At 40.1% G+C, this 563,655-nt stretch overlaps 2 protein-coding genes and 4 pseudogenes across 3 annotated transcripts; 2 read left to right on the forward strand and 4 right to left on the reverse strand.

The window, feature by feature from the left end:
• Positions 1-93,606: 93,606 nt before the first annotated feature.
• On the reverse strand, positions 93,607-95,148 carry LOC100607330 (annotated as a pseudogene).
• Positions 95,149-167,383: 72,235 nt separating this feature from the next.
• LOC100605972 (contactin-associated protein-like 3) lies at positions 167,384-435,788 on the reverse strand. Its single transcript, XM_004087052.3, is given in 26 exon segments — positions 167,384-171,734; positions 171,736-171,792; positions 171,794-171,890; positions 175,642-175,713; positions 175,949-176,179; positions 182,950-183,037; positions 183,942-184,075; positions 185,820-186,044; positions 197,335-197,574; positions 199,933-200,151; positions 201,195-201,365; positions 206,561-206,688; positions 215,996-216,152; positions 231,013-231,216; positions 238,537-238,656; positions 242,282-242,388; positions 247,862-248,033; positions 263,980-264,123; positions 269,412-269,673; positions 273,988-274,131; positions 275,348-275,532; positions 276,197-276,400; positions 293,535-293,682; positions 362,351-362,544; positions 399,104-399,214; positions 435,300-435,788. Coding segments are annotated over 26 exon segments (3,933 nt in total). The 5' UTR covers positions 435,385-435,788; the 3' UTR covers positions 167,384-171,700.
• On the forward strand, positions 252,083-253,510 carry LOC100606300 (annotated as a pseudogene).
• LOC105739045 lies at positions 372,575-375,204 on the reverse strand (annotated as a pseudogene). The gene has a single exon (XR_001114913.2). The product of XR_001114913.2 is annotated as an ankyrin repeat and SAM domain-containing protein 6 pseudogene (transcript).
• A 26,607-nt stretch (positions 435,789-462,395) lies between the features above and the next one.
• On the reverse strand, positions 462,396-463,464 carry LOC100607675 (annotated as a pseudogene).
• Positions 463,465-473,180: 9,716 nt separating this feature from the next.
• LOC100584521 (spermatogenesis-associated protein 31A6-like) lies at positions 473,181-479,256 on the forward strand. The gene is made up of 4 exons (XM_012503092.2): positions 473,181-473,411; positions 474,565-474,622; positions 475,190-475,250; positions 475,506-479,256. The coding sequence occupies exons 1-4, from the start codon at positions 473,181-473,183 to the stop codon at positions 479,254-479,256; spliced, it is 4,101 nt and encodes a 1,366-aa protein (XP_012358546.2).
• Positions 479,257-563,655: the final 84,399 nt, after the last annotated feature.

Genomic DNA, 563,655 nt, shown 5'->3' on the forward strand with positions numbered 1-563,655 from the left:
CTTTCTCATGCATCTTTTTCTGTGGGAGTAGATGATATGGTTTGGCTGTGTCCCACCCAAATCTTATTTTGAGTTCTCACATGTTGTGGGAGGGACATGGTGGAAGGTAATTGAATCATGGGGGCAGGTCTTTCCCATGCTGTTCTTGTGATTGTGAATAAGTTTCATGAGATCTGATGGCTTTATAAGGAGGATTTTCCCTCCATAAACTCTCTCTCTCTCTGCCTGCTGCTATCCATGTACGACATGACTTACTCCTCCTTGCCTTCCACCATGATTGTAAGGCTTACTCAGCCACTTGGAACTATAAGTCCATTAAACCTCTTTCTTTTGTAAATTGCCCAGTCTCGGGTATGTCTTTACTAGCAGTGTGAAAATGGACTAATACAGTAGAGAATTAGTGAGAAACTCAACTGAGAAAAAAAAACCTACAGAGAAGCAGAATCCAGAGTTATTCACTCAAGGCCCAGGACATGGGGCATGTGTGGCATTCTTCTGGCTGCTCTTGCTCATAAGTAGAGGTGGATGGAAACTCCATGCACATCACCCATCCCCACCTCCTGCCACCTGTCCCTAAAGCCTCCCTTGCCCTCTCCCTCCCCGCCCCTCCCCATAGGCAGTGCTTTCCCAGGCTCTCAGGCAGCCCTCCTCACTTCCTCAGTGGCTGGTCTGCCAGTCATCAGCTGAGAGCAGACCCTCCATTCACCTAGTTTCCTGTACTATGCTGTACCATGGAACATGCAATATATGTGTGTGTGTGTGTGTGTGTGTGTGTCTGTATGCACAAATATCAGATACCCCACACAGTTCAATTTAAAGAAGACTATTTCCTTTGATAAATACCAGACATTAAAAGAAAACTCATATAAAGGGTATTCAAATTTAGGTTTACTACATTAATTGTTATTTACCAGGTTAATTAGCTATTACAGCCTGGAACCACACAAAGCGGTCAGGTGTGAAGGGATCCGTGGGGAGATTCCTGCCAGGTTTCCTAACTGGTGAGGTTGGGGTGGGGTGAGGAGCAGAGAACAGCTTCCCAACACCCAGGCACCTGGGGGACCGCCAGGTGGGAGTCTGTGCTCACAAAGAAGACATTCCAGGTTGGCCTCAGCAACACTCACAGCTCCCTCCCCGCAGCCTGCACACCCTCGCTCAGGACACCCGGATGTTTTAGGATTCTAGGATTCTCTCACTGGCCACCAGCCAGGGCCTTTGTGGCTGCTTCAGGTGGTGTCTGGAATCACGCTCCCACCCTGCTACAGACGCCTGCGATTAGAAAGCCCAGATGTTCAGCAGAGGGTCCTGCCAGGCTCCCCTCATTCAGAGGGGACAGAATTCTCCCTCCGACAGACTTTCTTTTTTTTTTTTTTCTTTTTGAGAGGGAGTCTCACTCTGTTGCCCAGGCTGGAGTGCAGTGGTGCAATTTTGGCTCACTGCAAGCTCCGCCTCCCGGGTTCACGCCATTCTCCTGCCTCAGGCTCCCAAGTAGCTGGGACTACAGGCGCCCACCATCACGCCCAGCTATTTTTTTGTATTTTTTAGTAGAGACAGGGTTTCACCGTGTTAGCCAGGATGGCCTCGATCTCCTGACCTTGTGATCCTCTCTCCTCGGCCTCCCAAAGTGCTGGGATTACAGGCGTGAGCCACCGTGCCCAGCCGACAGACTTTGTTTCTATCATTATGTGGGGAGTGAACATGGATCTCTTCCTGCCTGAAGGGGGCATGAGGATATTGACCCTTTGTGGGATTCCAGGCCTTTCACCGACTCCTGGACCCAGGTGAAGGAAGCCAGGGAAAGGAATGCTATGGGGAGAGGGTGGAGAAGGCAGAGAGCAAAGGAAGGCTGTAGGGACAGGTGGTCAGGTGGAAGCCCAAACCATACAGCGGTGAGTGGACGTCAGGGGCTGGAAATAGTGGTCTCAGGGTTCACTGTGCCATGGGGAGGTGTGTATTTCACCACACCCTGTGCCCTAGAGGCTACAGAGCAGGTCCGTTCAGCTGTCCTTGTACCCACATGGGATCCCCACCACTGCAACACCAGAGGCCCAGGGCCTGCCCTCCTTGTTTGGAGGTTCTGATTTCCCCAGGATCTTGGTGAGTTTTCTTGGGCCACAGTAAATACCCTCAGAACTCTTGTCCTCACCTTCTCTCCAGCAGTTTCGCCGGACTGACAGCGGTGAGTGCCTTAGGATGCATCTCAGAACCCCTTCCCCACAGGAGGATCTGAGCGCCTCCAGCCCTCGCTCACTGCCTCTGTAGCCCTGAACTCCACTTTTATCTCCCCAGACCTAGGAAACTGTCACAGTTTCTAAGCATTCTGCTCGGTCTCTCTGACCTTCAATACTGAAAAAGCAGCAAATACTTGCAGGGAGAGCGCTGACCCAATTCAACGCATTTCCCTTCTCCCTGGATTCTTGGCCCTTTCATTCCTGGCCTTTGTGATCACTCTATGACACCGGCAAGTAGCTGCTTTTTGTTTTTTGTCTGGCATTTATATTTATTTTTCGTGGTGGTGGTGATGAGGGGGCTTCTTGGCGCAATAAAGATGTTTCTGACCTCTGAAAACTGCACAAGAACGTGAAGACCTGCAGGTCTAACTTCTCATCAAGCAGCTGCTGGACTCCTGTTATCTCTAATAGGGGACGTTTGACACTCACAGGAAGCATTACTTATACTTACAGACTGACCTTGATTTTTTAAAAATCAGTTTTTAGGCCAGGCATGGTGGCTCATGCCTGTAATCCCAGCACTTTAGGAGGCCGAGGCGAGCGCATCACGAAGTCAGGAGATCGAGACCATCCTGGCTAACATGATGAAATCCCGTCTCTACTAAAAATACAAAAAAAATTAGCCAGGCGTGGTGGCGGGTGCCTGTAGTCCCAGCTACTTGGGAGGCTGAAGCAGGAGAATGGCGTGAACCCAGGAGGCGGAGCTTGCAGTGAGCCGAGATCGCGCCACTGCACTCCAGCCTAGGCCACAGATTGAGACTCCATCTCAAAAAATAATAATAATAATAATATTAAAAAAATAAAAATCAGTTTTAAAAAAATCAAAGTAAAATTTACCCAACATAAAATTAACCATTTTAACATGTACAGTTCAGTGGCATTGACTACATTCATGGTGCTGGGCAACCACTACTTCTATCTATTTAGTTCCAAAACATAGTTATCAGCTTACAAGGAAACTCCATACACATAAAGCCATCCCTCCCTTTGCCCCTTCCTCAGCCTTGGGAAACCACTAGCCTGCCCCTTTCTCTATGCATTTACCTATTCTGCATATTTCATGTAAACGGGCCAAACAGTACCTGGCTTTTTCAGAAAGCATCATGTTTCTGAGGTTCATCTACATTGTATCAGTACTTCATTCTTTTATTTATGTTTTTATTTATTATTATTATTTTTTTTTTTTTTGAGACAGAGTCTTACTCTGTTGCCCAGGCTGGAGTGCAGTGGCGTGATCTCAGCTCACTGCAACCTCCACCTTCCAGGTTCAAGTGATCCTCCTGCCTCAGCCTCCCAAGTAGGTGGGCATACAGGTACACACCACTGTGCCTGGCTAATTTTTTTGTTTTTTTGGTAGAGACGAGGTATGGCCATGTTGACCTGGCTGGTCTTGAACACCTGACCTTAGGTGGTCCAGCCGCCTTGGCTTCCCAATGTGCTGGGAATACAGGCGTGAGCCACTGCACCTGGCCCAACACTTCATTCTTTTTAAGTGACTGAAGAATATTTCATTTTGCCAATATACCACATTTTGTTCACTTATCCATCAGTGGATAAGTTTGGGTTGTTTCCACCTTTTGGCTATTGTGAATAGTATAATCAGTATAACTTTTACATCCACATGTGTAACGATTATATGTTAGGTGAATGTCAGTCTCTGATACAAAGAACTGGAGCTTATTTTCATGCACAGCCCATTCTTATTACAAAAGTTCTTGAGAGGGCTGGGTGCAGTGGCTCATGCCTATAATCCCAGCACTTTGGGAGGCTGAGGCAGGCAGATCACTTGAGGTCAGGAGATCGAGACCAGTCTGGCCAACATGATAAAACCCCATCTCTACTAAAAATAGAAAAAATTCACTAGGCATGGTGGCGGGTGCCTGTAATCCAAACTACTCTGGAGATGGAGGCAGGATAATTGCTTGAACCTAGGAAGCAGCAGTTGCAGTGAGCCAAGATCATGCCATTGCTCTCCAGCCTGGGTGACAGAGTGAAACTCTGTCTCAAAAAAATAAACAAAACAAACAAAGACAACAAGAAAACCACAAAGTTCTGGATGGTGTATCCCCATCGCTCAGGGAGGGACAGGCCTTTGTCTTCTCTGTGATGCACTCTGGGCCCCAACAGCAGCAGGCAGGGTGATGCTAGGTCTGAGGCCCAGGTCCAGATCCCACGCTCCCTGCAGCTCATGAAAACCGGGGAGTCAGCCGTCACACCCTCCAGCCCTGTGTGTGCCTCGTTCCTATGGACATCCTAGAAGCTCAGCCCTGTGACATTGAAGAAAGCCCTCAGACTGCACAGTGGGTTGGGGCTCAGCACCCTTTATTTATCACTGGAGATAGGCAGTTATATTTCTGCTTGTGGGAAAAATGGATGGCAGCAGGACTGGGGTCCTACAAATGCATGAGGAAGTAAAGCCCCTCTGTCCACAAAGACTTCACTGTACTTCTCTAGCCTTTCTATTCTTCACCTTAGGAATTTGAAAATGTAATAGTCTATCTCATGGTAATTTCTGAAACAGTTGTCTTCATTTTTTAGAGATGAATATGCAGGATCATGATCAAAACATCTCCCAAGGCGTCCTTGGTGCCATGCATTATACTGATGACATAGAATAATCCATTTAATCCTCACCACAGCCCTGTGTGGGAGGTCCTGTTTTGATTCTGCTTTACAGGTGAGAACACTGAGGCACTGAAAGATGGACACAGAGGGAGCCGGACTAGTACGCAGCAGAGCTGGACTTAAACGCAGACTGCCTGGCTCCTGGCTCCCTGCTTGCAACTGTTAGCAGCCATCTACACGTGTGGCTATCAAAAATGAGCTCTCAAACAACATTTGGCATCCAATTTCCAATCCCCATTTTATAATTTTGCATGAAAAAAATTTATGTTACTATGATGAATTACTGAGATGAAGTTCTGATGCACTTTGTTCATGTTTAATTGCTTTGGAACCTGACTTTTTAAGCACCTGGAAGGAATCAGTGTCAAGTTAGTTTTGAAATGAACAGATACTGCCTCTTCTGATGAATCAGGAATAATCGCCAGGTAGGAGTGTAATCTCACTGCAACTTGTTTGAGTGGTTCATGGACTTTGCATCCTAATTTGGATCCTAATTTACATCCTACCTTTAAAGTTCTGGAATGTCAGTAGACAGCTGCATGAATAATTTTGTTTACAAATCAAGATGCAAATATTGGAAGAGAGAATAAAGCTATTCTGGAGTATATGTTAGGAGTGGGCACTATTTTCTCAACTGTAAATTTTCACCACTTTCTTTTTAATTTGCTGCCTCTCGATTTGTTTTAAAGTTTTCTTGTCTTTCTTCATAGACTTGATGGGTTAAAATAATAATTAAAAAATATTAGCATCTGAGAAACTAGAATTTTAATTGTGTGATTCTTTAGGATGGTGTCTCAAACAGCTTTTCTTATATTCTTAAGTTTGATCTACATAATAGAAACATTTTAAAACATCAAGCAAGTCATAAGTGTTTCGGTTTACTGCTTATTCAATTAAAAAGAAATGGAAAGACTAACGACAGTGCTTATTGGATTCCAAACCACCAACCCACATTTAAAAAAATATCAATCTTCACATTTCCCCGAGTCAATTTTTTCTTTTAACCATTAGTATGAGCTAATCCTTATTCAGCATAAAGCTAGGCATTACATTAAGAACTTGCATTTCATAGTCACCACAAAATGGCCTAAAATTAGTATTTATTCCATTTTGTAAATGAGCAACCTGAGGTGTAAAAAGATGCAATAACCTGCCCAATGTCCTTCAGCTAGTGCATTTTAGAGCTGGGATTTTACACCCGGTTGCCAGAACTAGAGGCCTAGCCACCTTCCAAGCCCATCTCCTTACCTCCCGGGCCTCAGTTCAGCTATTCCCTGTCTTTAGAACAAATAACAGCATTCTGTAACAAAATAATTAGCAAAACAAGTCTTTTTCTTGGAAAATGCCTTTTAACCTACTATTAATCCACTTGTTTTTACTGCATTCAAGGCAAAGAAGTGTAAAATATAATCCCTGCCCTCAAGGAGCTTACAGGGATTGCAACGGGAATTTGTAACATAATGAGAAAACCATGTCGAATGATAGTTCAAACACTGCAGCACAGTTCTGAAGCTTACCACCTGGAGTTAGTTACAGGTGCCACAGGTTAAGGGACTACCCTTCCTTCAGATACCAGCCATACTTCTGGTGTCCCCAGTCCTCTTGCACTGCTGAACAACTGGCTAGAAATGTGGGCATCACCATGACCCTTTCGAGTTTGATAATTTGCTAGAACAACTCAAAGGGCTCAGGAAATACTTATGCTTAGTTTTATTATAAGTAATAAAAATTGGGACCTGCCAAGGAAGAAACACATTTGGCAAAGTCTGGGAGGGTCCCAAACACAGAGCCTCCATGCCCCCTCCCTGCGGAATCTGAACCTGTCATCCTCTCAGGATAGCCACCTGTTTACCAGCCAGGAAGCTTCCCTGAGCTTTGGTGCCCTCAGTTGTTACTGAGACTGTATCACAAAGGCAGGATTGACCTAATCATTGGCCACATTTTAACTCAATCTCTAGCCCCACCCCTCAGAGATTGGGAGGTCAAACTTAACACCTTGTTCTCAAAGCCCAACTCTCCAATCACTTGGCTGCCCTTTTTGGCCAGCCTACCTTTTTCTTAAGCACAAATTCAGGTGTGATCCAAGGAGCTCATGAATAACAATGACACTCGTATTACTCAGGAACTCCCAAGAGTTTGAGAGTTTTCCAGGGACCAGGGACAAAGGCCAGTCTAATTCTTCATTACACAACAGGCGACCCTGTGGCTTTTGACTATGGTTCTTTTATATGTCTAAAACATGGAGGAGCTACTGCAGAGTATGAATAAAAAGCTCTTAACTCAATGACTGTCCTTACCAGTATTATAATTTTACCGACTATGCCAGTGTTTGACCATATTTCAATATGGTAAAATAATCTGAAAAATAAGAGTAAGAAATGTTGACATATTACTAGAATCTCATTCAGTCATTAATAATTAGTCCAGCCCATCATCATATGGTGTAACCAAAATGTCTCCCAGGGTGACATCACTCATGTTCACGGCTTCTGTTCAATTCTGTCAAGTTCCACAAGCAGGAGTGCTTTCAGCAATACATGGCTTCACTCTTGCCTGCATCTGGAATCACTGAGCTAAGAGACAATATTATCTCTTGCCCTCAGCCCCTCTTAAAGTATTAATATAATATTGGATTTTCCTCATTGTGTAACCCAGACATTCATTGTTATAATCAACTAGTGTTTCTTCTTCTCACCAGTTATGAGTTTCTAAGCTTTTCCACATTTGAAAGCACATTAGGTTCAGCCATTGTGCTGGTCTAGATTCCTGGCAGCAATACAAGTTTAGCAAGTGCCTTCCACTCAGTGGACTCCCATTCATATAGGATGAGGTACAGAACTAGGGGGCGGGTCAACCACTAAGCAATACATCTGCATTTCCTGTCAACCTCAGTTTTGCCAGATGGGGTAAAGATACAATCTACCCCATCTGGTCCTTAGGAATTTAAACATGAAGGTTTAAAAGCACAGTTACAGCTTTTACTTAGGAATTATCCCTCCTTCTGGTATTTTGCAGCCCTGGGCCCCAGACCACCATAGCAGGTAGGTAAAAGAAATTTGAGGTGACGTGGGGAAGAAAGAAAGCTGTAATCACAACTCCTTTGTAAGAAGAATTGTACACTCATCACAACATTTGCCCTACCTCTTCCTTTGGACCCTCAGAAAACTGGGGGAATCTATCTAGTGGGACCACCCGCTTGGTTCCCTCATTTTGAATGTGAGCACACACTCAAGAAAACATATAAGCCAGCCCTTCATGCCTATTTTTACCCCCATTTTAGATGACCACATTTTTTATTTTATTTTATTTTGTTTTATTTTATTTTATTTTATTTTATTTATTTTACTTGAGATAGAGTTTTGTTCTTGTTACCCAGGCTGGAGTGCAATGGCACGATCTCAGCTCACTGCAACATCTGCCTCCCAGGTTCAAGCGATTCTCTTGCCTCAGCCTCTGGAGTAGCTGGGATTACAAGCATGCGCCACCACACCTAGCTAATTTATTTTTTTTGAGACAGCGTCTCACTCTGTTGCCCAGGCTGGAGTGCAGTGGCTCGATCTCAGCTCACTGCAAGCTCCGCCTCCCGGGTTCATGCCATTCTCCTGCCTCAACCTCCCGAGTAGGTGGGACTCCAGGTGCCCACCACCATGCCTGGCTAATTTTTTTGTATTTTTAGTAGAGACGGGGTTTCACTGTGCTAGCCAGGATGGTCTCGATCTCCTGACCTCGTGATCTGCCCGCCTCTGCCTCCCAAAATGCTGGGATTACAGGCATGAGCCACTGCGCCCAGCCCTAATTTTGTATTTTTAGTAGAGATGGGGTTTCTCCATGTTGGTCAGGCTGGTCTCAAACTCCCAACCTCAGGTGATCTGCCTGCTTTGGCCTCCCAAAGTGCCGGGATTATAGGCATGAGCCACCGCACCCAGCCAATGACCAATGTTTTAATTGTCCATTTCAATTCTCTATCAAACCATTACTGTTAGGACAAAAGTATTTCTTGAACTAAAAAAATATGACTTGTTCATTCAAATTGGTGCAGAATAATCTGTTCTGTTGTCTCTGATCATTTGCATCTGTTTCTGGGTAAGCAAAGCCAAGTCTTAAGCAAGTGTCTAGTCCTGTCTATACCCCTTCATTCACCCCACAGGACTAATGTCATCCATTCGGCTTACAGGGCCTTCCTCCCAGCTTCTCCACTATCCATAGCCGTCTATAGTCTGTATCTCTCTTGTTAACAAAAAGAAGAATCTTTATGAGCATTTTGTGTCTCAGAAGGTACAAAGGAATAAATGTAATTCAGCCCATCTCTGGGCTGCTGCAGCCTCACAATATTCACTCATTACATGAACCCAGTGGCCGTCTCAAGTGAGCACACCAGGATATCCTCTTGCTGGCTCCAAGTACCTCCTAATCCTAGAAGGGGGGTTTCTGATAGGCGTTGGCATGTCCCACTTCAATACACCCCTCAAATTCCTGTAATCATTTCCCAGGGCAAGCCCTCCATAGGCCAGTTTTCCATTGCCCTCTGCATAACCCCCAGGTGGTCCCAAAGTCCGTCCTAGGGGAAAAAGAGTCGATCTGCCTGTGAACACACTGGGTAAATTTACATTGACCTGTGCTATGATCTAGATGTCCCTGGAAGTTCATATGTTGACATTTAATTCCCATTGTGGTGGTATTAAGAGGTGGGGCCTTTTAGAAAGTGGCTAAGTCATGAGAGCTTTGTCCTCAAGAGTGGACTAGCATCTTATAAAAGGGCTGGGGGTCTAGGCATGGTGGCTCACACCTGTAATCCCAGCACTTTAGGAGGCCGAGGTGGGCGGATCACAAGGTCAGGGGATCGAGACCAACCTGGCTAACACAGTGAAACCCTGTCTCTACAAAAATACAAAAAAATTAGCCAGGCATGGTGGCGGGTGCCTGTAGTCCCAGCTACTCGGGAGGCTGAGGCAGGAGAATGGCATGAACCCAGGAGGCAGAGCTTGCAGTGAGCCGAAATCATGCCACTGCACTCCGGCCCAGGCAACAGAGTGAGACTCCATCTCAAAAACAAAACAAAACAAAAAAAAGGGCTGGGGGGATCTAGCTGAGGCCTTTGGTCTTTCACCTTCTGCCATGTGCGGACACCTAGATGCCACCAACTATGAGGAATGGATCCTCACCAGGCACAAACTCCACTAGCCTTGATCTTAGACTTCCTGGTACACAGAACTGTGAAAAAATCATTTCCATGAGGCAAAGCCGCAAAGGCCAGTTCTGTTCTTTATAAATTACCCAGTCTCAGGTAGTTTGTTATAGCAACAGAAAGGGACTAAAACACGCGATAGCATGTCCCCATAAACCAATTCCATTTGACTACGAAAATTTTCTGTTTACTGTCCTTCCTATTAGAGGCTTTCTTCACTATCACCCAAGCCATGGTCATATTTTAGGTTTCAAGATTAATTTGTGTCCTTCAGTTATAGAGTCCATTTCAATTAAAGTCTGATCACAAGCTAGTAATTGCCACTCAAACGGCAAGGGGTTCAGCTAAGGGACTCTGGCCCCTCCGTAAACTTTATCTTGATTAATCTGCCTGACCATTGTCCAGTTGATTCCAGGCTGGGTTCCTCATTGGAATCTTTGTTTTCTGGCCTTTAAAATTCCTCCAAACTGACACAAATAGACTTGTGTAGGGCCCTGTAATGGGGAAACTGGCCAAAGGGGGATCAGCAATGGTTCCCGTTGGTCCCTGCAACCTGCCATAGCACTGCATTCAGACCTTTGCTTCAACACCATTAACGTTCACTTTATTCAATTTGTTAATAGCCATCTAAAGTTTTCCACCCTGCTAAAATGAATCTCTTGATTCTCCTCTCTCTCTATTTTCTTGTTAATTATTTTTTGTTGTCGTTGTTGTTGTTGTTTTTGTTGTGTGTATCTCTAAGACACATAAGGGGAAGCAGAGATAGCAAATCCATAGGGCTTTTTGGACTGTTGCTTGATTTTGCAGCAATAAAGCTACATTGAGTGGTGATACAAAGGGGGCCCCTTAATCATAGCATTAACCATGCCCTCATAAGGGAAATAAACAATGATGAATATCCTGAGCATCATAAAGCCAATCCAGCATGACTTGCACACAAAACATACCAGCTCCTTCACCTGGGATGTTCCAATGGGAATTTATAGGGGAAATAGGATAGTCCTCCTCAGGGTAAACAACTTTATACTGTCTTTTATTTAGCCCAGTAGGCTAATTGTTCCCTAGGGAACAACTGCTATGTGTCTGGATCATGTGTGGTGATCTATGATTGTTCCACAGTGAGCTGTGGATCTTGTATCAACCCAAACATGCTTTTCTATTCTGCAGTATGCAAAAACCAAAGAAACTGACTCTGAATTAATTAGTCCTACATTGATTTCAGTTAAGGTTCTTCCATAAACTGTTGATATAACTTCTTCATGCTGCACCCCTGGTTTCAGTAGTTTCTTGATCTTTCCTGTCTTATCTGGACTCTCTTTTCGATGACCAGATATTTCAGAGCATATTCCCGCATAATTTTTCCCTTCGAGGATGGCTTTGAGACTAGTGGCCATATCTCAGACTGACCAAAATCTGAGGTTGGTGTCAGTACCCTTTTTTCCTCTTATTTTAGCTATTATAACAAGAACCAAGGGATTATATATTTCACTTTTTCCTTTTTTTTTTTTATTTTTTTTTTGCACTTCCCTATAAATCCAATAGATCAACTCTTTAGAAGCTGGTCTATCACTGTTTCTGAATTCCGTTGGCTGGGTCTATCACTATTTCTGAATTCTATTGGTAGCTTTTACCTTTAGAAACTGATCGCAAGGCAGCTGCAATTTCATATTGGGGGTGACCCTGTGGCCCCCCAGAAATGAAAGTTTCCTCATCGTTCACCTTTTAATTCTTCCTCTTTCCAAACCCAATGTTTCAGGGTTGTTCTGGTGAGTCTCACATTTTCTAGCACAAATGGTAAGGAGAAGTAAATATTTCTCTATGGAGAAATCACTATGGTGGCATTAAAGCTAGCTTCCTGGAGAAGCAGCATTTAACCTGGGATTTGCAGTATTCCAACTACAGAAATGTGAGGAAAGGTCCCTTTAGGTATGAGCTAAAGGGTCAGGACTAGCAGATAAGAAGCATATGTGAAGGCCCATGCAGAGGGATATTTGGCTGTGGGTAGCAGCAGGCAGTAGACGAGACTGGGAGGATGTCGGGGGAGGGGGACCATATGGAAGATGACATTGAATGACATTGAAAAGAAACACATTTTAAAACTTACTCAAGGGAACATGGTATTAAATCAAGTTTCACCTGAAGCTGCCTCCTTACATATTTAAGTTTGGCCTAAAGGTTTTTCTGTACATCGTGAACTGTAACAAGTGGAGGTATAAGCAGACTGTAGCCTACTCTAGTGCCAATCACCGAGTTTTGGCCAATCAAATGTAGCCAACTGTTCAAACCATGTTCAAATAAGGCAAATGCCAAGCTGTAACCAATCTGGCTGTTTCTGTGCCTCACTCCCATTTTCTGTACATCACTTTCCTTTTTCTGTCCATAAATCTTCTTCCAACATGTGGCTGAGCTGGAGTCTGGGAGCCTACTCTGGCTGGGAAGGTTGCCTAATTTGAGAACCATTCATTGCTCAATTAAACTCCTTTAAATTTAATTTGGCTGATGGCCGAATAGGAGCAGCTCCGGTCTACAGCTCCCAGCCTGAGCGACACAGAAGACGGGTGATTTCTGCATTTCTGTTTGAGGTACCGGTTTCATCTCACTACGGAGTGCCAAACAGTGGGTGCAGGACCGTCGGTAAATTTAATTTGGCTGAAGTTTTTCTTTTACCAGTGGGGAGCCATCGAATAATTTTATCTGGGGAAAGGCATGATAGGAAAATCTCTTTCAAAATAAAACGAGTGCTAGCTCGCTGCTAACCACATGTTTACTGAGGTTCGTCACTCTGCACACCTGCTCCTCTGGGTTTCCTCACTACCCTCAGAATTCCAGCCCTTACCAGACATGCTGGGACCACCAACTTACTCGTTTGCCTGTTCTCTTTGACACTGAGGTCATCAAATACTATGTAAGATTCAAGCTTTGTAATCTCAATGCTTCTACCCATTTTGATACTAGATATATATTTATCACATGATTACATTAAATATAGACCAAGACCCTAAAACATTCCTAACCCTAAGATACTCCATGTTTGGGTAAATAGCGTCCAAAAATACCACTAGCTGTCCTAAGGTATAGCAGGAGAAAAATACAATGCATCAAAGGGAAAAGCTGTACTGAAGGAGAGAAATAGGAAAGAGGGAAATTAGAAAAATAAAAGATGAAGACAGACTTTTGCTTAATATGGATGGGTTAGGTCATTGTGGGGGCTAAGGGGTAACGGATATTGTATGGTGGTGTACATGCCATAGGTTGTGCACACATGACCACCCATCATATTTAGACATAGCATCCACCTGGGAGTCTCACCGTATGATAGTCTGATCCATATTACAGGAGAGTTGGAACGGCACACAGCAAGACATGGGGAGGAAGACCCATGACCATTTAGACACCCATCATTCTTCAAATGGATACAGTACTTCTAAAACACTAATACTCTTTTTATGGTATATCCATGATTGTAAATTAAATATTAAGGCCAATAATGGCTGGGCGCGGTGGCTCACACCTGTAATCCCAGCACTTTGGGAGGCCAAGGCGGGTGGATCACGAGGTCAGGAGATCAAGACCATCCTGGCTAACACAGTGAAACCCTGTCTCTACTAAAAATACAGAAACAAAATTAGCCGGGCGCGGTGGCGGGTGCCTGTAGTCCCAGCTAAACACGAGGCTGAGGCGGGAGAATGGCATGAACCCAGGAGACAGAGCTTGCAGGGAGCTGAGATCGTGCCACTGCACTCCAGCCTGGGCGACAGAGCGAGACTATGTCTCAATAATAATAATAATAATAATAATAATTCTTAGCTTATCCCAAATAAATCCTGATTTAACTTAATTGTATCTTTCTTGAAATTCTATTAAGGGTAATAAGACATTCAATTATGTATTAAATGATAATAACAGTTGACATTTATAAAGTGTCAACCACAAATATTGATTCATTTATACACAAAATGCTTATTGAGTACTTAAAGTCACTGGGCTGTGCCCTGAGTAAATAAGAATGAGACAGTACTGCCTCATGTTCTAGTCTTTCCTCTGCCAATTTTATACTCCTTTGTTCTAATGTGCACAGGCAACCTGAAAGTCAGTTAATTCTACAAAAATTTAAAAGAAACAAACTAACTTGAGGTTCTAAATAACTTATTCAAGTCCTGGCAGTCGGGATTTGACCATATAACTCTTGTCTCCATTTCTCAGACTGCAAAAACTAATAAGTCTTGGCAAATAATATATATAAGTTTTGTTAATGAATGGAAAACATTAGGAAGTTAAATATCTGGATACATACATTTTCTAGGCCAACGTTTCTCCTGCTAAATAATCCTACCTTCAGTTGCGGTTGATTTTAAACTACAGCCAAAAGAACCAAGGGCGATCGTGGCTGTCATTACAGAGTAAATGGCATGGGGGTAGCGGGGAGAGAGAGAGAGAAAAAGAGAGAGACAGAGACAGAGAGAGGGAGATTACAGAATGAGGCACTAATAGTTTGTAACAGTTTTTAAACAATCCTGTTGTAGATTAATAATAGGGTATCAGTAGAGGTAAATTTTATAGCATATTGCATTTCTGATCAATGCCTACGCATTGATTTTTTTACAAAACTCCTCTGTCACACATGTAAGCGTCACAAGGAGCCTGAGTTTTTTTTGTTACAGATTTAAACAATATTCTAGCATAACCCTGAGAAAGTAAATAACATGTGTGATCATGAATGGATTTTCTAGAAATCTAAATGGTGGTGGTGAACTGCCAGGATCCCAAGGAAAAGGAATAGCTCTATCAAAGAGGACACATGGAAAAGAGGAAAGCCTGGTAGGCCTTCTGTCCCCATCTTATCCGTAGGCTGACCGAGATAACACCTTGAATGTCACACTTACAGGCAAGTATTTTCTGGCCCAACAGCATTAAGCATAAACTCAATCCATCATTTGTCCTAAAGGAACAGCAACGTTTATTATTTTTTACACTGGAAGAGTCACAAGTCTGAGGAGATTTTTAGGTCAGAAATAACCTATCCTTGGACTGAGGTTGGCTGAGGAAGCCATAAGTCTACACTGTGTTTTTCTGATTGAACGTTGCACACAGAAGAATCTTTTGAAATAAGCGCTTCCATGTCAAGAGCAGTTAAGTCAGTGGGCATGTGCTATGGATTGGGGGGAACTGAGATAGGTGATTCTAACTGCTGCAACAGATGTTCTGGGAATATCAGAACCATCAGACTTCAGTGTCAAAGTGAAGCCAGGGACCATGAGAGAATCCTGGTGCCCCCAGAATCACAGAAAGTCTTTTCAAGTGTTTTGATTCAGGGTGTTTCTCTACCCTATCATGCTTTGATTAAGCCACATATTGGCTGAGTAGCCTTCCCTCCACTCCCCAAATGTAGCTGCCCAGATGAGATACCATCACAGGTCATGGATGGTAAGTATTTTAACGCATGCATCAGTGTGTGTCCTGTTTCTGTTACACTCAAGTACTTAAACGAAAGTCATTGTATTCTCTGCTGATGTGGACAGACTCTTACCTGGTCACAAATGTGTCCTTTGTAATTGCTGTTACCTGAGGGCTTTCCATGAAGGCGACTTCAGCAATTAAAGTTACTTAGGTATCAGTCTCGGTTAAGGTGTGATGACCATTTCATTTAGAACAGTGTAGGTTCTTGGTAAGTTTGTATTGATCTCCAACCTGGTATGTCAACTTGTTTCTCAGTGAGATGGAGAGGTTGAGGGTGCCGCCAAGAGGATGTTAACTATTTTCTATGGCATCGTTCTACAAGGTTTGCAGCTACGTACTGAGGTAAAACAGCGTGAACGCAGACAGTTAAATAAAAACATAAGAAAATGAAAAGATATTTCCAAGGTAGGAAGGCAAATTGAGCGGGAACAATATGCAGCCACTGCCTGAAGGCGTTTGAAGAATGGGAATGGCGAGTCCTGGAAGAGTTCCTGGGCCAGCAACCTGAAGATTGCACCGCTGCGCAGAGAGCTCACGGCCTCTGAAGCAGATGTTCTGCAGGCTGCTGTAGTAGAGGACAGACAGGGAAGGATGGTCTAAGTCAGCTTCCTGGAAAGTTCCAGGTCCGGCTTCAAAATTTTGGAAGAATTATCTTCCCAAATTGGTAATTCAAAGACAGTCTGTAGGAAACATTTGAGATTTAAGGAAACTACCATCTACGTTTATTTTTCTTCCCACAAACTTTTAAAAAGCAGCAACTATATTGGCCTGTGCCTGGTGTGGAAACAGGAAGGAAGGGGGAAAATCACGTCATAAGACACTGGGTGTGTGTCTCAGTTCCCTTGTGATTATTTTTGAGATGGACACGACTGACTCAAGGGCAGAGGACAGGAGGCCTCAAGCACTACAGTTTGCTGATTGGAAGTGATTAGCATTACAAGCTCCGTGCAAGGGCAACGGTGGGTCAGAGATGTGGGCTGAAGAGTCCTGGAAACAGACGTCCTGGCAGGGAATTCTCATGTGGGGTTTTGAGTAACCTCATGGGCATCTATGAAGAGACAGACAAAAATTAGTCTGTCCGGAGGAAGCAATGACTGATGGCATTTCTACCTGCACATAGTCTGGAAAAGAGTCAGCCTAACCCTGGGTCTTCCCACTCATCTCCCCTCACATGTCACCCTGTGTCCTAACCAGACAGCTGCTAAATCTTTAACTTAACGGGGAAAAGATTTGTTTTTAACTTAAGGGAGGAAAGTATTGTTTAAAATCTGAGATGAAAGGAGGAATGACTGTTCACTCTTCCTCTCCTAAACACTTAGCCATTTTACTATTTGATTGCTGCCAAGACTGATTATAACCAATGGCAAGTAAAAAGTGAAGTTGGAAATTAACCATATGTATGTATTGTATTTTTTAGAGGTGCCAAAAAAAGAAAAGAAAAAAAGCAGAATGGATTTAGGTACACACACTGATTTTACTTCTATTTTGATTATGAAATTTTGTTGATTATTTTAGCTGTGGGTAAAAGAGAAAAGAAAATATTCTCTGTAAAGAAAGAGAGAAAAAGAGAAAATATTTTTGGTAAATGATATCGTGCTTTATACAGAACATCTGTTTATTTGTTAAATTTGTTAAATTAAATATGCCTTTCTCTTTTTTCCTTCAAAAGGAGAAGACATTCTTTCCTATCTACTCAGGGATATATATTATATATATTATATATATTATATATATTATATATATTATATATATATATTTATTTATATATATATATATATATATATAAATATATATAATATAAATATATTTATTTTATATATATATTTTATATATAAAAATATATATATTTATATATATATATATTTATATATTATATATATTTATTTATATATTATATATATATTTATTTATATATAGTATATATTATATATAGTATATATTATATATATTATATATAATATATAATATATACTATATATACTATATATATTATATAAAATATATATTATATATTATATATATTATATATATATTTATTTATTTATTTTTGAGATGGAGTCTCGCTCTGTCACTCAGGCTGGAGTGCAGTGGCGCAATCTTGGCTCACTGAAACCTCTGCCTTCTGGGTTCAAGAGATTCTCCTGCCTCAGCCTCCCTAGTAGCTGAGACTACAGGCTCGTGCCACCGTGCCCAGCTATTTTTTGTATTTTTAGTGGAGATGGGGTTTCACCATGTTGGCCAGGATGGTCTCGATCTCCTGACCTCATTATCCATGCGCCTCGGCCTCCCAAAGTGCTGGGATTACAGTTATGAAAGGAGATACCTTAGAATAAGGTTATAGTTATATCACTTTATAAAAAGGGAAAGTAACAGACATGAGATTGTTACAGATGTAAAGGAAGTGGACAAACCTCTGTACTGTAGAGCTACTTCTTTCTTCTATTTTAGAGTTTCTAAATTTCATTTTACTAAACAAGATATAACAGTTTAACCCATAAGATTTGAGCTCCTGCTGTAATTGACATTATGTAACAGCTAGTGGGCTGATAAGAGTGGAGGGATGGATCGAGGCTGAGTGTTGCACAGACTCTCATTTCCAGCAGTCAGTGGAGCATGGGGAAGAAGGGAGAGGAGGGAGGCCTGTGGTCAGTGTTAGGAACCCTGCTGGCTCAGACCGTGCTGAATTACAACCCAAGAGGGGGACCCCTACCACCACTCTGTCACCAGCCACACCCAACCCTAGGGAGCACCATAGACTGTGAGGGAGGAGGAGCAGCAATGTGGGAAGGAGGGTGGCCCAGCTTCTTCCTTCTCTGACTACTGAACTCCTAATAAGAGCTTGTTTTAAGAGATGGCATCATCAGTGTTTAATGGGAATGCTTCTGAAGTAAGCTGCTTCAATCCTATATGAAGTTATGCCTTTTGGGAAATCAGCACCTTCTCCGAAATTATGCTGAGACAAACATACCCAGGAGATCAAGGTCAGTGTTCTCATTTTGAGGTCAAATAGGTGAGCGCTGGAAACTTGTGACTGCTGGGATACCGCTTAATGGATAAATATAATACATCAATTGCAATGAGAATTTAGAATAACAGGCAAGAAAAAATATTATTGAGCATTTCATGTGATGTGGCAGTATATTCCCCCTCATGATCTAGGAGGGTGTCATGCAGAAATCAGTTCCAGATATCTAAGATATTGACATGGTTCAAATGTGAAAACTGTGAAAAAGGTAAACTTGGATGAATCCTTTCCTTGTCTTTCCTTCCTGTTTCCCCCCAAACCATTGTTCTATATGTGTGGAGCTGTGTCTGTGGGACAGGCTGCCAGTTGTAACATACCAAATGAGTATGCAATTTTGTTAGATAATGCTGAGTTCCCTTCCATGGAGTTTGTTCTAGCGCACATCTCCACCACAAAAATAGGAAAGTGCCTGTTTCCGTCAGCCTTTTCAATACAATGTGTTATCAATCTTTCAGAGAAAATATTGTTAATGTCTTTCACTCTTAAAAACATAAATAAATATTGCCGTCATTTGAACACTGAAACCATAGCTTATTTATCATCCCATCCCATCATGTTTTAAAAAGCCTAATATCATTTTTAATTAAATGATGATTTATAATAAGAAAAAAATGCCATTACTGATATTTCCCCCAGCTGTCTCACCTTTCACATTAGAGCAACATTTGGAGATTTCTTCCCATAAAATTGTAAAGGGTGATCTGAAGGCAAAGTCCTGTTGCATGAAAAAGTACATGCTTTTGGAATGTATGGACTTATGGACTGTAGGAATCCAGTGGAGACTTGACAGCAAGAAAGTGAGAAGAGTGAAAGAAGTTAAAGAACAATCGTCTGTCAGGTTTGTTTTGTTTTGTTTTTTTGAGGTGGAGCCTTGCTCTGTCACCCAGGCTGGAGTGCAGTGGCATAATCTCAGCTCACTGCAACCTCTGCCTCCCAGTTTAAAGGGATTATCCTGCCTCAGTCTCCCCAGTAGCTGGGATTATGGGTGCCCGCCACCACATCTGGCTATTTTTTTTTTTTTTCAGTAGACACAGGGTTTCACCATGTTGGCCAGGCTGGTCTCAAACTCCTGACCTCAAATGATCTTCCCAGCTCAGCCTCCCAAAGTGCTGGGATTACAGGCTTGAGCAACTGTGCCTTTATATTTATATCTGTCGGTTTTATGTAGAAAAAGTTAGTCTACAAACCTGCCAGGTTAAACTCCCTAAACATTATTTATGTGAGGCTACTCTAGTGCTTTCTCACTCTCTCTCTCTCTGTGCCTCTCTCTCTTTCTTTTCCTCTTTCCCATCTACACACACTTAGCCATATGTATATCCATGTGTAGACATGCACAGATATGTCCATGTGTAGACTTTTATGTGGTTTAATCTACATTTAATAATTTTAAATGTTCTATTTGCAAGTAAACAAAACTCTTTATATACACAGATTTGTCAGAGGCCAGAATATTTTCTATTGATAAATCACACAGTCTTAGACAAAAAAATGCCATCATCAGAACTTATCATGAAACCTGGTTTTCTAGATCTTAGCTTTTTACTTAGGAGCTGTGCTATGAGTCCTCATCAGAAATAATGCAGCATCCACTGGGCGCGGTGGCTCACGCCTGTAATCCCAGCACTTTGGGAGGCCTAGGCGGGTGGATCATGAGGTCAGGAGATGAGACCATCCTGGCTAACACGGTGAAACCCCATCTCTACTAAAAATACAAAAACAAAATTAGTCAGGCATGGTGGTGGGTGCCTGTAGTCCCAGCTACTCGGGAGGCTGAGGTGGGAGAATGGTGTGAACCCGGGAGGCGGAGGTTGAAGTAAGCTGAGATCACACCACTGCACTCCAGCCTGGGCGAAAGAGCGAGACTCCGTCTCAAAAATAAAAAAACAAAAAAAAAGATACACAACTTAGGTTAGAGAGGAGGAAAACGTTCAAGAGATGTCTTGTACAACATGGTGACTATACTATAGTTAATATAAAAAATTATACCGATGAAAATTGCCAAGACAGTAGATTTTAAGTCTTCTCACCACAGAAAAGTATGTGATGTAATGCATATGTCAATTAGCTCAATTAGCCATTTCAAAATGTATACATATTCCAATACCACATGTCTTACATGATAAATATATGCAATTTTTATTTGGCAATGAATAAATCAACAAAAATATTCAAAAACGAATGAACTATTTTGTTCAATTTAGCTGACATACAGTCAGCTAAATTGCCAATGACTTAAAACATTTGAAGTTAGGTTTGCTTTTGGTTGTTGTTGTTCATGCTGCAGGGCATAAATTCCTGTGTAGTGTGCGCTCACGTATTCAGCTTTGCTTTCAGATTAAATGGAGCACTTCCTAATGGGTCAGTAGCCTGTGAATCCACTGCTTATGACAGTCATCACACTATAGCTCTGCGTGAGGGCAGCCAAATGTAAAACTAAGATTCTCCACTAATACCTGTCTAGGTGAGATGTAAGACAATGGCTTTTAAACTTCAGCGTACATCGGAATTACCAGGAGGACTTACCAAAATACAGATTGCTGGGCCCCAGTTCTAGAGTTTCTAATTCAGTAGGTCTCAGGGGAGCCTGAGAATTTGCATTTATAACAAATTCCTGGGTGGTGCTGTCACTGCTCGTTCAGGAACCCCACGTTAAAAACCAGTAGAGGAAAGTGTGGTGCTGCATTTGTTGCTGCCATATGTAAAACCTGTGAGGTAGCAAGTGAGGTGGTCATCACCACACATAATGGAACAGTTTCATAAAACTCACTAATGAATGGGTCCAGTTGTGTTACCCCTTAGGTCTAACTTGTATGGAAGAAACACAGACCTTGCCTTCTGATGAATTGGCTGACTGCTGAACTAACTCACTGAGTCTTTCATTTACTTGAAAAATCATGATTGAACTTCATTGATCAGATGGGCACTCTACTTAACATAGTGTGGACAAAGGTTCGGAAAAATAAACCAGTGTTTAACATATTTCACATATTAAGTTGCAATAACTCTGGTTGTTGATGAGCTAAGGGACACCACCTGGAGTGCTTCCCGCAGAAGATACACCACCCGTTCCTTCAAGGAAGGGAGGAACCAGATGGTTGGTAATTTCCAAAACTGAGATGGACAATGTAGCCCTGAGGAGTGGGCTGCATGCTCCTCAGCTCAGAACCCTCGTGATTACTTTCTCTGGAATATGCATAAAGTGCGGGTTTATTCAATGAAAATCAGAGGCACCAATCATCTGAGGCAATGTCTCAATGGGGAACATCTGAGGGGTTGATGAAGGTGTGTCTTAAGGCACCATGATGACTGCAGTTTTGCACAGTATCTTGGACTTTTTTTTTTTTTTTTTTTTTGAGACGGAGTCTTTCTCTGTCCCCCAGGCTGGAGTGCAGTGGCGCGATCTCGGCTCACTGCAAGCTCCGCCTCCCGGGTTCACGCCATTCTCCTGCCTCAGCATCCCGAGTAGCTGGGACTACAGGCGCCCGCCAACACGCCCGGCTAATTTTTTGTATTTTTTTTTAGTAGAGACGGGGTTTCACCGTGTTAGCCAGGATGGTCTGGATCTCCTGACCTCGTGATCCGCCCGCCTCGGCCTCCCAAAGTGCTGGGATTACAAGCTTGAGCCACCGCGCCCGGCCGGAATTTTTGTTGCTATTGCAGATCAACACCATTACATATCTCATGTCATGTAATACCACGAACTGGAATGGTGTATCAATAAATAGCCTATGATGGATATTCAGTGGTATTTTCAGGTTTTGGGCCACCTGCAGAAGAGGATTCAGTGAGGTCATGCTATCTTCCCTCTCAGAGGAGGTGAGCAGTAGCACAGAGCATTTCAATTTAATGCTGAACCTCTCGTGAGAGAGGATACATGGGAAAAGAAGCTCTGTGAAAACTGGAGGTTACTGGGGCCAGATGAGGCTGTATTGCCATGATGGGGTTGGATGATTAGCAACAGTGCAGAGAAAGGGCCCTGACTGACTGTTGTTTCTGATTCCAAAAACATAAAACAAACATGGCAGGTTTTCATGTCTTTGCTATTGTAAATAGTGCTGTGATGAACAAACCAGTGCAGGTGTCTTTTTTATAAAACAATTTCTTTCTCTTTGGGTACATATCCAGTAGTGAGACTACTGAGTTCAATGGTGGTTCTACATTTAGTTCTTTTTTTTTTTTTTTTTAAGACGGAGTCTCCCTCTGTCACCCAAGCTGGAGTGCAGTGGCGCAATCTTGGCTCACTGCAAGCTCCGCCTCCTGGGTTCACGCCATTCTCCCACCTCAGCCTCCCGAGTAGCTGGGACTACAGGCATCTGCCACCATGCCTGGCTAATTTTGTTTTTATGTTTTTAGTAGAGATGGGGTTTCACCGTGTTAGTCAGTATGGTCTCGGTCTCCTGACCTTGTGATCCGCCCGCCTTGGCCTCCCAAAGTGCTGGGATTACAGGCATGAGCCACCGTGCCTGGCCCAGGATGATATTTTCTAAAGTTTCTTCTCGGATTTTTATAGTTTGAAGTCTTACATTTAAATCTTTAATCCATCTTCAGTTAATTTTTGTATATGGTAAAAGGTAGGGGTCCAGTTTCATTCTTCTGCCTATGGCTAACCAGTTATCCCAGCACCATTTATTGACTAGAGAGTCTTTTCCTCATTGCTTATTTTCATCAACTTTGTCAAAGATCAGATGGTGGTAGGTATGTGGATCTATTTCTAGGTTCTCGCTTCGGTTCCATTGGTCTATGTTTCTTTGTACCAGTACCATGCTGTTTTGGTTTAAACTAGGTGCTCATAAACAGTGGATTGAATTAAGAAAATGTGGTACATATACACCATGGAATATTATGCAACCATAAAAAAGAACAAAATCCACCTGGTGTGTGGCTCACACATGTAATCTCAGCACTTTGGGAGCCCAAGGTGGGTGGATCACGAGGTCAGGAGATCGAGACCATCCTGGCTAACAGGGTGAAACCCCGTCTCTACTAAAAAATACAAAAAATTAGCCCGGGCATGGTGGTGGGTGCCTGTAGTCCCAGCTACTCAGGAGGCTGAGGCAGGAGAATGGTGTGAACCCGGGAGGCGGAGCTTGCAGTGAGCTGATATCACGCCACTGTACTCCATCCTGGGCGACAGAGTGAGACTCCGTCAAAAAAAAAAAAAAAAAAAATGTCCTTTGCAGCTGCATGGATGCAGCTGGAGGCCATTACCCTAAGTGAATTAACATAGCAACAGAAAACCAAATACCACGTTCTCACATATAAGTGGGAGCAAACCATTGGGTGCACATGAGCATAAATATGCGAACAAAAGACACTGGGACTCCTAGAAGGGGGAGAGAAGGAGGGAGGGTAAGGGTTGAAAAGCTGCTCATTGGGTACTATGCTCACTACCTGAGTAATAAGATCATTTGTACACAAACCTCAGAGTCACACAATATACCTGTGTAACAAATCTGCACATGTATCCCCTGATTCTAAAAGTTGAATTTTTTTTCTTACAGTAAGCTTTTATCCATTTATGTTGCATAACCAGCAATATTGGGAGATATTCAATTTTTTTATTAAGGTGCTAGGCTGTGCCTTAAAGGATTCAAATATTTTAATAAAATGTGGTTTCAAACTGTTTTAAATCAAAATACTGTAATGTTATTTCTAATATGAATGCCATTTTTTTCTGAGTGTGAAAAATTCCAGAAACAGTTATTTATTTTAATACAAAGCCAGTACAAAATAAAGTTTAAGTGAAATTAATTGGAGAAAAAGCCAGCTTAACTAAGTATAGACTCTACACTTTGCCTCTCTTTATAGAAATAAAATCATGTTGCCTTCAAGTGTGTAAAGACAGCAGGAACTAATTTCCAAAGGACTGACACTTGGCAAAGCAGTGACAGCAGATGGAGGAATAACTGTTGAGAGCTGCACTCTTGGGACAGCTGGACTATGCTGCTGGGCAGAGTTCAGGCAGAACAGGGCTGCTCCCTCTCCTGTCTGGAGAGTGCTCTGAGTGCAACCCTAGGCCTGTACCTGGCGAGTTCATGGTTCAGACAAACTCTGGCCTCCCCAGCACAGACAGGCGGCGTGGTTCTTCTCACAGTCCAGGGAAATGCTCCTGGACACGTCTCAAAATGAAAGATCTTCTCATCTTGTCTCCCAGTGGTTCCAACTTCTGCTGAGTATGGGCTGAATATCTTTGTGATAAATTTGTAAACAAATAGATGCTTCCTAAAGTTTTACTTTGCAACTGTTTCCTCCCTCTTCTTCAAAATAAAGTGAATAAAATATTTCATGGAGTTTAGTGAGAAAAATAAATTAGATTATTCATATAAAACATTGATTACAGTGCTTCTTGGTACACTGTCCACTGTCTTGGCACACGGGCAATAAATTACAGCTGCTATTTTTGAATATATTATTTGAATATTGTCAGGCATAAATGAGTATTCAAAACCTCTACTATAATATCTGTAAGATATTAAATGCCTACTAGGAAGTATTAATTATTTTTCAATATACAATGTACCAGGAATTCTCAACATGGTTCCCATTCAAATTGGATTGAGGACATTTTCCCACATTTTCCCAGTAGAGACTATCTCAAGTGTTGAACATGAGTGCTAGCTTTGCCCTATCCCATGAGTGCATCACCACAGACACTCTTGAAGTCCTCTAACTTGGTATTTTCCACGTGAAATCTTAATCCAATTTCATGAGCAGGGTTGGTTCTATTGAAAATTAATGAAGAAGCAGATGAAATTTATTTTTACTTCCCACCCCAATCCCCAAAGCTTATTAATCTCCTTACATCCTGGCCCCTTGCTCTTCCATTTGTTCTGAGCTCTCGATGTCTGTTTCTCTATGTGTTTTATCCTATCCATTCAATAACTGTTGTTATAGTGTCTCCTCTGTATTACCCAGGGACATCCCGTTAAACACTGCTATTATAAACTAGGTAAGATGCTGTCCATTCCCCCAGTTAATGCTTATCTTAAATAATTATCATAACTATCATGGGCAATGGCATAAGCAGATTTTTCTGGTCTACGCCACAGCAGCAGTAATAGAAAGTTATGTCAGTGTGTTCAGTATTGTTAACAATGTCCTCTTTTGTATCTTACTATAAGTTTTTCTTCAGATAAACTTGTTTTGTGAAATATGTTCAAAATGTATTAAGAGCCTGCCTTTTAAGCAAATTATCTGAAAAGCTTCTCCTAGGTATGTACTAAATAAATACATTTCCCACTGTGATGCATTCTGCCGTTTGGTACATTTTAAGAACTCTTTTCTACTTATTTAACATAATTAAGGTCAAGCTTATTGTACTTTCTTTTTACATGTCGTGCATAAATGTATGTACAATTAGTTCGTTATATACATTGACTACAATTTTCTGTCTTGTTTTGTTTTTCTTTTCTCAGAGCTAAACTCCTGGAATAGGAGTTGGGAGGCTGGATGTCTGGCAGTGGCTCTGCTGAGTTGACTGACCTGGAGTGAGCACGTGCCAGCACTTTGGTCTCCATATATACCACGCAAGAGTTCAAATAAAATAATGCACACACTTTCCTCCAGCTCTAACGTTTAGGACTTGATCATATTTCAAATTCAAAACTCTTCTTAATTTTAATAGGAATCCCTCTCTAAGACAGCATTTAAAAGGCAGTAAGCCAAATGTGAGATTGAATTATCAGGTGTATGTATGCTGTGGGTTAATTAGCTGAAATATGGCTGCCCTCTGTTTAGCAGGTGAAAAGAGTTTACACCTTAAAGTAGAATGCTTTTAAAAGTTGATCATTAAAATGTTATTCTGTGTTAGTGTGGGTAATAAGATTAAAGAACACACATTAGTTATCGACATAAAAGAATGGGCAGAAAAGTAAATAATGAATGGAGCAGACAAGAAGGCAGAATGCAGTGGAGGTGAACGTAACTGATCTCATTCAAAACTCAAGGGATGGCCGGGCACGGTGGCTCAAGCCTGTAATCCCAGCACTTTGGGAGGCCGAGGTGGGCAAATCACGAGGACAGGAGATCGAGACCACGGTGAAACCCCTCTCTACTAAAAATACAAAAAATTAGCCGGGCGTGGTGGTGGGCTCCTGTAGTCCCAGCTACTTGGAGAGGCTGAGGCAGGAGAATGGCGTGAACCCGGGAGGCGGAGTTTGCAGTGAGCCGAGATTGTGCCACTGCACTCCAGCCTGGGCGACAGAGCGAGACTCTGTCTCAAAAAAAAAAAAAAAAAAAAAAAAAAAAACAAAAACTCAAGGGATGTGTCAACAGTGAGAGGTGTGAGCCTGAGGGGTTTTAATCAATCATCTGGAACTGTGGGTCACTCCTGCATGGTACATCATGAAATTCAAAACAAACAAAAAAAATGGTCAGGACCAGAAGGAACATCACACACGACCACTGAATAAAGATGAAAAACATAAAGGAAGACACCCTAATGTTTATAATGATGACTTCTTTGATAGAATTTCATCAAACATGTCTGCCAACTTTTGAAAAACCGCCACTGAAGAACAGGAATGGGAAAGACACCCACTAACTTTCTTTTTTTTTTTTTTTAATTATACTTTCAGTTCTAGGGTACATGTGCACACGTGCAGGTTTGTTACATATGTATCCATGCGCCATGTTGGTGTGCTGCACCCAGTAATTCATCATTTACATTAGGTATATCTCCTAATGCTGTCCCTCTCCCCCACCCCGCCCACCACAGGCCCCAGTGTGTGATGTTCCCCTTCCTGTGTCCATGTGTTCTCTTTGTTCAATTCCCACCTATGAGTGAGAACATGCCGACACCCACTTTCTTCAGCCTTGAAACTCAACAAACACAGACGCACCACACAAGGTCACAGCGTCAGAGTCTATTGATGTTGGATGATGAAAACAGAGAAAAGGGAACATGACTTTAATCAGGTTCGATCTTCTCATCTTCAGTGTTTCTAAGGCATAGAAGAGGACTAAAATGGGGTGAATCCAAAGGTTAAAAAAGTGAAATTGCTGAGTGTTTCTGGCTAGCAAGAGTTAGGAAAAGCAAGGAAAAGCCTCTGAACCATCTCTTCTGAGCTTGGGATTCCAAACCTGGATGCAGAGAAAACTCCAGTCCCTATCCGGAGGAAGTCTTGTTACCTCAAATGCTGTGTATTTTTTTTTTTTTTTTTTTGAGACGGAGTCTCACTCTGTCGCCCCAGGCTGGAGTGCAGTGGCACAACCTCGGCTCACTGCAAGCTCCGCCTCCTGGGTTCATGTCATTCTCCTGCCTCAGCCTCCCGAGTAGCTGGGACTACAGGCACCCGCCACCACGTCCGGCTAATTTTTTGTATTTTTAGTAGAGACGGGGTTTCACCGTTTTAGCCAAGATGGTCTCGATCTCCTGACCTTGTGATCCACCCGCCTTGGCCTCCCAAAGTGCTGGGATTACAGGCGTGAGCCACTGCGCCCGGCCTATGCTGTGTATTCTTACCACACTTCATTTCAACACAAAGTTGTTCTTTGTCTTGGCTCTCTCGTTTCTGCTATTTATATGACTGACATCTGTTTTCTCTTGCTGAAAAGTTAGATGTGTTTTGGAACTAGGGTAAGACAAGACACATAGGGGATAAGATTTAAGGAGATGCTGTACTTGCACAACCATGACAGTGAGTGTCTCCCTAAGGTCTGTGCCCTTGGCACTTCGTTACATCACCCCCACCCTGGCCCTGAATCAGGCCACTTCTGACTTCAACATACCACTTGTGTCTGCCTGGCTTCTGTGCTCCAATGGCCCTGTTTGACTGAGAAAGTGATGCCCATGAATGTGTTTGTTTGGCATGGCAGGTTAACTGTAATGAAGAAGCCCATCTCTTCTTTCAAGGGGCCTGCTGCAAAGTGCTAATCTCCTCCAAATGGCTGTGTTGCATCCCTAGTAGACAAACATGCAGAAACATAAAGTCCACTTCTTTAAGCGGGATTTCCATGTCCCATACAGATTCCTTGGGCATGGGTGTGACTGGAGCATTCGTGGGGTAAAGCTAGTGGCAGAACCATGCTCAGGCCTGGTTTGGATCACCCTGCAAACATTCCCATTCTCACCCCAGCTGTGTTCCCAATGGAGGCAGAGAATAAGTGAGAGAAAAATTGCAACTGGGGAGAAAACAATTCCAGACATAGTAGGGTGGTTGAACCAACTGTATATAACATTCTAAATGACTTGAATCAAGACTGAGTACACTAGAAATACACAATTGTTCTATTGGTCTTAAATCCTACTGAATTATAGGAGAATAAAGAGGAAGTATTTAGAAAACGGATATACTTCAAGGAGAGCAATTGCACATTTTTGGGAAGAACTACAGAGCTATTACTTTATTCCATGTCTTTATCATCTCATATCTAGATATTCTAATTGATATATATCTTTCTGTTTGACCTCCTGCACCAATATTGTAAATTTTTTCTATTCATTCTGCATATGGCATTACAAAGTGCCACTGGTTTATTTACATTACAAGCACAAGGATAAACAGATAACTTTTTTTTTTTTTTTGAGACGGAGTCTCACTCTTTCACCCAGGCTGGAGTGCAGTGGTGCAATCTCGGCTCACTGCAGGCTCCACCCCACGGAGTTCACGCCATTCTCCTGCCTCAGCCTCCTGCGTGGCTGGGACTACAGGCGCCCACCACCTCACCCGGCTAATTTTTTGTATTTTTAGTAGAGACGGGGTTTCACCGTGTTAGCCAGGATGGTCTCGATCTCCTGACCTCGTGATCCGCCTGCCTCGGCCTCCCAAAGTGCTGGGATTACAGGCGTGAGCCACTGCGCCCGGCCACTTTTTTTTTTTTTTTTAACCTTATGAAGTACAAATGCTGGCTGGGTGCGGTGTCTCACACCTGTAATCCCAGCACTTTGGGAAGCTGCGGTGGGTGGATTACCTGAGGCTGGGAGTTCGAGACAAGGCTGACCAACACGGAGAAACTCCATCTTTACTAAAAATACAAAATTAGCCAGGAGTGGTGGCGCATGCCTGTAATCCCAGCTACTCGGGAGGCTGAGGCTGGAGAATCGCTTGACCCCAGGAGGCAGAAGTTGCAATTAGCCAAGATCACGCCATTGCACTCCAGCCTGGGTGACAGAGTGAGACTCTATCTCAAAGGAAAAAGAAAAAAAAGGAAAGGAAAAAATGCTTTTCCATATATTTATATTCCATATCATTTTAAATACTAGACAATTTATGTCACTTTGGATGCACTCTAAGTTTAAACAAAGGAAATTAGGACAAAGATAAAATGAAGATTGATTAGTAACAAAAAGCTAGAGTGAGTTGGTACCCACAATGATAGGCCATAAAAACTTTTACAGCTGTTGATTTTAGTAGAGCAATTTAGTACTGCGTTCTAGGCAGGCAGAGTGAATAGGAGCAAGAGTCAGTCATAAGATCCCAGTTGGCTACAATTTAAAAACACACCTGTTAATCAAGGAAAGAACCGCAATTTTTGGAGACAAGTTCTAGGAGAAATTCTAATCCATGGCATAATGGAAGACGAAGCCTTAGCAGTATCTCTATGAGGAACTCATCTGTGAGTCTCACTGGTTGTCTGTAACACTGACTCTCACTTCAAGCCAATGACATGACTGGGTTCTCTGCATGGCTTTGAAGACCCTTCAAGACTAGGCCATCCTCAGCTCCAGTAGAGCCATCTCCTTAGTGAACACTGGGGATCCCATGCTCCTTTCTCCTTTCCAGATGGCTTGTTCATAGCATATGGAATCTCTGCCATTAGAAGCCACAAATACAGCCACATTTTATGTTTCTACTTGGTTCTTTGTGAGAAACAACCCCATGTGAGACATAAAACGAGCCATTGATGGTGAAGAAAATCCAAGACTGCAGAGAGAAAAGCCAATACTTGGGCAGAGTCAGATTCTAATTGGTTACTGGTGTCAATATCTCTAATTTATCGATGATATTCTTTCTACATTTTGGGTAGCAAAGAAAATGGAAAGATGAAAACTTGGGCTTGTAGTTATCTTTATCAAAATATTTGAGCAGATTTTCAGGCACCTGATTTGCGTAAGTTATAAACACATTCACTTGGCTAAAGTTTTGACAGACCCAAGGGACGAGTGGGCAGCCTTTAATGCCACGGAAAATCTAGCATAAATATTTTGTTTCTGTTTTACTGCTTTTTAAAAGTTGTACGTATTTAATGTATTTGTCTTGATGAGTTTAGAATAAGAATATGCCTATGAAACCAACATCACCATCATGGCCATAAATGTATCTCTCACCTCCCAAGGTTTCCTAATGACTCTTTATTATTATTACAGTTTCATTTTGTTTGGTAAAAACACATAACATAAGATCTACCTCCTTAGCAATTTTAATTACACAGTAAGGTGTTGTTAGCCGTAGGCACTATGCTGTATGGCAGATCTCCAGAACTTATTTACCTTGCATAACTGAAACTTCGTACCCCTTAATCATCACCTTCCCATTTACCCCAACCCCTAGCCCTGGATCACCATTATTCTATTCTCTATTTCTACGAGTGTGATTATTTTAGCTTCTACATGTAAGTGAGATCATGCAGTATTTTCCTTCTGTGTCTGGCTTATTTCACTTAGCATTATGCCCCGCAGGTCCACTCGTTTTGTTGCAACTGGAAGAATTTCCTTCTTTTTTCAGGCTGAGTAATATTCTATTGTGTGTACTATGAACCCAAAATATCTGAGACAGATCTCAGTCAATTTAGGAAGTTTATTTCATGAAGGTTTAAGGATGCACAGGTGACACAGCCTCAGGAGATTCTGATGACATGTGCCCAAGGTGGTCGGGGCACAGCTTGGATTTATACATTCTAGGGAGACACAAGACATCAATCAACATATGTAATATGTACATTGATTTGGTCCAGTAAGGTGGGACAACTCCACCTTACTTCGACTCCCCCCACCCCCACCAGGTTCCAGGTTCAGAAGAGGATTCCAGGTTAGAAGAGACAAGGGACAAAAAGGTTGCATTCTTTTGAGTCCTTGATACGCCTTCCACTAACTACACAATTTAGTCTGGCTCAGTGAACCTGCTTTGTACATCAACAATAGGGCAGAGGAAGCAATCAGATATGCATTTGTCTCAGGTGAGCCTCAGAGGAATGCTTTTGAGTTCTGTCTGTCCTTTGTCCACAAGGAATTTCCTTGTGGGCAAAATGTGAGGGAGGTATGTATCTTTTTATCTTTGTAGGCTGTTTTATTTAGGAATCAAATGGGAGGCAGGTTTGTCTGACGTAGTTCCCAGACTGACTTTTCCCTTGGCTGACTAATTTTGGGGTCCTGAGATTAGTTTTTCTTTAACAGTACAAACTGTGATTTCTTTCTCCATTCATCTATTGATGGACATTTAGGGTGTTTATATATCTTAACTGTTGTGGATAATGGTGCAGTGAACATGGCAGTGTGGATATCTCCTTGAGATCCTGATTCCAGTTCCTTTGAATATATACCTAGAAGTGGCATTGCTGGATGATATGCTAGTTCTATTTCTAATTTTTTTTTTTTTTTTTTTTTTTGAGACGGAGTCTCGCCCTGTCGCCCAGGCTGGAGTGCAGTGGCCCCATCTTGGCTTATTGCAAGCTCCGCCTCCCGGATTCACGCCATTCTCCTGCCTCAGACTCCCGAGTAGCTGGGACTACAGGCGCCCACCACCACGCCCGGCTAATTTTGTTTTTGTATTTTTAGTAGAGACAGGGTTTCGCCGTGTTAGCCAGGATGATCTTGATCTCCTGACCTCGTGATCTGCCCACCTCAGCCTCCCAAAGTGCTGGGATTACAGGCGTGAGCCACCGAGCCTGGCCACTATTCTTAATTTTTTAAGTAACCACCACATTGTTTTCCATAAGAGCTACGTCAGTTTACAGTCCCAAAAACAGTGCGCAAGGGTTTCCTTTTCTCCACAGCCTTGCCAAGGCTTGTTTTCTTTTCTTAACAATAGCAATCCTATGAAATGCTGAGGTGATACCTAACTGTGGTTTTGATTTGCATTTTCCTCATGATTAGTGACACTGAGCATTTTTTATATGCTTGTTGGCCATTTGTTTTGTTGTTGTTGTTGGTTTACTTATTTATTTATTTTTGAGACAGAGTCTCGCTCTGTCGCCCAGGCTGGAGTGCAGTGGCACAATCTCGGCTCCCTGCAAGCTCCGCCTCCTGGGTTCACGCCATTCTCCTGCCTCAGCCTCCCGAGTAGCTGGGACTGCAGGCGCCCACCACCACGCCCGGCCGCTTGTCTGCCATTTGTATGTCTTTTTGGGAAATGTCTATTCATGTGCTTTATGCATTTTTAAAAATTGGCTATTTGTTTTCTTGCATTTCAGTTGCATGAGTCTCTAATATATTTTGGATATTAAACACTTATGAGGTTTGTAAAAGAATGACACTGGACCTTTATAATACACACAAATTAACTCAAAATGGATTAAAGAATTAAATGTAAGACCTGAAACCGTAAAATGCCTGGAAAACTGAAGGAGAAATCTCCTTGACATTTATCTTGACAACGATTTTTTTGGACATGACATCAAAATCACAGACAAGAAAATCAAAAATGAACAAGTGAAATAAAGCTTGTGCATAACAAAGGAAATCAACAAAATCAAGAGGCAACCTATGGAATGGGAGATTAGCATAAATATTTTGTACGGACAAAATCTGTTCAAGAAAATCAATAATGAATGCTTTGAACTGTAACAAGTTTAGTACTTTAAGTACCCATGGAAGAAGTTCATTGCATTCTTTTATCATTTTTTATTAGAATTTTCTTTCTTTTGGCCTGGCACAGTGGCTCACACCTGTAATCCCAGCACTTTGGGAGGCCGAGGTGGGTGGATCACGAGGTCAAGAGATGGAGACCATCCTGGCTAACACAGTGAAACCCCATCTCTACTAAAAATACAAAAATGAGCTGGACATAGTGGCGCACGCCTGTAGTCCCAGCTACTCGGGAGGCTGAGGCAGGAGAATCGCTCGAATCCAGGAGGCGGAGGTTGCAGTGAGCCGATCTGGCGTCACTGCACTCCAGCCTGGGCAACAGAGACTCCATCTTAAAAAAAAAAAAAAAAAAGAATTTTCATTTTTTGCAGCAGGTGCAGTGGCTCATGCCTGTCATCCAAGCACTTTGGGAGGCTGAGTGGGGTGGATCACGAGATCAAGAGATCGACACCTTCCTAGCCAACAGGGTGAAACCTCGTCTCTACTAACAATACAAAAATTAGCCAGGTGTGGTGGCGTGCGCCTGTAGTCCCAGCTACTCAGGAGGCTGAGGTAGGAAAATCACTTGAACCTGGGAGGCAGAGGTTTCAGTGAGCTGAGATCATGCCACTGCACTCCAGTCTGGTGACAAAGCAAAACTCTGTCTCAAAAATATATATATATATATTTTTTAATCTTTTATTTTTTTATTTTTTATTTTACTTTAAGTTCTGGGATACCTGTGCAGAATATTCAGTTTTGTTACATAGGTATACACGTACCACGTACCATGGTGGTTTGCTGCACCTATCAACCAGTCATCTAGGTTTTAAGCCCCAAATACATTAGGTATTTGTCCTAATGCTCTCCCTCCCTTTTTCCCTCACCTCCGGACAGGCCCTGGTGTGTGATATTCCCCTCCCTGTGTCCGTGTGTTCTCATTGTTCAACTCCCACTTATGAGTGAGAACATGCAGTGTCTGGTTTTATGTTCCTGTGTGAGTTTGCTGAGAATGATGGCTTCCAGCTTCATCCATTTCCCTGCAAAGGACATGAACTCATTCTTTTTATGGCTGCATAGTATTCCATGGTGTATATGTGCCACATTTTCTTCATCCAGTCTATCATTGATGGGCATTTGGGTTGGTTCCAAGTCTTTGCTATTGTAAACAGTGTTGCAATAAACATACATGTGTATGTGTCTTTATAGCAGAATGGTTTATAATACTTTGGGTGTATTCCCAGTAATGGGATTCCTGGGTCAAATGGTATTTCTGGATCTAGATCCTCGAGGAATTGCCACACTGTCTTCCACAATGGTTGAACTCATTTACACTCCCACCAACAGTGTAAAAGTGTTCCTATTTCTCCACAGCCTTGACAGCATCTGTTGTTTCCTGACTTTTTTTTTTTTGAGATGGAGTCTCGCTCTGTTGCCCGGGCTGGAGTGCAGTGGTGCGATCTCGGCTCACTGCAAGCTCCGCCTCCTGGGTTCACGCCATTCTCCTGCCTCAGCCTCCCGAGTAGCTGGGACTACAGGTGCCCGCCACCACGTCCGGCTAATTTTTTTGTATATTTAGTAGAGACGGGGTTTTCCGTGTTAGCCAGGATGGTCTGGATCTCCTGACCTCGTGATCTGCCCGCCTCGGCCTCCCAAAGTGCTGGGATTACAGGCGTGAGCCACCGTGCCCAGCCTCCTGACTTTTTAATAATCACCATTCTTTCAAAACTTTAACCTAACAGCATTTAAATGCAATTCAAAAGAAAATAAATTGGCCAGACACAGTGACTCATGCCTCTAATCCCAGCACTTTGGGAGGCTGAGGCAAGCAAATCATTTGAGGTCAGATGTTCAAGGCCAGCCTGGCCAACATGGGGAAGCCCTGCCTCTACTAAAAATACAAAAATTAGCCAGGCTTGATGGTGTACGCCTGTAATCCCAGCTACTTGGGAGGCTGAGGCAGGAGACTCGCTTGAACCCAGGAGGCAGAGGTTGCAGTGAGCCAAGATTGCGCCACCACAGAGTACACTCCAGCCTAGGAGACAGACCAAGACTCCATCTCAAAAAAAAGAAAAACAGAAAATCAGTTGACTAAATAGGTAAGAAACAAGAACAAAAATATAAATCTATTCAATATATTTATATTCTGAACATAATGAGAAAGTTTATAATACTTGTAAAAATTCCTTCACTCATTAATTATACTTTGCATTGTCTACTTTTATTTTATTTTATTTATTTATTTGTTTATTTTTTTGAGACGGAGGCTTTCTCAGTCACTGAGGCTGGAGTGCAGTGGCATGATCTTGGCTCATTGCAAGCTCCGCTTCCTGGACTCATGCCATTCTCTTGCCTCAGCCTCCTGACTAGCTGGGACTACAGGTGTCCGCCACCACGCCTGGCTAATATTTTTTGTATTTTTAGTAGAGATGGGATTTCACCATATTAGCCAGTATGATCTTGATTTCCTGACCTCATGATCCACCTGCCTCAGCCTCCCAAAGTGCTGGGATTACAGGCATGAGCCACCATGCCCGGCCAGATTGTCTACTTTTAGAAAAATAAGCTGTAAAACACCTAAACTAGGTTATTGCTATGTGACTATATTAACTTCTCTATCCTTCCACCCTTCACTCAAGCACATACATTTTAGAATGGAAAAAAAGGATGAGAGGAAGCTTCATGCATCAGGCATCAGACATCTAACAAAGAGGTTCCTTAAGCTGAACTGTTGTCTTGAACTACATTTGGCCAACTGGAACTGCTGGAGATTGTGAGGGAGATGATGAAGAGGGTTCTGGCCCCTCTCATGTTGCACAGATTGCAGACAGCCATGGCTGAATGGAGGGAGACAGGAGTGGAAAGCCTTTGTTCTAAGAGTTCTAGGTTTTGCATATGAATACATAGCTGAATCGAAGTGAAACGTAGAGAAGGAATATGTAAATCATTGGACATTTTTGGAAAACAATGTTTTCTTCAATTGGTGCTTTTGTGAATAATAGGATGCATTAGGTGTCAGGAGAGACTTTAAAAAAATTGTGCCAATCTGTGGGTAAGGCTCAGAGCCGAGAACAAGGCATTCCGGTTATTGCTGCCTCTCAGGACACCCAGGTTCCCACAGGCTTGCTGGGAGGTCTGAATTCAGGAGAACAAACCCTCCCCCAGACTCTTGTCCCACAGTGGACATCAGAGCAGGACCTAGGGTGGAGGAATGGTCACCTAGCTGGGGAGTGCTATGTTCCTGAAAAGATCCTAGTCTTGTTCACCTCCCTAAAGCCAAAGGATATAGCCCTAAGAGAAAGGCTTACTCCTGGAGACTGGGAACCTAAACCCTAAAGTTCGGAATGGGTGAGTACCTCATTGGGAAGTTGCTAAGCTACACACCTGGCAGAGAAGATGAGCTGCTGAGGCTGGAGCAAAGGGAAGAAGAGAACATGGAGAGTTGAGAAAGGAGTCTTCAAAAAGCAGCCATTTCTAGCCTGGGGCATGGCAAGGGTCCACGCACCTCTGTGGAGTTAACAGCGCCACAGCAGGAGGCTGAGGTTAAGCCATTTTCCTGGCTCCACCATCTTCACAAAAGTGCCTACTGAGTAAGGGAATTTCTGCAGAGGGAAGTTTGGTCAGAAGCTGGGGAGAGATGTGATGTCAGTTTGAGAAGGATCTTCCATGCCAATGAACTTTGCAGAAACGAGGCCCTGGGCTCATAAGATCTTGCAAAGATCCCAAAAATTCACTCCTTGAAGGAATGATTTTTTGTACACCTGCCACACAAAGGGAACCCAGGGTCAGACAAGAAAGGGGACTGCACCCACACCACAGGTAGCCAAGGCAAGGGATAGCTCTGTCCCACTCCTGCTAGAGAAGGGAAGGATACGTGAATAGAAAACCTCTCCTTATCTTCAGTGTGGGTGCGTGTGTGTGGGGAGACGCACGTGCACACACATACACATGAGGAGAAAGAGGTCTTTCATTTAAAAATGATTGAACAGGCCGGGCGCGGTGGCTCACGCTTGTAATCCCAGCACTTTGGGAGGCCGAGGCGGGCGGATCACGAGGTCAGGAGATCGAGACCACGGTGAAACCCCGTCTCTACTAAAAATACAAAAAAAATTAGCTGGGCGTTGTGGCGGGCGCCTGTAGTCCCAGCTACTCGGAGAGCCTGAGGCAGGAGAATGGCGTGAACCCGGGAGGCGGAGCTTGCAGTGAACCGAGACTGCGCCACTGCACACCAGCCTGGGCCACAGAGCGAGACTCCGCCTCAAAAAAAAAAAAAAATGATTGAACATAAGAGTGCAATTTAAACTGTAATTTCTCCCACCCAAGTCATGACAATCAAAAATGTCTCCAGACATTGCTAAATGTCCCCTGAGGGGCAAAATCCCTCCAGACTGAGAACCCCTGGTCTAGAGAAAGACCTTATCATTGAGTGGCAGCAACTGTTTTTTTTCTTTCATCTGTTACTTAGACATTCTATGCCACAAAGTGAAAATGAAAGGGAATAAACCTACTGACAAGTCATGGAACAAACAGATGTTTTCTGGCAGAATCAGGAAAAAAGCCACGGGTGCATTGAAAATTACTAGAATTTCTCCTCTGTGGGAGAATCTTGGCAGGCAACCTCAGCAGGCATGGGGCTAGATGTGCTTGATTTTTATGCCAAATATTGACTGATTTTCTTAGATATTGTTTCATGGTATTTTTTCAACTGATGTCCAGGCTGAGCAGAAAGGCAGCCTGTCTTTACACGTCATAAAATGAACTGTAGACATATTTGCAGTTGACATAGAAATAGTGTTAAAATACACAGACATAAAGTTTTCAGCCTAGGGTCATGCTTGTATGTTCTAAATGCTTTTTTCTCCACTTTTTGACATGGAAATAACCATTTTTTAGGCCTAGATCACACAAAGCCCCTCTGTGGCATGATCCTGTTCCCACAGGAAGGTGCCATCTATCACTTTTCTGGGCTTACCCAGAGCTCTGCCATGGCACTCTATACTTACCTGAACATATATCCATGTCTTCCTATAGATCTATGATCTATAAATTTGTAATCTTTGTGCCCAGCAGTTAGCACATTCCCAGACACAGTTAGGTGCCCAATTAGTACTTAATTACTGAATGAATGAATCATCAGCTGAAATGCATGCACATCCATGTTTCAATTATGCCCCACATAGTGGGGCTTCCTTTTCTCACTCTTATATAACAGATACGTGATATTCAGTGACACTCATTAAAGCACTGTACAAGACACTTTCCTGGAGGAGGGATCTATGGAGACGGGTATAGGGCCCATGGCAATGGGATTTCATAGTGGAGGAGAGAACCTGGGTTGCAAATACAGCATGGGTAAGTGGGAATTTATAACCAAGGGCATGGTGGGGGCCAGCGGGTGGAAAATTATGAAGAGGAAACAGCAGGGCTGGGGGATTCTGGCTAAAGCTACCCCCAGTAGGATTCTTGCTGAAGACAGGCCAGGCTGATGAGATATCACCTGGGGGATAGCGGAGGATGACGAATCTGACTGGGTACTGAGGTGATCAGATATTGAGGGCGATCAGATATTGAGGGTATTGAGGGTGATCAGATACCATTTAGTCTTACTAAACTGACTTAGCAGAGTTCTTGCTAAACTGCACTTTATAAGGAAGTGCACAGATGGGCCTTGGAGAAGGTTCAGGGGAATGAGGAAATTTTGGTCAAGACAAGAATCTGTCACCTAAAAGGAGTGTCTTTTTCAATTGGGATCAGGGGTATCCGGGGTCTCAGCCTCCTGTCTCCCCAGCTTGGTAGCTGTGGGCTGGTCCACATTCCTCATTGCTTTGTATTCCACAGGGTGCATGGATTTGGTCTCCACTCTTCCTGCCCCACAATGACCTCATGTTCCTTTCCCCAGAAAGAACACACATTGGCCGGGCCCACCTGGAAACTGAAGCCATACACAGCCCACACTGCTGTTTCTTCCACAGCAGCTGAGCCCCTGCCTCCACCCCCACTCACTTGCCATCAGAGCCTTGCTTTGGCTCATGTGTGCTAAGAGAAGGTGACCCAATTTCCAGCCTAGGAGCAAAGTCACCATGAAGTCATGCTGACCTTATTACCTTTGGTTTAGGGGGAGCCTCTGACCGAATTCTGGCAATGGAGCCATGAGGAATCTGGGAGCCCCTGAGAAAGAGTTCCACACCGACATAAAAAAGTGAGAGAAGCTGGGCGCAGTGGCTCACGCCTGTAATCCCAGCACTTTGGGAAGCTGAGGTGGGTGGATCACGAGGTCAGGGGTTCGAGACTAGCCTGACTAACATGGTGAAACCCCGTCTCTACTAAAAATACAAAAATTAGCTGGGCGTGGTGGCAGGTGCCTGTAATCCCAGCTACTTAAGAGGCTGAGGCAGGAGAATTGCCTGAACCCAGGAGGCGGAGGTTGCAGTAAGCCAAGATTGCGCCACTGCACTCCAGCCTGGGCGACAGAGCGAGACTCCATCTCAAAAAAAAAAAAAAAAAACTGAGAGAAGAGGTTCACCGCTCTCCCTCCACTGGTGCTGTCCTGACTGACATGAGGTCACCTTAGGACCACCGAGGAGCGGGCCCGAGGAGAGGGTGTGTGCTGGGGATGGCAGTGCCAACAGATGGAGATAGTAGGTTCTGGTAACACCACAGGCCCTGGAGCAGACTGAGCCTAATCTGCTCTGTCTTCCAGATCCTTGCTTGTGAGATTTAACTGTTTAAACCAGGTGAACAGGGTTTTCTGTTAACTTATAGGTAACTGTACCTTGCACACAAAGATTGTTTACTGAAACACTCTTGGAACTGTACAAAATCCTCAGTATCAGTAGGTAGGGGTTCAGGGAAGGGCCATGAAGCTGGCATCATGCCCAGATTTAGCTTAACCAAGGAGCAAAACATCCCTGCTTCTGCCTTTGAAAGGAGTGGTCCGTTGTTTCTTTGCTGTTTTTACACTTAAAAAAAAATCTGATTGGCAGTTCTTCCTGTTGCTAGTATGTACGCATGAGGGCAGGTAGTTGGGGGCAGAGGCAGGGCGAATGGAACTATAGCCAAAATAGAGAGCAACGCTGAAAATCTGTTGCTGAAGTCACAACTTCCTCTCAAGCTTGGAGACCTCAGGGCTCAGCTCTTGGCTGCTTCGCTCTCCTCTCTTACAGCCTTAAATCCCAGCCAGAGGCTGATGTCTCTGCAGGATTTCCCTCCCACCACCTCTCCTGTGAGCTCCTGGTGACACAGTCCTCAGCCTTCTCCATGCATCCACTCGGATGTCTCAATGTCATGTCCAGCTTAACGTGTTCAAACATGAACTCCTGGTTTTTACTTCCCAAATCTCCTTCCCTTTAAGCATGTCCAGTCTAAGAGGCAGCAAGTCATTCACCCACCCATTCAGGCCAAAATGTCACAGTTGTCCTAGGTTCTTCCTGTTCTCTCGAATTTACATGCAGTTGATCATAAAATCTATAGAGTCTGACTTCACTCTCCTTCTGAAGTCTTACCCCATGTCACCTCTACCCCCACCCTGAATCAAGCCACCATTTCCTTTTGCCTGGGCTGCCAATATGGCCCCCACCTGGTATCCTGCCCTGGCCTTTGCCCACCTTCCACCTATTTTTCTGCAGCTGCCCAATTTATCTTCCTAACTCATAATTCACATTAAAGTCCTCTAGCATATTTGTGTCATACTTAGAACAAAATGTAAAGGCCTTTCCTTACTATGCTACCCTGTGATGTATTCTAAATGTTATATTGCATTGAACTAATGAACCTGAAAAAAGTGTCATGAGCAGATACATAAGCATTCCAGGATTGGCCATGGGCATATCAATTCATATGGATACATGGTGCAAATCCTTAGAGTAATTGATGTGTCTAAAGAAATAATAATGTAATGATGCACATTCTAGTCACTGCTATTTGAACCCTCCAAACCTCATGTTGAAATTTGATCCCAGTGTTGGAAGTTGGGCCTAATGGGAGGTGTTTGGGTCCTGGGGTCGGATCCCTCATGAATGTCTTGGTGCTGGGGAGTGGGGGTAATGAGTGAGCTCTCGCTCTGTTAGCTCCCGTGAGAGCTGGTTGTTAAGAAGAAACTGGCACCTCCCCTCTCTCTTGCCTCCTCTCTCACCATGTGATCTGTGCACACTCCACCCCACCTTCCCACGAGTGGAAGCAGCTTGAGGCCCTCCCCAGGTGTACATGTCAGTGCCACGCTTCTGGTACAGCCTGCAGAACCCTGAGTCAAATACACGTCTTTTCTTCATAAGTTTCCCAGCTTCAGGTATTCCTTTATAGCAATGCAAAAATGAGCTGAGGCACCGAGTGACTCAGAGCACCCTTTTGTCAGCTACTGTAGTGATTCCATCAGGAACTAAGACCTGTTATGGTCTTACATCACTTCAGTGAGCCTTGCCCCGTCACTTGTGTGTATTACGTAAACACTAAAAGCCGCTAAGTGACAACTTTGTGGGCAAATGTAATATCAATTCCATCAGAGTTACTGGAAATACATTTTGTATTCAAGCTTTTCCAATCACTAAACATTTTCTGTGATAGTAGTCCATGTGGCAATAAACTGTTGCTCATCCAATCTGGGAATGTGATGCATCACTAAAGTCTAATAAAGTTTTGGAAAAGATTCACACGTTTCTGAATTTCATAAAGGTCTAATTATTTTGCCATTTCTCTCATTCTAAATATAATTGAAATGCAATGAGGGAGAGCCCACAGGGATTCTCTTAGTGTCCAGATGGGCATTTCTGCTTTTCCTCATGACAGGCTGGAATATTGAAAATTAATTGGTATTTTCAGCTGTGCCAGGTTGTCAGCCAGCTCACAAGTATAACTGATGACTTAGTGCTCACAAACCATTTATCCTTAAACAGTAATTCCATATTAATAATTTGTTCCAACTCATCTATATCTCAATTCTTAAGCTAGAAAAAAATCTCACATTAAATGTAAAAAGTTGACTGACTGGTAACTTCTTAGTCATCTTTGAATAAACAAATGAGGAATGTTGCTGGCCTCTATGAAGTACTTCCTTTATTTAGAAAAGTTTCTGGAGTGGCTGGGCGCGGTGGCTTAAGCCTGTAATCCCAGCAATTTGGGAGGCCGAGGCGGGTGGATCACGAGGTCAAGAGATCAAGACCATCCTGGCCAACACGGTGAAATGTCGTCTCTACTAAAAAAAAAATACAAAAGTTAGCTGGGCATGGTGGCACATGCCTGTAGTTCCAACTACTTGGGAGGCTGAGGCAGGAGAATTGCTTGAACCTGGGAGGTGGAGGTTGCAGTGAGCCAAGATTGCGTCACTGCACTCCAGGCTGGGCGACAGAGCAAGACTCCATCTCAAAAAAATAAAATAATAAAAAAGAAAAAGAAAAGTTTCTGGAGCATAGGAAATGGCATTTACATACTAAGATGTAATTTCTACAAAGCCAAAATATTTTAAGTCGTATTTTTATTTGTTTACATAGCTTTGGAGGGTTAATAGAGAAAAACTATAAACCTAGACATTTTTGAAAAATAAAATTTTATTGTTGAGTATAATTTTTGTTTGAACTAAATGCGTTGAAATGCTCAAAAGCTTTTGTGTGTTATGGTGGTTATGGTATGTGTGTATGTGTATATCTAAATTGTATGAAGGAGTGCGAGGAGTGTGAGTCAGTCAACTAACACAAAGTATTTTTTCTTGTTTTTGATATCAAAGCTATACTAGTTCAGTAATAAATATCATGACTGTGTGTCTATCCTCTAAAATTTGTTTATTTGGGAAACAGTGAAAACGTGCAGGATATACGATGTTCGTATCATATGTTCTCACTCATGTGGATGCTAAAGAGGTTCTCACTCATGTGGATGCTAAAGATACTCACGGAGGTAGAGAGTAGAATGATAGATACGAGAGGCTGGGAAGGGCGTGTGGGTCAGGGGGATGGGATAATGAGGGGAGGTTGGTCAATGGGTATCACCATACAGTTAGAAGGAATAAATTCTAGGGTTCAATCACAGAAATATTAGTAGAGTGACTATAGTTAACTGATGTATTGTATATTTCACAACAGCTAGAAGAAAGGACTTGAAATGTTTCCAACACATGGAAATGATAAAAGGTGGTGGACACCCCAAATACCCTGACTTCATTACTACACATTCCGTGCATGTAATGAAATATCACACGCACCCCATAAATATGTACAAATACTATGCAACAATTTAAAAAGAAAATACAGTTTTGGGTAATTGAGTAAAACAATTTTTTTTCAAACTTTATTTTGGCTTAGTGAGAATTGATTAAAAGCATTCATCAAGATTTAGTACTTACCTATTTTAATTTAGCCACACATCTACTATTATTTGGATAATTATGCTTGTGACAATTTAAATGGTCATACCGGAACAGTCGAGAAGTGGAGAGATCTTACACCTAGTTCAATGATTTGTTTAGGTTTTTGCTTCAGAACATGTCTTTCAGATGAAATGTCACCTGCAAGTTGGATGAATAAAGCAGCTTGAAGCAGACATTCTTGGGGCAGGAAGGGCGCTGGGGCCCGGACTCTTCTTCCAACCCCTCTTCTCCCTGTGGCAGGTGCTGTGCTGGGTCTGGGGAGCAGCTTCCTGTGGCGGTAGCCCTGGTGCACACTGTCACAGAGACAATCTCTCCGTCTCAGTGACATGGTCGCTGTGGGGCCCAGCTGTCAGGACTCAGCCCATGGCTTGTTAAGTTTTCTTGTTTAAAATGTGCTTTTTAAAATCGAGTTTAAATATAGGCTCCTTGTAATTACCTAGTTAAATAACCTGACATTAGTAATCTTGTATCCGCCAAGATACCTGACATGTTAACATGACTTATGTCTAAAGTGCAGTGATGAAAAATGTAGTTTGTTCTGCTCTTGCTCTAACATATGTACCACTCCTTGAATATAGATACGAATTGGGAAATGGAACATTATTCATGTAATAGACATTACATTCAAGTTAAAACTGCGTGCACATAAGTAGCATATGCACAGGCTCTAAAGGCTGGAAGCAAATAAAGAAAAGTAATGTTGTCAAAGAGATCTCCAATCTTAAAAAGCAAGAAAATGGGCGAGGTGCGGTGGCTCACGCTTGTAATCCCAGCACTTTGGGAGGCCGAGGCGGGCGGATCACGAGGTCAGGAGATGGAGACCATGGTGAAACCCCGTCTCTATTAAAAAAATACAAAAAATTAGCTGGGCGTGGTGGCAGGCGCCTGTAGTCCCAGCTACTCAGAGAGGCTGAGTCAGGAGAATGGCATGAACCCGGGAGGCGGAGCTTGCAGTGAGCCGAGATTGCGCCACTGCACTCCAGCCTGGGAGACAGAGCGAGACTCCGTCTCAAAAAAAAAAAAAAAAAAAAAAGCAAGAAAATGATGTGGACGCTCCAATGAGTAAAAATACAAAACAAAATAAAATAGAAGATGGGGTTTCTTTTTACTTGGAGGAAAGGGGTGAAAGCAAACAGAAGACTACAGAAAGTGAGAATGTTTATTTTTATTTTGTTTTATTTTATTTTATATTATATTATTTTATTTTATTTTATTTTTGAGGAGTCTTGCTCTGTCACTCAGGCTGGAGTGCAATGGCGCAATCTTGGCCCATTGAAACCTCCGTCTCCTGGGTTCAAGTGATTCTCCTGCTTCAGCCTCCCAAGTAGCTGGGATTACTGGCACCCTCCATGACACCCAGCTAATTTTGTGTTGTTAGTAGAGATGGGGTTTCACCATCTGAGCCAGCCTGGTCTCGAACTCCTGACCTCATGATCCACCTGCCTTGGCCTCCCAAAGTGCTGGGATAACAGGCGTGAGCCGCTGCGCCCAGCGGAGAATGTTTATTTTTAAAACTGAATCGGTACATTCATGCTCATTATGTTGTCATTGTATGTAGGTTGTATAGATTTTATGAATATTATTTTGTATCTATGCCTACTTGCTTCCCTTTCAGAGTTACATATGCTATGTAAACTAATAAAAATACTACTTAAAATATTTCAGATTTGTAGAAACTACATCTGAGTATGTAAATGCAACTTTCCATTCTCCAGAAATGCTTCTAAATTGGTTAGGTTTGCGCCTTTTTGCATTCTATATAAATGGAAGCATATTGCATGTATTCTCATGCAGCATTACTTCTTTCATGCAGTATTATGGTTCCGATTTTCATGTACGTTGTTTCTCACAGCTGCAATGTATTCTTTTTCTCCACTTTATGTATGGTATTCCGTTGGGTGCATATCCATGATTTATTGATCCATTCTGTGGATAATGTACTCTGAACTATTTTTGTTCATTTGAGTAAAATAAACAATGTTTCAGTAAATATCTATGTATGGTGCCTCTATTCTCATCTGGGTTTGCAGAAGGTTGTTTGGCTAGACTTGAGAATCTAACAGATGCTCTTGAGAGGGGCTTTGGTATAAGGACACAGAGCCTGAATTCAAAGAAAACAGCTCTGGTTCTGTCACTTGCTAGCTTTGTGACTTTGTGAAATTATTTTCTCTGTATATCTCAGGTTCTATCTTATTAAAGTAGAGATACCTTTGCTTACCATGAAGGGTTCCTGAGACAATTGCAGAAGATATAAATGTGAATGCTTAACATAGTGATAGATTTAATAAATCATCTTATTGTTATTATGTGAGGGCTTAAAGTGAAAGTTGCAGGCACAAGAAAACATCCCCAAAGCACTGAATCATGAATGTGAAATAGGAAACTAGTCCAGAGATTACTAGAAATGACTCTGATTTCAGGCCAGTGACTTTCTACCATATTAGGCCTCACGCACAACCTTTGGTTATTCAGGTTTGCAGGCTTCCATTTGACCTTGTAAGTTTCCAAAGGCAGAAGTAGTCTTGGCTTCTCTTTCTGGCAACTGGCATAACTTTGCTAAGAGACAATTTTATTTGAGAAAAGAAAAGAACTTTATCTGAGAAATGCAAGTCCTTTTAATTATCAGGCCCAAAGAGAGATTCAAATGAGGCAGCAGTCACGTCCTCCTCCCTGCTTTGAGCTCTGTATTCCTCTCTTGGAACTGCTTGCTTTTGCCACCAGCAGCTATAAATTAACTTAATAATGCCACACCTTACAGCTTAAGGATGTATAGCCAATTATTAATCAATGTTATTTCTGTAAAGCGGTAAGGATTCCTGACAAACCAGTTTGTATCAGCCCACTCTCTGTCCCCCATTTTTTGTCTTTATAAACCTACTTGTAACTGCTGCTAAATGGAGTGTATATGGTGGCAACTTCAATCTTATGCTCCTGGGTTGCAGTCTTAAGCTTGGCCCAAATAAACTCCATTGATACTAATTTTGCCTCAGCTTCCTCCTTTTAGGTCAGCACATTTCTTGCTCTGAGCCACTCTCAAGGTGTTTTATTTTTTATTTCATTTTACTTTTTTTTTGAGACAGAGTCTCGCTGTATCCCCCAGGCTGGAGTTCAGTGGCACGATCTTGGCTCACTGCAACCTCTATCTCCAGGGTTCAAGCGATTCTCCTGCCTCAGCCTCCCAAGTAGCTGGGTTTACTGGCTCCTACCAATATGCCCAGCTAACTTTTGTATTTTTAGTAGAGGCGGGGTTTCGCCATGTTGGCCAGACTGGTCTCCAACTCCTGACCTCAGGTGATCCACCCACCTTGGCCTCCCAAAGTGCTAGGATTACAGTTGTGAGCCACGGCGCCTGGCCATCTCAAGGTGTTTTAAAACTTAGGTTTCATTGCTATGCAGGTATAGTGAGGCCAGAAAATCAGGAGATGAAGGCACTTGAAAAGACAGCTTGTTACTCACAGTTGGGGGGGTGGTTACTCACAGGGTTGGGGGAGTGGGGTAGGGGCACTCCATGCCACACAGGGCCACCTGGGGAAGCACCAGGTTGGTCGGGAGGCAGAGGGAGCAGGAAGAAAATGTGGGCTTTAGCCTGTATTGTGATTTCTGTGGGAAAGAATGAGTTAAGCAAGGTAAGCAGATTTAGCATTGGCTATTTGAATAATTTCCGTGGGCCCTGGGGGATAGAGGCTGTCCAGAGTTGTCTGGTTCCTGTCTGTCAGATGACTTGGGGCAGAGGAATATTGATTGGATGTCTGCGCATGATAAAAGAAAGAGTTGAGGGCTCTGGGCTGTGGTCGTCCGGTTTGCATATGAAAGGCATGCTTCTGGGCCGTGTTTGCTATCTCTAGGAGTGAGCTTTACCTTCCACAGTCAGTGAGGGCCAAATGCCAGAGCACCAAGAATATAGAAAATAAGAAACTACAATTAACACACAAGGTACCAATGTAATATTGGGTTTTCATTGCATAACACATTTATTCATTTATTTACTCTCACCGATTATTCTTTCTTTTCTCCATTTATCAGTTAGTTTTAATTTTTTTTTTTTTTTGAGATGGAGTCTCACTATGTCACCCAGACTGGAGTGCAGTGGCTCTATCTCAGATCACTGCAACCTCCACCTCCCGGGTTCAAGCAATTCTCCTGCCTCAGCCTCCCGAGTAGCTGAGACTACAGGCGCCCAACACCACGCCTGGCTAATTTTTGTACTTTTAGTAGAGACAGGGTTTCACCGTGTTAGCCAGGATGATCTCGATCCCCTGACCTTGTGATCTGCCTGCCTTGGCCTCCCAAACTGCTGGAATTACAGGCATGAGCCACCATGCCCAGCCAGTTAGTTTTAATTTTCTACCTTCGGAAGGGATGTTAGGTGAGGCCCCCGTGCTGGTTCGGATTGCCAGAAGCAACACTAGTGTAGCAAGTGCCTCTCCGTTCATTCCCACGCCTACGGGGCAGGGTTACATAGGTACAGAACCAGCGGGTTATCTTGACCACTAGGGAGTACAGAGGCATTCCCTGTCAACTCCAGCCTTGTCAGACAGGGTGAAGGTAAAATCTGCTCTACCAGTTTCTTAGGAATTGTGACATCAAAGTTTAAAAGTATAGTTACAGATTCTTGTTTCAGGGGCATTCCTGTTTCTGGCACCTGCAGTTGCAGCCATTGTCCCAGAACATGGCATCAGGTAGGAAAAAGGAAAGGTGAAGTGATGTGGGGAACAATTTAAAAAGCACTGTTGAACTGGTATCTTCTTACTGTGGGAAACATTGTATAGCCATACCAGCATCCTCCCCTACCTCCCCTTCTCCAGGTCCCCCAGAAAGGAGAGGAATCGCATCAGGGGAGATGTGCCCTTGGTGTCCCTCATGTTCAGTGTGACGACACACTCAGAGGCATACGAGTTAGCTCTTCATGCTTTTCTGTCTCCTGGTGTTAAGTAACCCATGTTTCAACTGCCCATCCCAATTCTCCACGAACTTATTACTCTGAGAATGATAGCTCTGTAAAATGTGTTCCATAGGCTGAAGAAATGTGACTCAATGGCTCAAATTGGTGAATTTATTATGTTATAATAAATAAAAGTATATGACCAACATGTTGAAAGAAATGTTAATCACTTTTCACTGAAAAAGACCCACATAAATGACGCCAACAGACTTAGATCTTGCCACATATTTTATTTAATGTTTTATCTGCCAGCACACACAGCTACAGATAAAACTTGGATGCAGTAAGATATAACGTCATGAAATCGTATGAAAAGGAAGACAGAAATTAGTCACATAAATGATACTCAACAATGGGTTGTATGATTAACCAGTTTAGAGTGGGTCTTAGGACTTTCAAAAAGAGTTGAAAAATAGGTAGAAAACTGAAGGAAAAAATGTAAATATATTTTGTGGGCAAAGCTATCGAGGTAGTAGGATTAAAAAAGATGGGGCTGGCTGGGGGCGGTGGCTCACGCCTGTAATCCCAGCACTTTGGGAGGCCGAGGTGGGCAGATCACGAGGTCAGGAGATCGAGACCATCCTGGCTAACACGGTGAAACCCTGTCTCTACTAAAAATACAAAAGTAAAATTAGCTGGGTGTAGTGGCAGGCGCCTGTAGTCCCAGCTACTCAGGAGGCTGAGGCGGGAGAATGGCGTGAACCCAGGAGGCGGAGCTTGCAGTGAGCCAAGATCGTGCCACCGCACTCCAGCCAGCCTGGGTGACAGAGTGAGACTCCATCTCAAAAAAAAAAAAAAAAAAGAAGATGGGGCTGAACTGCCAAATACAATTATGCAATTATGTTGTGTTCCTTTTTCTAGGAAGTCTTCGGACAGTGATTTTTAAGTTAAACCAACACTGTGGTTAATAATAATTTTCAGCAAGATCTTTTCTGCAGCATCATTGTATCTGATCTCTTCTCAGTAAAAAAATTTTTTCCTACATCAATTTCTCTTTATTTCTCCCTATCCTTCAGAGCGAACATTTCTTCTTCCTCTCTTTCCAAGACAAGTCCTGCCACTGGAGCAATGTCACACTTTCTCCTCTCAGAATAATTTGTAATTTTTCCAATATTTATAGAATACCTACTGTGGAGGTCTGTCACATGCTGGGCACTGTGATAGGCACCTATGGATGGGATTCTGTGCTGGAAAGTAACATACAGGATGTAGAGGGGAGAAAATCATTTACGTAAATAACTGTAACCCAGAACAGAAAGGGGCAGCTGACATAAAGACACACAGAATGTGCGGGATACAAGTGCCTGTTTATGGGGGCAGTTGCAGGAGCTGAGGTTTGATTATGGGCAAGATATGGACAAAGGCATGTTCTATGGCCATGCTATGAAAACAAAGGGGCAGAGGCGTGCATACAAATCTGGAGGCAGCTTCTCCAACTCCTAAATAGTGTAACCGAACAGCCCTGCCTGAAAAAGCACTTTAAAACTTCTTTCTCCTTTTTCCTTTCTTCCCAGTCTCAAGTTGAAACCTTGAAACAATCTCTAGAAATGTTTTTCCTTAGTCTTAAAATATAGCCTTGAAAGATACTTTGAAACCCTGCTTCCTTCCGTTTCTCACCATATTTTCCTTTACCCCAGGTGCATTTATCTAGCACACATTTATCTAGTTTATTTAAGCACGTAACGTATCTAATTATGTGCTTATTTAGAAGTTCCAGGGCCTAACGTTAAGACAGACCAAGCGGCCGGGCGCGGTGGCTCATGCCTGTAATCCCGGCACTTTGGGAGGCCAAGGCAGGTGGATCACGAGGTCAGAAGATCGAGATCATCCTGGCTAACACGGTGAAACCCTGTCTTTACTGAAAATACAAAAAATTAGCCGGGCGTGGTGGCGGGCGCCTGTAGTCCCAGCTACTCCAGAGGCTGAGGCAGGAGAATGGCGTGAACCCGGGAGGCAGAGCTTGCAGTGAGCCAAGATCGCGCCACTGCACTGCAGCCTGGGCGACAGAGCGAGACTCCGTCTCAGAAAAAAAAAAAAAAAAAAAAAAAGACAGACCAAGCATGGAAACTCAGCTGCAGAATCCCAAGGTGGCTGTCAACAACTCATCAATTGTTGAGATGACAGCAACCTGCGCTTCAAGTGGACCACAGCTTGAAATAGGCAGCAGAACAAGACAGCAGACCTCATGCGATGCACGCTCCCACGGGCCTCCCATTCCAATTTCCCCTTTTTAAGCCTGTCTCCCCAGCCTAAAGTTTGAAGTGGTTTCTGGAGGCCTAAGGTAAGCAGCCTGCTTCCCTGCTGCTAGCTTTGGAAACAAAGTAACTTTCCTTTCACTGCAGACTTCCTCCTTGTTACTGACTTTGCAAGCGGCGGGCAGCTGAGTCTGCACTGGGTTACATCAGGTCTTTGTGTGTGTGTGTGAGTGTGACTGAAACCAGTGTTTCTCAGCTTGATCATCAGAGTTGGTAAAAAATATTTGGCTCCTCCTAGGAATCAAGTACAGTTTTAAAAGATGAAAGCATATATTAACTTAGATGCATCTTGTTTGCCTTGATATCTTAACACCTGTCATGGTGCCTAGCATACAATAGGTTCTCAGTAAATGTATACAGAGAGTACATGGATGGATGGATGGGTGGATGGACGGATAGATGAATACAGAATTGAATAACTTTATATTCTTTTCACTAGATACATTTTTTAACACAATACTTTCTCCTTTTATGTAAGATTCTATTTATGTTTAATGAACAAAAAAAATTAGTTTCAATGAAAACTTCATTTGAAATGATGAATTCAGGTTGTTACCAGCCTCCCAAGTAAGATGCCAGAGACTTCAAACACTGCTGTTGTTTCTCAAGGAAAAGATCCAGTTAACAAGGAATCATTCTCTCTTCTTCAATAGCTGCTTACAGTAAATAAAATCTCTTCCTCCTTTTACATAAAGAACATTTTAAAATTTTATTAAAAAAAAACATGAGAAAGAATGATAGCCTTAAGTGAGTTTTCTCACTGTGCTTGTAGCCCTTCCCAATTTTGTGTTCTGTATACTTAGGATGGCTGATGGGTGGGAAGGCCAGGGAGCCAGAGCTGTACCACAGCTGCTGTGCCTGCCAAAGGACAAGCAGGTGTTCTGGTTTTTTGTTCGTATTCTTTAAGGTCAGTGAACTGGCTGGTTTCCATTTCTCATCTTAGCCTACATCGTTCTTAAAGGTTCTGTCTCACAAGGAAATTGTTCATGAGCTTAACCAGCAAGTGTGGCTATCCCAAGTGAAATGGAGAAATAGACCAGCATCCCTCATGAGCCAGGCTCAGTCCTCACTTTTACCATAAAATATTGACATTGTGAATGTAACTGTTTCTCTATAAAGCATCTGCACAAATTCTGTGTTTTAATATATTAGTTCGGTGTTTCTCATTATTTGGAAATCAGGCCTTTTTTGATAAACATGTAAGAAAATAGCATAATCAGAAACAATGTCAGATATATCAAGAGCAGGAGAGTGACAATGGGCAGAGCCTTTTTCCAGGCTTTGGGGGTAGTTGACAATAGGCTAGCTGAAGATTAAAAAAGAAAGTTAATGATGGGTCACCCTAAGGGAGCTGGTAAACTAGTTGGGAGGTAAAATAAAGAGCTCTGGGACCAGAGAAATAGCAGAAAGAATGGGACTGATCTAGGATAGAAGTAAAATCTAAATTAAAAGAACGAACAAATTAAGGCTCTGATTCCTTCTCTAGGGAGACTTCAATGTGTGCTTGTCAAAGTGAGTTTTTTTTTTTTTCTGTTATGGATAGTTAAAAGTGCAGGGGAAAAGAGGTATCTTTTCCTCAGCCATTGCTAGGTTCATGGCTGAGGCCCCTATAACAAAAGACAAATTGACAAGAGAAAAGCATAAAACCTACTAATAAGTTTTACATGACATGACTTCATGAAAAATAAAGAACCAAAGAAGTAGAAAACCCGTGTATTGACCTGGCACGGTGGCTCATGCCTGTAATCCCAGCACTTTGGGAGGCCGAGGTGGGTGGATCAGGAGGTCAGGAGATCGAGACCATCCTGGCTAACATGGTGAAACCCCGTCTCTACTAAAAATACAAAAAATTAGCCGGGCGTGGTGGCGGGCGCCTGTAATCCCAGCTACTAGGGAGGCTGAGGCAGGAGAATGGCATGAACCTGGGAGGTGGAGCTTGCAGTGAGCCAAGATCATGCCACTGCCCTCCAGCCTGAGTAACTGAGCAAGACTCCATCCCCCCCCCAAAAAAGTGTATTTCTTATGCTACATTTGATGTACAATCATGAAGCAATATAATTGGACAAGGTGGGTAGACCTCATGGTAACACACTGAAGGAAACTTAGCAAGGCTTTTGTGCAGATTCTTCTCTGTGTCCCTGTGTCTTTGGAGATAAGGATGCTCCTTTCCTCTGGGTATAGGGAGAACCTCTCAAATAAGAGTCCTACGACCTGCTTCAGGAGAAGGTCAGAAAATCCATCCTAGGTTTTAGGACATGCTTTTAGGAAGGAGGATCAGGGACAGTCATAGAGTGATATTTCTTCTTCAGTTTCCTCAAATGTCAAGGTACCATATTTTATGGTAACATACCTGAACCCAATTAAAAGAAATTAGCGTGTTACTTTTTGAGGGGCAAGGCTCTGACTGAGCTACAATGTTATGGGTTTTGTAGGGGTGAAAAAGCAATACCTTTTCCTCACCCATCACAAGGGTCATGGCTGACAACTCGATAACAAAAGACAGATTAACAAGAGAAAAGCATAAAAAATTTATTTAAAGTTTTGCATGGCATAGGAGGTTTCAGAAATGAAGATCTAGAGAGAAGCGTGTATTTGTATGCTTAGGTTTGACATAGAATATCCAGTCATGTAGAACTATGATTGGATGAAAGGGTGTGATGTAATGGTAATAAACTGGGGGGGACTTAGAAAGGTCTCTTGTTCAGATTCTCCTTGGCCTTTCTGAGCAGCATTCCTTCCCCCTGGGAATGGGGCAGGGCTCCTCTGGAGTGAGGGTCTTACGACTTAATTTCAGGTGAGGAAGGTCAGAGAAATCATTTATAACTATGTTTTACACTGAAAGGTGGGAGGAGGTCAGAGTGACTTTCTTGTTCTGCAGTTTCCTCGATTGCCAAGGCACCGTATTTGGGGGTATCGTGTTCTGGTCCCCAGCAAGTTATATGGGGTACTGTGCCTTTGTTGCCCCTACATAGTTTTCAGTACATGCTAATTCATGGGTGCGGCAGAGCGCAGACTGTAAGTGCTCTGTTTCTGGGAACCTGTTGCTCAATCTCTAAACTTGGCTCATTCATCTTGCATGTAAAATGAGAATATAAATCTCATTTAAAAAAAAAGTCTTGAGCTAAGAGATGATTCATGCGTAAGATTCAGCACACTGTCTGGCACAGAGTAAGTGCTTTCCAAAATGAACATTCTGTTAGATATAATTTCCAAAACACACACTCTTGTGTATTAAGTCATTGGCAGACATACCCAAGCTTCTTGGCTCACTGATATGATGAACTCTGCGATCCACATCCTGAGAAGGGTGTGGGCATCACATGCACAGTGCGGCTCATCACAGAGGATTTTTCCAGAACATAAATGCTACACATCCCTCCCTATGAGAAGATTCACATTTCTTTCTTTTGAATGAGAGGAGAAATTCTACACAGTAGAAATAGTAATTTGAATGAGAGAATATACCTTTGAATTCACAATTCAGGCAGACTGTATTCTTTGTCTTCTTGAAGATAAGAATAGTTCTTAATTTTTTTTTTCTCAATTTTGAAGAGCATGAAGTTTAGGGAAAAAATATGTGTAAGTGGTAGTTGACAAGTGTTCTAACCCTCTTAAGATATTATTCATTGCCAAAATGGAAAGCGTTTAAGTGAATATCCTTCTCAAGGATTCTGAAATGCCCCCTGAGAAGAGGGCAACAATTGTTTTGGGGCTCTTTCTGTAAAGGGGAGTATGTGACAACAAGGAGGCTGGTACTGTGTGCTTCCTATGGTGGCATGAGCATATGCATTCTCTAAAATATAATCATAGGGGTATATATACGTATATATGCATGTGTGTATTGTGTGTGTATTTCTCTATTCTTTTAAATATTGTTCTCAACTATATATAATATTCTATAATCCATTGCGAGGCTCTACAAATAATCAGTTAAACTGTTGCTTAATAGCTACATGATCACAAAGGTCAGAAACCCAGTTAGGACCAAATCATGTAGAGTCTTAGAGGCCACCACTAGGAATCTGTGTGTCATTCGAAGTGGCCAGGAGAGCATTTCAAGAGCTTGAAGCATGGGAGTGATATGATCTGATTTACATTTTCAAAAGATCACTCTTGATGCTTGTAGTTGGAGTTGGGGGATATAAACTCCTCAGGGGGCCACTACATCCCACTACAGATGGTGCTGGCTCAGAGCCCAGAATCTGGTTTAGAGCTGGTGAGACATGGATTGTATTCAGGAGGTAGAGCGGCTGTGAGGACCAGGAGAGAGGAAAGAGAAACAATGATAGGTTTCTGGCTTGAGGATTTGAGTGGACGGCCATTTCATTACCTGCAATAGAAAAGACAGGAGGATGAGCAGTCGGGGTTGGATCTGACTGGCTTTGCATGTCTGTGGGGCTGTTGGGGAGAGAATGACAGTGTCACCAGTGCTCTCTACCCACCTGTCACTCAAGGTGGGTGAGACGTCTTCTTGAACTTAATTTAGGCTCCTGCCTTTGTGCTTCTTGAGGTTAAATGTGTAGAAGCTCTTCAAACGTATTAAAACGACGGTGCAAAGATTAGACGTTCTTTGGAGGCCCTGCCCGACTTGCATTAGCTTTGATTAAACTGTGTTCATTGCCAAAGCTTGTGGCCACATGCTCATTATCCTGCATTTACTGAGGAAATAAGAACATGACAAGACATTCTGAAGTCTCCAATGACTCCAGTTAAGGTTCTTTGAAATGCACGTGCTCTACTTTCTCTCCCGCTACCTGATGACTTTTTTCACAGTAGGCTGGAGAATAAGTTGGAAGAAGGCTTGGGCCCCTTGGCTTGGTGTGATCATGGTAAGCAGCAACTCCGATTGTTTGATGCTACACTGTGAAGAGCAGAACCTGAATTTTCAAAATGGAAAAGTTGCAGCAATTAAAAATTGTGCTGACAAGTTTTGTTTTTGCAACAGTTGTCAGGGCTGGTGTTGACAAGGAAAACAATGATGGGATGAGTTGTGAATCTGCGCAGTGCTTTTCTAGTGTTCAGGTGAGAGAGCTCCATGGTCAAGGGAACTTAAGTTACAATATTTTCTTTATGGTTTCTAGCTTTCAGTATTATACCTAGAAAGTCCACATGTAAGCCACAAGGATTTTTTTTTCGACTTTTACCTAGCTGTTTTATGTTTTAATATTCACATTAATTCTTATACGCTTCCAGGATTGGTTTTGAGGTGAGTTGTGACACAGGAGTCCAAACATAACATTTTTTCTAAGTGGCCAGCAAATTATTTCAACACACAGTGTCTCCCTACATTGTAAGTAGGTCCTGTGGGGCAGGAGCAATCCGTCATGTTCTTAGGGCCTAGCACAGCATGAGGTATCAGATATTTGTTCGGTGAATGCCTGAATGAATCCATGGAGCTTCCTCCTAGCATCTCATGGCTGCGTATGAACACTTATGACTTACAAATGCCAGGTGCACAGTAGCCTGGCAATTGACTCCCAGTTTAAAAAATAAGGCCAGAGGCGGTGGCTCATGCCTGTAATCCCAGCACTTTGGGAGGCCAAGGCAGGTAGATTGCCTGAGCTCAGGAGTTCAAGACCAGCCTAGGCAACACGGTGAAACCCTGTCTGTACTAAAAATGCAAAATAAAAAAAATTAGCTGGGCATAGTGGCAGGTGCTTGTAATCCCAGCTGCTCAGTTTCAATCGTGTCCACGTGAAGAGACCACCAAACAGGCTTTGTGTGAGCAACAAGGCTGTTTATTTCACCTGGGTGCAGGCGGGCTGAGTCCGAAAAGAGAGTCAGCGAAGGGAGATAGGAATGGGGCCATTTTATAGGATTTAGGTAGGTAAAGGAAAATTACAGTCAAGAGGGGGTTGTTCTCTGGTGGGCAGGGGCAGGGGTCACAAGGTGCTCAGTGGGAGAGCTTTTGAGCCAGGGTGAGCCAGGAGAAGGAATTTTACAAGGTAATGTCATCAGCTTAGGCAGGAACAGGTCATTTTCACTTCTTTTGTGATTCTTCAGTTACTTCAGGCCATCTGGATGTATATGTGCAGGTCACAGGGGATGTGATGGCTTAGCTTGCGCTCAGAGGCCTGACACTCAGGAGGTTGAGACAGGAGAATCACTTGAACTCAGGAAGCAGAGGTTGCAGTGTGCTGAGATCGTGCCCTTGCACTCCAGCCTGGGCGACAGAGCAAGACTGCATCTCAAAAAAGAACAATAAAATAAAAAATAAATCCCAGAATTATGTAAAGGGCTGATTTAAAAGGGTATTGTTTTACCATAGTCTCTAGGGCTCCTAGGATTTTTAAAGTGAAAATGTAATCTAGAGTGACACAAAATTATTCTAAACTAAATGAGAGACCGCATGATGTTGTGAAAATATTTAGAATCATCAAACTGCATGTCTGTCATTTACTTGCTATGTGATCTTGATTTGTTCATTATAATCAGCTTTCTTGTCTCTGCAGTGAGAGTAACGGCACCCACTTTTCAGAGTAGCTCTGAGTTTCAATGAGTTAACATCTGTAATTTACCTGAATGGTGCCTAGCAGGGAACAGACACTAAATTAATGTTTTTTCTTCTTCAACTTCTCCCTAAAGCCACATTCTAAAAATAAATCCTTTCTTTCATGACTTGACAGCTTGAAACTCAAAAAAAAAAAAAAAAGATGTATATCTTTTGTGAGTACTGATATGTGGGCAATTTTCCATCATCAGAGTGTGGAGTACTCTTTAAGACTGTCTTTTAATGAATCAGATACACTGATTACAAAAGGACTGGTTGATTGCAATCCAGTTATTTTCCATGAATAACTTCAATAATACAACAAACACGTTCACTTTTTTTTTTTTTTTTGGAGACAGAGTCTTGCTCTGTTGCCCAGGCTGGAGTGCAGTGGCACGATCTTGGCTCACTGTAAGCTCCACTTCCCAGGTTCACACCATTCTCCTGCCTCAGCTTCCCAAGCAGCTGGGAATACAGGTGCCCGCCACCACGCCCGGCTAATTTTTTGTATTTTTAGTACAGATGGGGTTTCACCATGTTAGCCAGGATGGTCTCAATCTCCTAACCTCATGATCCACCCGCCTTGGCCTCCCAGAGTGCTGGGATTACAGGCATGAGCCACTGTGCCCAGCCACAAGTACACTATTAATGAGCTAATGATGAGCTCTGCATCAGGGCCAGGACTGAGGTGAGCAACTGCCTCATTTGCCTCGTGTGCAAAACTGAGAAGTCACCAAAAAATTCAGTCATTAAGACAAATAGTTAACATAATATTAAAATATCAAAATGAATGCAAAAAATTCATTATGAGCAAATACCAACATTTCAAATGAAGACAAGCTCTGACGAGGCCAGGCTAGTGAGGAACTGATGCTTTCCGGTACTGTGCTAAGCACTGCAATATATGCTAGATTAAAGCAGATGACATTGCTTTTTAAATTTAAATATTTTTATTTAAAAATGGTCACATATCTGCAATTTTATATTTTTCAACCTAAATATTTCCTTATTTAAACATATTTAATCTCTGCAGAAACCCTTCATCTCAGGGATCATTTCATCATAAGATAGTAACTCCTGTACCCTAAAACTTAAAGTATAATAATAATGAAATAAAAAAAAAGAAATAAACTAACTTCTAGTAAAAAATGAAGTAAACTTATTATTTTTTTTTTTTTTTTGAGACGGAGTCTCACTCTGTCACCCAGGCTGGAGTGCAGTGGCGCAGTCTCGGTTCACTGCAAGCTCCACCTCCCGGGTTCACGCCATTCTCCTGCCTCAGCCTCTCCGAGTAGCTGGGACTACAGGCGCCCGCCACCACGTCCGGCTAATTTTTTGTATTTTCAGTAGAGACGGGGTTTCACCGTGGTCTCGATCTCCTGACCTCGTGATCCGCCCACCTCGGCCTCCCAGAGTGCTGGGATTACAAGCGTGAGCCACCGCACCCGGCCAAAATGAAGTAAACTTATAAAAATATAGGAGACAGCTGACTATCAGCCTCTTAAGTGTTGGTAACAGAGGACTGAGGCCCAGGAGCTGAGGTTTCTCATCTCAGCATCTCTCCAAGTGGCCACCCCTTTCTCTTAGTGCCTCTGCAAAGAGGCTTTTCTGATTATTCCTTTGTATGAGTCTCCATCATGATGGCTCCTAAAGGGCAGCCTTGGTTCCGGGAGTCTTTTTTCAGGGCCTACTTCAGCATCTTCCATTGAATAACCCATTTGTGGTGTCTCAGGTCAATTCCTGGAAAGGCAATGTGAGAAGCTGAGGCTATAGGGCGCTTCAGTTCCTCCTGGTCAGGATCCGCTTTGGTTCTTGGGCACAGGAACGTGGGTTTCCTGTTTAAAAAAAGAAAACCAGGACACAGGCCTGAATTGTCTAACGTCAATCAATAGGAAATTGGGAAGAAATGAGTCTGGTCAGACAGCCGGGTAGGGACTGGAACTCATTCTCATCTTATATTTAAGGAAACAGAAAAGCAGAGTTCAGTAGCTTGCTGAAGTCACGGAGAAAAAATGGATTTGGGATCTGATGGGAGTCTAGTTTCTGTGTGACCTTCAGTGAGTTAATTAATAGTCTTATGTCTTTGTAAACCAAAGATAAAATTCTAAGCCTCCAACTGACTAAAATGGACCCCTCTGTCAGCCAAGGGGGCCCAAAGAAACCTGAAAAACTAGGTCAGGCCAGGACAGGAAGAGTTCAGGCACAAGCCACCAACATTAACACTAAAACAGAGATCATAACACTGACAAAACACAACCTTTGTAACAACAAGATACCACATTTCAACCCAACTCTAGTATAATATTACATGACAGATAAAGAAGGAAATCAAAATATTTTATCCCAAAATATGTGTCTTTGCCATATTTTGAAATGGCCCTGCAGAGCCATCTTTTGTGGGGCAAAATTTGCATCTATAAAGAATCTCCAGCTGGGCACGGTGGCTCAGGCATGTAATCCCAACACTTTGGGAGGCTGAGGTGGGTGGATCACTTGAGGCCGGGAGTCCGAGGCCAGCCTGGCCAACATGGTCAAACCCTGTCTCTACTAAAAATACAGAAATTAGCCTGGCATGGTGGTGCCCCAGCTACTTGGGAGGTTGATGTGGGAGAATTGCTTGAACCCAGGAGGCAGAGGTTGCAGTGAGTCGAGATCACGCCACTGCACTCCAGCCTGGACAACAGAGTGAGACCCTGTCTCAGACAAAAAAAAAAAAAAAACAAAAAAACCCCACATCTATTAACATAGCTAGATCTTTCCCCTCCCAGGCCTTCCCAATCCTGAAGAGATTAACTGAGGGTCTAGCACCTTTTAAAGATCTGAATAGGAAACATTTACCATCTATTTTTCTCTAAGGGTGGCCACCTATGAGACCTCATCTACATAAGAAGAACCTTGGTCTCCACAACCCCTTATCTTAACCCAGACACTCCTTTCTATTGATTCTCAACCTTTGGATGGTAACTTAACCCTTTCAACCAATTGTCAATCAGAAAAACCTTAGAATCCACCTATGACCTGTGAGCCCCAACCACCTCCCACCCCCACCGCCACTTTGAGTTGTCCCGCCTTTCTGGACCGAACCAATGTATCACTTACATGTATTGACTGACGTCTTCTGTCTTCCTAAATATATAAAACCAAGCTGTAGCCCGACTCCCTTGGGCACATGTTCTCAGGAGCTCTTGAGACTGTGCCTTGAGCCATGGTCACTCATATTTGGCCCAAAATTGCTGAGACCAGCTCAGTCAGGGAGACCCTAACCCAGCTGTGCTACAGGAATTAAAGACACACACACAGAAATATAGAGGTGGGAAATCAGGGGTCTCACAGCCTTCAGAGCTGAGAGCCCCAAACAGAGATTTACCCACGTATTTATTAACAGCAAGCCAGTCATTAGCATTGTTTCTATAGATATTAAATTAACTAAAAGAATCCCTTATGGGAAAGCAAGGGATGGGCCAAATTAAAGGAATAGGTTGGGCTAGTTAACTGCAGCAGGAGCATGACCTTAAGGACACGCTCATGCTATTGTTTGTGGCTTATGAATGCCTTTAAGTGGTTTTCCGCCCTGGGTGGGCCAAGTGTTCCTTGCCCCCATTCCCGTAAACCCACAACCTTCCAGGGTGGGCGTTATGGCCACCATGAACATGTCACGGTGCTGCAGAGATTCTGTTTATGGCCAGCTTTGGGGCCAGTTTATGGCCACATTTTGGGGGGCTTGTTCCCAACACAAAATAAACTTCTTTAAATATTCTACAGAGTTTGGCTTTTTTCACCAACACCTCCATTTTCCCATAAAATGTGATAAAAATACTTCTTGAACCCCATGTATATGGACAATAGATTTTTGAACAAAAGCACCAAGGCAGTGCAGTGGAGAAAGAAGAGCCGTGTGACAAATGGTACTGGGACTTTTAGATACACACACAAAAAATGAGCTTTGGTCCTTACCTTGCATTATATATAAACACGAACTCAGAATGGTTCATAGACCTAAATGTAAAAGTTAAAACTATAAAATTTCGAGAATGAAACGGAAGCAAGTGTCTGTGGCCTTGGGTTAGTCAAATATTTCTTGGCTAAGGCAACAAAAGCACAATCTGTAAAATAACAAATTAATAAATTGGATTTCAAAAGACACTGAAACAAAAATGAAAAGCCTTGCTACTGACTTGGAGAAAACATTTGCAAATTCCATACCCAGATGTATTTTCTGTGCCCAGTTAGTGATTTTATAAAGGGATACTGAGGCAGCATGGCCCAGTGGCTGAGACAATTCTGAAACCAGACACCTGGGATTTGATCCCCGCCCTGCCACTTACCACTTATTAAGCACGTGACTTGAAGAAAGCCTCCTAATCTCTATGGCTTTCCTCTTCCCATCTAAAAATGGATAAAATAATAATATCTAAACCTCCTCATTGGTTTCTATAAAGGTGAATTAATATTCTAAAGTGCATAGATCAATGTCTGGCGCATAGTAGCCAACACAGGTTTGTTGAATACATAAAACCGAGCAGGAGGAAGCCTGTCCCTACCATCCTCCTAGTGCTGGTACATTTCTCTCACCTTTCTTAATCTTGGGGGAGAATTGATTTTCTCATTCTGTCTTATTTAACATTTGAGCTCGATGTCTAACCTATAATTTTATATATGATTTATTTCCATATACTTCTCATTTTATTTTTAAAAAACCCTATGATTTGATTTCAAAAGAAGTAAAAACAAATTAAAGCTTGTTGACCTAAAACTTGCTTCTGCAACATCCCCGCTGGGAATGATAATATAAATGCTCGTGCCTTGAGATGAGAATGCCATTGTTTGTTCTATATTGTTTTTTCCTTACTGTTGTATAGCCTGAAGATTAAATAAGTAAAATAAAAGTGGAATTGAGAAATATATCTTGTCTACTAGTCAAAGCAGTTCAGAAACTGTATTTCACTGTTACATCTAGATAGTTGAATTATGTGCCTTTAAGCTATGAAATTTGGTTAAATTAACTTTAATGAAAAAAATTGGAATGCAATTCCATTTTTATCTTCTTCTTTAAATATGGTAAAACAAACCTATTAATACAGCATTGAGATAACTTTGACCTATTAGAATGCAAATGACTCTAGATTGATCTAATGCCTCACATTTAGGGCTGGTTTTAAAGGTCTTCTCTATGATTCCCATTTACAAATGAAACTTACTAATATGAGTTATAGATTCTTTTCCATTGTGTGCCAAGCAAGGAGAGAATCAAGCTTATTTGAATCATGCAAGCACATGGACTTTGGAATGATTAGGAGACCATGGCTAAAATTGTAAGTAATACATGTAGAGAAGTTTAAACTTTTCCTCTGGAGGTGTGATAACTGAGTCATCCTGCCAAAATACACTGACAATAGGTAGATTAACAGGAGAAAAACACACACAGATTTGCTAATATGTACATGAAAATGAGAGCCCTATAAATATGAGACTCAAAGAAGGGCCAGACAGCTGAGGCTTAAATAGCATTCTTTTTGTAGGGGACAGGGGAGATTAGTGTGCAGGTAATTTTGAGGAATAGTAAAATGCTTTTCAGGAGAACTGAATGGGCCTGGGAGACAGAAATTAGTTTATAAATTATTCTCTTTGGAATTTGAACAGGACAAGTTATGGGAAGGTGAGGGGTGGAATTGCACTGAACAAAGGCTGTCACTATGCAGATAAAGTCTCTTAGGCAACCTCTTGCAGCTGCCCTCAGAAGAACAGATGAAAAACCTGTGTGGGCATGGTGATGATTTTAGTCTCTTCTAGAAGGTATCAAAATCTTCTTATTTTGCGCCTTGCCAAGTACTTGTGAAGGGGTAGGCACTGGTTACGGCATGTGGAGTGTTATGGCATGGTGAGGAGCTGGACAGCAAGGGGGCTAAACATGTACTGATATGATTAGCTTCATGTCTAAAGAGTCAAGTCTCAGATAAAGCAGCTTGCACTCACAGTACTATGAAAATGAAGAGGTTATAAAAGTATTCTAAGGGTCTCTAAGCCTTGTCAGTCTCTGTTTTCTTTATGACAACCTATGGGTTGTTAAGTAGTTGGGATGGGGTCAGTATATGGGCAGAGGGAGGCGCCCTGGTGGACGTACTAGAGGATTTGGTATTGCATCTAGGATGCTAGAGTTCTTAGAGGTTAAAGGATTTTAATTTACCTAATAAAACCTCAAAGTTTACTTTACTCAATATTTAACCAACAGGCATCTTCTATGCTGAACTAAGAAGCCTAAACTTTTCTCTGAAAGCAGTAAGAAGCCTTGTAGGGATTTTAAAGTAAAGGTGACAGGGTTAGATTTAAATTTTAAAAGATTGCTATGAAGGAAATGTGAGAGGGAAGCAAAAAAACAGAAGCAGGGAGATCATTAAATTTTGTTACAATAGCGAAGGTGAGAAGTGATGACAACATGAATTAAAGAATTAAAGAGTTGTTAAGAAAAGGGGTTCAGGCTGGGCACGGTGGCTCACGCTTGTAATCCCAGCACTTTGGGAGGCTGAGGTGGGTGGATCACGAGGTCAGGAGGTCAAGACCACGGTGAAACCCCGTCTCTACTAAAAATACAAAAAATTAGCCAGGCGTGGTGGCAGGCGCCTGTAGTCCCAGCTACTCGGGAGGCTGAGGCAGGAGAATGGCGTGAACCCGGGAGGCGGAGCTTGCAGTGAGCCGAGATTGAGCCACTTCGCTCCAGCCTGGGTGACAGAGCGAGACTCCGTCTCAAAAAAAAAAAAAAAAAAAAAAGAAAAGGGGTTCACAGAACGTAATTGTGGCAGGAGGGCATAGGTGGGGGTGGTAAGAAGGAAGTGTCAGGAGGGAATGACGCTGCTAGGCATTGGGAGGGGAGCTTAGGCCCAGGGAGAGGGTTTGGAAGAATGATGGGTAGAATTGATGACAGGCTGAATTTTAGGTGTCTGAGAAAAATCCAAGTGGAAACAATTCAGAAGATACATGAATATTCAAGTTTGGGCTTGGAAGAAAAGTCTGGACTAGAAATATATATTTAAAAGTAAACAGGGCGGCCAGGCATGGTGGCTCATTCCTGTAATCTCAGCACTTTGGGAGGCTGAGGTGGGTGGATGACAAGGTCAGGAGATGGAGACCATCCTGGCCAACACACTGAAACCCCGTGTCTACTAAAAATACAAAAATTAGCCAGGTGTGGTGGCAGGCGCCTGTAATCCCAGCTACTTGGGAGGCCGAGGCAGGAGAATCGCTGGAACCTGGGAGTTGGAGGTTGCAGTGAGCCGAGATCGCCACTGCACCCCAGCCTGGCAACAGAGCGAGACTCCGTCTAAAAAAAAAAAAAAAAGTACAGGGTATGAGTGATAGTTAAAGTCACACCTGTGAATTGGTTGAAAGATATGAAACAGCTAGCTCAGCGTCACAAACACAATAAGGCAGACTCATGTTCCCTGACTTTACTATAACATTGCCTATTGCATTTTCAAGCATAAGAGAGAATATATATACATATATATGTATATATATATTTTTTATGACGATACTTTGATCTTTCAAATTCTGGACCTGGGATGTGAAATGGCCATGGCCTTAGTTATTTTAACTGGCTAACTCATAGAATCCCTTTTCTGTGTTCCACAGATGTGCCACATTTTGTGCTATTCATATTCCTGTATCTAGTATATCCTCTTTCATTAATCTATTTTAGTGCAGTAATAGTTGTATTTTCGGATCTAAGAACTAATTGCTTGACTTTGTTAATGGAGAAAACAAATTGTAATATATTTTAAAGAGGTTTATTCTGAACCAATATGAGTGACTGAGGCCTGGAGAAAACATGCCCCCGAGAAGGCTTGAATAAGTGGTCCCAAGGTGGCCGGGTTGGTTTGGTTTTATACATTTCACAGAGGCAGGAGTTACAGGCAAAGACATCAACACAGGGAAGGTATACACTGGTTCGGTTCAAAAGGGGGATTATCTTCAGGAAAGGTCTTATAGGTTGTAGGTGGACTTGAGGATTCTATGATTTGTGATTGGTTAAAGGAGTAAGGCCCTGTCTACAGCTTAGAGTTCACAGAAAGGAAGGTAAGAATGCTCTGTCAGAGTCAGCCACAATAAAATGCCCTGGTTAGCAAGCCTGATGGCCTGCAGGCCTGACTTAACGCCTGCCTTGCATGGCCTTAGGGCTTGTTCATAATTTGTTATCTTATGGCCACACAGGGTCTGTTCTGTCAGTCTTAGTATCTCTATCTTAACACTGCTGCTGGTTACTTGTTGAGTCCAAACTCCAAAACAGAGGAGGTATGATGAGGTGTGTCTGACTTCCCTTGCTTTCAGGGCCAGAAACAGCTTTTCAGTTTTCTCTGGGGTCCTCTTGGCCAAGAGGGTTCTGTTTGGTTGGTTGGGGGGGCTTAGAATTTTATACTTAGTTTACAACCTAGCGTTGGTCTATAAATATGCTCAGGAAAGTTTCTGAAATAGCCCTGGACTGGTTGGGTGATCTGGGATATGGAAAATTGGCCTGTGTCCTGAATGATGCATTTGAAAATGGAATATAAGACTCTGTAAAACTCAAAGCATCTGTGAACACAAAATTCAATTGAGCTGATTTGTGGCAGGCTTTCTCCACTGCTAACAGTTACAATTCAATCCCAGTTATGCATGGTGTCCAAAAGAAGCACGCTGTGGTGACCAGCAGAAACGAAGTTTTGCTTGAAGGATAAAGGTTGCAATTTTGCAAAGGTCATGTGCTATATAAATTTTCAGTGAGATGAGATAGTTTTAAATATTTATGGCATGGACCTAAAATACACTTGCACTCTTCAGGATGAAGGAATCTATTATTTTGTTGATAAGCGAGGAATTTAAATGGCCACTAATTTCTTGCACGAATAGCTCTGCATGTTTTTCTCCACGTGTTTGTAGCATGTACCCTTATTGTTCAAACAACACTAACAGGTATTTTGTGGGCACATCTTTAGAATGATACATTAAATTTCTAGTAAATCTTAAGGCCTAGATGATATAAAATCTGAAAGTCATCTTGCTCAACAGAAATTATCAATAAACCTTTTTATAGTTCACTACAAATAAAGAACAGAGTTAATAATCTTAACATTTTTATTCCTGCAAGTGGAAAAAGTTCTTGTGGTTTTTTCTCAGTCTACTAAAGATCTAAATTATTTTGATACACTTTCAGACTTACTTTGTAACTGAAAGTGATTTTTCTCATTTTTGTTGATAGAAATAAAAACATCAGTAGGAGGGGAAGGAGGAAGGAAGAAGAAGAAAGAGGAAGAATAGGAGGAGAAGAGGAAGAGAGGAAGAAGTTGTGAACAGCCCTCCTGCATTTTGCATCACGTAGAAAAGTCCGTTGAATGTTGGGAAGAACACAAATAGTAAGTACATAGATTTTCATGTAATAAAAATACCCATTGTTATCAATTCAGGAATGTGCATTTTTTTAGTCACCATAAGATGACAGAGAGTCCCTGGGGCCACCCTTTGGTGTCTCCCAGCTTCCGATGGCAGCCAAGCTTGTAGCAGAGGGACCTGCGTCCCATCTGCCCCTCATCTCCACACTGCCCTAGGCCTGGCTAAGGGAACTGTTGTTCTTTATGTTCCCAAGGGCAACTGTGCAAATGTTCGCTTGCCCTTCAGCATGGGGTGATTCTCCTATGCACAGAAGCAAACACAATGGTTTAAAACAGGGATAACTCAGTGGATTACCCTGATCCATCCAACTGTGCTTTATTGTCATCTTGTTATAGTTTCTGGGTGGAGCCTATTTTTCCAGCTTTTGGCTGCTCTGAGCCAAAGGATGATAGTAGGGCAGGAGAAGGGGAATTGAATTAATATTTATCGAGGGCCTGACATGAGCCCAGCACGGTGAAGACACCCTCTACACCTGTTACCTTACTAAATCCTCAGTTTAATCCTTTGGGACAAGTATCACGCTGTTTGCAGATGAGGAAACTAAAACTCATTAAAAATAAGCGACACGCGCAGATCATGTAGATAATATAGAGTAAGGGTTTAAACTCTGGACTCTTTGGGACCAATACCCACCCTCTTCACTGTTCCACACTTTCTTCCATGTACTGTAGAAATATTTGATTTCTTAATAATGTATTCCTTTACAACTTCTGAATGGGATCTGAGATAGATATATTCATATGCCATATATATGATAGTTAAGTATAAGGTGAAAATGAAAATAGGAAACCATTTAGACAAAGGAGAAGATGATTATGTATGAGGCTAACATAGTAAGATCATGAAAATTAAGTTTAGTTTCTCATCTCCGGTTAGACAAGAGGAAGGGAGGTGTGGCAGGTCCCTGGCTCTCCCCATTTCTCAGGGCAGACCTTGGGTTGTGATCTGATCTAATGTGGTTCTCCAAGACCTTCAGGGAAGACTTTCTTCTGTTTTGTTAAGTTTGAGGATATTTCTTAATTTGTTTGTCGCTTTGCTGATTAAGAAGCATAACAGAAATTTATTCTACAGAAAAGGAAACTGATTAAGAAAATGCAGTGCTTTTATCAGAGACTTTCCAGGATAGATGAGTAGATACTCTATTATTTCAACTTGTGAAAAAAATTCAAGGACATGTTATTAAATCGTAGTTTCTTGAAAACTTTTAAAAGTACATAAATCTAATGCAGACCAAGTACTTTGCTATTCAGTGGTCTAACAATGAAAAGAGACAACTTAAAGAATATCCAGCTTGTGTGTTCCTTGGGTCAACATGTAAATAACTAGCAGGTTGCAGGCATTATGTTTCACTTCCACACAATCTCTTGCATTTTGCAGGGGTCAATGATTTATGCCCTTTTGTTTTTTAAAGAGACAAAATATAACCACAATTTCCCTGAACTATGGATTTTAGACTGTAGTTACATATGGGCTAATTTAAATATTCCAAGTAAAGCATATAAGAAAATATAGTCAAAATAGTGTGATAATAATTTGACAAGTAAACATCATTGCACTTTCTAAAGCATCTATCTGTATGATAAATTATATGGTCCACCCTATTTACCAGGCCCACCCTAATAACAACCCTCCCTTGAAGGACTATATTACCCTGGTCTTTCAAATGAGGAAATTAACAGTGTTGAGTTCCCAACCAAGAGGTCTGGCTTCAGAGCTGGCGTGCTTAGTCAGTGTACTCTGTGGCCACTCTGCATTTTAGTTTTATTACTATGATCTGGTTGTAAGTGAGCTTACAAGAGACAAGGGGAGAAGAGTAGGCATAAAAATAGGAGCCAAGATCTAGAATCACTCATTCAAAATATATGGTTACTATTGCCCTCTTTCCACAGTCACTTAGAAGGCACTCCTGATACATTTTAAACCTAAGCCTTAGAATAGTATTAGATTCCTGAGAAGATGACAGTTTTTCCTCTTTGATAAAAAGTCTTGTATTAATTATGTGTCCCCTTTGCTTTGACTGTTATAATAAAGTCTTACATCTTAAAGACGTCCACAACGCCAGCCCCTCCACAAGTCTCACCTTCAGCATTTTCTTACTATTCCAGTTTACATTATTTCCTGCTCCTAATTTTTAAGTTTAAATTACTTAACCATTTTTCTGTGCTTATCTATCTGGTCAAGTGACTTGGAAATGGGGCAACAAAATAGAATGATAGATTGGTTGGCATAGGAAAACAGACAGAAAAGGAACGACAGCAATACAGGACCAGATGGATGCTTCCCAGAAGCAAAGAACAGGGGCCCGCGCTTACAGGACTATGTGGGGACTGATGGATGAGGTTCTTTATGCCTTCTGGAAGAGGAGCCAAGCCACTGATGAGTGAGGTAGCTAAGAGCTCCGACGCTCTTAGTGAGCGAAGGTCCGCCTGCTGCTAAGATTACCTGAAAATACTAAGCTTAAGGTAAAACTCCAGTTTTAGAATCATATTAAAAATAATTTGGTTAAGGATGAGCTGTGAAATAATTAATTCAAATGCTGCTAAGTGAGCACTTCAGTTAGTGCTCCTCAAGGCTGTGAGAAATAGGCGTATGCTCAGTTCCTCCTGGGTGCCGTAAAAGGAACATAAAGTCTCTGGACCCCAAACTCACTAAGCCAAAGGGAACAGTCAAGCTGAGAACTGGGTCATGCAAACCAGCCTCCCATTTTGTTCCTAAATAAGACAGCTACAGATCTAAAAGGATACATGCCTCCCTCACAATTTGCTCAAAATGAAATTCTTTGTGGGTCCCAAGATCTTTACCCTAAAACAGTTGTGTTGAATTTCACCCAGACAATGCAAGTGAACAGCTTATCCTCACAGATCCCGGGACAAAGGACAAAGGAGAGAACTAAAAGCGCCCCCCACCCACCGCCCTGCACCAAAGGAGGCATATCTGATTACCTCCTTTGGAAAGGCTAATTAGAAACTGAAAAGAATGTAACTGTTTGTGTCTCACCTATCTGTGACCTGGAAGCTCCCTCCCAGCTTTGAGTCTTTCTGCCTTTGCTTCCAGTTGCTCTGCCTTTCCAGATCCAACCTGTGTACTTCTTATATCTATTGATTGATGTCTCATGTCTCCCTAAATGTAAAAATCAAGCTGTGCCCCAACCGCCTTGGGCACATGCTATCAGGACCTCCTGAGGCTGTGTCATGGGTGCGTCCTCAACCTTGGCAAAATAAACTTTCTAAATTAACTGAGACCTGTCTCAGATTTTCTGGGTTCACAAATGCATATCTGATTACTTCCTCTACTTTATGTTTATTTTATCTTATGTAAAAATGCAGATTCACTGAGTGTGAGAGGAATGCATAATTGACTGTTTCTCTACCCCTTCCTTTGACATGTGAAATGTGGATTCAGTGCACACTGATCAGACTCAACAGAATGCAACTGCCTCCCCCTTTTATCTACCCTTCCACTTTTTTCTTTTCTTCCTCTTTCTCCTACTGCCTGCTCTCTCCCCTTAAATACTAAAATTCCCAGGCCGTCCTTGGAAAAAGCATGGATCACAGATTGTTCTTGTGGTTTTGTGTTCCTTTTTCCTGGGTGCATTCTTAACGTCAAAATAAACCTCTAACATGATTGAGATGCTCCTCAGTCATTTTCTTTGACTGTCAGTGGTGAAGGTTTGTTGCATGAGTCAACTTCTGTCTCACTCTGGGTCTTCTTCTGGCTGCTTTCAGTGCCAACACAAAGTGCTCCCTCTAACCCCTTGGCAAACACACATTTCTTCTATCATCACTATCTCTAGGATTTCTGTTTATTGCTTTTGTTATGGCCACTGTCAGCTTTCATGCAAACAAATCCCCAGTTTCTTCTCTATGTGGTTTATATTTAAGGTGAACAAGGGAGTCTCATGGGTTGGAAAGTCACTGTCTGATCCAGACCTTTGGCTGCCCTTGGCTAATGAGCAACCTGGTGAGAAATAGTGGCAATGAGAGTGCCATATGAGCTTAATAAAAAGTCTGGGGTGATACACCCAAGGATTTGCTTCTAATTGCATTTACCAGACAGGGCAGTGTTGAGTGCAGACAACTTTAAAAGGGGCAATTACCCAGCCTGCTAAACCTGCTATAGGTAAAGGAGTATGCTGGGCAAGGTGCCAGCACTTTGTATAAAATGATCATTACAGATTAAAGAAACACAGGCATACCTAGGGCCATGGGCATTTGATACATCAGATCTAAAATAATAATACATATGCTTCAGACCAGTTGTAAGAAAATTTACTTTTCTGTATAGCAGGGTCTAAAGTGCATTTCTAGGAGGCACAGATGCCTCACTAGAAAACTAAAGAAGTTCTGAAAAGAAGCTAATATGATACTTGAGAGCCTGTCTGTTTCCATCTCATCTAAGTCACAGGAAGAGGAAACAGCTGCATTTACGAAAGCGTGAATTGGAAGCCCCTGAAAAATGTGACTGGATGAGATGAAACACTTGTTTGACACTTTAATAACGGGTATTGGCTAGCTCCTCATTATGTTCCACTGCAGTAAAGTGCAGCATGCAGCAAGATGTCAGTGTAGCATTTACCTATGCAGTGCCACTCTGCTGCAGAGTTTTAAGGAATGAAGATAAGGAAGTGCTACCCGAAAGCTGGCAAATACACCACACATTGAAAATAAAGAAAGTTGACTTTTGCTGAGTACCTGCTTTGTGCTAGGCACTGGTTTCCAAATTTTGCTGCACAATGGAATCATCTTGGATCTTTAAAAACTGTTGATGCCTGGTTCCCATGCCTAATATTTTGACTTCATGGATGTTGCATACAATGTGGACGCTGGGTTTCTAAAAGCTTCCCACATCATTCTAATGTGCAGCAGTTTGGGAATCACCCTACCAGACTATTCCATTTCTTTTTTTTTTTTTCCTTCCTTCCTTCCTTCCTTCCTTCCTTCCTTCCTTCCTTCCTTCCTTCCTTCCTTCTTCCTTCCTTCCTCCCTCCCTCCCACTCTCCCTCCCTCCCTCCCTCTCTCCCTCCCTCCCTCCTTTCTTCCTTTCTTTCTTTCTTGATGGAGTTTCACTCCTGTTGCACAGGCTGGAGTGGAATGGCACGATCTCAGCTCACCACAACCTCTACCTCCTGGGTTCAAACAATTCTCCTGCCTCAGCCTCCCGAGTAGCAGGGATTACAGGCATGCACCACCATGCCTGGCTAATTTTCTATTTTTAGTAGAGATGGGGTTTCTCCATGTTGGTCAGGCTGGTCTCAAACTCCCAACCTCAGGTGATCTGCCCACCTCGGCCTCCCAAAGTGCTGGGATTACAGGCGTGAGCCACTGTGCCTGGTCCAAACCATTCCATTTCTACTCATTATCTCACTTAACCCACAGTGAAGCCTGTTGTTACCGATGAGGTCATAGAGGCTAGATGATCCCAGAAAACTTGCCTAGTTTTGGGTAGTGGAATAGACTCAAATCTGATCCTGTGGCTGTAAAACTCCAAAGCTTGGGTCCTTTTCACTCTTCCACACTGGTAGAATTCATGCACTGTAAGGGAAGAAAGGTTTTCTTTTTAATTTTCCCTGTGCTGATAGCTAGCAGAGAATTGTAATTCATTTAGTAGAGGAAAAAACCATATATATACTGGGCTATTTTATTAAGGATTGGGTTTTGGTTAAGATGAGACAATGAAACCTATTATAAATTTCCAAAGATATGCAGGTCAGACCATGCTACACCATGTTTCTGGGAGCCCAGAATGCAGAAACAAACAAGTTCTCTTGTAATTTCATGGAAATATTTCATGTTAAAATTGTATTAATTTCAAAAGAGTAGAAAATTAGAAGTATACACTTCATTAATTCTCAAGTTCTATATTTGCCAGAAACTTATCTCACCTTCATTTAAAAAAATCTCTTATTACTTGATTTGAGAACACTTATAAAACATACTATGGGCTGGGCGAGGGGGCTCACACCTGTAATCCCAGCACCTTGGGAGGCCGAGGCTGGCGGATCATGAGATGAGGCGATCGAGACCATCCTGGCTAACACGGTGAAACTCCGTCTCTACTAAAAATAGAAAAAAATTAGCCGGGCGTGGTGGTGAGTGCCTGTAGTCCCAGCTGCTCAGGAGGCTGAGGCAGGAGAATGGCGTGAACCTGGGAGGCGGAGCTTGCAGTGAGCGGAGATCTCGCCACTGCACTCCAGCCTGGGTGACAGAATGAGACTCCATCTCAAAAAAAAAAAAAAAAAAAAAATACTATGACATCCTCAGTAGTGACTCAAAATCAGAGTTACAAAAAATAAGTAAAATGAATTTAAAAAAACAAACAAACATGTTGAGCTAGGAACACAGAGATTGAAAATACATCCTAAAATAAAATCCTATGTAAAATTCAACATAAATAAGAAGATACTTCTGACGCTATACAGAAGAAAAATAAAATAGGTAGGAAAAGAGCTTTTCAGACCAAAATAAAGAAGAGAAGAAAATGGAGGGACGGTCCTGGTAGAATGCCAGAGTAATCTCTTCAGATGCCGTGATCCTCCGGGGGTGTTCTCTTCTCAGGCATCTGAAATTAAGAAAGGAAGCTTGCATTTCCCACTCCTGTTGTAGTACTTGGTTCTCTATGTTTAGACGTATGCTACCCATGTCCAATAATATTGAGCATATAGGTTTATATCTTGCTTTTTCTATGTATTTGTCATGTCCATGTTTGACAAATGTTCATATTTATTACATTTAATAACAACAGAAGCTTATCGCCTCATGTTGGGTGTTAAAATGTTCTTAACTATTTTCTTACTCTTGGATATTTAGACTATTTTCACTTTTTCGATGTAACGTTGAACGTCTGGTAAACATAATTAAAAAAAAAATGGCCAGTGGGCACGGTGGCTCACGCCTGTAATCCCAGCACTTTGGGAGGCTGAGTCGGGCGGATCACGAGGTCAGGGGATCGAGACCATCCTGGCTATCATAGTGAAACTCCGTTACTACTAAAATACAAAAATTAGCCGGGCATGGTGGCACGTGCTACTCAGGAGGCTGAGGCAGGAGAATCGCTTGAACCAGCGAAAATGCCTGGGTGCTGTGGCTCACACCTGTAATCCCAGCACTTTGGGAGGCTGAGGTCACAAGGTCAGGAGATCGATCGAGAACATTCTGGCTAACACAGTGAAACCCCATCTCTGCTAAAAATACAAAAAATTAGCCAGGTGTGGCCAGGCGCGGTGGCTCACGCCTGTTATCCCAGCACTTTGGGAGGCCGAGGCAGGCGGATCATGAGGTCAGGAGATCAAGACCATCCTGGCTAACACGGTTAAACCCCGTCTCTACTAAAAATACAAAAAATTAGCCAGGCGTGGTGGCGGGCGCCTGTAGTCCCAGCTACTCGGGAGGCTGAGGCAGGAGAATGGCGTGAACCCGGGAGGTGGAGCTTGCAGTGAGCCGAGATCACGCCACTGCACTCCAGCCTGGGGGACAGAGAAAGACTCCGTCTCAAAAAAAAAAAAAAAAAAATTAGCTGGGTGTGGTGGCAGGCGCCTGTAATCACAGCTGCTCAGGTGGCTGAGGCTGGAGAATCATGTGAACCCAGGAGGCAGAGGTTGTAGTGAGCAGAGATTGAGCCACTGCACTCCAGCCTGGGTGACAGAGCGAGACTCTGTCTCAAAAAAAAAAAAAAAAAGAAAAGAAAAAAAAACTTGTCTTAGGATAAATTCCTGGTAGTAAGATATTGGTTAAAGGAAGATGAAATTTTGATAAATTATATAGCATCTGTATGTTACTTTCTGAATGCATCCATTAGATTACAAAGTCACAAGTAGCACATGGTGCATCCCGTTCTCCACAGGACTGCCAGGAAATGCTTATCTTTTCACAGAGATTTTATTAGTAATTAGACATAAAATGGTGCTTTGAACTACTGTAACTTGCATGTCTATGGTTATTAGATAGATAAAATTTTTCTCACTTTTTAAACTACATTATCTCATATGTGATCTTGACAATACAGTTTTTTTCTTTTGTTTTTTACTTCTCTTGAATTTCCTCCTATTTTTTGAAATAACTTAATATAGAGAGTCGTCCTCATAATGGTAGTATTCTTTGCAATATTTCCCAACTTTATTGTGTTCCTTATATAGCTCTAGTCTTCTTATGCAGATATTTTCATTTTTATGCATTTAATTTTTTAAAGAATATCTTCTATTGCTTATAATCTGTGAAAGTTTGTATTTCTTCATTTCTGCTTAGACCTAGTGACTCCCTCATTTTATTATCTGTGAGCTTTTCTCTCCATTAGGTTAGCACAGCCTTCTATAATCTGACCTTGTTACACCTTACAGAAGCATCATTTGACACACTTCAACTCAGCACCTTAGATCTATTTGGCCCATCCATTTTCTTCCACACAAACATACCATGTTCATTTATGCCTTGGGGCATTTGGCCTGTCTTAGATGCCTGCCCATTCTTATTTCCTCTACCCATTCAAAGTCTACCTATCAGTGGGACAGATGCCTTGATTACACTCCTCCCCTTGATTTACTTAGTCACATGAACTCCTATAACCTCCTATAACTTGCATAGTCAATATTTATTTATTTATTTATTTGAGATGGAATCTCACTCTGTCACCAGGCTGGAGTGCAGTGGTGTGATCTCGGCTCACTGCAAGCTCTGCCTCCTGGGTTCATGCCATTCTCCTGCCTCAGCCTCCCTAGTAGCTGAGACTACAGGTGCACGCCACCACGCCTGGCTAATTTTTTTTGGTATTTTCAGTAGAGATGGGGTTTCACCATGTTAGCCAGCATGGTGTTGATCTCCTGACCTCGTGATCTGCACGTCTCAGCCTCCCAATGTGCTGAGATTACAGGTGTGAGCCACTGCGCCTGTCCCATAGTCAATATTTATAATTTGGCAATTACCAATAATTATGTAGTCTCTTGTATGTATTTCAAATGTGTTAGCCTTGTCTTCTTAGACAGACTGTAAGAATTAAGACCTATATTGCAGTGGTCTTTAGAGCAGCTCTGATGACTGTTGAAATACATTTTTGAGTACCCTACATACTCACTGCATATTTAATTGATTAAGAATTAAATAAAGAAGTGAATTTTTATCTGCAACTCAGTGGGTCAGGCCCATTGAACTCCAAGTGTCTCCAAGTCCTCATCACCTGCCTTTGAGTGACATGACTCACTCAAAGGCGGTGATAAGAAACAAGAAAACTGGAACTCATACTTTCAGAGATTTTCCTGCCTCAGATGTAAAGTCTCTTGGCTACTGGAGTCTAGAAGATGACTTCTAAACTGATTCTGACAGGATTCTAACTTGAAGCCCTATTATATTCAGTTTCCCTCACTGGTCTCTTTACCCACTCCACACTAGGTGGTACCAGTACTGAGAACTAATTCCCTTCTAAATTCTAAACTCTAAACCGTGTCCACTTTCCTCTCACTTATCCTGCCAGTCCCTCCACTCCCTTTCAAGTTTCCCCCTCAAAGCTTCAGTTTGTTCTCTTTGGTTCTGATCGTGTTCATCAGCACTCTCCATATGCTTCAACCCATAACACTCCAACTTTCAAACTGGATCAAAACAACCATGACTTTTCCTGTTCCTATCCTTGGGCTATAGAGTGTTGCCACAAGAATTCACCCACCGAGTGAGGTTGGTGCTCATGATTTACAGCCACGGGAGCAGCTTTGCAGACCTTTCAGCATCCTCTTCCATTTCTCCCATTTCTCTGCCAAATCTTCACCACCCCTCAGAAGATCTTGCCTTTCATTCACAAAGAAAATTTGATTATCAGCCAGAAAGTCTCTCCATTGTCATGCTCTAAAACAACCAACCACATCAAGACATTACCCATATTTGCATGCAGTCACGCTCATGTTCTTGTCTTCTAATCTGAGAAGGCTTGGAGGGAAAATCCCTTCTGCTCAAAGGCAGTCCATCCTCACATTGTTTACTCAGTCATAATCAAGATGCTGTCCAATTATTAACACCAGTCTTCCCTTTCATATATTTTTAATCTTTTCAATATATAAACATGATCAAAGTTTTTTCCTGTGAAGAGAAAAACCAATTCTAAATTTCAGACCTTGCTTTCTACCCACCCACTCTCTCCCTCAGCCATGGCCATTACCTCTTCAAGGCCAAACTTCTCCAAAACAAAAGTCTTCCATCACTTCCTTGTCAGGCCTCCACCCACTTCCTTGGGTCTACGTGCTCTTATAAACATTGAAGCCGTCAATTCCTCAGTAGTCAGATCCGAGCTCATCTGACTCTGGAATTTTCAGGTGTTAAGACTTTCATCTTGTAACCCTGTCTTTCCCTGGCTTGCATGATACCATTTTTCCACACCCACTTCTAAGGTCTCTGAATGTGCCTCCTTGGTCTCCATTGCTAACCATTCTTCCTGCCTGCTTCTTGAATGTGATGTCTCTCATCTTCCATCCTTGAGCTTATTTTTCACAATGTATTCCTCTGAGTAATGTAAACCAGTGGTTTCCAATTTTTTTTTTTTTTTTGAGACGGAGTTCACTCTTGTTGCCCAGGCTGGAGTGCAATGGCATGATCTCGGCTCACCGCAACCTCTGCCTCCCGGGTTCAAGCGCTTCTCCTGCCTCAGCCTCCTGAGTAGCTGGGATTACAGGCATGCGCCACCATGCCCGGCTAATTTTGTATTTTTAGTAGAGACAGGGTTTCTCCATATTGGTCAGGCTGGTCTCAAACTCCCGACCTCAGGTGATCCGCCCACCTCGGCCTCCCAAAGTGCTGGGATTACAGGCGTGAGCCACGTGCTCGGCCTCCAATTTTAATGTACATATAAATTATCTGGGAATCTGAAAATGCATATTCTTATTCAATAGGTCTGGGATGAAGGCTGAAATCGTGCATTTCAAACAAGCTTTCAAATGATGTCCATGCTCCTGGGCCATACACCACACTTTGAATATTGAGAATCTAAACTACTTATTGGTCTTAGTTGGTGATAACCCCAAATCTCTGGCCAGCTCTATCTCCTGGGCAAATGCTATACAAATAGTTAAGCGCCAAAGACAAACATCTCAAAAACAGACATGCAAAACTAAACTCAGTTTCTCTGTTTCCTCAATCAAATAATTTGCAGACATCCCTGTTTTAATAAATGGCATTATGTCCCTTCAGTTACGTAAATCAGACCTAGAGTTGCCCTGAGCTTTTTTCCACTATCTCTCCTGCTACTCATCCTCTACCTCAATATTCAGTTAATAAGAAAGTACTGATTGGGCATGGTGGCTCACGCCTGTAATCCCATCACTTTGGGAGACCGAGGCGGGTGGATCACGAGGTCAGGAGTTCGAGACCAGCATGGCCAATATGGTGAAACCCCGTCTCTACTAAAAATACAAAAATTAGCTGGACGTGGTGGTGTGCAGCTGTAGTCCCAGCTGCTCGGGAGGCTGAGGCAGAAGAATTGCTTGAACCCAGGAGGCAGAGGTTGCAGTGAGCTGAGATCGTGCCACTGCACTCTAGCCTGGGTGACAGAGTGAGACTAGGTCTCAAAAAAAAAAAAAAAAAAAAGAAAGCACTGCTTACTCTACCTTCTTAACATCTCTTAAACCCGTGGACAACTCTTTATCCCAGGCTACTGCCTTAATTAACAACATCAATATCTATTTTATGAATCATTTACAACAATTTGCAAACTCCATTTTCTTGCCTTTACCATTGCTCCTCTCCAGACTCTCTACATTAGGAATATGCTTTTTAAAATGAAAGCATGACAAAGTCACTGTTTCAGGACAGTGCATCCAGCAAGTGATCAAGGAAGGCATCAGGCAAGAGGCACTGGAGTTTGAGTTGGTCATTTTTGGACACATGAACTAAGAGAGGCAGAGGGAGTGTAATGGTTTCCATTTCATCCCTGTGGCTCCACAGGATAAACCCCAAAACCCTTAACAGAGACCACAAAGCCCTTGAAATCTTCTGTTTGCTAAACCTTCCTTCTTACAACCTAAACTTTTGGCATGCTTGGAGCTCCCAAGGTCCCTGTGCTCATCAGTCAACTCCTCTGTGAAGTGTCTCCTTATTGGCTCTTCTGTTGGAATTCATGCTATCTGCCATACTTCTCCAGCCAATTAGCCTTTTTAACACTGTTGTTATAAAAACTGTGGAAGAGGAAATTAGTACAGAGAAAAGCAACAGGCTAGCAAAAATCAGGGGCTCGGGGAGGAAGTCAAGGGCTCATCTTTCTATCCCCAATTAGAATCAGCACATTTAAGAACACTTGTGAATTGAAACTCTAGATTGCAGCCATTCATTAAAAACCCTTCATTTTACATATGGTAATCTGAGATTTCATAAATGACTCGTAACTTCCAAGATTCCAAATCTAATCAGTCCCACATAGGAATTTTCACCTCCAGTCCGGTGCTCAGGTGTTTCTGTTCTCCCCATAACCCATTACAGAGGAAGTACGTTCATTTGGGGATGCTCTTCTCCAGGAGAGACTTCCCTAAGCCTTTTGGCTATGCAGATGCTTTCATGCATCTAGAAATAGTTTACTGCCAGTATAATGCAAATTTTACTTCAGTGTAGAAAATAATTTCTAGACTATCGTGTCACATTACTTTTGGCAGGGGCTATTGTTGGAGAGTTAATCATTCTCTGAAAGTCATTGGTTCTTGGTTCTGTTTCTTTTAAAAGAAGAGAGCTCATTTAATTTAAACATGTAATAACATCCAGAACAGGTTGCTTTTCTGGAAACTGTTAATAGAATCTGCATAGCTAGACAATGATTAACATTATGCAAATCTTTTTTTTTTTTTTTTTTTTTTTTACAACGGAGTCTCGCTGTGTCGCCCAGGCTGGAGTGCAGTGGTGCGATCTTGGCTCACTGCAAGCTCTGCCTCCCGGGTTCATGCCATTCTCCTGCCTCAGCCTCCAGAGTAGCTGGGACCACAGGTGCCCACCACCACGCCCGGCTAATTTTTTTGTTTTTGTATTTTCAGTAGAGACAGGGTTTCACCGTGTTAGCCAGGATGGTCTCAATCTCCCGACCTTGGGATCTGCCCGCCTCGGCCTCCCAAAGTGCTGGGATTACAGGCATGAGCCACTGCACCCAGATGATTATGCAAATCTTAAGCATTATTTCAAAGGTCTTTCTCTTGTCTTCTCTTGGATAGACATTAAGATGTAGACAGGGTTCAAAAAACCTAGTTTACAGGCTGGGCGCGGTGGCTCACGCTTGTAATCCCAGCACTTTGGGAGGCCGAGGCGGGCAGATCACGAGGTCAGGAGATCGAGACCACGGTGAGACCACGGTGAAACCCCGTCTCTACTAAAAATACAAAAAAAATTAGCCGGGCATGGTGCTGGGCGCCTGTAGTCCCAGCTACTTGGAGAGGCTGAGGCAGGAGAATGGCATGAACCCGGGAGGTGGAGCTTGCAGTGAGCCGAGATTGCGCCACTGCACTCCAGCCTCGGCGACAGAGCGAGACTCCGTCTCAAAACAAAAAACAAAAACAAAAACAAAACCTAGTTTACAAAAAGGGAAGTCATCAGAATTCCATGAAGAAATTTTGGGAATATGCATCTTCAAGCCCTATTCTTGTATTCATATGATCTTGGAATCTGTTTTCAGAAATTGTTCCCATGTGACTCTGATGAGCATCATTAGTTAAGAATCACTACCAGAGAATTTAAAGCTATATTGATCAAAGTGGAGGATCTATGACATGATCTAACCATTGATTTTTGATTCTGTATCAAATCCTTCTGTATCACACTCTATTGGCCAATAGAATTAGGGGCCAAGGGAAAGCTTATCTTTTTGCCTTCAGTAGATTGACTGAAAAATCAACTCACAAAAGGCAGATTAGTGAGATAAATGGCATATACATTTACTAGGGTATATGAGAGAGAATCACAGAATGACTGCTCCACCACAAATTGGGGTACAGGTGATTATTCACTCTTATTAAGGGAAATAGAAGTAGGGAAGTGTGAATGATTTTAGAGGGGTAGTAAATAATTTTGGGGGAGATTCAATGGGTTCGAAGAACATACAGTGACCTGGGACCAAGTGTGTTGGGCCCACAGAGCAGACAGTGGTTTGTGACAAAAGTCTGTCCAGATGTGTAGGCAGACTTCAGTCTTTCTTCCTTCAATATGATTACAGTTAAGGAAAACTCAGGGGGAAGACCAGAGGTAATTGTTTTCTTCTATGTTAGTTACATACTTTAGGCCTATAAAGAAACTTCAGAGAACAACTTTATCTTGTGCTTTGGGAGAGAAAAGAGAGGAGGGAAGGTCAAAGAGACCTTGAAGCGGCCAGGTGCAGTGGCTCACACCTGTAATCCCAGCAGTTTGGGAGGCCGAGGCGGGCGGATCACAAGGTCAGGAGATCGAGACCATCCTGGCTAACACCGTGAAACCCCGTCTCTACTAAAAATACAAAAAGTTAACTGGGCGCGGTGGCGGGCTCCTGTAGTCCCAGCTACTCGGGAGGCTGAGGCAGGAGAATGGCGTGAACCTGGGAGGCGGAGCTTGTAGTAAGCGGAGATCGTGCCACTGCACTCCAGCCTGGGTGACAGAGCGAGACTCCGTCTCAAAAAAAAGAAAAAAAAGGGACCTTGAAGCTTCTTCTGGAGTTCATCATGTCAAAGCACTGAAGCACTGTATTTTGGTGTATGGGTTTCTGAGCCCTAGCAGGGTGAAAGGCAGATGTGAGGGACAGAATCACACAATCCTGATTATACTATTTAATTCCTGAATCCAGAAATATTCTGGATTAGAAAATATATCTTACTTTTCATTTATATGAGCCAGTCAATTCCTCTTCATGTTTAAGTTAGGTCTTTAAGTTTTGTCCTTTGCAAAAGAAAGTAATGGCTTCTATGGTTTCTTCAGAAGGCCTTTCCTTTAATTCCTTAAAAACGTATAGAAATCTGGAGAAGAAGCCTTTTGTTTTTAATAGCTTGACAATTATATACCCAAGTTGTTATGTTTTATTTTCCCTGTTTGATGTTCTCCAATTTTCTTGGATTTGTGGTTTCCAGTCTGTTGTTAACTTCTGGAATATTCTTGGACATTACTTCTTCACATATGTCTCTCAGATTCCAATTATATCTGTACTAGATTGTTTAATAATATGGAATAGATATCCCTAGTTCTTGAATGCTCTGTTCTATTTTTTCCCCATTCTTGTTTTCCTCCATATTTCAATTTGGGTAAGTTCTATTGATTCCCTTCTTAAGCGCAAGAGTCTTTCCTTGGCTACATGAAGTCTATTGATGAGTCTATCAAAGGAATTCTTTATCTCTGTTACCAAAGTTTTACTTCTAGCATTTCCATTTTATTCATATTATAGTTTCCATATCTCTGCTGAAATTACTCATCTGATTTTGCATGGTGCCAGTTTCTTCATTAGAGCTTTTACTATATTAATTACAGTTGTTTTTAAATTTTCTATCAGAAAATTGTAACAAACACTTTTGTCAGAGCTGAGTGGCTGAGTGTGGTTTTGATGATGGCTCGGCCACTTGGGAATGGGTTGTTTCTTGCCTTTTTGTGTGGCTTGTAATTGGTTTTAAATCTAGACATCTTGTATTAAATAGTAAAGACTAGGGTAGGGAGGCTGAGGCAGGAGAACGGCGTGAGCCCAGGAGGTGGAGCTTGCAGTGAGCTGAGATCCCGCCACTGCACTCCAGCCTGGGCGGCAGAGCGAGACTCCTTATCAAAAAAAAAAAAAAAAAAAGACTGCGGTAAATACTTTTTATGCCTAAAAATGGGCACTTCTTTTTTTTTTTTTTTTTTTTGCTAGACCCCACTCGGTGTGGGGTTTCATCCATCTCTTGAGAAATGTGTTAGCATGCCTAGTTAACTTGTACTTTTTAAAGTAAAACTGTTTGGTTTTATTGGTTTGTGTTTTTAAAAATATGTTTCACCAAAACATTAAATATAATTGAATTGGAATATCTTTTGGTAAACCATAGACCTTTGTTTATTTATTTATTTATTTTAAGACGGAGTCTCGCTCTATGGCCCAGGCTGGAGTGCAGTGGCGGGATCTCTGCTCACTGCAAGCTCCGCCTCCCGGGTTCACGCCATTCTCCTGCCTCAGCCTCCTGAGTAGCTGGGACTACAGGCACCTGCCACCACGCCCATCTAATTTTTTTATATTTTTAGTAGAGATGGGGTTTCACCGTGTTAGCCAGGATGGTCTTGATCTCCTGACCTCGTGATCCGCCCACCTCGGCCTCCCAAAGTGCTGGGATTGCAGGCGTGAGCCACTGCCCCTGGCCCAACCATAGACCTTTGAACATACCGAAATGCCTGTGATATCATCTAATGAGACAGTTGCAATTTTCATTAAGTTTTCACTACCTATAAAGTTCTTTTACTTTTCAAAATACACTAGCTGTAAAGAAAGTCATTGCATGATATCCAGCCTGTGGCAGACCTTAACTTTCTTCATCACTGGCCTTTAATTTTACTAAACACCAGTAAATTCTAGGAATTCTCAACTGGAAGCATTTTCCCTTTTTTTGATAATGATTAAGTCTCATATTAGGTTTAAACTAAGTTTACTTTTTTAAGAAAAACAATACACTTTATTCTGCAGAACAGTTTTAGGTTCACAGCAAAATGGACTGGAGAGTACAGAGAATTCTCATATACCCTATGCCTCCACACACGCACCGCCTCCCCCATGATCAGTCAGCACCCCTCACCAGAGTGGTACACTTGTCACAACCAATTTACATGGATACATCATTATCATCCAAAGTCTATAGTTTGCAACAGACTTTAATCTTGGCCTTGTACATAATACGGGTTTTGACAAAAGTGTAGTGACATGTATCCACCGTTATAGTATTACAACGAATAGTTCCAGTGCCCCAAAAAGCCTCTGTGCTTTGTCTGTTCATCTCTCCCTCCTCCCTAACAAGTGTCAAATGCTGATCTTTTTACTGTCTCCAAAGTTTTGCCTTTTCCAGAATGCCATACACTTAGAATCAAAAGTACTTAGCCTTTTCAAATTGGTTTCTTTTACTTAGTAATGTCCACTTAGGGGTTCTTGATGTCTTTTCCTGGCTTGGATAAGTCTCATCTTTTTAGATTGAATAATATTCCATTGTCTGGATGTACCACAGATTATTTATCCATTCAGCTACTGAAGGTCGTCTTGATTGCTTCCACATTTTGGCAATTATGAATAAAACTGCCGTAAACATCCGTGTGCAGGTTTTTGTGTGGACCCAAGTATTCAACTCCTTTGGGAAAATATCAAGGAATGCAATTGCTAAATCATCTGGTAAGAATATGTTTAGTTTTTTGTTTGTTTTTTTGATACGGAGTCTCGCTCCATTGCCCAGGCTGGAGTGCAGTGGCATGATCTCGGCTCACTGCAAGCTCCACCTTCCCGGGTTCATGCCATTCTCCTGCCTCAGCCTCCCCAGCAGCTGGGACTACAGGCGCCCACCACCACGCCTGGCTAATTTTTTTGTATTTTTAGCAGAGGTGGCATTTCACCGTGTTAGCCAGGATGGTCTCGATCTCCTGACCTCGTGATCCGCCTGCCTCAGCCTCCCAAAGTGCTGGCATTACAGGTGTGAGCCACCGCGCCTGGCCTAGTTTTTTTTAAAACTGTCAAACTCTTTTCCAAAGTGCTGTACTATTTTGCGTTGCCTAGAAATGAATGAAAATTCCTGTTGCTTCACATCCTTTCCAATTTTTAGTGTTGTCAGTGTTTTGGATTTAAGCCATTCTAATAGGTGTGTAGTGGTATCTCACTGTTGTTTTGATTTGCAATTTCCAATGACATATGATGTTGTACATCTTTTCATAAGCTCATTTGCCATCTGTATATCTTCTTGGATGAGGCATCTTTTCTGGTCTTCTGCCCTTTTAAAAATCGGGTTGTTAGTTTTCTTATTGTTGAGCTTTAAGTGTCCTTTATATAACTCAGATAACAGTCCTCTATCAGACATGACTTTTGAATATACTTTGTTCCAGTTTGTGACATGTCTTCTCATTCTCATAGTATCTATGGATTTTTTTTTTTTTTTTTTGATGGAGTCTTGCTGTGTCGCCAAGGCCAGAGGGCAGTGGTGGTGTCTCAGCTCATGCAACCTCCACCTCCTGGGTTCAAGCAATTCTCCTGCCTCAGCTTCTTGAGTAGCTGGGACTACAGGTGCCGGCCACCACACCCAGCTAATTTTTATATATTTAGTGGAGACAGGGTTTCACCATCTTGGCCAGGCTTGTCTTGAACTCCTGACCTCAGGTGATCCACCCGCCTCGGCCTCCCAGAATTCTGGGATTACAGGCGTGAGCCACCGTGCACAGCCAGTTTTTAACTTTAATAAATTCCAGCTTACAAAATATTTCTTTCATTGGTGTTGTCTGAATATACCACAGTTTTTTTATTCAGCCTGTTAATGAAGGACATCTTGGTTTCTTCCATATTTTGGCAAATATGAATAAAGCTGCTATAAACATCTGTGTGAATGTATTTGTGTGCACGTAAGTTTTCAACTCCTTTGGGTAAATAGCAAGGAGTGCAATTCCTGGATCATCTGTAAAGTCATCACCATTTCCATGGTCATCCAGATTTTCTCTGATGTTATCCTCTAGGATTTTATGGTTTTGCATGTTACATTTAGGTCTATGATCTACTCTGAGTTAATTTTTGCAAAGCTTATAAGGTCTTTGTCTAGGCTCATTTTCTCATGTGGATGCCCAGTTGTTTCAGTACCATTTGTTGAGAAGGCTATTTTTTTCTCCATTGCGTTATGTTTTCTCCTTTGCTGAGTTTAATTTTTATGCCCATGAACAAAATCCTCTTGTTCCTTCACAAAACTATTAACAGACCTTTTTTCATCCTTTTCGTCAAGGCCCAAGTAATTACAATTTCTCTTCAAAACCTCTCATAACTCCTGGAGGTTCTTCAGAGAGTTGAGCTTAGAAGAGACTTATTTAGCAAATGCAACTAACAGGGATGCTAATGTACTCAGTCCAGGTCAGAATTTCTTTTCTTCAGTAGCTGACATGTGTGCTTGACCCTTAACGTGGGTCTATAAATGCAGCACTGAGTTCATCAGTGGATCTGTAAGCTTTGGTGTTTTATTTCCCAAGAGGTCTATAGATGCTCCCCATTCCCTGAATTTTGTGCTGTAATGAAGGTGGACATGGCATTGTCGGTGCGACTCTGTCTCAGAGTTAGGTGGACTGCATGTGGGTTCGGGTTCTGCTATTCCCTGTAGGACCTTTCTACAAGTCACCTGTCTCCTCCAGGTCTCAGTTTCTTTTCAGTTTCTTTTTTTTTTTTTTTGAGACAGAGTCTCGCTGTCGCCCAGGCTGGAGTGCAGTGGTGCGATCTCGGCTCACTGCAGGCTCCGCCCCCCGGGTTCACACCATTCTCCTGCCTCAGCCTCCCGAGTAGCTGGGACTACAGGCACCCGCCACCTCGCCTGGCTAATTTTTTGTATTTTTAGTAGAGACGGGGTTTCACTGTGTTAGCCAGGATGGTCTCGATCTCCTGACATCCTGATCTGCCCACCTCGGCCTCCCAAAGTGCTGGGATTACAGGCGTGAGCCACCGCGCCCGGTCCTCAGTTTCTTTATCTGTAATGTTGGACTAGATTCTCCCTATCGTCCTCTAGATCTCCAAAGTGAAGATAAAACTCCTGTTCTACTCAGGGAGTTTATATCTTCAAAGTGAAAGCTTCCTGGGGGAAATGAAGCTTTCTTTCACCAACATTAGAAATTAGTGGTTGAAGGCCGGGTGCGGTGGCTCACGCCTGTAATCCCAGCACTTTGGGAGGCCGAGGCGGGCAGATAACGAGGTCAGGAGATCGAGACCATCCTTGCTAACACCGTGAAACCCCTTCTCTACTAAAAATACAAAAAATTAGCTGGGCGTGGTGGTGGGCGCCTGTAGTCCCAGCTACTTGGGAGGCTGAGGCAGGAGAATGGCATGAACCCCAGGGGGCGGAGCCTGCAGTGAGCTGAGATTATGCCACTGCACTCCAGCCTGGGCGACAGTGAGACTCTGTCTCAAAAAAAAAAAAAAAAAAAGAAAAAAGAAATTAGTGGTTGAAAAATAGTATTTTTCAGTGTCTGTAAGTCTTGAAGTTATGTTTTGACAGAGTGACAAGAAAACAAATTAATGAAAGGCAGACAGATCTTCATGAATGAGAGTCAGAGAAAATATGAACATAACATATGACCCAGCATATAGTCTGTTCTCCCTGAATGAATAAAATGTAGGAGTTACTCCCTGGTTTACAAACCAAAATGTAAATCAGAAGTCCCATTTGAGAAGTGAAGTGGGACTTTTTTATTTTATTTATTCATTTATTTATTTAAGACAGAGTCTTGCTCTGTCCCCAGGCTGAGTGCAGTGGCGTAATCTTGGCTCGCTGCAACCTCCACCTCCCGGGTTCAAACGATTCTCCTACCTCAGCCTCCCAAGTAGCTGGGATTACAGGCATGCCACCATGCCCAGCTCATTTTTGTATTTTTAGTAGAGACGGGGTTTCACCATCTTGGCCAGGCTGGTCTTGAACTCCTGACCTCAGGTGATCCACCTGCCTCGGCCTCCCAAAGTGCTGGGATTACAAGTGTGAGCCACTGCACCTGGCTGGGACTTTAAAGTATGAAGGATATATAGAGATATGATGAAGAGGGAGGTACGGAGCGAGAGAGAGAGTGTGTGGCTAGAACTTGAAGTTTTTTATTTTTATTTGAAGTTATATACTTTGGGAATAAACTTAGGTTTTCCTGCTATGCCAAGCTTGAGCAAGATGGCAAATGCATACATTGAGCTCTCTAATCATAACCTCAATATATGGATTCTTGTTCATTAAAATACTTTGCACCAGCAAATATGATTTCCAAAATTTGTGTTTTGGAGGTAATTAAGTAACTGTACAAAAATAAATGCTTTGCCCTCCTTTCCCCAGTGACTAAAAAATTTCCATACTTATAAAAATAATGTATATATATTTTTTAATTTTGAAAGCAACTTAACTCTTTGTTTTTAGGAAACTGTAAATTAAGGTAACCCTTTGATCCCATGTGTACTAGGGATCCACAGGAATGTTCCTCAGCCCTGTGGCATGAGGTCTTTCTCAAAGTCCAGGCAGCTACACAGCATAGCCACATCTCCTCTAATGCTGTCCTATCCTTCCTTTGCAGAGAGGACACACCTTCATCTCTATGTCTGTCTCACACCTTCCACCTTCTGGCTTAGAGCAAGACTCTCACCTTTGTGCCAACCTGAGTTGGCTTTTAATATGCAAGCCATATCGGGAATTTGGTGTACCCTTTTCTCCCTCAACAGAGCTCATCTTCCAACTCTATTATATTGTTGCGAGCTCAAAAATCTTATTGTGGGGCCTGGCCTGGTGGCTCATGCCTGTAATCCCAGCACTTTGGGAGGCTGAGGTGGGCAGATGATGAGGTCAAGAGATTGAGACCATCCTGGCCAACATGGTGAAACCCTATCTCCACTAAATACAAAAATTAGCTCAGTGTGGTGGTATGCACCTATAGTCCCAGCTACTCAAGAGGCTGAGGCAGGAGGATCGCTTGAACCCAGGAGGTGGAGGTTGTCCTGAGTCAAGATCACACCACTGCACTCCAGCTTGGCAACAGAGCAAGACTCTGTTTAAAAAAAAAAAAAAAAAAAAAATATATATATATATATATATATATATATAGTGAAAGTTAAAAGCTAAGCATTAACTCTTTTTTTTTTTTTTTTTGTGACAGAGTTTTGCTTTGTTGCCCAGGCTGGAGTGCAGTGGCGCGATCTTAGCTTACTGCAAGCTCTGCCTCCTGAGTTCATGCCATTCTCCTGCCTCAATCTCCTGAGTAGCTGGGCCTACAGGTGCCCACCACCACACCCGGCTGATTTTTTGTATTTTTAGTAGAGACAGGGTTTCATCACGTGTTAGCCAGGATGGTCTCTATCTCCTGACCTCGTGATCCAGCTGCCTCAGCCTCCCAAAGTGCTGGGATTACAGGCATGAGCCACCGTGCTCGGCCAACATTAACTCTTTTTCTTTTTTTTTTTTTAATTATTATTATTATACTTTTAGTTTTAGGGTACATGTGCACAATGTGCAGGTTTGTTACATATGTATACATGTGCCATGTTGGTGTGCTGCACCCATTAACTCATCATTTAGCATTAGGTATATCTCCTAATGCTGTCCCTCCCCCCTCCCCCAACCCCACAACAGTCCCCGGAGTGTGATGTTCCCCTTCCTGTGTCCATGAGTTCCCAGTGTTCAATTCCCACCTATGAGTGAGAACATGCGGTGTTTGGTTTTTTGTCCTTGCGATAGTTTACTTAGAATGATGTTTTCCAGTTTCATCCATGTCCCTACAAAGGACATGAACTCATCATTTTTTATGGCTGCATAGTATTCCATGGTGTATATGTGCCACATTTTCTTAATCCAGTCTATCGTTGTTGGACATTTGGGTTGGTTCCAACTCTTCCCTATTGTGAATAGTGCCGCAATAAACATACGTGTGCATGTGTCTTTATAGCAGCATGATTTATAGTCCTTTGGGTATATACCCAGTAATGGGATGGCTGGGTCAAATGGTATTTCTAGTTCTAGATCCCTGAGGAATCGCCACACTGACTTCCACAATGGTTGAACTAGTTTACAGTCCCACCAACAGTGTAAAAGTGTTCCTATTTCTCCACATCCTCTCCAGCACCTGTTGTTTCCTGACTTTTTAATGATGGCCATTCTGACTGGTGTGAGATGGTATCTCATTGTGGTTTTGATTTGCATTTCTCTGATAGCCAGTGATGATGAGCATTTTTTCATGTGTTTTTTGGCTGCATAAATGTCTTCTTTTGAGAAATATCTGTTCATGTCCTTCACCCACTTTTTGATGGGGTTGTTTGTTTTTTTCTTGTAAATTTGTTTGAGTTCATTGTAGATTCTGGATATTAGCCCTTTGTCAGATGAGTAGGTTGCGAAAATTTTCTCCCATTTTGTAGGTTGCCTGTTCACTCTGATGGTAGTTTCTTTTGCTGTGCAGAAGCTCTTTAGTTTAATTAGATCCCATTTGTCAATTTTGGCTTTAGTTGCCATTGCTTTTGGTGTTTTAGACATGAAGTCCTTGCCCATGCCTATGTCCTGAATGGTACTGCCTAGGTTTTCTTCTAGGATTTTTATGGTTTTAGGTCTAACATGTAAGTCTTTAATCCATCTTGAATTAATTTTTCTATAAGGTGTAAGGAAGGGATCCAGTTTCAGCTTTCTACATATGGCTAGCCAGTTTTCCCAACACCATTTATTAAATAGGGAATCCTTTTCCCATTGCTTGTTTTTGTCAGGTTTGTCAAAGATCAGATAGTTGTAGATATGCAGCATTATTTCTGAGGGCTCTGTTCTGTTCCTTTGATCTATGTCTCTGTTTTGGTACCAGTACCATGCTGTTTTGGTTACTGTAGCCTTGTAGTATAGTTTGAAGTCAGGTAGCGTGATGCCTCCAGCTTTGTTCTTTTGGCTTAGGATTGACTTGGTGATGCGGGCTCTTTTTTGGTTCCATATGAACTTTAAAGTAGTTTTTTCCAATTCTGTGAAGAAAGTCATTGGTAGCTTGATGGGGATGGCATTGAATCTATAAATTACCTTGGGCAGTATGGCCATTTTCACGATATTGATTCTTCCAACCCATGAGCATGGAATGTTCTTCCATTTGTTTGTATCCTCTTTTATTTCATTGAGCAGTGGTTTGTAGTTCTCCTTGAAGAGGTCCTTCACGTCCCTTGTAAGTTGGATTCCTAGGTATTTTATTCTCTTTGAAGCAATTGTGAATGGGGGTTCACTCATGATTTGGCTCTCTGTTTGTCTGTGATTGGTGTACAAGAATGCTTGTGATTTTTGCACATTGATTTTGTATCCTGAGACTTTGCTGAAGTTGCTTATCAGCTTAAGGAGATTTTGGGCTGAGACAATGGGGTTTTCTAGATATACAATCATGTCATCTGCAAACAGGGACACTTTGACTTCCTCTTTTCCTAATTGAATACCCTTTATTTCCTTCTCCTGCCTGATTGCCCTGGCCAGAACTTCCAACACTATGTTGAATAGGAGTGGTGAGAGAGGGCATTCCTCTCTTGTGCCAGTTTTCAAAGGGAATGCTTCCAGTTTTTGCCCATTCAGTATGATATTGGCTGTGGGTTTGTCATAGATAGCTCTTATTATTTTGAGATATGTCCCATCAATATCTAATTTATTGAGAATCTTTAGCATGAAGGGTTGTTGAATTTTGTCAAAGGCCTTTTCTGCATCTATTGAGATAATCATGTGGTTTTTGTCTTTGGTTCTGTTTATATGCTGGATTACATTTATTGATTTTAGTATGTTGAACCAGCCTTGCATCCCAGGGATGAAGCCCACTTGATCATGGTGGATAAGCTTTTTGATGTGCTGCTGGATTTGGTTTGCCAGTATTTTATTGAGGATTTTTGCATCAATGTTCATCAAGGATATTGGTCTGAAATTCTCTTTTTTGGTTGTGTCTCTGCCAGGCTTTGGTATCAGGATGATGCTGGCCTCATAAAATGTGTTAGGGAGGATTCTGTCTTTTTCTATTGATTGGAATAGTTTCAGAAGGAATGGTACCAGCTCCTCCTTGTACCTCTGATAGAATTTGGCTGTGAATCCGTCAGGTCCTGGACTCTTTTTGGTTGGTAAACTATTGATTGTTGCCACAATTTCAGAGCCTGTTATCGGTTTATTCAGAGATTCAACCTCCTACTGGTTTAGTCTTGGGAGGGTGTATTGTCGAGGAATTTATCCATTTCTTCTAGATTTTCTAGTTTATTTGCATAGAGGTGTTTGTAGTATTCTCTGATGGTAGATTGTATTTCTGTGGGATCGGTGGTGATATCCCCTTTATCATTTTTTATTACCAGAGCTGTTCCTGTTTGGCCATCTTGGCTCCACCCCCCTATTATCTCTTTTTTAAAAAACTTTCCAGCCACTTTATTAACTGTGGCGTTAAATGGCAAGATAGATATAATACTCATTTCACATGTGTGTTGCAACACCAGAGATGCTGATTCTCATTTAAAAAATCATCTGAATTCCTTCTAAAACACACACACACACAATCAGTACACTTGGTACCTTGGAAAATGATGTAATGTTATCATGAGTGCTGGTATATTTGTTATGAACCGACTGAAAATTATCTTTAATGTAAACTATAATTGACCCATGTGCTCGCTCTTCCTGTCTTATCTATATCTACTCAAAGTGAGTGATTTCCCATGTTTAACAAATTATTCTTTAGGCCGTAAAAAAGTATTTTCATTAAAAAAGAAAAATACAAAACAGTTATCACAGCAAACTTTCTAGTGTTTTTAATTTGAAATTACATACTTTGGGAATATTATATACTTCGCGTTCTCATGCTGTGCCAAGCTTGAGCAACATAGCAAATGCGTAAATTCAGCTCTCGAATCATAACCTCAATATATGGATTCCCATTCATTAAAGTACTTCACACCAGCAAATATGATTTTCAACATTTGTGTTTTGGAGATAATTAAGCAACTGTATAAAAATAAGTGCACTTTCCCCTCCTTTCCCCAGTGGCTAAAAATTTCCATACTTTAAATATAATAAAAATACTATTTTTCGTTATTATACTTTAAGTTTTAGGGTACATGTGCACAGGGTGCAGGTTAGTTACATATGTATACACGTGCCATGTTGGTGTGCTGCACCCATTAACTTGTCATTTAACATTAGGTATATCTAAAACAGCAGCCCTTAACTCCTTGCTGGTGCCTGCCATCCTGCCCTTCTTTACTTCGTTATTAGCTCTGCTAGTTTTTTCTTGTATGTGATGATAAAAAGGCAATGTGGATGGGTCATGATTTTCATGCGTGTTCTGTTTCCAAATTTTCTTCTTCAAAAAGCCAAACAAACAAAATAACAGTGCAACAAAACACAAATAGCTTTCAGTTTGACAAGTGATGCATTCACTTGTGATTTTAGTCAGTAACAAATGCTACCTTGTTGTAATAGTAGAAATGTTGCCTTTGTAATAGTAGAAAGGCAACAAATTCTTACAAGGAAACAGGAAGGTATACAGTCTGAACAAAGTCTCTTATTAGCTTCCTCCTCTTATCTCTTTTTTCCCCCTATTATCTGTTTTGTGTTTACTGCAGTAAGCTGCAAAACATACAGCAAAAAGGATTGGCTTAAAGGCAATTGATGTTTGTAAATAAATCCGCAACAGGGTCCAAGCTGCAGAAGTGATACACAGTCAGCCTAGTCGGACAATTCTGAGCACATGCATATGCAGGTGAAGTCAGGCTCCATTAAATTTTGTAAAAAGTCAGTGAATTTTTACTCTTTTCATGTTAAAGTTTTTTTTGAAAGCTTTCTTTTTTTTTCCTTGTACTGACCACAAACAAGTTTTAAACAAGAATCAAGAGTCTGGCAAAAATGCAAAAAAAAAAAAAAAAAAAAAAAAAAGAAAGAAAGAAAGAAAAAAGAAAAAGCTGTAGTAACATTGAACTGCACAATATAAGCATTTAGTATGTACAAATTTCAAAATCAAAAGAAGAAAATCATCCCTCATTACAACGTGGTACCTTGACACGTATGACCACCGACTAAGAAGATGGCTCTGAGAATGTGCCAGTTTAAAGGGAGAAAAGCTCAGATCTTCAAGCACGTTGGGGCAACCCCAGAATGTTGGCTGCAGGCTTCTAAAGGATGATCACTGGTTGTCTCATGTATTCACCATTTTTCTGGGCAAAAGCAATTCCACTTTCCCTGAAAACTTGTCTCCAGGATACTTCTCTGTCCTCAGCCAGAAAAGATACAGATTGGAACCCACATCGACCTGATTCAACCAAGTGCCTCTTCAACGAGAGGGGCAGGATGGTCTATCATCTGCTGACTGATCAGGATTTGGATCCATCTCTGAATAAAGAGGTAGAGACAAGAACCGAAACTCCTGGATATATGCAAACAGTGGTCCTTGGAGCGCTCTCCTGAAGTCATCACAGGCACTCACGGTGCGAGATTGTTCTGCGTTTGTTCCTCTGTTACCACTTCTGCATAACTGGGTGGTGCTTCAGGTCTTTCAGGAAGGGATAAACGGAGCCAGTTTTTGTTCATGCTACGCTGCCTGCTTACATTTGAGGTTCTGGTACCCAATAGATGGAGAGGAATGGTGCTGATGGCAAGTGGCAAATTAATAAATGAGTCCATAGCTCCAGGAATATCCACATATTCCATTAACAAATATTCCACACAGATTATACCATAGTGGAGAATAGAGGGAGAAACTGGTGGAATTTTCAGCAACTTGCCATTTCACGTCTCTCCTTCCAGATGACAAGGATTCCTCATGCAAGTTAGCCACACGCTGTTTTACTTCCTTCATCTTCCCTTTGGCATGGAAGGCCTGTGTTTGGTAATGGCTGACTTTGGCACCAGCATTTGGAAAGAGCAGTTCTCAGTCTCAGCAAATTTCTGAGTTGATTCTCCCATGGTATAGCCCTTCTTTTCAATTTTTGCACTTAAGGATATTGAGCCTGAGGTAGAAAACCAGCAACCTAGTGTCCTTTCTTCTGTGCCTGCTTGGGGTGAGAGTGATGAAGGAGTATTCATATTTATATACTCGGAGACTGTAAATTCCTTCTTTGATGTTACTGTTAGTAGGCAGGGCCTGTGAGATTCAGCTTTCACACAAGAGTGCACATACCACGACTGCCTTTGAGTGAGGTAGCAAGTGGTGTCTGTGGAAGCTCAGAGCTGAATGCATATTCATGCCTTCCTGAATGAATAGTGATGAAGCCTTCTTTGGAATTATCATTGACTCTTTCGTGTCCAATTAGGATATCTTTATGGTTGAAATATTCTACTTCTTCCGTGTAATTCCGGGTACAGGCAGTATTGGTGTCAGTGTTTCTAGAGTCAGCCGAGCGTATTTCCAAGTGTCCTCTTGCATGAATGTTAAGAGATTTTACTCTGATTTTGCCAGTAACTTCTTCTTCTTCTTCTTTTTTTTTTTTTTTTTTTTTTTTTTTTTTTTTTTTTTTTTTTTTTATGGAGTCTCGCTTGGTCACCAGGCTGGAGTGCAGTGGCGTGATCTCGGCTTACCGCAACCTCTACTTCCGGGGTTCAAGTGAGTCTCCTGGCTCAGCCTTTCAAGTAGCTGGGACTACAAGCGTGCACCACCATGCCCAGCTAATTTTTATATTTTTAGGAGAGACGGGGTTTCACCATGTTGACCAGGATGGTCTCAATCTCTTGACCTGGTGACCCACCCGCTGCGTCCAGCTAGCAACTTCTAAATTCACCCTTCTTGAGATGATATCCCCACTAGAATACACAGGACATTGCTGTCATGAAGATAGTCAAAGCTCATTGTCAAACTTTTCACCTTTCCCAACACCATGTTTCTAATAAAGTCTACAAAAATATAATGTAAGCCAGAAAAAAAGAGGGCATATAAAATGTGATCTTCGTTTAACACTGATGTCTCTGTCATGCAAAATACCTTCAGGTTGAATCGGTGATTCTTTATAAATAGTTCATTGATCTCAGTTTGTCATCGAGGTTGGAGTGTGGTGGTACCATCATAGCTCACTGTAACCTTGAACTCCTGGGCTCAAGGGATCTTTCTGGCCTCAGCCTCTTCAGTAGCGGAGACTATGGGTGTAAATCACTATGCCTGGCTAATTTTTAAATTTTTTTTGATAGAGATGGGGTTCTCATCATGTTGCCCAGGTTGGTCTCGAACTCCTAGGCTCAAGTAATCCTCCCACTTCAGCCTCCCAGAGTAATGGGATTACAGACATGGGCCACCTTACCTGGCTGAGATTTCTTAAAAAGTCAGGGCAGCAGAGGCTGTTGCTCTGTGCTGCTGCTCATCTTGGTGGTCTCCTTACAAACACCCATTCATTATTTTTTTTAATCTTTGTACATTTTATAGGTAAAAATATGTATTTCAGCATGGCAGTGTGATTGTAATTTGCATTTTTCTTATTATGAATGGGTTTGATCTCTAGGGGATATTTCTGGATAGGGAAAGTAAAGTAAAGAATAAGTTTAGAAATTTCAATTTGAGTTAGATTCAATGTCCCTTTAAAAAGTTATCTTTAAAATATTGGCCTTTACTTTCCTACTTTGCCAATGGATGCATTTGAACAAATAGGGGAAAGAGTTTTTAAAAGGAAAAAATGAGAGAAAAGCACATTAATTTGTTTCCACATTTAACCCTCCTGACACAAGCAATTTCTTGGGCTTAATCCCCTGCTCCAAAGGCTCCCTGTCTGGAAATCCTTTTCCTTCTGACTCGGGCTGCGTTTCTGAGACACTGTATCCCTTTTTAATCCTAGCATGGAATACTATTGATCATTAGGATGGAAACCCAATCACTGATCTATAACAGAACAGCAAGACCCTGGGAAACTGCAGAATTGATCATTTTATCTGCTTAATTTGTAGTTTTCCCACACTTGTCCAAAACAACATTCTACATTAATACATTTGGGACGCCTACAAATATTTTAATGTTTTACATTACAAAGAACAAATGTAGACAACAGGGTGCACTGTGGCTCAGTCTCAGATGTGAGACTACACCATAATTGAAGCACACTTATTTCTTGCGAAAAATTTCCAATGTTACTTTTTTTTTTTTTTTTGAGACAGAGTCTCGCTCTTTTGCCCAGGCCAGACTGCAGTGGTGCTATCTCGGCTTGCTGCAAGCTCTGCCTCCCGGGTTCACGCCATTCTCCTGCCTCAGCCTCCCGAGTAGCTGGGACTACAGGCGCCCGCCACCACGCCCGGCTAATTTTTTGTATTTTTAGTAGAGACGGGGGTTTCACCGTGTTAGCCAGGATGGTCTCAATCTCCTGACCTCGTGATCTGCCTGCCTCAGCCTCCCAAAGTGCTGGGATTACAGGCATGAGCCATGGCGCCTGGCCCAATGTTACTTTTAATTAGTGTAATTACCGTGGAAACAATAGGCATCATCTGTCACTGTTTATCTTTCATGCTAATCAAAAGAGACATTTTAAACAAGGTTTTTAAGATCTCTGAAATATTGTCTACTCATAATCATGTATTTTAAAGTTCAGCTGTTTTAAAAGTTAACTATACCAGGAGTACACACATTAGGTATGATAACAAGTTAACCGGTTAATCTCATATAGATTGAAAGTTCTTATAAGTTAGACATTTTTAAGTTGTGCACCTATATTTGGAAAGAACAACTTTTAGTCATATCCCTCATATATCTGTTTTGACATTTTATGTCAGCCTTATGTTTAAATATGATACCTCATTATAATGTCCTAAAGGCAAGAAACAATATACCCAAATAAAAATATGTCTATTTTTCTGTGTTATAATTTATAAGACTGGCTTTGGTAATTGAATAAACATTTTTAAGGTATTTTATTTCAATTATTTATACTCCATTGAGTTGCTCAAATGAGTATGAATCCTTCTAGCAAAAACCCAACCCTCCTTTGGATCTATTCACAAGGTGCACTTCAAATGTTTATCATATAGTCGATGTTTGTAATTCTGTCTGTATTATTTCTTCAATAATACTCATGCACCTTGAGGGAAAGTTCTGCCTTATTCTTGCATAAACTCGATAGGCACACATTTGTAATTCAATGCTTGTAATATTTTCTCCCATTTCTGAGATATTTAAAAAATTTATCATCATTATCACCATCATTACCTCACTATCACCATGAAAATCTCAGTGACAAATAGAGCAACAGTGATCAGCTTGTGAGTAAAAGCCAAATACCAAGCACTAACAAGAGTTCTCTTTTCAGAAGAAACCTTCAAGGTCATTGCATGAGGACGAGGCCAGGCCAGTATTGAACATCGCATTTATAGATCCTAAAGTTGGCCACTTTCCTCTTTGCCATGCTGAATCTTTAAAATAAATCCTAATTCAATCTTTTAACCTAATGGCATGTCCAAGTCAAATTTTTTACTACATACTTGTCCCAGATTCACCTCTTTTATTATATATTGGAAAATACAATTTCACAAAGATTATTTCAAATAAAGAGGCAATTTTTCCAATCGTGTAAATGAAATCCACAGGAAAGGACAGCTCTTTTGTATAAATAGCACAAATTCAGAGGAATGCCTTTGCAAACTCTATGCTTCACCAACACAGATCTTCCCTAGGAATAGAATTCAAGATTGACCCCAAAACTCATCTCCTGAGCTCAGTTGATATATCTTTTCAGTAACTGCCATAGCCTCATTTGCAATTTCAAATACCTTTGACCAAAAGCCAAAATGTTCTGAAATGTCAAATTCATTTGTACTTTACTTCTTCCACTCTAGTGTTTTCAATAAATATATTGTCAGCTACAGCAACAGTTTCCAATTTTCCTTGTAAATAAGTAAAATAGCTTGAGAGGATCTTCTGAGATTCCACTGCAGTGTGCTCACAGGGCTCTTTCATTTATTAGGTGTCAAGTCAGGTAGGTGGGCTGATCTGTTTCTTCAAGTAGCATCTGTGTAATAGGATGTTGTGCAGTTAAGAGCCTGAGTCCTGAATCTCAGTGTCTTACCGTGGAATGCTGAACAAGCTAAACTTTTTAACTTTATTTTATTTTTAAGTTCTGGGATACATGTGCAGAATGTGCAGGTTTGTTACATAGGTATACATCTGCCATGGTGGTTTGCCAAACCTATCAACCTGTCATCTAGGTTATAAGCCCCGCATGCATTAGGTATTTGTCCTAATGCTCTCCCTCCTCTTATCCCTCATCCCCCGACAGGCCCTGATGTGTGATGTTCCCCTCACTGTGTCCGTGTGTTCTCATTTGAACAAGCTAAACTTCCTAAACTTCAGCCCTACCATATGTACATTGGAAATTATAACAGTGCCTTGCATGGCATTTAGTCATAATGTCTGGTGTAGAATAGATGCTCTAAAATCATTATTATTATATGCTGAAGGGCAGACATCTCATCTTATTTTTTTTTTCATTTAAAGGAATATATTTTTTTGGAGACAAGATCTTGCTGTGTTGCTCAGGCAGGTCTCAAACTCCTGAGCTCGAGTGACTCTCCCATCTTGCACTCCCAAACTGCTGGGATTACAGGCATGCTTGGCCCACATCTTATTTTCATTGTGTTCAGAATACAATATAGGGTTGCATATAAGAGCACTAAATGAACTGCTGTCATGCTTCCCTTGCTGAAGTGTGTGCATATCTGTTATCTACTTTATGGCGGGATAAAGTTTTGTTTGGGCACACATCGGAACTGACGGAGTTGTCTCTTCATTAGAAACTGGATGGTCTAGTTTAAAACTACACTGTAAAGATGTGATGTGGCCTTTAGTTATGGCACTTAAGTAGTGGGTTTAACTCATCAAACTTCTCTAATAATATAACACTAACATATTTACCTAGTCCACAGAAATACATACTTTTGTAGATTTTCTTTTTTTTTTTTTCGGAGATGGGGTCTCATTCTGTCTCCCAGTCTGTAATCTGTAGTGCAAAGATGCAATCACACCCACTGCAGCCTCAGCCTCCCAGGCTCAAGTGATCCTCCCACCTCAGACTCCTGAGTAGCTGGAACCGCAGGTGCATGCCACCATGCCTGGCTAATTTTTTTTTTTTCTTTGTAGAGGTGGAGTCTCACTATGTTGCCCAGGCTGGTCTTGAACTCTTGGGCTCAAGTGATCCTCCCACCTTGACCTCTCAAACTGCTGGGATTACAGGTGTGAGCCACCACACCTGGACATGTAGATGTTCAATAACAAGAAATGTAAACAGTAAAGATATAGTATTAGAGAAAATTATCTATTTTTTAAGACCTCCAGACAGCGATTATTCCTTCAGCTGCGAGAAAACCTAAATGCGAAATACTTGCAAAATGTGATGGCTCCCTGTAAGGCGGCATCACAGGCAAGCTGTGGCTTTTCAGAAGATGCATTCACCCTGCTACCTTACAGCTCTACCAAGTGGGGCACCCCAGAGATCCTCATATTTTATGTCTTTTTAATAGTTATTCCCAGACATTGTTTCTCTGCATTTATTTTCAAAGTATTAATCCAATTTAACACTCATCTTCCTGGCAAGAACAGTAAAGGGTCTGAAATTTTATACTACTTACAATCTAACAAGCTGGCCTGCCACTCTCATGGATGCTGCCAGAAGAAATAAGACTCCCAGCTCAGAGACAAAGAATGCTATTATTATTGTTATTATTATTATTTTATTTTATTTATTTACTTTTTTGAGACGGAGTCTCGCTCTGTTGCCCAGGCTGGAGTGCAGTGGTGCGATCTCGGCTCGCTGCAAGCTCCGCCTCCCGGGTTCACGCCATTCTCCTGCCTCAGCCTCCCGAGTAGCTGGGACTACAGGCGCCCGCCACCACGCCCGGCTAATTTTTTGTATTTTTAGTAGAGACGGAGTTTCACCGTGGTCTCGATCTCCTGACCTTATGATCCGCCTGACTGAACCTCCCAAAGTGCTGGGATTACAGGCGTGAGCCACCGTGCCCGGCCAATAATATTATTTATGGGTCAACAAACAGCATAAGTAACAGGGTATCAGTTGTCCTTGCCCTGGAGTCCCACGGGAAGCACATGGATGGACTTAGATGGATGCATGCACGTGCATTACAGGATAGGAGCCCTGAGCTCAGGGAATGCAAATCTCTTGTGAGATCCCTAACTATGCCTAGTCTTTGTTCCAGAAGGAGATACCAACATCCTTGAAAAGATGGTCAAAACAAAGGGCAGTCTGTGTCTGCTCGTAAAGTGTGCAGAAATGTGAGGGACTCATAACGTCACACGATTCTTTCCTCTTATAGTAGACCAGTGAGTCTGTATGCACATGGGATACTGGATGAAATACTTTATCAAAACTGGTCAGAAACTCAACAAAAATTTAATTCAATCAAACAACTGCATGTAATAAATAATATTTTTGTGTGGCTACCAATGACTCACAAGTCCAGCTGCTTCAAAAAACATCCTAATTCTCTAGCCCCATCACAGTTCAATTCAACATAATCTGCGGGGAGGGGCTGGCCTCAGTCTTTTTAAAGCTTTCCAGGTTACTTTAATGAGTAATCAAGTCAGGGCTGACAATCACTAAGCCAAAATAAGCCTAGTACTATGCAAGGTCTTTTCAGAGACAGGGAAGGAAAAAAAAAAACCTGAAGTAAATTCCAGATACAGTGTCTATCAACGAGGGAACCTACAATCTTTGGCAGGAAAAACTTCAATTAAACTCATTTTCTTGCTATGCTGACCAATTATTTTACCAAAATAAGTCATAACATAAGATCTATTGCTCAGTTCCTGTGTAGATAGAACCTAAAATCTGGGGAGAGGCAAGACCAACTAATTTGTTTTTTTTTCTCACTTGACAAGTATTTTGACTAAAGCATTTAAGGATTGTGGTGTTGATTTTTTAAAAAAATGTTTACCAATTTTGTAAAAGACTTTTTTTTGCAGTTTTCCAACAAAATCTTGTAAGCGAAGCATGTTGTCTTTCCCCTTATCTCAACCCAAATGGTATGCTGTTCCTCATATTTTCTTTTTTTAAAAAAACTTATATTTTAGATTAAGGGGTACATGTGAAGGTTTGTTATGTAGGAAAATAGATTGTTTCATCACCCAGATACTAAGCCTAGTACCCAATAGTTATTTTTCCTGATCCTGTCTCTCCTCCCCCCTTCACCCTCAAGTAGACCCCAATGTGTGCTGTTCCCCTCTTTTTGTCCACATGTTCTCATCATTTAGCTCCGAATCATGTGGTATTTGGTTTTGAACATGTGGTATTTGGTTTTGAACATGTGGTATTTGGTTTTCTGTTCCTGCATTAGTTTAAGCATCATGGCCTCCAGCTCCATCCATGTTCCTGCAAAAGACATGATCTCATTCTTTTTTATGACTACATAGTATTCCATGGTGTATATGTACCAAATTTTCTTTATCCAGTCTAACATTGATGGGCACTTAGGTTGATTCCAAATCTTTGCTGTTGTGAATTGTGTTGCTGTGAACATATGCATGCATGTGTCTTTATGATAGAACGACATACATTCCTTTGGGCAGATACCCAATAATGAGATTGTTGGGTGAAATGGTAGTTCTATTTTTAGTTCTGTGGGGAATCATCACACTGCTTTCCACAATGGCTGAACTAATTTGAACTCCCACCAACAGTGCATAAGCGTTTTTTTTTTTTTCCCCTGCAACCTCACTAGCATCTATAATTTTTTGACATTAAATTATAGCCATTCTGACTGGTGTGAGATGGTATCTCATTGTGGTTTTTATTTGCATTTCTCTAATGATCAGTAATAATGGGAGGTTTTCATATGTTTGTTGGCCACATGTATGTCTTCTTTTTTTTTTTTTTTTTTTGAGATGGAGTCTCGCTCTGTCACCCAGGCTGGAGTGCAGTGGCACGATCTCGGCTCACTGCAAGCTCCGCCTCCTGGGTTCACGCCATTCTCCTGCCTCAGCCTCTCCGAGTAGCTGGGACTACAGGTGCCCGCCACCACACCCAGCTAATTTTTTTTGTATTTTTAGTAGAGACGGGGTATCACCGTGGTCTCGATCTCCTGACCTCGTGATCTGCCCGCCTTGGCCTCCCAAAGTGCTGGGATTACAAGTGTGAGCCACCGCGCCCGGCCACATGTATGTCTTCTTTAGAAAAGCATCTGCTTATGTCCTTTGCCCACTTTTTAATGGGATTGTTTGTTTTTCTCTTATAAATTTACTTAAGTTTCTTATTGATGCTGGATATTTGACCTTCATCAGATACATAATTTGCAAATATTTTCTCCCATTCTGTGGGTTGTCTGTTTACCCTGTTGATAGTTTCTTTTGTTGTGCAGAAGCTCTTTAGTTTAATTAGATGTCATTTGTCAAATTTGCTTTCATTGCAATTGCTTTTGGCATCTTTGTCATGAAATCTTTGCCCATTCCTATGTCCAAGATGGTATTCTCTAGGTTGTCTTCCGGGATTTTTATAGTTTTAGGTTTTACATTTAAGTCTTTAATCTAGTTCACTGAGAGTTTTTAAAATAAAGGGATGTTAAATTTTATCAAAAGTCTTTCTTCATCTATTGAGATAATTGTGGTTTTTATCTTTAGTTTTGTCTATGTGATGAATCACATTTATTGATTTGCAAATATTGAACCAACCTTGCATCCCAGGAATAAAGCCTATTTGATGGTGGTGGATTAGATTTTTGATGTGCTGCTGGATTCAGTTTGCCAGAATTTTCTTGAGAATTTTTGCTTCCATGTTCATCAAGGATATTGGCCTGAAGTTTTCTTTTTTGTGTGTGTCTCTGACAGGTTTTGATATTGGGATGATGATGGCCTTATAGAATGAGCTGAGGAGAAGTCTCTCCTCTTCCATTTGTTGAAATAGTTTCACTAGGAATGGTACCAGCTCTTCTTCGTACAGCTGGCAGAATTCAGTTGTGAATCCATCTGGTCCTGGGCTTTTTTTTTTTTTTTTTATTGGTAGGCTATTTATCACCAATTCAAGTTTGGAGTTTGTTATTGGTTTGTTGAGGGATTCAATGTCTTCCTGGCTCAGTCTTGGGAGGGTGTATGTATCCAGGAATTTATCCATTTCTTCTAGGTTTTGTAGTTTGTGTGTGTAGAGGGGTTCATAATATTCTCTGATGGTTATTTTTATTTCTGTGGGGTAAGTGGTAATATCCTCTTTGTCATTTCTGATTGTGTTAATTGGATCTTCTCTCTTTCTTCTTTATTATTCTAGCTAGTGGTCTATCTATCTTATTAACTTTTTCAAAAAATTAGCTCTGGCTTTGTTGATCTTTTGAATAGTTTTTCATGTCTCAATTCCTTCAGTTCAGTTCTGATTTTGGTTACTTCTTGTCTTCTCCTAGCTTTGGGGTTAGTTTGCTCTTGCTTCTCTAATTCTTTTAGTCATGATGTTAAGTTGTTTAAGATCTTTCTAACTTTTTGATGTGGATTTTTAGTGCTATAAATTTTCCTCTTAACACTGCCTTAGCTGTGTCCTAGAGATTCTGGTATGTTGTAACTTTGTTTTCAGTAGTTTCAAAAAACTTCTTGATTTCTGCCTTAATTTCATTATTTACCTGAAACTCATTCAGGAGCAGGTTGTTTAATTTCCATGTAATTGTATGGTGTTGAGCAATTTTCTTAGACTTGAATTCTGTTTTTACTGCACTGTGGTATGAGAGTGTGGTTGGTATAATTTCGGTTCTTTTTGCATTTGCTGAGTATTGTTTTATGTCCAATGTGTGCTTGATTTCAGAGTATGTGCCATGTGGCAATGAGAAGAATGTATATTCTATTGTTTTGGGGTGGAGTGTTCTGTAGATGTCTATCAGGTCCATTGGTCCAGTGTTGAGTTCGGGTCCTGAATATCTTTGTTAATTTTCTGCCTCAATGATCTGTCTAATATGATCAGTGGGGTGTTGAAGTCTCCCACTAATATTGTATGACAGTCTAAGTCTCTTTGAAGGTCTCCAAGAACTTGCTTTATGGATCTGGGTGCTCTTGTGTTGGGAGCATATATATTTAGGATAGTAATGTCTTGTTGAATTGAGCCTTTTACCATTACGTAATGCCCTTCTTTGTCTTTCTTAATCTTTGTTGGTTTAAAGTTGCTTTTTTTTTTTCTGTTTTCCATTTGCTTGGTAGATTTTCCTCCATCTCTTTGTTTTGAATTTATGGCTGTCATTGCATGTGAGATAAGTTTTTTAAAGACAGTGTACCACTGGGTATTGCTTTTTCAGTCAACTTGCCACTCTGTGCCTTTAAATGGGGGAATTAAGTCCATTTCCATTCAAGATTAATACTGATATGTGTGAATGTAATCCTGTCATCATAATGTTAGCTGGTTATTTTAAAGACTTGCTTATGTGGTTGCCTTATAGTGTCACTGGGCTGTGTATTTCAGTGTATTTTTTTTTTTAGTGGCTGGTAACAGGCTTTCCTTTCCATATTTAGTACTTCCTTTAGGAGCCTTATAAGGCATGTCTGGTGGTAAAAAAAACATGCTCTCGGCACTTCTTTGTCTGGAAAGGATCTTATTTCTCCTTCACTTATGAAGCTTAGGTTGGTTAGATTTGAAATCTTCGTGGGAATTCCATGTATTTAAGAATGTTCACTTTGGGAGGCCAAGGCGGGCGGATCACGAGGTCAGGAGATCGAGACCATCCTGGCTAACATGGTGAAACCCCATCTCTACTGAGAATACAAAAAATTAGCCGGGCGCAGTGGCAGGCACCTGTAGTCCCAGCTACTCGGGAGGCTGAGGCAGGAGAATGGCATGAACCCAGGAGGCCGAGCTTGTAGTGAGCTGAGATGGTGCCACTGCAGTCCGGCCTGGATGAAAGAGCGAGACTCTGTCAAAAAAAAAAAAAAAAAAAAAAAAAAAAAAAAGAGTGTAGAATATTGGCCCCCAACCTCTTCTGGCTTGCTGGCTTGTAAGGTTTCTGCTAATAAGTCTGCTGTTAGTCTAATAGACTTCCCTTTGTGCTTTTGTAGGATATATCTCCTTTCTGTTTCTCTGCCTTTAAGATTTTTTTGCTTCATTTCAAGCTTGGAAAATCTGATAATCATGTCTCTTGGGGATGATTTTCTTGTGAAGGATTTTGCATGGTTCTCTGCATTTTCAGAATTTGAATGTTGGTCTCTCTAGCTAGGTTGGGAAAGATCTCATGGATGAAATCCTAAAATATCTTTTGAAGCAGTTTCCGTTCTCCCGTCTCTTTCAGAGACACCAATGAGTCATAGATTCGGTCTCTTTACATGATTCCATGCTTCTCAGAGGTTTGTTACTCCTTTTCACTCTTTCTTCTTGTCTGGCTGTCTTATTTCAGAAAGCCAGTCTTCGAGCTCTGAGATTCTTTCCTCAGCTTGGTCTATCCTGCTGTTAATACTTGCCATTGCATTATGAAATTCTTGTAGTGTGTTTTTCAGCTCTATCAGGTGGGTTAGATTCTTTTCTCTATGGCTGTTTTATCTGTGAGCTCCTGTATCATTTTATTATGCCTCTTAGCTTCCATAGATTGGGTTTCAACATTCTCCTGAATCTTAATGATCTTCATTCATATCCATATTCTGAATTACATTTCTGTCACTTCAACCATCTCATCTTTGCTGGAGAGGGGATGTGGTCATTTGGAGGAAAGAAGGCTCTCTGACTTTTGAGCTGTCAGGATTCTTGTGCTGATTCTTTCTCATCTCTGTGGGCTGATGTTTCTTTAATCTTTGAAGTTGGTGTCCTGTGGCTGAGCTTTATTTTATTTTATTCTATTTGATGACCTTGAGGGTTTGGTTTCGGTAAACGGTGGGTTCAACTGACTGGTTTCATTTCTGGAATATTTTAGGAGGCTAAGGCTCAGCTCAGGACTCCCGAACTGCATGCTCTAACGCTGGGGGACTGGTTTCTGGCCCAGGCTTTGTCTCTGGCCCCTAAAGGTTAGGAACCTGCTGTGCTGGAAGGACCAAGATGATCCCAGACCACTGGTCACAACACTCTGATGGGTGGTGCCCGTCAAAATGCTTCATAGGGCAGTGTCAGTGAGATCCATCCTGGTTCACACCTTCAGCAGCAGCAGCAGCAGTGGCAGGGAGGTGTGGTGCACATTCACTGGCTGCGGCAGGGAGCTAGTGGCTGCCAGCATGCTGACCTCATTGTGGGCATTCATAGCAGCAACTGTGGCATCACGGTGCAGGGGTTGGGGGTGGGGGATGCGTGTCCCCTCCCCAACCCCTGTGTCTTTGTGCGCATTTGTGCCGGTGGCAGTGTTAGCATGGGAGTGAAGCACTGGTGAGCACAGGACTGTGTCAGTTCTCCTTGCACATTCACATGGGTGGTCATGGCCACTCAGAACAGGGGTGGGTCCTCTGTTCTCGGTGCCTATTGTCACACTGGTGGTAGTGTCGGTGCAGGGGCAGGGCGCTGGCAGGGGCGGGGCTGGCAGGCTTCATGCCCGCTCATCAATGCTCTGACAGCAATGGCATTATGATAGGGGGTCGAGAGGGTGAAGTGCACTCAGGATGGCAGCAGTAGCATGGCACACACGCTGTGGCAGGAAAGGGTTGCCTCCCTCCACCCACACACACATGCACTGGCAAAGTGATGTGGGGGATGGCTGTGGGCTAGTGCATGCAGGCGAAGTGGCACGGGGAGACTGCAGTGGGGGCAGGGCACTGTTAGGCTGATGCGTGTACATGGGGGCCACTCTGCAGCAGATCTCTGCTGGTCAGGCACAGTCAGCCAGCACAGGAACTATGATGCAGGTCCTCAGGAGGTAGCCTCCACTGCACCCTGCTGTGAAGCTGCACTGCAAGCAGGTGTGGCCAGGCTGGGGCCCCAGGAGGGGCGAGCAGACTGAAAGATACTCAGGTCAGACTGGCCCTGTCTCAGGGGCAAGACTGCCCTGCAGAGTTCAGGGCTGACAGTTCCCCTAGGGCTGAAGTCTCCTATGAGAGCAAGTCTAGCCTAGGGCAATGGGTGTCCCTGACCATTCTCCACTACAGATGCTCCCACACAAAACATTCTGGGCTTTGCATAGTCTGGAGTTCTACCATTAACACTTTATAAGCAGGTCTTCCTGACAACTCAAGTGTCCCTGGTGGTTGTAGGGTCTCCTCCTGTCAGGAATTCAGGGGCCTGTGACAAGAGGAGGTTGCCCCTTGCCTGTTCAACTCACCTCTCCTCTAGGAGACTTTGGGGACCTGGAATGAGTCCTGGTGTACGGTTGCCCTTTGCAGGGTTCTCAGCTGCCCCTTGCAGGGTTCCTGGCTGCCCCTTGCAGGGTTCCTGGCTGCCCCTTGCAGGGTTCCTGGCTTCCTCCCCCTTTAGCCCAACATCTGTGTCTTCCCTCTGTCTGCTCTCAAAGCCTTCCCTCTGAAGATCTGCCAGGAGCACACTAGTCTTCCCAATTTCCTGGTCCCTTGGTGGGAGCTGTTCCTTCTGGCTGTGTCTAGTCAGCCATCTTCCCTCATATTTTCTTCACACAAGTTAACAATGGTTATTTTCACATTGTAATTTCATCCATTAATGGACATTTAAGAGAAAACAAATCAGAGTGTGTGATAATTTGCTAATATTTCTCCCAATGAGCACATACGTTTTGTTGTTTCCTTCAACAAAGAGTGATAGCTCCACCTCATTGTTCTGATTTTATCAGATCTATAGGAGGAAAACTGTCAAACTGTGATGAAGGCATTCAGTGGAGATCTAAATAAATGGAGAGTTATTCTAAGTATATGGATAGAAAGACTCAATATTGTGAAGATGTCAGTTCTTTCAAATTTCATCTATAGATTAAAAGCAATCCCAATAGAAATCCCAGCAAGTTATCTAGTGGGTATTGATAAACTGATTCCAAAGTTTATATAAAAAGGCAAAAGACCCAGATTAGCCAACAAATGTTAAAGAAGAACAAGTTTGAAAGTCTTACACTGCATAGCTTCAAAATCTATAATAAAGTTATAGTGATCAAGACAGTGTGGTATTGGTGAAAGAATAAAAAAATAGATCAATGGGCCAAAAAATAGACCCACATGTACATAGTGAACTGATCTCTCTGACACAGAAGCAAGAGCAATTCAAAAGAAAAGATAGTCTTCTCAACAAATGATGCTAGAATAACTGGTCATCCAACATGCAAAAATATAAACCTATACACAGACCTTACACCTGTCACAAAAATTAAGTCAAAATGGATCATAGACCTAAATGTAAAGTGCAAAACTATGAAACTTCTAGAAGACAACATAGGAAAATATTTAGTTGACCTTGATTTTGGTTATGACCTTAGGTACAACATCAAAATGCATGATTCATCAAGAAAAATTGATAAGCAGGACTTCATTAAAATTAAAACTTCCATTCTGTGTAAGACACTGTTAAGACAATAAAAAGACAAACCAAAGATTGGGAGAAAATCTTTGTATAACACATATCCAATAGAAGACTAGTTTCTAGAAAACATAAAGAATCCTTAAAATTCAACAAGAAGAAAACAACACATTTAAAAATGAGTAAAACATCTGAACAAACATCTCACCCCAGAAGATATGCAGAATGACAAGCATATGAGAAGATGCTCCACATCATATGTCATTGGAGAAATGCAAACTGAGATAACAATGAGATACTACTACACACCAATTAGAATGGCGACATTCAAAATACTGACAACACCAAACGCTGGGGAGGATATGAGTCAACAGAAACTCCCATCCATTGTCGACAGGAATGCAATATAGTATAGCCACTTTAGATGACAGTTTGAAAGTATTTTCCTTTTTTTTTTTTTTTTTTTTTTGAGATGGAGTCTCGCTCTATTGCCAGGTTAGAGTGCAGTGGCGCGATCTCAGCTCACTGCAACTTCTGCCTCCCGGATTCAAGCAATTCTCCTGCTTCAGCCTCCCGAGTAGCTGGGACTACAGGTGCGTGCCACCACGCCCAGCTAATTTTTGTATTTCGAGTAGAGATGGGATTTCACCATGTTGGCCAGGATGGTCTCGATCTCTTGACCTTGTGATCCACCTGCCTGGGCCTCCCAGACTGCTGGGATTACAGGTGTGAGCCACCACGCCTGGCCGACAGTATCTTACAAAACTAAGCATACTCTTACCACATGTTTCAGCAATTGCAGTTCTAGGCACTTACCCAAAGAGATTGAAAACAAAGATATGTTCAAGCAAAAACTTGCACACAGATGGTTATAGCAGCTTTGTCCATAATTGCCAAAACTTGGAAGATGACTTTTAATAGCTAAATGGATAAATAACCTGTGGTACATCCAGACAACCAAATATTATGCAGCGATAAATAGAAATGAGCTAGCAGAGACATGTAAAGACATTGAGGAAACTTAGATATATGTTGTTAAGTGAAAGAAGTCAATCCAAAAAGGCTACATACTTTAGGACCTCTGGGGGAAGGGAGGGATGAATAGGTGGAGCAGAGAGGATTTTTTGGGCAGTGAAAGTATTCTGTATGATACTGTAATAATGGATACGTGTCATTGTGTGTTTCTCATAACCTATAGAATGTAAAACACAAAGAGTGATCCCTAATGTAAACTACAGTCTTAATAATAGTGTATTAGTATTGGCTCATCAATTGTAACAAATGTACCAGGAGATGTTAATAGTAGGGGAAATTCCTGCAAGAATTGCCCACTCCCACCCTCTCATTTCACAGATGAAGTCCCGTGACCCAGCAGTGCAAAGCCATCTGTTGTTGTTCCCATCCTATTGGAGACACAGCCCTGACTCTTCCTCTGAGTTGGGGTCCAGGGCTCTTTCTGCTCCTCTAAACAGCCACCTCAGCAGAGCCTCCTGGCAAGTAGGATTTAGTCTACACCAGGCTTCCTGCATGCCACTGTTTATTTTCCTAATGAAGACAGAAAACGAGGTGTGAGGGCAGCAGCATGTTAGATTTTTCAATTCTAATGGGAAGAATCAAAAACTCACTATGATGCACTAAAGAGCCATTAGTGAAAACACTTTTAAGTCCCTACCTCAATTCCCAAGAAAGCTGACGGAGAGAAAACGGCAGCTTCAACATTTGCACTTTGACTTGCCTTTCTCCATGGGAACTTCAGATTTCCTTCCTACAGCTAACACAATCCTAAATTTCTAGTGTGACTTTGAAGGATTACCAAAGACAGAATGTTGAATGCATTGTATGGTTTCTGTCTTCAATCATAGGAACCATTCTGTGCTCTAGGAGTAGCAATGAGATCCAAATCCAGGAAATATGGCAATATCTTCGATTAACATCATTAGCCCTCGGTATTTTTTTTTTTTGCGACCAGAAGCAGAAGGCTGCTTCATGCCTGGCTGCCTATCAAAAGAAGCAATTTTCATAAATCTATTGCTCTGCACAATGAAAACGGTTCCTTTCACCTCTGTTGAATCAGTGTCTGGAGCATCAGGGACAGGGGAAAAGTTCTAACATTAGCTTTTTTCTTTTACCTGCTGCTAATCAGAGTGCAAGCGAGAAGTCTCATTCTTCTCAGGGCCAGTAAAGCAGGGAAAGAAATCACTAGTGCTCCTCCCCAATCTGAGGATCAAATAAACAGCCCATTTTACCATCCAGCTGCTAGGGGTATGGCTTGAGCTACAGAGAGCTCATTAGAAAGAACAACAAAGTTAGAAATGTGGCCTCTGGGGGGAAAATGTCATTCTTCAAATTCCCTGTCTTTTATTCTTTAATTAAGTACATATCCTTTTTAGGGGCCAGATGGGATGGGGAGACCTGTTTGGAATCTTAAGACAATAATACGAGCTTAGATATTTACTAAAGAAATGAAATGGTTTGTCTGAAAGTTGCCCAGTTTCACAACTGTTGTTCCATAAAACCAAAGAGATCGATGCTTGCCACGTGGTAAAAGCTGACTTTAGTTGACATCTCTTCCTTCATTCTTTTTCAGCTCACACATCCTCCCCATTCTCTGAATTCCCACAAAGACCGTTATTGCTGGGGCTCATAAAATGACCCCAAAGTATGATGCTTTGGCATCCAGAGTGCTTTGAACTAAAGGAGATTGAAGGCCCCAGAAGCCAAGTTTCCCTCTGACCTTCTCCTGCCCTCCTGTCTCCCACCCCCTACCTTTCCCCTGAAGTGAGTCCTGGAAACCAGAATTCTCTTGCCCAAAGCAAGCCATGAAACCCTGGAAATATCACTCTAACCTTCCTTGCCTTTCCGTGTGGCAGCTGGCCATGAAGAAATTCTCTAACCCACCTTGTTTGATAGCAGATCACAAGACCCTGGTTCCAGAGAGGTCCTGCCTTATACCAAGGGAAAGGAATGTCATACAGAAAGGCCAAGAAGAATCTGAAGAGATGTCCAATCACCTTTGCACGTGGCTGCCCATTCTTCATTGAGCCTAAGCATTAAAATGGACAGTTTCCCCTGGGTCTTTGGGTGTTCACTTCTGAAGACTCCATGTCATGTAAAACTTTGATTAAATAAATGTATCATGCATTACTTTTCTAACCTGTCTTTTGTTAGAGGAGTGTCGCCTGTGACCTTTATGATGGGTAAGGAAAGACATCACATCTTTTCTACCCCTGCATTATCATACTGGGAAATTTTATTATGTGCTGTCTTGCCCTCACAGAAAGAGAATTTTGGAGTTTGAAAGAATCCTGCTAATCATGAAATCTGGTCCTTTATTTAACAGAAAGATTCCCAGAGACATGAAGTGATTAGTACTGTTTCACAGAGAAGCAGAGTGAGAGCCAGACCCTGGGTCAGTCCAGGCTGTGTTGTCTTTGGAGGTGGGGGTTCAGGTCTCCCCAGCGGGGTTGTGAGGTCCCAAAGAAGAATGGGAGCCAGGCCTAGGGCCATAGTCTCCTGCATTGCTCCAGAGCCTGCAGCAGGAGCTGGGCTCAAGAATGCTGCTGAGTGAGTCCATGGGACTGACATACACTGCACTGCGGAAGCGCCATTGTGGCAGACTAGCCCTCTTCTTCCCATATAATCCAGGAAGGTTATTTTAGACAGTCCAGATTTTTCTAGATAATCTTGTAACATATTCACATCCAACATACATATATAAATTCACACTTGGTATGGCTAGGAGAACCGTGCAGACTTCAGTAGAATATATTTCTTAAAGCTTTCTGTAGATGGTCATTTAAGGCCAGTAAAATGTTTTCGATCTCAGGGGTTAAATGGATTCAAAACAGAAATCAGTAAAGCTGTCTTTGCAGATTTCTGTAATAGAAAGGCAAGTACAACAACTAAGAATTCTATCCCTTTATATCTATGGAAGATATAAGGCCACTGGCTACCCCTGGACCTCAACACTCCACATTCCCCATTTCAGAAATCCAGGAGGATGCGTGGCACTGTGAGGGGACCACAGAGACCCTGTCTCTCCTGTCTAGTCTATGCATCTTCACTTGCCCAGCCCCCACTTCACAGAACAGGCATTCTTGCTCCAAAATCCCTTGCTCGTAAGCTGCCCCTATCCCGCAGCTTACCCAGGCTTTAACCTGTGAGTCAACCCACCCCCTCCTGACATCTGCTTTTTTCAGGACATGCAAAATACAGGATTGAGATTTGAGCATTTTCTAGGGACAGGAAAATTGAAATTGAGATTCAGGAAAGCCACTTACTGAATTTGATAATTTAGGTGTGGATTAAGACTGTAGGTGTTATTTTGAGAGGGCCTCAAGCAAGTTTCAGACATACATTTTTTTTGAGAAAATGTGTGAAAGGCTGTTTTGCTCTCAGTTCTCTGCTATTGTTAGAACCCCTAGTGTTTACCTGCCCACTTGCACTGCAATTCCAGATGAAGCTTTCACCTAAGGCCTGGGAGCAATGATTTGCTAATAATCCATCACTATGGTTTTTAGCACGTTTCCAAGCATTTTCTCTTTTATGAGCAGTTCTTCTAATATGAAAATTTTCTTCTTCAAGCCTCACTACCATAACAATATTATCACCACCATAACAATATTATCAGACACTTTGGGGAACATTTGTGGTGCATCTTTTTGTTGTTGTTTGTTTCTTTTTTCTTGTTTTTTTTTTTTTTTTTTTTTTTTTTTGGGACGGAGTCTGGCATCTTGCTCTGTTGCCCAGGCTTGAGTGCAGTGGCGCGATCTCGACTCACTGCAAGCTCTGCCTCCTGGGTTCACGCCATTCTCCTGCCTCAGCCTCCCAAGTAGCTGGGACTACAGGCGCCCACCACCACACCCGACTAATTTTTTGTATTTTTAGTAGAGACGGGGTTTCACCATGTTAGCCAGGACGGTCTCCATCTCCTGACCTCGTGATGTGCCCACCTCAGCCTCCCAAAGTGCTGGGATTACAGGCATGAGCCACCGCAACTGGCCTTGTGGTGTGTTTTTATTCAACCCAGAAAGAATTTGGTTGCCAGCATTATTTTTATGTATTAATATTTTCCTGAGAAACTGTGTCAGATATAGATATATGCAAAGTTCCTAATGACAGTAGAAAACTAGAAATATGGGAAAAGTTTGAGCTTGAAATATGAAAATTAGAATGATGTACTTAAATAAAAGAAATATTTGCAGATATGCTTGGACCAAGACTGATAATTAAAACACAGTACAATTTTTTTTTTTTAATTATACTTTAGGTTTTAGGGTACATGTACACAATGTGCAGGTTTGTTACATATGTATCCACGTGCCATGTTGATTTCCTGCACCCATTAACTCGTCATTTAGCATTAGGTATATCTCCTAATGCTGTCCCTCCCCCCCTCCCCCAACCCCACAACAGTCCCCGGAGTGTGATGTTCCCCTTCCTGTGTCCATGAGTTCCCAGTGTTCAATTCCCACCTATGAGTGAGAACATGCGGTGTTTGGTTTTTTGTCCTTGCGATAGTTTACTTAGAATGATGTTTTCCAGTTTCATCCATGTCCCTACAAAGGACATGAACTCATCATTTTTTATGGCTGCATAGTATTCCATGGTGTATATGTGCCACATTTTCTTAATCCAGTCTATCATTGTTGGACATTTGGGTTGGTTCCATCTCTTCCCTATTGTGAATAGTGCCGCAATAAACATACGTGTGCATGTGTCTTTATAGCAGCATGATTTATAGTCCTTTGGGTATATACCCAGTAATGGGATGGCTGGGTCAAATGGTATTTCTAGTTCTAGATCCCTGAGGAATCGCCACACTGACTTCCACAATGGTTGAACTAGTTTACAGTCCCACCAACAGTGTCAAAGTGTTCCTATTTCTCCACATCCTCTCCAGCACCTGTTGTTTCCTGACTTTTTAATGATGGCCATTCTAACTGGTGTGAGATGGTATCTCATTGTGGTTTTGATTTGCATTTCTCTGATGGCCAGTGATGATGAGCATTTTTTCATGTGTTTTTTGGCTGCATAAATGTCTTCTTTTGAGAAGTGTCTGTTCATGTCCTTCGCCCACTTTTTGATGGGGTCATTTGTTTTTTTCTTGTAAATTTGTTTGAGTTCATTGTAGATTCTGGATATTAGCCCTTTGTCAGATGAGTAGGTTGCGAAAATTTTCTCCCATTTTGTAGGTTGCCTGTTCACTCTGATGGTAGTTTCTTTTGCTGTGCAGAAGCTCTTTAGTTTAATTAGATCCCATTTGTCAATTTTGGCTTTAGTTGCCATTGCTTTTGGTGTTTTAGACATGAAGTCCTTGCCCATGCCTATGTCCTGAATGGTATTGCCTAGGTTTTCTTCTAGGGTTTTTATGGTTTTAGGTCTAACATGTAAGTCTTTAATCCATCTTGAATTAATTTTTGTATAAGGTGTAAGGAAGGGATCCAGTTTCAGCTTTCTACATATGGCTAGCCAGTTTTCCCAACACCATTTATTAAATAGGGAATCCTTTTCCCATTGCTTGTTTTTGTCAGGTTTGTCAAAGATCAGATAGTTGTAGATATGTGGCATTATTTCTGAGGGCTCTGTTCTGTTCCATTGATCTATGTCTCTGTTTTGGTACCAGTACCATGCTGTTTTGGTTACTGTAGCCTTGTAGTGTAGTTTGAAGTCAGGTAGTGTGATGCCTCCAGCTTTGTTCTTTTGGCTTAGGATTGACTTGGCGATGCGGGCTCTTTTTTGGTTCCATATGAACTTTAAAGTAGTTTTTTCCAATTCTGTGAAGAAAGTCATTGGTAGCTTAATGGGGATGGCATTGAATCTATAAATTCCCTTGGGCAGTATGGCCATTTTCATGATATTGATTCTTCCAACCCATGAGCATGGAATGTTCTTCCATTTGTTTGTATCGTCTTTTATTTCATTGAGCAGTGGTTTGTAGTTCTCCTTGAAGAGTTCCTTCACATCCCTTGTAAGTTGGATTCCTGGGTATTTTATTCTCTTTGAAGCAATTGTGAATGGGGGTTCACTCATGATTTGGCTCTCTGTTTGTCTGTGATTGGTGTACAAGAATGCTTGTGATTTTTGCACATTGATTTTGTATCCTGAGACTTTGCTGAAGTTGCTTATCAGCTTAAGGAGATTTTGGGCTGAGACAATGGGGTTTTCTAGATATACAATCATGTCATCTGCAAACAGGGACAATTTGACTTCCTCTTTTCCTAATTAAATACCCTTTATTTCCTTCTCCTGCCTGATTGCCCTGGCCAGAACTTCCAACACTATGTTGAATAGGAGTGGTGAGAGAGGGCATCCCTGTCCTGTGCCAGTTTTCAAAGTTTTTGCCCATTCAGTATGATATTGGCTGTGGGTTTGTCATAGATAGCTCTTATTATTTTGAGATACGTCCCATCAATATCTAATTTATTGAGAATCTTTAGCATGAAGCGTTGTTGAATTTTGTCAAAGGCCTTTTCTGCATCTATTGAGATAATCATGTGGTTTTTGTCTTTGGTTCTGTTTATATGCTGGATTACATTTATTGATTTTAGTATGTTGAACTAGCCTTGCATCCCAGGGATGAAGCCCACTTGATCATGGTGGATAAGCTTTTTGATGTGCTGCTGGATTTGGTTTGCCAGTATTTTATTGAGGATTTTTGCATCAATGTTCATCAAGGATATTGGTCTGAAATTCTCTTTTTTGGTTGTGTCTCTGCCAGGCTTTGGTATCAGGATGATGCTGGCCTCATAAAATGTGTTAGGGAGGATTCTGTCTTTTTCTGTTGATTGGAATAGTTTCAGAAGGAATGGTACCAGTTCCTCCTTGTACCTCTGATAGAATTCGGCTGTGAATCCGTCAGGTCCTGGACTCTTTTTGGTTGGTAAACTATTGATTGTTGCCACAATTTCAGAGCCTGTTATTGGTCTATTCAGAGATTCAACTTCTTCCTGGTTTAGTCTTGGGAGAGTGTATTTGTCGAGGAATTTATCCATTTCTTCTAGATTTTCTAGTTTATTTGTGTGGAGGTGTTTGTAGTATTCTCTGACGGTAGATTGTATTTCTGTGGGATCGGTGGTGATATCCCCTTTATCATTTTTTATTACCGGAGCTGTTCCTATTTGGCCATCTTGGCTCCACCCCCCCATTAACTCTTTTTTAAAAAACTTTCCAGCCACTTTATTAACTGTGGTGTTAAATGGCAAGATAGATATAATACTCATTTCACATGTGTGTTGCAACACCAGAGATGCTGATTCTCATTTAAAAAATCAACTGAATTCCTTCTAAAATACACACACACACAATCAGTACACTTGGTACCTTGGAAAATGATGAAATGTTATGAGTGCTGGTATATTTGTTATGAACCGACTGAAAATTATCTTTAATGTAAACTATAATTGACCCATGTGCTCGCTCTTCCTGTCTTATCTATATCTACTCAAAGTGAGTGATTTCCCATGTTTAACAAATTATTCTTTAGGCCGTAAAAAAGTATTTTCATTAAAAAAGAAAAATACAAAACAGTTATCACAGCAAACTTTCTAGTGTTTTTAATTTGAAATTACATACTTTGGGAATATTATATACTTCACGTTTTCATGCTGTGCCAAGCTTGAGCAACATAACAAATGTGTAAATTCAGCTCTCGAATCATAACCTCAATATATGGATTCCCATTCATTAAAGTACTTCACACCAGCAAATATGATTTTCAACATTTGTGTTTTGGAGATAATTAAGCAACTGTATAAAAATAAGTGCACTTTCCCCTCCTTTCCCCAGTGGCTAAAAATTTCCATACTTTAAATATAATAAAAATACTATTTTTCATTATTATACTTTAAGTTTTAGGGTACATGTGCACAGGGTGCAGGTTAGTTACATATGTATACATGTGCCATGTTGGTGTGCTGCACCCATTAACTTGTCATTTAACATTAGGTATATCTAAAGCAGCAGCCCTTAACTCCTTGCTGGTGCCTGCCATCCTGCCCTTCTTTACTTCGTTATTAGCTCTGCTAGTTTTTTCTTGTATGTGATGATAAAAAGGCAATGTGGATGGGTCATGATTTTCATTCGTGTTCTGTTTCCCAACGGAGTCTCGCTCTGTCGCCCAGGCAGGAGTGCAGTGGCGCGATCTCGGCTCACTGCAAGCTCCGCCTCCCGGGAGTAGAGTATTAATGAATACTCTTAGTTTTTGAATGAAACATGATCTTAGCATAGAAGTTTAAGAAAACAGAAAGATTTTTTAAAGTCATTATACTATGACATGTCCACAAAAATGTTTAGTAGATAGTTCCTCAGAAGTAATTTTCATAGATGAATAAAATGATGACTATGCAAATTTTTTTCGGTGGTCTTTGTAGATGTGTTAATTCACAGGTGGTAAAAGGCAAAAGTTAAACGCAAAGCATGAGAATCCCACATTTTAGTTTGTACTGATTCTCATTAATTTATCCAATGGTAATTCATTTTTCTTTTTTTTTGAGACGGAGTCTCGCTCTGTCACCCAGGCGGGAGTGCAGTGGCGCAATCTCGGCTCACTGCAAGCTCCGCCTCCCGGGTTCACGCCATTCTCCTGCCTCAGCCTCTCCGAGTAGCTGAGACTACAGGTGCCCGCCACCACGCCCGGCTAATTTTTTGTATTTTTAATAGAGATGGAGTTTCACCATGTTAGCCAGGATGGTCTCGATCTCCTGTCCTCGTGATTTGCCCACCTCGGCCCCCCAAAGTTCTGAGATTACAGGCATGAGCCACTGCGCCCAGCTGGTGAGATTCTAACCCCAGGTCCCATTACCCACCCTGTCTCACACACAATAAAATGTCATGTCTGAGTCACTAAATGTCTGCGTTGGAGTGAGTTTGAATTGTCTTTAATGTCAGACTCACTTCAGGGCAGGTGTGGTTTTCTTGTTTTTTTGTTTTTTCACCTCTGTAGGACTTCTTTTCCAAGTGGCTCCGGGTCAGTGAAAAGTTATTAAGAGCAGCTTCTACTTCTGTCCTAATTACAAATCGTGCAAAACAAAAAAATACATCTTTTTGACACATTTTTTTCTGAAGTAACCTCATATTTTTTTTCCTTCAAAAATTGAAATCAAAAGGTAAAATAGAGTTTTAATTTCTGATACTGGCATAGTGTTTGTATCCAACTATCTTCATGGAGCAAAAGTCTTGGAGATAAAAGATAAAAACTCTTCACAATTATTCAGTTATTTTGTTTATTGTTAAGTTTAAATCCTATTTGTTTTAGCATTTTATTTTCTATAAATGTTTAAATAAACATTTTATAGAGAAGCCCAATCACTACCACCTCCTCAAATCACTCAGGTTGCCTCTAACCTGAGTGTAAATGGAAAGCAATTATATTATTTATCTGCTTTTACTTACTCATATTTAAGTGCTGGTATTTGTGCTTTCAGTCAAATAATGTAAGATTTTCCCATAGAAATGATGGCAACTTAATAATTAAAATTTTAAAGCATCTTACAGAGAGCTATTTTTAGACAATATATCACTTGTTCATACCATGACTTAATCTTTTGATGATAATTTTATTTTTGAGACGAAGTCTCTCTCTGTCGCCCAGGCTGGAGTGCAGTGGCACAATCTTGGCTCACTGCAAACTCCATCTCCCGGATTCAAGTGATTCTCCTGTCTCAGCCTCCCGAGTAGCTGGGACTACAGACACGTGCCACCGTGCCTAGCTAATTTTTGTATTTTTTTAGTAGAGACAGAGTTTCACCATATTGGCCAGGCCAGGCTGGTCTCGAACTCCTGACCTGATGATCTGCCCACCTTGGTCTCCCAAAGTGCTGGGATTACAGGCATGAGCCACCGAGCCCAGCCTGATAATTTTATTTAACTTTTAACTTCAGTGTTACATGTACAGGTTTATTACATAGGGAAACTTGTGTCATGGGCGTTTGTTGTACAGACTATTTCATCACCCAGGTATTAAGCCTAATACCCATTAGTTATTTTTCCTGAATCTCTCCCTCCTCCCACTCTCCACCCTCTGAGAGGCCCCAGTGTGTGTTGCTCCCCTCTATGTGTTCGTGTGCTATCATCATTTAGCTCCCACTTATAAGTGACAACATGTGGTATTTGGTTTTCTGTTTCTGGGTTAGTTTGCTAAGGATAATGGCCTCCAGCTCCATCCATGTTGCTGGAGAGGACATGATCCTCCTCTTTGTTCTGGCTGCATGGTGTATATGGTGTGTATGTACCACATTTTCTTTATTCAGTCTATATGATAAATATTATTTTTTTAAAAATCTTGAGTTCTAAATTCTCCCACTCAGTCATAAAGACAAGTATGAATAAATTACTATTTGGTAGTATAATGAAGGTTATAAGGAACATTTTAAAGTAATTTTTCAGAACTGTTTTGGATTATGCTGTAAGGAAATTGTAGTCTCTCTCAAATTTAACACACATTTTACCAAGCACATTTTTATAATTTGGAGATCAAGATTTTTTCCAGGAGCAGTAACATAGACTCTAATAACATGAGGGCAAGCATGAGAACACTATGTAAAGCCAAAGTCACCATCTCTCCTCCCACCCCCTCTTAGTGATTATTCTTAATTTCCGAGTCAAAAATGACTGACATCTTTGCAGCTGAGAAGCCTGAAAGACATTCCTGACTCTTCTGTCTTCTCACATTCATGTCTTCTTAATCAAGTCAATTTTATCTCTAGAATTTATCTGTATTAACCACCATCAACTCCCTGGGCACAGTGACACCATCATATGACTAGCTGATCTCCCCCAGCTACTCTTGATGCTGGTATTAGTCTGTTCTCACACTGCTATAAAGAACTGCCTGAGACTGGGTAATTTAGAAAAGAGGTTTAATTGACTCACAGTTCCACAGGCTGTACAGAAAGCATAGTTGGAGAGGCCTCAGAAAATTTACAATCATGGCTGAAGGCCAAAGGAAAGCAACCACATCTTCACATGGCTGGCAAGAGGGAGGAAGAGAGAGAGCCAAGGGGGAGGTGCTGCCCACTTTCACACAACGAGATCTCGTGAGAACTCACTCACTATCATGAAAACAGCAAGGAGACATCTACCTCCATAGCCCAATAACCTCCCACCAGGTTCCTCCTCCAACATTGGAGACTACAATTCAACATGAGATTTGGGTGGGAACACAAAGCCAAACCATATCAGACCCCTTCCTGTCTATTATCCCCAATGTATCCACAGTTATCTTTGAGATGGAAACCTGATCATGTCATCCACAGGTCAAAATGGTGTTAATGGGTTCCCATTATCTCAGTGGTGTCAAGGACTTCTGGTTATTCCAATGCCCAGAAGATAAAGTCCAAAGACTTAGCTAGGCCTCTAAAATCCTGTATGGTCTTTCTGTGTCCCCCCAGGTCACCATGCACAGGGCTCCCCACTCTCTGCTCACTGTGCCACACCAGCCTTCACTCAGGCCCCCAACACTCCTTGCTCTCCTGCCACAGCAATTTCACATAAGCCAGTTCTACTTTCTGAATTGCTCTTCTCACTACAAAAACTCTCACATTAATTTTTTTCATCTTGCAGATCTCAGCTCAAATGTCATTCCTCAGAGAAGCAATCCTGACTCCCTAGAGTAAGTCAGGTTGTCCTATTTTATGCTTCCAATGAATCATATGTCTTTTTAAAAATCACTAATCACAGCTTTAATTTTGCCAATATTTGTGTATTTGATTAAAGTAGCTCTCCCTGAATAGATTATATGTTCCTTGAGGTCAAATCTATGTCTAATTTGCTTATGTCTTTACCCCCAGCACCACACCCAGTCCAACACATTTGTTGGGAGAATAAATAAATAATTGTTGAACACTTCTGTGAGTTGAGACCTTCTTGGTAAAGGGAACATGGGTGTGAGCTGAAGTCAGTGCTCCCAAGGGGCTCTATTCCAATGTAGGGAGACTATTTCAAACAGAAACATAAATGTGTTATAGGTCAATTGAGAAGAAAAGGCAGGTCCACAGGTAAGAGAGTAACCCATGGGTAGAGGAAATTCAGCTTAACCTTGACTGGTCATAGAAGGTGTTCCTGAGAAGCTATCTGAGTGGGAACCGTCATGCTATAAAGTAGCAGGCCATGGATTCCTCAGACCAGATCACAAAGAGTCCTCAAAGCATGAAAATCATTTTAACTTTTATCCCAAGTGAAGTAAATACTTTTTTAAAGGACATTATTTGCTTTTTAAAAAGACCACTCAGGTTGCTCTTTGCGGGAATTTCCAACAAAGGTTAAAGCAGTAAGATTATTTGGGAGGTTCTTTTTAACAGTCCAGGTGGGGGAATTTGGATTCTGGATGTGTTTTAAAAGATAGATCCTACAGGATATGCTGATGGAGTGGATGCAAGTGTGAGAGAAATAGGAGTTAACATTTTTTAGTCTGGGCAAATGAAAAAGTGGAATTCACAGTCATTGATATGGGGAAGTCTGGGAGAGGTGCAAGTGTGAGAAGAGGGAGGCAGTGGTTAACAAAAATTCTGTTTGAATGAATGAATGAGTGAACTGTGTAAGTAAAAAAAAAAATCTGGAATTTCTCCATATATGAGGATACCATACCTCATAAATAACCTATGGCATTTTGGCTCAGTTCAGTGGTTTGAGGGCAGGTCTAGTGGGAGGAGGTTCTGCACTGAAATCTTGACACCATACAATGAAGGCATTGAACATTCAGTGTGAATGTCTTTGAGCCAAATGTTACATTTTTAAGAATTTTACCAGCCAGGTATTAGACATATCCTTTGTAATAAAAGCCATGAGAGAATTTATGCAACAGAAAGCAGCAAATATTACAAATCAGGGGTTTTATTCCTTTTGTTTTAGAGAGCCCATTTAGCTTCACACTACAAGCCTCATTCTTTAAAAATCAGTCCTTTATTTTCAGTTAAGATTTACCTATGTTGGGAGTAAGATGCCAGTATATATCCAAATAGATATGTCCGCTATAACTATTTCAGTAATGGTGACAAGAAAATTTATCTTGGTCAACCATGGTTACAGGTAGAAAAATTTCTCCCCTTAATATTTATCTAAAAAAACCTTTTATTAACAGGCTTGATGAGGTTAAAATTTATGTAAAATTAACTGCACACAAATAAAGTACACAATTTAACAAGCATAGGCACATACATACATCCATGAAACCAACACCACTCTCAAGGAGGGAAACTCATCCACCACACTCTCAAATTTCCTTTGTCCTTTAGCAATGCTTGTTTTTGTAATCACTTTATACCCACTCATTCTCAGGCAACTATTTATTTCTTTTCTGTCACTGTAGATTGGTTCAAATATTCTAGAATTTCATAGAAATACAATTTTTACAGTATGTACTCTTTTTGTCTGCCTTTTTTCACTCACTGTATTTATTTATTTTATTTTTTTATTATTATTTTTTGAGACAGAGTCTCACTCTGTCGCCCAGGCTGGAGTGCAGTGGCATGATCTCGGCTCACTGCAAGCTCTGCCTCCCAGGTTCATGCCATTCTCCTGCCTCAGCCTCCCAAGTAGCTGGGACTACAGGTGCCCGCCACCACACCTGGCTAATTTTTTGTATTTTTAGTAAAGACGGGGTTTCACCATGTGTAAGCCAGGATGGTCTCAATCTCCTGACCTCATGGTCTGCCCGCCTTGGCCTCCCAAAGTGATGGGATTACAGGCGTGAGCCACCACACCTATTTATTTTGAAATTAACTCATGTTGCATTAATAGTTCATTCCTTTTAAATATTGGATTACTATTCCATTGGATGGTTACACTACAATCATTTATCTATTTAACAGTTGATGAACATCTAGGCTCATTTCTTACTATTAAAAATAAAGCTGCCATAAACATTTGTGTACAAATAGTTCTGTGGACATTTGTATTTATTAGGCTTTTTTATTCTGTAGTATTAATGCTTTGACATCTTGGTGCCTTACTGACTCACTGATATACTTTTTCTTCAATAGGAATGTAACCAAGTGAGTAATTAAGACAAAATGTGAAAACAGTTTAATATTTGTCTAGTCTTTAAGAATTTTTCTGTCTCATTTTTCAACTATAAGAAAAAGTACTAAAGATTAATTTATTCAAAAGTTGGAACTTTCTCCCTTATTTTTGCTAAAATATCACACCTGAAGGGTTTTGTTGTTGTTATAAATGTTGAGAGGTATGCATTTTTGTATTCCTATGAAATGTCATAGATATGAAATACTACATTCTAGGGAATATTTTAAAACAAAATATGACAGCTTTTTTAGCATTAACTATTCATGGCTATAAAAAATTAGCATTATCTTTGTGCTTGGCTGCTAAGCTTTGTGTTGAGATAAACTACATGTTAGGTAGGAATGACAGCCAACTTACAATTAACATTTTTCATATCATATATTTGCTCAAGGGTATATTTTACCAAAAATTATAATGCTTTTAATGTAGGTTTCAATTTTCTTCCAAAATGAACTAAAAGGATTTTTTTTTTTTTCTGGTAATCAGAAAAAGAGAATGTGATAAGTTTCATTTATATTGAGTAATAAATTAGAGTAGGCAGGTGTTTGCTTGCTATCTGTCCTTCATTGACACATTAGTCAATTGATTCATGCATAGTAAATTATCAGTTAATGTATTCTGGCCCACAACATACTCAAAATGCTTTAGACTGTGAAGATTCTTTCTATATAACCCTAAAAAAGCCCTAGTCTAGGAGAAAAGGTACGTGCCTTGGGCATGGCATTATATTCATAAAGAGATGTGATTTTTTAAAAATCTCCCTTCTTATGAAATTATTTTCTCTACTAAACTGTTAGGAAAATGCTACCATTTTAACTAGAGAAAGAAAATCCAAATTTGAGAGAATGGACAATATTTTTTATTCAGTTTACTTAAAATCTACCTAAGATTTCTGAAACTTAGCTCAAATGACAAATTAAACCTAATACAAAAGGACAGATTCAAGGGCATGAAGGATGAAGTACATGGGCCTTGAAGTCAGGAAAACCAAGAGTCTAACAGGCTTTTTCCAACAAACTGGGTAACATTAGAACGAGACATGTAGTGTAGTGGTGTGACCATGGTTCTCTGCAGCCTTGACCGCCTGGACTCAAGCGATCCTTCTGCCTCAGCCTCTCGAGTAGTTGGAACTATAGGCATGCACCACCATGCCTGGCTAACTTTTTAAAAATTTTTTTGTAGAGACAGGGTCTCGCTTTATTGCCCAGGTTAGTCTTGAACTCCTGGGCTCACACAATCCTTCCACCTCGTCCTCCCAAAGTTTTGGGATTACAGGCGTGAGCCACTGCACCTGGCCTGAGGTAGGTTTTTGTTTGTTTGTTTGTTTGTTTTGAGACAGAGTCGCGCTCTGTCGCCCAGGCTGGAGTGCAGTGGCATGATCTCCGCTCACTGCAAGCTCCGCCTCCTGGGTTCACACCATTTTCCTGCCTCAGCCTCCCGAGTAGCTGGGACTACAGGCACCCGCCACGACGCCCAGCTAATTTTTTTGTATCTTTAGTAGAGGCGGGTTTTCACCGTGTTAGCCAGGATGGTCTCGATCTCCTGACCTCGTGATCCGCCTGCCTTGGCCTCCCAAAGTGCTGGGATTACAGGCGTGAGCCACTGCGCCCAGCCTGGCCTGAGGTATATTTTTAAAAATAATTGGTCACCATAATGTAGAGCCTAATTAATGTGCTGTCTGCTATAATCCATATGGATTGCAGGCATTTGTCTGCTAAAATGTACTAAAGTGAGCCAGAGCAAGCAGTGGCTCCTGCCTGCTGGAGGATCAGTCCCTGCGCTCTGTCCCTATGCCAGGCCTGAGCTAGCTCCTGCTGCTCTCAAAGCCAGGTGACAACCCCATTTGCTGGAACCAACATGCAAATAAGTTGTTTTATTCAATCTACCAACTCTGCCACAGAAAATAAAAAGTTTATACTGTGTTCTTTCAGAATATGATTTTCTAAATTAGTTTAACAGGAAATAAATAACAGAAATAGTTTACCACAACAAGTAATACCCTATAGTGACATTTGTTGTTGTACAGTCTCTACTATCTCTTAGAACCAAAAATACCCAGATATTGTGACCTAAAATCTAATCTTTCAAGATGCTTCAATAAAAGAATTAGCAATGGTCAAGTAAATGTAGTAACTGCTGCATTTCTACATTACTTTTGGAGATTTTAAATGTTTACCAGGTTAAGGGTTCAAAGAAGACTTTTGTTTCAAATTAGCGTTTACCAGGTGTAATTGACTGTGGACACCTTTTTACATAAAATTTATCAGCACACACATGGTAGAATTAGTTCAGAAGAAAAGCACAAGGTGTAAGTAAATGTTCAGTACAAGCAGGCCAAATATGAAATATCTCATTTTATAGCCAAACCCCTAGAATCAGTTAAAATCTGGAACTTGCTCATTTAGTCACTTTAATAACCTCTTTAAAGATCTACATTTTTTTTTAGAATTGCATCTATCACCTGGTAACTTTTGAAATCATTTTATACATTTTATATTTTAAAAATATGAGACCATTTATTTGTTTTTACCTACAGACCATGACATTTAAGGCTGCCTATGGCTGATCACCCACCCACTCCATCCCCAACATTAACTGTCCTGGCCTCTTTGTCACTCTGTATTCTATATATTGGAGATCTATATGCATTATTTCAGTTTCCTGAACTCACTGAGTTCTTCCATCAATTGCCATTTCCTCTGCTTGGAATGTGTTCATTCCCTCTCTCTTTACAGGACGGGCTTCTATAAAACCATCCATAAACCAGCATCATAAGACAGAATTTGAATTTTCAATGTGACATCAGCAAGATGGTGAAATAGGCATTTTCAGCACTCATCTTCTCACAGAAAAATCAATTTGAACAACCATCCATGAATGAAAATACTTTTGCAAGAGCTAAGGAATCCAGGTCAGAGATTATAGCACCTGGATAGAGTACAGAAAGAAGAAAAGACACACTGAATAAGGTAAGAAGGACAGTATTGCATTACCCGTGTGACATCTACCCCAAGCTTGCACAGCACAGTACAGAGAGAGATACCTTCTGCATGGGAAAAGGAAAGTGAAGTGAGTGCCTTTCACATGGATTTTGGCACCAGACTCCTACCAGTGAATCCTGGCACAAAGCCTGTCCCATTGTTCCAGGCTACAGACCCACCTTCATGGTCTCAGGCACCAGACCTGTTCCCATGGAATCAGGTACCAGTGTGCCCTAATACCAGTGTGCCTAATGCCAGACTGATCCCTGTGGACTCAATATGTGGCTCATTTTCATAGACTTAGCTTCCAGGCTCACCCCAGCACCAGTTCAGCTTCCAGGCTCGCCCCAGCACCAGGTCAGCCTTTGCATCCCCAAGCTGCAGGCCAATACCTGCACCAGGTTAGCCTCTGTGGCCCCAAGATCTAGACCAACCCCTGTGGCCTCCAGGCCCCAGACCGGCTCACATGACCTCAGGCAACAGGCCCATCCAGAGCCATGCTGGCACCCACACGTTCAAGCTCCAGGATGTCCCCTGCAGCTCCAGGCTCCAGCATAAGGCCAACCCCTATGGACCCAATTCCAGGCCTGTTTTCATGGTCTTAGGTACTAGGCTTTTCCCAATGGAATCAGATATGAAGCCTGTCTCAGTTGACCCTAGGGCCAGTCTCCTGCCCTATATTCTATACTGAACCCAGCCTCATAAACTCAGGTTCTGGACCCACCCAGTACCAGAATAGCCCCTATGAACTCAGGCTCAAGGCCCATCCCAGTGCCAGATTGGCCTTATGGACTCAGGCTCCAGGCCTATCCCTGAAGACCAAGTCTACTCTAGTGGGCTCTGGTACCAGGCCAGTCCCCTCAGACCCAGGAGCCACTCCACGCCCACAGACCCAGGATCCAGACCCACCCATGTAGACCCATGCTCATAGTCCACTGAGTGGACTGGGGCTATAGGCCTGCCCCCATAGGCCAAGGCACCAAGCCAACCCTTGTGGACTCAAGAGCCAGGCCCACATGACCACTGACCCAGGCACCAGGCCAGCCCACTAAAATAATCCCACCCATTGACCATGCCAGTTGGCCTTCCCAGAATCTCTGGACAAGCTGACTGGTAAAAGGATTTCCCACTGAAGTGTCTGTAAAGACTGTAAGAGGTGCCTACTTCTTCAAATATGAATACACCAAGGCAAGGCCACAAGGAACAAATAATCAGGGAAACATGACATCACAAAAAGAATGTAATACCCATAACCAATCTAAAGAAATGGAGATCTATGAACTTCCTGAAGAAGAGTTCAAACTAATTGACTTGAAGAAGCTCAATGAACCACACAAGAAGACACAGCCAACCAAACAAAATCAGGAAAACAACGTGTGAATAAAATGAAAAGTTCGACAGAGAGAAAACATAAAAAATAACCAAACAGAAATTCTAAAGCTGAAGAACATAATGACTGAACTGAAAAATTTCAGAGATCTTCAACAGCAAACTTGATAAAGCAGCAGTGACCTCAAACACTGCTTATTTGAAATTAACCAGTCAGAGGAACAAAAGAAAAAATGAATGAAAAGAGTGAAGAAAACCGACAGGATTTATGGGCCACCATCAAGCAAACCTAATATGCATTAAGAAAGTCCCAGAAGGAACAGAGAAAGAGAAAGAGGGAAAAGGCTTCTTTAAGAAAATAACAGAACATTTCCCAAATCTGGAGAAGTAAATGAAAATCCAGACCAATGAGTTCAAAGAATTTCAAATAGATTAAACATAAAGAGATCATCACCAAGACACTCAGGAACAAGACAAGTATGCCCACTCTTACCACTTTTATTCAACATACAAATGGGTGTCCTAGTCAACAAGAAAAAGAAATAAAAGGTATCCAGTTTGGAAAGAAAGAAGTTAAATTGTCTGTCTTTGCAGATGACATGATCTAATATATAAAAATCCCTAACACATACTTAGAAATAAATTTAATAAATAGTTAAAAATTAAAAAAATAAATTTAATCAATAAGGTAAAAGGTATGTACACTGAAAACTATAAAATATTGATGAAAGAAATGACACAAATAAATGAAACAATATCCTGTGATAATGGATTGAAAGAATTAATATTGTCAAAATGTTCATACTACTCACCATGATCTACAGATTCAATGAAATATTTATCTAACTTCCAATGGCATTTTTCACAGAAATACAAATCACAATGTTAAAACTTATATGGAGGCCCGGCGCAGTGGCTCACGCCTGTAATCCCAGCACTTTGGGAGGCCGAGGCAGATGGGTTACCTGAGGTCGGGAGTTCGAGACCAGCCTGCCCAACGTGAAGAAACCCTGTCTCTACTAAAAAAAAAAATACAAAATCAGCCTGGCATAGTGGCGCATGCCTGTAATCCCAGCTACTCAGGAGGCTGAGGCAGGGGAATTGCTTGAACCCAGGAGGCGGAGGTTGCGGTGAGCAGAGGTTGCACCATTGCACTCCAGCCTGGGCAACAAGAGCGAAACTCCATCTCAAAAAAAAAAAAAAACTTATACAGAACCACAAAAGATCCCAAATAACCAAAGTAATTTTAAGCAAGAAGAACAAAACTGAATGAATTATATTACCTAATTTTATAATATATTACAGAGTTATAGCAATCAAACACGATGGTATTGGCATGCATCAGAGGTACAGACCATTTAACAGAATAGAGAGCTCAGAAATAAATCCATACAATTACAGTAAATTGATCTTTAACAAAGGTGCTAAGAACCCAGAATGGAAAACATAGTCTGTTTAACAAAAGGTGTAGGAAAAACTAGATATCTACATGCAGAAGAATGAAATTGGACCCTTGTCTCACACCACATGCAAAAATCAACTCAAAATGGATTAAAAACTTAAACACCTAACAATGTAAAAATACTGGGGGAAAACCTTCTTAACATTATTCTGTGGAATAAATTTTTGGATATGACTCCAAAAGCACAGGCAACAAAAGCAAAAATAGACAGATGGGATTACATCAAACCAAAAAAATTCTTCATAGCAAAGGTGATAATCAATAAAGTGAAGAAACAACTTATAGAATGGGAGAAAATATTTGCGGGCCACACATTTGGTAAGGGGTCAGTATCCAACATATATACTAAAACCAAGCAACTCAATTTCAAGAAAACAAATAACCCAGTTTTAAAAATGGGCAAGGGACTTAAGTAGACATTTCTCCAAAGAATATATCTATTTGGCCAACAAATGTATGAAAAAATTTTATAATATATTTGTATTATATAAATATCAATATATTGATATGTTTGTATTATATAAATATCAATATATTGATATATTTGTATTATATCAATATCAATATCTTGATATAATATATTTGTATTATATCAATGTCAATATATTGATATAATTTATTTGTATTATATCAATATCAATATATTGATATAATATATCAAAATCACTAGTCATCAGAAAAAAATGTAAATCAAACCACAGCGAGGTGTAATTTGATACATCCAGAAGGCTATTATAAAAAAGATTAAAGGCCGGGCGTGGTGGCTCACGCTTGTAATCCCAGCACTTTGGGAGGCCAAGGCGGGCGGATCACGAGGTCAGGAGATTGAGACAAGGTGAAACCCCGTCTCTACTAAAAATACAAAAAATTAGCCGGGCGTGGTGGCGGATGCCTGTAGTCCCAGCTACTCGGAGAGGCTGAGGCAGGAGAATGGCGTGAACCCGGGAGGCGGAGCTTGCAGTGAGCCGAGATTGAGCCACTGCACTCCAGCCTGGGAGACAGAGCAAGACTCCGTCTCAAAAAAAAAAAAAAAAAAAAAAAAAGATTAAAGATAAGTGTTGATGAAGGTGTGGAGCAATGGGAACCCTTGTACACTGCTGGTGAGAATGTAACTTAGTACCCCCATTAGAGAAAACAGTGTAGGTTTCTGGGATGACTGGTTCTTCCAAAACAGTTTTCTCAAAAAATTAAAAATAAACTACCATATCATTAAGCAATACCACTAGGGGTTATATATCCAATGGAAATGAAATCACTATCTTGAAGAGATATCTACACTCCCGTATTCAATACAACATTATTCATAATAGTTAAAATATGGAAACAACCTGAGTGTCTGTCAACAAGTCACTGGATAAATAAAATGTAGCATATATGTACCATGGAATATGATTCAGTCTTGGAAAAGAAGAAAATCCTCTCATTTGTGGCAATGGATGAATCTGGAGGACATTATAGTGAGTGAACTAAACCAGGCACAGAAACACAAATACTGAATGATCTTACTTATAGATGCAATCTAAAAAGGAAAAAAAAAAATTTGAAACCTACAGAAGTAGACAGTAGGATGATAGTTACCAGGGTACAGAAGATGGGAAAAATGGGGAGATGTTGGCTAAAGGGTACAAAGTTTCTGTTATACAGGATAAATAATTTCTGGAGATTTTATTTACAGCATGGTGACTGTAGTTAATACTGTATTATATACTTGGAATCTGCTGAAAGCAGTTCTCAAATGTTCTCACCACACACACACACACACACACACGCACACCACACACACAAATGGTGACTATTTGAGGTGATGCATATGTTCATTAGCTTGGTAGTGGTATCATTTCACAATGTATACGTATATCAAAACATCAGATTGTATACCTTTTTTTGTTGTTTGTTTTGTTTTGAAACAGAGTCTCACTTTTGTTGCCCAGGCTGGAGTGCAGTGGTGAGATCTCGGCTCACTGCAACCTTCCCGTCCTGGGTTCAAGCAATTCTTCCTCAGCCTCCTGAGTTGCTGGGATTACAGACACCCACCACCACGACCAGCTAATTTTTGTATTTTTAGTAGAGACGGGGTTTCACCACGCTGGCCAGGCTGGTCTGGAACTCCTGACCTGGGGTGATTCGCCAGCCTTGGCCCCCCAAAGTGCTGGGATTACAGGCGTGAGCCACTGCGCCCGGCCATTATACCTTAAATATACACGATTCTGTTTACATGCCCCCGGCTCTGCTTTCTTGGACACAAGCTGCCTGACTCTAGGAAGATGCCAACACCCTGTCCATAGTCTCACTACACCGTTTCCTTACAGCACTGAAAATCATTTACACTTGCTTGTTTACCAAGTTGGTTCCTTGTTATTGTCTCTCCTTCACTGGATAAATAACTTTTTTTTTTTTTTTTTTTTTTTTTTTTTGGGATGCATCTCACTCTTGTCACACAGGCTGGAGTGCAATGGCACAATCTTGGCTCACTGCAACCTCTGCCTACCGGGTTCAAGAGGTTCTCATGTCTCAGCCTCCCAAGTAGCTGGGATTACAGGTGCCTGCTACCACATCTGGCCAATTTTTTGTATTTTTAGTACAGACAGGGTTTCATCATGTTGGCCAGGCTGGTCTTGAACTCCTGACCTGAAGTGATCTGCCCACCTTGGCCTCCCAAAGTGCTAGGGACTGCAGGTGTGAGCCACCGTGCCTGGCCAGATAGCCGATATAAGAGCCGCATGTCTGTTTCTTCACTGCTCCATCAAAGCACCCAGCATAGTGTCTGGCACACAGTTGGACACTGGGTGAAGATTTGTCGAATGGGGAGTGAATTCCGTAGGGGAATTAGGAGTTGAACCTAGGAGTGCCTTTTGGAGATACTTAGCATCCAGTGTCTGGAGATACTTAGCCTCCAGTGTCTGAGGCTAAGAATGATCTGAGAACACTGAAGCATGGACTAAAAAGCAGTGCTGAATGAAGCTAAGACAAAACATAATGTGGTCAATCTCCTGAATCTTCTGTTTATCAGGCCAAGCATTCTGTGGGTGGAAGTTCAGCCTTTCAGAACCCAAAGTCACTCACTGGACTCAGGCATGACTAAAGATTCCATCATATGAAAAGCAAGGGAAGAAAACCCAACTCTTCTGCAGACTCAGTCCCTTCACCCGAAGCACGAAGCGACTGAATGACGAGACCGAAGATGTCATCTCGCCTCGATGGGCTATGATGAAATAACTTTAAATTGGGAAATTCTCTGATTTGAAAAGGGGATTTTCTACTCTGACATAAGCCTGTCAGACATCTTTTGTTTAAGTTGGGACACTTTCCTCATGCCAAATGCCTGCCATGTAGGTATTACACCATTGTAATAGACAGAGCTACATGCAGATATCCCAGAGAAACAGGTCAGCTGAAGCTGGCCTACCTCAAGAGGTTCTACTGTGACTGTCACAGTAGATGTGGGCATGGGACCTGGACAGGGAAAAAGACCAGCTGAATAATGTTAAAAGTGGTGGTAACTAGGGTAGGATGCAATAGTCCACACTACATATTTGTGTAAATTTTATATTACAATTTTAAATCAATACCTTTCCTCCTCTGCACCTAAAACTTGGCAATGACTGATTTTTTAATGTTTCTAGACTTTTGCCTTTTCCAGAATCCCTTATCATTAAAATCGTACAGTTTATCATCTTTTCAGACTGGCTTCTTTCACTGAGCAATGTGCATTTAAGGTTTTGCCATGTCTTTTCATGGCTTGATAATTAACTTTTTTATTGCTGACTAATATTTCAGTGTGTACATACCAAGTTTGTTTGCCCTTACACAATTTGAATGACGATTGGTTCCTTCCAATTTTTGGCAATTATGAATCAAGCTGCAATAAGCATTTATATGCAGCTTTTGTGTGGACATGTATTTTCAACCCATTTAGGTAAATACCTGGGAGTGAAATCGTTGAATTATTTGGCAAGACTCAAACTGTGTTCCAAAGTGGTTGCATCATTTTGCATTCCCACCAGGAATGAATGGCAGCTTCTGGTGCTCCACATCCTTGTCAGAAATTGGTATTTTCAGGTTTTTTTTTATTATAGCTATTCTAATAGGTGTATAGCATCTCAAAACTGTTTTAATTTGTAATTAACTAATGACATATGATGTTGAGCAACTTATAAATGTTTATTTGCCATGTGTATAACATCTTTGGTGAGGTATCTATTCGGATCTTCTGTTTCCTTTTTTTAATTTTAAGAGTTTTTTGTATATTTTGGACATCCATTATTTATCATTTATGTGTTTTGCAAAAATGCTTCCTAATTTTTTGCCTCTCCATTCTCTGAATAGTCTCAGAAATTTTTAATTTTAATGAAATTCACCTTTTTGAAAAACTTATGGATCGAGGATTCAGTGTTGGATGTAAAAAGTCGCTGCCAAATAAAAAGTCACCTGTGCTATAATCTCAGCTACTCCACAGGGTAAGGCAAGAGGATTACATAAGCCCAGGAGCTCAAAGCTGCAGTGAGCCATGATGGCACCAACCACACTCCAGCCTGGGCGACAGAGCGAGATCTCAACTCAAAAAAAAAAAAAAAAAAGTCATGTAGCTCTTCCCCTGTGTTATCTTAGTTATCTCATAGGAATTTTATAGTTTTGTATTTTAATTTTGGTCTGTGATACATTTAAATTAATTTTTGTAAAATGTATAAATTCTGCATTTAGATTCTATTTTTTTTGGTATGTGAATGTCCAGCTGTTCCAGCATAAATTCTTGAAAAGATTTTTTGTCCATTGACTTTCCCCTGCTACTTTGTTAAAGATCTGTTGACTATGGTTGTGTGCATCTACTTGTGAACTCATTATTCTGTTCTCTTGATCTATTTGTCTATACTTTCAGCAACACCACTCTGTCTAGATTACTAGCTTTATAGTAAGTCTTGAAGTTGGATGGTATATGTTCTCTGATGGTACTATTTTCCTTCAACAATGTGTTGACTATTGTAGGTCTTTTGCCTTCTCATATACGCTTTAGTCTCAGTCTCACAATATTCACAAAATAACTTGTGAGGATTTCAATCAGGGAATTTATGGATCAAATTGGGAATTAACAATATTGAGTTTTTCTATACATGAACATGGAATGTTTCTCAATTTGTTGAATCTTCTTTGACTTTTTTGATGAGTTTCATGGTTTTCCTCATATAGATCTTGCTCACATTCTGTTAGTATTTCTTTTTCTTTGGTGCTAATATAATCGGTATTGTTTTTAATGTCAAATTCCAATTGATCATTACTAGCATAAAGAAAAGCAGTTGACTTTCATATATTATACGTGTATCTTGAATTCTTGCTATAATCATTTAGTTCCAGAATTTTTTCTATTGTTGATTCTGAGATTTTCTGCATAGACAATCATATTATCTGTGAACTAAGAGAATTTTATGTAGTCCTTCTTAATCGGTATACCTTTTCTTTTCTTGTCTTGTCTGTTTGCATTAGCTTGGTCTTCTGGTATGACTTGAATAGAAGTACTTTCAGAAGACAACCTTGCCTTGTTCCTGATCTTAGCATCTTAGCAGGAAAGCATTTATTCTCACCATTAATTATGATATTAGTTGTAGGGTTTTTCTACCGATGTTCTTTTTGAGGTTGAGGATATTCCTCTCCATCTTAGTTTGCTGAGAATTTTAAAATAATGAATGGATGTTGGATTTTGTCAAATTCTTTCTCTGCCTCCATTGATATAATCAGTATGAACATATGGTTCATTTCCTTCAGCCTGTTGATACGATGGGTTGCACTAAATGATTTTCAAATGTTGAGTCAAACTTGTAAAGCAGTATATTTCCCTGACCCCTTCATGGGTAGGAACTGGAGTGCATGAGTGCCTGCAGGGACGAACTCCATCACTTGCTGCTCCACCCCTTGCCGGAGGGGGAGCGCAGGTGAGTAGGTGTAGGAGCTGGGGCAAGTGCTTTTGGGCACCAGCAAGAGTAAACTCTGTACTGACCCTGTGGCAGCATCTAGGGGAGGGTGCCTGTGACCCCTGAATCCCCAGAGAAAGTGTTACAGTTCCCTTTTAGCTTTGCCATTCATGGAGGGCTGAAGTGTTAACAGCTCAGTGGAGGGTCAGTGTGACACCCTTTTGCACCCACACTCAGGGCACTTGAGTTCTTGTCTGACATCCAGGAGGAATGAGGTTGCACAAAGAAATTGAAGATGGTAAATGTGGGGGATTTTATTGCCATTGAAAGTGGCTCTCAACAGGAAGGGGAGCTGAAAAGGGGTCAGAGCAGGAAGGTCATCTTCCCCTGGAGTCTGGCTGTCCCCAGCTGACTCTTCTCCAAAGCTCTGCCATCAAGCTGCTTCTCTCTAATGTCCCTCTGAAGTCAAGCTGCTTCTCTCCAATGTCTAGCCATAGTCTCCGATGCCCAGCTGCATCTCCTCTTTCTGCCGGCTGAGCTCTGGGGTTTTTATAGGCACAGGATGGGAGGCGGAGCCATGGGTGGTTTAGGAAAAGGCAACATTCGAAGGGGAAAACAGGGATGTAAGTTCTCACTTTGGGCTGTGGTCCAGAGGCTTTTTGGCTTGAGGGCCAAAAATTTCTTCTGCCCAAAATTTCCCTGCATGCTGTCCCTATCACTTGTATACTCAGAATAAATCTCCCTTAGTCATGGTGTATAATTCTTTTCACACAGTGTTGGATTCAGTTTGCTAATTTTTTTCCAGCTTTATTGAAGTGTAACAGACAAATACGAATTTACATATACTCAAGGTACATAGTGATTTGGTATATGTGCACATTGTAAAATAATTACCATAGTCAAGATAATTAACATAACCATCATCTCATATAGTTACCATTGTGTGTATGTATGCTGTTTCCTAAATTTTTGTGTGTGCTTTTTAGTTTTTAGATTTCTTAAAATCTTATTTTTAATGTATAAATAACAGTTGTATATATGTGTGGGATACAATGTGATGTTCTGATATATGTTTACATTGTGAAATGAATAAGTCATGTTTAATTAACAAATTCATCAAGGCAATAGAATATTGCAGGAGAGGAGACAGACTGAGCTTAACCCTGAATACACCATGGGCAGGTGGGAATTTATAGCTACGGAGCAGTGTGGGTGTCAGTGGATAAAAAGTTACTAAGAGAAAGGAAACATTAGGGGTGAGAGGGATTCTGGTTAAATCTGCTGAAGCCAGATGGGGGTGATCAGACCTCACCTGGGGGACAGTGGAAGATGCAGACCCTGATCTCATATGGAGGATGATCAGATATCCAGCATGGGGGGTACTTGCTAAATTGACTTAGCGGGGATTTTTGCTAAAACTGGATTTTACAAGGACAACCATAGATGGGCCTAGGAGAAGGTTCGGGATGCTGACTGACTAAGGTTTCACCAAGCAATCTTTGTCAATACCAACAAACAAACCCCAAACCCAAGAGGCTTAAAACTTAAAGTTTATTTACCGTTTTGATTATTACACATTCTGCAATCGTCAGCATAGAATATTAAGTTAGGGATAGCTAAGGGCTTAATGACTTGTTTCTAAATTGTGACCATCAAGTCCCTCCAAATCTCTAATAAATATGATAAATTCATGAATCAAACCTATTCTTTGCTGAGAAAAAAATGGTACAGTAAAATGTACAAGTTTGACAGAAAAAGCAGATTTTGATTTAAATTAGAAAAGAAACTTTTAAAAAATTAAATATGCTTTCAGTTTTACCCAAGGAAACAACACAGGTTACTGCTGCATGCAGAGTGCCAGGCACATGATCCAAAGCTACTGAGACAGCAACCAGGTTGTTTCATTTACTTTAAAATATGTATAATCTGGAAGAGGGGTGGATGCTTCCAGAAAGAAAGGGCTTGGCTTGTTCCAGTGAAAATAATAGAGATTTTATTAAAATAAATATTTTACCTGAATGACTTGGACAATTTGCAAAATTTTTGTTTGAGGGTGATTAAGTGGGTTGCTTTTCTGACCAACTCTCTTTATTTAATGCCGACCGTAAGATCAATTATTTGCTATTCATGAACGACTAAAAATAAAACACCTTTATTGCAAATATTGGAATGTAAAATGCTTCCTTTTGGTTGGATAATGGAGGATGGGGAGGCTTTCATTTTGCTATTTGAATGAAGCTTGATTCATTTATCTTTATTTTCAGCCTTCATGACTCAATTATAATTACAATCATGTATAATTTTGAATATTCATACAATGGATTTTTTTTTTTTTTTTTGAGGCAGAGTATCACTCTGCCACCAGGCTGGAGTGCAGTGGTGCAATCTTGGCTCACTGCAACCTCCACCTCCTGGGTTCAAGATATTCTCCTGCCTCAGCCTCCCGAGTATGACTACAGGCTCATGCCACTATGCCCAGCTAATTTTTGTATTTTTAGTAGAGACGGGTTTCACCATGTTTGCCAGGATGATGGTCTCCATCTCTTGACCTCATGAACTGCCCACCTTGGCCTCCCAAAGTGCTGGGATTAGAGGCGTGAGCCACCGCGCCCGGCCCTACAATGCAATTTTTAATTGCTGACTTTATTGGCTGTTGCCAGAACATCACTGAATAGATGTGTCAGAGTTTCTCAACCTCAGCACTGGTGATATTTTAGGCTGGATAATTCTGTGTTGTGGGGGCCTGTCCTGTGCATTATACGATGTTTAACAGCATCTCTGGTCTCTCTCCATGAGATGCCAGCAGCACCCACCCAGCCCACTTATAACAACTGAAAATGCCTCCAGATATTGCAAAATGTCCTCTGAGGGGCAAAACCATACCCTGGTTGAGAACCATGGGCCGATGTTATCATTGAGAAACTAACAAAGCCTCAATCAGCTTATTAAAAATACGTATGTATTAGCTAATATTGAGAAAGAGTGTTCCCCCACTATATGTTGTCTGTTTAGTAACAATAGATATTCTAATCCTCTTTATAAAATATTTACCAAGGGTGCTGTATGAAAGAACATTAGAAATTTAAAAACGAAAATGGAATGCTCATTTGACCTAGTCTGTGCCCTGTGAGCCTAAGGTAAAATGGGGCTTCTTTTTTTTTTTTGAGACGGAGTCTCGCTCTGTTGCCCAGACTGGAGTGCAGTGACACGATCTTGGCTCACTGCAAGCTCCGCCTCCCGGGTTCACACCATTCTCCCGCCTCAGCCTCCTATGTAGCTGGGACTACAGGCACCCGCCACCACGCCTGGCCAATTTTTTTTGTATTTTTAGTAGAGACGGGGTTTCACCATGTTAGCCAGGATGGTCTTGATCTCCTGACCTTGTGATCTGCCGGCCTCAGCCTCCCAAAGTGGTGGGACTACAGGCGTGAGCCACCGTGCCCAGCCCATCTTCCCAGAATCTTTTACCTGTGTCTTACTTTAAAAAAATGTTTCCCCTAAATGCGTTGCAAATAAAACTAGAGCAGGAATTTTTAATCTACCTTACTCACTTTTTTTTTTTTTTTTTTTGAGGCGGATTCTTGCTCTTTCTCCCAGGCCAGAGTGCAGTGGCACAATCTCGGCTCACTGCAAGCTCCGCCTCCCGGGTTCACGCCATTCTCCTGCCTCAGCCTCCTGAGTAGCTGGGACTACAGGTGCCTGCCACCGCACCTGGCTAATTTTTTGTATTTTTAGTAGAGATGGGATTTCACCGTGTTAGCCAGGATGTCTCGATCTCCTGACCTCGTGATCCTCCCACCTCGGCCTCCCAAAGTGCTGGGATTACAGGCATGAGCCACTGTGCCCAGCCCCTTACTCACTTTTATAAAACTTCTTGCTAGAATATTGTGTGCCTGGGCACATACAAGACACTGGATGAATATGTGTTAAACGAATGAATGAATGAATGACCCAAATATCATCTCAAACTTCACTGGGTACTTTGAGTTTTTACAAAAAAGTTCTCATTCACTCTTCCCAGTCACGGTAGGCAGTTCCTCTCCTCAGTGGATGGCTGCCGTTATTTAGAAAATGGGCAGGTGCTATCAATCTGGGTACAACTTAATTTAGGTTAACCGGGATTAACTGCTACATGATTCTTGAAGGTTCATTGCAAATAATGCAGTTATCCAAGGCAAAACACTAAATATTTCTAGGCCCATTTGATTCATTAAATATTTTTGGCCTCTCGGTAACTAATGTTCATTTCTGGGATTGGATTTAAATAGTGGTCTGAATTCAAGTTTCTTATTTTAATTAAAATCACTTATTTTTTAAATATGCTTTATGGGCCTGGCACGATGGCTCACGCGTGTAATCCCAGCACTTTGGGAGGCCGAGGTGGGCGGATCACGAGGTCAGGAGATCGAGACCATCCTGGCTAACACGGTGAAACCCCGTCTCTACTAAAAATACAAAAAATTAGCCGGGCGTGGTGGTAGGCACCTGTAATCGCAGTTACTCGGGAGGCTGAGGCAGGAGAATGGCATGAACCCGGGAAGCAGAGTGCACAGTGAGCCACTGCACTCCAGCCTGGATAACAGAGCAACACTCTGTCTCAAAAAAAAAAAAAATATATATATATATATATGCTTTATGAAATTTGACATATAGGAGATAAAAATCTATGCAAATTTTATTAAATATCAATTTGTAAGAAAAATTTACTATACATTTCTGGTATAAATATATATCCCAAATCTCATGCTTTTGGCTTGAAAATATTTTATTTTCCTTACCAGCACAAAGATTAGTACTCTTATTGAAGAAATAGCGAGTGAGTATATTAGTTCATTCTTGCATTGCTGTCAAGAAATACCTGAGACTGGGTAATTTATTTTATTTATTTATTTATTTATTTATTTATTTATTTATTTATTTGAGACTTGCTCTGTTGCTCAGGCTGGAGTGCAGTGGCATGATCTTGGCTCACTGCAACCTCTGCCTCCCAGGTTCAAGCAATTCTTCTGCCTCAGCCTCCTGAGTAGCTGGGATTACAGGTGTGCACCTTCATGCCAGGCTAATTCTTGTAGTTTTAGTAGAGATGGGGTTTCACCATGTTGGCCAGGCTGGTCTTGGACTCCTGACCTCAAGTGAGGAATGCCACTGCCTCCCAAAATGTTGGCATTACAGGTGTGAGCCACTGCACCCCGCTGAGACTGGGTAATTTGTAAAGAAAAGAGGTTTGGGCCGGGCGTGGTGGCTCAAGCCTGTAATTCCAGCACTTTGGGAGGCCGAGGCAGGCAGATCACGAGGTCAGGAGATCGAGACCATCCTGGCTAACACAGTGAAACCCCGTCTCTACTAAAAATACAAAAAATTAGCCGGGCGTGGTGGCGGGCACCTGTAGTCCCAGCTACTCGGGAGGCTGAGGCAGGAGGATGGCGTGAACCCGGGAGGCGGAGCTTGCAGTGAGCCGAGATCACGCCACTGCACTCCAGCCTGGGTGACAGAGAAAGACTCTGTCTCAAAAAAAAAAAAAGAAAAGAGGTTTGATTGGCTCACAGTTCCACAGACTGTACAGGAAGCACGATGCTGGCATCTGCTCAGTTTCTGCAGAGGCCTCAGGAACTTTACAATCACTGCAGAAGGCAAAGTAGTAGCCAGATGCCTCCCATGGCAGGAGCAGGACCAATGTGGAGGGAGGTGCCACACAATTTTCAACAATCAGATCTCCTTAGAACTCACTATCACTAGACAATTACCAAGGGGATGGTTCTAAACCATTCATGAAAAACCGCCCCTATGATGCAATCACCTCCCACCAGGCCCCACCTCCAGTACTGGGGATTACAATTTGACATGAGATTTGGGCAGAGCACAGATTCAAACCATATCAGTGAGCATTGGTATAAACTAAAATGCCTTCTTCAAATTCAGATCTAATTCCTTAAAACTCTAAGCATCCCAAAACATTTTGCCTTTCAGCCCAAGGATTCAGGGCAGTTTATCACCATAATTGCTAAAATGCAAAAATAAAAACAAAATGAAAGGCCTACCATGTCTCAAACCCCTCTACCTTGTTTACAGTCATGTGGAAGATGACAGTGGAGAAAACTTAGGAATCCATAAGAATTTCAAAATAAAATTACTAAAAACAATGATTATGGTTAAGCAATTATTTTTCAAAATATTTTACTTTGCTATGTTAATCTGTCCAAATTATAGTTATCAATTTAAGTATCATTCTCTTTTTAGAAAATCTAAATCAACACAGAGGAAGAATTTAGTGGATAGGATTATAATCCCCCAGGATTTTGGAAAGGCTGTGGAGATAACCCACCAGGTCTGTGTAATACGTGTATTTACTGATAGATGCCTCCATCTATACTTGTGTGCATTTGCATGTGCACATGAGGTGGTGTTTTTTTTTTTTTTTTTTTTTTTTATGGAGTCTCACTCTGTCGCCAGGCTGGAGTGCAGTGGCGCAATCTCAGCTCACTGTAACCTCCACCTCCCGGGTTCAAACGATTCTCCTGCCTCAGCCTTCTGAGTAGCTGGGACTATAGGCATGTGCCACCACGGCCAGCTAATTTTTGTATTTTTAGTAGAGACACGGTTTCACCATGTTGGCGAGGATGGTCTCGATCTCTTGACCTCATGATCTGCCCACCTTGGCTTCCCAAAGTGCTGGAATTACAGGCGTGAGTCCCTGCACCCGGCCGCACATGTGAGTTTTGTACGTGCATGCGTGTGTATGCGTGTTAGGAGTTAAATTTTATTTTTGTTTTGAGCTTTAATATATTGTCATCTAAACTCCAGTAATTTCTACTTTTCTAAGTATTTTTTGAGAACTAAAATGAAAATAGTTTTTGTTTTTAAACGTAAATCTTTTACTGGCTAGAGTTTAGTTTGTTTAGTTTCTTTTAGGTTTAGGCTAATGTCTGTCATGTCCTATGGCCTATGAACACTTGCCACTATCCTGACGATCTATTCCATGGGTAAACAAACATTTCTGACCTTAACAATTGTCAATCCAAAAATATGGAAATAATTTATTGTTCTTGTGTTCAATAATACTACAAACCTGCATGTTTTCCTGTCATAATGTTCAACAGTTTTTGAGCCGAACATACTCTATCCCTCTCCGTGCTAAACAGTCTTGAGATTAAGCACACTTTCCTATTTTTGATGAACAATGCTGAGAACAAGTCAAAAAAAAACTGCTTGTTGCAGGGAATAACTGCTCCTGGAAAAAAAAAAAGGCTGAACCAATTCAACAACTTACTTATTGGACTAAGGGAGCTGATTTATTAAGGTTTGCTTTAAGACTTAGCTAGTTCCTGCAGTCCACAGCTGTTATATCAGAAACTCTGATTTGTCCCAACTTGTTCTGCTCCTTGTAACACCCTGGGTGATTTTTTTTTTGGAGACAGTGTCGCTGTGTCGCCCAGGCCAGAGTGCAGTGGTGTGATCTCAGCTCACTGCAAGCTCCGCCTCCTGGGTTCATGCCATTCTCCTGCCTCAGCCTCCCGAGTAGCTGAGACTACAGGCGCCCGCCACCACGCCCGGCTAATTTTTTGTATTTTTGGTAGAGACGGGGTTTCACTGTGTTAGCCAGGATGGTCTGGATCTCTTGACCTTGTGATCCACCCGCCTTGGCCTCCCAAAGGCTGGGATTACAGGCATGAGCCATCGCGCCTGGCCTAGACCCTGGGTCTCTGAAACCCTATGAACACTCTGCCCAATCTTCTATTTTGAGACATGCTATTATGTCTCAGGCTATATTCTTTTTTATTCTCATTTACAGTAAGAGAGCTGGGCATGGAATTAGCCAGGCGTGGTGATGCACACCTGTAATCCCAGCTACTTGGGAGGCTGAGGCAGGAGAATCGCTTGAACCTGGGAGGCGGAACTTGCAGTGAGCTGAGATCGCGCCACTGCACTCCAGCTTGGGCGACAGAGCAAGACGCTGCCTCAAATAAATAAATAAAATAAATAAATAAATAAATAAACAATAAATTACCCAGACTTGGGTGTGTCTGGATAGCAATGTGGGAATGCACTAATACACTCACTATTTCTTCAATGAGAGTACTAGTAAGTCTAGTAAACGTAGTTTGCCTAACTAACAAGCTCTAGTATTTTTTTAGGGGGTTAAATGTCATTTCTAAGGAGGTCAAATGATATATAAGAAAAAACAAGTTTTAACGTCAGAAGTGCATTTAAATTTGGGCTTAGAATGTATCTTGCATTTATCCTTTTTCAGGAAATATTACCACATATGAAGTGTGGATATTTATGCGTACTTAGCAGTGAGCTTGAGAATATCACACACAATATTATACGTAGGCTACCATAGAATCTGCAATTATTATAATACCCAAATCCCTCCTACAGCCCTTCTACCTCTTGAAGACCTTTAAGAATTTGCTTTTTTCCACTGAAAATTAGAAAGAACAACATAGCTGAAGGCAGTCCTTGTTCTATTGGGTCATTTGTTGGAATTGTGCTTATCCTGCAACTTTGGGGAAGGGAGGCTTTTCAACATGAAATGAGGCCGCTTGTAAGTCAGAAAAAGTGTGAAGAAAAATTGAATTTAGCTCTTGCCAGCATTACCTTGAGGTATTTGGATGATATAATTCTTTTTTAAAGGCCACAATACTTTTAGAATTTTCTTTGCTTGTGATTAGTCTTGTTGGCCTCTTTATGCTTCTCCCAGAATCATTACAATGCCATGCTCCCCCGACCCTTTCCTAAGGACTCTAAAGTCTGGATTTATTTTTTCTGACCCAAGAGGCACAACCAAATGATGTTTAAGGACCCCCAGCCCAGCCAATGTGTGAGGCCACTTCTTCCAAAATACATTCTCCTTTCTTACCTGCCCTCTCTGATTCCTTGTCCAGCCTGGCCTCTTATATGGACCCTGATCTTTTATCCTCAATATCCTTTCTTTTTCCATGCCCACTGTCTACTTCAGTTTTTGTTTCAGCCACTCGTTAGTTTCTTGGTAAACAAAGTGAATAAATGCCCTTGAAGTCCTGCCACTTGATGATGCCTTTGGAAACCCAACTCACCATTAATTTACAGCGTCTTAAATTGCACTGTCTTTGCATACTGATTTATCCTCTCGTACTCAGCTAATTCAGGGCTGTCTGAGTCTTGTGTACCTCATTTTCACATGCTCAGGTCAGGGCAGAGATGGCTTTTGTGAGGCCTTGAGTGGGAGGTGTGAGAGTTTGTCCTCTAAACATGCATTTTGACTCTTTTGGTGTTCGTTTTTGCCATCGAGGAGATCAACAGGGGCCCGCTGCTCTTACTCAACATGTCCTTTGGGTATCACGTCTACAATGCCTACCACATTGATCACAGGACTTTGGAGGGTCCTCTGTTTTGGCTGTCAGGAGGGGCTAAGAACCTTCCCAATTATACATGTGAGAGGCAGAGCAAATCCATTGAAGGAACTATGTCGGCATTTGTTTTTCAGTTGGAGATGTGGATGGAAATCTACAAACTACCACAGGTGAGACAGGATGGGGTGAGTCAGAGAAACATTGAATGTCCTTTGCTGTTATTACAAGGCATGTCAACAAAAGGTGGCTCAGAACAGTCTTTGATGTCCCCAAAGGTGACAGAAAGTCCTTGCACTACCAGTGTTTATTTAGGGTAAGAAGGAGGCAGAATGAGATGGGCAGCAGTGAGGCATCCCTGGCTGGCACAGCCAGGCCAGCTCTGGGAACTCTATATCTGAACACTTACTTTCCAGATTAATTTTTCCCAGAGGGAAGATGATACATTAAAAAAAAATCAACAAGTAAATCTTTCCCTTTCCAAAAGAGAATGTAGTATCTTCAACTTCAAAATGGTGAAATAATAATTGCTTTATTCTTTACTGTCATGCTATTATTATCTAACTGCTATATCTCTGAAGATTTTTTTTTTTTTTTTTCGAGACAGAGTTTCACTCTTGTTGCCCAGGCTGGAGTGCGATGGCGGGATCTCCACTCACAGCAACCTCTGACTCCCAGGTTCAAGTGATTCTCCTTCCCTAGCCTCCTGAGTATCTGGGATTACAGGCATGCGCCACCACGCCTGGCTAATTTTTGTATTTTTAGTAGAGATGGGGTTTCTTCATGTTTGTCGGGCTGGTCTCGAACTCCCGACCTCGGGTGGTCCGCCCACCTCAGCCTCCCGAAGTGCTGGGATCATAGGCGTGAGCCATTGCGCCCGGCTTTGCGAAGAATTTTTGACCATCCTCTGACTCTCTCCAGAATCGTATCCTTGACTAATAGTCAAAATTGGACTTTTTATAGCCCTGTAAACCCGCAGATTAGCTTATAGGGAGATTTGGTAAACTGAGATTTTGGGGAGGGAAGGGAGGCTGGCAGAGAAGAAACTTTGTTTACAATTTTATTACCCTAGATAATATTAACCAGTTTTGTATGTCTCTTAGAAATTTTATTGTAGCTTACCTGTTTGCCAATGGCTATATGAAACCTTGCTCTTCAAATGTTCTACAAATCAGGACTTTTGTCTTCAAGATGGTTTTCTCATGAATGAGTTGAGTACATTTTTAACTCTTGTTAAGAAAAACTCTGAGCATTTTGCCTTTACACACGTTTATCAATTTCTCTAGTAATTTACTTGCTAGCTTTGAATTTCTTCTAGGAGTAGAAAGTGAAGTGCCTGATGTATTGTGTTTGATTGTGCCCTTCTCCCTCAAATCACTTCTGAATACAAATGGATATTGTTTTTCCTTTTCCTCTAAGATTAGTTATGTCCATTTAATCCTTTGCCTAGTGATGAAGGACAGTTTCCATCTCTGTATCAGGTCATCCCAAGGAATCATCTTCACCTCATGGCGTGGTGAAGCTGTTGCAGCATTTTAGCTGGACCTGGTAGGGCTGCTTGTCTCAGATGACATGAAAGGTGGGCATTTTCAGCCGGGCACGGTGGCTCACGCCTGTAATCCCAGCACTTTGGAGGGCCAAGGCGGGCGGATCACCTGAAGTTGGGAGTTCGAGACCAGCCGGACCAACATAGAGAAACCCCGCTTCTACTAAAAATAGAAAAATTAGCTGGGTGTGGTGGCACATGCCTGTAATCCCAGCTACTCAGGAGGCTGAGGTGGGAGAATCGCTTTAACCCAGGAGGCAGAGGTTGCTGTGAGCTGAGATTGCACCACTGCACTCCAGCCTGGGCGACAGAGCTAGACTCCGTCTCAAAAAAAAAGAAAAACAAAACAAAAAAAAAGGAGGGCATTTTCTCTAGGAACTGAGAGAAGTGGCCAGGGAAGGTATCTGTTCAGGCTTTGCAAAGAAACGGTGTTGGAGGGTGTTCTGCCATCAGCAGGCAGGATAACATTGGCCAAGACTGAAGATCCATCAACAAATGTGACTGCTGTCTGTGGTGACACAGACTCCCTAATCCTCCTGACGTTCTGGGATGGAATACTTTGAAAACGTGGAAAGTGTGTGTTACCACCTCCCAGTGGGACTTTATCACACATGCGAGAAGTTTCATACTTAATGCATTCCACGGAACTCTCACTTTTTCAAAGCAGAACAGTGAGATACCTGGCTTCCGGCATTTTGTTCAAACAGTTAGCCCTTCCATACACCCAGAACACATTTTCCATAATAAACCGTGGCTTTTTTCCTTGGATTGCTTCCTTTCTGATTCTGGCTGTGAAACCCTAGGAGGGTGACCAAGGAATGCTTTCTCGGGTCCTGTGCCTTTGCATTGCTTTGACTGGATTGCATCGATTTCATTAAGACCGTCTATGATGCTGCATGTGCAGCCAATGCCCTGTGCTAAGTGCTGCTTTTAGAAATGCAGTGGGATGTGAGGAAAATGTAGATGCACTGGTGTTTCATCCCTGGCAGGTAACGATTTCTGCTAGGGCATTGTCGGCCCTGGAGCCCATCGATTCTTGAAACATATAGTCATAAATGAGATTTTCTCAAAACCTGCATAATAACTCAGGCAAAACACATTGAAATTTTATATGCTGAATATAAATTCTGAAAATGAATATGTCTACTTGCTTTTACAATGAGAAACCATATATAGTCCGGAGAGTTTTCAGTTTTGATGTGTGTGTGTGTGTGTGTGTGTGTGTGTGTTTATGTGTATAAATGGTTGTCACATAGGTATCTCTGGCTAGAAGAAACTTTGTCATATTTGTTCTAAGATTAAATGTTTGTCCCACATTTCCAATACTCATTTTCAATCTGATTTAATTTTTTTGACCTTTGATATTAACAGTCTAGAAATGACTGGGGAAAAGAAATTAGTTTTGAGCCCTTACTTTGTGTCCAACATAAATGGTGATTATGTTTTTCTCTTTTAATTCAAAATAACAGTAAGAGATATGAATTGCTATTTCTATTTTATGTATGAGAAAAACTCATATTCAGAGACACTCAGTAAAATTCTTACACACTGCCTGTAAATGAGTCATCAAAAATTTGAAAGCAGCCGGGTGCAGTGGCTCAGGCCTGTAATCCCAGCATTTTGGGAGGCTGAGGGGGGCTGATCACCTGAGGTCAGGAGTTTGAGATCAGCCTGACCAATATGGTGAAACCCTGTCTCTACTAAAAATACAAAAATTAGCTGGGTGTGGTGGTGGGTGCCTGTAGTCCCACCTACTTGGGAGGTTGAAACAGTAGAATTGCTTGAACCCAGGAGGCGGAGGTCGCAGTGAGCCAAGATCGCACCGCTATACTCCAGCCTGGGCAACAGAGTGAGACTCCATCTCAAAAAAAAAAAAAAAAAAAAAAATCAAAACCACAGTTGTCTTTATTTTCATCAAAGTATAAAGTTGAACTTGAACTTCTGGTCTTCAAGGATCAGGGAGGAACAATGCTTCAGTTAACGTTTCATAGCATAATGCATATTTTTTATTACTCCCTGATGCATCCCTTTTAGCTTTACTCTCTTAAGGACCACTGAATTTATGACCAGTGCTGCTGATCAGGTACCCGGATTAGAACAGGAACTCTGTTGCACAGTATGATATTCTGAATTATCGTAATTTGCCTGACGGTCTCCAACATCAAGGGAAGCTAGGAAAATGTGTTTTCCACGTGGTCAACATTTTACCATACACGAAGACAGGATCAAATGGGCCACTGTTGTTTCTAGAGGTTAGTCACAATTTCAAACATAGCTTTTTACTGAATATGGATACCAGAATAGAGTTGATTCATGCAGGTAATTTCACCTGATTTGAACCCTCTACGTAGTTGATATGTATATCCCACCTATATATGCTTCTACCTTTTAATATTTCTTATTCATTGCTTACCAAAGAACAAACATTAAATTGCATAATAAAATGACAACGATGGTAATAATGGTAGTGAATAATCATTAATTATGTGCCAAGCATTGTTTTAGTGGTTTTATGTATGTCTGTTATATTACTCAGAACGCTGCTTTGAGTCAGATCCCATTCATATTTGTTTCAGATAAGAAAAGGGGTGCAAAGAAACATGAAGTAACTTATTCACCATTATACTGTTAGTGATGAGTCACAATTTTTTTTTTTTTTTTTTTTTTTGAGACGGAGTCTCGCTCTGTCGCCCAGGCTGGAGTGCAGTGGCGCAATCTCGGCTCACTGCAAGCTCCAACTCCCAGGTTCACGCCATTCTTCTGCCTCAGCCTCTCCCAGTAGCTGGGACTACAGGTGCCCACCACCACGCCCGGCTAATTTTTTTGTATTTTTGGTAGAGACGGGGTTTCACCGTGGTCTTGATCTCCTGACCTTGTGATTCGCCCGCCTCGGCCTCCCAAAGTGCTGGGATTACAAGCGTGAGCCACCGTGACCGGCCCACAATTTTAACCAAAGGAGTTCCTGTCAAAATCCATGGTTTTAACCACAATACTGTATTGGTCCTCAGATTTTTATATCTTACTAAATATTTCTTTCTAAATTTATTTTATTATTTTATCACTACACATGTAACAAAATTGCATTAAATAACATTTCTAAAATTAAATGTTTTATTTCTACATAGAAATATTTTTGATATTCTGAATTTCTGTTACCTTGCTAATTCTTATAATTAAGATTGTCTTGGTTTTTATAGTCAATGATACTAACTCTAAATAGTAAGTTTTGCATCTCCATTTCAAATCCTTATGTTATTTTATAGGAGCTCAATTTTCATCTTTGTGCATATCATACGCCTTTCAAATGGAATAATTCTTGTGTTTTACCTTGATGCTTTCTGTATATTTCTGGTAATAACTTTACTTGTACTGTTAGGTTACTCAGACATTCTTTTTTTTTTTGAGACGGAACGGAGTCTCGCTCTGTCGCCCAGGCTGGAGTCCAGTGGCACCATCTCAGCTCACTGCAAGCTCCACCTCCCAGGTTCATGCCATTCTCCTGCCTCAGCCTCCTGAGTAGCTGGGGTTACAGGCACCCACCACCATGCCCGGCTAATTTTTTTGTATTTTTAGTAGAGACGGGGTTTCACCGTGTTAGCCAGGATGGTCTCGATCTCCTGACCTCGTAATCTGCCTGCCTCGGCCTCCCAAAGTGCTGGGATTACAGGCATGAGCCACTACTCCCGGCCACAGGTTACTCAGACATTCTTTTATGAATTACAAGTTAGTTTGGTGTCTACTAAAATGCATATGATTTTCTGTAATGATTTGTTAGTATAGATTATTAAATTTATATATACGTATATGTATACTTATTAACTTATCCTTGCTTTCCTAGGATAAACTGAAATTGATCATAATTTTTAATAGACATTATTTTTTAGAGTAGTTTCAGGTTTTAAAAAATTTGACGAGAAAGTACGAAGAGTATATATACCTCCCTTCCTCCCCATTTCTCTATAATTTCTGTTTTCTGTAACACTTTGCATTAGGGTGGTGCATGTGTTACAACTAATGAACCAACATTGATACACTATTATTAACTGACATCCATACTTTACACTAGGGTTCAGTGTGTGTTATAGAATTTTATGGGTGTTGACAAATTTATAATGTCATGTATCCACTGTTGCAGTATCAGACAAAATATTATGGCTGCCTTCAAAGTCCCCTATGCTCCACCTATCCACCCCTCCTTCCTTCTCCACCAGGATGCTTTCTTTAATATTTTGTGGTACACAGTTAGGGTATTTGTATCCATATTCCTAACTGGAAATGTTCTCTAATTTTACTTTACCATTCTATGATTTGTTTTATCAATGGTATGCCAGCTTCTCAAATCGAGGAGTCTTTTTCTAATTTATTGAAAGATGAAAATTTACTATTTCTTGAACACTATTATTTGGGTATAAGATCACATGGATTTGGTGTGTATCTTGTGGCTCTATTTTTAACAACTAACTCTATTTTAAATTATTATTGTGATACGGTTTGGATTTGTGTCCCTGCCCAAATCTCATGTGGAATTGGAGGAGGGGCCTGGTGGGAGGTGATTGGAACATGGGGGTGGATTTCCCCCTTGCTGTTCTATGAGAGTGGGTGAGTTCTCATGAGATCTCATGGTTTAAATGCTTTCTCTCTCCTGCCACCATGTGAAGAAGATCCTTGCTTCCCCTTCACCTTCTGCCATGATTTTAAGTTTCCTAAGGCCTCCTTGTCATGCTTCCTGTTAAGCCTGTGGAAGTGTGAGTTAATTAAATCTCTTTTTTTTTTTGTAAGTTATCCACTCTCAAGTAGTAATTTTTTTTTTTTTTTTGAGACGGAGTCTCGCTCTGTCACCCAGGCTGGAGTGCAGTAGCGCTATCTTGGCTCACTGCAAACTCCACCTCCCAGGTTCACACCATTCTCCTGCCTCAGCCTCCCGAGTAGCTGGGACTACAAGCGCCTGCCACCACACCCGACTAATTTTTTGTATTTTTAGTACAGACAGGGTTTCACCATGTTAGCCAGGATGGTCTCGATCTCCTGACCTTGTGATCCTCCCACCTCGGCCTCCCAAAGTGCTGGGATTACAGGCATGAGCCACCACGCGAGGCCTCAAGTAGTTCTTTATAGCAGTGTGAAAATGGACTAATACATATTGTTTAACTTTGTATTTCTTCTTCAGTGTATATATAAGTTCTAAGTTACAGGTTTTGTGTTCAAAATTTTAATTTTTCTTGATCCATTAGTTTTTTATAAATATATTTAAAATGTAAAAATTTAGGATTTTGATTTTTTTGATTGATTACTAATTTAATTGTATTGTAGACAAGAGTCTTGCTCTTTAGCCAGTGAATGGTCAATTTTAATGAACTGTCCATGTGTACTTGTGAAAAATGAGTAGTCACTAACTTGGAGGTTCAGAGTTCTGTGCATGTTTATTATATCAGGCTTATTCATTATGTTCCTTAAATTACTTGTATTCTTCTTTACATTATGTCTAATTAAACTCTTTATTCATGAGGGAGATGGATAGCTTGCAGTGAGCTGAGATTGCGTCACTGCATTCCAGCCTGGGTGACAGAGCGAGACTCCGTCTCAAAAAAAAAAAAAAAAAAAAAGACATAAAGCTGCAGCTTTCATTGCAGTAGAAAACCCTACTTTCCTGCCTGTTGGCAGAACACTTTTTAGGAGTATGCAGAAGCAAAGTGCAATTATTCTCTATAATGCAAGGACCTACATTATTCATCAGTGTAGAACAAAACCCAGATATATTATTAAGTGTCCCAGATTATTCATTTGTGAGCAGACTACCAATTGTCTTTCCAAATGAATTTTCTTTGTTCTCAGTACTTTTGATCATATTCAAAATCTCAAAGCTTTTAAAATTTTCAAAATGGGCTCTCAGAATAGAAAATGTGATCTAGTGAAGCTGACTGTACTTACAGTTTGTTACGAGCCGAATGCTGTGTCCCTCTAAAACTCCTAAGTTGAAACCCTAGCCACTAATATGGTGGTATTTGGCGGTGGGGCCTCTGACAGGTCATGAGGTTTAGGTTAGATCCTGGAAGGAGGCCTTCATGAGGAGATTAGTGTCCTCATAGGACGAGGAGCCAGAGATCTTCTTATCGCTCGCCATCCCCCACACACTCAGGGAAGGCCACGTGACGCCCAGTGAGAAGGAGGCTGACCACAAGCGAGGGGCCAGGCCTGACCATGAACTAGCACCTTGATTGTAGGCTTCTCTGCCTCCAGAACTGTGAGACATAAATGTGGTTTAAGCCATCCAATCTATGCTATTTTTTTTCTTTTTTTTTTTTTTTTTTTGAGACATAGTTTCACTCTGTCGCCCAGGCTGGACTGCAGTGGCACGATCTCGGCTCACTGCAAGCTCCGCCTCCCGGGTTCACGCCATTCTCCTGCCTCAGCCTCCCGAGCAGCTGGGACTACAGGCGCCCGCCACCAGGCCCAGCTAATTTTTTTCGTATTTTTTTTTAGTGGAGACGGGGTTTCACTGTGTTAGCCAGGATGGTCTTGATCTCCTGACCTCGTGATCTGCCCACCTGGGCCTTCCAAAGTGCTGGGATTACAGGTGTGAGCCACCATGCCCGGCCCAATCTATGTTATTTTATTATAGCAGCCTGAGCTGACTGGCTATTATTAGTAGTAGTTACTGATAGTTATCTACTTGCATGTCCAAAGGAAACAACGCAGCTACCAATTTTTTGGTGATACTCTTCAAATGTTAGGAAACTTGATTGATTCTGGAATGTGTAATGAGCTTGACAGAGGTACCACTAAGTGTCCTTTTATCTGTTTACAATTCACAATCCTGAGAGGACACTTGCAGAGAAAAATGCTGATCAAGGTTTCCTGGATGAGGTGTTGCCATATCATCACACTATTAGCGACTACAGACCCCTAGAACTTGGCCTTTTGTTGTATAGGACCAGGAGAAGGGGTTGAAGTAGATGAAGATTTCCTAACGGCATAGGATCAATTGGTCAATTTTCATTTGAAAGGGGCTTGTAGAAAACGAAGACCAAGAGGGAGAAGCAGCAAAGAGCTACATATTAGTAGGAGGTCAGCTTAAGAGCTAAGAGGGAGCAACCTCAGAGCCTTACGGCAATTAAAGATATTGCATATCAAGGAATTAGAAGGATTTAAAGAATTATGACTGAAAATCTTCAGTTGTATTCACTTTGACAGAGTTCATAAGTCTCATGGACTTTTTACTTGCCTTTGTTGGCTGCGTTTCATGTTTTAAAAATGCAGTTCCACAGAGATACTCAGCCATGAGGCAAGACAATTATATTTGTGCTACTCAATTAAATTGTGTTACATCCTAATGTCAGAGTCTATTCTCTATAAATTCTACCAGTAATTTTAGATTTTATGGTCTGCTTCCTAGCATTAGGATGAACCCCTGTGGCAACCCTATTCTTATCCACTGGAGCAAAATGAAAACTTAATTGTATAATATATCAAAAAAGTGTTTTGTAGTATTTTACTAGTTCTTTGCCTTTGTCTCATAATTGGCTAATTGAAATTGGGATTAAATAACTTTAATTTTCACATGGCTACAGTTGTAAACTGAGTCATTTTTTCCCATAATACATCAACCTTTGGCAAATAATTTCATCTCCTGGGTCTTATGCCAGAATTTTCAGAACATCCTTAAAAACCGTGAAGAAATGACTTGGCAATTGAATGCTGAATGAAAAAGAAATATTTAAAACAATTTAGTCTACTTTTAATCATTTTCATTCAAAAAAAACTTTGTTAATTGTAAAGTGAGTTTCCCAGTTTATGCTTTTAATTCTCCATTGTTTTCAGATAAAACACTTGTAAACTGTTGAAAATTTTTATGAAGTGTTATATCACAAAATTGGGGCTATTGCATAAATGTTATGTCATTCTAGCCCGCCTAAAATATAACTTCTTTCTGCACTCTACTCTTCTTCAAGTTGTCTTATAATATCCAAAATTTGCACCATCATTTTTTCACTCTGGAAAATATTTTTGGACAATTAAATTATATGTATTTAATACAGAGTTAAATGATTTATGGTATTTCTTAATATCTTAATATTTTTGCTTAACCACTGAGCTTATTTGGCATAAATTATGTCAAGCATTAAGAAAATAATGAAAAGTTATCCTATAGAGAAATTTTATATATTTATAATAATTATTATTATTATGTTTTGAGACGGAGTCTCTCTCTGTCGCCTAGGCTGGAGTGCAGTGGCGCGATCTCTGCTCACTGCAAGCTCTGCCTCCTGGGTTCATGCCATTCTCCTGCCTCAGCCTCCCGAGTAGCTGGGATTACAGGTGCCCCCCATGACACCTGGCTAATTTTTTGTATTTCTTGTAGAGACAGGGTTTCACAGTGTTAGCCAGGATGGTCTTGATCTCCTGACCTCATGATCTGCCCGCCTCGGCCTCCTAAAGTGCTGGGATTACAGGCGTGAGCCACCGTGCCTGGCTGTATTTAGAATTATTTTTGTGGAATAATACTGTATAGGTTCCCTTGGCTGTCATTACCCCAATAACCAAAAATAATATCTCTATTACAGGCAATAGTGCATATTGGTTAAGAGATTGGGCGCTGGAGTCAGACAAGAGCCAGACTGCCTGAGTTCAAATTCCAGCTCAGTCATTTATTAAATGAATGTGTAACCACACAAAACCAGTCTGGTTCTTCAACTTTTATGTAAAAAAGTTATGAATAGTTTTTCAGTTGCCATGGACTCCCAGGGTGAAGGTCCCGTAACCTGAACATGCCCAAATGAACCAAACTTGCAATGATGGGTGGAACTTAAGTGCTCAGACCAAGAAGTGGGACTGAATTAAAAAGGGGACACTGCATGGCCAGATCCAGCATCTAATCAAATGGAGCCCTCGTGTTACCCCATGGCAGGATTCAGTCAGATCATGCCTCCCAGCATCATCTCATCACAAGATCCAATCAGATAACACGTCATTACCCTATTCCTATAAAACCCAACTCAGCCCCCAGCTCAGGGAGACAGATTTGAGCATTTTCTCCTGTCTCCTTGCCAGTCAACCAGCAATACAGCTTGTCTTTTCTCAAGCCTGTGCCATAGTATTGGCCTCTCTGCACATTGGGTAGCAAGCCCATTGATTGCTTGACTACAAATGACCCTAGGAAAGTTATTTAAACTAATTCTGCTTCAGTCTCTTCATTTATAAAATGGGAATATTAGGAAGTCACTTCACAAAGTTGCTGTAAGGATTTAGTCACGTAATCTATGCAAATCATTTAAGACAATTCCCAGGATTTTATGATTACTGTATAAATATATCCAAAGACTATTATTTCCAATTATATTTGTTCCAAAGGGTAGATTTCTTCCTCTTACTTTCCACATTTCTATTAGATATTTGCCAAAAAGGGGACATATAAATGTTTTATTAATGCATGCATTTATCTATTTACTGAATGCTATTTAAATGTGGTACACCACTGTCTAGATGTTAGCAATTTAGAGAAAATAAAATCCAGTCCCTTTCCACAAGGGGACTATCATAATGGGTATAATTTGAAGACAAGGAGGAGCCTAGTCAGAGATGGCAAATCAGAAAACTTTACTTTGGTGGTAGCAAAATTTAAAACATCCTTCATTCTTAGTTGAGATGATAAATTATTAGTCTCAGCTCTTCTTTAAAATAACTATATATAATTAATAATAAGCTGAAATTAGCAGTTACATTTCAAATATTCCATGTACCTTCATTTATACTAACTTCACCTCAAAACTGGGGTTTGGTGTTATTTTACAACATGCAAATGGCATTGAGAATCCAATGCTGTGTTAAGTACAGCGTCTGCCAGATAAAAATATTAGGACAAGGCCGGGGGTGGCTCACGCCTGTAATCCCAGCACTTTGGGAGGCTGAGGCTGGTGGATCACGAGGTCAGGAGATCGAGACCATCCTGGCAAACATGGTGAAATCCCGTCTCTACTAGAAATACAAAAAATTAGCTGGGCGTGGTGGTGGGCTCCTGTAGTCCCAGCTACTTGGGAGGCTGAGGCAGAAGAATGGCGTGAATCCGGGAGGCAGAGCTTGCAGTGAGCCAAGATAGCGCTACTGCACTCCAGCCTGGGTGACAGAACGAGACTCCGTCTCAAAAAAAAAAAAGAAAAAAAAATTTGGACAAAAGAAGTTCATTAGTCTTAAATGCTAATTCAGGATATTTGTTATATATTCTGCAGACTATGGACCTATTTATTAATGTATTTTTATAATATAATGTAAAATGTCCTACATAAAGCACTCATTTTGACAAAGATATTTCTTTTCTCCACGTGTTTAATTTGCCAGACAAGCAATATACTGTGTAAGATGTAAGAAAAAGTCCCACATTTTCAAAATTATGGTAATTAAAAAAGTTATTGGATGAAAGAGTCTATCCTTTACCAAATAAAGGCAAAGACATGAAGTGGTTCTGTTAATTTCCCCATTGTCTAAATTTATAGTCTTTAATGCCTTATTTTAATATTATTATTTTATTTCTAAGTCATTTTGATTGAATAACATTCAAGTTTTAATGATTTCAATTATTTTAGAACTGACTACTCAAATATTTTAAATTAATTATTATGAATGTTTAATACTAAGACTTTCAATCATCTGAATAATCACACATACAGGGACATTAGTTATAACACAAAGAAATGTACTTCTGAGCAATATCTAAAATATTGCCTAGGACTTTAAGTTTATTTTTATTATCTTATATAACTGATGACAACTAGAATGATTTTTCTTTTTGGATTACTGGCAGGACATAGCTATGTAGTGATCTCAGTAATGATTACATATAATAACCCTTAAAATTACCAAGCACATCTGTAGAACTTCTTACATTTTTTAAATTACACCTACTTATTGGGAATGACATACTTTCACCAACTCTCATAATCACATGCTAAACAAATCTCAAAGGCACCTTGAAGCACTCCTGACTCAGTTGTCTCTTTCTGGGTTAGATGCCGCCTAAATCATGTTATCTCCTTTATTCCCCTAAAATGAGTTAATGTAATAGTGAACAACAACTTCCTGGCCAGGTAATTCTTTCTTATGTTTAGTCCAAATTCCTCCCCATAAAACATATGTACGTCTAATTATTCCTCTGTCCATGAAAACTGACAACAGTTGCCTAGAATCGACATGACTCTCACAAATAAGACACATTTTTACTGCATGTTATAAGACATTTTTGAAAGTTTGAAATTATGAAGTCCCTACTTAGGGCTTAAGTCATTAAGGGGCCACAAGCACTAATAAAATTATTTTCCTTAAACTCTTCTCATTTTCTATCATATGTTATTTAAAATGTTATCCACCCCCCCCGCCAAAAAAAAAAAGAAAGAGAGAGAGAGAAGAAGCAGCCTACTAACAAACGCGCCAAAGTTAAATCAGTGTCTTTGCCAATTTTCTAACTGTAGAGGTTTGGAGCCCTAGCTAGGCCAGTGCTGGACCTGGCTGCTGGGTCATCCACAGGCACCTGAAAGGGAACAGGAATACACTCACAGGAATACACTCTTCAGTGAACACGAGCTCTGCTTTCCGGCAGTTCACTGCAGACATGCACTGGTCACATCATCACATCAGTCATCAAATTGAGACAAACATGCTGATGAAAAAGAACAATGATCTGTAGGATGGTTTTACGAAAGAGCCAGATTTGGAAGGCTAAGGAAAGGTGCCTCAAGACAGTATTTCTTAAGCTGAGATCAGAAGGAAGAGGAGGCTTTAATTAGCATAAAAGAGGTGAATGGAGCAGGGTAGGATGGAGAGTTTTAAAGAGAAAAGTCAGCAGAGCCACGTCCTTATGGTGAGAGGATGGGGAACAAGGAAGACTTAAAACAAGGTACATAAAAGAACAAGAACAGGGGCACAGTCTTCTGTGTTCTTTGGTTTCATTGGCTAAGAATAGCTAGCGTGGTTACTCTTGAGTTGGGGGATGTATACATGCTTCTAATAGCGGAGAGTTTAATTGTACATTGGAAATCAGAAACTATAAAAAGATGTTGGCCGGGCACAGTGGCTCACGCTTGTGGTCCCAGCACTTTGGGAGGCTGAGGCGGGTGGATCACGAGGTCAGGAGCTCGAGACCAGCCTGGCCAATATAGAAAGACCCTCGTCTCTCTTAAGAATAAAAAAAAAAAAAAAGGTTAGCTGGGCGTGGTGGCGCATGCCTGTTATCCCAGCTACTTGGGAGGCTGAGGCAGGAGAGTTGCTTGAACCCAGGAGGCAGAGGTTGCAATGAGCCAAGATCACACCACTGCACTCCAGCCTAGGTGACAGAGCGAGACTCCATCTCAAAAAAGAAGATGTTTATCTTCCTTGCTCAGATACCATATTAAAAAGCTGGGATTTTGCTAAATGCAAAAAGAAATTACATATACCCTATATTACAAATACTAAAAACTAGTCATCAGCTAGCCATCTATCATTGCAACATATCTTTGAATAATATATCTGTTTTCATTATATTTCTAAATTAGGCAATTTGTTTTGTTATTTCAAATCACTGGGTTTGGTGTTTCAATTGCTTAACTAATCAACCCAGAAAATCCATTGTGGGGTCCATTTTTCACAGCAAATCTCAATTCTTTTTCCACACAACCATTCTTGTCCATCCTGATGCAATTCCTCTAGACACAACCACAGAGGAGAAGTGCAGAGCACACCCTGCCAAGGGGCATCTACTGAAGAGATACTGATAATGACAATTTAAAGATACTTGTATTTACAAAGTTGAGAGAAAGAACCTTGTAAAAATGTGTATCTCTTGGCTGTAAGGATGCTTATCTAGAATTAACTACAGTAGCTGTCTATTTATCCAGTTTGTTGATTTCAAAGCCCAGTTCTTTTATTGAACTACTTGGGAATTAAAAATTTTTATAATATTTACATATAGGATTAGGTTTCTAAGCCAACTCCATCTAACTGCTAGTAAATTTATTTTGTATATAGCACAAAGAATTGAGTTCAATCCCAAATTCTCTCCAGCATATTAACCAAATTTAAATAAACATATGTGATGAGCTAGCAATGGTATTTTTGAATTTTCATATTTTTATTTTCCTTGGCTTACATTTTCCATATATCAAAGTCTCTTTTGAAAGTTAAACTATATAATATAACCTAAATTTTAAAACATCAATGATAAGCTGGATTTAATCAATTCAGAACCCAGTGAGGGAAAACATGTTTTACTTGCTTTTCTTTTTAATCAAACAGAAGTTGTATTTTGTTGTCACTGCAACATATCAGCGAATAAGCAATCTTGGAGAGAGAGGAGCAAGTTTAAATGTGTACATCTATGGGCAAAAGGAACAGCTTAAATGATCATGAGGCGGTCATATTTCCTCCAGTGTTTCTTACGCCAGTGTGGAGGCAGCTGGAGACCTGGGAAAGATAGCAAAGACATTTATCTTTCTCTTTTTTTTTTTTTTTTTTTTTGAGACGGAGAGTCTCGCTGTCACCCAGGCTGGAGTGCAGTGGCACTATCTCGGGTCACTGCAAGCTCTGCCTCCTGGGTTCACGCCATTCTCCTGCCTCAGCCTCCCTAGTAGCTGGGACTACAGGTGCCCGCCACCACGCCCAGCTAATTTTTTTTTTTTTTTTGTATTTTTAGTAGAGACGGGTTTCACCGTGTTAGCCAGGATGGTCTCGATCTCCTGACCTCGTGATCCGCTCGCCTCGGCCTCCCAAAGTGCTGGGATTACAGGTGTGACCCACCGCGTCTGGCCGCAAAGACATTTTTCTTGTGACAATTTTAAACTTGGTATATTTCAAAATAGCACAAATGTTTTTGAAACACTTGCAGTAGAAATAGTGATGTTGTATCAGTTAAAGAAAAAGGCCTATTTTTTTTTTTTTTTTTTTTTTTTTGAGACGGAGTCTCGCTCTGTCACCCAGGCTGGAGTGCAGTGGCGTGATCTCTGCTCACTGCAAGCTTCACCTCCCGGGTTCACGCCATTCTCCTGCCTCAGCCTCCCTAGTAGCTGGGACTACAGGTGCCCGCCACCAAGCCCGGCTTTTTTTTTTTTTTTTTTTTTTGTATTTTTAGTAGAGACGGGTTTCACCGTGTTAGCCAGGATGGTCTGGATATGCTGATCCACCCTCCTCGGCCTCCCAAAGTGCTGGGATTACAAGCTTGAGCCACCGTGCCTGGCTGAAAAAGGTCTATTTTATATCTGTTATTTCCATCTTTATGCCCATGTGTATTCTTTGTTTAGGTCCCACTTGTAAGTGGGAACATGCAGTATTTAATTTTCTGAGTTACTTCACTTAGAATAATGGCCTTCAGCTCCATCCATGTTGCCTAAAAGGACATGATTTTATTCTTTTTATGGCTGCATAGTATTCCATAGTGTATATTTACCACAAGTTTGCTTTATCCAAGCAACACTTAGGTTGATTCCATGACTTTGCTATTGTGAATAGTGCCGCAATAAACATACAAGTGTGGGTGTCTTTTTAATATAATGATTTTTTTTCCTCTGGGTAGATGCCCAGTAGTGGGACTGCTGGGTTGAATGGTAGTTCCATTTTTAGTTCTTGGAGAAATCTCTATACTGTTTTCCATAGTTTATACTAATTTATAGTTCCACCAACAGTGTGTAAGAAAGAGTTCCTTTGTCTCTACATCCTTGCCAACATCTGCTGTTTATCACTTTTTAGTAACAGCCATCTTGACTGGTGTAATACGATATCTCATTTTGGTTTTGATTTGCATTTCTCTGATGATTCGTGAGACTGAGCACTTATTTATTTATTTATTTTTTTGAGGTGGAGTCTCGCTCTGTCGCCCAGGCTGGAGTGCAGTGGCGCAATCTCGGCTCACTGCAAGCTCCGCCTCCCGGGTTCACGCTATTCTCCTGCCTCAGCCTCTCCGAGTAGCTGGGACTACAGGCGCCCGCCACCACGCCCGGCTAATTTTTTTGTATTTTTAGTAGAGACGGGGTTTCACCGTGGTCTCGATCTCCTGACCTCATGATCCGCCCGCCTCGGCCTCCCAAAGTGCTGGGATTACAAGCGTGAGCCACCGCGCCTGGCCGAGACTGAGCACTTTTTAAATAAAGAACTCAAACAACTCAGTAAGAAAAAATCCCATTAAAAACTGGGCAAAGGACATGAACAGATGTTTCTCAAAAGAAGACATATAAGCATAAAATAAAAAGAAGACATATAAGACAAAAATGCTTAACATCACTAATCAATTTGGGTTTTGGTTAATTGGATTTAGTGAGGGTCTGAAGGTACAGGTAGACATGGAGAAATGTTGAATAATATGATTTAGTGCAAAAACTATTTGAAAAGAACATAAGAATTGATGAATTTTTTTTGCAATAGATCTGTCTAAATTCCTTGGAAAATTACAAGTGGTGAAGATTAATAGGTGTGCTATTATTGTTGCTTTTCATTAGCTGTTTGCTATGGAATCATTGAAGAAAGTGATAGACGTGAGAAAGACAGATTTCTTTAGAATGGTATATACTCATATTTCTTTAGGGTGGGCAAATTAAAATCACTGATCTGATTGTGGCATATATAACTAAGGTCTTGCATCCTCTTGACCTGAAATATTCTCATTCTAACTGAGAAGTATGTGAAGAGAGAAAGCATTCATTGCATATTCATCTGAGCAGCTTTCTAGAACTGACCCAGTCAGACTGGAAAAATTCTACCAAGCTCAAAGATCATCACACAAAAAACAACCACTTAGAGTCTCTGGAAACTGTCCTAACAGAAAATGTTTCTGAAATGGCATTATATTCTGTTGGACCTAATTAAATCCTTTTCTCTCTTTGCATAGTAAGGACCCATAGTCCCTCCCTGGTGACACTTCCCACTTCAGCTTTCCCTTGTTCTCAGTTTTAGGTGCACCCTACCTCAAGTTCTTACTGCTTCTGATCATGGGACTATAACAAACACTACTTCTTTTACCTCAGTAGGACATCACAGCCCATTGCTTCCATGCATCCCAGGAGCTGGGAGAGACTTGGGCCTCTTCTGTCTGCTATTTTTTTTTAAATATTGCTAATCTCAGGCTATGGTCTGAGAATCAAGCAGCAAACATTTTTGCACTTCTATTTTCTAATGAACTATCTGGATTCCTCCTAAAAGTTGGAAGTGAGGTAGAGTTGACATCTAATTTCACACAGCCATGTTGATAAAAATGAAGCAAACCTTTACAATATTTCAATATGTGTAATTCCAAGGCACAATGAGCATGGCATAGGAATATGTCCCCTGTGTCTAGCTGTTTCTCCAGGATTCTCCAGAATGATGGATGAAAATGTAATTGGCAAGTCAAATGTCTACTGGGGAAGACTACAGGAAAAGGGATGTGAAATGCTTGACATGACGAGGGATGAGGAGTGTTCAGCAGTTATTTACCGAAGAGCTCATCACTTGATTGTATAGTATACAATATGTGAGAATTTATAGAACAGTGAACATATAAATACATAGAACAAAGAAACATATACAACATATAAACACTGTTTTTAACATTTATTACATACATAGAACATATAAGAATTTATAGAGCCGTGAAAATACCACATTTTGACATTTGTATTGTGCTGTGAAAGATTTATACATGTTTGTATAAAAAATAAATAAAGGTGATAATCTCTTGTGATTTCCCCAAAATACAGCATCCTTTTCATCTTTTTCCATTATGTAAATATGGTGTGTTAGAAATATAATATGCTGTGAAGTGACAGACATCATGACATATCAAAATGTATTATATATACACATATATATACATGTACATATTTATTGAAGTGTAATTTATATACAAAATACACAAATTCCAAATATGATATTCAAAGAGTTTTGACAAATGTCCACACCAATGTAACCATAGTCAATCAAGACATAGAACATTTCCATCACTCCAGACACTTCCCTTGTGTTCCTCTGCAGTCAACTCCCATCCTACCTCAACCCAGGTAACTACTGATACGACTTCTACTGCTATATCTTAGTTTTGCTTGTTCTAGGACTTCAGAATGTACTCTGTAGTGTCTAGATTTATTCATTCAATGCAAGGATTTTTGGATTCAGCCATGTTTGTTGCAGTTACCAGTAGTTTTGTCCATTTTATAGCTGAAAAGTATTTCATTATTAATACAACACATTGTTTTTCCATTTTATTGTTGAAGGTCTTTTAGGCAGTTTAAGTTTGGGGATATTATAAGTAAAGATGCTGTAAACATTCTTGTATAAGTCTTATAATGGGCAAAAGTTTTCATTTCTTTTCAACCTAGGATTGGAATTTTTGGGTCATAGGTTTCACGTATGCTTAATTATATAAAACAATGTTAAACTATTTTTCCTAAGTGGTTGTAGCATTTTACATTCCAACAATAATGTATGAGAATTATAATTGCTCCATATGCTCAACAACACATGGTACTGACAATATTTTTAATCATAAACATTTTAGTGGGCAGAATAACTCACTGTAGTTTTAATTTGCATTTCCTTAATGACAAAACGATACTGAGCATTTTTGTGTGCTTTTTGTGCATTGGCATAGCTCTTTTTGTCATTTTTTCTTATATTCATTTTATTTTTGCTAATTATTAAGTTGTTAAGAGTTCTTTATGAACTATATTCTGAAAAAAATTTGCAGCATTCAAATAAAGTGTTGCAAATATTTTCTCCCAGTCTCTAGCTTGACTTTTATTCTCTTAACAATGTATTTTAAAAGGAGAGTTGTTAATTTTAAGGTCAAATTTATCAAATTTTTATATTATATCTTGCTATTTGTTATCTATTTGTCCCACTTGTTCTTTGTCCTCTTTCTCATCTTTTTTGTCTACTTTCAAGCATTTAAAAATTTATTATATTTCATCGCTGCACTGTAATATTAGTTATCACTGTTTTCGTTACTCTAACATTTGCTTTAGGGATTATACCATACAGATGTTTTAACTTAAAGATAACTTGTAATAGCCAACTTTTAATAGACATTATACAACTTTACATACAGTCTAAGAACCTTACAAACTGTATTTCCATTTAGTCTCTCCAGCTTATTGTTGTCATATATTTTACTTTTACTCATGCTGCAGAACTCACACGACACTGCTATTATTTCTAAACAGCCAATTACCTTTAGAAGATATTTAAGTAATAAGGGCAGGTATTGTATATTTACTTATGGTGTTACTATTGCCAGTGCTCTTCCTTTCTTGGTGCAGATCCATGTTTCTATCTGCACAAAGATATTATTCTTGATTTTCCTTCTTCCTGAAAGGCTTTTACACTGTTCTCATAGTCCGGGTTTGCTGATAATATATTACTTTTAACTTTTCTATGTCTGAAAAATATCTTTATTTCATCCTTTCTTGAAAGATGGTTTTGCTGGGTATAGACACCTAGGAGAGACAGTTTTCTGCTTTTGGTTGAAAGATGTTTCACTGGAAGCATGAAAGATGCTGCTCCACTGCCCTTCCCCTTGCATTGCTTCCAAAAAGAAGTCTGTTATCATCCTTGTTTTTCTTCTCTGTGTAAGGCTTGTCTTTTTCTCTTTACCACACTGAGTTTTGATCCATTTGCTTATGATGTGTTGTGATGTGGTTTTCTTAATAGTACCCCCACTTGGGGATGTTGAGCTTCCTGGGTCTATGGGTTTATAGTTTGCATCAAATGTGGAAAATGCTTACCTATTAAGTAAAAAAATTTTTTTCTATCCATCCACTCTCTTTTCTCCTTTGAGAACTCCAAATACACACAGATTAGGCAACTGAAGTTGTCCCACAGATCACTGACACTCTGTTTATTCTTTGATTTTTTTCCTCTCTCTGTTTCATTTTGGATGCTTTCTATTGCTATATATATTCAAGTTTATTAATATTTTCTTCTGAAAACTCTCATCTGCCATTAATTACATCCATTGTATTTTTTAAATCTCATACATTAACATTTCATCTCTAGAAGTTTAAGCCTTTTTTTGTCACATCCTAATCTTTGAAAATACGGAATATACTCATAATTTTATATTTGTTTTAATATTTTTCATTAGTAATTCTAACATCTGTGTATGTGCTGGGTCATTTTGGACGGATTTTTATCCACATTATAGGTCCTGTTAGAAAAACACATTTGGTAATTTTTTATTGTATACCAGATATCGTGATTTTACCTCATTGGGTGTTGGATTTTTTGTTTGTTTGTTTTTGATGGAGTCTCGCTCTGTTGCCCAGGCTGGAGTGCAGTGGTGCAATCTCGGCCCACTGCAAACTCTGCCTCCTGGGTTCACGCCATTCTCCTGCCCCAGCCTCCCGAGTAGTAGCTGGGACTTCAGGCGCCCACCACCATGCCCGGCTAATTTTTGTATTTTTAGTAGAGATGGGGTTTCACCGTGTTAGCAGGATGATCTCGATCTCCCGACCTCGTGATCTGCCTGCCTCGACCTCCCAAAGTGCTGGGATTACAGGCGTGAGCCACCGTGCCTGGCCTGGTGTTGGATAGTTTTATATTACTGGAAGTACATGTGAACTTTGCTCAGAGATGCCAATTAGTTATTGGAAACTGTTTGATCTTTTTTTCCAAATCTTTGAAGATTTGTTTAGTGGGGCAGCCATAGTAATACATGGTCTAGGACTTGCCAGGACTGAGGCAAGACCCCTATGAATATTCTACCTAATGCCCTATTAACTATGGGGATTTCCAATATGGCCCGTGGCAACCACCTCTATTCCTGGTTATGTGTGAACATGCGTTCTCAGTGAGAGTGATATTGTCCCCAAAATGACAGAAATTAGTTTTTTTGGGGGGAGGATGGGAGAAGTGAAGAGAAGAAAAATATTCTTTTTGTATAAAGCCCAGATATACACATAGTACTAAAGAGACATGCAGTGCATGTGCAATATTAAAATTTCAGGCCGGGCGCAGTGGCTCACGCCTGTAATCCCAGCACTTTAGGGGGCCGAGCTGGGCAGATCATGAGATCCGCAGATCGAGACCATCCTGGCTAACACCGTGAAACCCCATCTCTACTAAAAATATAAAAAATTAGCTGGGCGTGGTGGCGGGCGCCTGTAGTCCCAGCTACTCAGGAGGCTGAGGCGGGAGAATGGTGTGAACCCGGGAGGCCGAGCTTACAGTGAGCCAGGATCGCGCCACTGCACTCCAGCCTGAGCGACAGAGTGAGACTCCGTCTCAAAAAAATAAAAAATAAAAAAAAAAAATTCATAGAGAGGTGACTAGAAAAGATGTTTAAAAAGATTCCTTAAGGAAGTCAATAATAATTTTTTAAAGGTTGATAAATGGCTGCTGTAATTCCTTTGAGTGTTTCTTTCCCTTGCCTCAGGTAGTTTCATGCACTTTGCTACACACTGAAGGGCGACCCTCTCCAGATTTGCAGTTTCCTCCAATGCAGCTCTTTCCCCGCTGCTACTCTATGCTGCAATCTCTAGCCACCTTCGTGTACCTGAACCCTCAGCAACAGCTACTCCATTCAGAGACAGGCTTCCTTGAGCTATCTCCATTGTCACACTGCTGTCTCCAATTCTCTCAAGTTGTAAGCTGGGATACTCACAGCACACATCTTATGTGTTTCCTGTCTTTCAGGGATTACATTCCGTGCCTGATGTCCAGTGTACTGAAAGCCATTGTTTCATCTCTTTTGTCTGGTTTGAGGTTGTTTCACGCAGGAGGATTAGAAGGTAAATATGCTCCCTATTACTCTATCTTAGCCAGAAGTAAAATAAGAAAAAAAAAATATATGTAAGTATAAACACACATACACATATATATGTATGTATGTATATAACATATATGAATCATATCCTAAAGATTTGGAACAAGAAGAAAATTTAGCTATCAATTATGTTTACTTACTGCAGGTTAAGATGAACATTCTAGATTGGAGCATATTATGGGAGCAGGTCAGGAACTAGAAATGTCAGGGCCTGCATTCTAACCCATTTTTGTCAATAATTATCTGTGTACATTTTATCAAAGCAGTGAAGGCCTTTGTGAATTTTGCAAAAATGGGGATAATTATATGTTTTACCTTATTGGCTTGCTTAAGGAGTTAAAATGTGATATGAGTCATACAAAGCGCTCATGTAGTCACAGAGGATTCTATTTTAAGGGCTTTCTTCAATTTTTAGGTACCATCACAAGCTAGCTAAGTTAGAAATTTTCATACCGCAGAATCTAAAAGTTCATCTTATGATTTTAGATATTTTTATTCACAGAGCAAATGCAACAATGTGAACCTCACATTTTAAAATATGTAATGGCACAATAAAATGCAAAAATATAATTTTAGGTCATAATCAACCTATAGGCAATAAACCATGTTATCATTTTGTAAAAAAAATACCACAGGAAGTAGTGTGTCAGTACATTTTCCTGATGATATGATTAACCCATAATAAATTCTGCTACTACTCCTAGTAATGGCAACTTTATATAACCCTCTTAAAACATTATTCACATTCGCACTCAAGTATAACAACTTAAACCATTAGTGGCTGTTCTGACAACGCATCAGCAATGAGCTTAGCCTGAGCTACATCCACTAGGAGTGATGTGAAGGAAGAGGAAAGCATTGGACTCTATGATATTTAATGTCTTTACCAATAGAAAAGCTCTATAATTCTTAGAATTCAATTTTTTAATTAAAAAATTGGTTCCAAAAACAGTGTTTACAAATACTTTCATCTTGCCCCACATTGGCCAATGAGGTAGTAGGTTAAACAGCCAATTCATCATGTTTTGATTTAAAATGTGTCCATATCATTCTTCCCCAACTTCAAGTGTATTTTAATAATCCATTTCTGTCACTTATATTATGGATTCAAGAATAAACTAAGCAAATGGATCATTTGTTTGCCTTCCAGTTATACATGAAGAAATTAATGTTTTATTAAAGAAAAAAGCCATCAAAATCAATTTTCCATCTGCACTCTTTTATTTGTTGCAATACTGTTTATAACAGCTAAGATTTGGAAACACCCTAAGTGTTCATCAACAGATGAATGAAGAAAATGTGGTTCACATACAAAATGGAGTACTCTTCAGCCATAAAAGAGAATGAGATCCTGTCACTTGCAACAGCATGGATGGAACTGGAGGTCATTATGTTAAGTGAAATAGGCCAGGCATAGAAAGACAAACATTGCATGTTCTCATTTATTTGTGGGATCTAAAAATCAAAACAATGGAACTCATGGATATACAGAGTAGAAGGATGGTTAGTAAAGGCTGAAAAAAGTAGTAGACAGCTGAGATTATGGTGGGGCAGAGGCGGGGATAGGTTAATGGGTACAAAAAAAATAGAAAGAATGAGTAAGACTTACTATATGATAGCACAATAGGGTGACTATAGTCAATAAAAACTGAACTGCATATTTTAAAATAAAGAGTGTAATTAGGTTGTTTGTAACACAAAGGATAAATGTTGAGGGGATGGATACCCCATTCTCCATGATGTGCTTATTTCACAGTGCATGCCTGTATCAAAACATTTCATGTACTCCATAAATATATACACCTAGTATGTACACAAAAATTAAAAAATAAAAAATAATTTCCCATCAAATATTCTTTCAGAGAAGATGTGAACAAAGATCCAGAATTATTGGTCAGTCTAGGCAAACAGAATATCAAACAGCCTAATATGATTTTCTCCTCTGCTAAATAATACTGGGAAGGCAGGAAGGTGGCTTCTCTATGGATTGAAGCTAAGAGAGAGAAGTGTCAGGAGTTCAGTCCAAGCATGACAACTTATTAGTACTGCCTACTTGAAGATATTAACTCTTACAACCTTATCTTTGTCTCATCTATAAAACTGAGGGAGCAGATTAAAAAAAATCTTATATGTTAATATATGACTTATTCTACTCCATGTCTCTATTACAATGAAAGATCACACACAGTCTGGATGAAAATATGTTAAATTTACTGTGACTTTTCACAGTAATAGAGACAGAGTAATAGAGACACGGGGTAGAATATATCATGTATCAGTACTAACTACTATCAAAGATGTTAAGTTTATGCCATAATAATGACTTTTAGGAAACAATGAAGATTTACAGTGATTTCCTAAGGTGAATTTGGACAAAAATATTGAGATAATACCAATTACCAGCGTCACTATTTTACAGAGATAAGCCTTCAAAGTCACATTAACAACTCTATTTTTAATATCAGAATTTTGAAGTTTTTAAGCATCAGAATCAACTTTCTCAAATGAAGAATGGTAATTATATGCTATTTTATTTTTTAATTTGAAGACAAAATTTGGGAAATTATTATGCTTTTACTTTTATATTACAAAAGGGTGTTACTTGCAACTAGCATCTACATATCTAAATAACGTTTAGTGACTTAGTTCTCTGCAACAATAAAAAGTACTCAATTTAGATTTTAGTAAGTTGACTGTTAGATGGTTGCTCTCTGGCAGAAGTTTAAATATATACATTCATAGATATTTTTACATCTAGCAATCAGTAAATATTTATCTCTTTTTCTTGCACTTTGCATTTAACAGATGATAAATATCAAACCAAAAAAGGTCAGCAAATCTTAATAATCTCAAAATATACAAGAAGGGTAAAGTAATGCATAAACCAATACAGAATACATTTGTCTGCATATTTTTGCATAAATTTTAAAAAGCATGTAATTTTAATTTTATAGAGCTTTCCCTAAAATATTTTTTATTTTATTTAAAAATGAGTTTACTTTCAAATAAGAAGATTAAGTCTAAAAATCAGTACAAAAGATTGATGGTGATGATGTATCAACGCAATTTGATGCATCCGTTTTGCTATCTTGCAAAAAGTGCAGTGACCAATGGGCTGTATGTACTCTCAATACAGATGTAGTATTCTGAGAAGAGATCATTTGTTAAGAGCGGATTTAAGACAGAGAGTGTATTCATTCTTTCAAAAATAACACATATGAGAAGATGGAAATTCATTTATGTAACAGTAACGCTGAATCAATATATTTTCAACTTGCCCTGATGTGGAAGAAATATACCATCTCATTAGTCCTTGGTAGGCAGTTGGTATCTGGAATATGAAGAGTGTAGCATCATTGCTTTTCTATAATTGGTTTATTGAATCCAAATGGTGGTTCCATGCATTATCAAATAACCACTGCTTCAATATTAGTCCCTGGAACTGTCTCCATAAAGTTAATTCCAGTCCTTTGCTGTCTTAGTGTGTATGTAAACCTTAATGAGACATGTTCCAGTTAATTAGCACATATTCAATTTTGGGTAATCTATGGGAATTTGGCCCCAGGGTCATAAACCTGTGATCAGAATGGCAGATTTAATAAACATCATATAAATGCTAACTTTTCTTGGAGTGAACAGCCTTCAGTTTACATTCCAAAAGTGATTAGATGAGAGGATAATATACAATGATATTTATGCCTAGAGCAGTTCAAAATTTAGAAAAGGAATTAGTGATCTTCAGTTAAGCTATTTTTTTAATAAATTGAAAAGATGTTCTGTACAACATAATAGAGTCATAGGAAATCAAAAGCATATCAGTAACAACTTTAGAAGAAGAGAAATGAGTGATAAAGAAAAACAGATATGACCTCTCAATATTTTGAGGAAATAAGTTTAGAATGATGTTTCATTCAGGTATTAATGATATAAATAAAGGATAACTCTGTGTAAGAAGTAGTGTTTGTATCTGGTTGTAAATTTAGTTAAAAACATAATCACAATTTATAAAAACTGTAATTACAAATTACAAAGAAAAACAGGCAGACAGTCTTGTATTGACATCCTCTTGCATCTTGTTACCTACCAATGTTCTGTTCCATTACAAAATTCAATACTAAAATTTCATAGCTAACATTCAATATTAATTTCAACATTAAAATGTATCAAAATCATTAAAAACAGTCAATTAGAAAAAGCAATACACCAAAAATAATGGTAGTATTTCCGGGCTTCTACTGCATTGTATTAACCATCACACAGGGGAACAAAAGGGCTGTGAATTTTGGGTAGGCCACTTGGCTCTGGATCCCAGGACTATGGAGATGCCAGTGAAGGTAGTCTAAGAAGCATTTCCTGTTTTATAAATATCAGCAGCGGACCAAAAAAAAGGATCCCAGATATGTTTTCAAGTAACAAAAAACATTAAAGTGCAATTTTGTCTTTTACATCTGAACAAAAGTTCTGTCATTTTTAAAAAGTAAAGTAGGGCCACAGCTTTATAGTCATTTTCTCATCTAAAACCCCACAATTATTAACACAGATCAAACTGCAGTTTTGGAAGAGAGCCTTTGGACGGGGAAACTACTGAACAGTGATGAACTGCCATACCTAATTCATCGTTTGGAAATTGATGTGGAGGACCGTGTTTCACCGAGGGAGAAAGGGACCTCCCAGAGGTTCCGAGGCTGCAGGTCTTCAGCCAGGTGACAGCACTGCACCTGCTGTGTGCACCCTGATGGCAACAGCAGGGAAGTCCACAGTCATGGTGATAGAGACAGCCACAGCTGCCAATCAGAAGTCTCGCTCTTTCTGGTTTTCATGGACTGTTTTGCACATCGAGCTCACTGTTTAGAGCTGTCTTAGCACTCTTCTTTTTTTGAGACTTTTGACTCATTTTCTTTGCGTAACTTTCTCTGTTGATAGATGCGTATGGCTATGGCAGTAATGCAAAGCAAAATAAATATTACCACTGCTATCACACCTAGGGAGAGAAAAGAATAAAACATCATAATTTTTTTTTTCTTTTTAGAGAGAGGGTCTCACTCTGTCGCCCACGCTGGAGTGCAGTGGCATGATCATAGCTAACTGTAGCCTTGATCCTCCCAAGTAGCTGAGACTATAGGCCCACTCCACCGTTCAGCTAATTTTTTTTTCTTTTTACAATTATTCTTTGCAGAGATGGGGTGTTGCTATGTTGCCCAGGCTGGTCTCGAACTCCTGGGCTAAAGTGATCCTCTCACCTTGGCCTCCCAAATTGTTGGGATTACAGGTGTGAGTTACCGTGCCTGGCCTCAATGTCAGAGTATAAATGGTGATTTTTGCTCCAATCAGAGGCTTTGCAGACATCATTGCTTTTTAAGTTTGGTTAAAATAAACCAACCACCTACTATATTATAAATTGAAAACACCAAAACTCAGAAATGCTAAGGTCAAGTAATTTTATAACATTGAACCTACTTCTGAGGGACTATGACTTTTGGATATGGCTGTGTTAGGCTTTTTCACTACAGGTATATGATGACTGGGTTTCAGATAATGCTTTCAGATTTAAAAGAAGAAAGACATACATGTCTCTAAGACCACGTACATCCTTCAGTTAACAAGTGGGAAATTTTAAATCATTTTACAAGTGTAGAGTGTTTGCATCATCATAGATCATTACATGTTATTGTTAGTACAATGAAATGGGTACATTTTAATGGAATTGTTTTCAAATACTTTTCTGATAATATACTTTTCAAATGCAGTAGTGTCACATATATGTAATCAATCCCTATTACCAAAAATATTGCAGGCATATTTATTAATTTTTTTATCTGGAATGTGGATTATTTGAAACAGCTTGGCAAACTGTTTTAAAATATCGAAACCATTAGCAGTGCCCATGATTCTCAACTCTAGCTGCACACTAAGTCAGTAAATCAGAATAAATCAATGGAAGGCCTGAATACCAGTATCCTTATAAATCGTTTCAGGCTTTAATTCAGAGCCAGTGTGCTAAAGCATGAAGCCATGCCACAGAATGCTGTTTACTGAAGCAATCATATTAGTGACAAATGAAAGTAAAATCTATGCTAAAAGAAATAAATATGTATCAAGACAAGCTTCTGAAGGTAATCAGAGTATGTCACCCCTAAATATGCCTTCTTGACAAATATTTTGAGGTAAAGGCAATTAAGAAGCAGCCAATGGAGGAAGAGCTCTCTAGATCCTCCCCTCTTTTCATCTAAAGACAGGATGTAAATTCTCTTTTACCAGAGACCATTCTTACCAGCTCAGGGATGTCAGCAGAAGAATGTACAAACACACGTACTCCACTAGTCTCTTCCCATATATTTATCTTCCCACGGTTTCTCACCTTCAGAAGCCTAAAATTCCTTTCCATTGTCCTGTCATTTCTCCACAAATGTATTGCTGAAGATAAGCCAGAGTTCTAAGCCACTGCGCTTTGAGTTTCACTGAGGTTTCTCCCACATGCTGTGGGCTGCATGTCTTAGTAAACTTGCTTGTTTTTATCTTGTTAATCAGAGGTCTGTCCCAACTACAAACTTAGGAATGATGAGGAGAAATTATATTTCCTCCCCCACGCTTTTACTGCCTACATCGTACATTTAAAGTACTTCACACAAATATTAATTTATATCTTCAGCCAGTCCCCATTAGAAAATGCAAACTGCCTTTGGGAAAGCCCAGGGGAAGCCTTCCACAGACTCCTTTTCATCCCCTCCTTCAGCCTAAGAATTTCTCAGGGGAAGGGAACACTGCTAAGATGTTTCCCTACATTTACTCAGTCAATCTTGCCAGTGGTATTTGACCACAAGCAATACAATACAATTCCAAAGATAAGAGCTGGTTCTATGATCAACTTGCCCATTTCCTTCTCACCAAAAGCTGGGCACTAACCCTGACATTGTGTAAATGTCTGTAGGACTTGGAAACCCAGTGTGAAAATGTTCGGCATGTTGAAATTGCTTTTGCCTTGCAATGAAAAAAATCTCCTAAAAAAGGCACGATTGATTTAGGATTGGGTTTGATTTAAAATTGAACAGGAAAGTATACCTTTTAGATATGCATTATTGACCACATTCCCACTGGAAACTGTTTAAAAACAGTTTTTGTTCATCAGGTCATGTATTTTTAATTTACACCTTACCGATCCCTTTTTTTTTTTTTTTTTTTTTTTGAGACGGAATCTCGCTCTGTCACCCAGGCTGGAGTGCAGTGGCACAATCTCGGCTCGCTGCAAGCTCCGCCTCCCGGGTTCACGCCATTCTCCTGCCTCAGCCTCTGGAGTAGCTGGGACTACAGGCGCCCGCCACCAGGCCCGGCTAATTTTTTGTATTTTTAGTAGAGACAGGGTTTCACCGTGGTCTCGATCTCCTGACCTCGTGATCCACCCGCCTTGGCCTCCCAAAGTGCTGGGATTACAGGCGTGAGCCACCGTGCCCGGCCTTACACCTTACTGATTTCTAAGAGAAATCAGTAAGAATTGAGAAAGTGATGGAAATGTGAATATCCTCAACTGAAATTGTCAGAACTTTATTATGTCGAAATTGTTTTCTATCATTTTGGAGGAAACAAACACAACTAGTTTACTCTTGTATGTGCTATGGAGAGTCTGCAGAATAAGAATACAATTAAGATTTCAAGAACTTGCCTGGGCATGGTGGCTCATGCCTGTAATCCTAGCACTTTGGGAGGCCAAGGCAGGCAGATCATGAGGTCAGGAGATTGAGACCATTCTGGCTAACACGGTGAAACCCGTCTCTACTAAAAATATAAAAAATTAGCTGCGCGTGGTGGCGGGCGCCTGTAGTTTCAGCTACTCAGGAGGCTGAGGCAGGAGAATGGCGTGAACCCGGGAGGCAGAGCTTGCAGTAGGTCAAGATCGCGCCACTGCACTCCAGCCTGGGCGACATAGCGAGACTCCGTCTCAAAAAACAAACAAACAAACAAAAAACTTCTTAAATAAATGAAACAGTGTCATGGGAGTATCTAAATCATGCTATTTGTCATTGAAGTACCATAAAGTGTGTACTCTCATAATTAGCTGTGGTTTCTATTGCTTTAAACATAATTACTTCAGGTCCGTCCAACAGTTGTCATTACCTTGACAAATATCCCACATGTCCTAGGGAATACAGCTATTTTCAAATTAATAACTTTTCATTATTAGTTTTGTAACTGTTCTTCAAAAAAAATTGTTTCAGCAGAATTCTTACAGGCTGAGCACCCCCAGGGAAGCTGAAATCAGCAAATACTGCCTCAGAAAATCAACGAAGGCCGGGCATGGTGGCTCACGCCTGTGATCTCAGCACTTTGGGAGGCTGCGGCGGGCAGATCACTTGAGGCCAGGAGTTCGAAACCAGCACAGCCAATATGGAGAAACCCTGTTTCTACCAAAACCACAACAAATTAGCCAGGCATAGTGGCACACTCCTGTAATCTTAACTATTCAGGAGGCTGAGGCAGGAGAATCGCTTGAACCTGGGAGGCAGAGGTTGCAGTGAGGGGAGATCTCACCACTGCACTCCAGTCTGGGTGACAGCATGAGACTCTTGTCTCAAATAGAAAAAAGACAAAGAACAAAAAACAACAACCAACTGCAATGCATAGCACCCCTCTGACCTCACCATTGAGTGTTGATTCTTACGTATATTTCCCATTGTGCTAAGTAATGGCATCATTATCTAAAGCGATGACAAGCACCAGGTCATTCAGGGCTTTGTTACCTCCGATGACAGCAGAGTCTCTTCTGTCTGCATTAACCAAGGGCTCTCCCTCATCCGCTGGTCCAGAACGACCTACAACAGGGAAAGGGAGAATGATGTTTATTAGCTTGATTTAATCACGCCACAATTTACACATAGCAAACTTTTGTCAATTAAAAGTGAATTAAAATAAGAACATCACAAAAATGTATTTTAAAAAAGGAAAAAAAGAAGGATGACAGGGACGGAGAAAAGAAGACTTTTGAGAAATTCACAAACATTTGAGAGAGGCGCAGTTTCAGGTGCGCTGGGGTGGAGGGCCACATACCTGCGCCCCCCGCGAGTCGGGGAGCCAGTTCCCGCGCCGGGGAGCCGGACGCCGCCCCCGCCGCGCAGCGGGCCATAGGGGCCACGTGGCCGCGGACGGTGACCCGGGAGGGGCCGCTGGGGCGCAGCGCCGCCTTCAGGGGAGCAGCGCGGCCGAAGCGCACCGCCGAGAGGCAGCCAGTGAAGCCACTCGCCGCCGCCCGCCTTGTGTCCGGGTCCGCGCCGGCAGCCTCTGAGGACAGAAGGGGGACACACAGTTAGGGCGCAGCGGCGGAAATGGCGCAGGGACACCCCGCATCTGCAAGACAGCGACCCTCGAAAGTCCCTCCGAACCCCTCGTTCCTTCACTCCAGGAGAGGTCACCCTGAATCTTTACCTGTCTGGCAACTATTTCCATTGTTAACAGATTTGTTCAAGTGCAGATGGCTGGCTCTCTACAAGTAACAGAGCTTCATAGGAAAGCAGTTACATGACATAAATTTCAGAAATCCTCTGCCATTTAATTTTTAAAATAGAGCATTAAAATAAAATTTTAATGGGACTCAGCCAATAATCTGGAGGATTACAGAAAAACGACTTGGAGGAGGGCAGAGCTCTGGAAATCCTTTCTGGTTTTGTTTATTATATCATACTATAGTTGCTATTTTGTATGATGACTTTCATATTATCTTAATAAACTATCTTTTGTCATCGGATAATATCCCTCTTTAAGATTCGATTATATTCCAATCTTAAATTCAACCTTAACTGAAAGTAGTGCTGCATTTCTCAAATTTATCAGCTGTTGCCTGCTAGTTCTTGGCATGCCCCTTCATTTTCAATATTGTAAGAGCATTTAACTGTTATTTTTAAACCTAGTTTGACAGAATTTAGTCCATTCGTCTTTAGAGTAATAACCACTATATCTGATTTTATTCTTTTTTATCTTACACTATTTCACATTATTTCATCTTTTTTTCCTTTTATTTTGCTGGTTTAATCACTTTCCTTATTTCCTGCTTTCCCTTCTGTGAGTTTGAGAGCTCAACTTCCCTAGCCCTCACAATCAAAATCATTCCTTCACACCGTTATATGAAAACAAGATCCTCTTTTTCCAACTTTCCCCCACTCCCAACAGTGAGAGGAGCGATTGCATGGTTCTTTCTCCCCCGCCTCCCTCGCATGCCACCGCGGGGTTCCCCCACAACAGTTCTTCCCTAATGAGAGGCTTGGGAAATTTTTCTTTTTCTTCTCTCACTTTTCCCTTTTTACTCTTCTTTGGTTTTACTCTAGATGGTTTTACATTTAGATCCTGACCAGAATGACAATTTCTCTTACGTTATATTTTTCTATGATGTTTCCAGCTCAAGGATCTTTACATAAGGTATTTTTTCCAAGAAAGAACTTTGACAGGATGGACAAAGATTCTCCCCACGACCAGATAGATGTTGGTCAGGCTACTCTAAGCTCTCTGCTCAACCAGCCTGACCTTCGGTCTTTCATCGTCCAGCTTAGCAAGAATCCTGCCAATTTGGTTTTAACCCAAATCTCCCACCCTCAATATCTGATCACCCTCAATATCTAATCACCTTTCTCATCAGTCTCACCACCCCGCAGGTGATGTCTGACAACCCTGGCCTGGCATCACCAGGAATCCTGGTAAGTCAGTTTAGCAAGAATTACTCTCCCATTTTGCAGTTTTCCACTCAGACACCCCACCCCAGCCTCTCTGCTCCTGGTATGAATCCACACTTTTCCTTGTTGTATTTGAAGTTGAGCTCAATCTCTTTCCCCGACTGCAAAGTCCCATTCCAGTAATTCCTGTACCTATTGCCATAGTCCTGAATAAAGTCTGCCACACCATCTTAACACGAGTATTTTTATCTTTTGACATGATACAAGACAGTTTTACATTAAATAATCGTAGTTTAGAGAAGAATCATATAACTTTAGGGCAGACTTTTTTTTTTTTTTTTTGAGATGGAGTCTCGCTCTGTCCCCAGGCTGGAGTGCTGCAGTGGCGTGATCTCGGCTCACTGCAACCTCTCCCTCCGGTACAGGTGATTCTTCTGCCTCAGCCCACAAGTAGCTGGGACTGCAGGCATGCACCACCACACCCAGCTAATTTTTTTGTGTATATTTAGTAGAGACGGGGTTTCACCATGTTGGCCAGGATGGTCTCGATATCTTGACCTTGTGATCTGCCCACCTCGGCCTCCCAAAGTGTCAGGATTACAGGCGTGAGCCACCGCACCTGGCCAGACTTCTCTTTAAAACCCTGAATAAAAACCTTGAACAACTGTTTAATTTGGAGCTGATGAAACAGAGTAGAACTTTCTTACATCTTTAATAAATGACTTAATTAGAAAATGATCACCATATATACTTTTTTTAAGCTGGAAAATCTGAAAGAAAGGAGTTTCTTTGCCCACTCTGAAGTGTACCTGGCAATCACACCACAATCCAGGAAGAAACTCGTGATTCTGTACTCCCAGGTTTTAGCCAGCACTGCTATTTATTGTTTATCAGTTAACCAATATTTAGTAGAACTCAACACTTACTGTGGTGACATGTAGATACAGTTTCCTCTCTATTACCTTGACATGGCAACATGGTCAAAACCCTTCACTTTTGCTTCCCTTAGCTGAATAGCTCTAATCAAAAATGTATGGTGACCTGTCTGCCTCCCTCTCTGGGCTTTCTCAGCTATGGGGTCCTGCGCCCAGCCCCCTTCCAATTCTCTATTCTCTTCCATCAAAGTCTGCTCCTGAGTAAATTCATGTTTGCACAAATTCCTGATCATGGCTTTTGATAACACTTTCAGGGGCATGTGTATTTTGGCAGAAGAGTCAAAAGAATGGATCTCTAATACAGAATTTGAAATATTGGCACTTTAAGTTGTGGGAAAAAAAATTTGATACAGGGTTGTCTTCCCAGCCCATTGAAGTCATGCCAAATAGACAGATGTCTATCCTTAAAAAAGGGTGCCACCTGATTGAACTAAAGGAGAAAACGACTAGATAAGTGGACAGTCTTCTACACTGCAATATGGTAGACACTAGCCATATGTAACCTTTGAGATTCAAATCAGGCCAGGCGCGGTGGCTCACGCCTGTAATCCCAGCACTTTGGGAGGCCGAGGCGGGCAGATCACGAGGTCAGGAGATCAAGACCATCCTGACTAACACGGTGAAACCCCGTGTCTACCAAAAAAAAAAAAAAAAATTAGCCGGGCATGGTCGTGGGTGCCTGTAGTCCTAGCTAATTGCGAGGCTGAGGCAGGAGAATGGCGTGAACCCAGGAGGCAAAGCTTGCAGTGAGCCGAGATCATGCCACTGCACTCCAGCCTGGATGACAGAGCGAGACTCCATCTCAAAAAAAGAAAAAAAGAAATTCAAATCAATTAAAATTAAATAAAATGTAAAATTTTGCCCCTCAGTTACACTAGCCACATTTCTAGGGTTTAAAAACACATTTATCTCAAGTGTGTCTGGGGACTACCACATAAGACAGCACAGACTTTACACGTTTTCATCATCACAAAGTTCTATTGGACAGCATTAGTTTTGTTGACTTATACTTTCAAAGACCTCAAGACATCTGTGATGGCCACTGAATCCTGGTTAATGGACCAAGTTAGAACAATCTTAGAATATTCTATTGAAGAGAATATTGAAGATAACTTAGTGCAGCCTCCTCATTTTACCAGTAAAGAGGGACTAATTGATATAATCATTGCTCTTTCTTGGAAAAAAAACCCCACAAAATCTCTTATCTTGACTTTTTAGAGTTTTTGGGTGTTTTTATTCTGTAATGTTGAAAGAGGCAATCCACCATCGGCTCTGAGTGTCTCCTCATGCTTTGCTGGGTTTGCCAAGAAGTGCAAGATGCTGACAGCACTTTACTCAGGCCACTTCTCAAGGCTCTAATTGAAGCAAGCAACATTGAGGGATGAGGTCATGACCCCCTCCAGGACAAAGAACAGACTTGCTTACGGCTTGTTACAAAATCAGTGGATTCCCCAAACTCAGTGTTCCTCTGCTGCAGTGCAAACCTGGCCACAGGTGCAGCCTTCATCTGCACCCATCACTGCCCCATAAGGCTTGAGGGCCAAGGGAAAACAACGCAAATGAGCTGCTGCTCACAAGACTTGCCGTGCCATGAGTAATAGGGTCCTTTGTCTGTGTACCAGGACAGCATCCACAAAACAGTTAAAAGCTGTTAACTTCCTAGCTCGTAAGTCAGGTAAAATCAAATCCCAGACCCAACATAAAACATTTCTTCTAAATGAGACAAACACCATAGCATAGCATAAAATACATAGGTTGATGAATTTTAAATGTTAAAACTGTATGTCTTATATGACATATCCTTACAAAATTTAAAAGGCAATTTCCAGAAATATTTAATTACCAAAACTATTTGGCATTCTTACATATCTAGAGCTCTATTTGAAATATAGTCGTTCAGCGGGTTTTCTTTTCTTCAGCCCAGAATGTATACCTCCTAAGGTATATAAGCTCAGCTGTATTCATATGTAACTGTTTACAGGCTAATATTTTTACTTTTTGGGAGCAGACAAAAAGGCATCTTACATCTTTGCACTGTTTTTTAAATATATATAATATATATATATGTAATTTTTATGATAGTGTTTAAGGGGCCGGGCACAGTGGCTCACACCTGTAATCCCAGCACTTTGGGAGGCCGAGGCAGGTGGATCATGAGGTCAGGAATTCTAGACCAGCCTGACCAACATGGTGAAACCCCATCTCTACTAAAAATACAAAAATTAGCCAGGCATGGTGGCGCACACCTGTAATTCCAGCTACTCAGGAGGGTGAGGCAGGAGAATTGTGTGAACCTGGGAGGTGGAGGTTGCAGTGAGCCGAGATTGCGCCACTGCACTCCAGCCTGGGTGACAGAGTGATACTCATCTCAAAAATGTTTAAATACACATGCACATATACACACACAAAGCAAAACAGAAAGAATACCAATAATACCAAGGTATCTAAAAACAAATCTTAATTTATGATGGATCACCTTTACTGAATTATAAAGTATTTTAGGTGTTCGCATTCTTTAAGACTACCTCTTGGATAAAATTCAAAGCTATATAGAAAATTCAAAATCTAAAAAGTTTCCATTTAAATAGGTTTACTCTGAATTGATCTTGTGATAATCAATCTGAATGGTCTTCATTCACTAAGACTACTCAGAAATAGCAAAATCATATTGAGGTGCTCAGAAACAGCATCTTAATTATGATGGATTTTGGGCCTTTTTTTCTAAGGCATTGTTAGGGTGCATAACAATAAATTAGGCTGGATATGAGCATTATTTTATTAGAATTGCTCATATATTAGCCTATGTATCTATTAACATGTGAGTGTAGTGAGGGTGGGTAGGTATAGTGTTTCTCCCATTCAGTGGCTCAGTGCTTAATAAACTGTTCATAGTAGATGCTCACCAAATTTTTTTTTTTTTTTTTTTTTTTGAGACAGAGTCTTGCTCTGTTGCCCAGGATGGAGTGCAGTGGCGCGATCTCTGCTCACTGCAAGCTCCGCCTCCTGGGTTCATGTCATTCTCCTGCCTTAGCCTCCCGAGTAGCTGGGACTACAGGTGCCTGCCATCACACCCGGCTAATTTTTTTGTATTTTTAGTACAGATGGGGTTTCACTGTGTTAGCCAGTATGGTTTCGATCTCCTGACCTTATGATCCACCCGCCCTGGCCTCCCAAAGTGCTGGGATTACAGGCATGAGCCACCGCGCCTGGCCGCTCACCAAATATTTTTAAATGAAGGGATGAATCAAAGATTTACAGAGACTCAAGAGAAATATATTGATAACTTAGAGTGTTTTGGGTAACTTTCTTTGTAAAATTAGTGGCTTCTCTATTAGCCAACTTGTTGGTCTATTTTACTGTAAGTTAAGGAAAGTACTTCCTATATAATTCCAAATTTAAAGATAAAATTGTAGTTTTGGTATAATTACTAAATGATGTGAGTGGCAAAAAATATATAGCAGAACCAATCCTAAAATACAGTTGTTCAAAGTATAAAGTGTTTTATTACTCTTTGATGATTATCTCTACCTCCAAGGACAGGCAAAATGAATATTTATAATTTTCTGGGATCAACTGCTTCTGAGTATATACTTCATTGCTGAATTTGAATGTAGATTTTTACACCATAAGTTACATGCCTTTGAATATACCATCCTTGAATGAAAACATTAACACCTTCAATTCCATGTTCTCCTTTATTTGGAAGGAAACAAAGATGTCTATAATAAATATTATTCTACTTTTTGATCCTCTTAATATTAAAGTGTAGTTCATTTTCTTAATTGATTTACATAAGATGGGTTTTTTTTAAAAAAGATTATTTTCCTCAGTTCCTTTATTAAATGTAAAGCTAACTGTGCTTTTACAACAGGTTATGATAGACAATATGATAGACAATTACTGTAACTTTCTACCTTGCATAATAGATATTTATGAATATGCCTCCCCATTCCTGTTAGATACTAAAGTCAAAAAGGATGGAAACAACAGGCAAAGCAGGGCTTGAGAGAGAATTAAAACTGTATTCATCTGCTGTAATAAGATTCACAGTTTTTTCTCTTGTGTTCAACTCAAACGTAGTTTTATCATTAAGTGATGGTCTCCGGAGTTGATGTTGATTAATACATACATAATCTGTGAACTTTGTGTCAGCTTTGATAACATTTCACTTTTCAAGAAGGGTTAGAATACCGTGATTCATAATGCATGATTGCCAAGTGAGAGGTTAAGTGTGGAGGTATTTTTCCAGGAACGCCCTTGCACATCTCACAGGCAGCACTTACTCATGATTATATGTACACTCAGGCAAGAGTACAGTTTGCACCCTGATTGTCACTCACTGTGAAATTATTATTCAAGTAAGACAAGGAGCTTCTTTCAGCATGATGAATGCTTCCAGAGCTTGTGACATGACACTTAGGTTTTTTGGGAAAAAGCTCTTTCTTCTACTTACCTAAAACCTTTCCCAATATGAGAGATTTGACGGCATTGAATTCTGTCCCTGAGGACAAGATGACTTGTTTCTTTGCACTCTGGTTAACCTATTAGATGTCCCATGAGAAGCAAACATCAACAGAAAGTACAATTTTAATGACAAGGAAGCAAAGGAAGATGAGGAAAGGAAAGATGAAAATAAATCGCTTGTAAGTACCACTACAAAAGTTTAAGAAGCCACCTTCAAATAATTAATCATTCAGAAGGGGAAGCTATTTTATAAGCAATTCCTGTGATGCCATCAGCTACCACTCTATCCATGATCTACCCACTTGCTGACTTTACTCTTCTTCATAATGGAAGGATCTCTAATTGGCAGAATCCATGAAAAAGATGGAATTGGCTGTTTTAAACTTAAATACGTACTCATTCTGTAGAGAAAATCTGAAACATAAAACCAAGCATTGTTGTTCTCTATACAGATTAAAAGTATATTTTCCTTCCAATGCTGACGACAATGTGTAATTTACCACCTCTGTTGTGACTCAGGTCTATTTTCTTACTTATTCCCATTTTAATGACTATATTGTGTGCTTTTAAACCATGTTTTTAAGTTGCTAAAGTATTTGTTCTTTTATAAACAGAATAAGGCAAGTTCCCAATGCAATATCAATGAATAGATTCCACCAGTAGTCACTATGGTAAACTAGAGAATATTCCCCTACTGAGTAAAGTAAAACAAATAAAGATATTTTGATATTTTAAATAGTAAAATGTTAATAATACCTTTGACAGAATTACACTGCTAAACAAACAAAACAAAGCAATGCAGAATAAACAACCACCTCCTTTCCCCCAGATCCTGGCCATATTTGGCTTCTTCTTCTTGACTTACAGAAGAGCAGCATTGAATGTGTTGCTCTTCTATTAATATTTATTATCAAATTTTTGCATTAGATTATTTGTTCTCAAAATAATGAGTTAGTTTGACTTTTGCATTTGTGGGATTACCTCTACCATGACCACAGCTGCTTCTCTGTTAATCTTCACTTGGTGAAGTTGCCCATCAGCCATGTTTTTAAAATCAAAGGTAAATGCATCAGGATTTTGATGTCTATCTAGCTTGTACCTAATCTGCAAACTTCCTAAAAAGAAAAATAAATTGCATTTAAAATTAAAGTGGTATTTTTTAAAACTCTTGATACAGATTCTACAGCACTTTTATTATTATTTACTTATAGCACTTTTGAATCTATTTAGCATCAATTTAGATGCACCCAATAGTCATCCTTCCTGGAACAGTGATTACTTAAGTGCTATTCCAGTGCCAGACTCTGAGTCCAATGATGCTATTTTAAAAGTCAAGACTAAATGTGTTGTTAATAAGCAGTCTCCCCAAACCTTTCATTTAAAAATGAAAAGGTTTAAATTATGCATATGAGCTCAGAACTCAGATCTAAATTCATTATGACTTTGATATTTATTTTATGAAATGAAACTCCATGCAATATTGTATCAACATTCAGTTCCTGTACATCACACTCCGGGGACTGTTGTGGGGTGGGGGGAGGGGGGAGGGACAGCATTAGGAGATATACCTAATGCTAAATGACGAGTTAATGGGTGCAGCACACCAACATGGCACATGGATACATATGTAACAAACCTGCACATTGTGCACATGTACCCTAAAACCTAAAGTATAATAATAAAAAAATAAAAAATAAAAAAGACTCATTTCAATGTATTACTGATATGTGCATAAAGTTTTTTTTATAGCCAGAATTATTTTAAGTCTTCTGCCATAATCCAAAAATGAGGACAAGAAAAGGTTTTGTCAGGAGACAAGGTTCCATAGTATCTACATCTTCTAATATACATACCCCTCTCCTACACAGATGTACCCTCATTGTATATAATTCTCTTGCAGCTTATACTAAGATCCTGTTAATCAGAGTTTTTTTTTTTTTTTTTTTTTTTTGAGGTGGAGTCTCACTCTGTTGCTCAGGCTGGAGTGCAGTGGATCTCGGCTCACTGCAAGCTCTGCCTCCCGGGTTCACGACATTCTCCTGCCTCAGCTTCCTGAGTAGCTGGGACTATAGGTGCCCACCACCACGCCTGACTAATTTTTTGTACTTTTAGTAGAGACGGGGTTTCATCGTGTCAGCCAGGATGGTCTCGATCTCCTGACCTCACGATCTGCCCGCCTTGGCCTCCCAAAGTGCTGGGATTACAGGCGTGAGCCACTGCATCTGGCCTAATCAGAGATTTTGTAGATTTTTTTCTAGACATTAAATTTTTGTGCTGTGTACCTAACTTAAAGCTTGGTCTTCTTGTTCAACTGTGAAAACCTTGGAATGCCCCAATTACCACTGTTTGAGAGGCTGTCATTACACTTTTCTTCTATAAAAGTGATATAACTAGTTTTTCAGCTACTGATGAGATAAAGAACAGCTGTACTTATCTGTTGCTTATAGGAATTGGTTTTATATAGTTGTACTATAACATCCACATAAATGCTCCTCCATTTTGCTTAGAACGAGGAGAGAATGTATGTCTTGTATCTAGATATGTTATTTCAAAATGAACTGCAAAACCAATTTGAGTCATCATGTACTATTAAAGTCATCCTATCAATAATAAGAAATATAACTGCATATCAACTCTGTAACATTATCAAACATGTAATGGGAGAAAAGCATCTTAATTTAATGTTGAAATGCTAGCTTTTATAATAACCATTAAGGAAGGCACTGAAAAACTAAACACATTGGAGGGCATGCAGTTTTCTTTCATTGTTTGTAGTTTGACTGCTGAAAAGACCCATGCCATTACAGTCCTATTTTTCTAATTCAGGGTTCTCTGTTTCTGTACACAAAAGATATTCACCATTGTTGGCGAGGATAACTGAAAGGTATTCCTCATAGAAAGAGCTCACATACAGCAACAAGCTCGGAGTTCGTGTGGTTCGGAAGCTCAGTGTGATCACCTCTCTGGTCAGTGCTACATCTCTGTGTAATGAAGAAACGAGGGAGGTGGAGTTTTCACTTAAAGTGTAATGTTCTTGAAAATGGTATGTCACTGAGGAGCCAGTTGCAAAATACGCGGAAATCTCTGAAATGATAAATACATTTTTGTTATGTTAACAAAATGTAAGTCCAACAGTCTTGTTTTAAGTACATTTAGAGAATGAGACCAAACCTTAAATATCCTGGGAGATAAAGTAATAGTGAAATCCTTTCCTGTTTTTTTATTTTTTGCTTTTTAAAGTTTTTTAAAAACTCCAACTTGAAGAAAAAGTAGCAAACTCCAATATAGTCATAACGCAGAATTGACTAACACTTAATAGAGATTTTATTTAATTCTCCAAATCATCCTCATCTTATATTTACATATAATTAATTCTCCAGTATAAATGTATAATTTATAGGTAACTTATCTTTGGTTTCCAAATTTTTCCCAAATCATTAATTTTTAAACATCTTTATTCCGATATAATCTATATGCCATGTAATAGACCCAATTACAGTGTAAAATTCTATGTATTTTAGTGTATTTGCAGGCATGTGCAAACATTGCCATGATCAATTTTAGAGTATTTTCACTCCCCTCCCCACTGCACCTTCTTATTCCCTCCTACAAAACCCTCCATATCCACTAGCAGTCATTCTCTGTTTCTCCCCAACACCCTAGCCTAGGCAACTACTAATTTACTTTCTGTCTCTGCAGAGGTTCCTATTCGGGAGATTTCATATCAGTGGAATCTTATAACGTGTGGCCTTTTCAATCTGGCCTCTTTCACTTAGCGTGATATTTTCAAGGTTCATCCATCTTGTAGCATGTATCAGTATTTTATTCATTTTATTGAACAATATTTCATTGGATGTAAATAGTAATGGATGTGCCATATTTTGCGGATCTATTTAAGAGTTGATAGACATTTGGGTTGTTTCTACTTCTTGACTATTATAAATAATGCTTCCATGAAAATTCACGTGTAAGTTTTTCTATGGACACGTTTTTATTTTTCTTAGAAATATATACCTAGGAGTAAAATTGTTCAATCGTATGATAACACCAACTTTAAAATTTTGAGGAGCTGCCATATTTTTTCCAAAATACCTATACCATTTTACATTCCAAACAGCAATTATGAGGGTTTTAATATCTCCACATCCTCACCAACATTTATTATCTTTCTTTTAAATTACAGCTATACTTGTCTGTGTGAAGAGGTATTTCATTGTGACTTTGATTGCATTTCTCTACTGGTTAATGTTGCCAACTGCTTTTTCATGATTTTATTGGACATTCACACATATTTGCTGAAGAAATATCTATTTATAAGCTTTACCTATTATTTAATTGGGTTAAATTTCTTTTTCTTATTCAGTTGTTGGTTTTGTTTTTGTTTTTTTGAGACAGAGTCTCGCTCTGTTGCCCAGGCTGGAGTGCAGTGGCGCAATCTCGGCTCACTGCAAGCTCCGCCTCCCGGGTTCACGTCATTCTCCTGCCTTAGCCTCCTGAGTAGCTGGGACAACAGGCGCCCACCACCACGCCCGGCTAATTTTTTGTATTTTTAGTAGAGACAGGGTTTCACTGTGTTAGCCAGGATGGTCTCGAACTCCTGACCTCATGATCTGCCTGCCTTGGCCTCCCAAAGTGCTGGGATTACAGGTATGAGCCACCAGGCACGGCTTCTTATTCAGTTGTAAAAGCTCTTTAAATAATTTGAATACTAGACCCTTCTAAGAGATATGATTTGCAATAATTTCTTCCATTCTGTGGGTTATCTACTCTTTCGTTCTCCCATGTTTTAAGAGTTTTATAGTTTTAGTTCTTACATCAAGGTCTATTTGGTACATTTTTATGTATGTGTGAGATAGAGGTCTAATTTCATTCATTTGCATGTGCGTGTATACTCAGTTGTCTCAGAGACTACTTCTTCCCATTGGGTTGTCCTGGCACTCTTGTAAAATCCATTGACCGTAAATGGTGAGGTATCTATCTGGACTTTCAATTTTATCCCAATGAGCTATCTGTTTAGTCTTAGGCCAGTTATACACTGCTTTGCAGTAAGTTTAGAAATTGGGAAGTGTGAATCTATCAAATTTCTTCTTCTTAAAGATTGTTTTGGCTATTCCACATCACTTAAATTTTCATATGAAATCAGCTTGTCAATTTCAGGAAAGAAGCCAGCTGGGATATTGATTGAAACTGTACTGAATCTGTATATTACTTTAGAGAACACTGGTATTTTATTTATATTAATTATTCAATCCATGACATGAAATATCTCTCCATTTATTTACCTTTAATTTCTTTCAATGCTTTATAGTTTTCAGTGTGTTTTCCATTTCTTTTGTTAAATGTATTGCTGTGTATGTTATTCTTTTTGATGCTACTGTAAATAAAATTGTTTTATTCATTTTATTTTCAGATGGTTCATAGCTAATGTGTAGAAATACAATTGATTTTGTATATTGTTTTTGTATTCTGCAATTTTGCTGAACTTGGTTTTAGTTTTAAGAGTTTTAAGTAGATTCTTTGGGATTTTTTTATATAAAAAATCATGTCATCCTCAAATAGAGATAGTTTTATTTCCTTTCTAATTTGGATGTTTTTCTTCTTCTTTTTTTTTTTTTTTTTTCATTTTCTTGCCTAATCAGTCTGGCCTGAACCTCTAGTACAATGCTGAATAGAAGTAGTGACAGTATACATTCTTGTCTCATTCTTGATCTTAGGAAAAAAACATTCAGTCTTTATAATTAAATATAATTTTAGCTATGAGTTTTTCAAAAATGCCATTTGTTAGATTGAGGAAGTTATCTTCTATAGTTAGTTTATTGAATTTAAACAAAAATTCATGAAAGGATGTTGGATTTTATCAAATGACTTTTCTGTGTCAGTACAGACTATCATGTGTTTCTGTCCTTTATTCTAAGATATAGTATATTATATTAATTGATTTTCAGCTGTTAAAACAACTTTCCATTTCTGGAATCATTTCCACTTTGTCTTGATGTACAGTCATTTTTATATGTGACTGGATTTGCTTTGGTAATATTCTGTTCAGGGTTTTCACATCTATCTACTTAAATGATATTGGTCTGTAGATTTAAAATATATATACTGATACATCTATGTCTGGCTTTGGTATTAGGGAAATACTGACCTTACAGAATAAGTTGAAAAATGCTCCTTTCTCTTTTATTTTTTGGAAGAGTTTTGAAGAATTAATACTTCTTATTTAAATAGTTGATAGATTTTTAAATAGTTGATATATTCTGATAGTTGATAGCATCAATTATTTGAAACCATCTGGACCTGGGCTTTACTTTGTGTGGTATTTTAATATTATTAAGACATTCCTTTTATTGTTATAGGCCTATTTATATTTTCTCCTCCTTCTTGAAAGAGAAGTAGTAGTTTGTGTTAATTTTGTAGTTAGTGTCATCCTAGGAATTTGTCCATTTTAGCTAAGTTATGTAATTTTTTTCAACATACAGTTGTTTATATTCCCTTGCAATCCATGTTATGTCTGTAAGGTTGGTAGTAATATCACTCTTTCATATGTCATTCTAGCAATTTGAATCATCTCTTTTATTCTTGGTCAGTTGTACTAAAGGTTTGCCAATTTTGTTAACAATTTTAAAGGGCTGACTTTTGGTTTGGTTAATTTTTTCTGTCACTTTTATATTATCCATTTGAGAAATTTCTCCTGTTTTATTTATTATTTCCTGCTTTCTCCTTACATTACATTTAGTTTGCTCTTCTTTTTTCAGTGTCTTAAGGTGGCAGGTCAGGTTTTTTATTTGGGAACCATTTTTCTTTTTAAATATTGATGTTTACAGCTTTAAAATTCCCTCTAAACCTTGCTTTAGCTGTGTTACTATATGTTTTAGTAATGTTGTATTTTTACTTTCATTTATCTGAAAGCCTTTTCTAATTTCCCTTTTGATTTCAGAGTGTATAGTTTAATTTCCACATATTTGTGATATTCCACAATTTCTTTATATTATTAATTTCATCCCATTTTGTTTAAAAAAGACCCTTCATATGATTTCAATCCTTTTAAATGTGTTGAGGCTTGATTTACAGGTAGCATGTTGTCTAACCTAGAATATGTTCCATGAACACTTGAGAAGAATATACATTCTGTTATTGTTAAGAGGCGTGTTCTACAGATGTGTGTTAGTATGATTGCATTTCTATTTTTTTCAACTCCATTTTCTTGGTAATCTTCTGAGTAATTATTCTATCCTTTATTGAAAGTGAAGTATTGACTCCTCCAGGTTTTATTCCTGGTTTTTCTATTTCTCTTTTCAGTTCTGTCAGGTATTCTTTATGTAATTTGGGGCTATATTATTAACTGCATATAAGTTTGCAATTGTTATATCTTTTTGAGGGAATTAACTTTTTATCATTATAAAAGTTTCTCTATTTCTAGTAGCACCTTTTGTTTTAGAGTTTATTTTTTCTGGTATTAGTATAGTCCCTTTGGCTCTCTAGGGTTACTCTTTGCATGGTACGTTTTCCCTTCTTTTATTTTCAACTAAATTACCCCTTTCAATCTAAATTGTATGCCCTTAGACAGCATATAGTTAAGATTTCTTTTGTTATCCATTCTGAGAATACGTCTTTTGATTGGATTGCTCAATCGATGAACATTTAATATTATTATTGATACAGTTAGATTTACATCTGCCATTTTCGTTTTCTTTTTCTATGTTTCATTTGTTTTCTTTTCACTTTCCTTCTGACTTATTATTTTGTATTGGTGGATATTTTGGAGTGTAACATTTTAATTTCTTTCTTGATTTTACTATACTTTGGGGTAAAATATATATAATATATAATTTGCCACTTAACCATTTAAAATGTGAAATTCAGTAGCATTAATTAAATTCACAATGTTGTGCAATTATCACCTCTTCTGATAACCAAAATTTTTCATCATCCCAAAGTTAAACTCTGTATTCATTAAGCAATAACTCTCCATTGCCCCCTCATCTCAGCTGCTGGTATTCTTGAATCTACTTTGTCTCTACAAATTTGTCTATTGATATCTAGTAAACATGGAGTTATATAATATCTACCCTCTTGGGTCTGGCTTATTTCACTTAGCATAATGTCTTCTATGTTAATCAATGTTGTATCATGTATCAGAACCTCATTCCTTTTAACGGCTGAACAATATACCATTACATGTATATGCTACATTTTTTAATCAATTCATGTGTTGATGGACACTTGTATTATTTCCACTACTGTGATTAGTGCTACTATGAACATTTGTATACAAGTATCAGCTTGAGTTCTTGTTTTCAATTGTTTTGGTTATATATATAGAAGTGGAATTGCTGGGTTCAAAGGTAATTCTATGTTTAACTATTTTGAGTTAACTCTAAATCAATTTCTACAGTGGCTGTGGCATTTACTTTCCCACCAGTAACAAAAGACAGTTCCAATTTCTCTAGGTTCTTGCCAAAACTTATTTTCTGTTTTTATTTATTTATTTATTTATTTATTTTTATAGTCAATCTAGTAGGTTTGAAGAGGCAGCTCGTTATACTTTTCATTTGCATTTCTTTAATAACCAGTGATGTTGAGTATCATCTTTCCATGTGATTATTGACTCTTTGTATATCTTTTTGGAGAAATGTCTCATCAAGTCCTTTGTCCAATTAGACTGTTTTTGTTGTTAAGTTCTGGAAGTTATTAACATATTCTAGATAGTGAACCTCCATCAGATATATAATTTGCAAATATTTTATCACATTCTGTGGATTGTCTTTTTACTCTCTTGATGGTGTTCTTTGATACACAGAAGTTGTTAATTTTGATAAAGTCCAAATAATCTATTTTTGTTGTTGTTGTTGCCTGTGCCTTTGGGGTGATCTTTAAAAAACCACTGCCAAATCCAAGATCATGAATATCTGCCTATGTATCTTCTCCTAAAAATTTTATAGTTTTAGCTTTTAGATTTAAAACTTTGATTCATTTTGAGTTAATTTTGGTAAGGGTCTAACTTCAATCTTTGCATGTGAACATCCACTTTTCCTACCTTTATGTTGAATAGACTGTTACTTCCCTATTGAATAATCTTGACAAAGACTATGTTAAACATCAATTGACCGTATGTATGAAGGTTTATTTCTGGCCTCTCAGTTCCATTCCATTGATTTATAGGTTTATTCTCATTCAGTGCCACTTTTTTTGAATAATGTAGTTTATAGTAAGTTTTGAAGTCAAGAAGGATGAATCCTCCAACTTTGTTCTTTTGTAAAATTGTTTTGCCCATTCTGGGCTTTTTCAAATTTTATTTAAATATTGATATGGGCTTTTCCATTTGTACAAAAAGTGCTTTGGGGATTCTGATAAGAATTAAATTGAATCTGCTGGGGTTGTATTGTCATTTTAATAACATTAAGTTTTCCAATTCACGAATATGGAATGTCTTTCCATCTATTTAGGTCTTTCTTTAATCTCTTTCAACAGCGTTTTATAGTTTTCAGTGTCTAAGTCTTTCCCTTTCTCAGTTAAGTTTATTTCTGTTTTTTTTATTCTTTTTGATGATATTGCAAATGGAATTGTTTCCTTAATCTCACTTTCACATTTTTCATTGCTAGTGTAGAGAAATAATAACCAAATTTTTCGTGTTAATTTTGGATCCTGCAACTTTGCTGAATTTATTTATTTTCTCTTAACAGCTTTTATTTTCTGAAGAGTTTTCTACATAGAAGATAATGTAATCTGAGAGAGAGATAGCCCTTCTATTCAAATTTGGATGCCTTTTATTTCTTCTTCTTGCTTAATGACTTTAGCTGGAACTTCCAGTACTATGATAAATAGAGGTGGTAAAACTGGGCATACTTGTCGTGTTTCTTATTTTACAGAAGAAGCTTTCACCATGGAGTATGATGTTAGTTGTAGGTTTCTCATATATGGCCTTTATCATATTGAGAAACAGAAATTCTATTCCTAGTTTATTGAGTGTTTTTGTTTTTCAATCATGAAAGGTTACTGGAGTTTGTTAAATGTTTTTATTTCAGCAACAATTAAGATAATCATGTTTTTCTCCCCCTCATTCTATTAATCTTGTGTAATATGTTGACTGATTTTCATTTGTGAAACCACTCCTGAAATCCTGGGACAAATCCTACTAGGTTTTGGTATATAGGCCTTTTAATATACTTCACAACAATATTTTGTTTTATTTTCTTTAGTGATTGCTCTAAGCTTGCATTATATATATATTATCAATAATCTGCTTCAGGTTTACACTAACTTAATACAAGTGAGATTTAGAAAAGTTATTTCTACATAGCTCTATTTCTTCTCTTTTGGAACTATTTTTATGCATACGAAACCCATTATTATTTTATATAATTTGTTCTCTTTTTAAAAAATCTGAGAAAAGAAAAAAAGAGCAAGTAAATATTTATAGACTTTGTCTATAAACTCTCTTATTTACCATTTCTAGTTCTCTTTCTTTGTTCCTCTGACTCATGTTACCATTTGGTGTCATTCCTTATTTCAGTACAGCCTTGCTCCCATCTGTCTCCTCTGTGCTGTTTTTTTGTAATATATTTCTATAGGCCCGACAATGAAAATATATACATTATATATTTATATATTCTCTATTATAGTCTTATACATTGCTTTTTAAAATAGTTAAGCACTGAAAAGGGTGAGAAATATGACATTATACCTTCTTTTATAATTACCTGCGCTGTTACCTTTATTGGTGCTATTTGTTTTTTGTGTGTAGATTCAGATTATTGTCTGGGTTATATCCCTTCAGCCTGAAGGAACGTTCTTTGTTATTTCCTCTAATGCAGGCTAATAGCAGTGAATTCTCTGCTTTTTGTAAGTAGGAATATATTTTACTTTTTTAATTTTTAGTTTTTATGAATACCTAATAGTTGTACATATTTATGGGGTAGAGGTAATATTTTGATACAACCAAACAATGCGTAATGATCAAATCAGGGTAACTGAGATATCCATCACCTTAAACATTTATCATTTCTTTTTGTTAGGAACATTCTAGTTCCACTCTTCTAGTTATTTTGAAATATACAATAAATTATTGTTAACTATAGTCATCCTGTGCTACTGAACGTGAAAGATGGTTTTGCTGGGTGTAAGTTTCTTGATGACAATGGTTTTCTTTTATCTCTTTGAATATGTTATCTCACTGTCCTGTGGCCTCCATTCTTTCAGATTAGAAGTTAGCTGCTGATCCTGGCGTTTCCTTGTATATATGATTTTTCTCTTACTGCTTTTAAAATTTCCTTCTTGACTTTGGCTTTCAAAGTTTTTAATAAGATGTGTCTGGATATAAACTTGTTTGTGTCATCTGTATTTCACTGAGCTTCAGTATCTTAGATTAATGATTTTTATTAATTTGGGGATGTTTTCAACCATTATTTTTCAAATATTTTTTTCTGATCCTTTCTCTCTCTCCTGGTATTTTCAATTACGTATATGTTGGTGTGCTTAGTTATGTCTGATATTACTCTGATACTCGTTTATTTTTTTCATTATTATTTCTCTGTATTCTTCAGGATACATAATCTCTATTGATCTTGCTTCAAGTTTGCTGATTCTTTTTTCTTTTCTCTGTTAAACTTCCCTGGCTTAACTCATTACTCTCTTGGAGTTATCAACACTCTCTTAATTGCTTACTGCCAATATCTTCATACCACTATGCTTAAACTTATCCATGCTCTGTTCCAAATAGAAATCAGTTCACTTGGGGAGGGCTACCAAGCTGTGTATTTTCATGGCCCCCCTCTACCTCTTGGTTAAATTTGCCTCACTGCTCTGAAGCTGTGGGGAATGAGAGTGGCCTGCTCCTTTGAAGTAAAACCTCTGCTTACAAGTAGGGCACAGGGTGGGAAAGGTAACTTCTTGCCTTGCCTCTCCTGGTGGAGAAACTGTTTCTTACAAGCAAGCTGGAGTGAGGGCAATTGGGACACAGGATTTTCCAGCTGCCACACCTGAAGACCTTATGTCCTGGAATGAGGAGTTGGTGTAGGAAGGAAACCCCAGACTTCTTAGCTGTTTGTGCGTGGACAGAGCTTCTGTCCCACAAAACTGGGGATAAGAAATGCTGGCACCCAATCTTGGGGTAGTGCAGTATCTCTGGAACAGGACCTGGGTAGAGAGGAAGCCTTTGGCTTCTTGGCTATATCCATATAGAGTGGAGCTTCCGTCATACTGAGCTAGGGATGGGGAGGTGCAGGGAGAGGGTCTTGGCTTAAATGCCTCAAACTCTCACTGTTATTACTGATTAATAAATGTTTCTTCATTTGATGTATTTCCTTAAGACATTTTCTAAAGACTTTCAATAGTTGTTTTTTAAAATAATAATTTTTACTAGTTACGCCTGTTTCGTATGAGAGCGGGTTTAGAGAGCTCCTTATGTGGCCAGCCTGGAAATGCCAGAGTACCAGGTTTTTTTATTTCAATTTTACCTCCTGTTTAAAAATCGATTTGCTTTGCAGGAAGCATGAAACAGAGCTCCTGAAGTAACTAGAGAAAAGGTGATTGGAAGACCAACCCTCCTTCAAGGTCAGAATTTAGAAATGTTCTTTTATGCCAAAGATGTTTCTCAAATTTACTGTTTGGATATTAAGGCTAATCCAAAGTGGTGTCTACAGTATTCTGAGAGAGAAAAGTTGAAGGGCTTTCAGCTTCTCTTAAAACATTTCATGAAAGGTTGATATTTTAATTTTATATCAAGTTAATTCCAAAAAATGTGTTTAGTACACACATACACACACACCCCAAATATACCTGTAAATAAAAATAAAATGTTCTTGATCATTGTCTTGGAATACTACTCCACTCTTTCCATTTCCATAAACTATAAAGAATTTACTGAAAATCCAGATCATTCTTATTAGATTAAGTAATCAAGTAATCTAACTATAACATATGCCCCAGCCACTGGAGGACCATTTTCCATTTACTTACCATATAATGTCTATCCTTAAGAAAATTTTGGGTTATAAAATAACATTCAAATTGCACTTAGCAAATGTGGATTGGGAATGCTTTAGAAATCAGCACTTGTGCTCTTGAAGGAGTGGTTACTCCTGATGTTGGCTTTCAGATATAAAAAGGGCTCTGTATTTCCACCAGAGCTATGAGATTTGTTAGCACAGAGATCTTCAGGACTAACAAAAGACATATGCAAGACCTTTTGAAAATTTAAATGACTTCTAGATAATGAATCCTCAAAATTCTTTTGAAAGTCACACAATTTTATAGTGATTAAAGCCTGTTTTGCTGCTAAAAATATGTGTAACAGCCCAGAGACACTTAAAAACACAATTACATTTAGCTCTGATGACTCAATATTGTAAGAGGTTTCATAAAAGTATTATAAATATATTGAATAAGTCAGTACAGAGTACTTAATACTAAAATCAGTCCCTTTTTCCTTTTCTTTCTTTTTTTTTTTTTTCCCCAAGACGGAGTCTCACTCTGTCGCCCAGGAGGGAGTGCAGTGGTGCGATCTCGACTCACTGCAACCTCTGCCTCTCGGGTTCAAGCAATTCTCCTGCCTCAGCCTCCTGAGTAGCTGGGATGCCCGGCTAGTTTTTGTATTTTTAGTAAAGATGAGGTTTCACCATGTTGGCCAGGCTGGTCTTGAATTCCTGACCTCGTGATCCGCCTGCCTTGGCCTCCCAAAGTGCTGGGATTACAGGCATGAGCCAGCATGCCCAGCCCTTTTCTTTTGAAGACATGATTGTACCTGAGCAGAAGCTGTGTGATACCCCACTACACTCCTCTAAGAAGAGTCAAACATTATAGAGCAAAGTGTTTGAGTGATCCTGTTAATGACTGTCAATGTTTAGTTAAATATTATTTTCCCCTTCTAGTTAGTATGCTTATTTTATAAGAAAAGACATTTCTATAAAGGCCTTTTGAATCATTTAAAGTCATTGTCACAAGGGACAATGGGTAAGAGGGTTGCTCAAGTCTAGGAGTTCAAGTCCAGCCTGGGCAACAGAGAGGCTTGAATAGCAATAAGTTGTCTCTAAAAATTAAAAAAAAAATAACAATGATGCTTTAACTGATGTTAAAATTAGAACAGCACAAGGACAGTTTTGAAAACCAAATTATTTCGAGAGGATTAGCACTGAACAGATGCTAGGGGTAACCCAGAGATCTTCTAAGTAAGAAACCCAGAGAGGACTGATAGCCTTAAGTTTTCAAAAACAGTCATATCCCTTCTAAATTCAATAGAGGAATTTGGTACAGAAATTATTCCATTTCAAATAATTCAATCTTATCCTTTCTTTATAATATCAAATGCCAGAAGCATTCTTCGTATTATTTAAGTTTCATGTACTTTCCCTGTAACCTGCTCCTTGGTCACACTTACCATTGGAGCAGAACGGCCCATCATATGCTGAGAAGGCACAGTCACAGGTGACCCCTCTGCGTTTCTCTCTGCATCTCCCTCCATTGTGACACAAGTGTCCATAGGTGCTGCAGTGTCCTGCACACCCTGGCTCCACTCCTGGCGTCACTGTGGCTCTTTCTTCCAGATCCAGGGCCACCCCGTTCAACTGCAGAGACCGAATGCATCCTAGAAAGCCTCTCTGTCTGGTGGCCGTTCCACCTACAACGGAAACACTGCAAATAGAAATGTGTTCCTTGGTATTTTATTCAGGATTTTATGTCCATGTCAAACTCAGGCCTTATGGAAAGTGGGCAATAATCACAATGTGTCAAAAAATTGTGTGAACATACACAATTTTGAAAATATAACTGTTATGAGATATGAAGTTTTAAATGACATTGAATAAAACATTTATTTACGTAACTTTCAAACATGGTGAGTCTGGCAAATAGTCCTTCTAAAAACATTTCCTTAACTTCAGGTAAGAAAGAATTTCACTTTAGTTCCTTTACAAAGAACAAAATACATAATATAAACCACATCAAACACTATTTTACTTTATGAATAAGAATGTGCATTCATCAAACATTATTTTAATTTCTTTATGAATAAGAATGTGCATTATAATGGTTAGGTATGAAGTTTCAAATTTTTCACAATAATAAAAATATATATGGATAAATTTCTTACTTGGATGGACTCTAAAAATAAAGTGTGAAAGGAAATGGAGAAGCAAAGGAGGGGAAGTTGGAAGGGGTGACACCATACCCCAGGATCTCCTCCTCTCAGAGGATACAGTGCTAAACAGTTATTGAATACTGCATGCATGCATATTTTGTCATGTCAAACTTGAATGCTGAAGAAAGCATTTAGAGAGGTTTACGACACTTGTGTAGTGACAAACACTATTATGAAGGCAGCAATTCTCAATGTTAGGAGCATGGAAATTACCTAGAGTTTCTGGAAAATGCAGAGATTTTAGCCTCTTCCCAGAGATTCCAATTCGTAGGCCTAAGGTGGGGGCCTCAAATCTGAACTGTCAATCAGCTTTGTGGGTGATTCTGAAGCCAGTGATTCATCCACCACAATGAATGCTGATTCTAGGTGAATTTTATGCTAATTGTGTTTCTAGGGATTCCCTTAAACCATATCCAAGATTACAAGTGAGAAAATCAAGTTCTTGGTCTGACCCCTCCGTGTATTCCTCCTTTCCAGTAGTTTGATGGTTTCATGTCCTTTGAAAAAGCCTCACTGCACCTTAATAGAAGAGCTAACCATGCTTGAAGCTAGGTTTTAGGAAGTCATGGTATAACACCCCATCCACATCCACATACGTACATGGGTTCACGTGCAGCCTTTAGTACCTGGAGGTTGTATCTACCCTCCCCTGTAAATTAGGTTGGATGATAATTTGTGATTTAGTCCAGTTCTAATTAGATTGCATCCTTATTCACTTTAAAACGCATAAGAAATGAACAAGTGAGAGCTTTAATCTGTGTAGCTCCTAAGTTAGAATAGTTTCAAAAGCAATATAGCAAAATATATTTTTCCCAAGGGGAAAAATAAGCAACAGTGATAAAACAGTAAGTAAGCAAACTAAAGGAAAGACTTCCAGAGCTATCACCTTTAAATAAATTGAGTGCAAGAACAGATGAGCCAGACCGGGTAATAAACAAGGAGCCTATGATGAGAGAGCCCCAGAAGTGGGAACAGCAGCGAGGAAAATGGGGAGTGGGCTCCTGGAAGCCTGGCCCCGGGGAGGTGCGCAGAGCTGCTTCCACTCAGCGGGTATCCTGTGATCTGGTTTTGAATGGACCCTGGAGGACTTCTGTCCCAATTACAAGCTCTCTTAACTCCACTGAGAAGTGAAACTGAAGAAATGGATAAAAATGTCTAATGATCACACTAATAGTGTTGATAAAATAAAGCTGTCACATATGCCAATCCTCTGCAATATGAATCGTTCAAGTTTGGGGGTCGGCTATCCTGGGATCCCTCTCATTAGCTGGTTACTCCACCTCTCTGAGGCTTGGCTATCTCATCTGTAAATAGATGACAATACCTAAACATTGATACCTAAACACTGAGATACTGCAGGGCCCGGTGGCTCGCGCCTGTAATCCCAGCACTTTGGGAGGCTGAGATGGGTGGATCATGAGGTCAAGAGATCGTGACCATCCCTGGCCAACATGGTGAAACCCCGTCTCTACTAAAAATACAAAAATTAGCCAGGCGTGGTGGCACCTGCGCCTGTAATCCCAGCTACTCAGGAGGCTGAGGCAGGAGAATCACTTGAACCTGGCAGGTGGAGGTTTCAGTGGGCTGAGATTGCGCCACTGCACTCTAGCCTGGGCAACACAGTGCGACTCTGTCTGAAAACAAAAACAGAAACAAAAAAAAAAATGTCAAGTAAGAAGCACAAAGCAAGCTCCTGGAACCTACCAGGTTATCAGCAAACAGTACCAACAGCAGTAGTTGTTGTTGGCAACTGTTGCTCTCAGTACGTTACAGTTCTTATTTTATTTTGGTCCCTCTCTGGACTCACACTAAATTCAGTTATAAACCACCAGCACTCACCAATGAAGAGCTGGCTGTTGAGCTGTAAACGAACGTGCCCATCGGCAGGGGCAGGCTGCATCTTCCGAGGAAGCTGATCAACTTGAAGAGATGCTCCTTTAACATTTCTCTCTGCCCTCACGTGGTGCCACTGACTGTCATTAAAGGGAGTGGGTGACTGCACCGTGACCTCACGAGGTCCATTCCCCACATCAAAGGAAAAGGTCACTTCTGTGGGAGCTAGAAATATCAGATATGAATGTTGCTCAAGCAAATTCACAGAAAACTGAGTCTTGTGCAGACACAGGAAAACATGAAGGCATGCTCAGGATGGAAGGAGACAATGACGGTGATACAGAAAAACGTGACTGAGTTGAGGAAGGGGCAGGGGGGCAGAACAAATCTGTATGCTGGAGGAAAACATAAAACAAAATGGATTTTAACATATTTATCTTCAGAGTTCACAATTCAACCTTGGCAAGTCCTAAATAGTAGAGATAGGTACCCATAGCTGGAATACCCACAGCTATGTACCCATAGCTAGAATACCAAATAGTATTTGTTTTTGAGGTTTCAGTAATTTTATTTACAAATGGCTCAAAGTCTCATCTAATTCTATAAACACTGAATGTAAATTTTGACAGTCAGAAATTAAGCTTTGGGTACATGAAAAACAGTATGTCTGGTCAAATATTTTTGGAATTCAGTAAACAACGTGATGAGTTTGAGTTTGGTTTAAAGCTCTGGTTCTGCTGTCCTGTACTCTAGGGAAGGCATGACATTTTAATGTATTATTACATGCTTCATTGTTTTATTTTCTCTTAAAAATGATTACTGGCTGGGCGTGGCAGTTCACACCTGTAATCCCAGCACTTTGGGAACCCGAGGCAGGCGGATCACGTGAGGCCAGGTGTTGAAGATCAGCCTGGTCAACATGGCAAAACCCCATCTCTACCAAAAATACAAAAATTAGCTGGGCATGGTGGTGCGCGCCTATAGTCCCAGCCACTCAGGAGACTGAGGCAGAATTGCTTGAACCCAGGAGGCTGACGTTGCAGTGAGCCAAGATAGTGCCACTGCACTCCAGCGTGGGTGACACAGCAAAATCCTGTCTCTCTCTCTCAAAAAAAAAAAAAAAAAAATTACCTAAAATCATAGAAGTTTAGTGTTTTATAATGAAATAGAATCACAAAGTAAGAATGAAGTACTAACATTTTGTTGAGTTAAAGCTTTTATTGCTAAATAATGGGTACCCTGTGACTTATCCAGAGTGGCCAGCTTACCCCGCAGCTCAATCCTGATGAAGTCTGTGATCCCCAGGTTCTCCATAAACACCCCGGAGGAAACTGTGGTCTTAAAAAAGAAACACACGTCAGCAGTGAGTTCTCCGTGGAAAGCAGGGAAATGAAGGTATGAAGTCTCAGTGTTGAAGGAAGCTGAATTCCAAAATGACTCTGTTTACAATAGAGAAAACGACAAAAGGAAAAAAGTCATGAAACAAAAATAACAGTTACATTTGATACTTACAGGATTATGACTGCTAAATACATTAATAGAATCTATATAAGCCTTTGCTGGGGGTTCTGAGCATCCATGTCATATACTGATGAAATCAAGAGCTAAGTGGTGATTATGTTGAGGATTAGAATTCTGTGTTCAGAGAAGGCCAAACAAAAGCAAAGCAAAAGCAATGAGACCAGTTAGGAGATCGCGCAGCAACACAATAGGGACAGGGTCAAGTTCAGAATCACCTCAAAGGTATGACCAACAGAACTTACTGAAGAACTCGGTAAGATGTGAGAAGAAGGGTGGAGTCTCAGGTGACTTTGGGGTTTTTGGTCCAACTGGGAGGGAAAATAATTCTGAAGAAGCAGGTTTGAGCAGCAGCTCAGTTTGGGACATGTTTCATTTGAGGTATCTATTAGGCATCCAAGTGGGGATTTGAAGGAGGTAGTTGGATAAATGACTCCAGAAGCCAGAACACAGACTCTTGCTTTCTTTCACACACACACACACACACCACACACACACACACACACACACACACACACACTGTCTTAATTCCTTTCATGGCAAGAACAACCAAGAAGAAGAAGAAGCTTATTTGTTCCCTTCTGTCCAAAACCCCTCCCAGAACTGCACATCACATGTATTCCTCAGGCCTCTTTAGTGTCCTTCATTCTGGTACAATGTGTCAGTCTTTTTTTGTGTGTTCTTTTGACTATCTGGTATTTTTCAGTTGACTTGCAGAATGTTCCTGAACTTGGATTTGTCTGACATACTCATGATTGGATTCATGTGGTGCATTTTTGTCAGAAATGCTGCAGGAGGGCCACTGTGTTCTCCTCAGTGTGTCGCAGCAGTAGGCAGCAATGCTGATCAGCCCATCACTGGTCCTGTTAGTTTCAACTGCCTTGTAAAGTGGCATTTGTCGAGTTTCTCCAACATGAAGTTATTATTTTTCTCTTTGTAATTCATGTATTTTTGACACTTTAAGGTTACAGAAACACAACTTTACCCAGTTTAAAATTTTTTCATCCAATGGTTTTACAATATATTGATGGCTCCTGCTTGAATTTTTATTCTGATGGCTGCCAATGGTGATTTTCTAAGCTCTATCATTCCTTCCACATTAATTGGTTGACATGCCTCCATTAGAAATAGCTTTTCTCGGCTAGGCGCGGTGGCTCACGCTGGTAACCCCAGCACTTTGGGAGGCCAAGGCGGGTAGATCACGAGGCCAGGAGATCCAGACCATCCTGGCTAACACCGTGAAACCCCGTATCTACTAAAAATACAAAAAATTTGCGGTGGGTGTCTGTAGTCCCAGCTACTCGGGAGGCTGAGGCAGGAGAATGGCGTGAACCCGGAAGAGCTTGCAGTGAGCTGAGATCGCGCCACTGCACTCCAGCCTGCGCAACAGAGCAACACTCCATCTCAAAAACAAACAAACAAACAAAAAAACAAAACAATAGCTTTTCTCTTGATCTTTTACTAATTTATTTGTGTATCCATTTGTTTATTCACATCACTCTTGTATTTGTATTCTATTCAATGGTTTATACTCTGTAACTTATTTTGATGTTTAAGTTGTCTCAAATGTGGCAGCTCCTTTAAGCTGACACCCATGCCTTTTTCAGCTTTTTTTCCACCTTTTGTCATAACAAAATGATCCAGGCTCATCTTAAATTTTCTCTGCCACATTTCTGGAATCAGCTATTTCTTCAAGGAGTCGTGGTTTCTTTTTTAGCAGAGAATGATAGAAAATGGTGTTTAGAAGCCCAGATCTGCAGGCTATTTACTAGGCTGTCATTGCTTCTAGCCCTCTCAGTAGTCAGCTAGGAAATATGTGTATTTGTATCACACACATACACACACACACACACACACACACACACATACACACAGTCTCCCTCTTCTATGTGTATTCTTTAGTTATTATGTATATTAAAATCCATCAGTTCATGTGGATACCTCCGTTTTTAACCCAGCACCGCAGGGTTCATTAAGTCTTCCTCCTTCCCACATGTATAACTCTTTCCTCAGTGAGAAGGTCACTCCTACTCTCCTCACTGTATTTACGTATTTGCTCATTCCCCAGTGTGGAACCAAGCTTCTAACCCAGTGGTCATTCCTTGACCCTATCCCTGCAGATCCCCTAGTCCCAGCTGCCCCAAAAGAAGGGAAAAGAATCAATACATGTTATGTTAAAGAAAATAGAGATGAAGATAAGGAAAGGAAAAGAGAAAGGAAGAGGAAGCTGCAAGTTTTACAGAAGGGAATATTTTATTTTTCTTTCTTCATTAATTAATTAATTTATTTATTTTAGAGATGAGGTCTCACTTTGTCACCCAGGTTGGAGTGCGGTGGCATGATCATAGTTCACTGCCACCTCACATTCCTGGGCTCAAGAGATCATCTCACCTAAGCCTTCCTAGTTGCTGGGACTACAGGCCACCATGGCCAGCTAATTTTTAGTTTTTTTGTAAGAGACGGGGTCTCACCATCTTGTCCGGGCTTGTCTTGAACTCCTAGGCTCAAGCAATCCTCCCATCTCAGTCTCCCAAAAAGAGAAGGGAATATTTCAAATATCACACTTGCTCTTTTCCATACTTTCAGAAGTCTTGCTGAAGGTAGGATATAAACTGAAGGTGAATGACATATCCTGAAGAGTCTCACAAATACAGCCGCATTTGGAGAGAAATGAAGGGCTGAGGTAAATTTTCAGAGAGCAAATAATCTAGAAAATGTTTTTTAGAAGTACAGAGTGCCTACAAACCAGTGTTTAATGTCAGAGTATCAATAGGCAGGGGAAAAAGCTACAAATTTTCAGGGGTTATTACTGAACTGTGGGAGGCATCTGAAGCCTGCAGATATGCCCTCCATGTTTCAGTGTGATGCCTGGCACAGGACATTTAATAATTCTTGAAGATAAAACAGCACAGAGAATGGCCAGTAAATCAGATACAATTCAACAGATCCCTCCCTTGAGATCTTAGATTATGGGAAAAAATATTGATAGGATGACCAACTCTAGTCCTGCTATTATAGCTCAGAAAGGACAAGAAGTATGTATCTGATTGTGAAGAGATGAATGTCGAGAAGAATTCAACTCCATTCCATATAAATGAATTAAATGTCTGGACAGACCTGCCAGACAGACCTGTAGTGTAGACTTACACTACAAGTATAGACAATGTTGTAAAAAGCACGGAAACAGTGCAAATATACTAACAAAGAAAGAAGACAGGAAAGAAAGAAAAAAAGAAAGAAAGAAAGAGAGGGAGGGAGTGGGGAAGGAAGGAAGGAAGGAAAGGAAGGAAGAAGTATAAAAGCCAGACTGAATGGGAGGAAGGGAGGGAGGGAAAGAAGAAGGGAGGGAGGGAGGAAGGAAGGAGCCATCTGAATGGGAGGGAGGAAGGAAATTAAGAAAGAACACAAGGAAAGAAAAATTTCATAAGAGTTTCACACTATGGGAATAATATAAAAACCAATTCAGTAAAATAAGAGCTAAAATATGAGATAATTTAAACAAAAAAGATGATTTTTAAGGAAAAAAAATCAAAGACCCAAACAAAATCACAGAGGTAACAGATAAATCGGAAATATCTAGAAATGGAGAACACAGCTGATAACAAATTACTGACATTGGGAAAAGCTTAGAATAATCATATTGAATGCATAGGAGAAGGACAAAGAGATTAAAGCCATTGGAAGAACCAGAAAAAATGTATGGGGGTCAAAAGAAACAACTCAACAGTCCCAGATGCAGAGAATCCAACAAATGAAACAAAGTATTCAAAGCATAATAAAAACCATTTTTTCTTAAAAGAGAACAGAATATTTCGGTCAAAATAAGCATATTTCATTTTAGAAAAAATTAACAGAATAATTAACGCTAAGGCATATTCTGGATAAGTTTTTGAAATTGAAGGATAACATGTGTCAAGAGCTGTGAAGAGTCTGAGATTTCACCCTACTTGCAAGCTAACAATTTAGCTTGCCACAGATTAATGGATGCTGACAGAAAACACAAAATTTCCGGGTCAGAGTTAAAGAACTTTACTGCTCACAGCACAGCATGCAGCATGAGTATCAGGATAATTGCATTGGTTCCCCTTATCTCCAAATTTCACAGGGCGACACGATCCATAGGCCCAGGTGGATGCTACACACACAGTGGGTAGGTCTGCATCTCAGATGAGGAGCCCCCAGACAAGGTCCGGGACTCCTTCATCAAGCAGGAGACAAGCCAGTCTCCCTCCCCTCTGGGGAGTGACTATGCATTGATAGTGATGTTGTGTTCTCTTTGAACTACTTAGCTGCCTACACGACTGGGTACAGAAACTGCTTGGTATTAGGGGATGGAGACACCACGCCATCTGGCACACTCGGCAGGAATGTACAGAGATGCTCAGGTTCCCTGTTGAACCACCTCTCTCAGAAGTAGCCTCCACACATTGAGGTAGAACAGGAAATAAAAATACATTTAGTCTCAGACTTCTCCATGGCAATGTATGATGCTAGTGGATAAGAAACACTATTACAATTTTTCTCAGGGAAAGATTTTTACTAGCTTAGTTGTGGTTCCCGTGCTAGGCAGTAGGTAGATCCTCACAGGCGTGAAAGAACCCTGGGCCTATAGCGCCACTGAGGTGGGGGAGGGAGGACTTGACCATGGAAGCCACCCATGAATGAAAATGCTGCAGGAAAGAGATTAATACACACTCAGTGCCATGTAATGTAAAACAGTATGTACAGAGGTCAGAAAATAGAGAGTGTGATCCAATAATTTCCTACCACTATAGTTGTCTGAAGAGTATAAGGGCAATGAATAAACATCCCTTAGCATTCAGAAAATACTTCATCTCATGATTGTTCTGGAAGAAATACAATAAATTGATAATAAATCCAGCCAAGCAAGTAATAAGTTAAAACAAAGATGATTCATTTTCTATAAGCTAATGCTTCAGTAAGGAAACACAGATCTTCAGCACTGACTGTGCCTTTACGGTATGTGTGTTTTCCCGATATTCGCCCGGTCCTAGTACTGCCACTATTTTCTTTCAGGCAAGAATTAGGGCATTGTCTACTCCTTTATAACCAAAAAGTTATTATGAAAAGAAAGCTTTTTCCTGCCACTACTTACTGTCTCCGCGGCAGAGCAGTGGCCCCAGTGTATAAGCTGCTTCAGAATGTGGTCGGCCTGTGTCTGTCATCACAATCTGAGTGACTGGCAGGTGCTCCTTTTGGGAAAGGACTATTGTGTCACTAGGCCTAAAGAACAACAACCAAAACCATTAAAATTATTCTGATTAACATACAGGCAAAATTAACTCTGATCTCTTATCTCAATTTGAAACCAACAACATAGAGCTTAACAGAATACTTAACATTTTCAGTATTTTGAGAGCACAGAGACTACTATGAATCTAAATCAGGGATGGGTAAACATTTTGTGTAAAGGACCATACAGTAAGCTATCTTAGCTCAGCAGGCCATGCAGCTTCTCACAGCAACTACTCAACTCTGCCACCAAAGTGTGAAAGCAGCCACAGACACAGATAGGCATGGCTGGGTTGCAATAAAAATTTATGGACATGAAATCTGAATTTCATACAAGTTTTATATGCCATGAAATATTCTTCTTTTTATTTTTCAACCTTTTAAAAATGTAAAGAAAACATTCTTAGCTCACTGTCATGCAAAAATAGACTAGTGGTCTGGATTTCGCCCAAAGCAAGAGGTTATCAATTCCTGACCCGTTTGCCAATTACTGATCTAAATGATTACAAAGAAAGGGGAAAGATCAAGAAGGTAACTTCCCTTCTAAAATTGTCTTAGAATAATATCTAAATGATTATTCATTACAAATAAAAATAGTAACACTGGATTTAGATATTCATTTTGCAGAATATTAATTTATCATTATTTTTTAAAGTTGTTTTATGATTACTGGGTATTTCTTTCCTTGTTAACTTTGTAAATGGAAAATGAATCCCACAGATTCAAAACCAAATACATACTACACCCTTATAAGTAATACATAGACTAATGAGTGTGAAAGTGGTCTGTCAAACGCTGCTCCTAGTAGTTCAGGCAACAAACACAGGCCGGGCACAGTGGCTCATGCCTGTAATTCCAACACTTTAGGAGACTGGGGTGGGCAGATTGCTTGAGCTCTGGAGTTCGAAACCAGCCTGGGCAACATAGTGAGGCCCCGTCTCTACAAAAAATACAAAAATTAGCTGGGTGTGATGGTGCACACCTGTAGTCCCAGCTACATGGGAGGCTGAGGTGGCAGGATCCCTTGAGCCTGGGAGGTAGAGGCTGCAGTGAGCCATGTTTGCACCACTGCACTCCAGCCTGGGTGACAAAGTGGGACCCTGTCTCAAAAAATACAAAAAAAAAAATGACAAAAAAACACTTAGCGCTCACCTTTTATCGAATAGACATTGTCCTGGGAATTGAGGACACAGAGTAAAAAAGACAGTCTCTGCCTTCTGAAAGCACACAGCCTATTGAATACCATGAGTATTAATTATGTGACTGGGAAAATAAATGCACACATCTGGGTCCAATACAGAGACCTGGAGGATCCCCTAGGGGAGCCCGGGGTCCTGGTCTTAGCTATGCCACTAATTTTGTCTCTGGCCAAAATAAAGGCATTTGTCTACTCTGCTGCAAAAGTATTTTATTATATATGTGTATATAACTGTATATGTAACAAATATTTAGCCAATAATAAATATTGCATATACGCATATATAATAAAATGCTTGTATTTATATACTTTTGGTTATATTTCATTACATATATGTCTCAACTGCATGTATATTCTGATTTACAGACAAAATACTCTTAGTCCAGTTATGGTTAGAAACTCTACAGTATCTAGTAAATACCGTATTTTTTAAATTGCCCTGTTCTCAAACCTTCTTTTGTATGCATTTGTGGCAAAAGATTACAGTAATTGATATTTCATCACTGCAATACTTTTGTATTTTCAAAATAAGGCTTTCTGAATTAAAAAATTAAATTCGCATGTCAGAGTTGTACATATACTGGGGGCACATGTGCTATTTTGATACTAGAATACAATGCAGAATGATCAAATCAGGGTAACTGGGATATCCATCACTTTGAGCATTTATCCTCTGTGGTGGGAACATTACAATTCTCTTCTAGCTATTTTGAAACATCCAATAAATTACTGTTAACTATAATTTCTCTAGTTCTATCAAATACTAGAATTTCTTTTACTTAACTCAACTTTTGTCGAGTTAATCAACTTCTTTTATAAAAGACTTTAGGTATCAAAGTTTCAAATTGGAAAAGATAAAACTAAAACAAAATGGCTATATTATTTAAGATTATTCCCTGGGCCGGGCGTGGTGGCTCACGCTTGTAATCCCAGCACTTTGGGAGGCCGAGGCGGGTGGATCACAAGGTCAGGAGATCGAGACCACGGTGAAACCCCGTCTCTACTAAAAATACAAAAAATTAGCCGGGCGTGGTGGTGGGTGCCTGTAGTCCCAGCTACTTGGAGAGGCTGAGGCAGGAGAATGGCGTGAACCCGGGAGGTGGAGCTTGCAGTGAGCCGAGATTGTGCCACTGCACTCCAGCCCGGGCGACAGAGCCAGACTCCATCTCAAAAAAAAAAAAAGATTATTCCCTGAAAAAATACACTTAATGATAAAGAAAGCTTATTTCTAAAATTCAGGCTAAAACCCCATTGCTTTACCTAGTTAAGATTCTGTTATTCATTTTTATGCAAAGAACAGAATATGGATTATCTAAAGGCATCACCATTCAGCTTTAGAGTGGACTGATGGTAGACAAGCTAGAAATAGGTCTCCTGCTGAATGAGGTAGGTCTAGGAAATTTTTTATTAATGTGGTAAGCATTAAAAATTACCATTTGAACTTCTGTGATCATCATTTTAGCAAGATAGTCTAGTAGAGAAAATGCAATTTAATTATTTATGGAGGATGCCTGAATTTTAAAAGATCTACTTCACGTGAGCTGCAAGTTTCATTCCATTTTTAGTACCGACTGTGCAAAATACTGAGAATGTGTAAATGAAATCCACAGTGCATTTCAGTTTAATTAGGGCAGATACTATAATAAAGTCTTGTTTTTTCAGTTGTTTTGGAAAGTTTGGTGTTTTCATTCTGAGCATAAAGATAGCCAGTGTTTTTCACCAGTTCCTTATTGTTACAGGCAGATTCCCAACCTTTGGAGATCAAAACAGAATACTCAGGATTTGTCATAGTTACCAGACTTCCTCAAAACTTCCTAATTAATAGGGACATCTCATTTTTCTTTTCTCCCTATTATTTTCTAAAGCTTATACTATAGTCTACACTTGGAAATAGTGCATTCATAGGTACCATAATCTCTTGCAGTAGTATTAAAAATTCAGTAAGAGAACTTTCGAAGACTTTTTGCTTTTTATATTTTATTTAAAATTTTATTTATTAGAAATTCCTACGGTTCTGGACATTGTACTTTCCTAGGAAGTGTGAAAACTTCTAAACGCTACTACTTATTATTTGCCAGGGAACTTTATTTAAGGCAAAGTGGAGCCATAAGTTTGGGAGGTTGCAAAGAAAGCTAAAAGGGAGAAATGCTGAGTCAACTTTTAACTTTTTTTTTCTTTCTTTGAGACAGAGTCTCACTCTTGTCACCCAGGCTTGAGTGCAACGGTGCGATCTCTGCTCACTGCAACCTCCACCCCCAGGATTCCAGCGATTCTCCTGCCTCAGCCTCCTGAGTAGCTGGGATTACAGGCGTGTGCCACTACACTCAGCTAATTTTTGTATTGTTAGTATAGACGGGGTTTCACCATGTTGGTCAGGCTGGTCTCGAACTCCTGACCTCATGATCTGCCCACCTTGGCCTCCCAAAGTGCTGGGATAACAGGTGTGAGCCACTGCACCAAGCCCAACAGTTAATGATTATTTTGGGGGAGTAGGTCAGCAATAATAAAATCATTATGATCCACATCTAACCCACTTAAAAAATTTCTAGATTCTCAGTTTCTGTTTAATTGCCTATCTTCTGGCCAATTCAACCTGCATTAATTACTATAGCAATACAGTATGTCTTGACAGCTAACAGAACTAGTTTCTTCACTATTTTTCATCTTAAAAATTATCTTGCTTATCCTTTCATCCTTCATTTCCATATGAATTTTAAAACCAGATTGCTGCAATCCACACGAGTAAAAACACTTGGCATTTTTTGGAATTTTGTTAAAATTACAGACTAATTTGAGGAGAATGTCAACTTTAAAAGAGGGTATCTCAACAGCAGCATTACTGATATTTTGGGCTAATTCTTTTTGTTATGGGGGGGCTGTCCTGTGCACTGTAGGATGCTTAGCAGCACCCTGATTTCTAATTAATAGACACTAATAAACAACCTTCCTCTCTGTGTGATGACAAAAATGTCTTCAGACAATGCCAAATGTCCCAAGAGTCGAAATCACCCCTGATTGAGAACTACTGCTTTAAGATACTGAGTCATACTATCCACGACAGTAGTGAGTCAATCCATTTATTTGATTGTCCTTAATTCTCTTGAATAAGTTTTGTAATTTTTTCCATAAAAGTACTGCAGTTATTCCAGAGAACTTTACATTTTTGTTAATATTGCAAATAAAATTTGTCTAGGTGTGTAATGGTAATTATTTTATGATTTTATAGAAATTCAAGTAATTCCTCAAAACTGACTGACCATAAATTCAGCAAACTTACTGAACTCTCACTTTTCCTGATATTTCTTTATATTATTTTGGATTTTCTATGTAGGCAATCATATTATCTACAATATCTGCCAGGTTTGTTTCTTTTCCAAACTTTTTATCACTGATATCTATTTTATTTCCTCTTGTGTCTTTAACTGACACATGCATGAGCTTTTAAAAATTATATATTCATTATTGATTACAGTTAAGAATATAGTTTCCATCATGACAATTCCATAAAATTTAAGATTCCATTCATTTACAAAATTTTTTATACTTATTCAACAATAATGTATACTACATTCTATAAAGAAATAATTTTTCCTTACTAAACGATATATGGCTGCTATATCAAGTTTGTTAATTATAATATTAAAATATTCTTACCTGCTTCACTTACTCATTCCCAAAAATGTTATGTTAATTATTCCACTGTTTTGGGTGTCAATTTGCCTTTGCACATTTGTTACTTCTATATATATATACACACACATACTTTTTTTTTTTTTTTTTTTTTTGAGACATAGTCTTGGTCTGTCACCCAGGCTGGAGTGCAGTGGTGTGATCTTGGCTCACTGTAAGCTCTGCCTTCTGGGTTCATGCCATTCTCCTGCCTCAGCCTCCCGAGTAGCTGGGACTACAGGTGCCCACCACCATGCCTGGCTAATATTTTTTGTATTTTTAGTGGAGATGGGGTTTCACCTGTTAGCCAGGATGGTCTCGATCTTCTGACCTCGTGATCTGCCCACCTCGGCCTCCCAAAGTGCTGGGATTACAGGTGTGAGCCACGATGCCCTGCCACTTCTTTATATATTTTAAACAATCTGATGATACACACAAGTGTAGTGAGATGTTTCTTTTATCTCAGCATTAGAGTTCAAGTTTATACCTAACAATGCTTTTCATCTTTGTCTGATATAATACAGTTATATCTGCTTTCTTTTGATTTGTATTTACTTGGTAAATATTTTCTATTCTTTTAGTTTCAACTTCACCGAGTGCTTATATTTTATCTTTTGTAAACAAGCTATAGCTTCTTTAAAAATCCAATATGATAAAATCTAATGTCTGGTTTTTAAATGAATAGAGTTTACTCGTATTTATTATGATATTTGTACACTTGTACGCATTTAAACCATCTTATTTTATGCTTTTTATTTGTGGTTACTTTTAAAGACTCTAAGATAATCACACAAAAGTCCTATTTAAATTCTTAAGTAAAATAATATTACAGTTACATGTGTCATCATTATATTAGCAAAACAACTTGTGGATTTTTGCAGACAGTTGAATTATATGTTATATGTATATTTTAGAGAATATATTGGTCTATTTGAACATAGTCCACTATACATTTATACACATATATTGACTTGCAGCATAGTTCAATATTTTAAATCATTAGAGTGCCTTTTAAATAATTTGTTTTTATAATAAATCTTTGGCATGTTATAGTTATTTGATAGAATATTCTTACTGTGCCTGAGGAACTGTCTGATCATAAACTTTTTTTTAAGTAATATGCTTTAGACGAGTTGCTGATTACAGGGACAACTTATGGAAAAATGGAGATGGTTTACATTAACAATACTACTGGCCCCACTAACAGACATATGCCTGAAGAGACCTAAATAGCTTCCACTTTACTTTCATTCCCAAATACTATTTTTATTATAAACTTTCCACCAGGAAAACCTTACTAGGCACCTCAGTAATAGAAAATAAGTAATAAAGACTAAGCTTTATGTTCTTATGTCTACACCCTAATCTAAATTATTACAGTTATAAATCTTTTCATTTCATGAGACTGGTAAATTCCATTTTTATAAACTGAAAAATTAATTTTATTTGAAAAATTAAAATAGAAATTATAATTTCCCGCCCCCCCCACCCCCATACACACCCCCACATTTACAAAACGTAGTCTACAAGAGTTGGGATAGGATTTCAGAATGTTTATGGTCTTACTGTTGGATAGACCAGTCTACTGGAAGCTGCAAAGTAAATAAAATAAGGTTAAAAAGCAAATGACTCCACAATGCTCCCTTCTGAATGAAGGAGGGGAGTTAATTTTTAAAACCTGCTTCTCTCCTAAATTTTTTCCCAAATGAAAGCCCAGGGCTTCTGTCACACCAGTGCAGCCTTTGACGGTGCTGAAGTGACATCGCTAAGGGTGTCAGAGGACCTGCACCCACCTCAGTTCCTCCCATCCCCCTCCTCAAACTCAGTTCATGGGAGGGTCACTCGATACAGGTGGCTCCAAGTGATACGTTCCTCTGGTTACTGCCCCAAGCATATGTGAAGTCTACAATAAAGTATGCACTTAATACTAACAGAAGGTTCTGTAACAAAAAAACAGTTGACCAGCCTGGCCAATAGTGAAACCCCGTCTCTACCAAAAATGCAAAAATTAGCCGGGCGTGGCACTCGGCTGTAATCCCAGCTACTCGGGAGGCTGAGGCAGGAGAATCTCTTGAATCCGGGAGGTGCAGGTTGCAGTGAGCCGAGATCGCACCACTGCACTCCAAGTTGGGCGACAGAGAGAGACTCTGTCTCAAAACAAAAACAAAACAAAATGGTTAACATTCTTCAAACTAAGTTATAAAGCCACTAGCATATATGCCATTCTGGCTTTCTTGCAATAACCTACCAATGCTCTCCTCTCTGACCTGTAGAGGACAGGGGTGGGGACAGACCAATGAGCTGGAGGTCTTCTGAACAGCCAGGAGCTGGAGGGCTGGAGCCCTCACAGGCAAGAGCCCCTTGTGGAACGGAGGAAATGAAAACCTCTAGGATTGTTTAAAGATGTCTGTCAAAAGATTTGAAGGTCGCTGTTTGTCTCATTAGAGCCCAAAGCTAACACACATCATCACATTATCATACCAGACACTTTAAAATGTACATCATACAAAATATTGGACAAAACCATTTTAACTGATGGAAAATTACTTCAGACCTGAAACTTACTGGTGGCCAGATTTGAAACTATGGATCAGATCTGTTCCTATTACTCACTGCACTAAAACTGCATTCATTTTTAAGTAAGAGAACGTTGTATTAAGATTGCACATCAAGGCCGGGCGCGGTGACTCACGCTTATAATCCCAGCACTTTGGGAGGCCGAGGCGGGCGGATCACGAGGTCAGGAGATCGAGACCACGGTGAAACCCCGTCTCTACTGAAAAATACAAAAACTTAGCCGGGCATGGTGGTGGGCGCCTGTAGTCCCAGCTACTCGGAGAGGCTGAGGCAGGAGAATGGCATGAACCCGGGAGGCGGAGCTTGCAGTGAGCCGAGACTGCGCCACTGCACTCCAGCCTGGGCGACAGAGCGAGACTCCATCTCAAAAAACAAAAACAAAAACAAAAACAAAACAAAACAAAACAAAACAAAAAGATTGTGTATCAAAATATTCAAAAAGAGTGTCTCATAAATCTGTATGATCATTTTGTAATTTTGAACTTGAGGAAGATTAAAAATAAATGTATAGTATGTATTCTATAGAAAGCTCCAGTAGATTCAAGTGAGTTTTCCCAATATCACAATATTTTTTAAAGTGACGCAAAGTAGACTTTTTATGCCAAATAAATAAGTGGACTACCATGCAGGCCAAACAATCAACTCAATTTTTAGGAATCAAATTACTGCTTAGATTAGCTATTTTACGTCCAAATCAATTATACTGACACCTGGATTGACCATTAAGTTTTTTTTAATTTATTATTATTATTATTTTTTGAGGTGGAGTCTTGCTCTGTCGCCCAGGCTAGAGTGCAGTGGCGTGATCTCGGCTCACTGCAGCCTCTACCTCCTGGGTTAAGCAATTCTCCTGTCTCACCCTCCCGAGTAGCTGGGACTACAGGCACACACCCCCACACCTGGCTAATTTTTGTATTTTCAGTGGAGACGGGGTTTTGCCACATTGGCCAGGCTGGTCTCAACCTTCTGACCTCAGGTGATCCACCTGCCTTGGCCTGCCAAAGTGCTGTGATTACAGGCGTGAGCCACAGTGCCTGGCCTAAGTTTTTTTTTAAAGCACACAGTCTACATCATCTAGTTGTTTCATGACAATGCTTTTTAAGTTGCTGACATGAACCCAAAGATTGAAAACATTTACATATTACAAATTAAAAAAAAAAGAAAACCAAGATGCATTTCAACAATAACCTCAAAAAGAACTTCTGAAAAAGAGGCACTGCAATCTACATGAGAAAATTGTTTCCGCTCAAAGGAAAGCTTACAATATAATTTGCAAATTCCTGTAATTCTGTTAGTTGTTTGGAAGTGTGGTCTACAGAACAGTTGGTGCTTGAAGCTTTGCTATTGCACTAAAGAAGATTTCAATGAGTGTGGGAAATTGTTGCTTCTACAAAATAAACACAGTCCTTTTATGCAGGACCTCTCAGAGTTTATTGTGTTAATATTAATGTTAATTTCTAAAAGAATGATAGAATATGCAGCATTATATCCCAAATCAATTTAAGACAAAGATTTGGAGGAATTTGCTTTTTGAATTGCCACACGAATAATTAACTAAACTTCCCAGAGAATGATATTTGATTTCCAGTGAGTGGAAAACTTACCAGCTGTTTCTATTTTAGGAAAAATAAAAAACACATTATATAATATTCACAATGAACTAGTAAATCTTTGGTCATAAAATTTAGTCCTTAGATTAACTGATCATATTTCATCAAAACTTGTATTTCAGCTTGCTTCAACATACTTTAATCTAGTTACCTTATTGTACCAGCTTGTCTGACATTTAATTAACTATGCATAATTAAAGAATAAAAACCACATTTTTGTGCAGGGAAATCATGTGGAAATCACCATTCATTCCGGCCAGCATCACAGTTGCAGTAATACTGAGAATCAATGCAGTTCCCCTCTAATCCACAAGTACACTTTTGAGCATCAGGCAGAGAACCTCCCCAGTAAGTGTGTGTTTCATTGGTTCTTCCAACCCACCAGCTCAGTGGGGTTCCATCTGAAAGACAAGTATAAGAAAGATGACATCTACTTTGTCCCTCACTACCACCCTCCCCATATAGCTCCCTTTACTCCCAGGTGTAAAGTATATGTGTGAGAGGCAGAGAGAGAGAAAATGAGACTATACTTAAACCCTTGTATTTGTCCTCTGAAACGTTTCTTTAAGCCTTCTAACCAATGTTTTTCCCCAATATTTCAATATCTAGGCTTAAATGATTCCCATCTATTTCTCTTCTATTAGAAATCAGTCAGTTGCATGTGATATATACTTTCTATAGAAATAACATTCAAAAAACATTCACCATTAAAATAAATACCAGAGTAATTTGCACACTAAAGATAAAATCTATTTGAAATTATGAAATGTTCATTGAGAAAGCTTAATATTATACAAAGACATGGATTTATCTCATCCCATCTTTTTGCTAACTACCTGTATATTACACATTTGGAAAGATATGGTACTCTCTGTCAGTACTTATGAATTTTTGGAGGTATTTGTTTTTATCCCATTGGATGTCCTGACTCTTTATTTGGAGGTTAAGGAATGACATTGATAGGCTTTTCTCATCTCTGAGGTCAGAGATTTCTTATGCGAAGAAAAAAAGTGCCCTGGGTCGACTACAGCTCTGACGAGTGCACCTCCTTCTCAGCACTGACAATGATTAAATGATACAGTCAGACACTAACTTAGATCTATAGAACTGTATATTAGGACAAGGGATGCTGCCAGGGGTTGGGAGTGAAGATTGGGCTGATGGACTGCACATCACAGTAAAGTTAGGATAATTTAAAAAGCAGGTGTCAGGCCACCTATCTTAAAAAAGGAAGGGGGTCAGGGGCCACAAGTTGCAGTCATCACAGATTAGGGCATGAGGAAAATGAAATTGGATTAACCCAACCAGTTTTTTAAACATGCTTGATCATTTGGTGTTGTTTTTCAAATTTCAATAGGTTGTTACCATTGTAATATGAATTGAGATCTGGAACTTAGCTTCTACCTTACTGCTTATTACAACTCAATTATAACTCATTCATAGATAAGATCTCTGCATTCATTACCACCACCGCTATCCATCACCTGCCCCTCTGCCAAAAAAAAAAAAAAAAAAAAAAAAAAAAAAAAGGCAATCTGGGAAAATGTAAAGAGGAATTACTACCAGGAATCTTTTAAACATGTGCGACAAGCTTGTCCCTACAAAGTAAAAGATATTTTTCAAAATTAATATACTCTCCTCGGAATGCCACTTTAAAAGTTACTGACTTCACCATTAAACTGTAGCAGATTAAAGAGCAAAACACTCATTATATCCTAATGTACAAGTGTAAATTTACATCTAAATCTCCCATATTCCCTATACAGTAGTAAAATATATTTTTTTTAGAAACAGTAACAAAAAGATGTAAGTGGGGGAACTTCTAGACTGATAAAAGATCTTGTAGACTTGTCTATCCCTGCTATTTCCACCAAGTATAATGATAGATTCTGGAAATAATACAGAAGACAACCGAAGAGAATTCTGAAAGGTAGAAAGAGGAAGGTTAGGACCCTAGGACTGGAAAAATACAATAACATACCTTTTTAAAAAACTCTGAATGGGCTTAAGAATAGAGTGAAAAGACAGAGGATAGAATCACTGAACTTGAGGACCCATCAATAGGCTTTATCTAACCTGACCAAAAAAGAGAAAACAGACTGAATATAAAAAGAACTGAGCCATAGGGTCCTATCAGACAATATCATCAGAATCTCAAACAGAGAGAAGAAAGTGTGCTGAAAGAGTACCGAAAAAATACTGGCTATAAAGTTCCCACATGTGGTGAAAGATATAAACCCACAGATTTAAGAAGTTAAGTAAGTCCAAAAAAAGGATAAACCCAAAAATATCGACATCAAGATCCATCATAATTGAACTTTTTGCAAACAAAACAAAACAGAAATCTTGAAAGCAGCCTGAGAGAATAACACATTACCTGTAAAAGAACGCTAATTTGAATGATAGTAGATTACTCATCTGAAATTATAGAACCAGAGAGAATGGCATATTTTTTTCAGGGCTGATAGAATTGTCAACTATAAATTATATATCCAGAGAAACTGTCCTGCAAGAATAAAATGGAAATAAAACCTTTTTAGGCTGGGCACAGTGGCTCATATCTGTAATCCCAGCACTTTGGGAGGCCGAGGTGGGCGGATCACGAGGTCAGGAGATCGAGACCATCCTGGCTCACACGGTGAAACCCCATCTCTACTAAAAATACTAAAAATAGCCGGGACTAGCGGCGGGTACCCGTAGTCCCAGCTACTCAGGAGGCTGAGGCAGAAGAATGGCGTGAACCCGGGAGGCAGAGCTTGCAGTGAGCTGAGATGCACCACTGCAGTCCAGCCTGGGCGACAGAGCCAGACTCCATCTCAGAAAAACAAAACAAAACACCTTTTTAACACAAAAGAAAACTAAAATAATTTGTCGCCAGCAGACATTCCCTAAAGAATGGCTAAAGGAGGTTTTTCAAAAAGAAAGGAAATTATAACGAAGGATTCTTGGAACATCAGGAAGAAAAATGAAAAGAGAAGAAATATGGACTATCCTTATCATTAATTTTTGAAATGACATATGATAATTGACACAAAAATTGTAATACAATATGATATTCAAGACAATGATATTTAGAAGTGGGGAAGATAAAGGACCCAAATAAACATAAGGATTCCACATTTCATTATAAGAGTGAAGATATTTAAGTTGACTGTGGTCACATATGTACACTATAATATCAAGCAATGAGTAAGAAAATTATAAAAATTACCTTAAATGTAAATGGTTAAAATATAACAAAAGTTAGACTTTGGCAGAGTCAACTGACAAAAAAAATAACACAACTAGAAATTTATAAGAAACTCACTTCAAAATAAACATAGGCAGGTTAAAAGTAAAAGGATGGAAAAGTACACTCTGCAAAATTAAATTTGAAAGAAAGCAAAATGGCTATCTCATAAAATAGACTTCAGAACAAAAATACTAGAAGAAAACAGGGACATTACATAATGATTTAAAAAAAAATCACCAGGAAGACATAAACGCATATGCAAGAAACAATACACCCTTAAAAAAATGAGGCAAAAATGGAGACTTCTGGTTTCCAATCTGATATGACGTTAAGAGTCTGGAAGTCATCACTCCCATTCTCACAACAACAAAAAAGCTGAACTAACTAAAAATAAACAGTTTTTCTTATAGAGTTAAAGTCACAGGGCAAACATTACTCCTAAAGCTGCAGAGACAAGTGAAAACAGCATCACAGCTAATGGAGCCAAAGCAGATGGTGGAGTCTGCTAAAAGCACTTACAATGGAATTGACTAATTGGTGGATACTGAGCAAGGACAAGCTACAGAGATGAAAAACTCCTAGAGTGGGGGATAATATGCCTTAGAGGATCAACACACCTTTATGAGTTTTATCTCCAGGAAGCGCCCCATCAAGTTCTCAGAATAAAGATAGGAGAAAATGCTCTTATGTCTCCAGCACGGGGAGGGAAGGAGAAAACATTTTTGAAATAAGCGCAGGACATTATGTTCTCCTTAACAACATTCTAACCCCCCAAAAAGCTAGTTCGCTCGAGCCTAAACCACCTAGGGGAATGGAAATACCCAGCACCAGCCCTCTACCCTTCTTTTCTTACCCCAGGGAACGGGAAGGAAGCTGAGAAGCACTCTGAAGGTCACAGTCAAGGAAGATAGGTTCTCTAAAAGACTGACCGAATCCTAAGAGTACAGGATGCTTCTGGCCGGCCGCGGTGGCTCACGCCTGTAATCCCAGCACTTTGGGAGGCTGAGGCGGGCAGATCATGAGGTCAGGAGATCGAGACCATCCTGGCTAACACGGTGAAACCCCATCTCTACTAAAAATACAAAAAATTGGGCTGGGCGAGGTGGCTCACGCCTGTAATCCCAGCATTTTGGGAGGCCGAGGTGGGCAGATCACGAGGTCAGGAGATCCAGACCAACCTGGCTAACATGGTGAAACCCCATCTCTACTGAAAATACAAAAAAATTAGCCGGGCGTGGTGGCAGGCGCCTGTAGTCCCAGGTACTCGGGAGGCTGAGGTGGGAGAATGGCGTGAACCTGGGAGGCGGAGCTTGCAGTTAGCCGAGATGGCGCCGCCGCACTCCAGCCTGGGCTGCAGAGTGAGACTCTCTCAAAAAAAATAAAATAAAATAAAATAAAAACATAAAAAAAAGAGTATAGGATGCTTCTCCTCTCCTCACACCTTACCATCACATCAGTAAGTTACCTGTATAGTAACAGGAGATTAAAAATGAAAGAGCTGTCAATTTTAGACCCTATTTAAGACAGAGTCCTGGGGAAACTCAAAACGGAAGAAAGAAAAATAAAAGAACCTTAGAGAAAATTTTAGCCTTTGACACCACGGTTATGCAAAGAGCAAACTCAGCCTAACTACTAACCAGATAAACATAAAACCTTACATTAAAGGCTTCCTTACCTCAGTTCCTTTGCCAATACAACATGGCTGGCTTTCAACAGAAAATTGCCAGGTATGCTAAAGCCAAACAATACAGTCTTATGAGACAAATCAAGCAAACATGCAGCTATGACAGATTTGGAAATATCAGATAAGGAATTTGAAATAACAATCAATATGCTAAGGGCTCTATGTTGAAAAAGTGGGTAACATGCAAGAAGAGATATGTACTATAAACAAAGATATGAAATCTCAAAGAATCAGAAGGAAATACAGAGATTAAAAGTAAAAATTGTAGTGTCTTTGATGGGCTCATCAAAGTCTGGGAAGACTGGGAAGTGGTGAGGAAAGAATCAGTGAGTTTGAGGATATGTCAATAAAAATTTTCAATTAAACACAAAGAGAAAAAGAATGAAAAATGAAACATAATATCCAAACTGTTGGACAATAATTTTTTTTTTTTTTTTTTTTTTTTTTTTTTGAGATGGAGTCTCTCTCTGTCGCCCAGGCTGGAGTGCAGTGGCGCAATCTCGGCTCACTGCAAGCTCCACCTCCTGGGTTCATGCCATTCTCCTGCCTCAGCCTCCCGAGCAGCTGGGACTACGGGCGCCTGCTAGCACGCCCGGCTAATTTTTTGTATTTTTAGTAGAGATGGGGTTTCCCCGTGTTAGCCAGGATGGTCTCGATCTCCTGACCTCGTGATCCGCCCGCCTTGGCCTCCCAAAGTGCTGGGATTACAGGCATGAGCCACCGAGCCCAGCACTGTTGGACAATTTCAAATGGTGTAACCTATATAACCGATAATCGGAATACCAGAAGTAGAAGGAAGAGAGTGAGAACCCGAAGAAATATTTAAAATTATGACAGTTGAGAATGTTTCAAAATTAATGACAGACAGGAAACTATAGGTTCGGGAATCTCAGCAAACACCAAGCAGGTTAGCTACAAAAAAATCCACACCTAGGCATCTCATATTCAAAATGCAAAAAATCAAAGACTTTCTAAAAATTAAAATAAAATCTTTTAAAAATAAAATCTTGAAATAAACCAGAGTAAAATAAAAACCTTACCTACATAGCAGCAAGAATGAGAATTATGCCAGATTTCTCTTAAGAAACCACGCAGGCAAGAAGAAAGTGAAGTGAAATATTTAAACTGTTGAGAGAAAATACACACTAATATAGAATTCTATATCCAGTAAAATTATCCTAAATAGTAAAGTAGAAATAAAGACTATGATAAACAGAAATTGAAGAAATCTTTCTTGAGTAGACCTACTTTGCAAGCCATATTAACAGAAGTTCCTCAGAGAAAAGAAAAATACAGGTCAAAAACACAGAAATACATAAAGAAAGGTAGGAGCATTAGGAAGAAAAAATTTAAAATAAAATCTAGTGTCTTCTTCTTAATTGATGTAACAGGTAACAGTTCTAAATAATACTAACAATGTATTGGGTGATTATGGCTTATGAATAAGTAAAATGAATGATAATAATGTAATACAAAGTAAGACAGAAGGATTGGAAATACTGTGTTATAAAGTACCAGTACCATTAATGAAGTGGAATAGTGTTATTTGAAAGTAGATTGTTATAATGTATATTTCATACTCAAAGGCTACCACTAAAACAATTACAAAGAAATATAATTAATATTCTAGGAGAAGTGAGGATATGGAATCATATAAAATGCTCAATTAAAACAAAAAATGTCACAGAGGAATTCAGGAAAAAAAGAAGAAATAAGGGCAACAAATAAAAAAGAGTTACAATATGGCAAATATTAATCCAAGTATCAATAATCACTTTAAATGTAAACAATCTAAATATACCAATTAAGAAAGCAATGGCAATGAAAGCCAAAATTGACAAATGGGATCTAATTAAACTAAAGAGCTTCTGCACAGCAAAAGAAACCACCATCAGAGTGAACAGGCAATCTATAGAATGGGAGAAAAGTTTTGCAATCTACCCATCTGACAAAGGGCTAATATCCAGAATCTACATAGAACTTAAACAAATTTACAAGAAAAAATCAAACAACCTCATCAAAAAGTTATCAAAAGGATATGAACAGACACTTCTCAAAAGAAGACACTTATGCAGCCAACAGACACATGAAAAAATGCTCATCATCACTGGCCATCAGAGAATTGCAAATCAAAACCACAATGAGATACCATCTCACACCAGTTAGAATGGCCATCATTAAAAAGTCAGGAAACAACAGGTGCAGGAGAGGATGTGGAGAAATAGGAACACTTTTACACTGTTGGTGGGACTGTAAACTAGTTCAACCATTGTGGAAGACAGTGTGGCTATTCCTCAAGGATCTAGAACTAGAAATACCATTTGACCCAGCCATCCCATTACTGGGTATATATCCGAAGGATTATAAATCATGCTGCTATAAAGACACATGCGCACGTCTGTTTACTGTGGCACTATTCACAATAGTAAAGACTTGGAACCAACCCAAATGTCCATCAATGACAGACTGGATTAAGAAAATGTGGCACATATACACCATGGAATACTATGCACCCATAAAAAGGATGAGTTCATGTCCTCTGTAAGGACATGGATGAAGCTGGAAACCATCATTCTCAGCAAACTATCACAAGGACAAAAAAGCAAACACCGCATGTTGTCACTCATAGGTGGGAACTGAACAATGAGAACACTTGGACACAGGAAGGATAACATCAAACACCAGGGCCTGTTGTGGGGTGGGGGTAGCGGGGAGGGATATCATTAGGAGATATAGCTAATGTAAATGATGAGTTAATGGGTGCAGCACACCAACATGGCACATGGATACATATGTAACAAACCTGCACATGTACCCTAGAAGTTAAAGTATAATAATATTAAAAAAAAAGACAGAGAGACTATCAGAGTGAACAACAACAACAGCAAAACCGATGATCCACCTACATGTTGGCTGCTGAAATCCTACTTAAATATAAAATAGCAGGTAGATTTAAAGAGCTAGAGAAAGATATACCATGCTAACACTAACCAAAAGAAAGCCAGAGTATCTAAATTAATTTCAGACAAAGCCAACTGCAGAGCAAGGAAAATTATCAGAGATGAAAAAGGGCATTACACAATAATAAAGGGGTCAGTATAATAAGAAAATTTAATAATACTTAATGTGTATATACCTAGCAACAGAAGAGTCAAAATATATTAAGGGGAAACTGATAGAACTGCAAGGACAGAGAGACACATCCATTATTACCACTGGAGACTTCAACACCCCTCTATGAGTAAGTGACAGACTCAGCAGGAAGAAAATCATTAAGGATAGATTTGAACTGAACAGCACCATCAATCAACTGGATCTAACTGAATACTTTAGAATTCAATTAGCATTATAGAATACTTTATCTAGACACTGCAGAACACACATTCTTCTCAAATACAAATGCACAATTCATTAAGTTAAACCACATTCTAGGCCACAGAACACTTTACCAAATTTAAAAGAATAGAAATCACAAAAAGGTATGTTCTTGAATCAGAATGGAATTAAACTAATAATAGCAGAAAGAGAACTGAAATATCCTCAAATACCAAAAAATTTAAAAACACATTTCTAAATAATGAAACATGGTGAAAGAGAAAGTCTCAAGAGAAAAAAAAATTTTTTAACTAAGCCAGTAATTAATAACCTTCCCAAACAGAAGGTACCAAGCCCAGATGATTCACTGGTGAATTCTATCAACATTGGAGAAATAAATGATACCAATTTTCCACAATCTGTTGCAGAAAATAGAAGCAGAGTGACTATTTCTTAACTCATTCCATGGGCCAGCATTACCCTAATACCCAAACCAGCAAAACCTTACAAAAAAGTCAACTGCAAACAAATATCTCTCTTGAATATGGATGAAGCAATCCTTAAAAAAATTAGCAAATTGAACCCAACAATGTTTAAAAATAAACACCACAACCAAGTGGGATTTACTCTCGATATGCCTTTAACATTTGAAAATTAATTAATATAGTCCATCAGATCAACAAGCTAAAGAATAAAAATCATATGCTTTCAGTACTTTCTGCTCAATTTTTATGTAAACTTAAAATTGCTCAAAAATATAAAGCCTATTAATGTAAGAAAACTGACGGAGCGGGATGGAAAAATAAACAGATCCACAATTATAGTACAGATTTCAAAATGTCTCTCTTAGCAACTGATAGAACTATTGGACAAAAAGTCAGCAAGGATATAGAAGATCTGAACAACATAATCAACCAACAGGATCTCATTGAAATACATACAGAATACTCCACTTAAGAATAGCAGAATATACATTTTTTATTCAAATGCTCATGAAACATTTACAAGACAGACCATATCCCGGGAAGCAAAACAAACCTCAACATATTTAAAAGAACTAAAATCACACAAAGTATATTCTCTAAGCATAACGGAATCAAACTGGAAATCAATACCAGAAAGACAAAAAGAAAATCTCTAAACACTTAGAAATTTTTAAAAATACACTTCTAAATAAGCTATAGGTCAAAGAATATGCTTCAAAGAAATTTATTAAAATACTTAAATGAAAATGAAACTACATGAAAAACTAAATGAAAATGAGAATACAACATATCAGAATATGTGAAATGTAGGTAAAACCGCGCTGATAGGGAAGACATAGCACTAAATGCCTACGTTAGCAAAGAAGAAAGCCCTAAAGCCAAAAATGTACGTTCTTACCTCTAGAAACTAGAAAAAAAAATTAACTTACACAAGCTGAAGGAAGGAGATAATAAAGAGAAGAGCAAATTTCAATAAAATCAGAAAAAACAGAAAAATAATAGAGAAAATCACGAAACGAAAATCTAGTTCTAAAAAACAGTAAGATTGAAAAACTTCTATCAAGACTGACAGAGACAAAAAAAGATGAGACAAACTACGAATATGAGAAATTTAAGTGGATATCACTACAGATGCTGGAGACGTCAAATGAACAGTAAGAAAATACTATCAATAATTCTACACAAATCAACTTGACAATTCAGATTAATGGACAAATTTCTCAAAAAGTACAAACTACCACAATTCACCTAACATGAAATAGGTAATTTAAGTAATTGTAACTATTAAGAAAATTGAATTCATAATTTAAAATTACTGAAAAAAAATATCTCTTGGCCCAGATGGTTTTACTGGAGAATTCTTTTTTTATTTTTATTTTTTTGAGATGAAATCTTGTTCTGTTGCCCAGGCTGGAGTGCAGTGGTGTGATCTTGGCTCACTGCAACCTCTGCCTCCCAAGTTCAAGTGATTCTCCTGCCTCAGCCTCCTGAGTAGCTGGGATTATAGGCATGCGCCACCATGCCCAACTAATTTTTGTATTTTTAGTGGAGACGGGGTTTCACCACGTTGGCCAGGAGGTCTTGAACTCCTGACCTCAAGTGATCCATCTGCCTCAGCCTCCCAAAGTGCTGGGATCACAGGCGTGAGCCACCCTGCTGGGCCTTACTGGAGAATTCTACCAAATGTTTAAAGAAAAATTAAAATCAATTTTACATAATCTCTTCCAGAAAACAGGAGACTACAGAATGCTACCAAATTCATTTTATGTAGGCAGCATTGTCCTGATACTGAAACCACATAAAGATAATATGAAAGAAGGAAACTACATATCAGTATCTCTTATGAATTTGAATGCAAAAACATTCAATAAAATATTAATAAACCAAACACATTAGAAATGTATTTTTTAAATTATACATCATGGCCAAATGGGAGTTGCTCTAGTTATGCAAAGCTGATTCAACGTATCAACAGACAAAAGAAGAAATATAATATTTTAATATCAATTGACACAGAAAAGACATTTGACAAAAATCCAATGTCCTTTCAAAATAAAAACTGTCAGCCAACCAGGAATAAAAGGGAACTACCTCAATATAACACAGGAAACAAGAATGAATGCTTTTCCCCTAAAACAGGAAACAAGGCAAGGATGTCTGCCCTCACCACTCTAGTTCAACTTAGTACTGAAAGTCTAGCTACTGCAATAAAGCAAGAAAAATAAATTAACTCCCTACAGATTGACGAGGAAGAAATAAAGCTGACTCTACTTGCAGATGACATGATTTTCCATATAGAAAATCCCAAGGAATCTAAAAAAAAATTAAGTTCAAAAAAGAGGATATAAGATTAGTATGAAACAATCATATTTTTATATTCTAACAAACATGTAAACAAAAATTTAAAGCACAACAGCACTTACAATCAATCAAGAAACTAACTAAATGCCTAAGCATACTTATAAAACATATAATCTCTAGATGCTAAAAATTACAAAATGCTGAGGCAAGAAATCAAAGATCCAAATAAATGCAAAGATATCTCATGTTCATGGATTGGAAGACTCAAGATAGTAAAACACCAATTTTCCCTTCATTGAGCTATTATGTTTAATGTCATTCCCATAAAAATTCTAGCAAGATGTTTGCAGACATAAACAAATTTATTACAAAATTTATACAGAATGAGGCAAGCTACAGACTTACTTAAAGGATCTTGAAAAAGAAGAATAAAGCAGGAGGAATAACTCAACCCTGCTATACAGCTACCATGTTCAAGACAGTGTGATATCGGTGGAGGCATATAAATTAATGAAACAGATAAAGAATGCAAAAACAGACCCACCACACAAGTAAGTTCAACAATTTTTAACACTATTTAAAATGCAATTCAATGCAGGAAGGATAGCCTTTTCAATAAATGGTTCTAGAGCAACTGAACATTCATAGTTAGAGTGAGAGAGAATAAACTCTCACGTCTTATATAAAATGTGTCCCAAAATAGGGCATGGTATTAAAAGTAAAAGGTAAAACTATAAAACTTTTAGGAAAAAAATTCAAAAATCTTTGGAATTGGAATTTAGGGTTAGGTAAAGAATTTTTAGAATTGACACGATGTGTACAATCCATAAAAGGAAAATATGATAAACTGAATCTCATCAAAATGAAAACTTTTGCTCTAAAAAATTCCAGTTAAGAGGATGAATAGGCAAGCAACAGAGTGGGAAAAAATATTCACAAATCACATTATCCAGCAAAGGGCTAGTATCTAGAATATATAAAGAACTGAAAATTCAACAGTAATACAACAAACAAATCCAAACAATCCAATTAGAAAATGAACAACAACAAAAACACATTCACAGACATCTATCTCACTGAAAACGATATACAGATGGCAAATAAGCATATAAAACATGCTCAATATTATTAGACATCAGGGAGACACAAATTAAAACCACAATAAAGATATTACTACACACTTATCAGAATAGCTAAAATAAAAAATGATTGCAACACCAAATGCTGATGAGCATGTGGAGGAAATGAAATCCTCATACACTGTTGGTGGGAATGGTACCACCATTCTAGAAAACAATTTGGCAGCTTTTTACAAAACTAAGTATGTAATTACCATATGGCCCACCAATTGCACTTTGGGGCATTAATTCCAGAGAAATGAAAACTGATGTTCACACAAAACCTGTACACAATATTCATAAAAGCTTTATTCATAATTGCCCCAAACTGTAAACAAACAACCCAGATGCCCTTCAGTGAGTGAATAAACTCTGGTATATCCATGCCACCGATTGCTAATCATCAGTGAAAAGGAACAAATTACTGATATACACAATTATGCAAATGAATCTAAAGGGGATTACACAGAGTGAAAAAAATCACAGAGTACATACTATATAATTTCATTTACATAACATTCTTGAAATTTACAAAAACCCATAGTAATGGAGAACATATTAGTGCTTATTAACGAGCAATAAGAGGAATTCTTTTTTTTTTTTTGAGACGGAGCGGAGTCTGGCTCTGTTGCCCAGGCTGGAGTGCAGTGGCGCGATCTCGGCTCACTGCAAGCTCCACCTCCCGGGTTCACGCCATTCTCCTGCCTCAGCCTCTCCGAGTAGCTGGGACTACAGGCGCCTGCCACCACGCCCGGCTAATTTTTTGTATTTTTAGTAGAGACGGGGTTTCATCGTGTTAGCCAGCATGGTCTGATTTCCGGACCTCGTGATCCGCCCGCCTCGGCCTCCCAAAGTGCTGGGATTATAGGCGTGAGCCACTGCGCCCGGTCAATAGGAAAAATTCTTGTGCTGATGGAAATACTGTGTATCTTGACTGTATGGATGTCAAGATTCCGGCTGTGATATTGCACTATACTTCTACAAGATGTCACCTTGGGATGGAGGAACTGCTTAACGGCTACTTGAGTTCTCTCTGTTACGTCTCACAAGTGTATGTAAATCTACAATTATCTCAAATTTTTTTAAATTATCTTTTCAAAAGAGGAGAAATAGGGAAATTATCACTGATGGGAGTAGAATATTCAATTTCTTGTGTTATTTTAGCCCCTAGCCCAGTAGTTTCCAAAAGATCACCTGGCGATTTATTTTATTTTATTTTATTTTTTTGAGACGGAGTCTCGCTCTGTCACCCAGGCTGGAGTGCAGTGGCGCGATCTCGGCTCATTGCAAGCTCCGCCTCCCGGGTTCACGCCAACAATTCCAAAGCCAAGGCTACACTTCATTCAACAGCAATGAACTAACAAATAACTAAGTTTTGTAATGCCAACTTTAAAAAGCTGGAGAAGTGGGAAGGAGAGTTTCTTACTTACTGAACTTATGTAAGCTATCTCATTTATAAAAGAAACGCCATGAGATCAGTACTACAGGGTCCATTTCCTCAAAGAGGAAACAGAGTCTGAGAAAGATTAAGGAATGACCTGAATTTCCACAGCTGCTAAGTGACAGACTTAGCATTTGAACTTCAAACTTTGAATGCAACGAGACCTTTGCTCTTTCTACTAGACCAAATTGGTTGGCAGGCATCCAAAGGAGAGAGGCATCACCCTGGGAAGGGACCCAGTTGCGGATTGCATAGGTCTAGCACAGTGGGTAAGATTTAAGAGTGTGAGGGCCGGGCGCGGTGGCTCACACCTGTAATCCCTACACTTTGGGAGTCTGAGGTAGGCAGATCACCTGAGGTCAGGAGTTCAAGAACAGCCTGACCAACACGGCGAAACCCCGTCTCTACTAAAAATACAAACATTAGCCGGGCGTGGCGGCACGTGCCTGTATTCCCAGCTATTCGGGAGGCTGAGGCAGGAGAATCGCTTGAATCTGGGAGGGGAGGGGGTTGCAGTGAGCAAAGATCGTGCCACTGCACTCCAGCCTGGGTGTCAGAGAGGCCAATCCAGGCAGAGGAAATGGTCTGGCATATTCCGTGGGCTGACTGGCCAGATGGATTAGGGAAGGCAATGCAGGTATGTGTTAGTGGATCAGCGCAAACCACCTTCAGATGACAGTCATACACCACTTTCCAACTTAACAAAAGATTTTGTATTGAAAATTTAAGAGTGAAATTTAATTTAAGTGGCTTTATTATGCTACCGACATATACTGTTTTTGTTTTTTTTAAGACAAGGTGTTGCTCTGCTGCCCAAGCTGGACGGCAGTGAAGCAATCACAGCTCACTGCAGCCTGGACATCCTGGGCTCCAGTGATCCTCCCGCCTATATACTATTTGGGATTGCTAAATTTAAAAAAATGAAAGGCAAATTTCAGTATTTAACTATAATTAGTAATAAAGAGCTTTCAAGAAACTGTATGGAAACTGTTGGGGAGCAGTGGTGAGTTGTGCAGGGGACTGTGGGGATTCCGGAAAGGAGGGAGAAGTTGGTCTTTGACTTAGAAGAAGACGGTTTTGATGCAGGCAGAGTTTCCAAAACATTACTTCCATGTATGAAGATTAAGGTATACATTTCTCAAGATATAATTTCAAAAAAATGAGACACCCACTGACAAAAGGTTTTAATAAGCCTAGTCATTATTTCATCCTAGACCACAGTGAAAGTGGCGGGGCTGAGGAAGGGCATATTCAGTTAATCTAAAGGGAGGAAGCAAATGTTCCAGGTAGATTTAGAGGAAGACTTTGAGAAGAGTAAGGAGGTTATTGGTTCCCACTAGTCTTCATGAAGAACTCTGTTAGACCCAGCCTGCCCTACAGCCATTATCTCCTCAGTGTGAACGGAAAGCTAAGGCGTAAGTTATTGGCAAAATTTCCCTTGATTAAAAAAGGACAAGTCACTAGTCCTGCATATGAACGCGCTGAACGTCTCTCAAAGGCCAGGAAGGCGCTCTTGAATGCTCTCTGGTCCAATCAAGAGCGGGAAGAGAAGGAGAGAGCGGTCAGGGCTTTGAACTAAGAGCCACGGGAGGGACTCTGGCCTTTTCTCCCTGAAAGGCATCTCGCAGCCCAAGGGCCGGGCCCTGGCCCCGCGCGCCCCTGTAGCCTCCAGCGGCGGCACTTACCTCGTGGGTCCGGGCGCGGTGCCGTTCCGCAGCGCAGAGCCAGCCGCTGCTCGCAGCGCTCCGCCAAGCTCACCACGGCCCGCAGCTGCCCCGCGCCCGCTGCGTACGCGAAGGACGCAGCCGAGCTCGGGTGCCCGCTGGGGGCACCTCGGACGGTCACCGCGTCGGGGCCACCGTGCCGCACCACGGTCCACGCGGCGTCTGCTAAGCAGAAACGGGCAAAGGAGGCATCACTGGGCGGCAGAGGCCAGCAGCAAGAGGCAAAGCAGACGCGTCTTTTATGTGAATTAACGTTTAATTGAAATTTGCATTACTGCATGTTTGCCCCGATTTGAGGAGTTGGACCTGTATAACAATGTACTGAGCCAGAACTCAGCCTCTAAGAGAAAGCATATTGGAAGAACTGATGACCAAACTTTTGTGACGTCATGCCTAAAAGTGTATCATGTAAGCAATGACTTTTTAGTTGTTAAAACCATTTTTTTATATCAACACAAGCATGGGGCCAAACTGTTACTGCCTGGACCTTTATCTTTTTAAACTCATCTGCATTTTCCTCATCTGTATGTGCCTCTATTTCTTTCATTATCGAATAAATTTATAAAAGAGACATATTGGGACCATGTGACGCACATACTCACGGGTATAATAGGCAGCAGCTCTATTAAAATAAAGTGGTTTAATTGTGTCAGCTTCTCCATCAGTGACCAAGCCCACAGGAATCAGAGGCCTTGAGCTTCTAACAGCACTTTCCAGGCGGTGACCCTGGGCATCTGACTGCCCACTGACATCATTTCTGCTGTATCTCTGTCACTTGATTACTTATATTGTTTTGATGAAATAAAACGACTCCACAATCTCATAAGGGAAGTGCATCTTGAGTTCTTTAGTGTTCCCAACAATGGACCTCCCACCAGACTTGAAGTCACTTTAATTCTGCTATGCTGGTGCTGTCTGGTCCTTTAACCTCTAATAAGATGTATTTAGAATAATGAACATTTTACATAAAAATTTTCCAAACTGGAGAGACTAAGAAACATTCATATGGGGATTTTTTAAGAACTACAAAACAAAACAATGTGATACATTTTACCTAGAGAAATCACCCTCCCAGCCCTTCACATCTCAGGATTTTTAACGGCTTGGCTGCTAACCGTACATAAGACAAATTTCACAGCCTTACTGTTACTTATACACGCCTAACAACAACTGAGATCAGAGGAAAGAAGGACAAGAAAACCAGCCATGCTACTGAAATATCTCTTTAGTCACAGAACCCATGGAGAGCAAAGGTGTGATATCCACAAATGAGCCACAAGTACAGAAAAAAATCTGCAAATTTAAATAACGAATGCAATTTTAAATTACATTATCAGTCCGCTCACTGTACTCACCAAAGGAGGCTCTAAGTGTGCCTATGGTGATTTCAGTTCCATGGGTTCTTCTTTTAATATTGCTCTATTTTTTTATTTTAGATTTTTTATTTTATTTATTTTTGAGATAGAGTCTCGCTCTGTCACCCAGGCTGGAGTGCAGTGGTGCTCTCTCGGCTCACTGCAGCCTCCACCTCTTGGGTTCAAGCAGTTCTCCTGCCTCAGCCTCCCAAGCAGCTGGGACTACAGGCACACACCACTACGCCTGGCTAATGTTTGTATTTTTTTAGTAGAGACGGGGTTTCACCATGTTGGCCAGGCTGGTCTCGAACTCCCAACCTCAGGTGATCCACCCGCCTTGGCCTCCCAAAGTGCCGGGATTACAGGTGTGAGCCACCACACCTGGCCTCATTTTAGAATTTTTACAACCTGGCGTTACTCTGCACATCACCCACTCTCACCTTCAGAGTTTTCCTATCAACTGAATCAAATATAGAAAAACCTATGGAACACTAAGTTGGGCACTGAAGATGATGAACCACATGCCATTTTTGGCCATGTGTTCGTGATTTGTTGTACAGTGGGAGAGAAATGATGGTCCGGAGTAGTTCACATAGGCTGGTGGGCAGTATGATAGATTTGCAGTCAGCCATGGTTAAGATGTAATAATAGAAATGCCCTCAGTACTGAGAGGGGAACTGTTGAGAATACATCTGTAAAACTTTTTCTGAAGAGTAGAATAGTAACCAGGGACATTATAGGATATGCATTTGTGTTTATAAAATTCCACTTGACTCACTTCTCCTTATAATATCAGTAGTAAAAGACCCAAAGAAGGACATAGACCATTGTCGTTTCCCTACTTGCTCACAATTTATTTCAACAGATTATAGGCATCTTGGAACTGGAAAGGATCGTAAAGAGCATCTAATATAACCCTTATATTTTTCTTTTTCCTTTTTATTAGAGATAGGGTCTCCCTCTGTTGCCCAGCTTGGAGTGTAGTGGCACCTTCATAGTTTACTGCAGCCTCGACCTCCTGGGCTCAAGTGAATTGGACCTGAGTAGATTAATTATAACAGTGGCTAAATGTGGAAAGGGGTTCAGAGGTGTGGTTGAGTCAGAACACACTGGAGGCTGTCTCATTGGCCCAGAAGGAGGGTAACTGTAACACGTTGAACCCTGTTCCACTCCTGTTGCTCAAATAAATATCCAACTTTGAAAATTAAGCTAATTTAACTTCATGATTTTGATTGGAATTAGCAGTACAGATGTTCCTCAATTTATGATGAAGTTGCATCTGGATAAACTTATTATAAATTAAAAATGCATTTTAATACATGTGACCTACTGAACCTAGCTCAACCTGGCCTAACTTAAATGTGCTCAGAACACTTAAATCAGCCTACAGTTGGGCAAAATCATCTAACACAATGCTTATTTTATAATAAAGTGTTGAATATCTCATGTCATTTATTAACTACTGTACTGAGAGTAAAAAAAAAAAAATCATAATGGTTGTGGCCAGGCGCAGCGGCTCACGCCTGTAATCCCAGCACTTGGGGAGGCTGAGGCAGGCGGATTACGAGGTCAGGAGATCGAGACCATCCTGGCTAACATGGTAAAACCCTATCTCTACTAAAAATACAAAAAATTAGCCAGGTGTGGTGGCGCGTGGCTGTAGTCCCAGCTACCAGGGAGGCTGAGGCAGGAGAATCGCTTGAACTCGGGAGGCAGAGGTCGCAGTGAGCCGAGATCATGCCACTGTACTCCAGCCTGGGTGACAGAGCAAGACTGTCTCAAAATAATAATAATAATAATAATAATAATAATAATAATAATAATAATAATAAAATAATAGTTGTATGGGTACTTGAAATAGGGATGCGTATGGTTTCACATAGTGAAGTCGCAATATTGTAAGTAGAACCATTGTAAACAGGGATTATCTGCACTTAAAATTTACTCAATATATCATATGAAATCCCCAGCATCTGGTATACCCATTCCTGTACGTCCCAGAAGAAAAAAGAAAATAAGATCCACTGTGTTCTGTTGTCAGGAGCATACATATTAAGGTTATCTCTTTTGGAGAACTGACCCTTTCATTTGTCTGAGAAAGTCTTTATTTCTTCACTTTTCAAGGAGAAGGTTTTGTTTTGTTTTGTTTTCTCTTTCACACTTTAAATATCTCACTCCATTCTTCTTGCTGGCATGATTTCTGAAGAGAAGTCGCTGTAATACTTACCTCTTATGTAGGTAAGGTACTTTCTTCCTCTGACTATTTTTAAAAGTTTACTTTTACCTGGCCCGGGCGCGGTGGCTCATGCCTGTAATCCCAGCACTTTGGGAGGCTGAGGTGGGTGGATCACCTGAGTTCGGGAGTTCAAGACCAGCCTGACCAACATGGAGAAACTCTCTCTCTACTAAAAATACAAAAATTAGCCAGGCGTGTTGTCACATGCCCATAATCTCAGCTACTCAGGAGGCTGAGGCAGGAGAATCACTTGAACCCGGTAGGCGGAGTTGTGGTGAGCCAAGATAGTGCCACTACACTCCAGCCTGGGAAACAAGAGTAAAACTCCATCTCAAAAAAAAGTTTACTTTTACCTTTATGTTTGAATTCTATAGTTTGAAAATATATGCCTGGTAGAGTTTTGGGGGCATTTCTCCTTCTTTAGTGTTCTCTGAACTTCCTGGATTTGTGGTTTGGTGTCTGATACTAATTTGTGGGAATTTTCAGTCATTATTTCTTCAAATATGCTTCTGTTCCTTTCTTTCTTCTCCTAGAATTCTCTTTACACATATGTTACACCTTTTGTAGTTGTGTCACTGTACTCAGATATTATGTTCTGGGTTTTCTTTTTGCGGGGCGGGGGGGTTCAGTCTTTTTTTCTCTCTGCTTTTCAGTTTTGGAAGTTTCTATTGAGGTATCTCCAAGCTGAGAGATTCTTTCCACAGCTGTGCCTGGTCTACTAATAAGCCCATCAAAGGCATTCTTCATTTCTGTTATGCTGTTTTTGATCTCTAGCACTCCTTTTTGCTTCTTAGAATTTCCATCTTGCTGCTTACATTGTTCATCTGGTCTTGCATGCTATCTACTTTATCCATTACAGCTTTTTCCATATTAATTACAGTTGTTTAAAGTCCTGGTCTAATAATTCCAATGTCCCTGCCATATCTGAGTCTAGCTTTTTTTGTTTGTTTTTTGGTTTTTTTTGAGACGAAGTCTCACTCGGTTGCCCAGGCTAGAGTTCAGTGGCGCGATCTCAGCTCACTGCAAGCTCTGCCTCCCGGGTTCATGCCATTCTTCTGCCTCAGCCTCCCAAGTAGCTGGGACTACAGGTGCCCGCCACCACGCCTGGCTAATTTTTTTTGTATTTTTAGTAGAGACAGGGTTTCACCGTGTTAGCCAGGATGGTCTCAATCTCCTGACCTCGTGATCCGCCCGCCTCAGCCACCCACAGTGCTGGGATTACAAGCGAGAGCCACCGTGCCCGGCCCTGAGTCTGTTTTTAATGCTTGCTCTGTCTCCTCAAAGTGTGTTTTTTGCCTTGCAATTTTTTCTTTTTCTTTTTTTAGAGACAAGGTCTTTCTCTGTTGCCCAGGCTAGAGTGCAGTGGTGTGACCATGGCTCACTGCAGTCTCCAACTCCCAGGCTCAAGTGATCCTCCCATCCCAGCCTCCCAAGTAGCTGGGACTACAGATAAATGCCACCATGCCTGTTTTTTTTGTTGTTTTTTTTTTTTTTGTAGAGGTGGGGGTCTCACTGTGTTGCCCAGACTGGTCTCAAACTGGTCTCAGGCTATCTTCCCTCCTCAGCTTCTCAAAGTGATGGGATTGTAGGTCCCGCTGAAATTTTTTCTTGATAACCAGATGTGATGTACCAGGTAAAAGTAACTGCTGTAAAGAGGCCTGCAGTACTGTAAGTAACATGTGTGGGAAGGGTAAAGTTTCTGTAGTCCAGTGATTAGGGCTGAGTCCTTTAGGGAGCATGTGCCTCTGGGCTGTGACCTTCACAAAAGCTTCTCAGCCCTCCCTCCCATCACCACCCTTACATGGGACAGGATGGCTAGAGGTGGGTAATTTCCTTCCTCCAGGCAGGTTAGGCTCTAAAAACAAAACAAAACACCAGTAGCTTAGGTAAAATATTTGCCCTTGAGGAAAGACTTCGTTAAGAAGAACAGAAAGCTCTGGTGTATTTCAAGACGGTTCTTTTTCACCTCCCCTTTCTGGAAGCATGAGGAGATTTTTCTCCAACATTCACTGTGAGAACCTGGTCAAGCTCCTAGGTGTAAAACTCACAGAAGTGTGGGGACCCTTCTCTGTCTGGGTCCTCCTGGAGTTTTTAACTCTCAGATGTGTCCACAGCGAACATCCAACTATTCGTCAATTAAGTTTAGGTTTTCCTACCTTGACAACGGTTTCCCCAAAGGTTAGTGCTTGTGGAAGAAAGTTGTCATTCTATATATAAGCCTGCCTGTCTCTCCAATTTTGGGGGACAGTGGTTTGTTCTGTGACCTCACTTCTCTGCTGGATCTAAAAAATTGGTTGATTTTTCAGTTTGCCTGGCTTTTTACTTGTTCTTAAGACAGAGTGCCTACTTCCAAGCTCTGAGGCAACTGCTTTTTGAAGGTTATTACCATATATACATTTCAAGCTATTAGTGTTTGAAATTGCACGTTTTATAATCATTATTGCTTGATTTGTACAACTAGAGAATATATTACGGGCTATAGAGCAATGCGGCATCTAAAGAGAAGGTGACCTTTTCTAGGGGAGAAAAGAGACCAGAGTTTAGTGATTCCTCTATCATTAGCTAGATTTTGTCAGTAGATACTTCTCTAACCAACTTTTCTGGTCATCTTAAAATGATGACGACCAAGGTCCTTCCTGGTTGTGACTTTGGTTGAGTCTTTTGATATCCCCCAAGACCATTTTTATGGGATTTCTCACTTTGCTTTGATGGTTTGAGTCAGGGGATTTTGGAGGTAATTGGTATCTTATGGCAGAACGCCTGTGTTTATCTTCAGCACATTGCTGTGCAGGTGGCTCTGAATCTTCTGAACATCCCCTGTAAAGTTTTACTATTTTTTGGCAATCTTTGCTAAGACACTTTAAATGCCCAGGTAATTTCAGTTATCTGTTTCTTTTTCCTTGATGCTTGGTGACCCATTTGGTTATTGTCCAAATTTATGAAACTTTTGAAACCTTTTCTCAGCACAATAAATAAGAACAGTTTATTCCAGATTTCCACTTTCCGTAGAGTTGGAAGAGCTAGGTGACAACAAATTTCTGTAAAAATGTAACTATTTAAAAGGCATTCTAGTGCAATCTTTTATAATCAAGCTGTGTTCATTTCTTTTTTTCCTTTTTTTTTTTTTTTTTTTTGAGATGCAGTCTTGCTCTGTCACCAGGCTGGAATGCAATAGCACAATCTTGGCTCACTGCAACCTCCACCTCCCCAGTTTGAGGGATTCTCCTGCCTCAGCCTCCCAAGTAGCTGGGACTACAGGCGCAGGTGCCACCACGCCCAGCTAATTTTTGTATTTTTAGTAGAGATGGGGTTTCACCATGTTGGCCAGGATGGTCTCGATCTCTCGACCTTGTGATCCGCCCGCCTCGGCCTCCCAAAGTGCTGAGATTACAGGCGTGAGCCACCGCGCCCAGCCCAAGCAGTGTTCATTTCTAATATCTAAAGCACGAGAAATAATCAAGTTTCTTTGGTTATGAAAAAATTATATGCCATAAAAATCACTAAATTATTTAAGATGCACATAGAACTTTAACATATCTATATATGTTATTTCTTAGCACTTTTAAAGACCTCTGTTTTTTCGAAATATAGAAAGCATGTAAATCACTGAATCAGAGGTTTGTATTTTATCATGATGCACATGAACAGATGTATTATGAGGAGTGTAGGAGCTAGAGAGATGCCTTGGCAGAGCATTAAGTCTTGCCTATAATCCAACCCAGGCAAACAAGAAATACAAGAAAATTTTGTTGACAACAAAATTAATAAATACATATTTAATGCTTCTACTTAGCAAGTACATACTATCAAACTGCATGTTTTAATAATGCTGCCAACTAGGTAAATTTCTCCTTGGTCTATTCTGATACACGCATCTAACGATTATCAACATACCTGTCATATTGCAGTACACAAGAAATGGTCCCAGGGGGCCACTTCCATCTGCATCAATATAGTAAAGCCCAGACGGGTTCCCTCGGTGCTTGTGGGCTTCACAAGACTGCTCGTAGACAGCTGTAGGAGAACACCAGCCATAAGAAACAGAAACAATATCTCCAGATGTTGAGTCAGTGTCCAAAGGTTTGTATTTCTGAATTACAGACATGTGATACATATGACCCAACATCATTTTTATAGTGTATGACAGTATATTTGATGAGATGCAAGAAAAATGACATTTAAAAAATTAAATCTATTTTTATTAACAAAGGAGAAAAAAATTACCTAGTCAAAATACATTTAAATGTTGGACATTGTTAGATGCTGAATAAATATTTGGTCACAGTGTGTTTCTATTTTGAGGAAGAAGGAAAGATTGTGTTGGTGTTCAAACATGAAGATGTGCTTACAGTGGGTATGCCATACTATCTTCAATAGACAATCTTTTGGCAATGTCTAGAGACTGTACTTTCTCTACATAAATGTTTTCTTTTGCTTTTAGGCAAGAAAGCATGCAAACTGTGAAGCACAGTGTAAAAGACTTGAAGAGATATGAGAGGAAAACTTTGTGAATCTGAATTCTGCATGCTATTGAAGCATGGTTCTCTTCAAACTCATGGCAACTATACCTCAGAATTAAACTCTATAATTAAGGAAGAAACCCTCATTCTCCCTGTAATAACTGAATACCTGAGCACATTAAACTGCCTAAATAATCTGGTATTTTCCAATAAGCATTCTGTGAAGTTTTTCTTAAGCTATGCAGCAGTTACACCCTTTGCTTCCTTCAAAACAATATGAATGAGCATTTTAAAGAGATAAATAAAATGTATCAGCTATCAACTTCTCTTCATTAAAAAATAATTAAAGCTGATTTAAAAAAGAAACTTCCCTAAGTATTTTGCAAGTGACAATTCAAGCAGCTGAAATTCAAAACAGGAGAGAAACTTTTTTGAACGACATCCCTATAAAATGTAAATTTACTCTGACATAATTGAATATTTTCATTTGTGCAAGTAAATGTTTTACCAAGTACAAGGTATGGAATTAATATCTGCAGGAGATGGACATTGTTAATCTTTATTTTTTTGCCACTTACGGCATATTGATTTAAATAGATACATATATTTGTATATGTCTGGTAGGATTCACTCAAATTAATAATAATGCTTAGATATAGGGTACAGACCAGGTTTGGAATGGGAAAAATATTGAGGAGAGTGACTAGAACTTGTGCTTTATGTGAATTGTTTGGCTTTTTAAATGATAATGTATACATGGATTAATGTATACAATTATTTATAATTATTATTAATTATTGTATACAATTGATTTTATTTTAATTGTATAATTATATACAATTAATTAGTTATATACAATTAATAATTATATACAATTAATTAGTTGTACATAATTGATAAATGTTATACAATTAGAAATACAAAATAACCTATTCAACTAGGTGTGGCAGTCTAGTCTCACAGTCAATGACTGTGGGCTTGGCAAATTTCTACCTTTAGCTGTCAATTATTAGATGAGACTGACACTTGAAATACTTTTTCAATCTCCTGATATTTTCCCTCAGAAGTTTTTGGAGTTATATTTTGATTGCAGTGAATAACCATGGACTAATATAACTCATTGATTAATTGCAACATTAAATGCAATCAGATGATGCTGAGTGTGGTGGTGGATATAAAGTTGTCAGGTAACACACAAGATTAGGCTTCTGCTTTTAGGTAAGATACTATGCCTGGAGGATGAAAGATACACAGAAGTAAAAGATGTGGTCCCTGCACCAACTCTATGACCGTATCAGACATTCAGCCTCTGGTGTGAGAGGCCACTCAACTCCTAGAAAATGTGTCATGGCGGCCGGGCATGGTGCCTCATGCCTGTAATCCCAGCACTTTGGGAGTCCAAGGCGGGCGGATCACAAGGTCAGGAGATCGAGACCATCCTGGCTAACACGGCAAAACCCCATCTCTACTAAAAATACAAAAAATTAGCTGGGTGTGGTGGCGGGCTCCTGTAGTCCCAGCTACTCGGGAGGCTGAGGCAGGAGAATGGTGTGAACCCGGGAGGCGGAGGTTGCAGTGAGCTGAGATCATGCCACTGGGCTCCAGCCTGGGCGACAGAGCAAGACTCTGTCTCAAAAAGAAAAAAGATGTGTCACGGCTTTATAAACAGGGACCCTTCTAGTACAAAAATCGTATTTCATGCTTCAATCTGTGAGAGTCAGTCTTGGACTGTCTCCTCTTTCACCCAGATCCTTTGCAGAACCTCAGGGTTGGGAGCACAGAATTCTCATTGCATGTGTGAAGTGCAGTTTTAACACTCCACGCCCTGCCTTTCTCCTGTGGTTTTTGTGAAAATCAAATGCCTCACGGAACAGTTCTTAAAAGTTTCAAGGAGGACCTCAAGATGAGCAGGTGGAACTGAGGACTTTGCATCTTGCTCTGTTTCCTTGAAGACCCAGGGATGGGTGAAATATTCCTGAGGATAAGTTGCTCAGAAACCTCGTAGAGATATACAGAAAGAAAACTTTAAAAGTTAAAAACAAATAGGGAAAAAAAAGGCTTTTCAGGATTCTGTGGTGTTCTAATCATAACAAGTCAGAATGGCTTGGCCTTTGAAATTCACAGAGGGTGATTCTTCAGTAAAGAGAGATGATTTTTAATATGGCAGAGGCAGTTGAGAAGTGTTAGAATATGCCATCCCTTAGACATTGTTCTTACAGTTAAATGTCTACCAGAAGCATGTGGAAGGTTGGTTACAACAGACTCGGGGCCCCATCTCCAGCAATTCTGATTTAGGCCTGAGAGTTTTTACTGGTAACAGGTTCCCAGGGGCTGTGGGTGCTGCTGGTGCATGGACCACCAATCAGGCATCCTGCAGCCAAGGCTGTGGAGCCAACCTCCTTAGCTCAACTCCTCATCTGGCCAGAAACTAGCTGGGGGCCAAGTTACTTAACCTCTTTCTGTTCTCAACTCTGCAATGAAGATAATAAGAGTACTTTCTTCCCGGAGCTGCTTCAGGGTTAAACGGGTTAATATATGCAAAGCAATAGCAGAGGGCTGGCATAAGTACTCAATACATTAATACTTTTACAATTATTCACTTTACAATCATCATCACCACCACCAAAGAAAATCACAGTCATTGTAAGAGACCTTAAAGGTTCTCTAGTTTCTAGCTGATATCCCATTACCTCTTCAAAAATTTTACCATGTTACAATCCCATGATTGCATCATCCCAGTGATTGTTAAAAAATCTTTAAATACCTTAAATGTAACATTGACAGCCTGGCAAGGGGTTGTTTTTCCACCTTTCTTTGACTGAGAAGATTCTCAGAATTAAAAGTATGGTCCAACTGAAGTAATGGAACAAGCTGTTACATCACACATTTTTAATTTAATTTAGTTTCTACCTTTTACTATATCTGATTCTCCTAGACTTATTTCCCCATTGCTTGCCAGCTTCTTTTTCTCAATCCTATGCATACCATGTATTTCTGTGCACTGTCTCAACACCCTTGTATTAAATAAGATGGATTAAAAATAAACTAGAAATTGAGTGCTGAAATACCTCTTCTGATGTGTTTGCATGATTGCAAATATGCAGATACATATAAACAACTAATCAAAATGAAATGGCAAAGAGATGCTGACAGAAATGAGAGGGAGGCGTGAGGCTTACAGGAATGGCAGGTCTCGCCCGTATAGCCTGTGCCCAGACAGTCACAGGAGAAGGTGTCCCACGACTGGGAACACTCGCCCCCATGCTCACAGTAGCTGGGCAAGCACCTAAAAGAAAACAGATACAACTGCTGTTTCCCTTTTTCAATCATCAAAAAATAAGTGTCTTACCAAAAACAGGTTAATGTGAAAGAGCAGCATACGCAAGATAACCCCACAGGACGTGATTACTGGGTCTGCCATCAAGGCGCTCTAATCATATTGACAAACTTTAGATAAATATATCCATTAGCATACAGCTGATTATTAGGTTTCTGTGACAGCTGAATTTTCAACACATTTCTTTTTTTCTTTGTCCCAAGTGACACAATATCTTGACATGTGGCCAGCAAAACCAATTACATACATAAAACTATGAACTATGGCATGCTCCATTACTGTATTGTGGTCATTTTTAAAAGAAAGAAGGGGAAACAGGGAGGAAGATACAGAGGAGAGGAGAAAGAAACAGGAACAGGAACAGCTTCAGTCACATAGTGACAGAGGTTCAGAAATTTTGAAGAACATTTAATTTAGGTCATCTTGTCACCTTTTAGATTTGCAATAAGCAGTCGGTTATTGCTTTTTAAGCAATCTTAACACTGATAATATGTCAATATGACCCGAAGCAATCTACAAATTCAATACAATTCTTATTAAAATGCCAATGCCTTTTTTTGCAGAAAACAAAATCCATCCTAAAATTCATAGGGAATCTCAAGGGACCCTGAACTAGCCAAAATAATCTTGAAAAAGAACAGTTGGAGGTCTCACACTTTCAGAGTTCTTTGGAATCTGCTGCCGCCCACTATAATATTGGGGGCCAGGCATGCCTGCCTCTCAGGATTGTTAGGGGAACAGGGAGCAGAGTACACTATGGAAACTGACCAGCACCTGACACAGAGTGGAGGCTTCACCAAGAGGTAGTGTGACCTTCTGGAAGCCTGGCCTGAATACCATGACCCACCTCTGCATCGAGCAGGGTTGGATCTCAGCCTCTGCCTGCTGTCTCCCACTGCTGAGCACACAGCTAAGGACTTGGTAAAGAGTGAAGACTCTAAAGGACACTGACCTTCTGGGCCGTGAAGGACACCATAGTCCATGCTGGAGCGGCCGAGGGGGTGAGTGCCCAAGTGCCCCTCCCCATGGGACCCAGAGAAGTAGCAGAAGAGGGGCTGGGAGGTTGTGACAGGCCTCCCGGCTGTGGTGGGAGGACGACCAGCAGAGAACTGGGGTATGAAGTTGACAGAAAGCCCCGGGGGCCTGTTTTTGGCCTCTGGAGAGATCCTTTGAGGGGAACCTGAGGGGCTGGGAAGAATCCGAAGCATTCCCTGCCCTCCCCATGCCCCCAGTCCCCCATCCTGGCTCTCCAGCAGTGCACCACCAGCTCAGGGCGAAGACTTCCATTAATTACATGGTGTCAATGAGCATTTAGTCTGCATTCAGAGAAGAGTTAGGGGCCATGAGAATCACAACTTTTCAAGTATTTCAAAGGCCAAGGCATGGAAAAGCCTGCGTGAACTGATCAGAAGAGCGGGAGTTGGAGTGACAGGCAAGGTTGGCTGTGGTGAGGGCCCACCCCCATACCATTTTTAAAAGAGCAGCTGTTCCTCTTCCCCTACATCCTTCTCCCCTCCTGCCCTTCCTTCTTAATATAATGGAGCATCTTAAGATCATACCTGACTTGAAGATTCCACAAATTTTAAAAAACATTAAAAACCACTGCTGTTTGATATCAACAGGGAGAGAATAATTTTAGTTCAAAATATTTGGAAATAAGAACTATTTAAGTGATCTAGAGACTATCAACAAGTATACACTATTTTTCTTCAACTAAAGACAACATCAATTGTGAAAAATTTACATATAGTACAAATAATAGAGGAAGTAGCTAGCATGCAGAAGACCAACACAGGGGAAGATGGCAGAGGGCGGGCAGGAGTAGGGTCAGCAGCCTGGTCAGCACAGCCAGGTGAGGAGGTGACGGAGGCCTCCCTGCTCAGGGAGCCCCAGTTGGAACGCAGCACAGGACCCCATTGGAAGCTCTGCCATGTGGTATACAGGGCAAACCTTAAGAGTATAGGAGTCTGATGTAAGAGGTGATTAAGAAGTTAAAAACCTATCCTGGCCGGGCGCGGTGGCTCACGCCTGTAATCCCAGCACTTTGGGAGGCCGAGGCGGGTGGATCACGAGGTCAAGAGATCAAGACCATCCTGGCTAAAACGGTGAAACCCCGTCTCTACTAAAAATACAAAAAATTAGCCAGGTGTGCTGGCGGGCGCCTATAGTCCCAGCTACTTGGGAGGCCGAGGCACGAGAATGGCGTGAACCCGGGAGGCGGAGCTTGCAGTGAGCTGAGATTGTGCCACTGCACTCCAGCCTGAGTGACAGAGTGAGGCTCCATCTCACAAAAACAAACAAGCAAACAAACACCTAACCAAACATAAACATCCATTATTTGTGACTCTGTCATCCAAAGTGCCCATTGCTATTTTTTGCGTAGCTTAAAATTTTGACTAAAAAAGATAACTTCATACCTCATATCTGTCCCTAAGTAGGATTTTTAGGTCTGGTATTTGAGTAACATATGTTTCTACTTTGTGAATTAGTGATATGGTTTGGCTGTGTCCCCACCCAAATTTCATCTTGAATTGTAGTTCTCATAATTCCCACCGTGTCATGGGAGGGAACCTGTGGGAGGTAACTGAATCACGCAGGCACGTCTTTCTCATGCTGTTCTCATGATAGTGAATAAGTCTCATGAGATCTGATGGTTTTATAAAGGGGAGTTTCCCTGCAGTTTCTCTTGTGTGCTGCCATGTAAGATGTGTTTTGTTTCTTCTTTACCTTCTGCTATCATTGTGAGGCCTCCCCAGCCATGTGGAACTGTGAATCCATTAAGCCTTTTTTCTTTATAAATTACCCAGTCTTGGGTATATCTTTATTAGCAGCATGAGAACAGACTAATACAATCAGATTTTTGTTTGTTTGTTTGTTAACAACAACAAAGAAAGGCTGATAGATGCTTACAGGCCTGTTTTCAGGATATTTAAAATTGAATTTTCAGTATTTTCAGGTTTTCAAAACTGAATGTAAAGGGAACAGCAAAGGTCTTTAATTTTAACTCTGTAGAATGTCATTTTGTGTCCCCAAAGTTTTCTAATTTTATTGCTTTACAAAATTCAGGTTTTCAAAATAACCTCAGAGGAGCTAGTCTTCTATGTTACTGACTTTGGGAATGAAATAGTGAATAGCCTTTATTTGTAGCCCTATTTCAAAATAATTTAAAAGTGCTTTCTTAAAACCCTTATCTGCAATGATTACTGTACACATCATGGCTGAAGTTTAAGTGTGGCTCACACATACATGCTTACTTGAGCATGTTTACAAGTAACTTTGGGGTACAATTTGGAGGCCTTTTTAAAATGTGGGATCTTAGAGACCAAGTTAGGCACCATTGTAACTCTTGGGACTTTAAGGTTAAAACAAAACAGCCTGTAACAGTAAAAACAATAGTTTTCTACTTTGGGAGCTACGTGCACAAAGCAGGCAAGGTGGATCATCTCTGAAAAGAGGCAGCCTCACGATACAGATCTCATAACAGATACACTGCAAATGGATCATATTTTGTGAGTAATTAAGAAGATATCAAAATAATGTCATACAAGTGGAGAAAATCACACTTGCATCACAGCTGAGCTGACAGCTCTTTTCACTCACAATGTGGGCCCATGGGACATTTCCCCTTAACCCAGAGAGAGCTGAGGTCCCTGGCTAGTTAGCTGAGCAACTTGGGATTATATTAAGTGAGCAAATGGCCAGAAACCTTCCCAACTACCCTCCCCAGGACTACAGAGTGGGGTTCTGGAGCTGGTGTTGAGATGTAAATGCAGTCCCAGCTGTGTGCCAAGAATTTGAATCTCAAGGTCGAGTGAGAGGTACTTGACAAATTCTTACACTTCATATGCTCCTCATTTTTTAATTAATTCATTTTTCCTACAAATCAACAGAATGTTCACAGGGGGAAATTATTCTGTGCTGAATAAATAAAGTCCATATGAATGAACTTTTCATTTAGTAGTAATTATGTTTTTTTAATATGTCACTAACTATGAGTTATAAATTAAAACCTGTTTAGCCAGAGAGGATAATTTTACAGTTAATGTTTAAAACAGAATTGACTAACTGAATTTACTCCATGAAGAAGGCAGGTTTTGAAAGTTCTACCAGATGTAGATACAACTTTTTTTTTTTTTGAGAGGAGTCTGGCTCTGTTGCCCAGGCTGTTGTGCAGTGGCACGATCTCAGTTCACTGCAAGCTCCGCCTCCCAGGTTCACGCCATTCTCCTGCCTCAGCCTCCTGAGTAGCTGGAACTACAGGCGCCCGCCACCACGCCTGGCTAATTTTTTTGCATTTTTAGTAGAAACGGGGTTTCACCATGTTAGCCAGGATGGTCTCGATCTCCTGACCTTGTGATCCGCCCGCCTCGGCCTCCCAAAGTGCTGGGATTACAGGCATAAGCCATCGCTCCTGGCCAGATACCATTTTTTAATTTTTAAATCTGTAGCACTTATTTATTCACTGAAAGTAAATACCAAATGTACTAGGGCAAATTGTATGTAGAAATATTATTTTTTCAGGTGTGACCCTATGATTCTTCTCAGCCAAAATCTTTGTAAAATTATGGCACAACTAGCATAACTGTGGTTGTAATACTTATTTTAATTAAATGTTTTTCTTGTCTAACCTCCATATTTCATCGAGTATGTCCTTCTGCACACATCTTCATCCATCTTTATGTTTCAAACTTTTCTAGGAGAAATTACTTTTTATTTTCTCTGCAGAATATGTGGGGTTGGGTGGCTGATGAATAGTAGTAACCTGGCAAATTCCTCTGCCTGGAGAAATATCACCCAACTGATGGGTGTGTGGTTGCAAAAGCGAGCTTGGTAACTATTAGCTGAGCAACTTGGGATCATATTAAGGTAAAATTCATAAGGTGTATGTCTTCTAATAAAACACTATCATTTAAAAAATGCTATTTATTCCATTAGAGATGCAGTTTTTGTTTTTGTTTTTTTGAGACAAGAGTCATGCTCTGTCGCCCAGGCTGGAGTGCAGTGGCGCGATCTCTGCTCGCTGCATGCTCTGCCTCCCAGGTTCACACCATTCTCCTGCCTCAGCCTCCCCAGTAGCTGGGATTACAGGTGCCCGTCACCACGCCTGGCTTTTTTTTTTTTTTTTTTTTTGTATTTTTAGTAGATACGGGGTTTCACCATGTTAGCCAGGATGAAGTCAATCTCCTGATCTCGTGATCCGCCTGCCTCGGCCTCCCAAAGTGCTGGGGTTACAGGCGTGAGCCACCGTGCCCAGCCGAGATGCGGTTTTCTAATCCTCATAGTAATTATGACTATTTCATTCCCTCTGGAAAGATAACAACAACAACAACAAACAGAACGGAATGCCTTTTTCCAGCTGTCTACATTTGCTTTCTTCAACTTTGAAAACAGGCAAGCTAAAGTGACCTAGGATGACCCTTACCTGTCTGTGATGCCACAGGAGTCTATCTGGAGGTCCCTGAAACTCCCCAGCGCCCCCTGCTGTACTAAGATGGGATCCATCGCTTTGTCACCAATGGTGATGAGCCTCAGGCAGCCCTGAAACCCTCCCAAGGGGCTTTTACATCCAGAGCCAGAGCTGTTGTCCAGGCAGCCTGAATATGGAGACAAAAATAGGACAAAAGCAATAACTGTGACAAAACTATTCCACAGTATTTACTATATGAAGACTGCTGCTCCCCCTTGTTTATGGACATCGGTATGATGCGATGAGCTTCACCATTCATTAGAGAGGTGAGAAGGGGCAAGGTTAGAACTGATCAAATTTAAATACCTGGAATTCAGAGTAAGAAATTATGGGGGAAAATTCAGATCTAAAATTCCTATAACAGGAATTATTTCCCAACCAAGTGAAAAGAGGTTTGGCTTCTTTTGTGAAATCTCATCTAAGAAACAATCATGCATTTTAGCATCATGTAGTATAAGTGAAGTTAAATATTAAAAGTTTCACCACAACCATCAGCTAATTTCACCTAAATTACAAATGGCAATGCTTATGACATCATTTCCCTTTACTATTTGTTTTGTGAAACAAAAAGTATATTTTTGTATTAGGTGCTTTAGTCAAATATATAACTAAAGATTAAATTCTAATGTTAACAACAACACGAAAAGTAACAGGACCTAACACACTGTTAGGGTACATAAGGATAAAAATTTGCAGTCCAGAATGTTCTATGAATAGAAAGAATTAAAATAGACATTTGATTATTTCCAGTATTAGAAGTTAAATATTAAAAGTTTCACCACAACCATCAGCTAATTTCACCTAAATTACAAATGGCAATGCTTATGACATCATTTCCCTTTACCATGTGAAACAAGAACAATACTTATAAGAAGTAGTGGTGAGTGCCTGACTTTGATGTAAGCAGTATTACTCCACACCAGTCCAAGTACATAGGAAAGTAGCGTCTTGAACTTACTCCCATACTCTGAGTTACAATATATAACCTAATAATGGAACTCTAATTCAAAGTTTGAAAAGTAAGGAAAAGGATGAAAGTACACACTCTAGTTAAAGAAAGAGAACACAATAATTGTAAAATGTCTTTTTATTTAAAGACAACTGTTTGTAGAAAGAGTCATATTAATTCAGAATAAAATTATAAGGCATTTGTCTAAGTCAGGAATCTGCAAAGGTTTTCTGTAAAACGCAGATAGTAAACATTTTTGGTTTTGCGGGTCACACCTGGTCTCTGTTGCATGTCCTTCTTGTTATAACCCTTTAAAAATACAAAGCAGGGCTGGGCGCGGTGGCTCACGCCTGTAATCCCAGCACTTTGGGAGGCCGAGGTGGGCGGATCACGAGGTCAGGAGATCCAGACCATCTTGGCTAATATGGTGAAACCCCGTCCCTACTAAAAATACAAAAAAAAATTTTTTTTTTTTTGGGCGTGGTGGCAGGTGCCTGTAGTCCCAGCTACTCGGGAAGCTGAGGCAGGAGAATGGTGTGAACCCAGGAGGCAGAGCTTGCAGTGAGCCGGTGCCACTGCACTCCAGCCTGGGCAACAGAGCGAGACTTCATCTCAAATAAAAAAAAAAACAAAAATAAAAATACAAAGCAATTATTCATTTGGGCTTATATAATATGCCATGGACTGTGATTCGTCTACCTCTGATCTAAATGAATACTTAATTTTAACATACAAATATGAAACAGGCACCTCATTTCATAATGGTGTAATGCCAATGACAAGAGACATTGAATTAATAATTAATTTAATTGTATATTATGAAATTATAGCTTTTGAAAATTATCCTTTGCCTTATTTTAAACAAGAAGCTTGCTTATATTGATTCTGTAAGCATTGTTTCTTTCAAACTTGTGAGATATAATTTCTTATTTTCTTTTCCCAATCATTCAAATATTAGGTATTAAACCTAATTTTGGCATGACACTTTGAGTCTATGCAAATATCCTTTTCTCCAAAGATTATAGTAAATGAACATCAATATTTATCACTAGAGGATTGAGTTTTCTTTACAGTGTTCTTTCTTTATTAAAATGAAAAAAATGAAGTATAGAATTTGTACTTATGTGTTTTTCATTGACTGATCTCTCTTTGACCTTATATTGTTAATCACTAGCACAATTTCAAAAAATAGTCAATCAAGATTCCTCTTACTGGAATCAGTGAAGCACATCTCAATGCCTGTACTCTTATTTCCTCCCTAAAAGTTCCATAAAAATTAAATGTTATGTTTAGATTTCTATTTTAATAACTGAAGTTTTATCTCTTTAACAGTTTAATATTTTCTGCTTTAGATTCCTAAAGTAAAAGCTTCCCTCATATTTAAGGCTTCTTTTTAGCTTATTGAAACTTTATACATAACCTCACAGAGACTTGGAAGTTTAACATTTAACACCATATTTTTTTTAAAGTTTGAGGACTAAAATCTTTTATATTTTTATATTTACAAAAGAAATATAAGTTTAAATGGTACACCAGAACCTTCTGAAGAATAGGAGAGTGAACTTTGTATAATTCTACTGCATCTCACTAATCATTAAGAAATAAACACACTAAGTTAAGAATTAAGAGGATTATTAATTCAATAAATATTTTCGAGTAATGAATTATAGGAATATCAACAGTTCTGCCAATCTTTCTTTCACCAAGTGGTGTTTCCTGACATATAACTTAGGTTATTCCTTTTTTTTTTTTTTTTTTTGAGACCTGAGTCTCTCGCTGTCGCCCAGGCTGGAGTGCAGTGGGCATGATCTCTGCTCACTGCAAGCTCCGCCACCCAGGTTCACACCATTCTCCTGCCTCAGCCTCCCGAGTGGCTGGACTACAGGCACGCGCCACCACGCCCGGCTTTTTTTTGTATTTTCTTTTTCAGTAGAGACGGAGTTTCACCGTGTTAGCCAGGATGGTCTTTAATCTCCTGACCTCGTGATCCACCTGCCTTGGCCTCCCAAAGTGCTGGGATTACAGGCGTGAGCCACAGCGCCCAGCCAGGTTATTCTTAAAGAAAATGAATTCAATAACTCTGTTAGAAAAAAAAAAACTAAAATAAATCCAGGTGTCCCCCCAAAAGTTATGATACTTTCAGGACAAATTCTAATCATAAAGCACCGCATGTTTTTAGATATGAAATCAAACAAATAAAGATATTAAGACCCATGAAAATTTTAGCCCAGTTACTTTCCTTTGTGTAAGCATATGAGGTTGGCAAGAAAATTGTCACTGTGTGTTACTGCAGTGACAGACTTCAATGCAGTGTTGCCACAAGTTCTCGGTCTAGCAACTTCCTACAAGAAGGATGTGAGGGCTGGCGATACAACAGTCAATTTTGTATTCTCAATATCATGGAAGGAGATATGGCATTGAATAGCAGAAAGATTCCATAAAGGTAAGTTTAAAAGAATTTGACCTTCAGTCAATCTCTATCTCAGGCATGAATGCAAAAAATGCAGGCCATATGCACAACCTGCAACCATACAGAGTGCTGCTTGAAAAACACTTCAAAAAGATGAAATCTCAGACTAGAAAAAAAAGAATGGACAAATGACAGTACAGAAGATAAGTCTGCATCTGCGAATTAGACTTTCTTTCTTTCTTTTTCTTTCTTTCTTTTTTTCTTTTTTCCCTCCTTCATTCCCTCCTTTTCTTTCTTTTCTTTCTCTCTCTTTCTTTCTTTCTTGACAGAGTCTCACTCTGTTGCCAGGCTGGAGTGCAGTGGCACAATCTCTGTTCACTGCAACCTCTGCCTCCCAGGTTCAAGCAATTCTCCTGCCTCACCCTACCCAGTAGCTGGGACTACAGGCTCCCACCACCATGCCCAGCTAATCTTTGTATTTTTAGTAGAGACGGGGTTTCACCATGTTGGCCAGGCTGGTCTTGAACTACTAACCTCAGATGATCCACCTGCCTCAGCCTCCCAAGTGATGGGATTACAGGCATGAGCCACCACGTCTGGCCTAAACTTTCTATTAAAATAAATCTAGTGAGATCCAGAAATCCACATCCACCAGTGATTTGTTCCAGGTCTCTCTCAAGGTTTCTTTTGTGCAAATAACATTTTCCATTTATCTGGCATCAGGAAATTGATGGGTTTTTCTTATTATTATTTTTTCGTATTAACCTGGCTACCCATGGGTAGAGTCAGCAGGGCAACATTAAATTGAAAAAAAAAGATGTCCCCATACGATGGCCTGGGAGTGGAGACCAGTGACTCAAAAGCAGAAGGCTGGTCCCAAAACGTCAAACTTCTGCAGTCTCAGCTTCAGGTGAGGAAGGCAGCTGTCACTCAGGGAAAGAGCCAAAGTTAGAAACAGTGCAGCTCTTGCCCCAGTCATTGACCTAAGGCCAGGCGGCTCCTCAGATGACCTGCAAATTGGTGACACACCACGGCATGCAGCAGCTGGGCTGAAGGATCCTGTTCCCAGTGGGTTTCTGCAGGGGACGTTCTGATTCCCTTAGCTGACGAATATGATCCTATGTTTCCTTACGATTATGAGAAAGTAGTGAAGCCCCAAAGAGAGGAACGACAGACACAGCAGGAGCTAGAAATACGAAAGGAAATAGAAGAAAGGGAAAAGAGACCTAAAGACAGGCAAAAAGCTAGGGGAGTTCTGATCAAGGCGACCAGATCCAGATTCTGATGAAGGGGAAGATTAGGAACGAGAGAGGAGGAAAAGTAGTTGGGTGGAGCTGCCATTGTCCCTCCCACTTCTCTGGCAGAGAAAGAGTCACCCCGAGATTTTCCTTATGAAGAGGATTCAAGACCTCAGTCACGGTCTTCCAAAGCTGCCATTCCTCCCCCAGTGAAGGAGGAACAGGACAGACGGAGATCTCCAAACCGGCCTAGCAGCTCCTTCCTCACTAACGTGGTGGGAACGGTGGCGCACAAGATCATGCAGAAGCGCTGCTTCCGGGAAGGCCAGGGCCTCGGGGAGCACCAGCAGGGGCTGCGCGCCGCCTTTCCGGTGGGGAAGACCAGCAAACCAGGCGGCAAGATCATCGTGGGCGACGCCACAGAGAGAGATGCATTGAAGAATCAGGTACAAATCCAGACTGAAATACTTGAGCCCTACTAACGTGGTCCTACTAAGAACATGGTGGAAGAAGACTTGGAAGTTGGAACCGGGGAAGAATGTGTGATGACATATTTTTCAGTTCATATGGTTTCCTATGAGACATAGCATCATTAAGGATCAAATAAGTGAAACTGAAAAGAGTATAGTTAATCTAGTTTTAATAACGAGTTCGTTCTGTTATGCTTCTTTTTCTTTTCCATTGTCAATTTATATTGGCTCAGAGAAAACAGGCTTGATGGATAAAGTCCACGGTATTTTCCAACTTTGACATGAAAAATACGGCAAAGTTGGAAAATGTGTGATATGTGAAATTCCTGGTGCCCCTGATGATGAAGCAGTACAGACATTTTTAGAATTTGAGAGTTGAGTCAGCAATTAAAGCTGTTGTTCACTTGAATAGAATATATTTTGGTGGACACGTGCGAGAGGATGTTTTTACAATTTGAACAAATTCAGGGTCTTGGATTTGGTGGAACAAATTTGATTTTAAGAACTAGAGCATGAGTCATCTCTGGTGACCCTTAAATGACCAGCAGGCTAAGAAAAGAAGGAAAAAGGTCACAGCCTCCATGACTGTTGGATACTGAGACTCTTGGAAGGACCTCCAAGGTATATGCTGATTGATCCCTTTTCATTTTGTGGCTTTTAAATATTGTATAAAAATCCAAATCCTTTTAAATAAATAAAATGTGCAGCTGACTAGTTTCAAACATTGGTGGATATTATACTGTAGGAATGAAGTTAGTGTCTGCAGCTGTACATATGCAGGCCATTCTAAATATATAAGCTAGTCAGGAAGAAAATACTGTGGATTTTATCCATCAAGCCTTTTTTCTCCAGGCCAGTATAAAACAAATGGAAAGGAAAAAGGAACATAATGAAATGAACTCATTATTAAAACTGGATTACACGATTAATTTTAATCTTTTTAGTTTCACTTATTTGACTCAGTGACGCTATGTGTCATAGGAAACTATATGAACAGAAATATCACAAGAAGTAAATTTGCTGAGAAAACAGAAAAGGGCTTATTAGTCTCTTTCAGTGCACTGCACAGCATTCAAGAAGAATTTGTGTCATGTGGTCTTTAAATTACTAAAATGAGTAATGAATACTAGTGGAACCAAAGTCTGTTTCTATGTGAAGAAATGATCTATTTTGGGTTTACATGCATCAGTAAAATTTAACAACCAGCTTATGCTGTTAAACATGGTGGTTAGAGCTGGTGTTTCCCAAAGTTTACTATACAGATGGGTAAATAAAGTTACAAAAGCACACACAAGGAATGCAGAATTCACTGGAAAAACTAGGTGTGTTAAAAATATTTTAAAAACTAAATTTTAGGCTGGGCATGGTGGCTCATGCCTGTAATCCTGGCACTTTGGGAGGCTTAGGTGGGTGGATCACCTCAGACCAGCCTGAACAACACGGCAAAACTCTGTCTCTACAAAATACGAAGAAAAACAATAACAACAAAAATTAGCCGGGTGTGGTGGTGCAGGCCTGTAGTCCCAGCTACTCCAGAGGCTGAGGTGGAAGAAGTGCTTGAGCTTGGAGAGGCAGAGGCTGCAGTGAGCTGTGATTGCTCCACTGCACTCCAGCCTGGACAACAGAGTGACTCCCTGTCTAAAAAAAAAAGCAAAACTATAAAACAAACACCACCCCCCTAAATGTTATAAAGCAAATCTAAAAACGAAAATGAAAATTGCCTAACAACAGCAAAATGGGACAGTAGAACTGATAAAATATGGTATATTCATGTAACAATATAAACATTCCTTTGAAAAATTAGCAATTTTTTTAACTGTACATATATGATCTATTTCACAGTAAACATGAATAAAATTATGATATGAGTAAAAATAAAAGCATTTCTAACATTAGCATATATATATTTATGGAAATGGGCTCTTGAATAATGGGACATTATAAAATCTCACCTGTAGAATTTAAACCCTAAAGGTGATACTATATTTATACTTTGACAAAGCATATTCTGTAATCAACGTTATTTAGTATCATTTAAAAAACTAAATGGTACTTTCATTCTTATCCCTTTTAGTGCTTCCTAAATATTTTACTTTTGAAATGATGGGTCTTGGATATATTGGCTTATTTGTTTTTTGTTATAAAATCTGTCATCTATAGCAAATGTTTTAATCAATTTGGGGCACATATGCACACCTCGGAATACGAGGAAAGAAAAAAATCAGAAACTGCAGATTGACATTGTCTGTTTTCACAATTGCTCTGTGGAAAGTTTGCTCTGAAGGACTGTCAGAGTTTAGAAAATGAGATTTATAATTTCCATGCTGACAGCCAATTTTAGGGATGAATTTTACTTTTTTTTTGAGACGGAGTCTCACTCTGTCACCCAGGCTGGAGTGCAGTGGCGCAATCTCGGCTCACTGTAAGCTCCACCTCCCAGGTTCATGCCATTCTCCTGCCTCAGCCTCCTGAGAAGCTGGGACTACAGGCGCCCACCACCATGCCCGGCTAAATTTTTTTTTTTTTTTGTATTTTTAGTAGAGACAGTAGAGACAGGGTTTCACTGTGTTAGCCAGGATGGTCTCGATTTCCTGACCTTGTGATCCACCCACCTTGGCCTCCCAAAGTGCTGGGATTACAGGCTTAAGCCACAGTGCTGGGCCGAATTTTACTTTCATATTGTGCTGTCTCCAACATAATTTTAAAAGGATTCTGGAAAAAAAAATAGTAAAATGCAAAACTATACTAATACTCTCAGGAAGCACCTCAAGCATTGATTAGCAAACGTATCTTATTATTTACACAGTTAAATGGCATTTCTAATGACCAAGAACTTTCTGCGTAAACATCCCTGGGCAGAAGATTTATTGCACCCTTCTGTGACCTGCCCACTCTGGCCGCCCTCTCTTACGCTGCAGTGTCTCTTGGCTGTACTCAGTCATGGACTAAGCTGGCAAGTACTCTGTTTATTATTGTCTAGGAAAGGCTGATGTGCTCCCTGACTTAGTAAAATGTTTCACTGCAACATTACTGCGCAATAAAAATAAGTTGAAATAACCGACTGAGTAAAACTATTAGTCACTTTGGGCAAAACATGGCCTTTCTTCACGCGGCAGTGGGAAATCAGTAAGATGCTCCAGAGGAGCCAAGGCTCTGGGACACCTGGATGGTGCAATAAAACCAGCACATAAAGCAGGGAAAAAGGTAACGGCACTCATTTAGCATTGTTACAATTCCGCTGGGCACAGTGATGAAGGGAAGCTCCATAAAGGGTGGTCTATTTAAAATCGGTTCCCGGGTGTGATCTTTTATTTAGGCCTATCTGGAAGACATGCATTTCAGTCCTTAATTTGCAGTCTTTTCTCAACAACCCCATGAAACAAAAGGGATCCAGCATGCTGATACTGTTTCACGGTGATACAACCCCATGAAACAAAAGGGATCCAGCATGATGATCCAGCATGGTGATACATAATGATACCGTTTTATTTACCTGGAATTTAAGCAGATTTTAAATGACTTCACTCCCCTCTGCCATCAACATGGTAACTATGTGTGGTGTGATGGATGTGTTAATTAACTTGACTGTGGTAGTCAGAACACAGTATATACCTATATCAAATCGTCACATAGTATACCTTGAATATACAGAATTTTTATTTGTCAAATAAATATTTTAATTTTTTTTTAAAAAAAGGGATTTATGGCAGTGTAGCAGAAATGGGTGCTAAGGCCTGGGTCAGGCTCAGCCCCAGGTGGGAGGTGGGGTCAGGGAGGAGCTCAGTAAGCAGCTCTGGCATTGCAGGTGTAACACTCTAGGCCTCTGTCTTCCCAGGCGTTGTTCCTGCATGCTGTCCTAGCGTCTTCCCTCTGTGTGTGTCTGCATCTACATTTCCCTTTTTCATAAGGACACTGGTCATATTGGATTGGCGCTCACCTTAATGACCTCATTTTAACTTGATTACCTCTGCAAAGATCCTATCTCCAAACAAGGTCACATTCTGGGGTTCATATGAATTTGAGGGAAAACAATTCAATTCATAATATCATCTCTGAAATAACGACAACTTTACTTATGCATATACAATTTGGGTTGTGGTTGCTGCATATCTATTTCAAACAGGTTATGGGCTCTTCTCATACTTTTAGGTCAAAGGGGACTCTAGAATCCATACTGTATGTATGTATGCATATATGATCATGGATCATCCTTCCCATTTCTATCACTGTGTCCCTATATGGTTCATCATGTATGTTACTTCACTCGAAGGCCATACACAATCCAAACAAAACAAAACACAGAAACTGTTGGCTATTTTGACTTTCTGTTGAAACTATTCTCTTTGCTTATATATATATTTTTTTAAAAAATATTTTTTATATATATTTAAAAATATATATATAAAATATATATATACATATATATAAAAATATATATAATATATAAATATATATAAATATATAAAAATATAAAAATATATAAATATATATTAAAAATATATATATATATATTTCTTCAAGTGATTCTCCTGCCTCAGCCTCCCAAGTAGCTGGGATTACAGGCCTCCGCCATCATGCCCAGCTAAATTTTTTTTTTTTTTTGTATTTTCATAGATACAGGGTTTCACCATGTTAGCCAGGCTGGTCTTCAACTCCTGATCTCAAGTGATCCACCCGCCTCAGCCTCCCAGAGTGCTGGGATTACAGGTGTGGGCCACCACGCCTGGCCATATATATATATATGTATCTTTTTCAGTATATTCTCAGGGCGTGTTTGAGAAAACCTTTTTTTTTTTTTTTTTTTTTTTTTTTTTTTTGGGCATTGTCCAAGGATTTAGAACTGAATGGTAATGTCTATAAATGGATCTGATGGAGGCTGGAATGTGTATCAGCTTTTCATCATCACTGTAACAAATCACTAAAACATTCTCTTATCTCTCACTTTAGAAGTGTGGGAGGGCTGGACTGATGACTCTGCTTATAGTCTTACAAGGACAAAATCAAGGTGCTCTTGGGCTCCTTATGAAGGATCTAGGGGAGAATGTGTGTCCAAGCACATACAGGTTAGAGCAGAATTCAGCTTCTTGTAGTTGTAGGAGTGAGGTCCCAATTCATCACTGGCTGTCAGCTGGGGCCTCTCAGCAACGTCAGGCTGCCTGCATTGCTCTTCATAGTGCCCAGTTCATTTTCTAAACCAGCAATGGTGCAGAGAGACATTCTCCTGCTTCTAGTTTCTCTGGCTTCCCCTCACCCACAACTCTCTTCTGTGTCTCTTCTGCCTCCAACCAGAGTTAAATCTCTTAGGTGCTCATGTGATTACATTGAGCCCACTGCATGAATCACGATCATCTCCTGAGGTCTGCAACCTTAATTACATCTGCAAAATCCCTTATGTAATTTAATAGATTCACAGTTTCCAGGGATTAGGGCATCTTGAAGAGTCATTCTCATTCTTGCTGCCACAAAATATTCCTCATTCCTTCATGAAATGTTGTTTGCTTTCATATATTTGTCTCTAGAGAAGCATCAGGTATTTTCTCAACATCCCTTCATGTTAAAAACCCTCAACAAATGAGGCATTGGAGGAACATACTTTAACATAGTAAGAACCACCTATGGCAAACCCACAGCCAGCATCATACTGAATGGGCAAAAGATGTGAAGCATTCCCCTTGAAAACTGGGACAAGACAGGGATACCCTCTCTCATTATTCCTACCCAACATAGTACTGGATGTCCTCGCCAGAGCAATCAGGCAAGAGAGAGAAATAAAAGGCATCTAAATAGGAGGAGAGGAGGTCAAACTGTCTCTGTTTGCAGATGATATGATTCTATACCTACAAAACCCCATCGTCTCTGCCCAAAAGCTTCTTGATCTGATAATCTCAGCAAAGTTTCAGGATACAAAATTAATGTACAAAAATTAGTAGCATTCCTATATACCAACAACATGCAAGCTGAAAGCCAAATCAAGACTGCAAGCCTATTTGCAATTACCACAAAAAGAGTAAAATACCTAGGAATACAACTAACCAGGGAGGTGAATGATCTCTACAACAAGAATTACAAAACACTGCTCAAAGAAATCATAGATGACATACAAATGGAAAAACATTCCATGGATAGGAATAATAAATATGGTTTTTAACCATATTGGGCCATACTGCCCAAAGCAATTTATAGATTCAATGCTATTCCTATCAAGTGACCAATGGCATTCTTCAAAGGACCAGTAAAAACTATTTTAAAATTGATACAGAACCAAAAAAGAGTCTGAACAGCCAAGGGAATCCAAAGCAAAAAGAACAAATCTGGAGGCATTTCGTTAGCCAACTTCAACCTCTACTACAAGGCTATAGTAACCAAAATAGCATAGTACTGCTACAAAAACAGACACACAGACCAATGGAACAGAATAGAGAGTGCAGAAATAATGCCACACACTTAAAACCATTTGATCTTCAACAAAGTCGACAAAAACATGCAGTAGGGAAAGGACTCCCTATTCAATAAATGGTGCTGGAATAACTGGCTAACCATAAGCAGTTCCTAGACCCCTTCCTTACACCATATACAAAAATCAACTCAAGATGCATTAAAGAATAAAACGTAAAACCTGTCAGGTGCAGTGGCTCATCCCTATAATCCCAACACTTTGGGAGGGCGAGGTGGAAGGATAGCTTGAGCCTCGGAGTTTGAGACAAGGCTGGGCAACATAGCGAGACCTTGTCTCTACAAACAACAACAATAATAATAATAATAATAATAAATTAGCTGAATGTGGTGGCACATGCCTGTAGTCCAGGCTAATCAGAAGGCTGAGGCAGGGGAACCTCTTAAGCCTTGGAGGTTGAGGCTGTATTGAGTCATTGCACTCCAGCCTGGGCAACATGTGACACACTGTCTCAAAAAAAAAAAAAAAAAAAGTAAAGCCTATAACTACAAAAACCCTGGAAGATAACCTAGGAAATATAGGAAATGCCATTTTGGACACAGGACATGGCAAAAATTTCATGACAAAGACACTGAAAGCAATTGCAACAAAAACAAACGTTGACAAATGGGACTTAATTAAACTAAAGGGCTTCTGCACAGCAAAAGAAACTATCAACAGAGTAAACAGACAACCTACTGGAAGAAAATATTCACAAATTATGCATGTGACAAAGGTCTAGTATCTGGAATCTGTAAGGAACTTAACAAGCAAGAAAAAAAAACTACCCCATTAAAAAATGGGCAAAAGACATGAACAGACACTTTTCAAAAGAAGACATACATGTGGCCAACAAGCAAAACTCCTCGGCATCACTAGTCATGATATGAATGCAAATCAAAATCACAATGATATACCATCTCACACCAGTCAGAATGGCTATTATTTAAAAGGCAAAAAATAACAGGTGCTGGTAAAGCTGTGGAGAAAAGGGAGTGCTTATACACTGCTGGGGGGATTATACATTAGTTCAGCCATTGCAGCAAGCAGTTTGGTGATTTCTCAAAGAACTTAAAGCAGAGCTGCCACTCGACCCAGCAACCCCATTGAGTACACACCCAAAGGAATAATAATCCTTCTACCATAAAGATACACAGATGTGCATGTTCATTCACAATAGCAATGACATAGAATCAACCTAAATACCCATCAACAGTAGCGTAAAGAAAATGTGGTACATATATACCATGGAATACCATGTAGCCATAAAAAAGATGAGATAATGTCCTTTGTAGCAACATGGATGGAGCTGGAGGCCATTATCCAAAGTGAACTAACACAAGAACAGAAAACCAAATACCATGTGTTCTGACTTATGAGTGGGAGCTTAATATTGAGTACACATGGACACAAATAAGGGAACAATAGACACTACAGCCTACTTGAGGGTGGAGGGTGGGAGGAGGGTGAAGATGGAAAAACTACCTACTGGGTACTATGCTCATTACCTGGGTGATGGAATAATCTGTACACCAAGCCCCCATTACATGCAATTTACCTATGTAACAAACCTCCACATGTATACCTCTGAACCTAAAATAAGTTTTTAAAAAAAGAGAAGCATCACGTATTTTCTGAAGGAAATGGGAATTATATATGAATATACATTGTCAAAGACTATAATGTTTGAGATTTTCTATTGCTTATTTCAGTAGTTTCTTTCTGGACCTATTCCATCTGGGCTAGCAGTTATGAAAGCAAAGTAGTGTGGATCAAACTCTGTCATCTGTTTCTGTCATACAGATTACAGCCCTCATCCTAATGGAGGGACAGATTTCAGTCCTATCCTCATAAAAAAAAAAAAAAAAAATCTCTGTTCCGTTTACTGTTTTTTTTCTACTTGGTTTGGAAAAGTTTTGTTAGAGACAATTGTCGATACCACATATGTCTGAGAGCAGGTATAGGAGGTATCTTGGTACTCATACTTGGAAACCCTTAATTTGGCATTATCCTCAGCACATGAAATTTCTCAGATCACTAACAACCTTGGACCAATGATTATTCATTAAGCCAACTTCGCTCTTCTGAAAAGGTTGGTGGGCATGGCTGCGTTTTTCTGAGGACTCCTTATGTTATCATCCACTCAAGATACATCAAGGCATTAACTAATTTTAAAAATCTTGGCCCGGTGTAGTGGCTCACGCCTGTAATCCCAGAACTCTGGGAGGCCGAGGAGGGCGGATCACAAGGTCAGGAGATCGAGACCATCCTGGCTAACATGGTGAAAACCCCATCCCTACTAAAAATACAAAAAATTAGCCAGATGTGTTGGTGGGTGACTGTAGTCCCAGCTACTCGGGAGGCTGAGGCAGGAGAATGGCATGAACCTGGGGGGCAGAGCTTGCAGTGAGCCGAGATTGCACCACTGCACTCTAGCCTGGGGGACACAGCAAGACTCTGCCTCAAAAAATAAAAATAAAAAAATAAATCTTAAGCTCTTCAGGTTTACGTTGTGTCTGCTTAGAGGAAAAAAGCATCCAACTACAGATATAAATGTATCCATTAATAAAAGGTGAATGGAGGCACAAAAGTTTATTGAGCTAACAGTGATTCATGAATCACTGCTGAAGCAGCTTCAAATGGGAACTGGTTCAGGGACCCTTTCAAGGGAACAAAAAGGGACAGCTTCTGTAAGGTAAATATAGTAGCAAATTTTTCACTGGTTGTAGTTATACAATTGCCTTATTTGGTTGATCCTGCTGGAAAGTCTCTAGTTATATAAGTTAATTGGCTTCTGATTGGTTAGCCTTAAGTTTGACTTTTTTTTATTTTTAAAGCCATTTACAAGAAATAGCTCAAGTTAAGTTTTGCTTATATTGGTAAATCAAGCAAAGTTAAGGCCACTTACAAGGCTTTGTCTGGTCAGAGATTCCTCAGGCCATTTTAATTTTCTTTAACAATTTAAATACACACTGTGCCAGAGGACAGCTCAGTGAAGTCTCTGAATGTCTGTGGCTGTATATTTGGAAAAATACATATTCTTTGTGAAACACCACAAATACTGATGAGGTAAACTGCAATGTATAGGACTGCATGTATATAACAAGTCTTCTATTACTAGATCTGTATTTCTGTTTACATACAATTTTTATTACTAAGAAAGTTTGAATATATTTACCTTTCCAGTAAGAATTACAAGCAATTAAATTACCTCGGTAACACCTCAGTGTTTAGGTACTGTGAAAAGTGGCTCTCTGTATCTGTGTCCAGCATGGAATTTCGTACCTAGTTGAAAACTTTCTTACTTGATAATGAGTTTTCTTATCATATATGTGGTGATATGGGATAATAACAGAATGCTGTAATTTACAGGCATCCATGCCCCCATGTGACAAGTTTTCTCACAGGATTGTTTCTCTTCACTGTGGTTTCCAGATATAAAAGCTTAATCTTTGGGCTCACAGGAGCATTCTAGAATACATAGCAGGGTTTTGCTGGTATTCCTAGTGGTTCTTTTAATTAAAAAAATCCAAACCTCCTTTATAATCAAAAGATCCACTTGTTTCCATTTCTTTATGTATGAGTTCTCATAGTCAGTTTGGGCTGCTATTAACAGAATCCCATGAACAGAGTGGCTTACACAACAAACAGAAAAGTTATTTCTGTCAGTTCTGGATGCTGGGAAGTCTAAGTGTGAGGCAAAGCAGATGCAGTGTCTGCTTCATAGACTACAGTCTTCTCCTTATAACTTCACATGGCAGGAAAGGCAAGGGAGTTCTCTTGGGCCTCTTTTATATGGGCACTAATTCCATTCATGAGGGCTCCACCCTCCTGACTTAATTACCCTCCAAAGCCTCCTGACACCATGACTTTGGGGGTCAGGATTTCAACATATGAATCTGGGGGGTAAGCAAACATTCAGTATTTTGCACCAGTGTAACACCAATTATAATAGATTCATTTAATATGCTTATCTCCTATTAATTAATATTTATTATTGTCAATGTTTTGAAAGTACTTAATAATCAGTATATTTCCTATTACTCCTTCTCTATGTAAAAAATATTTATCCACCTATCTATCTATAAACTGAGCTGTGTACTAATAATGATACAACAGTATAGATTTAGATGTAGACTTAAATATATCAGGAATATTTCATGTAAGCCAATGACTTCAGACAGTATGATTTGTTTTCTTTTTACAAGATAACTATTAGAAGTATAAATGGATTTATCTGTTGTAGAGATGTGATTATGATATTGATGTTTGAAAGTTTCCACTTATTTGCTACATGTAGCTCAAATATATTTTTCTTTTAATGTTAAATGAAAATATGAAGTTATTTAAACAGCAAGTAAACTTTCTGCAGATACTCATTTTTGTGTTGGGAAGAAAAATTGATTAAATGTTTCATGTTTTTTTACAAACTCAAAAGGTATTAATTTCATGGCTAGAGATAAATGATTTCTTAGTATCAACTTGGTTTAAATTTGACTAGAGACTCAAAATGCAAAGCAATAAAGATAAAAAGTGGTTCCACTGCCAATGTCATTCAGTTGCCTTCTCTTACCTCCAAAATAATAGGTGTCACCTGAATCAATGAGCACAGCCACCAGGGGCTGAACAGCTGTGTCATCGTCCACCACCACATTCATATGGTTCCACTTAGCAGATAAGGACACAGAGTGCCACTGCCCATCGTTTAATCCAGCACCTGGAGGAAATACAATCAGTCAGAGACAACTCTAAATTATGAGCTCTGTAAACACTTGAAAACAATTTGATTCAGATCACTGAATAAGTCAGAGAAGAGTGGTGTTTACATGTTCATGTATCACTGAAAAAAAAATTAACCACCTATCTTTAATTTAAAAATTTCACTTATTACGAAAATAAAACATGAATAAAAATATTACTCTTTCTGAAGAATCACTATAACAAATTCTCGTAATTTGCTTAAAGTAACTAGAATTTAATTATTAAGTATATACATTAGGAACCTTTACAATGGGATAAAAACAACACAGTTTGGTTCAATCTTCAAATGCAAAACTTACTTGCTTCACTGAATCTAACAAAAATATTTTGCAAGAATCAAGAAAGTGAGTTGATAAAAAATATGTCAAGAATGATTGTGAAAAGTTTTTTTTAGAAAAAGTTGACAGATAATAATTGCACATACTTATGGGGTGTAACAGGATTTGAAATGGGGGGAAGATCACTGGATGTCTGTCTTACTGCACCCATTAATTAAGGTAAACCCTGCTTTCACTGTCTGAGCTATTTTACAGCCCTGTAAATTGTAGAAAACTGATAGTAATGCAAAATGACTTGTACTCATAGAAATACAAATGACTTGTGCCTGGCGAGGTGCAGTTGGTTACTGAACCATTTCATATCTGTCTGTAATTCATTTTGGCATTTCTTATCTGCCTGTATTTGTAGTACTTTGAATTATCCTCCAAACTGATTGTAACATCTTACTCGTTTCTTCACTGATTAGTTAAAATCTTTAACATATATTCGTGTGTTTCTGAATTAACACATTATAGATATAATTATACTGTCTTTTAAAAGTTATTATTCGCTGGGCATGGTGGCTCGTGCCTGTAATCCCAGCAGTTTGGGAGGCTGAGGCGGGCAGATCACCTGAGGTGGGGAGTTCGAGACCAGCCTGGCTAACATAGTGAAACCCCATTTCTACTAAAAAACAAAAAATTAGCTGGGCATGGTGGCACTAGCCTATAGTCCCAGTCACTTCGGAGGCTGAGGCACGAGAATCACTTGAACCTGGGAGGTGGAGGTTGCAGTGTGCTGAGATCACACCACTGTACTCCAGCCTGGGTGACAGAGTGAGACGCTGTCTCAAAAAGATAAAATAAAATAAAAGCTATTATTTAATATTTGATAAAAAATGTTTAGGAAAGAACTGGAGTTGTACCTTATATATGTACAATATTTTTATATATTTACACTCACATCCACATTATTTTATAATTCTTAGTAGTAATTATGAAACTAATCTTGTCAAATAATTTGGTAATATAATTAATTGTCTTTGATGGTAAATTTAAACGTTAAGGTATTTAAAATCACTAGAGGTATTCTGTGTATTACCTGGTAATATGTCAAAGATACATGCCAATAAATGGGCTAAAAATAAGATTAGCTTCATGAGGCCTATTAAATTAACATTGCACTGAAGTTTAAAATTAGGCCAAGATCGAAACTATTTCAGAAGTTACATATATCATAATAAACTTTAGACTAATAGAAATTTTCCTATAAAGTTAACATTTTATTTGATAGTCTTAGGAAACCCGTAAATTATTAACATGACTCTATGCTTGATTTATTTTTCTTCCTAACATGCATTTATGTGAAGTTAGTATATTATTAGCATTTCAAATGTAGTACTTCTTAAAAATTAAACATTAACATTAATATTTTAGCTTTCCCTTTTAACCTTCAGTGATGTATGAAATAGAAACTGAAGTAATAATAAAGTGTAAGGAAATAAATTATTCTTTAAAATCAACCAAGATTCTGGATGTCTTCAATGGAAAACTAGGCATTGTCTAAACACAATCTCGAGGATTATATGATTCTGCATGTCTCTGTGCCTTTTACCTTCTTTGAATTTTTTTTGTTTTTGAGATGGAGTCTTGCTCTGTCACCCAGGCTGGAGTGCAGTGGCACCATCTCGGTTCACTGCAAGCTCCGCCTCCTGGGTTCAAGCCATTCTCCTGCCTCAGCCTCCTGAGTAGCTGGGACTACAGGCACCCGCCACCACACCTGGCTAATTTTTTGTATTTTTAGTAGAGATGGGGTTTCACCGTGTTAGCCAGGATGGTCTCAATCTCCTGACCTCGTGATCTGCATGCCTTGGCCTCCCAAACTGCTGGGATTACAGGCATGAGCCACCACACCTGGCCCCTTCTTTGAATTCTTTTACCACTCTGTGAATTGTAGAAAATTGAAAGCAGGCAAATGATTATTGTCCATAGACATGCAAATAAATTTTGTCTGGTAGAAATACAATTGAACTTCTTCCTGGTTCCTCTACCCCATCCCATGGAATAAGCCAGTTTTACATTATACACAAAATCATTGCAGCTGTAACATCTTACTGATTCCCTCATAAACTAATGAGTTAAACAAAATCTTTGACATGTTCTTTTTATAACTGCCTAAAGTGCCCGCTTTAAGAATATCTTTTGACAAATAAAAGCAGATCTTTGTATAATTGTTTTCATGTCTATCATCCACATTTGTTTTCTTTTTGTTTTCTATTAGGTTGTATTTGGCCTTTGGCCATAGTTTATGCACAAGAAAATCAGATAGAGTAGAATCTATAAATATTTCAATGAGAAGTTATTAAATTAATTGCCCACAACATAGATGTTATTTTAAACACATTTGAGTATGAAGATGATCTCTTAACAACTACAACATTTTAACTGCAGAGGCAAAATATCACACAAAGCCATGAGCTAAAGCAAAATCCTGATGAGACTTAAGAACTTTAATTATATTTAATTCTAGTTATTGTGCAACCCAGAACTGGACGAAGTGCTTGTTCAGCACTTCATTGAATCCAGAATATATGCAACTCATCAGCAGTAAAACTGAACCAACTAATGCAGGAAAAAAATTGAGGGCAGTCTTTGAAATGGGCAAAGGAGATTACTGGATATCTTTTCAATGGAAAGATTAGCTGATATTACAGGATTGTAAACCATCATCTCGGACTAGGTTACTTTACAGCTGTGTAGTGACAGAAGTTAACTTGCAGAACATTGATAATAATGCAAATAATGCTTGTCCATAGAGATGCAAAGTGTGTACAGGGAAGGGATTTGCCTTTCCCTTTGGATATTGACAAGTTTACCTAGTCGGCATCTCTTTTCTGTCTATAAATGTGTGGTACTTCTTTAAACAGGCCTTACTGGTGTAAGGGTAAACACAAACCAAAACAACAAAAGCTTTCTTAGTGCTAAAAGGGATACACATTTTCATTCACTTTTTTCCTTAGAGCATTTCTTTCAGAAAACTTATAATTGTACATCTTTAAAATCTTAAAACAAACAAACAAACAAAATCTTATTTAGCCTCTTTCTTGTTTCCAGGAGTGTTTTTCTTGAGGACCTTGGAGACATTTCTTTGAAATGTAAACATCAAGAAAGGTAGCGCTCCTATCTCCTTGTCTCCGTGGGAGTTTAACGTAGGTGACTGGCTCCAAGTTGTAACTACCCACTTGTCAAAGAGACATGAAGGAGTTTAGTTTTCCTTTGCATAAAGGAGTGTGCCTCCCCAATTACCAGGTGAATGTAAGATGGGCTGTGTAGCAAACGGCGCTGTCAAGTCCTCTTACTTGAAGACAAGTTGTCCTTTATCTTTAGAACATGTATGTAATGGGTTGTATCTGCCTGGCTATATAAATGGATGAAATTTCTTTATCTTTGCAATCACATTAGCGATTGCCTGAAATGTGCATCACAGTCTGGCTTAATACTTATTCCATAAGACTATTTCATTTCTACCTTGTGAAACTGATTCATTATGTTGGTAGGCAATTTTATCTTTACTTATTTCCCTAACACTGGTTCTCTCATTAATGAGTTAAAGAAAATCTCTGACATATGTTCATTTTGTATCTGTGTGTGGGTCATGATTTTAAACTTTCTTGGAAAAAATCTTATTCGTGAGGAAATGGAAACTAGGTTTGCATTTATAAAAGATAAAAAATATACATCCCCTCTGAGTATCTGTTTTATCTCCCCTAAAACACCTGTGTGAGGTAGCCACAGATTCTAACACCCAGGACTTGCCTGATTGTTCCAGAAATACTGAGATAAGGCCCCGCCCTCCGAATTTCTTCACAGGTCTTGAAATCGTGCTTTCATACCACAACATTTAATAGCAGTGTAGTCACATGTGCCTCTTACAGCCAAAAGGAATCTTTTTTGAGTATGATAATCCCCTGGTCTCAAGCGGAAGTCAGCCTCTTCGTCTGTGCCTTTTTCTTTTTCAGATTACACCTTTTTTTTTTTTTTTTTTTTTAAGCCCCCATTTAGTTCTGATGCCTAATGTCGATTTAGGACACAGTACTCCTCCCATCTGCAAATCCAATCATCAAAATCCAGCAGCTCTGTAGTTAACAAACTTGCCCACATCTGAATGCATGTGAGATTAGTTTCCATCTATTGTAACTCAGTCTGGCTTCATGGGATTTGAGCCCCTAACCTAGCAGGGATGTCAAAGCATTTGCCTAACAAAAACAGGCCCTGATGGGGAGTGGGGATGAGAGGGCCTGTGTGTGGGGTGGGCATTGTGCTAATAAAATCAGACTTCCTTCCTATTGTTCTTCCTGCAAAGGACATCTGAGGTTTACCATTTCACAAGTGAAAACAGCTGAGGCTTAGGAGTCTTCACGATTTGCATTTCAGAAGGGCAGTAAGTGGAGGAGCTGAGATTCTTCCAGGGTGCCCGGCTATCCCAGAAAATGAATCAGCCATCAACAAAAGAATAAGAACTCTTGGTATTTGTGGGGCATCTTTCCCTGAAAAGTGATAGTTATCAATTGCCTACTGTGTATAGAACATTTGTGCACAGACCCTGAGAGGCGGGGCGGAGAAGGGAAAGGAGGAGGAGGACAGGAGAGGAACATGCCTCTGGGTATTGTCTGTTCCATGAGGTCCTGACCCTAGTTCTTTGGGATGGAGGCTGGTATATGTTTGTCAGGAAATGGAGCTCAAGGGTATTCCTTGTATATGGGAAGGTATGTCTGCAGAAATATGCATTTCATATTTCTCATATATAGTCATTTTGGTCAAAAGAACACTTTAGTGATGGCTCTGTGTGCCACACAGAACAGTCTAAAAGGAAACAGCAATCTGTTCCTCTAGTGGGGGCATGGAGCATCTCACTGCCTCACTCACCCACTAATTACCAAATGATTTCCATGTGGATATGTCAGGTTTATGGGAATACAACTGTTACCTGCTGTGACATTCCTTGGTGACTGTCCCAGCTGGAAGAGACTCAGTTTGAGCTTGCCATCCTTAAGAAAGAGGACGAAACTCCCTGAACCACGTCGAAGTTCACCAAAAAGCAAATGTCCTGCTCTGTTCCACGTTCGAAATTGAAAGGTGACAGACACTTCGTTCTCCCCAGAGTTGCCTGGCAGAGCCAGGTAACTCCTGGAGCTCAGAAAAGTCACAGGGACAGTCTGTGGCTGTGGACATGAGAAGGACACATTTCCCTATAAATAAAACAAAAGAGCACATTGAGCAGCCTTACAGGTGGTGCTTCTATCTAATTAAAGCCAGATTTTACAAAGACGTACAAGGCTTTTTATCAATCCAGGGTTAGTCTGCCTGGTAAAGCTGAAATCTATGACATTTATCTTCTCTTCCAACCTAAGTATTATTACAATTGGGCAGACATCCATGTGGCTTTCTGTGTGTGTGTGTGAGAAATTCTCCATTTCTTTACTTCTCAGCATTAGTAAAAGATCTCAGTATAATTTTAGTTCAACAGGAGTTTAATCTATGCCAGCTATTTTCCAGGCCCTGTGCTAGCCCTGAGGATACGGCAAATAACAGGACATTTTCATACTCAGTCCTTCTGAGCAACATTTGGTCTTCTCTACACAATCCTCAAAATCTCCTTTGAACCGGCTTACTATTTTACTGGTTCCCTCATTAATTAATGAATTGACTAAATCTTTGACACATGCTTATTTGATATTTGTATGGGTCATATTTTTAGCTTTGAAAAGTTATATCTGACAGCCTTTCAAATGGTTTTCAGATCTAATAGTTATATACAATGTTTGCATATAGTATTTTTTGCATGAAAACATTGATGTTTTTATATAGTCAATTATGTCTATTTGTATTTTACAGCTTCTGAGATTCCAATCTTTGTTAAGAAAGTTTCTACTGCCCTAGGTCCTACATAGAATCTCATAGATTTTCTTTAAGATTATTGTTTCTCATCCTCCTTAATTTACATATTCTTTGTGTGTATAAGATAGTGATCATGCTTATTTTCTGCCTTATGGACACTTGTTTGTTCCAGCAGAATTTCAGAAATAATTCATCCCTATTCCACTGAATTGAGCCACATTCCTTGTTACTAACTTTGCACATAAACTGGGATCTTTCTGAGATCTTGACTTTGTTGTACTGACTTCTCTGTTCCTATCCACTACCATACTGATTCTAGTATAGAAGCTTTTAGTATGCTTTAATATCTGGTAAGTCAACATCTTACTAGGTTTTTAAATGTTTTTTTTTTTGTTTGTTTTGCTTTGTTTGGCTGGTGAAAGGAATAAGCAATTCTTGGGCATTATTCACACATAGGAATTTCAGTTCCAGAGAAAAACCCCAGATATTCTGATTTTACTTGGAATTTCCATGGATTTATTTCTATTAATATACTATATATGATTTTAGAAAAAGAATGTTACTGGAGCAAGACAGATAATCTAGGACAGTGGCTCTCAAACCTAGCTAACAGCTGAGTCACCAGAAGGGCTCTTAAAATCCAGATGCAGACCAATTAAAATCCCAATCTCTGGAGGTAGATCCAGGTAATGGTATCTTTTGAATCCCCTCTGATGACTCCCAGATAAAGCCAAGTTTAAGAACCACACTGATCCAGTGGTAAAACAACTTTCAAAACTGAATCATATTTTTAAAAAATTCTGTCCCAACATACTTTAGAAATGGATATAATTCAGTTATCATTTTATAATAATCTTTAATACACATTCTAACTATATACATCAATCAGAACGTTTCTTCTTGACTATTTTTGTAATTCTGCTGAATGGGAAATAGTTTTCATTACAAGAAAACATTTGCAGAAGAAAATTTAAAAAAGAAAACATTTGCTATAACGAACTAAATACCAAAAGCTTTCAAGTAATTGGAGCTGATCCATAGTACACATGTAATCCCTGGACTATTACATAATTTTTATCTTTTTATCAGCTGTATATTTCTTGATCTCATCATTTAGATGGTAGCTGCCTGCTGCAACACAGAAGCAGGGCTTCTTGCCACAGAGGAGTGCTTGTTAGTTGACTGAATGCATTCTGGCAACTGATTTTGCCAACAAAATATATTTTTAAATGTTTTCCTTTTATATATTGGAACAGCTACTTTCCTGTTTTTATACAGAACACATAAAATTGTAGTAATTCTCAAAATGGAATTCCCATAATTAACATTATATATCCATATGCACAATTTGGAATGAACTGTCTTTTTGTTTTCGTGTGAAACTTACACATTTTAATAACCTCATTCAATGTAATTAGTAAATAGTTTTCTTGAGGATGATATCCAGAACCCAGAGATACCAGCTTAATTGTGGTTCTCCTTACTGGCTATGCTCAATTAATATTTCCATTAGTGAACCCATCAGTAATTCAGAATAACATGAAATGTGTATGAAAACCTGTGTCTATTGTCCTCAAATAGTCTTGTCTCCTTGTGTCATAAGGCCCAACTCACTCTTACTCACTTTAATGACTCACTTTGGAAATAGCCCCATAGAAGTTAGGGTGAGGAGGAGGGATTCTTCTGATTACCAAGGGCTGGCAGATAAAAGGTAGCTTAATGTTCAGAATTTGTTAGGTTAGGCTTCTTGACACGATGCCCATTGGCCAAACCCATCTTTGTATTTGTATCTGTGTAACGCATCTCCAACAAAGCCAACTTCAATAACCAGGTCTTTTTTCTTTTTCCTGTTGAGCAGTACTTAAATGTCAGTTTCTCCATGGACAGAAACTTTAGGCAGAGGGCTGTTCCATTTATCTCCTTCCTCTTTTCATTTCTTTTTCATCTTGTCAAAGGAAGCTGCGCTCTGTGGAGCCTTGTTATCACTCTTCCCTTTGGTGTTTCCTTTTTCATGTATCTTGATGGTATTTTTCACTTTTATGATCTCAGCAGGGTGCTGTTCATAGTAAAACTTAGACTTCAAACCCATCTTTTTTTTTTTTCTTTTTTTCTCCTTTACCTTCTTGGAAAGTTCATGGGCTTCACAGCTGTTTTCCCCTATTTCTCATGCTAACCTAAGTGATGTATTCATTGTGTGGCCTGGTGACACACAGTCAGAGATGTTTTCAGGTTTTGGTCCTGCAACCCATAAGCCAACTCCTCCAGCACATAACAGGAAAGAAAACATGTTTACAACAATACGAATAAATATTCTCATGATGTGCTGCTGAGATACATGACAACTAAACATGAGCTTTCCCTTTAACCCCAACTTAGATATTTCAAACTTTAAACATTGAAAGAAATTTATTAACTGGTTTGGAAGTATTTCCAGTTGATTAGGGAATAGATCATTAGGGATTGCCATTGCAAAATAATTGGTCACCTGTGGATAACAACACCAAAAACACGAGACATATGAATTCTGATTTCCATGTAAAAATAGAAAGTTATTTTATTTCATATAAAAATGAAACAACTATGTCCCACGAGGCATATTTACTTTATAGCTTTTTATGCATAATAAAAATTACTATATTAGGCTGGGTAAGGTGGCTCATGCCTGTAATCCCAGCATTTTGGGAGGCCAAGGTGAGTGTATCGTCTGAGGTCAGGAGTTTGAGACCAGCCTGGCCAATGTGGCAAAACCCTGTCTCTACTAAAAAAAATTAGCTGGGTGTGGTGGCACACACCTGTAGTCCCAGCTACTCAGGAGGCTGAGGCAGGAGAATGGCTTGAACCCGGAGGCAGAGGTTGCAGTGAGCCAAGATTGTACCACTGCATTCCAGCCTAGGTGACAGAGCAAGACTACATCTCAAAAAAAAAAAAAAGTACGCCTGTGGTCCTAGCACTTTGGGAGGCCAAGGTGGGAGGATCACGAGGTTGGGAGATTGAGACCATCCTGGCTAACATGGTGAAACCCCATCTCTACTAAAAATACAAAAAATTAGCTGGGCATGGTGGTGGGCACCTGTAGTCCCAGGTACTCGGGAGGCTGAGGCGGGAGAATGGCGTGAACCCAGGAGGCAGAGCTTGCAGTAAGCCAAGATCGTGCCACTGCACTCCAGTCTGGGCAACAGAGCAAGATTCCACCTCAAAAAAAAAAAAAAAAAATTGGCCAGGCCCGGTGGCTCACACCTGTAATCCCAGCACTTTGGGAGGCCAAGGCAGGCAGATCACCTGAGGTCGGGAATTCGAGACTAGCCTGGCCAACACGGCGAAACCCCGTCTGTACTAAAAGTATAAAAATTAGCTGGGCATGGTGGCAGGTGCCTGTAATCCCAGCTACTCAGGAGGCTGAGGCAGGAGGATTGCTTGAACCTGGGAGGCGGAGGCTGCAGTGAGCTGAGATTGCACCGCTGCACTCCAACCTCGGAGACAAGAGGAAGACTCTGTCTCAAAAAAAAAATAAATAAATAAAACTAAATTACTATATTACATGGGCAGCTGTTAAAGTAAGAGCTGATTCTTAAAATATTATATGAAATGGAGACTTCACATAAATAATTTTTAAATGCAAAAAATAAAATGTCCTTTTTTCTTTCCTTCCCATTAGGCTTCCTTACCATCATGAGGATCTGTGGTTTGTGTTTCTTGGCTGATTCAGTAACATCCACTCCATTATAATAAAGATTTTCTAAACACCCATGAAAGCTTTTATGTGTGAATGCCAGTGCTCTTCCAGGTGTCAGAATTCCCCCAAAGCTGATCTTAGAAAGAAAAATGACATAAATAACATTGTTTAGTGATTTCCTGATTACATGTTCAAAGCATTTATAATTAATAGGTCTAGTACTAATTGTCACAAATCCATTCCCATTATCTTATATTTGCATGCTTGCTTATTCCAAATGAAGTGTTCTATCATAATGGCAGCTGTTAATACCTTTATTTCTGGCACCAGACAGTTTTGAACAAACTTAAAAGGAAGAAATCAACACACATTTTCTACCATGTTGAAAATTTTTCAGCCATGTAGTAAATTTTAGCTTTGTGGGTCATATGATCTCTTTTGCAACACTCCACTCTGACACGAAGTACCAATGTGGCCATGGATAATACATAAAGAAAGAGAATATGTTCCAATAAAACCTTCTCTTTTCAACAAAAACAGCCTTTTTATTTTTTAATTAAAAAATGTCCAAACTTGGCCTGATGCCCATAGTTTGCCAACCTCTGCATTAGATATTATCTTTTGCTATTACATGGTTAAATTAAAGTAATAAACCTGAATAATCTGGTATAGGACTAGGATCTTCAGTTTAATATTATATGCCAAAGCCACTTATGCCAGTAAATATCAGTTTTTCTGGTTTATTCTGATCCTTCATACACTTTAAGGTGTCCTGTGAAGGACTGGAAGAATAGATGCTATTTAACAGTGTAGCTTAGATACATATGGGCAATGGGTTGCAAAAAGCATTAATGAGTTAAAAAATATCAGGAAATTATTTATATGTGAGCATCTGACTTTCTTGTTATTTAATAAATCTATTGGTGTATATCTTGTTAACTTTTCAAAGTGATCATAAATAATGCTATGTTGGTTAGGATTGCACCAAGACAAGAAAAAAAATCCCCCAGGAATCTGCATAGTCAAACAACAAGTGTAATATACCAGATGAAATTTCAAATGAAATATGTTCAAATGAGTACATTTAATAACAATGCTTGCTACCTTGATATTTCTGCATTTGTGGATTTCCTAAACCTAACACTGACTGTTTACTTCTTTTCAAGGTGGAAAAGATGATCTATTATAATAAACTAATCTATTAGAAGGCATAAACAGTTTCACAGTACCAGGACACACATACCTATTACTATTAGTCAACTTAGTTATGAATTACTATAAAATGGCATTTCTCTATGCAGTCAGCTTATTTTTCAGGTTATATTTAATTTAAACTGTATATCTATAATAACCTCAAAATTAAGATCCAAGTAACTGGATTCTCCCTTTGCTTGGAAATGATGAGTGTGTTTGTCCACGGTGAAGTTGACCTGCGTGTCGAGGAGCTCGATGAGGACTGAATGCCAGTGCTGGTCGTCCAGCAGGCTGCCCAGGGTGAGGGTCACAGGAGCGACAGTGGTAGGCAGCTTAGCATTGTCTTAAAGGAGAAGGAAAAAAACAGTTATTTCTGTTCAAAATCATGACTTCCCTTTTTTAGTTGAGCATCACAGTTTGCATCCAACTTTCCATCTTAGAGTTGTTTTCTCACTTTCTCCCTATCTTGAACACAAAATCCTTACACTGTTTTTATGTTTTTTTAAGTTCAATTCTACACTTTGTTGAAATTTTTCTTAGTAGTTTATTTTTTCTATTACTCATGACATTTGTATTTACATTGCAAATATTTTCTTTCTTAGAACCTCATTATCAGCATTATCTCATAATCTTATAATGATCTATTCTTGTCTTTATGATATGGATAATCAGATATTACATATATACTATACACACATATGGTGATCTTCTTGCACAGTTTGTCAAAATATATGCTGTTTACAGAAATCGTACTTAGGATATGTATGTATTGTATGCATCCATTAGTAATGCTCTTAAATTTTCATTTACATTTATTCATTGCAGTTCTACTTTGCACTTACTGTCCCAGAGTAACTATCACTTGTGTATTTTTTATTTCTTAAAGGTGTTCTGGTTTAGATGATGAATTATATGGTCATTTTATCTAACTGTGAAAAGACTAAGTACCAACAAATGTAAACAGATTTTTTTTAACTACTGGTATAAAAGTTCAAGTATTTTTTTACCTGAATTAAGAAAAAAGACAAGCTTTCCTTTAATTAATTCCAGAGTAATGTGATTTCCATGTTGTCCTTCTCTGTGAAGTAGAATTCCATTGCTCTGCATGGCTTTAAATTTCAAAGAAATAACGTCTCTTATTGGTTTTAAAGGTTTTTTATCAAGTCTGTACAGCAGAGCACTTTGTCCATCAAAATAAACCACCTCAGATTCTAGGAAAGACGATATTAAAAAGCAATTCTAAATATAAATATGCCATACAGTAGCACATTGAAAATGTGTGCATCAATATGCCACACCACACACACACAGACACACATTGCATTTCTAATCCATTCATTGAAGGAAATAACTGACAATAATGTATTTTCTGTTGGCATCATGAGTTGATATACGTAATACCCACTGTTAGATTTTTCTAACATTTTCTCAAACTTCATCATCTAGAAATGCTTTTATTAATCTACTTCCAATGGCTCTTATCTTTAGAGCAGCCCATTTCTTCTCATTCTGTTTGATTAAAAACAATCAGGAAAGAAGTTGTATTTCACTACATAAATTCTTTATTTTAAGGTCATTCTTATATTAAATATCAGTGTCACTCAATTTAAATACCTTTATTCATTCCCAGTAGCTTTGGCTTCTCTTGATTCTTACACATGTACCTACTTTACTAAAGATTTTGTCAGTAAAGATACAGAAACACATATCATAGTTATTAAATACTGCTTTAGACATGTAATAAATGTATTTTAAATGAGCTGACATGTAATATTTTTCTCAACCCTTGGCTAATGGTACTGCTAATGGACACTGCAATGTGTCAACTTGGCTAGGCCATGGTAAATAGCTTTTGGTCAAACACTAGTCTTGATGTTGCAGTGCAGGTATTTTTTAGAGGTAATCAATATTAAATCAGTAAACACTGAGTAAAGCAGGTTAAACTCTATAATGTGGGTGGGCCTCATCCAATCAGTTGAAGGCTGTAAGAGAAAGAAAGAAAACTGAAGTTCTCTAGGAAAGAAGGAATTTTGCCTCCAGACAACCTCTGGACTCCAGCTGCAATATCACCTCTTACCTAGGACTTGCCAGTCCTTACAATCAGGTAAGCCAATTCCTTAAAACTCTCTCTCTCCACACACACACACACACACACACACACACACACACACACACACAAGCACACACACATCCTATTGGTTCTGTTTCTCTGGAGAGCCCTGACTGACAAAGGCACAGAGGTTTTATTTTCTTGGATGCTTTGTTGAGAGAGCATGGCCTTAACACCTCTGTTCTGGTTCTTCCTGCTGTAGCTTGTCAGAACTCCAATGCTGCCACACTCTCTCAGCACTCTGTCAGGGTCTTATGAATTCACTATAAATGTCACATATGTTCAGCTCATCAAAAAACAAGTTGTTTTATTTTATCAGTAATATAAAATAATATTTGATAATATTCATCAAAATCACATGAAGAAATATTACCCAGAAAATCTCTCTCTTCTTTTTAAAAGTAAAAAGAAAAATAAGCAATTGTCCTTTGAAAAATATATTTATTTAATAAATGAAGATGCATGAAAACCTAGTGAAATATGTAACTATTTGAAGCTGACTAGCTGATGTCATTCAAGCCAATAAGATGGCATTAATTGTTTAATTATATTTAATTTCACAAAAATATTACTAGTACTTTTTGCATAGCTATCCATTTCATTCACATTATCTGAAATATATATAATAAACTGTACTTCAAAATTGTCCATTTTATGTATCATTTTAAAATTTGCAAGTTTGATTTTCTCACATTGGGTTAATGTACTTACAAGGAATTAATGTATGAAGTGCATGATGAATACACACATTCTGAGTAAAATATGCATAAACTAAACAATTATTCCTTATTACATAACTTATTATATGTTCATGATAAAAACAAAACTCTCTGTCAAATGTAAATGAAGACATCTAAGATTATTATTCCATGGCCATGAACTAAGGGAAACTTGAAAAAGATTGACTACAGACTTTCCCATTTTTAGCACTGCCCTAATAATTATAATCAAGTCTTTATTTGTTGCTTAAAGAAAATGCTAATATTTGAGCTATTTTTTTTTTAGTTGACTAACAAAAAAAGTTTTCTTCCTGAAAAGGTCTTTTCTGGATTATTGCAACCTATACATTTCTTCTAAGGCATGTGAAGTACATTTCCTGGACTGTTTCCCTCAGGCAAATAGTAAACAACTTATCAAGTAAAAGAGACATAAAGCAATGACTTTGAAACTCTTCTGTCCTTTAGCTAATACCTTGATTTTTTCTTCATTGTAATTGCTAGTGCTTGTATCTAGAAATTTAACAATACTTATAGCTCATTATGCATATTTTAAAATAAAAACAGAGTAATGAATTGCAAATTCAAACTTTCTACAAAGCATAAAACACTATGATTTATGAAGTCAATACATAAAAATATGAAACAAAAAATGATGTTTGGGATGGCTCGCCAAGATCAGCGCTGGAGAGGGACAACTCCCACATAGTACCTCTTGAATAAGATCCTCCCACTGGAGAAGCAAAATTTCCAGTCTTGGTGCTTAGAAGTAATGCTAAAAGGCAAACTCTCTTCCCACTTGTCCACAAAAGTCATACTTTTAGCATTTTAAAACACTTGCAAGAGCAAAGAAAAGTTCTCCCAGCTGGTCAGGTGCAGTGGATCATGCCTGTAATCCCAGCCCTTTGGGAGGCTGAGGTGGACAGATCAGTTGAGCCCAAGAGTTGGAGACCAACCTGGGCAGCATGGCAAGACTGGTCACATTTGCCTATAGTCCCAGCTACTTGGAAGGGTGAGGTGGGAGAATCGCTTGAGCTCAGGGGGTGGAGGATGCAGTGAGCAGTGATTGTGCCACTGCACCCCAGCCTGGGCAACATAGCAAGACCCCATCTCAAGAAAAAAACAGTTCTCCTACCTAGCCATAATCAATACAAATATTCCCCTACAATATATATTTGAATAATACATTAACATAAAATAATTCCAGTAACACATTTAATACAATCTTCTATCAGAAATCTGTTGGAAAAAATCCCTTGTATGAAATTCAATTATATAAATAGGAAATGTAGTGGGATACTGGAAAATTAATGTCACTTATTTTTGTTTACAATAAAATCCAACGTTTCTCAAAGTTTTCAGAATAAAAGCCTTGCTATCCAAAATAAAGAAAACTTAGCTCGTGGTTTAAAGTAGGAAGTGCTTTTCTAATTTTATATGAATTTAGTGTATAATTATTAGCTTTATTAATTAAGATTATAGTTTTGATTGCTGTATCTCAATCAGCATTAGCAATGTGGACCCCTGACACATTAGTCCGTCACCATTAGATCAGGAGCTACATTTTCTAGTACACTAGAGTATATACTGCATGGGCTTGAATCCTGGTTCCATCCTGGATAAGTTACATAGCCTCTCTGTGCCTCAGTTTCCTCATATGTGAAGTGAGAACACATACACTCCTCTCTCACAAGGTTGTTGTGAGGGTTAAATGAGTTAGTATTTGTACTTTTACAACAGTGCTTGGCACATGGGGTGCTCTCAGTGGACGTCTGCTTCATTATTATTGTCAGGGCACTGCACAGAAAAAGAGGTGGAAATGAGTTTAAAATAGCACATAGGGGATATATAGGAAAGTAGACAGCTTAAAATGATAGCTGATTTAATTTTTGAAGGACCTAGGACATCAGTTTCCACCAGGAAAAAGAGATTTACAACCATTCATCCACACTTACACAGCTCCTTCTCTGCCAGCCAGCTTGTTCCTGGGCTGACTCACTTCAATCACTGGTGACCTAAATCTTACTCAGAAGTATTAATCTATCTATCTCATTTTCTTGTGTTAGAGGACGAGAGTTTTAAAATGATACTTGAAGATTATTGGTGAAATTATAAAGTCTTCGTCACACTTCCTCAAAGAATACTGGAAGAGCTAAGGACAGATGTGTTCACAAACTTCCCAAATATGAATTCTTGTAAATAAAGAACTTTGTCATACAAGGAAGAACTGTGGCAGATGTAATTTTGCTAAAATGTGTTATGTCCTCATTCATACAGCTGATATTCACTGAAAGCCTTCCATATGCTAGGTGAAAGATAAAAATGCAGAAGGCAATGAATTACTTTTAAGGAGCCCACAGTACAGAAAAGAGGTCACATAATCCTGAAATATGATTGTTTCTGCACATTCACAGTGATGCTTCTGTAAACAAGCATCTGGTCCAGAATGACTTCTAAGAAAGGATAAGGAAGGAGTCTACCTGCTTTAGACTCCTGCAAAGTATGACATCTCTGAAAAGCTAAGATGTAAGTAATTTTGAGTTGCTATTTCCCTTATTTCCTTACACCATATTTTACCTTCACATTTTACTTTTATCAGAAACAGAGACTCACTCTGTTGCCCATGCTGTAGTGCAGTGGTACCTTCATAGCTCAATGCAGCCTTGAACTCCTGGGCTCGAGTGATCCTCCAGCCTTAGCCTCCCAAGTAGCTGGGATTACAGGCATGCACTACAATGCCTGGCTAATTTTTTAATTTTTTTCTAGAGATGGGGGTCTCACTATGATGCCAAGGCTGGTCTTGAATTCCTGGGCTAAAGCAATCTGCCTGCCTCAGCTTCACAAAGCGCTGGGATTACAGACATGTGCCACCCCGCCTGGCCTACTTTCACATTTTTTGCACCCAGAACTCTGGCTTCTCATTAATACTTTTCTGCTTCTCACTGTCATTGTAAGCACAGGCATGTCTCATCCCCATCCTACCTTGCACCACCTTTTCAGGGGAAACATCAACATTGAGGAGAGGAAAACATTGCTTGAAAACAGCAAGATTCTATAGGGTGCAAACACTGATGTCTTACAAAAGAAAACAAAAAACGCGATTCCACAGAAATTTTCTTAAGGTGTTCTATCAACCACCCTCACTCAGATCGACTAGGAGTGATCACTTGGAGACTTTAGAACGTGAGCCTCAACCAGACCAGGAATCAGGATTTCTGTGGTTGAGACCCAGGGGTTTGCATACTTAATAAGCTAACTAGGCAGTTGTGATGTACCTGAAGGCTTCAGGATGATTTATCAGGGATAATGGGCAAATTACAGAGGTTTACTCTCTAAATAAATTGAATATTAATTCCAATATGGGGTCAGGCACAGTGGCTTACACTGTAATCCCAGCACTTTAGGAGGCAAAGGCAGGCAGATCATTTGAGGTCAGGAGTTCAAGATCAGCCTGGGCAACATGGTAAAATTTCTACTAAAAATACAAAAAAATCAGCTGGGTATAGTGGTGCATGCCTGTGATCTCAGCTACTTAGGAGGCTGAGGTGGGAGAATAGTTTGAACCCAGGAGGCAGAGGTTGCAGTGAGCCCAGATTGCTCCACTGCGCTCCAGCCTGGGCAACAGAGGGAGACTCCCTCTCAAAAAAACAACAAAAACCCCACGATTCCAACATGGAAACATGAATATCATCTTCATAGAGTTATAATTTATATTCAATAAATTTGAGGTTACAGTTCAATGAGTTTTTTTTTCTTTTTTTTTTTTTTTGAGACGGAGTCTTGCTCTGTTGCCCGGGCTGGAGTGCAGTGGCGCAATCTCGGCTCACTGCAAGCTCTGCCTCCTAGGTTCATGCCATTCTCCTGCCTCAGCCTCTCCGAGTAGCTGGGATTACAGGCGCCCGCCACCACGCCCGGCTAATTTTTTGTATTTTTAGTAGAGACGGGGTTTCACCGTGGTCTCGATCTCCTGACCTCGTGATTCGCCTGCCTCGGCCTCCCAAAGTGCTGGGATTACAAGCGTGAGCCACTGTGCCCGGCCTAGTTCAATGAGTTTTAACAAATATATATACCTACGTTATTGCCAAAAAATCAAGGTATAGGCAATTTCGTATCAACTCACTAATTGCCATTTGTGTCAAACCCCCAACACTGTCACCCAGACCCAGACCCAGGAAACCAATGATCTACATTCTGTAACTACAGATTAGTTTTGTCAGTTCCAAAATTTCATAAAATTGTATCATGTGTACGTATTCTTTTGTGTCTGTGTTCCTTTGCTAAGTGTAATGTTTTTGAGATACACGCATGCTGTCATATATATCACCAGTCTGTTCTTTCTTATTGCTTGGGGTATTCAACTGTTTGACAACTTGTTTATCCATTTACCTGCTGATAGACATTTGAAATGTTTCCAGGTTTAAACTTTTATAAATAAAGCTGCTAGGAACATTCACACATACATCTTTATGTTGACATATGCATTCATTTCTGCCAGGTAAATACATGGGAGTGGAATTGCTGAGTTACATATTAAGTGTATATTCAGCTTAGAAGAATGCCAAATTGTTCCAAAGTGATAGTATCATTTTCACATTTCCCATCAGCAATGTATGAGAATTCCATATCTTTGCCAAACACTTGGTGTTTTCACCCTTTGTAATTTTAGCCATTCTGCTAGGTGTATAGTGGTTTCTCATTGTGATTTTATTTCTCTAACGACTAGTGGCAATTCATTTTAATATAATAATAAGTTAGAACAGATGTATTGGGATTCTGTAGATCAATTTGGGGAGGATGATAAGAATACTGAATCCTGCAATCGATGAATACACAAAGCTTTCCTAGGAAATATTTGCCTTTATTCACTCACATACATTCTTTCCTTCTGGGCATAATAAGAGGAACTTAGCGAAAACAGGCCTTGGTTCTACATTCTCAGTAAAGGCCTTGATCTCTCTCTTTAATTTTCATGCATGATCTTTCCTCTCTATTCCCTTTCTTTCCTCTCTCTTTTCTCCTTCTCCCATTTCCTGGTAAAGATAAATAGTTGATTGCACAGAGTCTGGAATCCTCTCTGAGTAGGTTCACATTCCAATTCTTCAACTTACTTATTTCTGATGGACATGGATTTACTTTTTCATCTTATTTTGAGTTTCTATTTATTTTACTTTTCTATTAAAAATTTTTCTTTCTCTTCATGTGTTTTTTGGCTGCATAAATGTCTTCTTTTGAGAAGTGCCTGTTCATGTCCTTTGCCCACTTTTTGATGGGGTTGTTTGTTTTTTTCTTGTAAATTTGTTTGAGTTCATTGTAGATTCTGGATATTAGCCCTTTGTCAGATGAGTAGATTGCAAAAATTTTCTCCCATTCTGTAGGTTGCCTGTTCACTCTGATAGTAGTTTCTTTTGCTGTGCAGAAGCTCTTTACTTTAATTAGATCCCATTTGTCAATTTTGGCTTTCGTTGCCATTGCTTTTGGTGTTTTAGACATGAAGTCCTTGCCCACGCCTATGTCCTGAATGGTATTGCCTAGGTTTTCTTGGAGGATTTTAATGGTTTTAGGTCTAACATGTAAGTCTTTAATCCATCTTGAATTAATTTTTGTATAAGGTGTAAGGAAGGGATCCAGTTTCAGCTTTCTACATATGGCTAGCCAGTTTTCCCAGCACCATTTGTTAAATAGGGAATCCTTTCCCCATTTCTTGTTTTTGTCAGGTTTGTCAAAGATCAGATAGTTGTAGATATGCGGCATCATTTCTGAGGGCTCTGTTCTGTTCCATTGATCTATGTCTCTGTTGTGGTACCAGTACCATGCTGTTTTGGTTACTGTAGCCTTGTAGTATAGTTTAAAGTCAGGTAGCGTGATGCCTCCAGCTTTGTTCTTTTGGCTTAGGATTGACTTGGCGATGCGGGCTCTTTTTTGGTTCCATATGAACTTTAAAGTAGTTTTTTCCAATTCTGTGAAGAAAGTCATTGGTAGCTTGATGGGGATGGCATTGAATCTATAAATTACCTTGGGCAGTATGGCCATTTTCACGATATTGATTCTTCCAACCCATGAGCATGGAATGTTCTTCCATTTGTTTGTATCCTCTTTTATTTCATTGAGCAGTGGTTTGTAGTTCTCCTTGAAGAGGTCCTTCACATCCCTTGTAAGTTGGATTCCTAGGTATTTTATTCTCTTTGAAGCAATTGTGAATGGGAGTTCACTCATGATTTGGCTCTCTGTTTGTCTGTGATTGGTGTACAAGAATGCTTGTGATTTTTGTACATTGATTTTGTATCCTGAGACTTTGCTGAAGTTGCTAATCAGCTTAAGGAGATTTTGGGCTGAGACAATGGGGTTTTCTAGATATACAATCATGTCATCTGCAAACAGGGATAATTTGACTTCCTCTTTTCCTAATTGAATACCCTTTATTTCCTTCTCCTGCCTGATTGCTCTGGCCAGAACTTCCAGCACTATGTTGAATAGGAGCGGTGAGAGAGGGCATCCCATGAAGAAATGCTCATCATCACTGGCCATCAGAGAAATGCAAATCAAAACCACAGTGAGATACCATCTCACACCAGTTAGAATGGCCATCATTAAAAAATCAGGAAACAACAGGTGCTGGAGAGGTTGTGGAGAAATAGGAACACTTTTACACTGTTGGTGGGACTGTAAACTAGTTCAACCATTGTGGAAGTCAGTGTGGCGATTCCTCAGGGATCTAGAACTAGAAATACCATTTGACCCAGCCATCCCATTACTGGGTATATACCCAAAGGACTATAAATCATGCTGCTATAAAGACACATGCACACATATGTTTATTGCGGCACTATTCACAATAGCAAAGAGTTGGAACCAACCCAAATGTCCAACAATGACAGACTGGATTAAGAAAATGTGGCACATATACACCATGGAATACTATGCAGCCATAAAAAATGATGACTTAATGTCCTTTGTAGGGACATGGATGAAACTGGAAAACATCATTCTCAGTAAACTATCGCAAGGACAAAAAAACAAACACTGCATGTTCTCACTCATAGGTGGGAATTGAACAATGAGAACACATGGACACAGGAAGGGGAACATCACACTCCGGGGACTGTTGTGGGGTTGGGGGAGGGGGGAGGGACAGCATTAGGAGATATACCTAATGCTAAATGACGAGTTAATGGGTGCAGGAAATCAACATGGCACATGGATACATATGTAACAAACCTGCACATTGTGCACATGTACCCTAAAACCTAAAGTATAATAATAATTAAAAAAAAAAAAGAAAAAAAAATTTTCTTTTTTTTGAGATAGGGTCTCACTCTGCCACTCAGGCTGGAGTGCAGTGGCATGCTCTTGGCTCACTGCAGCCTTGACCTCACTGGGATCAAGCTATCCTCACACCTCAGCCTACTGAGTAGCTGGGACTACAGGCACACACCACCATGTCCAGATAATTTTTATATTTTTTGTAGAGATGGAGTTTTGCTGTGTTGCCCAGGCTGGGCAATCAAGCAATCTGCCTGCCTTGGCCTCCTAAAGTCCTGGGATTACAGGCATGGGCTGCTGTGACCAGCTTTATTTATTTTAAAAAAATATTTGTTGAAATTTAATTAGCACTTCATTGTTTTACAGAAAAATAATTTTCCAAAATATTAAGTAGATTGTATTATAAACACCTTAGTATATGAAAAAATTATATACACTTTGTTTTCTTCAATACATTTCCCATGGCATTAAAAGAAATGCAGTTATATTTTCAGTTATGACAAGCAAACATTCAGAAGACTATACATCCTACCAAGGACAAGTAGAAAATGTGTATCAAGTAAAGTTTAAATAATCTTCTTGAAAGTTGTAAAGATCTACTAGGACTGCCAGGACTCAAAAATGTAAAGATCTTATAAGACAAGCTCAGAACACTCTTTCTGCTTTTACCCTTGAAGCACTGGTCAACTCCCAAGGAGCAATGGGCAAGAGACAAGGTGGCCAAGCAGAAAGTGACAGGACAGCTATGAGGCTGGGTCACGAAGCAGGGGTCGCTGTAGACTCATCATAATTCGGAGTCAGATGGCAGAATTCAGAGATTTTCAAAGAAACATTTTGGTAAAAGCCCTCAAATCTCAGTTGGGACTAGTGAAGTGTTGTACTCCAGATATAAGACACCAACTAGGCCTCATGGGGACTGAGGCGCTGCACTGAGTCAGCTAAATGCTTATTTGAATTAAGATCTGTGCCTAATCTAGAAGCTATCAGAGGCTGTGGTGGGAATTCACTGGGGGATCACTTTGTCTTCTCTAGCCTCCACAAATTTCTGTCCAACATGTCCAGAATTCAGCCAAAATTATCAGACATCAAAACAGAAACGCAAACCAGACAATGGAAAAGATCAAGAGACAACCCAGATATTGAAGTTAATGAAAAATCTTTAAAATAATAATAAAAATCTTTAAAATAATCTTTAATATTTCCAAGAAGATAGCAAGATAAGGAATTTCACTAGGATACATGAATAGAAATTCCAAAACTGAAAACTGCAATAACTAAAATTAATAGCTCATTTGCATATTCAACAACAGATTGGTCAGAGCAGAAGATCTGATTAGTCGTAAAGAAGATAAAGCAGTATAAAATGTCTAGACTGCAGCATAAATAGAAAGGACAAAGGAGAGGGAGAGAGAGAGGATGGGGGAGGGAGAAAGAGAGAAAGACAGAAAACAAGATACAAACATCTCAGACAGATGTAATTGGAGTCTCAGAAACGAGGAAAGGAAATGCGAGACAGAGGCAATATTTTGAAGAAATAACAGTGAAGAATTACCCAATCTAATCAATTCACAGAAAAAGGAAATTTAGTGAAATCCAAAGAGGACAAATTCAATGAAAACTAAAATAGCCACATCAAGGCAAAACTGCTGAAAATCAAAGACAAAGAATAAATTCTCAAAAGTGACCAGAAGAAAAACACACATTTCCCTTATAGGATAAAAATCAATTACCTATTGATTTCTTAATAAACATCATGAAAACAATAGAATGCCATCTTTAAAAGGCCAAAAGAAAATAACTACAGACTGTATTCTCCAGCAAGCTGAAACAGCCTTCAGAAGTTCATATAAAATAAAGACAATTTTCAAGCAAACAAAAGCTATATGACAATTTATTACCAGTAGAACTGGGCTAAGACAAATATTAAAAGGAGTCTTTCTAGCTGAAAGAATTTGATTCAAAAAGAGCATGAAAATTCAGAGAAGGTAAATATGTGAGTAAATTCAAGTGAATACTGATTGCAAAAAAAATTATATTAAATTTTGTGATTAAAAATATATGTACACATATACACATGTATGTATGAAACTAAAATGTGTCAACATAGCACACATGGTGGGAGGAGTTTAACTAACATAAGTTGTACTTAATCCTAGTATTGTTTGGAAAGTGATAAAAGTAGTAGTTCAAGTACCTAGGAGAACAAAATTAGAACAGCAAACAATAGTGGAAAAACTGGAAAAATTAAACTTGATTAACCCGAAAGAAGAGGAGAGAAAAAGGAGTATAAAACAAGTGAACCAAATATAAAACAGACAGTGGCATGTCAGCTACAATTTCACATATGTCAGTAATTATATTTAATATAAGTGGACTAAGTATACCAACTAAAACTCAATGATTTCCAGATTCGGTCTAAATAATAAAGAAAGAGTCCTTACATATGAAGACAAAAAGTTTGAAAGTAAAGAATGGAAAAAGATATTCCATGAAAACACTAAACAAAAGAAATCTGGTATAGCTATACAGTACTATCATCAGAGAATGCAGACTTACAGGCAGGAGGCATTATTAGAAATAAACAAGGATATTTCATAATTACAAAAAGTCAATTTTAAGGAAGATAAAAAATTCCCAATCTATATGCATTTAATGAAACAGCTTCAAAATATGTAAAGCATGTATCTCTTTTCATTTTACTGGAATTCATAGTTCAGGCATGCTTATTAATGGTAGACACAAAGGAGGACAGCAGATACACTGTAGTTGACTCTGCCTACCGTTAGCCAAAGGAAGTCACTGGCCGGCAGGGAAGCATACGCCACTCACAGGCGCTGGCAAGGGACAGGTGCAGAACTGGTGCCAGTGATGCAAACTAGCACAGCGTGTATATGTAAAAGTGATAGAATGATTAAAGGAACTTTACAGAGGTAGGTAGTTCTAACTTCATTAGAACACCAATGAAGAAATACAAACTTGGACCATCTCAGGAGTTATGAAAATTTCCCATGTCTCAAATTCTAATCAAGGACAGGTAAGATTTTGGAAGGGAGAAAATAAAATTTGCTTCTTTGTCCAGTCACTATTTGTTTTGTTTTACTGGAAACCTCCACTTGCCATCTGTTGTTCCTGTAGAAAACAGTACGGCACTCAGTTAATCCAGATGAAGCTGCTAATATTCAACTGTTATTTGATCTACAAAACTGGCAAATACATGGTTCACCAATTATAAGTGAAGTGAGAATGATGAATAAGAAAAGGACTGATTGGCAATAGCATAGCTATGTAAGACAGAGTCTGAATGACATATAAAACTATCTGAAGACTAAGTTATAAGAAAATGTAACAGAAAATGCATGAATAAAGAATTACCTGTGAGTAATAAAAAATGATTTTCACTTGGGACATTATAAATCTTCATGAAAAGAACATTTTAAAATTCTGTTAATTATCTGGGCTGTGCTCCAAGTATTAAAATTTTAAAAAAGAATCCACCACTCCCAGACACCCTCCCCCACCAAATTTTCCACCATTAAGGGACAAAAAAAGTGGCGAACCAAGCTCTTCTTGGTTATTTATGAAGTCAACCTTGAATACTAACCTTTTTCTTTTTTCTTCATGAATTATTGCCCGTGACTTACAAAGGAATAGAAGCCCAATCTCAGTTTAACAGAAACATGAATCAGACAAAAGCCATGTTTGAGTGTTATCTAATGAAAATACTAAAACACTAGCATGGAGTGGAATGTAAGCCCTTAAAATCTGCACTAGTGGATTGGGAATTAAAGAGATGGAAAGGATACTAACCACTTGAGAAAACAACAGGAAGATGACCGTTCTATTTTTTGCATTAACATCAAAGAAAGTGGAGGAATTTAAAGAACTCTGAAATCGACGATAATTAAAGCTGGCAAGATAAAAAGGAGGAAGGCACAGAATCAAAAACTAAATGTTTATATACAATACAATGCAGCTTGATGCCGTCTCTCTGAAAGTAGAAAAGAAGCTGCTGCCATCAATCAATATAGCAATATATCAAAACAAGTATCAATATAATGATCCTTTATAAAACCTCGGCAGTTATTACCCATCAAGAACATGGAATTGGTAGTCAGAGGACTGGAGTCCTCTCCCTGTCTCTGGTGATTATTTGTAGCTCCTGCACTGCCGGCCCTTGGTGTGGCTTCTCAGATTGCTCACTTGGAATATCTAGGTGTTAATAACTGCCTTTCTACTACATAAAGATGCATCAAATATCAGATGGAAGAATGGAAACATAACTGTAAAATCTTATATTTGCTATTTTTACTAGTTATTACAATTTTTAATACTACAATTAATAACAATATAATCTCCAAGATACCTGCCTTACCTGGATGGCTAGTATAAGAGAGAAATAAATATCTGGAATTTGGATTCATTATTCAGATTTTATTATCATGTCAGCCTTTTTTTCTGAATTGCTTCATTCATTCATTCATTCACTCAATGCAAAGCTGTGGTGCACTTAGTATGTTCCTGGCTCTGTATTAGGTGCTGATGTTACAGCAGTGAATGTACCTTACCCTAGTGTAGCCTGAAGTCTAATGAGAAAAAAGGAAATTAGGCCTCTAATAAGACAGATACAGATACATTATAAAAAGTGACTATAGGCCGGGTGCGGTGGCTCACGCTTGTAATCCCAGCACTTTGGGAGGCCGAGGCGGGCGAATCACGAGGTCAGGAGATTGAGACCACGGTGAAACCCTGTCTCTACTAAAAATACAAAAAAAAAAAAAAAAAATTAGCCGGGCGTGGTGGCGGGCGCCTGTAGTCCCAGCTACTCGGAGAGGCTGAGGCAGGAGAATGGCGTGAACCCGGGAGGCGGAGCTTGCAGTGAGCCGAGATTGCACCACTGCACTCCAGCCTGGGCGACAGAGCGAGACTCCGTCTCAAAAAAAAAAAAAAAAAAAAAAGTGACTATAGCACATGAAGTCGTACTATAGGCTTCCTGGGAACTTATAATGAGGAACCAAATGTAGAGTGAGAGCCTAGGAAGCGTCATTTAAACTAAGATCCAAAGGAGGAAGAGTAAATAGCCAGTTGAGAACATGAGGAAGGAGCATTTCAAGCAGGGAAGACTACAGGCATAAAGGCTTTGAGTCAGTAAAAAGCTGGATACAATTGACAGTGGACGGGTAGCAGGTGACGGCAGCAAGAGGTGGCACTGGAGAGTTATTTAGGGACAAGCTCCTTCCGGCCTTGCTGGGAGTCTGATGTTATTTTAGGAACAATGGAAAGCCACTGATGGTATTAAACAGGGACGTAATTGTATCAGTTCTGCATTTTTAAAAGGTAACTTGAGTTGCAGTGTGGAGCATATAATGTAGTCAGCTATGAACAGAGACAGAATGACCTAAACTTGGAAGGCAATTTCCATAATCTGTGGGACACCAAGTTTACATTAAGTCACTAGTAGAGCTGGAGAGAGCTGAAATCATGCAAGGTGTAATTTGGAGGGAAGAATACAGAATTTCGTGACTCACTGGACATGGATGGCAAGGGAGATGGATGCGTCAAGGACTCATAGGGTTCTGGCCTAAGATTCGGGGAGTTCCCCTTTGTTCTTGGACAGGCAGTGGAGCATAGGGAATTTATTTTTCTGTCTAAGGCCTCTGGGACAGAATCCTAGTGTCTTGGGTGTGGCTTAAAGCATGTTTGAACAATCGAGTTTGAAGAATTGAATGTGCGTGTTTTTCCAGGAATCATCCTGATTATTGCATGGACTAAAAACTGGAAAGGTCAAGACCAGAGACAAATAGCTGATTTAGGAGGCTGGTGCTCATTTAGGCTAAGCTGGAGGGAGAGAAAGAAATTCAAAACATTTAGGAGATGGAATCAGGTTTCAGTCAATAGGTGGCTGTTGGTATCATTTTATAAGATGGAAGACAAAGGAAAATGATAAGATAGACAACTGAGTTTTAAGTGTTCACAGGGCCAGTGAAGAGAGGTTGGTATCAGAGGCTGGAAATCCTCAGAGTAGGTTGCGGATACGTATTTGGAAGTTATCAGCCAGTGTGTAAATGCTACTGAAAACTCGTGGAAGTGGATAAAAGGCTCAGAGAGAGCTTAGGAGCAGGATAAAAGACCTAGAACCAATCTGTGGATAATGTCAGCCTTTAAGGAGTGGCAAGAAGAGTAGCATGCAAAGGTGCATGGAAAACCAGGAGAACACAGCTGTCAAGAAGGGCCCGAGGCCATCTGTGCTCATGGCTTTATTCTGCAGTTGAGCAGCAAGTCTGGGAGAACCTACAACCTATCCCCAGGCTAGAAGTGGAAATAGAGATAAATGCATAGAGTAAGCCAGGAGTCTGTGAACACACACACAAGTTTAAAGGAATAATGAATCTATTATTGTAAATGAAGTGTAGAAAAGCTAGTAACACTAGGGCTGGGCAGTCCCAGCTACTCAGGAGGCTGAGGTGGAGGATCGATGGAGCCCAGGGGTGCGCTATGATGATGAGGTGTCTGAACAAATTTTAGCATCAAATGGTGATCTCTCTGAGCGGAGGACCACCAGGTTGCTTAAGGAAGAGTGAACGTTCTAGAAAACAAGCAGGGCAGTGGAAACACAAAGGAAAATACTGAAACTACCATTATTAACAAAAGTCATAAAGGATTATATTACTGTCAACAACAAAACTAAAATCACCATACTTGAACAATTATTCTTCTAAGGAAAAAAAAGACAATGTAGATGTCCACTTGTTCTAAAGAATTACTTTTAGCTAGTTAGCAGTGGTCACATATTATCTGTCTGCATGTTTGGGTTTTTTTAATAGGAGTCCCTTACGGCCAACAGCATGTGTTTACAGAAGTTAACGGTGACAGCAGATTGTATGGTAGCTGCACCACCCACCAGCCCTTCCTGGAATCAGGCACGGGGCTTTGATCTTCCTGGTAGCAACCTCCAGCCCAAGGAACTGGAGTAATATCTCTTCATGAAGGAACATCAAGCTAATGGCAAATCGCCATCAAAGAGCATGTTCCACTTTGAAGTCAGTAAACCTGAAGTTGTTTCAGAGTAATGAGAGGAGAAGGTAATTTCACAGCATCAAAGAGAGATTCTAAATATCAGACATCTTAGCCATTGAAACAGAGAGCACAGTTATAGGTCCCAGAAAACACAGGGATGGAAGGAGATAAACAATAAGAGGAAGAAAAAAAACTGTTGGTAAAGCAACATCATTATATTTAGCCCCATAGAAATGTAAACACTAAAAAACAGAGGCAGAGGTGGGAAATGAACTGGGTTGTACAGGGGTTAAGTAATAAAATGGAAATAATAGTATCTGAGACATTAAATGCTGCATGAATGACAGACGTTGTTATCATGCTTTAGAAAATCAATATTCTGCAGGGCTAAAGCTGTGAGTAGGTAGAGAATGGGAGTGACTGTGTGTAAATAGTGTGATATGAACATCCGGCCAGACCCAAATGGAAGCCACTTGAGACATTTCCATCCAGGCTGCTCTTTGACTTGTTCTCCAGTTTTATACAGGAGTATTTTTAAATTTTATTCCATTTTGACAATAATTTAAAACATTTTTATGATAATGTAAAGAAAGAATACAAGTATGTTCTAGATCATCAAGTGGCAACTGTGTCACTGAGGACCACCAAATAATTTCACGGCCGGCTTTTTGTTTATGTTATATTCATGTCGGCCCCATCCTTTCCACTTTTATAACAAGGAATAGGTGAGAAAAGAAGCTGACTAAACACAGGTTCCCACCAAGTGAAGATCAAGTGAAGCGACAGCACGGTGTGCAAAAGAGGACGTTTGCAGAGAAAAACACAGAGAACCAAGAGATTGTGAGAAAGCATGCCCTGCCCCCAGTACCACTCCTGTTTTCCCAGACAACATGTCATCTCAGCTTCAGAAAAAATAGCATCATCTGTTGTTAGTTTGAATTGTATTCGTTTCATTAGATGCCTACCATATTGCAAGTACTTTGCTAAACTCTGGGAATCTAAAGACAGATAAGTTTCAGTTCAGGTCCACCTCGAAATTCAACTATAAAAGACAGTAACTGAAGTCCACATTGTCATGGGGAGACACTAGAGTGTTTCCATAAAAACCAGTTCTGCTTGCCCAGCTATTTAAAAAGACAGAAAAAGTCAAGTTCAACATTTCATGCCGACATTGGCTTTTACAGTTTGGCTGTGACAGGATCTCCTGCTGACCTTGATTTCACACAGGGAATAAAGGCCACTTACTATATGCACATCCATACACTTCGATCCGCATCCCAATCCTGCCCCTGGGGTTCCAGGCTAAAGGGAGAAAGCGCAGGAACCTGGCTTCAAAGGGAGGCTGGAGTCTGTAGTGCACCACACTGTCTGCATTTGTGTTTCCTGGAAAACCCTGGGAGAAAACAGAGAAAGGGATCAATGTATCTGCGGGACGCACCATCTTCATGTCATCACCTCTCATGGCAATGAGCAATGTATGCTCGCTTTGCTAATATGCAAAAAGCTGCTGTTTTAAAGGAAACACTGCTAATGGTTAACAAGGATGTGACAACCTCTCCAGTCCCTGAATTTGACACCATTGTCTACGTTTTCTTTATTTACAAGGTAGTTTAAGTTTCATCCACATCATTAAAATGACTATAAACATGGCGACCTCTATGAAGTTCACTTTTCTAAAATGCTATCCCACAGATTCTTCCCTCATCAAGTGGTAAAGATGCTCACAAAAAGCCACATCACATGGCAGGGCAATCAAGCACCATGGTAACATGCAAAGGATCTGCAGTGAGCATCCTGGAATCTGCAATTAGAGAGTTGAAGGGACCTGGACATGATTCCAGCCCCATACCCTTAATTTATAATGAGAAACTACAGTCTAGGAAGAAGAAAGGACTCTCTGGAGGTAGGACAGCTATCACAGAGTGTGGGCAGGATTACATCTGGCTTTATTTCAATGGCAGCATTGATTCCACGTTATCAGGCTGAATCCACTTCACAGTGAACACAGCTCCATGCACCTGTGGCCTGCTTGCTGGCGGTGTCAAGAGCAGCACACTGCCACTGTCTGTTCCAGGGCAAAGGGGCTTTCACTCCTCAGTCCATCTTGCTATCTGAACATTGGGAGGGATCAGGGTGCAAGCAAACAAAGTTGTTTTAGATATTTTTTCATTGTTTTCAGATTTTTAAGAATATGGCATGTGTGAGAACAAGGAAAGGGTTAATGCTCTTTTGCACTAGAAGTGCTATCACCTAACATGACTGGGGGACATAGTTAATATCTATGTATGGCACAGGCCAGCAGTTAGTTCAACCGAGAATGAAGAATGTTTCCTGCCTAATTATTTTGGTTTACTAAAGAATGTACCAGGCTTAGGGCCAGCGCGTTGGCTCACACCTGTAATCCCAGCACTTTGGGAGGCCAAGTCGGACAGATCACAAGGTCAGGAGATCGAGATCATCCTGGCTAACACGGTGAAACCCCGTCTCTACTGAAAATACAAAAAAATTAGCTGGGCATGGTGGTGGGCCCCTGTAGTCCCAGCTACTCAGGAGGCTGAGGCAGGAGAATGGTGTGAACCCGGGAGGTGGAGCTTGCAGCGAGCCAAGATCATGCCACTGCACTCCAGCCTGGGTGATGGAGCTAGACTCCGTCACACACACACACACACACACACACACACACACACACACACACACACAAAGAATGTACCAGGCTTAACAACAAAACAAAGAGAATAAAGATCAGCCTGCCTTGTATCGGACCACCAATGGGTCTCCCTGGGTATAAACACATGGAAATAAAAATACAGGAAATGCCTTAGTGAATGTGGTCAATTTTAAATACTAGTGTTGATGTCAGACTTGGTAACAGTTCATCTATTGCTAATTCATGCCAATTCCAAGATAATCATTTCATTTTTTTTTTTTTTTTCTGAGACAGGGTCTCACTTTGTCTTCCAGGCTGGAATGTAGTGGTGCGATCTAGACTCACTGCAACCTCTGCCTTCCAGATTCAAGCAGTTCTCATGCCTCAGCCTCCCCAGTAGCTGGCATTACAGAAGCATGCCACCACGCCTGGCTAATTTTTGTATTTTTAGTAGAGACGGGGTTTCGCCATGTTGGCCAGGCTGGTTTCGAACTCCCAGCCTCAAGTAATTTGCCCACCTGGGCCTCCCAAAATGCTAGGATTACAGTCATTAAGCCACCATGCCCAGCCAGAGATAATCATTTCACTCTTGTTCCAACTAAAGGGTCATGTACATCGACATTATTTTTTGAGTTAACAATCGCTATACCAACTTCAGGTAAATATTTGCACAACCTCTGCACTCACAACCTTCTGTCTGGACAGCCCAGGCTGACCTATATAAAAGAAGCCATATCCCAGCTCTACCACCTCAAACCCTGCTACTTGCTGCTGCAAGCTGCAGTTTCTTCATCTGTAAAACCGATCTTGAAGGGCCAGAGTACTAATTGAGATAACACCTGGAAATCAGTCAGCCCACCACCTGTGTGGAGGTGGCTGCTGTGATTGTGACCCAGGTTGGTCATTGTTGGCATGGTTGGTAGAGATGGTTCATCCATCCTTTTATTTTGGTTCTAATTTGGGTTTAATATCTAAGACATACAGCCAAGCTAATACAGGAACATCAGATCCTATAAGCATTTTGACTCCAATGTTAAAATTCAGTTGCAGAATTAAAATCATATTTTTCTGTAGCTGAATAAACTTTGTAAACCTCAGTAAAAACAATACAATAAAAACCTTTCAAAGGAACCCTACCAAAACAGAATTTTTTTCACCTTTATCTGCCAAATGTTATTTCTTTCTCAATTTGTTTCAAAGTATAAACTCTGGAAAATATACTTCTGAGTGATGTGATAATAGGATCATGTAGCAAAATAAAATTTAATGTCAATTTTTGCTTAATTAGATTAACATTTAAGAAACTTTAAATAGACATTATCTAATAGTTTGTGAATAAGGCAGATGAGAAACATACTCTTTGCAACTTCAGAGATATCAATAAAAAATCAAACATTTATTACATATGACTAAAATATATTTAAAAGTTTATATATATAATCACATTAAATCATTTGAAATTTGAGAAATCACATTATTAATGTCTTATATAGAATTATAACAACCTTCATGGGATACCAACCAAATGAACCATTGTTCTTTAAAGATATAGAAATTAAAGAGAATACATTTTCGGCAGGAAAGATTTATACTAGCATTTCACTGTCGTAACACTCAGGGCTTATTATTGAAATAACATTATCTATAACAGTAAAATAATGTGTGTCTTAAAAATATGCAGTGTAGTCTCTTATTCATTATATTCAAAGTTTGCTTTGAGAGTTTGCAGAGCAGACATGAATTCATATGTGAGCACATGACCACTACGGACAGAAAGAATGGCAAACACAAAGACCTATTCCTGCTTTGTTTTATTAAGGTGGAAAAACGAAACTTCCAGAAGGATAAGGCAGCTTTTATAGAAATATGCAGCCTTCAACAATTCTGCAGAGGCTTACTTCTTCATTTTAGACATAAATAGCAAAAGTTACAGCTCTGTGGAGAGTGAGGGTGTAGAGAATAGTTTTCGGAAGCCATAGTCCTTCAAATTCTTTTCCGTCTTAGCAGGCATGTGACCTTGGGAGAAATCATCATCCTTCTTTGTAAAGTAGAAAAATTATATCTATCTGGCAATCGTGGTAAGAATTAAACTAGTTAATATATATAATGTATTTGTAAGATTATAAATCATTTATTTTTTACAGCATTCCCCTGCAATTTGTGTGTGTGTGGTGTGTTCAGGTATAAAAGCTCCATCTTATTGAAAGACAGTCACTTAAGTTTGATGTGGATTCTCTGTCTTTGAGGGCATTCTAGCTAAGTATTATATTAAGTAATCAAAAACGAGTATTTTCAGATAAAAAGATCAGTTTCCATAACATGTTCCTTAGGTATACATGAAAGTGAGTGAAATCTGTGGCTTGGAGTCCACTCACATGCTGGAAATATGTTTCATAAATAATTTAGGAATTAATGACATTACTGAAAAATTTCCAACACTCTACTTTGATTTTTAGCGGTCACATTAGTTAAATCTAACAGTCACAGTCAGTGATGGTGCTCATGTGATATCCTGGTCTGCAAAATGTTAAGTGCATGGATAGTTGTGGTTGAGTATGAAATACCCAGATTGGCAGCCGTAAGCAGAAAAAAAATCTGTCAATGTAAGACTCATCAACAATTATTTTTAAGAAGACTGTTAGAAATTTGTTATTTTTCCAAATTTGTCATTTTGTCATTTCTGTTTTAGTGGATTTTTATCATCAAATCTTTATTTTAAATTACGAGATACTGAAATGAGTTTCTGAATTTTAAAATAAGCATTAAATCTCTACTATGCATAGGGCCACCACTGTCCTATGCAATTTCACACACCAATTCAGTTAGTCCTCACAAAGATGTTAGAAAAGCTTGTCTAAAAGAAATAGATTCTTCAGCAGCTTCAGTTTATTATTAGTTTCCCAAACACTCAAATGTACTATGAGAGATTTTTATTTTAATATGCTGTTATTATTTTAAGCTGTCTGTGTGTGGGGTAAGAAAGTGCCCGTGAGTCCTTGAGTTCTGTTTCCTTAATTGCCAGACTATGCTGATATTGGATACAAATTTTAGTGCTTGTAACCTCAGCTTCTTTATGAGTAACATGGGAATAATACTAACTGCTCTGCCCAATTATAGCTTGTTGGAAGATGTTTCTGTAGGTGACTTGAAAATTCTAAGGAACTATACAAATGAAAGATATTGTTAAGCTGCTCCCTGTAATGCCTGTTAACGAGATTATTTGATTAAGACACTTTGTTAATTATATGTGTTATATGAAGAAATTGTATTAATTCTAAGTATAGAGCATTAATAATATAATTACCATGACATATGCCTTGATATTTTATGAGGCAATTAAAATGTTTCTATAGATTATTAAAAATAAGCATATTATCTTTATCAACTTAGTATGACTAGTACAATTATAGTTATGCAGAGTTAATCAGTAAAAAGTAAAATGAAAGATATAAAACAATATTATATGTAAGTGTAAATATGCATGAACAAAAGAATTATAATTTTTAAAAGAATACATACAAATAAAATGTATTGGACTGGGGAAATATGAATCATGTATTAAAAAATATGGTTAATGAATGAATGAACACCAAGGCAAGAGCAGGGCCTTATGCAGACCAGACCCATCATTCCTTAATGATTCCTCACTGAGGAAGGTGACTCATCGAAACCTTGGCATCTGATGTCTAAATACAATAAATAAACAAAAAAGGGCTCCAGCATGTGAACCCAGTGCCTGCTGAAGAGCTGTTAACCCTCCGCTGCGGCCCCCTCAACCTCCTCTGTTCTCAGGATGCCCGTGGGTGAAGAAGGGACTCCTGGCAAGTGGGACCTGGGGCTGCCACAGAGCCCTCCCACGGACACAGACAGGACTGTGAGGCCACAGCTCCAGCAGGATGCTGGCTCCTGCGACCGTCAAAGACTTCAGCTCAGTTTTGGAGTTTCCTGTAAGTGGTACATCATATGATGAACACAGGCTGCAAAGCTGGAGAGACCTGGGTCTGAGGCCAAGTCCCAACATGTACTGGTTCTGTGACTGTGGGCAAGATACTCAACCACGCAGAGCCTTCTCCTCTGAACACTGGGGAGAATGATGATCCAGACTCACAAGACTCTCACGTATCTCTAAAGCTCTTAGCATAGGACTAGTATATGGTAAATAATCAATTAGTAGGAAACACTGCTGATTATTATCTGTTAATACTAAGTAATATTTCCTCTTACTCGTTCTCACAATGCTACTCTTTGAAAGCAAGGATGAATCTATGGACCTTTTCCTTTGATTCTCAGCCAGAATCAACTTAATCTCTTAGCTCTGCATCCCCTCACTAGCAGATGACATTAGGCAAGGATGATACTGCTTTTGTCCCTGTTATTTTCAGAAGATTACAGATAATGGTGTAACATGCAAAACTGCTTATTTAAATTAGTATCGATAACTGCCTATGTGAACAGTTGTACTTAATTATTTTAAAGTGCTCATGAATGCATTATTAATATTTTGCTAATCATTAGAATACAATGTTTGTCAACACAAAATGAGAAAAGTGTGACTTTGCCTTATTCTAGCATTAATAAATGAACTCAAGTAGGAATTAAGAAATGTGGGTGATGGTTCCAGCTTTTTCATTAATTAGCTGTGAGAGCCATGGTATGTCACCTGAGGCTTCCGTTTAGCTAGAAAGCATGCTACAAAGTACTATGGGGCCAGGCATGGTGGCTCACGCCTGTAATCCCAGCACTTTGGGAGGCTGAGGCAGGTGGATCACCTGAGGTCAAGAGTTTGAGACCAGCCTGACCAATATGGTGAAACCCCATCTCTACTTCAAAAAAAAAAATACAAAAATTAGCCTAGCATGGTGGCGTGCTCCCGTAGTCCCAGCTACTCAGGAGGCTGAGGCAGGAGAATCACTTGAACCTGGGAGGTGGAGGTTGCAGTGAGCCAAGATTGCACCACTGCACTCCAGCCTGGGTGACAGAGTGAGACTCTATCTCAAAAAAAAAAAAAAAAAAAGTACTATGGAATCTAAAAGCACTAAAAAAGCATGGCCTGAAATAGTTTATATTCGGGTCAAGACAAAAATAAATGTTAGAAAATAAATGAATAATCAATGACAGCAAGAGTACCTTATTGAAAAAAATGTATGTGTATATGCACTTAGGCATATCTTTAATTAATTAAATATACATAATCATTGAAAAATGAAACACTGCAAATACATTTGTATATTGTTTCATACTTGAGCATCCTATCATTTTTTAAATAAAAATGAATTAACTTACCATATTTGAATAAGTCAAAAAGAGAAAAACAAAGTGTAGTGCATGTTTTAAAAAGACAAATGTTTCCTTGTGTTTGCTCACTACTGATAACTTTGAGGAAATGATCATTCAGAAACATAAAGCAATCCAAAATACAAATCAAGATTAACTTAAATGTAATTTTTAAAATAATTCAGATAATGAGGAGAGCAGAACTAGCCACTTAGCTCTGTATATAGTGCATACAACTAAATATATCACAACTCAACAGGCGTTCTTTCTGAGATATTGCTATTGACTTCGAATGATCACATTAGTTAAATGTTAAAATATCTTTTTAAAAAGCAGGCAATTCATCTAACTTGTCATTTGACTTGGATCTGGGACAAATTTCCTGTGTGAGCTCGATCAGCATGTCTTCTTGCTCTCAGATTTCCTTATGATAATTATAAAGCTTTGGGCTTTATAAAAGTTCAGGGTATTATGCTGGCACCATCTCTGGTTTCTCAGAGACTTTCAACAACCAGCCTCATTCTGGGACATGATAGGCATTGTTGCAAAATCAGGAATTCTTCAAGGAGAATAAATGTCTGCTGTGTTGAATTTTATGCTAGGTTCCCCAAGATCTGTACCTTTAACCCTCCCAGTATTTACCAGTGTTTAACACACAGTTGGTCCCAGAAAAATACTGGTGCATTGACTTGTTTGTTAGAGATAGTCTTCCTAATGCTATATTCTATCCAGTCTCTCTAAACCCAGCTCCTTGTTCTGCTGTGAGGAGCAGCACCTGTCTTCCTTTGCCTGGGTGACTCAGAGATGCCCACTCCATCTTCATCTCTGGACGCACCACAAGTAATTGCTTAGCACTTCCCACCAACCGCAGAGCAATTTACTTAATTGGAATGTTTTCACACTTTTTCATCCCTGATAATCAACCTGCAGAGATGAAAAAATTAGCTAGGGAATCACTATTATTAAATCAGTGATCTAAGTGCTTTTGTAATTCTAACTGAAAATTGTAATCATTTGTTTGTTTGACATATTTACTATCTGACCATCGATAGATTCACTTATTTTGTCCATTTTAACTATGACCAAATATATATTTTTTCACGTAAGAATCTGTGAGCATTAAACTGGATGATCCATATGACCTTATCCCTGAATATTAGATATTGGATATACACATACAAATGGTTATGACTGTTATGATTAGTGTGCTATCATGGAAAATAGTTCATAGTCTTGATAGTCTGAGAATTGCTATGATAATAGTTTCAAAAACATTTAGGATACTTGTTCCCTATTTTTAATTTTAGTTTTTAGCAACAAAAATCATTTGAAAAGCAAACAAAATTATTTCACCATATTTTTACACTTGTAATCATGTATAATATGTTCTAAGAAAAAGCCATCTCTACCTATAAAATACTGCATAAGATGCAATTGTATATCCCTGTGTGTCTCTCACACAAGATCCATCAATGAACAATATTGCCAGCATTGGGAATAAGAATACTGAATGAATCAGGCCTAGGTTGAGTATTTTCTGTGACTATGAGGCAGTCACATCCTCCTATTTGGTTAGGATCTACAAACAGAGTAACTAGACTCAAAAGGTGCCACCTGCCTAGAATAATATTAGTATGAGATAATAAGACTTGCTTGTAGCTTATCCAGCAGTGTGCTAGAAATTTTCTGTCTATGAATTTGTAAAACAGCAGCAACAACATGAGGTACATGGAAGTTCAATGTCCTAGGGTCAAAGCTCAGCTCTGAAACCGCCTTTGCACAAATTCTAACAAGTGAAATTGAAACTGCCTTTGCACAAATTCTAACAGTGACAAAATTATGGCAATGGGGAGACCTGATCTAGTTAACCCCCTTCTTGCCCTTGACCTTCAAGTTGCCCTTAATCATTCCTGGGCTTAAGCAAGCCAACCTTGGGAGATATCTAGTTTATAATTTAAATGATAATAGCCCTTCCCCAAAACTAAAGCTAATGAGAGACCACCAGGCTAGGAGAATAGAGGAGCCTAAATTCTGCTAAAATACAGACATAAATGATTGCTAGCCATTTGTCCAGAGGTCACGAGATATGCAACTTCCTCATGAATTCCAGCAGATAACATCAGTATGGTAGAATCTAAGATTAGCCTTTTGAGATATCCAGGTTTTTTGCATGTTTGACTACCGATGGCTCCACCTGGACCCGCCAACAGCTCCCTTAGCTCCACCCAGAAGTAACTCAGCATGCAGAAGAATCATTTCCCACACCCCTGTGATTACACCCCCAACCAACGAGCAGCAAGCACCCATTGCCTAGCCACTCCCAGCCCTTCCCCTAAACTACCTTTTCTCTTTTTTATTTATTTATTTTTTTTATTATTATACTTTAGGTTTTAGGGTACATGTGCACAATGTGCAGGTTTGTGTAATGGGTGCAGCAAAACAACATGGCACATGGATACATATGTAACTACCTTTGAAAAATCCCTAACCTATGAGCCTTCGATGAGACTGACTTGAACAAGAACTTCATCTCTAATGTGGTGTGGCCGACCTTGAGTTAAGTTAAACTCTTTCTTTACAGCAAATACCATGTTTTTTGTTTTGTTTTTTTTGCAGTGAGCAGGAAGAACCCATCAGGCAGTTACACAACCAGAAGAGCTACTGTGGCTTGTAGAAAGCCTGGCATACCCAGAACAACAGAATCCAACAAGACAGGAAAGTAACCAATAGGTCTATAGTCAGGGCCTAGGTTCTGAGTAAGCACATCACTAGCAACTCCTTTATTCTCCAGATGGAAAAAGTAGAATAGTTTACCAGAGTTATGAATACACGTGGGGAGACAATAGGTCCTTAAAGGGTTTGAAAGGCTTTTCAGCTTCTTCTGACTGCGATACTAGTTAGGCAGACATGAGCAGAACAGGAGAGGACCCCCCAACCCCAGGAATGTCAGGCAACCATCGGGTGATGGTCAGGCAGTTGTTACACTGTCTCTCTAAAATAATAATTGGTTGTAGCCAGTGCCAGGGAAAGGCAGTTTCGCAATAGATAGAAACACCTGAAACGTGATCAGAAGCTTCCCGATATGATCTCAGGAGCTGTGTGCGCAGCCTCAAGCATGCACACTAAGAGGCAAAATGGTGGAGTTTAACTAGTACATGGCCTTCTTCTAGGAACATGCATACAACTCCAGTGAACACATTACGCCTAGGACCCCTCCCCAGTGCTGAAAGGCTACTGTGCATGTGGAATGCCAATGTATAAAACCCCAAGTTAAAGGTCAAACCGTGCACTTGAATCTCTCAGGCCGCTGGCTTGCCCCTCTTCCAAATGTACTTTACTTCCTTTGGTTCCTGCTCTAAAACTTTTTAATAAACATTCACTCTTGCTCTGAGTCTCTGCCTCAGTCTCTCCCTCTGCCTTAAGCTCCTCGGTTGAATTCCTTCTTCTGAGGTAGCAAGAACTGAGGTTGCTGCAGACCTGTACAGATCTGCCACGGCTAACATGACCCCAGTAAAGGTGCTAGTGATGTCTGATGTAACCGCTCAGTGAAAGGCTTCGCCTTTTCAGAACAGGCAGGGATCCCCTGACTGCAATTCCCAACCAATCCCCAAAACTGGCAAACTTGATTTTTAATGATGGGTGGCTTAATTTGTAAAATAGGCTGACTCTAGGATGGGACTATTTTTTATTGGCCAGTCACAAATGTCCCAAATACTTGAGTTCAGTTTGACACTATTGCTATTTATCTAGGGATGTTTTATATGCTTAGGAAGCTAAAAATTTGTAGAAAGTTATATTTTCTTCTTATCATATGTAAGGTGTCAGCAGCTATCAATGATTCATCTGCATATTGAATCAGCATGAAACTCTAAGGTGAGGAAAATTACTTTAAGTTCTCTTGAACAGTAAATATCTAGAGAATACAGTAGGTGAATCTCCAAATCCTGAGGAATCCATTGCTCCAAATCCTGAGGAATCCACTGCCACAAATATTGAAAGCTGCCATAGGTAAATGTAAGAATGAACCTTGATTTCTCATGTAAAGGTACAGAAAAAAATCTGAACAAAAGTCTAATGCAGAAAAACACTTAGTTGACATAGGTATTGTAATTAAAATAGTAGCAAGGTCAGGTAGCACAAGCACAGGTACCAGAAGAATCACAAACATACTTATTTCTATAAGATCTTGTACAAATCTATAAACAGGTCCACCTTCCCTGTCAAATTTTCCTTCCTTTTTCACAGGTAATCCATAAGTATTACAAACTGAATGCCTTTTATTATAGCTCATTTTCCTAATTAAAAAATGTATACATTATAATTCTTATAATTGAGCTATTCCATGTTGTAAGCTATACGATTGATACATTTTACTAAAATATTTATTCCTGGGATTCAGAAAAATGGATCTACTTCTTGTCAAATGATCTATTCCAGTGCAAGGTGAGATTGCCACTCCCTGCTGCCCCCACTGGTTTCAGAAGGTATATCTTTACCTTATCATCAGGTGCCTTGCCTCCCAAGGCTCCAAAATCATTTCACCCAGAATATAGAATGGGTGGGGGGCATTCGTTTACACAGCGAGTCCCTTTCCAACAAATAGCTAGGTGCATCAGGAGACTAGATAAAAGCATGTTTCTTTTACAAAAAATCTATTTGCAGAATAATTTCAGAGCAGCAAGAACAGACAGAAGGTTGTCCGGAGATATCCAAAACATTAAAACAAAAAAAAGGTCAGAAGAAATTACAGAATACATGGCTCCAGGGTTCACACACACACAAAAAAAAGAACATGAAAAGATTAAGATGAGGAAAAGAAACAGACATATAAAGCTCTCTGCTTCCCAACTCAAAAGTTTCCTCATTATGTCAATTTTGCACACTAGTTTGCACCGTTTGCCAATTATTTCTCATCCAGTTTCTCAGGAGAAAAATCTCCTAGAGAAGATAATAAAGCTTCAGACTCAGGTTGAATCCTTTGCGTCTTCCTTAATTTCTTCAGCATCCCCTTTCTGAATATCCTGGTTTCTTACAACAGTGATATATCAACTTTCCATTAGAGCATTCCTTTTTATTTGTTGTTGGCTCACAATAAAGTCTGTCCCCTCTGTGAATAATTCTAACTGGGCAGCTAACACTGCAGTCTTAAGTTCTTCCCCACATTTTCCCAAAATGGATTGCTGGCACCAACTGTCCGCCCTTGCCATCCAACTATTTTTTTCTCCTGACAATTGCTGGCAGGGAAATTCCTGGCAAAAAGGCTGCTTAAAAGGTAGAGGACCAAGGATATATTCTGATCTTCCCTTGAATTGAGCCCCCAAAATTTAAAAACTGCTTCAGTGCACTGCTGATGAAAAGCAACAGGGATACACCTGCCTCTTGAGTGCATGATTGTAGCACTGCTAGAGGTCACCATATGCAGAGAGGCTCCGCGGACTGCCATCAGCCATCCCTCACACTGAGTTATGGAAAGAGTTGGACGGCTGGTTTCCTGAGGCCATGGGACTCCCAGATGAGGGGGTATAATTTGGCCTCTATCACACCTGTTCCACTAGTTGAGCAAGTCAGCCAGAGGCAACACATCACACAGCAGCCAGTTTATATCCTCATGTGTGTAGCTATATGTTGAAAAAATGTTGCAGAGCACTTCTGCAAATTTGTGTGAATCTTCCCAGAGCAACAGAGAAAAATCTCTTAAGAGAAGTATATGAACTTGGGGGAAGGCAATATGGATTCTGGCATTTGTGTCACTGCAGTTGCAAAGGGATAGGGCTGATTTTCATCATGAAATGAAAAATAAGTTGGTTTGTATGGCACTGTAGTTTCAGTCCCTGTTATGCCATAGTAATTTGACTCCCTCCATTTCTTCTAAGTTGTTAAGGCAATCAACCATTCAGCAACCCAAAATCTTTATTCTAGGATACAATCTCTTACCCAAATTCTCACTGACTCTTTGATCTTTCTTCTGAGTAATTTATAGATGTTTAGTTGTGTTTTGCATATTCAGTTTAGAGGGAATCACAGAGATGGGATCAGAACTAGGACATCCAATATCAGGATATTCTAATAAAGCTAACAATTTGCTCCTTCTAAAGGGAATTCATCCAGGGTTTCCAATTCATCCAAGAGACCATTACCTCCCTCCTCTGAGATCCCAGACTGAGCAAAGAAGGGTGAAGAGAAGCTGAGGAAACAATAGGAATGACAGCAGAGAAGAAATAAGAAGCTGGGGGAAGAAAAAGAGCTTTCAGATTCTTACTCTATTCTTATAATTTCTTAATTCATTCTTTTTGGTTGTTCTTTTGTTTATTCCTGACTACTTCATCTCAGGGATATAAATTATCCATTTGTTTGGGATTTTTTTTTTCCTTAAAATCTCCGTGCATACATTAATTGGTCTACCTCAAAAGAGCCTTTCTCGGCCGGGCGCGGTGGCTCATGCCTGTAATCCCAGCACTTTGGGAGGCAGAGGTGGGCAGATCACCATCGAGACCATCCTGGCTAACATGGTGAAACCCTGTCTCTACTAAAAATACATAAAAATTAGCAGGGCATGGTGGCAGGCACCTGTAGTCCCAGCTCCTCAGGAGGCCGAGGCAGGAGAATGGCATGAAGCCAGGAGGCGGAGCTTGCAGTGAGCCCAGATTGCTCCACTGCACTCCAGCCTGGGTGACAGAGTGAGCCTCCGTCTCAGAAAAAAAAAAAAAAAAAAAGCTTTCTCTGGCCATTGCAAAGCAGAATTTTCAGAAGTTTATCCATTCTAAACATAACAGAGTGAAATAACCCTTCTAAGAGAAAGACTTGCCAGCAACATTCTGGACTTCCCATAGTTTTCGCTGTTAAAACCTATGCTGAATCATATGGGACCTGTGAGCCTGTATTACACATTTTGCTCAATAATAACTTCAAATTTGTAGTAAGGGTTTGAAATTTTCCCCAGGAACCCAATCCTGCTGAGCCAACGTAGATAATGGGAGACTTTTAAACAAACAGTCGGGGTCTCTTACCTAATCCAAGAGGCCACATTTTATGTTGTGTGTTTTATCAAAATAAAATGACTTTTTAAGAAGGTGGACACAAATCTTCCCACAAATTGACCCAGTAGAAGCACTCACTCATGAAATCCCATCCCCATCACCAAATTGTTGGGGGGAAAATCAATACCCAAAGAAACATGCCAATTCACAAATACATTATTAGCTGATTTTATTATTGGGCAAAACAAATAACCTGAATGTATGTGGACAGGCAGCAACTGGCTACAAAGCTGTAATGAACATTCAGCTCCATTTATATGAAATTAATGTCGCAGTTGTTACACATGATCCTATCTTTAGAAAACAGTCAGCAGATGTTCAATTTGCACCAGTAATTACAGTGAGCTTACTCTGATGTTCTGTTTTACATACTTCTGTATCAGGCTTGCTCTGGTGTTAAGTTCCTCAGAATTCTTTATCAGGATCTATGGTTGTCCCAGTAGGGCATTAATACCTACGATTAGTCACGTCTTTCAATATTCCTCAGCAAGGCTACATTGAACGGAAGTTCAGTTTCCCCACTGCATGAATCCTCCGGGTTCAGCTGGGTGTGCTTTTCATGTGAGCGCTCACCTTCCCACAGTGATTATGCAAAAACCAAGCCTCTTAACATCATACCTCTGTAAGTGATGTGATTATTTAAAATGAAGTGACTGCTAATTAAAATCATATTCATACACAGCTTCTATTTGCTGAAAATTTAAGGTTTGGTGGGGGTTTATGACTTTAAATGTCCCTCATTTGTTCTGAATGTAATAATTTGCTTAATTTTATGTCTTTCTTGGAATTTATTTAATCAATTAGTACCATGTGTCTGAGTATGTAAAGAGTATGCTAACGACATTTTAGAGGAAATCAAATAGACTAAGAAATTAAAGGGATGCTTCAATACTGTGAATATTGATGACAAAGAAGAAAGATAAGTAATCTGAGAGAAAAAAAGGGAAAATGCCTTGGACTAAAAAATAGAAACACCCGAGGCAAATAAGCCATATTTAACGAGGTTAGGTAATATGCAAGTTCTACAGAACTTATTTTAAATACTGTTCTTATATTCAGTCATTTCACCTGGCACAAATATGCCTTTTGTACTAAAGGAAGACGGTTTCCTTCACATTTACACTTATGCATTATAATCAATGTGTCACCTTTTTTTCAATAAATATGGTTGGCCCTCTGTATCGGAAGTCTCTACAAGGCTGACTGTGGGACTTAAGTATGAGCAGATTCTGGTACCCGAAGGGGTCCTGGAACCAATCCCTTGCAGGGAGATGACTGTAAATGTTTTTGAGATTGAGAATATTAATTGTGCTTACAACATGTGCTTAAAATGTGAACAAGGAGATGTGTTAACATCTTCACTGACCATTAAATTTTGGTCGAATAGCATATGCCATGTCTCATCTAACTAATTTGAAATAAGTTCAGATCACAAGAAAAAAGGAAAATCGGTTAAAAGAACAAGACCTGTCTTGAGCAAATACTCCATTTCCCCAGTAATATTACTGTAGTTACAATCTATCTCAAATCACTTTAAATTGGCCCAAATGCCAGTTGTTGAAAATTTAATCATTTCCCAATCAGGAATGATGCATTTATCAACCAAATCTCAAATCAGTTATAATTCTCCCCAAACCTAGTTTTGAGAACTTCAGTTTGGGTTTTTCCTAAGAGGATGACTGTCCATTTCAATGTTGAGAAACAATCCAGAAAGAGTGAATGATAACCATCCCCATTCAAATTCTTCTCATCAAATTAGAATTTTTAAATATATCTTAGACTATGTTAATAAGGGAAATATGTTGATTATCACAGAAGTTTGGCATTGTTATAGAAAATAATGCTTAGCATTTATAAGAAATATCAATTTTGCATTCAGAAAAAAAAGTAATTTAAATAGAATCCAGCCATATACATCTGAAATTTGTTGAAATCAAATGGCTAACCTCCACCAAATTGTGTTTTCAAGCTGTTTTAGAAGTTTTAGTAAGTAAATTAAATTTTTTTGGCATTTAAATGAGTCGGCAATATTGCTAAACCAAAATGACGAGAGCTATGTAATTAACAATAAATTCAAGATGAATGCTTACTATGCATGAAAAGTTAAATGTTGAGCTGGAGAGAAAAGAAAAATAAACATATATCTGAAAAGCAAACTGAAGTAAGCATGAGGCATTCTGTCCTTGCTCCTGCCCTGTCAGGTGTAGGGCACATCCTCAGGAATCCAGAAAGCTGAGACCTCAGGGTGACTAATTTTCCGCAGGAGGTCAATTCCCTAAAAGATGCTCAGCTGACTCCCAAAAGGATAGAAATAAAATGTACCCGACTAAGTAATTAAACAAGAAAGTTCCCATTTTTGATATGTCAGTTTGTGTTTTATTATATGGAGATAAATGTGTTGCTTTTTCATTTGTTTCCATCAGTGCACAATTATAAGTCCACATTTTGAGGACCTTCTGTTTATGTCCTTTTATTGTTTATTTTTAGCAGAGAATAACAAAGAAAAAACAAAATATGGTTCAGTCTTACTAGTCAGATAACCCTTGTTGACATACAAAATAAATGTATTAATCAACCAACAAAGTATGATCACATATACACTCTTTTTTTTTTTTTTTTGAGATGGAGTCTTGCTCTGTTGCCCAGGCTGGAGTGCAGTGGTGCAATCTCGGCTCAGCACAACCTCCACCTCCCGGGTTCAAAAGATTCTCCTGCCTCAGCCTCCCGAGTAGCTAGGACTACAGGCACATGCCACTATGCCCAGCTAATTATTGTATTTTTAGTAGAGACAGGGTTTCACCATGTTGGCCAGGCTGGTTTTGAACTCCTGACCTCGTGATCCGCCCACCTTGGCCTCCCAAAGTGCTGGGATTACAGGTGTCAGCCACCGCGCCAGGCACATAAACATTCTTGGTTAGAAAATTGAAATAAGGCTGGGTGCGGTGGCTCACGCCTGTAATCCCAGCATTTTGGGAGGCTGAGGCGGGTGGATCATGAGGTCAGGAGATCAAGACCATCCGGGCTAACACAGTGAAACCCAGTCCCTACTAAAAAAAAAATACAAAAAATCAGCCGGGCGTGGTGGTGGGCCCCTGTAGTCCCAGCTACTGGGGAGGCTGAGGCAGGAGAATGGCATGAACCCAGGAGGCGGGGCTTGCAGTGAGCCAAGATCGCGCCACTGCACTCCAGCCTGGGCGACAGAGCGAGACTCCTTCTCAAAAAAAAAAAAAGAAAGAAAAAGAAAAAAGACGACTGAAATAAAAGTTAAGCTAAAAAATGATAGCCACTCTTTCACTGAACCCCAAAAGTAACCACTCTTGAAGAAAGGATGATCACTGTGATCTTTTCTTAGTCCGTATTTTCTTTTAGAATAGCCTGCTCATCTTCAGCCACGCTGTGTTGCTCTCTCACCCATTTCCCTAAGGGTGTTGTGTGGTCGCTGTCTCCCATGACACTCAGGCACGCCAGTGATGCCTAGGACAGGGGCAGCTTTGTACAGACTTTCCCCCTTGGCTCTGGGTCTGTGTGTGCCCCTGGTACTTCCTCCCTCCCTACCTGGATTCCTACTCTGGAATCTGAAGCTTGCAGACTGGTTCTCTCCAACTTAAGGGTGAGGGGCAGGGGCATTTAATTAAATGGCTTGTGCCAGGTTCCTTCCATCTGGTCTGCCCTTATCCCATCCAGTGTTGGTGCCGTCAGGCTGCAAAGATCCTCACCAGCCCAGTGCGACCCCTGAGAAAGCTGGCCTGGGACCCTCACTGGACACCACCCTTCCTTCACCTGTAGCTGTCTCTCCTGCCCAGAGAAGGGAGTGAGAAAGAGATAGATAGATAGACAGAGAGAGAGAGAGAGAGAGAGAGAGAGGTGTGCTATGATTTAGACTCTGTATTAAGATTGACCAAGGGGACCACACAGGGTGTTCTCAGCCTCTTTCAAGGCCCAAGGGTCCCTCAGAAGACATTTCTTCACTTTACCTTCAATCTTTCATTTGCTAAATTACTTGGTTTTGGTAGACATCTCTAGCAAAATGAAGTAATACTCTCCGGGTTTGAGTCTCATTATCTCTAGGTTTGAATCTTCTGATTGATTTTTCTCTCACCTTCTCCCCTTTCAGTACAGAATCACCAAAATATCCTTTACATGATTTTTTTGAAAGCAACTCTTCCTGATTGGTTCAGGATGTGCTTCTACTGTGTGAAAACTTTTAAATCACTTCTATAAACTGCCTCCACCTTCTTTCCTCGCACTTACCTACATTCGGAGACTGTTTAATATCATCTCCTGCACCCCGTACTTTGCATTCTTTTCTCTACGAGAGTGTCCGTGGACACTGGATTAGCAGCAGTTCTGAATTAAAGACACTGCGTCTCGACTCAGCTTCAAGCCACATTAATTCTGGATCTCCCACTGATGGTAACATTTGCTGTATAACTGCACTTTCATTCACAGATGCCAAAAGAAGGTTTGGCCAGGAGCTGTGTCCAAATTTACTGTTCTAAATTTGAGACAGAGGGTTTGATGATAAGATGAAAATATGGAATAAGACAGCGCTGAATTTTTAAAATTATGACTTCCACAGAGTCCAGAATGTGTGGCTGGCTCCTCTATGTTTGGGATAAAATACGTAATTAGCTCTTATACATAAATAACTCTCAGAGGCATTAATTCTATCTTTATTTAGCCCATGTCAGTATGAGTAAACAGTGACGTTTACACACCTTGCCTGCTATGCCTCCATTTTCCCATATGTCTTCATGAAAACAAAATGTGACAAATGTAAAACTTTTCAGACAGTGCTTCACATGTAAGCATTTACTCAATACGTTTCCTCTCTTTTCTCTCCTTTTCTGGGTGAATTCTCTTTCCATTCCAAGTCTGGCTGGATGAAGATTATTTTGAGAAAATGGGACTTGGAGCTATAATGTCGCTGAACTCAAATACAATTTGAAGAAAAATTTTCCTTTGCTATTTTAGGTAAAGCAATAGAATCATGTCTTGAAGCTGCAGGTGGATCTGAAGCTTGTCTGAGAGCAGGTGGAGGCGGCCGTGTCGGATGGGTGGTCAGTTTGTGCGAACGGGGCCTGCCCAAATGCTCTGCTGTTATTAGTATCTCCCAGGAGCCCCGCCTGCATGATGCCTTTTTTCTGGTTACAAATCTCTTAGTAGATTTATTCCCCCTTACACACCTTTCCAAAGGGATTTTATGGCCTTCAAACTATTTATCTGCCATTTAACACTATAGCTTTAAAATATTTGTAACACTTATCCAAAATATATGTTGTTATTTCAGTATCTTAAACTTTGAACTTGCAGGTCTAAGACTGAAACCCACAGCCTACACTGTGGGCTCCTTCTAAAAGCTAATGATTGCATTCTGTTCCACCTTCACTTAAAATTCACAGAGAGCATGTAGCTCCCCATGATAATGGCTGAGGTACATGAAATATTACTGTTTAGAAACAAATGGCCTCACATGAAGGGGATAACGGTAGACAAAGAGAAGCATTTGGGTGAATGGTTTATACAGATAACGTAGCAAATTTTGTTCAGAAAATAATTTACTGGTACATATGTGGATTAATTTCAAAAGGAATCTATTTTCTGCAAATATTTATTTTGAAGTTATGTGTTGAGGCTTATTAATCATTAATATGGCACAAAAGAACGTGGAAAGCAGTGGACTTGTCTGGCTAGGTGTCAGTCACTCTGCCTTAGTCTGTTGAGGCTGCCATAACAAAATACTGCAGACTGGGAGGTTTAAATAATAGACACTTATTCTCGCACAGCTCTGGAGGCTGGGAAGGCCAAGACCAGGGTGCCAGATGAGGGCTTTCTTCCTGGCTCGTGGATGACCACCTTCTCACTGTGCCCTCACATGGCAGTGCTCTCTCTCCCCCTCTCTTCCTATGAGACCACCGTCCTACAGGATTAGGGCCCCATTCTTTTTTTTTTTTTTTTTAAATAGCAGCTTTATTGGGATATATTTTATATAACATATAATTTACCTCTTTAAAGTGTGTAATTCAATAATTTTTAGTATCTTCACAGTGTTGTGTAAACATCACCACAATAGATTTAGAACATTTTCAATGCCCCCACCAAAACACCCATACTCGTTAGCTGTCACTCCCCATTCTCCTTCCCATCCACAAGCCTAGGCAACCACTAATCTACTTTCTGTTTCTGTAGATTCCTCTATGCTGGACATTTCCATGCACCTGTTCTATATCCTGGCCTTAGGCCAGGAGAAGAGAGCTGTAGCCACCCCCATCTTCTCTCCCCCCGAGAAGCTCTGGTATTAGAGGACACATCGCCTATCCTTCGTGGGCTTCAATTTTTTTTCTCCTATAAATGAAAGGGATGGAATTTGGACTCCCTTCTACTTTAAAGACTCTACTTTAAAATTTAGTCCTAGAGAAAATCATGAGGCAAATGGTGGATAGCTGTGGAAACAGGAATTTTCAACTGCTCTTATTAGAAACAGAAAATGCTTCTAGAGGCCCATGGTAGTATGTATTTTTTTATTATTATTATACTTTAGGTTTTAGGGTACATGTGCACAATGTGCAGGTTTGTTACATATGTATCCATGTGCCATGTTGGTTTGCTGCACCCATTAACTCGTCATTTAGCATTAGGTATATCTCCTAATGCTGTCCCTCCCCCCTCCCGCCACCCCAAAACAGTCCCCGGAGTGTGATGTTCCCCTTCCTGTGTCCATGAGTTCTCATTGTTCAATTCCCACCTATGAGTGAGAACATGTGGTGTTTGGTTTTTTGTCCTTGTGACAGTTTACTGAGAATGATGTTTTCCAGTTTCATCCATGTCCCTACAAAGGACATGAACTCATCATTTTTTATGGCTGCATAGTATTCCATGGTGTATATGTGCCCCATTTTCTTAATCCAGTCTATCGTTGTTGGACATTTGGGTTGGTTCCAAGTCTTTGCTATTGTGAATAGTGCTGCAATAAACATACGTGTGCATGTGTCTTTATAGCAGCATGATTTATAGTCCTTTGGGTATATACCCAGTAATGGGATGGCTGGGTCAGATGGTATTTAATGTCTAAAACACCAAAAGCAATGGCAACAAAAGCCAAAATTGACAAATGGGATCTAATTAAACTAAAGAGCTTCTGCACAGCAAAAGAAACTACCATCAGAGTGAACAGGCAACCTACAGAATGGGAGAAAATTTTCACAACCTATTCATCTGACAAAGGGCTAATATCCAGAATCTACAATGAACTCAAACAAATTTACAAGAAAAAAACAAACAACCCCATCAAAAAGTGGGCAAAGGACATGAACAGACCTTTCTCAAAAGAAGACATGTATGCAGCCAAAAAACACACGAAAAAATGCTCATCATCACTGGCCACGAGAGAAATGCAAATCAAAACCACAATGAGATACCGTCTCACACCAGTTAGAATGGCCATCATTAAAAAGTCAGGAAACAACAGGTGCTGGAGAGGATGTGGAGAAATAGGAACACTTTTACACTGTTGGTGGGACTATAAACTAGTTCAACCATTGTGGAAGTCAGTGTGGCGATTCCTCAGGGATCTAGAACTAGTGCCCCATTCTTATGACCTTATTTAACCTTAATTACCTCCTGAAAGGCTCTGTCTTCAGCTATAGTCACATTCAGGGTTAAGGCTTCAACATACAAATCTTGGGGGAACAGAATTCTGTCCATACAGCACTCCATGTGAATGACTTTTCTGAGAAAAATATCAAAAAAGACAAAAACTAAATAATGTGTCAATAAAAACAAATATCAAAATCTGTTTCTCAGTGCAAACTTTCTAAAGTTAGGCTTTAGAAAAGAATCACTTTCCCATTAATAATGGTCATTATTGTTGGTTAATACTCTTGAAAACTAATCTTACCCAATTTGATTTACTGAAGGCAATTTTGAGATAAAATCTCATCCATCTTTGAGCAATAAACTCGAAGCAAATAAATATAAGTGAAAAGCTAATTTAGCTTATACAAATTGAAAAGTAATATGAACTGTCTCTTGCTAAGTGGTACCTACGTACATATGTGCCAGAAAAATACATATATGTATTACATGTCTGTCATGACTCTGTATTTTCACTCCAATCATGACTTTCACAGAGGCTAATTGTGTTTTATATTTTTATACACTATGATATACTTCTCATCAAAATTAGGAAAAAACCTACTAAATCCTCAAGTCTACACCAAGAATTCCAAATTGTTCTGAGAAATATTATCTTTGATATTATTTTCAAATATCAGAATCTTCAGCAGCCATTTAACAATGATCCTCATAAGTTGTGAGTAATTTTAGTCTGAATCACCATGAAATGAAGGATGAGAGCGCTGCTTGTTTGAGCAGCACTGCAAATACGATCAGGCTGCCTGAATCACAGCCACAGCATGGCTGACTAACCTACCATGTTCGATTTTCCAAGTAGCATGCCTGGCAAAGAGGTTTTAAATTTACTTCTAAAATGATGCTGGCTCTACTTTGGGGTAGTTTAAAAAATTATAGATACATGGAAAAATACTAATATACAATGATACCTGGTAGAGATAATGTTTTTAATGAAATGCCGAAGAACTGGCTACAGTGCCAGTCTCAGTGATGTGACACCACATATCGACTTTCTAACACATGTCAGAAAATGCTGCAGGTTGATTATTTCTACTGATCTTACTATTTCTGTTAGAAACATAACCATAAACAGCTGGTATGTATTTTTTCTTCTATTTCTATATATCATCTGTCTATCTATCTTTCTATGTATACATAATCTACCTATTTATCTATATGTATGTATGTATGCACATATGTATTTATCTATCTGTTTCTCATCTATACATAATAACTTTCCTTCTTAGAGTGAACCATGTGGAACTTCCAAGCCTTCTTTCTCCTACTCCTGAATGCCTTTGGCACCTCTCTCCAGGAAAGAGAAATATAAAGCCACTGCTTCTGCTTTTCTCACACTCACTAACTTTAAACCTTTTACAATTTGACTTTCTTCCTCATAATTCTGATGCTGATGTTGCAGTGATCACCAAGATCACTCCAACAAGCCTGATCCCTTTTCCTCAGTTCTCAGTCTCCACTGCCCTTGGTTTACAAGACCACCAAAACTCTGAGCACTCCCTCATCTCCCACACCCTTCCCATGTGTTTGCTGATTTCCAGTCACAATGAACTTTTTTATTCCCCTAAATCTCTCAAGCTGGTCCCTGTTTCCAAGGCTTTCCTCTTCCTGTCTCTTGTGTCATAATGTTCTTCCCCCAGATCTCTGTTTGGCTCCTTCTACCACTCAATTTTCATACTGAGTATTGCTTCTTCAGTTTGACCTTCTCTGTTCCATCCCCCTGGGATTACTGTCCCTTCAAGCCCCCATCCATTCACTCTACATCATGACTTCTTTTATAATTGCTGTTGCAATTATAAACCGTTGAATAGTTGTTAGTGGACCATCTCTCACCATTATCTTCTCTCACGGTATGCTCTGAACCCCCAGTGCCTAGCACAATGCCTGGTACCTTGTGGGTTATAAGAAAAGATATAATTAAACTAAGGTTCATAAAACTGTAGCTGATATCTTCCACCTTCGTTTCCCAGATGTGCTTACTTAGTAAACCCAATGAATATCTAACTGGAATTCTAGATGGTGTGTGGATGATTCAGAACTTACTCTTCTAAATATTTCTCCCCTATACCTCAGAATGCTTAGATGGTCATGTTTATAACTCTGGAGTACATTTTTGAGTTTCTAAATAGATGTAAAAATCAGAATTCTGGGATTTTGGAATCAAAGCGTACTTGGGACCTCTTTACCCAAGGCTCCTCCGGGCTAGCTCCTCCCACCACAGTAATCCCATAAGGCAGTTATTCTTTACCATTTTACAGATCAGCAAGTGAGCTCACAAAGGTTCCACTAGGCTGACTTCTCCTATGACTCAATTTTCAGATCAGATGCCACCTTTCAGTATGGCCTGCTCAGAGTTGAGCAGCCCATCAATGACAGAGCTGGATTCTCACCCAGATCTGCCTAACCTCAGGTTCCTAACTATTTTAAGATAAAATCACTCAGAAGATCTTGGGGGTTAATAATAAAGACTCTGGAACTACTCACTAAAGGTGGGACTTTGGACAAAAATCCTTCAGTGCCTCCGTTTCCTAATCCATAAAATTATGAAAATAGTCTATATTTCAGAGTGATGGTGTGAGGAACAGTGCCTGACACATAGTACACACAGAGTGTTTATTATCATTATTTTTAATTACTGACATATTTTTTATTGTTTTAGAGACAGGGTCTCATTCTATCACCCAGGCTGGAATGCAGCAACACAATCATAGCTCAGTGCAGCTTTGAACTCCTGGGCTTAAGCTATCCTCCCGCATTAGCCTCCTGAGCAGCTAGGACTACAGGTGCATGCCACTATGCCCAGCTAATTTTAATTTTTTGTTGATGTTCTTGAGATGAGGTCTTGCTATGTTGCCCTGGTTGGTCTAAAACTCCTGACCTTGGAGTTTGAGACCAGCCTGGCCAATATGGTGAAACCACATCTCTACTAAAAATACAAAAATTAGCTGCGCGTGGTGGTGCATGCCTGTAGTCCCAGTTACTCGGGAGGCTGAGGCAGGAGAATCGCTTGAACCCAGGAGGCAGAGGTTGCGTTGAGCTGAGATCGCTCCACTGCACTCCAGCCTGGGCATCACAGGGAGACTCCATCTCAAAAAACAAAACAAATAAAACTCCTGACCTAAAGCACTCCTCCCATTTTGCTTTCTGAAAGCACTGGGACTACAGGCATGAGCAATGGTACCAGCCTATGTATTTATGTACATGAATGTGTCCTTGTAAAAATTCAAATATCTAAATATATGGAATAAAATGAGTAAGTCATCTTTTGCCAATCTGTCCCCTCTCCTCCCTAGAATAACCAGATCACTGAATGCACTTTGAGTTCTTTGACATTATATTCACACATATTTTATTTTTGCACAGTGCACATGTTTTCTCCAACTTCTTTGTTCACTTAAATGATATATGTCATGGACATCTCCCTATGCATTTGGCTCTCACTAATTCTTTTTAAGATCAAACTGCAAGGCAGCAGCGAGACTGGGGGACAGGAGCCTGCCATTGCTGAGGCTTGAGTAGGTAAACAAAGTGGCCAGGAAGCTCGAACTGGGTGGAGCCCACCACAGCTCAAGGAGGCCTGGCTGCCTCTGTAGACTCCACCTCTGGGGGCAGGGTATACCTGAACAAAAGGCAGCAGAAACTTCTACAGACTTAAATGTCCCTATCTGACAGCTTTGAAGAGAGTAGTGGTTCTTCCAGCAGGGAATTTGAGATCTGAGAACAGACAGACTGCCTCCTCAAGTGGGTCCCTGACCCCCGAGTAGCCTAACTGGGAGGCACCTCCCAGTAGGGGCAGACTGACACCTCATATGGCCAGGTGCCCCTCTGAGATGAAGCTTCCATAGGAACGATCAGGCAGCAACATTTGCTGTTCTGCAATATTTGCTGTTGTGCAGCCTCTGCTGGTGATACCCAGGCAAACAGGGTCTGGACTGGACCTCCAGAAAACTCCAACAGACCTGCAGTTGAGGGTCCTGACTGTTAGAAGGAAAACTAACAAACAGAAAGGACATCCACACCAAAAACCCATCTGTATGTCACCATCATCAAAGACTAAGGGTAGATAAAACCACAAAGATGGGGAGAAACCAGAGCAGAAAAGCTGAAAATTCTAAAAATCAGAGCGCCTCTTCTCCTTCAAAGGAATGCAGCTCCTCACCAGCAACGGAACAAAGTGGGACGGAGAATGACTTTGATGAATTGAGAGAAGAAAGCTTCAGATGATCGATAATAACAAACTTCTCCAAGCTAAAGGAGGATGTTCGAACCCATTGCAAAGAAGCTAAAAACCTTGAAAAAAGATTAGACGAATGGCTAACTAGAATAAACAGCGTACAGAAGACCTTAAATGACCTGATGGAGCTGAAAACCGTGGCACAAGAACTATGTGACACATGTACGAGCTTCGGTAGCTGATTTGATCAACTGGAAGAAAGGGTATCAGTGACTGAAGATCAAATGAATGAAATGAAGCGAGAAGAGAAGTTTAGAGAAAAAAGAGTAAAAAGAAATGAACAAAGCCTCCAAGAAATATGGGACTATGTGAAAAGACCAAATCTACGTCTGATTGGTGTACCTGAAAGTGATGGCGAGAATGGAACCAAGTTGGAAAACACCCTACAGGATATTAACCAGGAGAACTTCCCCAACCTAGCAAGGCAGGCTAACATTCAAATTCAGGAAATACAGAGAACGCCACAAACACACTCCTCAAGAAGAACAACTCCATGACACATAACTGTCAGATTCACCAAAGTTGAAATGAAGGAAAAAATGGGAAGGGAAGCCAGAGAGAAAGGTCAGGTTACCCACAAAGAGAAGACCATCAGACTAACAGCGGATCTCTTGACAGAAACTTTATATGCCAGAAGGGAGTGGGGGCCAATATTCAACATTCTTAAAGAAAAGAATTTTCATCCCAGAATTTCATATCCAGCCAAACTAAGCTTCATAAGTGAAGGAGAAATAAAATCCTTTACAGACAAGCAAATGCTGAGAGACTATCTCACCACCAGGCCTGCCTTACAAGAGCTCCTGAAGGAAGCACTAAACATGGAAAGGAACAACCGGTACCAGCCAATGAAACAATATGCCAAATTTTAAAGACCATTGATGCTAGGAAGAAACTGCATCAACTAATGAGCAAAATAACCAGCTAACATCATAATGACAGGATCAAATTGACACATAACAATATTAACCTTAAATGTAAATGGGCTAAATGCTCCAATTAAACAACACAGACTGGCAAATTGAATGAAGAGTCAAGACCCATCAATGTGCTGTATTAAGGAAACCCATCTCACGTGCGGAGACACACATAGGCTCAAAATAAAGGGATGGAGGAAGATCTACCAAGCGAATGGAAAACAAAAAAAAAGCAGGGGTTGCAATCCTAGTCTCTGATAAAACAGACTTTAAACTAACAAAGATCAAAACAGACAAAGAAGGCCATTACATAATGGTAAAGGGATCAATTCAACAAGAAGAGCTAACTATCCTAAATATAAATGCACCCAATACACGAGCACCCAGATTCATAAAGCAAGTCCTCAGAGACTTACAGAGACTTAGACTCCCACACAATAATAATGGGAGACTTTAACACACCACTGTCAACATTAGACAGATCAACAAGACAGAAAGTTAACAAGGATATCCAGGAATTGAATGCAGCTCTGCACCAAGCAGACCTAATAGACATCTACAGAACTCTCCACCCCAAATCAATAGGATATACAGTTCTCAGCACCACATCGCACTCATTCCAAAATTGACCACATACTTTAAAGTAAAGCACTCCTCAGCAAATGTAAAAGCACAGAAATTATAACAAACTGTCTCTCAGACCACAGTGCAATCAAACTAGAACTCAGGATTAAGAAACTCACTCAAAACCGCTCAACTACATGGAAACTGAACAACCTGCTCCTGAATGACTAATGGGTACATTGAGAAATGAAGGCAGAAATAAAGGTGTTCTTTGACACCAGTGAGAACAAAGACACAAAATATCAGAATCTCTCAGACACATTTAAATCAGTGTGTAAAGGGAAATTTATAGCATTAAATGCCCACAAGAGAAAGCAGGAAAGATCTAAAATTGACACCCTAACATCACAATTGAAACAACCAGAGAGGCAAGAGAAGACACATTCAAAAGCTAGCAGAAGGCAAGAAATAACTAAGATCAGAGCAGAACTGAAGGAGATAGAGACACAAAAAACCCTTCAAAAAATCTATGAATCCAAGAGCTGGTTTTTTGAGAAGATCAACAAAATTGACAGACCACTGGCAAAACTAATAAAGAAGAAAACAGAGAAGAATCAAATAGATGCAACAAAAATGATACAGGGGATATCACCACTGATCCCACAGAGATACAAACTACCATCAGAGAATACTATAAACACCTCTATGCAAATAAACTAGAAAAGCTAGAAGAAATGGATAAATTCCTGGACACATACACCCGCCCAAGACTAAACCAGGAAGAAGCTGAATCCCTGAATAGACCAATAACAGGCTCTGAAATTGAGGCAATAATTAATAGCCTACCAACCAAAACAAGCCCAGGACCAGACGGATTCACAGTCAAATTCTACCAGAGGTACAAGGAGGAGCTGATGCCATTCCTTCTGAAACTATTCCAATCAATAAAAAAAGAGGGAATCCTCCCTAACTCATTTTATGAGGCCAGCATCATTCTGATACCAAAGCCTGACAGAGAAACAACAGAAAAAGAGAATTTTAGACCAACATCCCTGATGAACATCGATGCAAAAATCCTCAATAAAATACTGGCAAACCGAATCCAGCAGCACATCAAGAAGCTTATCCACCATGATCAAGTGGGCTTCAGCCCCGGGATGCAAGGCTGGTTCAACATATGCAAATCAATAAACATAATCCAGCATATAAACAGAACCAAAGACAAAAACCACATGATTACCTCAATAGATGCAGAAAAGGCCTTAGACAAAATTCAACAGCCCTTCATGCTAAAAACTCTCAATAAATTAGGTATTGATGGGACATATTTCAAAACAATAAGAGCTATTTATGACAAACACACAGCCAATATCATACTGAATGGGCAAAAACTGGAACCATTCCCTTTGAAAACTGGCACAAGACAGGGATGCCCTCTCTCATGACTCCTGTTCAACATAGTGTTGGAAGTTCTGGCCAGGGCAATCAGGCAGGAAAAAGAAATAAAGTGTATTCAATTAGGAAAAGAGGAAGTCAAATTGTCCCTGTTTGCAGATGACATGATTGTATATTTAGAAAACCCCATCGTCTCAGCCCAAAATCTCCTTAAGCTGATAAGCAACTTCAGCAAAGTCTCAGGATACAAAATCAATGTACAAAAATCACAAGCATTCTTACACACCAATAACAGACAGAGAACCAAATCATGAGTGAACTCCCATTCACAATTGCTTCAAAGAGAATAAAATACCTAGGAATCCAACTTACAAGGGATGTGAAGGACCTCTTCAAGGAGAACTACAAACTACTGCTCAACCAAATAAAAGGACACAAACAAATGGAAGAACATTCCATGCTCATGGATAGGAAGAATCAATATTGTGAAAACGGCCATACTGCCCAAGGTAATTTATAGATTTAATGCCATCCCCATCAAGCTACCAATGACTTTCTCCACAGAATTGGAAAAAACTACTTTAAAGTTCATATGGAACCACAAAAGAGCCCGCATTGATAAGACAATACTAAGCCAAAAGAACAAAGCTGGAGGCATCATGCTATCTGACTTCAAACTATACTACAAGGCTACAGTAACCAAAAGAGCATGGTACTGGTACCAAAACAGAGATGTGGACCAATGGAAGAGAACAGAGCCCTCAGAAATAATACCACACATCTATAAGCATCTGGTCTTTGACATACCTGACAAAAACAAGAAATGGGGAAAGGATGCCCTATTTAATAAACGGTGCTGGGAAAACTGGCTAGCCATATGTAGAAAGCTGAAACTGGATCCCTTCTTTACACCTTATATAAAAATTAATTCAAGATGGATTAAAGACTTAAATGTCAGACCTAAAACCATAAAAACCCTAGAAGAAAACCTAGGCAATACCATTCAGGACATAGGCATGGGCAAGGACTTCATGTCTAAAACACCAAAAGCAATGGTAACTAAAGCCAAAATTGACAAATGGGATCTAATTAAACTAAAGAGCTTCTGCACAGTAAAAGAAACTACCATCAGAGTGAACAGGTAACCTACAGAATGGGAGAAAATTTTTGCAATCTACCCATCTGACAAAGGGCTAATATCCAGAATCTACAAAGAACTTAAACAAATTTACAAGAAAGAATCAAAGAACCACATCAAAAAGTGGGCAAAGGATACGAACAGACACTTCTCAAAAGAAGATATTTATGCAGCCAACAGACACAGGAAAAAAATGCTCATCATCACTGGCCATCAGAGAAATGCAAATCAAAGCCACAATGAGATACCATCTCACACCAGTTAGAATGGCCATCATTAAAAAGTCAGGAAACAACAGGTGCAGGAGAGGATGTGGAGAAATAAGAATACTTTTACACTGTTGGTGGGACTGTAAACTAGTTCAACCATTGTGGAAGACAGTGTGGCAATTCCTCAAGGATCTAGAACTAGAAATACCATTTGACCCAGCCATCCCATTACTGGGTATATACCCAGAGGATTATAAATCATGCTGCTATAAAGACACATGCACTCGTATGTTTATTGCGGCACTATTCACAATAACGAAGACTTGGAACCAACCCAAATGTCCAACAATGACAGAATGGATTAAGAAAATGTAGCACATATACACCATGGAATACTATGCAGCCATAAAAAGGATGAGTTCATGTCCTTTGTAGGGACATGGATGAAGCTGGAAACCATCATTCTGAGCAAACTATCACAAGAACAGAAAACCAAACACTGCATGTTCTCACTCATAGGTGGGAATTGAACAGTGAGAACACTTGGACACAGGATGGGGAACATCACACACCGGGGTCTGTCGTGGGGTGAGGGGAGCGGGGAGGGATAGCATTAGGAGATATAACTAGTGTAAATGACGAATTAATGGGTGCAGCACACCAACATGACACATGTATACATATGTAACAAACCTGCACGTTGTGTACATGTACCCTAGAACTTAAAGTATATAAAAAAAAAAATCTGCACAGTTTTGGATGGTATATATTTAACATGATCTTCCTGTTCTACCTGTTCTAGATGGATAAACCTCTAGATATTAGAGAGTTGTCAATTTTCACTCTTATAAACAATGCTGCAACCCAATAAATATGAGTAAGATTTACACTTATTTACCTCTATTTCAGAATAACGTTCTAGGGATATAGTACACTCAGCAGCCCTCCATATCCATGGGTTCTGCACTCATGAATCCAACTGTGATTAAAAATAGTGGGGAAAAAATGGATGGCTGTGACTTTGTTGAACACGCACAACCATTTTTTTTCTTGTCCTTATTCTTTAAACAATATAGTATAACAACTATTTTTACAGCATTTGCATCGTATTAGGTATTATTAGTAATCTGGAGATGATCTAATTATACAGGAGGCTGTACAAAGGTTACATACAAAACTACATCATTTTATATAAGGGACTTGTGTGTCTATGAATGTTGGTATATTTGGGGGTGGGGGGCTCCTGGAATGAATCTCCCGCAGATATCCAGGGATGACTGTATTTCTAGTCCACAAGGTTGCTCACCATTGAGTAACTTCTTTTTACCTGCACATGGAGGTGTATTTTAAGTGTCCATTCAAATCAGTGATTGATGAGAATACACAGTGTATTTTTCCTCTAGGCCGCAGAAACTAATTTCTGAAATGAAATTTTTTTAACTAATTGACTTTTTGCTAGTTTTTGAATAGCCCAAAGGAAGTGGGATTATATTCTCAAATTCAAATCATCATCATCATCATCATCATCATAGCTTATGTTTTTGAGCACTTCCCACATACTTCCTTAAGCCCTTTGCTCAGAGATGGTCAGTATTTCATTGTCATGACAACCATAATCACCTTCACCCAAATTCGTCTGAAATGCAAGACTGATTCCTAAGTTTATATAGAAATACTGATTTTTTTTCTTTTTTTTTGGAGACAGTCTCGCTCTTTGCCCAGGCTGGAGTGCAGTGGTGGGATCTCAGCTCACTGCAACCTCCGCCTCCTGGGTTCAAGAGATTCTCCTGCCTTAGCCTCCCGAGTAGCTGGGATTACAGATGCCTGCCACCACACCCAGCTAATTTTTGTACTTTTAGTAGAGATGGGGTTTCACCATGTTGGCCAGGCTGGTCTGAAACTTCTAAGTTCAGATGATCCACCCGCCTCGGCCTCCCAAAGTGCTGTGATTACAGGCATGAGCCACTGCACCTGGCCCTGATTTTCATTACTTTTCTTTTAGATTATTTTATAGATTTTTAGATTTGAGGCTTTAGAAGAAAATTCCTTACTTTAGTATAGTAGAACTATTTTCCTGTATTTTATTTAAAGCTTAATAATACAAATTTTAGAAGGGCAAATATATTTTATTATATTCTTTATCTCTTTATCTTTTTTATTTGTAAGACAAAAGTAAAGATTTATCTCACAAATAAATGTTTATAAAAAATGAGATAGCAAAAGCAATTATTTTAGCCTGCCTAGGAGATTTTAAAATTGGTTCCACAGGTCTGTAAGAATAAACACAAACAATTTTCTATAGACAAATTTTAAAGTATAATTTGAAGTACATCAGAAATACAGTCATCCCCCCCCCTTATCTACAGTTTCTCTCGCTTTCCATAGTTTCAATTACCCGTGGTTAATCACAGCCTGAAAATATTAAATAGAAAATTTCAGAAATAAGCAATTCATAAGTTTTAAATTGCTCACTATCCTAAGCAATGTGATGAAAACGCATGTCACCCTGCTCTGTCCTACATGGGACGTGAATCATCCCTTTGTCCAGCATATCCATGCCCTATAAGCTACCCACCTATTAGTCATTTGAGTAGCCCTCTGGGTTATCAGGTGGGTTGTCGTGGTATCACAATGCTTGTGTTCAAATCACTCTTATTTCAATCAATAACGGCGCCAAAGTGCACAAGTAGTGATGCTGGCATATTGCTACAATTCTCTATTTTATTAGTGGTTCTTGTTGTTAATCTCTGTGCCTCATTTATGAAAGCAACTTCATCACAGGTGTGTATGTATAAGAAAAAACCATAGTACATATAGGGTTTAGTACTGTTTGCAGTTTCTGGCATCCACCAGGGATTTGCAGACTACTGCAGTCACTTTCTCTCAAAGCATCACCTCCATTTCTCACATCTGAGGTGTCACCATCAAAATACTCATTGTTTTGGGCCTACAAGCCTTTTAAAGTTCATTATTAAAGTTTAAATAGCCTTTTGTGGGGATTCTTATCAGTTAGGGCCTTTTTCATTCATTTGCCCAGGATGTTTATTAAACCAGAACACCAGCACTCCCTGGACTAGGAAACAAGGAGCGCACAGGCTGGGGCCCAGAGAGTTTACACGACTCCTGAGGACAACTGACTCGCACGGGGTCCGAAGAAATTCAGATCGGTGAACAGGTGAACCGCACAGAGAACTAGAAAAGACTACGTCGGCGCACTTCACCATTTTGCCCTGAGATGGTTCTGTAGACTTAACAAAAAAAGGAAAAGGATAAAGCCTGTGCCAGAAGTGGTTCAGGAGGTAAGGGTTTCTAAGATAGTGTATGGCTTTACAATGTATAGCTCTCTCCTCCAAGTACATTTCAGAGAAAAATCCTGAGCAATAAAAAACCTTGAGCAAGCTGAAAGCAATAAAAATGTACTGGAGTGTGATAAGAAGGACATTCTGCCAATTTATAATTACACTCGTAACATATAAGCTGTTTCATACTTTACAAGTTGCACTTGCTAGGAGTCAGGTCTGTGGGTGTACGTAATCTTTCCTCTCTATACTTCTGCATAAGCCTATTTTTCTTCAAAATTTTATAGCTGTTTGTGTAGTGACTCCAAATAAAAACAGTGAAATACTCTAAATACTCACTTCAAGTATAGCTGAAGAATGAAAGGATATAATCGTCCTATTGGTCGCTTGTTGCTAAGAAGCATTTCCATTGCAGATTTTGAGTATTACATTCATTGAAAAAGTCTTATGCATATTTTATGGCATAATTATTTTTATTGTGGTAAGAAACTTAACATGAAATCTATCATCTTAAACAATACAGTACCATTAACTATAGGCACAGTTTTGTACAGCAGATCCCTAGAACTTGTTTAACTGAAATTTATGCCCAAAGAGATAGCAAGTGTTGGCAAGGATGTGAAAAAAAGGAACCCCTTTTGCACCACTGGTGGGAATGTAAATGGTGCAGCTGCAATGGAGAACATTATGGCAAATCCTCAAAAGAGTAAAAATAGAACTATCATATGATCCAGCAATCTTACTTTTGGGTATATACCCCCCCCAATATGAAATGAAGATGTTGAATAAATATTGGCTCTCCCATGTTCATTGCAGCATTATCCACAACAGCCAACATGTGGAAATAACCTGAATGTCCATTGATGGGTGGAATGGATAAAGAAAATATGGTAGAATTTTTAAAATCACAAACTGAGTTGGTCTAATGTCTTAATATTGGCATGTCATTTTCAGCTTGACATTCACACCTTGAAGATTCAATTAAACACAGAATACCAATCTGCATCTTTAATATCATCTCGGTGGGGCTCAGACTTTCCTGTCACTGAAATTTCTGTATGTCCTTAGTGCTGTGAGGAGCTTAGAGGCCCAATAGCAACCTGTCCTCTGGGATTCCGTCTTCCAAGTTGGAGCAACTGGAAGAACAGGGGCCACTGGAACTGTCCGACAGAGTCCTGCAGCTGCAGGACAGCCATGGGGTAGATGGAGGACAGTCAGAATTCTCTGCTGCTTTCATTTCCTACAGAGCTGTTGTCCCCGTCTTCCTCCCCACAGTGCTGTGGGCTCACTTTGCAAACCAAACAAGGACCAGCCTGTGAGAAACTTCCAGTAGAAAATGCTGCCACCCTGAGAAACCAGAACTTTCCAGAATCTTTCTGTCCACATATCACCTACTTATAAACTGAGGGAGGCAGTGCTGGATTTTGTGGTGAGGCAGGGTTGGGGGGAATGGTTTTTAAGTTGTAAGATCTAAATAAACCAGAGTTCAAGACCTGTCACAATTCCAAGTATGATGTAAATCACTCATCCCCCTTGAACTTCCCATCTTCATGTGCAAAATGGAGGTAATGGTGATTACTCCTAGGATCTTATCTGAGGGAAGATGTATAGATATCAGTAAACATAACGCACTGTGGAAAATTCAAATGATTTCCACTTCAAGTACACTTTGGGATGAAGCAAGGTTGAAAGAAAATAAGGAAGACAAGATTTTGTTTTTGTTTCTTGGGTCTTGCTGTAAGAAATTCACAAAGGAGTTTGAAAGGTGATAGCAGCTGCGTGTTTCATAGCCAACAGGCCTACACATACCACAGAAACCACACAGCAAAATGTAAATTTTAAAATATGTTCCCTTCTTTTTAACTTTCAGCAAGCTTAACAGATTTCAAAATTACACTAAAACTCTCCCAGAGTTAAATGCTGTTTTTCCACTCTGGAAAAGGAAAATTAGATTGAAAAACAGAATATAAAAAAAATAGGTAATACTGGAAGACAATGCATTGGGTGGGGGGCTCTAACTACACACACTTTGAAAAAGGAAGATGTTTTCCTGCTCTGTCTTTCTAGAAGAGTTGTGTCTGGTCCTACTCAAGTCTGCAGAGGGTCAGTTTCCTGTTCACTTGCTCACAGCAGCTTGCAGTCCTTCTCAGTCCCTACTTCTAATTTTATTCATTTTCACGCCAATGTAGAATTTGTTTCTCATAGTACTCATCAACGTAAGCCACAGTTCAGTCTTCCTGATATTTTATTGTGCAATATATATTTGGAGGTAGGATTTAAGCCACAGATGGTATAGGACAATAAAAACACAAACTTCAGCAGTATTCATCTTAAATACTGTATTACATTTTAAAATACGAGTTATGAGATGTTAGTCACATGCATTAATGTGCATGTGAAAGTACAACCAAAAGGTGGGCACAGTGAGTCCCTGGGGCCACAGTTCTCAGGGTTTATTGAGCACACGATTTCTTTCAAGGTGAATGTGATTTAACTTATAAAATTTTGCTGTTTTTATAAAGGACAATCAGACTTCTCTGTATTATTTGGCATCACTGCAGGGTTCAGACTTTGAATGAAGGTAGAAAATTAGCCTTCAGCATACAAAGTAAAATGTCAATAAGAAGAAGAAAGTGTTTCGTTACTAAAGCTAAAATCGGGAGGAAAAAAGCAGAAAGCAAAACCAAAGCAAATTCAATCCCAGAGCAAGTTTAAATGGGAAAATGAATTAAAAATGAAATTTTAAAATGACATAGCAAATTATAAATAGAAAGAAACGAGTCTAGTGGAGTTCTGCAGCCTCCAGCCCGGAGAAGGGTGGGGTGAGATGAAAACATTCAGACTTCCTTCCTTCCCTCCCTCCCCCACTCCCCTCTCCCCCACTCCCCTCTCCCCCTCCTCCCTCCCCCTTCCCCCTCCCCCCTTCTGCCCCTTCCCCCCTTCCTTCTGGTGTGAACTGCACCAGCACCCTGCCCCTCGCCCCTCTCACCTGCATCCCCTTTTCATCCTTTCTCCCACTCTAGGTTCGTTCTCTGTTTGCGATAGTGTTTTAGGACCAGCCACTTGGGTTCAGATTTCTTTAGAGAACAAAATGCCAGAGGGACTAGAAAGGAGGAGGGGGTTCCTATGACTCAGAGGGAAATAAGTCTCCTGCCCCTTCTGCATGAAAGTGCCCTGGGGTCCTCAGTTGAGCAAATTCATATTCCTTTAAAAGGCAGGAAATGCACTTTGCCCAGCACTAAACTCGTCCTCACTGACAAATTCAAAACCTGAGGGGAACAGCTGTGCCTGATTTTGGCCCTCACCCCACCAGGGAAACAGAATCCACAGCATAGCAAACAGTTTGGGATTAATGTTTCTGTGCGGAACCCTGAAGAGGGACACGTTCCGGGCTGGGATGGCAGCAAAACCACATCACTCCAGAACTCCATTCAGAGACTGGAGAGCAGCCATGCCCCCAGGCCTCTCATCCCTATCATCCCTGGACATGTCCTCAAATCCAAGGCCGTTGATCCTCAGGTCAATCTGTCTCCGGGCTCTCCGCACGGCCATCCGCCTATGTACTCCCCACTGCTCTTCCTTCCCGACAGTTTATTTTTCTGTGCACTCTTTGACCCTCATAAGGGAGGGAAGGGAAAAGGAGGGGAGGGGAAGGGAGGGGAGGGAAGGGAGAAAGAAGAGAGGGAAGGGGAGTGACATTGAGGGGAGGAAAGAAGGAAGAAAAAAAAGACTACTTTAATCTTATCTGAGAATATTCTGATGTAGCCTAGAAATTGAGACTGGCTCCCCAGGTGGGCAGCCCAAGGTTTCTGGTACAGGCTCTGCTTGTGTGACATGAGCTCATTACTGAGCCTCTCTGAAGTTGTATTTCTACACCCAAAGTTAATTATGAAAAAGTAAATAATAGAATGCACCTAAAATTCTACAAATCTCACCTGGTACACAATAAATACTCAGTAATATTGGGTGTCAGACACTGATCTACACCTTGATTAAAACTTAGGTCTTTCTTTTGGACACCCCGTCCTTGTAACACTCAGGAATGCAGTTTCCTCATTTCCCCTCATCTTATTTGTTGTGGTGGGGTCTGGACACATTTTCACCAATCTTCTTTGATTTCATAACATTGCACTTCCTCACAAAGGAACTGAACTAACACAATGAGAAAGTTATCTCTCCTCTTAAATATCATTTGACTATAGCTCCCTCTACCCTTCCTGGCCATGGTCATTTTCTAAACTCCAAGTCATTCGCTTACACTTACCACCATCTCCTCTATCCCAAAGCCACAATATGAACATCCTTGAGGAATATCAATGAGATCCTTTGACTTCAAGTTCCCTGATGCAAATGAGCAGCTGCTTCACTTCAGCCTCATTCCCACGGCCAACCTCATCATCACCTGGGATGGGGGCACCATCTTTGAAATCTTATTTAAACTCCGTGTTGACTGTACACCTCTAGATATTCCCAGATTTCTCACTCCCACACTATTGCTTCTTTGACATGCTGACTCTTTCTGATTTTCTTTATCAGCCTCTCTTGATCTAATTGTCCTCTCCACATTGCCTAAACAGCATGGTACCTTTTTTTCCACTGACTCTTTTGCCAATTTGTTAGCATTTATGTAGCCAAATCCTCAATGTCAGCATACCTGCAGATACTAATTCTAGGTCAGTCTTCTCAGTTGCCTTCTCAGGTTCTGCAAACAGCTGACTATTGCTGGGGAAAATCCCCCAGCTGTGCAGGTGGGGTCTGAATTCATGGTCTCCATCCTGGGGTCTGTATGCTACGAGGACAATGGTCCTTAACCTCGAATGAATACGGGAATCATCAGGTGGATTATTTAACATACTGCTTAGTTCCTACTCTCTTGAGGTTCGGATTTAAGTGGTCTGGGCAGTGGTTCGGGCAGGTATTTCCAGAGTAGAAATGTACTATTACTAGGGACTCCTGTTGTTCCCTGTCAAAATCTTTTTCCATTCCACATCCTGTACTACACACACATAAACATTTCCTACCTTAATTCCACTTTTCCCTTATCACTTTTTTTTTGTTTGTTTTTGAGACAGGCTCTTGCTTTGTCACCCAGGCTGGAGTGCACTGGCTTGATCACAGCTCACTGCAGCCTCAACCTCCCAAACTCAAGCAATCTTCCTTAGTTTTCTGAGTAGCTGGGACCACAGGCATACACCACTACAACTAGGTAATTTTTGTATTTTTTTGTAGAGACAGGGGTCTCACTGTGTTGCCCAGGCTGGTCTCAAACTCCTGGACTCAAGGGATCTGCCTGCCTCGGCCTACCAAAGTGTTGGGATTACAGGTATGAGCCACCGCACCTGATCCTTCATCACTCATATCACAGAGCTTGAATCTTCTGAACATCAAGTAGATAAGAAACAGCCATAAACTCCCTTTCAGAAATTTAAAATAAAGCATATATAATTAGCTATTTTCCTCCTGTTTCAGAAAACATCATTGTTTTTCAGTGTCTTCTGTGTTCTGGATCCTTTTCCCTGCCATCCCTCTAGGACCTTGCCCCTCAGCTACTCTGTGAGTTTCTTCTGTCTCCAAGCTGTTGATGGGCATGGGAGTTCCACCAGCATCCCTGGCAGTGACCAGGCTCTAGTCGCTCTAGCTTCCACTTCACACTGTCTCCTGCCCGTGTATGTCCCTCTTGCTACTGCTGTCCCACTCTCTTTTTCTAAGCATCCCAACTTCTACACAAAGTATTCATCATTTGCTCTCTCCTTTTCATTAACTCATTTCCTCTCCTCAGTCCTCTGCAATCAGGCACCTACTCTTATCCATTCATCAATTTACTGATGATCTCGGATCTATCACTACTTTATACAGATTATTTTGGTTTCATTTTCACAATAATCCCATAACGTATGTTCTATAATAACACCTACTATATAGATGAAGAAACAAGGTACAAAGTGGTTAATCAGCTAGCCCAAGTTCATACAGCTAGCAAATGGTGAAGCCAGTATTTGAACCCAACTGATTTGACTCAGAATCTGCATTCTTACCTATATCCTGCTTTGTCTTCCAGTTCACCTGACATTTGCTTGCTCTGATGACAAAACTCTGTCCTACCTGATTTGACATTCCTAGCATTCAAGTCAGTCTTGGGTTAAACAGCGGAAGTGGGACTATTATTTCCAGAATCCACTGTTAAAATGCACAAAGAAGCCAGAACAGAGGGAGTGTGCTGATGGGTTTCACTAATCATTTTCCTGTACCACATTAGCTTGGGTACCAGATCTAGCCACATTTTTGGTGCCACAACCCAAGGAGCTGGAGGGTAAGGATCCATAGAGAGGAAGGGATAGAGGAGATGAGAGGAAGGAGAGAAGAGAAGAGAAGAGAGAAAGGGTGAGGATGACCAGCTCAGTACCCAGTGTTCTGCAGCTCTGGAAGGTAGGCCTGCCTTGATCTAAGATGTGGTCCTACAGGACCTCTGGCAACCAGAAGCTCCAAACAATGCCCAAAGCAGGTAACATGAAAAAAGATTTGGGAAGGATAAGAAATGCATATTCCTGAACCTGAACTCAGAGGTAGCTACAGCTTACTCTGCCCAGTCACAGCACACAAATGCAGTTTCCTTTCAGAAATAATTTTCGCAAAAGATCTTGTGTCATAGCTTAAGGAATTTAGCTCAGATGAAGAAAAAAAATCTTAGTATAAAGATTCTAAATAGAACAATAAAAGAAACCCATAGTACAAATTAATGAGATGTGATAGGGCTAATTTCTCTGTTTAGAGGTGTTTTAACTATGACTTGACAATACTGACATGCAAGCTCTTCAGGAGAACCTAGTTTTCATTTGAGCTTGCTTAATTAATTACCGAAGTAGTGAATTCATTCTGATTCAAGGGTAGACAATTGACTGTTAATGTAAATTTATTGGCCGTTTAACTTTTTTTATTATTTTGGAGAAGCAAGGATGGAAAAAATCCCACCAGAGTAAATTCACATTGTGTTCTTGGGATATTTTTCAGTAATTTTTGCAAACTTCCTTACAATAAATAGAAGCCGTTCCTAAATCTGAGTTTATTTTTCCTTTCAGTCAGAAGTTTAGCTAATAAAACTTTTGCCAGAGTGTAGCACAATAGCTCCCTGGGGAACTCTTTCTACTGCGTAATTTTTCTCTCTCTTGTAAAAAGAATGGCATGGTGTCTTTAAAATATTCAAGGCTCTGAAAGAAAGACAAGCCATTTGATTTGAATGATTAATAAGGACATTAAGGAATACAAAATAAGAGATAGGAGTTTAAATGTAAAAAAAAAATTCTCATTTTCAGAATGCAGATCAAATCTGACTTCTCTTCTATTTTTTCTGTTTCACAGACAAAATCCTGACTGAGGTTAAGTGCTAATGTTTTTAATGCCCATCTTTTATTCTCATGCTTGACACCAAACGGCTACTTCAGAACTAGTGTCTTGACACTTGAATCTTTTCCATAGCACCAAAGGTTATTCCACAAAGACATCTGTGAAAGGAAGAATACGTTTCTAATGTAATAAACAAAGGATTTTACGCAAAGCCTATTTGGACAGGAATTGGAAACGTGGATGGGAGAGAAGCCATGTTGTTCAGGTCCTGCTATTTATGGAGAGTTTTCCTTGAGAAATGCATGTCTCTTTATAAGCAGAAACCTCTGTAAGGTAATCTAGCAGTGACGGAAAGAGAGTCATTAAGAATACAGCATTATTAATATTTATTCTTATCCATATTATTTTTTAAAGTATTAGGAAAATATTCATTGTGGAGATGATTTAAGAATCTATCCATATAAGGAAATAAAACAAAGTGTTACCTGAAAGGGGTCCCGATCCAGACCCCAAAAAAAGGTTTTTGTACCTTGTGCAAGAAACAAATTGGGGCAAGTCCAAAAAGTGAAAGCAAGTTTATTAAGAAAGTAAAGGCTTCCTTCCTTTCCTTCCTTCCTTCTATTAAGAAAGTAAAGGCTTCCTTCCTTTCCTCTTCCTTCCTTCCTTCCTTCCGTCCTTCCTTCCTTCCTCTCTCCCTCCCTCCTTCCTTTCTTCCTTTCTTTCTCTTCCCTCTGTGGCCCAGGCTGCAGTAAACTCGGCTCGCTGCAGACTCCCTGCGTCCAGCTCCCGTGATTCTCCTGCCCTGGCCTGCGGGCTGCCTCGGATTGCCGCCGCGGGCCACCACCACTCCCTCGTTTTTCTCCTTTGGCTGGAGGCGCGGTTTCACCATGTCGGCCAGGCTGGTCTCCAGCTCCTGACCTCCAGTGCTCTGCCCGCCTCGGCCTCCTGAGGTGCTGGGACTGCAGACGGAGGCTCGCTCATTCGGTGTTCGGTGTTGCCCGGGCTGGAGTGCGGTGGCGTGGTCTTGGCTCGCTGCAGCCTCCGCCTCCCAGCCACCTGCCTTGGCCTCCCAGGGTGCTGGGAATGCAGCCTCTGCCCGGCCGCCGCCCCGTCTGGGAGGCGGGGAACGTCTCTGCCTGGCCGCCCATCATCTGGGTTATGAGGAGCTCCTCTGCCCGGCCGCCCCGTCTGGGAGGTGAGGAGCGCCTCTGCCCGGCCGCCACCCCGTCTAGGAAATGAGGAACGTCTCTGCCCGGCCGCCCATCGTCTGGGATGTGAGGAGCGCCTCTGCCCGGCCGCCCCGTCTGGGAAGTGAGGAGCCCCTCTGTCCGGCCGCCCCCCGTCTAGGAAGTGAGGGCATCTCTGCCCGGCCGCCCCGTCTGGGAAGTGAGGAGCGCCTCTGCCCGGCCGCCCCGTCTGGGAAGTGAGGAGCGCCTCTGCCCGGCCGCCCCGTCTGGGAAGTGAGGAGCGCCTCTGCCCGGCCGCCCCGTCTGGGAAGTGAGGAGCGCCTCTGCCCGGCCGCCCCGTCTGGGAAGTGAGGAGCGCCTCTGCCCGGCCGCCCCGTCCGGGAAGTGAGGAGCCCCTCTGCCCGGCCGCCACCCCGTCTAGGAAGTGAGGAGTGTCTCTGCCCGGCCACCCGGTCTGGAAAGTGAAGAGCGCCTCTGCCTGGCCGCCCCGTCTGGGATGTGGGGAACGCCTCTGCCCGGCCGCCCCGTCTGGGAGGTCTACCACAGAGGCCAGAAGCAATGTGGGGGCTGGATGTGGTGGCTCACGCCTGTAGTCCCAGTACTCTGGGAGGCTGAGGCGGGTTGATCACTTGAGGCTAGGAGCTCGAGACCAGCCTGGCCAACATGGCGAAACATATGAAAAATACAACTGTCAAACCAACCAACGAACCAAGCGACAACAAAACAGGTCTACCCTGGAATCATACTCTAATTTTTTCTATTTTCCTCCCTTTCTGATCCTTTATCCCACTTTTTCTTCCTCTCCCTTCTCCTTCTTCTTTGTCAAATAGAGGATTGAGTTATCGTCATTGATCCATACAAAGTCCCTCTCTCATTTATTTTCTTTAATTCCCACCCCCCATTTCTATTCCCCATCTTCCCATGTGCAACCTTCCTAATATGTTTGATATGCATCTTTTTGTTCGTATGTACTTTTAGAAAATGTTTATTGTTTTGTGTGCAAAAATAAAATAAATTTTACTGTAAAAAAAAAAATAAATAAAGGAATGAAAGAATGGCTACTCCAGAGGCAGAGCAGCAGCATGGGCTGCTCAAATAAATATAGTTATTTCTTTATTATATTCTAAACAAGGGGTGGGTTATTCATGAGTGTTCCAAGAAAGGGGCAGGCAATTCCCAGAACTGAGGGTTCCTCCCCACTTTAGACCACAGCGTAACTTCTGGACATTGCCATGGCATTTGTAAACTGTCATGGTGCTGGTGGAAGTGTCTTTTAGCATGCTAATGAATTATAATTAATTTATACTGAGCAATAAGGATTACCAGAGGTCACCATCTTGGTTTTGGTGGGATTTGGCCAGCTTCTTTACCGTATCCTGTTTTATCAGCAAGGTATTTGTGACCTGTATCTTGTGTCGACCTCCTGTCTCATCTTGTGACTAAGAATACCTTAACCTCCTAGGAATGGAGCCCAACAGGTCTCAGCCTCACTGTTCCCAGCCCCTATGCAAGACGGTTCAAATGCTTCTGATAAAGGGACTCATATATTAGGAATTCACGATCTGAAATGAGCAATAATATTCTGAATGTAAAGATAGCCTAAATGACATGTTTTAGCCAGTGGCATATAAATATTAGATTTGTCATGAATTTATGTCATATGTATAATTTGGGGGAAAGGCCAGCATAGAATAATTGTAAGATAGAATGGAAAATAACTGAGTTCAAATACTGGCAGGGAAAGAGTAGGCAAGCCATTGTAGCTCATGGTAATTCAGAAAGGCATCTGGAAATGGAGCCATCTCAGAAGTCGTTTACATGACAGAAGAGAAATTAGTAAGTATTTCTGAGGTGGACACCAATTGGCAAACACATGGCTTTACTGTTGGCCAAAGGACCTAATTCAGAGGTGATGAGATGACAAACGTTTGGGGTGATACCTGACACCAAAGGAAAGCCAGAACTGGAGAAATGGTCATGAGAGTAAAGATGCAAAACTCTAGTGACTGACTAGTAGCAGCAGCAACTTAGAAACTGAGTCAGCAGCTGCAATGCAAAAGGAAGCCATCCTAGAAGAAAGCCGGGTTAAAGTCGCGGACAGAGCTGGCTGCTCCAACAGCAAAGCCATATATGTTTATTGAGACAGCGATGCGCTGCCTTTCTTCACAAGGTTTACCCAGCACACCCACCCAAACCATGGCAGACTTGTGTTGATGCATTTTCCCCTTCCAAATGGATCCTCTGTGAGAACTCCCGGAGTCATCAACACAAAGGTTGATGAGAAAGTGGAGGACTGAGCAAAGCTAACTTACTTTGAACTTCAATACTACTTTAGAGCACAATAAAATAGGAAGCTTTACATCACCGTGCTTCCTTATTGTAGATTACCCATTGTTCAGTCTACTTTGGGATTTCTTCATTGCAGCTTGTTGCAGCACTTCTGTGTGTGTGTGTGTGTGTGCACACACTCGTGAAATCTTAGCATGAGAAATAGTCACACCATATGAATTTAAAAATGAGGACAGCTTCGATAGGAACTTATTAGTCTGAACTGCAGCTGCCCCTGTGGAAAACTGGTGTTGCCCTCCCTTTCCATTTTTGCTGCAGAAATGGGTGATTTTAAACCTGAAAGTCAAAGTATATTTATTAGCTTGATCATATGAAATCGCTGTTTTTGTAGGTCGAGATACTTAGATATCAGCACATTCACAAGGTTCAGCCTTATAGTGCGTGACTGGATTCCACATCCACCCTGCATTTTGTAATCGAAGGGGAGGAAGCTCACAGGTGTTGAGTACCTTGTACTTGGCCAGGTGTTTGTTAGAGGCTATTTTAGAAACAGCATTCAGTTACCCTTAGCCAGGTGCTGTCTGCACCACATCACGTGATGGTCAAGGACTGATGACCCAGGACATGAATAAGTATCATTCATTCAACATTAAACATGTGAAAAAAGACTCGTTAATTTAAAAAACACCACTAAAGTAACTATTACAACTAGAATTTGAAGGCTCCTATTTATTTCCATTGGGTTATATCCACTAATAAACATTACAAAGTTAGAATGACATTTAACTTGAATGAGATACAGTTTTGTAGCCGCTGTTGTTGTTTTTTAATCTAATAAGCTCCTTCTGTGCTATACCAAATGACCTCCCTAGCTGGCTGGGACTCCTCCTGACATCCAGGCTGTTCCTTCGCATTTGAAAGCCCATGAAAGTCTTTCTTCTTCCCAGTACACTGATGCCCACACGTCCCAGCCACTGCCCTTCACTCTCACATCAAGATAAGGTCTTGATGTTCACTTTCAGGTTTTATATCAGTATACTGAGCTTTAGCGATTGGCTTTCATCCTGGAGAAATTTCAGTGGGAAAAAGAACTGCATTAAAATAACTACTTATTATTATTTTTTAAGTTTATTTCAATTTCTTTGTTTTTAATTGAAAAGCCAAACGATTCACAGAGTTTAAACCACATCTGCATCCATTTTATATTTTTATCCCATTCCCATTACCGAGAGGGAAAAAATGCTATGATTTTTCTTATGTGTCCTTCTAGAAATATTTCATATTTACATGAGTGTATATATATATACATGTATATATATATATATATTCATTGTGGGAATTTCAAATGGGAGAATATCTTACCTTATTCTTTGATTTTAGAAAAATATCTTGAAGTTCATTTACAGTAAGTATGTTTACCTCATTATTTCTCAAGGCTGCATGTTATTCCAGAGTATAAATGTACCATGACTACTGAAAGAGAACTGTACTAACATATTTACCATTATATTCATAAAATGTTAATCTCTTCATGCACATATGCATATACTACAGTATGACTGTGGGATAAATTCCTAGAAGTAGCATTGCTGCTTAACGTAAACTATACATTGGGAGAAACTGAAAGCATCACTCTTTTTGCATTACCTCCATTCAGTACACTGCAAGTTGATCATTTTTTGGAACTTTAATTTTATAGATAGTGCCAAATGGTTCTTCAAGAAATCATATTCATAAAAAGGCACCAGTTCCTGAAATTGAATCATCTGAGTTTTACCTTTTCATGTGCACACATGAAACAGACCTAAAATATTCCCAGATGTGGTGAGGGGTTGTGAGTAAAGATTCTGCAGCCAGGCCACTTGGGTTCAAATTCTTGTGCTACCACTAACTAGCTCTATAATTGGGGCAAATAAATAAAGCCTGTCTTTTTGCTTTCCTTGTTTTTATCTGAGAAGAATATTAGTATCTACCTCATAGAGTTTTGTGAGGATTTTAATATGTACAAAGCACAAAGAATCATGTTTGGTGTACAGTAAGCACTCAAGATACATAATGTCTTCATACTTAAATTTGTTCTTAAAACTGATTATTTTTAACCTGAGCCTTACGCTGAGCAATAATATCCATAATATTGCATGTTTGCATACTATTTAGATTTTATTCTGAGACTTTAAATTTAATGCATTAACTACGAAAATATAGTTGAAAGTAACGTCCTAAGCAACAGTCTCAGTAAATGTTTTAGTTGTTCTAATCTAATCAATTGAGCAGTCCCTCATTGCTGTTTTAATTTGCATTTCTTTAACTTATAAGCATGGTTGAATATTATCTCATGAATTCATGTATTTATTATTATTATTATTATTATTATTATTATTATTATTTTTTGAGATGGAGTCTCACTCTGTTGCCCAGACTGGAGTGCAGTGGCGCAATCTCGGCTTGCTGCAAGCTCCACCTCCCGGGTTCACGGCATTCTCCTGCCTCAGCCTCCTGAGTAGCTGGGACTACAGGCGCCCGCCACCATGCCCGGCTACTTTTTTGTATTTTTAGTAGACATGGGGTTCCACCAGGTTAGCCAGGATGGTCTCGATCTCCTGACCTTGTGATCTGCCCACCTCGGCCTTCCAAAGTGCTGGCATTACAGGCGTGAGCCACTGCGCCCAGCATTATCACATAAATTTATAAACTATTTTTTCTTTATGTGGAATGCTTATCAATCCTTCTCAATTTTACACTGCTTTTTTTATCTTTATCCATTGATGTATAAGAGCACTTTATAAAAAAATTGTGTCATGTATATTGAAATATTATTTCCCATTCATAAATCGATATCTTCTGGTAAGTTTGAAATAATTTCATTTATTAGTCTCTTTACTGTGGTCTTGGTTTTACATCTTGCATAGAAATACATGCCCGCTCCCATATTATATATGCAAACCTCTCCCAGAATCTTCTAGAACTGTTTCTGTGGATACTTTACTTTAAAATCTTTAATTCATCTACAATCTGCTTTGATGCAAGGAGCAGGATAATGGTCCAGTTTTATTTATTTTTTCCTGAGGGATACCTAGTTTCCCCAGTACCATTTATTAATTTTTTCATACTAATTTAAAATGCCACATCTTTTATCAGCATATATATTTGAATTTGTTAGTGAATACTATTTTTTCCACTGCTATTAATATCAAGCATACTAAAATCTAGAATCAACCTTTATTATGTACTTTTCTTTTTTTTTTTTTTTGAGACAGAGTCTCACTCTGTCACCCAGGCTAGAGTGCAGTGGCACAATCTTGTCTCACTGCAACCTCCAACTCCAGGGTTCAAGAGATTCTCCTGCCTCAGCATCCCAAGTAGCTGGAATTACAGGAGCATGCCACCACACCCGGCTAATTTCTGTATTTTTAGTAGAGACAGGGTTTCACCATGTTAGCTAGGCTGCTCTCGAACTCCTGACCTCAGGTGATCTGCCCAACTCGGCCTCTCAAAGTGCTGGAATTACAGGCGTGAGCCACCGCGTCCAGCCTCTAGGTATTTTTCTAATTGGTAAGACTAACTCCTTTTATAATTTCTTTTTGCCAATTGTACTGCTATCCTTTTATGAAAATTAATTTTTTTAAATTTGATGAATAAAATATGTATGCATTTATTATGTACAACTTGATATTTTGAAACATGCATACATAATTGAATGAGTAAATCAAGCTAATTAAATATGCATTACCTCACATACTTATTTTTGTGGTGAGAAAACTAAAAATCTATTCTCAGCAATTTTCAAGAACACAGTAGTTTGTTATTAACTACAGTCATCATTTTGTGCAATAGATTTCTTGAACTTCTTCCTCCTACATAACTGAAATTTTGTATCCTTTGACCAACATCTCCCCAACTCCCAAACTTGCTAGTCCCTGGTTACAGCTATTCCACCTTCTGCTTCTACGGGCTCAACATTTTTAGATTCCACATATAAGCTGGATCCTGTAGTATTGGTCTTTCTGTGCCTGACTTATTACACTGAATATAATGTCCTCCAGGTTCATCTATGTTCTCACAAATAAATCGGATTTCTTTTATTTTATGGCCAAATAGCATTCCACTGTGTATATACACATTTTCTTTATCCATTCATCCACAGATGGACACTTCAGTTGATTCCAAATCTTGGCTATTATGAATAATACTGCAATGAACATGGTTGTACAGATATCTAAAAGACATACTGATTTAATTTCCTTTGGATACATACCCAATAGTGGGATTGCTGAATCATTTGGTAATTCTATTTTTGATTTTTTGAGGAACCTCCCTACTGCTTTCCATAATAGATATACCAATTTACATTGCCACCAGCAGTATACAGGGATCCTCTTTTCTTCACATCTTCAACCCTTGTTATCTTTTGTCTTTTTGATAATAACCATTCTAACAAGTACGAGGTGATATCTCATTGTGGTTCTAACTTGCATTTCCCTGATGATTTGTGATACTGAGCATTTTTTCATATACCTGTTGGCCACGCATATATCTTTCTTGAGAAATGTCTTTTCAGGTCTTTTGCCCATTTTTAAAAAGCACAGTTATTTGTTTTCTTGCTATTGAGATGTTTGAGTTGCCTATGTATTTCGAATATTAACCCCTTATCAGATGTATTGTTTGAAAATATTTCCTCCCATCCCATAGGTTGTCTTTTTACTCTGCTGATTGTCTCCTATGTGGTGCAGAAAATTAGTTAGAAATAACCTCATCTGTCTAATTTTGCTTTTATTGTCAATGCTTTTGGGGTTGTATCCAGAAAATGATTTCCTAGACCAATATCATGGAGCTTTTCCCCTGTGTTTTCTCTTAGTAGTTTCACAGTTACGGGTCATAAATTTAAGTCTTTAATCCATTTTGTGTTGATTTTTGCATATAGTGTGAGATAAGGGTCTAATTTCATTCTGTTGTGCATGCATATCCCATTTACCCAATACCATTTACTGAAGAAACTAAACTTTCTTCATTGTGTATTCTTGGCACCTCTGTCAAAAATCAACAGACAATAAATGCCTGGATTTATTTCTGGGCTCTCTATTGTGTTCCATTGGTCTATGTATGTGTCTGTTTTTATGTCAATACCATGCTGTTTTGATTGCTACAGCTTTGTAGTACATTTCGATGTCAGACAGTGTGATGCCTCCAGCTTTGTTCTTTATGCTCAAGACTGCTTTGGTTATTGGAGGTCTTTTGTGGTTACACACAAATTTTAGGATCATTTTCTCTATTTATGTGGAAATGTCATTAGAATTTTCATAGGTAATGCACCGAATCTGTAGATCACCTTAGGTATTATGAATATTTTAATATTAATTCTTCCAATCCATGAACATGGGCTATCTTTCCATTCCTGTCATCTTTAAGTTCTTTCATCAATATTTTATAGTCTACTATAAAATTCTGTAAACCTCAGTGTGCAACTCTTTCACTACCTTGGTTGAATTTATTCATAAGTATCTTAATGGATTATTTTCTCGATTTCTTTTTCAGACACTTCATTATTAGTATATAGAAACACAACTGATCTTTCTGTTGATGTTGTACTGTAACTTTATTGAATTTATTTATTAGTTATTTGGGGTAATTTTCTTTTGAGACAGTCTTGTTCTGTCATCCAGGCTAGAGTGCAGCAGCACTATCACAGCTCACTGCAGCCTGAACCTCCTGGGCTCAAGTGAGCCTCCCACCTCAGCCTCCTGAGTATCTGGGACTACAGACACATGCCACCATGCCCAGCTCATTTTTTATTTTTTTGTAGAAATGGGGGTCTTGCCAAGTTGTCCAGGTCTCAAGCCAGTGGAGTCAAGTGATCTTCCTAATTTGGCCTCCCAAAGTGCTGAGATTACAAGCATAAGCCATCTTGCCTGGCCTGAAATTTATTCATTAGTTCTAACAATTTTTTGTTGAAGTCTTTAGGGCTTTCTATATATAAGATCATGTCATCTGCAAAGAGGGAGAGTTTAACTTCGTTTTCTTCAAATCTGGATGTTTTTTCTTTCTTTTTCTTGTCTAATTGCTCTGGATAGAACTTTCAGTACTGTGTTGAAAGAAGTGGTGATAGTGGGCATCCTTGTCTTGTTTGGATCTTAGAGGAAGAGTTTTCAACTTTTCACCACTGAGTAAGATGTTAGCTTAGGGTTTGTCATATGTGGCCTTTATTTTGTCAAGCTATATTGTCCTCTTTACACCCAATATGTTGAGAGATTTTAGAATAAAAGGTTGTTAGAGATTTTGTCAAATGCTTCTGCTGTGTCTATTGAGATAATCATGTTTTTTGTCCTTTGTTCTATTAACATGATACGTTACATTTATAGATTTGCCTATATTGGACCATCAATTCATCCCACAGATAAATCTCACTTGATTATCATGAATGATCTTTCTAATAATGCTGTTGAATTTGGTTTGCTTAAATTTCATAGAGCTTTTTTTTTTTTTGCATTTACGCTCATGAGGATATTGGCCTATAATTTTCTTTTTTTGTAGTGTACTTTCTGAGTTTGGTATCAGGGTAATGCTGGTCTTATAAAATGAGTTTGAAAGTATTCCCTTCTCTTTCATTTTTTGGAAGTGTTTGAGAATAATTAGTATTTGTTCTTTAAATGCCTGGTAAAATTCAGCAGTGAAGCCATCAGGGCCTAGGTCTTTATTTAATTAGAGCTTTTTACTACTGATTCAATTTTAGTGCTCATCATTGGTTTGCTCAGATTTTCTTTTTTTATGGTTCGGTTTTGGCAGGTTGTATATGTCCAGAAATTTATCCACTTCTAGGTTGTCCAATTTGTTGATGTATACTTATTCATAGTAGTCTGTTAAGATCCTTTGTATTTCTGTAATATTGGCTGTAATGTTGCCTCTTTCATTTCTGATTTTATTTGAGACTTCTTTTTTCTTAAAGATTTGTCTTCTTTTATATTTGTTATATTTTTATATATATTTATATATTTTTAAAAACCTGATTTAGTTTTATGGATCATTTTTATTGTTTTTCTAGTCTGTATTTTATTTGTTTCTGCTCTAATCTTTATTATTTCTTTCCTTCTTTAACTTTGAGCTTAGTTTGTTCTTGTTATTCTAGTTCCCTGGGGTGTTATTCTAGTTCCTAGGGGTGTAATGTTTAGTTGTTTACTTGATATCATTCTTCCTTGCTGATGTAGGCCATTATTGCTATAAACTTAGAATTGCTTTTGCTGTATCCCATGTGTCTTGATATGGCATAGATCAAATTTTGTTTGTCTAAAGACATTTTAAAATTTCCCTTTAAATTTCATCTTTGACCCACTGGTAGTTCAGGAGCATGTTGTTTAATTTCCATGTATTTCTGAATTTTCTTTTTTTTTTTTTTTTTTTGAGACAGAGTCTCACTCTGTCACCAGGTTGCAGTACAGTGGCATGGGCTTGGCTCACTGCAATCTCTACCTCCTGGGCTCAAGCAATTCTCCTACCTCAGCCTCCCGAGTAGCTGGAACTGCAGGCGTGCACCACGCCCAGCTAATTTTTGTATTTTAGAAGAGATGGGGTTTCATCATGTTGTCCAGAATGGTCTCGATCTCCTGATCTCGTGATCTGCCCACCTTGGCCTCCCAAAGTGCTGGGATTACAGGTGTGAGCCACCGTGCCTGGCCAAATTTTCTGAAATTCCTTCAGTTACTGATTTCTAGAATCATACCATTGTGGTTGGAAAGTATAACTGATACGATTTCAATCTCCTTAAATTTATTAAGACTTGTTTTGTGGCCTAACATATGATCTATCCTGGAGAATGTTCTCTGTGTGCTTTTGAAAAAGGTGTCTTCTGCTGCTGTTGGATGCAATGTTCAGTTTATGTCTGGTAAGTCCATTTGGTCTAACACATAGTTTAAATCTAATTTTTCCTTACTGATTTTCTGTCAGGATGAGCTGCCTATTGCTGAAAATAGGATATAGAATTTCCCTCCTATTAAGTCCCCCTCCCTTCAGATCTGTTAGTATTTGCCTTATATATTCAGATATTCCATCATTTGGTGCACAAATATTTACAACTGTTACATTCTCTTGGTTAACTGACCCTTTTTTTTTTTTTTTTTTTTTTTTGAGACGGAGTCTTGCTCTGTGGCCCAGGCTGGAGTGCAGTGGTGCAATCTCAGCTCACTGCAACCTCTGCCTCCTGGGTTCAAGTGATTCTCCTGCCTCAGCCTCCTGAGTAGCTGGGATTAAAGGTGCATGCCACCATGCCTGACTAATTTTTTTGTATTTTTTTAGTAGAGATGGGGTTTCACCATGTTGGTCAGGCTGGTCTTGAACTCCTGACTTCATGATCCACCCACCTCGGCCTCTCAAAATGCTGGGATTACAGGTGTGAGCCACTGCGCCCAGCCCCCTTTAGCATTACATACTGACTTTGTCTCTTGTGGCAGTTTTGGACTTAAAATCTATTTTATCTGGTATAAGTACAGCTACTTCTGCTCTTTATTGGTTTCCTTTGCATGGAGTATCTTTTTTCCATCCCTTTGCTTTCAGTCTATGTGTGTCCTTATAAGTGAAGTGAGTTCCCTGTGTGTAGCATAGAGCTGGGTCTGGTTTTTATAATCCATTAAGTCACACTATGTCTTCTGATTGAATAGTTTAATTTATTTACATTTATGGTAATTGTTGCCAGGTAAGAACTGACTACAGTCATTTAGTTCATTCTTTTCTAGCTTTCTTTCCTGACTACAGCCATTTAGTTCATTCTTTCTAGCTTTGTTTTCCTTTGTTCCTTCCTTCTCTTTCCCTCTTCCTTTGTGATTAGGCAATTTTCTATAGTGGCATGCTTTGATTCCTTACTTTGTATCTTCTGTATCTCTAGTACAGGTTTTTGCTTTGTGGTTACCAGGAGGCTGACATAAAATATCTTCTAGTTGCAGCAAGTTTTTTCAAGTTGAATACAACTTAACCGTGATCACACATAAAAATTCAACAGTTTTACCCACCCACACTTTATGTTTTTGATGCTTTTTATATTGTGTAACCTTTAATGAATTAGTGCAGCTTTAACTATTTTTAATAGTTTGTTTTAACCACTGTAATAAATATATGTTACTTAAACACTACTACCACAGTTTTAAAATTTGACTTACTTTTGTACTTACTTTTGACTTAAACTTTTTATACTTTTACTAGTGAGTTTCAAACTTTCTTATATTTCTGTGTTACTAATTAACATCCTTTTCTTTCAGCCGGAAGAACTTCCTTTAGCATTTCTGGTTTTTTTTTATTACTATTATTATACTTTAAGTTTTAGGGTACATGTGCACGATGTGCAGGTTTGTTACATATGTATCCATGTGCCATGTTGTTTTGCTGCACCCATTAACTCGTCATTTAGCATTAGGTATATCTCCTAATGCTGTCCCTCCCCACTCCCCCCACCCCACAACAGTCCCCAGAGTGTGATGTTCCCCTTCCTGTGTCCATGTGTTCTCACTGTTCAATTCCCATCTATAAGTGAGAGCATGCGGTGTTTGGTTTTTTGTCCTTGCGATAGTTTACTGAGAATGATGGTTTCCAGTTTCATCCATGTCCCTACAAAGGACATGAACTCATCATTTTTTATGGCTGCATAGTATTCCATGGTGTATATGTGCCACATTTTCTTAATCCAGTCTATCGTTGTTGGACATTTGGGTTGGTTCCAAGTCTTTGCTATTGCAAATAGTGCCGCAATAAACATATGCGTGCATGTGTCTTTATAGCAGCATGATTTATAGTCCTTTGGGTATATACCCAGTAATGGGATGGCTGGGTATTCAACATAGTGCTGGAAGTTCTGGCCAGGGCAATCAGGCAGGAGAAGGAAATAAAGGGTATTCAATTAGGAAAAGAGAAAGTCAAATTGTCCCTGTTCGCAGATATGACTTTATATGTAGAAAACCCCATTGTCTTAGCCCAAAATCTCCTTAAGCTGATAAGCAACTTCAGCAAAGTCTCAGGATACAAAATCAACGTACAAAAATCACAAGCATTCTTGTACACCAATCACAGACAGAGAGCCAAATCATGAATGAACTCCCATTCACAATTGCTTCAAAGAGAATAAAATACCTAGGAATCCAACTTACAAGGGATGTGAAGGACCGCTTCAAGGAGAACTACAAATCACTGATCAATGAAATAAAAGAGGATACAAACAAATGGAAGAACATTCCATGCTCATGGATAGGAAGAATTAATATCGTGAAAATGGCCATACTGCCCAAGGTAATTTATAGATTCAATGCCATCCCCATCAAGCTACCAATGACTTTCTTCACAGAATTGGAAAAAACTACTTTAAAGTTCATATGGAACCAAAAAAGAGCCCACATCGCCAAGTCAATCCTAAGCCAAAAGAACAAAGCTGGAGGCATCACGCTACCTGACTTCAAACTATACTACAAGGCTACAGTAACCAAAATAGCATGGTACTGGTACCACAACAGAGACATAGATCAATGGAACAGAACAGAGCCCTCAGAAATAATGCTGCATATCTACAACTATTTGATCTTTGACAAACCTGACAAAAACAAGAAATGGGAAAGGGATTCCCTATTTAATAAATGGTGCTGGGAAAACTGGCTAGCCATATGTAGAAAGCTGAAACTGGATCCCTTCCTTACACCTTATACAAAAATTAATTCAAGATGGATTAAAGACTTACATGTTAGACCTAAAACCATAAAAACCCTAGAAGAAAACCTAGGCAATACCATTCAGGACATAGGCATGGGCAAGGACTTCACATCTAAAACACCAAAAGCAATGGCAACAAAAGCCAAAATTGACAAACGGGATCTAATTAAACGAAAGAGCTTCTGCACAGCAAAAGAAACTACCATCAGAGTGAACAGGCAACCTATAAAATGGGAGAAAATTTTCACAACCTACTCATCTGACAAAGGGCTAATATCCAGAATCTACAATGAACTCAAACAAATTTACAAGAAAAAAACAAACAACCCCATCAAAAAGTGGGCGAAGGACATGAACAGACACTTCTCAAAAGAAGACATGTATGCAGCCAAAAAACACATGAAAAAATGCTCGTCATCACTGGCCATCAGAAAAATGAAAATCAAAACCACAGTGAGATACCATCTCACACCAGTTAGAATGGCGATCATTAAAAAGTCAGGAAACAACAGGTGCTGGAGAGGATGTGGAGAAATAGGAACATTTTTACACTGTTGGTGGGACTGTAAACTAGTTCGACCATTGTGGAAGTCAGCGTGGCGGTTCCTTTAGCATTTCTTGTAAGACGCTTCTGAGAGTAATGAACTCTTGACTTTGTGTGTGTGTGTGTGTGTGTGTGTGTGTGTGTGTGTCTGCAAAAGTCCTTTTCTCTTTTCTTTCTGTAGAAGAACTTTGCTGTGTATTCGTGGTTGACAATTTTTGTTATGTTTTGTTTTTTTCCTTTCAGCACTTGAATATATCATCCCGCTCTCCCCTGGCCTATAAGGTTTCTGCTGTGATGTCTGCTTCTAGTATTAATGGAACTCCCTTATATGTGACATGCTTCTTTTGTCTTGATGCTCTTTTGCTGCAGAATACTCTTTTTGTCCTTGAATTTTCAAAGTTTGATAATAATATGTCTTGGTGTACTCTTGCTTGGATTGAATCTGATTAGACCTTTGACCTTCCTGTGTATGAAAATGTAAATTTTTCCCTAGATTGATACACTTTTTCTGCCTGCCTTCCTGCCTGCCTTTTTTCCTTCCTTCCTGTCTTCCTTTCTTCTTTGCTCCCTCCCTCCTTCCTTCTTTGTTTCTGCTACTGTTTCCTCTCTCTGTCTCTCTCTCTCTCTATCTCTTTCTTTCTTTACAATACAAACTTGCTCTATTAGCCAGGATGGAGTGCAATAGCATGATCATAGCTCCCTGCAACATCAAACTCCTGGGCTCAAGCGACCCTCCCACCTTGGCCTCCCAAAGCACTGAGATTATAGGTATGAGCCACCACACCCAGCCTATTGTTTCTTTAACTAAACTTTCTAGACCTTTGTCTCTCTATTCTCCTTTTTCAGTGTCCATACTTTTAAGTTTTGTTCTTTTGATGCTTTCCTGTAAGTTCCATAAGCATTCTTCATTACTTTATATTCTTTTTTCTCCTCTAACTGTATAATTTCACTAAACTGTCTTTGAGTTCAGAGCCTTTCTTCTGTTTCATTGATTCTGCTGTTGACATTCTTTTGCAATTTTTGTTTCATTCACGCATTTCTCAGCTCCAGAATTTGTTAGCTTTTTGTATAATTTCAATCTTTAATTTTCTTATTTTATTCATTTAATGACTTACTAATTTTTGAATTATTTTTCCTTTTTTAGATAAACAGAAATTTATTTGTAACAGTTCTGGAGACTGGGATGCTCAAGATCAAGGTGGTGGCATCTGTGAAGGCCTTCTTGCTGTGTCATAACAAGGCAGAAGGCATCACATGGGTGAGAGAGAGACAAAAGAAACCCACTCCCTCATAACATAAATTTTGAGGGACACATTCAAATCAGAGCAGTCCCAGTTCTGAATCTCTAGTTTCTTCCAACTTTATTTTAGATTCAGGAGGTACATATGCAGGTTTGTTACCTCGGTATGTTGTGTAATGCTGAGGTTTGGGGTATGAATGATCCCTTCACCCAGGTACTAACTAAACAGTTTTTCAACCACTGTCCCACTCCCTCCCTTTCCCCTCTAGTAGTCTCTAGTGTCTATTGTTGCCATCCTTATATCCATGAGTTATCAATGTTTGGCTTCTACTTACAAGTGCAAACATGCAGTATTTGATTTTCTGTTCCTGTGTTAATTCACTTGGGATAATGGCCTCCAACTGCATCCATGGTGCTACAAAGGACATGATTTCATTTTTTTATGGCTGCATAGTATTCCATGGTGTATATATATATCATATTTTCTTTATTCAATCAACTACTGATAAACACCAAGGTTGATTCCATGTCTTTGCTATTGTGAATACTGCCATGATGAACACACAAGTGCATGTGTCTTTTTGGTAGAATGATTAGATTTCTTTTGGATATCTACCCAGTAATGGGATTGCTAGGTTGAATGGTAGTTCTCTTTTAAGTTCTTTGAGAAATCTCCAGATTTTTTTCCACAGTTGCTCAACTAATTTACATTCCCACCAACAGTATTTTAAGTGTTCCCTTTTCTCCACAGCCTCACCAGTGTTTCTTGTTTTCTGACTTTTTAGTAATAGCCATTCTGACTGGTATGAGATGGTATCTTATTGTGGTTTTAATTTGCATTTCTCTGATGATAAGTGATGTGGAACGCTTTTTCATATGTTTATTGGCCATGTTTATGCCTTTTTTTGAGAAGTGTTTGTTCATATCTTTTGCACATTTTTAAGTGGGGTTGTTTGCTTTTTGCTTGCCTAACTGCTTAAGTTCCTCATAAATTTTGAATATTAGACCTTTGTTGGATGCATAGTTTGCAAATATTTTCTCCCTTTCTGTACGCTGTCTGTTTACTTTATTGATAGTTTCTTTTGCTGTGCAGAAGCTCTTTAGTCTAACTGGATCCCACTTGTCAATTTTTGTTTCTGTTGCAATTGCTTTTAGGACTTATAAATCCTTTCCCAAGGCCAATGTCCAGAATGGTGTTCCATACGTTTTCTTCTGGGATTCTTACAGTTTGAGGTCTTACATTAAAATATTTGATCCACCTTGAGTTCAGTTTCATATATGGTAAAATGTAGGGTTCTAGCTTCATTCTTCTGCATATGGCTCACCAGTGATCTTAACACTATTTATTGAATAGATAGTCCTTTCCCATTGCTTGTGTTTGTTGACTTTGTCAAACATTAGATGGCTGTAGGTATGCAGCTTTATTTCTGGGTTCTCTATTCTGTTCCATTGTTCTATGTGTCTGTTTTAATACCAGTACCAGACTGTTGAGGTTACTGTAACCTTTTAGGTTGAAGTTGGGTAATGTGATACCTCTGGCTGTGTTCTTTTTGCTTTGGATTGCTTTGGCTATTTTGAATTATTTTTCTATTTTCTTTAAGTTCACTTAGCTCTTGTGGTGGTATTTTCAGATGTCAATGGTGGTTCAAATTGATGATTCTGCAGACGAATATCCTATTTCACCATCTTGATGGCATCTGTACACTTGCCTTGTTTATTCTTGAATGAACATTCTTCAAAGTAAAATTTTGAATTACATCATTTTATTATGGATTAAATTAGAGAGGATTAACATCTTTACGTTACTGAGTCTTCATATCCATAAATGAGAATTTATGCAGATCTCCTTATATACCTCATAGTATGTTTTAACCTTTTCTTTTCCCATGTAGCTTGTACATTTCTCATCCCTCTCCTGCCTGCCAGTGGTATTTTATGCCTTCTAAATCTATTATAAACAGTATTTGCTTCTTTTAATTTTAACTGATAACTTATATAAAGGGAGGTATTTCTGATTAAATTAATTTCCAAAAAAAAGTATTAAAAAATGTGAGCTGTTGAATTCTTTTTTTTTTTTTTTTTTTTTGAGACAGAGTTTCGCTCTTGTTGCCCAGGCTAGGGAGCAGTGGCATGATCTTGGCTCACCACAACCTCTGCCTCCCGGGTTCAAGTGATTCTCCTGACTCAGCCTTCCGAGTAGCTGGGATTATAGGCGCCTGCCACCACGTCTGGCTAATTTTTTTGTATTTTTAGTAGAGATGGGGTTTCAGCATGTTGGCCAGGCTGGTCTTGAACTCCTGACATCAGGTGATCGACCTCCCGAAGTGCTGGGATTACAGGTATGAGCCACCATGCCGGCCCAGGTGATTTTCTTATGTGTGTTTTCAAGGATCAAATAATAATAATTTTTACTTGGTTCCTATTTTTTATGCCTCTTGTTTAGTCTCTTCTTTAATTGAAATACTCTTTGTATCATAGGAAAATAAGGATAGACCCTAGTGAGAAGGGCCTAAAATTCTTTTTCAGGGTTACAGGAAGGAAGGAGTAAATACATCTTTATTGCCACAAAATTAAGGAAACTCCAAACTCAGCCTCCCTGAGACCTAATTATAAAAAAAGTCATACATAGAATTTGAGAATATCATAGCACCATTAAGAGGGAAAGAGGAAAAGAGATTATGAGGTGTTGCATTGATAATATACTGTGATGTATAAGTATTAAAACATTTTTGTATCTCTGAATAGAAATTTTAGTCAGGCCTCTCTCCTTGAACTCCTAAGACGGAGCCTAACAAAATTTTCTATTTGCTTTCCCTACTAGTTATTTTTATTTTGCCTTCTAGAAACTCATCAATTTGAAGAAACATAGTCAATATGAGTCATTTTATAAGCATCCTTATATATGTATAAATTTAAATTTTATAGTGTTTGATACACATATTCACGTTCTATTACATGTATCTATACAGATACAATCTTGTTTATGAAAATTGACATAGTATGCTATAAGTGAACAAAACTATATGAAAGAATAACAGACCATACTGCTTGATAGAAAAAGTTTTCAATAATAGAACAGTGCTGCAACAGAGGTAAGAAGAAAAAACATAACAACAAAGGTCTTATGGGAGCTTATTATCTGCCAAGCGCAGAGTTAAGCTCATTAAGTGGATAATCTTATTTTTCCTCACACAATTATGCTCATTTTATAAATGAGAAAGCTAGAACTTCGAGAAGTCAAATCACCCAACTTTACATAGTTTATAACTGATTCTTGTTCTCAAAGGCAACTCTGTGACTGTGAAGCCCCAGAACAGGCTCCCATAAAAAAAGACATTTCCATTTACTGTAATATTTAAGGATCCATAAAAACTGATTTTTCAAAAGGCTACAGTTAAAAGAAAGTTGCTCAAATATTACCTAAAATAGAATAATCAGTAAAAAAAAAATTGATAACAATGAAAGGGAAAAAAAGCAGCTCACAGGAATTTTCTACAGAGGCATACAAAGATACACTCTCTAAACAAGAAAACCATTATCTAGTGAATGTTCATCAGAAACTAGAATATTCACTTTTGTTTAAGTAAAACTTTCACTAATTATATAGAGGGTTATACTTCCTATTGAGATAATTTATCACTATAGCCAAAGTTTCAGTGTAGAAAAACACCCCTGCTCATCAGTATCTGGGATAGAAGTAAAACAGGGGATACTGCTTGAAACAAAACTGCTTAGACCAGCACACTTCTCTGATTTGTCAATGTCACTGATTTAAAAATGAAAGTTAATACCTTTTAAGACATCTGTACAATTCTAGGGTAGCTGTTTCAGAAGGTCAAATGACTCACAACCAATGGGGAACTAGAGAGATATCTGAGGATTTGGCTGGTAAACCAGACTTTCACTGACAGGGTCCCCTTTAGGGCTATGGTAGAGGTTCTCTTAAAAGACAGAGCAGCTTAAATAAATCACTGAGGATTTTCACTATTACAACAACAAAATGATATTGAACTGCTATATTGATTTTAAATTTGACAAAACGACAGAATCCCTGACAAAACAGAACCATTACTGTGGAAAAAATCAGTTAGATTCTGGATCAGCCCCGTTATTCTTCATATCATCACAAGTGCTTTCTAAGATGATGTCACCAGATTAAGGGCACAAAGAGGGGAAGAGAGCTGGAAGGGCTTCTCCTTAAAGAGTATGGTTATTGTACTTCACTTCCATGCTTAATCATTTGATAACAGTCACCCACAGTTGCTGTTTTGGATACTCTATAAAATTCCCAGGCAGTTATCCATTTAATCTAACATAAATATATGCTAAAATCTTTTCTGCTATTTCTCAAGGTCATGTGTTTGCCCATGGAGCTTAGAGTACTGGCATCTCACTCAGTCACTGCAACAATGGCTTAAATCCTTGACAGGTGGTACCTCTGTGTTCCTAGTGGCATCATACCACAGAAGGCTCCTCCCTCACACTAACGGGACCGAATCAATAACATCAGACTAAAAACATTAACCTTAGGAGTCTTATTATTCTGAAAAATATAACAAAATCTTCAAAATAAAGGTTTTATTATTAAAACTCAGACCCAATTAAAATTTTACAAATGAGAAAGCTAGAACTTTGAGAAGTTAGATTACCCAACTTTACATAGTTTATAACTGATTCTTGTTCTCAAAGGCAACTCTGTGTGACTGTGAAGCCCCAGCACAGGCTCCCATAAAAAGGGCATTTCCATTTACTACAATATTTAAGAATCCACAAAAAATGATTTTTTCAAAAGCCTACAGTTAAAAGCAAGTTGCTCAAATATTACCAATATTACCAATAATCAGACCCAATTAAAATCAGAGAGAAAAAAAGTAACACAGGGCTATGCAGATCATGCACTACTACTACAGCCCATTGACTAACTCATAGGATACCCTTTTAAATAACTTTCATTGTGGTAAAATATATATCCCATAAAATCTACCATTTTAACCATTTTAAGTGTACAGTTCAGTGGCATTAAATATATTCATATTGTTGTTCAACCATCACCTGCATCCAGCCCCTGAACTCATTTCATCCTACAGCTGAAACTCAAATCTTCTGAATAATTTGTGAAGTTGGCAACACACCATGCTGACCCTTAGTTTGTGAAGAAGGCCCACGAGTATTAGAAAGATCCGTTTGTAGAGGTGTCACTTGATGTGACATTCCTGGCTAGCACAGATCCATCTCAAACAAACTTCTAAAGCTTGGGCTACTCCTCTGCTCAACTCTAAATCCACATAAAGAAATGTTTCCTATTCAATTGGCACCACATCCTAGCAGGATTTTTTGTTCTTTTTTCTCTACACTTTGCTTTTCAGATGGATTTTATATCTATATATCTTTATCTATATTATGTGTATACATATATACATATATTTTGCTTTGCAGGAGGATCATTTATGTGTGTGTATGTGTGTAAATGTTTCATAAGGACAAATACATCACTAAGTCTCTCATTCCTTTGCCATTGTAGAAATGGAGTTAGGAAACAAGGTGAAAGAAAAAGAGCCCTTTCACCGCCAGAGACTGTTTCTTTACCTTCTTGGAAACTGTAACCCTTACGGGAATTGTGCAAGAATTAAATGTGGGAGTGCTGGAAACCCAGAGCACACAGCCTTATGCACAGAGAGCTCTTCATAAATGGTAGATGGCATTAGCTTCAAGTTTAGAAACAATGTTTGCTTTTTGCTTCCTAGCCAGGAAAAGCCCTTTTGCTTCAAGCGACTGAAGAATGTTCTCTAACTTCCTGAGTGTTCTGTGTGTGTACTTGCCTCTGCTAATGTTTAGTTTGCCTTACAAGGACAATGTGCCTGACTTCGCGTTGGATGAAGGGAAGCTGTACATGAAGATGGAGAGATACAGAAGGAAATAAGCCATGATTTCAGTAACCCAGTGGCCATGACAGCCAGAGGCAGAATGAAGGCTGACAGAGACTAGATATCCGCTGACCACCTCTGGACCCAGAGGTGCAGCTGTCTGGGCTGACACACCTGGCAGCAGGGCTGACGTGTCCTCCAGACCTGCTCTTCCTCTGACTCGCTGTGTCGCTGCCCATCACTGGCTCACGGCTTGGTAGCTACCCAGCCACACCCTCAGCCTCCCTGTTCCCTACTGTGGACCACCTGTGTGTCTGGCATGTAACACACACACTCAGACTTAAGAATGTTTCTGTCTCTGTGCTAACTGCAGTGTCTGCCGTCCTTTCCTGCTCTCTCATAGCAGGTACCGAGTCAGTCCAGACAGCTGCTGCCTCTGGGCTCAGTGCGGACTGGCAGATCTCCAACCTCTGACCTTCCTTCTGCCTCCTCCATTAGTTCCACTCACATTTGCTCCAGTCAGGCCCGGAAAATTAAGGAAACAATTCGGGACAAATACACACAGGCCATGGGAGATCTACTAATGCACTTTGTCCACTGCCCCAAAAACATCCCATGACAGCTGGTGGACATTTTTTAGATTTCCCACTTAGAACGGTTCTACATCTTGGATCTCGAAAATTCTCAACACTGATAAAGACCAGTGAAACAAGAATTCAATTATAGCAAATTGTACGCTCTTTGTCAGAAAGTTTTAAAAAGCAAAGTCCAATAATATTATTCAGAGAACATTTTCTTTCTTTGCATAAAATCTTCCTAGTGAGAAGAGACAGACAGGAAAAAAACAAAATTCCATACATGGGAACAAGAAATAATGACTTCCATAAGGAAACACAAAACCAGGGAAGACACAGGCTGGAGGATGGTGGGGTGGGGAGGGCAGTGGGAGCTGTGTGCATGCGTGTCTGCGTGTGTGTGTTCTGTGCACATTAGGGGTTAGGCTATCTAGAAGAATTCTATCAGGAAGAGATAATTTACCCAAGAAACGAATTGAGGAAGCTATCTATGCTACAGGGGAAAATTTCAGAGACACTGAATAGCTAGTACAAAGGATGGATCTTGCTTGACATTTTTAAAAAGCAGCTAGAAGAACAACATAGCACAAAATATTTGAAGCCACAGATAAGCAGAGAATGCGGTCGAAGTTGCTTATTTCTTTTTATCTAAATAAGGTCAGTTCTTTATTGAAAATGACTAATTAATATGGTGCATAAAATGTGGCAATTTACAGCAAGAATTAAAGAAAATAAAATTCTATAGACTTAAACTGGAAGCCAGTTGCAAAGGCAGAAGCGAGATGCGATGTGAAGTTGTGGCAATGGTCCAGGTGAGAGATGATGGACAACTGGGCTGTCATGGTAATAACAGAGGTGAGGAACAGTTGTCAGACTCCACATACACTCTGAAGCTGTGACTGACGTGATCTGTCGACTGTGACAGGATATGCCTACGGATTGACCGTGGAGTGTGAAGGAATGGAAGTCATCGGTAGCTCCACACATACTGGCTCAAGCCAACAGCTGGTAAATGCTGTGATATTTACTGAGAGGTGGAAGCCCAGGGTGATAGGTTTGGTGATGGGAAGGAGGTGGAGATGAAAATTTGGTTTTGGACATGTCTATTTGACATCCGAAAGAAATGGAGTCTGGTGCTCAGAGGGGAACTTGAAACCTGTGTCAAGGATGGATAATAACCTGAATATATCTAATCCCAACCAGAAGAAAATTTCACAATGAATTAAAAAGTTCTATATTTCCTTGCAGATTTAATTCTTTATTCTTTCAGAAATAAGTGAAAAATAGACATGAGGGGAAATGGCTTGTCAGTGATTGCTGATCTGGGACTATGGTTAGTAGAATGTCATGGTATAATCTCTCAGCATGATTCTAGGACATTTTTCTAGCATGGTTAGGCTGGATTTCCAAATATCTTTTCTCTCTTTTTGATTCAGAACACTTGTTCTTATTAGGACAGGTGGTTTTTTAAGGCCATTCCTATTACTACTACTAAAAAAAAAATAGTGTGTGCTTCTCCCAGAAAAGTATCTTTTATCTTCCCTCTTCTGTTGTTTATTATTTTGACCTTGTTTGAGTAATGGCACCTTTTAAAATGATGTAGCAGATGAGGAGATTATTCACCTCAAGTGAGTCTGTGTCCTGAAACACATTTTGCTAACTGAAAGTATAACACATAATGAAGCTTGTTACTCAGAAAAGATTCATGTACTCCTGTTGTAAGTAACAGGGATTCTCTCTTTTGAACAGAGCTTTTACTACTCTGAAGATTCCATAAATCTGGCAGTTATTTCTAGTTTTCTTGGGTATTTCTCAACACAAACTCAGTCCAGCCCTTGAAGCAGTCAATGTGAAGCATGTAATTAGTAAGACTGTGGATTAATATATTAATCTATTCAGATAATCAAATGTCAGTGATTGATATGACAGCTGCACAATCTCTTATCTAAAGCCTTGGTATCAGATTTGCTTTAGATTCAGATTCATTTCATATATTAGAAAGGTCATACTGTGTATACACCAAATATTAGTGACTAGGTGGTAATCACACGTTACTATTTTTGCAACAAAACATATGAATATTCACATTAAGCAGAGTAATTAAAAATGCAAATAGCCCCAAAGTCAGTACATTCATATTTTGCTGCTAAATAAATTTGGGTCTGCTTGGGGTTCACCATTTTAATAACTTTGCTTTTAGAATTAAAAATGACAGATAAGCAACTGTGGATCTTTAATAATAGAAAATATTAGCATAGGTAATGGGTAAACCCAGACCAAAAAAAAAAAAAGCCATAAAAAGATAGAAGGAGAGAATACAAGAAATATATAAGGCTGGAGAATGCATTTTTAATGTGTCCCTAACATAAAAGTAGAGGCAGCAGGATCCCTAGGAGACAGCTGGAAATGCATTCTGTTCTCCTGGTACAGGAAGGTTAATACAATGACCCTGAGGGCAGGGGATGTAGCTGTGGTCAGGAAAAGACAAGAATAATAAAGATAATAATGTGCTGGGAAAGATAATAAGCTTATAAAAACATATAATTTTCATTAATCAAGAGTTAATATTTTAGGTATCAAAAATAAATCTTAAGTTATTTTAATATCATCCATTCATACCTAAAATTAATGCCTTGGTAAAGGGCAGAAACTCTAATAAGAGATGTAATTTATTGTTAAGGCAGCAATGGTAAGACTGGAGGATAGCCAATATCAGCTCATCTTTTTAAGAAAATGATAAATAAGAGACAATCAGTGAACTTTATTTCTAGAAAAGCAGCTTTGATAGGAAAAATACTAGACACAAGAGACATGCCTAGTGAATAATGATAATTATGACTCAGCTCACATTTCCCAAGAGTATATTACTAACCTCTACCATAATTATTTGCTTATTTACTAAAAGAATGAATGAATGAATAAACAAATGGAGAATACATCCCTGAGATGCTGATGTAGCAGTTCAAGAAACACGAATCAAGATGGTTACCAGTGGCAGGGAAGGGGCGTGGCGGTCTGGGGAGGAGTGGGGATAGTTATTGGGTACAAAAAAATAGTAAGAATGAATAAGACCTAGTATTTGATAGCACAACAAGGTGACTATAGTCAATAATAATTTAATTGTACATTTTAAAATAACTAAAAGTGTATAATTGGATTGTCTGTAACACAAAGGATAAATACTTAAGGGGAGGGATATCCCATTTATATGATGTGATTATTATGCATTGCATGCCTGTATCAAAGTATCTCATGAATCCCATAAATGTATACACCTGCTATGTACCCACAAAAAAGTAAAATAAAAGTTTTTTTAAAAAAAGAAACTCAAATATCTACATAGGTATTCTACAATCCAAACTTGACAGCCTCTCTCTGCAATTTTACAACTTTCAGCAAATTCCTCATATTCTCTCCACCTCAGTCTGAACAGCCATTTCACATCTTACATCTCACTGTTTTTTTGTGTATCTCATCCATTATCCATGCTTTTGTTTGCATTACTTCTGCTTTCTGAAATATCCTCCTGAATTATTTTCCAACAACCCACGAGGTAACGCTTTCTCCAAGGCCCGTCATTCTCAAGTCTCTTCGGGTCTGTGTCTCATAATTGAACACTCACAAGAACCATCCCTGGTTTGTTTTGTGGGTTCTCTCTTCAGTAGCATTAACATTTTTTTCACCATGCAAATTCTGTATAGTTAGTCATAGAGTAGGAAATGAAGCTATTAAATGGTTATAATTTGCCAGTCACAGTGATGGAGAATGAAGGAGATGCAAAGATAAAGCCCTATCCCCAGAAACCTTTTAGCTCAAAATGGTGGAAGGCTGAGTCCTGAACCCTCATAGCACTACATTTCATTGCTTTAGTCCAAAACAAGTCCTAGAGATGTGCAGAGCCAGGAAGGATCATTTTCAGTGTGGTTGTTCAAAAAAAGCATCCTGGGAGAGGATAAATTTCACTCATTCATTGAGGAAACATTTCCTGATGTCCTAGTCCTGTTAGGCACAATTAGGCTTTAGAGGCTGAGTTAGTTTTCCAGAACTGCTGTAACAAAGTGCCACAAACTAGGAAGCTAAAGTGATGGAGGCCACACGTCCAAGATCAAGGTGTCTGCTGGCCATGCTGCCTCTGGAGGCTCTAGGGAGGGATCTGTTCCATGCCCATCTGCTAGCTGCTGGTGCCTCCGGTGTTCTGTGGCTTGTCCATGCATTATGATTCCAATCCTCCCTCCTCACAGGGCTGCTTCCCTATGTGTCCTTGCACTGTGTTCCCTGTGTGTACATCTGTCTCTGTGTCCAAAGGTCCTTCTTGATGAGGACACCAGTCATATTAGATTAGGGTCAACCCTCCTGACTACATTTTAACTTGATTACCTCTGTAAAAACCTTATCCCCAATTAAGGTCACATTCTGAGGTATTGGGAGTTAGGATTCCAACATATGTTTTTGGGAAACCGCAAGTCAACCCAGAATAGAGATGCAGGGGTGAAAGGCAGGCACAGTGACTTTGAAAGGAAGCTCACACTATGAGGGGGCATCAGGAAAGTAAATCATTTGTTCCAGTGAAGCTCAACACGTTCCTACACGAGGTAAGATCATGAGAGTTGACATCTGTCATTTTAAGTGTTCTGAATTAGTAAGAACCTTAACCTTTACGCTCTTTACCCGCAGGCTAGTAACCTTTCAGAGTAAGAAAAATTGGCAAATGGCATTGCCTTGGCTATGGCTTCCCTCTGAACTGCTTAACTTGATAACAAAAATGCTGATGGTACCTCTGTCATTGATGTATTTTTTTTTAGGAGGAAGAAAGAGCCAAATTACAAATATGATGCAGACTCTATATGAGTCTTCTCTTACAGCATCTCTTTTATAGGGAAGCTGTCCACAACATTTTAAACATTATTAATTAATGCAAAGCAAGATTTTAAACAGATACGGGTTACTTTCAAACACTATGTAATAAATATTTATTATCATTACTATTATTATTTTTGAGACAGAGTTTCTCTCTTTTTTGCCCAGGCTGGAGTGCAATGGCGCAATCTCAGCTCACTGCAACCTCTGCCTCCCGGGTTCATGTGATTCTCCTACCTCAGCCTCCCAAGTAGCTGCAAAAGTTAAAAAGAAAGTGATTACGCCCACAAAGAGGCACTGACATATAATCAGAAACAGAAATAATGTCACTGTTATGAGGATATTTACAGATTCAGAGAATCTCACAGAGATCTGTAGTCTACGAAAAACTAAATCTGGCCAGGTGCGATGGCTCACTCCTGTAATCCCAGCACTCTGGGAGGCCAAGATGGGTGGATGACCTGAGGTGAGGAGTTCGAGACCAGCCTGGAGAAAATGGCAAAACCCTGTCTCTACTAAAAATACAACAACAACAACAAAAAATTAGCCAAGTGTGGTGGCGCACACCTGTATTCCCAGCTACTCAGGAGGCTAAGGCAGGAGAATTGCTTGAACCTGGGAGGCAGAGGTTGCAGTGAGCCAAGATCGTGCCACTGCACTCTAGCCTGGGCAATAAGAGCAAAACTCCGTCTAAAAAAAAAAAAAAAAAGGAAAAACTAAATCTGGCCACTTAATAAAGGACACATGATTCTTCAGCTTCAACGTCTGTGTGTACCTGTCATACATACAGAAACTGCTCATTTATTACATTTTGAAATTTCAGTGTCTTTCAAAAAATCAGATCAAATCAGAGAAAATAAATTAATTCAATCTACCACTCTAAAATAATGCAAAGACAATGTTAAATTACTTTATTAAGCAAACCAAGAAAAAATAAATTGTATATGATTTGTATTATTTTTTAACTTCCACGCTATTTAATGGTATTATATAAGATTGTCTTTCAATGCTTTCAATGAAATAGTTATCTTACTTTCACTTAGAACTTTTTTTCAAAGTAATTCTTAAAATTCTGTTTTTCTAATAGGTTTGCAGCAATAGGTAGCAATTATTATTATTAGAAACATACCCAGATGCTTTCTTCTCGGCGATACTGCTTCCAGTTTCTCCCGCCATCACTGAACATCAGGAGGTAGCTGGTCACCCAGTCAGAGCTCCCATATCCTCCTTGGGTGGCGACAGCAGTGACCTCCATTCTCTCTCCAAGGTCAATTTGCAGCCATTGGTATTTATTTGACACAAGTGGGGTCCAGCCACCAGCTCCTTTTTTGAAACAGAAAAAGTATAAAAATGGTAGAGGAGGAAGTTATTTAACACAGCTGTTACTAGATTAGAAAACTATAAAATTATGAATATATATTAAGAAAATCATCGATTTACAATAGAAAAAATAGAAGAATTTCATGTGACTGGATGAACCCTAAATTGTGTCCACATTTAGCTAGATGACCCCTGACATTCTAGAAGGCAGGTGTCCTACTGACTGGAGAAAATGTTTGGTTAATGCAGGTGGCCACTAGAGCATTCCTGTCAACTTTTGGAACTAGCGTATTTCATAGCCCTTGTGCAAGATTTGCCCTTTGCCAACATGAGAGACTAAATTCCAGTAGCAGGAAGTACAGCATTAAGCATTGATAAAACAAAGACGGTTAATATACTGACCTTGCACTCAAAGTGCTTACAGTCTCATAGGAGAAATGGATATGTAAAAGAAGAGTTAAAATATAGGGTGTTTTGTGAGGCAATCCCACTTACATGTGGAATTTTAAAAAGTTGAATTCACAGAAGTACAGAGGAGAGTGATGGTTACGAGGAACTGGGGTGTGGTGGAGATATTGGTAAAAAAATACAAAAAGGTATGGAGTAGCAAATGGTCAAGGTGAGTCCTAAGCAGGTTCTGGTGCACTCTGCTGTCTCTGGCAGTACTGCAGGGAAACTGGGGCAAGCCTCACACAGTGCTCGTCCACCTTGGACGAGGAAAAGGAGACTGTCGGGTATTGAAGAAGATGCGTGCAGAGCAGAAAATTTGCTCTTTTTGCCCTGACCAATGCCACATCTGAAACAAAAACATAGGAATGTCTGCTGATGTTTTATTGATGTTTGTTATTTTTCTAGTCTAATAGAATTTGGGGACACTCCAGAACCACAGCTTCTTTAATAATCGATGTCTAGAAAAAGAGAGTACTCTATAAACAATTCCCAAGCTGAGGAGTCAGCACACTTTTATTACTCCCTGGTGCTGCCACTTACCTGAAGGCTCTGAAAGAAAGTCTGAAGTTCTAGACAGTTCATTATTATTCATTGACTTATACTGTGTATTTTGTTATTAGGGGTTTATCATTATGTCCTCATTTGTAAAGTCTTTAGTACTTCAGTACATGTCCAAAAAAGTTTGATATTATTAGAATATAGCTAGGAGTAAAAACGAGTTAAGTGAGGACATTATACTTTAATATAAGTTATTATGGGGAAATGTTGAGAAATATAAATATTTATATTTAAATCATAATTCATATTTAAATAATAAATATAAATATTAGGCACCTATTTGAACTGATGACCACACTTAACTACTGTTTCCTTATGATTCCCAAGTTTACAGATTCTTAGAAGTCAGATTCTAAGATATTTTTGTAGTGAATCTTTGTTCAAAAATATTTTTTCCGCTGAATGTATGATAAACACCTCTTAACTTTGTATTATATATATACGTATGTACACAGACATATACATATAGATATACTTTTTGTTTGTTTTGCTTTTTATTGTTCCATGTTTTGAATTGAAGAGTCAGGAATTTGATATAGTAGACAGGACGGAAAATTATTGGTAACCAACACTGTGCATCTGATTGACACTAAAATACTCCATATATTTTCTTAATCCAGACAGCTAGGAGGTGGACACAGCTCTTGTTCAAAGTTAAATGTTCTGCTCCAGATCTAGGGCATCCTCCACTCATGCAACATGGTTTCCTAGATCAGGCAAGATTTATTCTAGGATGATTTATGGCAATATTTATGTGAGCCCCTGCCAGAGACAGTGCACAGATTTCTTCAGCCCTCAGTGGAAACTACTTCCACAGTTTCTTCTCTCTGCTCATTCCTCCTTCCAACTTAACTTTTCAGGATGTAACAGAATTCCACCTACCCACTTCCATAATCACTCAATTTAACAATGAACATTTATTAAGCATTTGAGAACTCTAGGTCAGGCAAAGAGTTTCCTTTAAATAAATTTTGCATTTAATTCCTAACATACCTTTAAAAGACAAGGCCTCATTACTGACCTCCATATGGATGGTGGGCAGCTCACCTATGTTTATGCATCTAGCAAGGGGCCCATAAGCTTTGGATCCAGAACCTGTGCAATTAAACATTTTTATTGTATTATTTTGATGATAATCATGGGATGTGGTGGTTCTCAAATAAACGTAAAAAAGATGTAAAGAAGTTTGGTAGTGAGCAGGTCTGGCTACCTAAGGAAGCAGCCCCCATGCAGCACGGCAACCTCTCCTACTCCTGGTCAGGCAAGGCCTGGGTTTCAGAAAGCTGAGGGTGCAGTACCAGTGGGGTTTTCTCTACTGGCCCTTCCTGTTGACTCTACCAGATCTACTCTTCTCTCCTAAGCCTATGTAAACTTTAATTGGTGGGAGATCCTTTTGGGGTTGGTTTAACTAGCAACCAATAGTCCTAGGTACAACACTACTGAAACTGCGTATCCTTTTCTGTTTTTCTTATTACTGTTTTATGGGTTTTTTTTTTTTTTTTTTTTTTTTTTTTTTTTTTTGAGATGGAGTCTCACTCTGTCACCAGCCTGGAGTGCAGTGGCGAGATCTCTGCTCACTGCAACCTCCAACTCCCTGGTTCAAGCAATTCTCCTGCCTCAGCCACTCAAGTAGCCGGGATTACAGGTACATGCCACCATGCCCGGCTAATTTTTGTATTTTTAGTAGAGACGGGGTTTCACCATGTTGGCCAGGATGGTCTCGGTCTCCTGACTTCGTGATTTGCCCACCTTGGCCTCCCAAAGTGCTGGGATTATAGGCATGAGCCTCTGGGCCCAGCCTATCTTATGGTTGTTTTAAAAGAGTTGGGAGAAGGTGAAGGAGATGCTAAAGGCCAACTCACCATCTTAGGCTGGATGTTGTACACTGGGAATTTTATACACAAAGCTGAAACTTCTGAGGAACTATTCAATATTTTTGGTTCTTCCCCTCATCTTGGTTAGTCAGCATGAAGGGCATCCTCTTCAGCTTGTATTTCATAACCTTTCTTTGGTGTTGTCACTCCCTCTCATTCCAGGTTTAGAAAAGTAATTACTACGAGAACACATGTGGAGAAGCACAAGGAGGAAAATGAGTCGACACGGTTCTGGTGTGCTACCCTGGGATGGTGTGTTTTCATTAGATGAAGCGGGAGCCCCTGGCCATCCCTCTTCTCGGCATCCCTCACAGTTTGTTAGTTTGTTGGTGTTCATGGTTGCACTTCTGCTAACAGATGACACATTTCAGTAACTTGATTTTACCTTTGATGAAGTAGTACTCAAATGCAAATAAGCTATATTTTCAGCCATTACTGATAAAGTAATGAAATTCTGGCATTACCAAAGAATTTCATCAGGATGTTGTAGCCTCAGGAAATCTGCAATCCCAGCTGGGTTTTAAGGGTAAGCTGCTGTGCACACAATTTAATTAAACACTGAGTGGAAATGGTGGGAAACACAGCGTGACTGACCTGTGCACTGCTGGATAGCACTAGTCTGTGTGCCTTTGTTAAAGGCAGCTTTGATGGTTGGTATAGAAGGCCACTATGGGTAACAGAAAGAGAAAGGAGGTTGGCTGACTCCACCCCCAACTAGCATGTGGTAACTGTCCAGTCACTCAGCCTCTCTGAGACAAAAATGTTGTCCTTTGTTTAAAAAAGAAAAGCATAAAGCTGGGAGTGGGGGGATTAACAGTCATATAAATCACCTCACAAGACTGTAAGGAAGACAATGGGATAACTGATACTACAGTGCTTTTAAACTAAATTATTATTCAAATGTGATGTTATACTCAATTTTTGTTGTCTTTAAATTAAAACAAATGAAAGTCTTCTATTTGTTAAGTCAAGATTATACATGTGCTGACTACTTTTCAACCTGGAAGCGTCTTTTCATAGTCCCTTCTAGTCTATGGTCAACAAAACTTTGTACACAAAACAGGGGAAGCAGTTATGTCCTTTAAGCTCAGCCTCTCCCCCATAACAAACGTTTCTTCTCTGCTTCACCCTCCTCCTTTCCCTGCCTCTGACAAGACATTGCACCTGAGTTAAAGAAAGTGTCATAATTCTACCCCACAGATCCTATGAATTACGAAAACTCATCCCCTCCATTCATAACATATGTTCTGACACACATGTTCCATTACTGGAATGAGATTAAAATATGCTGAGCAACTGAAACTTTCTCTTACACTTTATATGCCTTGAGGAACAGCAGATGTTATTTTTTAAAGGGTAATTGGTTTTTATAAAGGCTGATATTGGTACCACAGTGAAGATGCTGAGCTGCGCAAACTGTTTTGTCCCTAAATGTGCACACAACATAGGATTTATCTTATGTACCGTTTTATCAACTTTTAAGTTTTCAAGTTCTGAGGAAATTATTAAAGTTTTGCCACTTATTTTGTAATGGAAAACAAGAGAAAAGGGGGAAGTGAGGAACTGTGAAGCATATATTGTATGCTGAGAATTGGCCAGATATTTTCAAGCATATTATCATTTTTTGTTTCTAAAAGCATCCAGTGGGTTGTCTTTATTGTATCTACCTTACAGATGAGAAAGTAAAATCACTAATTAAAACACATGGAAAGATATTATTTTTAAAATCAGCTTATGTTTCATTTTTATCCCTGTCCATGAATATATTCACATGATTTGTCAATCAGTACTTTTTGGTTATAAATAATCTGGCATGATTATGTCTCTATTTTGTACAGTTATATCTGTTTGTTATAATTCTGCATTTACATCAGGTCATAGTTACACTTCACTATCTGGGGCAGGGGGCTCTGTGAAAGAAAAGCAGAAACCCTACACCTGGAGCCTTAATTGTTTATGACTAACAACAATAAAACTTCCCATGACTGTAGTATCTAGTCATAAGCGGCAGCACTGTCAGAGTACGTATTGACTTTGTTTACAGGGGAAATACTGCACAGGTAAATCATCATCATAATCATTACGATTATCATCATATCACCATAATCTTAAACCTTCCTTAACATTTGATGTCGAGGGCACAAAATATAAGTAAACAAGGTAAATGCTCAAAGCCAGCCACTATTGGGGGCTTCTATATGTCAAGCAAACACAGTTACGTCAACCTTGTCCCCACGAGACACTTTGCACTAAGATAACAAATTGTTTCAAACGTGATTTTATCCAGATATATTTGTTTGTCTCTTTCCTCATCTAATTGCATTTTAATTCACATTAAAAATTTCAGGTATTACCTGGGTAGAGTAGGAGGTGGGAAGTGAGATGTGAGGTAGGGACTGTCACAGCTCCTACACTCCAGTGTCATTATATGTAATTTATAGGGAAGAGGAGTGAAGCTGGCTTTAAATAAACTCCCTCATTCCACTTCTGAGATTTATAGGCTTTAAACAGCCATGCTTTTTGTCAGTAGGTCTGCCTTTTTGCTGAGGGGAATTTAAACATTTACCTGAGATCTAATTTCATTTAGAAAAAAAAGGGCTAACTACACAGACATAGAATCAGGTACTACAGTCTTTTTCAACTACGCTGTTTTAAAGTAAAAAATACAGAAACCTTCCCTCAGAATCTGTCTTTGTGTACGTGTTCTATTTCAGCAGTATTTCCTTCAACCTTAGCAGGCTGAAGCAGAAAGAACATTCAGCCTACTAAAAATGTGTTCATAAAAAATGAATTGCAATTATGGTTAAAATCTCAGAGTGTATAACAATTTATAAAATGTATTCTCTTACAAAATGCATCTACACTCCCTAGTAGCTTTGAAAATGGACAAAGAATAAACAAAAAACAAATAGTAGATGTTAGACTTAAAATTAATCATATAAACAATCATATTAAAGGTAAGTAGTACAAACACTCCTATTAAATGGCAATGATGGCTGGGCGTGGTGGCTCACGCTTGTAATCCCAGCACTTCGGGAGAACGAGGCAGGTGGATCACGAGGTCAGGAGATCAAGACCACGGTGAAACCCCGTCTCTACTAAAAAAAAAATACGAAAAAATTAGCCGGGCGTGGTGGCGGGCGCCTGTAGTCCCAGCTACTCGGAGAGGCTAAGGCAGGAGAATGGCGTGAACCCGGGAGGCGGAGCTTGCAGTGAGCCAAGATTGCGCCACTGCACTCCAGCCGGGGCGACAGAGCGAGACTCCGTCTCAAAAAATAAATAAATAAATAAATAAATGGCAATGATGGTCAGATTAGATGAGAAAGCAAGATCCAACAATATGTTGCCTACAAGAAACACACTTTAAATAAAAAAGGCTCAAATAGCCTAAGTGTAAACACATGGAAAAATATATATTATGCTAATAATAGTTTTAAAAAAAGCTGGATTGGCTATATTAAACAAAGTAGATTTCAGTGCAAAAATCATTATAAAAGGTAAAGAAAATTATTTCATAATGATTAAGATGTTCTTTCGTCAGAGGACATAATCCTAAACATGCAAACACTTAATAACAGAGCTTCAAAATGCATGAAATGAAACCTAGTAAAACTGAATGAAACAGATAAATCCACAATTACAGTAGGAGATTCTAGTACCCCGTCTCGGTAACTGATTGCACAAGAAGACAGAAAATAGGGATTCAGAAGTATTAATTATCACTATCAACCTATATGATTCATTGATATTTATGGAATGTTTCACCTAACAGAAGAACATGTATTCTTCTTCAAGTTCACTTGGAATTTTTACCAAAACAGACCATTAAACAAGTCATTAAACAAGTTTCAACAAAGTTAAAATCATTTAAATCATGTAAAGTATATATTTGTACAATAGATTAAAATAAGAAATCAACAATAGCGACTTCTCTGAAAAATCCAGGAATATTAGGAAACTAATAACACATACTTCATAATCAATGAATCAAAGAAGAAACTAAAAGGGAAATTAGCAAGTATTTCAAGCTGAATGAAAATGAAAATACAACTTATCAAAATCTATGGGCTGGAACTTCTGGCTTCTGCCCCAGGAAGTAGAAAGCTATAAGGAGCCTCATTGCCACCCTTATAACAAACTTCAAGTTCATGATCTTTTACAAATGCATTGGAGAGTTGAGCTTGCAGAACAACCACCTGGCCTAAAATCTAGAGAGATATGAACCTTGCAGGGAGAGATGTGAGCAGGAGCTCACCTTAGATAGATGAAATCAAAGGTCAGTAAGAAAAGTTCAGCTGAATAGTTAACAAAATGGTGAAACCTACTCTGCAGGCTGGTGGGACAGTGAGAAATCCTTTCTCAACCCAGAAGTTGGGGGAGTCTTCCCTCTTGCAGGCACTTTCTCCACTGGCCATTGGCAGAAACTCACATGCACTCCACTGAGAACTCTACTTGGCCCTCACAGAAAATATCAGAAAAAGCCCTAAAGGTTAAATGACTCAGCCTATAACCTGCCTTATCTCCACCACGTCTTGATTTTTGGGTAGGTGTAGTTCCATTCATCTCAGTAACTAACTGCATAATTCAATAAAACCATCATTGTGCATTTTTTCATACATCCAATAAATTATTTGATGAGACATATAATCTCAAATTATCACTTGAGCAGGCAAAGAAGCCATTATCTTCACTTGGTGAGTAGAAATAATTAGGCAAAAGTGATGGGTGATGTGCAAACGGGGCATATGAGGAGAGGGTTGGAATGGAGTCAGAGCACCCTGAGGCTGACTGCACGCCTCTCATTGTGTTCCATTTCCCACAGATAGTGTGTTTACTTTCTTCAGGGAGTGATTAAACACGTGTATTTGTCTTTCTTTTTAAATCACAATTGATATCGTGCAAGGAAACACAAGAGTGAAATGCTGAGAAGTGAATATTTTAGTGAATACCAAATTATCCAGCTGTATGTGACTGATTGCTCAGTCAACCAAAATCCCCTAGGCCACCCCCTAAAAAAAAAAGAGATGGTAATATTTACATTTTTCCTAAGGATATTATGTAGTTAAACTAATTATAGTTTATGAAATTGCTGTGAAAGCCTCGTATGAAAAGAGACATGCATTTATTATTGCATGTAATAGGACACTATCAAAATATGATGCAAAAGGAATACATTACAATAATGTTTAAGTTGCTATTAACAGAAATATTTTTTAGAGGCAAGCACAATCAGGGACAATGTAGGGCATCAGAATTCTGCTAAAGTTTGTCCCACTGAATTCTTTGGAAAAAATATGACAACCTAAAAAAATCCAGTTGGCAAAAATTCATGTGAAAGAAAATAGGTAAATCTCCACCATGTCCTACAGAAGTTCTGGAATGCCTCCCTTAACACCGACTTTAATAACTAATGTAGGAGAGTTGGTTATAGGGCCAACCGTTGTAATTTACCATTTTCATCATTGGTCATAGTCCTTTTTGAATCAGTTTTGAAGCACAAATTAAACTGCCAGTCAGAAATTAAAAGTTATTTAAGAAAAAAATTATTTTGAAATATAGCTTTACATGAATTGGCAAAGACAGTACAGAGAAGTGATGTGTACTGTTCACCTAGTTTCTACCAATGGTTACATCTTATAAAATTACAGTACAATATCAAAACCAGGAAATGATGTGTCTATCTAGTTGTATGACACGTTTAGGGTCCATAACCCCCACCACAATCAAGGAGAACGACTTCACTACCACAACAATCCTCATCGCTACCCTTTACAGTTATACACAGCAACCACTAATTTGTTTTCTCTCTATAATTTCCTCAGTTCCTCAGGTTCCTAGATGGTCTGTCTTCCCTACATTTTTTCATTCTTATGTTTATTTTATATGTAAAGTGCCTTTTAGAATGTACTTATCAGGAAGAATATATTCAAGACATGTACTTCATCTTTCCGGAGCAGAAGTTGGCAATATGATGGTGAATACAGTGTCCCTTTATTCTTGAGTGATTCCAGTTGCCTCTGGTAAACAGGAAGTTTCCTATTCAACCTCACCTTTCTTGCCAAAAATTGCATGACAGTTGAGCTGTCACATGTATCACTGGATTTTTTTGAACAGGAAAAAAATGAAAGGACAACATTTTTAGAAGAATGCAATTGTAAGAGAGTGACATGAAAATCCTAGAAAGGAGTGGGATGGCATTCCTCATTAAGAGTAATTTGTAACATTTAGGAACAATTAAGTACATAAAGAAATCATAGCCTATCAGTAGCTTTAATTTTATTACTAAATAGCAACCAGTTCAATGAATATGCCACATTGTGGTAATCCATTTAGTAGTTGACGGATATTTGAGTTGTTTCTAGTTTTTGTCTACTGTATTAGTCCATTTTCACACTGCCGATAAAGACATATCTGAGACTGGGTAATTCATAAACAAAAAAAGGTTTAATGGATTCACATTTCCATGTGGCTGAGGAGGACTCACAATCATGGCAGAAGGCAAAAAGCATATCTTACATGCAGAAAACAAGAGAGAATGACAATCAAGCAAAAGCGGTTTCCCCTTATAAAACCATCAGACCTTGTGAGATTGATTCTCAACTACAAGAACACTATGGGGGAAACCGCCCCCATGATTCAGTTATCTCCCACCAGATCCTTCCCACAACACATGGGAATTATGAGAGCTACAATTCAAGATGAGATTTGAGTGGGGACACAGCCAAACCACATCATCTACTATGAATAATGTTGCTGTGAATATATATATATTTTTGTTTTCTTTTTTTTTAAGGCGAAGTCTTGCTCTGTTGCCCAGGCCAAGATTCAATGCAATCTCAGCTCACTGCAACCTCCACCTCCCAGGTTCAAGCGATTCTCCTGCCTGAGCTACCCGAGTAGCTGGGATTCCTGGCGTGCAACACCACGCCCAGCTAATTTTTGTATTTTTAGTGGACAAGGGGTTTTGCCATGTTGGCCAGGCTGGTCTCGAACTCCTGACCTCAGGTGATCCACCCGCCTCACCCTCCCAAACTGCCGGCATTACAGGTGTGAGCCACTGTGCCCAGCCGCTATGAACATTTAAGTCTTAGAGTGGACATATATTTTTTGGAGTGGAATTGCTGGGTTATATGGTAAGTATATGCTTTTGCTTTTTTTTTTTCCTGCAAAATTTGGTATCAGCTTTATTAGGGAAAACATCAGGTCTCTTTACATGTTGAACAGGAACTGCTAGTTAACAAGACATGATTAACTTGCTAGGAATGGACAAGGACAGCGACAGGATGGTGCTTCACAGCCTCCTGCTGATGGCACCTTCATTCTGGCTGCAGAATTCTCCCAGAAAGCGTCCTGGGCTCTTCAGCAGGCATTTACTTGGAAGCACAGGTCAGCGTATCTGTCCAAAGTTGTCCAGCCTCCGGCCTGGCCCATGTCTTCAGGCAGCTCCGAGGCAAGAGCAAAAGAGACAGGTTCCCTGCCCCTTTTTTACCCACTGGATCAGCTTCTACGACTTGGCCAAACTATCTTTCTTTCTGTCTGCCATGCTGGGAAACCCAATGATAGCAAGACTCAGAGTCAGGCACATTTGGAGGGCAGGTCCATCGGCCACTCTTCACTTCTGTGGGCTCCGATGCCAGCAGAGCCACCTCAGCAGCTGCTACCTCTTGCCGGAGGCAGTTTCTTCTGGCCTCACCCACCCAGCCAAGGAGGGGCTGCTGCCAGGGGCCCTGGTGTTGCTGGCACTGCTTTCAAAGGAAGAGTGAAAGTTGTGAATGGTTTCCTGTAAAATTTGTCTCTCGCGTCCCTTGCCTGCGTTGAGCTCAGAAATCGCTGCCAGAATCTGCTGCCTGGACCCATCTGTCTTAATTCCCAGCTCCTTCAAGTCACCGTCAGTCAGCGTAAGGAACACTTCCATGTCCACCTCTTGTTCCTCAAAAATGGGCTGATATTTCTCAAGTGATAATTTCTTAAGGATTCCAGTCAGTTCATCCTCATCTGTGATGGTGCCACTGCTGGAGCCCCCACTGCTCTTGGACTGCTGATGCGATGACGAGGAAGACACTGAGGACTCTGCAGTGTGCCCTTTGGGTGAGGGGGAGGGCGTGAAGGTTGGAGAGGTGCTCTTGGAGGTAGTGGAAGTTCCAGACGGAGGCCTTTTGCTGGTCTCCAATTTCGTGCCAACAGGAACGCTGCCACCTGCAGCAGAGGCTGGAAGCTCAGAAGGGCTGGACCCCGGTGCTGGCCCCACAGGGCTTGACCGATGGCTGGGTTTCTGCTCCGATAATCCGGCTGCTTTTTTCCTCTGGGCAGCGATTTGGGATAAGACGTTGTCTATGCTGCCACCTGAACGGTTAAGCAGCTCCCCACCGTGCCGGCTCACACCTCCTGCCCCACTGGAGCCGCCCGATGAATGAGACGAGTGGTTGAAGTTTCCAGAATTGGCAACAGAGGCTGGGCTTCTGGAGAGGCTTGGAAATTTAACAGGCCTGATGAGTGTAGTGTCTGTGCCCCCGCCGCCCACAGGGTGGCCCCTGCTGGCTCTCTGGGGCAGTACAGTCTTCATGGGGTCTGCCTTCCCGTTGTGACGCATCGGGGACCGATCAGAGCTCCACAGCTCAAAACTGGAAGGGGGTAGGAATGGGGGGATGACTGCTTTCAGCTTGTCACTCGGGAGTCTGGTGAGGGGGGCTCCGTTTCGAAGCATGGTTGTCAATAACGTGTCTTCCTTTTCTCCGCTTGTGCTCCCAGGACCATTGTCTTTGGTCACAGGGGCTGCATCAGGGAGTGCAGAGCGGCTTGTCTTGTCCTGGGGGGCAGCCCTCATTGTGGAGTCCAGAGCTGGCTCAGGCTCGTCAGAGAAAGGCAAAGGCTGGTTGCTGGACAGCCCACGTGGCAGCGTCTGCATCAGTTTGAGCTTTCGGAACAGATTGGACATTCGGTTCCACCAGGACTTCAGCCCGCCCTTATCATTGGGCAGCACTGGGATGCTCCAGGGCTGTCAGACCTTCGAGCGGGGCAGGGGCGGCTGGTGGCTCGGCCGGCCTTTGTCTTTATTCACCTGCATGCAGGCAGATGCCAGCAGTCGAACAAGTTCCGTGTCGGAATCATTCAGCAGCATCACCAGGTCAAAGGCCATGTATCCATTTTTTGCACGAAGAGTGACATCGGCCCCTTGGTTTAGCAGATATTTGACAATTTCCTTATTCCCATGGTAGGTTGCCTTCATGAGGACCGTCCAGCCATGCACGCTGTCCTGCTTGTCAATATCCGCGTGCCTCTCCACCAGCAGCTGCACCACAGCCAGCTGCTCCGGCGTCGCCCAGTACCCATTGACCAAGTTCACGTGGCTGGGGTCTTCATCAGCAATCTCTTTGACCAGCTGGAAGTTTCCCATTTTCAATGCATGGAAAATATCAGGTCGCCTTTTCTCCTCATCTGGCCGCCCGCATGAGCGCGCTCCAGCCCTAGTGGTTGCGGCTGCTGACCGAGGCACCGCGGCGCAGCAGGAAGCGCACCAGCGAGCGGTTCGTGGCCCCCCGGCCACGGCAAACTGCAGTGCGGTATTGCCCGCCTGGTCCGAGCAGTTCACGGGCACCGGAGCCCCGACTGCCGCCGCCGCTGCGGCCCCGGGCCCGGCCGCCTCGGCCCCCGCCGGCTCCATGCCGCGCTCGGTTGGCTCCGTCGCCCCCGGCTCCAGCAGCCGCCGCGCCGTCTCCGTGTCGCCCTGGTCACACGCACGCAGCAGCAGCTGGAAGGCCGGAGGCAGTCCGCCCTCGCCCATCGCCCATGCTTTTCCTTTTTAAGAAACTGCCGAACTATTCTCCAAGGTGGTGGCACCATTTACATTCCCACCAACAAAGTAAGACAATTAGGATTATTACAGTTAGGACAATTCCAGTTTCTTCCAATCTATAAATATAGTGTCTCTCTCCATTTACTTGAGTATTCTTTATTTTCTAATAGCTAGTTTTATAGTGTTCCATGAACAGGTCCTGCACACCTTTTGTAAGATCTACATTTAAGTATTTTATTTTTTAATGCTCTTGTGAATGAAATTCTTTTCTTAATTTGATAATCAGATTGTTAGTACTACATAAAAAAGAAGTGATTTTTGTATATTAACCTTGTATCCTGTTAACTTGCTAAAATTCACTTATTGGTTGGTGTCTTAGATTTCTAGATTTCTTAGAAGATCTCCATATAGGATCATGTTATCCATACACAATAATGTATGGAGAGACAGTCCACTTTAAGCAGCTTGCACTTCTACATGTTTTGTTGGGTGTGCTAAGACTACAAAGGCCTAAAAGCTCTTTTATGGACCCTTTTTTCATGGCTGTTTATGCAGCTGGTAACCTTGAGAGGTGAGGTTACATTTTCTTCCGCACAAAGAGCTTTCTCACTTACTACTTGCTATAACTGCAGTAGATTCCCCAAGCTCATTATTTCTCAGCTGCAATACAAGTCTGCTATGAGTGTAATATTCATACGTGCCCTACTGCATTGCCCCTGTGGGCCTCAGGGGCAAAGGAGACAGATACAAATATGCTGAAACTCATGTTGTTTGTGGTGCCATGAGTAACATAGTTCGCAGGTGTTGTCATTCTTTAATTTTAGCCATCCTAGAGAACATATTATCTCTCTATGATATTAACTTACATTTCTACAATGGTTAATGATTTTAATACCAAACGTTGACCAGGGTAAGAAGCAACTGGAATTGACATACATTGCCAATGGGAGGAGTATAACATGTTCAAGGGCTTTTGGAAATAGTTTGACAGTTTCTTTAGAGTTTCACATACTGAAATTCCACTCCCAAAAGGGATGTAAAAGAATGTTTGTAGAAATTTATTCATAATAGATCCATACTGGAAACAAGCCACAAGTGTCCATTTTAAAAAGAATTGATAAACAGCACAACTGAAATCTACTCAGCAATAGAAGGGAATGTGCCACAAATCCATGCAACAGCACGGATGGATCTCAGAAACCTTATGCTCACAAAGGGCGCTGGATACAAAAGCTTCTGTATGATTCTGGTACTGTATGACTATTTGTAAGTTCAAAAGCACAAGCCAACCTAAATAATATGATAGAAAGTAGAACAGTGATAGGTGGGAGGTGCCTAATCAATAAAAAGTATTAACAAATGCTAAGGGAGTGATGAAATGATCTGTAACTTGATCTGGGCTCTGGTAATACAGGCGTATACATCTGTAAATATTAACCAAACGGCACACTTTATGCATTTAATTGTATTTTAAGTTATGCCTCAATTTCAAAAATTTTAAAAATAATTTTTAAAGTGACCCAAGAGAATCAGACCAGCCAAATATTCCTTGTTCTCATGTCGAATCTATATTAACATCCTTATGAATATTTTGTTTGTTTGAATGCTACTTCCTGTCATAGTACTAACAACCTATTTTAGATGAATTTTAATTAAAGTTACATATGCTGCTGAAGCATACTGTTTGCCTAAGTAAATAAGATTAATTTCTTTAAAATCTACATATTTCTTCAACCAAAACACATTTTGCTATAGATGTTACTTTGTTTGGCCTGTAGTCAAGCTGAATCATTCAACATTTGTAACATACATTGTCATATGCTACAAATCTGAGGAAAAAAAGCATAAAAATAGAATGCCATTGGACTTACTAGTTCTAAGAACTATTAAAAGGCACAGATAAAAAATTTAGTAAACAATATCCTCAGGCAAAATATTTTCCGTCGTATTAATGTCCTACTTTTCAGGCCCTTCGTTGTATATGTAAATTGGCACATCTAACACCTAGGCACACTGGGAAGCTTAGTGTAGCTTCTGACCTATAAACTAAGGAGGGGAATATGCAAGAATTTTGATTTTATGAAAAATGGGGACCAGGCATGGTGGCTCACACCTGTAATCCCAGCACTTTGTAAGGCCAAGGTGGGCGAATGCCCTGAGGCCAGGAGTTGGAGACCAGCCTGGTAAACATGGTGAAACCCCATTTCTACTGGAAGATATAAAAATCAGCCGGGCCTGGTGGTGGGTGCTTGTAATCTCAGCTACTTGGGACAAGGGTAATCCCAGCTACTCGGGGAATGGGAAAGGGAAAAAGGGAAAAAGGGGGAAAGGAGAAAGAAGGGGAAAGAAGGGGAAAAGGAAGGAGGGGGAGGGGAGAAGAAAATGTAAGGGAATTTAATTCTTATTAGATTAGTTATTTTAAATATTTGCTACATTTACATTATTCTATCAGAGATTGATACTCTTTATATTTTTAAGTTATTGCATACATTTTTATCAATTTCTTTCCTCTAGATTCCTCATACAAAACAATGAAATCTCACATCCTATTCTGTTTTGGGATATTGCACTGTGCAGAATAGTGGAAATTTCAAGTAGTTAAAGATTACATGCTATAACAAACCATTTATGGGTTATTTCCCCAATGTAAGAATTTTGCCTTTATTTATTAATATGATTTTAAGCTATGGTGCTAAGTTTTCATTAGGAGTTATAGTTTATAATGTAGGAAATAAATATCTTGATATTGAAAAGCTCTTACAAATATCCTGAGCGATTCATTTTGTATTAAAAATATTCAGTAATTATTTTCTCTGCCTCTTAATCACTGAACCTAGTCAGTGTGCCAAGAAAGCATGATCACGTGGAAGGACATCTTAATAGTGGAGAAATACGAGGAGTGGAGGGAAAAGATCCAGTATGTTTCCATTTACTCTGTTTGCAGTTTATCACACAGGTTTCTAAATTATCCTTGTCTATGAAATTCATTCCCATACACCAACGTTAATTTCCATTCAAACCCACAGGCTTGCTCCCTGATTGTACTGTGCACATAAGAGTTCATGGTTTTCAATATATAAAGAAAGCCCTTCTGAATCATTAATAAACTAATGCTTCTGGCTGAGAATGAGAGTTAATGCAAGCACTTTCTAAAAACAGAAAAAGAGGGCAAAAATACATATATGCTTTTGCCTAGCCAGTTTCAATTTGCTTCTAGCAAAATTATCCATTTCATCTCTACTCCTGCACTTCTATTTCACATTAACAAAGGAGAATATGTACTTATTAAAATGGAAAGTTGTCTCACATAAAATGCTACTGAGCCAATCCAATGAATGTTTGCAATTAAAGGTATAATAATCATAAAAAGAAGAAAACTTGATAAGCAAAAGAATAATCAAATACTAGCATGAGTTATTAAGTGTTTTATTTCTTAAGCTTCTGTCTAAATAACTTTGGATCACGTAATTTTCTTAAGGAGACACTTAAGAAGAATGACAAATGGAGTTCTACTTTTTCTTTATTTGCCTTTTCTTGTATCAAATGCCCCATCATATTTTAGAAATCTTGGTTTTGAAGAAAAATTTAGCAATGTGCATTTCCAGGAAATATCAATGTTCCAGGAAATATCAATGTAAACTTAATGACAACAAAGTCAGGTTTAATAGTCAAATCCAAATTTCAAGGATTTCATATTTTATATCATGGCACCAATTTTCCTGCAGCTGAATATACACAATCTGACTATACCTATATAAGTCAGTATATACTGAAATATATATGTACGTGTATACTGACATATATAGTCAGTATATATGACTGTATGACTATATATAGTCAATAGTTATATAGTCAGTATATACTGACATATATGTATATGTGTATATATACTGACATACATATATGTGTGTTTATACGCACACACACTGACCATGTATGTACTGACATATGTGTGTGTGTGTACACACACACTGACCATATATATGTATATATTCCTGCAACTGAATATACACACACACGCACACACACACAAACACATACATATACATTCAGCTTCAGGAAAACTGGTGCCATTATATAAAATATAAAGTTCTTGAAATTTGGATTTCACTATTAAGTACACACTGACTCTCTCTAAATATATATATATATACATATAGTATATATTTAGTACATAGTACATACACACACATATATACATATGTGTTGTGTATTTACATTTATTGAACACATTAAAATCTATTAATTTGCAAAATTATATATACAAAATTAATCATACACTTGTGATTAATCTTTTCATTCTTTCATGTTTCTTTGCATAAAGAAGTAAGAGAGTTGTTTGGATATTAGAGTGGAAGAGGATACATACATAATCAGAAATTTCTAGAGGAAACATGAAGAGATGTCAGACTATTTCTCCATTTTTTACTGATAATGCTTTCCAGAATCATGACTTTTGATTTTTGTTGTGCTATAATTACTCGCTCTTTACAGTGTCCACTTACTTCCTTGAGGGATATGACAGGAAGATTGAGAAAAACTGTGGCTGGAAGGCCAGCAGTGCTGTAGAGACCCTGGGACCTGGGCCCTTCTTCTTTGGCTCCAGGTCATCCTGTGGTCTCCCCACCTTCCTCCTGCTTCCCTGGGCCCTCATCACAACACTTCAGACTTCTGTCCTTGTCTTGTTGCAACATCTTTTCTAAAATGTATTTTACAATAATTTCTCTACATTTCCTAAGCGTCTGAAACACAGTATGACAATTTCATATATATTAATACTTTAAACTATACAATTCCTCATTCTGGTTTAGGAAAAATTACAAATCAGTTTAAAACTATTTTGGCAAGCAATCTAAATTAACTACAGAATATCTTCGTATTGCTTTCCTGTAATAGGAAAGAGGTGGTGATGAGATGGTTACACAGGCAATTCTTTATGAAAGCTATGGAATTCAGGGCATTGCTAATTCTTACTAAAATATGTGGAAACTTAGCAACTTTGAGCATCATAAAAAATAAATAGGAAGGTACATGGGAGAAAAACCATGTTCTCTAAAACCCCATAAAGCTAAGTTTTCTAAATATAATGAAATGTAAAATTTTTGAAAAATCTGACTTTTTTCTGGTTTTCCTTTTTAATTTTTAATTTTTGTGGGTATGTAGTAGGGTGTATATATTCATGAGGTACATGAGATATTTTGATACAGGCATGCAATACATAATAATCACATCATAGAGACTGAGGTATCTGACTTAAGCAGCTTTTGTACTGGCCCACACTTAAAACAGTTTAAAGCCAAAATAATGGTATACAAAGAATTATCAGCACAGTCAACAATCATCATCATCATTTTACATTTTTTCAATCTGAACCAAAGGGAGATCGTTGTATCTACTGACAATACAAAAATCAAATGGGATTATGAGAATGGTCCTGTGTCAGCTAGTTACAAACAGATAATACAAATACATATCCTATTGGAAGGAATAATCCCAAATGGTGATGTTTTACAACACATTATGTACAAAATTAGGCATAAAATCGAACTTTAATTTTCAGTGAAGGAGGAATAAAATAGTGAAGAGCTCTCCAGGTTGACAATTATAGGAATAATTCTAAAACTACTCATCAGCTGATTGGGACTCCTTATAAAATTAATTTAAATGCACCAAAGGCCATATTGTATTTATAATATAGAAGGTAAAACTGGTACAGCCATTTCATAATGAGATTTTTGATATTTTCCTGTTTTTTAAATTGAATAATTGTGACACAGAGAATGAGAAATGCATTAATCTTATTCTTAGAGGTTTCTCTGTCGAGTTTAAGTTGCCAATGTCATATGCCTGGCAGTGCGGTGGCCAGTTTAAATGGAACCATAAGGGATTCAGTCCATGTAAACTACTTAAACATCACCTGACGGTCCCCTGCCCTGCACCATGGGCTGCCATAACCTAATTTAACAAGCTCTTTCAGAGTTTAGACATTTCTTCGGTAACAACTGACATTACCTGGCATTATTTCATGTTTTATTCTGAATTATTCTACTATAGAAGCTTAAGTTTAATTCCATCTATACATATTATTTAATGTTTGCTTTGTCATACCTCTGAGCTAGATGTTGTGAAACAATGTGCTTAACTGCCACTTTTACTCCCACTGTTGATACTACTAATTGCCGGGTGCAGTGGCTCACGCCTGTAATCCCAGCACTTTGGGAGGCCAAGGCGACCGAGGCAGATCACGAGGTCAGGAGTTGAGCCTGGCCAACATGGTGAAACTCTGTCTCTACTAAAAATACAAAAAATTAGCCAGGCATGGTGGCGTGCACCTGTAATCCCAGTTACTCAGAAGGCTGAGGCAGGAGAATCGCTTGAACCCAGGAAGCGGAGGTTGCAGTGAGCCGAGATCACATCACTGCACTCCAGCCTGGGTGACAGGGCGAGGCTCTATCTCAAAAACCAAACCAAAACAAAACAAAACGAAACAAAACAAATTTAAAAAAAAACACAAAAAACCTACTAATTATAATTTTTGCTTCAGCAGCACTCAGTAGATTTTAGCTACTTTGGATCAGATCATATACTAATTTTTTAATTATGGTAATACACATCACATGAAATTTACCATTTGAACTGTTTTATATGTAAAGTTCAGTAGCATTAAGTGCATTCACGCTGTGCAACCATCACTACCATCCATCTCTAGAGCTCTTTCATCTTCCCAAATGAAAACTCTGAACCCACTGAACAATAGCCCCCATTACCAGCCCCTGGTAACCACTATTCTATTTCTTGTCTCTATGAATTTGACTACTCTAGGTACCTCATATAAATGGAATAATGTAGTAGTTATCCTTTTGTGTCTGGCTTACTTTCCTTAGCATAATGTCTTGAAAGTTCATCTGTGTTACAGTACGGGCCAGAATTTTCTTCCTACACTGCACTAGGCTTCTCCATTTATCCATCAATGGACAGTTGGGTTGTTTCTCTTTTGGCTCTTGTGGATACACCTGCTCTGAACATTGGTGTAAAATAACCTAACTATTTTATGTGTATTAATTCATTTAATCTTCACAACCTATTTTACTCAAGTTAACTATTTCATGATAGGTACTTTACTAATCCCATTTTATAACTGAGGAAACAAAAACTCAGGGAGATAAAGGAATTTGTCCAAAGTCACACAGTTAGTAAGGGGTAGAGCCTGGATGATTCCAAGCTTATCTCTAAGCACTAAGGATAAGATAGCACCCTTCCTTCAAGGAAGTTAGAATTGCACAAAGCATAAGAAAAGTATACAAACACCTAGTAAGCACACTGGCATGGGGTAAATGCTATGAGAGCTTTTTAAGGGAAGGTGCCAGACATATTTAGCATGCAGGCTTAGTAAAAATCTAGATTAGATCTGGCAGCCAAAATCTAGATTATGACCTGCTTTATATAGCCAGAGAACTAAGAATGGTTTTACATTTGTAAAGCATTGTGTTTAAAAAAAAAAGGGGGGGTGGGGGCTGGGTATGGTGGCTCAGGCCTGTAATCCCAACATTTTGGGACAATGAGGTGGGTGGATTGCTTGAGCCCAGGAATCCAAGACCAGCCTAAGCAACATAATGACACCCCATCTTTACAAAATATATAAATGTTCGCTGGGTGTTACGACCTGTGACTGTGGTCCCAGCTACTTGGGAGGCTGAGGTGGGAGGATCACCTGAGCCCACAGAGGTTGAGGCTACACTGACTGAGCCGTGATCTTGCCACTGCACTCCAAACCTGGGCAACAAAGCAAGACTGTGTTTCAAAAAAAAAAAAAAGAGAAAGAGAGAAGAGGGGAAAAGAAAAAAAGAGTGAAGGAAGCAAGCAAGGAAGGAAGGGAGGAGAAGGAGAGGGAAGGGAGGGAGGGAGGGAAGACAGAGAAAGAAAAAAGAAAAAAAAGAAATGTAACAGAGACCTTATGTGGTCCACAATACCAAAACCATTTTTCATCTGTCTCTTTACAGAAAAAGTTTGCTAACTCCCGTGTTTAAATTTTATTTTAAATTGATGAATAATAATTGTACATTCTTATGAGGTGCAATGTGATGTTTGGATACATGCATACACTGTAAAATGATCAAATCAGGCTAATCAGCATATCAGTCACCTCAAATATGTATCATTCTTTTAGCGATGAGAATAGTTAAAATCCTCTCATATATTTCAAAACAGACAACACTTATTATTAACTATATATTCACTATGCTGTGCAAAAGAACAACAGAAATTATTATTCCTATCTACCCAAAACTATGTAACTACTGACCAACATCTCCCCCTTCCCTATCCGCCCTCTCCTCTAGCCTCTGGTAACCACCATTCTACTCTCTACTTCTGTGAGCACTTCCTTTAGATTCCACATGTAAGTGAGACTATACGGTATTTGTCTCTCTGTGCCTGGCTTATTTCACTTAACATAATGTCCTCCAGGTTCATCCAGGTTTATCCATGTTATCACAAGTGTCAGAGATCCCTGCATCATGGGTTTTAATCCACACCTTTGATGTACTTGGCTCTAGTAAGTACAAGCGTGGGGAAAATGTAAAACTCTTTTGGTGCAAGCATTCTGCACCATGTTTCAGACTTTTAAAGAAAATTTTAAGTCATCCTCAACAACATCATATAAATTTGAGGCTAGAGAAGATACTGACTATAACCCTGACAAAAGCCACTTGAGCAAATCCGTCAGAATCATTCTGCAGGTATAAATTTTTAAATCACAAATGTAACTTCATTTTTCCATAACCTAGAAAGCTTTCTACTAGGAGCTGGAATTCTGGCTGATACAGAGACTGAAAGTAGTCACAGCAGGTGTCTCTGTCCAGTTAAGGGATAAGCCTGTCAGTTCGTGTCTGTATTGGTAGCAGCCCCTTGAAAATTCCTTCAGGGGTTCTTTTACTTCCCCTTCATCCCGAGTTAACTGTGGTCTCTTCTGGCTTTGCTAGTTGCCTTGGTAAAGCGGGGAGGGGAGTGTGTTCAGGCCCCAAGAAGAGGTCAGCACTGCACTGTCCTCAGGGATGGCGACCTGCTGCCGATGGAGCCAAGTCCTCCCATCCCAGGCTGGGGCAGTGCTCTCCACGTTTTGGTGCTCCTTTCTCTTCCCTCTGCCAGACCTCAGGCAGCAACATGGTCTTGCTCACCTGCCTTTGGTACCTCAGGGTGTCCTTGGATAACTGGGGCTGTCCTCACCAGCCACCAGAGCTGCCGCAAGGCGTCCAGTCCTGTCACTGAAGGTGCCGCACCACAATGAGGATGCCATGCAGGCTGCTCTTGGAGACTGGCGTTCTCCTTTCCACTACACACTTGAGAGTGCACACTCAGACCCCTGAGCTTCAGTGAAGACTTCCATTAAGCCACCACCGGCAAGGCTCCGCTTGAGAGCAGAGCTTCAGGGCAGTCCCCACCTCCCTATGCATCCTATTGTGCAGTCCTGCTGCGGGTTCCTAGTCTGCGAGAGAGCAGAAAAATTACAACACCTTTAGCCTGCTCAATTCCCTTTCAAACTTTTTCTGCCTCAGACCAAGAGATGCTTTTGGGCTTTAGAAGTGAAGATTAATGCCTTGGTTCATAGTCTCTGCAATGATCCCCTTTTCTCTACACAGAAGACTCAAGACAATCTGAGTTAGGAGCAGAGACAGAGGTCTCAGGGAACTGGCGAAAAATTTCAGTGAGCTTGGAAGCAGGATCCTTTATGTTAATTGTACATGTCATCCCACACAGAAATGGCCTTTATAGGAATTATCAGTGCCGTGAAGAAAGTTTTATTTCCATTTTTAAACTTCATATCCCCTCATCAAAAGCTCCCATCATGAGTTTCTGGCTGACTTGCACCAGGACTCACAGAATGACTCATCCTTACATGAAAAAGTATTTGCACCAGCCTCAAAGGTTTTCAGGAATTACCAGATCAAAGAATTGTTAAAGAAACTTTCCAAAAGCTCATTCTACTTGCCCCTCCAAGCAAAATACTAACTTTGTGATGGATTTTAGACATTCCTAGGCTGTAACAGTGGCAAGAAACTTTTTTCTTTCTTTCTTTTTTTTAATAGGGTTTTGATGTTGCCCAGGCTGGTCTCCAACTCCTGGGCTCAAGGTGATCCAACTGCCTCAGCCTCCCAAAGTGCTGGGATTACAGGTGTGAACCACCGTGCCTGGTCCCGCACAGAAGTTTTTGATGCTAGATGTGCCACCTTCAATGATGGCTGTGTGGATCCAATATCTGCTTCTCTTTCATTCATAAAATTCACCAAGTTCACATTGGAAAACATTATTCTATGGTTATTCCGGAAAATATTAGATTATCCCCGTTTTGTTTGAAAACTAACTGAAAACACGACATCATGTTCCCGTCTGGCACAAGTGCACAGCAGCCATGGAAAATGGGGATGAGTGGGTCCAAGTTAGTTCCAATTTTCAAACATTCATCCTGCACCACCTGTTCAGTTGCCTGGGTAAAACTGTCCCACGCAGAGAAGCTTTTACCCCAGGTTAATAAAGATGCTTTTCATATTTGTATTTGAGTTGTGGTCACTAGTAATGTTTTCTAGTCCAGACTGTGAAATTTGTATTTCTGTTACTATCTTTGTTTTTATACCTCGAAAAACCATTTAGAGTCACTGATTAATTTCCATAAAGCAGGAACTTTCCGAAATTTAGTAGGAATAGCTAAGTACAAATCTAAAAAAAAAATTATATACTTTAAAAATGCATTCACTGAGATGCCTTATATCCTCTTAATTAAATATTAGCTGAATTGTAATTGATCTTACATTTTGATTTTGTGAAATATGTATTGTTTTACTCCAAAATTTACTAGACCACCTTCTTACGTATGACAGGGGGCATTAGGTGGCTTGTGAATTTGAGAACTGCTCTATGGGGCTAGTGTCTGAGATTCATCAATTGAGCATGGAACAAGAAGAGAATAGCACTTTAAAGAACATTAACTGAGGACTTTGCTAAGCATTTATTTAATTAGGGAAAGCTTCAAAAGTTGAAGCTCAATCATGGGACTTTCAAAATAATCCAAGTGAGACATGAAGAGACTAAGTTGAGGGGGAGATCCATAGAAATGATGTAGAAGAATCATAAGCATGAACTGTATCAGAGACAATACACAGAATTTGGAAAAAGGAGGGAGTGATGACTCTAAGATTTTTTTCCACAAATCATCCAACATTCATACACACTATTTTGTATTCATATACTATGATCTTCATGGAGTAAGGTGCTAATGTAAAAAAAATTGATTATCAGATTTTATAAAAGCAACTTTTGACCATTTTCTCTGTGTGTGTGTCTACATAGCAAACTTACTTCCTCAGAGAAGCAGAAACTCTTTGTCTTACTGACACTGGAATCCATCCTCTGTAGTTTTATTTCATCAAAAAGATAACTAGGCTGGGCGTGGTGGCTCACGTCTGTAATCCCAGCACTTTGGGAGGCCGAGGCAGGTGGATCACGAGGTCACAAGATCAAGACCATCCTGGCTAACGTGGTGAAACCCCGTCTCTACTAAAAATACAAAAAAAAAAAAAAAAATTAGCCAGGCGTGGTGGTGGGCGCCTATAGTCCCAGCTACTCGGGAGGCTGAGGCAAGAGAATGGCATGAACCCAGGAGGTGGAACTTGCAGTGAGCTGAGATCACGCCACTGCACTCCAGCCTGGGCGACAGAGCGAGACTCCATCTCGAAAAAAAAAAAAAAAAGATAACTAAGACTTTGGCCCTACAATATTTACACTCCGCATGGAAAACAACCCACCAAATATGTTTTCTGTACTTACTGAAAAACCACCAACTATGGTTTTATATTCACTGAATACAAGTAAATTAATGAAACATTTTCAGGACAATCAGGCACAGATTACTATTTTTTCTATTGAGTTGAGATAATTATTTGGGCTAATAATAGGAAGAAAGTGTGTATCCACTCCTGGAAGGCTGTGCGCTGTGCTACAAGAGAAGCTGATGCCTCTGCTTCCCCATCTTTGTTCTGTGGAGCCACACAGACAGCCTGATACCTGGGCAAATGCTTACCTGCCCAGATCCTAAGAGCTGGTGCACCCGGAGTCATGGCTGGGTTGTGTGCAGCACAAATTCCTGCCTCTAGTTTCCCTGCTTTCCTCTTTTCCTAAGAAATCAGTACCTAAGCTTTTTCAAAATAACTGGAGAAGAAATGAGGCAGAAAGTATCTTTTTAAACACAATTCTCATTCACTCAGAAAATTGAGAAAAGAGTTCTAAGTGATAATTGATGTCAACCTGTAAAATTTTTCAACAGCTTGAGTGTCTATTTTCTCTATAGTATTGTCATCAACTCACAACCAAATATCACAAATAGGCAGCATAATGGCCTCATTAGCGCAGTTTCCACGGTGACCCACAGTAGCAACAATGGCATGCACCTGTCATGCATCTTGCCAGAAAGTCCTAAAATTCTACAGGAAAAACCTCTTGGAAAGAAAGTTTCGAATGTTGATGAGGTCCACCCATATAGTTAAATCATTTCAGGTGAGAAGATATAAACATAAGACACTTCTTCGGTTTCATCCATTTTGTAACCTCATTTGCTGAAATGTTCTTCACAGTAATATCTGTGTTCACTGCATTGTTTCCAAGCATTTAAAACCCCTAAAGAAGTAAGTAATCCATGTGTTTTATACCATTTCAACAGAAATGTCTTAGGCAATATTTATCTTTGCTGCTTATAGATTCCCAAATAAGACAGCTTGCTTCATTAGTGAAGGCCCCTTGAAAAAATTCTCAAACTCTCCTTCGGTCTAACGCATGGTTAGTTATTGTACACTCGCTTTGCGACTTTAAAAAGGAGCAATTGTAGAGGTGTCAAGCCACGAATAACAATGCTGTCTAATTTTGTTAGACCATGAAAACACATGGGTTATCCTTGCAAAAAAGCATATATATTTTTTAATTTATTGCAGTAGCATCTTGAATTACATCTATCATGAGAGAATATAAAATCTTTCATGTTTTTCACACACTGTCATAACTTATTATTGTTTGCCATTATCTTAATATTCTGCTGTCTAAGAGATGTGGCCCCTGGGTGACCTGAAAGTGTCGTGAAGCTAGTGTGATCAGGCATATAATAAGACAGTGACCATCTATGGACCTTGGACACAATACTAGAGAGTATGATAGACGTGTGTGGGCCATAATTATGTTGATATTAATATGCTATTAATTCCTCTCTGACTCCAGTAAATCATCTCCACCTTGTCTAGGTTTTGCATTTCCAAATACTTGCCCTTTCTCTCTTAATAATTCTCCTTAATATCCCACATTCCTTTAGCCTGAGGTGGAAAACTTGTAAGTGAGGAGGGAAATGCTAAAACTCACTAGGTGAAACAATACACTAAAGCATTCCAGCTTGGGTCAGCAGACATGTTACAGCTGCAGACTCTTATGTTTTCTCTCTTTAGACCAAAGAGTTTATCTTACAATCATGTGTTGGTCTGTGAGCGTCCAAGACAACATTCAATGAGCAACCAGCAAACCCTCCCTTATGCTAGAATGCTTACTTACGGGGATACCAAAAACACTAGGTCTGTTATAGTTCTACTTGGAAACTTCAGATGCCTTTTCTTCTAACTTTGAAATTTTAATTAGATGGAAGAAGCACTTTCTGCAGAATTGTTTCTTTAAAACTAAATGCAATTCCAACCCAGAGGAGGCCTCTTTTGGACAAGAATAGCCAAGTTACAGATGAAGACAACAGGGTCTTAACTGTCAGTGAGATAGCCCTCTTTGATCTTGGGAAATTCTGAAGGAATTTCTCATTTCAAAATAAGAATAAATACTTTTGGGTAAAGGGAGGGGAGAAAATTCTTCAGGTCACCTTCCATTTTTTCCTTATAAACAAATTACAATCAGTTGACCTCAGCCTAGCATTTTGATTAAAAATAACTCAAGATGAAGATGGCCGAATAGGAACAGCTCCGGTCTACAGCTCCCAGCCTGAGCGACACAGAAGACGGGTGATTTCTGCATTTCTGTTTGAGGTACCGGGTTCATCTCACTAGGGAGTGCCAAACAGTGGGTACAGGACAGTCGGTGCAGCGCACTGTGTGCGAGGCGAAGCAGGGCGAGGCATTGCCTCACTCGGGAAGCGCAAGGGGTCAGGGAGTTCCCTTTCCTAGTCAAAGAAAGGGGTAACAGACGGCACCTGGAAAATCAGGTCAGTCCCACCCTAATACTGTGCTTTTCCAACGGGCTTGGAAAACGGCACACCAGGAGATTGTGGCCCGCACCTGGCTCGGAGGGTCCTATGCCCATGGAGTCTCGCTGATTGCTAGCACAGCAGTCTGAGATCAAACTGCAAGGCGGCAGCGAGGCTGGGGGAGGGGCGCCCGCCATTGCCCAGGCTTGCTTAGGTAAACAAAGCAGCCAGGAAGCTCGAACTGGGTGGAGCCCACCACAGCTCAAGGAGGCCTGCCTGCCTCTGTAGGCTCCACCTCTGGGGGCAGGGCACAGACAAACAAAAACTCAGCAGGAATCTCTGCAGAATTAAATGTCCCTGTCTGACAGCTTTCAAGAGAGTAGTGGTTCTCCCAGCACGCAGCTAGAGATCTGAGAATGGACAGACTGCCTCCTAAAGTGGGTCCCTGACCCCGAGCAGCCTAACTGGGAGGCACCCACCCAGTAGGGACAGACTGACACCTCACTCGGCCAGGTACTCCTCTGAGACAAAACTTCCAGAGGAACTATCAGACAGCTGAATTTGTGGTCTCACGAAAATCCGCTGTTCTGCAGCCACCACTGCTGACACCCAGGCAAACAGTGTCTGGAGTGGACCTCTAGCAAACTCCAACAGACCTGCAGCTGAGGGTCCTGTCTGATAGAAGGAAAACTAACAAACAGAAAGGACATCTACACCAAAAACCCACCTGTACATCACCATCATCAAAGACCAAAAGTAGATAAAACCACAAAGATGGGGAAAAAACAGAGCAGAAAAACTGGAAACTCTAAAAAGCAGAGCACCTCTCCTCCTCCAAAGGAACACAGTTCCTCACCAGCAACGGAACAAAGCTGGACAGAGAATGACTTTGATGAGTTGAGAGAAGAAGGCTTCAGACGATCAAACTACTCCGAGCTACGGGAGGAAATTCAAAACAATGGCAAAGAAGTTAAAAACTTTGAAAAAAAATTAGACGAATGGATAACTAGAATAACCAATGGAGAGAAGGGCTTAAAGGAGCTGATGGAGCTGAAAGCCAAGTTTCAAGAACTACACGAAGATTGCAGAAGCCTCAGTAGCCGATGTGATCAACTAGAAGAAAGGGTATCAGTGATGGAAGATGAAATGAATGAAATGAAGCGAGAAGGGAAGTTTAGAGAAAAAAGAATAAAAAGAAATGAACAAAGCCTCCAAGAAATTCGGGACTATGTGAAAAGACCAAACCTACGTCTGACTGGTGTACCTGAAAATGACAGGGAGAATGGAACCAAGTCGGAAAACACTCTGCAAGATATTATCCAGGAGAACTTCCCCAATCTAGCAAGGCAGGCCAACATTCACATTCAGGAAATAGAGAGAACGCCACAAAGATACTCCTCGAGAAGAGCAACTCCAAGACACATAATTGTCAGATTCACCAAAGTTGAAATGAAGGAAAAAATGTTAAGGGCGGCCAGAGAGAAAGGTCGGGTTACCCACAAAGGGAAGCCCATCAGACTAACAGCTGATCTCTCAGCAGCAACTCTACAAGCCAGAACAGAGTGGGGGCCGATATTCAACATTCTTAAAGAAAAGAATTTTCAACCCAGAATTTCATATCCTGCCAAACTAAGCTTCATAAATGAAGGAGAAATAAAATACTTTACAGACAAGCAAATGCTGAGTGATTTTGTCACCACCAGGCCTGCCCTAAAAGAGCTCCTGAAGGAAGCACTAAACATGGAAAGGAACAACTGGTACCAGCCACTGCAAAAACATGCCAAATTGTAAAGACCATCGAGGCTAGGAAGAAACTATAGCAACTAACGAGCAAAATAACCAATTAACATCATAATGACAGGATCAAATTCACACATAACAATATTAACTTTAAATGTAAATGGGCTAAATGCTCCAAGTAAAAGACACAGACTGGAAAACTGGATAAGGAGTCAGGACCCATCAGTGTGCTGTATTCAGGAAACCCATCTCACGTGCAGAGACACACATAGACTCAAAATAAAGGGATGGAGGAAGATCTATCAAGCAAATGGAAAACAAAAAAAGGCAGGGGTTGCAATCCTAGTCTCTGATAAAATAGACTTTAAACCAACAAAGATCAAAAGAGACAAAGAAGGCCATTACATAATGGTAAAGGTATCAATTCAACAAGAAGAGCTAACTATCCTAAATATATATGCACCCAACACAGGAGCACCCAGATTCATAAAGCAAGTCCTGAGTGACCTACAAAGGGACTTAAACTCCCACACAATGGTAATGGGAGATTTTAACACCCCACTGTCAACATTAGACAGATCAACGAGACAGAAAGTTAACAAGGATACCCAGGAATTGAACTCAGCTCTGCACAAACTGGACCTAATAGACATCTACAGAACTCTCCACCCCAAATCAACAGAATATACATTTTTTTCAGCACCATACCACACCTATTCCAAAATTGACCACATAGTTGGAAGTAAAGCTCTCCTCAGCAAATGTAAAAGAACAGAAATTATAACAAACTGTCTCTCAGATCACAGTGCAATCAAACTAGAACTCAGGATTAAGAAACTCACTCAAAACCGCTCAACTACATGGAAATTGAACAACCTGCTCCTGAATGACTACTGGGTACATAATGAAATGAAGGCAGAAATAAAGATGTTCTTTGAAACCAATGAGAACAAAGACACAACATACCAGAATCTCTGGGACACATTCAAAGCAGTGTGTAGAGGGAAATTTATAGCACTAAATGCCCACAAGAGAAAGCAGGAAAGATCCAAAATTGACACCCTAACATCACAATTAAAAGAACTAGAAAAGCAAGAGCAAACACATTCAAAAGCTAGCAGAAGGCTAGAAATAACTAAAATCAGAGCAGAACTGAAGGAAATAGAGACACAAAAAACCCTTCAAAAAATTAATGAATCCAGGAGCTGGTTTTTTGAAAAGATCAACAAAATTGATAGACTGCTAGCAAGACTAATAAAGAAGAAAAGAGAGAAGAATTAAATAGATGCAATAAAAAATGAAAAAAAGGGATATCACCACCGATCCCACAGAAATACAGTCTACCATCAGAGAATACTACAAACACCTCTACGCAAATAAACTAGAAAATCTAGAAGAAATGGATAAATTCCTCGACACATACACCCTCCCAAGATTAAACCAGGAAGAAGTTGAATCTCTGAATAGACCAATAACAGGCTCTGAAATTGAGGCAATAATCAGTAGCTTACCAACCAAAAAGAGTCCAGGACCTGATGGATTCACAGCTGAATTCTACCAGAGGTACAAGGAGGAACTGGTACCATTCCTTCTGAAACTATTCCAATCGATAGAAAAAGAGGGAATCCTCCCTAACACATTTTATGAGGCCAGCATCGTCCTGATACCAAAGCCTGGCAGAGACAAAACCAAAAAAGAGAATTTCAGACCAATATCCTTGATGAACATTGATGCAAAAATCCTCAATAAAATACTGGCAAACCGAATCCAGCAGCACATCGAAAAGCTTATCCACAATGATCAAGAGGGCTTCATCCCTGGGATGCAAGGCTGGTTCAACATACACAAACCAATAAATGTAATCCAGCATATAAACAGAACCAAAGACAAAAACCACATGATTATCTCCACAGATGCAGAAAAGGACTTTGACAAAATTCAGCAACCCTTCATGCTAAAAACTCTCAATAAATTAGGTATTGATGGGACGTATCTCAAAATAATAAGAGCTATCTATGACAAACCCACAGCCAATATCATACTGAATGGGCAAAAACTGGAAGCATTCCCTTTGAAAACTGGCACAAGACAGGGATGCCCTCTCTCACCACTCCAATTCAACATAGTGCTGGGAGCTCTGGCCAGGGCAATCAGGCAGGAGAAGGAAATAAAGGGTATTCAATTAGGAAAAGAGGAAGTCAAATTGTCCCTGTTTGCAGATGACATGATTGTATATCTAGAAAACCCCACTGTCTCAGCCCAAAATCTCCTTAAGCTGATAAGCAACTTCAGCAAAGTCTCAGGATACAAAATCAATGTACGAAAATCACAAGCATTCTTGTACACCAATCACAGACAAACAGAGAGCCACATCATGAGTGAACTCCCATTCACAATTGTTTCAAAGAGAATAAAATACCTAGGAATCCAACTTACAGGGGATGTGAAGGACCTCTTCAAGGAGAACTACAAACCACTGCTCAATGAAATAAAAGAGGATACAAACAAATGGGAGAACATTCCATGCTCATGGGTTGGAAGAATCAATATCGTGAAAATGGCCATACTGCCCAAGGTAATTTATAGATTCAATGCCATCCCCATCAAGCTACCAATGTCTTTCTTCACAGAATTGGAAAAAACTACTTTAAAGTTCATATGGAACCAAAAAAGAGCCCGCATCGCCAAGTCAATCCTAAGCCAAAAGAACAAAGCTGGAGGCATCACGCTACCTGACTTCAAACTATGCTACAAGGCTACAGTAACCAAAACAGCATGGTACTGGTACCACAACAGACATAGATCAATGGAACAGAACAGAGCCCTCAGAAATAATGCCGCATATCTACAACTATCTGATCTTTGACAAACCTGACAAAAACAAGCAATGGGGAAAGGATTCCCTATTTAATAAATGGTGCTGGGAAAACTGGCTAGCCATATGTAGAAAGCTGAAATTGGATCCCTTCCTTACACCTTATACAAAAATTAATTCAAGATGGATTAAAGACTTACATGTTAGACCTAAACCATAAAAACCCTAGAAGAAAACCTAGGCAATACCATTCAGGACATAGGCATGGGCAAGGACTTCATGTCTAAAACACCAAAAGCAATGGCAACAAAAGCCAAAATTGACAAATGGGATCTAATTAAACTAAAGAGCTTCTGCACAGCAAAAGAAACTACCATCAGAGTGAACAGGCAACATACAGAATGGGAGAAAATTTTTGCAACCTACTCATCTGACAAAGGGCTAATATCCAGAATCTACAATGAACTCAAACAAATTTACAAGAAAAAGACAACCCCATCAAAAAGTGGGTGAAGGACATGAACAGACACTTCTCAAAAGAAGACATTTATGCAGCCAAAAAATACATGAAAAAATGCTCATCATCACTGGCCATCAGAGAAATGCAAATCAAAACCACAACGAGATACCATCTCACACCAGTTAGAATGGCCATCATTAAAAAGTCAGGAAACAACAGGGGCTGCAGAGGATGTGGAGAAATAGGAACACTTTTACACTGTTGGTGGGACTGTAAACTAGTTCAACCATTGTAGAAGTCAGTGTGGCGATTCCTCAGGGATCTAGAACTAGAAATACCATTTGACCCAGCCATCCCATTACTGGGTATATACCCAAAGGACTATAAATCATGCTGCTATAAAGACACATGCACACATATGTTTATTGCGGCACTATTCACAATAGCAAAGACTTGGAACCAACCCAAATGTCCAACAACGATAGACTGGATTAAGAAAATGTGGCACATATACACCATGGAATACTATGCAGCCATAAAAAATGATGAGTTCACGTCCTTTGTAGGGACATGGATGAAACTAGAAAACATCATTCTCAGTAAACTATCGCAAGGACAAAAAACCAAACACCACATGTTCTCACTCATAGGTGGGAATTGAACAATGAGAACTCATGGACACAGGAAGGGGAACATCACATTCCGGGGACTGTTATGAGGTGGGGGGCGGGGGGAGGGACAGCATTAGGAGACATACCTAATGCTAAATGACGAGTTAATGGGTGCAGCAAACCAACATGGCACATGGATACATATGTAACAAACCTGCACATTGTGCACATGTACCCTAAAACATAAAGTATAATAAAAAAAAAGACACCAAAAAAAAAATAATAACTCAAGATAGGACTGAAAGAAAACACCAAGAAGAGTGTTTTATCCTAATCTTAGGCATATTCATATGACAACCAGCATAAGAAGCAAGGAATCTGAATTACAGAAAAATAAACTTTAAACTGAAACTGCTAATACAATAAATGCAGGGGAGACACAGGGCAGCAAATGCACAAATAAATGTATGTCTTTAGCCAGTATGTGAATGATACCCAAAACGGATGGTTTTTCATCTCAAACAGTCATGGAATAACAACTTCACAGTATTTATTAATTGTTGAAATTGTCTAAAATAAGAGATTATATTTTCACAAATTCATTTGACAACGACACAGCTATAAGCACATGAGAAAACAGGCCTAAGGAAAAAGGTAAAACTAATTCACCTATGTCTGTATTTGTCAACTAAACAAAGCATCGATCCATTTATTGTAAAGTATAATAAAACCAAGGACAACCATTGCATAATTAAATTGCCTCTGAAAGCCAATTATTGATCATGGAGAAAACCAAGTTTTACAACTGTATGTGTGTATAATATAAAGATTTCATTTCCTAATATAAATCATTCATTATTTATTTTAAAATGTTAAGAATTTACTATGTACCAGTGTATCATTTGAATTCTCATATTTTAAACATTTTAAACTATAGGTTAATTTTCTGAAATTTTCAATTAGTGTCAGAAGAAGTTACAGAAAAAGGAATAACATGTTAAAATAATTAAATGGTTTCAATGGCATCTCTGAATTTCTTTGATATTATTATCAAAATGTTTTCTTCAATTCTGCTCAAAACCTTATTTTTTTGCCCTAAGTCTTTGTCAGCTTATTTCAGTCTTATTTTTGCATGTAATATACCACAGAGTTCTTCTTAGCTTCAAGTGATGCAATGTGAAAGGTGTAGAAATGCACACTGACCCTTAGCCTCTTAAATTTACAACAGGTTGGCCAGGCGCGGCGGCTCACGCCTTTGGGAGGCCAAGGTGGGCAGACCACGAGGTCAGGAGATTGAGACCATCGGGACCAGCATGGTGAAACCCTGTCTCTACTAAAAATACAGAAATTAGCCTGGCGTGGTGGCGGGCGCTTGCAGTCCCAGCTACCTGGGAGGCTGAGGCAGGATAATCACTTGAGCCCAGGAGGCGGAGGTTGCAGTGAGCCGAGATTGCACCACTGCACTCCAGCCTGGCAATAGAGCAAGACTCTGTCTCAATAAATAAATAAATTAATTAATTAATTAATTTACAACAGGTCACTTTATCCTCAAATTAGCCAATACCATGTTAGAGGTTATACTGAAATTCTAACTATGAAGATGTAGAAAGCAAAAACATATTTAATTAGTTATAATCCAATCTGTGCAATATTCATGATAATTCATTTTTACAAGTTGAAAGTAATTCTGGATTATGCTTCATAACTTATGAAACCTTTGGTGGAAAGACTGAGTTTTCCCCATTAAAGGGAATTAAATAAGTTGCTTATAAAAGTGCATTAACTTGTTTGGCCCACGGGTTCATCATTTAGTGGCATGGAAGAACTAGTTTACTTGTGGTATCCAAGAGGCATGAAGAAAGACACCTCCAACAAGTCCATTTTGATTCTTTACACTGGGACAGACAGGATGCATAGCTACCTTGTTCCCCTCTCACTCCTCAGGCTAAGGCTTGAGTAACTATCGCAGCTGTTTCCATGGCGTCTTCCCATCACATGGGTACAAGGCACTGGGCGGCACAACTGGGAAACGACTTGTTTCCTGCCTGTTAATTTTTAGCTCTGAGATCTTTACACTCCACTGGAGAAAGGCTTTAATGTCTGAGACAGGGGGTCATTATTTGTTAGTTTAATTATTTATGATCAGAACATTTGTTCAGTCACTCTTCCATAGACCATTCTGAATCTAATAAAGGATATTAAAACACTAGAGATAATCTATAACCTTCAATAAATCACTCCCAATTTGGAACTCCTTTGATGAATACTCCAGGCTACCATGAAGGAGAAGAAAAAAGTCAAAACCAATTTAAAAAAGCAACAACAATGAATTTGTAATAAACTCAGTTGATAGCTAACTAAAGTAAGCCTGTTTTTCTAACTTCATTAACATGAAAATAAATTTTATTAAGATTGATATCATGCTTTTTTGCACGATGAGTTACAGGAACATGAACTAAGAATAAAAATGATCCCTATGATAAAGAATCCTCATAGTCATGTACTTCAGTACAAAATATGATTTGACACCAAGAAGAGCTATAGCTTGAGATTGCTCTTGTTTTCCTTTACCCCCTGTACCCAGGCTTAGTCACTGTTTCAGTGATAATGACCATTCACTGAGGGTCTGCAGGAATAGAATCTAAAGTAACAAAACAGAGCCCATATCTTGCAACAAATGAAATCATAGACTTAAGAAAAATAAAAAGAAAAATGAAAAGTTAAGTTGTTCATGTTTCATAACCATACTGCCTATAACAACGGCCAGAACACATTTATTTGGTCCAATGTGCAATGCATTAAATGTGCTCAAATACAGAAAACAGCAAGAAATGCAACAGGGAGTTAAAAAAAAGAAAGAGGCTGGGCGTGGTTACAGGCTCACGCCTATAATCCTATCACTTCGGGAGGCTGAGATGGGTGGATCATGAGGTGAGGAGATCGAGACCACCTTAGCTAACACGGTGAAACCCCGTCTCTACTAAAAAAAAAAAAAAAAATACAAAAAATTAGCTGGGTGTGGTGGCGGGTACCTGTAGTCCCAGCTACTTGGGAGGCTGAGGCAGGAGAATGGCGTGAACCCAGGAGGCAGAGCTTGCAGTGAGCCGAGATTGCACCACCGCACTCCAGCCTGGGTGACAGAGTAAGACTCCATCTCAAAAAAAAAAAGAACAAGGGCAATAAGAAAATAGGAAAGCATAATTATATAAAATACGGTAGACACTTTTGAATCTTTTCTAATATATGCCTACAAATACATTTTATTAATAGTGTAAATTTAATTTCCTCTGAGAATTTACTCAAAGAAGTTCTATCTGAGTTTGTGCTCAGAAAATGCCAGGATGATTCCTTGTCACAATGTATTTGGTGTTTAAAGTTCCCCCTAATTTACACAGCAAGACAACATTCAATTTTCTACACTTCTGCTTAAGCATATGTAAAAGAAACACACTCCTCATGAGATATGTTTACAAATATAAATGGAATAGTCACAGTAGAGCATGAATAAACCATTACATGGTTATTTTTCTACAGTGGATGCTAAAGAGAGAATCAAGTCCACCATAATAAGAAATAAACTAAGAGTTGTAGTTAAAACATAATAAAAATCTTTTTAAATGCTTCCTTACTTTGCCAATTTTCTCATCCAAATAGGGATAATTAAATAATCTGGAACAACAAAATGTATACTGTGGCAGAAAAAAGAAACCAAGGTAAAAAAAAAGGACACGGCAGAATCTAAGGTCTTCGATAAATAATACTCGGATATTGCAAGGGGTATACAAAGAGTTCAAACACTGTCAAAGTCAGGTGTGACTTGTTCAAGGCACACAAATATTGTACCAAGGGAGACCCAGCAGGACCAGGAAGCCAAAGTGATCAACTTATTCCTGTCAAATACATTCTTGGAGTTTCAAATGTGAACAAATATGCTTATTCTGAATTTTACTTCCTTCTGCAAAGTATTAATCAATTATAATTATTTTGTTAAATGAAAATCCAATGAGAGTCACCAAGGAGCAATACAAGGAAAAAGGCAGACTCACCATCTCTTCGATTAAGCCTTGAAAACCCCGGGCCATGGCTGCTGGACAGCTCTGAGGAGCTGCTGAAGGATGACCTAGGCAAGGCAGAGGCCAGTGGGGCATCACAGTCAGCTGCCGGGAAAAATACCATGATACGGTTAACACTCAGATTGCAGCTTGGGAGAAATAACAGTCCAAAAATATATATTAATATATTCTAGGATGTATGGCAATCATCACTCCTTTTTTAATTCTTTAAATTTTAAATTTTTAAAATTACACTGCAGTATAATTTACAGAGAGTGAAATTCCAGAGAACTTATTTGATGTTTTTAAAGTGTACAGCTCTATTCATTTTGACAAATGCATTCAGCCTTTTGTAACCTCCACCATAATGAAGACATAAAACAGGTCCATTAGCCCTCAAAGTTCCCTAATGTCCCACATTTTCTCAATTCTGCAAGATGTCTGGGTACATCACCCATCCAACACTACTTTAAACTCAATTTGGTGCTTACATTCTTTAGGTACACACACACAGAGGTAGTGTGAATTCTGTGCCCAAACCTCAATAGCGGCTAGAAATTCTCACAGTGCCCTTGCACAGAACCTGTGGGGGATGGGACAGGTGAAATGCACCAGGTGTTCAGGTCAGAGTTACCTGCGTGAAGCCAGGACCCATGAAAGGCAACACCTGTAGTGATGAACTGGAAAAAGCCCACTCTGTAGACCTCACCAGAGGGAATCACTGGGGGCTACTTGCCTACAGGTGATGGAGGCTCCTCCTTTTTCTTGATAACTGGAGCATTGCAGAACTTGCCCTGCCTTTGCAACCCAAGGACCCCTGCACGTCACCCTCATCTCAGGGTGACTCTCTATTGCTTCAGCTCTGGTCTAAAAGAATTGCTGGTTAAGTAGTGTTTGACCCAGATCACCTTATTTGTCGTTAAGACCATAAGGACCCTCAGAGCCTTCCTGCTCCTGGTGTTCCCCACCGTCAAACTTGAGGAGCCCCTGGGACCATTCCCACCTTGGGTAGCTCTTTTCCTATGCGTAACCATGGGTAACAGAAGCAACCCAGAGGTTACCTCTGAGTCCCACAGTCCAATCCTGTAATCACTGTACTTTCAGGCATATCATATATTTTCTCACGAAAAGAGTACCTCTTCCAGCATGGTTATTGATCTAATAATGTTAGACATAAGTTTTCTGTCACACATTAGGATATTTCTGTGAAAGAGGAATGTTATACCTATATCATTAGATGATTCTGAACTGCATATTTTGTATACACTTTTATTCTTTGTGAGCAACTTGTTAAGTCACAGAAAGAAGGCAACCAGAATTAACTAGATTGCTACGACTTAGCAAAATGTCAACTATGTTCAGTGAGATAGATAAGAGGTAATTCAGTGTCTCTCCCGATTTGTTTGGTTGAGTATATGATACTGCAACAACAGAAAGAAAATTAAGTGCACATAATTTGCCTGAGTGAATATCATTTCATAAAGAAATACTGGAATTATATCTACTTTTCTGAAAGCATGCGTTGCCATTAAGACAGCGACATGTCTTTAAGACATGACAAAAGAAAAACTCAGTAACTCATTGTGAAGCATCTGTTCTACAATAGGGAGAACAGTATTTCACTGCATGGTAAAACATTCAGAGTATTTGATATAGGAAAATTTTTCTATATCTTCCCTATAAGTGACAATGTTACATTTACATAGGTGAGTCAGACACTGGAACTTGTGATTTTTTACACATAAAGAGCAGCATAATCTAGCTAAGAAATTGCATTTAACATCTTTAGCATGAAGAGCACCCAATATTTTCACACAGCAAGAAGCCAATGAAAAGTGCAGAGCTGTTAAGAAAGGTTTGCCTTCTCTACGGTTTCCTTAAATGTCCCCCTCAATGTTTATGCCACAAGAGAGGCTTTCTTGATTTCCCCAGCACACATGCTCTCTGGATAACACTGTGCAGTCAGGATTCTCAGATATCAGTAAATATGCTACAGAGTGGGCTAAGAAAAATTGATAAATATGCATCCAACTGGCTAAGAATTTTACTTACATTTTCTAAAAAGGCATTTTAAAACTGTGAAGAAGCTAAAGTACAAGAAGGCAACTAATGCTCTACTCCATCTATAGACAAGTCCCACGTGGCCCCCGAGTGGTCACAGCAGGATCCAAGAAGGAAGGACATCATTCAGGGAATAGTGCCTCCTAAGCCTGTCTGCCTGATGTTATTTTCTCTCTATTTTCTGGGAAAGAAGAAAACAAATCCAAGGACATCTAAAGTAGCATTGACATTTTTTGGATAAAATCTATTCTTACATCAGAAAAGCATGATAGCTGTTCTAGTGATGCCTCTGTCCTGCAGTATCATGCAATACATAAAACAGCACTGGGCGTTTCACATGTCCCTGGGATTCCTGGCTGACATGTCTAACTCTCTCTGTGGAATCATGAGCTCCTGAAGGCACAATAAAAGTCTTTCCCAACTTTGTGTGCTCTATACCTAGCGCAGAATCTGAAAGATAGCACATGCTCAATAAACTTCAACTGAATATTTACTAAATATGTAAAAGAGAATTATCATTAACCAATACATTTAATTAAACTTAGTCTTCCTAATTTAGCAGAGTACAATTTATTAAAGTTCAAACACAAGAGGCCTAGAAGTATCACAGATTCACGTCTCTAATAAAAATAATAACCAGATTTCAAGAGAATGTTCTAAATAGGTGTAATAGATAATATTGTTATTCTTTCTCCCTAATTAACTTTCCAATTGTGTGTTTCACGAGTTTCAGATGATTTCCAATAGGATTAAGGTCCAAATATAAATCTGTAAAGACAGCTGGAAACAAAATTACTGAAATTTTCCATTTCGCCTTTGGAAAATTCAAGAGTCAATAGCATCTGTTTGCCAAAGAGTCACCTTGTAATGAAGAAAATTTCTGGCACAGGCTTGAATAAATCTTGCCCTTTAGAAGGCAATAAATTTGGGCGCGGTAGCTCACACCTGTAATCCCAACACTTTGGGAGGCCAAGGCGGGTGGATCACGAGGTCAGGAGATCGAGACCATCCTGGCTAATACAGTGAAACCCCATCTCTACTAAAAATACAAAAAATTAGCTGGGCATGGTGGCACGTGCCTATAGTCCCAGCTACGCAGGAGGCTGAAGCAGGCGAATCACCTGAACCTGGGAGGCGGAGGTTGCAGTGAGCCGAGATGGTGCTACTATACTCCAGGCTGGGTGACAGAGCAAGACTCCATCTTAAAAAAAAAAAAAAAAAAATGAAAGGCAGTAAATTTTATAAAATAAAAGAACATAAGAACAAATCTGGTACCTAAGTGTATTGTTTTTTCCCTATCATTTTGAATTCTGTGAACACTTTCTTCCTAGAAAGAATTGTACACTACTGAGTCAGAGGGGAAAATATGGTGGGCACCCCACAAGTGTTACAGGGACTGGATCTCCCTCTTCCTCAGCTTATTTGGAAATCTGGTTAAGATTCACTATATTTCCATGTGCTTGGCTCCATATTGAGGGTTCTATATCTTAATGTTACAAGTATTGATTATTTCATATTTATTCTCACCATCTAAAGGCAAAGATTCATTGCCACATAGGCGTATTTTATATTATTGTTCTAGAAGATCATGGTTGAAAATGATATAAAATGTTTTATTCAGGGTTATTTTATATCTGTTCAAAAATGGTGGACTTCCTTAAAAATCACCTCTGCTGAACTATGAATCACCTGGGTAACAGCTGGATTCATACTAAAATTTGCAGGTTTGAAGAAGAGAAGCATTTAGAAAACGCAGAGAATAAACACAGTATGGGTTGGTGACTTAACTGAAGGCTCAACAATGGTTGAAAGAGAAGTAGAGATAAACTCATAGGGGATCCCACCTGCCACCTTCCATGCAGCCACCTCAAGTGACAACTTTGAAGATGCATGCTAGATCAGAGGGTTTTTGGCTCACTGCACTTCCCGAGGCTTGTTGATTTAGTCTCGGTGACTAGCTCTGCCTAGGTTCCTCTCTCCCCACTCTATGGTCTTAATTTGTCCGCTGACCCCTGCCTGGCATCACTCTTAGCTTCCCTCTTCTCCTTGACAAGTATTCCCAGCATGCTTTGTGACTCCCAGCATGCTGCCTATGAAGGGTTTGGGACAGAAACCATTTCTTAGTATTATGTTCATGAAAGACAGCAGAAGATTAAAATTAGCCTATGAGCTTCCTGTATACAAATCAACATTGCATTCACCGATCTGCTAGTTTAAGACAATTTTTACCACATGAATATGAAATGATTAAAAAATAAATTTGAGGAATTGCCCTTACCTAAGACAAAGATGATATACTTTTCAAAACAGCATTTCATTTGAGTATATTAATTCTTGCATTTATTTAATAAAAGTGTATTGAGCACCTACCATGTGCAAAGCATTATGGGGCATAAAGAGAGACATGGTTCTAGGTTCAAGAAGTCCAGAATCTAACATGGGAGGGGGCTGTGTAAATGTCTGTTACAGGAAATAAACAGAAGAGCAAAACATTTAGATACTGCTATTTATTCCAAAACATAGGGAAGCATCTTAATTGCATAAGAACAAAACCAGCCTCTGAAAGAGCAAACACTACTAGGGAGAGATGCGTATAAAAGTGCTTCTGGAAAAGATAAACATAAACCATGCATTTTCAAACAGCAATTCATTGTTCTGGAATCTGATAATAAGAATGAACAAAAAAGAATGCATGGATAATACATGGACAGATTTTCTCCGTATCTGCAGAGGAAATGAGAAAAGCCAAAAGGAGAGGCGACAACTGACCCCGTGGGGAGGAGCTTTACATTCAAACGAGGACACCTTCTGGCATCTCCGGACAGAGCTCCGAATTCATTATAGTACTACTTCAAGGATTTTATTAGAAGACCAAACCACACTGCACTTGTGGCTGAATGCCTTTATCGGAGATGAATCTTACCATGTGTTAGGACAGGCTGACGGTGGCTCACAAAGATATGTCTATGCCCTAATCCCTAGACCCTGTGAAGGTTTCTTTAGAAGAAAAGGTTCTCCAGATGTGATCCAAGACCCTGAGATGAGGAACTTATCTTGAATTATCTGGCTGGGTCTTAAATACCATCCGAACTGTCCTTGTAAGAGAGATAAAGGTGAGGATGAACAGAGCCCCACACAAAAGAGAAGAGGGTGTGAAAATGGAGGCAGAGGCCAGAGTGAGGCACCCACAAGGTGAGGCACATGGGCAACCACAGGAAGCCGGAAGAAACGAAGAACGGATGTCCCCCTAGAGCCTCCATAGGGAGTGTGGCCCATCCTGATTTTGGACTAGGGATACTGATGTGGAACTTCTGGTCTCCAGACTATGACAGAATAAGTTCTGTTGCTTTAAGTCAGCCAGTTTGTGGTCATTTCTCACAAGGGCCGTAGGAAACGAACACACTGTTTATATGGAATTGCATATTGGATATTTTAGGGGAAATGCAGGAGAGTTGCACTGAAAATAGGATTAACATCCCTTTGAATCGCACAGATACGCAACTCCTTCTGAGAAGGGCTTCGTGATGCTAAGCCACTCTGCCAGCCTGTGGCTCTGCCCGTGCTTGGTGGCTGCACTTGCTCCTCACTGTGAAAGGAGCTAAAACTGTGTCCGTGGAACCCTAAGGATGGAAGGAGAGGGGAAGGGGCCGCTGAACTGCTAATATGAGAGGACGGCACCTTAACCAGCTTCGAATTATCAGAAAAACACAAAGCCTACTATTAAAGAGTTCAACAGATGGTTACTGTGTTATCACAGATGTATAGAAAACCTCTTTGTTCTAAAAAAAAAAAAAAAAAAAAAAAAAAAAAAAAAAAAAAACACACAGATTCCTGTCCTTTCTCAGATTGTCTCGATTAGGTCAAATTCACTAACTCCACAGCAGGCTTCTCTCTGGTTCCACACATTGAGTCAGTAGGGAGGATGGCCTCGGGAATCGAATCACAAACAGAGAAGGATGCGCCCATACCTTCTTCAGGCCACATCTGGATGTTCATCTGGATATGGCGCTATTCCATTCTTCCCATTTTATCACCTGTCTTTTCAGTTCTTTATGTACCTTAACATTACCTTAATGAGAGATTAAATAAAGCTTTTATTTAGAAGGTACCAAAAGTTCATCTTGTTATGAATCTGAATTGATCTGTGCATTGCTATCTAAAGGGAATGCTTCGGAAAAAGCACACTTTACTCACAGTGAACATAAGCAGTGACGGTCAATGTAAAAATCTACTTTTTTCCACATAAAAAGTTCTGTTTTACATGGTCTTGAACTCCATTCGATTATCTTCAGTCACTGCCTTCCCTACATCTCACTCCATGGGGTCTGAAGGGGGCTCACCCTACCACCTGGGGCCAGCACAGGGACACGACTCAGGCCTGGCAACTGAACGCCATGCCTGTCCTACTGGAAAGGACTGGTTCCAGGATGGTCAGGAAGCCCACGCTGAATGAATGAGAGCAGAACCTGGGACTTTCGAATGAATGAGAGCAGAACCTGGGACTTTCTGCTTGAACTCTTGGGAGAAATATCCATTCATTCATTCAACAAATATTTGTTGAAAATCTATACTGTGCCAAGTGTTCCCCCATGTTCTGGGATTATAACCATAAACAACAGAAAAAGTCTCTGCTCCTGTGAAGCTTATCCCACTGAGTAGAATAAACAAATAAAGGCATAATATCTGTAGAACTGAACATTGCTAAGAACAGAAATAAATAAAAACAGTCACGCTTCTAAGCTGGTAAACGGTATGCCTGAAGCTACGGCATAGACGGAGCTGCCCAAGAATTAGATAAGTTGTAGACAAAAATAAAACTGCAAAAAGGAAAGAGGCAGACTGCTGATGAAAGAATCTGATTACCTAAATTCAGCCTGGCTTGAATCAAGACACTTTGATTCCCTTTACTGTTCAAGCCTATTTGATCTTAGATTTTGGTCACCTGCCCTCAATTCTCGGCGGGAGCCAAGATGGCGGAATAAGAACAGCTCCGGTCTCCAGCTCCCAGCCCCAGCAACACAGAAGACGGGTGATTTCTGCATTTCTCTTTGAGGTACTGGTTTCATCTCACTAGGGAGTGCCTAACAGTGGGTGCAGGACAGTCGGTGAAGCGCACTGTGCGCGAGCCAAAGCAGGGCGAGGCATTGCCTCACTCGGGAAGCGCAAGGGGTCAGGGAGTTCCCTTTCCTAGTCAAAGAAAGGGGAAACAGACGGCACCCGGAATATCGGGTCAGTCCCATCCTAATACTGCGCTTTTCCAACGGGCCTGGAAAACGGCACACTAGGAGATTGTGTCCCGCACCTGGCTCGGAGGGTCCTATGCCCACAGAGTCTCGCTGATTGCTAGCACAGCAGTCTGAGATCAAGCTGCAAGGCGGCAGCAAGGCTGGGGGAGGGGCGCCCGCCTTTGCCCAGGCTTGCTTAGGTAAACAAAGAAGCCAGGAAGCTCGAACTGGGTGGAGCCCACCACAGCTCAAGGAGGCCTGCCTGCCTCTGTAGGCTCCACCTCTGGGGGCAGGGCACAGACAAACAAAAACTCAGCAAGAACCTCCACAGACTTAAATGTCCCTGTCTGACTGACAGCTTTGAAGAGAGTAGTGGTTCTCCCAGCACGCAGCTGGAGATCTGAGAACGGACAGACTGCCTCCTAAAGTGGGTCCCTCACCCTCGAGCAGCCTAACTGGGAGGCACCCCCCAGTAGGGACAGACTGACACCTCATTCAGCCGGGTACTCCTCTGAGACAAAACTTTCAGAGGAACTATCAGACAGCTGAATTTGTGGTCTCATGAAAATCCGCTGTTCTGCAGCCACCGCTGCTGACACCCAGCCAAACAGGGTCTGGAGTGGACCTCTAGTAAACTCCAACAGACCTGCAGCTGAGGGGCCTGTCTGGTAGAAGGAAAACTAACAAACAGAAAGGACATCCACACCAAAAACCCATCTGTACATCACCATCATCAAAGACAAAAAGTAGATAAAACCACAAAGATGGGGAAAAAGCAGGGCAAAAAAACTGGAAACTCTAAAAAACAGAGCAACTCTCCTCCTCCAAAGGAACGCAGTTCCTCACCAGCAGTGGAACAAAGCTGGATGGAGGATGACTTTGACGAGTTGAGAGAAGAAGGCTTCAGACGATCAAACTACTCTGAGCTAAGAGAGGAAATTCAAAACAATAGCAAAGAAGTTAAAAACTTTGAAAAAAATTAGAAGAATGGATAACTAGAATAACCAATGGAGAGAAGGGCTTAAAGGAGCTGATGGAGCTGAAAGCCAAGTTTCGAGAACTACACGAAGATTGCAGAAGCCTCAGTAGCAGATGCGATCAACTGGAAGAAAGGGTATTGCTGATGGAAGATGAAATGAATGAAATGAAGAGCGAAGGGAAGTTTAGAGAAAAAAGAATAAAAAGAACAAAGCCTCCAAGAAATTTGGGACTATGTGAAAAGACCAAACCTTCGTCTGATTGGTGTACCTGAAAATGATGGGGAGAATGGAACCAAGTTGGAAAACACTCTGCAAGATATTATCCAGGAGAACTTCCCCAATCTAGCAAGGCAGGCCAGCATTCAGATTCAGGAAATACAGAGAACACCACAAAGATACTCCTCGAGAAGAGCAACTCCAAGACACATAATTGTCAGATTCACCAAAGTTGAAATGAAGGAAAAAATGTTAAGGGCAGCCAGAGAGAAAGGTCGGGTTACCCACAAAGGGAAGCCCATCAGACTAACAGCTGATCTCTCAGCAGAAACTCTACAAGCCAGAAGAGAGTGGGGGCCGGTATTCAACATTCTTAAAGAAAAGAATTTTCAACCCAGAATTTCCTATCCCGCCAAACTAAGCTTCATAAGTGAAGGAGAAATAAAATACTTTACAGACAAGCAAATGCTGAGTGATTTTGTCACCACCAGGCCTGCCCTAAAAGAGCTCCTGAAGGAAGCACTAAACATGGAAAGGAACAACCGGTACCAGCCACTGCAAAAACACGCCAAACTGTAAAGACCATCGAGGCTAGGAAGAAACTATAGCAACTAACGAGCAAAATAACCAACTAACATCATAATGACAGGATCAGATTCACACATAACAATATTAACGTTAAATGTAAATGGGCTAAATGCTCCAATCAAAAGACACAGGCTGGCAAACTGGATAAGGAGTCAGGACCCATCAGTGTGCTGTATTCAGGAAACCCATCTCACGTGCAGAGACACACATAGACTCAAAATAAAGGGATGGAGGAAGATCTATCAAGCAACCGGAAAACAAAAAAAGGCAGGGTTTGCAATCCTAGTCTCTGATAAAATAGACTTTAAACCAACAAAGATCAAGAGAGACAAAGAAGGCCATTACATAATGGTAAAGGGATCAATTCAACAAGAAGAGCTAACTATCCTAAATATATATGCACCCAACACAGGAGCACCCAGATTCATAAAGCAAGTCCTGAGTGACCTACAAAGGGACTTAAACTCCCACACAATAATAATGGGAGATTTTAACATCCCACTGTCAACATTAGACAGATCAACGAGACAGAAAGTTAACAAGGATATCCAGGAATTGAACTCAGCTCTACATAAAGTGGACCTAATAGACATCTACAGAACTCTCCACCCCAAGTCAACAGAATATACATTTTTTTCAGCACCACACCACACCTATTCCAAAATTGACCACATAGTTGGAAGTAAAGCACTCCTCAGCAAATGTAAAAGAACAGAAATTATAACAAACTGTCTCTCAGACCACAGTGCAATCAAACTAGAACTCAGGATTAAGAAACTCACTCAAAACCGCTCAACTACATGGAAACTGAACAACCTGCTCCTGAATGACTGTTGGGTACATAATGAAATGAAAGCAGAAATAAAGATGTTCTTTGAAACCAACGAGAACAAAGACACAACATACCAGAATCTCTGGGACACATTCAAAGCAGTGTGTAGAGGGAAATTTATAGCACTAAATGCCCACAAGAGAAAGCAGGAAAGATCCAAAATTGACACCCTAACATCACAATTAAAAGAACTAGAAAAGCAAGAGCAAACACATTCAAAAACTAGCAGAAGGCTAGAAATAACTAAAATCAAAGCAGAACTGAAGGAAATAGAGACACAAAAAACCCTTCAAAAAATTAATGAATCCAGGAGCTGGTTTTTTGAAAAGATCAACAAAATTGATAGACCGCTAGCAAGACTAATAAAGAAGAAAAGAGAGAAGAATCAAATAGATGCAATAAAAAACGAAAAAGGGGATATCACCACCGATCCCACAGAAATACAATCTACCATCAGAGAATACTACAAACACCTCTATGCAAATAAACTAGTAAATCTAGAAGAAATGGATAAATTCCTCGACAAATACACCCTCCCAAGACTAAACCAGGACGAAGTTGAATCTCTGAATAGACCAATAACAGGTTCTGAAATTGTGGCAACAATCAATATCTTACCAACCAAAAAGAGTCCAGGACCTGATGGATTCACAGCTGAATTCTACCAGAGGTACAAGGAGGAACTGGTACCATTCCTTCTGAAACTATTCCAATCGATAGAAAAAGAGGGAATCCTCCCTAACACATTTTACGAAGCCAGCATCGTCCTGATACCAAAGCCTGGCAGAGACATAACCAAAAAAGAGAATTTCAGACCAATATCCTTGATGAACATTGATGCAAAAATCCTCAATAAAATACTGGCAAACCGAATCCAGCAGCACATCAAAAAGCTTATCCACCATAATCAAGTGGGCTTCATCCCTGGGATGCAAGGCTGGTTCAACATACGCAAATCAATAAATGTAATCCAGCATATAAACAGAACCAAAGACAAAAACCACATGATTATCTCCACAGATGCAGAAAAGGCCTTTGACAAAATTCAACAACCCTTCATGCTAAAAACTCTCAATAAATTAGGTATTGATGGGACGTATCTCAAAATAATAAGAGCTATCTACGACAAACCCACAGCCAATATCATACTGAATGGGCAAAAACTGGAAGCATTCCCTTTGAAAACTGGCACAAGACAGGGATGCCCTCTCTCACCGCTCCTATTCAACATAGTGCTGGAAGTTCTGGCCAGAGCAATCAGGCAGGAGAAGGAAATAAAGGGTATTCAATTAGGAAAAGAGGAAGTCAAATTGTCCCTGTTTGCAGATGACATGATTGTATATCTAGAAAACCCCATTGTCTCAGCCCAAAATCTCCTTAAGCTGATTAGCAACTTCAGCAAAGTCTCAGGATACAAAATTAATGTACAAAAATCACAAGCATTCTTGTACACCAATAACAGACAAGCAGAGAGCCAAATCATGAGTGAACTCCCATTCACAATTGCTTCAAAGAGAATAAAATACCTAGGAATCCAACTTACAAGGGATGTGAAGGACCTCTTCAAGGAGAACTACAAACCACTGCTCAATGAAATAAAAGAGGATACAAACAAATGGAAGAACATTCCATGCTCATGGGTTGGAAGAATCAATATCGTGAAAATGGCCATACTGCCCAAGGTAATTTATAGATTCAATGCCATCCCCATCAAGCTACCAATGTCTTTCTTCACAGAATTGGAAAAAACTACTTTAAAGTTCATATGGAACCAAAAAAGAGCCCGCATCGCCAAGTCCATCCTAAGCCAAAAGAACAAAGCTGGAGGCATCACGCTACCTGACTTTAAACTATACTACAAGGCTACAGTAACCAAAACAGCATGGTACTGGTACCACAACAGAGACATAGATCAATGGAACAGAACAGAGCCCTCAGAAATGATGCCGCATATCTACAACTATCTGATCTTTGACAAACCTGACAAAAACAAGAAATGGGGAAAGGATTCCCTATTTAATAAATGGTGCTGGGAAAACTGGCTAGCCATATGTAGAAAGCTGAAACTGGATCCCTTCATTACACCTTATACAAAAATTAATTCAAGATGGATTAAAGACTTATATGTTAGACCTAAAACCATTAAAATCCTACAAGAAAACCTAGGCAATACCATTCAGGACATAGGCGTGGGCAAGGACTTCATGTCTAAAACACCAAAAGCAATGGCAACAAAAGGCAAAATTGACAAATGGGATCTCATTAAACTAAAGAGCTTCTGCACAGCAAAAGAAACTACTATCAGAGTGAACAGGCAACCTACAGAATGGGAGAAAATTTTTGCAACCTACTCTTCTGACAAAGGGCTAATATCCAGAATCTACAATGAACTCAAACAAATTTACAAGAAAAAAACAAACAACCCCATCAAAAAGTGGGCAAAGGACATGAACAGACACTTCTCAAAAGAAGACATTTATGCAGCCAAAAAACACATGAAGAAATGCTCATCATCACTGGCCATCAGAGAAATGCAAATCAAAACCACAGTGAGATACCATCTCACACCAGTTAGAATGGCCATCATTAAAAAATCAGGAAACAACAGGTGCTGGAGAGGATGTGGAGAAATAGGAACACTTTTACACTGTTGGTGGGACTGTAAACTAGTTCAACCATTGTGGAAGTCAGTGTGGCGATCCCTCAGGGATCTCGAACTAGAAATACCATTTGACCCAGCCATCCCATTACTGGGTATATACCCAAAGGACTATAAATCATGCTGCTATAAAGACACATGCACACGTATGTTTATTGCGGCACTATTCACAATAGCAAAGAGTTGGAACCAACCCAAATGTCCAACAACAATAGACTGGATTAAGAAAATGTGGCACATATACACCATGGAATACTATGCAGCCATAAAAAATGATGAGTTCGTGTCCTTTGTAGGGACATGGATGAAACTAGAAAACATCATTCTCAGTAAACTATCGCAAGGACAAAAAACCAAACACCGCATGTTCTCACTCATAGGTGGGAATTGAACAATGAGAACTCATGGACACAGGAAGGGGAACATCACACTCCAGGGACTGTTGTGGGGTGGGGGGAGGGGGGAAGGACAGCATTAGGAGATACACCTAATGCTAAATGACGAGTTAATGGGTGCAGGAAATCAACATGGCACATGGATACATATGTAACAAACCTGCACATTGTGCACATGTACCCTAAAACCCTAAAGTATAATAAATAAAAAAAAAATAAAAAAAAACAGATGAATAGATAAAGAATATATATACCTAAGTTCATGTATAGATACATAAATTTGCAAAAAAAAATCATGATTAAAATGTACACAGAAATGGTGATTTCTCATTTTACAAATAAAAGATGCCTTGTAGAAAAAAAAAAAAAAAAAGATTTTAGTCACCTGCAACTGAAAAATGCTCAAGAAAGTACACTGTCCTGAGCCCCCACCCTTATCTTCCCTCTATAGCCAATACATTGCCAAAGATTATGTACTTTTTGTGTGTATATGGCAGCTTTTCCATTATCATGATCATCATCTCACTGTAGGTCCTCATGTTAATGACCTAACTAATCCTTACAGCCAATGTTTACTTATTGACTGTCCCCCGCCACACACACACCTTACATATCACCATAGCAGAAACAGTTTTAAACTATTGCTGAGTGCAAGTCATACAAACAGCCATATCAACCAGCTCCAATGGATCCCCATTGCACCTGTCCTGAAATTCAAATTCCAGGCCCTGGCATTCAATTCCCTCCACCATCTGTTTCCTGTCACTCTCTGCACTATAGCCAAATCCCCTACACATTTCTCAGATGCGCTTCCTCCTGTAATCGGAGTGGTCTTCTGTTTCCTGAATGTGGGATGCATGCACCAATGCTCCTTGACCGCCCATCCGATGACACTGCAGCCCCTCCTGTCTGCGAGTTCTCATCACTTATTATCTTCGGGGCTAAATTCACATTTTTTTCTCTGCTCTGAAGTCTTCTCACATGTGTGAAGGCCCCAGTAAGGCTTACTCTTCTGAAATACTGAGGTCTGTCTCACGGAAAATGAATTATACCTCTGGAGAAGGAGCAGCACCTCACGGGGAGCCACACAGCATCCACGTGCGGCGGCAGATGAGGATGAGAGGGAACTGGAGAACCTCACTCCCAAGAGAGGTGCCTTGCTTGCTGACTGATGATTCTGGGATGAGGAAGAGAGACTGGCATGACCAGCTGATGAGTGTCTGGTTCCCAGGGCATGACAGACAATTCCCCCAGTCTACCTGTGGGAACAGATGTGGCTTGGAAGAAGACACATAGAAACAGGTTTAAATTCTATAAATTATAATTTATAGGGGGTAGGAGATAGGAGTTACGTGTTGTCTCTCATTCCCAATGACATTTTGACTTATTAAAGAAAACGTAGCATAGGAACACTGAATACCTCCTGACATTGGTGTTTTCAAATGACATACGGCACTACAAATATAAAGTTATAACAATAGCATACCAATTTTAACATACCAGGACCAAGGACTTTCTTTATTCTATGAGAACTACAACAGACACAACACAAATGAAGACCTAGAGGAAAGTTTACATAATTTTTTTTTTTTTTGAGATGGAGCCTCACTCTGTCACCCAGGCTAATTTTTTTTTGTATTTTTAGTAGACACAGGGTTTCACCATGTTAGCCAGGATGGTCTCGATCTCCTGACCTTGTGATCCACCTGCCTCAGCCTCCCAAAGTGCTGAGATTACAGGCGTGAGCCACCACACCCAGCCAAGTTTACATAAATTTAAGCATCTTAATTTGATGATCTACTCTATAGTCATTACAACAATAAATATAAGAACTAGACACATGGAGAGATGAAGGAGATGGGATGGGAAAATCTGCATATGAGAAGATAATGGACAAAGAGACCTGCTGGGTTGAGATGAGATAATGGGTGTTAAATCCAACAAACACAGCTCTGGAAACACAGAAGGGATTCAACACAGATCAGCTCCTTTTCCCTGAGGAAGCTGGATAGACAATCTTGTTCTCTTTCCTTTTATTTCTAAATTTCTTGCTATGTAGTTAAATTATACTTCTGTGATAAATTCAATAACTATTTTTAAACTATAGATTTTTGGCTAAAGTATATAATATGAGAGTAAGACGAACCTATTTTTTCTGAGACTTACTGCTAAGTAGAAAGAGAGGAAACCAAATAACAAAATTAAGTCCTGCAGAAAGACATCAGACACGACACAGAAAACATACAACACAGGTGCATATAATTTAAAAAGAAAATCATGTGGAGATGTTATCACTAATAATTGTTATTACGAATGTATCCACAGCTGTGGGAATATAAGTGATTAAGATGAGCTGTTAATAAAGGGCAATAAATGATCTTTCCATGGCTACAAAAAAAATAGAAAAAATGAGTAAGACCCAGTATTTGATAACACAACAGGTGACTATAGTCAATAATTACTTAATTGTACATTTTTAAATAACTTAAAGAGTGTAATTGGAGGCCGGGCGCGGTAGCTCACGCTTGTAATCCTAGCACTTTGGGAGGCCGAGGCAGGTGGATCACGAGGTCAGGAGATCGAGACCACGATGAAACCCCGTCTCTACTAAAAATACAAAAAAAAAAAAAAAAAAAAATCAGCCGGGCGTGGTGGCGGGCGCCTGTAGTCCCAGCGACTCAGAGAGGCTGAGGCAGGAGAATGGTGTGAACCTGGGAGGCGGAGCTTGCAGTGAGCCGAGATTGCACCACTGCACTCCAGCCTGGGCGACAGAGCGAGACTCCATCTCAAAAAAAAAAAAAAAAGAGTGTAATTGGATTGTTTGCAACTCAAAGGATAATTGCTTGGGGGATGGATACACCATTTTTCATGATGCACTTATTTCACATTGCATGCCTGTATCAAAGCATCTCATGTACCCCATCAATATATACACCTACTATGTAACCACAAAAATTAAAAATTAAAAATTTAAAAATAATAAATAATTCTTTCTATGCATCTCTGAGAGTTGACAGAATTAGGGTCTGAAAGAGAATATAAGGTATGAGAAGGATATGGCTTCTTCCCAAGACATGTTACAGAGGGATGGAAAGAAGACTGTGTTCAACTTATAATATCTTAAAGGGACCTCATGACCTCACAGGCCAGAGCACGCTATGGAGCATCTGGGAGCTGAAGAAAGAGAACTTCAGTGATACTGAAGTAAGGGTTAAGAGATGCACTCCAATTGTGTTCTGAAGAGACATCCCAGCAAGACCACTGACATCAGCTAGATTTTTTTCAGCCCAAAGTAATAAACCTGCAAATTATCAGACCTTGTTCACTACTCCGTACTTGGCTCTAATATGATTAGTAAGGTGGCAGTGTCAGAATCCTTGAGAAAATAATAACCAGAACATCTTAGAATTTATTGTGCCCAAGGAAGGAGCCCTGTCAATAGACAAATGTTTATTTGAGACGTCAAAAAGATAATTTTAAAATTTTAGGTAAACAGCAGGCATTATCCCATGGCAATACGTTTTATGTCTGAATTTCAACTCTATTATTTCAAGCTACGTGTGTGACTTTAGAGGCAGCTTCAACTTCAATTTTTTAACTTAAAAAGATAAGAGTATTTAGAACACAATGGAAAATGTTACATAATACTACCTTGTAGACCTCCGAGCAACCACTATACAAAGAGACACTGTTGTTATGATCGAGGACAACATCATTCATCAAATGTGAAAAGCTACCCAAATGAAGTCCAGAAAAAAAATATCCCACTGAAGAAGAGAGAAATGGGCAAAGCAACCAAAGAAAGAATATTTATGGTAAGGCCGGGCGCAGTGGCCGAGGTGGGCAGATCATGAGGTCAGGAGTTTGAGACCAGCCTGGCCAACATGGTGAAACTCCATCTCTAGTAAAAATACAAAAATTAGCTGGGCATGGTAGTGAGCACTTGTAATCCCAGCTACTCAGGATGCTGAGGCAGGAGAATCGCTGGAACCTGGGAGGCAGAGGTTGTAGTAGGTAAAGACTGTGCCACTGCACTCCAGCCTGGGTGACAGAGCAAGACTCTGTATCAGAAAAAAAAAAAAAAAAGGAATACTTACAGTGAAAAAGGAACATTAAAAGGAGGCAATATAAAGCAAAGTGAGTTAAAGCTCAGAACAAATTAAGACTTTCAAAAATTGCTAAATGCAATCAAAGAGATTTTTTGTATACTCATAAGAAAAACCAGAAGAAGCTGCACTCTTTTGACAAAGCTCATAAGGATAAGAAAATAGAAAGACAGGTCTGGATCCAAGGTGACTGAATAGAAACAGCTCCAGTCTACAGCTCCCAGCATGAACGACGCAGAAGACAGGTGATTCCTGAATTTCTGACTGAGCTTTCATGACAGTAGTGGTTCTCCCAGCATGGAGTTTGAGATCTGAGAACGGACAGACTGCCTCCTTAAGTGGGTCCCTGACCCCTGAGTAGCCTAACTGGGAGACACCTCCTAGTAGGGGCTGACTGACACCTCATACAGCCAGGTGCCCCTCTGAGACGAAGCTTCCAGAGGAAGGATCAGACAGCAACATTTGCCATTCTGCAATATTTGCTGTTCTGCAGCCTCCGCTGTGATACCCAGACAAACAGGGTCTGGACTGGACCTCCAGCAAACTCCAACAGACCTACAGCTGAGGGTCCTGACTCTCAGAAGGAAAACTAACAAACAGAAAGGACAACCACACCAAAACCTCATCTGTACATCACCACCATCAAAGACCAAAAGTAGATAAAACCACAAAGATAGGGAGAAACCAGAGCAGAAAAGCTGAAAATTCTCAAAATCAGAGCGCCTCTTCTCCTCCAAAGGAACGCAGCTCCTCGCCAGCAATGGAACAAAGCTGGATGGAGAATGACTTTGACAAGTTGAGAGAAGGAGGTTTCAGATGATCGGTAATAACAAACTTCTCTGAGCTAAAGGAGGATGTTCGAACTCATCGCAAAGAAGCTAAAAACCTTGAAAAAGGGTTAGACGAATGGCTGACTAGAAAAAACAGCGTAGAGAAGACCTTAAATGACCTGATGGAGCTGAAAACCATGGCACGACAACTACATGATGCATGCACAAGCTTCAGCAGCCGATTCGATCAACTGGAAGAAAGGGTATCAGTGATTGAAGATCAAATGAATGAAATGAAGTGAGAAGAGAGGTTTAGAGAAAAAAGAGTAAAAAGAAACGAACAAAGCCTCTAAGAAATATGTGACTGTGAAAAGACCAAATCTATGTCTGATTGGTGTACCTGAAAGTGACGGGGAGAATGGAACCAAGTTGGAAAACACTCTGCAGGATATCATCCAACTTAGCAAGGCAGGCCAACATTCAAATTCAGGAAATACAGAGAATGCCACAAAGATATTCCTCGAGAAGAGCAACTCCAAAACATAATTGTCAGATTCACCAAAGTTGAAATGGAGGAAAAAATACTAAGGGCACCCAGAGAAAAAGGTGTGGTTACCCACAAAGGGAAGCCCATCAGACTAACAGTGGATCTCTCGGCAGAAACTCTACAAGCCAGAAGAGAGTGGGGGCCAATATTCAACATTCTTAAAGAAAAGAATTTTCATCCCAGAATTTCATATCCAGCCAAACTAAGCTTCAAAAGTGAAGGAGAAATAAAATCCTTTACAGAAGCAAATGCTGAGAGATTTTGTCACCACCAGGCCTGCCTTACTAGAGCTCCTGAAGGAAGCACTAAACATGGAAAGGAACAACCAGTACCAGCCACTGCAAAAACATGCCAAATTGTAAAGACCATGGATGCTAGGAAGAAATTGCATCAACTAATGAGCAAACTAACCAGCTAACATGACAATGACAGCATCAAATTCACACATAACAATATTAACCTTAAATGCAAATGGGCTAAATGCTCCAATTAAAAGACACAGACTGGCAAACTGGATAAAGAGTCAAGACCCATCAGTGTGCTGTATTCAGCAGACCCCTCTCACGTGCAGAGACACACATAGGCTCAAAATAAAGGGATGGAGGAAGGTCTACCAAGCAAATGGAAAACAAAAAAAAAAAGCAGGGGTTGCAATCCTAGTCTCTGATAAAACAGACTTTAAACCAACAAAGACCAAAGAGACAAAGAAGGCCATTACATAATGGTAAAGGGATCAATTCAACAAGAAGAGTTAAATATCCTAAATATATATGCACCCAGTACGGGAGCACCCAGACTCACAAAGCAAGTCCTTAGAGACCTACAAAGAGACTTAGACTTCCACACAATAATAATGGGAGACTTTAACACACCACTGTCAACATTAGACAGATCAACGAGACAGAAAGTTAACAAGGATATCCAGGAAATGAACTCAGCTCTGCACCAAGCAGACCTAATAGACATCTACAGAACTCTCCACCACAAATCAAGAGAATATACATTCTTCTCAGCACCACATCACACTTATTCCAAAATTGACCACATAGTTGGAACTAAAGCACTCCTTGGCAAATGTAAAAGAAGAGAAATTATAACAAACTGTCTCTCAGACCACAGTGCAATCAAACTAGAACTCAGGATTAAGAAACTCACTCAAAACTGCTCAACTACATGGAAACTGAACAACCTGCTCCTGAATGACTACTGGGTACGTAACGAAATGCTGGCAGAAATAAAGATGTTCTTTGAAACCAATGAGAACAAAGACACAACATACCGGAATCTCTGGGACACATTCAAAGCAGTGTGTAAAGGGAAATTTATAGCACTAAATGCCCACAAGAGAAAGCAGGAAAGACCTAAAATTGACACCCTAATATCACAATTAAAAGAACTAGAGAAGCAAGAGCAAATACATTCAAAAGCTAGCAGAAGGCAAGAAATAACTAAGATCAGAGCAGAACTGAAGGAGATAGAGACACAAAAAACCCTTCAAAAAATCTATGAATCCAGGAGCTGGTTTTCTGAAAAGATCAACAAAATTGATACACCACTAGCAAGACTAATAAAGAAGAAAAGAGAGAAGAATCAAATAGATGCAATAAATAATGATAAATGGGATATTGCCACCAATCCCACAGAAATACAAACTACCATCAGAGAATACTAGAAACACCTCTATGCAAATAAACTAGAAAATCTAGAAGAAATGGATAAATTCCTCGACACATACACCCTCCCAAGACTAAACTAGGAAGAAGTTGAATCCCTCAATAGACCAATAACAGGCTCTGAAATTGAGGCAATAATTAATAGCTTACCAACCAAAAAGAGTCCAGGACCTGATGGATTCACAGCCGAATTCTACCAGAGGTACAAAGAGGAGCTGGTACCATTCCTTCGGAAACCACTCCAATCAATAGAAAAAGAGGGAATCCTCCCTAACACATTTTATGAGGCCAGCATCACGTTGATACCAAAGTCTGGCAGAGAAACACAAAAAAAGAGAATTTTGGACCAATATCTCTGATGAACATCAAAGCAGAAATCCTCAATAAAATACTGGCAAACCGAGTCCAGCAGCACATCAAAAGGCTTATCCACGACGATCAAGTTGGCTTCATCCCTGGGATGCAAGGCTAATTCAATGTATGCAAATGAATAAACGTAATCCAGCATATAAACAGAACCAAAGACAAAAACCACATGATTATCTCAATAGATGCAGAAAAGGCCTTTGACAAAATTCAACAGCCCATGCTAAAAACTCTCAATAAACTAGGTATTGATGAGATGTATCTCAAAATAATAAGAGCTATTTATGACAAACACACAGCCAATATCATACTGAATGGGCAAAAACTGGAACCATTCCCTTTGAAAACAGGCACAAGACAGGGATGCCCTCTCTCACCACTGCTATTCAACATAGTGTTGGAAGTTCTGGCCAGGGCAATAAGGCAAGAGAAAGAAATAAAGAGTATTCAATTAGGAAAAGAGGAAGTCAAATTGTCCCTGTTTGCAAATGACATGATTGTATATTTAGAAAACCCCACTGTCTCAGCCCAAAATCTCCTTAAGCTGATAAACAACTTCAGCAAAGTCTCAGGATACAAAATCAATATGCAAAAATCACAAGCATTCCTATACACCAATAACAGACAGAGAGCCAAATCATGAGTGAACTCCCATTCACAACTGCTTCCAAGAGAATAAAATGCCTAGGAATCCAACTTACAAGGGATGTGAAGGACCTCTTCAAGGAGAACTACAAACCACTGCTCAACAAAATAAAAGAGGACACAAACAAATGGAAGAACATTCCATGCTCATGGGTAGGAAGAATCAATATCGTGAAAATGGCCATACTGCCCAAAGTAATTTATAGATTCCATGCCATCCCCATCAAGCTACCAATGACTTTCTTCACAGAATTGGAAAAAACTACTTTGAAGTTCATATGGAACCAAAAAAGAGCCTGCATTGCCAAGACAATCCTAAGCCAAAAGAACAAAGCTGAAGGCATCATGCTACCTGACTTCCAACTATACTACAAGGCTACAGTAACCAAAACAGCATGGTACTGGTACCAAAACAGAGATATAGACCAATGGAACAGAACAGGGCCCTCAGAAATAATACCACATATCTACAACCATCTAATCTTTGACAAAACTGACAAAAACAAGAAATGCAGAAACGATTCCCTATTTAATGAATGGTGCTGGGAAAACTGGCTAGCCATATGTAGAACGCTGAAACTGGATCCCTTCATTACACCTTATACAAAAATTAATTCATGATGGGTTAAAGACTTACATGTTAGACCTAAAACCATAAAAACTCTAGAAGAAAACCTAGGCAATACCATTCAGGACACAGGCATGGGCAAGGACTTCATGACTAAAACACCAAAAGCAATGACAACAAAAGCCAAAATTGACAAATGGGATCTAATTAAACTAAAGAGCTTCTGCACAGCAAAAGAAACTACCATCAGAGTGAACAGGCAACCTACAGAATGGGAGAAAATTTTTACAATCTACCCATCTGACAAAGGACTGATATCCAGAATCTACAATAAACTTCAAATTTACAAGAAAAAAAATCAAACAACCCCATCAAAAAGTGGGCAAAGGATATGAACAGACACTTCTCAAAAGAAGACATTTATGCAGCCAACGGACACATGAAAAAATGCTCATCATCATTGGCCATTAGAGAAATGCAAATCAAAACCACAATGAGATACCATCTCACACCAGTTAGAATGATGATCATTAAGAAGTCAGCAAACAACAGGAGGTGACCTCTGAGGTGCTGCAGAGGTCTGAGGCATGAGGTGATCCCCGGAGAGGAAATGCCCGACCTACAGGCTGAAAAGTGCAACTTTAGCACTGGCATTCAGTTTGTTTGCTGACTTATTAGCTGTCTCCTTGTAAAGGCAATTTGATTAATGAAAAGTACCGATGATGTGATAGGTAATTTCATGTGTCAATTTGACTAGGCCGGGGGTCCCAGATATTTGGTCAAACATTATTCTGCATGTTTCTGCAAGGGTGTTTTGGGAGATTAACAATTTAATTGGTTGAGTAAAATACACTGCCTTCCATATGTGGGTGGGCCTCATCCAATCAGCTGAAGGCCAGGATAGAACAAAAATACTGACCCCCTACCACCGCCAAAAAAGAGAGAATTCTCTAGAATTCATCTGCAGCAGCAGCTCTTCTTGCCAGTCAGCCTTCAAACAGAACATCAACTCTCCTTGAATCTCCAGGCTGCCAGCTCACCCTGTAGATGAGATTTACCAGGCTCCATAACCACATAAGCCAATTCTTTATATTAAATCTCCTACACATCTCCTATTGATTCTATTTCTCTAATACACAGGCTATAAAGGAAATTTGGGGAGTGGTGGTTAAAAAAGAGAATCTGGGTCCACATTACTCTGACAGGTTGGAATGCAGATTGACTCTAATTAAATGGTAAATGATAGTTGTAGGTGATAAATACCTGTATTTGAATTCAAAATGCCAACTGTAAAAGTAAAGGGGCTTTTAGGTCAAAGTTGGCTTTTCAGCTTTATTTTTATAATACTACCCTGAATGCTATAACTCTGCTATCCCATTACTTCAGTCTCATCAGTCCCTGTGTTTCCATCAATCTGAGGTAGCCACCCATTTATTCACATTCTATAGATATTGACTACTGATCACATTCCGGGCATGATGCTAGGTGCTGGGGATACAAAATACCTCTCAATTATATCACAGTCATGTAACAGTGATATATTCAAAAGCTACTGCAATACAATAAGCCCAGTGTAATAAGAAAGGCCCATAAAGGTACCTATTCTGGATTTTCCATTGAAAGAGTAATGAAAGTGAGGAAATGTGGTCAGGAAAGGCATCATACAGTTTGGTCTGTAGTATTCCAAGAGAAATTAGGGAAAAGGTATTGTGGATTTTTCAGGAAAAAAAAAAATCAAAAGATGCAAAGACATGGTGATAGGAAAAACAATACATGACCGGGTGAGGAAAGACAGTACCATGGGGGCAGGACAAATGGGGAAGGGAATTAGTAACTCAGAAAAGCCAAGGAGAAAAACCGAAGATGCTGGTGTGCTTTTAGGAGTTTGAATCTAGTATTGAAAAACGTAACCGTGAAATGCAGCATGAAGGCAAAACTTGCTACCTTAATATAAATGTGTTAAAACTGAATAAATCCATGGACTCATTCTGTAGACAGGTGCCCTGTGGTTATCAACCACACTGTGGCAGGTCACCTCCTCTGCCCTGCCTCGTACTTCTTCACTCTCCTTTTACTCTGGCCAGTGCTGGGCTAACCGGCTCCTCACAGTGTAATGTGGCAGCACCTTCCTAAGCATTCTTAGGAAGTTACTCCTAAGAAGTTAAGTGTTTGATGATCTGTCTAATGTTGACAGTGGGGTGTTAAAGTCTCCCATTATTATTGTGTGGGAGTCTAAGTCTCTTTGTAGGTCTCTAAGGACTTGCTTTATGAATCTGGGTGCTCCTGTATTGGGTGCATATATATTTAGGACAGTTAGTTCTTCTTGTCGAATTGATCCCTTTACCATTATGTAATGGCCTTCTTTGTCTCTTTTGATCTTTGTTGGTTAAAAGTCTGTTTTATCAGAGACTAGGATTGCAACCCCTGCCTTTTTTTGTTTTCCATTTTCTTGGTAGATCTTCCTCCATCCCTTTATTTTGAGCCTATGTGTGCCTCTGCATGTGAGATGGGTTTCCTGAACACAGCACACTGATGGGTCTTGACTCTTTATCCAATTTGGCAATCTGTGTCTTTTAATTGGAGCATTTAGCCCATTTACATTTAAGGTTAATATTGTTATGTGTGAATTTGATCCTGTAGACAGATCAATGAGACAGAAAGTTAACAAGGATATCCAGGAAATGAACTCAGCTCTGCACCAAGCAGACCTAATAGCCATCTACAGAACTCTCCACCACAAATCAATAGAATATACATTCTTTTCAGCACCACACCACACCTATTCCAAAATTGACCACAGAGTTGGAAGTAAAGCACTCCTCAGCAAATGTAAAAGAACAGAAATTATAACAAACTGTCTCTCAGACCACAGTGCAATCAAACTAGAACTCAGGATTAAGAAACTCACTCAAAACAACTCAACTACATGGAAACTGAATAACCTGCTCCTGAATGACTACTGGGTACATAACAAAATGAAGGCAGAAATAAAGATGTTCTTTGAAACCAATGAGAACAAAGACAAAACATACCAGAATCTCTGGGACACCTTCAAAGCAATGTGTAGTTGGAAATTTATAGCACTAAATGCCCACAAGAGAAAGCAGGAAAGATCCAAAATTGACACCCTAACATCACAATTAAAAGAACTAGAAAAGCAAGAGCAAATACATTCAAAAGCTAGCAGAAGGCAAGAAATAAGATCAGAGCAGAACTGAAGGAAACAGAGATACAAAAAACCCTTCAAAAAATCTATGAATCCAGGAGCTAGTTTTTTGAAAAGATCAACAAAATTGATAGACTGCTAGCAAGACTACTAAAGAAGAAAAGAGAGAAGAATCAAATAGACACAATAAAAAATGATAAAGGGGACATCACCACCGATCCCACAGAAATACAGACTACCATCAGAGAATACTATAAACACCTCTGTGCAAATAAACTAAAAAATCTAGAAGAAATGGATAAATTCCTCGACACATATACCCTCCCAAGACTAAACTAGGAAGAAGTTGAATCCCTCAATAGACCAAGAACAGGCTCTGAAATTGAGGCAATAATTAATAGCTTACCAACCAAAAAAAGTCCACCACCAGATGGATTCACAGCCGAATTCTACCAGAGGTACAAGAAGGAGCTGGTTCCATTCCTTCTGAAACTATTCCAATCAATAGAAAAAGAAGGAATCCTCCCTAATTCATTTTATGAGGCCAGCATCATCCTGATACCAAAACCTGGCAGAGACACAACAAAAAAGAGAATTTTAGACCAATATCCTTGATGAACATTGATGGAAAAAATCCTCAACAAAATACTGGCAAACCGAATCCAGCAGCACATCAAAAAGCTTATCCACCATGATCACGTGGGCTTCATCCCTGGGATGCAAGGCTGGTTCAACATACGCAAATCAATAAACGTAATCCAGCATATAAACAGAACCAAAGACAAAAACCGCATGATTATCTCAATAGATGCAGAAAAGGCCTTTGACAAAATTCAACAACCCTTCATGCTAAAACTCTCAATAAATTAGGTACTGATGGGACGTATCTCAAAATACTAAGAGCTATCTATGACAAACCCACAGCCAATATCATACTGAATGGACAAAAACTGGAACCATTCCCTTTGAAAACTGGCACAAGACAGGGATGCCCTCTCTCACCACTCCTATTCAACATAGTGTTAGAAGTTCTGGCCAGGGCAATCAGGCAGGAGAAGGAAATAAAGGGCATTCAATTAGGAAAAGAGGAAGTCAAATTGTCCCTGTTTACAGATGACATGATTATATATCTAGAAAACCCCTTGTCTCGGCCCAAAATCTCCTTAAGCTGATAAGCAACTTCAAAAAAGTCTCAGGATACAAAATCAATGTGCAAAAATCACAAGCATTCTTATACACAAATAAAAGACAAACACAGAGCCAAATCATGAGTGAACTCCCATTCACAATTGTTTCAAAGAGAATAAAATACCTAGGAATCCAACTTACAAGGGATGTGAAGGACCTCTTCAAGGAGAACTACAAACCACTGCTCAATGAAATAAAAGATGATACAAACAAATGGAAGAAAATTCCATGCTCATGGATAGGAAGAATCAGTATCATGAAAATGGCCATATTGCCCAAGGTAATTTATAGATTCAATGCCATCCCCATCAAGCTACCAATGACTTTCTTCACAGAACTGGAAGAAACTACTTTAAAGTTCATATGGAACCAAAAAAGAGCCCGTTGCCAAGTCAATCCTAAGCCAAAAGAACAAAGCTGGAGGTCACGCTACCTGACTTCAAACTATGCTACAAGGCTACAGTAACCAACACAGCATGGTACTGGTTCCAAAACAGAGATATAGACCAATGGAACAGAACAGAACCCTCAGAAATAATGCCGCATATCTACAACTATCTGATCTTTGACAAACCTGACAAAAACAAGCAACGGGGAAAGGATTCCCTATTTAATAAATGGTATTGGGAAAACTGGCTAGCCATATGTAGAAAGCTGAAACTGGATCCCTTCCTTACACCTTATACAAAAATTAATTCAAGATGGATTAAAGACTTACATATTAGACCTAAAACCATAAAAACCCTAGAAGAAAACCTAGGTAATACCATTTAGGACATAGGCATGGGCAAGGACTTCATGTCTAAAACACCGAAAACAATAGCAACAAAAGCCAAGATTGACAAATGGGATCTAATTAAACTAAAGAGCTTCTGCACAGCAAAAGAAACTACCATCAGAGTGAACAGGTAACCTACAGAACGGGAGAAAATTTTCACAACCTACTCATGTGACAAAGGGCTAATATCAAGAATCTACAATGAACTCAAACAAATTTACAAGAAAAAAACAAACGACCCCATCCAAAAGTGGGCCAAGGATATGAACAGACACTTCTCAAAAGAAGACATTTATGCAGCCAAAAAACACATGAAAAAATGCTCGTCATCACTGGCCATCAGAGTAATGCAAATCAAAACCACAATGAGATACCATCTCACAGCAGTTAGAATGGTGATCATTAAAAAGTCAGGAAACAACAGGGGCTGGAGAGGATGTGGAGAAATAGGAACACTTTTACGTCGTTGGTGGGACTGTAAACTAGTTCAACCATTGTGGAAGTTGGTGTGGTGATTCCTCAGGGATCTAGAACTAGAAATACCATTTGACCCAGCCATCCCATTACTGGGTATATACCCAAAGGATTATAAATCATTCTGCTATAAAGACACATGTACACATATGTCTATTGTGGCACTATTCACAATAGCAAAGACTTGGAACCAACCCAAATGTCCAACAATGATAGACTGGATTATGAAAATGTGGCACATATACACCATGGAATACTATGCAGCCATAAAAAATGATGAGTTCATGTCCTTTGTAGGGACATGGATGAAGCTGGAAACCATCATTCTCAGCAAACTGTCGCAAGGACAAAAAACCAAACACCGCATGTTCTCACTCATAAGTGGGAATTGAACAATGAGAACACATGGACACAGGAAGGGGAACATTACACACTGGGGACTGTTGTGGGGTGGGGGGAGGGGGGAGGGATAGCATTAGGAGATACACCTAATGCTAAATGACGAGTTAATGGGTGCAGCACACCAACATGGCACATGTATACATATGTAACAAACCTGCATGTTGTGCACATGTACCCTAAAACTTAAAGTATGATAATAATAATAAAAAAAAAAGAAGTTAAGTGTTCAAGTTCTCTGTCTCTTGGCCTCTTCGATGCCTGCAGAAACCCAGCCGCAACCCATTCATTCATATTCCTCTCCTTAGAGCCAGGAGTTAATGCCCCCAGGGCAGAGCTGAATCCCTGGACAGGACTGGGGATAAATGCATTCCCCCTGCTGTCTCTCAGAGGCACAGCTGTGGAAACACATTCTATGGGCTTCCGGAAAGCTTCCCAGGGAGTTCACACCCCAGTTGCTCACAGAAGTGATCAGCTCAATGATGCCCCCTTCTGGTGGATTTTTCTTCTCTATTCCATTCTTCCCTCTTTCATGAGCTCACTTTCTAAAAGAGGCTACCTGCAAATGCCCATCACAGGCTCAGCTTTCTAAGAAAACTCTGGCTGGGACAGCGGACTTTCCAGAATGGAATGTGTGCAGTATTCTAAAATACTAAATAAAATGCAATAGGAAAATCAAAGGGATGAATGTCACATGGCATGAAGAAGGAGGTAGAGGACATCTGCCTAGCCTGCCAAAAACAAAACAAATTGACAATCAACCCTGGCCACCCAGGTGATGAGCTTTGTCACAGCAATTCTTCCTCATATCCCAGAAAAGAGAAGAAGAAATAAGGACAGTAGAATCAACTGTGACATCCAAAAAAGGAAAGCTGCCCAATCTCTTCTCTAGAATGTGTCGACTGTGATTTATGAAATGACATAGCTATTTTTATATTGCAATGCTTATCTATAGGTAAGATCTTCTCACTATTTCTTATGTCATGTTATAATTATATTCATGAAGAAGACGACCATTGCACAGACAAATACACTGTGAGGAACCGTGAGGAGAGATTTTACCCTACTTGCAAGCTAACAAATGAGCCTGCCAGTTTGTTTCATGGTTGCGGCAGAAGATTCCTGGGTCAAAGCAAAGGACTGTATTACTTACAGCATAGCAAACAATATGAGCATCAGCATATTTGCATCAATTTCCTTGCCTCAAAGTCCTCTGGGGGAACATGGATGGGCACAGATGGATGTGTACACACGCAGTGGGTTACATGACTAGTGACGAGCCCTGAGCTTAGGGAATTCAAAGTTTTTTATGGGCAGCAGGCATTGCTTGCCCTTTGGCAACACTGCCGAAATAAATCTCTTATAGTTCAAGATGTATTGATAAGCGTGTTAAGCTTATTTTTATACATGAAGAGTAGCAAATTGTTATTTTATATGGTTATTCACAGTATCTCAAAATCTATGTGATATGTTACTAGCTTAGTTTTATCATAATTTTAAAAGACCATCTGGGTTCCTTTAATTGTTAGTGGACGAGAATAAAAGGAGATAAATTAGTTGCTTTCTTAAAGCTAAGCAAAATCATTTTCTATTGAGGAATCCAAAACTTTTCCTAACTTTTACAAATGTTTGTAAATTGTAGCTTCTGTGACAGCCTGTGCTATAAAATTTCATAAGCTTATAAGAGCTTTCTTAACACAACTGTGGACTTTTCTCCTTGTGTTGTACAGCAGTTCAAATTAGCACAAGAATCATAAACTCGGCTGGGCGCGGTGGCTCACGCCTGTAATCCCAGCACTTTGGGAAGCCAAGGCGGGCGGATCACGAGGTCAGGAGATCGAGACCACAGTGAAACCCCGTCTCTACTAAAAATACAAAAAACTAGCCGGGCGAGGTGGCGGGCGCCTGTAGTCCCAGCTACTTGGAGAGGCTGAGGCAGGAGAATGGCGTGAACCCAGGAGGCGGAGCTTGCAGTGAGTCTGAGATTGCGCCACTGCACTCCAGCCTGGGCGACAGAGGGAGACTCCGTCTCAAAAAAAAAAAAAAAAAAAAAAAAAAAAAAAAAAAAAAAAAAAAAAAAAAAAAACATAAACTCTGTATTTGAACAGCTATATAATATTATATATTTATTCTCCCATTTGATGTTGCATTACTTTTTCTACCAATCTTCTTACAATGAATTCATAAAAATCTTAATTATAGCAAATGTGAAGTTCTTAAAGTTGACAATCATCAAATATATTTCTATTACAAAGATATATTCTTCAAAAAGTCATCTAAAATAGGAAACCCAATTGGGAGACACCTTAAAAGGTTATCTGCCACAAGAGAGGCTTTGCTTAAAATACTGTTCTCTTCGTATTTGTGTTAATAATTGATTTGTCTTTGAAATTAAATTAGGAGTCTACTATATCTAGTGGTCTTGAAATCAAAGGCCCTTCCCCATTCCTTATCTTCACTGCTGTGTTCAAAAAGACTAGACTCCAGGGACCTGTCCAAAGCTGGGTTAAATATAGGATGTCTGAGAGACACCCTTCTTTCATAGTTTCAGGGTAAGCATGTATGTGTATGTGTGTGGGGGGCGGGTGGAAGAGGTTGGCTGTATCAGGGTAGGCATAATACTATATTTTAAATCCCTTCTTCTGTTATAAATGTAAGCTGCAAATACTCTCTGCTCCCAGCGGCAGCAATCATCAACTTGCTTAGTTCTGCCTGTAATTTAATTTAACATGTGACACTGAGGCAGTGTTTCTTTCAATTCACATATAACTTCTTCCTCACCCACATTCCAGCCAAATGAACACACACTTACAGAAAAATGTGACTGCTTTCCTGGGCACCCCAACAATTCAACTGTCCCTAAAACAGCAGGTTCAACTTAAATTCTATTAGCTTGTCTGAGGGCTAAGATATCTAAAAATTCAAGACAAATTATCATTTGCGTATATGGAGGCAGCTCTGATTGAACAGATATCTAAAACTGATAGATAATATTTTAGATCAAATCACTCCATCCATCAAGATATTCATTTTTTTCAGTTTCAAAATTTCCATTTCTATGTTCCATAAACATTGACTTTACATGAAAAGGACAGTGAAGAGATCTCTTGAACTGGCCAGAAAGTTGAAGCTCAAAGTTGTAGAAGATTTGAGCTACCAAGTCCAAGCCTTCTAAAAGATGCCCAATATGTATGTATATCATTTTCCTAACTCTACATTTGCCCGGGAAACAATGACATTCAATAAACTTTTTTCCACGGGATTTAGTTACAAAATAAGTCAAGGAACTACAAGTTATATATTTCCTGGAAAAATATACTATTATACATATATATTATATATTCAAAACTCTGTAAAGCATATAAAGTATAAGCATATACTGAGTTATAAGGCATAACTCAACATGTTGATTTTAACCTAAAATTTTCTTAAGGCCTCAATTGCAAATGCTTTAATTGCCAATGGTTCATAAACACATCTGTGAATTAGAAGCAAGTAACATCCTCTGTTTTTATACTCTCAAAAAATGTGATTATACTTAAAAGTAATTCAAACCACAGCCCAGGCAATACATATTAGACCATGTCTTCCTGGTAATTTAATTCTTAGCAATAATTTTAATTACTACCTTATTAAGTAGGTATGCTACTTAAATTATAATCCTGTAGTTATAAGGTTAAAACTATTTTAAAATCTCAAATGTTTTTAGGTTTCAATCACTCTTCGTATTATTACAATAAAAATGTTCATTAACTGGAACACATGCAGTATCATTTTTAGCCCCCACTTTATGATATTTTTAAATTTTTATTACCAGGGTAGTCATTTCATTATAAAATTTTAACCACGCTAAGCATATACTCCATTTTTTAAAAAACTAGATTTACTGTAGGCCTGTTAAGGCTATCATAGTAAGTAATGAATTTCACACTTTTCCTTTTATACAGTATCACATCACATCAAGCAGATATATGAAATCCTTGACAGAAGACATTTAAAACAATTCTATGCTTTATATGTCAAAGTGGAAAAGGAATACTTTTTCTACAGTGACAGAGCAGACTTGACATGTGCACAATCATGTACAACCAAGCGTTTGCAAATGCTCTTACAACGTGGAGCAACCAGGCCTAGGGGCAAGCAACCTTTCAGCCAAGAGTCTCGTCAAAGGTGTGGAAGCCCATTACAGAAGGCCGGATAACAGTCAGTCTGATGGGTTCATTCAGATAGCCAAGCTTTAAAAAGTACTTCGAAGACTGATACAGATGTCCTAGACAATAAACTTCCCAAAAGGAATGGGGAATAATCCCAGTGCCAATTACATCCTTGTCATTCAGAAATCCAGGCTAATTTGATTTAGAGTCATACATAAATGAACTGTTATTTCTCATAATTGTTTTTTTTTTTTGGCCTCTTTATTTTAAATCTACATCTCTTAGGTAAAATGCATCAATTTAACTACATTTACTTATTCTGAGTTTTTCTATTGGTCCATGTTTCCTTTAAACACAATTTTGAATGGTTTTTTAAAGTAACCATTTGATTTTGAAACAAATTTACAGAAAACGTGGAAGAACTATGCTAACATGCTGTATCACCCCTGAATACTTCAATGTACATTTCCCACAACACAGATGTTCTCCTATATAACCATAATATGATCATCACAGTCATCATGGATACAGTTCCAATATTTAATCCCCAATCTTGTTCAAGTTTCACCAATTCCCAATCATGTCCTGTATAACATAAGTATTAAATGCAGAATAGTATTTAGATGCCTTGTTTTCTTAGCCTCTGTTAATCTGGAATGCCTCCTTCCTCACTCCACTCAACCTCTGACAACTTGCTATAGGTCACCACCAGTGCTGTCTCCTGTCTCTCCAGGTCCCCACCCTTGCTACACTGTGGATGCTTTCCTTACCCTGCTGGTTTCTGAATGCTGTGCCATGGCCCTGGGCCTCCCCACTACCCAGCACATGCCTAAGCTGAACTGAATGACTTTGGACTGAATTGTTCAAAAAGAGGAGGAGAGAGGAAGAGGAAGAAGAATGCCAAGTAATTTGATTTTTCCTCTTTCATGATCAAACCAATGTCTTGGAATTGATTATCATTTCCATGGGCTACTTATGCTCCGTACTGTTTGTATAGAGTTTGGTGAAAATGAATAAAGGCATCTGAACTACATTTTTTTTTTTTTGAGACAGAGTCTCAGTCTGTCACCCAGGCTGGAGTGCAGTGGCACGATCTCGGCTCACTGCCTCCTCACAGGCACCTGCCACCATGCCCCGCAATTTTTTCGTATTTTTAGTAGAGACGGGGTTTCACCATGTTGTCCACGCTGGTTTCGAACTCCCAACCTCAAGTGATCCACCCGCCTCAGCCTTCCAAAGTGCTGGGATTACAGGTGTGAGCCACCACGCCCGGCCTGAACTCCATTTTTTATAGAGTATCATTTGACACTAAAATTAAGAGTCTGTTACTCATCTGCAGAATCTCTCTTTAAATGGTATTACTAAAAGGTCCAAAATGAAACACCTATAAAAATAATTATTCCTACACTCTGTGAGATATCTTTCCTGACACATTTCACATCATAAGTGAGTTTCCTAACTAACCCACACACACTGTATAGTACGCTTACCCTTCTTTCCCCAGGCTGACTGGCGAACTTGCAAAACATAACCATTTAGGGGAAAAAATTGAGGCAATTAAAATTAAAAGTGTTTTAGGCTAAGTAATGAATAAATTAACCCACTGAAAAGTTACATCAAAGGCTATTACTCAGCATTTTACCAATTACAGGAATTTCTGCAAAATCTGCCCAGCCATTTGTGTGTGTATCCCTGGGATCAGTGACCAGAGTTCAATCCTTCTCTTGATGCTTCCTATTGTTTTCGGGGACTCAAAGAGAGCAAAATAAGTGACCTTTCACTCACTGCAAGTCCATGGGCACTGAAGTTAGGAAAATATTTCCCTTCGTGCAGAATCTTCCTAACAAAGCTTTCCCATGTATTTGTCGGGTCAAATAACATTCAAATAAACTGCACATAATCCCCAAAATGCCAAATGTTTAGAGAGCTTTTTTTTTTTTGAGACGGAGTTTTGCGTTTTGCTCTTGTTGCATAGCACACCAGGCTGGAGTGCTACGGTGGGATCTCGGCTCACTGCAACCTCCACCTCCCAGGTTCAAGTGATTCTCCTGCCTCAGCCTCCCGAGTAGCTGGGATTACAGGTGCCTGCCACCACGCCCGGCTAATTTTTTGTATTTTTAGTAGAGACAGGGTTTCGCCAGGTGGCCAGGCTGGTCTCAAACTCCTGACCTCAGGTGATCCACCCACCTCGGCCTCCCAAAGTGCTGGGATTACAGACACGAGCCACCGCGCCTGGCCTAGAGAGATCTTCTCATGAAGAGCCATTTCATGCCATTATCAACAGGCTGCCTTCGTGGGTGACTGGAAAACCAGCTGTGAATAACGTGAGCAACTCATGGTGTCTACCCGAGAAGGAAACTTTTCCATGTCCTTATTGACTTTCTTCTTGGTATTGAAGGTGGTCTCATTATTATAGTTATATAGTTTTATCTGGAAGAATTACTTGATCTAAAAGGTAACTTAAAATTAGTAAAATTAATTAGACATGGGAATACTAAGTTTCATCAATAAAAGAAGACTGAAAACACCCACAAAAGTAGTATTGAAATTCTAAGTGTCACTCAGTGACTGGCGAGAGCCCCGTCTGGTGCTGAGTCCATTTGGAACATCTGTCCCTGCCCTCTCCTCCTCCAAGAAGAATGTTCATTGTAAACGAGAAGCGCTTAATTTCTAAGGGCTTTGTAACCCTTCCACTGGATTCCAAGCAAAACAACTATCAATACAACTAATCCTGAGAATAAAAAGTAATCATAACTATACAACAAAAACAGGAAAGGTGGTGTCAGGGTCTCAGTCAGATTTCATTGCTTTGCTTTTCTCCAGGAAGGTCTTTTTGAAGACTCTTCAATAGTAAGAGTGACCTCTAGTGACTTATTTTTTTGTTGTATTTTGCCAGTTGATTGGTCAATTACTCTAGCGTGCCTTTCTATAAGTAATTCAATTTATGTATTTATTTAAGCCAAACAGCAGTTTAGATTACAAGAGGCAAGGATTTTGATTTGATGTAAGTAACTACGTTTTATTAACAAAGCCTTCTCACAAAAGCAGATTAAAGTTGAATCTGAAACACTGTACAGCACCTGACCAAAGGAGTCCGGAGCTTGTTTTTGGGAGGGGCACACCAAGTGCAGGATTAACTGAGGCGAAACTGAATCAAGATGCACAGTGAGTGCATGAACCCACGTGTGTGCCCTGTGTGTGAAGAACCCAGCCCTGTGCCCGCGGGTGGAAGAGCACTGAGCTACGGCAAACTTTTCACGACAGCTTAGGAGAACCGCTGAAAGCTACCCTTGGTTATCCTGCAGTAATCTAAATTTCCAAACATGGCCACTAGCATTTATTGGAACTTATTTCAAAGGAGATTTTGGTAGAAGAGGGCTGAGGCTGACAGCGGGGAGATGTCACTGAAAGAAAAATAAAAGTGATTTCAGAAGGAGGAGGAAGACATTTTAAAAATTCTAATCTCATGGTTCGATTAATCAAGAAAGACAGACAACTCCCTGATAGAGATTTACTCCAAGCCAAGAAAAAGAAAATGTGTAATGTTGTGTAAACATTTTTATGTGTGATAAAATATGGGTACATTACGTTTTGCTCAACTCTCTGGAATATCATCATTATACTAGAATCATAGCCCATTCTAGAAATAAAGGCTTCCTAGGTGTTTATCAAATTAAGGAAAATAAAAAAAAAGGGAACCCAATGGCAAATTAAATAATGTAAAATATTAGCATCCAGAGAGGAATCATTTTCAAGATCACCTAAATGACTGGCTGAGTTTTGTCTTTAAGCAAGAACTTTCTACTATGAGAAACGAAGCCCCTGACAGGGGTGTTCAAGTGTTATTCCCTTAGTAGTTAGGGCAGGTTATTAATTTGGGGTTCTTAAATTTAGTTTTGCCCACAGGCGCTCTGTCCCTACAGTGCATGGAAGTTAATTAGCATCTTAACTCTGAAGCTGCCAAGGTCGGCAAAACTGTAAGCTGCTAACATCTAAGTTGATGCAGTATGATGTAATGTCTGCCAGTTTTTTTCCCTGTTAGACTTAATTCCTACAAAATATTACAACCCTAAAAAGGAATAAATGACAGCACTTGCAGGCAAATCTCTTAAGATGCTCTTTTCAGGTTTTACAGAAACGTCCACTTTCTCAATGAATATTCAAGTACATAGATTAAAAAGTCAAAACATGCATGGCATATCTTAGACTCCCCCACAAGAGAAAAGTCTATTGTAAACAAAATCGTCTTTTTCGGGTTGCAATTCAATATGTTTTTTTAAGGTTCTTTATGTTCAGGAGCATGTTCTGCAATTCCACTTCCAAATATTACCGATAATTTTAAAAAATGCAAAGTTTTCCAGACAGCCTAGCGCAAGTTTTAAACCATTTGCTGTACTTACGTGGATTTCCTGCTCCTACGGGGCTCCAAGTCTGAGTAGGGAGAAGCAGCAGCACCTTGAGGAAGGCCCAGGCCACTGAAGCCATGCTCACTTCGGCCAGGCGCCCTGAGACCCGGGCCCGGCGACGGCAGCCCTTCGCCGCTCCCGCTGTCACTCCAGTCCCCTGCGCGGCTCCGACGCTGCTCTCTCTCCCCTCTCCAGTCTCTCGCTCTCTTCCTCACGCACTGGCAGCCCACTCCCGTCGGTGAGAAGCTCCAGCCTCCCTCCGCGCTGCAGACCCTCCCGCCAAGCCGCGCCCGGCCCCAGCTGCGTCTCCGGGGTCGGCCCCGCGGACTCGCGCCGCAGCTTTCTGGAGCGCTCGGGGCCGCAAGGCGCCGCCCCAGGCTCGGAGGTGGCAGGTTCAGGCGCGTCCCGGACACCAGGCGCGTCCCGGACACCAGGCGCGGGAGGCGGCCGGCAGTAACGCGAGTCAAGAAGCAAGCGGGAAGGACGCCCCAGCTCCGCCTGGCGCTCTCCTCCGGTTACACCCGCAGCTTCCTCCGTCGCTCCCTCCCACCGGGGCGGGGCGGCCGCGGTACACGGACTCGCGCCAAAGACCGCGCCGTCAGCCTCCGCCTGCAGGTGGAGAACGCCAGGCTTTATCACTCCGCTATTCACCCAACGCAGGGACTGCACCCAGGAAAATCCTGTCCTGTTTGCGTTCAAATAGGGAAGATGGGGCAGAAATAACTCTGCGGCGTGGACTTGGGCAGACGCGCGCACACTTTAATTTTGCTAGGAATTCTGACTTGTAGAGAACCAAGCTGGGAAGCCGGGCCAGGAGCAGGGAGAGGCCGGTGAGCCCGGGTTGTGCGAGTGCAAGCCTTTATTTAAAGTTTTGATATTTTGTCTATCATGAAGTTTTTTTTTTTTTTTTTTTTGCTATTACATTCAATTTTAAAACTATTTCATTCATTCAAGATTAGCGTTACTTAACAGTTGCGCCCGAGACTAGTGCGTTAGTCCCTTCACCCTAGTCCTGGCCTTGGTGGAAGTCTAAAATTTACATTTTATTCCAGCTTTCTGTCCAAAGGAGCAACCCCTGCAAGTGTAGGATGAGGAGCTCAGTCCAGCAGCAGCTAACACTGCACTCCTTGCGCGCCTGGTGTGTGCTAGAGGGGGAGGCGGGAGGCGGGAGGCGGGGGAGGGGGTCTTTCTCTTTCCCTCTTCCTCTGCTTCTCAAATTCACAGTACGGGCAAAGATTGACAAACTCACTCACATTACCACCACCGCGAGGTTCCAAAAAAGAAAAAAGAAAGAAAGATGCTAACTTTTTTAGATGGTATTTCGAAGAAGTAGCTTATTAATCTTCCCTTTGGAAAGACAACTTTGAAAGGCTTTTTCTTCATTAAAATGAATTCAAATGTAATACTAATAGAAGAAGAATCTTACAAAGTCATTCTTGAATTATTAATTGGGTTCACTTAAACTACTTTTGCACAAGAACTCTGTAAATAGCACCTCTTTTATTACAGAAAAAATTATAAATCTAAAGTTTTGATTGACAGATCAGTTGCCTTCAGTGAGACAGAAAGAGAGAAAATGGAAATCATTTTCTAAATTGGACCTAAAGTAAAACAACAAATGTCAATCTATTATTATACCAATTTGTCAGGCATCAGATGGAGTCTTTAAAAATACGAACTTGGCCGGGTGCGGTGGCTCATGCCTGTAATCTCAGCACCTTGGGAGGCCGAAGAGGCCGAGAGGTCAGGAGATAGGAGACCATCCTAGCCAACATGGTGAAACCCCGTCTCTATTAAAATACAAAAAATTAGCTGGGCGTGGTGGCACGTGCCTGTAGTCCCAGCTACTCGGGAGGCTGAGGCAGGAGAATCGCTTGAACCCAGGAGACAGAGGTTGCAGCAAGCCGACATTGTGCCCTTCACTCCAGCTTGGCGACAGAGCAAGACTCCGTCTTAAGACAAAAAAAAAAAAAAAAAAAAAGTGAACTTGGGTGTTCAAAGTGTTAGGCTTAATGGAGAAAGGCCAAGAAACTTCTACAGTGGTAGACATTTGCAATTTAAAAAAAATGGCTTCATTAAACTGTAAAATACTAGTGTAGTGAGGGTGAATGCATTTTTTACAACATTGGAGGAATGTATTTATGAATATTATTCCCAATACATAAAATATACATTTTACACACTTACAGGTACACTCAAAATTTGTTCCAAATTGTTCATGTCTAGTAAACGTATATACACTATTTTATATGGTTAAGCCAATAAGCATCAGCATTTTTTTCTAAGACAGGAAGCTTGTAATTGTTGTTTTGATTCCCCTGCTTTTGACTTAAAACTTATTTAGGTTTATTCTACTAAACTTTTTTGGTTAGGGGACTTGAAGTCCTTAGACATAAATGTGTGTCTTGAAATGCATTTTATGTGGCTATAATTGCTGCTACATGGTTATTATTTAAATCAGCATAGACACTTGCTGTGGTGATAATGCTGGCAATGAACTTTGCAGACTAAGAGTAGTGAGGCTCTAGAAATTACTTTGCCTAGTAGAGAAGCATCCGTCACAATCGTCACACACTACACACTTACTGGACAAATGAAGGCATGAATTTGAGGTGGCTGATGTAACTAGAACACTGGATGTCCTAGAAAAAACATGAAATACCACAGGTATAAATGTTTTATGTGTTGCTGCTTTATTTCCTTTCTTCCCTACTTTCCATGATAATGCAATTTAGACTTTGAAACTTCTTACCTTCTATTTAACCTTAACATAGATAATAAATACAATTATATTTTTTATTTCAATCTGGATAATGGTTGCATGATTCAACCAGAATAAGAAGGGAATAAGATCTACTTTGTAATAGCACATATGTAGAAAGTGACTATATTTATATTGGAATAAATGATGATACTGAGGTGTGTTTGATGACTAGCTTCTGGATTATAAGAATGTAAATGTTTGTTAAGATAGACTCTTTTGAAATTTGTTCTTGAATATTTTGAATTACAAAAGGAACATTTTTAAAAGAATTGTATAAAGAAAATGTTAATAATTGCCACTACAATCACCCCAACCCCACCGAGGTAACCAATGATACATAACAGGCTGACGGGCTGGTGTGTATTCTTATGTATCCTTGTTTTGGCTCTTCTTCTTTCTTCTTTCTTCTTCTTCTTCTTTCTTCTTTCTTCCTCCTCCCCCTCCCCCTCCCCCTCCCCCTCCCCCCCCCCCCCTCCTCCTCCTCCTCCTTCGTTTTTGAGACAGAATCTCGCTCTGTCACCTAGACTGGAGTGCAGTGGTGGTGTGATCTTCGCTCACTGCAACCTCTGCCTCCCAGGTTCAAGCAATTCTTGTGCCTCAGCCTCCTAAGAAGCTGGGACAACAGGTGAGTGCCACCACACCCGGCTAAGTTTTTGTATTTTTGGTAGGGACAAGGTTTTTCCATGTTGCCCAGGATGGTCTCGAACTTCCTGAGCTCAAGTGATCCACCCGCCTTAGCCTCCCAAAGTGTTGAGATTACAGGCGTGAGCCATCACACCCGGCCTTGGCTCTTACATATAAACACATACAACCTGTACCTAGAGTTGTGCTTATTTTGTTTCAATAAGGTTTTACCTTGTACTTTATACTCGCATCCTGCAATTTTATCTTCCTCTTTGTAGTATACTGTGTGCATTCCGGTCTAAGCTAGAACTTAGTTTTCAGTTCTAGAAAATAGAGTGAGAATACAAAAATATAACATTTGCCTGCCAATCTAATAGCATTTTAATTCCTAAATAGATCTACTTTCACAAATATGCTACTTCTCAAAGAATTATTTTTCTTACGATATTTTTCTAAGCAATGCAATGTGATATTAATCAGATTTTTAAAATATACTACTGCATTAGTCAAGGCCCAGAAAGAAAGCATGATTTGCTCAGATAGTTTAAAGGAACAGGCTGTAAAGAAAAATGAAGAGACCCACCAGGTGACGTTGTGGCACCCAAAGACAAGCACTAGCAGAAAGCCTTTACCACCTACAGCAGAGGGGCAGAGGGAGGAACGGTTGTTGTCAGATCCCTAGAAAGCAGCAGCCGGGGAACACAAAGGTCTGGCAGGAGCTGTAGTCATAGAAGTAAAAACAGTTGTTGTCAGAGCCTGGAAACAGGAGTGAGTAGGGAAGAAATTTTTTGAGCTCTGATTTCTGAAATCTTCCTGTTTCTGTGGGTGTCTCTCATTAGCCAAAACCAACTGGAAGTCAGCCAGGAGGGGAGCAGGGTGACACTCGGGCAGGAAGGGTGACAGTGGGGCTGGAAGGGTAGAGGGTGGTTCTGAGGACCTCCACAAAGAATGGCCAGCACATCCTAGAACACTGACACTTATCAAATAAAAAAAAGTTTATTTTTGTTTTGTGCATTCATGTTCTTTAATGAATGATTTATAAAGTAATGGCTTGGAATAGAAATCTAAAGCTTTTATTTTTTAAATTATGAACTGAAGTAATCGTACTTGCTAGAAATTAAACCAGAGCTTTGAAGTCAAATAGTTTACTCTTTCTTCTATTTATATTAACAGGGAAGATTAATTGTGCTGAATATCGTAGTTTTGAATGGAGCTTTTTATTAACTTCAACATCAGGAAATCACCAGAGTCCACCTACCTTTCCTTATATTTCACAGAAATAGAAAGATTGATGTTCTCATAGAGCAAAAAAGATGAGGTCTCACTTCTTGTGGCCTTCTGACATCCATCAATATTTTAGGAAAACAATTCTCACATTTCAGGGCCAATTGGGAATTAAGTTGAGCTCAAATACAAAGGGGAATATTTTTTATTAAAACATTATAAATTTTTTTGTGAAATGAATAAGCTAGCCTAAAATTTAATCCTTCCAAACTACAGTAGGTTAAAAAAAAAAGTGAATAAATGGTAAACAAGTTGAAATTTTCTTTCCAGTTTCTTATCACTGGCTAATTGGGAAGAATTGAAAAGTTAGAAGAGGAGAAAATTATAATCAATGCCTATTCCATTAAAAAATTGCTTAACTGTTTTATTGAAATTGATTCTATAGAGAGCCCCTGATTGCATATTTGATAAGGAACATTAACGCTAATACATAAAATACCCTATGTGCTCATGTATGAAAGAAAGCATTCTTGGCTGGGTGCGGTGGCTCATGCCTGTAATCCCAGAACTTTGGGAGGCCAAGGTGGGCGGATCACGAGGTCAGGAGATTGAGACCATCCTGGCTAACACCGTGAAATCCTGTCTCCACTAAAAATACAAAAAATTAGCCAGGTATGGTAGTGGGTGCCTATAGTCCCAGCTACTTGGGAGGCTGAGGCAGGAGAATCGCTTGAACCCCGGAGGCGGAGCTTGTAGTGAACCGAGATCATGCCACTGCACTCCAGCCTGGGTGAAAGAGCAAGACTCTGTCTCAAAAAAGAAAAAAAAAAAAGAAAGAAAGAAACAAAGAAAGCATCCCAAATATTTTCGTTTATATAAAAAGATAAGTCTCACCCTAAATCTATGTTAAACTTATAGAAAGAACAGGCAGTCACAGTTAGAATGTGATTTTAGGGGCTAGGAAATCAACCCCAGACTTCAGCAAATCAATGTTCTACCACTGAAGTGTGCTAATATTTAGTATGAAACCACTTACGGATTTCAGATCTTTTCCTGAAAGCAAACTTTAATATAGCAGAAGTCATCTGGATTTGGGCTGGAGATAGGGAGAATGAGAGGAGGCAAGTACCGTAAGGGTTGGAGTGTAGGGGTAGGAGAGAGTAAAGAAAGGCGTTAATTAAATGTCAGAAGTGAATTTATTCACTTTGTAGTTTTATCTAAACTGAAAACCCATCCTTGCTTGAATGGATTGATAGAGAATGCCTCTCTCATGGGGCAAGGATAAAGCTATAATTATAAAACTTCAAGCTTAAAATAATGGGACTCTATGTTTGGGGCATCTTTTTAACTCAGCTAATCTAAGGATATGAGAAAATACTGTTCCTATTTAAGGAGCAAAAATTGGTAGATACGTGTTTGGGAGAATTTTTAGATTTGCCAGAATTTGTGTTTCAGAACACTAAACAGCCTCATGGCAAGCCTGAATTTCTGAATATAATGAAGCGGAGACTGTTTTGCCTTGAGTAGATCCAGTTCGTGAAGTCTTGGGGGGACAGCATGCTTCATGCCTGCCAGCAGATGAGCTTCAAAGTGCCTTAAGGAAGCACTTTGACCAGAAGGTAGATAACTCTTATTATAGAAGGAGAAGGAGTGTGTAATTCATCTGCTACTGGTAAGAATAGTTACTGCTTTTGCAAACACTGTAAATGTGCAATCTAGAAGCTAGAAATAAGTATGCAGTTAGAAGGCAGTCTTTTTTACGTATGTAGTGAAACTACTACACTTTCTGTAGTGGCAAATCTAAGCAGAGATTGTAAATCTAAGCAGAGAGGTATCCAGGACTGTGGTAGTCTACACTGAGTATGCCTACATGATGGTAGGGGGAAAAAATGAAGATTACATGCAGGATAGCTCCCTAAGAATCTCAGGTAAGAACTTCTGCAGAACAACTTGTTATGCATCTTCTGGTCCAAATTTTCAAAGAAACTGCTGCCGGGCATAAGGATACAAAAAAAGAGAGAGAGAAAGGGAGAAAACAAACAAACAAAAATGACCCTGAAGTGATAACATATTTGGTTGCACTTGATATTTAGGAAAGTCTGTGACTCAGAAATGAGACGGTCTGGAGGGAGACTTTAGAAATGATAGCAAGAAACTAAAGTTCTCTCGAAACGTTGGATCCCATTTTTTATAATAAACAGAATTATGTCTTTTTTGATTAGCTTGTGAAAATTATTTGAGAATAATTTATGAAAAGTTCCCACTGCTATAACATACTGAGTTCAATAAATTATTCATATTTTATTTTCATTAATTAAAATAAACCCAAATCCTATTAAGAACTTTTTCAAAGACTGATAACCATGACTACAAAATGCTTTGTTGTCACATTTCTTTTCATTCCATAAATTAAATAGACTCTTCTTTGTCTCTAAAGGCTATTTAAACATATGTTTCCCAGGAAAGGCTGCGGTTACATGTTGGCATTTTGTCCTTATGTCCCTAGTTTCCTGTTGTAGCAGTGTAGAATGAAGTTATGCCAGAACAATTTCCACATAAATATTGAATAAAGTGGACTCTTCATGGTTCAAAGAGTTTTGTGCCAATATATTTTCCTAAGCGTTCAATGTAAATTTATGAAATTTTAATATTCTCTCATAAACACCTAAGTGTAGTTGCCGTTAAATACAGATTCACATTCATGTTAGAACTGCTATTTTTTTGTTTTATATGATTTGTTCTTTTTTTTTTTTTTGAGAAGGAGACTCGCTCTGTCACCCAGGTTGGAGTGCAGTGGCGCCATCTCAGCTCATTGCAAGCTCTGCCTCCCGGGTTCAGGCCATTCTCCTGCCTCAGCCTCCCGAGTAGCTGGGACTACAGGCGCCCGCCACCATGCCCGGCTAATTTTTTTGTATGTATGTGTATATGTGTATATATATATATATATATATATATATATATTTTTTTTTTTTTTTGAGGTGGAGTCTTGCTGTGTCCTCCAGGCTGGAGTGCAGTGGTGAAATCTCAGCTCACTGCAAGCTCCGCCTCCTGGATTCACGCCATTCTCCTGCCTCAGCCTCCTGAGTAGCTGGGACTACAGGTGCCCGCTACCACGCCCGGCCAATTTTTTGTATTTTTAGTAGAGACAGGGTTTCACTGTAGCCAGGATGGTCTCGATCTCCTGACCTCATGATCCGCCCACCTCGGCCTCCGAAAGTGTTGGGATTACAGGCGTGAGCCACTGCGCCCGGCCAGCAAATACATTTTAAAGCTCTACATTCTTGGGCAAATTTTACCCTTAAACAAAAATTCAGCCAATTGTACTAATCCTATAAAGAGCCATTTTAGGGAGCCTAAAGTTTTTTTATGAAAGGTCTAGTTGAATCAAATATCAAAGTTCTGGTCTATTAAGTTTCTTTTTTTCAGATATAAGTTAATTTTGATGTATTTTATTTCCTCTTTAAAAAATCACACTTTTGAGGCTGGGTGCGGTGGCTCATGCCTGTAATGCTGGCATTTTGGGAGGCCAAGGCGGGCGGATCACTTGAGGTTAGGAGTTCCAGACCAGACTGGCCAACATGGTGAAACCCCATCTTCACAAAAAATACAAAAATTAGCCAGGCATGGTGGTGCATGCCTGTAATCCCAGCTCCTTGGGAGGCTGAGGCATGAGAATCACTTGAACCCAGGAGGCAGGGGTTGCAATGAGCTGAAATCGCACCACTGCTCTCCAGCCTGGGCAGCAGAGTGAGACTTTCTCAAAAACAAACAAACAAACAAAAAGTCACCATTTTGAATGCTTAGACACTACTGATGGACATGTAAATTAGTTCAGCCACTGTCAAAGCAGTTTGGTGATTTCTCAAAGAACTCAAAACAGAATTACTATTCTACCCAGTAATGAGAATGGTAGACCTAGGCATGTGTATGTTTGTTGCAGCACTGTTCACAATAGCAAAGACATGGGATCAACCTAAATGCCCATCAATGGTAGACTGGATAAAGAAAATGTGGTGCATAGGCGTGGCGCGGTGGCTCACACCTGTAATCCCAGCACTCTGGAAGGCGGAGGCGGGTGGATCTCGAGGTTAGGAGATGGGGACCATCCTGGCTAACACGGTGAAACCCCGTCTCTATTTAAAATATAAAAAATTAGCCGGGCGTGGTGGCGGGCGCCTGTAGTCCCAGCTACTCCGAAGGCTGAGGCAGGAGAATGGCGTGAACCCCAGAGGCGGAGCTTGCAGTGAGCCGAGATCGCGCCACTGCACTCCAGCCTGGGTGACAGAGCAAGACTCCCTCTCAAAAAAAAAAAGAAAATGTGGTGCATATACACCACAGAATATACTACACAACCATAAAAAAGAACGGGATCATGTCCTTTGCAGCAAGACGGATGGACCTGGAGGCCATTATACAAAGCAAACACACACAGGAACAGGAAACCAAATGCCGCATGTTCTCACTTATGAGTGGGAGCAAAACATTGATCAAGCACATATGGACACAAAGAAGGGAACAACAGGCACTGGGGCCTACTTGAGGGCAAAGGGAGGGAAGACGGTAACAACTGAGAATCTGCCTATCTAGTACTGTGCTCATTACCTGGGTGGCAAAATCATCTGTACACCAAACCCCCATGAAGTGTAATTTACCTAACAAATCTGCACATGCACCCTGAACCTAAAATAAAAGTTAAAAAATAATAACAATAATCACCCTTTAAACCTATCTTTCAACATTTAAAGTTTGCAAAGGCAAAGTTTTATTCACCTATGGAACATGGTTTACTAACTGAGCAATCCTGGGCAAGTTACTCTCTTGGCCTCTTCAGTAGAGATAACAACAGGACATGCCTCCAAATCTTCCTGTGAATATTAAGTGAATGGATACGTATTGGACACTCAGAAAAATGCTTGAGTTGTAGTGATATTTAAGTGCCATTATAATGAAAGCATTGTATGAACAGAAATTAAAAACTTCAAAGTACATGTGAAGAAATATTTTTTAAAAATCTAATCATCCATATGATATAACTAGAAATTTTATTTAAGTACTTAAAGTAAGAATATTTCTACTTAAAATTCTAGACACAGTGAAAATAACATTAAAAAATGAAAATAAAATAAAGACATTTTTCAGACTTAGAAAACCTGAAATAATTAATCTCCAACATAGCCACTTTACAATAAATGTTAAAGAAAGTTTTTAGGCAGAAGAAAATTGAAAAGCTGATACTAGATGGAAATATAAATGCATACAAAGGACTGTGGAACACTGGACATGGTAACTACATGAATAAAATTCTGGAATGTTTTTCTTATTAAGTATTTTTAAAATATAATTGTTTAAGTAACAGTAATAACAATATAGCATGAGGTTTATATCACATGTAGAAGTCAAATTTATGGCAGTGATGGTACAATGCCTATGAGGAGAAAAATGGAAGTATGCTATTGAAACATTTTATATGTGAAGTAATCTAATATAACTTGAATATACACTGTGAAAAGTTAAAAATATATGCTACATACCCTAAGCCAACCACTAAAATATGCCAACAGAGTAAAGGCTGATAAGCCAATCAAAGAGATAAGATGAAATTCTTAAAGAAATTCTCAATTATCCTTTAAAAAGGGCTAAAAAAGAGAATAAGTAACAAAGCACAGAGGGAACAAATGAAAAACCATTTTAGGAAAATAAACTTATATCTAACCATATCAATAATCACATTAAATATCAATTGCCCAAAAACTCTAATATTGACAGATTAGATTCAAAGAAAGCAAAAGCTAACAGTATTCTGCCTCCAAAAAAACATACTTTAAATGCAAAGACAAGTAAAAAGATGAAAAAATATATACGAAACACTACTTCAAAGAAATCTGGAGTGACTATAGTAGTATCACACAAAGTAAATTTCAGTTGAATGGGTATTACTAGAGATAAAGTCATTTCAAAATAATGAAAGAGTCAGTTTGTCAAGAGAAATAAAAAACCTAAATGTTTATATAACAAATCATGTACATTCAATATACATGAAGCAAAATATAAAGATTATAAGAAAAATAAACATTTTTCTTTCCACAATTACAGTTAGATTTTTGTTTTTGTTTGTTTTTGAGACCGAGTTTCACTCTTGTTCCCCAGGCTGGAGTGCAATGGTGCGATCTCGGCTCACTGCAACCTCCGCCTCCCAGGTCGAAGCCATTCTCTTGCCTCAGCCTCCTGAGTAGCTGAGATTACAGGCACCCACCACCATGCCCAGGTAATTTTTTGTATTTTTGGTAGAGATGGGGTTTCACTATGTTGGCCGGGCTGGCCTTGAACTCCCAACCTCAGGTGATCCACCCACCTCGGCCACCCAAAGTGCTGGGATTACAGGTGTGAGCCACCACGCCTGGCCTAGTCAGATTTTTTTATACCCATATATCAATAATTGATACAGCAAGTAGACAAAAATTCAGTAAGAGTGTAAAAGATTTGAGCAACATTACCACTTGACCTAATTGACATGTATAGAAAATTTCAAATACCAACTGTCAGATACACATTTTTTTAAAATGTACACAGAGTATTTACCCAGAAAGAAACATATGCCGGGGCATAAAATTAATCTCAGTGATGTCAGAAAAATGGCAGACTAGAAAACTTTAGAACTTTGTCCCTCACAGAAACATTAAAGAAAAAACTACAAATTGGGTAAACTGACGTTTAGGAACTATGGAAAACAGCTCAAGGTTTACAGAAAACACACGAACATCCAACAAAACGGAGCCACATCCAAAGCAGTAGAAAATTGTGTGGCATTTTTAATTGGCTTTGTCACACCCCATCCCTGGAACTGCACCGAATGGTCTTAGGAAAGTGATGGCTGAGCTTCCAATTCCTTCCCTGGAACTGGAAGGTTAAACCAGACTTCATATGAAATGTTCTAACCTGTCTGGGAGCTCCATGTTGGATTAGTCTCTGTTGTTTCTAACTCATAGGTCAGACAGCAAAGATCAGAACAGCTCAGATCTCAGGCTATGAAAACCAATGGGAGACAACAGACGTAGCTTGTGATGCTGCCATGAGATGCATGATAGACCTGCACATGCCTGGAGCATGAGATTACAGACAGAGGAATAAAATAGAATATGCACGACTCTGAGAAGAAGCAGGGCTACGACCCCTAGGGAAATTAAGACAGTTTCTAAAAGGCTGTATACACAAGGAAAAAATAAATAAAAGCACACACAGGCCCAGAGAAAATGAAGTCTGATAAAAGACCACAGAAGATGAAAGCCTTCAGAACAGGCTGATCTCAAGTCAAAGAACATGCCCTTCTAATTATTGAAGGGCTTTTCCTACACAGACTCTGTCTGCAAACATTGGGAGAGGAAATGCCTTTTTTTCTAAATGCCCCATTTTCCACAATAATAATAACAAATCACAAGGTGTTCAAAGAGACAAGAAAGCCATGGCCCAATCAAAGAAGAAAATACAGCTGCAGAAACTGTCCCTGAAGAAACATTGACATTTGAAATACTAGACAAAGACTTTTAAACAACTATCTTATGCTCAAGGACCTAAAGAAAAACATAGACAAATAACTAAAAAGTGAAGAAAATAATATATGAACAAAAGGAGAATATCAACAAAGAGACAGAAATTATTTTAAAAGAACCAACAAGAAATTCTGGAGATGAAAAATACAGTAAGTGAATTGAAAAATTTATGAGACAGCTTTAACAGAAGACTTTAGCAGGCAGAAGAAAGAAGCAGCAAACAAAAAGAAAGATTATTTAAAAGTAGTGAGTCTAAGGACCAAAAAGGAAAAAAAAAAAAATAGAAGTGAACAGAGCCTAAGGTATTTAAGAGTCACCATTGAGTAGACCAATTATTCATTACAGGAGTTCCAGAAACAGAAGAGAGAAAGAAGGAGGCAGTGATTTATATGACAACATAAGTGTCAGAGGTGTTCAAACCAGAGTGACTCTATTTTGAGTGAGGCTAGGAAAATGAGGCAGAGACTTGCTGGACTGCATTCTCAGAAAATTAGGCATTTTCCTAGCTTCTAGATGTTTATGAGTCAGTGAACAAGTTAATTACACTTATTAAAACAGACCCAGACTTGGGAGTGTCCAGATATCTCAATATCTGGAGAATAACGGCATTCCTAATTTTGCATTAAAGATAGTAATATTGATTCTTGCAAAATATGGTAATTAAGAAAATTAATCCTTTATCACAAACTCTTGTAGGAGAGCACATCTCCCCATATATACAATCATCATACCCAGGGTGGATGTGTTCTTCCTCTCACTTTCAGGAATGTCCTATTCTGTCTCTGGAGTAGCTATTCTTTCACCACTTGCTTTTACTTTGCACTGTGGACTCGCCCTGAATTCTTTATTGTGCAAGATCTAAGAACCCTCCCTTGGGGTCTGTATCGGGACTCCTTTCTGGTAACATAAGGATCAAAAATTTCCCCAATTTTTAAGACATGTATATGCAAATCCAAGAATCTCAATGCACTCCAAGTATGATAAAACAAAAGGAGTGTAGACAGAGGAACAAAATTGTCAACTGAAAATTTTATAATTAGCAAAACTGTCCTTCAAAAATGAGAGGAAAACCTTCTGGTTCTAAACCAGTATGTAAGGAGCTCGATAGTCATACTTTATCCTAACAACTAGTAAAAAGGTGAACAAACAAAAAACTCAACACCTCTTCTCAGATCTGTCATGGAAATGAGGTCAGAGAGCAAACCAAGGCCCCCCAGATTGGAGAGACAGACAGGCAGATACATAGAAGCAAAACTTAACTCATGCAGAAATGATGAGCAGAAATCTCCATAAGACCCAGTGCTGGGTTGGGCATAGTGGCTCACGCCTGTAATCCACTTTGGGAGGCCGAGGTGGGCAGATCACCTGAGGTCAGGAGTTCAAGACCAACCTGGCCAACATGGTGAAACCCCATCTCTACTAAAAATACCAAAATTAGCTGGGCATGTTGGTGGGAACCTGTAATCCCAGCTATTCACAAGGCTGAGGCAGGAAAATTGCTTAAAGCCGGGAGGTGGAGATTGCAGTGAGGCAAGATCATGCCATTGTACTCCAGCTTGTGCAACAGAGCAAAACTCCACCAAAGAAAAAACAAAAAACAAAAAACAAAAAAAAAAATATCACCAGTGCTGAAGTAGAAAAACCTGAAACTGTAATTAACAAATTGCTGGAGCTCAATGTGAACAACTCTGAAAGTTAAAAACTTCAAGTGGGTACACTCATTGAAGGTCTCCATACTTTTGTGAATTACACCTCCAGAAACTCTACTAGGTTCTCAGTGGATGTTGGAAAAAATGTCCTCATGCTTCTGGCAGGAGGAAGGGAAAAGGAACCATTTGGAAACATGCTGGAGTATTCAGTTCTTTTTCACAAGACCTGCACCAGGAGAAACTATTTTACTAGAGCCTAATCTGCTGGGGTTTTATCAGAGCCTACTATATGTGACAGAAGGAAAATACTCAACTGGCTGTAGCCTTCCACATGCACAAAAGGGAATAAATAACTCTCTCTCCTTCTGGTCTTTCATGTGGGGGAAGAGAAACACTCAAGTACAATCCCTTTTAGATTTCCACGTGGAAAAAGGGAAATATACAACTTCTTCATCCTTTCAGCCATTATGTCTCATCTAAAGTCAGGGAAGAACTGAGAAGCACTGGTGAAGTTCACAGTCAAGGGGCACAGTCTCACCAAAAGACTGAGCCCTAATCATAGGACTATAGAATGCTCCCCTTCCCCTTACACCCTATCATTACATTACTAAAGACCTATTTACTATAGCTGCTTTTACTTAGTACATTGTGTTCACTTTTCAACAAAAAAATTCCAAGATAGACTGAAATGCAAAAAAAAAAAAAAAAAAAAGCAGTTTGAAAAGTATGAACAAGCATCATAAGCAGAGTCAAGTATGGCAGGAATGTTGGAATTATCAAAGCAGATATTTTAAATAATCGTGATTAATGTGCTAAGGACTCTAGTAAATAGACAACATGCAAGAACAGACGAATTATGTAAGCAGAGAGATGGAGATACAAAGAAAAAAATCGAAAGAGAATGATCTAGAGATCAAAGACATTGTAATAGACATAAAGAAGGGCTTTGATGGGCTCATTAATAGACTGGACATAGCCAAAAAAGAATCTTTGAGTTTGATGATATGACAATAGAAATTTCCAAAACTAAAGAGCAACGAAAAAGATACTCAGTAAAAGCAGAATGGAATATGAAAGAACTGTAACGAAACTACAAAAGGAGTTAATATATATATTCAGAATTTTAAAAGGACAGGAAAGAGAGAAAAAAATGGAAGCAATATTTGAAACAATAATGACTGAAAATTTCTTCCAAACTAGTGTCAGACACCAAACCAGAGACCAAGAAAGCTCAGAGTACACCAAACAGGATACATGAAAAGAAAAATCACACCTAGGCATTTCATATTCAACTTCAGAATATCAAAACTAAGGAAAAAAAAGGCTTGAAAGAAGCCAGGGAGGAAAAATATCTTACATATAAAGGAGCAAAAATAAGAATTACTTCTTAAATTTTCTTAGAAACCATGCAAGCAAGAAGAGTGAGGTTGAGAGAAAAACCACCAGCCTAGATTTCTGCACCCTGTAAAATTATCCTTCAAAAGTAATAAGAACTAAAGTTCTTCTCAGACAAACAAAACCTGAAGGCATTGTTACTGGTAGACCTGCCTTGTAAGAAATGTTAACAGAAGTTCAGAAAGAAAATGATATAGGTCAGACACTCCAATCTACATAAAGAAAAGAAGAGAGTTGATGAATTAATAAGTAAAAGTAAAGTAAAACATTCTTTTTGTTCTTAATTGATCAAAGACATAATAGTTTGCTCAAAATAATAATAGCAACAATATATGGTTATGTATGCATATATATATATGCTTTTGTATACTTTTGTATACATGAAGTGAGCGATAGCAATGATAAAGGGGAAAGGAAGGAAGAATTAGGAATATTGTGTTATTAATATATCTTCTACCTGTGAAGTGGTATAGTGTCATTTGAAAGTGTACTTGGATTAGTTGTAAAACTATATTGCGAACTCTAGGACTAATGTTTTAAAACTTTAAAAAAGTATAATTGATATGCTAAGGAAGGAGAGAAAATGAAATTGTATAAAGTGCTCAATTAAAACACAAAAAGTAGAAAAACTATGCACGACAAAAATAAGAACTAAGAGCAAGGACGGCAAAGAAAAATCATTAACAAAGATGGTACATATTAATTGCTATATCAATAATCATCCTAACTGTCAATGATCTAAAAAACACCAATTAAAATACAGAGACTGGCATAGTAAATCAAAAAACAAGACCCAGCTGTCTACAAGAAACTCATTTTAAATTTGAAGACTCATAGAGATAAAAATTAAGGGGATGGAAAAGATACTGAGGTAAATTATAAAGGGCAGTCATAGCCTCCCTTAAAGGAGAACAAACTTGCTAAATAGATGGAGAGAACAAACTACCCAACAGTGCACAAACCACATCATGGGCTCAGGGTTAGAACATCCTGCAGCAAGGAGGTAGAAAAATAGAAGGTAGAATTCCCAAATTCACACAAGCACAGAAACCCATGATGAGTGTCCTTGGACTGACCTATATTCACTATAATAGTAAAAGAAAAACACCCCTGGGTGGAGATTTAAGATGCTAATGATACATGCAATGTAAGTCCTAGCATGTACAACCACAGCATCTGTGCAGCCAGGGGACTACCCATAACATACTCATCAGAACACCCCTTCCCACCCCTCCATGAATAATCATGTAAATCTCCCATAAAGGGCGATCCGCCAGCATCAGACAGGGCTGTGTCACCTTTGAGCAGCCTGCTCTGATCAGATGTCAGAGTGTACTTTTGCTTTGCAATAAACTCTTTTGCTTACTGTTACTTTGGACTCATTCTCAAATTCTTTTGTGCAGCAAAGTCAAGAACCTGAAACAGCCCACTGGCAACAATAGCATGCTAACAGTAATCCAAAGAAAGCAGGAGTAGCTCTATTAATGACACATCCCACTTCAGAACGAGAAGAATTATCAGAAATAAAGAGAGTAATTACATAATAAAAATGGGGTCAGTTCTCCAAGAAGACATAACAATCCTTAGTGTTTATACACCTAAAAACAGAGCATCACTACATGTTAGGCAAAAACTAATAGAACTTCAAGGAAAAATAGATGAATTTACTACTGTGCTTTGAGACTTTAACGTCTCTCTACCAGTAATTAGCAGATTAAGCAGGCAAAAAATTAGGGAAGACATATTATAATTCAAGTCAGCAGTGACATTAATCAACTGCATCCAATTGACATGTGTAGAATAATTCACCCAACAACAGCAGAATGAATACACATGCTTCTGAAGCTCCCATGGAATGTTCACAAAGACACATCACTATCTAAGGCATTAAAAAGCAACTTATTTAAAAGCATGTAAGTCATGCAAATTATGCTCTATGACCACAGTGAAATTAAGCTAGAAATCAACTTCAGAAAGATGACTGGAAAACATTAAAATACATGAAGGATTAACATCACACTTCTAAATAAAAAATGGATCAAAGAAGTCTCAAGAGGAATTGTAAAATATTTTGAACTAAATGAAAATGAAAATACAACTTTAAATTTGAAGATCCATAGAGATAAAAATTAAGGGGATGGAAAAGCTACTGTGGTAAATTATAGAGGGTGGTCATAGCTTTTCATTTTCACTTACATCTCACCAAAGTGTGTGAAATGCAGTAAAACAATGCCTGGACCAAAATTATAGCATTGAATGTACATGTTGCATCCTAAGGAGGGTCTAAAATTAATAATCAAACTTTTCACCTTAGGAAACTAGTAAAGGAAGAACAAATTAGACTCAAAATAAGGAGAAGAAAAATATAAAAATCAATAAAATTGAAGACAGAAAAATCAACAGAAAAAAATCAACAAAATAAAAATCTGATTCTTTGAAAAGATAAATAAAATTGGTAAATCTCTATCCAGAGTAAGAGAGAAAAAGAATACAAATTATTAATATCAACATTTAAAGAAGAGCCACCTCAATAGATAACATGGACATTAAAACATTTTTAAAAAAAAAGAAATATTATTAACAACTTCGTAAGTTTGATAACCAACATAAAATGCAGCACTTCTTTGAAATATACAATCTACTAAAATTCACACCAGGAGAAAAAGACAATCTGAGTTGTCCTATATCTATTAAAGGAACTGAATCAATAATTAATAAGCTGGTAAAATAGAAAGTACCAAGCCCCAAAGAGTTCTCTAGTAAATTCTAACACTTAAAAGAAAGATTATAACAATTCTCCAGAATCTTTTCCAAAAAATAGAGGCATAGAGAATGCTTCCCTAGTTATTCTATGAGGTCATTATTACCATACACCAAAACCAAAGACACTATAAGAAAGAAAAAAACAAAGAGCACTATCTTTCATTAAGCAAAAATCCTGAACAAAGTATTAGCAAATTGGATCCAATAATGTATAAAAAGATGATGAAGTGGACCTTATCGTAATTATGAAAGGCTAGTTCAACAATTGAAAATAAACTGATATATTTCATCACATTAACAGGAAAAAGAAAAAAAACAAGATCATATCATCAGATGCAAAAAAACATTTGACAAAATACAAAATCCATTAATGATAAGTCTCAGCAAATTAGGAATAGAAGGAAACCTCCTCAAAGTGACAAAGAACATCTACAGGAAACCTACAGCTAACATCATATTCCCTGGTGAGAAGTTAGATGCTTTCCTGGTAAGATGAAAAACAAGACAAGAATGCCTGCTCTCACCTCTCTTACTCAACATCATACTGAGGGTCCTAGCTAATGCAATAAAATATGAAACAAACATAAAAGTTAAACAGATTTGGAAGAAAGAAATAAGACTCTGCTCACAGATGGCATGATTGTTTATGTAAAAAATCCCTCCAAAATCAACCAAAACATTTGTGGAACTAACATGTGGTTATAGTAAGGTTGCAGAATATAATGTTAATGTACAAAAGTCAATTGATTTCTGATATACCAGCAATGAGCAATTGGAATTTGAAATTAAAAGCATAATACCATTTACTTTAGCATTGAAAAGAGAAATGTTTAGGCATAAATTGAATAAAATATGTACCAGGTTTATATGAGAAAACTGCAAACTCTGATGAAAGAAATCAAAGATCTAAATAAATGGAGTATAAATCAAATAAAATATGTGCAAGGTTTATATGAGGAAAAACCACAAACTGATGAAAGAAATCAAAGAAGATCTAAATAAATGGAGAGGTATTCTATGTACATGGATAAGAAGACTCAACGTTGTCATAATGTCATTTCTTCAAAACTTGATCTGTAGATTTAACGGAACCCCAATCAAAATTCCAGCATATTATTATGTGGATATCCACAAACTGGTTCAAAAGTTTATATGAAATGACAAAAGATCCAGAGTAGCCAACCTAATATTGAAGGAGAAGAACGAAGTTCGAGGTCTAACAAACTAATTTCTGGATGATTCCAACTACATGACATTCTGGAAAATGAAAAATTATAGACAGAGTAAATAGCTCAGTGATTGCCAGGAGTTTGAGGGAAAGGGGACTAGGGGTAAATGGAACACAAGAGATTTTCAGAATAGTTACACTGTTATGTATGACACTGTAATTTTGGATACATGCCATTATATATTTGTCAAAACCCATGGAATGTCAAACACAAAGAGTGACGCCTAATATAAACTATGCACTTTAGTAATCAATGGTGTATCAGTACTGGGTCATGGATTCTAACAAATGTGCCACACTAATGTAAGATGTTAAAAATAGGAGAAACTGCAGGGAGGTATACGGGAACTGTTTTTTTCTTTCATCTTTTTTTCTGTAAACCTAAAACTTCGTAAAAAATGAAGCATCTTATTTTTTAAAATTATCTAAATACATTAATAAAAAGTGAGAGATTAGCAAAGTAGATTTTAAAATATCCTAATCATAAGCTGTTTATAAGAAACCTACTGTATATTTAATAAAATAGGTAAATTGAAATTAAATGCATGAAAAAGACATAATATGCAAATATTAACAAAATAATGTAGGAATGGCTATATTAATATCTGATGGAGAGACTTCAGAGTAAGGAAAATTACTAAAGACAGAGAAAGATATTACATATTTTTAAAAACCACGCTACTATGAAGACACAATGATCCTAAACGTATATAAACCAACAGAATTTTAAACTACATGGAGCAAAAGCAGAGAATACTGAAAGAAGAAATAGACAAATCTACAATTATAGTTGGGGATTCCAACCTTCTCACTAGCTGACAGAATTACTAGTCAGAAAATTAGCATAGATATAGAAAAATATGAACACCGCAGTTCACCAACAGGACCTAATTGATATTCATATTTATATTTATCACATAAAGGAAACTCCAATAAGATTAAAAACTAACTGCTCATCATAAGTAATAGAAGGCAGAAGACAGTGGAATGACATATTAAAAGTGATTAAAGAAAATAAGAGACCAAGAATCTTATATCTAGCAAAACTATATGCTAAAACTAAAGATAAAATAGACATTTTCTGGCTGGGTGCAGTGGCTCACTCCTGTAATCCCAGCACTTTGGGAGGCCAAGGTGGGTGGATCACGAGGTCAGGAGATTGAGACCATCCTAGCTAACACGGTGAAATGCTATCTCTACTAAAAATAGAAAAAATTAGCTGGGTATCGTGGCTGGTGCCTGTAGTCCCAGCTACTCGGGAGGCTGAAGCAGGAGAATGGTGTGAACCTGGGAGGCAGAGCTTGCAGTGAGCCAAGATAGCGTCACTGCACTCCAGCCTGGGCAACAGAGCAAGGCTCTGTCTCAAAAAAAAAAAAAAAAAAACAGACATTTTCATATAAACAAAAATTGAGAAAATGTGTTGCTGGAAGACTTATCTTAATATTTATTAACACTAACAAAAGATTTCCAAGCTGACTCCTGATACATTTTCAACCCCATATGAGAAAACAAAGAGGCCAGTAAATTGAATTATGTGGACAATTGTTAAAAAGAGTATAATTGGATATTTTGTCTTCTTTCCTTAAATGATTTAAAATGCAAATGCATAAAATGATATGTATATACACAGATTGTTGGATTCGTAACCTACAGAAATGTAATATATTTGACAATAATGGCACAAAGGATATGAGCAGAAGCAAATCTATATTGGACCAACCAAGAGATTGACACCAGATGGTTTTTTAGGTGTACCAAAATAAAGAGAACGAGAAATGGCACATAAGAAGATTAATATCACAAACTTTACAAATGTATACTTGTTCTCCTTTCTTCCTCAGCTTCTTTAAAAGATGCAAAAGTAAAAAGAACAAAGCGGGAGGCATCATGCTACCTGACTTCAAAGTATACTATAAGGCTACAGTAACCAAAGCAGCATGGTACTGGTACCAAAACAGAGATATAGACCAATGGAACAGAACAGAGGCCTCAGAAATAACACCACACATTTACAACCATCTGATCTTTGACAAACTTGACAAAAACAAGCAATGGGGAAAGAATTGCCTATTTAATAAATGGTATTGGGAAAACTGGCTAGCCATATGCAGAAAACTGAAACTGGATCCCTTCCTTACACCTTATACAAAAATTAACTCAAGATGGATTAAAGACTTAAACATAAGACCTAAAACCATAAAAACCCTAGAAGAAAATCTAGGCAATACCATCTAGGACATAGGCATGGGCAAAGACTTTATGACTAAAACACCAAAAGCAATGGCAACAAAAGCCAAAATAGACGAATGGGATCTAATTAAACTAAAGAGCTTCCGCACAGCTAAAGAAACTATCATCAGAGTGAACAGGCAACCTACAGAACGGGAGAAAATTTTTGCAATCTATCCATCTGACAAAAGGCGAATATCCAGAATCTACAAAGAACTTAAATTTACAAGAAACAAACAACCCCATCAAAATGTGGGCGAAGGATATGAACAGACACTTCACAAAAGAAGACATTTATGCAGCCAACAAACATATGAAGAAAAGCTCATCATTTCCGGTCATTAGAGAAAGGCAAATCAAAACCACAATGAGATACTATCTCATACCAGTTATGTGATGCTTTTATAAAGCATGCTTTCTTGCCTGCCGCCGATTGTAAGATGTGACTTTGCTCCTCCTTGCCTTGCACCATGATTGTGAGGCCTCCCTAGCCATGTCAAACCTCTTTCCTTTATAAATTACCCAGTCGCAAGTATGTCTTTATTAGCAGTGTGAGAACAGACTAATACATCAGAGATAAAGAAGGACATGCTGTAATGTTAAAGAGACAATATATCAAGAAGGTATAAAAATTATAAACCTATGTGCACTGAACGAAATATTTGCAAAGTCTACAAAACAAAAACAGACTGAATTAAAGGTAGAATTCAACAATAATAGTTGGAGATGGTAATCATTGCAGACATCAATATCTCACTTTCGATAATCAGAAAAGCTAAGTAGATGCTAGCAAGAATATGGAGGACTTGAGTAACAGTATAAACTAGCTATATGTAACAGAACTGACAGTACAGTACACCCAAAAGCAGAACATTACTCTCAAGTGCACAAGGTACATTTCCTAAAATAGATCACATGCTAGGCCAAAAACCAAACCTCAAAAAGTGGAAAATGACTGTTCTTTGATCAAAATGGAATTAAATTAGAAATTAAAAACAGAAATAAATTTGGGAAAAGCAGAAATTATAAAAATTTGCTACGTACTTCTAAATAATCAATGAGTCAGAGATGAGATCATGATGAAAAATAAGCAGAAGAAAGGATATAATAAACATTGAAATAGAAATTAAATAAATGGAAAAAATGGTAGAGCAAATCAACAAAACCAAGAGTTGGGTCTTTAAAAAGATTAACAAAATTACCAAACTTCAGCTACACTTACAGGGACAAAGAAAGATTTAACTTACTAGAATTAAGAATGAAAGAGGGGACATTACTATTGGCCTTATAAAAATAAAAAGAACTATAAAAGGTACTATGAAAAAAGTATGTCAACATATTAGATAATTTTGACACAATGATGTCATTTCTAGAATAATATCTACCAATCATTTAAAGAAGAATTAGTACCATTCTTCACAAGCTCTTAAAAAAATTGAATATTTATTACAGTATTACTTATAATAGCCAAAAAGTAAAAACAACCCCAATGTTAATTAACTGATGAATGGATAAATACAATACGGTGTATCATACATATACAATACCATGTTATTGACCAACAAAAGTAATGAAGTACTGACATATGCTGCAACTTGGGTGAAAATATTATATTCTTGTAAATATCATGCTGCGTAAAAGAAACCAGAACCAAAGAGTGCATTTTGTATTATTCCATTTATATAAAATCTCCCAAACAGGCAAGTTTAGACAGTGGTTGACTAACGATGTAAAGTGGAGGAGGAATGGGAAGTGACTGCTAATGGGTACTGGGACTCTTTTGAGGGTACCAAAAATGTTATAAAATTAAACTTTGGTGATCATTGAACAACTGAATGAATATATTAATATGTATAAAACATTTTAAGTGAGTAAATTACACAAAATTTAAATTATGGCTAAACAAAGCTGTTTTTAAAAAATGTACCAACAGCATAAAATTAGTTATAAATTAATCAGGATTAAACAGTGCTCATCTTGATTAAGCTTATAATGGATGATGATTATTTTACTTGTTTTATTCTATAGTAAACAGTTTTAGATTCAGTGATTAAACAAAGGACTACCTTTACACTCTACTTATTTTTTAAGTAAAGGAGAAACGTTATTAAAAAGTGTATAAACTAGTTCATGTTTATGTTAACTATCTTACCCTTGGTTCATGTTTATGTTAACTATCTTACCCTTCCTTCGTTTTTTACTTCCAATTCCTTTAGTTATATTTTGGGTTCTATTTGATACTGTCTATGCAATCTGTTAATCATTCTTTAAAGGAAAGAGGAAGTGGGTAGGGAATAAAGTATGGAGCCATCCAAAAAGGAAAAGATCTGGGAAGATGTTGTGCTGATTTAATGTTAACAAATGTTGGGAAAGTCAACACTTGATGTCTTGGTTTTTATTTTAGAAATATTATTTTGTTGACAATATAATAAAGTGCATACAACTGATTTAAAATAAAAATAAGGTATATGAAAATATGTAAGATGCAGCTGAAGCAGAGGTGAGAGGAAAATTTTTATGACTAAATGTTTGTATTAGAAGTGATAAAGGCCTCAACCAACTAAATTTCTACCTCAAACGACAAACAAACAAAAACAAGAAATAAAAATAGCAAAATAAGACCAAATCAAGAAGCAGCATATTCTGGTATAACTTTCAAATTATCCTTTAAAAACAGTCATAAGTTAAGAATTTGGTGTACAAATTCTATATTATGTCTCCTTACCTTTAAAATGCATTTTTTTTTTCGAGACACAATCTCGCTCTGTCACCAGGCTGGAGTACAGTAGCACGATCTCGGCTCATGGCAACTTCTGCCTTCCGGGTTCAAGCAATTCTCCTGCCCCCAGCCTCCCAAGTAGCTGGGACTACGGCGCCCACCACCACGTCCAGCTAATTTTTGTATTTTTAGTAGAGACGGGGTTTCACCATGTTGGCCAGCATGGTCTCCACCTCCTGACCTCGTGATCCGCTCGCCTTGGCCTCCCAAAGTACTGGGATTAAAGGCGTGAGCCACCGTGCCTGGCCTAAAATGCGTTTCTTTTCCTTGATATAAATGTATTATCTGTACTACTATGAATACTGAAATGCCATAATTGAGGCTTTTTTTTTAACTTTGCAAATGGAATAAAGGAGAGAAGGAAGGATGGGATTGTCCTGAGATATTTAGATCAATGTTAGAGAAAAGAAAAGATTCAAGTTGATATTCTGATAAACTTGATAAATCACATGGACGAATCTGACATTTATGCAAGTAAACTAAATAGAAAACAATATAACTGGGTGTAAAGAAAGAAGGAGATAAAAAAACACAAAGTTAAATAGTCCCTCACATTGGTCACAAGGCCAAATCAGCTGGCTCAGAATGTCATTTACTGCAGAAAGCCTCACTAAATTTCCTCCTTAAAGGAATGACTTTGTTCCTAGGAAATCTACACTAGTGTAGAGAAATAAAGGGGCATACTGTCTGCATCTTGCTCTTAGATAATTCAGAAAAAAGTGTGTGTATATCTATATCAATACCTATCTAGAATAAACAAGTGTGATGAAATGTTAACAATTGATAAACCTGGGTAAAGGGCAGGTATATGGGAGTTCTTTGCATATTTTTTCAACTTTTATGCACATGTGAAATTATCTGAAAGTGAAAATGTTTGTAAAAATTAAAAAACATACCATTTCAAAATAGGCTGTATTTATATAAGGAGTGCCAATGTTTCTGCTTAATTTTTTTGTGGTAAGATTTTAGTCTTCCAGAAAAAGTTTCATATTGGTTATTATTGTGAAAAATAATGAAGTGGGCTGCTTCTAATTTTTATAAGTTCCTTTTGAATAACTAAGCAGCTACACCAACTTAAAGATACTTCTCTATAATTTTTAAAAATTCAAAAAGGATGTCTCATAAAGTAAGAAAATAAACTGTGGTTTGTTCCTCCATTGTTGTTAATTTGCAATGTCCCACTTATCTCTGATGGGACATCAGTAAATTTACTTGCCTTATTGTACTTATTCCTTGATGTATTTCTAATGATTATATCATTCTTTGAAGACTTACATTTGTACCCCGTCAACAATTGTGAGATAAAGTGTTGTATTTGAATACACTAAATGAATAAGAACTATCATGAGCTCTTCAGAAAGTAACGAGCTTAGAAGTCACCAAAATTCCCCCTGTAGTATTTTTTAAGATAGGATAAATCCTTTCCAAATAAACAACAAAGTTGAATTTGATTTACTTTTTTCTTTCTTTCTTTCTTTACACCAATAGAACAAATCCATGCTAAAACCCCGTTTTTCCTTTTGTTTACAACCTCATATATATCAGCTGTCTCTGTCGAATTTATTTCCCCATAGTGTCATTTTATTGTAACTTTGTGTTTTACACTTTTCTAGTGAAACGTGACGATAACTCTTTTTTTTGTGTGTGCAATATTTTAAAGATTGTTTTTAAGATTCTGCTTATACAAAATACCAACAAAAGTAGGTGAGGCCTCTGTGAGGAAATCTATGCAATTTCACTCTGAGAAAAAAAAAAATGGATAGGAAGGGCCTCTACGTAACAGGACGAGCAGGAACCGTTAAGGCTGTCAACCCGTAAAGAAAGCCTCGTGTCTGTACACAGACACGCACGTGTTTACACATTCATGTGAACACAGGCACCCAAGAGAAGGGGCTGTGGGGCTCAGCTCTGGGGCACGAGGGCGACGGGAGGAGAGGGAGAGCCGTGGGTCACCACACACAGCCACGCAGGCGAAGTGGACCGCAGGTACAGAAGGCGCCGGGAGGCGGCTGCACAGCCATACCCAGAGCTCGCCAGGCCAAGAGCCTGCAGGGACGCACTCCGGACACGAGCAAGGCCAACACCCCTAACAGTCAATCACTGGGCACACACAGCACGACCCCATTTCTTCATTAAAGCACGGACACATGTTCCCTGACTAACAGTCAGTCACTGGGCACACACGGCACGATCCCATTTCTTCATTAAAGCACGGACATGCGTTAAACTGAAAAGCCTGGAAGAATCTATGAAAACATTAACCACCAGGCCAGGTGTAGTGGCTGACGCCTGTCATCCCAGCACTTTGGGAGGCCGAGGCGGGGAGATCACCTGAGGTCGGGAGTTTGAGACCAGCCTGGCTAAGATGGTGAAATCCCAACTCTATTAAAAATTACAAAAATTAGCCCGGCGTGGTAGTGGGCACCTGTAATCCCAGCTACTCGGAAGAATGAAGGGGGAGAACTGCTCGAACCCGGGAAGTGGAGGCTGCAGTGAGCCGAGATCGCCCCACTGCACTGCAGCCTGGGCGACAGAGTAAAACTCTGTCTCCAAAAAAAAAAAAAAAAAAAAGGTCGGGCGCAGTGGGTCGCGCCTGTAATCTCAGCTCTTTGGGAGGCCGAGGCGGGCGGATCATGAGGTCAGGAGATCGAGACCAGCCTGGCTAACACGGTGAAACCCCGTCTCTACTAAAAATACAAAAAATTAGCCGGGCACGGTGGCGGGCGCCTGTAGTCACAGCTAGTCAGGAGGCTGAGGCAGGAGAATGGCGTGAACCCGGGAGGCTGAGCTTGCTGTGAGCTGAGATCACACCACTGCACTCCAGCCTGGGTGACAGAGCCAGACTCTGTCTCAAAAAAAAAAAAAAAAAAAAAAAAGGAGGAAAAGGGGCAAGAAGCTGGGCTTGAACCTGGCTGGACCTTCCGCCACTCGGCCCAGCCTCCATCCGTGACTGACACCCTGTAAATGGGCACCAGGAAGCTCCGCCACCCTCACCAGGATGGTGGGGCTGGGCGGCCGTGGGACCAGGGGCTGGGGTGCAGGCCGGATCTGACTCTCTCCTCCCGTGACGCCCCCGCCCGCCCTCACGGGATGATGTCTGTGTACTCCCGATCCTTCCCCTTGCTCTCTTTCCACTTCCTGTACATCACGGAGGCATCCACGTTGGCGGGCGAGAAGGTGTTGGGCTCGTTCAGGAGGGAGATCACACTCAGGAGGATGGTCCTGACGTTCTGCGTGGGGTTCCACCTCTCTGAGGGCAGCTCCCCGCTCTGGGGGTCGTCCGCCGGTGGGTGGAGGATGGAGATACACACGTCCCCATCTCGTAGATGTTAGGGTGCCACATCTTGGTCAGGAACCGAAAGGCCGGTGGAGAGTATGGGTAGTCGATGGGGATCTTGAGGCGCGCCTTGAAGTAGCCGCCCTCGTAGTAGGTGTTGGGGGCCCGAAGATGGCCACCTCCCAGTTGTACAGGTCGCCCTAGTCCAGCAGTGTCACGCGGAAGCCCTCGACCGGCTCTTCCTGCAGCTCCTTGAGTTCCAGCAGCAGCGCCTTCTGCGAGCTGGGCACTAGAGGCCGAGCCATGGCGGCGGCGGAGGGGCCCGGGGTCGGCGGCGCGCGGGGTCGCGAGACCACCGCGAGTTCGCGAGATGGGCCGGGCCGCGCACCGTCCTCAGGGGGAGCCACCAGGGCCGCCGCCTGCCTCCTCCTCTGCTCCGCTGCCGGGAACCCCGAGCGCTCCCCCGGTTCTGGACTGATAACTCTTAAAGAGGCAACTTGCTTTATGAGAATTTCTTCTGAATTCTCTTATATCAGACAGCACAAGATATAGAGAATTATGGATGTAAAGACCATATAAACATAGTTTACGGATGAATAACGCCCATTATTTTCAGCTGCAGGGTTCAGACAGTGTGGAAGCATTGACCACCAGACTTCATTTCCATTGCTGATGAACATTACCTCCAACTCTCATTAACAACAACAAAAACACACACACACACAAATTAAAAAGTCATCTTTTAAAAATCCTGAGCTGATGTAGTCTGCCAGCTAGCCCTTCCTTTCTCAAGTGGCCACTGATAATTCTGCAAGGAAATATTAGAATCAGATTAGATATTTGGAGCCTAAGTCAAAATAATTGCACATTTGTCCATTTTGGAAAGTAATGGAGGCGAGGGGGTGTGTGTGTGCACTTACATGGACGCACACATGCATAGGTACACACACGTGTTGTGTTTTCTTGTGCTTTAATTTTTATTTTTAAATGGTAAATTGACAAATCATAGTTGTGTATATTTATGGAGTACAAAGTGATGGTATAATTTATGAATACAATTGGAATAATTATATCAAGCTAATTAGCATCCACCACCTCAAATACTTGTCATTTTTAATGGGGAATGCATTTGAAATTTACTCTCTTAGTGATTTTTAAAATGTAGAATTCTTTACTATGTACTGTTTTCACCGTTTTGCAATATATCTCAAAGAAAAAAAAACCTTATTACTGCTTTTGTATAAATGAGGCTTTGTACCTTTTGACCAGTATCTATCCGTTCCACCCCACACCTCCAGCCTCTGCTAAGGACCATTCTGCTCTCTGCTTCTTTCAGTTTGATTATTTTAGATTCCACATATAAGTGAGAACATGCAGTTTTTGTCTTTTTTGGCTTAGCTTATTTCTTTTAGCGTAACATCTTCCAATGTTGCTGCCAATGAAAAAATGATTTTCGTAAAGGCATGTAATTGTAATAGTCTCTTATGATTCTTTGTATTTTTGTGGTATCAGTTATAATGTCTCCTTTTTCATTTCTAATTTTATTTATTTGAGTCTTCTCTCCTTTTTTCTTCATCTAGCTAAAAGATTATTGGTTTTATATTTTTAAGAAACTTAGTTTTGTTCATCTTTTGTGTCATTTTCTAGTTTTCATTTCACTTATTTTTGCTCTGATCTTTATTATTTTATTTCCTTCTGCTAACATTGGAAGAATTTGTTCTCCTTTTTCTATTTCCTTGAGGCATAATACTAAGTTGTTTATCTGAGATCTTTCTTCTTTTTGCTGTTGATGTTTATTGCTATAAACTCTCCTCTTAGAGATGCTTTTGCTGCATCTCATAAGTTTCGGTATGTTGTGTTTCCATTTTTGTTTTTCTCAAGATATTTTTACATTTCTTGTTTAATCTCTTCATTGACCTATTGGTTGTTCAAGAGCATGTTGCTTAATTCTTTTAATTTTAATTTCTTCATTCACCTGTTGGTGGTTCAGCACCATGTTGCTTAATTTCCACATATTCGTACATTTTCTGGAATTCCTTCTATTGTTGGTTTCTAGTGTCATATCATTGTTGTCTGAAAAGGTACTTGATATGACTCTAATATTAAATTTGCAAAGATTTGTCTTGTGCTCTAACCTGTTGTGTATCCTGCAGAATGTTCTATGTGTCCCTGAGAAGAATGTGTATTCTGCTGCTGTTCGGTGAAGTTTCTGTATGTGTCTTTTAGGTCCATTTGGTGTAAAGTGTCCTTCAAGTTCAATGTTATTTTCTATCTTTTTTTTTTTTTTTGAGACGGAGTCTCGCTCTGTTGCCCAGGCTGGAGTGCAGTGGTGCAATCTCGGCTCACTGCAAGCTCCGTCCCCCAGGTTCACACCATTCTCCTGCCTCAGCCTCCCCTGCAGCTGGGACTACAGGCACCCGCTGCCACTCCTGGCTAATTTTTTTGTATTTTTAGTAGAGACAGGGTTTCACCGTGTTAGCCAGGATGGTCTCGATCTCCTGACCTTGTGATCCACCCGCCTCGGCCTCCCAAAGTGCTGGGATTACAGGTGTGAGCCACAGCGCCCAGCCCTATCTTTTTATTTTAATAAAATAACTACCTAATTTATGACAGTAGGAAAGTAGGATCTGGTGTTCTCTGAGCTTCTTTGATTCGTGGGCAGGTGTCTGTTGCTGAATTTTAAAAGTTCTCAGCTATCCATTTTTCTTTTCACATTCTGGGTGAATGCAGTTTTCATAAAAGGTGCTAGATTTGTGCAACCCTAAAGATAGGTGACTCCTCTGACTCACAGATCCTTGAGAGCCTCTCCCGAACAGAGTTTATCCACACACCCCAATTCCCATACCCACTCTCCCACATAGGTGTTCTGGCCACCAGTAGTCTCTGAAGGATGGAAGATGAAGAGACATAACATGACCTTTACGTGAGTCTCTACTCCTCCCAAAAGAATGAATGTTCCTGGAAACTTCACCAACAGAAAATCAGGGGATATCAATATATGTAAGCATTCATTACTCATGTAATGGAGGCCTTGGCAAAATGTGACACTTAAATTTCTGCTCAGGGAGAGTAGAAAATAGGCACAGAGAATAGAGAGACTGGTAAAGAATAAAGGCTCAAAGGTGATTGAGTTGTGTTATAGGAACGTCTTGACCAGGCTTTGCTTTATTCTCTTGTGGAGTATGAAACTGGGTGTTACAATTAAATATATTTCTTGATTTCCTAAAATGTTATAGGCTGTTTCCAATTTTTGTTATTTTTGGAGTTTCTTAAATCGAAATTTGATTCAGGATAATTAAAAAAATAATGTTAATGGTAAGATGGAAAGTAGGTCAAAAGGCAATCGTGTTAAAAAAGAGGATAATTGGAGATAGGACCTTGAACGTGAAAGTAATCTTAAATTCTTGACTATTACGATACAGTTTGCATAAAGAACTGAGATTTCTTCAGAAAACTATAGTGAAATGGGACACTACAAATCAGATATAAATTTAAAATGAACACATTTATTCAATACATATCCATAGGTTATTCTGGATTAAATGTATACATTTTAAGAATAAAGTTTTGAATTTGAAAATGAAAGACTGTTTCTCATCTAAAAGACCGTTGGCTTCAAGATACTTACAACTGTGTTAAATCATCTTCCATTGGTTATAGTTGGTTATGGCATCAGCATCCCCAAATCCGGCTGACCCATACTACGTTTTTCCTAAATCTCTTTTTTCTTCTGTATCTTGCTAAGGCTGCTGGTTCATCGTCCCAATTTCCTGTATTTAAAACCCCAGTGCCACCTTTGATCTTGTCCTTTCTCTTCTGCTCTTCATGTCTTCTGTCTCTCACATTCATTCCAACCTACACATCCCAGTGGCCTATTTCTATTTAAGCACCCAACCCCCTCTCTCCTGAATGACTGCAGAAAGCTTTCTCATCTCTGGACTCATAACACAACAGTTATTGTTACACACGACTGTCAGATGTGTGGAGTTCTTGAACCATAGTTCTGTGGTGTCATCATTCATTTTAAAAATTTTGATTGGCTCCCAATTACCTAGAAAATAAACTTTAGTGTCCTTTGCTCAACATGTGAGGCCCTCCACAATCTAATTTCACACACTCCAAAACCTTATTTCTACCTACTCTCTTCCAAGGACCCTGAACCCCACATTCCAGGCAAATCCAGTCACTGAACACTTGCAAAGGCCATCAGAAGTCACTGCATAACCAATCTGGTCTGACTCCTATGATTTTTCGTGCTCTATCCCCTTTGTCTGAAATGGCTTTCCCTCCACCTCTATTTTTATTTACCGGCACCTTCCACAGCTTTCAACATTCAGTTTGTCATGAAGGCAGCTGTTACAGACTGGACTAGAAGACTGTGAACTGAATTGGTGGTTTCCAAATCAGTATCACACTTGATTCCCGCCTCCAGAAATTTTGTTAGAGGGGCCCTGGAGTAGAGCCAATGAGTCTTACACACACACACACACACACCCCAAAACAAACACACACTTACCCTAATGACTATCTAGGTGCCAGCCCTAGCCTAGGCCAGGCTGGTGGAACATGCTGGATTAAAAACAACAGGACACTGAGAAAGTATTTGCTACACATACATACGGGATTTGACCATGTGTTATTTACAGATAACCTAACTCATTGGAGTAAAACCTATCTTAAATTGGCATATGTTATAGGATATGTTGTAGCATTTTATCAGTGAGAATTTGTAAGGTTTTATTTGTGAAAACTGATAAGACTGTATTTGTGACCATCTCAAGGAAGGCCTGTCCTATGCCATTCTCACCTGCCAAGCTGGCTGCAGTCCCTTCCTCTCCTGGCCTCACTTTGCCCCTAAGGGCGCCTCTGTTATTATACTCATGGCTTTCCATTTTCTAATACCGTGTACTGATCATTTCAACACATGCCTTATTCTCTAAATAGACTGAAAGATTCATTAAGTATCTGAAAAGCAAATGGTGATGAACTTGCCTAAAATAAAAAGCATGAACCATTCAAGTTTCTAAGACAGAGTGTAGCAGCCACCCCAGATGATTGCAATCACCTCCCTATTGATCTCCCAGCTGACACATTCTATGTATTTGTAACTCAGCAACCACAGTGATCCTTTAAAAATTGTTAGAGAGCACTGCTCCTCTTAGTAAAGCACTACCCCACTCCAGTCACGTAGCTTTCTGATTCAGAGGAGTAAAAGCCAAAGTCCTTATAATGGCCTAAAAATCTTATATAATCTGTTGCTTTTCAGATTTCATTCACTACCATCTTCCCCCTTCTCTCTCTGTTCCAGTTACAACAGCTTGTTGCCCCCCTCAAACACAACTAGCATGTTCCTGCCCCAGGGCCTTTGCACCTGCTCTTTCCTCTTAGTGCAACAAGCTTGCTCCAGATATCTGAAAGGCTGACTGTCTCGCTACCTTCAGATGTGTGTTCTAATATCTCTTTATCAATGAGAGCTTCTTTGTCCATCCTGGGCATCTTCTTGCCCTTCCTTGCTTTATTCTTCCCCATGGCACTTATTCATATTGGACACTAAATATTTGTTTCCTTAGGTAGGCATTCTTCTCCTACCCTCACAACAGTAGGAATGCCCTAAGGTTCTGAGAAGACTCCTGTGCTAGGTTTCCAGACTCCTGTCCTCTCACATTTGGTGCTCATGCACCTCTTGGTCATTAGTGCACTCCAGAGGTTAGGACTTAGAGTATGTGGCTGTCCTTCAGAGGAGGGAAAGAGATTGCTTGGGAGCAGACAAGGGAGCTTTGGCCTCGCAGTGCAGGATCCCTGTGCCCACAGGCCTCTGTGTGTTGCCAGCAATGCTCTTGGTGTCCACCTACTGCCCTCTGGTGTTCAGTCAAAATCAAGCAAATAGTTACGAACTGCTATAGGGGATTGTTACCAGGTCCTGAGTCTGAGTGTTGGAAACACAAACCCAGAAGCAAACAAATCTGCCCAACACCCCTGACATGTGGCTTTCACAGAAAATACTGATGTCAGAGTAGCGTGTTAAATGACACAACAGTGACGACACAATCATAAAAATCTACACTGTGGACTCTGTCCTAGTTTCTTTAACAAATTGCATGGAAAAAAAAGATGGAAGGGGAAGAATAAGAATGAAGAATGCTTTAGAGACTCTGCAGTCCATCATAATATCCGTACAAGGATTCTGCTTTTTTAAAAAAAGAAAAATGGTGTGAAAAAATATGTAAGACTGGCCAGGCACCGTGGCTCACACCTGTAATCCCAACACTTTGGGAGGCCGAGGTGGGTGGATCACTTGAGGTCAGGAGATCAAGCCTGGCCGACAAGCCTGGCCAACATGTCAATATGGTGAAACCCCGTCTCTACTAAAAATACAAAAAATTAACCAGGCATGGTGGTGGGCGCCTGTAATCCCAGCTAATTGGGAGGCTGAGGCAGGAGAATCACTTGAACCCAGGAGGCAGAGGTTGCAGTGAGCAGAGATCTGCACTCCAGCCTGTGTGACAGGGTGAGACTCTATCTCAAAAAAAAAAAAAAAAGTAAGACAATCAGGGAAATTTGAACAGAGACTGGATTTTGGTTAAAAGAAAGTAATTCTGGCTAATTTTTTACATGTATTATTTTAAAAAGGGGATCGTTACCCTTTGGAGATGGATACTAAAATATTCATGGATGAAATGATAGGATGCCAGAAATGCTCTTCAATAAATCTATCTCAGGGAAGTGAGATCAGAGGAATCAGGACTGTCTAAAACTGAGGCTGGGAATTAGGTCAATGAGTTAATTATACTATTCATTCATTATGCTATTTATTTCCTTTTGTATATTCTTTAAATTTTTCATAATAATAGTAATAAAAATACGTTGAACATGGTAGAGATGGAGAATGTATAGAGACAGAAGAAGAAATATTCTTATTTTTTATTTCATACAATTCTGTAGTTTCACATTTTGTTTTGTTTTACTGTATTTATGCATTAATTCTATAATTGTAAAACATGCTATTAATAATTAAACTGACCTTATGAAAATTCATGGAGAGTGGAAACTTTGAAACTCAAGTGCTAGGTACATAATTAAAATATATCACTCAGGTGACACCTGATGACTCACATCTATAATCCCAGTACTTTGGGAGACAAAGATAGGAGGCTCCCTTAAGCCCAGCAGTTTGAGACCAGCCCTGGCAATATACTGAGAGCTTGTTTCTACAAAAAAAAAAAAATTATTTTTAATTAGCCAGGCATGGTGGCACACACCTGTAGTTCCAGCTACTCAGGAGGCTAAGGTCAGAGGATAGCTTGAACATGAAAGTTCAAGACTATAGTGAGCCATGGTCATGCCACTGCACTCCAGCCTGGGCAACAGGGTAAGACAATGTCTCAATAAACAAACAAACAAACAAACAAATAAATAAATAAATAAATAATAAAGTATTCCATTCAACATTTTTACTTTAGTAATGCTCAACGTTTGGTTTTTCTTTTATGCTGTATTTTCTAGACCAAATTCACATATAGTATAAAGTAGAAGAAACTAATGATTAAATTCATTGTTTGTAACTGTATTCAGTTTCTTATTTTCATCATTTGTTTAGAAACTTTTTTTCTTTTTTGAGACGGAGTCTCGCTCTGTCGCCCAGGCCGGAGTGCAGTGGCGGGATCTCAGCTCACTGAAAGCTCCGCCTCCCAGGTTCACACCATTCTCCTGCCTCAGCCTCCTGAGTACCTGGGACTACAGGTGCCCGCCACCACGCCCAGCTAATTTTTTGTGTTTTTATTAGAGACAGGGTTTCACCGTGTTAGCCAGGATGGTCTCGATCTCCTGACCTCGTGATCTGCCCGCCTTGGCCTCCCAAAGTGCTGGGATTACAGGTGTGAGCCACCGCCCTGGTCTGTTTAGAACTATTTTTAAAGAATTATTGCACTTCTCTTCGGATAGAACAACAAAAATACATTTTAAGAACACATATTTACATGTATAAAAATATAAAATTTTGAAAAGTTGAATATTTCAAGCCAATTATGTAGATGTCCTTGTCCTTCTCTGAGCTGCTGACTCACATTCCATGAAGTGGGATGGGTCTCACAGGGCCTGTCAGGATGCAGGCTGCGACGTGATGGCCACTCAACACTCACAGGATTGGATGGGTTTGTGAAGGAATTTGGGGTGAGCCTTAGCTCCTTAACATTTCCTTTGAGTAACATCAGTGCTTTTGACATTTGGCTTTACTGCATAAAACTGTAAGTGTGTGCAGAGATGTATGTTTCTGAATAAATCACAAAATTGACAAGCAACTGCCATGCATTGTTTTTTGTATCATAGCTAACTGATAACGTACAGACTGCAACATTTACTTATTCAAATACTTTACAGATCTGGTATTTTTTTTTTTGCTTGTACTTCCCAGGAATTTGACATCAGAGACATATTCTATTATTTCCATATCTATTGAAATGAACTCAAATCAAAAATGAGGATGTTTCATTATACATTTAAAATGTGAGTTTTCCCATTTAAAGTCATGCAAACTGAGGTTACTATGAAAAAGATTTACAATTGTGCAGAATGAATCACTGAAAAATTAGTTTATTCTAAAGATCATGTATTCAGAGTAAATATATTTAAATTTTATTACTTTCAGAGTAAATATATTTAAATTTTATTCTATTTCTTCTTTGTCAGCAAATTAGTTAATAACATCACTGATATCTTAGATGTTTGTGGACACAAAGAGAATAGAGGTAAAAATCACGACCCTCAAGGAGCTCAAAATCCTAAGATTTTTATGGGCAGCCCCAGAGGTATAAAATTCAAAAGGACATTACTTCTCCATTTCTGATTAGGTACGTGATGTTCTGGGATTATGCATGACTCTTGGATACTTGAGAGTAATAATGACAGTGATCTCTGAATTAACATAGTTCAACTTTTATAATAATTATGGCCTTCAGCCATGTGAAGTTTGTGGAGCACTGAGATTTCTTGGGGCGATTTTGTAACAGCTAATTCTTAACAGCAATGTTATTTCAGGCTTTTTGGCTGTTACCTGTTACAACTGCTGATCTTTTATTCCCATAATGGTACAGAATTCTTTGAGAAAAATAAATTCATCTTTTCATTCATTCAAGGGAAAAATTGTCACCACAAGCCTATGGCTATACTGTTCTCCATCATTTAAAGAATAAAAGGAATAATCTGACTGAAATTGATTATCTAAGCTTATATATGGTTTTGATACAATGGTTAACATGTGCATTTTTAACAAGTGATATGGTTTGGCTGCAACATTTACTTATTCAAATACTTTTAAAGATATGGTTTTTTTTTTTTTTTGACTGTACTTCCCAGGAATTTGATGTCAGACACATTTTCTATTATTTCCATATCTATTGAAATGAACTTAAATTTAAAAAGGGGATGTTTCATTACACACTTATTAATGTATGTAATTAAGCTGGAAGCCATTATCCTCAGCAAACTAACACAGGAACAGAAAACCAAATACCACATGTTCTCACTTACAAGTGGGAGCTGAACAATGAGAACATATGGACAGAAGGAGGGGAAAAACACACCCTGGCACCTGTCAGGGGAGGGCCGGTGGTAGAGAGAGCTTCAGGAAAAATAACTAATGCGTGCTGGGTTTAATACCTAAGTGATGGGTTGATAGGTGCAGCAAACCACCATGGTACACATTTGCCTATGTGAGAAAACTGCATGTCCTTCACATGTATCCTGAAACTTAAAATAAAATGAATACATAAGTACATAAAATTTTAAAAGATAAAAAAAATCTTAATTGTATGTGCGTAGGTCCCTTTGATTGAAAGTCAGATAGAAATAATTTTTTAAAACTTACTATTCAAAATTTGCAAAACTAAATAAGAGTGAAAGAAATTTACATTTTGTCTCTGTATTGATACAAGACAAAAACATTGTGTGGGAAACCTGGAGTTGAGGACGAACGAGATTCTGAGAATAAAAGTCCCTGGTACATAGCCAAAATTTCAGAACTTCAGATTTTCAAGGGCTATAAAATATGTAACTTCAAGCCACCGTCTCCAATAGATAAAAGGAACCAGGTAATATCTATGTCCCAGGGAGAAAGAATAGAAAATTGGCTGAGTTCTATCACTGACAAAACTTAGTGAGAAGGAGGGATGTGGAAGGTGGGAGGGTGGGGGGATCCCCAGCTTGGGGGGTGGAGAGGGGCTGTGCTTTAGCCTCCCACTCCTCCTGCCCCTCCCCCTCCCTCTGCACCTCCCCGCCCTCTGTCCCCCTCCCACCACCCCTCCCACTCCCACTGCCCCTCCCCAACAAAGGAGCCCTTTGTGATGTCAAGGCCCCAGCTCTGTGACACAGGCCTGGGCCCCAGTCCCTGGTCTCCACCGGGATGCCCAGAGCTCAGTTGCTTGAAAGCAATGCGCCTATTCACATGGAGAATCTTCCCTTTCCTTTAAAATTACTTAGCGCCTCATCGCTGAACGCCCCCAGCCCCACACCATGGGTGTTGGATATCCTCCTCACCTTGGTGTTTGCCCTGGGGTTATTCTTCCTATTACTCCCCTACTTCTCTTACCTCCGTTGTGACGACCCCCCCTCACCATCGCCCGGGAAGAGAAAGGTAAGGAGCCCTCAGTTCAAACCCACAGAGCTTGATTCTCTCCTTTCTTTTTATTATTAGTTCCACTTTTCCAAATCCAGTGGAGAGACTTCTGCAATGGGAAGTCTCAGAAGACACCAGAACATCATGCTTCCAGGGAGAGGCAGGGCAGCCAGGGGTTGGTAGGGGTAGATCGTGTACTGGGATTTCCATCCCAAGCTCTCAGTCCATCTGTGGGGGAGCGCAGGAGGCATCAAAGCAAAATCAAACCCCTGGACTCAGCCCCAGGACCAGTCATGAGACTGGGGAGGTCCCTGTTGGAGACCAGGCCCTGAGCCCTGGCTCATGAGCCACTTTCTGGGGCAGGTGGCTCAGGGCTCACCCTCCTCTGTGTGGGGTGATCTGGGGCCTGTGCTGGGCCCCCGAGGGCCTCCCACCAGGGCCTGACATCTCCTCTGGTCTCCTGGGAAGCAGAATCCTACCTGACAGCTCAGCAGTGCCTGCGGGCCTGAGCCTGGGTGTTCCTGGAGAGGAGGAACAGGGACTGACGGCGTCCATGGTGGACCTCATATTGAAAATCCGTGTGTGTGTGTGTGTGTGTGTGTGTGTGTGTGCTATTTTTACTTTATTTATTTTATTTTATTTTATTTTATTTTATTTTATTATTTTTTGAGACGGAGTCTTGCTCTGTCGTGCAGGCTGCAGTGAAATGGAGAGATATTGGCTCACTGCAACCTCTGCTTCCCGAGTTCAAGCTATTTTCCTGTCTTAGCCTCCTGAGTAGCTGGGATTACAGGCACCCGCCACCACACCTGGCTAATTTTTGTATTTGTAGTAGCGACGGGGTCTCACCATGCCCAGGCTGGTCTCAAACTCCTGACCTCAGGTGATCCACCCGCCTCGGCCTCCCAAAGGGCTCGGATTACAGGCGTGAGCCACCGCGCCCGGCCCCCTCTTCCTGTTTTTCTAAGAAGAAAAGGAGTTTGTCATCCATTTAAACATGAGTGGGAGGAAGCACACAGAGCTCCCTGAGCAAGACTAAGACAGCCATGCGGTTCGTGAGTGCAGCGTGCTGCGGCTGGGCTGGGGGCGGAGAGGGAGAGCCGGTCCTAGCTCCTCGCCGTTTCTTGTCTCCCAGCGTCATCTTGTCTCCCCACGTCATCGTGTCATCCAGTGTCCAGTACGGTGGAGGGGGAGGCCCAGAGGCAGGATGAAAAACCACAGTCTGAGAGGTAAGGCTCTGCCAGGGCACATTAGAGTTAATTTGATCTCGTCTGTCCCGGAGGGAACTGACTCTGAAGAAGTCAGTTGAAGAAGCCTGAGGTGGGGGCTCCTAGGAAGGAAATCAGAACCCCGGGTCTTTCTCAGATTCCATGCCGGAATGAAGCCATGGTGGACCAGGGACTGGGCATTACCCAGCAGGGGGCAGTGTGTGTGTCCTGGGGAGACCAATGCCTGCCTGGATGCGGAGGGGGGTGAGGGGGCCTCCTGCTCCCTGGGAACAGCTGTTCAACTCTGCTAAGGCTGATAGCTCTTTGAGACCACCCCAGTCCTTTCTCCCCAGAGGGCAGTTGTGAGGACTGTGGGGTTGGGGTGTCCGTGTGTGGAAGCCCTTTGTGAATGACAAAGCCCCGCCCTCCATGCCTTGCTATTACCGTTGGGCCATGTGGCTTTGGACACAGATGTGTGGGTTCCAGGGTCTAATCCCCCATGGTCTTCCCTGAAGAAACAGCCACTCAGCCTCCTGTGAGATCCCAGGCCCCTCCCTCACTGCCCTAACCCGGTCTCCTGATTTCCAGCTTGTAGAGAGTGCCCGAGAGGCCTGGAGGAGACTTGGGACCTGCTTTCACACCTGCAGAGGTGAGGCACTTCCCCTTCCCTGCATCCTTCCTACCAGGGCTGGGATGCGACCCCAGGGCCATAGGCAGCCTGGAGCTGACCTGGGATGGGGAGAACTGGGGGACAGAGGATGGGAGTAAAACCCTGGGGCGAGGGGTAGCAGGAGAATCGGGAACTCAGGGTGTGGGGTGGTTGAGGGGCTGTGGCCCGAGCGCCCACTCTGCTCTTTGGCCCCACCTGCTCCTGGCTGCAGCTCATGCCTCCTGTCTCCTGCAGCCTCCTGGGGCCACACCTTGACAAAGGTGGCCTTTCTCAGCTCTCCGGTCCAGACCTCCCAGGTGAGGTGGGCAGAAGAGCACCTGATGGAGCCTCCCAGTCCTCTCATGAGCCTATGGAAGATGCTGCTCCCATTCTCTCCCCGGTAGCTTCCCCGGATCCTCGAGCCAAGCATCCTCAGGATCTGGCCTCCACCCCATCATCAGGCCCAAGGACCACCTCAGTCTCCTCCCTAAGTGCCTCCCAGCCACCAGAACCTTCCCTTCCCCTAGAACAGCCCTCACCCGAGCCACCTGCACTTTTCCCTCACCCACCACACACGCCTGATCCTCTGGCCTGCTCTCCACCTCCTCTGAAAGGCTTCCCTGGTCCCCCGCTGTGGCGCTCCACACTGATGACTCCATCCCCTGAGGGGGCACTTCCACTAGGCACCGTCCCTCAAAGCTTGTCTCCACATGGAGATTTGGCGGCTTCTGTCCCAGCCATCGCAGGCCTTGACGGCTCAGTCAGTCGTGTTTCTGCCTCCTCCTGGTGGCAGGAGACTACCAGAACCTGGTGCACCTTCAACTCATCAGTCCAGAAAGATCATCTTTCCCGCCACCCACCAGAAACCTGTCAGATGGAAGCTGGTAGCCCATTTTTGCTCAGCTCTGATGGCCAGCATGCCGTGGGGATACAAGTCACAGAAAGAGCCAAGGTCAACATTTGGAAAGAAAAAGAAAATGATGGATCATTTACAGACCAAATGACCCCAGAAAAGCACTTAAATTCTTTGGGGAATTTAGTGAAATTGGATGCTGAGCAGGACGCCACAACCCCAAAACCATTCTGGAACATGGGAGAGAACTCGAAACAGCTGCCCAGTCTTCAGAAGCTCTCAGATCCTAGGCTGTTGCAGGAGGGTTTTCGGAAGCACTATAGCCAGCTTTTCTGGGGCCTCCCCTCTCTGCACAGCGAGTCCCTGGTGGCTAATGCCTGGGTAACTGACAGGTCTTATACTTTACAGTCTCCTCCTTTCTTGTTCAATGAAATGTCCAGTGTCAGCCCAGTTCAAAGGGATACTACACTGTCCCCACTGCTTTTCCAGGCCCAGCCCCTGTCCCATCTGGGGCCCGAGTCCCAACCCTTTATTTCGTCCACACCCCAATTCCGGCCCACACCTATGGCTCAGGCCGAGGCTCAGGCCCATCTTCAATCCTCTTTCCCAGTCCTATCTCCTGCTTTTCCATCCCTGATTAAGAACACTGGAGTAGCTTGCCCTGCATCGCAGAACAAAGTGCAAGCTCTCTCCCTACCTGAAACTCAGCACCCTGAATGGCCTTTGTTGAGGAAACAACTAGAAGGTGGGTTGGCTTTACCCTCTAGGGTCCAAAAATCTCAGGACATCTGTAGTGTCCCCACTCCTAACCTTCCCCAGGAAAGCTTGACATCCATTCTGCCTGAGAACTTTCCAGTCAGTCCTGAACTCCAGAGACAACTGGAGCAACACATTAAAAAGTGGATCATCCGACACTGGGGCAACCTGGGAAGGATCCAAGAGTCTCCAGATCTGATGCAGCTTGGGGACGAATCGCCAGGGACAAGTCAGGCCAAGGGCAAACCCAGGCCCTGGCAGTCCTCCATGTCCACAGGCGAAAGCAGCAAGGAGGCACAGAAGGTGAAGTTCCAGCAAAAGAAGGACCCGTGCCCACATCTGGGGCAAATTCTGGGGCAGACCCCACAAAATCTATCCAGGGGCATGGAAAGCTTCCCAGGGAAGGTTCTGCAGGCCACCTCTGAGGAGTCAGAAAGGATCTTGAGGAAGCCCTTGAGGAGTGACTCGGGAAGTGATTTACTAAGATGCACAGAGAGGAATCGTATAGAAAACCTCCTGAAAGCCCACATAGGCAGGAGGTTGAGCCAGACCAACGAGGGCTTGGTCCCCCTGACTGTGCGTCGATCCTGGCTTGCTGCCAACCAGGCTTTTCCCGTGCCCAACACCCACGTGAAAACCAGCAATCTAGCAGCCCCGGAAAGTGGGAAAGCCTGTGTGAACACAGCCCAGGTGCTTTCCTTCCTCGAGCCGTGTGCTCAGCAGGTGCTGGGAGCCCATATTGTGAGGTTATGGGCCAAACACAGGTGGGGTCTACCCCTCACAGTCCTCAAGCCCATTCAGTGCTTTAAACTGGAAAAGGTTTCATCCTTGTCCCTTACACAGCTTGCCGGTCCCTCCTCAGCCACCTGTGAATCTGGGGCTGGCTCAAAAGTTGAGGTGGCCACGTCCCTTAGAAAGCCACCAATGGCAAGTCTGAGAAAGCAGGTGCTGACCAAAGCATCTGTTCACATGCCAGAGAGTCTTCTGGCCTCCTCACCTGCATGTGAGCAGTTCCCGATGGTCCCACGAGGGATGCCATCTTGGAATGGTCATGGGCCCTTGAAGGCTCCTTCAGCTGGACAGGAGGGCAGGTGGCCATCTAAGCCCCTCACATACAGCCTCACAGGCAGCACCCAGCAGAGCAGGAGCTTAGGAGCCCAATCTTCAAAGGCTGGAGAGACCAGGCAGGCAGTGCCACAACCCAGAGTCCCCTTGGGAACCTGTAGGCTGGCAAACCTCCAAGCCACAAGTGAGGATGTGCGTGGTTTTGAGGCTCCAGGGACCAGCAAAAGCTCTCTACTCCCTACAGTGTCTGTCTCCCAAGATCCAAGAAAGCTGTGCCTCAGGGAGGAGGTTGTTAGTGAATTTGAGCCTGGAATGGCCATGAAGTCAGAGACCCAGCCTCAAGTTTCTGCCGCTGTTGTGCTCCTTCCAGATGGGCAAGCATCTGTTCTGCCCCATCCTTCAGAGAATTTGGCTTCTCAGGTGCCCCAGGGCCATCTCCAGAGCATGCCTACTGGGAACATGGGGGCTTCCCTGGAGCTACGTGACTTCACGGCAGCCAGAAGGAGCAACCTGGGGCACAAGGAGATCAAGAACCCAAACTGTCAAGGCTCATGCGAGAGCCAAAGGCCGATGTTTCCCTCTACTCACAAGAGGAAGAACTCTAGGAATCCCTACGAGGGCTTAGAAAAACATGAAAACTTAGAAAAACATGAAGAGGGGCTTGAAGGATTGAGGACTCCTCAAGTTACCCCAGTCAGGAAAACAGAAGACACCCATCAGGATGAAGGCATCCAGCTACTGCCATCCAAGAAACAGCCTCCTTCAGTAAGCCACTTTGGAGAAAACATCAAGAAATTTTTTCAGTGGGCTTTTTCAAAGAAAAAAAGTAAGCCAGCACCAGTCACTGCTGAGAGTCAAAAAACAGTAAAAAAGAGATCACGTGTGTACAGCAGCAGTGCTGAAGCTCAGGAGCTCATGACAGCAGTTGGACACATACTGGAGGAGAAAATGTCACTTTGCCATGCGCACCACGCCTCGAAGGTAAATCAGCACAAACGGGAGTTTCAAGCCCCCGTCTGTGGGGTTCCCTGCAACCACAGGCACCTCTTCTACTCAGAACACAGCAGAATGCTGAGCTATGCAGCCAGCAGTCAACAAGCCACTCTCAAGAGCCAGGGTTGTCCCAACAGAGAGAGGCAAATCAGAGATCAGCAGCCCTTGAAAAGTGTCCGGTGCAAAAATGAACAATGGGGCCTGCGACATCCCCAGCTCTTGCTCCCCAAGAAAGCTGTATCCCCAGTCAGTCCCCCTCAGCACCAGCCAAAGACACCCGGTGCCTCCAGCCACCATCACCACTGTCCAAGGCACTGTCTTCTTTGGGAAGGTATCTGATTTTGTCAGTCACAAATTCTTTTTTAGCCTTCCCTAGAGAAAAACAAATCCCCAAGAAAAAATTCACTCTGCAGAGAAAAAATATTTTCTCATGTTAGTACATGCAGAACATTTAATATTCCACAATATATATGGTTTTTTATTCATAAGAGGGTGATGGCTTTTATTTGTGCCGTGCTTGGTGTGGGCTTGGTTTCTAGAAGCAACAGGACATGGAGGGATGCTGATGGTGGTGCTGTAAGCCCACCTTCATCCTGAGTTCCTTCACTGAACCTTAGGTTTCCATAATACTGTCTTTACACAAACAACAAAAAACTCTGAAAACAAGATGAGAAAAACCTTTGAAGATCCCACTCTGAAATAAGGTTCAACCCATCTTTCCGCTACTACTGTCTACCTCAAACTTTATGCAGCTGTAGGGAGAAGGTTTGCAGAGATGTCACAGGGCTGAAGATCTCCATGCAGGCTCCAGGAAGTGCCACAGCCCAGTAGCTTCTTGTGTCACAAAATAGTGGAAGTTTAGGTAGGAGAGTGCTGGGCCCTGAGTTCAGAAGGGGGAGAAGTCTTGACCCTGGGTATCCTGGTGGAGAATAGGTAATGTCTGCCCTGGGAAGCCCCTTCTCTCCCTGACAAAGGCTGGGATGGAGATGGGCCGTCTTAGCTCAGCCGACATGTGAAGCACAGAGTCCCCATCCCACTGTCTCTCCCTTTCTCGCACTCTGGAGTGGCAGTGGGGACAGACCTTCCAGCTCTGTGCATGTGTAGGTGGGGTCTGGAACCCGGGGGGGCCATGGAGGCTACTGAGGGCCATGAACTCCCCCGCCCCAGATGAGTGAATGACCCTGCTCCTGGGTTACCGGCCTTTGTCTATCTCACCTACGTGTCTCTCAGCTTCAGAGTAGTTCTGGGTGAATGGAGTAGGGTATGCCTGTGTGTGCAGAGGCTTCTGATCGTGGGACTCTGTAGGATGCAGACAGAGAACTGAAAAGGAGGTGAAGTGGTGTGTGTGTGAGGGAGCCATAAGTGGTGCGGCGACCCAGGAGACTCTGACATTCCAACCCCTCAGACAGGCCTAGAGGGGCCTAGTGTCTCATCCTGGCCCCACCCCAGGATCCATCCCTGCTCCAGCTCCCAGATCACAGACCTAGAAAAACCACATTTACCCCCAACACAGAGGGCCATATTAGTGAGAAGGCAAAGTGAATAAGGAAGATGAATTTCTTAACATCTTTGATAAGCTTGCACATAATAATCTATTGAACTTTTTTTTTTGAGACAGAGTTTTGCTCTTTTCCGAGGCTGGAGTGAAGTAGTGCAATCTCGGCTCACTGCAAACTCCGGCCTCTGGGTTCAAGCCATTCTTCTGCCTCGGCCTCCCAAGTGGCTGAGATGATAGGCACCCACCACCATGCCTGACTAATTTTTATATTTTTAGTAGAGACGGGGCTTTGCTATGTTGGCCAGGCTGGTCTCGAACTCCTGGCCTCAGGTGATCTACTGGCCTCGGCCTCCCAAAAAGCTAGGATTATAGGTATGAGCCATGGTGCCTGGCCCACCTATTGAATTTTTTAAAGGATGTGTTGACGGTAGGTGAAAAAGCATGGACTAGAGAACCCCAGGCATGAGTCGGAGTCTGGTGACCTTTAATATACACGTAGCCCCAGGACTGCTCCCTGGGGAGAGGTGGTGACTTACAAGGGCCCAGCAGCTGAGCTGGGGTCACACAGCAAATCTCCCCTGGCTCCTGACATCCTTGCTTGCCCCAGAGACCAGCAGGGGAAGATGCAGGCAGGCAGGATTTGAACACACAAGGGAGCTGGAAGTGACCTGTCCAGAATGGGCAGGGTGTGGGCAGGGCAGGAGCCGTCCCTGCTGTCTCTGTCTGCTTTCCACACAGCTTTCCCCTCTCTGGGCCCTGTCCATATGGGAAAGCAAGAGGTCTCCACAAATCAGGGACAGGAGGAGCCAGGTCTCTAGAGGGAGTTTTCTCTGCCTTGTGCCACATACAGGCATGCAAGAGGCCCAGTTCCCGGGGCCTCATTTCAATGGTGGAGAGGCCTGTGCCAGGCAGTGCCACTGATCTAGATGACAATGGAAATGGCCCTGCCCCCAACATGTGGGACTGGCCGGCACCAGGGGTGCAGGGGGCAGTGGGCACAGTCCCCAGCCTGTGGCTTCTCCAGGGGCCAGGTCCTGTCTGGGGCCCGGATAACTGAAGCAGCCTCCAAGGTGGGCCCAGCGGTGACAGCGGAGCCAGGATCAGCAGGAGCAGCTGGGACCTGGAGCGGAGAGCAGCCCCGATCCCCCGGGAGCTCAAGAGAGTGTGGCACAGAGCTGGGACCCTGACCACTGAGGATGGGCCATGCCTGGCTGCTGCTGGGTTCCCTCAGGAAACCAAGAGGCGGGTCCTGGGATGTGGAGGAGCTGGACGTGGAGCCCACGGCTCGGGCCGAGAGAAGCGCCACAGGCAACGCTGAGAGACCAGCAAGAACACAGGAAGCCACAAGCCCTTAGCCCTTCTGCGGCTCAGCCTCCCATGACATGCAGCGAGGCCAGCAATGGAGAGACCCACAGAGACCTCCCGCAGGAACCTCACAGAGACATCTAGTACAGAGTGAGCATACTGGGACCTCTCACTGCCACAGAGAGCCACATGCAGCCTCCACAGAGACCCCACGGAGCTCTCAGAGACCTCATGGTGCCCCACAGAGACCTAACACAGAGATTCCCAGAGTCCTCACACAGGGAACCCCACAGAGGCCACACTGAGAGACCTCACTCAGTCCCACAGAGACCTCCCGCAAATGTCAGAGACCTTCCATGGTTCTCACAGAGAGATCTCACACAGAGACCCCACAAAGACCTCAGAGACTTCACACAGAGTCATAAAACAGGGACCTCATGAGGAGACCCATGCAGCTCACTGCAACCTCCAGCCCCAGAAATGGCACACGCACCCCCCACTGCCTCACAGAGACCTCTCTCAGAGTCCTCCTCACAGAGAGACCTTGCCTGGAGACCTCCCACTCTCCACAGAGACCTTGAATAGATTCCTCACACACAGGCCTCAGGTTGCTCCACACTCATTGCCCAGAAACCCCTCACAGAGAATTCCCTCAAACATTCCACACAGAGATTTTGTGGGGCTTTCACAGGGTCCTCTCACAGGGACTTCAGATAGTCCCGTGGCTCCTCACACAGAGACCCAGCACGGAGATTTCACACAGGGACTTCCCATAGAGACCCCACAGAGACCTCTGGAAGATACCTCACACACAGACCTTCTGCAAAGGCCTCACAAGAGACAACGGGGCCCCCTCGCTGCCCCATGGAGTCCTCCCACAGAGACCTCATGTGGCCTCACAGGTCTCGCACAGAAACTGACTCGGATTTCATAGAGACTTCCCACACAGAACTCACGCAGAAACCTCACACGGAGGCTCCACAGAGACCTCACTCAGAGTTCTCACCAGGAGCCTGGCACTGAGGCCTCCCACGCAGCATCCTCGTCGTGGGTGAGATGCCCCTCACAGATACTCCTCAGAGATCTGGCCCAGAGGCTTCACAGAGACCTCACTCCATCCGTTCTTTAGGGGCCTGAGCAGCCACCTGTTGACACGTCCTTCTCAGTGGATATAAAACCACTTAGCACAGTAGCAGTGCAGCTGGGATATCAGTTGCACTCACTCCCCAGGAACCCTGGGACACCCAGATACTGTCAGCATTGCAATGAAGGCGGTTTTCTGCTTGGGGACATCCTCGCACTTTTTTTTTTGTAATATCGCTGCCTCTGGAAAGAATTATGGATTCCACAGATAGGCCTGCAAAATTCTTTCTTCCACAGGTTTCCATTAGCTTGAATTCTGACCCATAATTTACAAAATTCATTTTTTTAAAATTATTTTTTGAGATGGAGTCTTGCTCTGTCGCCCAGGCTGGGGTCCAGTGGGATAATCTTGGCTCACTGAAACCTCCACCTCCCGAGTTCAAGAGATTCTCCTGCCTCAGCCTCCTGAGTAGCTGGGATTATAGGCATGCACTACCATGCCGGGCTAATTTTTGTATTTTTAGTAGAGACGGTTTCACCATGTTGGCCAGCTGGACTCGAACTCCTGACCTCAGGTGATCCATCCGCCTCGGCCTCCCAAAGTGCTGAGATTACAGGCGTGAGCCACAGTGCCCAACCAAAAATTTTTAAATGAGGAAAATATTACCAACCTTCAATGAAAGAAAATATCTTATTTGTTCAGTTTGTTATTATCCAGCCAAATTATATCAATGTCATATATTTTTTAAAGTTTGGGAGGGACAAGACTGAATTTGAGATGCCTGACTCCTGTACTTTGAAAATATGATAAAACCTCTAGAAAATGAACCCCAGAAATGAAACAAACCAGCAAAGAGGCATCTAGACTCACACTGGTCTCCCAGGGGACTGTGCAACTAGCACATAATTTCATACAGAACAGCTTGGATCACGTTTGCAGAGTTCATTTTATTTTTAGCAAGCTAATAATCATGCAAAGATTTTTCACAAATAGGTCAAATCTCTAGCAATATTCTTATGGTATCTCTTGGAAAAATTATACTTCTTAATAATATTATTTTATTCCTTAAAATGCAGTAATGTCCTCGAAGAGTAGCATGACACATGTTTCTAAGACATGACATAGTCCTAATGTTCCACAAACATAGCTTAAGCAGATGGGCAATTTAAAAGGATTTATTTTTTAACTAGTTCTATGAAACGCGCATTCTCTAAGATAGGCAGTAGGGATCCATTTTATATTCATTACAGGGCTAAAAAAGGAATGTTTTGAAATCTTACACAACAAATTAATCTATGCTTGAGATATACACATAGCCTAATAAAATATATAGAGGAAGGGACACGTTACATTTGAGTGGAAGAAGGCATACATTTAATCAGCATTTGTACAATAAAAATGAATTATGAAGGGCCTCACTAATTATATATGCAGCATTTTCCAAAGGGTGCACTGTGGTAAGACTACACACTTCTCATTGCTCATAAGCAAACTGTTGTCCTTGCCTCGGTAAAACCTATTTTAACAATAGCTGTTAAAGCATATCACCAGATTATTCAACAGGATGACAGGGTCACAGTCCTTTCTCTAAGAGAGGCATAGCTGACACCAAGGCTCTTTTAGCCTATTTGTTTCAACAAGAAATCCCCTTTCTATATTCATCATAATTAAAAAGATTTAACTTAATTTTTCTACTTCCTTATAAATGTCACTGCATCGTAAAATAATGGAATCGACATGGATCTTCAGATTATATATATATATATATATATATATGCCTATATATGTGTATATATATGTGTATATATACGTATATATATATAGTTTTTTTTTTTTGAGATGGAGTCTTGCTCTGTCACCCAGGCTGGAGTGCAGTGGCATGATCTTGGCTCACTGCAAGCTCCACCTCCCGGGTTCACGCCATTCTCCTGCCTCAGCCTCCCGAGTAGCTGGGACTACAGGCGCCCACCACCATGCTCGGCTAATTTTTTGTATTTTTAGTAGAGATGGGGTTTCACCGTGTTAGCCAGGATGGTCTTGATCTCCTGACCTTGTGATCGCCAGCCTCAGCCTCCCAAATTGCTGGGATTACAGGCCTGAGCCACCATGCCCGCCCTATATATATATATATATATATATATTTATTTATTTTTATTTTTATTTTATTTTATTTTATTTTATTTTTTTGAGATGGCGTCTCGCTCTGTCGCCCAGGCTGGAGTGCAGTGGCGCGATCTCGGCTCACTGTAAGCTCCGCCTCCCGGGTTCACGCCATTCTCCTGCCTCAGCCACCATGCCCGGCTAATTTTTTGTATTTTTTTTTTTTTAGTAGAGATGGGGTTTCACCGTGTTAGCCCGGATGGTCTCGATATCCTGACGTGATCCACTCGCCTCCGCCTCCCAAAGTGCTGGGATTACAGGCATGGGCCACCGCGTTTGGACTATAGTTTTTTTCAATAGCTCAACTTAAGTAAGTTTAGTTATCAGAACAAAATAGAGTCAAATAGAAAAAAAAATTCATACAGAAAAATATACATTTCAAATTGACTATTTTAACAGAGTTAAAATAAGTGATTATACTTCAGTCATTTAAATTTGCTCAGAGTGGCCAGAAAGTCTAGAAACATAGAAAATGTCCATATTAAATAGTTGATTGCTATGACATGTTGAAAGTGCTGTTCTTCAATAGTAATTCATAGTTCAGTAATCTATGCAAAATAGCAATGAACAATGTGTATTAAAGCAACATTTCCATCAATCACTGTATATTCATCTGCCATACATTGCCTCAGATGATTTGTGTGTCTAATTTCACAGAATAAATTTGAGCCTTTACCCCAGAAGAAATAATCAATGGGGCTCCATCTATTAAAAAGATATTGACAATACTTCCAGGCTCTATTAACATCTATATTTTATTTTTAATTAGATTCACCTAGTTCAAAGCTTGTAAATAGTTTTACCATTTATATGTGCACAGATGAAATGGATATCAATAATTAGATAATGGAGAAAACAACAAACACAGATTTTCTTTGTTGTTAAAATATTTTACGTCAGAGCATTTTGCTAGAAATAAAGGATTTTTAATCCCCAGATAAAAGACTGTCTAAATGACATTCAGAATGTATTACAAATTTAGATTTAGAATAGATTTATGTTTAACACAGGCCTCATACTGCTTTCAATAAATCAGGCACTACAGAACAGAATGTGGGGAAGGTGACAATGATGTGATGATTTCTTATCACTGAGCAAAGAAGCAAAAAAACAAGTTGTCTTTCTACAATGTTGATCCCTAAGAGTGATTTCCCTTTATAGACTGCAATATAATTGCCAGTTGCATTATTATTATTTTACAAAGAACTCCCACAGAAAAAATTTTCTGGAGGTTTTTCCCTATATACACACCTACATTTTCTGCCATGCTCACACCGTTGGCAAATTAGGGCGCATCCAACCACAGACCATCAAAGGGCTTGGTAATTGCCTTCTCCATATACCTTCTGAGGTCGGTCAGGTTTATAACCATTCCTGTGACACAATTCATCATCATAACTGGGCCCATGGCCTTGTGGTTTGTCACCTTTTCGAAGCAAGTGCTTGTCTTCTTGGTTGCTCAGAGGTTTGCTGTGGCACCTTCCCTCACCTGAGGCTGGGCTGGCCTCCTCCATGTTGCAACCGGAAGAGCCCACTTCCCTGCGGACAAGGCTTCCAGTACTCTCCACAGCCACGTCATGCTGCCACTGTGCAAATGATGCCAACTATAAATCCCAGAAAGCAGGAAACTAATGCTGCGCCAGGCACAGTCGGTGAGGATTTAGAGACTGCTAACGTCTTTCCTCAGAAATGTGGGTGACATCAGCTGGGCGCGGTGGCTCACACCTGTAATCTCAGCACCTTGGGAGGCAGAGGCGGGCGGATCACGAGATCAGGAGATCGAGACCATCCTGGCTAACACAGTGAAACCTTGTCTCTACTAAAAACACAAAAAAATTAGTCAGGCGTGGTGGTGGGCGCCTATAGTCCCAGCTACTCGGAAGGCTGAGGCAGGAGAATGACGTGAACCCAGGAGGTGGAGCTTGCAGTAAGCCGAGATCGCGCCACTGCACTTCAGCCTGGGAGACAGAGCAAGACTCTGTCTGAAAAAAAAAAAAAAAAAAAAAAAAAAAAAAAGAAAGAAAGAAAGAAAGAAAGAAACATGGGTGACATCACTCTGGTTCTAATCATTTTTGTGCTTCAGCTGCCCCTACTGGATTAGTGCTTCTGGTGAAATGCAATCAGTTTTAGGAGGGCCTCACCCTCCTTCACTGTAATTATGTTTGCAGTTCTTTCTTTCTCCTCTATGCTGAAAATCCAGAATTACCACCCCCTGTTCCCCATGGTTCACAATCTCAACCATGTTTCTGCAATGACCACTTCAATTGACACAGCCATCCCTCAGTTCAAATAGTGCCTTTGAACATCATGAGCAAGACCACGGCTCTTTGTATTTCTGCCACAGATTCACACCAGTTACAGATTATATACATACTTCACGTCAATAAGTTTATTTTGTAGAGTGTGGTTTCTGGAGTCAGATAAATCTCCATCTACTAGGTCTGTTACTTGGACAAGTCATTTCTCGCCTACATTTACCAATTTGTTAGAGTTATATTACTTTACTACAAAAGATTTTATTCTGTGAATTACATTGCTTCTCTTATTTTTTAAAAATTGTAAATCTAGGGATTTAGGCTTGGTTGTTTTTTTAAATATCAGTACTTATCTAAACAAGTATTTGAAAATTTTTCTTTTTTCTTTACCTATATTAGAAATCTGGCTGGGCACGGTGGCTCACGCCTGTAATCCCAGCACTTTGGGAGGCCAAGGTGGGCGGATCACCTGAGGTCAGGAATTTGAGACCAGCCTGGCCAACATGGGAAAACCCTGTCTGTACTAAAAATACAAAAAAAATTAGCCGGGCGTGATGGCAGGCACCTGTGATCCCAGCAACTTGGGAGGCTGAGGCAGGAGAATCACTTGAACCCAGGAGACAGAGGTTGCAGTGAGCTGAGATTGTGCCACTGCACTCTAGCCTGGGCAACAGAGTGAGACCCCATCTCAAAAATAAAAAAAAAAAGAAAGAAATCTGTTAACAGCCTTGCTATGAAGACATTTGTGTCTGTTTCTTTTACTTTGTGTACTTATTTAATATTAAAACCTCTATTATTGCTCAGCAAAGAGGAGAATTGTTTCCTTGGAGGAAAAAAAAACCATCCTTAAAAACTTACTAGTTTAAAGCTGAGCGTCTTAGATTTGAAAGTTGCCTTACATTTTTAAAGATTTTTTTTATGAGTTGGTAGAATGTCCTAAAATCTTAGGAACAGAAACAATTGAGAATTACAAGGCATTGGTTGGGCAACAAAAGCAGGGTAGAGCTCCAGCTAAGCCACGCAGGCACAATGATGGGTAACAGAAAGGATGGTTTCCAGGCACTTCAGAGAAGCCAAGGACAGCTACCCCCAGAACTCAGAATAGCCAACTGGGCTGCTCACAGGAGATGCCTTAATTGAAAGGTGACCAGACTCCACATGAGACCCTGAGAAGATGTGGAGAGAGCTCAGAGGCTGTCCCAGAGAAGACATGGAGAGAGCTCAGAGGCCGTGATTACTGCTGCACTTGGCTGTTTTTCTTTGGATAATTATTGCAATCAGTTTTAGTGATTCAGGTGTTAAATCACAGTCAAGCACCTATTTACCTAGTGGTGAGTTCCTTTATGTTGTGAGTTCAATGTCATTTGTGGGGACAGTGGTCTAGGGAGGTGTTGGGAGGATGAAGTTTTTTCTGAGTGACTTTTCAATCATAAAAAGTCATCTAACAAAGATGCTAGAAAAGCAAATATCCTACTAACTTCCTAGTCAGAAAAATGTCCAACATCATGTTTATTTAGGGGCAAAATTACGTATTCAGAAGAATTTTTCACAAAAAAACAGTGATGGGAGAAAATTACACATCTGGGCCCAGCAAGTAAGACTTTCCCTTCACAATTGTGCTGTGGGATCCCAGGCGTCGGGGGGCTACTGCCGTCACAGGCCCCAGGCTGTGGGCCCCTTTGTCAGCTGCTCTTCTGAAGGCAGGTCTCCTGTCCATGCCTTCCCCTTTGCTGTCCAGATGGAGATGGGAGACGCAGCATCGTATACAGCTGACAGGTGTTAACCTTATTAGCTAATTCTGTTTCACAGGACACAATTTATACACTCCATGGAAATGCTTCTCACTGCATTTTTTTTACCACTTCAAGGTAGAAGTAGGTAATAGTGCTGAAGTCATCTTACTAGAATAACAAAGTCCATGGTATTTTGTCCCTAAAAATATTTGTATTAGTTTACTAGGGCTGCCATAACAAAATACCACAGACTGAGTGGCTTAAGTCACATAAATTTCTTTTCTCACAGTTTTGGAGGCTGGAAGTCCAAGATCAAGGAATCAGCACATTTGGTCTCTTCTGAGGCCTCTCTCCTTCCCTTGCCAATGGCCACCTTCTTACTGTGTCCTCACATGATTGTCCCGTGGTCTGCGTGTGGTCTCTGTCCACATCTCCTCGTCTCACAAGGAAATCAGCCTTACTGATTAGGGCCCACCCATATAACCTAATTTTACCTCAATTACCTCCTTATAGGTCCTCTTTCCAAATACAGCCCCATTCTGAGGTACTAGAGGTGAGGACTTCAACATAAATTCGAGGCAACACAATTCTGTCCATGACAATTGTCCACCTTAGTTTTATGGTGAACCAAGGCTGTGAAAAAGACTTGACTTGGGGCTGGGCACGGCAGCTCACATCTGTCATTCCTACACTTTAGGAGGCCAAGGTGGGTGCATAACCCAAGGTCAGGAGTTCAAGACCAGCCTTGCCAACATGATGAAACCCCTTCTCTACTAAAAACACAAAAGGAGGCCGGGCGCGGTGGCTCACGCTTGTAATCCCAGCACTTTGGGAGGCCGAGGCGGGTGGATCACGAGGTCAGGAGATCGAGACCACGGTGAAACCCCTTCTCTACTAAAAATACAAAAAATCAGCCGGGCGTGGTGGCGGGCGCCTGTAGTCCCAGCTACTCGGAGAGGCTGAGGCAGGAGAATGGCGTGAACCCGGGAGGCGGAGCTTGCAGTGAGCCGAGATCGTGCCACTGCACTCCAGCCTGGGTGAAAGAGCAAGACTCCGTCTCAAAAAAAAAAAAAAAAAAAAAAAAATACAAAAGGAATAAGCTGGGCTTGGTGGCAGATGCCTGTAATCCCAGCTATTCAGGTGGCTGAGATGGGAGAATTGCTTGAACCCGGGAGGCGAAGGTTGCAGTGAGCCGAGACTGCGCCACTGCACTCAAGCCTGGCCAATGAGAGCAAAACTCTGTCTAAAAAAAAAAAAAAAAGACTTGACTGAAGGCAGTGACCTAAGAATGAAGCGATAACAGCTGGTGACTGTTCCGCAAGAAGGTGCAAAGCCCCTGCAGGCCTGGGAAGGTGCAGAGGCTGCACCTCAGATTTGACTCATCTCATAGAATCATGGAATTTAAGTGAACCTCTTCCAGTATTAGGGAATCTTGAATGCAATCTCTAATATCTTATTCCCCAGTGTAACAAACTTTTACTACATTGTTCTCATGAAGACAAATGTCTCATCAGAAAATGGCTTAAAAGTATAATTATTATGAAAGCAGACTGGCTTATTTAAAACAAACATAATCTGAAAACTGTAATCCAAAAAGTAAACATCCTCATATATATATATATGTATATATATTCATTCTCTTTGCTTTGAACCTTTCACTGTATGACTTTGTCCGTTTTACCGGTCACCATGTTTTAGTGGTGCCGTGCAGTGACTTTTGTAGAGCAATATCTCTCAAAGTGTGCAATGACCAATATTGTGTTGTCAAAAGATTCTGTCGTCAAAGACGTTTGGAAAACTTTAATTTTTTGATTAAGCAAAGCAAGAAGTCTGAGTTTCATTTATTGGTTGACTATGAAAAGTGTTAGAGGCTTTATGATGTGCAAGAAGGACGTGTGTCATAATATTTCTCAAACCTATTTGACTTCCGATACTTGCTTTTTTGGTTTTTTTTTCTTCTTTTGTGGAGAAATTTCAAAAACTTTGGAAAATACTTTTTAAGTGAGATTCAGAAGTTTGAGAAGCAAGACGACAAATACTAAAAATATACACTCCAAATATAGACACAATGAATACTAAATAAACTCACCATTTTTAGTCAACATTATTCAAGGATATCCAAAGTTTTTCATGGCATAAAATGATGTTTTTCTTTTCAGTAATATGATTTTTTAAAGTTCCTGGAAACTTTAAAAAAATCATCATTTATATGCTCTCATATCAGTTTCATGCTGTATTTTTGATGTAGAAGAAAGAATTTGGTATCTTCTCAGGAATACATTGTCACATAAAAATATGTAAGCTCCTTCAGATAAATTGTCACCTTCTGCAGAATGAGTCAAACAGCAGGGGGAGAAGCTGAATCTAGTGTTTGCAGTGAGTGACCTGTCCTCCTCAACACTGTCATCTCATCCATTGGCTTGGATGCTCAAGAAACGGAACGATATAAATGTGGCTTCTGGCCTTCATATATTATAGTGCCAAAGCTTCAAAGAACAAGTTTTTATTTAATACTTACTTTGTTTCTTTGCATTTTTTTTCAAAAATACAATATGTTGTTATTAACTATAGTGACCATGTTGTGCGGTAGATCTCTTCTTGAATATTTCCCCTCTCCTAAATGAAATTTTGAATCCTTTGATAAACATCCCCACTCCCCACCCCAAGTCCAGCCCCTGGTAACCACCAGTCTACTCTCTACTTCTATGAGTTTGACTTTTTCAGATTCGACATAAAAGTGAAATCATATGGTCTTTCTGTGCCTGGCTTGTTTCATTTAACATAACGTCCTCCGGGTTCATCCATGTTGTCACAAATAACAAGATTTCATTATTTTTTATGGCTGAATGGTATTTCATTGTGTATATATACTACTCTTTTTATCCATTCATCCATTGATGGACACTTACATTGTTTCCACATCTTGGGCTAATATATAAATAGGATTTAATGCATATGGTGTTACAGATATCTCTTCGACGTACGGATTTCATTTCCTTTGGATATATTTTCCCAGTAGTGGATTGCTGGTTCATATGATTGTTCATTTTTAATTTTTGAAGGAACCTCCATGCTGTTTTCCATGATGCCTGTACTAATTTGCATTTCCATCAATACTGTGCAAGAGTTCCCTTTCCTTCAAATCTTCTCCAACACTTGTTATATTTTGTCTTTTTATAATAACCATCCTAACACGTATGAGGTGATATCTCAATGTGTTTTTATTTTGTCTTTCTCTAATGATTAGTAATACTGAGCATTTTTAAAATATGCCTGTTGGCCTGTATGTCTTCTTTTGAAAAATGTCTATTCGGATCATTTGTCCATTTCTTAATTGAGTTATTTTTGGTTGTCTCTTCACTCTGCTAGCACCTATTTTGTATAAGACAATACTGCTGTTACATTTTCAAAATATACAAAAGATAAAAAAGAAACATATAGTTAAGTATGATACTTGAATTGTAGTGAGACATTTAAAATTTTCCAGGAAACAATTATTGTGTTTTATGGTTATAAGGAAGAAACATGTACATCATTTTGGGGAAGAAAAAGAAATTATGGAGTGATAAGTTTAAATTGAGAAAATATCAACAAATGCAATATACGAGAGAGGCTCTAGGCATTTCATTTACAAAAATATTGTCCAGTTTTTGTATGTGTGATGTGTGCTTGTTCCCTCTTTCCATATCTGTCTCTGTCTCTCTTTCTGCTATGGTTTGAATGTATCCTCCAAAAGTTCATAGATTGGAAACTTAATCGCTCTTCTCTCATGAATAGATTTATATCAGCTCTGCCCTCATGGATGGATTAATGTCACTAGCATAGTAGTGGGTTCCTTATCATAAGCCCTTTTGCTCTTGCTGTCTCACTATGTGATGCCCCCTGCCATGCTGTTAGGCAGCAAGAAGGCCTTCTCCAGATGCCAGCATCATGCTCTTGGCATTCTTAGGCCTCAGAGCTAAATACATTTATTTTCTTATAAATCACTCAGTCTGTGGTATTCTGTTATAGCAACAAAAATATTAAGACACTCTTCCTATTTCCCCTACTCTCCTTCCTCCACCCTCTTTCCTGCACACAAAATGTTACTGAAATACCAGGGGTTCAATCTAGGTCCTGTTACTTGCACACAGAAAGCCAATCACTGAGACAATGCATATCGCCAAGGAAGAAGGCTTTAATTGCGTGCTGCAGCTAAGGATATGGGATATCAGTCTCAAATCCATCTCCTCAACCAGCCGACATTAGGGGCTTATATAGCAAGGAAGAAATGTAACTATGAGCAGGAAAACAGGAACTAGGGAGGGCTAAGGAAGCAATCATGACAAATAAGGAATCTGGCATCTCATTGTCTCCATACAGTGGTCTGATGAATTTCATTTCTTTGATACTTTTTGAGAGGGCTGAGAGTCCATTTCCTGAGAAAGAAACTCAGATAAAACACATGTAAGTTTCAAGCTTCAAGACCAGAAGGATTTGTTTCTATGTTTATGTTTTTAAAATCTGTCTGTGGATCTATTGGGTGCATTTCAAAAACACATATGGAGGAAATCCCAGGCACTGTGCTAGAATTGGGAATACAATGGTGAGTTCAAAGAGGAATAATTTTCCTATTCTCATGAAGCTAAATGTACAGGACAGAGAAAGCAAATACTAATCAAAGAACCACACAAGCATAAGATTGCAACTACAACTAAAAACCATAACCATTCGGTTAAGCTAAGGAGGCCACCATTGTCACCCTTATCCTAACCTTTAGTAATGTATTTTACAGGTAAAATCCTTAAGTAAGCCATATTTGGTTGGGAAGATCAAAGAAATCACCCCGTCTCCCACATCTGAAATTGTGCAGTCTGGAATGTCAGGAACAAAAGTGAAAGAGAGACGTCATCAAGGCTGGGCATGGTGGCTCACACCTGTAATCCCAGCACTTTGGGAGGCCAAGGAGGGTGGATCATGAGGTCAGGAGTTCAAGACCAGCCTGGCCAATATGGTGAAACCCTGTCTCCATTAAAAATACAAAAATTAGCCAGGCATGTTGGTGGGTGCCTGTAATCCCAGCTACTTGGGAGGCTGAGGCAGAAGAATCACTTAAACCTGAGAGGCAGAAGTTGCAGTGAGCCAAGACTGTGCCATTGCACTCCAGCCTGGGAGACAGAGGGAGACTCCATCTCAAGAAAAAAAAATAAATAGAAAAGAAAAGAATGACTAAAATTAAAAAGATTGATGATTCCAAATATTGGTAAAGATGTAGAACAACTAGAACTCCCACATATTGCTGATGAAAATGTAGAATAATACATTACTTTGGAAAACACTTTGGTACTGATTTACCATATGACCCCAAAATCTCACTTGTAGAAATTTACATAGGAAAAATGAAAACATATGCTCACAGAAAACTTGTATACACATGCTTATGGCAATAAAGTTATTTATAGTTGCCTACCAACAAGTGATGAACAAATATATTTTAGTATATTGATATCACTTTCTAGCTATAAAAGGAATACTACTAAGCAAAAATAGAGGATGAAGTAGTAATATACACAACATAGATGAGTTTAAAAACACCATGCTGATTGAAAGAAAACAAGTATCAAATACACACCATAATATTCTATTCACAGAAATTTTGAAAACAAAAAACTATAGTCTCTGAAAGAAAACTATAGTCTCTGAAAGAAAACCATTGGTTGCAGGGGGTGGGGGACTGATTGGCCACAAAAGGGGCTGAGAAAACTTTTTATGGGTAATGGAAATATTTTATATCTTTTTTTTTTTTTTTTTTTTTTTTTGAGACGGAGTCTTTCTCTGTCCCCCAGGCTGGAGTGCAGTGGCACGATCTCGGCTCACTGCAAGCTCCGCCTCCTGGGTTCACGCCATTCTCCTGCCTCAGCCTCCCGAGTAGCTGGGACTACAGGCGCCCGCCAACATGCCCGGCTAATTTTTTGTATTTTTTAGTAGAGACGGGGTTTCACCGTGTTAGCCAGGATGGTCTCGATCTCCTGACCTCGTGATCCGCCCACCTCGGCCTCCCAAAGTGCTGGGATTACAGGCTTGAGCCACCGCGCCCGGCCAATATTTTATATCTTGATTGTGTCACCAATTATACAACTGTATGTACACATTTGTCAAAATTCTAATTGTATTATACACAACATGAGTGCCTTTAACTGTCTATAAATTATATCTCAATAAAATTGATCTTAAAAGATATATAGAGACACATAATTTAATATGTATTTTTTATATATACATATATATATCTTTCTTGACAATGGAGTGAAATGTATTCTTTTTCTTTTTTTTGAGACGGAATCTGGCTCTGTTGCCCAGGCTGGAGTGCAGTGGCGTGATCTCGGCTCACTGCCAGCTCCCGGGTTTACACCATTCTCCTGCCTCAGCTCCTGAGTAGCTGGGACTACATGCGCCCACCATCACGCCTGGCTAATTTTTTTTTGTATTTTTAGTAGAGATGGGGTTTCACCGTGTTAGTCAGGATAGTCTTGATCTCCTGACTTCGTGATCCACCTGCCTCAGCTTCCCAAAGTGCTGGGATTACAGGTGTGAGCCACTGCTCCTGGCCTGTGCAGTGTATTCTTGTGGTTAAATTGTCACTTAGCAAACATCCAGAATGCCAAATATCCATATTATTTGTCTCGTTTTGCCTTTCTCTCACTTTTTCTACAAGCACCATTTTGAAGAAAGCCTCATCAACAATATTAATTAGATTTGTGATCATTTGAAGACACAGAAGATTTTCTCCTGCGAAATATAAAGTCTTCTTTCATCTGCTCTCACGATCCTTTCATTCTTCTGCCAAGTGATGTACGTTAATTGATCAACTGAGTTAGGCATGCATTTACTTTTTCACAGATCTTTGTTACGCCTCTACTAGTTCTATGTTAGGGATATGGCACGACACTGAACAGAATCAATATGGTCTCTGCTTTCACAGAGCCCACACCTAACGTGTGGATAGTCACAACACAGTTACACAAACACAAGTGGGAAATAATTATAACATCTGATAGATCTGAAGTCAGTAGAAGAGGTATTGAAATGGAGAAATAGAAAGGGGCCTCGCTTTGATAATGAACTCAGAGAAGGTTTCCCTGCAACTTCCTTGGAGGGCAAAAGCGATGTCCTTTCCTTCTACCCCATCACTGTCCCCAATAAAATACGGAGCATAGAATTTTCACTCAATAAGTTACCTTAAAATGGATTTTAAAATATTTATAAAGCACATTTGTGTCCATTAAAGTATGAAAGGACATGTATTTGGAGCATAAAACCCAGCACGTGATGGAAACATCACATAAATGAGGATCAGGAATCTAATTATGTAATGGGAAAATTTAAAAGAAATGTCAAGCTGGATAGGGTGTATTCTAAGAAAATGAAAACATGTATAATAGCTAAATATTTGGCATTGGAGTTTGGGATGAAAAAATGGATGAAAAAGAAACAGTTGCCTTAATTAAGAATTTAACTGTAGCCGGGCACGGTGGCTCACGTCTGTAATCCCATCACTTTGGGAGGCCGAGGCTGGGGATCACAAGGTCAGGAGATCAAGACCATCCTGGCTAACATGGTGAAACCCCGTCTCTACTAAAAACTACAAAAAATTAGCTGGGTGTGGTGGCGGGTGCCTGTAGTCCCAGCTACTCGGGAGGCTGAGGCAGGAGAATGGCCTCAATCTGGGAGACGGAGCCTGCAGTAAGCCGAGATCTTGCCACTGCACTCCAGCTTGGGCGACAAAGCAAGACTCTGTCTCAAAATAAATAAATAAATAAAAATTTAATTTTGTCCTTTGGAAGGAGAGAAAGAAAAGGCAGTTCACCTAGACCATCACTTGCCTTTTTTAATTGCAGCAAATGTCAGTTTTGTAACCAGATACGTTTCCAATGTGTGAGTTCTTCTCCAAGGGCTAGCTAGGATGAGCTTTCATACCCCCCCACTCCCCGCCGTGGTAATGCTTTACTCATAACCTGTCTCTCATCCATCTGCCTGAATTCTGCAGAACGCAGTTGGACCGGCAGCTCATATTTAGACCTCTCATATGATATTAACACCACTGGTCTCCGTTTTTAATGTACAATTTAAAGCCTCCAGGCTTTAATTCTTTTAACACTGTATTTCCTTATTTAAGATCCACTACTTTTATGGAAAAAAAGTGTGTTTACTCCTGTATCTCATCTTAATGTTTCACGGAGTGCTAAACGGACATTTTTTGTTCATTTGCATTTTTTCGAGAATCTAGATTGTATTTGTCTTTGAAAACAGTCAGAGCCACTTCCAGAGGTCATTTCCCTGGTCATTTCCTGTAGACCGCAGACTTCTCTTCTCCCAGCCTTGGAGGTGTTGGGTTCTGGAAGGAGGAGGCAGTGAGTCCAGAAGCCCAGCCCTACCAGGATGACATCTACCATGCACCAGTCCTCGTGTGTCTTCAGTGCCTCTTTCACATGTCTGTGTCCGTGGAGCTTGCTGGAACCATCCTTGCTTGTCTCTGTGTGTCCTGAGTGTGTGACTATTTGGCCGTAGGAGTCTTCTCAACAGAGTACAATTTCTGTTATCTTTTCCCAAAAGACTTCCATGAATAAAATGAAAATATGAGTAATATAAAATCAAAATATATTTTGATTTCTCATTTCAAAATTATCTACCTCTATAGTTTTTTTTGTTTTGTTTTGTTTTGTTTTGTTTTTTTGAGACGGAGTCTCGCTCTGTCACCCAGGCTGGAGTGCAGTGGCGCAATCTCAGCTCACTGCAAGCTCCGCCTCCCAGGTTCACGCCATTCTCCTGCCTTAGCCTCTCCGAGTAGCTGGGACTACAGGAGCCCGCCACCACACCCGGCTAATTTTTTGTATTTTTATTAGTAGAGACGGGGTTTCACCGTGGTCTCGATCTCCTGACCTCGTGATCCACCCACCTCGGCCTCCCAAAGTGCTGGGATTACAAGCGTGAGCCACCGTGCCTGGCCTACCTCTATAGTTTAATAGAACTCAATTATTGGCCCCAGAAGATAATTTTTTTTCCAAAATTATTTTCTAAATAATAACCAGTAGTTGGCCACATCCTTTATATACGTCACATAGAAGATCTCCACAGTATATTCTTCAAATTCAGCTTAGATAATCCATGGAATGCTCAAGTTCCCCATAACAAATTGAGCTCCTATATATCTGTTGACTAATAATTGCCTAATAAAAGTAACACTTGTTTGCTAAAGATACAATTTGTAAAAAATAAATCATTTTAGTTTGACCATGTGAAGCACAAACAAATCCATTATCATTAAATGTGAAAATCTGGAATATGTCCGGTTAATGGTTGAGTATCAACTTTATGTCCCACAATTGTCATGTAGAAGCTAAGCTTTTAAAATGCAGAATTATTTTCCACCTCTCTGCTATATGTATATTATTATAAATGATGAATATTTTAAATGCTGGCTACTTTTAAAAAATTGCTTTTTTTTCTCTTTTGACAAAAGTTGGCTTTCAAGTTTAATTAAGTTAAAAAATGAACAACAAAAGTGTATTCCAATAGAAAGAGATAAAGCAGCTTTCTTATCTAAAATATAGGACCAGGCACAGTGGCTCACACCTGTAATCCCAGTACTTTGGGAGGCCAAGGCAGGTGGATCACCTGAGGTCAGGAGTTGGAGACCAGCCTGACCAATATGGTGAAACCCCATCTCTACTAAAAATACAAAATTAGCAGGGCGTGTTGGTGCATGCCTATAATCCTGGCAACTCGGGAAGTTGAGGCAGGAGAATCGCTTGAACCTGGGAGGTGGAGGTTGCAGTCAGCCAAGCCAAGATCATACCATTGCCCTCCAGCCTGGGCAACAAAAGTGAAACTCTGTCTCGAAAAAAATAATAATAAAATAAAATATATATTAATATATATGGTATATAAATTGGATACATTTTGCTTTATTTCAGGAATAATGCTGCAGAAAAGGAATGACTCTAAACTCACTTAATTTCTCCTGACTCTAAATAGCCCTTTACCACTTTCAACCTTCCCACTGATAACTCTATAACTTTGGGCAAGTTACTTGACCTGACTGAGCATATTTTGCCATCTATAAATCAGCTAATAGGACCTAACTTATAGGTTTGCTGAGGGGTATAAGTAAAACAATAGAGTCTAGCTCAACAAATATTAGTACATTACTTATTCTTTTTTTTCACCCTGCTATGTCTTTCAGTTTATTTCTACTAAACTCTAAGTTATTAAAATATAGGCTGAAGTATTATTAATTTCCCTCTGTGTTCTCCCCATTTCCTATCACAGTGCCAGGGACACGCAGGCCCCATAATCCTTCATGGACAATTGAACTGACAGTGAACTATGTCTTCGTCCATTTGAGAAGCTACAAGAATATACCATAGACCGGGTGACTTATAAACCACAGAAGTGTGTTTCTTATCGCTCTGGAGGCTGGGAAGTCCAAGATCAGGGCATTGGCAGATTCGGTGTCTGGTGAAGGCCTGCTTTCTGGTTCATAGATGGGTGCCTTCTTGCTGTGTCCTCATGTGGTGATAGGGGCAAGCCAGTGCTCCTAGTCTCTTTGATAAGAGCGCTAATCCTATTTCCGAGGGCCCATCGTGACTGAATCACTTCTCAGCAATCCTCCCTTCTAATCTCATCACTCTCGGGGCTAGGATTTCAACATATGAATTTGTGTGGGGGGCACAAACATTGAATCCTTTGCAATGAACATCAAAGGATGGTACAGTGGTTAGTGTTTGTGTAACATGGCATACCTAATAATTTTATATCTTGGTTGCTGAAAATAAAACAAATAAAAGCTTTCATTTACATGCTTTTTTAGCACACCTTTTCTGGAAAAAGTTCTCTATTTTAGTACTGGTTTGTGTGGCTCATACTACATCTACGGCCATTAAAATCCAATAGAACTCCAGAGTGAGGAAGCACTTTGCTGTCTTTCTCTATGGTGTTTTCCAGGCAGGGTCAGATTGCCAGGTGTCATCAGACATGTTTTGGTAGACAGTGAGGGGAGGGGGTGGAGAGGGTGCAGTTTATTATACGTAAATTATACCTCAATAAAGCTGGTACTTTTTTAAAAATTTGCCATAATTCTTTATATTACAAAGATATAAAGAAATTTTTGCACTGTCTCTCAAGTTTGTCCAGAGGATAAAATGAGAGGCATATAACAATATAGAATATTATTCAAAGATCAAATATTTATCCAAACTTTAATACTAGAGAAAGATGGGCAGGTACAAGCATGAGCAAGGGGAAAATGAGAAAGAGCAGAAGGAGATGTTACTGCAGCAAAGTCTGAGACTGCCTGCTTCAAAAAGTTCCAAAGCTAATTTATGGAGATGGCTTCTTTCCTTAAACCTCACGAACCACCCTCTGCTAGCTTCCAACTTTTCTTCTGCAGCTTCCTCACCTCTCTCAGCCTTCATAGAACTGAAGAGAGTTAGGGCCTTCCTCTGGATTAGGCTTTGGTTGAAGGGAATGTTGTGGCTGGTTTGATTTTCTGTCCGGAGCACTCAAACTTTCTCCATAGAAGCAATAAGGCTGTTTCACTTTCTCATCACTTGTGTGTTTACTGGAGTAGCACTTTCAATTTCCTCCAGGAACTTTCTCTTTGCATGCACAGCTTGGCCCACTGTTTGGTGAAAGAGGCCTAGCTTCCCGTCTATCTTGGTTTCCAGGATGCCTTCCTCACTCAGCTCAATCACTTCCAGCTTTTGACTTAAAGTGAGAAATAGGTGATTCGTCCTTTCATTTGAACACTTAGAGGCGATTGTAGGATTATTAATTGGCCTAATTTCAATACTGTTGTGTCTCAGGGAATACAGAGGCCTGAAGAGAGGAAAAAAGAGATGGGGGATGGTGGGTGGAGCGGTCAGAATACACACATTTGTTGGCAAGTTTGTCATCTTATATTGGCACAGTCGTGGCACCCCGAAACAATTACAATAGTAACATCAACGATTACTGATCACAGATCACATAACAGACATAATAATACAAATTTAAAATATTGCAAGAGTTACCAGATGTAATACAGTGACACAAAGTGAGCACATGCTATTGGAAAAAATGGTGCTGATAGACTTGCTCAATGCAGGGTTGCCACATGCCTTCAATTTATAAAAAATGCAGTATCTGAGAAGTGCAGTAAAGCAAAGCACAATAAAATGAGGTATGAGGCTGGGCATGGTGGCTCATGCCTGCAATCCCAACACTTTGGGAGGCTGAGGCAGGCAGATCACCTCAGGTCAGAAGTTTGAGACCAGCCTGACCAACATGGAGAAACCCCGTCTCTACTAAAAATACAAAATTAGTCGGGCATGGTGACGCATGCCTGTAATCCCAGCTACTCAGGAGGCTGAGGCAGGAAAATCACTTGAACCCAGGAGGTGGAGGTTGTGGTGAGCTGAGATCCTGCCATTGCACTCCAGCCTGGGCTACAAGGGCAAAACTCCATCTCAAAAAAAAAAAAAAAGAAACTAGAAAAGAAAATAAAACCAACAGTAAGCAGAAGAAAGGAAGTAAAAAGCATCAGTGTAGAAATCAAGGCAATAGAAAACAGGCAAAAATCATTTACAGGAAATAAATGAAACCAAATTCTGTCTCTTTGAGAAGGTCCATAATATTCATAAACTTCTATTCAGGCTTATCAGGAAAAAAAGAGAGAAAACAAAAACAAAAACAAAAAACAAAAACAAAGAAAAATAAACTGCTTTTGAAATATAAACACTTTCTAGGAATAAAGGAAGGTTGCTTATACATGATTTTACCAATAGTCTCATGAAAATTGCGTGGAGGACTGTGGCTATAAACACAATGGTTTGAATTTTATGTAAATTCATAGCTTTTTATTGTTATTTTTAAATACAGAAAAGTTTTGAAGGCAGTAATTTTATTTGCCAGTTTTTTGGAAACTTTACATCTGAGGAAGATCTGCTGGAAGATGTCATTTGGGGTAATGCAAAATATTTCTGGAAGACACAAGTAAAATGGGCTCTCCTTGACCAAGTAGTTTGTATAGAGGTAGTGATTAAACTAAAGTAGAGGGGAGGTTGCAAAAATATTTGACAAAATGAAATATGTGCTTGCAGTGCAAAACCACTGATCCTGTTCACAAACAGGCACAGTGAGAAAGATTTCCATATACCTGGTAGAACAACCTCTGTGGGCCATCTTAAGCACTGGTGAATAACACTTTTATGCATTTTGTTACATCTGAATTTCACCACTTAACGTGATACTTAAGCTGAATTAAAATGCCTTAATACTCTTGCCTTAATATTCTTCCAAGGTTTAGCACCTGGTCCTTTTAATAAAAAAAAAATTGGTTATGGTTAACTTTTTTTGAAAAGGTACTCAAATATGTCAACTTTATTGTTTCTAGATATACACCCCTTTGTCCTGAAAATTGTAAAAATAGCATGAAGTTTCCTCTTACTGCAATCCAAATTTTTGAAAGCCAGAAAATCTAATTATTCTGCTCTAGACAACTTACCTAATGCTTTCTTTATCCACAAGTAACTTTGCTTCAATTTCTTGATGTCGGGTTTCATTTCATTGACTTTGGGCTTCTAAATGGGAATACTTATGTCCTCTTCGCTTCTTTGGGTCAAATTAAACAGTAGAGCTAAAGTTATTCAAATACATTCAAACTACGCAGACCCCTCATACATTACTAGTATCATGGTAGGAAGGAAAATATATAAGAAGAAAAATACATCTTAGAACTCATTATCAAAATTATTGGTGTATAGTCTATACTAGCATAGAGTAGCTTTCTCAATCTGCTCTGTAAAATTACCAGCAAGAAAAAAAAGTGCAAGAATAAGGTTTATGACTAAAGTGGCTCGGTGTCATGATTCCCTATTCTAGCATTCTCAGAAGGATCCCATCCGTTAGACACGCAGAAACTGCAGCCCATCCAAATGTGATCTGTTTAATCAATAAGCAACAGTACATATTGAAGACAGTATCTTTGCTATATGTGCTTGTCATAATGAAGGACGGTGTACAAATAACAAGTTGAGCCAGATGAACACTAATTTTGATGCCAAAATCAATCACTTTTTGTCATAACACCAGGCATAGATAATGGTTGATCCAGTGCACACTGTCTGTTATTACCCCATAATTTCTTGCAGCAGACATGTCATAATTTGACATACTCCTTGATCATTAACACATTGCAGTAGTCAGATATACTTGTCAAGATTAAGCTAAATGTCAGTAGAAGACTCAGTGAAGGCTTGGAAATCTTGCAGCTTGCTCAGAGGCACCGCCAACTGAAATGATAAATGTCATTGGGCTGTGGTCCTATTCTCATCAATAAATAAAGGGATGCTGGGGAAAAAATGTTCTTCCAGATACCTGCCCACTCTGAACCTCGAGTTCTTTTCGTCACTGTGAAAGACAGCTCCCTACACACCACAGCCATTTCCCGGGAGGACTCTGAGCTGTGATTTTAAAAACAGAATGCACTCATCTGCCATTTTTCTTCCAAAATTGCTTGTGAATATCCCATATGCTATCCAAGTCTCTCCACCCTTGTAGTCTTTGTATAAATGGGTTCATTTTGTTCTTTTTAATTTTTTTGAGACAGAGTCTCACTCTGTGGCCCAGGCTGGAGTTCACTGGCGATATCTGGGCTCACTGCAACCTCCGCCTCCCAGGTTCAAGCGCTTCTCCTGCCTCAGCTTCCTGAGTAGCTGGGATTACAGGCACGCACCAACACGCCTGGCTAATTTTTATATTTTCAGTAGAAATGGGCTTTTGCCGTGTTGGCCAGGCTGGTCGTGAACTCCTGGCCTCAAGCGATCCACTCGCCTCGGCCTCCCAAAGTGCTGGGATTACAGGCTTGAGCCACCGCGCCCGGCCCCTTTGTTCTTATTTGTTGTTATTGCAGTGGGATTCTAGGAGGTGCTGGGAGTGGAGAAGTTAATCAACATACTTAGCTTGAATAGACATCCCAGTATTGACAGAGTTGCAATCTTAAAAAAAGAAAGAAAGGAAAAAAAAGCCCAACAGTCATGGGATGAAAAAGTATTTGGGCGAGGATGAAAGAGTCAAACTCTCACTGTGCACATGAAATCACAAGTATGGGCTGAGCGCAGTGGCTCACGCCTGTAATCCCAGCACTTTGGGAGGCGGGTGGATCACCGGGTCAGGAGATTGAGACCATCTTGGCTAACACGGTGAAACCCTGTCTCTACTAAAAAAAAAAAAATACAAAAAATTAGCCGGGCATGGTGGCGGGTGCCTGTAGTCCCAGTTACTCCGGAGACTGAGGCAGGAGAATGGCGTGAACCCAGGAGGCGGAGCTTGCAGTGAGCTGAGATCGCGCCACTGCACTCTAGCCTGGGCGACAAGGCAAGACTGCATCTCAGAAAAAAAAAAAGAAAAAGTAATCACAAGTATGTACACACGCAACTGTCCTGCTACTAACACAACATTTTGGTTTTCTTATAATATTGAAATTTTATTGAACATTGAAATACATTTTATTGAAGTTGAGAGTTGTATCTTCTTTTACCATGACCACCAATATGTATGTGCAATAAAAGCTATAAGAATATTTGCATTTGACCCCTAAAATAAGGAACCTGGATTTAATAATTTGGCAGTTCCTTTGTTTCATTTAAATTTGAATATTTTTCTACTTTATTTTAATAGATTGTTCCTATTGCATTATTCAAAGGTGTTAAAAAAAACTATGTGGTTGATTAGAGAATATTTATTATGTATATTTGTGAATATTTATAATAATGAGTGTTTATTAAATATGTACATATTATACATTATACCAGGTACATATTGTATATATTATACATTATATAAGGTAGGGAATACACATTGCCCATGTGGAGTTTATAATATAGCTGCAAAAATAATATCAACATACATACTGTATGATTCCAACTAATTTTTTTTTTCTTTTTGAGATGCAGTCTTGCTCTGTCACACAGGCTGGAGTGCGGTGCTGTGATCTCGGCTCACTTCAACCTCCGCTTCCCAGGTTCAAGCAATTCTCTTGCCTCAGCCTCCTCAGTAGCTGGGATTACAGGCACGCACCACCAGACTCAGCTAATTTTTGTATTTTCAGTACAGACGAGGTTTCACTGTGTTGGTCAGGCTGGTCTCGAACTCCTGACCTTGTGATCCTCTCACCTTTGCCTCCCAAAGTGCTGGGATTACAGGTGTGAGCCCACCACGCCCAGCCTTTTGCCCACTTTTAAGTTGGATTATTTGTTTTCTTGTTGTAGAGTTTCAAGTATTCTCTGTACATTTTGAATACTAGCCGTTTATCAGATACGTTCTCCCTCGCTGTGACTTGTTTTCTAATTCTTTTAACAGTGTCACCCATACAGTAGAAGTTTTTTTATTTTTTTAATTATAATAAAGTCTCACTTTGCAAGTTTTTCTTTTATAGGTCACACTATAGGGTTGTATTTAAAAACTCATAGTCAAACCCAAGGTCAGCTGTATTTTCTTCTGCTATCTTTTAGAAGTTTTACAGTTTTGCACTTTAAATTTAAGTCTACGATCCATTTTGAGTTAATTTTTGTGAGAAGTGTAAGGTCAGTATCTAGATTCATTTTTTTACATGTGGTTGTCCAGTAGTTTTAACACCATTTGTTAAGAAGCATATCTTTTTCCCATTGAATTACCTTTGCTTATTTGTCAAAGATCTATTGACTATATTTGTGAAAGTCTCTGTCTGTGCTCTCTGTTCTATTCCATTGATCTATTTGACTATTCTTTACCAATACCACACTCTCTTGATTACTGTAAGTTTACAGTAAGTCTTGAAGTTAGTAAGCATTAGTCCTCTAATTTTGTTCTTCTTTAATATCATGTTGGCTTTTCTGCGTCTCTTGACTTTCTATAGAGTTGGAGTCAGCTAGTCAATATCTACAAAATAGCTTGCTTGGATTTTGATAAGTACTGCATTGATCCCAATACTGATCTGTAGATCAAGTTGAAAGAACTGATGTCTTAACGATATTGAATTTTCTTATTCATTAACATGCAGCAAGTTGATTTTTTAGATCTCCTTTGGTTTCGTTCATCAGATTTTCATAGTTTTCCTCAGATAGATACTATACATATTTTATTAGACTTATACCTAAGTATTTCATTTTTGGTGCTAATGTAAATGGCACTGTGTTTTTAATTTTAAATTTCAACTGTTCATTGATGGCATATAGAAAAAGAAATGACTTTTGTAAATTGACTTTGTATCCTTCATGCTTGCTGTAATCACTTATAAAAGATTATATACATAGAATTCATTCTAGGAGTTTTTTGTTTATTCTTTGAGATTTTCTACATAGGCACTCATGGCATATATGAACGAAGACAGTTTTATCACTTCCTTTCTTCTTCTTTTTCTTTTTTTGAGACGGAGTCTCGCTCTGTCACCCAGGCTGGAGTGCAGTGGTGCGATCTCGGCTCACTGCAAGCTCTGCCTCCCGGGTTCACGCCATTCTCCTGCCTCAGTCTCCCGAGTAGCTGGGACTACAGGCGCCCGCCACCACGCCCGGCTAATTTTTTGTATTTTTAGTACAGACGGGGTTTCACCGTGTTAGCCAGGATGGTCTCGATCTCCTGGTCTCGTGATCCACCTCCCTCGATATCCCAAAGTGCTGGGATTACAGGCGTGAGTCACCATGCCCTGCCATCACTTCCTTTCTTATCTGTATACCTTTTATTTCTTTTTTCTGTCTTATTGCATTAGTTAGGACTTTCCATACAAAGTTAAATAAGAGTGATAAGAGGAGACATCCTCGTTTTGTTCCTGTTCTTAGTGGGAAAGTATCTCATTTTTCAGGCTTGAGTATCATGTTAAGTGGAGGGGTTTTTTTAGATTTAAAAAATCAATTTGAAGAAGTTTCTCTCTATTGCTAGTTTGCTGAAAGGTTTTTTTTGTTTTGTTTTGTTTTTTTTGAGGCGGAGTCTCACTCTGTCCCGCAGGCTGGAGTGCAGTGGTGTGATCTTGGCTCACTGCAACCTCCGCTTCCTGGGTTCAAGCGATTCTCCTGTCTCAGCTTCTTGAGTAGCTGGGATATAGGTGTGTGCTATCATGCCTGGATAATTTTTTTTTTTTTTTTGTATTTTTAGTAGAGATGAGGTTTCACTGTGTTAGCCAGGATGGTCTCGATTTCCTAACCTCGTGATCTGCCTGCCTTGGCCTCCCAAAATCCTGGGATTACAGGCATGAGCCACTGCACCCAGCCTGCTGAAAGTTTTTATCATGAATGATTGTTAGATATTGTCAAATTCTTTTTGTGCATCTATTGATAACATTACATGATTTTTCTTCTTTAACCCATTGGTATAATGGGTTGATCTTTGACTGTTGAACCAGGCTTGCAATCTGGAATACATCCCACTTTGTTATGGTATATAATACTTTCCTTGTTTCTTTTTTAAACTAATGTATTCATTATTTTTAATACTTTTTCACAACTTCAATGAAAATCAAATAAGCCACCTCCTGTGTTGTGTTTCTCTGTGCTGCTTGAAGCTGCCTGTGCTTACTTTTGGTTCTACATAGCTTCTCCCCTTAGAATGACATACATAGTACAGCATTCAACATATGCTAACTCTTAGTGTTGTTATTATCTGAAGACCCTCAAGGACTGCTCATGGTGTTGATGTGGTTGGAGGGGACATGACTTGAACCATGTCTTGTAACTTTGCATGAATTATTTACACATGCTTCAGATAAGGTTAGTTTTCTGCATCAAAGAATGAGCAAGGCGATGATAAAGAGGCAGCTAGCTCCATCCTGTTCCAGCTATGGTCATTGCTGATGCGCACTTTGCATACACATGCTCATCCAAGTTGCATACTGCACTCAATCAGACTCTGGTGTGAAAGAGAGGTAGGAAAGAGGGACATGGGCCCACTTTCAGCTCTGGTTTATTCAGCTCTTATCACTGATCTGTATGAGGACTGAAATGAAATCCTCAGCTAACAATGAACTGGAAGGAGCAGCCTGTGTGTGGTGAAGAGATAAAACCTAAAACAACCTGAACAGAAACAAAGCACTTTTCCAAACTAAGAAGAGGGCAATAAATGTAGTTTGACACTTTAGTTTAAAAATACACAAATTTAGGCCAGGCGTGGTGGCTCATGCCTGTAATCTCAGCACTTTGGGAGGCCGACGTGGGCAGATCACGAGCTCAGGAGTTTGAGACCAGCCTGGCCAATATGGTGAAACCCTGTCTCTACTAAAAATACAAAAATTAGCCTGGGCGACAGAGCGAGACTCCGTCTCAAAAAAAAAAAAAAAAAAATTAGCTGGGCGTGGTGGTGTGCACCTGTGCTCCCAGCTACTCGGGAGGCTGAGGCAGAAGATTCACTTGAACACAGGAGGCAGGGCTGCAGTGAGCCGAGATTGTGCCACTGCACTCCAGCCTGGGTGACAGAGTGAGACTCCATCACACACACACAAAAAAATACACAAGTATTAGAATAATGCCTGTGAAACAAAAGTGACCTGAGTTTATGTCCCTGTGGCCTTGACAAAAGCCTGTGGTATAATGAGGTCACCTCATATCTTAGTGAGTTTGAAGGGAGTGAGGCCTCTCTTGCCCCCAGCTTCAGACCACACTGAAGAGCTTGAGCCCAGTTCCAGCCATTGAATATTCAGTAAGATGTCAATAAATCAGAGTTTGTCAAGAGAAGGAGGGTGAAGGGCCTTCTACCCTGACATGCCAGGTCTCAGACAGAGAGGAAGGCATTAGTTGCAGTAGAGAGAAAACTCAGGCATGATGAGCAGGATGGTCAACTTTAAATTCTACAGCTCCCTCCCGTGGAGGAGACATTAGACTCACACTAAGAAGATAGGTCTGTAATTGGTGGATGGGGCTGCAGGAAGTTGTACCACAGACAAACATAAAGAAGAACTCAGGAATGAGGATTCTCAAAAATGAATGTTTTCTCTCAAAGCAGTCTCACAGTGTATCGTACAGTGATCCTCTGTTGTCTATAGAAGTCTAAATCCCGTAAGAAGTTCAGAAGGTCCTTTGTTCCTCACTCCTGCCTGTAAGCCAGTTTCATCCCCGGGACACACTCTGCCACCCTGTGTGCCCTGAGTCACAGCCCCTCTGTACTAACTATGCTTCTCCCAAAAGCAGCATGCTCCTTTCACCTTCCTGCCTCTGCCCATGACTTTCTCTTGGTCTGGAATGTCCCCAACAGTTCAGCTCTTAAAGCTCATATACCCTCAGGCCATAGTTGAAAATATGTGTATCCTTGTTTATTCTCAACAGTTCCAATAAAAATCCACCTCCCCTTTGAAGTCTTCATGACCGCTCTACTTTAACCTCCAAAGCAAAGTTAGATACCCCATGATCTCTGCTCCCATGACACCCACCCACTTCGATTATGGCATGTTCCACATTCTAATTATTTGCTTACTGTCTCCTCTAGTTGACTCTGAGCAGACACCTTGTCTTATTCATCTCTGCATCTGAAGAGTTTTCACACAGGGCTCACACCACAGTGGGTGCATGAGCACTCAGAGAGGAATCTGCACCCAGGTGAAGGCATGGACCCTTCAGCACTAAGCTTCTGTGATCTCATAACATGTTGCCTTAATATTCTTCCAGCGTTTAGCACCTGATCCTTTTAAACACATTTGTTAATAAAGAATAAATAGGCTATGGTTAACTTTTAAATAACTAGTTACTCTTTATTATGAAATAAGAATTTTGGAAGAGGCTAAGTGATCTGTATATGTGGGATGGAGGAAAGTGAATATCAATGGCCTATGACACATCATTAAGTTTCTTTTCTATTTCATAGAATTCTCTACTCACATTACTGTCTTATTCAGTGTTCTTTTGTTTGGTGTTGAACCAGCGCAAAATCTCTGAGGTTAAAGTGGAATTATTCTAAAGCCTGGAAGCCTGGTAGCTTCAAGAAGAGCTAGAACCGAAGCCTGGAAAGAGCTGCAAGAGCAGCTCCAGCTACTCTAAGTGACTCTCTCCCAGGCGCTCTGATCGCTTTTCACAACTTCTCTCTCCACATCGCTTCAGCTTTTCTTTCAACAGATTGACTGTGTCTGCTTTTCTAAGCTCCTGGTTATAAATGGAAGCACCAAAGATCCCAAACTTAAATATTCTAAGTTAAAATGACCCATAAGGAGAGACCAGTATCTCTCAATCCCAATTCCCACATTTTAAAGAGAAAATGTGGTTGGGTCAGTTGTTCTACCTTTAAATGAATAGGCTCAGGTATGGGACATGATTCCATAACACAAACATGGCAGGCAGGGCCCACCATTGTGGGGTCAGTCCTCAGATAAAAACTTTTTTTTTTTTTGAGATGGCATCTCACTCTGTCACCCAGGCTGGAGTGCAGTGGTGCAACCTCGGCTCACTGCAACTTGTGCCTCCTGGGTTCAAGCGAGTCTCCTGTCTCAGCCTCCTGGGTAGCTGGGATTACAGTTTTGTGCCACCACGCCTGGCTAATTTTTGTATTTTTAGTAGAGAGGGGAGTTTTACCATGTTGGCCAGGCTGGTCTTGAACTCCTGACCTCAGGTGATCAACCCATCTCAGCCACTCAAAGTGCTGGGATTACAGTCATAAGCCACTGCTCCTGGCCAATAACTTTATTTATTTATTATTTTATTTATTTATTTTTTGAGATGGAGTCTGGCTCTGTCGCCCAGACTGGAGTGCAGTGGTGTGATCTCGGCTCACTGAAAGCTCCGCCTCCTGGGTTCACGCCATTCTCCTGCCTCAGCCTCCTGAGTAGCTGGGACTACAGGCGCCCGCCACTACACCCGGCCAAATTTTGTATTTCTTAAGTAGAGACGGGGTTTCACTGCATTAGCCAGGATGGTCTCGATCTCCTGATCTCGTGATCTGCCCGCCTCGGCCTCCCAAAGTGCTGGGGTTACAGGCGTGAGCCACCGTGCCTGGCCCAGAACTTTATTTTTTTATTTTTATTTTTATTTTTATTTTTTGAAAGGAGTCTCGCTCTGTCGCCCAGGCTGGAGTGCAGTGGTGCAATCTCGGCTCACTGCAAGCTCCGCCTCCCGGGTTCACACCATTCTCCTGCCTCAGCCTTTCCGAGTAGCTGGGACTACAGGTGCCCGGCCCAGAACTTTATTATAGGTGTTACACGCATACCAAAAGAATAAGTGCACCACAATGATCTAATTCAATTTTGCTTTTTGAGAGGGTTTACAGAAAGATTAAACGGACTGATCAAGATTGAGAGCCCTTTTCCCCTTAGACCAAATTTTAGTTAGCTGTTGTCAGCTATAAAGCTCATTATTATTCTTATGAACTTTAGAATCTAAAAAGATAAATCAGTCATTTGCCTGTTTATTAAGACTTTGACTGAGCCATCCCTACAAGGCAGGTAAAGACAGCACTCAGCACAGGACTGTGGCCTACACTGATCTCTCCTTACTTCCATTATCCACGTTCACATCCACGTCTTAAATTACTGCCTTCTCAAAGTTAATAACTACATTAGTATTTTCTTGTTTACTATCTGTTTTTTGTTTGTTTTTTTTTTGAGATGATGTCTCGCTCTGTTGCCCAGGCTGGAGTGCAATGGCATGATCTCGGCTCACTGCAACCTCTGCCTCCCGGGTTCAAGTGATTATCCTGCCTCAGCCTCCCTAGTAGCTGGGACTACAGGCGCCTGCCACCACACCCATCTAATTTTTATATTTTTAATAGAGACGGGGTTTTACCATGTTGGCCAGGATGGTCTTGATCTCTTGACCTCATGATCCACCCGCCTCGGCCTCCCAAAGTGCTGGGATTACAGGCATGAGCCAAGGCACCCGGCTTTTTTTTTTTTTTTTTTTTTTTTTGAGACGCAGTCTCCCTCTGTGCCCAAGCTGGAGTGCAGTGGTGCGATCTCGGCTCACTGCAACCTCCACCTCTCAGGTTCACGCCATTCTCCTGCCTCAGCCTCCCAAGTACCTGGGATTACAGGTATGAGCCCCCATGCCTGGCTAATTTTTGGTATTTTTAGTAGAGATGGGGTTTCACTGTGTTAGCCAGGATGGTCTTGGATCTCCTGACCTCACGATCCGCCCGCCTCGGCCTCCCAAAGTGCTGGGATTACAGGCATGAGCCACCATGCCCGGCCCATTCTCTGTTCTTTTTAACTCAGGAATCCCTGTCTCCTTCCTGTCTTGAAAACTTCAGCCTTCTGAGATTTAAGAATACAATTTCAGGGTGGGCGTGGTGGCTCAGGCCTGTAATCCCAGCACTTTCGGAGGCCGAGGCGGGTAGATCGCGAGGTCAGGAGATCGAGACCATCCTGGCTAACATGGTGAAACCCCGTTTCTACAAAAATACAAAAAAATTAGTCAGGCGTGGTGGCGGGCGCCTGTAGTCCCAGCTACTTGGGAGGCTGAGGCAGGAGAATGGCGTGAACCTGGGGGGCGGAGCTTGCAGTGAGCCGAGATTGCACCACTGCACTCCAGCCTGGTCGACAGAGGGAGACTGTGTCTCCAAAAAAAAAAAAAGGCCGGGCACGGTGGCTCACGCCTGTAATCCCAGCACTTTGGGAGGCTGAGGCAGGCAGATCAGGAGGTCAGGAGATTGAGACCATCCTGGCTAACACGGTGAAACCCCGTTTCTACTAAAAATACAAACAACTAGCTGGGCGAGGTGGCAGGTGCCTATAGTTCCAGCTACTCGGGAGGCTGAGGCGAGAGATTTGCGTGAACCCGGAGGGCGGAGCCTGCAGTGAACCGAGATTGCGCCACTGCACTCCAGCCTAGGTGACAGAGCGACACTGTCTCAAAACAAAACAAAACAAAACAAAACAAAAAAAAGGCAATTTCAAAACCTAGATAAAACCTAAATCTTTTGAGATTCAGTGCTAAATTCTCAATTTGTGTTCACTAAAAGACATATACTTGGGCAGTGACTAATTTGGTAGTTATTTCCCTTGGTCTGATAAGTACATTCCTTTTTTTTTTTTTTTTCCATGAGACAGAGTCTTGTTCTGTCCGCCAGGCTGGAGTGGCACGATCTCGGCTAACTGCAACCTCCATCTCCTGGGTTCAAGCAATTCTCCTGCCTCAGCCTCCCGAGTAGCTGGGATTACAGGCGTGTGCCATCACGCCCGGTTAATTTTTGTAATTTGAGTAGAGATGGGGTTTCACCATGTTGACCAGGCTGGTCTCAAACTCCTGACCTCAGGTGATCCCGCCTCCTCGGCCTCCCAAAGTGCTGGGACTACAGGTGTGAGCCACTGTGCCTGGCCCAAGTACATTCATTTTTAAACAATTAAGAAGTTTTGTAATGACTTGTGAAACGAGGTGATGAAATATAATTAAAATAATCACTATTTTAATGGTGGTTCTCCATGGAATATTTCATAAAATTATTCAGCACCTTGTTAAGTTTTTAAGAACTAATAATGAAATAATATAACAATAAGCCAGGAACAAAGTGTTATAGATACAAAATAGAGATTGAAGTTTTGTATTCACAGAGATGGGAGTGAAATAAAGCAGTTGTTCTTGCAACTGTTTTAGCACTGAGACTACGTGACCTATGATTTTGAGATGAGAGAGAAAAGCCAGATTTTATATGCAAGGTGTTGGACAATAGATTTAGAGAGAAAATGTATCAAAATACACACTGAGGCAATAATTGCCTGTTTACATATGAAACAGGAAAGACAAGATATAGAATTACAAAATAAATATAAATGGTAATACTTAGCAGCATATTTAGCCAATTTATTTGGAGAAAATAATGAGAACATGCAGGACAACACTGATGCTATTACTTGTTAAGTAGACAAAAAATTATATTTTTTCCACTCAGGAGACTGTTTTTAGTGGTTTACTACTAGACAGATGGTATGTTGAATAGACTAGTTATAAAGCTAATGTACTTACTCTGTTTTCTTTCTTCATTTCTTTAAGTTCTGGAATAATTTTCAGGAGAAAGAAAATCATAAGAGTTTGTTTAAAATTTCTTTCTCTTGAAACTGAGATTTATATTATTGAAAAATTAAATAACAGGTCACTACATAAAGATCCCTGAAATTTTTTTTCTTTTCTTTCTGTCTTTCTTTTTTTTTTCTTTTTTTGAGATGGAGTCACGCTCTGTTGCCAGGCTGGAGTGTGGTGGCACCATCTTGGCTCACTGCAACCTCCGCCTCCCGGGTTCAAGCAATTCTCCTGCTTCAGCCTCCTGAGTAGCTGGGACTACAGGCTCGCACCACCACACCCAGCTAATTTTTTGTATTTTTAGTAGAGACAGGGCTTCATCACGTTGCCCAGGATAGTCTTGATCTCTTGACCTCGTAATCTTCCCGCCTCAACCTCCCAAAGTGCTGGGATTACAGGCGTGAGCCACCGCACCCAGCCAAAATCATCCGTGAATTTTCAGAGACTAGATCCATTCAGTGAACATAGCCAGGGCTCTGTTGGACGTAAACGACAAAGACACAACTCAAACCTACTTTAACTCATGTAACAAAATGCTCAAGGACAGACCTTAGGGCATAAGCAGCATCTCTAGAATTGAGTCTTACCTCTTCCCTCTCTACCTTTCTCTGTGTTGGTTCCATTTTATTTGTTTCCTGCAATGACTCATATCTTATGATTGAAAAACAAGGGGCCGGGCGCCGTGGCTCACACCTGTAATCCCAGCACTTTGGGAAGCTGAGGCGGGTGGATCACGAGGTCAGGAGATCGAGACCAATCTGGCTAACATGGTGAAATCCCGTCTCTACTAAAAATACAAAAAAAATTAGCCAGGCATGGTGGCGGGCGCCTGTAGTCCCAGCTACTTGGGAGGCTGAGGCAGGAGAATGGCGTGAACCCGAGAGGCGGAGCTTGCATTGAGCCAAGATTGCACCATTGCACTCCAGCCTGGGCGACAAGAGACAGACTCCATCTCAAAAAAAAAAAAAAAAAAGAAAAGAAAAGAAAAAAAAGAAAAACAATGAAGCCTGGTGGATATTCATTTCTGCAAGAATACTCAGGGAGTTCTATCATCCGGGACCTTTTCTAGATATGGTTTGCCTCTCCAGGCCTTGAGAACCGTATCTTTCTCCCCAAAACACTTTTGTTTCTGAGCATCCTCAGAGCCCATTTTTTCTGACCCAAATTGCTGCTCAGTAAAGGGGCACAGATATTTAAGGGACCTGGGGGGATGGTCCAAAAAGAGTAATTTCCTAGAGTGTCCATATATTTTTAAGTAATTGTAGAGGCATCAATCAGGACATCACTCTTCCTCCATTCACCCACCAGGAGATTGGGAATTGCCTTGTTCAATGTCGAAAGGCTGTCCTGGCTCCCTCTTGCAGCATTCTGCAAAAGAAGGGTGTTATCGCAATGGCATAGTGCCCACACACACCCAGGGAAAACCGCAGCTTTTGAAAAATGTTATAAACCAAATAACTGCATTGAATTCCACCAGATAAATTACAGATCGTTTCTTTGAAAGTTAACAACATGAGAACAACGTGTTTGATTTTTTGTTTTCTCAAAGCTAAAGTTTAGACAAGTATATTCTAATAATATCATTTTATTTTTCATTTGAGACAGGGTCTCACACTGTCATTCAGGCTGGAGTACAGTGGTGTGATCGCAGCTCACTGCAGCCTCAACCTCCCGGGCTCAGGTGACCCTTCCACCTCAGCCTCCCATGTAACTGAGACTACAGGCATGTGCCACCACACCCGTCTGGTAATATCTATACAGATCAGAGTTTACTTCTATATGATAATGGAAAAACTTTGACATGACAGAACATTCATAAGCAATTTTGGCATGTAAGTAACTGTTCTGATATTCGAAGCTCTCAATTGTATGATAAGCAATCCAACTCAACTAGTTAAACAAAGACAAAAAACCTCTACTATGTAAGCATTAGAGAATTTTACCACATTTTGAGTATTTTAGTAGCTGAGTAAAAGAGACAAAATATATGAATATTTAAAATGCCCTTTAACGTCAGTTCATTTTTTTCTATGATTATAATAGTAAGAGCTGTGCGTGTGTTCTTTGGTTTAAATAGCACTGCATTCTTCTTTGATATAATTTTTATATCCTCCCTCCCTCTGTATATGTGTGTATGTGTATATATATATATACACATACACACATATATACACATACACACATAATATGTACATAGAATATATATACCGACACATACATACATTCATATATAAAATTTGAAATTAAAATATTAAGTATGGCCAGGTGTGGTGGCTCACGCCTGTAATCCTAGCACTTTGAGGCCAAGGCAGGTGTATTATGAGGTCAGGAGTTCAAGACCAGCCTGACCAACATGGTGAAACCCCATCTCTACTAAAAATACAAAAACTAGCTAGGCGTGGTGGCGGGCACCTGTAATCCCAGCTACTTGGGAGGCTGAGGCAGAGAATTGCTTGAACCCAGGAGGCAGAGATTGCAGTGAGTTGAGATTGCACCACTACACTCCAGCCTGGGTGACAGAGCAAGACTCCGCCTCAAAAAAATAAAAAATAAAATAAAGAAAGAAAATATTAAGCATGAACATAAAAAAGAACAAGAGCTGGTATAATTAGAATTACTGTTTTGAAACTTTTCTCTTAAGTACTTTTGGTCATATTAATCAGTTGCTCTAAAATTTCAACATGGACATTTTGAAGGTGCACAGTTGCACACATCCCAGTTGCAGAGTTCCAGTTTGGTTCAGATCGAGTAAACACATTCTGCCTTATCTACTGATTAAACTGATAATCATGGTCAAAATGCATAATGTTACTATCAGAAGACTCTGAAAGTTGGATAAGAGTAGTAAACATTCACCCCTAGACATTGCTGTGGGGTTGAAGCCCCACAGCCTGTCTGTATGCTCCCTTAGACGTTTGACCAGTGGGGCACTGAAGCACTGAAGAAGCGAGCCATCACATGCCCTGCAAGAGGGACAAGGGAACCTTTCCCGTTTCAATAGCTACACATGTACCCCTGAACTTGGTATGGAGCTCAGGACCTGAAGGATGACCTAGCGGTGATTTGCCTAACTTGATTTCCTCCTTCCATCCCTTCCTATTTCCTTCCCTCCCTCTCATCATCCTTCCTCCTTCCCTTCTTCCTCCCTCCCTCTCTCTCTCCTTCTTATTTCTCCTCTCTTATTCCTCCTCTTCCACCCCTCCTTTTCCTTCTTCTCAGTCTTCTTCTTTCTTCTAATGTATTCAAGCTTGAGCTCTGAAACAGACTGAAACTAGAACTGCAAACAGGCAGACTGAAGGAGATAGAGACATGAAGAAGCATTCAAAATATCAACAAATGCAGTAGATGATTTTCTGAAAAAATTAAAATAGACCACTAGCTAGACTAATAAAAAAGAAAAAAGAAAAGAAAGAAGATTCAAATAAACAATCAGAAACAACAAGGGCAGTATTACCACTGACCCCACAGAAATACAAATAACTGTCAGAGAATATGATGAACACCTCTATGCATATAAACTAGAAAAGCTAGTAGAAATGGATAAATTCCTGGACACATACACCCTCCCAAGACTGAACCAGGAAGAAATTGAGTCCCCGAACAGACCAAAAATAAGCTCCAAACTTGAATCAGTAATAAATAGCCTGTCAACCAAAAAAGGCCCAGGACCAGACACATTCACAGCTGAATTCTACCAGATGTACAAAGAAGAGCTGGTATTACCCATACCAAAACTATTCAAAAAAATTGAGGAGGAGGGATTCCTCTCAAACTCCTTCTATGAGGCCAGCATCATCCAGATACCAAAACCTGGCAGATATACAACAACAACAAAAAACTTCAGGCCAATATTCTTGATGAACATTGATACAAAAATCCTCAACAAAATACTGGCAAACCGAATTGAGCAGCAGATCAAAAGCGTATCCACCATGATCAAGTAGACTTCATCCCCGGGATACAAAGTTGGTTCAACCTACACAAACCAATAAATGTTATTCATCACTAAACAGAACTAAAGGCCAAAACCATATGATTATGTCAAAAGATGCAGAAAAGGCTTTCAATAAAATTCAACATTCATTCATGTTAAAACTCTCAATAAACTAGGTATTGAAGAAACATACCTCAAAAAAATAAGCACCATATATGATAAACCCACAGCTAATATCATACTTAATGAGCAAAAGCTGGAAGCATTCCCCTTGGAAACGGGCACAAGACAAGGTTGCCCTCTCTCACTACTCCTATTAAATATAGTATTGGAAGTTCTGGCCAGAGCAATCAGGCAAGATAAAGAAATAAAGAACATTCAAATAGTAAGAGAAAAAGTCAACCATCCCTGTTTGCAGACGACATGATCATATTTCCAGAAAACCCCATAGTCTCAACCCAAAAGCTTATTAAGCTGATAAGAAACTTCAGGAAAATCTCGGGATACAAAATCAATGTGCAAAAATTTCTAGCATTGCTATACACCAACAAAAGTCAAACCAAGAGCCAAATCAGGAACAAACTCCCACTCACAACTGCAACAAAAAGAATAAAATACCTAAGAATACAGCTAACAAGGGAGGTGAAAGGTCTCTACAAGGAGAACTACAAACCACTGCTCAAATAAATCAGAGAAGGTGCAAACAAATGGAAAAACATTCTATGCCCATGGATAAGAAGAATCAATATTGTTGGCCGGGCACAGTGGCTCACACCTGTAATCCTGGCACTTTGGGAGGCCAAGGTGGGCAGATCATGAGGTCAAGAGATCGAGACCATCCTGGCCAACATGGTGAAACTCTGTCTGTACTAAAAATACAAAAATTAGCTGGGCATGGTGGTGTGCACCTATAGTCCCAGCTACTCAGGAGGCTGAGGCAGGAGAATTGTTTGAATCCGGGAGGCAGAGGTTGCAGTGAGCCAAGATAGTGCCACTGCACTCCAACCTGGCGACACAGCGAGACTCCGTCTCAAAAGAGAGAGAGAGAAAAAAAGAGCCAATATTGTTAAAATGGCCATACTGCCCAATGCAATGTACAGATTCAATGCTATGCCTATTAACTATCACTGACATTCTTCACAGAACTACAAAAAACTCTTTTAATATTCATATGGAACCAAATAAGAGCACGAATAGCCAAGGCAATCTTCAGCAAAAATAACAAAGCTGGAGGCATCATGCTACCCGACTTTGAGCTATACTACAGGGCTACAGTAACCAAAACAGCATGGTACTGGTACAAAAACAGCACATAAACCAATGGAACAGAATAGAGAACCCACAAATAAGACTGCACACCTACAACAATCTGATCCTCAACAAACCTGACAAAAGCAAGCAATGGGGAAAATATTCCCTATTCAATAAATGGTGCTAGGATAACTGACTAGCCATACACAGAAGATTGAAATTGAACCTCTTCTTTACACCATATAAAAAAATTAACTCAAGATGGATTAAAGACTTAAATGTAAAACCCAAAACTATAGAAATCCTGGAAAACAACCTAGGCAATACCATTCAGAACAGTCACAGGAAAAGATTTCATGATAAAGACACAAAAAGCAATTGTAACAGAAACAAACATTGACATATGGGATCTGATTAAACTAAAGACCTTCTGCACAGCAAAAGAAACTATCAACAGAGTAAACAGACAACCTACAGAATGCAAGAAAATATTTGCAAACTGTGCATCTGACAAAGGTCCAATATCCAGCATCTATAAGGAACTTAAACTAATTTACAAGAAAAAACCAACCCCATTAAAAAGTGGGAAAAGGACATGAACAGATACTTTTCAAAGGAAGACATACATGCGGCCAACAATCATATGAAAAAAAGCTCAACATCAGTGATCATTAGAGAAATGTAAATCAAAACCACAGTGAGATACCATCTCACACCAGTCAGAATGGTGATTTTTTAAAATAATGAAACATTATAAACTATACCTAACATTTATAGAACACTCCACCCAACAGCAGCAGAATACATGTCTTTCTGAAAGAAAATGATATCCTGAAACATTGTTCAGCAGAACTGTTATAATTTCTTTTTAAAAACCTGAAATTTCTTCTTTTAATTGGTAATGATTTTTTTCTTTTATTTTAAGTTCAGGGTTACATGTGAAGGTTTGTTACACAGGTAAACCTGTGACATGGGGGTTATTGTACAGATTATTTCATCACCCAGGTATTAAGCCTAGTACTCATTAGTTATCTTTTCTGATCTTCTCCCTCCTCCCACCCTCCACCCTTTGAGATACCACAGTGTGTGTTGCTACCCTCTATGTGTCCGTGTGTTCTCATCAGAATGGCTATTATTAAAAAGCAAAAAGCAAAAAAAAAAAAAAACAAAAAACAGATGCTGGTGAAGTTGTGGAGAAAAAGGAACAATTATACATTGTTGGTGGGAGTGTAAATTAGTTCAACTATTTTGGAAGACAGTGTGATGACTCCTCAAAGACCTAAAGATGGAAATGTCATTCAGCCCAGCAATCCCATTACTGGGCATACACCCAAAAGAATATAAATCATTCTATTATGAAGGCACATACACACGTATGTTTACTGCAGCACTATTCATAACAGCAAGGACATGGAATCAACCTAAATGCCCAACAATGATAGACTGGATAAAGAAAATGTAGTACATATACACCATGGAATACTATGCAGCTATAAAAAAGAATGAGATCATGTCCTTTGCACAAACATGAATGGAGCTGGAGGCCATTATCCTTAGCAAACTAATACAGGAACAGAAAACCAAATACAGCATGTTCTCACTCACAGTGGGAGCTAAACGATGACAGCATATGGACAAACAGAGGGAAACATTAGGGTGGAGGGTAGGAGGAGAGAGAAGAAATGGGAAAAATAACAAATGGGCATTAGGCTTAATACCTGGGTGATGAAATAATCTGTACAACAAACCTCCATGACACAAGTTTACCTGTGTACCAAACTAATATGGAAGTGCTGGGAAGGGAAGAGCGTGGTCCCTTTATTTTTATTTATTTTTTTTGAAGCTTCTGAGAACCATGTATTTGAGATGGAAGTTCACTTGAGATAATAAATTAATGCAGATAAAAAATATTTGGGGAATTAAAGGGCCGGGCGCCGTGGCTCACGCCTGTAAACCCAGCACTTGGGAGGCCGAGGCGGGTGGATCACGAGGTCAGGAGATCGAGACCATCCCGGTTCAAGAGCAGCCTGGCCAACTTGGTAAAACCCTGTCTCGACTAAAAACGTTCTTAAAAATTAGCCAGGCATGGTGGCGAGGGCCTGTAATCCCAGCTACCCAGGAGGCTGCGGCAGGAGAATCACTTGAACCTGGGAGGTGGAGGTTGCAGTGAGCCGAGATGGCACCACTGCACCACTCCAGCCTCGGCAACAGAGCGAGACTCCATCTCAAATTAAAAAAAAAAAAAAGGCCGGGCACAGTGGCTCACGCCTGTAATCCCAGCACTTTGGGAGGCCGAGGCAGGCGGATCATGAGGTCAGGAGACCGAGACCATTCTGGGTAACACGGTGAAATCCCGTCTCTACAAAAAATACAAAAAAATCAGCCAGGCGTGGTGGCGGGCGCCTGTAGTCCCAGCTACTCGGGAGGCTGAGGCAGGAGAATGGCGTGAACCCGGGAGGCGGAGCTTGCAGTGAGCCGAGATCGCGCCACTGCACTCCAGCCTGGGCGACACAGCGAGACTCTGTCTCAGAAAAACTAAAACAAACAAACAAACAAACAAACAAAAAAAAAAAAACAGAGCAACTGGTGGGAGTTCCTCCTGGGACTCGGACTCCGAGATACTGTGGACAGTGTCGAGGACGGTGTAGTCCTGCCGGAAGTCCCTTACTGCGGCCCGCCAGTCCACCCGGGCCGTCAGCAGGCAGAAGATCCTCGGCAGGTACCAGGCCTTGAAAACGGCCGCTACATCCCGGTTCATGGGCTGGATGAAGGCCGTGGTGATCTTGGCAGGTATTCCATGCACACGTGGTCCAAGCGGTCGTCCAGGTTCCCAGGGTGGCCGGGAGTGCTGTCCAGGATGAGCAGTACCTGTAGCGAAAGTCGTGCCGGGTGCAGCACCCTCCACTGCAGAGCAGAAATGCAGGAACTGCTCCTGGAAGAGGCTCACGGTTACCCAGGCTTTTTTTTTTTTTTTTTTTTTTGAGACGGAGTCTGGCTCTGTCACCCTGGCTGTACCCAGGCTTTCTTGTGCGAGCACCACACCAAGGGCAGGTTGGCCTTGGAGGAGCCGTTGAGGAAACACAGGTTCTCCAAGGGGTACCCCAGCAGGGCCTTCAGCTCGAAGTCGCTGGCTGCGTTGCCACCGAGCAATAGGGTCAGGAGGTCTCCGGCGGCTTTGACCCGGGGGCCGACTCATCTTCACAGGAAAATGAACGTCCTCTCGGCAGGCGCCTACAGAGGAACCTGGGCTTATCCATGCTGAACACCAGCCAGGGTGTGTAGCCGCCCTCCGGGATCACCCTGCGCATTAGCGCTGGCTTCTTGTGCGCAGCCTCCAGGTCCGCGCCTGCGGCGAGGCCGCTGGCCCCGATGCTGCTCAAGCTGCGGCGCGCCTTGAAGCCAGCGAACCCCCGACCAGCCCTGACGCTCTCGGGCTAGGCGCCCTCGCCCTGCTCCTGCTTGCGGTTCTCGAACGGGCTGTGGGCTTTCTCCTGAATGAGCGCCACACTGAGGGGCACGTTGCGCTGGCTCTGGTCCTCCATCCGCACGCGTCAACTTGGTGGCCGCCGGCAGTGTGGCCTCCTGGGAACTCGCCCAGATCCTTTCCTTGCTGTCACGAATGGTGGCCAAGGTGGCGCCTTCCCCATTCTACTGAGCTTCTCTCCGGCTTCAAAGTGCCACAGCGCCTCGAGCTTCACCTGCAGGTTGATGGCCTTGCGGTCTCACCTGATGCCGCGGTGATCGCGAGCGCTCAGCGGCCTCTTCAGGCCCGAGACGGTGGAGCCGGAGACTGTGTCCGCGCCGCTTCCTCCAGATAGCGCAAGGGGGCACTTGTGTTCCCGCTACTGAGCCCGCTGATCTCAGCACTCGCTGCCACTAGGGCCCCAGCCCTGACTCGCGCTGTAAAATGCCGACACAAGGCTTACTGGTGGGGAGTGCTGACAGGCTTGGGTAACACCTGGTAAAGATAATTCACCAAGTCTCTTTCTTTAGGGAGCAGATTTGGGCCATATTAGGGTCACAAGGCTCACTTCCCACTGGACGTCTGCCCCGTGCACTAAACTAACTTCACTCTCAGGAATGCAGCAAGCTTCTGTAAACACACTAGGACTTTATAAGCTTTCCCTGCCGCCGACATTGACCATCAGGATTCCAAGTCACCTACTCCTTGGCCTCCCCAAGGATTCAGGTTGGCACCATAAACAATGAGCTGAGATTACAGGTGCCAGTCACCACACCTGACCTAGAGGTTTGTTTCTAAAGGTAATACACAGCATGGAAAATAACCCCGATGGGCTGCAGGAGAACCAGGAAAGGGAAGTGTGTCCCTCCTATCACAGGGCTCAGAAGCAGCCACCAGACCAGTTTCTCATGTGTCATTCCACCAGGGGGCAGGCCAGGCACCTTGTTTCTTCCACAAACAGGATCTCTCAGAACTCCGCTTTCGCTCTTGATTTGTGAAGAGATTTAACACTAAAGCAGCCCTGGCTGCTCTCTCTGAGTTGCGGGAATGCCAGCAACTCACACAGGACACCTGGTGAGTGTGGCTCTGGGGTGGATCTGGGCAGGGCCACCATAAGAGTTCCCAGTCCTTGCAGGGTTTCAGGAAGACCCAAGAATGGCAGTCAAAGGAAGGGAAGGCCAGGCTGTCGTCACTACTCACCTGGCAGGAGGCCCCAGAATGCTCCTCAGCTGTTCTGCCCTCCTTCTCATGCATGCTTAGTCAGTGTCTGTGAGCAGATCCCTCTCTCCTTCCTGGGTTACCTTGTCGGACTAACAGTTCACCTGAGCTCCATCCATAAAAGGTTTGGCAGCCTCTGCCAGGTCTCCAGACTGCCAGTCCTCAGAAGGAGCCTGAGTCAATGCTTCGGGTCGCAGTGCGAGCCGTCTGCTTTAGCTGGGCCGGGGGGGCGGGCTTCGGCCCTTCCCCATCGCCCCGCCTCGCAGCGCAGTTTCCCGGAGGACGCCGAACCCAGGCTCCATCTTGGCCGCAAAGGCGTGGTCCCTTTAAATGATAGGGAAGGGGAGAAGGGAAGCGCCGGGTAGAGGAGGGCGTGGTCCCTGGCTAGGGCTCCACCCCCACGGACCTAGGTGAGGACAGGCACTTCTGCTTTCATGTCCAAATGTAGCATTTTCCAAGACCACCCTGGCCTGCCATGCCCCCATCATTGTCCTATAAAAACCAGAGGCCTTAGCAAGGCCGGGACGCAAGCAGCTGGACATCATAAGGAACACATCAGCAGCAGAAGACACAGGCAGCTGGTCATCGAAAGCACACTGGCAGAAGAGCAGGCCAACAGACACCTGCAGGCCATCAGGCCATCGACGGAGTCTCGCTCTGTCGCCCAGGCTGGAGTGCAGTGGCGCGATCTCGGCTCACTGCAAGCTCCGCCTCCCGGGTTCACGCCATTCTCCTGCCTCAGCCTCGCGAGTACTGGGACTACAGGCGCCCGCCACCACGCCCAGCTAATTTTTTGTATTTTTAGTGGAGACAGGGTTTCACCGTGTTAGCCAGGATGGTCTTGATCTCCTGACCTCGTGATCTGCCCACCTCGGCCTCCCAAAGTGCTGGGATTACAGGCGTGAGCCACCGCGCCCGGCCAGGACTTCTTTAGTAAGTGTTTTTTCATTAAAGACAGTGATGTTAAATGTGCTCTTGCAAAGGGAGTTTCTCCTAAGGTTGCTGTTGTTAGGGAACTGTTGCTATGGGCACCATTGCTAAGGAATGTTGCTAAAGACATTGTTTCTAAGGACATTGCTAAGAGCTTTGTTGCCAAGGGTGTTGTTGCTAAGAAGATTGTCGCCAAGGGAATTGTATTAGGTTGGTACAAAGGTGATTGTGGTTTTAAATCGCAATCACCTTTGCATCAACCTAATAGTTAAGGACATTGTTGCTGCATATAGTGTTGCAATGGGTTTTGCTTCTAGGGCCTCTTAGATAAGGGTGTTGTTGCTAAGAAATGTTCGCCACACATACTGCTGCCAAGGACATAGTTGTTACTGCCACTGTAGCTAAATGCATGGCTGATATGGCCATTATTGCTCTGGTCACAATTACAGTAGCCACTCTTGCAGAAAGAGCAATTCCTATGACCACCGTTGCTAAAGACATTGTTATTAAGTATGTTGCTATTAATGGAACTTTTTCAAAGAGTGCGGTTGCTAAGCACATTTTGCCAAGTTTTTGCTAATGGTAGTTTTGGGAGGGCCCTTATGCTAAAGACATTGTTCTTAAAGGTGTTAGTATTAAGGGTGGTGTTGCAAGAAAGTTTTTGCTAAGGATACATTTGCTAAATCAAGGTTAGCTGGTCACTACTGCTATGAAAACTGTTGCTAAAGGCAACATTGCTAGGGGCAAAGGTGCTAAGGAAGTTTTTGCTATGAAATGTGTTGATAAGATTGTTGATGTTGGGCAGTTTTTAGAAAGGCACTTTGTTAGTATTAGTGTGTTTGGTGTTTTCTTAGTATGTTTGTTAGTGTGTTTTGGCATGCTTTGCTAAGAAATCTGCACTAAGTTGCTTTTGCTGAGGGTGTGGCTGCTATGGCCACTGTTGGCAGTCATTGTTCATAAGGCATTATTTCTAAGTTTATTATTGCTAAGGAAATTGTGCCTTTTTGTTAAGAGAATTGTATTAGTTTCCTAGGGCTGCCATATCAAAGTATCACAAACGAGGTGGCTTAAAACAAAAGGAGTTTCTCTTGCAGTTCTAGAGCTTAGAAATCCAAATCAGGTGGTGGTAGGGTTGCTTCCTTCTGAGCACTCTGAATCTTTTCCATGTGTTTTTCCTCGCTTCTGATGGTTCCTGGAAATCTTTCACATTTCTTGGCATCACTCCAATCTCTGCCTTCATACTCACATGCCCTTACAAAACTTACTCTCTGTTGCTAGGGGCGTGTTTGCTAAGGAAATGCTTGCTAAAGGTATTTTTAAGGGCATTTCTCTTAAAGGGATTAATGTTCAGGATATTGTCACAAATAAGTTTTGGTACCAATGCAATTACCAAAAGTGTTGATGTTATGGCCCTGTTGCAAAGGAAACTTGTTGTTAAGGGTGTTGCAAGACTCTTGTGTTAATATTGTTGTAAAGAAAGTTGTTGTTAAGGATGCTGTTCCTAACTGCATTTGTTTCTATGTTGCAAAATGAAATATGTTAAAAGCATTGTTGCAAAAGATGTTCTTGCTAGGAGCATTGCTGCTGATGGAAAGGTTGCAAAGGTAATTGTTGATGGAAGCTTTCATTAGCGTCCCTGTGAAGAGACCACCAAACAGGCTTTGTGTGAGCAATAAAAGCTTTCAATCACTTGGATGCAGGCGGGTTGAGTCCGAAAAGAGAGTCAGAGAAGGGAGATAAGGGTGGGGCCGTTTTATAGGATTTGTGTAGATAAAGGAAAATTACAGTCAAAGCGGAGTTGTTCTCTGGCGGGCAGAGTGGGGGTGGCAAGGTGCTCAGTGGGGGAGCTTTTTGAGCCAGGAAGAGCCAGGAAAAGGACTTTCACAAGGTAATGTCATCACTTAAGGCAAGGACCAGCCATTTACACTTCTTTTGTGGTGGAATATCATCAGTTAAGGTGGGGCAGGGCATATTCACTTCTTTTGTGATTCTTCAGTTACTTCAGGCCATCTGGGCATATACGTGCAAGTCACAGGGGATGCGATGGCTTGACTTGGGCTCAGAGGCCTGACAGAAGCAATTTTGAAGGTCCTCTTTTTTTTTTTAGAAACAGAGTCTAGCTCTGTTGCCCATGTTGGAGTGCAGTGGTATGATCATAGGTCACTGTAACCTCAAACTCTTGGGCTCAAGCAATTTTCTCACCTCAGCCTCCCAAGTAGCTAGGACTACGAGCACAGGTCACCATACCTGGCTTTTTTTTTTTTTTTTTTTTTTTTAAATTTTTGTAGAGACAGCATCTCACTATATTGCCCAGACTGACCTCAAACTGCTGGCCTCAAGCAATCTTCCTGCCTCAACCTTTCAAAGTGCTGGGATTACAGGCATTAGTCACCATGTCTGGCCAAGACTGTCATTCTTAAAGGCATTGATATTAAAAGTGTTATTGAAGATTAAGGTTTTGCTATGGGTGCTGTTGGTAATTGTACTGTTGCTAAGAAAGCTGTTGTTAAGGGCATTTTTGATAAGGGTATTATTGGTAAGGTTATTGTTCTTAAGGGTATTACTATGGTTTGGATGTTTGTCCCCTCTAAACCTCATGTTGAAATTTGATCCCCAATGTTGGAGATGGGGCCTAATGGGAAGTGTTTGGGTCATATGACGAAATCCCATATTAACAGATTAATCCTCTTCCTTGAGGCTGAGTGAGTCTTCTATCAGTTCTTGCCAGAGCTGGTTGTTAAAAAGAGCCTGAGACCTTTCTGCTCTCTTTCTCTCTCTCTCATCATGTGAGCTCTGCACACACCAGCTCCCCTTCATATTCTGCCATGAGTGGAAGCAGCCTGAGGCCCTCACCTGACACAAATGTCCAATCTTGAACTTCGCAGCCATCAGAATTGAGAACTAAGTAAATGGTTTTTCTTTATAAATTACCCATCCTCAGGTATTTATTTCGAGCAACACAAAATGGTCTACGGCAGGCGTTGATGTCAAAAAAGTTTTGTAAGGGCATTGTCCTTTAAGGCCTTGAAGTTATTGTGCAAAGAAAGTTTTGCTAAGGGTGTTATTGCTATGACTAGTGTTTCTAAGGAAACTGTTGCTAAAAGCACTTTTTTTCTCAGAGCATTATTCCTAAGGACCTAATTGCTAAGAGAATGGTAGTAGTAATATTTTTGCCAAGGTTGTTGTGGCTAAGGAAGTCATTGCTGAGGGTCTTTTGTTAAACATGCAGTTCTTAAAGGCATTTTTTTTTTTTCTTTGAGACAGGGTCTCACTCTGTCACCCAAGCTGGAGTGCAGTTGTGTGATCACAGCTCACTGCAGGCTTGAACTCCTGTGCTCAAAGTGATCCTCCTGCCTCAGTCTCCAAAGCAACTGGGACAAGCACACACCACCATGCCTAGTGTATTAGACTGTTCTCACCTTGCTAATACAGACATACCCAAGACTGGGTAATTTTTAAAGGAAAGACATTTAATTGACTCACAGTCCCCATGGCTGGAGAGGCCTCACAATCATGGCAGAAGGCAAAAGAGGAGCAAAGTCACATCTTACATGGTGGCAGGCAAGAGAGCTTGTACAGGGAAAATCCCCTTTATAAAACCATCAAATTTCATGAGACTTATTCACTATTATGAGAACAGCATGGGAAAGACCCGCCCCCATGATTCAATTACCTCCCATCGAGTCCCTCCCATAACACGTGGGAATTATGGGAGCTACAATTCAAGATGAGATTTGGATGGGGATACAGTCAAACCATATCACATAGCTAGCTTTTTAATTTTTTTAATTTTTTTTTTTTGTAGAGATGAGATCTCACTACATTGCCCACCCTGGTCTTGAACCCCTAGTCTAAAGCAATCCTCCCACTCCCACCTCTCAAAGTGCTGGAATTATAGGCATGAGCCACTGTGCCCAGCCAAAGGCATTGATGTTAATGTTGTTGTTGGATGTTTTTGCTAAAGGTGCTGTTACTAAGAACACTGTGGCCATGGCCACTATTGCAGAGGCTACTGTTGCTAAGATCCTTGGTGCTAAAGGTGCTGTTCCTAAGGAAAGAGTGTTGAATTCAAGGAAATTGTTGTTATGGGCTATTTTCTTAGGGTCATTGTTCTTAAAGGCCTTGATAGTAAGAGTGTTGAAACAGATTTTGCTATGAGTGATGTTGATAAGGGAGCTGTTGCTATGAGTGCTCTTTCTAAATGTGTTGTTGCTAAGAGCCAATTGCTAAGAGTACTCTTGCTAAATACATTGTTAATAAGGACATTGCTGCGAATAGTCCTGCTCACAGAGTTGTTGCTAATAGTGCTGTTTCTAAGGACACTGTTGATTCCGCACCAAGGCTAAGGGCCTGGTTGTTCATGGCAATTTTATTAAAGGCAGTTATAATAATGAGGTTGTTTTTAAGGTGTTGATGCCAAGAGTATTGTTTCTGAAGATATTTTTGCTAAGCATGCTGTTGCTGATGGCCTTGTTTTATAGCCACTGTTTCTATGGGAATTGATACTAAAGGTGTTATTGCTTAGGGCATTGTTGCTATGGTTGGTAGCCAAGAAAGGTTTTTCTAAATTGGCTTTTTTCCAAGGGTGCTGTGCAAAGGTTGTTAAGTACTGTTGTAAGGAAAATATGATTATGAATATTATTGTTAAGGCCATTGCCTATAAGAGCTGCTAAAGGACATTGTGAGTAAGGATACTTATATTAAGCACATTGTCACTGAGGAACTTGCTGCTATGTGTATTGTTGATGTGGCCTATTGTTGCTAAGGATATTGTCACTCTGACAATGATATTACGGGCATTGTAGCTAAGGACATTGACATTAAGGCTCTGTTACTAACACTCATTGTTGCTAAGGGTATTTTTGCTGAGGATGTTGTTATTAAGTACATTTTTGCTAGAGCATTCTTGTTGGGTGTGTTGTTGCTAAAGGGCTAGTTGCTAGAAGCACTTTTCCTAGAATAATTGTTGCAAAGAGCATTCATGCTAAAATGTTGATCCTAGGACCACTGTTACTAAGAAACTCATTTGAAGGACACTGTCACTGTGAGTGTTGTTGCTAAGGTTGTTGTTGTAAAGTCCTCTATGGCTAAGGGCATTGTTACTATGTTCATTATTGTTAAGTGTATTACAGTAAAGAAGCATTGCTACTAAATACACTGCTGTTAAACACTCTATTGCTCAGGGACTTATTCCTAAGGGTACTGGTGCAAACAGAGTTAAGGATGTTGATGTTAAGGTACTGTTTGAAAGTGTGCTGTTGGCCGGACACTCTGGCTCATGCCTGTAATCCCAGCACTTTGGAAGGCCGAGGCCGGTGGATCACTTGAGGTCAGGAGTTTGAGACCAGCCTGACCAACATGGTGAAACCCCATCTCTACTAAGATTACAAAATCAGCTGGGCGTGGTGGTGCACACCTGTAATCCCAGCTTCTTGGGTGGCTGAGGCCGGAGAATGGCTTGAACCTGGGACGTGGAGGTTACAGTGAGCCGAGATCATGCCATTGCACTCCAACCTGGGCAACAAGAGTGAAACTCTGTTAAAAAGAAAAAAAAGTGTACCATTATTAGAATCATTGTTGCTAAGGTGTATTGGTTTGAATGGTGCTGTTGCTAAGGGGACTGATGCTAAAGGCACTCTTACTAAGAGCCATTGTTGCTAAGGTTGATGTTCCAAAAGGCATTGATGTTAAGGACATTGTTGCTAAGCCTGTTTTTTAAAGTGTGCTGCTGTTATGGGTATTGTTGTTAAGGGTGTTATAAAAGAAATCATTGCTGAGTACCACTGCTGCAGAGAGCATTGTCACTAAGATCTAATATTGCCAAGGACAGTGTTGCTAAGGCCATTGAACTTAAATGCATTATAGTAAAGGCATTGTTCCTAAGACGATTGTTGTTAGGGCTGTTGCTAAGGAACTGTGTTAAAGATGTGATTGTTATAGTCGTTAAATCTAAGGGTTTTGATGTTAAGGACCCTGATGCTAAAAACACGTTTAAATAATTTTTACTAAAACTCATTATTGCTAAGAATGTTGATGTTAGGTACATTATTGGAAGGCACTTTTGTAAAGCGTCTTGTTGCTAAAGTGATTATTGCTAAAGGCCTTGTTGCTAAGGGGACTGTTTCTTAGTGAATCCATAAGAGCTTTGTTGCTAAGGGCCATTTTTGCTAAGAACATTGTTTCGAAGGGTGTTGAAGTTAAACACATTATTACTGAAAGCACTGTGGTAAAGGCATCTTACCTAAGGGTTTACTGCTAAAAGCACTGTTACTTAAGGAACTGAGGCTAAGGGCATTGTTGTTGAAGGGGTTGTTATTAAGGGCATTTGTTATGAAAGGTCATTGTGTCTAAGTACAATTGTTTCTAAGGACATGGTTTTAAGGGCATTATTTCAAGGGTCATTGTTGCTAAGAGCATTAATGTCACTGATAGTGTTGTTCCTAAGGGAATGTTAGTAAGAGCATTGTTTCTAAGAGTATTGGTGCAAAAGGACTCTTGCTAAGGACATCGTTGCAAATACATTTTGGTAAAGGCGTTGATCCTAAAGGGATCCTGGCTAAGGACTCTGTTACAAGGGGCATCTTTTATAAGGGCATTGTTGCTAAAGTTGATTTTACTAAAGGCCATTTTAGCTAAAGGCATTGTTGCTAAGTACACTGTTGTCAAGGATGTGGTTGCTAAGAGTGCTGTTGTTAAGAGCATTATGTTCTAAAGGATCTGTTGCTAAGGGAATTGATGATAATTGCATTGTTTCTTTTTTCTTTTCTTTTTTTTTTTTTTTTTTTTAGATGGATTCTCCCTCTGTTGCCCAGGCTGGAGTGTGGTGGCATGATCTCAGCTCACTGCAACCTTCGCCTCCCGGGTTCAAGTGATTCTCCTGCCTCAGCCTCCCGAGTAGCTGGGATTACAGGTATGCACCACCATGCCCGGCTAATTCTTGTATTTTTAGTAGAGATGGGGTTTCATCATGTTGGCCAGGCTGGTCTCAAACTCCTGACCTCAAGTGATCCACCCACCTCAGTGGTGGGATTATAGGCATTATAGGCATGAGCCACCATGCCTGGCCTGTAGTTGCATTGTTTCTAAGGGCCTTTGTTAAGGCACTACGCTAACGTTTTTGCTGAAAGTCATTGTTACAAAGGCTGTGGTTACTAATGATGTTGCTGCCATGGAACACGTGCCTAAGGGTGATATTTCAATTGGCATTGATACTAAGGTCACTGTTGCTATGAAAGTTATTTCTAAGTGCATTGTTCCTGGAGCCATTGTAGTTATGGGTGATGTTCATAAGAGAACTGCTGAAGGTCATTGTGGCTGAAGGCATTATTACTATTGCTAGTGTTTCTCATGATGCTGTTTCTACCAGCACTGATCCTAAATCTCGTGTTGCTAAGAGTATTGTTACTGAGGGTATTATTGCTAAGTATATTGTTGCTTAGGGTACTATTGCTTAGAATGTTTTTGTATATTATTGTTAAGGACACTGTTTCTAAGATCATTGTTCCTAGGGTGTTAATGTTGGCAAGGGACATTTTTGGTGAAAGCATTATGACTAAAGCATTGTTGTTACAGGTATTTTCTTCAAAGGGCATTGTTGGGAAGGGGACATTTCTAGAGTCACTCTTGCTAAAGACTGTTGCTAAGACCATTTTACTAAGGTCAGTGCTAAGAGCATTATTACCAAGGCTTTATTTTTATGGCCCACTGTTGGTTGCTAAAGTCATTGTTTCTAAGGGCCAAGAGGGCTGTGGTCAAGGATGCTGGTCTTAGGGGATTTTTGCTAATAGTAATATTGTTAGGACATTGTTGCAAAGAGTGTGGTTGCTAAGGGCCATTGTTTATAAGGGTATACTTGGTAAGGCAAGTTTGGATAAGAGCACTGTTGCTAAGGGCACTGGTTATGGGGGTGATGCTCATGTTTTTTTACTAAGGACATTATTAAGAATGTCATTTCTAAGGTCGGTTGTTTACTCCTTTCTTGCTAACGGTACTGATGTTAAGAGTGTTGATTCTATGAGTATTGCCATTCAGAGCATTGTCTCCAAGAGCCATTGTTGCTAAGTTCATTGATATTATGTATTTTGTAGCTAGGGCATTGCTGTAAAGTGTGCTGTTGCCAACAACACTGTTGCTGATGTCATTATTGCTAAGGAGTTGATACTAAAAGCATTTTTACTAAGGTGCCATTGGTAAGAGTGCTGTTGTTAATGCCATTATAAAGGACATTTTTGCTAAGGGTGTTGTTGCTAATTGCTTTATTTCTAATTTTATTATTGCTAAGGGCCATGGTTTTTTAAGGTATTATTTCTAAGGGTGTTTTTGCTAAGATACACTAACAGGCCGTGGTTTGACAATTTCCAAAGTACCATGGCAATTTATAGAGATAAATGGACATACCATTGTTCCTAAGGGCATTGTTGCTATGGACATTGATTTTGAAGACATTGTTGCCAAGGGCATTGTTGCAATTGGCGTAATTCCCACTATTTCTACAGGCAATTATGCTAAGGTTGTTGTTGCTTAGAGATTTGTCAGTAAGGTGCACCATTGCCAATGATGTTGCTGCTAAGGACATTGTTGTTAGGGACCACTGTTGTTATGTTATGAGTGTTGTCTCCAGGGCCATTGTTCCTAAGGGCCATTTTTGTTAACGGTCTTGATGCTAAAGGCCATTTTTTTAAAGGACATTTTGGTAAAGGTATTCATGTCAAGCTATTTGTTGCTAAGGTCACTGTTGTTTGGGGTGGTTGTTAAGGTCCCTGATTGCTAACTAAGGTCATTGTTGTTTGGGGTGGTTGTTAAGGTCCCTGATTGCTAATGTAAGATATTGCTTCTAGGAGTGTTAATGTCAGTCAAAGGTGTTGCTAATAACAACTGTGGCAAATAGTGTTATAGCTGAGGGCATTTTTCTAATGTCACTGTTGCTTAGATTATGTTGTTAAGAGTCTTTTGGCTAAAAGGGTTAATATTAACAATGTTGTCTTAAAGCATTATTCCTGATGGTGTCTATGCTAAGGGTATTGTTGCTATGGGATTTGTTGCTAAGGGCTATTATTAATAAGAGTCATTGTTGTGATAGGCATATTTTTAAAAGTGTTGGTGCTAAGGGCAATTGTTCTTAAGGATGTTTTTGCTAAGGGCATTACTGGAAAAAAAATTGTTGCTAAGGCCATTTTTTTCTAAGTGGGTTGGTGCTAATGTGTCCCACACCATGAAATTGCTAGCTCACTGCTCTTCACCTCTCCCACTGCATACACCATATTTCCTTATATCAGACACCTGCTGACATCGCCAGTATAGGATCTTATTAGAACAGATGAGGCAAGTAGAGCAAAGTGGGCATCTCTCAGGGAACAAGAGTGTCCAGTACAAAGTATCAGCCCATTCCAACCTTAGGACAGGTGCCAGGCTGATTAGAGGCCACAGGATTGAGCTAGTGACCCTGACCCTTTAAGCTCTGAGAACTTAAAGCTGGCTGAGCTCCAACCCTAAATGTTTTGTCCTATGAGTCACTGTCTGTGAGCTATTTTTAAAAATATTTTGGACTTCATCTACGTTTTTCCCCTAATGTGTTTCAATTTTGTGGGGACTCTAGTGGAAGCAGAGGAAGTCATTTATTTTTCTTAAATCTTAAATGCATCTTTCCAACCTCTCAATGCACATAACTTAATCAGGTCTATGTTCATGCATAAGATAGTTCCATACATGAAGCATCTCACACTCCAATATGCTCTCGATATACAATATTTTTCCACTTAAAATAGCCACTAGGTTGAGTGAGGACATTGATAGCCAGATTTTCATATATATTTGAAAAAAAGAGAGGTAAGAAAACTCAAAAATATCTGTAAAAGAAACAAATACATTTGGAGCACATGCCTTACTACTAATCAAGGCTTTAGAAAGCCAGACTCATCAAGATAGTGGTATAGGCACAGTGAGAGACAAAGTAGCTCACAGGAAAAGACCAGAGGCCCAGAATCATAGTTAGCATTTATATCCACATGGTGTCTTACAGAGGGGACACACACATCAGTGAGGAAAGAAAATGTAATTTAGGATTAGCATACTTGGTGATTGACTGGTTTAAAAAATGTGTAATTGTTTAATTAAAAATATAAATAACAAAATTTTCAATAGCAAACTCAAATGCTATGAACTTAGGGGTAAATCTCACCAAAGATAAAAAGTATTTTATAGTCCCCTCACTATTGTAAGAAATTTAACCTACCCTGAGAGATGAATACTATGGTTTCACCATTTTAAAGGTGAACTTATTCATAAGAGAAAAAAATAAAAGCAAATAAATGGAGATTTGTACTGCAAATATCAATAGGAAAAGTCAAAATCATAAAAAATATCAATTCCACCCAAATTGTCAATGTTAATTCCAGCCAAAACCTCAACCAGATTTCCTAATGTCCTTCATAAGCTGATGTCAAATTAATATGAAAAAATAAACCTCACACCAAAGAAAACCAAAGACACTCTCCTGCAGTAATAACATGAGAGAAATTATCTACTGGACCTTACAATTTATGATGAAAATAAATTAATTAAGATAGTTTTGTATTGGCAAAATAGAGAGAAGCCAATGAAACTGAAGAAACAAAATGGAAACAGATACCTATGAGGAAGTGGAAACAGCAGGGCAATTTAGAAAGATGACTATTTTAAAAGCAGTTAAGGCCAGGCGCTGTGACTCACGCCTGTAATCCCAGCACTTTGAGAGGCCGAGGTAGGCGGATCACTCCTGCGGATGAGTGGAGGTCAGGAATTCAAGACCAGCCTGACCAACATGGTGAAACCCCGTCTCCACTAAAAATACAAAAACTAGCCTGGTGTGGTGGCGGGCGCCTCTAATCCCAGCTACTAGGGAGGCAGAGGCAGGATAATTGCTTGAACCCAGGAGGCAGAGGTTGCAGTGAGCCAAGATCGTGCCACTGCAGTCCAGCGTGGGTGACAGAGCGAGACTCCATCTCTAAATAAATAGATAAATAAATAAAATAAAAGCAGTGAAACCATTCAGATATCCATATGGAAACATTGTGGATCCGTTCTTACGCCTTACACTAAATTCATCCCAGTGGGATTAAAAACTTAAATTTGAGACAAAATATGTGAGTCAGTTAGTAAAAAGAATAAGAATTTTCTTATGAATACTGTCTGAAACAAACCCACAATAGGAAAAGATAATTTAACTCTTCCACATTGAAAAGATAAAATATCTTTTTTTTTTTTTTTTTTGAATGGAGTCTCACTCTGTCACCCAGGCTGGACTGCACTGGTGCAATCTTGGCTCACTGCAAGCTCCGCCTCCCGGGTTCACACCATTCTCCTGCCTCAGCCTCCTGAGTAGCTGGGACTACAGGTGCCTGCCACCACGCCTGGCTAATTCTTTGTATTTTTAGTAGAGATGGGGTTAGCCAGGATGGTCTCAATCTCCTGACCACGTGATCCGCCCTCCTTGGCCTCCCAAAGTGCTGGGATTACACAGGCATGAGCCACTGTACCCCACCAAAAAGAAAAAACATCTTAAAGAAAACCTAACAAAGTGACAACCAATCTTCAGACTGGTAGAAAGTATTTGCAATGTTCGGATGCCACAAAAAATATCCAGAAAATATAAGGAATTTCTAGTATCAGGAGTATATTTTATTGATTCCCTTGAATGCTCAATAAGATCAAGAAACACGGAAACTTATAAAACTAAATGAAAATTCATTCTATATTCTTGAATACTATAATTCACTGAATTATGTATAAAATATATGAGATAATATATGAGATAATAATATATAACTCATGATTTTCAGCTTTTCCATTTCCTTTCTTTTTTTTCTTTTTTTTAAGATGGAGTCTCACTCTGTCATCCAGGCTGGAGTGCAGTGGCATGTTCTTGGCTCACTGCAAGCTCCACCTCCTGGGTTCATGCCATTCTCCTGCCTCAGCCTCCCAAGTAGCTGGGACTACAGGCACCTGCCACCATGCCCAGCTAATTTTTTGTATTTTTAGTAGAGACGGGGTTTCACCGTGTTAGCCAGGATAGTCTCGATCTCCTGACTTCGTGATCCACCCGCCTCGGCCTCCCAAAGTGCTGGGATTACAGGTGTGAGCCACCGCACCCAGCCTCTGTTTTCAAATTGATAGAGATATTTAGTGCACTTCCTCTAAAAATTTTCACTGTGTTTTCTGAGTATGTAAACAACTATTAATAATTCTTACCATCATACAAAAAAAAGTCAAAGGCCCAAGAATTGAAAATACATCTGTAGAATAAAAAAAATAATAATAAGATGTAAGGAACTGCCGTACCACCATAATGTTAGTCTTCAAGACAGCATGGGGCAAATCTCCTGATAGATGAAATAGCCCAAAGGAAAAACATAGAAATCCAGTAAATGACTCAGAATTGAGTCCATTGACATTTATGACAGATGGAGCACTGTACATCAGTGGGGAGACATAAATACACAGGACTGGGGCACTTGCTCTTCCAAATTCTTCATGACTCCCTCTTCATTGAGCTCTGAGGGAAATGGAGAGAGAGAAAAGTACGTTGGGGACAGGTGAGACCATTCACTCTCAGATGCAACTGTATTTCCACATCTTCAACTTAGCCCCCTTAAGTGATTTTGTAGACAAGCTGAGAATACCAGATGGCTATGGTTCGCTTTGTTTGTGTATCTCCCCAATGCCAATGTGACTGCTTCAATAGACTATGTCACAGATATGTTGCTTGTAATATTTGACATGATGTGAATTTTTATTCAAGTTAAGCAACAGCCATGAGAGACAAGCGCAGAGAGCCTAACCATGTGTTTCTGACAAAGGTTCCTTTTTTACTCTTTTATGTTTATCAAGAGATTTCTTTTGACACATGTACTTTTTAAAATTTTTTATTTTGAAATAATTGTAGATTCACATGAAGTTGCAAAAAGAGAAAAAGGTACACAAAGGTCCCTTATACATTTCACCAAGCATAGGATTATTGTTGAGAACATGATAAATCACACATTCAGCTTACATAGATAAATGTTCTATGGTTCTACTAGATATATGGTTCTACATAGATAAACGTTCCCAGGTCTCTGGGGCTCTCTCTTACAGAGAGGCTAAGCATGCTTTCTAACACAATATGCTAGACATAGCTGCAGTGTTAGTCATTCAATTATTAAACTTAATAAAACTTCAAAAAATATTGTATACACACAGACACACACACACAAATGCAAAAGACTAATATTTTATTGTACCAAATTATGTTTAGCGAATTCAAGAGAAGCAACCTCTATGTAGACAACAGATGCCCAGATTGTTCGTATGTTTCAAGGATATGTGAAGGAGCTTGAGGACTGCTTTCTCATTTGGAGAGAAACTAAGCTGACTCTTGCAATGACTTATTCTACATTAGTTCGTAGATCTTGGTGATTCAATTGCCTCTTCTGACAATTTTCTTTCCGGAGAACCCCAATAATTGTTTCTTATATGCTTAACCATCCCCAGGATCTTCCTATGTAAAAGCCATTTTCTATCAAATCTTTATACTTAAGGAAAGTTTGAGTAAAGAGTACAATCCAGTAGGGCCAGTGTTTTCCAGCCAGGTCCTGACCAAAACTTTCTACAATGGCATCTTAAATGCAATTAGCAGAAGGCTGATACCTCCAGAAGTAACAACCAAGTTGCTCACTTACAGTTTCAGGAAGTCAGAGTTCATTTGTGGGCAAAGGGTGCAGGTTACAGAGATTGTTTATAGGTTAAGAAAAGGAAAGAAAACCCAGCAAAGTCAACCATCTTTCTAGAAATGTTGAAAAAATGTGAGAAAATTCCATTAATTTTTTTTTTTTTTTTTGAGACGGAGTCTTGCTCTGTTGCATTTTTTTAGTAGAGACGGCATTTCACCATTTTGTAGTAGAGACGACATTTCACCATGTTGACCAGAATGGTCTCGATCTCTTGACCTCGTGATCTGGTTGCCTCAGCCTCCCAAAGTGCTGGGATTACAGGTGTAAGCCACCAGGCTGGGCTGAAAATTCCATTAAATTTTAACTGTAGAGCTTCTTGCTCACCCCTAGGAGTTAGAAACTTGAGAAGGCAAGCTCCTCCCCGGTTGGACAAGTCCCAGCTTTAAATAGAGTCTCAGGGAATGAGGTCAAGTCTTTGCTGGGAGTTTTGTAGATGATACACATGCAGGTCACTATTCTGAGTGGAGAGTTTTCTAGCACCTAGTGTTTGTGACACTCTTGTTGGAAACAAGTTGGAAAAAAGAGATCTGTGTAAAATCTGAGGGAGCTAAGTCTAAATCTGACTCATAAACCCATCAGAAGCAGCTACCTTGTGAATTTAAACAGCTCTGGGAGAAATGGTGTGAATGGAAAAATAATTCCAAGTTGTTGAGTCTAAGATCACTGCCTTGAGTCCTGGGTTAGATATAGATATACAAGGTAAATGATGTAGAAAGAGAAACTCTAAGCTGGTCACGGTGGCTCACACCTGTAATTCCAGCACTTTGGAGGCCGAGGTGGATGGATCACCCTATGGTCAGGAGTTCAAGACCAGCCTGACCAATATGGTGAAACCCTGTCTCTATTAAAATTACAAAAATTAGCTGGGCGTGGTGGCGGGCACTTGTAGTCTCAGCTACTCGGGAGGCTGAGGCAGGAGAATCGCTTGAACCAGGGAGGTGAAGGTTGCAGTGAGCCGAGATCATGCCACTGCACTCCAGCCCAGGCAACAGAGCAAGACTCTGTCTAAAAAAAAAAAAAAAAAAAAATAAAACAAAAAGAAAAAGCGACTCTAAACTCTTAATATCTGAGTTAGCTTAATTCTTCAAGGTTCAGGAAGATTTAAAGAGTCACTTTTACTTTAAGGGTTAAAATAAAAAGATTCCTGAAGAGTTTAGTCATAATCCCGTTAGTTACCTGCACAGTTTCCTAGCTTAAGACCTGGGGGAAAAATTGACTCAAATCTAAACTATCTTTAGATTAGGAGCATTAAAGAAGCCGCATCCTGGAAGAAACATTCCAGACACAGTTGGGCAAATAATTCAACAGGTGTCTACAAGGCAGTCTATACGTTTTAGGGAATCCTTCAGTGCTTAAGAGAAAATCTCACTTATTCCTCAGTCCCTTAACAGCTTTAAGAAGAATTCTCAATTTCCCCATGCCTGCAATGGCTCTGTGTTTTAGCACAGGTAATGCCTAGGAGGAGAAGCTTGGAAAATTGTAAGACCTGGGGGTTATAAGCTTCATAATTTGTTCAGACATCCCATGATATTTTCCTGCTCTCCAATCAAGGTTAGTGTTCAGGGTCGGCCTGCAGGATCATTTCTGAGATCAAAAGGCAAAGGAAAGGGAAGGGCAATGCAGTTGCAATTTGTGCAAGAAGTTAAAAAGAGAAATTTATTCTCCAGCAAAATGATTTTTCATTTATTCATTTTTACTGAGTTTAAACAGATTTTTGGGCAAGCTTAGCTATGACAGCTGTGACTGTCACACCCCTCTGTCTCTGTCTGAGGCCCTGGAAAAGAAATTAACAGAGTGGGTTTAACATGTATTGCCAGTTTCTCATTCCTAAGAGAAGTGAGGTATAATTGGCATACAATTAACTGCACATATTTAAGGTGTACAGTGTGATAGTATTTGACACGTGTAAAACACAGGAAACTATCACTAAAAGTCAAGAATTAATATCTGTCACCCCCAAATGTTCCTGTTGCCCTTTGGCAAGCCTTCTCTTTACTCCTCCCTATCAAACCACGGTAGAAGGGTCTCACATGTTTTGTTGCTCAAATTTATCCCTAAGTATTTGATATTTTGCTGCTATTGTAAATCTCCTGGCTAATGTTTTTTTTTTTTTGTATTTTTAGTAGAGACGGGGTTTCACCATGTTAGCCAAGATGGTCTCCACCTCCTGACCTCGTGATCCATCCGCCTTGGCCTCCCAAAGTGCTGGGATTACAGGTGTGAGCCACCCTGTCCAGCCTGTAAATCATATTTTTAAAATACAATTTCTGATTGTTCATTGCTAGTATAAGGAAGAAACTTTGTATAGTCATATTCTATCCTTCAACTTTGCTTAACTAATTTATTAGTACTAGTAGCTTTATCAGCTTATTAGTTAATAATAATTAGTAGCATATTAATTTCTGGTAGTTTTTGTGTAGATTCCACAAAACTTCCTGTCATGTTACCTGAGAAACAGAAACAATTTTACTTCTTTTCCAATTCACCTGTGTGTTTTTCTTTTTTCTTTTGGCTTTATTTCCTCAATTACAATGTTGAATAGAAGTCATAAGAGCTGACATTCTCATCTCATTCCTGATCTCAGGAAGAAAGCATTCAGTCTTTCAACATTAAGCGTGACATTACCTGTAGGTTTTTTGTAAATTATCTTAATCAGGTTGAAGAAGTTTCCTGCTAGTGCCAGTTTGCTGAGAGTTACTTTCTTCTGATTATACTGAGATAAGATCTTTTCTTTTTCAGTTTCTTAATTTGGTGGACTACAGTGTTTGATTTTTAAAATTTTTATTTTAGGCCGGGCACGGTGGCTCACGCTTGTAATCCCAGCACTTTGGGAGACCGAGGCGGGTGGATCACGAGGTCAGGAGATCGAGACCAAGGTGAAACACCATCTCTACTAAAAAAATACAAAAAATTAGCCAGGCGTGGTGGCGGGCGCCTGTAGTCCCAGCTACTCGGAGAGGCTGAGGCAGGAGAATGGCGTGAACCCGGGAGGCTGAGCTTGCAGTGAGCCGAGATTGCGCCACTGCACTCCAGCCTGGGTGACAGAGCGAGACTCCGTCTCAAAAAAATAAAAAAATTAAAAATAAATAAATAAATAAATAAACAAATAAAATTTTTATTTTATTGTGGTAAGAATATAACATGAGATCTACTCTCTTATGAGATTTTTCAGTATACAATAAAATATTGTTAACTATAGGCATGGCATTATACAGCAGATCTCTAAAGCTAATTCATCTTGCATTAATGAAATTTTATACCCATTGATAAGCAACTCCTCACTTCCCTTTCACTCCCATCCTGGCAACCACCATTCCACTCTTTGATTCTATGAATTGTACTGTTAATATTTACACTATCTCAGATAAGCAAATTATACAGGATTTGTCTTTCTGTGACTGGCTTATTTCACTTGGAATAATATCCTCAAGGTTTATTCATGTTGTGCATGTTGCAGAATTTCTTTTTTAACGCTGAATACTATTTCCATTGTATGTCTATACCACATTTGCTTTATGAATTTATTTGTTAATGGACATTAATGTTTCTACATCTGAGCCATTACGAATAGTGTTGCAATTAACATAGGAATGGTAATATTACTTCAAGATCCTGATTTCAATTCTTTTGGATAAATACCCAGAAGTGGGATTATTGGAGCAATATAACAGCTCTGTTTTTAACTTTTTGAAGAACCATCATACTTTTTTCCCATAGTAAATGCACCATCGGGTATTCCCACGAACAATGTACAAGGGTTCCATTTCTCCACATCCTTTCCAACACTTGTTTTTTTTTTAATAATAATCATCCTGACAGGTGTGAGGAAATATTTCATTGTGGTTTTGATTTACATTTTTCTGATGGTTAGTAACACTGACCATATTTTCATATACCTGTGGGTATTTCTCTTCTTTGGAAAAATGTCTATTCAAGTCCTTTGCTCATTTAAAAAATCAGATTGTTAGTTTTTTCTACTGAGTTGTTTGAGTTCCTAACGTATTTTGGAAACTAATCTTTTTCCCAATGTTTTCTTATAGAAGCTTTATAGTCACACCTTGCATTTAAGTTTTTAATCCATTTTGATTTAATTTTTGTGTATGGTATAGGACAAGGATCCAGTTCTACTCTTGCATGGAGATATCCAGTTGTCCCAGCAGCATTTGTTGAAGAGACTGTCCTTTCCTGATTGTGCATTCTTGGCACCCATTTCAAAGATCAATTGACTGTATATACACAGATCTTACTTCTTGGCTCCCTATTCCAACCCATTGGTCTTATATGTCTATTTTTATGCTGTTAACATACTATTTTAATTACTATAGGTTTGTAATATATTTTGAAATTAGGAAGTGATGCCTCTAGCCTTGCTCTTTCTTCTCAAGATTGTTTTGGCTATTCAGGGTACTTTCCAATTATATATGAATCTTAGAATTGTTTTTTCTCTTTCTGTAAAAATGCTATTAGGATTTTTATGGAGATTGAATTGAATTTGTAGATTGCTTTGAGTAGTGTACATATTAAGACTTCCAATCTATGAACACAGTATGTCTTTCCATTTACTTGTGTCTTTTTAAATTTCTTAAATTAATGTTTTGTAGTTGGCAGTGTGTCTTTTACCTCCTCGGCTAAGTTTATTCCTCAGTATTTGATTATTTTTGATAATGTTGTAAATGGGATTGGTTTTCTAATTTTCTTTCAGACAGTTTATTTTTGGTGTATAGAAATGCAATTGATTTTTACATATTGTTTTTTATCATACTACTTTGCTGAATTGACTTATTAATTCTAACAGTTTTTTGTGGAGTCTTTAGAGTTTTCTGTATATTAGATCATGTCTAAACAGGTACAATTTCACTTCTTCTGAACTTGATGCATTTTTTGTATTGATCTGAATAATCATTCTTGGCAGGACTTTCATTACTATGTTGAGTCGAAGTGGTAAAAGTGAACATCCCTGTCTTTTTCCTGATATTAGAGGAAAAGCGTTTAGTTTTTTACTTTTGAGTATGGTGTTAGCTGTGGGATTTTCATATCTGGCCTCAATATGTTGAGGTAACTTCCATCTCTTCCTAGTTTATTGAGAGTTTCTAACAGGAAAAAGTGTTCAATTTTATCAAATTATTATTTTTAAATCTATTGAGATGATTATGTGATTTTTATCTTTTATTCTATTAACTGTATCACATTAATTGATTTTCATATGTTGAACCATCCTTGCAACTCAGGGATAAATCCCACTTGGTCATGCTGTATGATCCTGTTAATTTGCTGTTAAATTTGGTTTGCAATTATTTTGTTGAGGATCCTTGCATCTATATTAATCAGGGACATAGACCTGTAGTTTTCTTTTTGTAGTGTCTTTGTCTGTCTTTAAATTCACATAATGCTGGCCTTGTGATATGAGTTTGGAAATATTCTCTCCTTTTTGATTTTTTGGGAAGAGTTTTAAAATGATTGGTATTAGTTCTTCTTTAAATATTTGGTAGACTTCAGCAGCAGAGTCATCAGGTTGGAGGCTTTGCTTTGTTGGGAGTTTTTTTTATTACTGATTCAATCTCCTTATTAACTATTTGCCTGTTTAAATTTCCTATTTCTTTCATGATGCACTCTTGGTAGGTTGTATGTTTCCAGTAATTTATCCATTTCTTCTAGGTTATCCAGTTTATTGGTGTATTTTTTCTCACAGCAGTTTCTTATGATCTGTGGATTTCTGTGACATCAGTTGCAATGTCTTTTTCATTTCTGTTTTTGTCTTCCTTCTTCTTAGTACGCTGCTTGATTTTTAAATGTTAAAACAATTTCACATTCTTAGGATAAAACCCCTTGTTCCTTGTGTGTTATTCTATTTACATAATGCTGTAATTTATTTGCTAAAATTGCATTTTTTCAACTAATGTCATGAGAGATATTGTCTCTAGTTTACTTTTCTTGTAATGTCTTTGACATTTATATCAGGGTAATGCTAATTTCATAGAATAAGGTAGGAAATAATTACCTTCTCAAAAATTTTCTATGAAGAGTTCATGTAAAATTAGTATTACTTCTTAAATATTTGATATAATTCACTAGTGAAGCCACTTGGGCCTGGCATTTTCTTTATGTGAAGGTTTTGTAACTACAAATTATATTTTTCTAACAGATGTAGGGCTATTCAAATTATGTATTTCTTCTTGAGTGAGATATGGTAGTTTGTATATTTCAAGGAGTTCATCTATTTTATGACAGTTGTGGAAATCATTGACATGACGTTATATATAATATTTTATTATGATTCTTTTACCATCTGTAAAACCTATAATCATGTCACCTTTCTCATTCCTGCTACTGGCGTTTTTTTCTTCTAATGCCTGCTTAATCTGGCTAGATTTATCAGCTTTCTGTTGATTTCTGTTAACGTGGTATGTATTTTTTAACCTATTTGTTTCTTTATATATAAAGTGTATTTCTTGTAAGCAGCATAGAATTGGGTCTTCCTAAAAAAATTATATGACAATTCCTGACTTTTAATTGAGGTGTTTAAACCATTTACATTTAATATGATTATTTATATAGTTAAGTTTGAGTCAATAATTTTAATTTTTGTTTTTCTATCTGTTCTTTTTTCTTCTCTTCTTCCTTTTGGATCAAACATTTTTATTACATTTCATCTTCTTTTCTGGCTCATTAACTATGTAAATCAAAAGTAAAATTCTAGGAGTGGAGCCAAGATGGCCGAATAGGAACAGCTCCGGTCTACAGCTCCCAGCCCAAGCCACACAGAAGACGGGTGATTTCTGCATTTCTGCATGAGGTACCGGTTTCATCTCACTAGGGAGTGCCAAACAGTGGGTGCAGGACAGTCGGTGAAGCGCACTGTGCGCGAGCCGAAGAAGGGCTAGTCATTGCCTCACTCGGGAAGCGCAAAGGGTCAGGGAGTTCCCTTTCCTAGTCAAAGAAAGGGGTAACAGACGGCACCTGGAATATCGGGTCAGTCCCATCCTAATACTGTGCTTTTCCAACGGGCCTGGAAAACAGCACACTAGGAGATTGTGTCCCGCACCTGGCTCGGAGGGTCCTATGCCCACGGAGTCTCGCTGATTGCTAGCACAGCAGTCTGAGATCAAGCTGCAAGGTGGCAGCAAGGCTGGGGGAGGGGCGCCCGCCATTGCCCAGGCTTGCTTAGATAAACAAAGCAGCCAGGAAGCTTGAACTGGGTGGAGCCCACCACAGCTCAAGGAGGCCTGCCTGCCTCTGTAGGCTCCACCTCTGGGGGCAGGGCACAGACAAACAAAAACTCAGCAGGAACCTCCACAGACTTAAATGTCCCTGTCTGACTGACAGCTTTGAAGAGAGTAGTGGTTCTCCCAGCACGCATCTGGAGATCTGAGAATGGACAGACTGCCTCCTAAAGTGGGTCCCTCACCCCTGAGCAGCCTAACTGGGAGGCACCCCCCCAGTAGGGACAGATTGACACCTCATTCGGCCGGGTACTCCTTTGAGACAAAACTTCCAGAGGAACTATCAGACAGCTGAATTTGTGGTCTCACGAAAATCCGCTGTTCTGCAGCCACTGCTGCTGACACCCAGCCAAACAGGGTCTGGAGTGGACCTCTAGTAAACTCCAACAGACCTGCAGCTGAGGTCCTGTCTGGTAGAAGGAAAACTAACAAACAGAAAGGACATCCACACCAAAAACCCATCTGTACATCACCATCACCAAAGACAAAAAGTAGATAAAACCACAAAGATGGGGAAAAAACAGAGCAGAAAAACTGGAAACTCTAAAAAGCAGAGCACCTCTCCTCCTCAAAAGGAACGCAGTTCCTCACCAGCAACGGAACAAAGCTGGATGGAGGATGACTTTGACAAGTTGAGAGAAGAAGTCTTCAGACGATCAAACTACTCTGAGCTATGAGAGGAAATTCAAAACAATAGCAAAGAAGTTAAAAACTTTGAAAAAATATTAGAAGAATGGATAACTAGAATAACCAATGGAGAGAAGGGCTTAAAGGAGATGATGGAGCTGAAAGCCAAGTTTCGAGAACTACGCGAAGATTGCAGAAGCCTCAGTAGCAGATGCGATCAACTGGAAGAAAGGGTATCGCTTATGGAAGATGAAATGAATGAAATGAAGAGAGAAGGGAAGTTTAGAGAAAAAAGAATAAAAAGAAATGAACAAAGCCTCCAAGAAATTCGGGACTATGTGAAAAGACCAAACCTACGTCTGATTGGTGTACCTGAAAATGACAGGGAGAATGGAACCAAGTCGGAAAACACTCTGCAAGATATTATCCAGGAGAACTTCCCCAATCTAGCAAGGCAGGCCAACATTCAGATTCAGGAAACAGAGAGAACGCCATAAAGATACTCCTCGAGAAGAGCAACTCCAAGACACATAATTGTCAGATTCACCAAAGTTGAAATGAAGGAAAAAATGTTAAGGGCGGCCACAGAGGAAGGTCGGGTTAACCACAAAGGGAAGCCCATCAGACTAACAGCTGATCTCTCGGCAGAAACTCTACAAGCCAGAAGAGAGTGGGGGCCGATATTCAACATTCTTAAAGAAAAGAATTTTCAACCCAGAATTTCATATCCAGCCAAACTAAGCTTCATAAGTGAAGGAGAAATAAAATACTTTACAGACAAGCAAACGCTGAGTGATTTTGTCACCACCAGGCCTGCCCTAAAAGAGCTCCTGAAGGAAGCACTAAACATGGAAAGGAACAACCGGTACCAGCCACTGCAAAAACACGCCAAATTGTAAAGACCATCGAGGCTAGGAAGAAACTGCAGCAACTAACAAGCAAAATAACCAACTAACATCATAATGACAGGATCAGATTCACACAAAACAATATTAACGTTAAATGTAAATGGGCTAAATGCTCCAATTAAAAGACACAGACTGGCAAACTGGATAAGGAGTCAGGACCCATCAGTGTGCTGTATTCAGGAAACCCATCTCACGTGCAGAGACACACATAGACTCAAAATAAAGGGATGGAGGAAGATCTGTCAAGCAACTGGAAAACAAAAAAAGGCAGGGTTTGCAATCCTAGTCTCTGATAAAATAGACTTTAAACCAACAAAGATCAAAAGAGACAAAGAAGGCCATTACATAATGGTAAAGGGATCAATTCAACAAGAAGAGCTAACTATCCTAAATATATATGCACCCAACACAGGAGCACCCAGATTCATAAAGCAAGTCCTGAGTGACCTACAAAGGGACTTAAACTCCCACACAATAATAATGGGAGATTTTAACACCCCACTGTCAACATTAGACAGATCAACGAGACAGAAAGTTAACAAGGATATCCAGGAATTGAACTCAGCTCTACATAAAGTGGACCTAATAGACATCTACAGAACTCTCCACCCCAAATCAACAGAATATACATTTTTTTCAGCACCACACCACACGTATTCCAAAATTGACCACATAGTTGGAAGTAAAGCTCTCCTCAGCAAATGTAAAAGAACAGAAATTATAACAAACTGTCTCTCAGACCACAGTGCAATCAAACTAGAACTCAGGATTAAGAAACTCACTCAAAACTGCTCAACTACATGGAAACTGAACAACCTGCTCCTGAAGGACTATTGGGTACATAATGAAATGAAGGCAGAAATAAAGATGTTCTTTGAAACCAACAAGAACAAAGACACAACATACCAGAATCTCTGGGACACGTTCAAAGCAGTGTGTAGACAAAAATTTATACCACTAAATGCCCACAAGAGAAAGCAGGAAAGATCCAAAATTGACACCCTAACATCACAATTAAAAGAACTAGAAAAGCAAGAGCAAACACATTCAAAAGCTAGCAGAAGGCTAGAAATAACTAAAATCAGAGCAGAACTGAAGGAAATAGAGACACAAAAAACCCTTCAAAAAATTAATGAATCCAGGAGCTGGTTTTTTGAAAAGATCAACAAAATTGACAGACCGCTAGCAAGACTAATAAAGAAGAAAAGAGAGAAGAATCAAATAGATGCAATAAAAAATGAAAAAGGGGATATCACCACCGATCCCACAGAAATACACTCTGCCATCAGAGAATACTACAAACACCTCTATGCAAATAAACTAGAAAATCTAGAAGAAATGGATAAATTCCTCGACAAATACACCCTCCCAAGACTAAATCAGGAAGAAGTTGAATCTCTGAATAGACCTATAACAGGTTCTGAAATTGTGGCAATAATCAATAGCTTACCAACCAAAAAGAGTCCAGGACCTGATGGATTCACAGCTGAATTCTACCAGAGGTACAAGGAGGAACTGGTACCATTCCTTCTGAAACTATTCCAATCGATAGAAAAAGAGGGAATCCTCCCTAACACATTTTATGAAGCCAGCATCGTCCTGATACCAAAGCCTGGCAGAGACATAACCAAAAAAGAGAATTTCAGACCAATATCCATGATGAACATTGATGCAAAAATCCTCAATAAAATACTGGCAAACCGAATCCAGCAGCACATCAAAAAGCTTATCCACCATAATCAAGTGGGCTTCATCCCTGGGATGCAAGGCTGGTTCAACATACGCAAATCAATAAATGTAATCCAGCATATAAACAGAACCAAAGACAAAAACCACGATTATCTCAATAGATGCAGAAAAGGTCTTTGACAAAATTCAACAACGCTTCATGCTAAAAACTCTCAATAAATTAGGCATTGATGGGACGTATCTCAAAATAATAAGAGCTATCTACGACAAACCCACAGCCAATATCATACTGAATGGGCAAAAACTGGAAGCATTCCCTCTGAAAACTGGCACAAGACAGGGATGCCCTCTCTCACCACTCCTATTCAACATAGTGCTGGAAGTTCTGGCCAGAGCAATCAGGCAGGAGAAGGAAATAAAGGGTATTCAATTAGGAAAAGAGGAAGTCAAATTGTCCCTGTTTGCAGATGACATGATTGTATATCCAGAAAACCCCATTGTCTCAGCCCAAAATCTCCTTAAGCTGATTAGCAACTTCAGCAAAGTCTCAGGATACAAAATCAATGTACAAAAATCACAAGCATTCTTGTACACCAATCACAGACAAACAGAGAGCCAAATCATGAGTGAACTCCCATTCACAATTGCTTCAAAGAGAATAAAATACCTAGGAATCCAACTTACAAGGGATGTGAAGGACCTCTTCAAGGAGAACTACAAACCACTGCTCAATGAAATGAAAGAGGATACAAACAAATGGAAGAACATTCCATGCTCATGGGTTGGAAGAATCAATATCGTGAAAATGGCCATACTGCCCAAGGTAATTTATAGATTCAATGCCATCCCCATCAAGCTACCAATGACTTTCTTCACAGAATTGGAAAAAACTACTTTAAAGTTCATATGGAACCGAAAAAGAGCCCGCATCGCCAAGTCAATCCTAAGCCAAAAGAACAAAGCTGGAGGCATCAAGCTACCTGACTTTAAACTATACTACAAGGCTACAGTAACCAAAACAGCATGGTACTGGTGCCACAACAGAGACATAGATCAATGGAACAGAACAGAGCCCTCAGAAATGATGCCGCATATCTACAACTATCTGATCTTTGACAAACCTGACAAAAACAAGAAATGGGGAAAGGATTCCCTATTTAATAAATGGTGCTGGGAAAACTGGCTAGCCATATGTAGAAAGCTGAAACTGGATCCCTTCCTTACACCTTATACAAAAATTAATTCAAGATGGATTAAAGACTTAAATGTTAGACCTAAAACCATTAAAATCCTACAAGAAAACCTAGGCAATACCATTCAGGACATAGGCGTGGGCAAGGACTTCATGTCTAAAACACCAAAAGCAATGGCAACAAAAGCCAAAATTGACAAATGGGATCTAATTAAACTAAAGAGCTTCTGCACAGCAAAAGAAACTACCATCAGAGTGAACAGGCAACCTACAGAATGGGAGAAAATTTTTGCAACCTACTCATCTGACAAAGGGCTAATATCCAGAATCTACAATGAACTCAAACAAATTTACAAGAAAAAAACAAACAACCCCATCAAAAAGTGGGCAAAGGACATGAACAGACACTTCTCAAAAGAAGACATTTATGCAGCCAAAAAACACATGAAGAAATGCTCATCATCACTGGCCATCAGAGAAATGTAAATCAAAACCACAGTGAGATACCATCTCACACCAGTTAGAATGGCCATCATTAAAAAAGCAGGAAACAACAGGTGCTGGAGAGGATGTGGAGAAATAGGAACACTTTGACACTGTTGGTGGGACTGTAAACTAGTTCAACCATTGTGGAAGTCAGTGTGGTGATTCCTCAGGGATCTAGAACTAGAAATACCATTTGACCCAGCCATCCCATTACTGGGTATATACCCAAAGGACTATAAATCATGCTGCTATAAAGACACATGCACACGTATGTTTATTGCAGCACTATTCACAATAGCAAAGACTTGGAACCAACCCAAATGTCCAACAACAATAGACTGGATTAAGAAAATGTGGCACATATACACCATGGAATACTATGCAGCCATAAAAAATGATGAGTTCGTGTCCTTTGTAGGGACATGGATGAAACTGGAAAACATCATTCTCAGTAAACTATCGCAAGGACAAAAAACCAAACACCGCATGTTCTCACTCATAGGTGGGAATTGAACAATGAGAACTCATGGACACAGGAAGGGGAACATCACACTCCGGGGACTGCTGTGGGGTGGGGGGAGGGGGGAGGGACAGCATTAGGAGATATACCTAATGCTAAATGACAAGTTAATGCGTGCAGGAAATCAACATGGCACATGGATACATATGTAACAAACCTGCACATTGTGCACATGTACCCTAAAACCTAAAGTATAATAAAAATAAAAAAAAAGTAAAATTCCAAGCCCATCAATCAATTGAATGGACCCCTCCTCTCAAACAAGGGCTTTCCTAAGTTAACCTGGAAAATCAGTTCAGGCCATGATGGGCAGCAGAGGTCAGACATGCCACACTATACTCACCTTCCTTTGGAATTCAGGCACAGCTGACCAGCATTTAACATTAAAACAGAGACCTTATGACTGATGAAACAGACTCTTGGTAGCCATTAAGATACCAACATGACAGACAGCAAGCCCTAAAAGAAATAAAAATATTTTACCTCAAAAGATATTTCTTCTCTCTCCTTCTTCTTCTTCTTTTTTTTTTTTTTTTTGAGATAGAGTCTCTCTCTGTTGCCCAGGCTGGAGTACAGTGGCATGATCTTGGCTCAGTCACCACAACCTCTGTCTCCCAGGTTCAAGTGATTCTCCTGCCTCAGCCTCTTGAATAGCTGGGATTACAGGTGCCCGCCACCATTCCTGGCTTATTTTTTTGTATTTTTTGTAGAGACGTGGTTTTGCCATGTTGGCCAGGTTGGTCTCAAACTCCTGACCTCGAGTGATCTGCCTGCTTCAGCCTCCCAAAGTGCTAGGATTATAGGCGTGAGCCAACATGCCTGGCTATATTTCTTAAACATATTTTGAAATGGCCCTGCAAAGCTGTCTCTTGTGGGAAAATCTACCTTCTATAGAAAATCTCCTTTTATTTCCAGGTCTTCTTCCTGATCCGGGAGAGAATTAACTGAGTTTGGTACCTTTTTAAGTCTGATAAGAAACATTTACAATCTATTCTTTCTGAAGCCTGCTACCTGGAGGCTTTATCTGCATAATAAAAACCTTGGTCTCCACAACCCCTTATTTTAACACTTCTATTAATTCCAGGTCTTTAGATAAAAGCTTTCAACCAATTGCCAATCAGGAAATCTTTTAATCCACTTATGACTTGCAGGCCACAACCCCCCCACTGCCCCTTTGTCCCTCTTCACATTGCTCCCTGTGATGGTTAATACTGAGTGTCAATCTGATTGGATTGAAGGGTGCAAAGTGTTGTTCTTGGGTGTATCTGTGAGGGTGTTGCCAAAGAAGACTGATATTTGAATCAGTGGACTAGAAGAGGCAGACCCACCCTCAATCTTGGTGGGCACCATCTAATCAGCTGCCAGCACAACTAAAATAAAGCAGGCAGGAGAATGTGGAAGGACCAGACTGGCCGAGTCTTCTGGCCTTCATCTTTCTCCCATGCTGTATGCTTCCTGGCCTTGAACATTGGACTCCAAGTTCTTCAGTTTTTGGACTCTTGGACCTACACCAGTGGTTTGCCAGGGGCTCATGGGCCTTCAGCCACAGACTGAAGGCTGCACTGTCGGCTTCCCTATTTTTGGGGTTTGGGGACTCAGACTGGCTTCCTTGCTCCTCAGCTTGCAGACGGCCTATTGTGGGAGTTCACCTTGTAACAGTGTATACTCTTTAATAAACTCCCTTTCACACATACATTTATCCTATTAGTCCTGTCCGTCTAGAGAACCCTAATTCACCCCACCTTTCCAGACCTAACCAGTGTATGTCTTACATGTATTGATTCATGTCTTATATCTCCCTAAAACATGTAAATTCAAGCTGTAGCCAGATCACCTCGGGCAAATGTTCTCAGGACCTCCTAAGGCTATGTCATGGGCATGTCCTTAACCTTGGCTAAATAAACTTCTCAATTGATTGAGACTTGTCTCTGGTATTTTTTGGCTTAAAATTATAATTCTTTATTTTGCTAATTTTATGTTTGCTGTGGGGTAATAGTATATATCTGAAACTTATCACAATCTAGCTTCAAGTGAATTATACCATTTCACATATACTATTCAAACCTTACAATAGTATACTTGCATTTCTCCCCTCTCAGTCTTTATGCTTTGTTGTCATATACTTCATTTGTATATGTTGCAATAACAACACATTGTTGTCATTCTGTTTAACCAATTATCTTTAAAGAAATTTACATGAGGGGAGGTTACAAGATGGCCAAATAGGAATAGCTCCAGTCTATAGCTCCCAGTGTGAGCGACGCAGAAGATGAGTGATTTCTGCATTTCCATCTGAGGTACCAGGTTCATCTCACTGGGGCTTGTTGGACAGTGGGTGCAGCCGATGGAGCATGAGCCAAAGCAGGGTGGGGCATTGCCTCACCTGGGAAGCAAAAGGGGCCAGAGAATTCCCTTTCCTAGCCAAGGGAAACCCTGACAGAGGGTACCTGGAAAATCAGGACACTCCAACCCTAGTACTGCACTTTTCCAATGGCCTTAGCAAATGGCACACCAGGAGATTATATCCTGTGCCTGGCTTGGAGGGTCCCATGCCCACGGAGCCTTGCTCACTGCTAGCACAGCAGTCTGAGATCAAACTGCAAGGTGGCAGCGAGGCTGGGGGAGGGGTGTCTGCCATTGCTGAGGCTTGAGTTCGTAAACAAAGTGGCCAGGAAACTCGAACTGGGTGGAGCCCACCGCAGATCAAGGATGCCTGCCTGCCTCTGTAGACTGCACTTCTAGGGGCAGGGCATAGCTGAACAAAAGGCAGCAGAAACTTCTGCAGACTTAAACATCCCTGTTTGACAGCTTTGAAGAGAGTAGTTGTTCTCCCAGCATGGAGTTGGAGATCTGAGAATGGACAGACTGCCTCCTCAAGTGGGTCCCTGACCCCCGAGTAGCCTAACTGGGAGACACCTCCCAGTAGGGGCCGACTGACATCTCATACAGCCTGGTACCCCTCTGAGACGAAGCTTCCAGAGGAAGGATCAGGCAGCAACATTTGCCATTCGGCAATCGATCAGTAATAACAAACTTCTCCTAGCTAAAGGAGGATCTTTGAACCCATCTCAAAGAAGCTAAAAACCTTGAAAAAAGATTAGATGTATGATTAACTAGAATAAACAGCGTAGAGAAGACCTTAAATGACCAGACGGAGCTGAATACCATGACATGAGAACTATGTGATGCATGTACAAGCTTCAGTAGCTGACTCAATCAAGTGAAAGAAAGGGTATCAGTGATAGAAGATCAAATGAATGAAATGAAGTGAGAAGAGAAGGTTAGAGAAAAAAGAGTAAAAAGAAATGAACAAAGCCTCCAAAAAATATGGGACTATGTGAAAAGACCAAATCTACATCTGATTGGTGTACCTGAAAGCAACGGGGAGAATGGAACCAAGTTGGAAAACACTCTGCACGATATTATCCAGGAGAACTTCCCCAACCTAGCAAGGCAGGCCAATATGCAAATTCAGGAAATACAGAGAATGCCACAAAGATACTCCTCGAGAAGGGCAACTCCAAGAAACATAATTGTCAGATTCAACAAAGTTGAAATGAAGGAAAAAATGTTAAGGGCAGCCAGAGAGAAAGGTCGGGTTATGCAAAAAGGGAAGCCCATCGGACTAACAGCAGATCTCTTGGGAGAAACTCTACAAGGCAGAAGAGAATGGGGGCCAATATTCAACATTCTTAAAGAAAAGAATTTTCAAACCAGAATTTCATGACCAGCCAAACTAAGCTTCATAAGTGAAGGAGAAATAAAATCCTTTACAGACAAATGCTGAGAGATTTTGACACCACTGGGTCTGCCTTACAAGAGCTCCTGAAGGAAGCACTAAACATGGAAAGGAACAACCAGTATCAGCCACTGCAAAAACACGCCAAATTGTAAAGACCATGGATGCTAGGAAGAAACTGCATCAACTAATGAGCAAACTAACCAGCTAACATCATAATGACATGATCAAATTCACACATAATAATATTAACCTTAAATGTAAACGGACTAAATGCTACAATTAAAAGACACAGACTGGCAAACTGGATAAAGAGTCAAGACCCATCACTGTGCTGTATTCAGGAGACCCATCTCACATGCAGAGACACACAGAGGCTCAAAATAAAGGGATGGAGGAACATCTACCAAGCAAATGGAAAACAAAAAAAAGCAGGGGTTGCAATCCTAGTCTCTGATAAAACAGACTTTAAACCAACAAAGATCAAAAGAGACAGAGAAGGCCATTACATAATGTAAAGGGATCAATTCAACAAGAAGAGCTAATTAGCTTAAATATATATGCACCCAACACAGGAGCACTCAGATTCATAAAGCAAGTCCTTAGAGACCTACAAAGAGACTTAGACTCTGACACAATAATAATGGGAGACTTTAACACCCCACTGTCAACATTAGACAGATCAATGAGACAAAAAGTTAACAAGGATATCCAGGAATTGAACTCAGCTCTGCACCAAGCAGACCTAATAGACATCTACAGAACTCTCCACCCCAAATCAACAGAATATACATTCTTCTCAGCACCACATCGCACTTATTACAAAATTGACCACACACTTGGAAGTAAAGCACTCCTCAGCAAATGTAAAAGAATAGAAATTACAACAGTCTCTCAGACCACAGTGCAATCAAACTAGAACTCAGGATTAAGAAACTCACTCAAAACCGCTCAACTACATGGAAACTGAACAACCTGCTCCTGAAAGACTACTGGGTACATAACAAAATGAAGGCAGAAAAAAAGATGTTCTTTGAAACCAATGAGAACAAAGATACAACATACCAGAATCTCTGGGACACATTTAAAGCAGTGTGTAGAGGGAAATTTATAGTGCTAAGTGCCCACAAGAGAAAGCAGTAAAGATTGAAAATTGACACCCTAACACTACAATTTAAAAAACTACAGAAGCAACAACAAACACATTCAAAAGCTGGCAGAAGGCAAGAAGTAACTAAGATCAGAGCAGAACTGAAGGAGATAGAGACACAAAAAACTCTTCAAAAAATCAAAGAATCCAGGAGCTGGTTTTTTGAAGAGATCACCAAATAGATAGACCGCTAACAAGACTAATAAGAAAAGAGAGAAGAATCCAATAGATGCAATAAAAAATGACAAAGGAGATATCACCACTGATCCCACAGAAATACAAACTACCATCAGAGAATACTATAAACACCTCTATGCAAATAAACTAGAAAATCTAGAAGAAATGGATAAGTTCCTGGACACATACATCCTCCCAAGACTAAACTAGGAAGAAGTTGGATCCCTGAATAGACCAATAACAGGCTCTGAAATTGAGGCAATAATTTAATGCCCTACCAACCAAAAAAAGTCCAGGACCAGATGGATTCACACACAAATTCTACCAGAGGTACAAAGAGGAGCTGGTACCATTCCTTCTGAAACTCTTCCAATCAATAGAAAAAGTGGGAATCCTCCCTAACTCATTTTATGAGGCCAGCATCATCCTGATACCAAAGCCTGGCAGAGATGCAACAAAAAAAGAGAATTTTAGACCAATATCCCTGATGAACATCGATGCAAAAATCCTCAGTAAAATACTGGCAAACCAAATCCAGCAGCACATCAAAAAGCTTATCCACCATGATCAAGTGGGCTTCAACCCTGGGATGCAAGGCTGTTTAAACATACACAAATCAATAAATTTAATCCATCATATAAACAGAACCAAAGACAAAAACCACATGACTATCTCAATAGATGCAGAAAAGGCCTTCGACAAAATTCAAGAGCCCTTCATGCTAAAAACTCTCAATAAATTAGGATTGATGGGATGTATCTCAAAATAATGAGCTATTTATGACAAACGCACAGCCAATACCATACTGAATGGGGAAAAACTGGCACAAGACAGGGATGCCCTCTCTCACCACTCCTATTCAACATAGTGTTGGAAGTTCTGGCCAGGGCAATCAGGCAGGAGAAAGAAATAAGGGGTATTCAATTAGGAAAAGAGGAAGTCCAATTTTCCCTGTTTGCAGATGACATGATTGTGTATTTAGAATACCCCATCGTCTCAGCCCAAAATTTCCTTAAGTTGATAAGCAACTTCAGCAAAGTCTCAGGATATAAAATCAATGTGCAAAAATCACAGGTATTCCTATACACCAATAACAGAAAAACAGCCAAATCATGAATGAACTCCCATTCACAATTGCTTCAAAGAGAATAAAATACCTAGGAATCCAACTTATGAGGGATGTGAAGGACCTCTTCAAGGAGAACTACAAACCACTGCTCAACCAAATAAAAGAGGACACAAACAAATGGAATAACATTCCATGCTCATGGGTAGGAAGAATCAATATCATAAAATGGCCATACTGCCCAAGGTAATTTATAGATTCAATGCCATCCCCATTGAGCTACCAATGACTTTCTTCACAGAATTGGAAAAACCTACTTTAAAGTTCATATGGAACCAAAAAAGAGCCTGCATTGCCAAGACAATCCTAAGTCAAAAGAACAAAGCTGGAGGCATCACACCACCTCACTTCAAACTATACTACAAGGCAACAGTAACCAAAAGAGCATGGTACTGGTACCAAAACAGAGATATAGACCAATGGAACAGAACACAGCCCTCAGAAATAGTACCACACATCTACAGCCATCTGATCTTTGACAAATCTAACAAAAACAAGAAATGTGGAAAGGATTCCTTATTTAATAAATGGTGCTAGGAAAACTGGCTAGCCATTATGTAGAAAGCTGAAACTAGATCCCTTCCTTACACCTTATACAAAAATTAATTGAAGATGGATTAAAGACTTAAATGTTAGACCTAAAACCATAAAAACCCTACAGGAAAACCTAGTTAATAGCATTCGGGCCATAGACATGGGCAAGGACTTCATGACTAAAACACCAAAAGCAATGGTAACAAAAGCCAAAATTGACAAATGGGATCTAATTAAACTAAAGAGCTTCTGCACAGCAAAAGAAACTACCATCAGACTGAACAGGTAACCTACAGAATGGAAGAAAATTTTTACAATCTACTCATCTGACAAAGGGCTAATATCCAGAATCTACAAAGAACTTAAAAAAATTTACAAGAAAAAATCAAATAACCCCATCAAAAAGTGGGCAAAGTATATGAACAGACACTTCTCAAATAAGACTTTTATGCAGCCAACAGACACATGAAAAAATGCTCATCATCACTGGCCATCAGAGAAATGCAAATCAAAACGACAATGAGATACCATCTCCCACCAGTTAGAATGGTGATCATTAAAAAGTCAGAACACAACAGGTGCTGGAGAGGATGTGGAGAAATAGGAACACTTTTACACTGTTGGTGGGATTGTAAACTAGTTCAACCATTGTAGAAGACAGTGTGGCAATTCCTCAAGGATCTAGAACTAGAAATACCATTTGACCCAGCCATCCCATTACTGGGTATATACCCAAAGGATTATAAATCATGCTGCTATAAAGACACATGCACACGTATGTTTATTGCGGCACTATTCACAATAGCAGACTTGGAACCAACCCAAATGCCCATCAGTGATAGACTGGATTAAGAAAATGTGGCACATATACACCATGGAATACCATGCAGCCATAAAAAAGGATCAGTCCATGTCCTTTGTAGGGACATGGATGAAGCTGGAAACCATCATCCTCAGCAAACTATCGCAAGGACAGAAAACCAAACACCATATGTTCTCACTCAGTGGGAACTGAACAATGAGAACACTTGGACACAGGCCCCCATCACACACTGGGACCTGTCATGGAGTGGGAGGAGGGGGAGGGATACCATTAGGAAATACACCTAATGTAAATGACAATTTAATGGGTGCAGCACACCAACATGGCACATGTATACATATGTAACAAACCTGCACATTGTGCACATGTACCCAAGAACTGAAAGTATAATTTAAAAATAATAGTAATAATAAAAAAGAAATTTACATAATAAGAAACAAATATTTACTCATGTAGCTATAATTTCTGATGATTTTCATTCCTTTGAATAGAGGTAGATTTCACTGGGTATCATTTCCTTCTGCCTGAAGAATTTCTATAAACGTTTCTTTGTGATATGGTTCTGCTACCGATTTGTTTTAGCTTTTGCATGTCTAAAAAGCTCTTTATTTTGCCTTCACTTGTGAAAATCTGATTTCCCTGAGTACAAATACTATAGAACTATTTCAGTACTTTTATTTTCTTTCAGTATTATAGAAAAGCTATACTTGTTTTCTTGACTGCATTTCTTTCAATGAGGAATATGCTTTCATTCTTATCTTATTCTTTGTTAGTTTGTATCTCATGTGCTCCACATCTGGATGCATTTAACACTGTCCATCAGTAGTCTTAAACAATCTGACTTTAATGTGCCTTGTAATTTTTTCATGTTTGAGTTTATTGAGATTTTTGGAATTGTGAATTTGTAGTTACCATGAAATTTGTAAATATTCAGCCATTGTATACTGAAATATTCGTTGTTTTTTTTGTTCATTTTTTTTTTTTTGAGACTGAATCTTGCCGTATTGCCCAGGCTGGAGTGAAGTAGCACAATATTGGCTCACTGCAATCTCCGCCTCACAGGTTCAAGCAATTCTCATGCCTCCGCCTCCCAAGTAGCTGGTATTACAGGCACCCACTACTACGCCCGGCTAATTTTTGTATTTTTATTAGAGACAGGGTCACACCATGTTGACCAGGCTGGTCTTGAACTCCTGACCTCAAATGATCCGCCCACCTCAGCCTCCCAAAGTGCTGGGATTACAGGTGTGAGCCACTGCACCTGGCCCTCATTTTTATTATTCTCCTCTTTACTACTTTTTGGGAACTCCAATCTTACATATATTTAGCTGTTTGCAGTTTATCTAGCTTACTGATTCCCTCTTCATCATTTTCAGTCCTTTTTTAAATCTGTGTGTGACATGTTGGGTAGTTTCAGTTGCTATGATTTTTATTCATGAATCTTTTCCTTTGCAATGTTTAATCTGCTGTTAATCTAATCCAATGAATTTTTATATCAGATACTGTACTTTTACCTTTAGAAGTTTTATTTTAGTGTTTGTATCTTCCATGTCTCTCCTTAATGTATATAGCTTTTCATGTACCTTCTTAAGCAAACGGAGTACAGTTATGATAGCATTTTTAAGCCATGCATAATTGAAGTGATTGTTGATATAGATGGAGTGATATCTACTATGTTTGTCATTGTTTTCTGCTCACTGAATTTGCTGTTTATTTCCTACACTTTTTCTGTCTTCTTTTTAATTGATCATTTTATATGATTCCATTTTATTTCCTTTCTTAGAATAGTAATTATACTTCTCTTAAAAAGGTTTTTAATGGTTGCTCCACAGTTTACAATATACGATTCTGTACTCTCAGTCCACATTCGGATGTCATTATATTACTTTGTGTACAGTATAGGTACCTCATACAGAGTATTCTCAACTTCTCTCTCCTGTCCCTTGTAATACTGCTATCATTAATTGCCCCTATCCATATTTGATAATAATGCAATACATTGTAATACTATTATTTTTAAATGTTATGCTTTACATAGATTAAGAATAAGAAAAATAAAATATTTAATTTTAATACCATGTATTCCCTCGCCAATGTATTGCTAGGTATTCTTCATTTCTGTTACTTTATTTTTATTTCTAGAATTTTCTTTCTTATTGTGGTAAAATATGCATAACATAAAATTTATCATTTTAAAGATTTTTCAATATTCAATTCAGTGGCATTAAGTGTATTCACATTATTGTGCAATTATCATAACTATCCACCTTCAGAACTTTCATATCATCCCAAAACTGCCCATTAAACAATAACTCCTCATTCATCCAACCCTCTCCCCAGGCCTTGGTAACCACTCTTCTACTTTTTGTCTCTGAATTTGACTATTTATGTATCTCATGTAGGTGTAATCATACAATATTTGTCCTTTTATGTCTCATTTATTTCACTTAGCATAATGTTTTCAAGGTTCATTTATGTTGTGGGCCAAATTGTGTATCCCTAAAATTCACAGGTTGAAGTCCTGACCCCCAGTACCTCATAATGCGATATTTGAAGAAAGAACGCTTAAAGAAGTAATCAAGGTAAAATGAGGTCACAGAGATGGATATGAAGCTAATATGAGTGGTGTCATATTAAAGAGATTAGGACACAGACACACACAAAGGAAAGACCATGTGAGGACAGAGGGAAAAGACAAATACCAATAAACCTTGGAGAGTCCAGGCACGGTCTGTAATTCTAGCACTTTGAGAGGCTGAGGCAGGCAGATCACAAGGTCAGGAGATTGAGACCATCCTGGCTAACACGGTGAAACCCCATCTCTATTAAAAAAAATACAAAAAAATTAGTCTGGGCTTGGTGGTGGGCACCTGTAGTCCCAGCTACTTGGGAGAGTGAGGAAGGAAAATGGCATGAACCTGGGAGGCGGAGCTTGCAGTGAGCCGAGATCATGCCACTGCACTCCAGCCTGGGCAACAGAGCGAGACCCCATCTCAAAAAACAAAACAAAAACAAAACAAACAATCAAAAAAATCTTGGAGAGAGGCCTCAGAAGAAACAACCTTGTTGACACATATGATTTTGGACTTGCAGCTCCAGACTGTGGTAAAATAAATTTCAGTTGTTTAAGCTGCACAATCTGTGGTACTTTGTGATGGTAGCCATATCAAGATAATTCTTTTTAAGAATTATGAATGATATTCTATTGAATGTTTATCCATTTATTCATTGATGGTCATTTGCATGGTTTTCATCTTTTGGCTATTGTGAATAATGCTATTATGAATATTGGTGTACACACATCTGTTGAGTCTCTGCTTTCAATTCCTTTGGATATATATCTGGAGGTAGAATTGGTGAATCATATGATATTCTATGTTTAATTTTTGAGGAACCACCATACTGTCTTTTGTGGCACCTGCACTATCAATTTTTCCATTCTCATCAAAAATGTGCCATCAATTTTTTCTATCCTTGCCAACATGTATGATTGTGTCTGTGCATGTGCCCATGTATATTGGCCATCCTAGAGGGTATGATGTGGTTTTCATTGTGGCTTTGATTTGCATTTCCTTAATGATCTTTTTATGTTCTTATAGGTTATTTGCATATCTTCTTTGGAGAAATATCTATTCAAGTCCTTTGCTCACTTTTAAGTTGGATATTTGAGAGTTTTTTGTTGAGTTGTACGAGTTTTTTATATATTCTGATATTAATCCTAATCCGATTTTAGTATTTCTTTTATTTTTCCTTTCTTAGAGTTTCCATCTCTTTTTTTATATCACCTATCTGTTCTTGCATGTGGTCTACTTTTTCCATTAGAGTCCTTAATATATTAATCATGATTAGTTTACATTTTCTGTCTGAAAAATTCCAATAGTTGTATCATACTTCAGTCTGCTTCTGATAGTGTTTTGTTGTGACTTTTTTCCTTGTCATTTGTCATGTCTTGTAATTTTTTTCTTGTTTGTATTGGGTAATACAGACTGGGGTAAATAGACCTGCAATGTGGGGATTTATAGCTAGGAATTAAGCTGTTTAGTATTTTCTCTACCTATACATCTAAAACACTGCAAATTTCCCTGCTGCCCACCTTTTTGTCTCCTCTTGACTTTGGGCTTCCTAAGTCACTGCTCTCCAGAGAGAGTCTGTTTCTTGGAACTCTTTCGGCTATAATTCACTGTAATGCTGTGGGATTCTGTTGGGATAGAGGTGTGGTCTAGGGGAAAGAGAGTGCTCTGTAATCTTCCATTTAAATCTCAGTTTTTTAATGTGGCTATGTCCCAGGACTATGAACTTTACAAGTATTTCTGACTCTTCTCCAATGGTGTATAGCTTTTCTTATCCCCAGCCCTCAATCCTTTCCCAGGCTACAGAATCTTCAATCTATTTTTTTGAAGCTCTGAATTCTGTTTTTCCTCCTTAGATGATACAAGAAGGCTGAAATTGGCTGGAGTGGGAAGAATTTCATTCCACCAACCAGGATAAGGCTCTTACAAAATATTTTCTCCTGGTGGGTATGCTTTTTTTGGAGAAGTTTCTAGGTGTATTTTATAGTGATTCCTCTTCCCCTTTCCAGCTATAACCATGAGGGATCTTTCTTAAATCTCCACCCTGAGCCCTGTTGGAGTTCCTACAAGTAAAACCTATTAAAGTGTTAGGGCCACCCTAAAACTGGGGCCCTTAGAACTAAGAAGTTTCTCCTACTCAAAGTAATTGAAGCAGGCCCCCTTCACAGGCAGGAAGTGGAGTGCACAGAGGCACTGGCAGGGACAAACTGCACTCACTTGGCCCGCCATGCTCCACCCCTCATGGGAGAGGGAGCATGCAGGAGACTGGGTGCTGGAGCTGGAGCTAGCGCTATTGGACATCGGCAAGTGCAAACTCCATACCAGCCCCATGACAGCATCTACAGGAGGGTGCCCACAACCCCTGATGCCCCAGGAGTGTTACAGTGCCCTTTTAGCTTTGCCATCAATGGGCGACTTCAGTGTTAA

Source organism: Nomascus leucogenys, chromosome 22a (assembly GCF_006542625.1).
Source record: "Nomascus leucogenys isolate Asia chromosome 22a, Asia_NLE_v1, whole genome shotgun sequence".
NCBI lineage: Eukaryota > Metazoa > Chordata > Mammalia > Primates > Hylobatidae > Nomascus > Nomascus leucogenys.

Bases quoted from the DNA above. Each gene is read 5' to 3' on its own strand.
- LOC100584521 (XM_012503092.2), top strand. From the start codon at position 473,181: ATGCCCAGAGCTCAGTTGCTTGAAAGCAATGCGCCTATTCACATGGAG. The intron at 473,412-474,564 runs GTAAGGAGCCCT...CGTGTCATCCAG, and splicing joins CATCGCCCGGGAAGAGAAAG to TGTCCAGTACGGTGGAGGGG. The intron at 474,623-475,189 runs GTAAGGCTCTGC...CCTGATTTCCAG, and splicing joins GAAAAACCACAGTCTGAGAG to CTTGTAGAGAGTGCCCGAGA.